At 46.1% G+C, this 420,000-nt stretch overlaps 6 protein-coding genes and 3 long non-coding RNA genes across 19 annotated transcripts in view; 7 read left to right on the top strand and 2 right to left on the bottom strand.

Annotated features, from left to right (window-relative positions):
* Positions 1 to 8,154, top strand: part of SWAP70 (switching B cell complex subunit SWAP70) — a 94,948-nt gene extending 86,794 nt beyond the window's left edge. For all 3 annotated transcript variants that reach the window (XM_060177193.1, XM_060177195.1, XM_060177194.1), the window contains 3 exons: positions 4,760 to 4,958; positions 6,099 to 6,195; positions 7,120 to 8,154. In XM_060177193.1, the coding sequence (XP_060033176.1) occupies positions 4,760 to 4,958; positions 6,099 to 6,195; positions 7,120 to 7,226 (403 nt within the window). In that variant the 3' untranslated portion in view covers positions 7,227 to 8,154. The remainder of the gene's footprint in view (positions 1 to 4,759; positions 4,959 to 6,098; positions 6,196 to 7,119) is intronic.
* An 11,719-nt stretch (positions 8,155 to 19,873) lies between these two features.
* On the bottom strand, positions 19,874 to 297,740 carry SBF2 (SET binding factor 2). Of its 6 annotated transcripts, none has more exons than XM_060177188.1 (41): positions 297,620 to 297,740; positions 265,369 to 265,502; positions 264,053 to 264,138; positions 211,772 to 211,909; positions 197,264 to 197,386; positions 196,282 to 196,392; positions 193,823 to 193,928; positions 176,876 to 177,008; positions 174,483 to 174,591; positions 172,168 to 172,281; positions 167,835 to 167,912; positions 165,916 to 166,029; positions 164,168 to 164,296; positions 159,714 to 159,812; positions 148,769 to 148,973; positions 144,308 to 144,417; positions 142,084 to 142,233; positions 115,896 to 115,964; positions 78,713 to 78,883; positions 75,596 to 75,858; positions 70,966 to 71,138; positions 70,065 to 70,138; positions 68,299 to 68,494; positions 67,215 to 67,342; positions 65,300 to 65,475; positions 61,907 to 62,052; positions 60,478 to 60,676; positions 58,255 to 58,451; positions 56,130 to 56,264; positions 49,099 to 49,283; positions 44,118 to 44,294; positions 42,416 to 42,517; positions 41,774 to 41,959; positions 31,672 to 31,798; positions 28,691 to 28,818; positions 27,329 to 27,562; positions 26,222 to 26,326; positions 24,797 to 24,990; positions 24,144 to 24,231; positions 23,157 to 23,288; positions 19,874 to 21,489 (listed from the first exon to the last, which is right to left on the bottom strand). In XM_060177188.1, exons 2-41 carry the CDS (start codon positions 265,400 to 265,402, stop codon positions 21,391 to 21,393), a joined length of 5,523 nt encoding a protein of 1,840 aa, XP_060033171.1. In that variant the 5' UTR covers positions 265,403 to 265,502; positions 297,620 to 297,740; the 3' UTR covers positions 19,874 to 21,390. The 6 variants fall into 6 exon arrangements, with proteins under 6 accessions (XP_060033171.1, XP_060033174.1, XP_060033175.1 ...); XM_060177191.1 differs by lacking the exons at positions 265,369 to 265,502; positions 297,620 to 297,740 and adding exons at positions 55,232 to 55,330; positions 295,490 to 295,650; XM_060177192.1 differs by lacking the exons at positions 265,369 to 265,502; positions 297,620 to 297,740 and adding exons at positions 50,494 to 50,568; positions 295,490 to 295,650.
* Positions 297,741 to 301,704: 3,964 nt separating this feature from the next.
* On the top strand, positions 301,705 to 303,797 carry LOC132533926 (pro-adrenomedullin-like). Of its 2 annotated transcripts, XM_060177196.1 has the most exons (4): positions 301,705 to 302,197; positions 302,560 to 302,686; positions 302,801 to 302,929; positions 303,041 to 303,797. In XM_060177196.1, the coding sequence occupies exons 2-4, from the start codon at positions 302,589 to 302,591 to the stop codon at positions 303,333 to 303,335; spliced, it is 522 nt and encodes a 173-aa protein (XP_060033179.1). In that variant the 5' UTR covers positions 301,705 to 302,197; positions 302,560 to 302,588; the 3' UTR covers positions 303,336 to 303,797. The 2 variants fall into 2 exon arrangements, with proteins under 2 accessions (XP_060033179.1, XP_060033180.1); XM_060177197.1 differs by lacking the exon at positions 301,705 to 302,197 and having other exon boundaries at positions 302,254 to 302,686.
* Positions 303,798 to 306,437: 2,640 nt separating this feature from the next.
* Positions 306,438 to 307,972, bottom strand: LOC132533930 (uncharacterized). 2 transcript variants are annotated; one of them, XR_009545692.1, is made up of 3 exons: positions 307,934 to 307,972; positions 307,386 to 307,511; positions 306,438 to 307,007 (listed from the first exon to the last, which is right to left on the bottom strand). It is a non-coding gene; the product is annotated as an uncharacterized LOC132533930 (long non-coding RNA). The 2 variants fall into 2 exon arrangements; XR_009545691.1 differs by having other exon boundaries at positions 307,815 to 307,938.
* A 40,777-nt stretch (positions 307,973 to 348,749) lies between these two features.
* LOC132533929 (uncharacterized) lies at positions 348,750 to 352,374 on the top strand. Of its 2 annotated transcripts, XR_009545690.1 has the most exons (3): positions 348,750 to 349,175; positions 349,295 to 349,873; positions 350,710 to 352,374. It is a non-coding gene; the product is annotated as an uncharacterized LOC132533929 (long non-coding RNA). The 2 variants fall into 2 exon arrangements; XR_009545689.1 differs by lacking the exon at positions 348,750 to 349,175 and having other exon boundaries at positions 349,238 to 349,873.
* Positions 352,375 to 353,019: 645 nt separating this feature from the next.
* Positions 353,020 to 356,724, top strand: LOC132533925 (uncharacterized). Its single transcript, XR_009545688.1, has 2 exons — positions 353,020 to 354,233; positions 355,070 to 356,724. It is a non-coding gene; the product is annotated as an uncharacterized LOC132533925 (long non-coding RNA).
* A 5,381-nt stretch (positions 356,725 to 362,105) lies between these two features.
* Positions 362,106 to 363,478, top strand: LOC132533928 (pro-adrenomedullin-like). The gene is made up of 4 exons (XM_060177199.1): positions 362,106 to 362,447; positions 362,748 to 362,880; positions 362,994 to 363,122; positions 363,227 to 363,478. Exons 2-4 carry the CDS (start codon positions 362,783 to 362,785, stop codon positions 363,444 to 363,446), a joined length of 447 nt encoding a protein of 148 aa, XP_060033182.1. The 5' UTR covers positions 362,106 to 362,447; positions 362,748 to 362,782; the 3' UTR covers positions 363,447 to 363,478.
* Positions 363,479 to 401,887: 38,409 nt separating this feature from the next.
* Positions 401,888 to 403,576, top strand: LOC132533804 (proline-rich protein HaeIII subfamily 1-like). Its single transcript, XM_060175828.1, has 5 exons — positions 401,888 to 401,968; positions 402,039 to 402,120; positions 402,429 to 402,553; positions 402,667 to 402,795; positions 402,900 to 403,576. Exons 1-5 carry the CDS (start codon positions 401,888 to 401,890, stop codon positions 403,428 to 403,430), a joined length of 948 nt encoding a protein of 315 aa, XP_060031811.1. The 3' UTR covers positions 403,431 to 403,576.
* Positions 402,042 to 420,000, top strand: part of LOC132533923 (pro-adrenomedullin-like) — a 68,866-nt gene continuing 50,907 nt past the window's right edge. The window contains exon 1 of the mRNA XM_060177183.1: positions 402,042 to 402,120. The gene's annotated coding sequence lies outside the window, so the exon portion shown is untranslated. The remainder of the gene's footprint in view (positions 402,121 to 420,000) is intronic.

Below are 420,000 nucleotides of genomic sequence, written 5' to 3'. Positions count from 1 at the left end.
TTTTTGCATTTTCTTAGTGATTTAATATCGATCTATGAAATTATAAGATCATAGGGTGTAATTCCACGCCGTTCCTAACCGTCAGAGTTGGGACTGCAGTCATTCCCCCAAAGTCTAAGATATGGGCTGACTGACTTTTTTTTGTTTTGCCTCCAGGGTTATCTCTGCGCTCAGTGCCTGCACTACGAATCCACTGCTCCTGGAGGCCATTTTTCCTTTTTTTTGTTGCATAGGACAGAGAGAAATGGAGAGAGGAGGGCAAGACAGAGAGGGGGAGAGAAAGACAGACACCTGCAGACCTGCTTCACCGCCTGTGAAGCGACTCCCCTGCAGGTGGGGAGCCGGGGGCTCGAACCGGGGTCCTTAAGCCCGTCTTTGCGCCTCACCCCACATGTGCTTAACCTGGTGCACCGCCGCCCGGCTCCCATGGGCTGACTTTATAATCGTCTGTCTGTATCTTTGTCCTGCCCTCCTCTGCCCATCTTTTCTCTGGCCCTGCCTTCACCTCCTTTCTAAGTCACACCTACACCTGTCACTCCTTCCAGGCGCCCTTCTTTCCCCCCGCTCCTCTCTAAGGCGAGAGGAGTGGTGCCTGGCTTGCTCTGGTGTTTCCCAGGTTTGCTTCCCTCTCAGTGACGGGATAAAACATGGTTCCTGGCGACAGAGGCTTTGGGTCATGGTGGAGAGAGAGGGCTAGAGAGCCCTCTGATTGTCTTTCTCTCCTCTGGGAGCACGGACCGGGTTTCTTTTTGGGGTGCAGAAGGTGGGAGTTCTGGCTTCTTTTGTGTCCTCATAGGCACAGAAAACATCTGTGGAGATGAGCCAGGTACAAGTGTTGCTACTTTAAAATCCTGGCTTTTTGTTTCCTCCAGGGTTATTGCTGGGCTCAGTGCCCGCACTACGAATCCACTGCTCCTGGAGGCCTTTTTTCCTGTTTTATTGCCCTTGTTGTTACTGCTGTTGTTGGTGTTGGATAGGACAGAGAGAAATGGAGAGAGGAGGGGAAGGCAGAAAGGGGGAGAGAAAAGCAGACCTGCTTCACTGCCTGTGAAGTGACCCCCTGCAGGTGGGGAGCCGGGGGCTTGATCCAGGATCCTTATGCCGGTCCCTGCGCTTCGTGCCATATGCGCTTAACCCACTGCGCCACCGCCCGGCTCCTAAGAGTCTTAGGCTGTTTTGTATACTTTAAGCAGCAAAATGGTTTCCATCATTTGAATGCAGAAATAATATGTGTGCAGGGCCCCGCTCTAACTAGCTGAAATTACTACACAAAATCTAACTTTTGCTTGGTATGCAAATCAGTATCATTTTACGAACATAATCATTTTACTATTAAATTTTTTTTTTTTTTTTTTTTAGTTTGGCTTTTGGAACTTGAAACAGGTAAATTTGCTCCCCCTACTGTTCATTTTCGAGTGAGACAGGTGCACTGAGGGCCGGGCCAAGCCAGCAGGCAGCAAGCACAGAGGGACTTTGCCTTGTTCCCGCTTCACAAGTAGCTCTTGCGAGGTCGGAAAGTAAGGCCAGGCAGCGTGGAGTTGGCATAGTAGCCCTGAAGTCTGGCTCCACTCACATGGAAACAGCTTCCAGCCCCAGGTGTGTGCAGGCTACTAGCTGCTCTCCCAAGCCTTTCTCTAAGCAGTAGCAAGCCATTCTTGGAATATTTGCGATTTCATTGTTCTTTGAGTGTTGATCTTTGTTATTGTCAGTGCCGTAAGTTTTCCCAGAGATAGTTATAGTAAGTTTTTTAAATACAAGACTTGAGTCATATGGAGCCTGTAATTTTTTTTTAATAGAATTTTAAAAAATGTTTTTGATGTTTACTCCTGAAGGTTATCTAGCTTCTCCTGAATGGAAACTCAGAAGAAGCTGTTTAAACATTTGGACAACTCAGTTATAGGAAAAATTTAAAGCTGAACCATAACCTATGGTGTTTAAATTTCTCTCACTAAGGTTTGATTCCTGCTCTTGTCTGTTCACGGTGACTAGTGCGGTGCCTGGCGTGTAGGGAGAAACAAAGGCGTCTCTGCCTCTGCCTCAGTCTGAAGCATCAGTGTGGTCACTGTCATGCCGCTGTTGCCAGGATCTCAGCACGCTGCACTGACTGGCTTCTTCCTTAGAGATGACAGAGGCGGGGCAGGGCCCACAGCACTAAGGCTCCTTCCAGTGTGGGGGTGGCTGGGCTCACGCCAGGGTCACACACAAGGCGGAGCACTGAGTGTACTGCCCAGGGGAGCTCCTCCACCTGCCATATTGTTATTTAAGGTTAGTTCTTTGATTTGCATATATGAGAAACACAGGCCGGAGGCACCACTCTAGTACAAACGGTGATGGGGACTGAACCGGGAACCACTGGACATTCAGGACTGAAGCTCTCCCAGCTGAGCGATTTCCCAGCCTGTATAAATATATGGTCAGCTCTGCCTGTCTCTGTGTGCATGTCTGTCTGTCTGTCTCTGTGTGCATGTCTGCCTGCCTACTCCTCTGTCTGCCTGTCTCTGTGTGCATGTCTGTCTGTCTGTCTCTGTGTGCATGTCTGTCTGTCTGTCTCTGTGTGCATGTCTGCCTGCCTACTCCTCTGTCTGCCTGTCTCTGTGTGCATGTCTGTCTGTCTGTCTCTGTGTGCATGTCTGTCTGCCTGTCTCTGTGTGCATGTCTGTCTGTCTCTGTGTGCATGTCTGTCTGTATGTGTGCATGTCTGTCTGCCTATCTCTGTGTGCATGTCTGTCTGTCTCTGTGTGCATGTCTGCCTGCCTACTCCTGTCTGTCTCTGTGTGCATGTCTGTCTGTCTGTCTCTGTGTGCATGTCTGTCTCTGTGTGCATGTCTGCCTGTCTCTCTGTGTGCATGTCTGTCTGTCTGTCTCTGTGTGCATATCTCTCTGTCTCTGTGTGCATGTCTGTCTGTCTGTCTGTCTCTGTGTGCATGTCTGTCTGTCTCTGTGTGCATGTCTGTCTGCCTGTCTCTGTGTGCATGTCTGTCTCTGTGTGCATGTCTGTCTCTGTGTGCATGTCTGTCTGTCTGTCTCTGTGTGCATGTCTGTCTCTGTGTGCATGTCTGCCTGTCTCTGTGTGCATGTCTGTCTCTGTGTGCATGTCTGTCTGTCTGTCTCTGTGTGCATGTCTGTCTGTCTCTGTGTGCATGTCTGTCTGTCTGTCTCTGTGTGCATGTCTGCCTGCCTGTCTCTGTGTGCATGTCTGTCTGTCTCTGTGTGCATGTCTGTCTGTCTGTCTCTGTGTGCATGTCTGCCTGCCTACCCCTCTGTCTGTCTGTTGGATCATGAAGAGAGGGAGAGGAGGGCTACAGCACCACTCTGCCATCTCGTGTGGTGCCAGCGATAAAAACTAGGTCTTCACACTGTACATGTTCTACTGCTAAGCTACATCTCCAGCCTCACAAACAGGAAAAAAGGTGTGAGTGTGTGTGTGAGTGTGTGTGTGTGTGTGTGTGTGAGTGTGTGTGTGAGTGTGTGTGTGTGTGTGAGAGTGTGTGTGTGAGTGTGTGTGTGTGTGTGTGTGTGTGAGTGTGTGTGTGAGTGTGTGTGTGAGTGTGTGTGTGTGTGTGTGTGAGAGTGTGTGTGTGAGTGTGTGTGTGTGTGTGTGTGTGAGAGTGTGTGTGTGAGTGTGTGTGTGAGTGTGTGTGTGTGTGAGTGTGTGTGTGTGTATGAGTGTGTGTGTGAGTGTGTGTGTGAGTGTGTGTGTGAGAGTGTGTGTGTGAGTGTGTGTGAGAGTGTGTGTGTGTGTGTGTGAGTGTGTGTGTGTGTATGAGTGTGTGTGTGAGTGTGTGTGTGAGTGTGTGTGTGAGAGTGTGTGTGTGAGTGTGTGTGAGAGTGTGTGTGTGTGTGTGTGTATGAGTGTGTGTGTGAGTGTGTGTGAGTGTGTGTGTGTGTGAGTGTGTGTGTGAGTGTGTGTGTGTGAGTGTGTGTGAGAGTGTGTGTGTGTGAGTGTGTGTGAGTGTGTGTGTGTGTGAGTGTGTGTGAGTGTGTGTGTGTGAGAGTGTGTGTGTGTGTGTGTGTGAGTGTGTGTGTGAGTGTGTGTGTGTGTGTGAGAGTGTGTGTGTGAGTGTGTGTGAGAGTGTGTGTGTGTGTGTGAGTGTGTGTGTGTGTATGAGTGTGTGTGTGAGTGTGTGTGTGAGTGTGTGTGTGAGAGTGTGTGTGTGAGTGTGTGTGAGAGTGTGTGTGTGTGTGTGTGAGTGTGTGTATGAGTGTGTGTGTGAGTGTGTGTGTGAGAGTGTGTGTGTGAGTGTGTGTGTGAGTGTGTGTGTGAGTGTGTGTGTGAGTGTGTGTGTGTGTGAGTGTGTGGCTGTGTGTGTATGAGTGTGACTGTGTGAGAGTGTGTGTGTGAGTGATGTGTGTGTGTGTGTGTGAGATCACTGGGGGTCAGTGCCTGCACTACAAATCCACTGCTCCTGGAGACCATTTTTTTAAATTCTGTTGCCCTTGTAGTTATTGTTATAGCTGCTGCTGGTGGACAGGACAGAGAGATATGGTGAGAGGAGGACAGGACAGAGAGAAATGGAGAGAGGAGGACAGGACAGAGAGAAATGGAGAGAGGAAGAGAGACACCTGCAGACCTGCTTCATCTCCAGCAAAAGGTGTGTTTGTGTAAGACACACGGCTCACCATGCTAGCGCTGTGAAAACAGGTCTTTCTGACTGTTCCTGGGACCTGTTTCTGAAACAAAGGGGACCTCAGGGGACCTCGTCTTCTGTGCGGTGCCCCTTCCCTGCTGGGCTCATCCCGCCCGCCCTCTGCATTGCAGGCTGCTGGAGGAAGAATCTTCCAAGCGGGCTGAGCTGGAGAAGTGGCACCTGGAGCAGCAGCAGGCCATTCAGACCACGGAGGCGGAGAAGCAGGAGCTGGAGAACCAGCGTGTCATTAAAGAGCAGGCCCTGCAGGAAGCCATGGCGCAGCTGTCACAGCTGGAGCTGGAGCGGAAACAGGCGCTGGAGCAGTACGAGGTAGCCCAGCGTCCCTGCAGACACGACAGTGATGAGCGCGGGAGCCGGGCGGCAATGCGGCGCGTTAAGCGCAGGTGGCACAAAGCACAAGGACCGGCATAAGGATCCCGGTTCGAGCCCCCGGGCTCCCCACCTGCAGGGGAGTCGCTTCACAGGCGGTGAAGCAGGTCTGCAGGTGTCTGTCTTTCTCTCCCCCTCTCTGTCTTCCCATCTCTCCATTTCTCTCTGTCCTATCCAGCAACAGCTATGACAACAATAACAACTACAACAAGGGCAATAAAATGGGAAAAATGGCCTCCAGGAGCAGTGGATTCACGGTGCAGGCACTGAGCCCCAGTGATAACCCTGGAGGCAGAGATAATAATAATGAAACATGCCCATTTGTAAGAAGCGATAGTGTGGGTTTGACAGTTTATGAGCATGTCAGTCATAGCCCAGCCAAAAGACACAAACCACACAGTGATTTGATCTGATAAAGTTTAATATAAAAAAATAGTCACCCCTGGGGATTTGATTAAGCAGTGAAGGAAACCCCCAGGAACACAGGAAGCAGCTGCTGCGTCTGGGAACGAGACCGAACGCCCCGGCGAGGAATTCATGGCGAAGGGGGAGGGACCCCTCGCTCTTGTGTCTTTGGTCCCAGCACTGTCCTCTCTCCTGGGAGCGCCGTGGCCTATGGACTTCACTTCTTGGCGAAGTGCTGTGCCTGCAGAGCGCTGGGGTTCGGGCACAGGTGGCAACTCCCCGGGGTGAACGCCAGGGGTGCCCAGTGTGGCCCGGGATCTGCTGAGAAGACCCCGCCCTTCCTTTCCAACGTCGCTTCTGTTGATGAAGCCTAAGTGGTGCTGGTGGTGGGCCAGTCAGCCTCGTGCAGAGGTGGGACGCCGCCCAGCCGAGCTCTTGGAGCTGTAAGTGGCACAGGGGATCCGTCCGCTCGGCCGCAGTGAGTGTGGGTCCGGCTCTGCGTGTGGCCTTGGCCTTTCGGAACTCCCCTGATGGTTAGTTACCGCACTTTTGGTTCTCAAAGTGGCTGTGAGGGTCTAGGGAGGTAACCGACAGTCTCCTAGCCAGTGCCTGATTATTATTTGGCTCTTAGACCGTGCGTGTGTTTGCATAATCCAGAATCTGCTTTGGTTCCAGGGAGTTAAAAGGAAGCTGGAGATGGCAACTAGCAAGACCAAGAGCTGGAAGGACAAAGTGGCCCAGCACGAAGGGTTGATCCGACTGGTGGAGCCAGGTAGCTCACTCTGAGTAGCCGTGTATTCAGTCAGTCTTTCTGCTTTGCTTGTACTTAAAATTGTGGCCAAAAAAAAGCTCAAGGACCGGCAGAAGGATCCCAGTTCGAGCCCCCAGCTCCCCACTTGCAGGGGGGTCACTTCACAGGCGGTGAAGCAGGTCTGCAGGTGTCTGTCTTTCTCTCCCCCTCTGTCTTCCCTTCCTCTCTCCATTTCTCTCTGTCCTATCCAACAACAACGACAACATCACTAACAACAACAATAAAAAACAAGGGCAACAAAAAGGAATAAATATATATATATATGTAAATAAATAAATAAAATTGTGGAAAAAAACAAAAAAAAAAACACCTTTTTAGCCCCAGGGAACAGAAACTACGTTGGCCTGTGCTCATATCACCCTGAGTGTGTGGGTCCTGAGTGTGTCTTATCTCAGAAGCTCACCAGGGTCCCGCTCTCAGTACTTGGTAGGAGGCAGGAGCAAAGCTATGTGGGGTGAAGCCCTGCTGAATGACTCGCCCTCTAATGAGTACGGAGACCATCTTGTGGCTGCTGGGACTGACATGCTGATTTCGGATATCCCTCAGGAAGGAAATAGTTAAGTAGGAAAACCAGTGTCCTGGGGGCCGGGCCGTGGGGCATCGGGCTGAGCGCACAGGGAGCCCGGTTCAAGCCCCCGGCTCCCCACAAGTGGTGAAGCACGTCTGCAGGTGTCTATCTTTCTCTCTTCCTCCCCTCTTGTTTTCTCTGTCCTATCCAAAAAATGAAAGAAAGAAAAGGCCTCCAGGAGCAGTGGATTTATAGTGCAGGCACTGAGCCCCCGAGAACCCTGGAGAGAGAAAAAAAATCACTGTTCTGTCTGTGGACTAATAATGTAAATGAAAGAATACAAGTGTCCTTACATTTGAAGTATGTGTGTCTTTTAGGTTCGAAAAATCCTCACCTGATCACTAACTGGGGCCCCGCAGCTTTCACCCAGGCAGAACTCGAAGAGAGAGAGAAGAACTGGAAAGGGAAAAAGACCACAGAGTGACCGCACCTGCCCGGAGTCACCGGGGCGTAGACAGCAAGTGCGGCTGGACAGCTTTCCGCTAACGACAGACCGGCTTTGCTGCTTCTCTCTTTCCCGCAGCCCTTAGCCTTCTGGTTCACCCTCCCGCACATATCACCTGACAAGGAAGCCGCCATCGTCCATCTGTAGACACTCTCCCTCACGGGAACAAGGCAATGTCACCGTGCCGTGCTCAGGACCTCTGGATAATCAGTCTCTTTCCTTCTCCGGGTGCCTGGCTCTCACCAGCGGCCGGTCTCCCTGTCTCCCGTGCCAGTCGCCGCGTGCCTTTGCCCGTCGCTGGCTCAGCGAGAGAAGCGGCTGGACCAGCCTCCACTCGGAATGCTCTCAGCCCGTGTCCGCTGGTGTCAGCTTTGTTGAAGCGTCTGTTCAACGAGGGTTACGCCCTGGCTTCAGGGCCACCGTCTTCAGAGACAAGAATTCTTTACACAGTGCTTGTCTAAGATAGGCACTTCAGAATCAAAGCAGATACAAATTTAGCAAATCTCATTTGAATTGATATCTTACTACTAACTGAATTCCTTCTAATATTCAGTGGTGTCTGCTGTCAGCTTGCTGACAGACCCCTTGGTCCCACTTTGTAGTTACTGTATAGAAATCTTCAAGTGTGTGGATGCTTATCCTAACCAGGCTTTCCCTTGAGAAATAGGGATATGATCATTTGTAGCAACTATACATGAAAAAAGTCTTTAAAATGTATTTTTATGATGCGCTGTGTTGAAAAAGAACAAAATATTTATAATTTTCAAACAATTATCTAAATACTGTGCAATGTAATATGCTCAACCTTCTCAAGTTTTTTGCTAGTTTTCTAAGATACAGTAAATATTTTGTTTTTTTTTTAGTAAAATGGACTTGTTAAGAAAATAAAAAAATACAAAAAAAACCCCCAACCTCATACATTTCATTTACAAATGTTTTTTTATTTCCGTTATCCCTTCACAGCAAGCCTGGGGGCGCGTCTCAGTCCATGGCCTGTTGTCTTTTCGACTGCACAGAAGTGCAGCCCCTACCTGACTTGGCTCCCCACAGGCAGAACTCAGTGGTCAAGGGCTTCCCCTGAGCACCATTCATAAAACCACAGCTCCAGGACCGTGGAGAACTCTCCTCTCGGAGACTGGCAGAAGCGAGCAGAGAGAGAAGCCAAGACCCGGGTGCGTGTCTAGGACCCAGGAGATGCTGTGTGTGAGGCCCTGGGTGATAGGTGGTGTCCCTTTCCAACCAGAATAAAACTGAGCTGGGGAGGTAGCTTACAGGTGCTTGAGGTGCTTGAGGTCCTGGATTCACTCCCGGTGTTGCTTACAGAGCTGACTAGCGGTGTCTATGGCAGCCGGAGGCCATTCCCCAGCCAGGTCATGTCACTCGCACCTCAGTCGTTGTGTCTGCATCTGTTGTCTCTTGCTAGGCCTGGAAGTAGCCGCCAGAGCCAGGCTCAGCACAGGTGTCCACCGGCAGTGGTCCCGGGATTCAGGACACTAGACTGGGTGTGAGCCCTTCCTGCCACAGGGATTCAAGCAAGATGCGGTCCCTACGCGCTAAGCAAGCAACTAGGAACACGTGCCGGGCGCGGGGGCACGGGGGGCAGCAGGGAGGCGGTGTCCGTGCACGAGGCTCAGCGGGCTGTTTGCCCCTGCAGGTGAGCCTCCTTAAGGCGGGCGAGTCAGTAGACTCGGGTGAGCCTCCCGCCCTCAGTCGGCCGCTGCAGGCAGGTAAGCTGAGTGCTGTTCTTTCTCAGTGCTTTTGCTGGGTCCTCCAGCGGTGGGTCTGTCGTCTGCAGAGTTTAATGTTTGTGGGTTCCTTTGTCAAGGGTGTGCCTTGGAAGTTGGAGGTCTGCGTCACCCAGCTTCAAGTCTGGGAAGGAAGCTGTGTGCTGTAAAACCTGGAGCTGGGGGAGCTGGGGGCTGGGGGAGCTGGGGGGGCTGGGGGGGCTGGGGGAGCTGGGGGAGCTGGGGGCTGGGCCCCGCTGGCCCTGTATGTGTGTTCCCCCTTCGGATTCAGACGGGACCCTGGTGTTTCTTTGTCGTCAGTGGGGCCTCTTACACAAAGGAGCCTGAGCAGGGAGCTTAAGCTACGCACGCTGTTTACATGTTGTGGCAGTGTTAGGAATGGATTTTAAATTACAAATTGAAAAGGAAACAACAGATGGGGGTGTGAACCCTTGGCTTCTCAGGGCAAATGTCCAGGGTTTTGAGTTCTTTCCCGGTTGTGAATGTCGTGTGGGGGTGGCGGTGAGGGCGAAAGATTTCCCTGGGCTTCAGTGTGTGGTTTCCTTCTGGTTTCTGGTGAGTGAGTGGTCCTCACCCCCGGCCTGAGGGTTTGTTTACGGGCATTGTTCCACACGGGGTAGAGGCGCAGGTGTCTGGCATGGTGTAGGGTGAGCTCAGGTCTCCCCAGGTCTCCGTGGGAGAACAGCAGACCTTTCAAACCACTGGCTTCGGGAACACAAGGTAAGTAGGTGTGTGCGCATTTCCGTATACTGAGCCGACTCCCGCTTAGGGGCGTGTCCTGCAAACACCTGCTGTGGGCTAAGCCGACCCACTCGACCAGCTCCGTGTGCCTTACCATCCTGGTCGTCTCCTCTAAAGGAAAGAACACGTTGGTTGGTTTTTAAAAAGAAAAGAAAAACAAACTGACTTCTCTACTGTTGGGGTTGTCACAGTTGGGAGGGCTGGGTGCTGCCCAATGTGCAGAACACTGGGGGTGGGGTGTGAACCCCCAAAGCAGGGCTGTTGTGCAGTTAGCTTGCGTCTCCTTTGGGGTGTCTGAGTCACCTCTGTGTCTGAGGGCTGCTGTGTCAGCTCCCAGGCGGGAATCTGAGGGCAGTTCTCTGGTTATGGCCACAGGCCTCTTAGCTCTGCCTTCCCGAATCTTCCCTCAGTGCCTTTGTTGTTTTTATTACAGCTTTACCCACGTCAACAATTTTGGCTTTTTGGTTTGGTTTGGTTTGGTTTGGCTTGGTTTTACGTGGTTGCCAAGATTGAAACACCTCTTGTGGGCTAAGCAGGCCCACTTGACCCAGCTCCATTGTCTCTTACCATCCTGGTCGTCTCCTCTAAAGGAAAGAACACGTTGGTTGGTTTTTAAAAAGAAAAGAAAAACAAACTGTCTTCTCTACTGTTGGGGATGTCACAGTTGGGAGGGCTGGGTGCTGCCACGTGTCGTGCAGACACAGCTTGCTGACAACTAGGGGTGTTTTTGCCTGTGTGTGTGGAATGGAGATGACTAAAAATGAATTTGCAAAAAAAAAAGGTGGTAACTAAGCTGTTTGTTTTGACTTTCTGAGAATTATGGTGACAGCAGGACAAAACTTATGGTGTAGGGCATGAAGCTATGTCCCTGAACTTAGTGATTTAACCAAGTTTTTATAAAATTCTAATTAAAAAGGAGGGAAAACAGGGAGTTGGACAGCAGTGCAGCGGGTTAATCGCACGTGACGCAAAGCACAAGGACAGGCGCAAGGATCCCGGTTCGAGCCCCCGGCTCCCCACCTGCAGGGGAGTCGCTTCACAGGCGGTGAAGCAGGTCTGCAGGTATCTCTCTTTCTCTCCCCCTGTCTGTCTTCCCCTCCTCTCTCCATTTCTCTCTGTCCTATCTAACAGCAATATCAATGGAAACAATAACCATAATGACAACAACAAGGGCAACAAAATGGGAAAAAAATGTCCTCCAGGAGCAGTGGATTTGTAGTGCAGGCACCGAGCCCCAGAGATAACCCTGGAGGCAAAAAATAATAATAATAATAATAATAATCTCCGTCTCCCCAGCTGGAGAGAGAAGCTTCAGTTGCGGCAAACTGCTCAGCCTGAGCCTCCTGAGTTGTGACTCTGGCCTTGGGTAGTGGGCAAGTCCGTGATGGACACTCGGGTCCAGCTGGGGCTTCATAAGACCCTCGTCTCACCCGTGACGTCCACACACGAGAGCACACAAGTGCAGGCCCCTCACCTTAGGCCAGACCCCAGGCCCTGTGAGCCAGTGGGGAGGGGAAGAGAAAGGAGTGAGGGAGTGAGGGTGCCTCTCCACAGCCCCGCGTACACCCACAGCCTGGCAGCCGGCCCTTCTCCCCACCCCAGACCCTCTCTGGCCGCCGCTCACTCTGCCCCTTGGCTTCTCGGGCCACAGCCCATGGTGGTCCGACGTGCCCCTCCTGCCGGGTCAGCCGGGACCATCCTGGGCCGCTCCCCTGCAGTGGTGCCAGTCTGCCTGGAATGCTGGGAGAGCACAGCAGACCCCTGCCGACACCCACGGGCAGGCCAGGCCAGGCCCACCGCCACCCGTGCCCACCCGCCCTCCGGCCTGGACGCCAGGCTCCTCCCGGGAGCTGGCCGAGGTCGCCTTCCTCCCACCAAGGGGCCTCGGCAGCCGAGACACTTGGTTGTAAGGAGCACACGCGCTTGACTCCAGCCGGGGCCCAGGTGGACGTCACCTGCCGGCCCCGAGCCCCCAGTCCCGGATCGGTTGGCGGGGGCGTCTGGAGGGCCAGAGCCAGTGGAGCACCCCACGGCTGAGCCTCCACGGGCCCCGTCAAAAGCGCTCGGTGGGCAGGAGGCTGGTTTCAGGGCGGCGGCGAGCTGGCCGCTGTCCTCTCGTGCGACAGTCGGGGTCTGTGTTCTCGGGGCCACCGCCCAGGCCCCGCGTCAGGTGTGACCCGCCCTCCCTGCAGTGTGGGCAGAGGCAGAGGGCGGCAGGCGTGGGCTCCCGGAGCTGCCAGAGGGTAGCAGGTCCCCATGGGAGGCGCCACCCGGCCAGCAGGGGCGCAGCGGGTCTGCGGGACGGAGTGGGGGGCAGGGGCTCTCCTCACTGCGCCGCCCAGCCCTGCACCAGCCTGCATGCACCACCCAGCCCTGCACCTCCCTGCATGCACCTCCCAGCCCCGCACCTCCCTGCATGCACCTCCCAGTCCTGTGGACTGTCCTGCTGGGGGTCTGGGCCCCTCTCCTCACCCCTGCACCACCCATCCCTGAGGACAGTCCCACTGACACCCTGGTGCTGGCACCCTGGACACAGGGGTGAGGGCAGTGGCCAGCGGGCCTGTTTCTGGCTGTTCTGGCCCCACAGACACAGCGAGGTTATGGGGCGAGATTCCAGCCGGCTCCCTGATGAGGCCCGAGAAGGCAGCGTGTCCTCAGCACACACCTCGCTGCTGGGAAGGCTCCTCGCAGACAGCCTGCCTGCAGCAGACACAGACGGAGCCCAGGGCAGATAAGAGCAGAGACGGCGGGCGGGACAGGCGTGGAGGCTGCTGGGCTGTTTGCGGAGATGACCAGGCTCTCGTGCCCGTTTGCGGCTCTGCTGGCGACTGGCTTCTCTGGGCCTGGTTCCTGCCGCGCTGGGCCCACCGGGACCCCCGGGTGGGGTGATGGAGGGAGCGTGGGTGCGTCCTCGGCCTCCGCAGGGCGCCAGGCAGGGACCCCTCGACCTGGCTGAGCCTGGCCCCGTCCTCCTGCATCGGACAGCTGTGCAGACCTGCCGTCCTGTGTCTGCTCCGGGCACTGGCCGAGGAGCCTGGCAGGGGGCTGGCAGGAGTCACGGCTACTCCTCCCCACCCCCAAAACCTGCACACGGGCAGAGCCGGGCAGGGGCTGGGCACGGGGCGCCAGGGGCGCGTGTCCACGTGCCCGAGAGCCAAGCCCTGAGCCTGCCACCCGCTGTCCTGCCAGCCTGGTTCAGCTGGCCGCACACCCGCCTGGTCACCTCACCAGACCAGGACTCAGTAGATGGTTGTGGGATGGACAGATGCGTGAACGTGTGTACTGAAACTGAGTCGCTGTGAGTAGAGACTGATACCAAGAAATGGAAAGATATCCTGTGCTCATGGATCAGAGGAATCAGTATCGTCAATGCGTCTTCTCCCCAGAGGAATGAATGGACCCGGTGAACGTGACCCCCGCGGCTTGCACCCTGTAGCTGGGTGGGCTGGGCTGCAGGGGGGACCCAGGCCTATGTCTGCTGGGGTCACCGTGCTCCCGTGACAGCCTCCCTGGGTGTGGGTAGGAGCCGGGCTGCCTCCCAGACCGTGACTTCACCGGGCCTGAGGCCCAGCCTCTGAGGAGTTAGGGCAGCAGAGAAGACGCCTCAGCTTTCTCAGTCAGGGCTGAGTCTGGGAGGAGGTGGGTGGAGCTGGGTGACACTGGGTGACTGTCCTCTACGGCTGCCACTTCCTGGGGCAGGGGCTGTTGGCCAGCAGGTCTGGAGAAGAGCCGTAATAAAAAACTCCATCGTGGGAGCTGGGCGGTAGCGCAGCAGGTTAAGCGCTGCAGGTGGCACAAAGCGCAAGGACCAGCATAAGGATCCCGGTTCGAGCCCCCGGCTCCCCACCTGCAGGGGAGTCGCTTCACAGGTGGTGAAGCAGGTCTGCAGGTGTCTGTCTTTCTCTCTCCCTCTCTGTCTTCCCCATCCAACGGCGACGACATCAACAACAATGATAACTACAACAATAAAAACGAGGGCAACAAAAGGGGAAATAATTATATAATTAAAAAAAATTCCCTGGTACAGCTCAGGTCACCAAAGAACGAGGCCTGAGGCCGCATGGAGGGCAGGGAGTGAGGTTTATTTTATGTTAACAGGTTACGGGCCTGAGACCGCATGGAGGGCAGGGAGTGAGGTTTATTTTACGTTAACAGGTTACAGGCCTGAGGCTGCATGGAGGGCAGGGAGTGAGGTTTATTTTACGTTAACAGGTTACAGGCCTGAGACCGCATGGAGGGCAGAGAGTGAGGTTTATTTTACGTTAACAGGTTACAGGCCGAGTCCCCTCAGACCTGCACAAGCCTGTCCAGCAACACCCAGCTTTTATGGGTTTCAAACTGGGCGCGGCACACGCTGATTGGTGAGAAACAAGGTCCGTCAAGGTGCTGGTGATAAAGGTGGGAGCAGGGCGGCCCCCTCAGAGCCGAGCCCCTGGGATGCGGGAGTGTGGAAGTGGGCGCCGGCCTCTGGGCCTTTCATTTCAGGGCGGCTCTGGGCTGGGCTCCTGAGCGACGTGCTCAGAACCTGCAGGAGGCTCCGTGCCCAGGACACCTGTGCCCGCAGGGCGGCTCCTTCCTGCGGGACGGCCTCAGCCCTGCCCTCTCCTGTGGTGTCGCCTTCAGCTCTCGCTCCAGCCCAGCCGCTGGTCTTTCTCTAAGAGGCAGAGCTGATGTGTCCTCCGTGTCAAAGGGCCACGCGGGGCAGCCTCGCCTGGTGCTCCCAGCTCTGTCCCGGGTGCTGCCCGCTGTGGGTGCTGGGACAGGCCCCGTGTGACACGTGCTGGTGACCAGCGGGCGACCTTGGGTAGATGGACAGATGGGGAGCTGTCTGTCCTAGAATAGGACAGCTGGGTGCAGGGGTACAGGGCTGAGGGGGAGGTTGGAGGGCCAGTCGGGAGCAGTGGGGTGTCCTCTGAGCCCTGCGCCTGCTCTTGGCTGCTCCCCTGCCCACGGTCTCCCCGGCCTCTGCTCATGCCCGGCGGGCCTGTGCCCCCACGATGCCCCTGTGCCCTGGAAGTAGCCTGAGCACAGGGCCACTGCTCCTCTCGACACCCCCTCGCAGGACAGACATGGGGGTCGCCTGTGAGGAGCGGGAGGGCCTGTGGGGAGGAGGCCCGAGGGAGTGTCGAGCAGGGATCTGGAGCAAGTTGCCCGCGGGTCCGCAGGCTGCCTGAGGGACGGAGCCCCCAGAAGAGGGCTGGCGAGCACAGTGGCGAGTGCATCGTCCGGGCTACGTGACCACTGCGGGAGGCTGGAGGGGACAGACCAGAGGGCTGGTCAGGACTCTTTCCGAGAGGAGGGCAGGCGCTGGACGATGTTCAAGGGAGAAGTGGCGTGGTCTTGCGTTCTGCTGTTCTGTTTTTCTTTTATTCTTTTTGTATTGCCACCAAGGCTATCTTCCCCCCCTTCATTTTTAGTAGGTTTTTTTTTTTAAATTTATTCCCTTTTGTTGCTCTTGCCTTTTTTATTGTTGTAGTTATTATTGTTGCTGTTATTGATGTCGTCGTTGGACAGGACAGAGAGAAATGGAGAGAGGAGGGGAAGACAGAGAGGGGGAGAGAAAGACAGACACCTGCAGACCTGCTTCACCGCCTGTGAAGCGACTCCCCTGCAGGTGGGGAGCCGGGGCTGGAACCAGGATCCTTACGCCGGTCCCTGTGCTTGGTGCCACCTGCGCTTAACCCGCTGCACCACCGCCCGACTCCCTTCCCTTCATTTTTGATGTTGCCGTGGTTTCAACACTTGCTTGGTAGAGAGAAAGTGGTCCTGGAGGTGGCGCAGTGGATAAAGCACCGGACCCTCAAGCATGAGGTCCTGAGTTCAATCCCTGGCAGCACATGTGCCAGACTGATGTCAGGTTCTTTCTCTCTCCTCCTACCTTTCTAATAAATGAAAAAAACCTTACAGACACATATACCACACCCATAGTGCTTAATGTTGCCATGTGGTGTAGCAGGGGTCTGACTGAACTGGCTCACACACGTGGCAAAGCAGGCAAGCACCCTAGCAGATGAGCTATCTTTAGAAAAAGTGATTAGTGATTTAATAGTGATTTACAAGATTGTAAGATAACGGGTACAGTTTCACGCAGTCCCTCCGCCAGAGCTCCGTGTCCCACCCTCCATTGGAGCTCCCCTGTTCTTTATCCCCTGGGAGCAGGGACCAAAATTCTTTTTTTTTTTTAATTTTATTTATTTTTATTGTCTCCAGGGTTATCGCTGGGGCTGGGTGCCTGCACTACAAATCCACGGCTCCTGGAGGCCATTTTTTCCCCTCCTTTTGTTGCCCTTGTTGTTTAAGGACCCAGATTCTTTTTTTTTTTTTTTTTTTTAAGATTTTATTGATTCATGAGAAATGATAGGAGAGAGAGAAAGAACCAGACATCACTCTGGTACATGTGCTGCCGGGGATTGAATTTAGGACCTGACGCTTGAGAGCCCACTGCCTTATCCACTGCGCCACCTCCCGGACCACAGGACCCACATTCGTTATGGGGAGCAGAAGGTGGGAGTTGTGGCTTCTGTCATTGCTTCTCCGCTGGACATGGGTGTTGGCAGGTGGATCCACACCCCCAGCCTGTGTCTGTCTGTCCCTAGTGGGTGAGGGCGTCTGCCCAGGGTAGTCAGGATGGTGTCATGGCAGCATCTGTGACTTGGTGGTGGTCACTCTTTTTAGAGAGAGAGAAGGAGGGAGTGGGGGGGAGGGAGAGGGAGAGAGTGGACTCTGCTCAGCTCTGGCTCCTGGTGGCGCTCTAACACCACGGCGAGCGGCCTGCCCGACTGTGACTTGCATTTTATAAAGGTCCCCTTGGCTCCTGTGCTGAGGGCGGGGAGGAAGTGGGATGGCAGCAGGGCCGGAGGCAGTGTGAGGCGCGTTTAGGGTTGCAGTGAAGGAAGGAATGGCCGGCAGGGTCTGAGCAAGTGTGTGCTGTGAGGGGAGGAGGGTTCGGCCAAGGGAGGCTGTGAAGATGGAGCAGAGGCTGTGGGGTGGCGGCAGTGGCGCCCCGGCCATCTGGAAGGTTGTTCCGGCTGACCGCTGACCTGACACGGTCCTGGTAGCTGCAGCAGCTGAGATGTGCATTCGGAACAAGTTCCTGGCCAGTGCTGCCTGCCCCGGGGCTTGAACCGCGGCCCTGCGGGGAGCAGCCGAGTGAAGGCGGCCCAGGTGCTGCGGTCTGTCTCCTGCTCGGTGCGCACGGGCCCCACACCTGCACCCCCCCCGCCCCCCGCCAGCCTGCCAGCTGCCCAGGCCCGGTGCCCCTCGCCGAGCCCGGCGGCTGGAAAGGGGCAGAAAGGGGCAGCCCGGGGGAGAGGCGCGGCCTTTGGCCCTCAGACGTCCTTACCTACTGGCCACCATTTGCCTCTGCGGGTTCAGGTCTCTTGGAAAATGAAATGGGCGTGAATCCTCCGACTCCACACCCCTCCAGCGGCCGCCCCGAACTCCTGCCCGGGTGTCCCCCACTGTGTCTGGCTCCCCGGAGTGTCCCCCCAGAACAGTGAGCGGCCTTGGGACACAGCTCTGGGCAGGAAGTGCTTCCTGGAAGCCCCGGCGTCTCTCTCGTCTCTCGCCCAGGGTCTCTGCCGTGTGGCCGCCCCGCAGAAATCGGAGAGGCGCTCAGTGTCTCCCGCGCCCTCCCGCACCCCCAGCGCACTGCCACCTGCCAGTCCCGCAGCCCAGAGCCGGGGGAAGGGTGCGGGCGTCCTCCTGCCCCACCCCAGGGCGCACCCAGCTTTGCACCTCACTGCCTCAGCTTCACGCCAGCCTCCCTCCCTGCCCTGGCAGCTGCTTCTAGGTGCATTGCTCCATCCACCTGCCTCCTTCTCGGGGCCTTGGACAGAGTTGGGGTCACTCGAGGAGGGGCTGGAATCCAGGTGTGTGTGTGGGGGGGGGGGGCGAGCAGCTGGGCAGCCTTCCAGTGGCCGGAGGTCTGTCTGCAGCAGGCCAGGCCTGGGGTGAGGAGGAGGCCGTGCGATGTGATGTGCGGTGTCAGGTTTCGGAAAACACGGGGTCAGGGTCAGCAGAGCAGCTGGCCGGGGAAGGCCGGGCCTCAGGGGTTTCCTGTCAGAGTGGCCCTGACGCCCGGCCCCCCTCTCTGCTGGCCGCAGGGGAGCAGATGCCGGGAATGACTCGCATTCCTCTGGCTGGGCCCGACGGGGAGGTGGGCCACGGTCTGTCCACGCAGCTGGGTGCAGGGTGCACACCGCTGGCTCCCACAAGGGAACAGGCTCGGGAAAGACCCGGCACTCCCAGATCCCAGATCCCAGATCCCGGGGCGAGGACTTCACTGCTCGGGGTGACTTTTTCAGGACGGAAACAGAACTGGATCCAGAGACGGGGGCCGGAAAGAGACCCCAGCAGGGACAGATCCTTCAGCGCGCGCGGGGGGGGGGGGGGGGGGCTGGCAGCCAGGTCGCAGCACACGTGGCAAAGCAGGCTCCCTCGCCGGCCCAGGAGTGTGCGGGTTCAGGGCTTAGAACCCAGCTAGGTTCATCTCCCCTGAGAATTGGTGGTGCGGAGACTGGGGAGACGGTCTCTGCCCGAGAGGCCCCAGGTTCAGTTCCCTCATGGCCCTACGCCGGAGCGGAGCGGTGCTCTGGTCTCTCTCCCTCCTACTTCCTCTAACAAAAATAGACATTTTGAAGAAAGGCAGGAGGACAGGATTGGGGCTTCTCTCAGCCGAGGACCTGGGTTCAAGCCTCGGGTCCCCACCTATAGGGGGAAGCTTTCCAAGTGGCAAAGCCGTGTTGCAGGTGTCCCTCTCGCTCTCTCTCTGTCTCCTCTTCCCTCTCGATTTCTATCCAATAAAAATAAATAAAATATTTTAAAAATTAAAGAGGGGGAGGACAGACTGGTTTCAGTGTAGGCTCCACATGTTGGAGAGGCTGGGGGCCAAGAGCACAGTCACCCGGGGCTGGTCCAGGCAGCGAGTGGGCTGTGGCCACGCACGGGCACGTGTAGCCCTGCTGTCTGCACCCTTGCGTGAGTCAGGGCCCCCGCCGTTGCCCCCAGACCTGCACCATCCTAGAACTTCAATCCCCTCCTGCCTCTGTGTCCTGCTTGGGCCCCAGCTGGTGTGGAAGGGTGACACGCATCTGACAGAAGCGCCAGGCCAGGACAGTCAGTGTATGGGAGTCACCGGGCTTTGAGAAATCAGTGTGAACAAGAAATAGTAAATATTTCACTGACAGTTTTTATATTAAATGCTGGAATACAATTTTGATATACTGGGTTCATTAAAATTGTCAACTGTGAAATTGGCACACCTTCTTAAAAATATATGAGGCTCATTTTCTTCTTGAACTATATTTTAAAAGTATTTATTTATTCCCTTTTGTCGCCCTTGTTTTTTATTGTTGTTGTAGTTATTATTGTTGTTGTTATTGATGTCATTGTTGTTGGATAGGAGAAATGGAGAGAGGAAGGGAAGACAGGAAGAGAAAGACAGACACCTGCAGGCCTGCTTCACCGCCTGTGAAGTGACCCCCCTGCAGGTGGGGAACCGGGGGCTCGAACCGGGGTCCTGACGCCGGTCCTTGTGCTTTGCGCCACCTGCGCTTAACGCCCGACTCCCCGAGGCTCATCTTCTTTATCTATTTGCCAGTGCTGCTGTGAGTCTGTCTGCATCAATACTGCTTTACTGTGTGCTGAAACATAGCTCTGGTTGCCACTCTTTGTAGTGATGGGGTTACTCAGCTTCTACGAAACAGCTGGAGAGTCGACTTGTGTGGAGAGACAAACCCGGTATGAATGCACACCGAGGCGCGGGGCCCTCAGAGGGCCGCTGCCCTTCACGACGAGTGCAGGAGTCAAGAGCAACACTGAAACCGCTCCTTTGTGCTGCTTAGCAATTTCTTCTGAAACAGAAATAACTGGTACACAACTAGAGTCCCACTTTTCCTGCCTAAAATGATGACATACGTACATTTTTGCCCTCCCCAAAAGCCACTAAGTACAGTTAGTAAAACTGAGCCAGGGTAGGTGAGGGGCTTACTCAGTTCCACACAGCTCACCAAGGGCATGGGGTGGTGGTCTCGGTCCTGCCCAGACTCTGACCGGGTCAGGCTGTGTTTACCTCTGTGTTCAGTCCCACGCGTGAGTCCTGCATGAATGAACTTGATCCCGCGGTAAACAAGGGGTGTGTTTTCTTAAGAAACAGATTTAATTCAAGGTGGCTAGTGAATGGAATGACACTTTTAGGAGAGTTAAAAGAATCCAGTTATGAGAGGAGCATTGTATATGGTCTAAGAGAGCTCAAGGTACAGTGGGCTTCATATCTTACAAGTACAAAAAATTATTTCATATACAAAGTACAAATAATGTGCAAAAACCTTTCCACAGGTGGAAATTTATAAAATGAAAATGATAGAAAAAAAAATCCTTCATTCTTAATATCCCCCAAGTTTTTATATATTAACACAGTTCTGTTTTCTAGTGTGTAGGTAACTTTAAATTCAAACGTGTAGTCTGTTTCGAACCTACAAAGATTTTTGGTTATTTAAAAAGGGAATCATTTAGTGAAACCGTACAAATCAGTCTAGTTAATCTTATTAAATTAGCAGACTATCTGAAAAACAAGGGTGTAGAAATCAGATATACATATTTCTGAAATATTAGTTTGTTTTTTGACATATTAACATTTCAAAAACAACGCGATGGTCTAGCTAGCTGGAACTCCAGCCAGCTGCCGCGGCCGTGCAGAGATGCTGCTCCGGTTCCCGCGTGAACAGCCGGTGTTCTCTGGGCCACAAAGCAGACGCAAGGGCCGTGTGAGTGCCGCGGTGCAGAGTGCCAAGTGCCCGAGCCACAGCGACTGTGGGTCTCATGCGGCCCCTGTCACAGGTGCTACATGTCATGGACAGACGGCTTCTGTCTTCCCCACACCTGTTCACCAGGAGCTCAGTGCAGGTGCTCGTGTGGTGGGTTAGTGCTCCCTCTGTGCGTGTGGCTCTGCGTAAGCCGCCGGGCAGCAGCAGAATGAATACACAGGGACGCAGGGTCCTGGGGCCTCATGTTCTCTGGCCGGAGAATTCAGTGTGTGGACGCAGCACTGCGTGCTCTGGGCTGCCCACTGTGCTGTCTTCCCCCGACAGTCTAGCCAGCAAGGCAGTGCTGTGGGCTCACCTCGTCTGCCGCTGGGTGCAGCCGGTCAGCTGGGAGCCCCACGCTGAGCAGGGACTGTGGAAGCACCTTTTAGAGCACCAGAGAGACCGGCATGTCCAAGGCCAGGCGAGAGAGGGAGGAGCCTCTGTTGGAATCCTGTTCTCGTTGGAGTGTCAAATAATTGTTGGGAGTGTTCTCATTTTTTTTTGGTCTGAAAAGTCTCTGTGGTAATTAGATCTCGGGGATCAGAAAGGATCTAATTTTCATGAAGGATCCCGGTGGGGATAAAGCACAGCTGGCTCAGGGAGTGTTCTTCTGATCCCTAAACAAAGTCCCGGTTAGAAGCTTCTAGTGCAAGATGCAGGGAGATTCTGACGCTCTTGTGCAGACATGGGTAACAGGCACTCAGCCCAGGCAGACGCAGCACCTGCAGAAGGCGCGGGGAGGCTAGGCGGGAGAGCCCCAGACCGGGTGCCACCCCGGCTGCCCCAGACTTCTGCACCCCTTCCTTTCCTGTCTGGCAGCACGAGGCCTTCCCCTCTTCTAGACCATGGCCTCTAGGCGTCAGAGATGCAGCTCTGGATCCTGTCCATCCACTGCTGGGCACTCTGTCCGTCTTGGGCGCAGAAATTATACACGCGCTTACTGGTCTTGAGCTACAAACCAAATGAAGAGCCAGAGATGAGGGCAGAGCTGCCTGACGGCGGCAGACAGGCAGCACTATCACCAGGACCTTCCTTTCCACACTGCCCCAGGGACCCTGCACATCCTCCCCCTTCATCCTCACATAACAGGTGACATTATACTAGGGACAGAGAGAAGGGGGAGACAGAGGGAGAGAGACACCTGTAGAACTTCACCACATGCAAAGCTTCCCTCCTGACTTTGGGGGCCAGAGGCGTGAACTGGGGCCTCCACACGTGGCGATTCAGCGGCTGTGCCGCTAGGTGTCTCATCTCTGCAGCCCCTCAAGTCAGAGTCTCACTAGAAAGACACTGGCAGGACAAGGAGGAACACTCAGTCCTGCCTGTCTCCCCTGATGGAGGAGGTCAGCCACGGCCGTGCCACGTCCTGTGTCAGAGCAGCAAGTGCCAGGGAAGCCCCCGGGCTGGCGAGAGAGGCTCGGACGGTGCTCTGCTGTCAGTGCTGACCCAGGTTTGAGCCTGGCCCCGCTGCACTAAAGGAAGCCTCCGTGCTGTGGTCTCTTTCCTCTTGCTCTTTGTTTCTGCCTTACTGTGTCTGTCTTAGGAAAAAAAGTCTCCTGTACCCTTCAGGGAAATCTCTTTCCTGTTCCTTTCTTTCCTTCTCAGATGCTGTCACACTAGAAGCCCAAGGTCAGAAAACAGCCTTGGGAGCTGGGCGGCAGCACAGCGGCTTAAGCGCAGGGACAAACATAAGGATCCCGGTTCAAGCCCCCGGCTCCCCACCTGCAGGGGAGTCGCTTCACAGGCGGTGAAGCAGGTCTGCAGGTGTCTGTCTGTCTCTCCCCCTCTCTGTCTTCCCCTCCTCTCTCCATTTCTCTCTGTCCTAGCCAACAACGACGACATCAACAACAATAATAATCACAACAATAAAACAACAAGGGTGGGCGGAGGGTAGATAGCAGAATGGTTATGCAAACAGACTCTCATGCCTGAGACTCCAAGTTCTCAGGTTCAGTCCCCTGCACTACCATAAGCCAGAGCTGAACAGTGTTCTGGTAAAAAAATTGCTCTGTTCTGTTAAATAAAACAAGAAGATAAATTTAAAAAAGCAAGGGCAACAAAAAGGGAATAAATATTTAAAAAAGAAAAGAAAAGAAAAACAGCCTTAAGACCTGAGCAGCACCCTGGAGTATGACCCACGTTCTTTATGAAGCTCTGCCTGGCTTCAGGGACTAGAGACGACCCTACGATGTGGCCCTGTAAAACGTTGAAGGCCTGCGGACAGAAGGGCAGACGCATATCAGCATGTGACCACGGACGGCCTTCTGTGGGTGAAGGACATGAAACCACGTGATTTCGACAGTGGATGGTGAGTGAAATAGCTGACAATGTTCAAAGGGTGCATCTGCTTCCGTATGTGGCTTGGCACCTCGTGAAGGTGTCAAAGCAACGTGCAGCCTTCCCTAAGGTTTGCCAATGGCGGCAAGAGGGGCAGGCTGGGGTTCAGAGTGTCGCGGTCCAGGTGGGCAGCAGTCCTACACCTGGGGCGTCTGGGGGCCTGTGACTGAACCATCTGCAGTCACTAGTGTTTTCGGAAGCCCACTAACGCCTGAAGGTAGCGGATTGTGAAGAACCATCGGGTTCTTTACACCAGGAAAAGCCAGACAGGAGCGACTTACATCAAAGAAGGCCTTGTCACTCGTGTGTTTTAGGGCTCCCATGCTGGGGCCGGCAGGGATGACCGTCTCCACGTCGGCCAGGTCAATGTGGCCCTTACAGCCCGTGTCCTCACTCGAGTCGTAGTAGCGCAGCTGGAACCAAGAGGACAGAGATGGAGCGTGAACGTGAGAGGCAAGGAGCAGGAAATGGCATGACTTTTCCAAATGGTCTCAGTACTGTCTGCTTTATCTTTCTTTTGCTTTTTTAACAATTTATAAAAAGGAGACACTGACAAAACCATAGGATAAGAGGGGTACAACTCCACACAATTCCCACCACCAGAGCTCCGTATCCCCTCCCCTCCCGACAGCTTTCCTATTCTTTATCCCTCTGGGAGTATGGACCCAGGGTCATTGTGGGGTGCAGAAGGTGGAAGGTCTGGCTTCTGTAATTGCTTCCCCGCTGAACATGGCTTCTGCATCTTTCTAAACTGTCCTGGAAGAAGTGTCCCATTTCACCATCCTGAAGCACCCCCTGCAGGTGGGGAGTGAGGTCTTGAGCCCAGGTCCTTTGGTAAGATGGGTGCTTAAGTGGCTGTGCCACCGCCAGGTCCCAAATTTAACATTTTTATGCCTATTTTCTTATCTTTGGAAATTCAGACTACAAAAATATATATATTTTTTGTCTCCAGGGTTATTGCTGGGGCTTGGTGTCTACACTATGAATCCACTGCTCCTGGAGGCTTTTGTTGCCCTTGTTTTATTATTGTAGTTATTGATGTCGTTGTTGTTGGATAGGACAGAGAGCAATGGAGAGAGGAGGGGAAGACAGAGGGGGAGAGAAAGACAGACACCTGCAGACCTGCTTCACCGCCTGTGAAGCGACTCCCCTGCAGGTGGGGAGCCGGGGGCTCGAACCGGGATCCTTACGCCGGTCCTTGTGCTTTGCACCACCTGCGCTGCCGCCCGACCCCCAGAAGTGGTCTCTTCAACCTCTGACAGTATTACCTGATGTTTGGTCACATCCAAAACAAACCAACGAGGCTTCCAGCCTTTCAGCAAAGCTCCTCTTTTGTAGAGAGTTCCCTCAAAGGACCTAGAAGAAATGATGGCAGGGCAATCGGTTTTGATTTTTCATTTAACAAGTGAAAGGGGTAGCTTCTGCTAAGTCTCTATATCCTTGAGATGACCTGAAAGGGGCCGGAGTGCTCCCTGGAATTTTTTCAGATTAAGAGAGATGGTCCTTCCTGACAGGATTGGCAAAGTTTGAGGGTCTGATCCATCTTTGTGTTGTGTGGATTGCTGCGTGCCACAGGAGGACACGGCGACCTGCACAACTGTGTGAGAACATCACCTTCAGCCTGAGCTGGACTTCTGGTGCTTGCCACCGAGAAAGGCTGACTGACACAAATTCCCCCAAACTACATAGAGGCAGATGTGAGGCGGCAGGTCTGGACCCAACCACAAATAACTACAAGCTCCTGTCAGTGTTTTTAGTCATAATTTTGATTTTTTTTTCCTCCTCAAAGAACCATCAAGCACATGTCCAATGAGTAACTAGCTACGGCGTTTCAGGATTCCCGGAGGCTGCTGCAGGAGCCTGGCCTACTCCTGGGCCTGTGCTCAGCCCCGCAGGCAGGGCACCAGGCCCTCCCGCCCACCTGTGCTCCTCGCCCTTGGATGTGTACTGGCTGTACAGTGTGGCTGCCCGCCGGTCCACTCCGTTGGATGGGGAGATGCTGGCGTTCTGCTCCTCCCCCGGGCTGCTTTCTGGGAGGGGCAGCAGAGACCTCTTCTGACAGGAAGGCACGCTGGCAGACAGGATTCCCGGAGAGCCTGAGGGGCATCTTTGTGGCTGAGAGACAGAACAGGGACGAGGCAAATTTCATAAAGGTCTGAGTGACTGACTGGCCTGCTGATTCCACTCGTAAACTTTTACCTCAAGATCAAACTGGGCTAGCGAGCAGAACACAGAAGCAGATACATTTAGCCATGACTTGTTTACACTTAGAAAAACAGAAGTGACCTAACTGATGTCTTGTCAGCGGACTGGTTGGGAAAGTGTGTTTGCACCTGTGGCGGGTCTGCTGGCTTGCGGACCTGATGGAAAGAGGCTTCTCCACGTTTATTCTCCTGGACCCTCTGCGTCGTCTGCCCGACAGCCTCCCTCTCACCCTGACGTGGGTTCAGAGCACCAGCTGTCTGACTGCCTTCTGTACTGCAGACAGACTGGTGCGGGCTGACTGCGTGACATTACCTAGCTGGGACACCGCTCCTCTGTGGCAAACAGGGTGTGACCACTGTCCCTTGTGCATACTTTTTAAAAAATATATATTTATTTTATTTATTTATTCCCTTTTGTTGCCCTTGTTTTTTTATTGTTGTAGTTATTATTGTTGTTGTCACTGTTGGATAGGACAGAGAGAAATGGAGAGAGGAGGGGAAGACAGAGAGGGGGAGAGAAAGACAGACACCTGCAGACCTGCTTCACCGCCTGTGAAGCGACTCCCCTGCAGGTGGGGAGCCGGGGGCTCAAACCGGGATCCTTGTGCCGGTCCTTGTGCTTTGCGCCACGTGCGCTTAACCCGCTGCGCTACAGCCCGACTCCCTCCCTTGTGCATACTGTGTGCCTGATAAATGCCCCTGACTCAGAAAGGGGGGGGCGAGCAAACAAGTGGCATATTCAGTCATTTTCGACGTCTATGGATTCGACCCCCGGCACCACCATAGATGAGAGAGGAGCAGGGCTCAGTGTTAAGAACCCAAAACAAAACCTTCTGTTTCCTCTATCTCTCTGGAGCAAACAATTCCCCTTCTCACTCATGGCAGAGGGTCAGCTGAAACCACAGAAGGACGGAGATAGAAAGGAACCCAGTAATTTTCCTGGATAGAGGCCCTGAAACGTAAGTGTTATGCCGCTGTGGTAAAGTGAGCCGCTCAGAAAGTATGCAGTCATCTGGAACTTTCTGCCCTCGGTCCCCAGGGTCTGACCCTTCCCTTTCTACTCTGCCTCTGGCCACACTCGCCTGGGCCTCACCTGGCCTGGCACCCTCAGAAAACTCAAGGAGCCCATCCGCACAACTCACACGGTGTGTTCGGGGCTTCTCTTGAAGGTCCGCAGTCACCCTTTCCCACAGCTGCTGCCACTTCTCAGGGGTCTGGTTCAACTTCTGCTCCAATCTTTCGATTTCCTGAAAAGTCATTGAAACTCTTACAAGTCAGATCCCACAGAAGTCCGGGTGTGCCCCAGAGTCACAGCCTCACAGCTGTGCCGGACCAGGAGCAAGTACTGCTCTGACTGGTGGGTTGCGCTGTGGCAAAGGTGATTCCTGAGAGTCTGTGACCAGAGTGACTTAAATAATGAGAGAGAAAATTTGTCTTCCAAACACCTTCACCCTTGGCCAGCGCAGAGGAAATCTGATGGCCACAGCAAAAGGTCAAGCTCTGGGCTGGTGTCCACACTCTAATAGCTGAGGCGATGAAAAGTCTGCCCTGACAGAGGAACCCCCTCAACTCTGATGTAAACCAGATGCTGAGAGAATGACCCGAGAAATGCCTGAGGAATGGTGTCCCTCTGACGGGAGCTGGGGAGCAGGATGGCTGCCTCTGTCAGTGTTTCCACTGAGATGTGCGTCTCCTGCTCAGGAGACCTAAGGGATACTGCCGGCATAGACCAGCGTTTAGCCTTTCCTCAGGTCTGCTGTTCTTGGCAGGGGCCACTGCGTGGATGGTCTCACTGCAGAGTACTCCTTGCAGAAGGTGACTGGCACTATTCCAGCAGGCTGCCCGCACTTCCGACCTAGAGGAAAAACTGTCCACAAAAGCTCCAGCCTAGGCCTGACACAGCTGCAGATCACACCACTTGTTGGTTTCCCTGTGAAGCCTGAAAGCTCACTTGGTCAGGATCCTTTTTCCAGCAGCTGAGAATGGTCCCCTCCCCCAGTGGTGGGAGCAAGACTGGCTTCCTCAGGCTCCTGCAGCGCCTCGAATGTTGAGCCGTGCTGAGAAGTGTGTAGGCTAGTCCTGACTCAGCCTGGCTTCTGAGGCCTCTGTGGCTCAGTGCCCGTGGTGGCCTGGGGTGTGTGTGTGTGTGCGTGTGTGTGTGTGCGTGTGTGTGCGCGCGAGTGTGTGTGCACGTGTGTGTGCGCGCGTGTGTGTGTGTGCACACGCATGTGTGTACACATGTGACTTACACTGAAAAGGCTGGTGAGAGCATCAGGCTGGGAAGAGCTGACGTCATCATAGCAGGGCCACACAGTTCGCCTGAGACTCTGGGGCCCAGCTCCACCGCTGAGCTCAGAATCCTCGGTGGGGAGGTGCCTGGGTGTCAGCATCATCCATTCGTATGAAGGCCCTGTGGACAGGGTCTCCTCCACGTAATAATCCCACTTTTGGAGGTTGGAGATATTTATGTTGGGTTTCAGGGCCTGTTTAAAGAAATTCTCAAGTCATAGCTTGATTTTGACCCCAGAGCGCCTCAAGCTCATAGGCAGCCCAGCCCTAACGTTAACAGTGTACACTGCAGCTACATATTTAATTATTGTAAGATAAAAATGCTCTGTTTGCCTATGCTGACAAACAGAACTTCCTGATGGCATGACGGCTATACTCATTTCTCAGACTGCTTGAAATTGTTGGACTCACTGCTCTCACTCTCTGGTTTAATTCCTATTGCTTCCCAGTCTGGCTTTGGCTTATGAACTTATGTGGATGCAGACGCCCCAGCCCACACAGATCAGCTCTACTTAGGTGACCTCAGGACACTGGTTGGAGAGACAGACTTGAAGTGGCCTGGCAAGTAACCTGAAACTGGGCAAAGAATTTTGAGGTTCGAGTACAGTTTGAGAGAGAGACCAAAGCAAGTACCCTTGGCCCCTTGGTTCTTGAGCTTAGGAGGAGGGTGTGGCTGGAGGACGGCCAGTGTGGGGTCTTCTGGGCCTGATGTAAGGGGTGCTGTCAGCTAAACTGATCTCTCTGTCCAGGGTCTGTCCTCCATAGATGCGCGTGGAGCAAGGCTGTCCCCAACAATTCATTCTCAGCTGGGTTCCAGACACCCTCACCCCCACCCCAGAGGGATTCTTCCACAGTTGGGTACAGACAGACTTTGCGAAACCTTTTTATTTATTTATTTTCCCTTTCGTTGCCCTTTTATTGTTGTAGGAGCCGGAGGCTCAAACCAGGATCCTTACACCGGTCCTTGCGCTTTGCCCCACGTGCACTTAACCCGCTGCACTACCACCCGACTCCCGAGAAATCTTTTATGAAGTATTTTAGACATTTAAGCTTAGAAAACCTGTTGAGGTTTCAAAGTTTTATTTGTTCTTTATTCCTGGGGAAAACTGCCTTGCTCTGCTTTTCTTGAAGTTATCCTGCTATGCTCTAATTATGTTTAAGATTTTGGTGTGTAGTCTCTATTCCACCATAAGCCAGTGCGTTCAACTCTCAGAGACTTCTAGCCATATGACTTATTGAAAAGCTCTCTCTCTCTCTCTTTCTGTAAGGAAAACTTTTAACACAAAATATTCAGAAAGGGGGACAAACGTTTCTTAATGTACCTCCGTTTCCACCGGTGAATATAAATAATTAAAGAAAACAGGGCTCCTCTTGTGTGTCCTGTCAATACACTCCCAAATACAAAGTCCTTTTTTGGCGTGCTTGTCTCCTTTATCATCAAATAAAGTTCCTGTAAGTCCAAAGACATTCAACAAAATAAATGTTAAAAGTCAACAGTCCGACTGAAAGAGTGGTGCATGAGAGCAGATGAAAAGCAGAATGTTTCTTCTGCTCTGAAACAGCAGCAACAATCGAGATGGGGTGAACCCAAAAGCTTTACGGAAACTTCCAAATGGAAGGGAAACACCTGCTACGGCTCTCAGGGAGTTAGCAAGCCGCTGTTTGTTCCCAAACATCTGTCCACCCCACACCACATCCAGATTCCCAGGGGTTTGTGCTGAAGACCTCTATACCTGTAAGAGAAACTGGAAAGACTGAGTGACTTGAGAGCAGTTACAAACATGCCTGATACTAGAGTGCGGTCTGTGCGTGTCCCTCAGTGGTGGTCAAGGACCCATGGGTTTCTTTCCTGGTCTTTTTTCCTTTTTTTTCTGTTTTTGCCCCCAGGACTATCACTGGGGTCGAGTGTTTGCACAACTCTAGTGTTACTGGTGGCCATTTTTGGCCTCTTCCCGTCTTCCTGGTGGGGGTGTGGGGGAGGGAGAAAGATGGGGGACACCTGAAGCACTGCTCCACTGCTCACGGAGCTTCCTACCCTGCTAGAGACACGGCCTTGCAGCCAGGTCACCGCGTGACACATGCTGCTCCACTGGGTGAGCTGCCACCCGGCCCCCTTCATGGACTTGTGTGTGTGTGTGTGTGTGTGTTGCATGGGGGGAGGTGGCACTAGGACAATTAGTTCAGAGAGGGGAGAGACCTCTGGAACTCCTCTGGTGCTGAAATGGAGAGAGGAGGGGAAGACAGGGAGAGAAAGACAGACACCTGCAGACCTGCTTCACCGCCTGTGAAGCGACTCTCCTGCAGGTGGGGAGCCGGGGGCTTGAACTGGGATCCTTACACCGGTCCTTGCGCTTCGCTCCATATGCACTTAACCCACTGCGCTACCGCCCGACTCCCTTTTTTCTACTTATTTATTTTTTTAAAGATTTTATTTTTTTATTGATAAGATAGCAAAGAGAGAAAGAATCAGACATCACTCTGGTACATGTGCTGCTGGGGCTTGAATTCACTACCTCACGCTTGAGAGTCAAGCGCTTTATCCACTGTGCCACCTCCTGGACCACTTTTCTACTTTTTAATTGAGAGTGCAGTGCAATAACTCCAAGCTTTGGCCACACATTAGAAAACTGAAGGGCTTTAGAAAGATGGCCGGTGCCAAAGCCTTGCCTCCACCAGTTAAAGTAGAATCTCCGAGGCCGGGCTTAGACACGAGGCATTTGGCAAGTTCTCCAAGGGCCAAAGGGCCGGCTCACCGGGAGGACACGCAGACGGGTGCTGTGGTGCCTGCCTCTCCCTGTCTCTCTCTTCCCGGATAAAAAGCAGTGCAGGCCAGAGCAGTGAGACCACACACGTGTGAGGAGACATAAACTTCCCAGATGACTCCAGTGTAACCCAAAACATGGCTGCTTGAGTAATGAAGGTTCTGACAATGACGTGTGGGCGACAGCTGTACACTGAACACAGGCCAGGAAGTGTAAGCAGGATGGAAACGGTCTCAGGAGAGTGTCTCCACTACCAGAAGTATGAAGTATCATGCTAGACAATCAGCAAGTCCCGGAAAGCACTATTTCCTGATTTCATTATTTTAAAATGAAAACAGCAGTAAATACTGGCTTGTTACTAAAAGAGTTTTCATTGCAAATATTCAGGTACATACACTTCAGGAACATGTATTTATTTATTTATTTATTTTTTTTTAGCAGAGTTGGTGCCTTGCATATGCTGCCACTGCTCCCTGTCTGACTTTGTCGTTCAGAGAGACACAAGTGGGAGAGGCCACAGCACCAGAATCCCCGCTGCTGTGGGGTCCCCATGTCGTTCTGGGGCTCGACTTGAGCTGTGCTCACGGCTTGCTCAGTGCACGCCACGCCTGCCAAGTCAGCTCTCGGCCCAGTGCGCTTCTTAACAGAACCAGCCCGTGTCCTCCTCTCCCTTTAACAGAAGAATGTAAATTCCACTGGGGATGTTTTCAGAGGGACTGACTAACCTTCAGAACTTACTCTTTTAATTAAAATCATATTAACTATAGTGATGTTTAAAACTGAATGCTTATTTTGCACTAGTAAATGTGCTAAGAAGTTTACAAACGTTTTCTCTCATCAGTGCTATTACTGATCTCATTTTAAAGAAGAAACTGAGGCTCTGAGCTATGCCTAACTTGTCCAAAGCACTCGGGGCAACTGGGGGTCCTGGGATTTCATGCTGGTCTGCCCACTCCAGAACCGTATTTTCTGTTTGTTTCTACAGACTTGCCCCTCCCCCTTTTCTGTGGCTCTGCCCTTTCTTCTAGGTCACACCTACACTTATTACCACTTCCAAAGCTCTTTCCTTTTTTTCCTCTTCTCTCTCTGGGCCCTGATGGAATTAGAGTTTAGAGCCCTCTGGTCATCTTCCCCTAACACTTCTCTCCCTCCGAGAGTATGGACCAGAATTCTTTTTGGGGTGCGGAAGGTGGGAGTTCCAGCTTCTGTGCTGGACACCCCCAGCCTGTCTCTCATATAACTCTCCTCTAGATCATGTACTCGGGATGGACAAACTATGAATCCTATGATGACTCTCTGAGGTACTGCAGCAAGTAAGCAGCTCGAAGTGTTCAAAGGTGATCACTTGTCCTCACTGAGAGCAAACTTAACATAATCTCAATGAACATAACTTACTCCACATTTGTAGTTCAGAGTAAACTCTGAAGTGGCTAGGCTACACATGAGGGTAGCTCGTAGGGTTTTTTTTTTTTTGTTGTTGTTGTTTTAATTCAAAACACACAAAAGCAACAAAGTTGGAATAAGTACATACGAACACCTACCGTGCTCTAATCTTTCATAATCTGAATCCAGAAGAAATGTTTTGAAGCGATTAGACACATAGTGGAAAGCCAGGAATTTTAAATAGTAGAGGTTGAATTCAAACTCAGTCGGGTACTGGTTGTGCACCTGAAGCAGATAAGGTGAAGAAAAGTCAGAATCCGACTGAGCACCCAGGCTTGACATGAACAGACCATATGGCTACTCACTCGGCTGGAACTTTATGTGGGAAGGGAACAGCTTCCCTTAGTCCATGGTGCCAGGCACCATCAAGGGACTTTTATAAAGACCTTTTCATCTCTACAACAACACTACAAAACAGACATTTCTCCCAGCTTTATGGAGATATAACTGACATATTAAGCAAATATATTTTTTTCTTCAAAAATGACTGTCCCGAGAGTCGGGCGGTAGCACAGCGGGTTAAGTGCATGTGGTGCAAAGCGCAAGGACTGGCATAAGGATCCCGGTTCGAGCCCCCGGCTCCCCACCTGCAGGGGAGTCACTTCACAGGCGGTGAAGCAGGTCTGCAGGTGTCTGTCTTTCTCTCCCCCTCTCTGTCTTCCCCTCCTCTCTCCATTTCTCTCTGTCCTATCCAACAACAACAACAACAATAATAACTACAACAATAAAAAACCAACAAGGACAACAAAATGGAATAAATAAATAAATATAAAAAAAAAATGACTGTCCCAATATGGGCAGCTACTACCTTATATAATCAGCCTTTGTGCGGTGAGAACAGTTGAGGTCTATTCCCTTAGCAAACCCCAAGTATGTGACACTATCGACAACTCCAGTGACCACACTGTGCGCTGGCCCCCGGCACCACTCCTGGGTGGCTGGAAGCTACTCTACTCTGATTTCAGATCCTACACTTACGTGGGGTCATACAGGATTTACCTTTTGCGGACGTGGCTGATTTAGCACAATACCTCAAGGTCACCCCCAGTTTTGCAGAGGGCAGGTTTTTCATAACTGGATTGTATTCCGTCACTTGTATCTGTGACATTAAGTTCACCCATAGGACACCTGCTGTTTCCGTATCCTGGCTTCTGTGGATCTGTGTTGTGGTGGACATGGTCAGAGGCAGCTCTGTGACAGAGCGAGTTCTTCCCTTGCAGATGAGATGCCGGATCATGGCTGGCTTCGTTCTGACTTGCTGAGGAGCTTTGATACTGTTTTCCACAGTGGCTGCACCAACTTCCGATCCCTCTCCCAACACTTCTTTTGTTATGTTGTTGACACCCATTCTACCAAATGTATGGTACTTTTCTTGTGGCTTTGATTTTTCTTACTAGTGATGGTAAGCATCTTTTCATGTACTTGGAACAAACCTGTCATCCTACGTCAGTCCCGTCTCCCTGCTCCCCTCGCCTCCCCCATCAGTCCCCTGACCTAATGTTGAGAAGACTGAGTTCAGGGCTATTTCCACTAACCCAGTCCACAGTAAGCTCTAAAATAATCTGAACATTTTTCATTAAAGAAAGTTCCTGGGGCTGGGGTAGATGATGGCTATGCAAAAAGACTCTCATGACTGAGGCTCCAAAGTCCCAGGTTCAACCCCCCGCACCACCATAAGCCAGAGCTGAGCAGGGCTCTGGTAAAATAAATTCCAGAATTAGAAAACATTTATCACAGCAACTGTAGTAACTGTACTCTATAGACACCACTGGCCTCAGGGCGGGGCCCCTGCATGCACGGGACCCTGGTTCAGCACCTCCACCTGCAGAGGGAGCTTAATGAGTGGTGAAGTAGTGATTGCATGTTTCTTTCTCTTTTCTCTCCATTTCTTTCTGTCCAAGTAAAGAAACATATTTGTAAAATGAGTGAAAGAAACAACTTGCCTCATACACTATTCTATTTTCTTTGATTATTCTGATATTTGGCATTGTTAGAAATAAAATTTTTAGACCTACTCATGATGAGATAGAGATAGAGATGGTGAGTATGACCTTAAGTTGAACTTACAGGCATTCCAGGGAAATCATGTACTGTGACTAGAAGCAAACCTCCTGGATAAGTGGAAAAATGTCTTCACAGCCCACTGCTCTGAGTGACTAGCCTCGCCGCAAACCCTGCACTCTACAATCACGTTGGGAAGGTCAGACACTTCTCCAAGGCTGTTGGCGCTCATCCTGCTCTAACTGGGACTGGTGCTTAGAGATGGTTAAGGTGTGAGTGCTCAGGGTCACAGGCGTGTGTGTCTGTGTGACACCATCTGCCCCCAAACTGGGGATAATGATCAGTTTTGCTGATCGTGGGGGAGCAGAGGCTGAGCAGTTTGCTTTTTATGTTTGAGCATCAGCTTCAGAGGCATAAAAGGCTTCAAAATGTGACAATTTCTTGAAAACAGTTAAATGGCCTGAGAAACCCAGACTAATAACTAGATCAATCACAACAGGTCTGACATTGAGAAATGCAAGGAAGGGCCCAGGCGGCGGCTCAGTGGGTAGCCCCTGCCCTGCAAGGGTGGCAGAGCGGTGACTCAGTGTCTCTCCAAAAACAAACGGCCCGCACACGCACAGAACAGAACTGGCCAGGAGGCTGCACAGTGCTCGGCACACACCAGCTCCTGCGCTCACTCCTCAGCACCCATGTCAGCAAGGAAAAGAAAAGGAAATGTTTCTGAAACGCCTTTAAGGAGATCATAATGTAAAATAAAGACCTGATTATATTTACAGAAAAAAAATCTGCTTAGATTTTCAGTATGAAAAATGACTCTCCACTTGGCTCAACGTCCCAAGGACTCAGACTGTTGAGTTCCCTGGCTCCTCTTCCCTCTTGTAAGTGGGACACCTACTTCTACTCACACTGTCTCTGAAAGGCCCAAGTTACATGTGTCTTTCTCATGCTTAATTGTTTTAAGAGTTAAGGGACAGGATCAAGCCAACCGGACTTCCCCCAAAGCTTTAAGATGTGGGAAATGAGGAGACAGGTGATGGTTATGCAAAAGAGCTTCTGGCCCGAGGCTCTGATGTCCCAGACTCAATCCCCAGAGCACCACCAGTGCTCTGGTCAAAATCTTATTCTGTCTCTCTGTATCATTAAAATAAATAAAGTTACAGGAAAAGACGGAGAGTTTAGAGGCTCCGTGTGTACGAGATTCTTTGTTTTCAACAGTTGCTTCTTCCTCTTCCTCTTCTGTCAGAGCACTGCTCAGTTCCAGCTGACGGTGGTGCTGGACTGAAACTGGGGCCCTGGAGCCTCAGGCATGCTAGCGGAACTGTTATGCTACCTTCCTTGCTTGTTTTTTAACAGCTTCAATTTGGTGTATAACTGGTACAGTCTAAGCTGCACGATTTCTTGTGTGGCATCAGGGAATGGAACGGTAGTAAGGACGTAGTACAAGCTTGACTCTAGGTGGCCTCCCTGGGCAGTTGATTTTTTAGTGTGTCAGAGGAAGGGAGGGAGCAAGGTGGCAGTGCACTGCTGTACCATCCTGGGGTTCCCTGGGGCTGCGCATGGCACCCTCATTCTGTGGTGGTGGGTGTCAGAACCAGGGTCTTGTGTACAGTGAGGTGTGCCTTCATGGTATGCGCCACTTTCCACCTCCACTTTTCCTCCCTTCCTTGTTTTAGTTATTCATTGATTGGGTAGAGACAGAAAGAAACTGCGATGGAAGGAGGAGGCAGGGAGACAGAAACCAGTTTCATGGCTTGTGAAACTTCGCCCTTGCACATGAGGACCTGGAACCTAAACCCTGATCCTTGCACGTGGCAAGGCGTGTGCTCAGCCAGGTGCACCACCACCTGGCCCTCCCTCTGCTGACGGCGTCTTATCTTCATTTGCTCTACAAGTTCCATACTTTCCTCTCCCCCTTTATTGTCACGAATCTTTTTATCTAAAACAATCTTTGTTGTATGAGACAGATGGACCAGAACACTGCTTCATCATTAGAACACTTTACATCAGGCTCAACCTGACGCTGTTGACTGGCTACGGAAGAAGGGCAAACGCTAGAAGAAGAAGAAGAACACTTTAAATCAGCTGGGGGGGGGGGGGAGCTGTCTGCGTGCAGAGAGCCCCCAGAGATGCAGGTGTTACCCCGCACCACCCGACACCAGAGAGAAGCAGTGCTCTGAGCTGTCTATGCTGCTGCTCAGTCAGACCCGGGTCCACGCACACGCACACGCTTTCACCCCAGATGACTTCTCAGGCTGTGACTGCTGAAAAATCTGAGTAGTCAATACTTTCCCCTACGCCTGTGCCCTGTCGTTCAGGGCTTAACAATCTATTCTGCGGTACAGCTCGCCATTTTTTCTTTTAATTCTGTCTAGCAATGTTTTGTGTGATTTTTTTTTTTTTTTTTTTCTAAGGCAGGAGCTCCTTGTGACATTTCCTGAGGTAGGTTTAGTGGTAGTGAAGGCCTTCAGATGTTGTGATTCCCCCCGGGAAAGTTTTTATTCCTCCTTCATCTCTGAGGGAGGGCTCTACTGGGCAGACAGGCATCTACTGGCAGCTTCTGGCCTTCACCATTCTCAGTGCCATCCTGCTCTTTCCTGGGCTGCACGATTTCTGCTGAGAGCTCTGCTGGCAGTCTAGCGGAAGTGCTTTTGTAAACTACTGCCCCCCCCCCCCCCCCCGCTACCTTTTATATACTAGCTTCAGGAATTTCTATATCCAGTTCCTTCCCCAGGTCCGAGAACAGCTGAGAGTTATCATTTGTTTAATCACTGTTTTATCTTCTGAGATAATCATTATCCTTAGATTAGGTTTCCTAACGAATTTGGGTAATTTTCATAGGGTTTCTTCATTAAAGAAAATCTCACAGCCTGGAAGGTGGTATAGTGGGTCAAGTGTTGGTTTCTCAAGCCTGGGGTCCTTTTGCCTTTGGTGCCCTCGCTCTGTGATCTAGGCCATTCTAGGCCGGTTTCTCTGTCCTGACAATGCTCTCTTCCTAGGGTTTGCTCCATTTCAACACTTTCTCATATGTTACTCATGTCACCGTTACTCACAGCATGGAGATCTGTGTTCTCCACTTCCAGGACACCCCCTCCCCCTCATTCTTATCTCTTAATTTCAGGTGTGTGGGGAAAGCCCTGTGTGCAAGGGAAGGCAGAGTCACGGTCTACTTGTGAGCTACCATCCAGCCCAGCTCCACAGAATTTGCCTGATTCCTTATTAAGAGTTTTATTTTTTTCCTAGTTTATTTGCAGCTCATTTTCTTTTTCCTTTTCTTTCTTTTTAAAATCTTTATTTATTTGGATAGACGGCCAGAAATCGAGACGGAAGAGGGTGAGAGACAGAGAGACACCTGCAGCCCTGCTTCACCACGTGTGAAGCTTTCCCCCTGCAGGTGGGCACGGGGCTGGAACCTGGGTCCTTGGGCACTGTGACGGGCACCACCACCCAGCCCCCATCATTTTCCTCGGCACGGCACTGCTCTGCTGCACTTTCGCATGGTGTCTGGTGGCTTGTGTTGGACTACAACATTGAAGTAGTGATCTTTTGTTTTCCGGCTACACCACACACTTTGTTTTTTCTTGTCGGAGCTGCCTTTGATTATACTTGTCTTTTTAATTTATGGGGGGCGTTAATGGGCCCCATCTCCCGTCTCCCTGTTATAGGTGTCTGTGCATCACGCTCAACCCCAGCTTCGGAGTAAGACTGAGCATAGTGATGGCTACGGTAACAGCGAATCATATCACAGAACCAGACCGGAGTGAATCAATTAGCAATGTAAAAAAACTTTTAATGGCAAATGGTTAGCTACTGTTTGATTTACTGAAGCTAGAAAATAAGATGCTCTATGAAGTCCCCCAAGATTATCCTAGTGCTGGAATGAAGGCGGTGCTTTCTTATACTTTTTCTCTTACATATATTTTCCCCATGGTCCAGTATTTTAAAAAATTTAGATGAGATTTATTTTTGTATTTTGGAAGCATTCTCCTTTTGAATTTGGTTCAACTATTTCAAGAAAAGGAAGCATCCTGTAATGAAATCATTTGTGCTAAGTTGCTCCTTCTAGAAGCAACAAGAATTTGCCAGATGTTGCTATTATGAAACAGTGATGGAGCATTTGTAATCCATCTGACACCTGGAGACACTGGCATAAACAATGGCTTTTTATATGATGAGGCCGTTCTAATTTAAGACCAGTGCTTCATCTGTTTGCTTTGTAACTCTATTAGTACTAACGGACCAGTCTAGGCATATCTCCATGGACTGCCTTTTGGCATCCAGCATCTTAGAATCGGTTGAGCAGCAGCAAACACACTGCACCCAGGGAAGTTTCGCCTGATGCTGTGCAGTCTTTTTTCTTTCCTTTAAATGCTGTTGGGCCTGGCTCTGCTTTGTACCCTCGAGAAACTGAGGACAACTCTGATTCAGAGTGTCTGGCAAAAGCCAGTCACGCAAAGCACTAGCATCTACTCGAAAGGTATTCAAAGGAGGCATTTTCTAATGCCTAAACCAGTGTGTGGGAGATGATGAAACATTAGCTTATAATTAAGTCCACAAGAGTTAGAAGCACTATTGTTAACTGTAGTCTTCTGAATGAACAGACGACCTCTTTTCAGCACAAAATAATTTGCTTCACCAGAGCTGATAGCCATCGTGACCATCCTCTGAACACTGTGATTAAGCTCGCACTTGTCTGCACTCAGGTTATCTATGAGTTATTGAGTCCAAGGACGTTCAATCAAATTCTTAAACATGTTTATCGTAATTAAAAACAGTAATGTGCTAAAGCGAGTGTTGAAATATTACTAACGGGCTGGCAAAATAGCTCCCTGTGCTGCTCTGCTGTGCGCCCACAGCCCAGGGCGGAGCCCGGCCCCAGTGTGGAGGTGGGAGGTGGGAGGTGGGAGGTGGGAGGTAGCTTCAGGTGTTGCTGCCGACGTTCCCTCTCGGCCTCCAGTGATGCTACTTCCTACAGGCTGTGAGTCACTCACACTAGACTTTCCATTTGCTCCTACCCAGAGCCTGCCCCTCTGGGGTGTGTATACTATTTCCTAAATAAGTTTTGATTATTTGCCTAATAAATGTTCTCAGAAGTAGTTTATATGGTACTCAAATTTTAACTCATTTAAATGAAAATGTTACCAAAAATCAAGCATAACCCCAAACCACCTTATGTAATTACTATTTAAGCAGCATTCACAGAACACAGGTGACTACTAGTGTTCAAAAATAAGCACTGTATTCCAGGACTGGGAGGCTCGCACCCTGGGCCCTCAACATGGGCATATGCACTCTGCCAGGAAGAAAATCAGTCGCTCTTAGACATTTCTTCACTCATGTGAGAGTGAGACAGAGATTAAACGACTTCTTGGACCTGCCTGATGGTAGTGTTAAGATAGGCTCAGACCACTCTCCCAGTCCTGAAAAGAGAGTTCACTACTAAAAAAAAATTCAACATGGAAGGGCTTAAGAGATGGCTCAGTGGATAAAGCCCTGGGTTCAGTCCCTGCGATTACACAGGCCCACCATGGTCCTGCAGTAGCAAGGGAATTCTATACAGGTAACTTTTCTGCCATTCCTTTTGATGAATTTATTCCTTAGAGTCAGATTTAGATGGAAAGAAAGTGAATCAGTTATTCCTTCCTTTGATCTCCATTCCTATATGGTCTCTAAGTGTGGAAACTACGTTGTAGTTATGATTCTAATATAAAGACATGAAGTTTCATATCCCACAGGCCCCAAAAGACAACTGACTTATCTAGTGTTTAACTGAATATGCAATAATATTATGCAGGGTCAAAAGTGCCTGTGTAGACTAGGGAGACAGCCCAACTGGCAGAGTGTCATACTTGCATGGCTGAGGTGCCTGGCTCACTCCTGGCCCCCTGCACAAGCCAGAGCAGTGCTCTGGCCTGGTTCTTTCATTCTGTCTCATGGAAACACTCTCCTATGTAGCATACAACTATCTACAACAAAGCAAAAACTTGGCTACGTGCACTTGCTGAAGAGAACACAGGCCTTGAGTAGGAAGTTTAAAGGAAAAATTTGACATTATATTCCAACTGGCTGTAAAGAAAAGTAGTTGTTTACAAAGAGTTCTGAACGTCTTGCTTGTCCGCTCAACAGCACTGTATCTGATATTTCAGAAGATCATATCAACAATTCCATTATGACACTCACATGTTCATGATGAGTCTCAACATGATAGTCAGGTTCTCACTAACTCATTTACTTTTGAATGTTTACTGCATCTCAGACATTGAAATAATAAAGAACAATGAATGCAAAGATAATGCAACACAGTCCTATTTCCAAGGATGCCCAGTGTAAACAGAGGGCCACAGACATGGGGGAAGCTTGTTTCTCTCCTCTGGTCCATCCCCCCCCCCCCCAGCACTGCTTAACTCTGGCTTATATTGGTGCCAAGGGCTGAACCTGTGACTTTAAGAGCCTCATGCATTAGTTGTTTTTTTTTTTTGCCTCCAAGATTCACGCCGGGGCTCGGTGCCTGCACTATGAATCCACTGCTCCTGGAGGCCATTTCCCCCCCATTTTGTTGCCCTTCATGTTGTATATGACGGAGAGAAATGGAGACAGAAGGAGAGACAGACACCTGCAGACCTGCTTCACCACTTGTGAAGCGACCCCCCTGCAGGTGGGGAGCCGGGGGTCTCGAATAGGGATCCTCACGCTGGTCCTTGTGCTTGGTGCCACCTGCGCTACTGCCTGGCCCCCAGCATTAGAGTCTTTCTCCATAACCATTACGTTATCTCTCCTGCCTTCTGTGTCTCAGGAGTGGCTGGAATGTCACTAACTGTATGAAGTTTTGTCTTTTCTTTACCGTAAACTCTGGCTTATGGTGGTACAGGGGATTGAATCGGGGACTTTGCAGCCCCAGGCGCGAGTCTTTTTTTGCACAACCATTATGCTACCTACACCCTACTGCCATGGAACTTTTCTGAAGTGACAGTGTTCTAGGATTATGATAATTGCACAGCTCTGAATATAATAAACATGACTGAAATGTGCTTTAAATATATTAAAAACTCTGTAGGGAATAAGTGTGGTCAAGTAATGCACAGGATAAGGGAAAATTCAGTACAACAACTCGGCTGCTTCAGCAGACCAAGTTCTAATTCCCACTCTTTTCTCAACAGATCCTTGAGGCAAAGGGATGTCAGAGACTCACTGTTCTGAAAAATATGATTACTAATGCCAGCACCCACTCACTGATGTGGTGCCAGTGAGTACTCAAGTCCAGTTTGTCCTGGGCTCCCTTCAGAAGTTTCTGCCTAATGTCTCTGAGGTGAAAGATGAAGACAGCCTACAGTATCCGCGTTTCCCTTAGCCCCCACTCCTGACGGCTGTGACTATGAATTATGTAGGAGTGGGCTTCTGTCTGGTCTTCACAGGACTGCTTAGATGGACCCTGATTCCTTCCCTAGGAGTTAGGCTCTATTTCCTATTCCCCAGAAACATGCTGGAGGATTTTAGGCCCTGATATTGCTTGCTTTCTTTCTTTTGATTTTATTTATTTATTCCCTTTTGTTGTAGCTATTATTGTTGTTGGAGAGGAGTGGAAGATGGGGAGAGAAAAGTAGACACCTGCCGATCTGCTTCACCGCCTGTGAAGTGACTCCCCTGCAGGTGGGGAGCCGGGCGTCTCGAACCAGGATCCTTATGCCGGTCCTTGCACCTTGTGCCACGTGCGCTTAACCCACTGAGCTAGTGACCGACTCCCTAGGCCCTGATATTAGGGATTTTTTCCTTCCAATTATTTTACTGGGGAAATAATGGCTAACAGGACAGTTATTGATACGTGGCTAGTTCTTTTTTTTTTTTTTTAAATCTCCCTTTGATAAGTGTCTGCACACACCTTCCACCACCAGCATGTACTACTAGGCCCACAGACTCCTCTTAGGGACCATTGCTTTTCTTCATTAAGCCCTATTGGAGGGCAACCCTTCTTGGAGAATTGTAATTTCAGAGTGCTAAATGCTTTACTTGGGCCAGCCTAACAGCAGTTCAACTGCTACAGTTACGGAAATCAAGTAGATCTTTTTCTCCATAAGGTTTCAGCCAATCTTACGTCTATGTCCATCAGTTACATCAAGGTACTTGCTACAGTGCTTACTGTAACGCTCAACAAGTGCTAGCTGCTTTCTCTGCGTCACATCGCTGTCCGCATTCTCTACTCACCTGGTGTACACAGTCCAGAAACTGCAGGAAGACAGGAGCAAACCCACTGCCCTGAGAGTTGAGGGTCAAGCTGCTCCGCTGACTGAATTTATGGCCAAAAGAGAGCCATTCCTTTTCAATCAACATCCGGAAGCCTTCAACTGTCCTATAAAAGGGATCACTGAGTAACTGAACCAGAGATGTTACCTAGGGTACAAGCAAGAATGGGTATTTTATTATTTTCAGCCCTGAAAAAATTCTGTTGCTTAGACAGTGAGTTTGTTCCCTAACTATTCTAGGCTAGCCAATCAAAATAATTCTGCAAACTTTCCAGTAAAGACTAAACGTAGATTCACTTGGCCACATGTTTTCTCTTAGGCAATTAAGGTCTGAGACTGCCCACTTGATGCCTGCGGTCTTCTTCCTAGCTTAACGGAGGCCAGATGATTACTTTAAGCTCATGGCTAGTTCTTACGAGGCTGTACTAAAGCAAGCACCTCAGTTTGAACGGTGCAGGAACCTGACACCAGGTAGTGTTGAACACAGTGCTTTTTCTGTGCATAAATCTACAGTCAGTATATAAAATATTCATCTACGAAACTTACACAACTACATAAAAATGAAACTGTAAGAATAAGTCTAGAAATATATGCGGCGGTTTACTTGTGTGGTGATGTCCCAGCCTTCTTCCAAACACACCAGAACTGAAGAACCATTCTCAAGTACTTCTGATACAACCATAGCCAGCTGCATTATCCTTTGAAGCTAAGAGAATGGAAAGGAAGCCATGATTAGACCATTGATTTCTGAGCATTGAGACAGAGATTTCTCCTGTCAACCTTAGGTAATCAGATAAGTCAGGGGTATAAAAAGAACCCCATACAGTTTTAAACACTTAAAGTTTTTTTGTCAAAATCAAGACACATTCTGATGATGTGAATTTCAAATATCACATTTTAAACACAGAAATGTTTCCAGCTGTTTAAGTGGTCCTTCCAACACAGTGAACACACAACTTAATATCTAGTTCTAGAAAAATGGTATCTAAAATAAAATGTCTTCCATAATGTAGTAAGGGTGTTTGTGTGAATCTGAGAATATACTCATAATGGACAGTATATTTTAAGGAAAAGGTTTTTTTTTTTTTTAAAAAAAAATTATTCCCTTTTGTTGCCCTTGTTTTATTGTTATAGTTGTCATTGTTGGATAGGACAGAGAAATGGAGAGAGAAAGACAGACACCTGCAGACCTGCTTCACCGCCTGTGAAGCAACCCCCCTGCAGGTGGGGAGCTGGGGGCTTGAACCGGGATTCTCATGCCAGTCCTTGCAGAAATGGTTTTAGTCATAAATATGCTGTATACACCATACACATATCAAGTGTAAAATATTTGTGCTCATTTAAAAAATTTTCTTAGAGGGTTAATGGTTTATAGCATGCTGGAGTCCAGTAACTGACTCAAAATCCTCACTGAACAATTAGGTGTGAGCAGAACATAAAGATTTCAAACCCGAAATCGCAGCATTCTAATTTAAGTACCACATGACAATACTTCGTAAAATGAACTCTTTTGGAAGGTGAAAGTGAGGTGTACCTCCCTGGCCATATTTTAAGTAGAACTAGTCTGCTTTAAAGACAGGAGCAACGGTAAGCCCCTTGTCACTCGCCCTGTAACAACTGTTACCAGATGCTAATTCTCTTGGGCTCAGCATTTGCTCTAAGTTAACTTTTAAGATGTCAGTGTCACAAGCAGGATAATGTTTTCTACTTTTCTTAGTGAATAACTTCTGGTGTGGGTCTATGTGTAAAGAAGAGAGGGCAAAATGTATCAGAAACAGGCAGGCTGGATGATGGGAGGTGTGGGGCAGAAGGGGCACTGGCCGGATCCTTCCGTGGGTACTCAGGTGTGCTGAAGAATAAGTAACACAGTGATAAACTGAAACTCATTGAGGATAATAGTTTGTGGTTGTTTAAATACGCTGACAGCAGTCACTGCCCTGTGTACACATAGCATGTCTTGTTTCTTTTGTGCCCACTGGTTGAATATACTAAGTTAATCAACCGCCTTTTCTCAAGAGTGGTGTAAGTCTTGGAAGTAGATAGGGGCAAAGGACAGAGGGGCTCCGTCAGCGGTTAAAGGACTAATCGGTTTAACATCAGAAATCGACAGACAGACAGACAGACTGAAGGCTAGGCTCCAGGAAAGCTCTGGAGTTTCTCCTAATGCCTGAAGTCGCCTTTGGTGGTGAGTCTGACGTGAAGAGACTCAGAGCGGACTGGATGCTGGGGCAACACAGCCCCTCCCCAGCTCTGTGTATCCACTCAGATTTGCTTTGAGTTTTCAGGAAAGCTGCTCTAGACCTTACCTGTGGAAACCAGTCGGAGTCTTCCAGTGCTTTCAGGAAGGTCACTTCGGAGTCAGTAGGAATAGTGCTTGGGACACAAGCTCTGATCAGTTTTTTAAAACTGGCTTTCACTTGTCGGATGTCATGAAACTCAATAGGGACAAATTCACAATTTAAAGCAAATTCTAACTTGAAATTCTGTTAAAGATAAGACAGTCAGACAGATGAAGTGTTAAAATCTTTGGATTTTCTTTATTTATGAGAAAGATAGGAGAGAGAGAACCAGACATCACTCTGGTACATGTGTGGCCAGGGATTGAATTAAGGACCTCATGACTGAGAGTCTAGTGCCTTAGCCACTGTGCTATCTCCTGGACCACATATTTTATAAATTTTTAGTTTTAAAGAGATCTGTTTTCATCAGAGAGACAAAAGCCAAAGCACTGCTCAGCTCTAGTATGGGGGGGGGGGGTGTCGAGCCCGGGACCTCTGGTCCAGCCAGGCATGTAGGTCTGCTATGGGGTTACCTGGTGCTCCATCCATATTTTCAACAGGGAAATGTGTAAGATACACTTATATGAAACCAAGCAGCTACAGAGGCTGCTCTGGGTCAAAAGAGTCAAGTTTCTGTGGTTAATGTGTCAGCACTGCCTGGAAGGTTCAAGAAGGTCTAGTGGTTTTACTTGGTGTACTGTCATTCTGAGAACAGTCCACTAGTAGAATGGGCCCAACAGAGCTTATAACGCCAAAACACGGAACTCCCGAGGAGCAGTGGCACACAGACAGCAAGGCCATGTGAGTAAAGCCAGTCCTTCCAAGATGCACATACTTGTCTCTTACTATACAAATAAAACACACTCGTGCTAAAATGGGGTAAAAAAAGGGGGTAAAAATGGAGAAAGAAATAGGAATTACTATCTCACTGACCTAAGATTACTTAATACTATAGTTACTCTCTTAAAAACAACTATATGACATCCATGTTCAGCGGGGAAGCAATGACAGAAGCCAGACCTTCCACCTTCTGCATCCCACAATGACCCTGGGTCCATGCTCCCAGAGGGATAAAGAATAGGAAAGCTATCAGGGGAGGGGATGGGATACGGAGCTCTGGTGGTGGGAATTGTGTGGAGTTGTACCCCTCTTATCCTATGGTTTAGTCAATGTTTCCTTTTTATAAATAAAGCAATTATATGGGGCTGAGGAGATTAGATCACTGGGCAGGATACAAGCCTTGGCTTATGTATGGCTCTGGCCCAGGATGGGAGGAAGCTGGTGTGTTTTCTTCTGTCTCTATACATGAATGAAAGAAGCTTGGGAGCAGTGAACAAGGCCCCAATTACATAAGATAAAACAAATCACTACTTTACATCTTTAATCCATATGCAATGATTTCTAATTAAAAAGTGCTAAGCTGATAGCCCCTCAGTCTATTTTATTTTGATAATCGGGTTATCTAGATCTGAATATCTAAAAGTTCTCTAACTTCTCAAGTGAAAGGATAGATTAATCCTTTTTTACTTTTTTAAAAAAATATTTATTCCTTTTTGTTGCTTTTGATTTGTTGTAGTTATTATTGTTGTTGTTGTTGGATATGACGGAGAGGGGGAGATAGACAGACACCTGCAACCTGCTTCACCACCCCTGTAGGTGGGGGAGCTGGGGGCTCGAACTGGGATCCTTACACCAGTCCTTGCGCCACTTGCGTGCTTAACCTGCTGTGCTACTGCCCGACTCCACTTTTTTTTTTTTTTTATACAAGTTACTGCATCATCTGCTTTTCCAAGAGTCAAATTGCTTTCTAGACAGTCTGCACGATCAATAACATCAGTGATCAATGTACACAGCGGTACTAGGGTGCTAAACTTGCAGGGCCTGGGTGGTAGAACACATGGCACCATGTGCAAGGACCTGGTTAGAACTGCCACTCCCTACCTGAGGCAGTGAAGCAGGTCTACAGGCATTTGTCCTCCTCTCTCCCTCTTTATTTCCCCCCTGTTCTATCAGATAAAATAGAAAGAAAAAATGCCGCTGAGCATGGTGGATTTGTAGTGCCAGAACCTAGCCCAGCAATAACTCTGGAGGCCAAAAAAAAAGAGGTCAATTTTGTGTTTGCATTTTGCCTCAATTAAGAATAACCTGCTACAGAGTTAGAAAGGGAGAACACGGGGGCCGGGCGGTAGCGCAGCAGGTTAAGCGCAGGTGGCACAAAGTGCAAGGACCCGCATAAGGAACCTGGTTTGAGCCCCCGGATTCCCACCTGCAGGGGAGTTGCTTCACAAGCGGTGAAGCAGGTCTGCAGGTGTCTGTCTTTCTCTCCCCCCTCTCTGTCCTATCCAACAATGATGACATCAATAACAACAACAACAAAAAACAAGGGCAACCAAAGCGAATAAATATTAAAAAAAAAAAAAAAAGGGAGAAGACAGGATGAAACTTGGGCTGGGGTCGTGTACTGCACCAAAGCCAGGGACGCTGGGGAGGGAGCGGAGGAGGGTCCCTGATGGCAGGGGCAAGAGTGGCAGAACTGTACAGACCAAGGCACTGTGATTCACTAACCCATTGATGATGGTGAAAAAGGGTGACGTGCTACCAAGGACTTTCATGTGGGGCCTGCTTAACGTTTTAGAGTATTTTTAAAAGAACCATACATGAGCCGGTGTGCCGACCTTAGAAATCCAGAGTTAACAACCACCGTATTGAGATACACTGCAGTGCCATGAAAGATTTAAAAAAAATTTTTATTTATTCCCTCTTGTTGCTCTTGTTGTTTTACTGTTGTTGTTACTGATGTCGTCGTTGTTGGATAGGACAGAGAGAAAAGGGGAGAGAAAGACAGACACCTGCAGACCTGCTTCACCGCCTGTGAAGCGACTCCCCTGCAGGTGGGGAGCTGGCGACTCGAACTGGGATCCTTACGCCGGTCCTTGCGCTTTGTGCCACGTGCGCTTAACCCACCGTGCTACCGCCCAACTCCCAGTCATGAAAGATTTGTTCCCAAGTATAAGGGATTTAATCATGTGAATTAAGAAGTGGAAAAAAAGGCCACTTCAAAATTTAGAATAAGTTGTTTTCTTTTGCTTTTCTATTAACTTCCTTTGTTGGGAGAAAAGGTTGTGTAGCTATAGTTAGGGTTGTGGTATATACCTCAACCAGCTAGGGGCCTGTATACTATTAAACTCATCAAGAGGGGCTGGGTGGTTGCGCACCTGGGTAAGCACACACATTACAGTGCACAAGGACCCGGGTTCGAGCCCCTGGTCCCCACCTGCAGGGGGAAAGCTTTGTGAATGGTGAAGCAGGGCTGCAGGTGTCTCTCTGTCTCTTTCCCTCTCTATCTCCACTCCTCTCAATTTCTGGATGTCTCTATCCAATAAATAAAGGTAAGAAAAAAAAAATAAACTCATCAAGAGCAAAACATAGGGGCTGGGAAAGTATCACAGCGATGGTGCAGAGGGCTTCCTGTGAGGCCCCACGTTTGATCTCTGGCACCATCAATAGTCAGTTTCTCCTCTGTCATGAAATCTACTTTTCCCCCCATTATTATTGTTATTGATGTCATTGTTGTTGGATAGGACAGAGAGGAGGGGAGAGAAAGACAGACACCTGCAGACCTGCTTCACTGCTTGTGAAGTGACTTTCCTGTAGGCGAGGAGCCAGGAGCTCAAACCGGGATCCTTACACCCGTCCTTGTGTTTTATGCCACCTGCACTTAACCTGACTCCCAAAATAAATATTTTTTAAAGCAAAGTTTTAATATATAATTTTTTATAACTACTATGATGGAATTATGTTTTTAAGGATAACAGTTTATTGATAGAAAAGGATGGAAGGAAGGAAAGTTCTAAATGATCAACCTTATCTGAGAAGTGATGTGAAGGCAGGCGGTGGCACACCTGGTTAAGCGCACACATTACAGTGCACCATGACCCAGGTTCAAGCCCCTGGTCCCCACCTGCAGGGGCAACGTTTCACAAGTGGTGAAGCAGGGCTGCAGGTGTCTCCCTCCCTCCCCTTTCAATTTCTGTCTCTATCTAACAGTAAAACATATCAGAAGTGATGTGCCAAGGAATGACAGGTAAGCATTTAGTGGGCAAACCTGTGGGAGTGATTTGATGTGCTCAGGCATGCAAAGCCTGCTCTGCCGTAGATTCTGGTGCCAGGAGGGCTGTGCAAACCGGGCTTGTTGTTCAGTGTTACGAGTGTTTTCTGGATATAAAATCATGTGCTGTATCAGAATGCAGGTGTGCGTGGAGATGTTGCTCAGAGCTTCATGCCCTCGACCCTAAATTGTTGTGACTAAGTGACTGCAGCAGCTTGCTGCAGAACTGATGATTCAGCTACCGGCATCTTTAGGGCTAAGCGTGTGGGACCCTGCTCGCAGCCCTGGGGCACCACAGTTCAGCTGAAGGTCTGTCTACATTGTCTGGTGCTGGCTGGATCATAAGACTAAAGCCTGAGGGTTTTTTTCTCAGTAATGTGTGAACTGTAAAACAGACCCATTAAAACCTAGGAATCATTGCTGCTTTGGGAGGAAGTGTCGTAGGATTCATGCAGCCTAAGCATAGTGAACGTCTCTAAAAATCAAGCAGCAGCTAGTATTTTCAGGGTTTTGGCATGTCTGAGGACACCAGTTCCTATAAACTAACTACCAAAGTTTGTTTCTTTTAAAGAAACAACACAACGTTGGCTTCCCTTTGCCTCTACATTCAGTACTGTGGTTGTCGTCTTTCCACTCTCCTACCTTTCTGGGACTTTGTTTACCAAAAGGTCAAAAGCAGAAACATGGTCTGTCTTGTCAGAGGCAGAGAGCCCTAAGGACACAGCCCGCAAAGCTTTGCTTACTTCCAAATATTCCTGACATTTCAATCTATATTCAAAATATGCAGACTTACATACATATGCTTATTAAGCTCAAATGTGAGAATATTAAGAATCCATGTTCGAGAACTTGACTGCCTTAGAGAAGTCACATAGCTAAAGGTGAGAAAAGAAGCCTTACCCTTAGCTGCGCCTTCTCGCCGAATATATAGAGGGCCGCTTGGTGCTTGCTGAGCTGGCGCTGCAGGTAGCCGCTGTTACTGACCGAGGCCGAGTGACCCTTCCCTGCCAGCCGAGCGCCAACGTCAATGAAGGGTGCTGGAGAGCTGACCAAGCGAGTGCTTGAGCGGAGACTTGCCCAGACACCTTCACAAAAGCAGAGCAGCTAGTGAGACAAGTCTGTGAGGGGAGGGGAAGCCCACCGGAGCAGCAGGAGAAAGGGGCATATTCTGTAGACAGTTTTAGAGATGATGGCACATTAATCTAAGTAATCACGGATCAGACTGGTCTTTTGTAATTTACTTTTGCAGCATTAAAACATTATTTACTAAAGAATTTCAAAATCACACAATCTCAGGCTAGAGGAATCAGTAAGTCAACGAAATGAATACTATTTTTATATTTTCATATAGGCTCAGCATTACTTACCAGTAAATGCTGGGATCCTCGAGTACTGACACGAGACACAAAAAATATGGGCAGGAGGCCACAGTGAAGCCCAGGAAGGGGAACACAGGGCATCTCCATCTCTCTGTGCTTTACGAGCGACGAAAGGCATATTCTCTGCCTCGTTCATTTCACAAGGAATCTAAATAAGTGAACTTGAAACTTATTGAATCTACTAAAACCTGAGGTTGGGTTTCATATTTGTGTATCATGATGACATGATGTAATTTTAAACTGGCAAGATCTATATAGCTTTCCCTTGGTATTCATAAAAATGTGAGAAATTATATATATAGTAATGCACATTTCACTGACTCTTAGACATATTTATAATTTATAGTTAGAGGTTTTCTAAGAGAAAGGTCAAGCTACACTGCTAGAAGAATCTCTCATTATAAACTGACCTTGATTACATTGAGTAGAAAAAAAATTATTTCCAAATGCAAGCAAGGCTATTAAATACTCAAAAGCATATACTGAGTCTCAACTCTGAATAGTACTTGAGCGCTTTTAAGACAGCAGACTCCCTAATAACGTCTCCGCAGGTTAGATCCACCCCAGTGAGAGGGCACTGCCTCCACTTCCCTAATGTTGGCTCTCCTCCCTCTTTAGACTTGAACAGGCTCTTTGAGAAGCTTTAATCTGTCAAATCAAACCAGGTTGGTGTATAGAAATCACCATAATATTTTATCTGCTTCTGTCATTATAAGCATTTCTAGAACTTGGAAGACCAGTGACCAAGCTTTGTAGGTGTTGTCTTATGAACTATGGTATTTTTCTAAATGTAATCACAGAAAATTCAGAATGTAGATGAGACAGTTTTACAGACAAATGTAAATAAAAAAGTCACCTTTAGCACATATGAAGATGGTTAGAAAAGAGTGACACATCAGGACAGATATCACAGTACCTTGATTATTGACTCTTTCCTTAGCTGAAGAGTTGGGGTCTGACTGAGTAAAGCACTTATCTCTGCAGCCATGCACTGGCAGGTAAGATTAAAGATAGAAGGAGGAATGAGATGCATACAGCCGCCAACATCAGAGCAAAGTGTGTTACAGAAGAATATGCCATTTCATTTTGTAGTAAATATAACAAAAGCAGATGATTTAGTCATTAAATAAAAAGCTGCAAAGTCACACAAAAAAGATGAATTGAGTATACCTAGTGAATGAAGTCCCCGCACCGGCTTATAAATACTAACAGCACAGTGAGGGGACAGCGGAATGCCACTAGAGAATCATACCAAATGGAATATGCTTCTGAAGAGATCAGGAGAAGATATCACTGAATGGCAAGATTAAGGAGTTGGGAAAGTCAATGCCAGGGAGACATCGCCTTAGTCCGTAGGGAGGCAAACGCTCCTTGAGCGAGGCCTCATGCCAGGAAGTAGCGCAGCTGTGGTAGCCATTTGGAATGACCAGGAGCGGTCATAAAAACTCATGGCCCTCTGACAATATCCAGTGCCATCAAAATACAGCTTGTGCTGGTTGATGGAATGACTTCTTCTAAAATTCCTACTTGCACCTAGCTGATAGGCAGTGTTAGAGATGATACTTTTGTAATTTGAGTAATATTAGCTTTTGTTTCTAATGAAAAGAGTGCTTTATGACTGATGCTGAGGAATTATTCTGATGGTCTCTGCCCCCAGGTTTTACCACGCCCCGCGAAATCCTAGCAGTGCCCCCCTTCAACCAATCCTGCCCCCACACATCACCCCTGGTTGTTGCCCAATAAAAGCTCTCTCACTTACCCCCCCCTCTCTTGGCTTTCTCTCTCTCTCAGGGCCCCTTCCTTCTTGCCCGGTGGTGAGGTAGTGGGGACGGCCATTGTCGGCTGACTCCATGTGGACTGAGCCACCCCCCCCCGATCCTATAATAAAGATCTGTGTACCCCATTTGCTCCGGACCTCCTCTCTCTTTCTTCTCCGCGGCGCAGCCCGGCACCTGGCCACAACCGACATATGACCATGGCGAATTACAGTAAAATTATTCCACATTTACTTAGGATTGAAACTTTAATAACAGTGTAAGTAACACACGCACTGTGTAACATGATAATTTGATTAAAAAATCATGAACAGTGATTCTTCCTTTCAGCCTTGGAAGCAGAAAGGTGTTGGTGGATTTGAAGGATGTCATAAAGCTAAGGGGCGCAGAGGCAAGGCTACGACTCCGCCTGTCAGAGTGCTGGCCGGCCTCTATTTTCTGCTGAGGATTTGAGCACTGGAATAGGGACACTAAAATCATGAAGCTTATTTCCAAGATACCGTTCCCTAAATATATCACACTTATATTAATCCTTCTGATTGGAATGATTTCTCCTCTTATCTACAACTGAAAACTCCTATTTATCCTTTAAGACACAAGCACAATGGGAATTCTTTTTCAAAGCTGTCTCAAATGTCCAGAGTTGAGCAGGACTCTAACCACATTATACTGTGACTTAATTTATTCTGCTAGATTATGTGCTCCAGAGGGCCAGGACCTAATCATATTCATGCCTGTATTCATGCTGAGAGCCAGATATGGGTGGGGAACTCCAAACTTTGATGGTTTCTTTTTTATTGCCACCAGAGCTATTGCTGGGGCTTGGTGCCTTTACCACAAATCCATCGCTCCCAGGGACCATTACTCCCCCCCCCCCCCCCGTCCCTTTTCCTTGATAGGACGGAGAGGAAGAGAGACACCTGCTTCACTGCTTATAAAGGCAGGTTTTTGCACACACACACTCAAGCAGGTGAACCACCACCTGACTCGGTGATTGTTCTCTTGAAAATTATTAAATTGTGAGCTGTTAGGAACCTCTGATACATCTTCAAATCAATTATTTGCTCTGAAATCATGAAGAGGGGTATTAAGTAAAAACAAAACAAAAATCCTCACCCAAATAGAGGCTCAGTAATAAAGAGACAGGAAAAAAAAGTGTATACCATGTAGCGAGAAGGCCAGCAGAGGGCTCTGAGAACTGTAATCCTATCCGGCAGTCAGGTGAACTAAAGGTATTACACTACCACCTTGGTGTTGGTGGGGAGGTCTACTACCTTCCTGTATGGTTGTTAGATATTAAGTACTGTCCTGAAATCAGGAAATATTAGAATTTAAAATATTATATGCATTGCAACACATGTAGTGTAGTTGAATGTAGCTTCATAAAGCTTTATGCTTTACTTAGTATCTATAATTTTGCACTGGTACACAGTACTGTGGTATGAAGCTAGTATGTGTTCATACAGATAAAAAATAAATATTTTTCGCCTCCAGGGTGATTGCTGGTGCTAGGTGCCAGCACTAAGAAACCACTGCTCATGGAGGCCACCCCCCCCCATTTTATTGCCCTTGTGGTTGAAACAAGCTAGCATACGGTGATCTAAATGCAAATATAGACTCCCCCCATTTCAATAAAGTATTAGCAGTAATGAACCACTACAGGAAAAGTTAAAGTAAGTTTACTGACTGCCTTAATACAAAATGCTAAGTGGTAGAGCTGTGGCTTGGATGTGAACCATGCAACTGTGTGAGTCTGTCTCTACTGGGCTGAGCCAGCATCAGGCTAAGGGGACTGCTTCTGAGAAACAGCAGTGCAGTTCAAGCTCCCACTGATACACTGTATTTATCAGTGAGTTCTTATAATAGTCTGTAAGTCTTAAAACACTAACAGAGAAGACTCTTGGAAAAAAGTTAAACTCTTAGGAAGCCCTGGAGTCCAAGGAGCCAGTATGATGAGCTTGGTGTTCCAGAGGAGGGAAAGGGGGATTCTGTAAGTAGAGCCTTCATGCTGATTCTGAGCCAAATTCTAGGATTTATTAGTGAGCTGTTTGTAATTACTTAGGGAAAAGCACTGATTCCTGTAATGAGTCGTACTAAACAATCAGTGTGAGTAGAATTCATAACGAGTACAGATGAGGAGATCAAGCTCTTCAGAAAGGTCTCCGTGTTATTTTGCTATGGTACTTGTCTTGAGGCCTGGCTTGCTCAACCTTTTTTTAAAAATTATCTTTATTTACTGGGGAGGGAGATACCTGCAGCACTCCTTCGCCACTCACAAAGCTTTCCTTCTGCAGGTGGGGACTGGGGGCTCGAACCTGGATCCTTGCACATTGTTAACATGTGCATTCAATCTTTTCCCTAAAGAACAAATCTATTTGATCAAACTGTGCTCACAAGAGGCTTGAAGAACCAATGACAAACAGGAGTCAACATTTTAAAACATCAGCTCATATAAAAAGATGAAATTTTAAAGGTATAGTACATACTCTAGTTCCAAAAACCAGTCCTCAAAGCTGCTCTTAAGTACAGCAGCATGGGACCAGGCTGTGATGCACTCAGTTAAACATACATGCCACCGTGTGCAAGGACCCAGGTTCAAATCCCCACAAGCAGTGCCAGAGGTCGCTCTCTCCCGCGCGCTATCAGTCTCAGCACAGTCTGGTGGCTGTGCTCACTCTGATCTCCTCTGTGGAGAGTCCACAAGGTGACGGTGAGTGAACTGAGCCGCTTGAATGTGGAATATTCAGAGTCAATCAAGAACAAACAATTTTTAAACGTAAAGGGCTGTAGTATGAAAGCCTAGTCGTCTTTTCTAACTTTAGAGGATAGAGCTAGGGTAGAGTTAACAGATGAGAGAGAGAGGCATGCTCTGGGAATTGAACCTGGATTTTTAAATTTCCAAAGCAAATCTACTGGCCAAACCATTTCTGTAGTCATAGGGTGGTAAGTTTTTAAAGAAGATTTTATAAGATAGAATGTCCCAACAAAGTTGCTTAGAAAGGAAAGCACTAATCTTGGGAAAAGTGCCTTCATGGTGCTCAGACTGTGTCAAAACCACTCACTCGGTGCCTCTTCAGCCTGAGTAGGAGAGGAGTCTCAAGGTCTCATGACTCCACTGTGAAGCCGTAAGTCTTCACAATCAAGCTTTTTTTTTTTTTTGCTTCCAGGGTTATTTCTGGGACTCCATATGAATCCACTGCTCCTGGAGGCTATTTTTTTTCATTTTGTTTCCCTCATTGTTGGTGCATAGGACAAAGAGAAATATAGACACCTGCAGACATGCTTCACCTCCCGTGAAGAAACCCCCCTGCAGGTGGGGACCCAGGGGCTCGAACCGGGATCCTTATGACGGTCCTTGCACTTTGCGCCTTGCGCCATGTGCGCTTGACCTGGTGTGCTCCTGCCCGGCTCCCACAATCAAGCTATTTGATCTTGAGTTTCCTCTGAAAAGTCAAAGCAGACCTAATCTTTTGGAACTAAAAGAGCCAATTTATTTCCTTTCATCAGAAGCTCTATAGTCCAGAACGGGGGGAAAGAGTAAGTAGCCCGCTGAAAAACGACAAGCATCGGAGGCGTCCACTGCAGTCCTCCCTTCTGCCCTGCCAGCCTGGAACACCACGGAGTCCTTACTCAGACGAACCCGCCTCACTCCCGAAGCTTCTAAACTTTTCAATATGTGAGATTTCAACAGTGATTTCAGCCCTCGCCCTATGAAGCTAAACCCATTTACCACAATGCTAGGAATAACTTTGATCACTTAGAAAGCCATAATCCAGAACAATTTGACCAATAATTTTTGATTTAAAGTAGGAGTAGCTAGAAAAGTGTTCTGCTTTTAGAGTTATACCAGTGCTCAATTATAAAACCAAGCTTACTAACCTCCTCGAGCAAAGCTATTGGATGGGTTCACATCCAAATGTCCTGGCACTGCCTGCCTGAGCACAGTGGACATTCTTGAAGGCCTCCTTTCAGTCAGGCCTACTTTCCCTAAAGTCAGCCAAAAAGAAGAACAAAACCATTTTGTGTGGGTTAACATTACTCAAATGACAAAAAGTTATCTTCATGGGTAGCACGTCTAATTGCTGCCAAACACTGTCCTTTTAAGTACCCAAAGCTTTAATAGAAATAATAAGGCGCTGTTACTATTTGCTTAGAGATACACACATTTGAAAGATTATAAAGAGTTAGGTTTGGCAAGTGCAATCAGAGAGTCTGATGATAAATGAAGCAAAGCATGCATGGTGTTACTTTCCAAAAAAAGCCGCTTTCTGCTTATGTGGAGCTAGTTCAAACAGCTGATTATGCCAAGGAGACCAACTCTTCCGGTCACATGCTCCTGCATCTAACACATTAGGGGTTACCTCTACATGAACCCTTTGGGGTTCCGGCACATGATAACTGAAACAGAATATTAGTACAAGTCTTAATGGCTTCATCCAAATCTAGTGAAAACAAAATGTACTAAAAATTATAAAAGGCTATATGGTTTTTTTTTTTTGGAATTTCACACTTAAATACTTTATGATTTTAATAAATATACATTAAATAAACATTCAACTTTATAATAGTATGTAAAGTCTATGTTAAAACATGACAGCAAAGTACTTCAGACAATTTTATGTACCCAACTCCTCTATTATTCTTTCTTTAAAGAAAGTTTTAAATTTGGTTACCTATTTACTAGAAATTAATTGTGGATCCTTGATTAAGAGACTGACCCTAGGAATCAATCAGACCCTTAGTAGTTGCCAAGAAGAGAAGTATTAGCAAATCTTACCTGGAGACAGAGCCAGTGATGGCCTTACAGTGTTATTGCCACTGAGTTTCTGGTGGACAGAAACTGCATTCAGCAGGGCTTGCAAGTACTTTTCTTGCTCTATGCTACTGGAGGACTCTAAAGAGGAGGTAGGAGCTATAAAAGAAAAGGACCACAGATAAAACTCTCAATAAAATAATTTCACAGTTACCACATCCAAACGTAGAAGCCAACCCCACTAAGAGCTTCCATCTGTTAAGATGGTCACTCATCCCAGGTTGTTTTCACTACACCAGCCTGGTCACCATCATCCTCCCAGGAGGAGGTCAGGTCAGCAAGACCACGCTAGGTCCGCCCTCCCAAGCCACACGATTCAAGCAGACATCGCCTGGAGAGTTTTCCCTAACTATCCTCTTGTTTGGAGCAGACTGGAGCTAGTTCCCTTAGAACGGCTAGAGGCAGGACTTTCCCAGTACTTGAAGTTCTGTGCTAACTCCACATCTTCTCAACATGAGATAGGAACTTGTAGAGGTCTGTTGCAGAAAGAACGGATGAAGGCAGAAGCAGCTGCATCTAGATTCCCTGAGCCTGTACAACAGGACAACAGGGGCACACTCATGAAAACAACTCTGGGTCAGGAGGAGTCTGAGTATGGCTTCTGTGAAATTGGCCCAGGCACCTTAATATTTTATCAGTTAAAAAATGCACTATTTTTGCTCAACAATTTGTTTGGCTTCGTATGTTAACTCTCTTTTCAATCACCAGGTTCCAGATGCCACCAGGATGCTGGCCAGGCTTCCCTGGATTGAAGACCCCACCAATGTGTCCTGGAGCTCAGCTTACCCAGAGACTCACCCCACTAGGGAAAGAGAGAGGCAGACTGGGAGTATGGACCGACCAGTCAACGCCCATGTTCAGCGGGGAAGCAATTACAGAAGCCAGACCTTCCACCTTCTGCATCCCACAGTGACCCTGGGTCCATGCTCCCAGAGGGATAGAGAATGGGATAGCTATCAGGGGAGGAGGTGGGTTATGAAGATTGGGTGGTGGGAATTGTGTGGAGTTGTACCCCTCCCACCCTATGGTTTTGTTAATTAATCCTTTCTTAAATAAACAAATAAAAATTTAAAAAGCACTATTTTATAAAGACTATCAAAAACTTTGCATTTAAGTTGACACAGTTCTTTCTGATCACATCAGTCATAAGATGCATCCTGATTTCAAATAAGTGAACCAATGTGCTATATCAAAAATATGAAATAGTGGGGAGCTGAGCGGTAGCACTGCGGGTTAAGTGTACATGGTGCAAAGCACAAGGACCAGCGCATGGATCTCAGTTCGAGCCCCTGGCTCCCCACCTGCAGGGGAGTCACTTCACAGGCGGTGAAGCAGGTCTGCAGGTGTCTATCTTTCTCTCCCCCTCCCTGTCCTAGCCAACAACGACATCAATGAGAACAATAAAAAAAAAAAAGGGCAACAAAAAAATGAAATACTGTAAATTAATACTCGATTAAAAATCAGCAATCAACAGTGAGTATCTGGAAAAGTGGCTCAGCTGGCAGAACAAGGACTGGTGGGGCTCAGGGCTTGGTTCTCAGCACTGAGTATTTTAGAGAGCTCTTCAAATAAATAATAAGTCAAAGTGTGTGCTCTCTCGCTCTCCGGCTAGTGGCAGGGGCTGAGCCTGGGATCTGTGCTCAGCAGCTGGATTTTCTCAGCAACGGGATCCAGGGCTTCTTTCCCTGGTGGCACCAGCACCGCACGGTTTCACTGTTTCTGGGGTGACTTTTTCATTCTGTGAATTCTTGAACCCAAGTGGCCTGCAAGGCGTATACTCTAACAGGTGAGCTAGCTTCTAACTCCCCAATCTTTACACTGAAAAAGCCTATAAGGCCTAGTGAGATGCTCACTAACGCTGAGCTCAGCTACTCACCTTATGCACCACATTCTATAGCACTCGTTATGTGGCACGGGAAGGCTTCTTAAGATGAAAACAGTCACAAGTCAACTGCCCTCAAACACACCATACTGAGACTCCAACGCCAGTGAGACAAAATAGCACGGTCAGCACCCCCGGACTTCACTTCCCTTTTCAGAAATACTGCAGAGAGGAAGGCTCCTAGCTGTGACGTAGTGAGATGCTTACCTGCCTGAGGGGAGTTCTGAGATTTGAAAAGGCCAACTACTCCCTTCCCGTGGAACCCTCCAGACCGGAGGAGCAGGGTGCTGCATCTGGAGTTCTTCCAACAAACAACAGGTAGGCGATTATGGCGGTAACAGCGCGCTACTCTCGGCAAGCTACTGTCCTGTACGACTTGAGGTACGACTAAAAGGCCAGGGTAGCTTCGGGGCATGGAAGGGAAAAAGATTCGTAGGTTTGGAGAGATGGGGTGAGGGTAGGTAGAGAAGGGAAAATAGAGAATATAAAAATGTGAATAGCATAGCAATTTTCTAAAATCAAACACACCAGTTGGGTAAGACACACACAGATAAACTTAGTTTCAACTAACTTTCAGGACTGACTGCATAAAGGCATAGATGGTGAAAAGACCAACTCATTCTCATTTTGTCTTTTTATTTGATACAATGGGGAGAGACACACCTGAGAACCATCTCACTGCTCTTGAAGCATCTGCAGGTGGGGAGCGGTGGGGGCTCCACCCAGTCTTCACTCAGGGTAACGCTGCTCTCAGTTGGGCACAGCACTGCTCGGCCCTCCTGTCTTTGCTCCCTGATATTAGTGCTACTGAAGCCCTTGGGGGCTTCAGGATGATTTCTGTGTGATTTAGTTCAGTTTTATATGTATATTCTTTGTAACCCATGGGAGAGTTAAAACAACACTTAGGAACAACAAGAGGAAGACTCTATAGCCATCTGGAAAAATCCAACAAAAATTTATCTTCTTGAGTTGATAAACAAGGTTTGTTTAAGCTTCCCAAGCAGTGGGCATCATACCCTGAAGACACTTACTCTAGTCTACAAGATATTTTAGAGACAATTAGTGCATACTCAGAGTCCCTATTAGAACTTACATGAAGAAAAATTCTTTTTTGCCTCTCAACACTGTATTTCCAATTTATTTCTCAAGTTTCACAAATAGACACTAATGCTTGGCCAGCAGACCTTATGACACTGATGGGGAGAGGGGTTGGCAGCAGCTGGGAGCTCCTACTCAATTTTGCTGGCACAATGAATGTTTGCGGGAGATGTGAGATTTTACTGCCACTAATCTATTTAATCAGATCAGAAATTGATAAATGCAAAATGAACAACTTACCTGGAGATAAAAATGACTGAATTTGTAAATGGTGAAAAAGTCTAAATCCATAAGAAAAGGAGAATGGTTCATTTATATGCTTTTAAGAAACAGCCACATAAATATTCTGCCTAGATAGCACAGCAAACACAGCCTCTACTTGGGTTAGCAAATTACAGACTGTGGGCCAACATTGACCCTGCCTATTCATTTACTCACTGTCTGGCTGCAGCTGGAACCAGAAAGCACAACTGAAAATAGGAACTACCTGGCCTACAGTGATCTCTACTATTTTCTTGAAAGAATCCTTTCTTACCTTCAGATAGGCTAGAAGAGAGGCAAAGTGGGGAAAGAAAGACAAAGGGAATTCATAAAAGGAACAACTTTTACCTTTTGCTGTCTAATTCTCACATAGACACTATTACTATTAAATCCCTTCCCCACTAAGGAAAGAAAGAGGCTGGGAGTATGGATCGACCTGTCAACGCCCATATTCAGCGGGGAAGCAATTTCCACCTTCTGCATCCCACAATGACCCTGGGTCCATACTACCAGAGGGACAGAGAATGGGAAAGCTATCAGGGGAGGGGATGGGCAATGTGTGGAAATGTACCCATTTTATCCTATGTTCTTGTCAATATTTACATTTTATAAATAAAATAATAATAATAAATGATGTGATTGCGTTTCTGTGAATGTCAGTGAAACACATCCTCATACTTCATAAAAAATATACCTTAAATACAGAGATCCTGAAGATGCTCACATTGTCCTGGCATTTAAAAAAGTCATTCTCACGGGAGTCCGTGGTAGCGCAGCGGGTTAAGCACACATGGTGCAAAGCTTAAGGATCCCGGCTCCCCACCTGCAGTGGAATCGCTTCACAGGCGGTGAAGGAGATCTGCAGGTGTCTATCTTTCTCTCCCCCTCTCTGTCTTCCCCTCCTCTCTCCAACAACGACATCGATAACAATAACTACAACAACAATAAAAAAAAAAGGGCAACAAAAGGGGAAAATAAATTTTTAAAAAGCCATTCTCAGGAATATGAATGCAAACAGTTCAAGACTCAAATGAAAAAGAAGGTCTCTTTTTGGAAACCATGAAGACTTACCTCTGGCAGAGTGAATACATCCTGTTACAGGCAGTGATTCGAAAATACTCTGGTTTTGAGCGAGAGGAGCTGCCACTGATGGTCCCCAAAGCTAGCCGCTGATAGTCTCTGAAACAAGCTTTCTCCACTAACTGCTCCATTGTAGACTTCTCTGAAGCTTTCAGTGTAGTGCTTGTGGGAAGTTCACTATCATCTGAAACTGTGATGGAAGAAACGATACAGTTAAAAGCAGAGGATTAAAACCTTTCTTGTAATATGCAGGGCAAAACTTTAATAAGCGGGTCTGTTCCAGCAGATGCCAGGACTTAAAGGGTGTAGTGGATGAAGCCTTGTTATCTCAGCATGAGATAGTCACGTCTCCAGTACTGCACGTGCTGGAGTAATGCTCTGGTTCTCTCTCCCTTAAATTTATAAATATTTAAGAAACATATCAGGGGATGGGATACGGAGTTCTCGTGGTGGGAACTGTGTGGAGTTGTACCCCTCTTATCCTATGGTTTTATCAGTGTTTCCTTTTTGTAAATAAAAATTAAATATATAATAGAGAATATGATGAGCAAAAGGGGCCCACTGACCTAAGCTGGAGACACAGAAGTAAATGGTGGTTTGGTAAGGCACCCATTATTATTATTGTTTTTGGTGGGGGGGGGAGGAGATTTGAGATTCTACTGCCGTTACAACATTCCCTCAATAAATAAAACTGTCTTCTGAAAAATAAGAGTGGTTTATGTTTGGGCTGTAGATACATGAATGTAAGAAATTAAATCATATAACTTTTGTGAACATTCAATATACTAAAACTAACACATATCAGAAACAATACCATTTAGCATCTAAAAAACAATCTTGAATTCATCACTCATATTTTTAAGGTTTTAACCTGGGGTTGCTTCACAGGCAGTGAAGCAAGTCTGCAGGTGTCTATCTTTTTCTCTGTCCTATCTAACAATGACGACATCAATAACAACTACAACAACGATAAAAAAACAAGGGCAACAAAAGGGAAAATAAATTTGTAAAAATTCAGCGCTTTTTTTCTTGTCATCTCAGAATTCCCTCATATTCTTATCCGAAATCAAAACCTTCAACTTTGAATATATTATTTCTTTAGTCCCTAACAAATAAAGCGCGGGAAATTACTTCGTATTTAAATTTCCTATGCAGTGGTGCAGTGGGGTTTCTCTTCCCTTTGACCAGTCCCACACAAACCAAACTAACCAGTCAGTGAGTTCTGAGTTTAGTAAGGAGAGATATAATTTAATAAAATCCTGTCTGAAGAATGGAATCATGGGGATTGCCCCCGTGGCTAAGAAGCCAGTAAATGCCACCTATAAATACAAGATTTTTATGAGTCAAGATTAAAGTGCAAGCAGTCTTCCGTTCACATGAGAGAACGCAATCGATTCAAGAGGAAAAGGCTCTCACGTACCAGACACGTCGTCGTCTTCATTCCACCCCGGACGGCTGACTCTCTCTTCCACAATTGTCCCTGCTCTCCTCTTGAGTAGATACTGTCGTCCAATTGTCATTTTCCCCGCCTTTTTAGCACCTTTTACGATCGTCTTCGAGAATGTGCTACAAGTCCCAGGGCCAAAGAGAATGTCAACTAACTGAACACAACATTCCCACGGCCAGACCTTCATCAAGCTGCTCCCTTAGATGACTTCTTATATGGTGGTAGGTACTTTCTTATAGAACATTATTGTCAACAGGACACTGTTTAAGGCAAGGACAGCAACTACTGAAAACATCATCAAACCCTCGGTTTGGCCACCTATGTGAAGTGCCTCTTCCACAGTCCTCACCAACTGCGCTTGTAGAAGTCTCCCAGCCTGGAAAGCCAGCCCGCCTCCTCTCTGCTACTGGGCAGACCTTTCTGGGGCCTCCCACTCTGACTTCAGTTAGTGACACCTTTATTCTTAATTGCCTTAAGTGTGTATGTCCTGCTTCTAATTAGCTGTGAATCTCCTGAGACACAGAAACGAAAAAGAATTCATTTTCCTTGAGAGGCAAAAAGAAATCAAGGGGCCAGGCCGCAGTGCAGCTAGTTAAGAGCACACATTACGGCGCACACGGACACAGGCACAAGCCCCCGGCTGGTCCCCAGCTGCAGGGGGAAAGCTCTACGAGTGTTGAAGCAGGGTTGTAGGTCTCTGTTTCTCTGTCTCTAACGATAAATAAATAATAAAAAAAAAGAAATCAGAAGTTTCAGTATCATTTTGAGACTAAGATTTAATTAAAAGGAAACTAAAAAATAAAGGAAACTAAGATATAAAGCCACTTGGCCCTAAACATATTTACATGTTTAGGTTTAGTTTCTTTTTCCTCACTGACAGAAAATCTGGATACAAAGTTACAATCCAGAGAATTTCACAAAAAAGTATTCCCTGAGTAATTATTGAGATCAATGTTTGAAGTAAGATTGTTTTGATTACGCTCTTCTTGACCACAAAGAACTACTTCTGTATTATTCAAGAGTATGTATCAATTTTTTATTAAATATTTCTAAAAGTTTTAAAATCTCATAGATTTAAAAATATTTCTATCTTATCTTTTTTTTTTTTTTTTAAAGATTTTATTTATTTATGAGAAAGATAGGGGAGAGGAGAGAGAAAGAACCAGACATCACTCTGGTACATGTGCTGCCAGGAATTGAACTCAGGACCTCATGCTTGAGAGTCTAGTGCCTTAGCCACTGTGCCACCTCCTGGACCACTCTTATCTTATTTTTAATAGAACAGAGAGAAATCGAGAGAGGAGGACACCTGCAGCTCTGCTTCACCGTTTGTGCGGCTTAAACACAGGCCACTGTGCACCACTACCCATCTCTTCTGAAGTAAAAATATTTTTGAAGTTTGCCCCCTGTAGGTGGGGACCAGAGACTTGAACCCAGGTCCTTGTGTATTACCATATGTATTATCAACCAGGTTCTCCACGGTCTGGTCACCCTTAACAATTTTTTTTCTTTTTCCATGATTATTATTATTACTGAGTTACAAATTTATGAGATAACAGATTACAATTCCACACTGTCCCCACCACCGGGTTCTGTGTCCCCATTCCCTCCACTGGAAACTGCAGTAGCTTTCCCAAGGTCATGGATATGAGCTATTATTTCTATAATTATATCCATTATTAATTTTTAATTTAAAAAAATTTTGCCTCTGGGATTATTGCTGGGTCTCAGTGCCTGCACTACAAATCCACTGCTCCTGGAGGCCATTTTTTCCCATTTTGTTGGCCTTGTTACCGTATCCGTATCAATTTTTTTTTTTTTTTTTACCAGAGCACTGCTTATCTCTGGCTTATGATGGGGTGGGGGATTGAATCTGGGACTTGAGAGCCTCAGGCATGAAACTTTCTTTGCATAACCATTATGCTATACCCCCACCCCGATTTTTAAAAAATATTTATTTATTCCCCTTGTTTTTATTGTTGTAGTTAAATATTGTTCAATTGTAATGTTGTCATCGTTGTTGGCTAGTAATGAGAGAAATGGAAAAGGGGAGAGAAAGAAAGACAGACACCTGCAGACCTGCTTCACTGCCTGTGAAGCGACTCCCCTGCAGGTGGGGAGCTGGGGGCTCGAACTGGGACCCTTACTTGAGTCCTTGCACTCTGCGCCACGTGCGTTAACCCGCTGTGCTACCGCCCGACTCCCTTCCGTATCAATTTTTAATCAAATGTTTACTGTAAATAGTTTTATCAGGTCCTGTCTTTACTCATCTGACATGCACATCTGAGACATATAAAAAATACTTTAGAAAATTATGAGAAATAACAAAATACTATTATTTCTTGAATCAGTCCTATTATAGGCCACTTCAGGTCAACTTAAAACTTTTGGAAACTCGTTAAGCAGATATATATGATACTGAAAAAATTCAAGCCAGCGCTATATCCTTTGTTTTAATCATTTGTTTTACATAGTAAGATGACTTGGTGATTTACATTGCTCTGTTTTGCAGTTGGACAGAAATACATATGTACAGACACACTTTTTCTTTTCCCCTTTTTAAAGTTTTCTTTATTTCTTTTTTGGGGGGGTTCTAAACATAAAACCTGATACAGAGCTTTGCACCCTGAATGTGGTGGCTCCTCAGTGACCTCACAAGATGCTTGGCACACCACTGAAAAGATCTAGGAAGCTATTCAGGTTTCCTGGAAATACTCGGTCGCTTCATTGTACCACTGAGAAACGACACACTGTCTAGAACCTCCAGCCCACTTTCAGGCAAAGGAAGGTGGTGAAGCAGGTCTGCAGGTATCTGTCTTTCTCTCCCCCTCTCTGTCCTATCCAACAACGACGACATAATAAAACCAACAAGGGCAACAAAAGGGAATAAATAAATATTAAAAAAGAGGTATTATGTGCATATTTATATAGTTTAGGAAAAAAATGAGAAAAATATAGTGAGTTTGCAAAACAGATATGAGTTCTTTATAGCACTGTAGCTTTTCTGAAAGTAAGAAGTTGTATTTTAAAAGGTAAAGAAAAAGAAAGATCCTTACTTTTAGATTGAAGCCAATAGTGTACCAGGTTGAGATATTTATAAAAGCTGAAAAGTGAATAATACAGAACTAGAACCCTCCCATTCTGAAAATGCAGCACGAGCAGTGATTATGATAGTCAGAGCCTCTTGGAGTTTTGGAAACTTGATATAGGATGTCAACGTTACTATTCTATAGCTTTCTGAATTTGGTCTAATGGACTTGATAAAATGACAAACAAAAAATTCCATACTGACTGTAAGGACAGATCACATTTCCCCTACAACAGCTGTGGAAGAGCTAAGATGAAGAAATCTGATTGTCTTCTTACCGAAAAGAAGTATTTTTTTCCTTCTGTTTGGGTAAAATGATTTGTGGGGCAGTTTGTCCAGCAGCAAAAGCAAAGGTGGTAAAAATGGACTGAGGATAACGCAACTTCATCAACTGCTTCTTAAATATCTCCACTACTTCTGGACTCACTTCTTCATCAAATGCTACTTTAATCAGCTAGAGAGAAGAGAGTAGAGACAACCAAGCATTAAGGATTGCCAGTAAATTCACCTTAAACTACTGAAATATCAGAAAATAACACTGTCAGCCAGGGCGGTATCATCGTGTATGCAACAGACTTTCACGTCTGAGGCTCCAAGGTCCTGGGTTAGATTCCCAGTACTAATACAGCCAAAAATGAGCTCTGATTAAAAAAAAAGTGGCGAGTTTAGATACCACACAACATAATTTTGAAGATATTTATTAGGGAAGACTTCTACAAATATCACCAGCATATGACGCCAGTAGTTGTACTTGGGACCACATGCTTGAGAGTCTAATGCTTTACCCATTGGGCCACATAGTGTAACTTCTCATTGTCACTAGGGCTTCACTGCTCCAAGGCTGATTTTTTTTTTCCTTCAAACAGAAACACAGAGAAAAGCTTGGGTTCGAGCCCCCACTTCCCACCTGCAGGTGTCTATCTTTCTCTCTTCCTCCTCTCTGTACTATTAATTAAGTGGGGGTGGGGGAAGGCAGTGAATTAATTTGTAGTGCTGGCACCAAGATCCAGTGATAACCCTTGTGGCAATTGAAAAAGAAACACAAAGACACCAAGAGCTGAAGTTTTCCTCAGGGAGGGCTGGGCTCGAAAACCTGAGTAGGCCCCTGACAGAATGTTCCCTATGAGTGAGCTATCTTGTCGGCCTTGCAGTATGTTTTTAAAATTTAATCTTCAGTGTTTACTGTTAATGTGTCCAATCCATGAACACATCCTCCCATTTCTTTGTGCCTTTCCTAATTTATTCTTTACAATGTACTGGAGTTTTCACTGTAGAGATCTTAGCATGAAAGATAAGAGATACACTTGCTACAGATATCTAGTCGTGAAGAAAACCCATATCCTGTTGGCTTTCTTTAAGATCTTTTCTTTTTTGTCACCACATTACTTGGGGTTCACTGCCTGTGAAGTCTTCTCTCCTACAGGTAGGGGTCTGTGCATTCTACTTGGCACACCACCGCCAGCCGTGAGGCTTATCTAAAATGCAATAGAGAGATTGACTTATTTCCTACAACACTGGGTTCTGGATTCTATAAATCTAAGAAGGAAGGAAAAAAAAAATCATAGTGATTGGAATCCTAATCACTGATCAGCCAGCATTTAGTCTTTGGCCCTGGAATAATGACATCATCCCTGTTCCTTTGTGATGGAAGAAGTAGAACCTGGAGGTCAGCAGCTTCACAATTAGCATGTCAATTTACTAGTAAGAGATTTTTTTTCCCCTTTTATTTCTTGCCACAGCACCATCCATTTCCGGTTCATGGCCGTGACAACCTGGAACCTCACAATGAAAGGGGAGCTTCTTTTTTGGAAGTCATGAGACTTTGGAAATTGAGAAAGAGCAAAGTGTCACAGACTGCGTAGAGGAAAAGCTAGAAGAAGAATCCCCCATTGTCTAGCTTGCATCAGTAGCTCTGTGGAAATCCTCTGCTAAGCCAGGGGTCATCACAATGCTCCTCCAGCTGTAGCTACAAGTCTCAGAAGTCAGGCCGTTTCCACACACGTAAAAAGTCACAATACATTTCCTTCCAGATAGGTCCCAAGAAGACTGCCGTGCAAAGGCTCTACCAAGTGATTATGTGTCTGAGCTCACTCGGCTGGAGACTCCCCTCAGCCTCCTTAGATCTCAAGACCGCCGGAAGAGGCGATCCTTCACAGAATACTGGAAAATAAAGACGGCTCCCTTCCACAGTACCTGAAAAGATGCTGATGTGATCTGAAGTCCTTCCTGCATGTTCTGCTGACGCTGGTTCTGTATGGTGATCTTCTTTTCCTTGGTGATGGAAGCAACGGGAAAACTCCTCATGACTGTCTGCTCACCAGCTGGACAGGAAGACAGGGTACTTCAGAAGGTGCTACAGTCTCTGCTGTTCACCTCACCTATTCTAGACCCTATTCAATTGTCTGAGGGTTGGGTTCAGAAATTAATGTTTTTTGAAAGTTTCCCAGACAACACGAATTGGAGTCAAGGTTGAAAAATCACTGAATCATCATCACTCAAGCCCAATATGATAGCAGGAGACTGAAGCCCAGAGAGTTCAGTAGACTAACTTGAAATACCAATATTCACCAGCAGCAAACTTAGTCTTATGTACTTTTCCCAGAAAAATTTAAATAGACACTACAGTGATTTTTAAAAAAGATAATTCTGATTATTTCTTGATAAGGCGTTATATTCCTTTCTCATATAGAGCAGTGGGAAGGAAATGTAAATTGTCTGCTTAAATGGGAAATGGCAGGGGGGGTCGGTGAGTGCTCACAAGACCCAGAAATGTGAGGTGAATTAGTGGGGATATTGTCAGCAGCTAGATACTAAAGATACCTGTGCGGTCAAAGCTTACTTTTGCACTGCCGGGTGGTGGCGCACCTGGTTAAGCACACGTGTTGCAGTGCACAAGGACGCAGGTTTGGGACCCCAGTCACCATCTGCAGGGGGAAAGCTTTGCAAGTGGTGAAACGATGCTGTAGGTGTCTCTCTTCCTTTTTTTAACCAGAGCACCACTCAGCTCTGGCTTATGGTGGTGCGGGGAATTGAACCTGGGAACTGACAGAGCCTCAGGCATGAGAGTCTGTTTGCATAACCATTATGCTATCTACCCCCTCTCTTCCTTTTCATCTCCCTTGTCCCTCTATATTTCTCATTGCCTAGCCAATAAATAGTAATTTTTTCTTAAAAGCTTACTTTGAATTTTAAATGATCAGCAAGTCAACTGCATACAGGAAATAAAAACCTGCAGTCCACAGAAGCCTGTGTTTGAGTGATATGCTAGGAGCCATACCTAGCTGATCATGCGGAGTCCCTCTGAACAGAATTCTGTATGTGGTGAGAAATAGAGCTCCTTCTGCTGGCAAGAGCTGAGGCCCTCCAAGAAGGCCCCCAGTGGCTTCTTCTCTTCCATCAGTATCCAGAAGAACTCGAAGACCTTCGCAAACAATTTCTTCTCCTGGCAATAGAGCGGGTCTCAGAATCTTGGGCTAAAAAGAGGAAAGTATAGTAAATACAATTATTGCAGTGTTTACAACACTTTCACAAAGGTTATCTTTTTAGCTAGAGACTTAAAAGTATTTCCAGGTATCCACATAAGCAAATAGATTTGAGAAAGAAGCAAAACAACTTTTATACCCAATATGGAAAGATTCTTGCCGCCTTTCAGCTACCAAGTTGCAGAGGCTACTATGACTCCATCCTGACTTCCCTGGGCAGACGACCTCACCATTGTGTCCTGGAGCCCCGCTTCCCCAGAGCCCTGCCCCACTAGGGAAAGACAGAGACAGGCTGGGGGTGTGGATCCACCTGCCAACACCCATGTTCAGCGGGGAAGCAATTACAGAAGCCAGACCTTCCACCTTCTGCATCCCACAACGACCCTGGGTCCATGCTCCCAGAGGGATAGAGAATAGAAAAGCTATCAGGGGAGAGGAGGGGACACAGCGTTCTGGTGGTGGGAATTGTGTGGAATTGTATCTCACTTATCCTATGGTTTTGTCAGTTTCCTTTTATAAATATAAAATAAAGTAAAAACTAGAGATGTGCCTTTATAAAGACTTGCTGTCTCAGGTCTTGGCTGAAGATCACTGTGAACATTCATACATTTTGGGAAATAAAGCATCATGTGATACATTACTGACAATTTTAGTTCTAGCAAAACAAAATTGACCTCACAACCTGAAATGATTATCTTTTTAAAGTAAGCAAAGCTATATAAATCAGCACTATTTCATTTTTCTGGCTTTCAGAAAGTTAGTAAATGTAAAGCCAGCCTTACTATCATGTCCCAGATTGCTGTTAGAACTAGTTTTCCCTATTTACATTTGTCCTTTGCATTGTGATCATTGGATTAGTTTTAATAGTTCTGCTATAAAAGCAAGAAGATCCTGAGTCAGCCTACAAGCTTGCCAGACTAGCTGCAAAATAACCATCTGGGAGGCTTGTGAAGATGCAGATTCCCAGGCCAAGCTCCAGAGTGCCCACTCAGGAGCCTGGTATTCCCAGTCATTGCCTTGATTTTTTTAATAGGCAGGGTGTAGAATCTTGGCTTGGGCTTAGCAGCTACAGTGCTTCTAATTTATGCCCTGCCTATAAAAGCAGACTCAACAAGTCACGTTTGCTCCTTTGTTGAATGCATTCTTTCTACTCTAGTATACCTCTTCTGAGGCTCCACATGACAAGCTCTTTCGAAAATTGAATGTAGCAGTAAAACTGGAGCCGGTCTCTCTAAAGGTTTAGGGGAGCTAGTATTTTGAATGTAGCAGTAAAACTGGAGCCGGTCTCTCTAGAGGTTTAGGGGAGCTAGTATTTTCCTGGGGTACAACAGCCTACTATTACTTTTTTTTTTTTTTTTGCTTGACAGAATTGAGAGAGAGAGAGAGAGAGAGAGAGAGAGAGACACCTGCAGCTCTGCTTCACACTTGTGCAGCACCCTTCCATGCAAGTACTGACTGGGGGTGGGGGGCTTGAACCCAGGTCTGTGCACCAGCTGGCTCCCCACTTTGCACCTTAAGAAGAGGTGTTATGCCCTGAAGTCATGTCGCCTGGAACAATTACCTTTTGTATTGGTGGAAGCCGTCTACTCTCTCGATGTACTGCTTCCAGGGTTTCAATGTGCATAGCTACAATTCCTAGGATGTGTCAAAGTATTGAAAATAAAACAAAACAAGCAGAATTAAAGCAAATCTCCAATAGTTTAGAAATAAGAACCAATCACAGTTGGGCAGTTCCTCACAAAGGTAAACAGGATTACCCTGCGACTGAGTGGCTACAGCTCCAAGCATACGCCCCAAAGACCTAGACTGTGACATAGACTTGTATATGGCCATCCCTAGCAGCTAGAAGGTGGAGACAAGCTGAATCCATCAACAATCCAATGGAGATAAACAGAGTGTAATATAGTCATTAAGGGAAATATTAGTCATAGAAAGGAATGAGATTCTGTTATTTGCTACATCAATGAACCCCCAAAACGTGCTGAGTATGAAATAAGTTAAATAAAAGAGAACAATGACTATAACTGATTTCACATACACTCAACACAGAGATTAGGGAAATTCACAGAGACTAGAGGATCTGTGCACAGCTGTTCTGGTTAACAGTGGTGAAGAGTACACCTACAGTGGGGGTAATCAGCACCACATGGGAGCACCTGTGGTGGGCAATGCTTCAGTGTCTCTCTCTCTCTCTCTCTCTCTATCAAAGGCGGGGATGGGGGGAGAAGAAAAGCCAGCCACCAGGAATAGGGGAGTCATGTAGGCACTGAACCGCAGTGATAACCCTGTTGGCAAAAGCAAAAAGTAAAATCGACAAATTCTATCATATATATATATATACATACATACATATATATATATATATATATATGATAAAATACATTATCTACATATATATGGGTCTGGAAAGAATAGCTCTTAATTATGAACAATAACCTGATTAACACAGACAAAGTTATTACCTGGTATCATGCAATGAAGGCTCTTGATGTGATCCTGAGTAACCCCACTCTCTGTACACACCTTGTCAATAAACCGGGTAATGAAACGTACAACGGAATTGGCAATGTCATTATTCTCTGAATCTTCAAATCCACTTTCTGTATCATAGCTCTCAGCAACACTTCCTGCAATGCTATGGAGGTCACAGAAAGAAATCATGGTCAGAACTTAAATATAACAAATGACTACTTTAATTATGGTTAACTTGCTCAAGGAGAAGGCTCACTTAACTCAATGGCTCCTTTTAAAGTAATCGCGATGAGACATGACACTCTACTTGTCTGCATGGCTAAGCTACTGTCAGGCATTGTCCTTTTGACCCAGCTTTGTTTTTGTAAGGAATGCTTTCTGTCATTCTCCCGAAAGGAACTTAGGAACCACAAATAATAATAATAATAAATAAGAGAAGCCCTTTATAATTAATACAGAGCCCAACAAAGTAACATGGCTGGATAACCAGCAGAACATGTTTTCTTTCAAAAAAATGACTTTTTTTTTCAATAAATATTATATGCTTCTAAATGAAAGAACCAAATTGTCCATTGAGCCCTTCATCTGTCAATATTTATCCCTCCTTTGAGTGAATCACAACACTTTGGCCTCATTTTACCCATGCCACATTAAAAAAAATATTTATTATTAGAGAGAGACTATAGCCTATAGCCTCCTGGCCTCACCACTTGTGAAGCTTTCCCAATGCAGGTGGGGGCTGATGGCCTCCTTTTGTAGGCAATAAAATCATGCAAGACAAAGGAATAAATCTGGAATGGGGTTATGAAAGTTCAGTCCTTGCCCTGGTTTCCTATTCAATTCCTACTATGTAACAAATATTGCTGTCTTTTCAGCTGACGCTCCGAGAGAGGCTCACTTATGTGGGGTCATGCCAAGCCCCAGGTCTGATCCCCACCATAGTCAGAGCTAAGCAGTGTTCTGGTAAACAGTAAAGGAAGTCTAAACAAAAACCTCACTTAGTCGTTTCAACCAACTTACACTTTTTTCCAAATCCAGTCAGATAAGGTCGACCAGTATTAAAGTAAAGCTAAGTAGAGAAATGCACCCTTACAGGATCGAAAGCATCAAGAACTTGGAGGCCTCTAGGCTCCCACTCAAGATTCTGAGGGGCTTTGCTGAACTCAGAATCAGATTCTAAAAGAAAGGTCTTGCCACTGACGGTCAGTAACCAATCTATTTGACTGAAAGTGGGAGGTTAGCCTGGGAACAGGTTAAAGATCTTTAAAAGGAAACAAAGGAATCTGTGACTGGTGAGAGAGCCCTGTAACATTAAAGGGATATGGCTGAAGCATCATTTTTAGGAAGAATCATTTTTAGCTAGAAAAAGAGGGAAGTAAACAGATGATTGTGATAATCATGATAAAAGTCTAGGCTATGATGTTCACATAAAATGCTCCTTTTTCCCCCTTTCTGCCACTAGGGTTACTTCTGGGGCTTAGTGCTGTGGATCCACTGCTCCTAGAGGCCTCCCTTCCTTCATTTATTTCTATATTTTATTTTATGAGAGAGAGACAGACATCTGCAGACCTACTTTACCATTCGTGAAGCGTCTCCCCTGCACGTGGGGGACCAGGGGCTCAAACCCGAGTGCTTGCTCATGGTGGCGTGTGTGCTTAGCCAGGTGCACACCACCCATACTCCCATCTATGAAGAAACGGAAGCTCTGACAGTGCAGAGCACTGACTTTACGCTGCGCAGTCTGGAAGAACAGCAGTTCCTGATAAAATGCAGCGCCCGGGACAGGAAGCAGGGTCAGAGACAGGAAGCAGGGTCAGAGACAGGAAGTAGGGTCAGAGACAGACAGGCGTGTGCCCAGAGCTGGCTGCGGTACTGGGCATGGGGAGAGGAGTTGCCTGACAAAGTCAGGAGAATTTACCAGAACTAGCAGTAGTACCAGGATGTGGAAGCAACACTGAAGTCCTGAATGGACAGAACGTCTCTACTTCTGAGGAGAAATTCATTCCTCAAATCATTTGTTTGCTATGTACCTGTCCTGTGGGGCCGGGCTAGCACAGTGAGACGGATCAACGAGTCAAGTGTGACAATATGGCAGGCTGTCAGAAGAATGACCCAAGGCAGGAGAAAGTGACAGGTACACTCCAGGAAGTAACGGGGTGATTCTAGTGACGACTTTAGGGAGAACATTCCAGATGGAGGGAAGAACCGCCACAAAGACAGTGTTAAGCTGAGAGTGAACAGAGAAGCATTAGCTGGAAGGACTGTTTGACTGACAGCAGTGTTAGGAGAGTCACAACAGGCGCAAAGGGACTGCTGTCCGTGGCCACAAGGGAAGACCGGGCAACCGCCGCAGAAAACTAGGAAAGGAGGCTGTAGGGCAATCACCGGGCAGATGGGACAAACAGGAGCTTTCCAGAGCAGCTTCTCTGAATGGTCATGGCAGAAAGGAACTAAAAGGCTACATAGGAAGGATAAGACCTTTGAAAGCTTAGAACACGAAAGGTAAAAGAATATGGGGGCCAGGAGGTGGTGCACGTGGTGAAGTGCACACACTACAGAGCGTGAGGACCCAGGTTCAAGCCCCCAGTCCCCACCTGCAGGGGGAAGCTTCACGAGCAGGGAGGCAGGGCTGGAGATGTCTTTCTACATCCCACCCTCTTGATTTCTGGCTGTTTCTATCCAATAAATAAAGAAAAATAAGAGTACGCAAGGCAATTAAGAAGAGTACCTATAATAGGGGGGCGGGTGGTGGTGCACATAGTGCGTAGCCCAAGGACCCTGGTTCTAGGCCCCGGCTCCCCAACTGCAGGGGGGTCGCTCTGCGAGCGGTGAAGCAGGTGTCTTTTTCTCTCCCTGCCCCCTCCTTCCTGTACAAGTACCGTGCGCTAGCTAGCCGACTGCGCCCCTGCAGCCCTCCCTCCTCTCTTTCCTATCCAACAACAACGGGAAAGAGACGGCTGTCAGGAGCGATGGATTCGTGGTGCAGGCACTGAGCCCCAGTGATAACCCTGGAGGCAAAAGTAAAGTAAAATTGAAAAAAGAACAGTGACTGGAGAGGTACGACCACCTTTAGTACATCAGACTTGCACTTCTGAGGCTCTCACATCCCCGTTCAGTCTCCAGCACCACTGCAAGCCAGAGCTGACCACTACTTTGTTTAAAAAACAAATAACTCAGTTAGTATTTCAGAAGGCAGTACAGTACACACAGTGCCCGACTTTTAAGCATTACGTATGCCGGAGTAATACTGTTTCTCTCTCATAAATAAATCATGAAAGAAAGAACAGTGCGATGGGCCTGGGTGTGGCTCCGTGGGCGGCTCTCGCACCTCTCCAGGCCCCACACACTGGGCTTTTACGGTCAGCACTGTGAGAGCACGAGGGAGAGCACCAGCAGAACTGGCTCCCTGAATGCTGCTAGAAGCCCCGGGCCAGGAGTCGGGCGCGAGTGTGGCGGGTTAAGCGCAGGGACCGGCACAAGGATCCCTGCTTGAGCCCCCGGCTCCCCACCTGCAGGGGGGTCGCTTCACAGGCGGTGAAGCAGGTCTGCAGGTGTCTGTCTTTCTCTCCCCTCTCTCTCTGTCTTCCCTCCTCTCTCCATTTCTCTCTGTCCTATTCAACAACAACAACAGTAACCACAACAATAAAACAACAACGGCAACAAAAAGGGAATAAATAAATATTAAAAAAAAGTTCTGAGCCAGCAGTCGGCTTCGTGGTGTGTATGACAGGCCCGGGCTCCTTCCCAGCACAACACACACAGAGCACAGCAGGATGGAGGCCAGAGCATGACTTAGCAAGGGTTCGCGCGCACGAAGCGCTGGTCTACAGACTTTGAGTGAGCTTTGGACTTCCTCATCAATCTTTTTTTTAATCTCCAAGGCACTGCTCCTCTTTGGCATCTGGCATGGCGGTGCAGGGGTTGAACCATATGCTATCTCCTTTCCTATATGATCTTTTTTTTTAATTGTTGTAGTTATTATTATTGTTGTTGTCATTGTTGGATAGGACAGAGAGAAATGGAGAGAGGAGGGGAAGACAGAGAGGAGGAGAGGAAGATAGACACCTGCAGACCTGCTTCACCGCCTGTGAAGCGACTCCCCTGCAGGTGGGGAGCCGGGGGCTCGAACCTGGATCCTTATGCCGGTCCTTGTGCTTTGCGCCACCTGCGCTTAACCCGCTGCGCTACAGCCCGACTCCCCATATATATGATCTTTTTTAACAGTAGAATTGGCGCGGTAGGCGAGTCGCCCGAGCCCAGCTCGCCGCCTGGCAGGGAGTGCCTGTAGGAGAGGCGGGCAGCGCTGCGTTGCCTTTCCTTTCCCTCTCTCTCCCTCCCCCTTAGCTGGGAGCAGGGAGCCGTGCAGACACTGAGTCTCAGCAAAAGCCCAGGTGGTGGCGGAAGGGATAGATACGGAGTTGGACTTTCAAGCGTGAAGTCTAAATTTGATTCCAGCCATCAAACATACCACAGTGATACCCTGGTTTTCTCTCATTAGGAAATAAATAAGCTTTAAAAAATAAGATAAAGGGAAATATTACAGGATTTTCTCAAAATACTTTATATTCTTAAGCCAAGGCTGGCCACAAGAATAGAGTCTGGAGTCTCCACTTTCCGTACCTGTTTGTGACGATGCTGTTGCTCCCACTCTCCCAGTCTCCAGGAGCTGAAGCTCTCAGAAGCCTGTTTTTACTTGTGTCTAGTGGAACTAGCAGGTTAACCATGAGGTTGGCAAAGTGAATAGCCTGACTAAAGACAGTGCTCTCCTCGCGCTGCACCAGCTCCAGTTGAGTGGATCTGCTCAGAGTCGGCCAAAGGCGAAGCTGCTCAGCCGCCAGGTCCATGGCTGTCCTCTCTTGATGCCGGTCATCAGGAACGATGCCCTGAAAACAGTGCAGTGCAGCCCAGACCCAGCGGTTCATACGGGTGCCAGAAACATGGAGACGGTTCTAACAGTTCTATTAAACATGCCCACCAGCAAGAATGAAGACATATAATATAAGTAATGCGCAGGCTTGTCGAGCCGGACAGAGGTGCAACTCAGGAGTATACACGGCACCGTGCTGAGGACCCACCGCGCACAAGTGCCTCATCTCTCTCCCCCCCTTCCTCACTGCTGGGGCTCGGTGCCTGCACTACAGATCCACTACTCCCGGCAGCCATCTTTTCCACTGTTATTGTGTTGGACAGGACAGAGAGAAATCGAGAGAGGAGAGAGGTAGACACCTGCGGGCCTGCTTCACCGCTTGCAAAGTGACCCTCCCCCAAAGGTGTGGCTCGAACTGGGATCCTTGCTCTGGTCCTTGCGCTTAACCTGGTCGGTGTACCACTGCCTGGCCCCTGACTAAAAGCTTTTTAAGAGGGGATTCCTAGTAGAGTAAAGAGTCAAATAGCAAGCCACCCCATGAGCAGTGTGCACTTTAGAACTCTGAAAAGCTCACAGAGTATGGCCTCATTTGTATCTGAAAGGCAAATATCTTAGAACAGAGGACACAAAACCCAGTGCTACATGCCTGCTCTACAAATACTTTTGAGAAATATCAAAAGCACCTTGCCAGTCCTATTATTTTTGGGATATGACCTCAAACAAATGGTCTCTGCATCTGCTGCAAGTTACCTTTCATAAAATACAATCTGAGTTTTGAAAGAAAAATCTGAATTTTAATACTGCATATTAACAAACAAATTTATCACAAAAATAGACACCAGATAACACTATCTGTTAAATTTTCTGTTCTTATCACAGTAGGCCAATATTATGTCTAAAATTACACGAGGCATAAAATATTTGAAATAGTGCTGTGCAGTTTCTGCTAATATCTAGGTTCGTCTATTTCAGGTAACGTAAAGCTAAAGTGGGGGTAACAGAAAGGACCAGCAGCACTGTATTACTTAGTGTGCAGAATGGTGCCGTGCAGTTTCTGCTAACATCTAGGTTCGTCTATTTCAGGTAACGTAAAGCTAAAGTGGGGGTAACAGAAAGGACCAGCAGCACTGTATTACTTAGTGTGCAGAATGGAAATCACTCTTAGAGTGAATCAGCATGACGTTTTGTTTGCTTACTTATTGTCATCAGGATTGTCACTGGGGCTCCTAAAGGCCATTTTTCTCTTTTCCTTCTATTTTATTTGATAGGGCAGAGAGAGAGAGAGAAAAAGAGAGAGAGAGAGAGAGAGAGAGAAGAGAGACACCTGCAGACCTGTTCACCCCTTGTGAAGTGTCCTCCCCTACAGATGGGGACTCAAACCCAGGTCCTTGTGCACAGTAATGTGGGCAAGCTGCTACATGACCTCTATCATTGATGCTTTTTTATTTTTGCCTCCAGGGTTATCGCTGGGGCTCAATGCCTGTACCATGCATTCATTGCTCCTGGAGGCCATATTTCCCATTTTGTTGCCCTTGTTTTTACTGTTATTGTTGTTGTTGTTGGACAGGACAGAGAGAAATGGAGAGAGGAGGGGAAGACAGAGAGGGGGAGAGAAAGACAGACACCTGCAGACCTGCTTCACCGCCTGTGAAGCGACTCTCCTGCAGGTGGGGAGCCGGGATCCTTGCATTGGTCCTTGTGCTTTGCACTACCAGCTGGCCCCCTATTGATGGCGTTTAATGGTGCTTTAAGTTCAATTAAGAGGATGGAATGGAAATTCCCAACATTTATTATTTGCTATGTATAAGGTACTACCTAACACGTTTTACTTATGTTGATAGCAACATCTGGCAATGTCTATTCATTTTCACCCATGAGGAAGTAATGCACAGAAAGGCAACATGAATTGCCCAAGACCAGAATGGGTTTAATTTTTTCAGGAGAGTTTAAACTGCTCTTTTAAATGAAAAACGATTGTTTTGAAGTTGAAAAGCAAGATCAGAAAACACTAAGCAGAACCTGGACTGGAGTTGGTGTATTGCACCAAAGCAAAAGACTCTGGGGTGGGGGTGGGGGTGGGGGTCCTGAAACATGATGGCAGAGGACCTAGTGGGGACTGAATTGTTCTGTGGGAAACTGGGCTCGAGGCAGAGTGCAAGCCTTGCATCCCTGACACATATGATGTGTCATATGATGGAGGGGGCTCTGGTCTATCTCATAATACAATCAAGTTAAAAGCAACTTAATCTTATTAGATAGAAGGGGAGGCAAGAAACAGGACCAAAACTTCCTTCAGTGTGGTAGGGGTCATGCCCAAACCTGGACCAAGCACTCTATCCATGTGAGCTATTTCACTGGCCCTAAAATATTTCCTTAAAACACTTTATGCTAACAAAATACGCAGAAACATAGACTATTCCAAAAAGAAACCCGATATTTAGTGTTGGTATATTTTTTAACAATTGGATTTTACATGTGTACTAGATTTAACTTAAATTTTATTTATTTTTAGATACCTATGGAGGAGAGACATCACTCAAGAAGTGTCCCCTGCAGGAGGGGACTTGAACCTGGGCCCTTGTGCACTCTAATACCAATGCTAGTCCCCAGTTTCACATTTCTTCCCAGATGTTAATTTCACAAAGACATCTGCCTATTTTAGATTTGCTCTTTCTGTTCAACTTCTTGTATTGTTTACAGAGAATTCTTATTTACTTAAATATAATAAAACTATTCTAGTACTAAGTGACGATACTAAATACAGTCTTGTGAAGTGGATAAACTCCTTTCATCCCTGGGAAGGTATATCTGCCTCCTGTGTGCAGTCAGGACCCTTGTCCCATGCAAGTACCTTTTGTCCCCGTCCTTACCTTGTACTTCAGGAGTGGGGCACAACTGTCTTCCTTAGCTGAGAGATACAAGGAGCGAACCTGTTCCTGAACCGCATTGTAAAAAGTCGTCTCCCAAAATTGCTGATTTGTCCAAATGGGGTGGTCCTGTACACAGGTATACGCAAACTGGCTGACTCCAGGGGCTAGTTTCTGTGAGAACACACAAGACAGGACATATTTTCTGACAGAGTTATAATAAACAGAAGGTTACAGAGGCCACAGTTAACCACAGATATGACAAAAGGGTTTCTCAAGACAACAGTTTACTGCACTACCAGTTTAGTAAGGAGCCTGTTCTCACTGACAACTTGGATTTATTATAAATCCTTAAGGGTATATCATTCACATTAAAATGCTAAAATACAGCAACTATATGCCAGAGCACTGCAGTGTAGAGTTGATGAGTCATTCACATTGTCATATATGTCAAATTCCATCACGACTTAGAAGACTCCAGATCATTTAAAATATCTTCAGCTGGGGCACTAGCCAAAAGGCATGCTGCCCAGACTGGCGTTCTTTGGACCTTCAGAGCTTGAGCAGGGAACTGCCCAGATGGAGATTTGCAAATCCATCCGTTCTGAGCCTGTGGCTGGGCACCGCCTGGGAGAGGCCTGCCAGCAGGGGGGGCTGCAGTGCTGGGGAGCGCGGGGCGGGGAGCACGGGGTGGGGAGCTGGCTGCGGGTGGAGAACGGAGTGAAGCCTGGGCACGGGGAGGGGAGCTGGCTGCGGGACGGAAAGCGGAGTGAAGCCTGGGCACGGGGCGGGGAGCTGGCTGCGGGGTGGAGAGCGGAGTGAAGCCTGGGCACGGGGAGGGGAGCTGGCTGCGGGTGGAGAGCGGAGTGAAGCCTGGCAGGGTCTGAACATGAGGAGGAGCAACTGCATGTTTCTACTGCACATCTGAAAGGCCGGAGGTCACAAAGCAAGATGGGTAGCAGAGAAATGAATACAAATAAGACTTTATGTTATTCCACATTTCCCTCCCAACAATCAAATTTAAGAAATTCTACAAAGCAAAAGTAGTTTATCTAGAGAAAGATGCACTGACACTGAGCGTTCAAGTTCAGCACACCCTGCAGCTACAGTCTCAGTAAACAGCATGTAAGTGTATCTCTGGACTAGGACATCTCCTGATCTCAATCACATCTTTAAGATGGGTTACAAACTGTCAACGTGCCATTTCCGAGATCTTATACTCTGCACAGAGATGAGACTCAGTGAACAGTGAAGGTGTGAGGACAGCCGTGTGTTGGCAGGGAACGCTGTTTTCTGTGCCCTTCAAACCTGGCAGGGATCCTTACATTTCATAATTCTTATGACACTGTCTGCAAGACACAAGTGATATTTTGCCATGCGATTTTATGAGATGTTTAAGAATGTGTTGACTTCCTTATCTAGAAAAAAACAGCACTGGAGGTACAAGATGAAGCAATGCCATTTTCAAGAAAGCATGCAAAGGAAACTCTGCATGGGGGCAGGCTATGGGGAATAAACTCATGAGGCTTACCAATTGGCAGGCCAGATTAAAGCCAAACAAATGAACACAAGTCATCTCAGAGGGGAGGTGGTCAAAAGAAATGCTAAGATGTCAGCATGAGGTCTGTTTAAAGGCCTGCCTGCCTAGACATGCTGCTTTCCACGTCCTAGGCTCCAACCAGAGGATTCAGAAAGAAAGGATACACTAATTTCATGGGTGTGCTTATCTATATATGTCATGGTCTTAATAATACCGAGTACAAAGACTCTTTGTTTAAATTTCTGGGGATTCCTATCTAGTCTTGGACCCTGAAATGTAAGTTTACCTAACTGCATATTTCAGGAATGGTGCCATCAGTCTTTTTATGGTTTTTACACTGGCCTGACCAAGTGCGGGTTTAAAGTCTCTTTAACACTGTTTATTTTCAGATAAATGTTAGAAATGCTTAGTTTTGAGAGGCGGTCAAAAGGGAGATAGGAATAGGAAAAATGTGTACTCAAAACCTATTTTAATTAAATGTTAACCCAGTTGATTTATGTAGTTCTCCAAACAGAAATATGCAATGCTCTTTCTAACATTCAGGCAGAGAGGGGGTGAGGGAGTGTAGCACTGGAAGCGCTGACTGAGTACTAGGGATGCGCAAGGCAGGCACTCCGCCAGCCAGCGGACCACTAGCCGACCACTTCTCTTGATTTCACCTTCCCTCCTATGACAGAGGTAACAAAATGACCCTGAATTAGCTATTTTCATTCCCATTTTTGCTTTTGTACTTGTATATAATTTTAAATAATATACAGGACTATACTCCAGCTTTTGCATTTTCTCTTAAGATGGTTTTCAAAGTATACAACTTAAAACTCTGATTTGTATAACACTTAACTAAACTATGGCATTAACTAGGACTAAACACTGCACAGTCTCTGTAAACAAACACACATCAAGTGAGTGACCTGAAGCAATAAGCATTGACAGAATGTAATTCTGTAAGGATTTACAGAATATTGAGTAATCTAGTTAAAAGGAGGTTATTGTGACAACTGCCTGCAGTTTTCCTTAGATGCTCTAAAACTGAATAGAATAACTAAACTCAAATTCATAGTGGTTTAAACCTTTTCTGGGTTGCTTAGAAGATACAGAGATATTTTTATTTTTATCTGCATTTGATGTGCTATTGTCAGTAGCTGGAATGACATGGTAGAGGTCAAAAAGTTAATTTCTTTCCTTTGTGGTCTAGAAATTAATAGCAATCAAAAATAAGCTTGTTATTTGCATGGGTTTGATATTTTCTTTTTCTAAAGAGACATTTATTCATGTGTGTGTGTGAAAGAGAGGGGGAGAAGAGAAGAGGTTTGACAAGTAGAACCTGAACTGGAGTTGGCGTATCGCACCAAAGTCAAAGACTCTGGGGTGGGTGGGTGGGTGGGAAGAATACAGGTCCAAGAAGGATGACAGAGGACCTAGTGGGGGTTGTATTGTTAGGTGGAAAACTGGGAAATGTTATGCATGTACAAACTCTTGTATTTACTGTTGAATATAAAACATTAATTCCCCAACAAAGAAATTAAAAATAAAGGAGAGGTTTGGCATATATATTGTTATCTAGTTTCCAGGATCAAGCCTGGGGCTTCATGCATCTAGGTCTTGTGCTCCATTGCTAAGCCACCTCTCTGGATACTGGACTTAGTATTCTATTCTTTTTTCTTTCTTTCTTTCTTTCTTCCTTTCTTCCTTTCTTCCTTTCTTCCTTTCTTCCTTTCTTCCTTTCTTTCTTTCTTTCTTTCTTTCTTTCTTTCTTTCTTTCTTTCTTTCTTTCTTTCTTTCAGAGAGAAAGCTGCAGTGCTGCTTCATCACTCATGAAATTTGCCCCTGCAGATGGAGACTTGGGCTGGAGCTCGGGTTCTTGTGCATGGTGACCTATGAGCTCTGCTGGAGGCGCCCACACCCGCATCCCTAAGGCAGTACAATTAAAACCACAATGAAAGTCTAACTCGTACCTATGGAAATGGTCAACAGCAACAAAGTGAGAAGTACTGATAAAAACAAAATCGACAAGCACTGAGGAGAAGTGGATGCACCTGCAAATGCTCAGCTCTGCATGATGATGTCGCATCATGCTGCCAGGTCCAGCCTGGGCCCAGGCGTGCACGCCCTGTGTTCTGAGCTGTCTCCTCAGTCCCAAATCTGACAGTATTGTGAAACCAAACAAAGTATGTCAGAGGATAAGAACTGCATGACTGAGTCATCTTCATTGTTTTTTAAACCAAACTGTCAAAATTACGGACTTTTAGTCCCGGGGGAAGATAGGGTTGCTACAGGGAGGACGGGGAACTGAAGTCTAGGGTGGAGTCAGATGCTGCTTTGGTTGAGGGTGAAAGTGCTAATAAATATGGAAATGTAAATGGTGACAATAATCCTGTAAATTATCACTTCCTAAATAAAATAATAGTAGAAGTGGAAACAAAATTTTTAAAAGAGTGATGAAAATGTAGCAGAAAAGGAATTACTATAGTGTACTACTGGGAATGCTAATTGGCACAGTCCCCATGGAAAACAGTATGGAGAACCCTTACGGAGTTGCACCCCTCTTATCCTATGGTTTTGTCAGTGTTTCCTTTTTATTTAAAAAAAAAATGTGTCCTGGAGCTCCAACTCCCCAGAACCCCACCCCACTAGGGAAAGAGAGAGGCAGGCTGGGAGTATGGATCCACCTGTCAATGCCATGTTCAGCAGGGAAGCAATTACAGAAGCCAGACCTTCCACCTTCTGCATCCCACAATGACCCTGGGTCCATGCTCCCAGAGGGATAGAGAATGGGAAAGCTATCAGGGGAGGGGATGGGATACAGAGTTCTGGTGGTGGGAATTGTGTGGAATTGTACCCCTCTTATCCTATGGTTTTGTCAGTGTTTCCTTTTTATAATAAAAAAAATGGGAATACCTTATAATCCAGTAATGACACTCCAAGAATATATCCAAAGGATACAAAAAACACTAATTCAAAGGGATATGTGCACTCTGCTTTTCACAGTTTCATTATTCACAATAGCCCAGGTATGGTACCAATCTGAATGTTCACTGATAGATAACTAGATAAAGGACTTATGGGATATACAGTCAATGAAATACTACTCTTCAGTTGAAAAATAATATTGTATCTTTGGAATGAAAGGAAGATAAAAATGTATTTTAATTATTCACAATAGCCAAAGAATAGAATTAGCCTAAATGCCTTAGTGACAGAGGATGTTATGGGAGATATACTCCACAGAATGCTACTTTGTAATCGAAAAAGATAGTATTGTGTCCTTTAGGACAAAATAGATGGAACTGGAGTGACTGTGAGTAGCATAATGTGAAAAGAGGTAAGAGACAACTGCTAGATGGTTCCACTCGTGGTGGTGGTGGTGGTGGGGCTAGAGAACTGAAAAAAATATGAATGAAAAATGCCCAAATAAACAAAATATCCAGAAGTAAACAAACTGTTTCTAAGACTTTGTGAGAACTATGGTGGTTATCACTGGGAGGGTTGGGATGCATTGGATCGACCTTTTCGTGGTGCATCCCGTGAGTCCCCATTCATTGGGGAAACTGACGATCCTTCCTAGCCGACTGAATCCACATGGATCCCAGTCACTTTCAAAGCCAGCAACAAGCAGCTCCTGACAGCTTTCAACCTGACACTGTTGACTGGCTACGGAAGAAGGGCAAACGCTAGAAGAAGAAGAAGAACTGGGAGGGTGGGGGAGGGATAAAACTATACCCTGCAATCTAATAACCTTGCAAACTACTATCAGTCACATATTTAAAAAATGGCTTAGAAAAAAGCTTGGCAATATATATATATATATATATATATATATTTTTTTTTTTTTTTTTTTTTTTTTTTTTTGCTTTACCACTGTGGAAGCTTCCCCGCTACAGGTGAGGACTGAGGACTTGAACTCTGGTCCTTAAGCATTATAACATGTGAGCTCAACCAGGGTGTGCCCCCAACCCGGCCTCAGTTTGGTCATTTCTTAAAGAGTTAAACATTCAGCCACTCTATTCCTAGATATTTACTTAAGAGAAAATAAAGTCTACATCCATACAAAGACTTGCACACAACTACTTCTAGTAACATTATTGGTAGTGGTCAAGTCTAGACAATTTAAATGTCCACCAACAGGCTGATAGATTAACACATTGCTTACAGTCATACATAAAGGCTTTGGTCAATGAATGACTACATATATACATGAATGACAGTAGTCCCTACTGGCTAGATCATAATGCCAAAATATATAATATAGTCATAGTGATCAGGCAAAGGAAACAGGTTAAATGAGTAAAGACTGTAAGAGAAGAGGGCCAGGCGGCAGGGCAGTTAGCGCACCTAGTATGAAGCCCAAAGACCTGCACAGGCATCCCAGTTTGAGCCCCCGGCTCCCACCTGCAGGGGAGTCGTTTCACAAGTGGCAAAACAGGTCTGCAGGTGTCTGTCTTTCTCTCCCCCTGTCTTTCCTCCCCCTCTCAATTTCTCTCTGTCCTATCCAAGAAAAACGGGGAAAAAAAGGCCTCCAGGAGCAGTAGATTCGTAGTGCTGGCACTGAGTCCCAGTGATAACCCTGGAGGCAAAAAATGAAAAAAGAGTGCAAGAATAAGTAACTGTCACTATTCATAGGTGACAAGAGTATACACTATCACCTAGAGGAAAAAAATAAACTGTCACTATTCACAGGTGACAAGAGTATACACTACCACCTAGAGGAAAAAATAAAGTGTCACTATTCACAGGTGACAAGAGTATACACTATCACCTAGAGGAAAAAAATAAAGTGTCACTATTCACAGGTGACAAGAGTATACACTATCACCTAGAGGAAAAAATAAAGTGTCACTATTCACAGGTGACAAGAGTATACACTATCACCTAGAGGAAAAAATAAAGTGTCACTATTCACAGGTGACAAGAGTATACACTATCACCTAGAGGAAAAAATAAACTGTCACTATTCACAGGTGACAAGAGTATACACTATCACCTAGAGGAAAAAAATAAACTGTCACTATTCATAGGTGACAAGAGTATACACTATCACCTAGAGGAAAAAAATAAACTGTCGCTATTCACAGGTGACAAGATATCACCTAGAGGAAAAAAATAAACTGTCGCTATTCACAGGTGACAAGAGTATACACTATCACCTAGAGGAAAAAATAAACTGTCGCTATTCATAGGTGACAAGAGTATACACTATCACCTAGAGGAAAAAAATAAACTGTCGCTATTCATAGGTGACAAGAGTATACACTATCACCTAGAGGAAAAAATAAACTGTCGCTATTCATAGGTGACAAGAGTATACACTATCACCTAGAGGAAAAGATAAACTGTCGCTATTCATAGGTGACAAGAGTATACACTATCACCTAGAGGAAAAAAATAAACTGTCGCTATTCATAGGTGACAAGAGTATACACTATCACCTAGAGGAAAAAATAAACTGTCACTATTCACAGGTGACAAGAGTATACACTATCACCTAGAGGAAAAAATAAACTGTCACTATTCACAGGTGACAAGAGTATACACTATCACCTAGAGGAAAAAATAAACTGTTGCTATTCATAGGTGACAACAGTATACAACTATCACCTAGAGGAAAAGATAAACTGTCGCTATTCACAGGTGACAAGAGTATACACTATCACCTATAGGAAAAAATAAACTGTCGCTATTCACAGGTGACAAGAGTATACACTATCACCTAGAGGAAAAAAATAAACTGTCGCTATTCACAGGTGACAAGATATCACCTAGAGGAAAAAAATAAACTGTCGCTATTCACAGGTGACAAGATATCACCTAGAGGAAAAAAATAAACTGTCGCTATTCACAGGTGACAAGAGTATACACTATCACCTAGAGGAAAAAAATAAACTGTCGCTATTCATAGGTGACAAGAGTATACACTATCACCTAGAGGAAAAAATAAACTGTCACTATTCATAGGTGACAAGAGTATACACTATCACCTAGAGGAAAAAAATAAACTGTCGCTATTCACAGGTGACAAGATATCACCTAGAGGAAAAAAATAAACTGTCGCTATTCACAGGTGACAAGAGTATACACTATCACCTAGAGGAAAAAAATAAACTGTCGCTATTCATAGGTGACAAGAGTATACACTATCACCTAGAGGAAAAAAATAAACTGTCGCTATTCATAGGTGACAACAGTATACAACTATCACCTAGAGGAAAAGATAAACTGTCGCTATTCAGAGGTGACAACAGTATACAACTATCACCTAGAGGAAAAGATAAACTGTCGTTATTCACAGGTGACAAGAGTATACACTATCACCTAGAGGAAAAAATAAACTGTCACTATTCATAGGTGACAAGAGTATACACTGTCACCTAGAGGAAAAAATAAACTGTCGCTATTCATAGGTGACAAGAGTATACACTGTCACCTAGAGGAAAAAAATAAACTGTCGCTATTCACAGGTGACAAGAGTATACACTATCACCTAGAGGAAAAAATAAACTGTCACTATTCACAGGTGACAAGAGTATACACTATCACCTAGAGGAAAAAAATAAACTGTCGCTATTCATAGGTGACAACAGTATACAACTATCACCTGCCGGGATAGCCTGAGGGTACTTCTTCCCGAGCTAGTGCTCTCTGGGTTGGAGAGAACTCAACTGGAGCTGATCTAGGCTGCTGTGTGGGAGAGGGATCAGGAACTCGTGCTGCACCAACTTCCGCAGGAGATACACTCTGGAACTCTCGGAGCCGGAAAGCAATTTCCAAGTGTCTTTAATCAGAAGAGCAACTGTTTTTATACTCTCCAAGTAGGGTGGAAACAGGAGGTGATATAGAGAGGGTGGAGAGAAAAGTGACTGGTGAAAATCAGAGTGTGACAAAGAAGGGATCAGTGTGTGACAAGGAGGGGGTGGAGCAGGAGAGAATCCTATCATAGAACCACCAATGCCCTGGAGTGCTTTATGTAAAAGTGATTTATGTAAATAGACCAAAGCTTTGGATCAGTAAAATCCCTACATAGGCATATGGTTAAGCAGAAGCCAGGGGGAGATGGCAACTACCCAACATCTCCCCCTTTCTTTTTAACTTTTTGCCATAGTATCAGGAGTGCGGGGCACTTTGTGAGGCAGGGAGACTGATAAGAGGCACACCTTTTTTGGGGTTCTACTGTCCCTCCTTGCTCAACCTCTCCGTGGAGAGAGAGACTAACAGGATTGACACACCCCTCAGGCTCAAGCCCTTCCAAGCTCAACCATATCCTCACAATTCCCCAACATCTTCCTCTTACTTAATGGCCATATATAACTGGGTCAATGTCTGTAAAAGGCTTCATCTCTGTCAGGGGAATAGCAGTGTAGGGGTGAACGGAAACCTGTTGGGAAGAAAGCAGAATGATAGTGTGTAAGTGTCTTCAAAAATAACTAGCACAAGACAGGGAGGGATAAGTAAGAGTAGCAAGAGACAGAGTGAGCCTGATGGGTGGAGGAGTGGGGGCCTGATAAGCCGAGGGGCTAGAGGGGTGATCTGGCATTGCAAAATCCCGAGTCAGCTGGCGGTAAGTTCTATGAACTGCTACAGTCATTCTTCAAGAAGTCCAGCAGTATAAAAGGAGTGTCCAGCAAGTTCTATAGAAGCATCAGTCCAATGTCAACGGCCAGGAAATAAATGCCACACGTCTATCTTGATGGAGGAGGACGGCCACCGGAACTTCTTCTCTGTAGAGAGTGACCTGGAACCGCCAAAACATGATGGGCGAAACAGAAGCAGGAAGAGCAGACACCGATGGTTGAGAGAAAGGTAGGAAAGTCTTGTCCTTCGGAGTCTGTGAATCAGGTTCTCCAGATCGTGTCAGGTCACATCATGGGTTTCTGGGGATGGCTGTAATTGTGGGTGATGTCAGAGGTCAGGGGTCCAAGATGGATTTCTGGGGATTCTATATGAGCAGATGCTTCTTTATGCGAAGGCTTGTCATAGCTGTAGTCAATTACTTATGAAAAAACTTTGTAACAAATTAGAAGTTTACTACAATTGATAACTCAATGATTATAACTGGTTTAGGTATCTTTATAATTTTGTGTAAAGGTCATCTTACGTGACCTCATGTAGCAGTCTTTATATAGCAAAGTTTTCATACCGAGTTTAAGTTACATATATTGATTCTTGACTATTTTTACATTGGGTTTTTAAGCAAACTCAGGTTACTTGAGTTAACACATTTTAGTGACAATTTTTTTTTTTTTTGGTACATTTACAATATCAGATTGATGCCAAATTTGTTGTGGATTAATTTCCACAAGATAGCTTACAGGACATTTTTGGGGGCCCTCCAAAAATGTCCTGTATAGAGAATCTGTATTTTAACTTAGGAGATGATGAATTGTCACATTGAATATTTAGAGTTTTACCTTAAACACTCAGTTACTTAAATGAATTGATTTTACCTCTTCTCGTAAAAATGTAACTTCGAAGTTACAATTTAACTGTTAAGTTAATGTTTACCAAACTTGAAACACGCATATTAAACATATAGTTTATAACACACAGGAGGAGAAAAACTTGTAAATAAGATATATCATTTCAAATGTGAATTTAGAACTACTGTCATAGTTGAACCATCTTTACTCACACAGTTTAAGACTAAACATTTCATATTGGTATCAAGACTTAAAAAAGAAATCAAAAGGGGGAATGAACAATTTTTGGACTGTTTCTGGACGTCTCCAGAAACCATGGCTGCGTCCAGCCGTTTGATATAAAGTCAGTTAACTTTCAGAGTACTCTGAGCACAATGGGTCATACAAAAATTTTGGTCACTCAATTTTTTTTTTTTTCACTCACTCACTCACTCACTCACTCACAAAACACAACTGGCCAGTCATAGCATAAGACATTCATTCGGGGGGGGGGAAGTTCTGTGAATCAGATTTTTTTTTTGATTCTGCCATGCTGTATTATGGATCCTGGGGTGCATCCTGTAGCCAGTCCTCTTGCAGCCAGTCTTCTTGGAGTGTTTCTTGTTCTTCAGGGATATCAGCGCCATCATGTGGGTATTGCCGGACATGGTGGGCAGGAACCCAAACAGGCTTGGAGTAATTTTGTGGAAAAATACATGCGAAACCCCTCCCCATAGTCAACAGGGTGTCAGGTCCTTTCCAAATTTTATCAAGTGGGTCTTTCCATTTGACTTTAATAGCTGGGAGGGTGGGTGGTGTTTGCCAATGAAGAATTATAGGAGGTTGGTCGGAGTTTTTGTAAATATTAAAGAGATTTAATGTAGTTAAGGCTTTTGCCAGCTGGATATTAGGGGGGTACATTTCCCCTTTTTATTTAATTGAGCCTTAAGAGTTTGATGGGCCCTCTCAACAATGCCTTGTCCCTGTGGATTATACGGAATGCCTGTAGTATGAGTAATGTTCCAGAGGGAACAAAAATCTTTAAATTGTTTGCTGGTAAAAGCAGGTCCATTATCCGTTTTAAGTTGAAGAGGTAAGCCAATTACAGCAAAACAGGAGAGCATATGGCTTATAAGCTTTTTTGAGTTTTCTCCAGTCTGAGCTGTAGCCCACATAAACTTAGAGAAGGTATCAATTGAGACGAACACATATTTTTGTTTGCCAAAGTTAGGTATGTGGGTAACATCAATTTGCCAAAGAGCGTTGGCTTTTAAACCTCGAGGATTAACCCCTAGAGTCTGAATAGCAGGTGTTTTGATTAGACCTGCACAGGAGGAACATGTAGCAAGAATACGTTTTAACTGTGGCAGAGGAATATCAGGAAATCGAGCTCGAAGACCTTTAAGATTAACATGGGTTAGGGAATGAAAGTCAGCAGGATTAGAGACAGAGGCTAGGAGAATTCCTGTGGAGGCAAGGCGGTCAGCTGCAGCATTCCCTTCGGACAGGGGACCAGGAAGAGGGCTGTGGGAACGTAGGTGCTGAACATACAGTGGATGGGTTCGAGAACAGAGCATAGAGGCAATTTGAATTAAAAGAGGAGAAAGTGGGTTGTCATCAATTCTTACATAAGATCGAGCAAGCCATGGAAGTAAGTTAACAGTATACACACTGTCAGAAAAAAGGTTGAAGGATTCTGGTACAGCTTTTAATGCAAGGAAAACAGCATAAAGTTCTTTGTACTGAGGGGAATTATCAGGAAGTTCAGTAAAGAGAGGTTTGGGGTATTGCTGGTCTGGATAATATATAAGGGCAGCAGCTCCCTTTTTTCCACCATCAGTGAACACTGTAGGAGCAGAGGGGATGGGATCTCGAGAGAAAAGTTTAGGTACTAGTAGAGGCAACAGAGGTAAAGAAGCTATCAAATTATTAGAGGGAAAATGATTATCTAATTGTCCTGGAAAACCCATTAAACTTATGGAAAAACGAGAATGGTGGCATATGAGCCATTCTGTATCAGTGAGAGAAAAGGGAAGAATGATTGAATCTGGTTCCCTTCCTAAGACCTGAACCGATCTGTTTCTTCCTTGGCGAACCATAAATGCTAAGGCATCAATCTCGGTAAGGAGTCTTGGAGCTCCGCCTACTGGCGTATGAAGCCATTCGAGAACGCCATGTTTCTGCCACAATGCCCCCACTACCGTGGGGGTGGAGTTAAAGATTAGAAGATTTACTGGAGAGGAGGGGGAGAATCGAACAAGGTGCATGTCCTGGAGAGCCTGGTTAACTTTTTCCAGAGCCCAGGATGCTTCGGGGGTTAACATACGCTTTGAGGAGGGCTGTTTGTTTCCTTTTAACAGATCGAACAGTGGTTGCAGGCAGCTCGTAGGCAGATAAAGATACTGCCTAAGCCAATTCAAATTTCCAAGAAAACTTTGTAAAGAAGCAAGAGTGAGGTTAGAAGGAAAAGTAACACAAGGTTTTAAAGGATGAATCTGCGTTAGGGAAATCTCTGAGCCTAAGAAAGATATTGGAGGGATTAGCTGTATCTTCTCAGGAGCTACATTAAGTCCACTTCTCTTTAAGGCAGGGATTAGAAAATCACGTAGGGCGGAGAGATCTGTATCTAATTCTCCCCATATTAACACGTCATCCATATAATGAAAAACCTTAAGGCCCTTATGAATATATGGGAAAAGGGCAGATTTAACAACCTCTTGACAAATAGTATGACTATTAGCCATGCCCTGGGGCAGTACCACCCATTCAAATCTATCGGCAGGGCTGGCATTATTAATAGAAGGAACAGAGAAAGCAAAACGTTTACAATCTTGTGGGTGTAAGGGAATAGAGAAAAAACAATCCTGTATATCAATAGCTATGATTGGAATTCCTGTGGGAATTGCGGAAGCAAGAGGCAAACCCCTTTGGGGGGAGCCCCAAACCTGCATGGTTTTATTAACTGCACGAAGATCTTGGAGGAGGCGCCATTTTCCTGAGCGCTTTTTAATTACAAAGACTGGAGTATTCCATGGGCTCCGAGAATGACGAATGTGTCCCAAAGATAACTGCTCTTGGACGAGTTTTTTTAAAATTTCTAGCTTCTCCCTAGGCAAAGGCCACTGTTCCACCCAGACAGGCTCATTAGAAAGCCAATCTAAGCGGGGAGTTCTGTTACGAACAGTGGCAGTTAGTATTGGGGGTGCTGGTTGGGTCTAGCAGTCTCACAGGAGTGAGTGTGGTGTCCTGCAGAGGTGTCTGAGGATATCACTACATCTAAAGATTCCAGCAAGTCTCTTCCCAATAAATTGGTGCTTATATCAGCTATTAAAGGCTGAAAGCGTTCGGTAGTCCCTTCTGGATCTTCCCACACAAGGGAATCTCGTGTGCGGAATGCCTGAGTCAATCCTCCAACACCATGTAAGCGTGGTCCTGGGAGGAGTTCCCAACTCTGGGGAACCTCTGCTTGTCTTAATATTGTCTTATCTGCTCCCGTGTCAATCAAACATTTAAAAGGAATATTACCAATCTTTACTGTCATAGTTGGGTGACCCCTTTCTAAAACAGGGGTGGTCCATAAAATCTCAGGCTCTGAATTCGAGCTGTTCTCTTGCTCCAGCCGGTTATTTCTATGCTGGAAGTTCCCACATACCGCGGGTTCCTCCTTCTGCTCACCCTCTGTTATTGTTACTTGGCGTGGTGGGTGTAGCGATGGATTGGGTCCCAAGCTGGGCTTCTGTTTGTGGAAGAAGGGCACAGCACCAAGCGGGCGACCTGCTTCCTTCCCTCTTGGGGGCGGGGCTAAGGGAAGCCCCATACCTAGTTTAAATCCCTGTTTACATTTGGCAGAGGCGTGCCGTTCCTATGGAACCTTGACCAACAATCTCTCCTCCAGTGAAATCCTTTCTGGCATCTGGGACAAGGCATTCGTGGTCTCTGATTCCCTGTCTGGAGGCGGGGTTGCCCTGATTGGAGGTGGGGTCGCCCTGACTGGAGGTGGGGTCGCCCTGACTGGAGGCGGGGTCGCGGTCTATTTTCTGGACATTGGTTACGCCAATGCCCTTGGCGACCGCACTGAAAGCAAGCTCCTTTTTGCTTATGTAAGGTAGCTGCATAGGCCTATAACATAGGTCCTTGAAAAGAGCTTGATCTGAGATCCTGTGTAGCTAGAATCCAAGTATCTGGGTGTTCGTTTTTAAGAGTGATACAGGCCTGTCGAAAATGCGGAAGCATTCCATCCCAGACTATGGATCGCAGAAGGAGAAAACGAGCGTCAGGATTATAAATCTTCCTTTCCAAACTCGACTGGACCCTGGCAATGAATTTAGCGAGGGATTCATCAGGTTCTTGTTGCAGGGAGAGAATGGGGGCTGAGGCTGCTCCCATGGGTGGTGTTAATCGCTCCCATGCTTTTAATGCACACAGGCGTACTTGATCAAAATACCCCGCTGGAAACTTGGCTTCCGCCTGTTGAATCCCTGTTTCTAATTGGCCTGTTCCAAACAATGCATCAAAATTACCCTCTGGCTGATTTTGAATATTTTTCCGCGATTGTTGTAAACATTCGTCACGAAAGAATGCCTCCCATTGCAGGAAGAGGGGGCCTGGGAGCGTAGCACGAGTCACATCTCTCCAATCTTGAGGGGTATTAAGGTTCTGAAGCAGGCCTTGTAAAATGGACCTGGTCCATGGGGCATGAACACCGTCATCTTTGATAGCCTGGCGTAGTTCCTTCAGGTCTGTGGCGGAATATGGATACCAGGCCTGAGGTTTTTGTCTATTGGGGGCAACATTGACCGGAAATGTGTGGACTTGCTCTGATAAGTGTGTAGCGGTAGGAGGAGTCATCGAAGTGGAAGCTTCTGGACAAGTGGCCGAAGAAGTGGTTTTGGAGGCTACAGGAGAATTCGGACATGTGTCTATCAAAACAGGGTGGGGTGAAGAAGCAGCCGTGGAGGCAGCAGGAGGTTCCGGACACGTTTCTGCCAAAATGGGGGTGGCCGAAGAAGTGGCTGTGGAGTCCAAAGGAGAATTCGGACACGTGTCTGCCAAAATAGGGGCCTCAGGGCAAGATGCCAAAATAGGGGCCTCAGGGCAAGATGCAGAGGAATTAGGGTGGGTCAAGATCACGACAGGCCTTTGCTTCTTCTTGTTTTTAAGGTGCTGGTTAAGTTCTATGATTACTTCCTTTATCTCTTTGACCTCAGCCTCTAGGTCCTTAAGCCTTTTGAGAGGTTGACCTATATATCCCTTAAAAGCTGCTATGATGATCAACAGGATATAAGGTGAAGCCCCAAGAAAAATGTCCCAGATATATAAAAATTGTATACTGGAAAAAGAATGCAGGATTTGGAGAAGATTTTCCATGGTGGAAAGATCTCCGGAAAACAATAAGAAAGAAAAAAAATCACAGTGCCTTAACACAATATTGCAGATACCCAAAAAGGTGTGTACTTATCTAAGATGTCTTCTTGATAATCTGCTGCTTACAGGTCCCTGTTCCGGGCGCCAGATGCCGGGATAGCCTGAGGGTACTTCTTCCCGAGCTAGTGCTCTCTGGGTTGGAGAGAACTCAACTGGAGCTGATCTAGGCTGCTGTGTGGGAGAGGGATCAGGAACTCGTGCTGCACCAACTTCCGCAGGAGATACACTCTGGAACTCTCGGAGCCGGAAAGCAATTTCCAAGTGTCTTTAATCAGAAGAGCAACTGTTTTTATACTCTCCAAGTAGGGTGGAAACAGGAGGTGATATAGAGAGGGTGGAGAGAAAAGTGACTGGTGAAAATCAGAGTGTGACAAAGAAGGGATCAGTGTGTGACAAGGAGGGGGTGGAGCAGGAGAGAATCCTATCATAGAACCACCAATGCCCTGGAGTGCTTTATGTAAAAGTGATTTATGTAAATAGACCAAAGCTTTGGATCAGTAAAATCCCTACATAGGCATATGGTTAAGCAGAAGCCAGGGGGAGATGGCAACTACCCAACAATCACTTAGAGGAAAAAATAAACTGTCACTATTCATAGGTGACAAGAGTATACACTGTCACCTAGAGGAAAAAAATAAACTGTCGCTATTCATAGGTGACAACAGTATACAACTATCACCTAGAGGAAAAGATAAACTGTCACTATTCACAGGTGACAAGAGTATACACTATCACCTAGAGGAAAAAATAAACTGTCACTATTCATAGGTGACAACAGTATACAACTACCACCTAGAGGGAAAAAAAAGTCCAGAAGAATCCAGCTGGACACTCCTGAAAACCAGTAAGCAACATGGCAGGCTGGAAGGCTACAATAGTCACATAAAAAGCAGTGGCATTCCAAACTAAGAGAGAAAGAAATCCAGAAATCAATTCTACTCACCAGAGCAGCAAAAACCATTAAGTATCTATGGGCAGGAGCCAGGAGGCAGCATACCTGGGCTGAGCACGTGTGCCGTAACGTGCAGGGTTCAAAGGCCCAGCCTCACCTGCAGGGTGGGGAAGCTTTACGAGAGGTCAAACAGTGCTGCTGGTGTCTCCTTTTCTCTCTCCCATAAACAAATAAGTAAACAATAGAAAATATCTTTAAAAATATCTAGGGATAGATCTAAGTGGGGAAGTGGGGGACCTGTCTACTGAAAAGATACCAAGAAATGGAAAGATATTCCAAACTCATAGACTGGAAGAACTAACATCATCAAAATCACCACTCAACCCAGAGGCCTAAACAGATTCAACACAATACCTATCAAGGTAGCCCCAAATTTCTTCAAGAGAATAGAACAAACAGTACAAAGGATTATATGGATACGGAAAATACCCAGGATAGCCAGAGCAATCCTGAGAGAAGGTAAGAACGAGGCACTGTGCTTCCTGACCTCAGAACATACTAGAGCCACTATACTAACAACTTCCTGGTGGGGGCCAGGCGGTGGCGCACCTGGTTAAGCACACACACTACAGTGCTCAAGGTCCCAGGTGCAAGCCCCTGGTCCCCCCCTGCAGGGGGAAAGCTTCCTGAGTGGTGAAGCAGGGCTGCAGGGGTCTCTCTCCCTCTCTACCTCCCTTTCCCCTCAGTTTCTCTCTGTCTCTATCCAATAATAAATGGATAAAGTTTTTCTTTCTCTCCCCCTATGTCTTCCCCTCCTCTCTCCATTTCTCTGTCCTATCCAACAACAACAATAATAATTAATTACAACAGTAAAACAACAAGGGCAACAAAAGGATTTATTTTAAAAAACCCAAAAAACTGCCTGGTACTGGGATCAATGGGACAGAAACGACAACCCAGAAATAAGTCCCCACACTATGGATATGAGAACCTAAAGCATCAAGGGGAGAAAGGAGAATCCATTCCACAAATGGTGTTGAGAAGTGGCATTTAGAAGTATTTAGAAATATCTTCGCTGATTCTGAGCCAGTTGTGAGAAAACAGGAACAAAAGTAAGTCAACGGGACTGTGTCAAACTGAAAAGCTTCTGCACAGATTCACCACCATAACACAGATACCCCCACAGAGTGGGAGAGCATCTTTATGAGCTGTCTGATGCATGACACATGACCAAAACACACAATGAGCTCACCAAATGCAACAGTAAAAGGAGAAACAACCCCACTGAAAAATGGGGGTGACATAAGCAGAGTCTTCTCCAAAGAAACCCAAAGGGTCGACAGACACATGAAAAAATTCTCAGAGTCACTGATGCCCAGGGAAATGCAAGTAAAAAGGAGACACTTTATACCTGAGAGAATGTCACACATTAGGAAATTCAGAAACATCAACTGTTGGAGAGGGTGTGAGTGTGTGTATGCTGAGGGGGGGGGGGCATTCTGTTACGTTGCTTGTGAGATGTGAGTTGGTCCAACCCTCGTGGGAAAGAGTGTGGCGATTCCTCAGAACACTAGGAATGGACGTACCTTATGACCTGGTAATCTCTCTGCTCGGGACAAATCGAGTTGAAGAACTAAGATGACCTATTAGAGAAGAGCTCTGTGCACCTAAGTTCATAGCAACACAGCTTGTAAGAGCCCAAACGTGGAAGCAACTCAGATGCCTAATAGAAGATGAGTAGCCGGGAGTCGGGCGGTAGCGCAGCAGGTTAAGCGCACGTGGCGCAAAGCCAAGGACCGGCGTAAGGATCCCGGTTCGAGCCCCCGGCTCCCCACCTGCAGGGGAGTCGCTACACGAGCGGTGAAGCAGGTCTGCAGGTGTCTGTCTTTCTCTCCCCCTCTCTGTCTTCCCCTCCTCTCTCCATTTCTCTCTGTCCTATCCAACAACAACAACAGTTACAACAATAAAACAAGGGCAACAAAAAGGAATAAATAAATAAATAAATATTTAAAAAAGATGAGTAGCTAAGAAAGAAAGTTGTATAATACTATGCAGCCATTAAAATGAAGTAATTTCCTTTGCAGTATCTTAGTCAGAACTTGAAGGTGTCACGTGGAATGAGAGAGCAGAGCAGGAAAAAGACCAATGGCCTCACTCACAGGTGGAAACCTAGGGTGACATGTGGACTGGGTGTGTTAGTTATTGTTGTTACTGATGTTGTTGTTGGATAGGAAAGAGAAACGGAGAGAGGAAGGGGAGAGAAAGACAGACACCCGCAGACCTGCTTCACTCCCCTGCAGGTGGGGAGCCGGGGGCTTGAACCGGGATCCTTACGCCGGTCCTTGCGGTTTGTGCCACGTGCGCTTAACCCGCTGCGCCCACCACCCGACTCCTAGCTAGAGCCTTTTTAAGGCAGTTGTAAGCCGGCAACCAAAGTGTAGTTCTGATCTTCAGAACATGGAGAGAATTGATCCCTTTACCATGGTGCTTTGTCATGGCAGACTTAGGTCTACCTTTTATAGGAATTTGCTTATACTTCTGTGACCAGCATTTCATTCCACTTCTTCATTTATGGACATTTTTTGCTCAAGAATGTGCTAAAATTCCATTTTATTCCAGAATTATGCAAGATAAAAAGATTTTTGACACATTTTAGTTATCAACATGGTAAAATATACTAACAAAAAAGCAACCATCTTGGCATTATTTGGTATCAACTCAAATGTCTCATTCACTTATCGTCAATACGGATAATGGAGACCTACATAATACTTGCCGATTTTGACAAGGATTTGATCCTAGCTTTACAATTCTTGAGTTTTGTTAGCTGGGAATATCAGACCAGATCGTAAAACCATCTAAGTTCTTTATCATTCCAGATTGTTTGGAGTCCCTGTTAGACTCTAGCTTTCATGTATGACGAACTCCAATGACTGACAGTTCCCCTGGTTCCTTTTCTCTCATATTTAAAACTCCAACTCCGGCCAAGAGGTCTCTGCTTATATTTCTCACATCGTATAAAAATCTATCAGCAACAAACAGGAACAACTGCAAGACTGCAGAAATTAAAAACAGACCTCGGGAGCAAGGTACAGAATGTTTTCCTTCGGACACAGAGGGAATTTGCTGAGTCACCGAGGCGCATATTTATAGCACGGTATCATCTGTTCCCCACTGTCAGACTTCTTCGTAATTCAGCAGCTCCTCCACAAGTCTCCAAATCAAAGAATCCTAAAGAACGCTGACAATGCTGACTAGTAGGAAGTGGGCAGTGCAGCCAAAGCAAAATTAAGCTAGAAGAGCAAGCTGTTTATGAAGTCTCCGTCGGGACAGGCTGATTAACAACAGCGCCGCTTTCTGCACTCTCCTCTCTGTCCTCAATTATGTTATTAGGCTGTACCTCACCAAAAGTTTCAGACTTCTATCCTTAGGCTTTTCTCTTTCTGCCCCACACAACATGAATTCACAACCACAAGCTGCTGAAAGCTATAGGGTGTAAAGCTGGTTCCTATTTGCTGCACTGACTGTCGATGTCTTTTTTTTTTTTTTTTTTAAATTAAAAGCTAAACTTGCAGGTTGTCTGGAAACAATGAAAGGTGTGGTAACAATGCCGCTGGGTTCCTATACAGTGACAACCGCCTGAGCTGCCCTCCGAAGCTGTGTTCCTTGGCCTGCTTACCTCACTGGCATTATTTGTAGGCCACTGAACGCAAACCAAGCTCTACAGAACCTCTCATGTGGATGTCTCCCTAAACTAACTTAATTTTTCTCTCTTTAACTTGAGGTTAATGGTTTACAATACAGATGTTGCCACACAGGTAAAATTTAGTATAATACAAATTGTGTTGCTCACAATTTGTAATAGCCAAAACCTGGAAGCAACCCAGGTGTCCAACAACAGATGAGTAGCTGAGCCAGCTGTGGTCTAGATACATAATGGAATACTACTCAGCTGTTAAAAATGGTGAATTCACCTTCCTCACCCCATCTTGGATGGAGCTTCAAGGCATCATGTTAAGCGAGGTCAGTCAGAAACAGAGGATGAATATAGGGTGATCCCACTGATAGGCAGAAGTTGAAAAGCAAGATCAGAAGGGAAAACACTAAGCAGAAGTTGGACTGGAGTTGGTGTCTTGCACCAAAGTAAAAGACTCTGGGGTGGGGGGTTCAGGCCCTGGAACAGGATGGCAGAGGAGGATCTAGTGGGGGTTGAATTGTCATGTGGAAATGTCAGGCATGTACAAACTACTGCATTTTATTGTTATCTATAAGCCATTAATCCCCCAATAAAGAAATCTTAAAAAATATAAAAAGCAAAATATTCCTGAAAAAAAATGTCAATAGAGCTACCTATTCAAGTTCACTCAAAATGGAGGGGAAAAAGACACACACACACACACACACACGCACACATGTCAGTAGATTAACATTAGCCTAAAGTTTCATATGGTATGTTATAAAGTTCTGTCCTTCTAATGTGTTTATCAGTGAAAATCTGATTTTTAAATTCAGACAGAAGAAAATAAATATTTATCATCTACACAATTCTTCTGCAATGCATTTTTTATCTTACTTGGACATATGCTAATCACTGAAATCAAGAAAACGTGGGTGAATGAAAGTTTCTGATCACACACGTCAACCACATTCCTCTTTTACAACTACTAAGATTTTTTTTTTTTTTTTTTGCTGCTAGACTTACTGTTTGGACTTGATGCTTGTATGACAACTTCATAGCTCCTGGTGGCTATTTTTCACTTTTCCCCCTTTATCTGATAATACACACCAGTAGCATTAGCCCACTATTTCTGAAGCTCCCCAGTTGTAGGTGGGGAACTGGGCCTGAACCTTGGTCCTCACGCCAACATGTCAGTTTAGTGAGGATTTCTAGTTGTTTGTTTTTTTTTTAATAAAATCTATTTTTTTAAGACCAAGAATAAAAAGGTTATAGGTCTGGGGAAACAGCATAATGGTTGTGCAGAACAACTTTCATGCCTGAGGCTCTGAGTTTCTAGGTTCAATTCCCAGCACCACAACACAAACCAGGGCAGAGCATTGTTCTGGTAATAAATAAGTAACTATTTAAAAAACAAAAGGTGGGAGTTGGGCAGTAGTGAAGCGGGTTAAGCGCACGTGGCACAATGCACAAGAACCAGAGTAAGGATCCTGGTTCGAGCCCCCGGCTCCCCACCTGCAGGGGAGTCGCTTCACAGGCAGTGAAGCAGGTCTGCAGGTATCTTTCTCTCCCCCTCTCTGTCTTCCCCTCCTCTCTCCATTTCTCTCTGTCCTGTCCAACAACAACAATAGCAATGGCAACAATAAAAATAACAGCAAGGGCAACAAAATGGGAAAAGTGGTCTCCAGAAGCAGTGGATTCGTAGTGCAGGCACCAAGCCCCAACAACAACCCTGGAGTGGAAAAAAAAAAAAAAGGTGGGATGAAGTCACTGAACCAGTATACAGAATTCAGAAGACAAAATAACTGCATCTGAGCCACTGACTCCTATAATAGACTCACACTGTTAACGTTTTCAGTTTAGTAACTTCCCCAAGGGTGATGAAGTCCAGATGACTTTTAATTCACATTTTATGCTTTGATGCTGAGGGTTCATGCCTCCGTGGTTTTCTGTCTTCTTCAGATTTCGGATAGAGGAGGCGAGAGAGAAAACCAGAAGTGAGAAGAAATGAGGCGCTATGCTGCTGCTTCCTACTCACCACACTTCTCCTGGTGCTATGCACAGCACTCACTCCCAGCTGGGCTGAGGCTTGAACCTGTTCCTTGCACATGGTGATGTGTACATTCTACCCAGTGAGCTATCTCTGAACACCAGATTTTCTTTCTTTTTACTCAACAGAAGAATCAAATGTCATTCCTGAGGGACTGATATCTCATGATAACAATTTGGCACAGGGCATGCCCAGATGTCAGCTGCAATGCACTTCCCAGAAGTCATGTCACCCTTAGTTAACTTTAACTTTCTTGGATGGAAAAGATAACAGATTTTAGCTTTGGCCAATAATATGGCCTCTGCAACCCCTGCCCCCCCCCCAAAAAAAAAACCCAACAGTGAATTTGTTGTGTAAGAAAAAGAGGAAAGCAAACTGTCTTGTCCAGTTTCCTTGTAGCACCATAGAGCTTTATAACCGAATGAGTCAAGTCATCAAACACGCGACTGGGAAATGTATTACCTAGTAAATAGACAAAAACATTCATTCCAATACGCGTCTCAACTGGAGAGAGCAAAAACGCAGAGTAGCCAGAGAGCACTTCAGTAAGAGCGTTCTCTGGCTTGCTTGAGCAGACACAAGCATCCTCATGATCTGTTAACTTATGAGAATTATGGATTGTGCTGCTATCCTTACAGAACACGTCCTATGGAATCCATTGGGGAGAAATGAAGCCAATCAATTTTGGGTGTAACCACGGGGATGTGCTAACCAGTGCTAATTTAATCATGCTGATTTACTTAAATATGACTAAATTTGGCTCAAACCTATGAGAATGTTGTACATTAGGAAGGACAGACACATCAAAGGTTGGTGAGGATGTGAGGAGAAGGAACCCTCAGTACTGGTGGGAATGAAAAGGTCTAACCCCTGTGGAAAACATTCTGGAGACCTCTCAGGACCTAGAAATAGACCCAGGCTATGACCCAGCCTTCCTCTTCTGGGCTTTTATCCAAAGGAAACAAATACACTTGTCTAAAGAATCCATGTATACTTAGGTTGACAGCAGCACAGTCTGTAATAAGCCACGATTTGGAAGCAACTCACATGTCCAAGGACAGGTAAGTGACTGAGAAATTTGTGATGTACATACACCATGGAATACAATTCAGCTGTTAAAAATGAATTCATCTCCTTCGCTTCATCATGGGTGGAACTAGAAGGTACTATGGTAAGTGCACAGAATGATCTCACTTACAGGTGGAACTTAAGCCAGCAGGACAGAAAATGAGACACAAAGCAAACAGCGACAGGCTGAGGTGTACTGTGCCGAGGCAAAGGAGGCGGTGATGGGGGGGAGGGTCAGGAAGGTATGGGATCTTAGTGCATGGTGGCAGGGAGGGCGATGCTGGCAGTGAGTGTCCTGCAGAGCCTACCACAGGGACGGGGAGGACTATGCTGGCAGTGAGTGTCCTGCAGAGCCTACCACAGGGACGGGGAGGACTATGCTGGCAGTGAGTGTCCTGCAGAGCCTACCACAGGGACGGGGAGGACTATGCTGGCAGTGAGTGTCTGCAGAGCCTACCACAGGGACGGGGAGGACTATGCTGGCAGTGAGTGTCTGCAGACCCTACCACAGGGACGGGGAGGACTATGCTGGCAGTGAGTGTCCTGCAGACCCTACCACAGGGACGGGGAGGACTATGCTGGCAGTGAGTGTCCTGCAGACCCTACCACAGGGACGGGGAGGACTATGCTGGCAGTGAGTGTCCTGCAGACCCTACCACAGGGAGGGGGACTGCTCCCAGGTGCAACCACTGCACAATGAATCACTAATCCCCAACAAAATGAAAAAGAAAAGAAAATGGGCTTTTGTAGTGTAAGAGGCTACACAGCTATCGTGCTGGATTTGCAAAAGGTCCCAAGTTTGACCGCTTGTACCACACGTGACAGTGATGCTCTCCTTGCGCTCTCCCTTTCAAAATGAATAAACTGTATCTTTAAGACAGATTCTTGTGTTGGGCAGCTGCAGAATTGGTTGAGCGTCCGTCTTACCACGTGCAAGGACCAGGGTTTGAGCCCCTGCTCTCCCTCTCTCTCTCTCAGGCCCTTTCAAATAAAACAGGGAAAAAACAAAAAGAAAAGAAAAATGGCCACTGGGCACAGTGGATTTCTAATGTAGGATTTGATCCCCTGTCATGTCCTTGGTGGCGATACATGTGTGTGTGTGTGTGTGTGTGTGTGTGTGTGTGTGTGAGTGTGTGTGTGTGTGTGACTGTGTGTGTGTGTATGGCTGTATGTGAGTATGTGAGAGTGTGTGTATGTGTGTGTGTATGTGAGTGTGTGTGTGTGTGTGAGTGTAAGTTTGTGTGTATGTGTGTATGTGAGTGTGTGTGAGTGTGTATGTGTGTGTGTATGTGAGTGTGTGTATGTGAGTATGTGTATATGTGTGTATGATTATATGTGTATGTGAGTGTGTGTGTATGTGTGTGTGAGTTTGTGTGTATGTGAGTGTGTGTATGTGAGTATGTGTATGTGTGTGTACGAATGTGTGTGAGTGTGTGTGTGTGAGTATATGTGTATGTGAGTGTGTGTATGTGTGTGTGAGTTTGTGTGTATGTGAGTGTGTGTATGTGAGTATGTGTATATGTGTGTGTATGAATGTGTGAGTGTGTGAGTGTGTGTATGTGTGTGTGAGTGTGTGTATGTGAGTGTGTGTGTATGTGAGTGTGTGTATGTTAGTGTGTGTGTATGTGTGTGTGTATGTGTGTGTGTGTGTGTGTGTGTGTGTGTATTTTAGACTTTAGACTACCTGGGCTTTAGTAACTGTGTGTGAACTACTTAACTTTTTATTATTATTATTAGTATTATTTACTTTCCCTTCTGTTGCCCTAGTTGTTTTATTGTTGTAGTTATTATTGTTGTTGTTATTGATCTTGTTGTTGTTGGACAGGACAGAGAGAAATGGAGAGAGGAGAGGAAGACAGAGAGGGGGAGAGAAAGACAGACACCTGCAGACCTGCTTCACCGCCTGTGAAGCGACTCCCCTGCAGATGGGGAGCCGGAATCCTTATGCTGGTCCTTGTGCTTCGCGCCACGTGTGCTTAACCCGCTGCGCTATCGCCCCACCCCCACAACTTAACTTTTGTGTACTTTATGCATACGGGGAAATGATTAATTTCTGATACACCGCACTAGCCTTCCTGACGCTCTCCTCAGCAGAAAGCAGACTCTTCTGCCCGCGTTTCCTCCTCCATGTTACTTACTGGTGGAGTTCTTGTTCCTTCCCCTAAGGTTGCAGATTTCACTTTCCTGGAGCGCAGCTGAAATGAAGCTGAGTGTTTGTTGCAGGGCTGTGGGTAGACAAGACGCCTTTGTTCTAGAGGGGTCTCTATCTGCTCAAGATTTTTGTGAGGTGCTGCAGCCCACCCCTGATTTCTGATGTCCCTGAGGTTCTCCGACAGGACTCCTGCGCTACATCAAGAATCAGTTTCTCTGTAATTATACTCAGTAACATTAAGAGAAAATATAACAAAGTAAGTTGCACATTAAGTCATTTAAGCACATTCCAGACATTCCATTGGGAACACCCTAAGGCAGTAAGTCCATAAACTGAAAGGACAGGGAGCCGAGACTGCTCAGGAGAAATGAGCAAAGATTTTTTTAATTTATAAAAATGGAAATATTGACAAGACTACAGGATAAGAGAGTTACAATTCCACACAGTGCCCACCCCCAGAGCTCCATACCCAAACGCCTCCCTAGGCAAAGTTTTCAACAGGATCAAGATGGGTCTCACTGGCAGGGTGACATGTAAACAGAAACTGAAGGGACTGTAGGGCAGCAACATGGCTAACGCAGGAAAGTTCTTCTGACTAAGATGAGGTGCTACTGGAGGGTTGTGGGCAGAGGAATGGCAGGGTTGGACTTAGTCTGAAGAGGGTGATTCGGCAGCCGTGCTGGTGATGGAGTTAACGGGCAAGGTGACAAGCAAGGGGGAGCGAGTAAGAGGCAAGAGACCATCAGGGTTCAGGAGCTGTTTCGACTTGTAAGTACGAGAACGCTTACAGACACTAGTCCAGCAGTGAAAGTGCTAGGTTCTAAGTACTGCCAGGCTCTGTGACCTTGGCCATGTCATTTCACTTTTTCATGCCACACTGTTGTTGATGGAAGGAGGACAATAAAGCTTATCTATCTTATGAGGTTACTGTACCAACTGCAACAGTACATGAAAACACTGCTAGATTATTTTCCTGTTACCTGTAACTTTAGCTAGCATCAGCACACTACCTTGCTCTGTTTTTCCTTTTTACCCTTAAAAATATACCTTACTGTTGGATAGTATGCCAACTCCCCCCGGCTTAAACACCAGTATGTCTGAATGAGATTAGTTTGATCCCACTCAAAGCTGCAGTCTATTTACATAAATCACTTTTATATTTACATAAAGCACCACCCTCCCTCCAGGGCATTGGTGGTTCAGTGGTAGAATTCTCGCCTGCTCCGCCCCCTCTCCTTGTCACACCCTGATTTTCACCAGTCACTTTTCTCTCCACCCTCTCTATGTCACATCCTGTTCACACCCTACTTGGGAAGTCTATATAAAGACAACATTGTTCGGTTTAGTTTGAGTTTAGCTTAGCTCGGCTTAGATTGTGCTGCGTCCTGCATGAAAGAAGAGACACTGCCTACAGCTCAGCCATGAGTCCGGGCCGTCCGTCTCCCGTCCGTGAAGCCAGCCCGGCGCCTGACTTCTTGTGCTCAGACATACACTTAATAAAGTTTCTACGTTTTTCAATGTGTCGCTGCTGTTGGTAGAACTGGGGTGGGAGCAATAGGCATTTCAGAATATTTAGTTTGCTATAATTGCCAGACTGGAAGCTCCCGGGTTTGAATTTCATCTTTTCCTGTTCATTAATTGTATGATCTTGGCAAGTTATCTAAATTCATCTAGATTCAGCGTCCTCAAATGTAAAATGGAGATAACAGGACCTAGGTCATAGGTGTTTGCTTCTTTTACGATCATGACCGAATGCACATAAAGTGTTCACTACAATGCTTGGCACAGGGATGTTCAGTTTATGTCAGCTGCCACTGCCATGGGAATTCTTGTAGTGCCTTATCACTCATATTCAATAGAAGACTACTGTAAGGGGCTATAAAAACGAATCACAAATAACAGTATACTCAGAGGGAAATGTGTTCCTCTCTTAGACGTACATAACAAGACCAGAGCTAATCGCATACAAATATTACAAGGTGCACTCTTGCCCTCAAAAATTCTTGTCCATTAAAAAAAATAGGGATTAGGGGTCATACTCAATTAACTGTGATTCATGAAATGCCTTTAGTTAAACACGCACCCTGTATGCATCACCACCTCCCACTGCCCCAGGAGCAGCAGTGAAGGGGGAGGTGACTAGCCAAATGTCAGAGCCAACAGCCTCACAACTTGAAGCAGAGTCAGTGAAAGCAAACAGTTTCCTGAAAATCAGACATCTAGGTTTCATATATGTTGAGACTGAAATGACGAGATGCTAGCTAGATCGTCGTTAGACTAAAAAACAGCATGAGTGAATCTGTAAAACTGGGAATTACAATAGTTCTAATTATCCATGCATATAAAACACTGAACAACTTTTCTGGTATGTTGGAAATACTCAAATAAACTCTAATTTTTTTCACTTATTTTCTTTCTGAAGTCAATAGCCCAAGTAGCAACACTAAAATCAACATGAATGCACTAACGATTGTCACATCCCTATGGCTGTTTACAGAGTAGATGCTACCGTCGTCATTTCTAACTTGCTATTAAGGATAGTTGTGCTCCACTGGCTTTGGGAAAACAAGCAGACAATCACAGCAATTAGTCCAGAACACACACAACATGCAAGTAATATCCAATTTGGTCAATCCAACTAAAAAATAAATCACTGTTTCTTTTGTTTGACGGCTTGGTTTCTCTATCTCTAACTTGTCTACCTCGCCCCACTACTCCCTACCTCATCACTGCCTTTCGAGTCAGTCACAAATGTCACGATTTCTTTGTAGTGCTCTTTGTTACATCAGGAATTAATGTAGCCACACAAGTTCAATTATATCTGTTGTAGGACACTTATGTTGTTATTCATCTCTAAAATCCATGTTTTCTCTTAAGAGTGTTCTCTCACTAAGGGCAGAGAGAGACCGTGGCCTTTTCATTTTGTATTCTAAGCACATGAGACATGGCAGTAGAAGCTTACAAAGATTTTACTCTTTGTGAATGAGAGAGAGGAGGAGCTGAGAAAACCAGAGCTGACTCAGGCATAGGTGCTGCCGGGCATGAGCTCAGCACTCAAATTTGAAAGCCCAGAACCTTACCCACTATACCACTTCCAGGTGGCTATGTAGTTGTTTTAAAGTTTCAGCTGTTTTCACTACTTTAAAAAGTGAACACAAGCTGCTAATAACAATAGGAATTTCTGGGGTGAGCACAGAGGGTTAAGTGCACATGGCGCGAAGCGCAAGGACCGCTGTAAGGATCCCGGTTCGAGCCCCCGGCTCCCCACTTGCAGGGGTGTCGCTTCACAGGCGGTGAAGCAGGTCTGCAGGTGTCTGTCTTTCTCTCCCCGTCTGTCTTCCCCTCCTCTCTCCACTTCTCTCTGTCCTACCTAACAACAACGACAACAATAATAACTACAACAACAATAAAGACAACAAGGGCAACAAAAGGGAAAATAAATAAAATTTTATATAAAAAAAAGAAAAGAAAAAGAATTCCAGAGAGTCGGGTGGGGGAATCAGGCAAAAGTTAGTGAGTGATTCCATCTGGGATGCAGCGCAGGTGGAACAGGTCACTGGGCAGTGTGCCCGCCCTGTCATGGTTCAGACCCAGGTGTGAGCCGGGCCCCACCGCGCTGGAGGAAGCGTCGGTGCTGCACTATCTGTCCCTCGTTTCCTCTGCCTCTGCCTGCTCAGAGCAGTGAAGGGCAGAAGACTACAACAAAGAAAAAGTGAGGGAACCGAGACGAGGTTGTGTGGAGAGGGAGGAGGAAGAAGGGATGTTAGATTCCTTTCAAGAACAAGAAAAAGAATAGATGGAAGAAAGTGAAGCAAGACGCTGCCTCTCTAGCCACCCTGCAGCCTACTGTACGAAGGCGCCGGCACCTGTCGTAGTGGATACGGCCATACCCTTTGCAGGCCAGAGAGGAACACATCCCAGCGCCGACTGCCGCCGAACTCACTCGCAGCTGTTTTCTCGCTGTCTGACTTATTTTTTAAGACTAGTATTTGAGTTTACAGCAGAAAAAAATGAAAGGCATCCTTTCACTTCCTTTCCTTTTGTGCCAAAAATGAACTGTTCTGAGAACTGTTGTAGCAAATGCAATGTGTCCAGGTCATTCAGTCTAAGAAAAATCAAATTCTTTCCCATTTTGTAGATTTCAAAGAATCTCTTTTGTTGCTTACCAGTGGGGGAAAACTGATGAATAACTATTTTTGTTACTCCTTAGAGCACTTAAAAAATTGTTTATCGCCACCAGGGTGATGGCTGGTGCTTGTTGCCAGCACTAATGGACCCGCTGCTCCTGGTGGCCATTTCTCCATCCCCTCTTTTCCTTTCCATTATATTTGATAGGACAGAGAGAGATTGAGAGGGGGAGGAGATAGAGAGAGAAAGATAGACATCTGCAGACCTGCTTCACCACTGATGAAGCTTCCCCTCTGCAGGTGGGGAGCAGGGGCTCGAACCTGGTCCTTGCACATAATATGTGCACTTACCCAGATGCACTAGTTCCTGGCCACTCCCTTTTGTCGGTGTTGTTTTAGTCATAGCCCTGTTCAATTCTGTGCTCTAGTAGTATCTAGAACTGAACCTGGGACTTGAATCTCAAGCATCCAGACCTTTGGCATAGACATTATATTATCTTCCCAGCCCCGAACAGAAACCTTAATGCCAGGAACATGAGTTTATTTGGAGTCCATCAATTGGAACTACCTACACACCATATGATTCTGATTTACCTCGTCTAAGGTTGTAGATAATTTAGTATTTTTCTTTAGTTATTTTTAGAAATGCTTTAACAATTTAAGCCCAGTATTAGAATTCAGTCTGTTTACAAATTTGAAACACTAAATACTTAAACTAAAGGACTATATACTCAGAACTGAAATCTAGGCAGTTAAAGAACTTGAAACATTCAATCTATTCTTCACCTGACATACTGAATACAAAATGATTTCTAAGGTAAGTTTAACACCGTTCCCACCACAAAGGTCTGTGTCCCTACCCTACCTGTACGGCGGACCTGAAAGCCCTTTCTCCCTCTCCCAGCGTTGTCTTCTTTGTTTTTTATTTTATTTTATTTATTTATTCCCTTTGGTTGCCCTTGTTTTTTTAATTTTTTATTGTTGCAGTTATTGTGATAGTTGTTATTGTTGTTGTTGGATAGGACAGAGGGAAATGGAGAGAGGAGGGGAAGACAGAGAGGGGGAGAGAAAGACAGACACCTGCAGACCTGCCTCACCGCCTGTGAAGCGACTCCCCTGCAGGTGGGGAGCCGGGGGCTCAAACTGGGATCCTGATGCCGGTCCTTGCGCTTTGCGCCATGTGCGCTTAACCCGCTGCGCTACCGCCCAACTCCTTTTTACTTTGTTTTAATACTCCAAACCCAGTCCCAGGTCTGCTCTGTGTTTCCCTTTATGTCCTCAACGTGTGTCCAGGAGTGGGATCATCCCATCTTCACCCAAGATGGGGTGATCCACAGTAGTCTATACTTATGCCCAAGAGACAAAGTCAGTCAAGTGACTTCTAGATCATAAAGAAATGTGAAAGTGAATCGTGTGAGATTCTGACTACTTAGTATGTTTTCTGTTAGAAATATGTAGAAACGAAGTGATTCATAAACAGTGTCATAATTATTTACTGAACATAGCACCCTATTAATCAACATTTCCTTACTGTTCTTCATGCCAAATGGAAGTCTCCTTGCTGGAAACATGTAGGAGAGCTGGATATGGACTTCAAAGAGATCAGCAGGATAACTGATACCAAAGGTATCTCAACCTAGAAAATCCTGACATCTGAAGACATCTGGAAGTCTTTCCATTAGCTGTCCCAGAGCACCCAACTGGATTTTTGGTTTACTTCCATTTTCAGCTTTCTTTTGTCTCCATAGAAATGTTTCCGTGTAAATTGGTCCAGCTTTTGTGGAGAGCAGTCTGGAGAACTCTCACAAGGCTAGACATGGACCTTCCATATGACCCAGTAATTCCTCCCCTAGAGATATATATACCCCAAGGACTCCATAACACCCAACCAAAAAGATATGTGTACATCTATGTTCATAGCAGCACAATTCGTAATAGCTAAAACCTGGAAGCAACCAGGTAAGAAAGCTGTGGTATATACACACTGGAATACTATGCAGCTATTAAGAAAGCTGTGGTATATATACACAATGGAATACAATGCAGATATTAAGAACAATGAACCCATCTTCTCTGACCCATCTTGGATGGAGCTAGAAAAAATTATGTTAGGTGAGCTAAGTCAGAAAGATAAAGACTAGTTTGGGATGATGCCACACATCAACAGAAGTGGAGAAAGAAGAACAGAAAGGGAAACTCAAAGCAGGATCTGACTATATTTGGAGCAGGGCAGCAAAGTAAAAACCCTGGGGTGAGGGTGCATGTTCAACTTCATGGGGCGGGGGAGAGGGGGGAGAAGGATGGGATGGGATGGGATGAGACACAGTCCTTTGGTGGTGGGAACTCCCACTAATTTGTAGTCATATAGATCACTATTTAATTAATATGAGAGGGGAAAAATTGATTGAATGTCTCAAAAAATTTAATGCATAGACCACAGACTCGATATGTTGACTCTTTTAAAAGCTTAGACTAGGGAGAACAGAAGCAACTGGTGGCACAGTTATATACAAATAATGTCAAAGGACATAAATTATGGTGATGTAGGGTATGACACAGCAAATCCTAACAAAGGGACATTTCAAAGTTAACCCAATTACCAAATAATGTGATGATAGCAATAACTATCTGTTGCCTTCTTAAACCCTAAGACAGCAGGAACCTCACATTTCCACTATAAAGCCTATATTTCCTCAGTCCTGGAACCTCTAGGGTGGGGCGCACTTTCCCCGCATGCTTCTCTCAATTCATACCAAATGATATCACATCTGCTGATCCCAACCTTATGAATGCAATGAGTACCACCTTGGCATGTTTCACTTCCAAATGTGTCCAGAGACATCAGGCGTGGAATGTCAACCCTTCAGCCTCATTACTCAGGTGAGACCTTTCCTTTCGTAGGATTCTCTAATTCCATTCTAGGTGGTTCACTTCCTGAAAAAGTCCCAAAACCTAGATATAGACCAGGTCCCGTAAGATATAGCATATGTTCACACGTATCCATAAACTAGGGCAAAATATATACCTGAAAGCAAAAATACACAATAGTCTATAGTGAGTCAGTATAAAGTTCATAATGAAATAGTGTCCACTTACTCTCCTCACCTACTTCCTATTACAGTTCTGTCACTCACTCCAAAGCTAACCTTATCAAAGCAAGGACTGCAAAAGTTGAATAAGGGCAAGAGACTGGCATACTTTAATGATGACTCTTTAGTCACTATCAGGCCACCCCATCAGCTAGGGCCCTAATCAGGGAGTCCTGAGATTCCCAAACAGACATGATGGGCCTAGACCTCAAATAAATCTCTCTCTCCATTGTTACTGGTCATTTCTATCAGGCGCAACAAAACAGACCCCTTTGTGGGCCCCCATAGGACCTTGCCTCAACTTGAATCAACAACGGTAGAGAATGTTCCATCCTCTGAAGGGAGGCTGGACAAACATACTCTATGGAAGATGGGTCCTGGTATTGGGGCAGCTTGGAATGTTCCTACTCATGACCACAGAATGTGAGCTCAGATCTACGGGGATGCAGAGGTCACATAGGCTCCTAAGCTGACTATGGGCCCCAGATCACATCAAATCAATGGGGTTTACAGTCAACAATATTTATACCCCTTCCCCATATTTGGGAGCTACTCTCTTCCCTGATCCAGCTTTCTGGTCCTTTTTCCAGCCATGATATCATCTCCCCAGACAATAACTTGGATCCACCTGCATATCAGATTTCAGGCTCAGGGGAAAAAAAAATAAAAAATAAAAAATAACTAGTATAGCCAAAGGCCCTTTGGAATATAACTAAAATAGGCCTACTAACTATCTATAAAATGGAGTACCCCCCCAACTCTTCATCTGCACTATTCCAGCCTTTAGGTTCATAATTAGTCAACAGTTTGTTTGGCTTTGTATGTTAACTCTCTTTTCAACCACCCCAGGTTTCAGATACCAGCATGATGCCAACCAGACTTCCCTGGACAGACGACCCCACCAATGTGTCCTGGAGCTCCGCTTCCCCAGAGCCCTGCCCCACTAGGGAAAGAGAGAGACAGGCTGGGAGTATGGATCCACCTGTCAACACCCATGTTCAGCTGGGAAGCAATTACAGAAGCCAGACCTCCCACCTTCTGCATCCCACAATGACCCTGGGTCCACACTCCCAGAGGGATAAAGAATAGGAAAGCTATCAGGGGAGGGGATGGGATATGGAGTTCTGGTGGTGGGGACTGTGTGGAGTTGTACCATATCCTATGGTTTTTTGTCAGTGTTTCCTTTTTATAAATAAAATTATATATATATGTAGAGATGATAGTTTACCCATGTCTGTAACATGGGAGAAGTGCTGTGTAACATGGGTGTCAGGACAGAGCACCACATGCAATGGAGGGAACAGGGATTCAGAACTTTGGGGGTAGAAACAGTATGGAATTATAACCCTGTTGACATGTAATTTTTATAAACTAATATTAATTCACTAATAAAACTAAAAAATAAAGTGTTCCTATTCTAAAAAAAAAATGTTTCCTGTGTGATATATGTTGACTTTTAAATTGTTGTTATTACTTTTTCACCAGAGGACTGTTCAGCTCTGGCTTATGTTGGTGCATGGAGTTTAAACTTGAGGCCTCTGGTGCCTCAGGCATGAAAGTCTTTCCGCATAAGCATAAGCCCAAGCCCTTGCAAGTGTAACTATGGAACACACTCACTGGACAGGCCAAAGAATTCAGACAGAGCTGTTTGACTGGACCATGTAGTTTTAGATCCAGGGGGACACATTCTAAAAACTGCTTCCCCCAAATACTGTTCATTCCTCAAATTCTGGATTATGCCCCCCTGCCAGGAGGAAGGAGTCACAATGACTGTGATGCCTAAATCCTCAAGAATGAGGCCGGATAAAAAGTGAGGGTCTGAAACTATGGCGCCAGATGTGCAGGGTCACTTGACACATGGCCAGCTGACACTGACAAATTAATGTGGACAGGAGCTAATCACTGCTTCGCATTCCGTTTATAGTTTAAATTTTTTATTTATTTTTTATCTGAGACTGGCTTATGGTGGTGGTGGAGATTGAACTTGGGACTTTGAAGCCTCAGGCATGAAAAGCTATTTTGTGTAAACATGATGCTATCTCTCCTTCCTTGCATTCTGTGTCTAGTAGCGGTCTTGTGCAATCTGGTCAAACAGTTCACTTTGATAGTGGCCTGCTTTCTGAGTCACGCACTTTAAGACTTGTGTACCCCTTGTTTCTACTTGTCTTCCAGGGCAAATAATAGAACTTAAAACATACTGCATGGTTAGGTGTTATTGTTTTCCTGGGTAAGTACCTAGAAGGGTGATTACTGAGTCCTAGAATTCTGATGGATCTCCACGGTTCAGTTTATAATAGCCCAAAGTTGGAAGCAACCCAGATGCTCAATGAAAGATGAATGGCCAAGGAAGTTGTGGTACATATACACAATGGAGTTCTATGCAGCTGTTAAAAATAAAGTCATCTCCTTTGCAATAGTGTGGTCAGAACATGAAGGTATCATGTTCAGTGAAACAAGCCCAAAAGAAAAAACCAATAGAAATGGTCTTACCTACAGGTGAAACTTAAGAACAAAGAACAGTAAGGAAAGACAAAGCGAAATTTGTATTGGGTGCGGCATATTGCATCAAAGCAAAGGACTCTGGGGAAGGAGGGAGAGGATAAAGAGACACTGGGGTCCTGTTGTCTCTCCCAGACACCAGTCCTGAACTTTTCCTTTTGTTTTGTTTTAAAGAAACTTTATACTGTGAGATAGAGGGCCTGGACAATCAAGGGGAGATGAGAGATTATGCCTAGTATTAGAGACTATACTCTAAACCATGACATCCCCTCCCCAGTAAATACCCGATGAACCAACCAACCAACCAACCAACCAACCAACCAAACAAACAAAACCTACTGCATGAAAGGAAAACTTGACAGCCTCACGGTTTGGTGCTCTCATACCAAAATCCACCTTCTGTTAATCAAGAAATAATCCAATAGAAGTTTCCAGTCCCTCTATCTCACAGTATAAAGTTTCTCTAAAACAAAACAAAAGGAAAAGTTCAGGACTGGAGGTCTAAGCATCACTCTGACCACTACTGTGTGCTTGACAGACAGTAAAAAGGTCCTTTTATCCTTTACAAGCAGAACGGGCCTTATATAAACATCCACCGAATAACTTACTAGATGCGGGAAGAAAGATAGGTCTCATCAGTGAGAAATGGGGAGGACAGCTGACAGCACAATAGTTAAACAAACAACTTTTAGACATGAGGCTCTGAGGTCCCAAGTTCAGTTTCCAACAACACCTTAAGCCAGAGCTGAGCAAGTGCTCCGGCAGGAAATGGAAGAGAAAAAACAAATACAGAAACCAAGAACACAAAGAAAAAAAGGGGGGAGGGAAAGACATGACCAAAGCAAGAAGGGTGGGTGGAGCATCAGGAGTAAGATGATAAGCCAGCATGCTGGTTTGGGGGTGGGCAGTCTGCCTGAGGCATCTCACCTGATGCTTAGTTCCCTACTAAAACAATTCTAGGCTCAATTAACAACTTCTCTTGACTTCCGAGCCCCAAACAACAAGAAGTAGCTGAAGGCCAAAGTCTTTTCATAACATCTCCCACGGAGTAATGAGCCTTCTGAAGCTGTATCTGGCTTAACAGTGAGTCAGCCGGACTGACTGCCTCAGGCCCATTGTTTGTCACTGTACATTTCAGGATATATTAACAGTGCTATTTGCAGTGCTGCTACTTAATTCCTATAAGACTTTACAGGAAAAGAGAAAGTAAGCAATTACTAGCTTTGTTTGCCATAAAAACTATTTTATGAAAAGGCATCTATAGGAGGATTATTTCAGGCTCAGGGGGAAAAAAAGAAAAAATAACTAGTACAGCCACAGGCCCTTTGGAATATAAGTAAAATAGGCCTACTAGCTATCTACAAAATGGAGGAACCCCCAACCCCCCATCCCCAACACTCCATCTGCACTATTCCAGCCTTTAGGTTCATGATTGGTCAACAACTTGTTTGGCTTTGTATGTTAACTCTCTTTTCAACCACCAGGTTCCAGATACTACATGATGCCGACCTGACTTCCCTGGACAGACGACCCCACCAATGTGTCCTGGAGCTCTGCTTCCCCAGAGCCCTGTCCCACTAGGGAAAGAGAGAGGCAGACTGGGAGTATGGATCCACCTGTCAACACCCACGTTCAGCGGGGAGGCAATTATAGAAGCCAGACCTTCCACCTTCTGCATCCCACAATGACCCTGGGTCCATGCTCCCAGAGGGATAAAGAATAGGAAAGCTATCAGGGGAGGGGATGGGATACGGAGTTCTGGTGGTGGGAATTGTGTGGAGTTGTACCCTCTTATCCTATGGTTTAGTCAATGTTTCCTTTTTATAAATAAATTAAAAAGAAGAATCATTCAGATGTGTCAGAAGGTCAAAAAGAGCACCAATGTTTTAAACTATAGAGTCTTTGCCCCTTGATTTATTTAATTCATTCAACAAATATAGACATTTGGATATAGCAGCAAATAAAATATACATCCTACAGAAAGCACTGGTCACACAGGATCTTATGCAGGCCAATGAACTCACCCTACAGAAAGCACTGGTCACACAGGATCTTATGCAGGTCAATGAACTCACCCTACAGAAAGCACTGGTCACACAGGATCTTATGCAGGTCAATCAACTCACCCTACAGAAAGCACTGGTCACACAGGATCTTATGCAGGTCAATCAACTCACCCTACAGAAAGCACTGGTCACACAGGATCTTATGCAGGCCAATCAACTCACCCTATAGAAAGCACTGGTCACACAGGATCTTATGCAGGCCAATCAACTCACCCTATAGAAAGCACTGGTCAATGGGAGCAGTGCTGCAGCGATGTTATATTCTTCTAAACTGGAACAATCCTTAAACAAAAACAAAGAGAAATTAGTTTTTTTTTTTTTCTCAGAAATCACATTACATGGAAAAAAAATCTAGGATACATTTATTGTCCTGTGGAACTTTCAGTTTTTTTTTTTTTTTTCAAACTTTTATGAACTACTTTGGTGAGTTTGAAAAACAATGCTGTTGTTGAAACACAGTATTTTTAGAAATGAGGTTAGCATAAATTTGAGGGGAATGCTTCAGTGAGTAAAGCATGTGCCTTATCATGTGAGGTACTGGGTTCGACCCTTGGGACCACACGGGAGCTCCACCGGGGGTGGAGTAGTGCTTAGATGTCTGCCTTTGTCTCCTCTCCTCTTCTCTCTCTGAAAATATAAAATAACAATTGGGTTGGGGAGGTGGCTCATTTCTGTTGCATGAGTCAAGAATCTAGGTTCATTCCATGGCACTGCATGCAAGAGACAGAGACGTCTACAGCTCTGCTTCACCACCCACAAAGCTTTACCCCTGAAGGTGAGGACCGGGGGTTTGAACCTGGGTCCTTGTGTATTGTAACACTTGCATTCAATCAGGTGTACCACCACCTGGCCCCCATGCTTAGTACAACGTTTAATGAAGATATCTTCCTATACTATTGTGAGCATCTGCTCGTGCTTTGTTTCTTTACAGAGACTGTGCTATATAATGTATACAAAAATTTGAGGGTGTTTTAGTAGATTCAGCCATTTGATTTTACTGACTCTACAATAGACACTGTGAGAATGGGAGCTTTGTGTGTGTGTGGTTTTTAAATGATTATGTATTAAATAAAAAGAATTTTAATTTATTTTTTGTGTGATTAATAGTAGGCTACAAGACTGTAGGGTTATCAGGTACAGTTCCATACTACCTCCACCAACAAAACTCTGTGCCTCACCTTCACAAAGTCTTAGAGATAGGACCCTCCACCTTCACAAAGTCTTAGAGATAGGACCCTCCACCTTCACAAAGTCTTAGAGATAGGACCCTCCCCCTTCACAAAGTCTTAGAGATGGGACCCTCCCCCTTCACAAAGTCTTAGATAGGACCCTCCCCCTTCACAAGTCTTAGAGATGGGACCCTCCCCTTCACAAAGTCTTAGAGATGGGACCCTCCCCCATCACAAGTCTTAGAGATGGGACCCTCCCCCTTCACAAAGTCTTAGAGATGGGACCCTCCCCCTTCACAAGTCTTAGAGATAGGACCCTCCCCCTTCACAAAGTCTTAGATAGGACCCTCCCCCTTCACAAAGTCTTAGATAGGACCCTCCCCCTTCACAAAGTCTTAGAGATGGGACCCTCCCCTTCACAAAGTCTTAGAGATGGGACCCTCCCCCTTCACAAAGTCTTAGAGATGGGACCCTCCCCTTCACAAAGTCTTAGAGATGGGACCCACCCCCTTCACAAAGTCTTAGAGATGGGACCCTCCCCTTCACAAAGTCTTAGAGATAGGACCCTCCCCTTCACAAAGTCTTAGAGATAGGACCCTCCCCTTCACAAAGTCTTAGAGATAGGACCCTCCCCCTTCACAAAGTCTTAGAGATGGGACCCTCCCCCCTTCACAAAGTCTTAGAGATGGGACCCTCCCCCCTTCACAAAGTCTTAGAGATGGGACCCTCCCCCCTTCACAAAGTCTTAGAGATGGGACCCTCCCCCCTTCACAAAGTCTTAGAGATGGGACCCTCCCCCCTTCACAAAGTCTTAGAGATAGGACCCTCCCCTTCACAAAGTCTTAGAGATGGGACCCTCCCCCCTTCACAAAGTCTTAGAGATGGGACCCTCCCCCCTTCACAAAGTCTTAGAGATAGGACCCTCCCCTTCACAAAGTCTTAGAGATGGGACCCTCCCCCCTTCACAAAGTCTTAGAGATGGGACCCTCCCCCCTTCACAAAGTCTTAGAGATGGGACCCTCCCCCCCTTCACAAAGTCTTAGAGATAGGACCCTCCCCCTTCACAAAGTCTTAGAGATGGGACCCTCCCCTTCACAAAGTCTTAGAGATGGGACCCTCCCCCCCTTCACAAAGTCTTAGAGATGGGACCCTCCCCCCCTTCACAAAGTCTTAGATAGGACCCTCCCCCTTCACAAGTCTTAGAGATAGGACCCTCCCCCTTCACAAAGTCTTAGAGATGGGACCCTCCCCCCTTCACAAAGTCTTAGAGATAGGACCCTCCCCCTTCACAAAGTCTTAGAGATAGGACCCTCCCCCTTCACAAAGTCTTAGAGATAGGACCCTCCCCCTTCACAAAGTCTTAGAGATGGGACCCTCCCCTTCACAAAGTCTTAGAGATGGGACCCTCCCCCCCTTCACAAAGTCTTAGAGATGGGACCCTCCCCCCCTTCACAAAGTCTTAGATAGGACCCTCCCCCTTCACAAGTCTTAGAGATAGGACCCTCCCCCTTCACAAAGTCTTAGAGATGGGACCCTCCCCCCTTCACAAAGTCTTAGAGATGGGACCCTCCCCTTCACAAAGTCTTAGAGATGGGACCCTCCCCTTCACAAAGTCTTAGAGATGGGACCCTCCCCTTCACAAAGTCTTAGAGATGGGACCCTCCCCCTTCACAAAAGTCTTAGAGATAGGACCCTCCCCTTCACAAAGTCTTAGAGATGGGACCCTCCCCCTTCACAAAGTCTTAGAGATAGGACCCCCACATCATATGTTCTAGTTCTCTAGATCCACACAGAAGTGAAACCATTTGGAAGCTTTCTCACATCTTTATCTTGTGGAGCACAGTCACCTCCAGTTCTGTCCATTTTGCCTCAAAGGCAATTATCATCCTTTTCTCTTCACAGCAGAGTGGTGTTCCGTGAGCATGTACCCCACACTTCTTTATCCGTCGTCTGCCAGTGGGCACTGAATAATGCAGCTGTGGCATGAGGGCACCTGTGTTCATTTGGATAAGTGTCTGCATGTTCTTTGGGCAAATACCTAAGAGTGATATTGCTGGCTCATGAGGTATTTTTTAATATATATACATATATATTTAAAATTTTTTATTTATCAGTGCATAGAGACAGAGAGAAACTGAGAGGGGAGTGGGAGGTAGAGAGGAAGAGAGACAGACAGACGCCTGCAGCCCTGCTTTACTTCTTGTGAAGCTTTTCCCCTGCAGGTAGAAACCAGGGGCTTGAACTCGGGTCCTTGTGTACTGTAGTGTGCACTTAACCAGGTGCGCTGCCACCTGGCCCCTTAAAATATTTTATTTACTTATTTATCTGATATTCTTTGATAAAGAGAGAAACTGAGAGGGAGGGAGAATTGAGAGGAAGAGAGACGCTGGCAACACTGCTTCACCCCTTGTAAAGTTTCTCTTGGCAGGTGGGGACTAGGGCCTTGAACCCGGCTCCCTGCACATGGTGACACGTGTGCTCAACCAGGTGCACCGCACCTGACCCCAAGGTGGTTCCTTCTTTAAGAACTCTCCATATAATCTCCCAGAGGGGCTGCACCAGTTTGCAAGAATGGGAAAAGTATTTGTAAGTGACATATCCAGTAAGGGCATAATGTCTCAAATATTCATGTAACAGGGAAAAACAGCTTAATTCAAGATTGGACAAAGACACTATACAGATTTTTTCCCCCAAAAGAAGTTACAACAGTGGGGGTTCGTTAAAAAGCTGAAAAGAGAAAGATACCACTCCCAGGGATTTATCTAACGAGTATGAAAATCCTGACCTTATGTACAACCCATGCAGAGGATCTAACTGCCCGTCCGTGAATGGCCTGATAAAAAGCTGTGGTAAACTCAGTGAAATAATAGCTGACTTAAAAAAGGGAAACTGTTGCCATGTTTCATATTGGTTTGCTCCCCTTCCCCGGACCTCTGAGGGAATTGGTTTGGCCCTTGCTAGTTTCGCCCCCTCTTTCTCCCCGCCCCCTATGCTAAGGACGCACAGAGTCCCAGCAGCAGCCATGGAGGCAGAATGATGGGGAAGCACATGGTGTGGTGATTTGCCCGCTCATGAATAAAGATTAAACTGCAGCTTCTCTGCCCAGCCGTGTGTCCCCGAGTCTCTGTCTCTGTCTACCGCCGCAACGCTAGCCCGGCCAGCTGGAGCCTCCGAATTTTAACAACAGGAAACCTTGTCTTTTGTGACACATGGATGAAATTGGAAGCAACTGTGCTAAGTGAAATAAACCAGAAAGTAAGAGATTATTTCTCTCATGTGGGACATAAACAGTCAAACCAAATAAATCAATAAACTACAATAAAAGTAACAGTCTTGCACCAAAAATGAGAGTTATTAGAGGGGAGAAGAGGAGCAGGAATAAAAAGGTGACAACATCAATTTGACAGTAAACAACACTGGAAATTTGGTGGTTGCTTTAGTGAGGTTTCTACAAATACAGAGGTGTGAAGTCAGACTCTGAATTTATTTGTAAATCAATGGTAAATTAGTAAACTTTGAATAAAAAAATCAAAGCATAAAAATGCCCAACTGGTACATAAAAGTATTGATTATCATTAATCACAAGGGAAATAAAAATCAAACCCACAGTAAGATACCCCCTCATGCTTACTGAAATGGCTGTTATGAAACAGGTGGGGCACAATGTGTCGGCAGCAGCGTGGGGAAAGCAGACCCAGTCCCCACCCGTGTTGGTGGCGCTGAAGCTGGGCAGGCCATAATGGACAACGGTATGGAGGTTCCTCCAAAAGTCAAACAGCGTATGGCTGAGGAATCCCACGTCTGGGTATATGTCCAAAGAAAAGAGAAGCATCTGCACGCCCACATTTACTGCCATATTATTCACAATAGTCAAAGAAAGAAATACTAATGTCCACTAATGCGTAGTTAAGAAAAATATGGCATACTCCAACAATGGAGCATTGCTCAGCCTGAGAAGGAAGGCAGTCCTGCCATCAAAACAACATGTGTGAACCAGGGCATTATGTTAAGTGGAAGGAGTTAGACAGCGGCTTGGACAGCTTATTAGGGAGGACTTAGGTAGTACATGCAAGGCCCTGGGATCAAGCTTTGGCATCACATGGGAGCACAGCAGACCCTCAAGGATGGTGGGGTGGTGCTAGGGCATCTTCCCTCCCTGCCTGTCTCCCTCCCTAGCCCACACTTGTCAGGAAAAATAATGAGTAAAAATTACACTCTAGGGAAACTGCAGTGATAAACACACATGCACAAGGCCCTAGATTGATTTCCTAGTGCCAACAAATAATGCTTCATGCTACTTACTGTTTATAGATGTGTGTGTGTGTGTGTGTGTGTGTGTGTGTGTGTGGTCAAACCTAAAATCATCAGTGATGACTTACAAGGCTTGCGTGTGGAGGATATGGGGCGAGGGCGGTGAAATGCAATAGTTTCAATTACTCCATGATACTGTCTTGAGGTCTAACATGACCCCTTATCATCTTTCATGTGATCACTGCAGCCGGAGCTTGCTACGGTAGAACTTCACTGCTCTCACAAACAGGGGAGTGTAACAGCTTGACTGTGAGCTTCTTTCAAAACATAAACTCCATCACTGTCATACATAAATTTAAAGTATATCCCACATTATTTGTAAATAGTAACTCAGTAAGTCGGAAAAAATATGATCATCCCATACAGGAAATTCCACATCTTTTTCCTGTGCAATATTACTTTATATTCTCCATAATCTTCTAGGGTTTTATAAAGTAATCACAGAACACAGCACAAGCCCGACTCCTCTCCTCCTTCCCGGCTGACTGCTCACCTCTTTATTCAGGACAGCGCTATGCACAGGAATGCATCCCCCGTGTCCTAGCACATCTGAGTTTCTTTAACAGAAATGCCTTACATGTTTCTGAAAACTGTCATGAGGCCCAAGGCAATAAAGTTCAGCAGACTGAGCTGTAATCTTCTCCTAAGGAAATTGTTGGGATGCCAAGATGCCTTTTGACTTTGATTTCACAGCAGGACTTCATTTGTAATGATGCTGTCCAAACTTTAAATGACAACAGCTGTGATATGAAGTGCCATACACTCACTTATAAAAGTTTCCCCCAAATTAAAAAAATTAAACAATGGGGAATTTCAGTCCATGACCAATTAAGAGGGGAAAAAGCAATCCAAAAATATTTAGGAGCTATTTATCATCTTACAAATTGTTTACACATTGTACTGCATGTCTCAAACCTGAGTGCCAGTCAAATGCTGATTGCAAAATATAAATATAAAATTCTTTGCAAATCATATTAAGAGTCATTCTAAGTTAATTAGGTTGAAACTGGAAAAATTTAAAAACAATAAGTCTACAACTATTGACATAGCAATGACATTCCAGAACAGTGCCGTTATCTGTTGGGGAATCATTTTACAAGTATATATTCTAAGTCCCCTGCGCTTTGGCCGCATAACAGCACTGTAGTTACAGACATAACAAGGCAATTTATAAACATTCAAGGACTTGACTTCTTATACATATTTTATTATGATGTCTGCTATATAATTTACCTTTAATTTTTCCTACTATAACTCAAAAAGTGAACTCTGCAACCTTAACTTCCAGGTAGTCTCAACTACTTCACATATTTGTCATGGGTACATCTGAAACACTGGTCAGCATTCTGAAGTCATCAAACTCTAGAACCTCTCAAAAAGGATATTTAAACGGAAATGGAACAAGGAGTTTGAGAGGTACAACGTCTTATAGAACTGACTTTTCTCTAGTTTAGAATACATATGGCTCAGAGAAATATTCTCCCGAATTGTTGAAAACATTGAGAAAGTCTGCATCCTTTGCACAGAGAGACAAAAACTGAAAGTACCAAAATGAAAATATGTCTTTTCATCATATTACTCTCTTGCTCAAAAATTTCAACCATGTCCTGACATTACAGGGTATCGACCAGGTTTCTGAGCCCTCTGTGGTGTGTGCCCCACACCCACCCAAAATAAGGCTCTGCAGTTATAAGCTGTGGCTCTCATCAGCCACAGCTTAGCTGTCATCCTCTGACCCACATCATAGTTACTCCCACCACGTCTAGTTTCCTAGGAATTCTGGCCATGTATTGCTCTGTCATTCACACTCTTCTGCCTGGGCATTACCATCACCCCAATGTTTTCTCACCCTTTCCAAGTACAAAGATCAGTAAAACTAAACACAAAATCAAGCACAAGGCCTCTTACTACAGTATTAGTCTCAGGTTATATGTAAGAGCTGAATCAACTTACACAACCATAGAGAAGGCACCGCAATTTTGAACACTGTTTATTTAATAGGTACCATGACTCCCTCTGAGACAGAAGGTGAATGGTAAGTAGGACAAGTAATATATCAAGCTCTCTTTTTAAGTTCTTGAGTAAATGGCCCAGGTCTGTTTCAATTTTATATGCTAGAATACTGCACATATAGTAATACTAGTTAAGTTACTGAGCGTTTACTAGGTATCAGATAGATCTGAGGTTTGAATATACACAAGTTATTTCATTTAATTTTTACATCTATCCAAGAGGTAGGTGGTGTAATCATTTTGTCGATAAAGAAACGACGGGGCCAGGCAGTGGAGTCCCAGATAAACGCACACAGTACTCTGCAAAGACCAGCACCAGGCAGTGGAGCCCCAGGTAAACGCACACAGTACTCTGCAAAGACCAGCACCAGGCAGTGGAGCCCCAGGTAAACGCACACAGTACTCTGCAAAGACCAGCACCAGGACGCAGGCTCTGAGCCCCATCCTCCCTCCTGCAACCGGGACAGTTCCTGAGCAGCGGAGCAGGGCTGCAGGGGTCTCTTTCTCTCTCCCTCTCTATCTCTTCCACCCCTCTCAATTTCTCTATGTCCTACCAATTTTTTTTTTTTCCTTCAGGGTTATTGCTGGGCTCGGTGCCTGCACCATGAATCCACCTCTCCTGGAGGCCATTTCCCCCCCTTTTTGTTGCCCTAGTTGTTGCAGCCTCGTTGCGGTTATTATTGCCATTGTTGACGTTGCTTTGTTGTTGGATAGGACAGAGAGAAATGGAGAGAGGAGGGGAAGACAGAGAGAGAGGGGAGAGAAAGACAGACACCTGCAGACCTGCTTCACCGCCTGTGAAGCGACTCCCCTGCAGGTGGGGAGCCGGGGGCTCGAACCGGGATCCTTACGCCGGTCCCTGCGCTTTGCGCCACGTGCGCTTAACCCGCTGCGCCACCGCCCGACTCCCCCTACCAAATTTTTTAAAAAGAAAAAAAAAAGGGCGCGGGGGTGGGGTGGGGGATTTGTAGCACTGGTACCAAACCCCAGCATAACTCTGGAGGCAATAAATAAATGGCTACAAAAGAAAAAGAAGCTAGACTGCTGAGGTCTGAACAATTGCCACAATTACAGGGTAAAAAGGTAAAGTCAGAATCTGAGATCAAGCAGTCTTACTCCGTATTTGTGCTTTATCTATTTTAAAGTTTTATTTCATTTGAGACACAGAGAGACTGATTCACATGGGGGGAAGAGAGAGGAAGAGCAGAGAGACAGAAAGAGGGAGGGGGGAAGGGAGGTGGGGAGGGGGAGGGAGAGGCAGGCCAGAGTACCATCCCAGTGCGCTCTATGGGGATCAGCCGAAAGCCTTGTCTTTGTACATCCTGATTCCCGACAGTCTGAGCTACTTCTCCTCGCCGACACTCTGCACTGCTCGCTTTGCTTTCTTGTTTGTTTATTTGCAGAGACAGAGGCAGGGAAAGACAGTGAAAGACACTGTAGCACTGAAGCTTCACCATCCATCCATCTATCTATCTATCCATCTATCATCTATCTATCTATCATCTATCAATCCACCCATCCATCCATCCATCCATCCATCCACCTATCAATTTTTCTCCACTTTTATTTATTTCTGTGGACAAACCTTCCTTTCTAAGTCATATCTAAACCTATTGCTACTTCCAAGTGTCCTTCCTTTCCCTTTCCTCTCTCAGATTCTCAGATAAGCAGAACAGCGCCTGACTTCCTTAGGTGTTTTCCAGACTCCCTTCCCTCTCAGTGATGGTATAAAACAAAGATTCCTGGTGACAAATGTTTCAGAGCCCAGTGCAAGTGGGATTCAGTGCCCTCTCATCATCTTCCCCTAGCACTTTCCCTCTCAGAGAATATGGACCAAAGTTCTTTTGGGGGTGAAGAAGGAAGGAATTCTGCCTTCTGCAACTGCTTCTCTTCTGGACACGGATGTTGGCCAGCTGATCCACACCCCCAGCCCATCTCTCCCTTCCCTGGTGGGGCAGGGCCCTGGAGAGGGGAGGACTGGGACACACTGGTGAGGTCGTCTGCCCAGGGAGGTCAGGATGGAGTCATGGTAGCATCAAGCAGTACCATCAAGACCCAAGTGGGTCACTTTGCCAGTTCCATGCTGTGCTTTAAAGTCGAATGCTCTCTTGACTCTCAAATAGAAGATATGAAACATAATCTAAAAATGCCCTTTGAAACTATAATATACATGCATTATATATCAACATATACTGAAATTTTAAAATATGATTGTAAAAATTAAAATGTAAAGAAAGGTCTTAAAAATTAAAATGTAAAGAAAGGAATTTAATTAATTTATTGATTAGTCATCACTGGGCTTCCTTGCTCTGGACTGACTTTAAAAAATGTATTAATGATTTAATAATGGTTTCAAAGATCCTAAGATTATAAGGGTACATAGACAGCTCCAGACCACACCCACCACAGTTCTGTCCTCCCCCAGCTCTCTCCTCCCCATTCTTCCCAAGGATAACCACCACCACAGTTTTCACAAAGCCTTAGCTGTGACTTGACATTCTTTTTAAAACGAGTTCATGCATTTAAGTTCTTTATATTGCACACGAGTGAAACTGTTCAGTCAGTCGTCTTTCGGAGAAATGCAGGTCATCTGGTAACAGATCTAAACAATAGCAATAAGAGTACTTGAACATAAACACCAAATGAAAGAACTTCAAGGTATTATATATGATAAGAATAACCCCCCAAAAACAAACAAACAAAAACTTAAACTCAAGGTACGTGATATGATTCAATGTCCTTTTTGTGATAAAACCCTCAATACAGAGGGCTGGCTGGTAGTGCAGCGGGTTAAGGGCACATGGCACAAATCCCAAGGACTGGCACAGGGATCCCGGTTTGAGCCTATTAGCAGAAATATTGGGGGTGGGGGGTGGAATGGGGAACCTTGTTTACCGAGGAATATGTCTCAACAGTGAGCTTAAAATATTAAGCAAAGCACATTGTAAATAGTGTTCTATTATCTAGATTTTATTGTTCCATTTATACAACATAGCTGCAGACTACAGTTAGCATTTTTCTTATTTTATTAGTAATTTAATAGTGTTTTACAGAATTGTAAGGTTTTAAGGGTATAATTTCATACCCACACATGACTCAGTCACCAAACCCTCCACCCTTCTTTCCTCCTCTCAAACCCTCTGTGCCCTCTTCCCCACAACCACCAAAAGTGCTCACAAAGCGCAAGGGACAGTTTGATTATTCTTACTTTTTACAAGTTCATTTGTTTTAGCCACATATGAGCGCAACTACCTAGTAGTGGCCTGCAGCTCTTTGACTGAGTATAATCAGTTACATCCATCTCGCCTCAAAGTCTCAACTTTTAATTGATTTTTATTGTAAAGCAGTGCTCCCTTAAATATATATCTCATCATTTACCTACCCAGTCATCTGTCATCTGTTGGGCATTTAGGTTGCTTTCATATTACAACTATTATTTGTAAATTATTTCTGTATCTGCTATGCTAATCAAATAATATTCATATATACACATGAACAAATACCATATTGATTTAAGAGACTTAGGCTCTAATAACTAATAAAGCAAACTCACGTTATTATAGTGCAAAGATTTGGCACAATTATTTATTAGTATTATGTTATTAATTAATCTACACTGTTATTACAGTGCAAAAACTTGGCATTGTCCTTTAGACTTTTAGAGTAGCAAATAATCAGTGACTCTCCTTCAAGCATCAGATGCATTAGCTTCTAATAGTAGTTAACTAGCCTGTCCTTTCAAGCTTGGAATTCACTTCTCTTTAGCCATGAAAGTCCCAGACAGCATACACTTTCAACTGGAGACTTATCTGTCTACAGTGAGAATCCGCTGCTTGGAGCAGCCGCTTTCATCAATGATGTCACAACACTCGCTGCATTTCTTACGCCTTTCACGGCTGCTTCTCCTTGCGCTTTGACGCTCAGGAGGCGGCGTCTTCTCATAAAGCTCAAGAACCAGCGTTTGCCGGCTTTCTATCCGCCGCCTGCAGCCCTCTTCCCTCTCAGTCTCAGTAGGACAGAGGCAGGGCCTTGCTCTGGTTAACAGGAAATTGTGGTTGGTTTGACCTTCTATCCAGACCACTAACAACTTTCTCCACATCATCAATAAGGCTGCTTATCATTAGTGTGTTTACTGGGGTAGTATTTTATTTTCTTCAAGAATATTATCCTATTAATGCTTGCAAGTGAGTATCCAGGAATGAATAACATAGTACAAATAAAAACAGTGTAGGTTGTTATCAAAACCTAATAAAGTTTTTTAAATCAAATCAAGGACATATATTCATAAATATTATTATATTATAATGACAAATCCACAAAGAAATTACAGTGTATATTAGAATTTAATATGACAAGTGAGATAGTTCAGTTCAGTGGGAGAGCTATGAATTATTTTAAAAATCGTCTGGCATTAACTTGCTATCCTTTTGGAAGAAATTGAATACTTATGCTCTGTAATTATAAAAATAGATTCCAGATGGAATAAGAATCTTGCAAGGATATTTAGACAATATGTATATCTTAGGAATGAAGAAATATTCTTAGAATGAAAATACTGAGGCTATAAAACTCAACAAACATTCGAGCAAAAATTTAATTTTTTAATGGCAAAGATAAATAAGTAATGCTTTTGGGAAAAAGGGATACTATCTATATTAAACAAAATATACTTGCAAAAAGGCAAGAAAAATAAAGCAATCTAAAAGGAAAATGAGCAAATGGCATGCATAAGCAAGTCGGAGAGCAACACTTCAGATTTCACATCAGCACTAATGCTAAAATGCACTAATAGCCAGAGTTGCAAGCTGAAGAAAAAATGAAATTAAATGACAGTCTAGAAATTTCTTTTTTCTTTTCTTTTTTAATTTATCTTTATTTATTTATTGGATAGAAACAGCCAGAAATCAAGATGGAAGGGGGTGATAGGGAGGGAGACAGAGAAGACACCTGCAGCCCTGCTTCAACACTCGTGAAGCTTTCCCCCTGCAGGTGGGGACCGGGGGCTCAAACCCGGGTCCTTGAGCACTAATTTTTTTTTATTATTTTTATTTATTTATATTTATTTTATTTATTTATTCCCTTTTGTTGCCCTTGTTGTTTTATTGTTGTAGTTATTATTGTTGTTGTTGTTGTTGGATAGGACAGAGAGAAATAGAGAGAGGGAGGGGAAGACAGAGAGGAGGAGAGAAAGACACCTGCAGACCTGCTTCACCGCCTGTGAAGCGACTCCCCTGCAGGTGGGGAGCCGGGGTTCGAACTGGGATCCTTATGCCAGTCCTTGTGCTTTGCGCCACCTGCGCTTAGCCCGCTGCACTACAGCCCGACTCCCCCCTTGAGCACTATTAACATGTGCGCTCAACCAGGTTTGCCACCACCCGGCCCCCAGTCTGGAAATTTCTTAGGACTCTAGAAATGGATTTACTCTGTGATCTGGCAATCCCTCTCCCGGGTATTCACCCGAAGGAAACAAAAGCACTTATCCAAAAGGACATACGCACACCTCTGTCACAGCCATGTTCACAGCAACATGGAACAACCCAGACGTCCAACAACAGATGAGTGGCTAAGAAAGTTGTGGTCTAGATACACAGTGGAATACTACTCAGCTGTAAAAATGAATGAAGTTACATCCATTCTTCATCTTGGATGGATCTGGAAGGCATTATGTTAAGTAAGCGATGTAAGTCAAAAAGAGAAGGACAAGTATCAGCTGATCTCACTGACAGGTAGAACTTAAAAGACAGGGACAGAATGGGAAAACGCTGAGTGCAGCTTGGGCCTGAGTGGGGTGCACTGGACCAAAGTAAAAGACTCTGGGGAGAGAAGACTGAGGGGTGGGTGGGGGTGACAAATGCGTCGGCATCTTTAGAGTATTTTGCAGACACCTACCCCAGGAAGATAAGCTATATTCATGTTCTAGCAATTATCCTGCGAATCACCCTCCATAAGGGGGGGAGAGCTAACCACACCTGAAACAGAAACCCAACAGAAAAGACAAAGAATTTCAGCAGACCAGTGGGAAAGCGGGGTGAGAATTAGCGATATAAACCGGGGGGAAGCAAGCAGAAGGCCATTTCCCTTCAGGACCCTTGTACAATTGCCACGTCAGCCGTCCTGCACCTTAATTCTGCTTCTGCACAACTTTCATCTCATTTTTTGAAATAAATTTACACTTTGCACGATGATAATGGAGCCAGTTGTGACTCTCCTGAAACAACATCCGTGAGCAGACCTGACTCCCCAGGAGCGACCAGCTCTAGGACCTGCTCTCAGGCTTCCCACATTTGCAGAGTAATGTGTGCACTCAGCCAGGACTTTTTAGCAAACATAAAACTCCATGTGATATATAAGAACTGGCTACTATTTGGCAGCGAAAACCATCCTAGAAAGAATATACTAGTAAATATATAATCTTCCAGGTAATAGGTTATTCATTTGGCAAAAAACTAGATCTCTAAATATCAATCTCTGATAGATGAAAACTTAAAAATGAAAGGTAATCAATTAGGGACTTAAACAGAAAGTCTTAACCTTTTAAGAGGATCTGAGAATATCTTTCTGACCTAAAACTTGGGAAGGATTCATGGATATAACATAAAAAAGCACAAACTATAAAGGAAAAGATTAACAGAACTGGCTACATCAAAAACACGGCACATTTTTATGCATCAAAAGGTATCAATAAGACAAGAAAATGGCAAGCACACACTAGGAAGAGATACTTGCCACAGGAAAAGGTTAATGCTTAGAATGTAAAAAAAAAAAAAAAATCCTAGAAATCAATGAGAAAAAGATAAGTAATGCAAAAGAAAACGGGAAGAGAGACCCATAGCCATTTCCTTGCACAAAAAGCCCTGTGAGGTATATAAATACCATCAACTGTTAGTCAACTCTGTCAATCTGACCCAGAGCCCGTGTCTGTTCGTATCCAGCACAGGAGCCTGTGTGACCTCTGCATCCCTGCCAGTCTAGGCTCACAGCCCATGGTCAGAGCTGGGAGCCTTCTGGGCTGCGCTCCTTTCAGGACCATTCTTCCTGGAGTGACAGTGTAGGTTGGCCCAGCCTCCCTACCACTGCTGTTCTGTATTGAGGGCAAGGTCCTGTAGAGGCCCACACAGGGCTTATGATGATCTTCCTGATGGAAGTGCTGAGTGATGGTGGAGAGGGCCCACTAGAGGTCTAGGCCACCGTAACTGTGTGGGAATCCAAGGACTCCCTGACTAGAGCTCCAGGTGATGGGGTGGCCTGGTAGTCACCCAAAAGGCCGTCACTAAAGTGTGCCCGTCTCTTGCCCTTATCCAGCTTTTGTAGACCTTATTTTCCTCATATTTGGGAGCTACTCTCTGTTCTAATCCAGCTTTGTAGTCCTATTTTCAACTCTGACACTATCTTCCCAGACAACAGTCTTAGCCCACTTACACATTAGCTACTGGGCTCAGGCAAAAAGACTATAAAGGCGTGAACCCCGTGGAGTGTGTCTAAAACAGACAGCCTGGCTTCTTCCTACACCAAGACCCTTAGTTCCATCTACTCTATTCTGACCTCTAGGCTCCTGATTATTCAACAAATTGTCCGGCTTATAGCTCGCCGCTTCTCAGTCACCAACCTGCAGATGCTGCCATGATGCCATCCAGACTTCCCTGGGCAGACGCCCTCACCAATGTGTCCTGGAGCCCCACTTCCCCAGAGCCCTGCCCCACTAGGGGTGTGGATCGACATGCCAACATCCATCTTCAGTGGAGAAGCAATTTCAGAAGCCAGACCTTCCACCTTCTGGCCCTCATTAGGAATTTTGGTTCATACCCCCCAAGGGATAAAGAATAGGGAAGCTTCCAATGGAGGGGATGGGATACGGAGCTCTGGTGGGAATCGTGTGGAACTGTAACGCTCTAATCCTACAATCTTGTTAATTATTACTAAATCACTGATAAAAAAAACTTGTAGAGACAATAAAAGTGAAATGTTATTTCATTTTATTAGTTATCAGGGAACTGCAAATTATAACCACCATAATATGTCCTTTTAAAAACAAAAAATTTCTTAATACCAGAAGTTGGCAGGAATGTTAAATGAAAGAAATTCTCACTACTGTAAGAATATAAGTCTGTAAAGCTACTTTAGAAAATAATTCATGGGCTGGGGAGATAGCATAATGGTTATGCAAAAGACTGCCATGCCTGAGACTCAGAGGTTCTAGGTTCAGTCTCCAGCACCACCGTAAGTCAGAGCAGAGCAGTGCTCTGGTTTGCCTTTATCTTTTTCTCTGTTCCTCTCACTTATTACAAAAAATGAATAAATGAAATGTTATTTACTAAAGTTGTGGCTGGGGAAACAGTACAGCTGAGAGAGCAGCAGACTTGCACACCTGAGGTCACTGGTTTGATCCTCGGCACTGCATGTACTGGAGTGGCGCTCTGGCTTCTTTCTCTCCCTCTCTTTCACTCTTTAGAGCTTTCTCTATTTTTCTTATATAAAATAAGTCTTTCTAAAAAATTTTAAAATCCTGGTCAATTTCAAAGAGGGAGAAAAGACTTAGAAAAAAAAAATCACTTGAAAATCCAACATGTCGTCCATTGCACCACCTCCAGACCCCAAACAGATTTTTTTAGATGCACGCACAGAACTGTACTATATTTATCGGCAGTGTAATTTGTCATGCTTAGTTATAAGAAAATCCAACTGTGGCGGGAAGCTGGAACTGCACTGACTGTAACTTTACCAGACTCAGTGAGTTCACTTAGTTTTGTCAAAGGCCCAGGGGAATCTTACAACATGAAGCAACTTAAGTCCAGGCAGCTTCACAACTAATCAACTTATGTTACAGACGAGTTTTCTACACTTTTGCCTTTTGCGTAAGAAACACTGGAGGAAGAGAAAGGAATCATGATCTAGAATCTGGATATAGACCTGTGTCCACATTTTCCATGTAGAAAATGTAGTTTATGGGCAGAGAGTAGCATAGTGTTATGTAAACAGTTCATGTGGCAGCAGACTCGGAAATACTAGAGGCCTAAGGAATGGGATGCTGCCACGTTGGTCAAAACCAGCCTAAATTAGTTTGTCTCTAAAATAAGAAAGCGGGCAGGGGAGACAGCATGATGGTCATGCAAAGAGACTCTCAAGCATGAGGCCTAAGTCCCAGGTTCAGTCCCCTGCACCACCATAAGCCAGAGCTGAGCAGTGCTGTGGTAAATAAACGAAACAAAATTAGAAAAAGAAAATTCAAGTCCACATGAACTGATGTATTTCAAACTTGTGTTGTTCAAGACAACAATTTCATCAACGCTTCTACTCTGCTGTGTCTTTGAGGGCTACTGTGATACATCACATTGTTTGACTCAATACAAGATCTTCCTTTTGTGAAAAATAAGGAAAAAAAAGTTATATGCACTCTGAACTCAATAAATTCATTTTTATATATTTACCAAAAGAAATTCTAACACCAGTTCATCAGTATATAATGACCATTGCTACATCACTATTTTCAGTTACAGCATTTGTTTTCAATGCCACAATAATAAAAACAGTGCAAATATCCTATATTCTTTAACACCAGAATGAACTCACATGGTGTAACTACATGCATCAAAATGGATGAGTATTATGAGAAGTTGTCCAAGGAAAGCTTATTATGTCAACGAAGGAAACATGATGATTAAGATTACCTGGTAACCCAAATAGGAAATCATTCTTGATGATTCATATCCAATTGCAAGGAAAAAACAAAAATAAGCCAACGAGATACATCAAATTGAAAAGCTTCTGCACAGCAAAAGAAATCACCACTGAAACAGAGACTCAGGGCTAATAATCTAAACATACAAAAAGACTCACCAAACTCCGGAGCAAGAACACTGGAAAGCAGGGAGATGGTGGCAGCATAACGGCTACGCAAAAAAGACTCTCATGGCCTGAAGCCCTGAAGTTCCAAGTACAATCAATTCTCCACACCACCACAAGTCAAAATTAGCAGTGCTCTGCTCTTTCTCTTTCTGTAACTTTCCCTCTGTATCTCTCCCCACCCCCACTAAAATGAAATATTAAGAAAAAGAAAATGGGGAGAGGGTATGGGTAGAATCTTCTCCAAAGAAGAGATCCAAAGGGTCAACAGACGTGAAAAAATGCTGTCACTGATAACGTGGAAAAGGGGGCAGCATAACACTTTACACCGATGAGAATGTCGTCCATTAGGAAAGAGAGAACCACCTGTTGGAGAGAAAGTGAGGGGGAGAGGGGAGAAACTTGTTCACTGAAGGTGGAAATATAAATTGGTTCAGCTGCTGTGGGAAATTGTCTTGTAAGTCATCAGAATGCTAGAAATGGACCCTGTCCTATGACAATAGCAACCCCTTTCCTGGGAATATTCCCAAAGGAAACGCAGACACCTAGCCAGAGACCTATGTGTACCTATGTTCATAGCCCCTCATGCTTAGTTTGTCTCCTACAGAAAGGAAAGCAAATAAAGACAAAATAAGGTCTGAATAGTGAAGCTTGCTGATTAATTGCTGTTATTATTATTGTCATTATTGCTGTTGTTATTGTTGGATAAGACAGAGAGAAATGGAGAGAGGAAAGGAAGACAGAGAGGGGGAGAGAAAGAGAGACACCTGCAGACCTGCTTCACTGGAGCTCGAACCAGGATCCTTACACCGGTCCCTGCGCTTTGCGCCACGTGCGCTTAACCCGCTGTGCTACTGCCCGGCCCACCTATTTCATCACTTCTAACTATGATGAATTGTCCTGTTGAGAAACTTCTGATCTTACTATCTTTAGTAAAATATTTTCTCTCATGTTGGTCTTACTTGTTACACAATTATTTCCTACTCTCCTACATCTTGAGGACTGTCAGGGTTCTGGGGGCTTATGGGACAAAGTCAGTTGGTATTCTCCACATCTGGCATTCAGTCAACCACCCTGTTTGTGACAAAACGGAATTTCCCTCTGCCAGACATAGTGTCTCCCAAGCCAGTGATGTCTGATTTTAAAAAGAAATACACAAACAAACCTCTAATCTTTTGCCAGGGTAAAGGAGAGGCAGCTAGTTGTTTATACAGAATTGGAAAAGGATCTAGGAAGAGAATCCAACTGCATCTAAAAGATACTTTCAACCAACCCTATTTAAAAGGTTTTAGTCTCACCGTAACCTGGTGTTGTCAAAGATAACGTTGATGGCCTTAATCCCCAAGTTTCTTGCAGCTCTGTAAGTTTGAATGCTTCAAGGCATTTTCAACTGTTAGGAAAAAGCTTCTTGGGTCTAAGTCAAGTTAATCACTCATCATCTTTACAGTTCTCAAAACACTGCTTTTGTCTCATCTCCTATTTTTGCCACTGAGTTTATGAGTTTAACAATGTTCTATACTTCCCTTTAGTGGGGTTCTGGGGACTAGCTGAGGTTAAGTGTCTGTGCCCAGCCTTCTTTTTAACCAGACCATCTACTTCTTTGCCTCCTCTTCTGCCACATTCTACACTACAGTAGAGACATGGAAGTATGTCTCAATTTTTTAAAAACACAGATTTATATTTTTCTGCTTGCAACTCCCTTTACCTGGAGTATTCTTCCTTCTACAGTTTGAGAAATGGCTTCTAATAATCACCCTTCCTTCCTTCCTTCCCTCCTTCTTTTGTGACCCAAGAAAGGACTGCCCACTGCCCGTGTAACGTTATTCCTTATAAGTTTGATGACTTCAGACTTTATGTTTTCAACTATACTTCAGAGGATGCCTTGTTTTTGATGGGAGGTAGTTATATACTTTATTCCATATGGACACTAAGTTATTCCAGCATTATTTCTGAAAACAAAACAAACAAAAAATTTCCTTCTCCAGTGAGTTGCTTTACTGTCATTGTCAACTTCCCTAAGTGGGGATCTCCTTTTCTGGCGCTCTTTTCTACTGAACTATTTGTTGAAGTTACTACCATGTTATTTTGATTACTGAGGGCTGATAGTTAAAACTTGAAAGTAGCAGAAGTCCTCTCCTCCATTTTTTTTTTCTTTTTCAAGATCATTTTGGCTTCTGTGTTTAAATACAAATTTAAATTTGGACGTCTACTGCCAATTTTGACTGGGGCTGTGTCCGATTTATAGACTGATTTGTGAGCTGACATCTTAGCAATATTAAGTTTTACAACTGAGTTTTTCATTTTAACAATTACATAATTTAAATTTACCTAGTCTTCTTGTTAGTCTTATTATTTAATTTTTTAATTAAAACTCTTATTTGAATAGTCTAATTGTTATATATTCGAACTGGATTATTCCAGTTATATATAAAGTCTTCGAAGGCCTCGGTCTAATGTTGGTTGTTTTTGCTGATATTAATTCATACTTGTTCATTTTTTTGTATTTGGTCATTTGTTAAATTTGAGTTAATATTTTATTGAATTGAATTTTTGAGATTCCCAGGTGCTCAAAATGGGATGCATTACTTCAGAAAGTATAATTTCTAGGGCTGGACACACAGCATAATGGTCATGTAAAAAGAATCTTATGAATCTGAGGTCCCAGGTTCAATCCCCAGCCCCACCATAATCCAAAGCTGAGCAGTGCTCTGTTCTCATTCTTGCTCCCACATACACACAGACATTAAGATAAAATAAATAGACTTCTTCTGGGTGAGAGTCATGGTACTGAAAGGGTATTTTTCTAAATGATGTATTTATTCATTACTATGAGAGTCAGAGATAGAAACCAGAGCATCACTCCAGCACATGTGCGAATGCGGATCAAGCTCAAGCCGCCCTGCCTGAGAGCTCAAGGCTGGACTCTCCCGGGCTGCAACGTCTTGGTCCCCTCCCCTGACCCCCTTCCGCTTCCTGGGTCAATAACCTTGCCTGATGCAAAGTTCTTACATTTTGCCAGTTTTCTTTAGGCAGATCAAGGTTTGATTGTACTCACAAATCTGGTTTTCCCAACTGCTGATTAGCTGCTCAGAGTTGTTTCTTTCCATATTACCTATATTTTGAGTGTAGAGGCGCAGGTCTATGAAGCGTTCAGACATTTTGCTTTCTTCTTGGGGAAAATAGCGCTACAAAATTATGGGGCTATTTTTTGGTTGTAATTTCCTAAGATACATTTCTATATTAGTGAAATAGCACAGGGTCCTTATAATATCAATTTTTTATAATGGTGGAAAAAAGACTTCAAAAGGTTTTTAAATTCTTATTGCTAAAAATATCTTATCTGAGATCTTCACATACACACAGTTTAATCACGTTATCTCCTAAAATGGAGAGTGGAGGCCATGCAATTTTTGGAGAGATTAGTAAGAACCACAGTTATAAAAAGGACTAAAAAATGATCAGCTATCTGAAGTGAGATACTATGTATAAATAATCTATAACTATAAACCGGCCACTTAAAATTTTATTCTGGCATTGAGAGAACCTGATAAACAAAAGAGACCCTTGGCTGTATTCATGCTCCATTTAATTTTCCACTGAGAGAAATAAAAAGACAAAATAACTTTGAGATCACGAAAAGCAAATATTACTAAAGTTTTTGAATCACCACCTAAAAATTAGTTCATTCAATTAATGTTTTTTTCTTAAAACACTAACACAGATGTCTGGCTTTCAGCCTTGGAACACTGTTTTTGCAAAAAAATAAAAAAGTTCAGAATGTCATGTTAAATCCCCACAAGTGACACTGTTGCAACAAGAATATAAATACCAAAAAAAATCCCAAGTTGGTGAAAAATGAACCATTAAAGTAGGAATATTACATGTAGGCCCATTTGCAATGAGAAGAATTTCCATATGATATGAGAGGACAGGACATGCACGAATGAAGGCAGGATTTCTTTCCCCAATGTGGTGTCAGTGCCTCATACATGAGCAACACCAGAAGGCTCCAAAATAAAATGTTCACATTGTTTTCATTTTAGAAGAAGAGAAGAGAGAGAAAGAGAAAGAGAGAAGAGAAACAGCACCACTCTAGCGTGGAGCTGCCTCCCGGTTGCTGCTGACCGGAGCCGAGCCTCACCCCTGCTGAGCTGTGTGCTGCCCACTGGGTCACCTCACCTGCCTCTGGACCAACGACAGAACATATGTTTGTGTAGAGACGGAAAACTGAATCACTAAGTGCTATCTGAAAGCAGTATTCATTCATTCATGCCCTTCCTGCCCCAATACATGACTCAAATGAAAAAGTTACAGGCTTGGGTGTCTGGTTATCTGTGAAAGACTTACAAATTAGTATAGGCTCAAGTTAAATTTAGAGAAAGTCTTGCAATTGGTTCCTTAAATAGCATGGAAAATACTAGTGAAAAAAAATCTCTAAAATGCAATCTGTGGCATTATAACCGATCGTAGGCAATTGGGAATCATCTGACTTTTGGCTGTGCCCATCAAATCATTTTGCTCTCTATACCGACGCTACTAAAGTAGCAGTCACAAAGTGGCAAAAATAGCAAAACATGTGGCTTGGTCTGGTTTTCTTGCTGCAGAAGCCACGAATCTACACTGCCCACTGCTCCAGATAAAGGGAGGAGTGACCAGCACAGCACTGCACCGCCACTCAAGGAGCTTCCTGCTGGTGCTGCGACTGGAGCCCTGGCCGTGTAAAGGCTCCTGGGCCAGGTCAGGCGGCGGCTCACGTGGCTCTGTGCACACATGCTGAGACGACGGCTAGGGCACCTGTGAGAGCTGGTTACATTCCAGTGTGAGACTGCATTTCTGCTGAAAGAAAATCATATTTCCTCTTGTCAAGTGCTTATTAGTAGATTATATTTTTGATACTGAATTACCACTGATTTAAAGTAAGAATTTCTGGAAATATTCTTTAAAATATGTTTGAAAAAACATTTATGTCCTGTGCACAACTCTCCCCCGGACCCCAAATTCTAAAAGCTACATTTTCACAAAAAATAGTGGCAGTACCCACGACATTAACGTGTACATAAGGTTCTAAAGACTAGTGACATACTGAGCGCCCATTATCTGGATTAAGATTTTAAACATTACCATGACTACTGATACCCACAGCGACATGCCTCCTTTCTTTTCTCTTTTTTACTTTTATTTATTTATTTTTATAGAGACCGTCAGAAGTCGAGAAGGAGGAGGAAATAGAGAGGGAGAGAGACAAGAGAGACACCTGCAGCCCTGCTTCCCCACTGGAGAAGTTTCCCCTGCAGGTGGGGAGTGGGGTCTTGAACCCGTTCCTGGCACACTGCAACATGTGCATTCAACCAGGTGCACCACCACCTGGACCCCCTGCCTTTGTTCTCATATATATGGAGAAATAGAGGGAAGAGAGGGGGAGAGAAGGAAAGAGAGAGGGAGAGGGAGAGAGAGAAGGAGGGAAGGAGGGAGGGAGGGAGAGAGAGACAGAGAGAGAGAGAAAGAGAGAGAGAGATGGATGGAGGGAGACAGAGAGGGAGGGAGGGAGGGACAGAGGGAGACAGAGAGGGAGGGAGGGACAGAGGGAGACAGAGAGGGAGGGAGAGGGAGAGAGAGAGAGATGGACGGAGGGAGACAGAGAGGGAGGGAGGGAGGGACGGAGGGAGACAGAGAGGGAGGGAGGGACAGAGGGAGACAGAGAGGGAGGGAGGGACAGAGGGAGACAGAGAGGGAGGGAAGGACAGAGGGAGACAGAGAGGGAGGGAGAGGGAGAGAGAGAGATGGACGGAGGGAGACAGAGAGGGAGGGAGGGAGGGACAGAGGGAGACAGAGAGGGAGGGAGGGAGGGACAGAGGGAGACAGAGAGGGAGGGAGGGAGGGACGGAGGGAGACAGAGAGGGAGGGAGGGACAGAGGGAGACAGAGAGGGAGGGAGGGACAGAGGGAGACAGAGAGGGAGGGAAGGACAGAGGGAGACAGAGAGGGAGGGAGAGGGAGAGAGAGAGAGATGGACGGAGGGAGACAGAGAGGGAGGGAGGGAGGGACAGAGGGAGACAGAGAGGGAGGGAGGGACAGAGGGAGACAGAGAGGGAGGGAGGGAGGGACAGAGGGAGACAGAGAGGGAGGGAGAGGGAGAGAGAGAGAGATGGACGGAGGGAGACAGAGAGGGAGGGAGGGAGGGACAGAGGGAGACAGAGAGGGAGGGAGGGACAGAGGGAGACAGAGAGGGAGGGAGAGGGAGAGAGAGAGAGAGATGGACAGAGGGAGACAGAGAGGGAGGGAGGGAGGGACAGAGGGAGACAGAGAGGGAGGGAGGGACAGAGGGAGACAGAGAGGGAGGGAGGGAGGGACAGAGGGAGACAGAGAGGGAGGGAGAGGGAGAGAGAGAGAGATGGACGGAGGGAGACAGAGAGGGAGGGAGGGAGGGACAGAGGGAGACAGAGAGGGAGGGAGGGAGGGACAGAGGGAGACAGAGAGGGAGGGAGAGGGAGAGAGAGAGAGAGATGGACGGAGGGAGACAGAGAGGGAGGGAGAGGGAGAGAGAGAGAGAGATGGACGGAGGGAGACAGAGAGGGAGGGAGGGAGGGACAGAGGGAGACAGAGAGGGAGGGAGGGAGGGACGGAGGGAGACAGAGAGGGAGGGAGGGACAGAGGGAGACAGAGAGGGAGGGAGGGACAGAGGGAGACAGAGAGGGAGGGAGAGGGAGAGAGAGAGAGAGATGGACGGAGGGAGACAGAGAGGGAGGGAGGGAGGGACAGAGGGAGACAGAGAGGGAGGGAGAGGGAGAGAGAGAGAGAGATGGACGGAGGGAGACAGAGAGGGAGGGAGGGAGGGACAGAGGGAGACAGAGAGGGAGGGAGAGGGAGAGAGAGAGAGAGATGGACGGAGGGAGACAGAGAGGGAGGGAGGGAGGGACAGAGGGAGACAGAGAGGGAGGGAGGGAGGGACGGAGGGAGACAGAGAGGGAGGGAGGGACAGAGGGAGACAGAGAGGGAGGGAGAGGGAGAGAGAGAGAGATGGACGGAGGGAGACAGAGAGGGAGGGAGGGAGGGACAGAGGGAGACAGAGAGGGAGGGAGGGACAGAGGGAGACAGAGAGGGAGGGAGAGGGAGAGAGAGAGAGAGATGGACAGAGGGAGACAGAGAGGGAGGGAGGGAGGGACAGAGGGAGACAGAGAGGGAGGGAGGGACAGAGGGAGACAGAGAGGGAGGGAGGGAGGGACAGAGGGAGACAGAGAGGGAGGGAGAGGGAGAGAGAGAGATGGACGGAGGGAGACAGAGAGGGAGGGAGGGAGGGACAGAGGGAGACAGAGAGGGAGGGAGGGAGGGACAGAGGGAGACAGAGAGGGAGGGAGAGGGAGAGAGAGAGAGAGATGGACGGAGGGAGACAGAGAGGGAGGGAGAGGGAGAGAGAGAGAGAGATGGACGGAGGGAGACAGAGAGGGAGGGAGGGAGGGACAGAGGGAGACAGAGAGGGAGGGAGGGAGGGACGGAGGGAGACAGAGAGGGAGGGAGGGACAGAGGGAGACAGAGAGGGAGGGAGGGACAGAGGGAGACAGAGAGGGAGGGAGAGGGAGAGAGAGAGAGAGATGGACGGAGGGAGACAGAGAGGGAGGGAGGGAGGGACAGAGGGAGACAGAGAGGGAGGGAGAGGGAGAGAGAGAGAGAGATGGACGGAGGGAGACAGAGAGGGAGGGAGGGAGGGACAGAGGGAGACAGAGAGGGAGGGAGGGAGGGACGGAGGGAGACAGAGAGGGAGGGAGGGACAGAGGGAGACAGAGAGGGAGGGAGAGGGAGAGAGAGAGAGAGATGGACGGAGGGAGACAGAGAGGGAGGGAGGGAGGGACAGAGGGAGACAGAGAGGGAGGGAGGGACAGAGGGAGACAGAGAGGGAGGGAGAGGGAGAGAGAGAGAGAGATGGACGGAGGGAGACAGAGAGGGAGGGAGGGAGGGACGGAGGGAGACAGGGAGGGAGGGAGGGACTGATTGAGACCACAACATTGAAGCTTCCTTCATTGTGGTGGGGGCTAGGCTTGAACCTGGGACGCACACGTGACAGCATACTATCCAAGTGAGTTATTCTTCTGGCCTTTACAAAAGCACTTTTCTAAAAGTATTTTCCTTGCGATTCCCCCCGCCCCCACACACCAGCTTTCCTGAGGTATATCTGACAACCTTGTAGTTTAAAATGAGAAGATTTAAAATACATATACACTGAATGTGTGCCATTTTTCTTGTTTAAAAATGTAGTTGGTAACAAACCCAAGGCTTCTGCATGTGCATTATTTTAAATAAATTCTTTTTTTTTTTTACTTTGGCAAAAAATTATCTTTTTTTAACATAATCCACATAGATCTTTGTAGCTACAATTAATTTTTTTTTGCCTTGATAGGGAACTGTGTCATCATAGTTTTGAAGGAAACATCCTTTTGTGATATCACACACTCCCTGTGTGGCTCAGCAGAGAGCAGGTGAGGACCCGGGTCCTCGGAGGAGCGGCCCAGGAGGTGGGCAGTACTGCGGGCGTCCCACCTCTCTCCACCTGTGTCTAATAAGCAGATAACGGCCCCTGTAACGCTGGAGTTGTAACGTTTGGCCTTGGGTCCCAGTGCTAACCCTGGTGGCAAAGGGGAGCGCTTACTAAACACTGCACTGAGTAGTTCACTCATCGCTTGGAGTGTTGCCACTCTCTGCCCTCCACGCCAGTGTGCCAGGTGAACACTGAAGAGCCCACCGTGAGTAGCGGCAGCACTGTGTGCTGAGTCTCCTGGATGCTGAGGAAGGAAGTCAGGCACATCTCTCTCTAGTAAGAGAACGAGGACAAAGCTCGGCCCCACCATTCAGGGAGTCCTGCTGCTGCTCTCATGGGCGTGGGGGAGTCCAGAGAGTAACTCAGAGTCTAACACGTACAAAATGCAAAAGCCCTTAACCCTCGGGCCAGGGGAGACATGTTTCTGACAGAAGCGGCATGGCTACTGACGATCATTCCATTAGCTGTGGACGCCTCGGGCAGCTGTGCTGTATCAGTATTTGCTGACTGCCCTGAGATAACCAACGAGTTAGAAGTTACCTGCAGAGTACAGTTCATCATCCTTATCACGTAGTCAAACTGCTGATGGTCCAAGATTGCCCGGTTTTGTTGCACATGCAGACCCAGCTCGTCAGTGAGACACTGTCTGGCCGCCTTTCCTTTAAGGGCTCTTAGCGCAGCAGGAAGGGTCTGAGGACAAGAGAGGCACACGTGAGTGGAGGGGCCAGCGGGCAAAGTGTGACTCTCACCCACACTAAGATCTGAGTGCATTCTCCTGTAAGGCGTTTCCCAGAGATAAGAGGAGGACTCAACTCCTAGAAAAGGGAAGAAATGCTACGAAAATATGGAGTAGATGGATACAGTTATTTGTAAGTCAACATGAGAAGTAGAATTATTTTATGTGATAAACTAAAGAAATGTTAAAACCACTTTAAAAAAGTCATAAATTTGGTGACCAAAATGATTGATACTTCAGATCATGAGACAAATGAGACAAAGCAACGGACACTTCTTCTTCTCCTTCTTTTTTTTTTCTTCCAATAACTATGTCGCTATGGGAAGAAAAAAAAAAAATTCTAAGAGTATTTGAGAATATGAGTGCTACTATACTCTGGCCTTGCATGCTGTTTAAGCACTGTTCTGGTTTAATATGTAAAGGGCGCTCTGTGACCTCTTTTCTTTCTATTGAACATAATAAGGGCAATGAAAGAGCTCAGAGTGAGAGACCTCTAGGATTATGCACTGAAAAAATTCTGTTACCTCATCACCTGTAACAGGGCTTCTTCCAGCTCACCACTGAGTCTAGTTATTTTGTTACATAAATTAATAGGCTCGTTTAATGTCAAAAACCTTAAAAATAGGGAGCTGAGTGGTAGCGCAGCGGGTTAAGCACAGGCAGCACAAAGTGCAAGGTCCGGCGTAAGGATCCCGGTTCGAGCCCCCGGCTCCCCACCTGCAGGGGAGTGAAGGTGGTGAAGCAGGTGGTGAAGCAGGTGGTGAAGCAGGTCTGCAGGTGTCTGTCTTCACAGGTGGTGAAGCAGGTCTGCAGGTGTCTGTCTTTCTCTCCCCCTCTCTGTCTTCTCCTCCTCTTTCCATTTCTCTCTGTCCTAGCCAACAACAATGACATCAATAACAATAACAACAACAAAAACAAAAGCTATAAGGGCAACAAAAACGGGGGGGGGGGATGGCCTCCAAGAGCAGCAGATTCGCAGTGCTGGCACTGAGCCCCAGCAATAACCCTGGAGGCAAGAAAAAAAACCACCTTAAAAATAGAAATGAATGGACAAAGAGAAAGGGAAGAGGCCAGATGACAGGAGAACGTAATGTTGTTGTAGGCGGTTAACGGTAAAAATGATGTGAAAAGAGAGGGAGAGAGAAAGTCTAGGTTATTTCAACCATAAGTAAAAGGGCTACAAAGAAAAGAAAGGAGAAGTGAAAGAAAAGACAGCCCAACACCTCAAAGCGTGCAGAGGGTGGGGCTGATTTAGTATAAAGGAAAAGACTTGACTCTTTATATAAGATACAAGCCCTTACAATAAATGTTCACAACAACAGGAAATCAGATTATGATTAGCATACCTTACTCAAATTGGCAAGAAAATGTACTTTAAAGAGGTACATTTTTATCAAATAGCATAATCTGAGGTGTGCGTGCGTGCGTGCGTGCGTGTATTTCCTTTCATTTTTACTGTCAGCTCTGGCTTATGGTGGTGTGGGGGACTGAATCTGGGACTTTACAGGCGTGACAGACTCTTTGCATAACCATTACGCTGTCTAACCCATCCCCACAGTTTGACAATGCATTACTTATTCTTCTTAAATTTAAATGAATAAAATTACATTTGAAGTGCTACGTTACTAAATAATATGCCAAAACAGAAATTAGTATTCATAACTTTAAAAAAGATTTATAATATTTCCTATGAAGTAGAAGGTGGAGAGGGAGAGGGAAAAGAGAGCACAAGTGCCTCTCCAGCAAATGTAGCACTGGGAACTGAATGAGGGTCCTCAGTCACGTGTTTAAAATCTCAAGGGGAAAATGATTACAAATATGTACCTGTCAGCCTCAACAGTAAGCTGTGCTAAGATCTTGATTCTTCAACATGACTTCCTTACCATGACTAGGACAGTGAAAGGAAACTTTGCAAGGAAAAGGGTGGCATGACAGGATTACAGAGCAGGCCAGCTGACAAGCTGCGCATTTCAATCTAATGGTGAAGTGATGAATGCCGAGGGGGAAGGTCAGATGACATTTTATTACCTTTTCAGTCTCCAATGTTTTACTTTCAAATATGAGTGAGATGCAGTTCCTCACAACTTCCAATCTCTGTGCACTGTTGAAAACTGTTGTCACTTTATCCATTATTGAAACTAATGAAAATAGGGAAAACACAAATCAAACACCGTGAGCCATTATAAAAACAAGAGGAACAGAATATGACACTACTGTCATTATTGACAGGACAACCCATAGGGGTATATTTTCTTCTTCTAGTTTCCTTTTGACACTTTGCATGTTTAGGTTTTGAAGTATCAGGTCAGTCAATGGCTGATGAAAGACGGTGTAACAGGAGTCATCCTAGTGATACCCTCAACAATACGATCAGCACACCAACTCTGTGCATCACAGGCTGGCTCTGAGCCCCCCCCCCCGCCCCCCACCACAGAGGAACAGCCTGGATAGCATGAGCCAGCTCTACATAGAGAAGCAAAGCTGTGGTGGCATGATGTTAGGACAGGGAGGCTGCTCCGAGGTACCGCCTGTGAAAATGAACCAATGCAGAGGTCCTGGGTTCATCCCCCAGTGGCCCACAAAGTTAACATGTCTTTAAGCTTTAACTGTAAACAGACTGACACAAAATATTTGTGGGTACACGATCATGACAAAAATAATTAATGCTCACATATAAGGTTACTAATAGAAAAAACTGTTCAGCTTCCTAAGATATTACACCAAATGAAAAATATCACATTTGACAAAAATTATTCTATAAATGTTAGTAGAGGACTTAAAGAGCTTTACAAGAAGAGAAGTGATCCTCCTCAAAGGATTGCCGTTTGTGTAAACACACACAGAAGGTGTGTGTTTATTAGTGAGAAAGAGCCGGACAGAACACAGAACTATGGCGTCTTCCACATCTGGGCTCTCACTTGGGGTCTTCTGCATGTGACGTTCTAGGTGCTGTCAGCTTAGCTATCTTCTGTCTAAGGGACTGTTTAGTCTTGTGAACTCAGTGTCTTGCTTTTATCATTAGCTTGGATATTTCTAGTATATTATAAAGGCTGCTTTTTCTTAAATATATTTACCTAAAGAATATCAGAATCAAAACGAAACCTGTAAAAATAAGAGAATTTTCACTTGGCAAAGAGGCTGAGGGTATAGATCAAACTGCCAATGCCCAGTGAAGAAGCAAGGACAGAAACCAGGACTCCCACCTTCTGCTCCCCATAAAGAATTTTGGTCCTTACACCCAGAGGGGTAAATGTTAGGGGAAGATGATCAGAGGGCTCTGAACTCCAATTCCATCAGAACCCGAGGATAGAAGCGGGGAGGAGGGTGAGGGGTGGGGGGAGAGGAGAGGAGGACACTCAGAAGTAGCAGATATGACTTAGAAGAGAAGGCAGGATCACAGAAAACAATGGGTAAATGTATATAAATGTAGCTATAGGAATAATAGTCAACCCGTATCTGTGACCTTGGGAGAACTACTGCCGTTTCTTTTTTTTTTCTTCCCCCTTCCAGGGTGATTGCTGGGCTCGGTGCCTGCACCATGAGTCTACCGCTCCTGGAGGCCATTTTTCCCCCTTTTTGTTGCCCTAGTTGTTGCAGCCTCGTTGCGGTTATTATTGCCATTGTTGACGTTGCTTTGTTGTTGGATAGGACAGAGAGAAATGGAGAGAGGAGGGGAAGGCAGAGAGGGGGAGAGAAAGACAGACACCTGCAGACCTGCTTCACCGCCTGTGAAGCGACTCCCCTGCAGGTGGGGAGCCGGGGGCTCGAACCGGGATCCTTACGCCGGTCCCTGCGCTTTGCGCCACGTGCGCTTAACCCGCTGCGCCACCGCCGACTCCCACTACTGCGTTTCTAATGGGGAGAATGGGGACACAGACTGCTAGTGGTGGGAGAGATGTGGAATTATACCCCTATATTGTGATTTTGTAAACCAATATTAAATCACTACTAAAAATTAAATAATGAAAAGATAAAAAATAACAATTTTACAAAGAGCTATTACAGTTGTATAGTGAGATACTATTAATACTTTCTTCTATCAAGACTTCTTTTTAAAATTATTTACAAAAAAATTTAAAAATTATTATTATTATTTTTTTTTGCCTCCAGGGTTATTGCTGGGGCTTGGTGCCTGCACTATGAATCTACTGCTCCTGGAGGCCATTTTTCTCATTTTGTTGCCCTTGATGTTGTTATTGTTGCCAGTACTATTGTTGCTGTTGGATAGGACAGACAGAAATGGAGAGAGGAGGGGAAGACAGAGAGGGGGAGAGAAAGACAGACACCTGCAGACCTGCTTCACCGCCTGTGAAGCGACTCCCCTGCAGGTGGGGAGCCGGGGGCTCGAACCAGGATCCTTACGCGGGTCCTTGCGCTTCACAGTGCCATGTGCACTTAACCCGCTGCACTACTGCCTGGCCTCGTATTTATTTACTCTGAAGACAAAGAAAGGAAGTGAGAGAGAAGGAGAGAGAGATACCAGAACACCACGCAACACTAAGTGGTAAGTGGTACCAGGGTTCAAATCTGACACATTAGGCGCACAGGTCCTGTGCTCTAGCAATGTGCTACTTCCAAGGAGATATCAATGATTATGTAACAAAAAGGAAAGATCCCCTTATGTAATAAAAAGGAAAGATTTGACATCTGATCTTACCATCTAAGGGTATTACCTCTACACTTCCCCAGAACTAACAAGAAAGAATGCCTTTTCTGACTTACTAGTCAGTATATTTTGCTATCAATTTGAAATCTTCAAGATTTTTAAAACCATTAACACTTCTCAAATCTTTCAAAAATGTCAGTTACATTATTAAATAATTAATATTAAAATTACTACATAAATACTGCAGATAACATGTTGTCTGTCATCCATTAATAAAAACTGCACTAATTTTCAGTGCAAACACTGCATGGTTTGTAGCAAACTAAAATGTCTACTAGGAAGAAATATAAAACTTAGATAAACGGGGGTTGGATGGTAGCGCAGTGGGTTGAGCTCACGTGGCGCAAAGCACAAGGACCTGTGGAAGGATCACGGTTCAAGCCCCCGGCTCCCCACCTGCAGGGGAGTCGCTTCACAGGCGGTGAGAAGCAGGTCTGCAGGTGTCTGTCTTTCTCTCCCCCTCTGTCTTCCCCTCCTCTCTCCATTTTCTCTCTGTCCTAGCCAATAATGAACGATATCAACAATAACAATAATAACCCCAATGAGGCTACAACAACATGGGCAACAAAAGGGGAAAAAATGGCCTCCAGGAGCAGTGGATTCATGGTGCAGGCACCGAGCCCCAGCAATAACCCTGGAGGCAAAAAAAAAAAAAAAAAAAAAAACTTAGATAAAAAGCAAAGCCACCTATTTAAACAGAACAGAGAACTACAGAAACACAGATTAGAGGAATCCACATCCCAGAGAAGGAGAACAACTATCAGTTTCTCTTTCTATCTGTATCTGTCTCTCTGTCTAAAAAAAGCAGGGGGCCAGGTGGCAGCACACCCAATTAAGTGCACACAGTACCAAGTGCAAGGACCAGGGTTTGAGTCCCTACTCCCCACCTGCAGCGGGAATGGTTCGTGAATGGCGATTGCAGGTTTGCAGGTGTCTTCCTCTCTCCCTCTTTATCTCTCCCTCTTTATCTCCCCCTCCAATCTCAATTTCTCTCTATCCTACCAAGTAAAAATAGGAGGGAAAAAAAGCTGCTGGGAGCAGTGGATTTGTAGTGTTGGCACTGAGCCCCAGGAATAATGCTGGAGGCAAATAAATAAATCAATCCAGAATGAAGCCCCAGAAACAACAAACTATGGTGGTTATCAGAAAGAAGGGGGGCAGAGGGAGAGAAGATGAAGGGGTAAGTGGAGGGTCCCACCTGGCATATGATGGTACAGGAACCCTGGTGGTGGGTGCAGTGAGTCGTGCACACTCACACACATGCATAAAACTTCACTTCTACAATCTTATAGTATTGTGCCAGGGTTCAAACTTGGGCCACATACACACATGGCTAGTAGCACACACCCTACTCAGTAAGCTATTTATCAGGCCCCAAAGGTTTACTTATTACTATTATGAGTGATTTAATGATCATTGACAAGATTGTGGGATAAGAGTGGTACAATCCTATACAGTTCCCACCACCAGAGCTCCATATCCCTCCCCTCCTTAGAAGCTTTCCTATTCTTTATCCCTCTGGGAGTATGGATCCAAGATCTTTATGGGGAGCAGGTGGCAGGTCTGGGTTCTGTAACTGCTTCTCCACTGGACATGGGTGTTGGCAGGTGGATCCATCCCCCCCCCCCCGAGCCTGTATCTGTCTTTCCTTAGTAGGACAGGGGCCTGGGGAGGTGGGGTTCCAGGACACATGGGTGAGGTCATCTGCCTGGGGAGGTCAGGTGGATATTATGGTAGCATCTGCAACTTGGGTGGCTGAAAAGCATCAAGATGTAAAGCAGAACTAGTGGGTTTACTTTTAAAACAAACAGATAAACACATACCAACAGGTGGGCCTGCTGGTACGACACATTTCTTCTCCATCCGTGAAGCAGGAGGTGCATTCTGATTCTTAGCAAGGTTTTCCTGGATCAATTCTTGTACTCGAATCTCATTGATCTTTGGGAAAGGAAGAATATGAACTCGCAAGTGGGATCCTTCTGTTGGGCGTGGAACTTTCTGGAACGCCATGTGAGGGTTTGGATTTTCCTGGAATACCAAATACAGGCTAAAATTATTTAACACTTAAGATGACAAACTGTCAGGAAAGGCATGGAGACTCAGAGGGACACAAACTGAAGTCGGATGAGTGATTACACATGCATTCAAATATACGTCAGAAAGTACTGCAGTCCTTAGTTCTTACACTGGATACAACTGACCACTGTTTTTTACTCTTTTGTGAACATTATCTTTGCTTGGCTACTAGGGCTTCTTGTTACATTTCTATTTTTTCATCTCTGGTCTCTTAACTCTACTAATAGCCAACAACTTGCTTACTTTCTTTCTCATGCATTTCTTTAGTTATCACTTCCAGTTTCTTATCTTAAAATTGTAGAATACCAGTAATTTACAAACTTTTATCTCCCACTGAGCTTTTTCCTGGACTTAATACTTTTTTTTTCTGATTAGACATTTAAATAGCATTTAAAATAACATTTAATACATATGTACAAAACAGAGTATTTAATCTTCATCTCCAGATCTGCACCAGTCTTCTCTACTTTAGTGAACAGCATATTTATTCTTGCAGTCGTTCAATTGAGAAGCTCACAGTCGTAGTTGAGTCATAGAGACCAGCTATTATTTTCAGCTAATATTTTCATAAGTCACAGATCTGGCATGGGTTTTTAGTAAGACACTCCCCCCCCCCTTTGTTGCCCTTGTTGTGGTTATTATTGTTGATCCTGTTTGTTGTTGGATAGGACAGAGAGAAATTGAGAGAGGCGGGGAAGACAGAGAAGGCGAGAGAAAGAGAGATACCTGTAGACCTGCTTCACCACCTGTGAAGCAACTCTTCTGCAGGTGGGGAGCTGGGGGCTCAAACTGGGATCCTTCCGCCGGTCCTTGAACTTTGCGTCACATGCACTTAACCCGCTGAGCTACCACCCGACCCCCAATAAGACGCTTTTTGAGATAGAGCTATTGCAAGAACTCTGGGCAGAATGGAACCCACCCATGTGACAAAGTTCTCCACGGAAGTCTACTACCTACCCTGCGCTCTAGACAGTTACAATGGCCACCTGTTACAGTCAGAAAGAGGGCTCAGTTGCGGAGTGAGAACACAAGTCTGATCCTTGGCACTGCAGTGATCTCAAACCCCCCCCCCCAGTAACTTAATTAAAAATAAATAAGTTTTCTTTTTAATTCTCAACTGTCATCTACTGCAGCTGCTCTCTGACTTTTTTGGGTTATCTGCCTTACCTAGATAAGAAAAAGCTAGGCCACAAGATGATACATTATACAATGAGACTAATATTTCTTTAAAAGTGTCCAAAATCTGGGATGTAGATGATCTACTTATTATATTACACTGACTAAATGACTACACACTGCGTGCGCCTGTGTGTACATGCTTCTTCTGCAAGGCTTCTGAGAAGGTGACAGCAGATATGACATGTTCTTGCCGACGCAGTTCACATACACAGTGTGTCTTTTCCCCTTCTATCTATCATCAGCGAGAAAGAGAAAACTGAACAAGCAAAGTCCCATGCTAAGTCTTCATGATCATCACTTGCTAAACTATATGTTAAGAAAGCTGTTCTAAGGTTTTATAACATCACCGATCAGTTATTTCTGAAACTGTTCTTTTCTAGACATCAAAGAAGTATGAATTTTCTAATATCTGTTTTATCAGATAATATTTTCTTTCAGAGTGGGGTGGTAACTCTTATGATTCTGAGGTGTGAGTCGGTCACTTAAAGTACAATATTTGTTATTTCTGTACTTGTTTTCTACTATCTTTGTAACAAAAACTTCAAATATATATTTCCTCATATACATATTATTCATAAGATTCTTTTTTAAATATTTATTTATTCCCTTTTGTTGCCCTTGCTGTTTTATTGTTGTTGTGGTTATTGTTGTTGTTGTTGGATAGGACAGAGAGAAATGGAGAGAGGAGGGGAAGACAGAGAGGGGGAGAGAAAGACAGACACCTGCAGACCTGCTTCACCGCTCGTGTAGCGACTCCCCTGCAGGTGGGGAGCCGGGGGCTCGAACCAGGATCCTTGCACAGGTCCCTGCGCTTTGTGCCATGTGCACTTAACCCTCTGTGCCACTGCTTGGCCCCCCTCGACACTTTTTTTTTATGTAGAGGTTTGCGTATTTTTATTTTGCATAGAGACAGAAAGAAGTTGACAGAGAAAGGGGAGAGAGAAGTGGTAGAGAGAAAGGCAAAGACCTATAGTGGGGCCTGGGACCTGGGGCCTGGGGCCTGGGGCCTGGGTCCTCACACTCGGTGATGTGTAAGCTCAGGCGGTGTGGCACCGCCTGGCTCCTCTCCAGACACAACTTACCTCTTACTAGACACTCTTATCTCTTGTTCCAAAAAGGAATTAAGATTGTTTTTAAAAACAAGGGCACAGATGAATGTGTTTAGTCAAAGTCACATAGTGTGCCATTTGTCCTAGACTTTATAAAGAAGACTGAAGACTCCAAAACAGTCAAGACAATTCTGAAGGAGTGTGAGTTGGAGAACCGTCTTCCCAGATACCAGAACTTTATGTTAGCGTCAAGTTAACACGTCAATTGACACTAGCAAAGCATTAAGAAATAAAATACTGCAAAAGAACTCAGAAAAAGGCTCTATGTCAAAATATGATAGAGCTGAATAACAAGACAATTCCGAGAGAAAGGTCAAGGAATGAGAGACATCAATAACAACAATAATAACTATAACAACAATAAAAAAACAAGGGCAACAAAAAGGAAAGTAAATAAATAAATAATTTAAAAAAATACTTGTTTACACATACTCTGGGCAAGATACCAGACCTCGAAGACTCTGCCTCTCAACGTTCCCACCAGATCATCAGCAGTGAAAGTTTAATGACACAGAAACGGCAACAACACTCAATGAGGGTATAAACAGAAATCACTTATTACAGAAAAGCATAGTTCTAAGTCATTAACAGTGATTTTTCTTCTTAGAGAAAACTGAAAAGACTATAAACCAGATATACACACAATTCAGAATAAGCATTTATCACTTTGAAAACAATGTTTAGGTTATCCTGTAGTTGTACACATATCCTATACCGAAACTAAGATGAGATTCACTAAATCAGACAATATTAATTATATTCAGAAGGTCAAGGAAGGCTCACACCCCAGAGCCAGTGTGCGGCTCAGAGGCTACGCCTGTGCACTGCTGCCCTCTCATGGACAGTGTAGGTATGAAGAAGCACATTTGCCACCTGAAAATGAAAACTGGCAACTTGTGACTTTTGAGATTTAGCCTAAGTGAGAGGAAGTTTAAGGCTCCGTGAGCTCTGGATTTTTCTAGGAAACATCTGCTCTTGTATGTAACTCCAGATGCATTTGGTCTGTTAGTCTGCAGATTAGCAAGTTCATTAAAAGTCAAAGCTCAATTCTGAATTCCTTGCTCAAACAAGGAAATTTTTTTCCCCAACAATAGTATATCAGCCAAATACTCATATTTGATTGTAGAAAATGTAAATGTAAAGTAATGACCAAGTATTCAGACACCTAAACATCTATGAGGATCATCTTAACAATTCTGTCCAAGCCAACCAAGATAAACTTCCCAAGAAAGCTATCAAAATCATTATCATTGAGAGGGAAAATGGAAGCTGGCCAATGATTTGCAAGAGAGTGTACGCTATACTAATGCGAGGCACACCATCTTCTCAGAGCAGAGAGTGGCGTACACCCTTGGGAGAACGGGCTTTACTATCTCCCTCATTTGTGTGGGTGGGAGCCAGCTAGACGAGAAAATGTCTAGGGATTCCAGCAAGCAAGACTTGAGAAAGGAGAACAAATAAAAACCAAGAAACAAGAACTCCGACTCTGTTGGAAATTCAAAGCAGGCAACAGCCACACTGGGGGGAAGTTTCTGGCTGCCCATCAGTGCCGCAGGAAATGACAAGGCAGCGTGAGTTTGTTAGAGGTTCGCAAGTTTCCTGCAAGATTTACTTACAGCTCTTCAGCGTGCACAGCTATTCAGAATCACACGAAACAGCAGGTTATACAGATCCTTTCAAATACAGCCCAAACCAAAATAATCATGAACTAAGTCATAAACATCAACAAGTGGTGCTCAAACTCTTTAGAGCTATCTAGTTACAAATATAAGAGAGACAGAAGAAAATATCTAAATTTGTTCATCCTCATAAGTCTTTCCATAGTCACGCAACTAAGTCTGGCAAAGGACTTTGAAACACTCGTTGTCCTGATCTTGGATGTGGAAGCAGTAGTCTACCAAGTTCCTCCTACTGTCATATGTTTAGAAGCTCCCTTAATTTCTACTCACTAACACTATATATATACATGTTCACATAAAACTTGTGAAATACTTAGGATGGTTTTATTTATAATTGCCAATGTTGTCTTTCAGTTGGTGGCCTCATTTCATCATAATAATCTAAATAATTTACATTTTGACTTAAGACTAACAATAATCATAATATTTGTTTTTTTCATAACAGAAACAACAAAAGTCCTTTTTTCAAAATTAGCAGAGTATAAATACTGCAAGTATAGATTCAAATTTTCTATTAGTAAAACTAACTTTCTGTAGAAATATAAAGGGTATATACATCTTATGTGACTTAGAATGGTCATTCCTGTATTGGGGTTTTGTTCTTCCAAAAGATTTTAAAATCTGTTTGTTTCAATGGGCAATGGAATATCCACAAGAGATAATAAATTACCATTTTTTATTTAAAAAGTTCAAGTCCTCTCTCTTTTTTTTTAACTTTTGAGAAAACTATCAAATTATAGAACAGCATATGTTTATGTAGTACTGTTGATTCAAAACAATATTTAAAAACAGCACTATATAAACCACAAATCCAATTAATTTCTTAGTGCTTTAGAAAGTTCTCGTTTTGGCCTGCTTTAATGTCAGCATTGTGTGTGAAGTTAGTAATTACTGATAACAATATAATAAATCACAGGGAGAAAACAGCTAACTAGATATACTATCACAGCAATACCTAGGATTCAAAAGTCAAAGTGAGATTCACAAAGTAGGAGCAACAACAGGGCATGAAAAGAAAACCATGTAAGGGGGGAGGCGGGCGGTGGCGCAGCGGGTTAAGCTCACGTGGCGCAAAGCGCAACGACCGGGCATAGGGCGTAAAGGATCCCGGTTTGAGCCCCGGCTCCCCACCTGCAGGGGAGTCGCTTCACAATCGGTGAAGCAGGTCTGCAGGTGTCTGTCTCTCTCTCCCCCTCTGTCTTCCTCTCTGTTTCTCTTTGTCCTGTCCAACAACAACGGCAACATCAATAACTACAACAATAAAACAACAAGGGCAACAAAAGAGAATAAATAAAAAAATTTTAAAAGGAAAGAAAGCCATGTAAGTGTACTATTTTTTAAAAAATAATTTTATTTTCATGAAAAAAAAAAAAAAAAGACCCGAGCTCAGCTCAGCTCAGCTCAGCTCTGCATACGGCTGGCACCGCAGACAGTATCCGGGATGTCCAGGGGCTCAAGCCCAGCAAGTCTGCTATGCTTCCACTGCATAATCTGCAAAGCTCCCTTACACATACAGCTATGAAACATAACTTCTCTCTAAAGGATTTGCTCTCATTTGCTCCATCTTCCCATCCTCCTCTTCCACTACCAAAGTCACCAAAAATTTTCACATACTATTTAGGAAGCTCCAGAAAGTCCAAGCATAGGTAAAATCAGTTAGAATTCACCCATTTCACACTTACTCACATTCCTACAATTAATTTCTACTCATTACAAAATAGTATAAAAGAATGGTAGGGAGAAACTAGGAAACTGAATTAAGTTTGTTTCCACCCCCCCTTCAGATGAAGCAGAGAGGCTATATTAGCCTACAGACTAGTACAAAGAAAGTATGTGCAAACATCTGAACAGAATCTGCAGGCATCAAGTCTAGCCTAGTCATACAGAAACAAATTATATGGTGGGGTCTTGTTGACCAAAAAGAATTTTAGACAGATGATTTTAGCATGCATTAGTTAAGTCATCCCTTTAAGAGAGCTCACTTGACAGGGGTCAGCTCTGTCATATGTAAATAAGACCCAGAGTTGAGCCTGGCCCCTCCATGCTGTGGTGTCTTTCCCTCTCTCCCTAACAGTCAAGTCAGCTACAGTCTTGAAGCCCTAGTGACAACAAAAATATAAATTAAAAAAAATTTAAATTGGCTAGTTAAAAATAAAACATCCTGGGTTATCTTCCTTGCATTGGAACCACCTTTTCTCCTTCCATCAATTTCCTGCATGACCCAAGAACACAACTTTACCATAATACTGAACTTTTTAACATTGTAAAGTATCTACTTCAGTAATGCTGAGACTATCATGAACTTTAAAATCTCAGAACTAGAAGGTATCCAAGAAAGTCTGATGACAACTCACTGGGATATTCTCACATGCTCTCAGCCACATGTATGAATCCTCTTCTGAAGGCTATGAGGGGAACATTATACCCAGAAAAGGTTGGCATTGAGCTACATACTGAATAAATGGATAAATGGAGCTGGTCAAATTCAAGAGAACCAAGTAGATTGGGAGAGAGGAGGTCCAACAAGACTCAGGAGCTACAGACTAAATTCGAAGAGTAACTTCTATTTCTCATTAAGGAATTAAATTACTTTCAAAGTTTCTCCCCCCTGCCCCTTGTAGTCCCAGAAAATGAGCACAGGGTCTCACCCTGTGTACAGTCTCACCACTGAGTGGGCCCCCCAGGCTGTTTCCCCCACTCTTTATTACAGAGGGGAGGGAGAGGCCTCAGCACCATTCTACCTGCACACAGATTCTCACAGGAACGTGGCTTGGTAAGGCACACTTTAGCTGGTGAGCTATTACCAGATGCTTATAAGTGTTATTTTCTTAAGGCATAGAAGACATTTGTGTTGTCCTTTAATCTTTAGTACGTATATTTACTTAATATTTATTTTGTCGAAACGTTATTTTGTGTTGACTTAGTGTAAGCTATGTGTAATAAACTCAAGTTCTTAAGGACGATAAGGAATTTTCTGTTTCTGCGTCAAATGGCTTGGCACACTCCCTTAATGCATTGTGCACTTGTCATGTAATAGAGACAAGCCTGTTTCAGAGCCACAAACCTGATCAGTTACTGGTTATACAAATTTTACAGTTCTGAAATTGTCTTGTAATACCTAAGAAATAAACATTCAGATATTAAGGGATTAACCCAGTCTCAGGCTGAATATCATTTGACGCTTTATTACTCTCTAAAATCTATCAATAAATACTCCTAATGGGCACGGAAAAGAATCTTCACTTTCCTCACATGTCAACACTTGCTTTGTCTGTATCATAGAAGTATTTCCAAGATAAAATGAGAAAATACACTAAAATGCTTTTAAAGAACAAGTATAAAATTATTCATTGGAAATAAAACAATTTTTCCAATCAGAGATGAGTCAGACTAGTACAGTAAAATAATATAAACTTAGTAGTTGAAATGGATGAATATTCCTGAGTTTAAAGTCTGGATGCAATCACTGACTAGGTAAATGAGTTCGTGCCAACTGTCTACAGTAAAAGATGGTTAGGGACACCTATCTTCTTGTAAGAATTAGAGATGGTATGTCTAAAGTACTTAATTCCATGAATGACATGCTGTTGTAAACATCTGATATGTACTGTTATTCAAAAAGTTGACAGGAATTTCTCATAATGTTATATTCTACCCAGAGCATAAATCTGGTATATTCAGTGCCAGGAATTGAACTTGGAACCTCATTCATGCTTACAAATCTGGTATTCTGCCCATTACAACACTTTCCAAGATGCTACCTTTTCTTAGTAAAAGGATTAAACTCTGAAAAGCTGAACAAGCAGAAGAAATACCTAGTAGTCACTAGCCAATTTCCATTTTTCTAAATTCACTTGATCTCCCCGCCACTGCAAGTTCCCTTTTTTTCTAGTACTCAAATGCTTATTTCATATTTCACCAGACCCTAAGCTTATTGCCTTTCTTCTGTACAGAGAATATTCCCGCTCTTAAGTTTCTGTGATCACCTGCCAAGTTGTTTTCTTTCTACTTTTCACTGTGTGCCTCTTCAAAACAATACAGCACAAATGCTTTCCCCGGCCCGTTTCCATTTCATTTTGCAATCACTGTGTCTAGCTGATTCATGGCCATGTCATTTCTGTCTGAGGTGCTTCTTTAACGAGTCAGATCTTTTTTTTTTTTGTAATATGATGGGTGAGTTATGGTATTCACTGAAGTTACTTTTACAAATTCATGTCTCTTAATATGAAAAGGATTTTTTTTTAAATTTTTAACATATACTTGGTCAGTTTGTATGAGTCACAGGACGGGCTTTAAATAGATTTAAGTCTTTAAACATGTAAGTGCATGATTCAGCTCTAGCTTTTCTATAGCACATGAAAACTCACTACTATAGCATAATGGCCATAAAAAGAGACGCTCATGTCTGAGGCTCAAGAGTCTCAGGTTCGATCCACCATAAGCCAGAGCTGAGCAGTGCTGTTTAAAACAAACAAACAAAACCTCATTACTTTCAAATGATGCATCTTTGTAGCAAGGAATGCTCTAGCATGAGCAGAATCCAAACAGTAGACAGATCTAGGAAGCAATACTCTATGTGTGTGGCAAACATGGCCACATTCAGAAAAGGGAGGGACTGATTCCTGTCAGTATCCATTCTGATTTCAAGACAGACAGTTAGGTGACTACTGTGCGCTTTCTGAGAAGCGTCCTTTCAGGATGCAGAGCAAGTCCACAGTCTTCACATCTGGGTGTAATGATGTGAGGGCAGTGGGGGTAATGCTGAGTCTTCTGAAAAGGAACGTCAAGAGCTGGGGAAACAGCATAATGGTGATGCAAAGACTTCCATGCCTGTAGCTCTGATGTCCCAGGTTCAATCCTTCACACCAACATAACTCAGAGCACAGCATAGTAAAATAAAATAAATAAAATAATTTTTACAGAACAGGAACATCAAGTATTAGACAAATACCTAAAAGAAGAAGCTTGTTACTATTTTTCTCTAGGTCATCTGACATCAGCAGCTTGACGACTTTTTTAAAGAAGTTAACTAGTAAGGACCATGGGGAAATGATTATGGTGCAAAATGAATATAATCATTAATAACTAATTATATTAATAAATATATTTCAACAGGCCTTCAGAAAAGGTGTGGTCAAGACAACCAGTCAGCAACCTGTAGTCTGGGACCCTTGGGTCTGCCCCTTGCTGTTGTGAGTGATCAGAGGACAAGTATGAAGAACGGAAACAATGCTCACCACCTTCAGGAAACAGGCTTCTTTTGCTACTTTATGCATAGAAAAAAATTTCAACAACTCAACAGGCTGGAGAACTGACACTTTGAAATAAAATGAAAAAGACTTACTTCAACTTCCAGGTCTCAAAAGTTGTGTCTTGTAATAATCCCCTATTTGCTTGAACTTATCTAAACTATGGCATTAAGATAACAATATGTTTATCATTGTTGTCAGTGATTCTGATACATGGGACGTGTAACCATTCTACTATATTCATTTATTGCAGTTCATATCTCAAAGAAGTGCTGAATATGTAAGACAAAAAATTTTTTTTTCTAGAAAAAATGCTTAACAGGCACTAGGGAAAGATAGAAACAGGCTGGGCATATGGATCCACCTGCCAGTGTCCATGTCCAGCAGAGAAGCAATGACAGAAGCCAGAACTCCCACCTTCTGCTCCCCATGGAAAATTTTGGTCCCTACTCCCAGAGGGGAAAATGTTAAGGGAAGATGACCAGAGGGCTCAGAACTCCAATTCCACCAGGACCCAGAAACAGAAGAGGAACAACAACAAAAGGACACTCAGAAGTAGTAGGTGTGACTTAGAAAGAAAGAGAAGGCAGGATCATAGGGGGGAAAATGTGTATATATAATAGTCAACCCCCATCTGTGACCTTGGGAGAAGCAGTGCAGTTTCCAGTGGAGGGAGTGGGGGCACAACGCTGGTGGTGGGAAGGGTGTGGGACTGTCCTCCTGTTAGAAGTCGGTAAATCACTAAGGAAAGGTTTTCAAGTGATAAACAGGAGCTGGAAGGCAGCTTATCTGGTGCAGTTTGTGCCTTGCCCGGCATGTGGCTTGGGCTCAAGTAAGTCACGGAGTGCCATGGCACCAAGCATAGCTCGCTCACACCAACACCTCCCTCCCTGTCCCTATGTACCTGAAATAAAAAGAGTGAAAAGTCACCTGGGCACAGTGCCATCGCACGTGTGAGATCCCCCAGCTGCAGACTGACAAATAAATGAGCTGTCCAGCTGCTCTTAAGAGAAAAGATCAAGAGCTGGGATGTGGATCCATGGGCAGGACACCAGACATGGAAGCAGAAAGTTCAAAGTTCAATCACAGGCCTCGCATCCGCCAGAATAATAATGCCCTGGTAGTCTCACTCTCCAATGAATGAATGAATCTGTAAGTCACAGGCCTCACACCCACCAGAATAATAATGCCCTGGTAGTCTCACTCTCCAATGAATGAATGAATCTTCAATGAGACCCAAATGAAAACTTCAAGGGTAAACGACAAACTAAAATGTGACTAAGATACTTACCATAATACAGTAACTGAAAGGAAAATCACTTTGAAAAATTACACCATACCGAACGTATTATCTTTAAACTTACGGTCCCAAAAGTTTTAGATCAGATAAGAAAAAGATGAAGCTTTTCAGTTTTTCAAAAGAGAAAGAAAGAAATATATATTTATTGATCCATTCTAAGTGAATAGCATACTTACGTTTTTGAATAGCTGTTCAGCAAGTTCTCGGACATGCTTGATCATTTTCAGTGGATTACTTTCCTCAACTTTAATTCGTTCTACTTCAAAAGCTACCAACTTGAAAACAGAATCAAATGACAAAACATCAGTTTCAAAATATGATAAATTAGAAACTTATATTTTCATATAATTTATGAACAAAAGTACCATACGAATGTGTGTTACCAAAACAAATCATTTTAATAACTCTAGTGGAAGTGGAGCAGTACAGCTCTGGACTTGAAACCATGATGCCGTGAGTTCAGTCAATGCGACATGTACACTAGAATGCTGTTCCAGCCTCTCGCCTCCTGACTTTCCTCTCAATTCGTCTATTTCTTATGAAATCTTTTAAAAAATAAAACAGGTTATTTTAGATTTCCATAGACTATACTCCTAGAGTCACTGAGTTGATAGAAGTCTTTGGAAGGTCTACTGTTTTTCTCTGATGACTTAGGGTCCTATTGCTTTTGAGGGAGTCTTTTCCAGAACTCAGAAAATCCCTCTTCTTCTTCAGGCCCTGCTTACCCAATGAATTATAGAAGGAAAGAAAGCCTCCAAACATTTCTCTAACTCATAGGCCATGAACCAAATGTTAAACTCAGGTTGTTCAGAGCCTAGTTCTGGCTCTGGTCGACAGTGTGATTTAGGGTAACCTAAGCTTTAGTTTCTTCATCTCAAATGAAATGGAACAAGATGATCTTTACACTCTTCTGTAAACTCCAGTCTTCACCCCTACTAATTTGTTAGGAGAACTGTGTGAGAGTATGCATATGGATGTCGAAAAAAAAGAACATAGAAAAAATTGTGTATAGGTAGGGAGCAGGGGTAAAGACAGATGAATTTATGTTTTTAGTGATGCAACAGAGTATTCATCTAGGAAATAAGAAAGTCACAGGAAGAGACAAAAATATGAAACTATGAGTTCAGTGAAGTTATGGGATATGTATTACATGGAATAACTAATCTGCAATTTAAAAAGATGATACTAGGTACTTGGGGACAAAGGGGTAGAGTTAGAGGTGATCATACTTAATGAAGTAAGTCCAGAGGTGAAAGATGACTACCACACCCCACCTGCAGGAGAAAGCGTCATGAGTGGTGAAGCAGGGCTGCCAGGTGTCTCTCTCCCTCTCTATCACCCCTTTCCTTCTCAATTTCTGGCTGTCTCTATTCCATAAATAACTGAAGATAAAAAAACAAACAAACACTGCTGTAAAAAAAAAAAAGCAGCTACCACATAGTTTTGCTCCTATGTAGAATTTAGAGAACTGAAACACAATCAACATGCAAAAGCAAACAAAAGAGAGAAGCAGCAGCCACGCTCTCTAAGACTCTAGGAGACTATGGCAGCTACCACTGAGAGGGGGAGGACAGAGAGTCTCGGTGATGCCTACATTGTGGAGCCATATTCCATAATCTTGTAATCCCGTAAACCACTATTCAGTCACTAGTAAAACTAAAGAAAAATTATGACTTTATTCTAGGATAGGATTCTGAAAGATTATCAAAGGAAATATTTCTTCAAATAGGCTCATTTTATGCAAGTTTGGAACAAGACCACACCTAATGCAAGATATCGTTCAGAGCTCTCTAAGGCCCTCATATGGTAGGCCTCCTTAGGCAAGAGGAAAGCAAGGGCCTCTTCTCAGGAATGAATAAAGACTCTGCCTACAAAGCCATGCTCCCCGGCAAGACTACTAGATGACAAAGAAGAGAAGGAGGAGAAATGACCAAAGTCTAGTGTCTCTCTCTTTTTGTTTTAGGGGAAGGGGGTTGCTGACTTATACATGAATAAGTATAAACAGTAGCTTTCAAGTAATGTCAACAAGTCAAACTAAAATCTTCACTGTGCACAGGACACAGAATTGAGGCACACAAAAGGGAGAAGAACCAAGAGGAATCTTTGACAGTCTTTCCCTTTTCATTATTTTCCTATAGAATGTATATGAAGTGTTAATATAATTATACATAGAAATATATACATGTCTTATGTATGTAGAAAGACTTTTAAAAAGGTACTAGGCATAATAAACATAGAAATGTGAAATAAGGCTTAATGCAGACTAGCAATTTTCAGAATCTTTTACTCCAAGAAAGTCTGGAGGGGATTCTAAGAGCAGATTATGCAAAATGGAAAGACATGGTCAGGCAAAATACAGGCTGTGCACACAAGTTTTCTAAAAGTAATCAATTTCACTTATTAGTTGTGGTAAAGCTGCCAGAGGGAGTTACTAAGCAAGTTTGGATAGAAAATTAACAGGAATATAAACCAGTGTTATCAAAATACTTCAGTGACTAATAAAATATAGAAACTGGGAAGGACCCTGAAAAGCATCAAGTCTAACCTCACAAAGCATTATGCAACATAGTACAGTGCACAAGGACCCAGGTTTGAGCCCCCGGTCCCCACCTGCAGGGGGAAAGCTTTGCAAGGTGAAGCAGGGCTGCAGGAGTCTCTCTCTCTCCCTCTCTCCCTCTCTCTCTCCCTCTCTCTCCCCCTCTCTCTACCTCTCTCTCCCTCCCCCCCCTCTCTCTCACCCCCTTACCTCTCAGTTTCTGGTTGTTTCTATTCAATAAATAAATAAAAGATATTAGAAAATAAAAATATTTTCTCTTGCTTCTTCATGGAGAATGGATTGGGATGTGATGATGGAAATAAAACAACATTTTCTATTAAATGGGAAGAAATGATGGATTAAAGTAGGAGGCAGTGGAGGGGAAAATGAGTAAGTTTGAGATGTGATTTTAAGACAGAATTAATGTCTTTAAAAAAAAGTTTAAAAAAATTATGTAACAATTACTTAATTCAGGATTTCTTTCCAAGATTGTCACTGAGCCTCTACACCAGCCTGATTATTCGCCCACGGCCACAGTGCGCTCTCACTCTTTTTTGTTTTTAAAGACAGAGGGTGAGAGAGAGAGAAGGAGATACACCACAGCACCACTCCACCTTATGCAGGCTACCACGTGCTGGTGGGGGCTCAAAGCTGGGTCCGAGTGCGCTGTAAAGAGCCAGCTCTCTCAGACAAGCTACTGGCCACCCCTCTCCTCAGTTCAGTTTCCGAAGGATGGTACTTATCAGCATTAGATAAGCACTATTCCAATCACGTTTAGTATTGGTATCAGAGAAGCACCCTTCAATAACTGACCAGAAACAATGCCCACCTAAGGGCGCTTTGCCCCAAATCTCCCTATGCTTTGTACTGTTACTGACTGAAGCGTCTGGCGCAAAACTCAGAACTTAAAAATGAACTGATTCTTTCACTCTTGCCTATGAATGCTTAGCTATCTTTACAGAGAATAAAAGATCCTTCTCTGACCACAGAGTCTCAAAACCTTTATCTTTATACAAGGCAAAACTACCAAAAACAGCTCCCAAAGACAGTTCACCAACTAGAGCACGTGCACCGAGCGCACCACCACTGGCCCCTGCGCCCAAAAGAAACAACGAGGCTCCAGGTAGCATATGGAGTGCGGCTCTGGGGTGTGTGCCCTTTCCCTCCTTCCGCCTCCTCCCTGTCTTCTCTTTTCAAAACACAGAATGAAAATGAAGCTGAAGTGCCAAGAGGTGGCTCACCCGGTAAGAACGTATTACCGCACTCAAGGCCCTAGTTTAAGCCTCTGACCACCACATGAGAGCAGGTGCTGGGGGGAGCTTTCTGAGGCGTGCTGTGGTGTCCCCCACCTCCCATTATGGGAGGGAGAGCCACCTGGAACGGTGCAGTTGTGTAGGTGCTGAGCCCCAGCAGTCCAATATAAAAGGAAGAAAATTAAGTCAAGGAAGTGGCTCAACAACAAGTTAATCTGTGAAGCACTGGGTTTATTCCCTGCTACTACATTAAAGAAACACACACACACACACACACACACCCCAGTAGTAAAATATGCCCATTAGTACTGTCCTCCACTATCTTGAAAGCTAGAAGTATCGTTCTTTTAAAGACTCAAGGGACTTTTAGATTTAGTTGTTCTACCACAGAGCTCTTCCAGAAATTAAAATGGGAGCACTACTCATTGCTCTAGCACCAGAATGGGCTACTGCGAGCAGAGGTAAGTGACAAAAAAGAAGGTTTTAAATAAGACAGATCCCAAGTAACACGAAATCTCATTCTGATGTTGAGTCATAGCAGCCCCACCTCTGCCCGCAGTGCTGGAGTTGCGTAAGTCTAAGCCCCAGTGAAGCCATGGTGATTTTTTAATTACACAATTACAGTTTTTCCAAAAAGTGTGAAATCAGTTCAAGGTTCTCAGGTTCTTCTGAGACATCTCAATATTATACTTTTTCTGTGCTACATCACAAACACCAAAACAGGATAAGCATAGCAAATATCTGAATTGTTTCATGTTTAACTTGTAAGACATTCATGACAAGATGTCATCTTGCTACTTGTGTCCGCCAATGGCATATTCATTTGATACAGGAACTGTACCTCATCAAAGAGATCACAGGGTCTATAGGGAGGGCCTCTTTCGGAAACAAAGCCTGCAAATGCCATTCCATTGAGGACTTTAATGAGGAAATCATTCTCAACCAAACCACGTTGCCCCAAAAAAGCTGTCTGGAAAGAAACAAAATGTGAAATAAGTCAATTTATTACTTATTAGTGATTGGTTAAAAAATTATATAGCAGGGAGTCGGGCAGTAGTGCAGTGGGTTAAGCGCATGTGGCGCAAAGCGCAAGGACCAGTGTAAGGATCCCGGTTCGAGCCCCCGGGTCCCCACCTGCAGGAGAGTCAGTGAAGCAGGTCTGCAGGTATCTCTCTCTCTCTCCCTTCTCTGTCTTCCCCTTCCTCTCTCCATTTCTCTCTGTGCTAACAACAACAATAATAATTACAACAACAATTAAAAAAAGGGCAACAAAAGGGAAAATAAAGTTTAAAAATTTTTTTTAAATTATATAGCAATATTAAAGCTGGATGAATGTCTTCACACATAAACAATTTTTTATAAAATATATTTCTTCTGAGAGGGTTTTTAAAAATTATTTATTTATTCCCTTTTGTTGCCCTTGTTGTTTTATTGCTGTAGTTACTGATGTCATCGTTGTTGGATAGGACAGAGAGAAATGGAGAGGGGAAGGGAAGACAGAGAGGGAGAGAGAGAGATAGACACCTGCAGAACTACTTCAACTGGAATCCTTCCACCAGTCCTTGTGCTTTGAGCCACCTGTGCTTAACCCTGGAGAGGGGTTTTGAAGTCTGCAGTACTACATGTACCTGAAATAGTAAAAATTAATATGATCTATTAATCTGGAAGAGAAATCAGAAATTGACATTTTTTTGGATAGCTAGTAGGCATATTTTAGTCATATTCAAAAGGGCCTGTGGCCCCCAACTCTTCATCTGCACTATTCCGGCCTTTAGGTCCATGATTGGTCAACAATTTGTTTGGCTTTGTATGTTAACTGTCTTTTCAACCACCAGGTTCCAGATGCCAGCATGATGCCAACCAGACTTCCCTGGACAGACGACCCCACCAATGTGTCCTGGAGCTCCGCTTCCCCAGAGCCCTGCCCCACTAGGGAAAGAGAGAGGCAGGCTGGGAGTATGGATCCACCTGTCAACACCCATGTTCAGCGGGGAGGCAATTACAGAAGCCAGACCTTCTACCTTCTGTACCCCACAATGACCCCGGGTCCATACTCCCAGAGGGATAGAGAATGGGAAAGCTGTCAGGGGAGGGGATGGGATACGGAGTTCCGGATGGTGGGAATTGTGTGGAGTTGCACCCTCTTATCCTATGGTTTAGTCAAAGTTTCCTTTTTATAAATAAAAAATTAATAAAAATATTTTTAAAAAATTGACAATTTTTAAAAGTGAACTTAAAGTTAGCCTTTTAAAAAATATGTGAGTTCCACAGTATTTATTAAAGATTACCGGGGCCAGGCGGTGCACACCTGGTTTAAGTGCACACAATACAGTGTGCAAGGACCTAGGTTCAAGCCCCTGGTCCCCACCTGCGGAGGGAAAGCTTCTTAAGTGGTGAAGCAGGGCTGCAGGGGTCTCTGTCTCTCTCCCTCTCTGTCTTCTCCTCCCCTTTCAACTTCTGTCTCAATCCAAAAATAAAAAAGGTGATCATTTAAACTAAAAATGCAAGGTTAGAAAATGACAGTCAAGTCGCTTTTATTAAGTTGAAAGTCTGAATTTTGGACAGATACAGTATGGTGCTATAGCCTACCTTGTGAAAATGTATTACTGGTTCTGCATGGATTCTTATAAGTTGTAGACATGATCTGTATCCTTGGAAAAGTTGTGCAAATAACCTAAGAAAAACTGCACGTACTTCTTTATCCTGAAAATAGAAGACAAAACACGTTAGGTGTTAAACTTCCTTAAGAGTAAATGAAATACCAAAAAGCTATAAGAACCAAAGAAATTAATGAACCTAAAATCTGTAAGAACCAAAGAGATTAATGAACCTAAAAGCTATAAGAACCAAAGAGATTAATGAACCTATCTGTACTTCCTACATGAAAGTCTTGTCTGTGCATCCTGACATGGTGAGTTCCAACTTGTTTCACTGAACAGAGCGGACTTTATCTGCGTGACTCCACCAACCGTAACGGTCTTTTTTCTCCTTCTCGTTTGTAGCTTAGAGCACGAGAGAAGGACAGCAGTAAAGGGAGGGAAAGACAGAGGAGGGGTCGAGACGTCAGTGCTCAGCTTCATGCCTGTGCAGCGTCTGCCCCACAGACGTTCCCACGTGGTGGTCAGGCCCCTGACTTGGTAACAAGTGTGCGCTAGCCAGTGAGTCACCTTCTGCACCCCTCCCTTCAAGAGAGCAAACTTTTAAAGTCTATTCAATTCTTCCATATTTTATACAATGATTTTTTTCAGTGCGAGCACCTGACACGTGCCTTTGGGTTGACATCCTTGCTATTTTTATTTCTGACTGAGAGAAATACCACAGCAGTGCAGCTCATGCAAAGCAGGGGCTCAGATCTGACTCAGGTTGTGTGCAGGGCAAGGCACCACTCTACTAGGTGAGCTATTTTCTTTCTTTCTTTTAAAATTTTTTATATTTATTTTCCCTTTTGTTGCCCTTGTTTTTTTATTGTTGTTGTAGTTATTGTTGTTATTGATGTCATCGTTGTTGGATAGGACAGAGAGAAATGGAGAGAGGAGGAGAAGACAGAGAGGGGGAGAGAAAGACAGACACCTGCAGACCTGCTTCACTGCCTGTGAAGTGACTCCCCCGCAGGTGGGGAGCCGGGGGCTCGAACCAGCATCCTTACGCCGGTCCTTGCGCTTTGCGCCACATGCGCTTAACCCGCTGCGCTACGCCCGACCCCCATGGGTGAGCTATTTTTCTAGCCCCCAAGTTTATACAATTCATGAACACACATCTTAAAATTTGTAAGGTGTGGCTTAAGATCAGTTTAGATACTTTAAATTTTAGTAAAGTCATAGTTTCAATTATGAGGAAACACATTTAGTCACTCCCTTATTCAAATGACATGGAAATGTTCAGAAAATGCTTGACTGACTTGTCAAAGGAGTGTAAGTAGATGAGGATCTTTACTGGTCACAAAGCTAATCTCTAGGACATTTTTCTGGCAAATAAAAAGGGGCCTCTGCGAATAAACTTGCACTTTTGACATGAAGAGACCAGTTTCAAACAATATTCGCACCCATGTTCACAGCTGCACTAGTCACAATAGCCACAGCAGGAAGTCAGCCACGGTGCCCATGCACTGACAAGCAGGTAAAGCAGGGTGCTACACACTCAGCAGGATGCTACTTGGCCATTAAGGAGTGGCACTGTCAAATGGGCAGAGCTCGAGGGGATTATGATGAATGAGACAAGAGATGGAAAATGATTACTAGATATTTTTATTCATACAAGAGAAAGGATGAACAGAGAGAGTGAAAGGGGGTGGAGAGAGAGAGAGAGAGATATCAACCTGCAGCACTGTTTAGTGCTCGCAAAGCTTCCTCCCTGCAGGTAGGGACCAGGGGTTTGAACCTGGGTCCTAGGATATTGTAACACGTGTGCTCAAGCAGGTATAGCACTGTGAAGTCCTTCACCTCAGATCTGTTGTCTTTAGCAGGCATACAATTAAGTACAGCATCACATTTAAACATTAAACTTCTCACCAGCATCTTTGAGTGGGATAAAGCTGTTCGTGGAGGAGGAAAAGCATGATCTGCTACTTCCAAATCCGGATGCAAGATCTAAGGCACAGAAATCTTGTTATGAGAGAGGCCAGTACAAATTAGAAACTTGTCTCTTCACAAAGTATCAAGATAAAAACACTACCAAATAAATTATGCTGTACTACCTCCATAAAGTACAATGCACTCAGCTGAGGTAGCTTGGTACGTACTTAATCAAAAGATATATTACAGAAAAAAGAGTATTTTTTCATTAATATGGAGAGAAAACAAAATAGTCCTCAAGTCTGTATTTGTGAATGCACAGAAGCATATATGACCGAAAATGTGAAGTTCTGACAGGAACACAAGCAACTAAACTGGTAGCTGCCTCCAGAAGAGGTAGTCAGAGCAGAAGCCGTAAGTTTGTCTACATAGCTGAAATTTAAGACAACATTTGCATTTATGTTTTTTTGTGTAACTAAACAATTAACTGAAATATTGAGAAAGGGCATAAGCGTATGAATCTGATAGTCCAGAGGCACAGAAGTACAATGAAATATAGCAAGCAGTATAAATATATTTATAATACCTGAAATATTAAACAGAATTAATTTAACCAGTAAGTCTTTTAAAAAAATTTTGTACTGTATTTATTTATTTATTGGGTAGAGACAGCCAGAAATTGAGGGAAGGGGGTGACAGAGAGGGCGAGAGACAGAGAGACACCTGCAGCCTCAAACCCGGGTCCTGGTCCAACAATTCTTAGTAAAAGACGGTAACAGTAAGTCAGACTTCAGAAGAACTCGCTAGGGGCAGGGAGGAAAGGAATCCCGTGCAGAAATCGGCACAGAGAGAGGGAAACCGCACCAGTATGGGGCCAATTTTGCTCGTGCAGAGCCATTTTCAAGCACTCAGATTTTAGTAGAGCGCCTGAAAGAAACCAAAAGGCTGAAGCAACACATGAAAATATCAACAGTACAGGGGGTAGAGGTAAGGATAGGGATAGAGGCAGTGAGTACTGTGAACTGTACAAACACACACACATAAATGGGTGAAACTATGCCCCTGAAATCTAAGTTTGAAAACCAACGTTAGATCAATACCAGTACTTTTTAAAATATTGATACTACTTATAACTTGATCTCGCAATCATTTTTACAGTGTAATAATGCCGGCATGTCCACAGAAACACGCACGGTTATTATACACTTCACACACTTTGCTGCTGACTGTGATTATCTATTAACCAGAAGCTCACATACATCTGTGTCAAAGCTCCCACGTAATCCATCAAAAGTCATTTACTTTTGGTATTCATTTGACAATCTATTGTGTCTTATATCTTTTTTAAATTTTCTTTTAATTACCTGCTTTTTTAACTGAGGGAGTTGATGATTTACAGCACAACCACTGACACAGGCACACAGTCTCGGCATATCGTAGGCCCCAGGGTTCCCTTCCTAGCCCCTCCCGAGCCCCTTGCTCTGGTGCGATACGCGGTCCAGCCCATGCTTCACTTTGTGCTCTCCCTCCCCAAAGTCTTGTGTCTTTTTATTGTTGCACATGATCTCACCGTTGTTAGAGACCCATACAGAAAGGCATACTAGTTATACAAATGAATTCTATTCACTGGTCAGAATAGTGGCACAGCTATTACAGGTGAAGTTATAGAAAAGAACTAAACCTAATCTTCAAATAATTATAAAATTCATTAAGTAACAATTTATAAGAACTTAGAACTTAAAAGATTTAGAAACATTAAACTTTTCAATCACCTTAGTGACTGAAGTGATCTCAGCTTTTTACTACATCCACACGCCACACCAAATCAATTATTGAATATTTTAAAATGTCTTTAAATCAAGGCCAAGCAGTGGCACACCTGGTGGAGTGCAGATGTTACCTGGGTTCAGGCCACCAGTCCCCACCTGCACAGGGAAGCTTCACAAGAGGTGAAGCAGTGCTCTAGGTTTCTGTCTGTCTCTCTGTCTCTCTGCTTCCTCTTCTCTCTCTCAATTTGTCTCCATCAAATAAATAATATTTAAAAAAAAAGAACACCAGGAATAAGAAACAAATTCAAGTTAAAAATTTCTTTTTTAAACTGTCTTTAAATCAACTCACTGTTTTTTATATTATTTTCCCTTTTGTTGCCCTTGTCTTATCATTGTAGTAGTTATTATTGTTGTTGTTATTGATGTCGTTCATTGTTAGGACACAGAGAAATGGAGAGAGGAGGGGAAGACAGAGAGGGGGAGAGAAAGACAGACACCTGCAGACCTGCTTCACCGCCTGTGAAGTGACTCCCCTGCACGTGGGGAGCCGGGGTCTTGAACCGGGATCCTTACGCCGGTCCTTGTGCTTTGTGCCACATAAGCTGAACCCAGTGCGCTACTGCCCGACTCCCCACTTTTTCTTTTTTTGCCTCCAAGGTTATCGTTGGGGCTCAGTGCTTGCACTATGAGTCCACTGCTCCTGTGGTCTTTTTTTTTTTTTTAATTTTTTTGGATGGGATAGAGAGAAACTGAGAATGGAGGGGAAGACAGACAGAGGTCTGCAGACCTGCAAACCGCTTGTGAAGCGTTCCCCCTACAGGTGGGGAGCTGGGTACTTGAACCAGGATCCTTGTGCAGTTTCTTGGGCTTTGTACTATGTGCGCTTAACCCGTTGCGCCACCGCCTGGCTCCAACTCATTCTTCAAATTTAGTATTCTCTTAGATAATATCTGTGAGATCATAAGTCTTATATGCTATTTTAGATAAACATATGACAAATATGTAATTACTAAAATGTAAAAGGTTGCTATACACTACTAAAATCTTCTCTGTCCCTTGATTTAGGAAGCAGTAATCCAATTTCCTATATTTTATCCTACAGCCAAAGATCAGAAAGCAAATATTTATAAAGATGGAATATGATTTTCTTAGTAACGTCATGTGGTAGAGTGTGGACTAGAATTTCGGCCTGAATCCTGAGTCTTAGACAGTGTTCTTGGAAACCAATTACAGTAGGAAGAGTCAGCCTTCCTTAAATGTTCCCATTCCATCAGCATCAATATAACAACATAAGAACCAATATAAATTTGAAGAAAAAAAAAATTGAGGATAAAGTCCCTGCTGTTAATCTTAAGCTTCTGGGTTCCTATTAAAGTTCACATTTTTTAAAACGTCAGCAAGAAAAATAAATAAATAAAGTTCCCATTTTAGTGTTGGGAGATTTTCACTTGGATAGCTCCCACTATCTACCCAGCTAGATAATTCAAATTAGAATATTATTAAGAGGAATCTTATGAAGTCTTCAGTTCTAGCAATGACTTGAGTGAGACACAATTCAGCAATTTTAAGGTTCAAATTTATGATGGATGAATGGGAAACTAGAATGGTCAACAAAAATAAAGCACAGTAATTTAAGGAGACTGAAGAAACGGCGCCAGAGAGGACTGGACGGCGGCTCACTCGGTTAAGCAGCGTATCTATGGAACAGAAGTGATATATCAATAAGGAGACTGAAGAAACGGCGCCAGAGAGGACTGGACGGCGGCTCACTCGGTTAAGCAGCATATCTATGGAACAGAAGTGATATATCAATAAGGAGACTGAAGAAACGGCACCAGCGAGGACTGGACGGCGGCTCACTCGGTTAAGCAGACACACTTCACCATGCGCAAGCACCCAGGTGTCAGCCCTTGTTCTCCACCTGCAGGTGCAAAGCTGCACAAATGGTAAAGCAGGTTTGCAGGCGTCTATCTTTCTTCCTCTCTAGCTCCCCCTCCCCTTTCAATTTCTCTCTGTCCTGTCAGTGGAAAAAAGGGGGGTGGGGAAAGGCCATTAGGAGCTGTGAATTTGTCGTGCAGGCAGAGTTCCAGCGATAACCCTGGTGACAATAAAAAAATAAATTAAAAAAGAAATAGGAACAGATACTTGCTTATAATGGGAAATGTTTGTGAAACCACAAATTTTGAAGCAGTTGTCTATTTTCACAGCTATGTCTCCATATCAAGCACTACTTGAGTGAGTGTTTTTAAGCTATTCAGCTAGAGAGTGACTGGAGAGCAAATACTCCTTTGTATTATTCACCCATCTTTTGACAGCCACTTAGGTTGTTTCTAACACTAGATTTTGGGTGGTGACCATAACACCGTACCTACAAGTATAGATACACGTGTCTATTCACCTGAACATATATGATGTCATACACCAATGCCTAATAAAAACCATACGTAAATAATTCATAGTTGAAGACCGGAAGGTATTTAACAGTAATTACAAATGCTAATTCCAACTATCAGGTTATATTTAAAAGAAGGAAACACTGCTAAGGACAGAAAAAGCCATACCAAAGAAAGCGCTGCTTGAGTCTGGTGCAGCAGTGGCTCCGGGAGGGAAGAGAGGTGAATGCACTCAGGAACTTTAATAGTGCCTCCATCCAGATCTGCTATGATCACGTCTAGCTGGAGGCAAAAACAATCTCTAGTTAATAAAGCGGATCTGTTAGTAGGCACATCATTTGGACTCCACTAAATCCGGGGGAGAAGGGGCATGAAAGGACTCTTGGCTGCCTGTAGTGACAGAAGCCGGGTACAGAGCTTCTCAGGTGCCAGGTGAGTTCCCAGTTTCCAGTGAGATTCGGTTTTCCATGAAATGCGGGGAGGGGTGTGCACTCATCTGTGCCTTCCAAATTGAAGGTGTTCCACTGTTTTCTCTCCTTCCCTCTCAGGCTGAAAATAGGGACTGGCTGTATCCACCCTCGAGCGTGAATATGATGGCAATGCCTGAGCAACTTACATTCATGATACAAGAAGGAAACGAGTTTGAACTTTTAAATCAGGCCATGGGTTTGACATAGCCGAATACACCGAGTATGGAGTACAGCTCTACTCTGCTTGAAGCACTGCGTTTCCAATGCTTTACTGCAGCAATTTGACCAGTCCTCAGCCATACAATAATCATTACAAGAGTTAAGCAAAGCAAGAGGTCTACGCAAAAACGACTGTGTTTAGGAGACTGTTTTAGTATTTTAAGCTTATTTTAAAAGAAACACGAGAGAAACCAGACAAGATTGTGGAAGTCATGATGTGGATAATATAAAGAATTATTCTAATTTGTTCATTACAAATCTAAGAAATTTACTTTTTGATGTGGTGTATGCCTACCCTTACAGACAATATATTCAGTTGGAAGCAATTATCTCAAAACTCTAATTAGCATATGTAGATTTTTACAGAACAAATGTATTGATTTAAACATGCTTTTGTTACACTATCAAAGTTTAATAGGAATTAGATATTAATTTGTGAGTTTACTGCAATTGTAATGACATTATAGCCTACCACAGAACTTAACCTTTGTTGATATTTAAAATGAAAACAAAAGAATTATAAAATCTTGTTTCAATGCCTTATAGGCAAACTTTATAGCACAGATATTTTTTTCCAATCTCCCTAAAAATGTCACAGTTTACTCTTTGTACTGTATTCATGATGAATGTTTAAGAACACACTTTTCACAAAAGAAAATCATCCATCATCATTGGGCAACCCTACTACTTGAAAACTGTAAGTTCTTATAAATTTATCTCTGGGGGTCAGGAGTAGCGCAGCGGGTTAAGTGCAAGGACTGGCTTAAGGATCCCGGTTCGAGCCCCCGGCTCCCCACCTGCAGGGGAGTCACTTCACAGGCAGTGAAGCAGGTCTGCAGGTGTCTGTCTTTCTCTCCTCCTCTCTGTCTTCCTCTCCTCTCTCCATTTCTAGCTGTCCTAGCCAACAATGACAACATCAATAACAATAATAACTATAACAACAATAAAAACCAACAAGGACAACAAAAGGGAAAATAAATAAATAAATAAATATAAAAGAAAAAAAGAAATTTATCTCCATATTCACCCATTGATTCTTAAGTCTTTTAAAGGCACAATCACCAGCATCATCATCTTAACCTACTTTGCTGTAACAGCCACTTAAGTATGTCCCTGTAGTTATGACAAAATATCACGGTTTCAGCCTCACAGATTAGTTTCTAAACTCCTGAGGGTCCTAGATGTACTGGCTTCTCTGGAGCATTCAATTTTGTTGAACTTTTGTTTAGAGTAAACACAAATAATGACGTTATTTCAGAACCAGGTTGAAAGTAGAGTAAGATCTCCCTTCATTGGTGTATCTAGTCATATGGTATAAAGAATACAGTAATTGGAGGTATTCAAACTATGTCCCACTAAGAATTTGTCACTCTGGAAATTGTTTTTGCTTTTTAGTTATGAGTCACTCAGTATTAACAGAAGGCCTATTTCAAAATATGACTCAAGTGCTAATAACAAAACACGTATAATGTTGATATGTTGTCTTTCTTTTTCACATATAGGAGGAATACAGAAGGACAGGAAATCCAAGATGGGGATATTAAAATATTAATGGATTAATTTTGTATAACTCTCAACATATCTAAATAATCTAAGATATTCAGATTTTTCTTTGTTGTTACTTTTATTTTATATATTTTCATTATTCACTCATTCCTATTCAGATTTTTAATGGCACTTTTTTCCTATTAGAAATGCAACAAATATGAAAGTCGTAATTAACTGAAATTTCTTAAGACTCAAAATAATAGAATTCTGTCTTTAGTGATTGACAGTGCTCAGATGAATACTTACAAGTTCATGAACATCAGCTTTAAAGACAGAATGTACTCCGATGATGAAAGGTGTTGGGGAACTGAGAACTTCCAGTAGCTGAGCTGGGAGGATAGGGATATAAGGGTAACTGGAAACACAAACAAACAACGCGTGTTAGACAGGTTTATGTTTCTATACGGGAAACACACTGCTCACTCATTTCCATGCTGTGTTAATTAAAAAATCATCAGTATTAGTGCTGTTACAGTAAATTTTGAAAGATTGAAAAGACTTCATGTGAAAGATGCAAGCTGCAATAACAGCAAATGAAACAAAGCAGCAGTTTTAGTTTTCTTAAAATATTTTATTTTTAATAATTATTTATTTATTTATTCCCTTTTGTTGTCCTTGTTGGTTTATTGTTGTAGTTATTATTGTCACTGTTGTTGGATTTAACATTTAACATTTATTTATTTTCCCTTTTGTTGCCCTTGTTATTTTTTTTATTGTTGTAGTTATTATTGTTGTTGTCATTGTTGGATAGGACAGAGAGAAATGGAGAGAGGAGGGGAAGACAGAGAGGGGGAGAGAAAGACAGACACCTGCAGACCTGCTTCACCGCCTGTGAAGCGACTCCCCTGCAGGTGGGGAGCCGGGGGCTCGAACCGGGATCCTTACGCCGGTCCCTGCGCTTTGCGCCTCGTAAGCTTAACCCTCTGTGCTACCACCCAACTCTCCAGTTGTTCTTTTTAACCTTGCTTGAAACTGTTTTTTTGGGAACTGGGTGGTAGCTCAGTGGGTTAAGCACATGTGGCGCAAAGTGCAAGGACCAGTGTAAGAACCCGGGTTCGAGCCCCCAGCTCCCCACCTACAGGGGAGTCACTTGGGTGAAGTAGGTCTGCAGGTGTCTTTCTCTCCCCCTCTGTCTAGCCCTCCTCTCTCCAATTCTCTCTGTCCTATCCAGCAACCACGACAACAATAAAACAAGGGCAACAAAAGATAATAAATAAATAAATAAATAAATATTTTTTAAAAAAAAGAAACCGTTTTTTCTTATACAGAAATGTAACATCAACAGGCCAGGTGGTGGCGCACCTGGTTGAGCACACAATGTGCAAGGACCCAAGTTTAAGACCCTGGTCCCCACCTACAGGGGGAAAGTTTTGCAAGTAGCAAAGCAGGGTTGCAGGTGTCTCTCTGTCTCTTTATCTCCCCCACCCTCTTGATTTCTGGCTGTCTCTATCCAAGAAATAAAAATAGTGAAAAAATTAAAAAAGAAAAAAAAAAAAAACAGAAATGTGACATCAGAAGGCAACCCTGAGCCCTTGATGCTTTTCCCCCTCTATATTTATTTACTAACTACAACTATTATTCAAATCCCACTGTTTGTATTAAAGAACTGCACATCTGAATTAATTTTTAGTAAAATCTGGAAAATATTTTAATGGGGCCTGAGAGCTAGCTCTACTGGTAGTACTGTGTGTGTGTGTGGAAATGCCCATATCATTTCCCATAGAGGTGGTACTAACTTGCTTTCTCACCAACAGTGAGCTCTTTTTACAGAAATATCCGTGTGTGTGTGTGTGTGTGTGTGTGTGTGTGTGTGTGTGTGTGTGTGTGTGTCAGAGCTGGGTTATCATGACATCAAAAGTGCACGCCACAAGATAACACCAAAGGGCGGAGTGGTGATCTGGTGTCTCTGTCTCTCTGGTCTTCTCTCTCAGTATCTTTAATGTAAAAAAAGAAAAAAAAAACCCTCTGGTGACAGTCTAATGTTTTCATCTTTGTATAAACTTAAGTTTCCTAGATGCTATGATCGTCAAGTTGATAATAAAACAGTAATACACTATTTGAATAAAATATTTCACTTATAATACTATGTTATTACTTTTTAGTTTCCATTATTTTTACTATGGGGAAATTTAACACATCCTAAAAAATAGAAACGGAGAGACTTAAGTCTCATGTAGCCAATACAGCTCTGACAATCACCACTGCAGGGATATGTAAATCTCTTCTCTACTGCAAGCAAATCCCAGACACTGACATATATAAATAGCAGGTATCTTTTAAAAAGTTATGGGCTCTTTTTCATATAACAGAACCATACTACTATAAATACTAAGACTACTGACAATTTCTTAATGACAGCAACTTAAGATCTTTTTCATCAACTATATTCAAAGAAAATTAAATGTCTGACAACACTATTTAATTTTATTGTTTTTCCACTAAATTAATTAACAGTCAGTAATGGAAAACTTGGAGGAGTTAAAATTCCACATTAGATTTCTATCAGAATCATACTCTCAAAATAGAACTTTGTAAAATATACACGGTCGTTCCAAATGATTGCACTGTAACATTCCAACTGATCAACAATAAGTAATACATTATTTTAAATAATAAAAATAGCAAGTGAAAAACCTCACCTATATTTAAGAGGAAACATTAAAGATTCCAAGGCTCTACAAGCATCACTAAGTCTCTGGAAACTCGCAGAATGGAAAAGAACCTTATTTTCTGTAAGAACTGCACAAAAGAGGCTGAGGACATTTTGAATTCCTGAAATCACAAGAGCAAATGCACTTAATTGAATATGTATTGACAACAAGCGTAAACTCAGATGGCATACTGCAATGAGTTGTTCTCTTTGAGACTGAGGAAGAGAAAGGCTTAGCTAAGCTCTAGAATCCATACAGTCTAGAGGTAGCTTTTCTCAGACTCAGGTGAGTCTTCAAGTGGGTGTAACACTCATTGAACATATCGGTTATTTGCAAATAGTGTTTGACAACAGCTTCTTCTTCTTCTTTTGCCACAATAGCTTCTTTTCAACTTCATCTTTAAGATCTGTATCTGATATGGCAACACTGTCCTAATAATTTTTCTCCTCTAAGGTTCATGTGTTTGATGGCATAATCACACCGGCATTGTTTTTGGAGGTTTGCCGTTTTTCCCTTCCTAGCATATGGTTTCAACCCTTCTCTACTTCTAAATAGCGAAAAACCCAGGGCTGGGAAAAGCTCTATGGTAAAGGGAGGACCCAGGCCGGAATCCTAGCGCCACATGGAGCAACAGCCATGGCTATTGTGTGAATCGTGGAAAGATGTCACAGTGCTATAGTTGTTTCTTCTTCTTTCCCTCTCTTGTCTATTGGAAATTGGGGTGGGGGTAGGGTATGGGTGGGAAGTGTCCTGGGCTGGCAGGATATCTCAGGCATGAAGTCCCAGTGCCAAATAAATACATAAAAACATTAAAAAATTTAAAACATTCAGTCTGACGACCTTTGTCTTTGAACTTAAACTTAAGAATGATCATGCATATACCTATACTCACACAATACTCACACTCCAAATCTACTGGATTGTTGGAAAAATTATGACGCATTTTGCAATGAAAAATTCATCATGACTTTTCTGACAACCCAGTAACTGTCCCAACTTAATGATTTCTACTTATCCTTTTTCTCTCCTTTTATCCCCTCTGTAGTAGGAATTTATACAGTGCTGTTTTTAAGCAACAACTCTAGCATGCAATCTCATGTCCTATTACATGATTTATTTTCTTTTTACTACTAAATCCACTTTTACATCTGTTCAAACCTAATTACATAGATTCACTAAACAAAGTAGCCATTGGCTCTCCCAAGGCAAAATACTTTCTGAATCTTATTAGTGTTAGAAAGGAAAGAAAAAAAAGAGGGGGGAAATGGCCATCGGGAGGAGTGGATTTGCAGTGCCAGCACCAAGCCCCAGTGACAATCCTGGAGGCAAAAAAAAAAAAAAAAGAGGCAGTGGAGGAGGAAGAGGATGTGAAAAGGGGGAGAGGGTGAGGGAGGGGAGGGGAGGGGAGGACGAGGAGAATAAGCAGCAGCAGCAGACATGACAAAACCAGACTGCCCCTAAGCCCCAGTGCTAATCCTGATGGCACACACATAACTTTGAGCGATTCAGTTACACTGTGTCCCCAGAAGGGACGGTTTCTCTTTGGACTTCCTGGATCTGTATATGGCCACTTTCTTCCCAGCTTGAGGAGAATTTTAGTTAGTCTTTATTTTATTTTTATGTAATTTTTATTTATAAAAAGGAAACACTGACAAAAACATAGGGTAAGAGGGGTACGACTCCACACAGTTGCCACAACCACACCGTGCTTAAATCCTCCTGCCAACTCTGGATGGTGTCCCTTAAGCCATCATCACTCTTTACATTAATTTTCCCTCTGATACTCTGGACTCAAAGGTGTCTACAAGCTGCTTTCTAATTCATTCATCATTTGTTCTTTTTTTCTTTTTTATCTAGTCTGAAGTTTTCAGCTCAGTCATTATGTCCTATTTGTCTGTTTGGACCTTCTTTTACTTTCTATTTCCTGTTCAAATTCTCACTGTTTAGCCTATGTTGTTCTGGCCTTGAAGAACACTTTTTTTGACCACTGTTACGAGCTCTGAATAAGGAAAACTGTTTATCTCCATTTTAAATAAACCCATTTGTGGAGTTTCACCTTTTCTTGTTATTCCCTTATTTCTTTGTGTTGGTTTCTGCACATTAGACAAAAAAAAAAAAAAAAAAAAAAAAAAAAAAAAACTTTTCTCTCAGTCTTAGCAGATAGAATCTGTAAGAGAGGAATGAACTTCTTTCACCAATCCAGGTGACTTTTTTTTTTATTACTGTCAAATATTTGCAACTGCCGAGGCTAATATCTGTTCTCAGTAGTTCCCAGCAGTGGAGGGTGTGCCAGCATCTGTCAGTGTGTAAAGTGAGGACTGCTATCAGCACCTACCTAGGCTAAAGAGAAGCCAAAACCTCTGGCAGCAGCTGGAAAAGCAGAATCCTCTTCGAAAGGGAAAACCAAGAGATTGCTGGTTTTTGCCTGTTCACTTTCTGCTAAGTCCAGAAAAGAAAGCAGTGCTAAGCACTTGCAGTATTAACTATTCACAACTGGTCATTTGTTAAACGTAGTCCTGGGACTCAACCAGGAAATCCAGAGAGCTGGTCTGGGCAGTAGCTGCTAAAAATAGTGTCAGTGTGTGAGCACATGTGCTGTTCAGAGAGATTGTGGTGACTTGATTGTATCACTAGAGTGAGCTGGGGAAAACACCCACTACAGCTCTCCAAGGCTCTGGTGAAAATAGCAGTCAGCACCTCCACAAGGTGCTTAGCTAGTACAAGGACAGAAAAGTTACCTGCAAATTATCTGGCAACATTTTTTTGTTTAAAAATTGAGATTTATATTTTAATAGTCAGTGAGTGCAGGGAGCAAAAGACACTGACAGACCCACACTCAGCCAAGGCCTAGAGCATGAAGAATTTATGTATTACAAGTCAAAGATAAGGCTATTTTCTGAAGACACTAGAATCGAACTTTGCCCTCTCTAATTCTATCTAGGCCCTCTGCTATTCATTCTGATAACCTGTCAGAAAGTAAAATGGACAGTTAGTATTATGTAGCATTAAATTAGCTGTGAGAAAGGAAGGCATACAGCTGTAAAGGACACCATCCTACCTTATGTGAAAAAAGTCAGTCTATGGCATGGATAAGGAGAAGATGCTATACAGGAAATCAGGACACACTCAGTTTTAACACAAATTAGAGGCAATATTCCAGTGCTCAAAGGACATACATTTCACTATCCAAAAATCATGTAGTATGATACAAATTAGACAGGCTTCATTGAAGTATTTAAGTTTTATGTTCTTAAGTAGAGTATTTAAAAATTATAATTAGCAAGTTCTGCTATTTTTTAAATTACACAAAACTTTTCATCTTAACTAGCAATGCTTACTGCTATGTTCATAGGTACATAGTTACTTAGAAATTCTGTTTCTTTGAACAAAAAGTCAGCCAGTTTTCTACATAACCTTGAACTGTTTCCTGGTTTGGTAGCTAATGTCTATCCAAGTTGCACAAATAACAGTAGAGGAGACAATATGAAAAACAAACATTCCGCTGATAATTTCTACAGATTTTGCTACAACAGTGCATACACATCCTGTTGATTATCCAAATAGCAAAACATGCTGAAAAATTGCTTCCTGATCCCTAACTTTTCTTTAGGAGTTAAAGTTTTAAAATGCATAACATCAAACAGTAACAAATGTGTTTGTTTTCCGTTTGGGGGGGGGGGGAAACACTAATAACTTTCCTCCAGAACCCTAGCCATCTCTGAATAAAAATGATATATTGCACTATCATTCTCTTAGCTTTCAAATGAACAAATTAAAAAAATCAAAAGTCATGGTTTCAAGACAAGAAACAGTTAAGAAAAATCTTCCATTTAGTATCATTCTCTCTGGTCAATCCATAGTGAAGAAAACAACATAGTATCACGGGGAAATGAGAGGCTGCACCTATGTGCCGACAACCCTCTACCCCAGATGAGTTAGGGGAGGAAAGCCCAGACTTAAAAGGTGTTCTACTAACAGGAAACCCCCCAGCAGAATGATCATGGTCTATCCAAGTCACAAAAAGGGCGACTTCTCGCTTACCTCACCAGTGAGTGCCATGCGTGCAGGCAGGCTCCAGGGACACAGCACTGAAGGCAAGAGCCCTACCTTCACACACTAGTAAAGACTTTATGTAGCTTATACAGTGTACTTTGCTAGCTATTGCACAAACTAGTGGTTGATGTCTGCTACAAATTCAGTATGTTATTCCTAAATACATTTAAATGGATATTTTAAGTAAGAGCTACCTGTGAGTTGTAACAAAATTGGGCCAGCATATAAACACAGCTTATTTCCTTGAGGGTGGCAAGAATTAAATACACTTCAAGCACATGTGAGTACAGTTAAGCAATGTCGTAATTTTTCAATGTAGGAAGTCAAATACAAGTAAGTTTGACCACAAAGAATTCAAGTCTAACATTACAATTATCTCAAAATAACTCAATAGAAGACCAGCTTAATGAAAATAGTGTAAAAATGTATAGCATAGTTTCTTCCTTGTTTGATACTATAATAGTTATTTGGGTCTATGTTAATGCATCAGATTATTTCAACTCCAAAAGACCTGTCCACTACAGTTAACCATGATTTTAAAATTATTTTAACGTCCAAATTTAACAGACAGGAAGTAAAATAGTATTGGGAGTTAAGTAACAAACAAAGGGAAGAATAATATTGAGCAACTGGAGAATTGAAGCAAAGAATAAAGAGGCAGTAAACGCCACAGAACTCATAATTAAAACTTCTTCCTGGGGGGCGGGCAGGAGCACAGCGGGTTAGGCGCACGTGGCGCAAAGCACAAGGACCGGTGCGTCAGTTCCAGGCCCCCGGCTCCCCACCTGCAGGGGGGTCGCTGCACAGGCGGTGAAGCAGGTCTGCAGGTGTGTGTCTTTCTCCTCCCCTGTCTTCTCCTCCTCTCTTGATTTCTCTTTGCCCTATCCAGTAACAATGACAGCAATAAGAACAACAACAACAACGATAAATAACAAGGGCAACAAGAGGGGAAAAAATGGCCTCCAGGAGCAGTGGATTCGTAATGCAGGCACTGAGCCCCAGCAATAACCCTGCGGCAAAAAAAAGAAAAAAAAATCTTCTTCTTTTCTCTCCATTCCCAATTAAATCTACACTAAATCTAAACTGTTGAAATATAAAGAAATTGCTCAGCTGGTGGCAGATATAAAGAAACCTGGCGCGTGTCTGCTCAAACAATCCTCAAAGAAGACGCAGGCTGTAAGCAGCTGAAGCAGAGGAGAGATGTGTAGAAAGTGCTACAGTGAACAGAAAAGCATGAGACCTGCCACCATTCACATGTATATTTAAGTACTGAGCAGACACATTCCCAGAATATTCACCTCTAAAGTGTTAGAATTACAAAATAAAATACTGGGCAGTAACAGCTTGTGACATCGAAGGATAACAGAATTGTCATTACCTAGGACTCAACACAAAGACAGAGACAGCTACTAGGGAAGCCGGCTTTGGTGCACCTGGTTAAGCGCTTGCCACCAAGCTTACAGACCAAGGTTCAAGGCCGTTTCCACCTGCAGAAGGGGAGCTTCACGAGCAGGGAAGCAGTGCTGCAGGTGTCTTTCTCCACACCATGTCTCCTGTCCTCTCTTGTTTCTGTCTGCCTCTATCCAATAAATAAATAAAATATTTAAAAACAGAGCTATCTATAAGTAGCATTTAAGAACTACTGACAGAAAAAGCTGAAGATAGCGCTGACAGGCCGGACAGTGGTGCACCTGGCTGAGTGCATACAATACAGTGCTGACGATCCTGGGTTCAAGCCCCTAGTCCTCCCATACGGGGGAAAGCTTCATGAGCAGTGAAACAGTGATGAAGTCTCTTTCTCTCCCTCCCCCACCACTCAATCTTCAGATCTTCCCTCTCAATTTCTCTGTCCCTATCCTAAATAAATAAAAGTATATTAAGATACACTGAATAGCATTTTCTGAAACTTTCCTCATATTTTAATAATGTATAATTCTAGCAAGTTAAGCCAACAATGATTCAATTGGTTTATGACTATAAATCTTATATATTTTAAAAACAGTTTACTTGGGGCCAGGTGGTGGCTGACCTGGTTGAGTGCACATGTCACAATGTGCAAGGACCTGGGTTCAAGCCCCTTGGCCCCCACCTGCAGGAGGGAAGCTCTGCGAGTGTTGAAGCAGGGCTGCAGGTGTCTCTCTGTCTCTCCTTACCGACTGAGTTTTCTTTGGGGGGCCAGGTGGTAGTATACCAGATGAAGCACAATGGACCAGTGTAAGGATCCTGGTTTGCACCCCCAGCTCCCCACCTGCAGGGGGTCACTTCACAAGCGGTGAAGCAGGTCTGCAGGTGTCCACTTTCCTCTCTCCCTCTCTGTCTTCCCTTCCACTCTCAATTTCTCTCTGTCCTATGCAACAACAACAATAACAGCAATAACAACAAGGGCAACAAAAAAGAGCCTCCAGGAACAGTGAATTCATGGTGCAGGCACGGAACCCAGCGATAACCCTGGAGGCAAAAAAAAAAAAAAGCTTCCTTTGTAAGGTTAGCATTCATATTTAATCTTTTAAAAGGAAAAGCAATAAATTTGCTGATTACTTTCAATTGCTTCTTACAACTCAAAACACTGTAGTGACCACCTACTACTTGCTTATATTCCTGCCACTGCTTGAAAAACCGCTCGCTCTCATTTCATTTGCTAGTGTCGAAGGCTTAGCTCTTGATGCCCCTCTGAATGGGAGAGTGGTCTGGAGTGGTGGGCAGCATGTGCAGAGGACTTGGCTCCACACACACACACACACCTAGCCAAACAAACAGACCTTGGCATCTGTACTACTATACTAATTTTCTGTAAGAATTTAAAAACGTGTTTCTACACTAAGCTAAAGGTGTATTTGAACTGAGAATCTTGATTCTTTACATCCCTTGTCCTACTGTAAGACCCGACATATAAATGGAAAGGACAGACATTAATCTACAGCACGCGTTAGCAACGCAGCTCACCGCTTTACTAGTCAAGGACTGTGGGTCAGCTCACTCAGTAGGCCATGCGCCTGGCCACGCACATGACTGGGGTTGCCGGCACCAGGGCACCTCATGGTACTGGGGGAAGCTCTGGGCTGTGGCATCTCTTTCTCTTCCTGTCTCTTTCTACAGAATCTAAAATAAAAACAGAAACTTGGAGGGAGTCGGGCTGTAGCGCAGCGGGTTAAGCGCAGGTGGCGCAAAGCACAAGGACCGGCATAAGGATCCCGGTTCGAACCCCAGCTCCCCACCTGCAGGGGAGTCGCTTCACAGGCGGTGAAGCAGGTCTGCAGGTGTCTGTCTTTCTCTCCTCCTCTCTGTCTTCCCCTCCTCTCTCCATTTCTCTCTGTCATATCTAACAACGACAACAACAATAATAACTACAACAATAAAACAACAAGGGCAACAAAAGGGAATAAATAAATAAAATAAATATAAAAAAATAGAAACTTGGTCTGACGTTGAAATAGCCTCATGCACAAAGTCCTGGCATCAACAACAACAACAAACCCTCTTAATGGTGTCAGAGAACAATGTTGTCCGTCCTAAGCATTCATTCTGTTTCTAGCATTTCTGTACCTTTCTATTTCAGTGCTACATTAATTTTTAATGTTTTTATTTAAAAAGTTCATATCACTTGAAGAATGAGTACACAGCACTACAGAGAAGCTTTTTACAGAGATAAAACAAAGAGGAAATGCCAAGTTTTCCATTAAAATATTTAAAATCAGAAATTACCATACTCAAGATTTTAAGAATGTTTTAAGGTAAACTAGAGAAAAAACATGTTAGCAATTTTGACAAGTTTAAAATTTTATGTTTATTATTTAGCTAATAAAAAGTATGCACATACATTTACACCAAGATTGTATCATGAAATAAAGAGGAAATCTGAACAGACCAATAGTGAGTAGGAGAGGGAAACATTGAAGCCATCCAGAAAAAAAAAATTAGGAAAAAGTTTTACTAGTGAATTGTAAAAATAAAAGTTCAAAAGAAAATTTAACAACAATCCTTCTCAAGCTCTTTCAAAATGCTGAAGAAAAAGAAACCCAAACAAATTTTATGGAGTCAACATTACCCTGCAACCAGTCAGGAAAGGACACCATAATAAAAGAAAACGACAGACCAAACCTCTAGTGGAAAACAATGCAAAGACTCTCATAAAATGCCGTCCAACTGAACATACAATGAGCAGACACAATGCGACCAGCAAGCGGGGTTTCTTCTGGGCACACACGACGGTTTGACAACTGCACGTCAATCAGTATGACATAGCAAATTACAATTTTTTAAATTTTTTTATATTTATTTATTTTTCCCTTTTGTTGCCCTTGTTTTTTATTGTTGTAGTTATTATTGTTATTGATGTCGTTGTTGTTTGATAGGACAGAGAGAAATGGAGAGAGGAGGGGAAGACAGAGAGGGGGAGAGAAAGACAGACACCTGCAGACCTGCTTCACCGCTCGTGTAGCGACTCCCCTGCAGGTAGGGAGCCGGGGGCTCGAACTGGGATACTTATACCGGTCCTTGTGCTTTGTGCCACGTGTACTTAACCCACAGCGCAACCACCTGACTCCCACCAAATTACAATTTTATATGTTCATTTCATAGACATAGAAAAGTACTTAACAAAATTCAACATCCTTTAATAAGAAACTCTAAAATCAGAAACACAGCTCAACATAAAAGGCACCTATGAGAAGAGCAGAGCTAGCACCATGCCAACAGTGGAAGGTTTTGAAAGCCTACCTGTTGAGGCCAGGAACAAGACATGGGTGCCCACTCTTGCTCAGTACAGTAGTGGAAGTCCTGGCCATAACAATCAGGGAAGAAAAACAAAGAGCATCCAAATAATAAATCGGTCAAACTGTCACTGTACATCTGATCCTACATATAGAGAATTCTGAGTTCATTCATTAAAAAAAATTTGTATAGAGGGAGTCGGGCGGTAGCGCAGCGGGTTAAGTGCAGGTGGCGCTAAGCACAAGGACCGGCGTAAGGATCCTAGTTCGAGCCCCCGGCTCCCCACCTGCAGGGGAGTCGCTTCACAGGTGGTGAAGCAGGTCTGTAGGTGTCTGTCTTTCTCTCCCCCTCTCTGTCTTCCCCTCCTCTCTCCATTTCTCTCTGTCCTATCCAACAACAATGACAACAATAATAACTACAACAATAAAACAACAAGGGCAACAAAAGGGAATAAATAAATAAAAATAAATATTAGAAAAAAAAATTGTTGTATAGAAAGCCAATGAATTGCATAAATACTCCACACTAAGTCATCTAAACATTTAATAATCTCCATCAAAGTTCCAATGACATTGTTGATAAAAACAGAAAACTTCACAAAAGATCTTAAATAGACAAAGCAAACATAAGAAAGAAAAGTGAATACATCACATGACCTAGTTTCAAACTAGATTACAACACTATAGAGTGACCAAAATAGTTTTATATTTACATAAATTGTACACACAAGTCAACACGTAAGAAGTGAATTCATAGAAATAAACTCACATATGTGGTCAACTGATAAACTGACTTTAAAAATCAAGAATATATGGTGAGGAGAATGATCTCCTTTATAAATGCAGCTGGGAAAACTGAGTATCTACAATTCAAAAGAACAAACCTGGATCCCTGTCATGCATCTCTCCCGCCTCCCTCTCCCTCTCCTTCCCCAACGCCTCTCTCTCTCTCTCTCCGTCTCTCTCTCTCTCTCTCTCTCTCTCCATCTCTCTCTCTCTCCATCTCTCTCTGCCTCTCTCTCTCCCTCTCTTCCCTCCCCCACCTCTCTCACACTTGTAATGAATTAAAGACAAATATTGAACCAAAACTAAAAAAGGGAAAATGCTCCGTAACACTGATTTAATAGTGACTTCTGAATATACAAGAGAAATACAAGCAATATAAAAAAATGAGATTGCATCAAACTAAAAAGGTGTACAGAAAATAAAAAGCCACCAAGAAAATGGGAAGGAAACCAATGAGAATTGAAAAAATATGTGTCTATAAGCCACCTGTCTGAAAGGAGATTGATATTCAAAACTCAAAAGAAATCTTGTCTTCTGTGAAAACAAAGATTTTGAAGACATTACGCCAAGTAAGTCGGATCAGTCAAACAGAGAAATACTGATGTTCCCTGGTCTCACCCCAGAAAGCTATAAAAGCCAGCTGACACAAATGAAGTGCCAGGTGCTCATCATTCACAAAGGGAAGTGCGCTCTGAAAAGCACACGGGCGGGCGGCAATCTCACTGCTGTGTGGAGGTCTTGACGTGGAATCACTCACACACAGGCTGCACAGACCACGGCACACTTAGCTATAGGCTCCAACCCAGTGCTCGTGGTGCAGATGTGATCCATGTGAACCTGTGGCGACTGTAGCAGGACAGTCCCAAGGGCTGAGGAGTGAGGAAAATGAGACGTCGGTTAAAAGGTACAACTTTTAGGTGTGAAAGGGGCTGGGTGGTGGTGCACACATTACAGAACAAGGACCCTGGTTCAAGTCCCCGGTCCCCACCTGCAGGGGGGAAGTTTTACGAGTGGCTAAGTGGCCCTGCAGTGTCTCTCTATCTCTCTCCCTCTCTCCCCCATCCAACTGAACAGACAATGAACAAGCACACTATGATCAACAAGTGGGTTTCTTCTGGGCACACAGAAATCCCTCTCGATTTCTGGCTGTCTCTATCCAAAATAAATAATTAAAATTAAATTAAATTATAATAATAAAAGATAACAAATTTTAGGTACAAGATAAGTAAGTTCTGGGAACTTGGTGACTATAATTAACAATACTGTATAGGGATGGAGGGTAGACAGCATAATGGATATGCAAACAGACTCTCATGCCTGAGGCTCCAAAGTCCCAGGTTCAATCCCCTGCACCACCATAAGCTGGAGCTGAATAAACTGTATTATATACTCACAAGTGGTTAAAATATCATCAGTACACAAGAAAGTAGTGATGTCAGAAGATGGATAACTAGCCCATGGTGGTAATCTCTTAACATACGTGTGCATGTAACAGTGCTCAAGCCCCCATCCCCACCTGCAAGAGGAAAGCTTTGTGAGTGGTGAAATAGTGCTGCAGGGTTGCAGGAGTCTCTCTGTCTGTGTCTCCCTTCCCTCTTGGATTTCTGGCTGTCACTATCCAATAAATAATGAATTGATATAATAATAATAATAGATATGTTCATCAAATCACCATGTTGTAAGCCTTAAACTTAGATCTCAATACTATCTCAGTAAAGCAGAGGTTGAGTATAAAAACATATGATAAGGTGGTCAGGCAGTAGTGCAGCGGGTTAAGCACACTTGGCGCAAAGCACAAGGACCGGTATGAGGATCCCGGTTCGAGCCCCCGGCTCCCCACCCGCAGGGGAGTCGCTTCACAGGCGGTGAAGCAGGTCTGCAGGTGTCTGTCTTTCTCTCCCCCTCCCTGTCTTCCCCTCCTCTCTCCATTTCTCTCTGTCCTATCCAACAATGACAACATCAATAACAATAATAACTACAACAATAAAACAAGGGCAACAAAAGTGAATGAGTAAATAAATATTAAAAAATTTAAAAAACATGATAAAAGTCTACTACTGTTCAACTATGGAAACTGATAATAGCTGATGACACAACATCATGTAAGTCTATAATCCTGGGGGAATTTTTAATTGAAATCTGGAAGGTGGTTTAGCGGGTCAATCGCCAACTCTATGGAAGGCGGCGCAGTAGGTAGAGCAAACTCTGCCAAATGCATTTGATGAAGAGGAGCCCGTGTTTGTCCAACTTGTTAAGTAAATAGATAAAATAAAACTTTTAGAAAATGTTTAGTAAAGAAAATTCTATAAGACCAATATCCTGTAGCTATTGAACATGCAGGTGAAAATTCAAGGATATTGGCCTTATAGAATTTTCTTTACTAAACATTTTCTAAACATAAACAATAACACTATAAATTGTTGCACTCTAAAACAAATATTCAAGTAAACAAAAATACTTCACAATAGTTGCAATAAGAAAAAAACAAACAAAAAACATGGCAAGAAATGAAATTGATTAGCAAGATATTGTAAGAGTGAGGTGAATGAAGGCAGAATTCCATGTAACTACTTCAGACAAACACAGAAACTTTTCAAATTGTGAAAAGCAAATTCATTATTGCAACACTCCCTGGAGAGAAGAACCAAGGAAATGCTATCATTACATTTAGACCTCTCACAGGAAACCTATTCAAGGCTACAAAGAGTATTATAGTCTTATCTGCTTCCTGTCTGTGCTTTGAAAATATCGCCACTTCCACTCCGTCCCCAACTCAAGTAGTGAAATCTGGTAATACTGGCTTTCAATAACATTCCAACCAAAATGAATGACATATCTGTAGACAGAATCATCAACAATGGAAACTCAACTCTGTGTGAAGGGCTATTTTTGAGGCATCTTTTTCTTTCTTATCTTTTTCTTACTCTTTACCTTAAAAAAAGTAAAATTTTATCTGGTAGCCACAAGATAATTAAGCTCAAAATACTACAGAGGAAAATAATGAAATATAATTTTCAAATGATGTATCATATGTTTTGGTAAATTATGTATACATACAACATCTTCTCATGAGATCTGATGGCTATTTTTGTAATGGCTAGTCATCCATTTATTCAATAAACACTGAAGTCATCTGTACTGAAGGTGCTAAGAGGACACAGCAATTAAGAAATGGCAGCTCTTGAAGCCTATTCTAGTAAGGGAAATCACCTAATTAATAAGCCGGGGGAGCATACAGGACAATTTCCATCATCATTCCTGGAGACAACTATGAAATCAGTTAGTCCTACATTTTTTACATTTACATTTTTAGTCCTCTACATTTTTTTTGTTATCTGAAAAGAATAGCATCTCTAATTTGTTCAAGAATTGCAGTTTTTTTAAAAGTTTTTTTAAGGTTTTTTAAGTTTTTTTTAAAGTTTTTTAAAGTTTTTTTTTTTAAGTTTTTTTAAGTTGTTTTTAAGGTTTTTTTTTTTTTAAGACATAGGGGCTAAACAGACAAAACTTTAAAGGTGATTTTTGTAAGATAAAACACAGATGTAGCAGTCATAGAAATCAAATGTGTAGCTTAAAGCATGTAAATCAAGAGATTTGCTGGTAAGCCCAGCAGCCTATCCCATGTGCCCTTAGTTTACCTTACTATTGTCATATTTTACTGATGTTTCTTTGTAGGTAGTTTTTTTTTCCTTTCTTGGGGGATTAATGTTATAGTCGACAGTAAATACCTTTGTAGGTAGTTGTAACAGTCAAATATATACCCCTAGACAGAATAGTTCAGTCTTACCCTACCAAAAGTAGGATATATATATATATATATATATATATATATATATATATATATATTTTCCTAGTATTCAAGTAAGATTTTATTTATAAAAGCTAGTCAGAGAGGGTTGTGTGTGCGGACGCCACTTTTCAGTGCTCATAGCAAAACCATGGTTGGTTAATCTTGCTTCACTTTTCACTGTAGCATGATCGGGTGAACTTGGGAGTTAAGGTTCTAGAGAGATGAGATAATACGTATATATATGAATGACTATGTATACATGTACATGCGGTTGTGAGATTTGTTGAAAAGAACTGGTCCTTGTAATTGTAAAGGCTTAGTAAATCCAAAATTTTAAACTAGTCTGGAGATCTTTGCAACAACTACAGTATAACGCCAGACATTCTGCAGGCAGAATTCCTTTGCATGGTGCTTTATTTTTGTCCCATTAAGAGTTTCAGCTAACTGAACGAGGTCCCCCGTACATGGAGGGCAATCTAGTGTATTGAAAGCTTATCCAAAAGCACATGACAGAGACCCAAAATATTTAACCAATTGTTTGGATGTGGTGGTACAACAAAGGTGGCATGTAACACAAACCACATCAGTCACATTCGAAGGTGGGATATCTTTTAAATCTCTTTTATCTTGAGGCCTCTCTTCCATGTCCCTTCCATATCATTTATGTATTAAACAATAAGGAATATTTGGCAGATAAGATTTCTGAGAGCGGCATAGTTGTAGAGCTCTGAGTCTCTGAGCATGAGGCCCTGAGCTCATTCGATTCCCAGCATTACACAGGCCAGAGTCATGCTCCGGCCTCTCTCTCTTTCTCCCTCAACAGATAAATCTGTTAAGAAAAGAGCTTCTGAGAGCCTGCGTTTTAATAACTACACTCTTTTGGGAGCAGTTTGGTGTACTTATTTTAGCTGTATCCTGTAATCAGACTGATCAAGATTAATTCCTCAGGTAAAACTAGAGGCCTTCTTTGGCCAGGCGAGGCATCTACTATCTGTTTGTGTTTCATCTTATGCTAACAGATCTTCGTCCACGGTGAGATGTAAAATGCATTATTTCTTTTTTTACCTACTGATAGAATATTGTTAAAGAGACACATCCTTGTACAAGGCAACAAACTGATTCTTTATCATATTCTGACGTAATATTTTTATATTATTCCAAGTTGAAGAATTTAAAACTATTTGCTAAATTTCAATCAACTATAATTATCATTTTTCATTCAACAAATTTTATTAAAGTACATTGGTTTCAGGTACATGTCATTATTAATCAACACAAATCAACTCTAATTTCACTCAACAGCAAGTAATTGCCCTTTTTTTAAAATATTTATTTTTTATTTATTTATTCCCTTTTGTTGCCCTTGTTGTTTTATTGTTGTAGCTATTATTGTTGTCGTTGTTGGATAGGACAGAGAGAAATGGAGAGAGGAGGGGAAGACAGAGAGGGAGAGAGAAAGACAGACACCTGCAGACCTGCTTCACCGCCTGTGAAGCGACTCCCCTGCAGGTGGGGAGCCGGGGGCTTGAACCAGGATCCTTATGCCGGTCCTTGCGCTTTGCGGCACCTGCGCTTAACCCGCTGCGCTACAGCCCAACCCCGTAATTGCCCTTTTTAAAATTTTATTTATTTTCCCTTTTGTTGCCCTTGCTGTCTTTTCATTGCTGTTGTAGTTATTATTGTTGTTATTGATGTTGTCATTGTTGGACAGGACAGAGAGAAATGGAGAGAGGAGGGGAAGACAGAGAGGGGGAGAGACAGACAGACACCTGCAGACCTGTTTCACCGCCTGTGAAGCGACTCCCCTGCAGGTGGGGAGCCGGGGGCTTGAACCAGGATCCTTATGCCGGTCCTTGTGCTTTGCGCCACCTGCGCTTAACCCGCTGCACTGCCGCCCAGCCCCGTAATTGCCCTTGTTATCTGGTCTATCTGCTTCCCTGTTGACTTCCCTTCCGGTAGTTGCTAATTTGTTAAGGGTTTTTTAAAATTCATTTCCTTCATTTATTTTGTTTCATTATGAATCTCTTATGAGTAAAATCATCAGTATTTGTTTTTTCTTTAAGCTTTTATTAGTGATTTAATATTGATTTACAAAATTACATGTCAGCCGTTCCTCCATTGCAAAGCACTGCAGTCCTCCCAACTTTGCAGACATGGGTTAACCATCAGCTCTACCACTATCTGTCTATATTTGTACATAATTTCTTCCAGGTCCCGTCCTCTCTTCCCCTCAAAGCTGCTCACGACACCATTACTACATCCAAATGTCCCTCTCCTTTTCCTCCTCTCTCTCTGGGTCCTCACAGGGCTGGAGTTCAGAGCCCTCTTTTCCTCTTATCACTTTTCCCTCACTGGGAGTGTGGATCAAGATTTTTTGGGGGTGCAGAAAGTAGAAGTTCTGGCTTCTGTAATTGTTTCTCCAATGGACATGAACACAGCAGGTCGATCCGTAACCCAGCCTGCTTGTACCTTTCCCTAGTGGGCCAGAGCTCTGGAGAGGTGGGTTCCAGGACACACTGAAATCACCAGTATTTGTCTTTATCCATCTGACTTCCAGGCAAAATTTCCCCTATTGATGCAAATAGCAGAATTTCATATTTTTGTAAAAGCAGCATAGCACTGTATTGGGATATGCCTTTATATATTGTATGTTACAATGTATACTGCATATTACATCTTATCCAGTCCTCTGTTGATGTGCACTGGGTTTTTTTTTTTTTTTTAGCTCTTGATAGCTCACTGTTTTGATTTGTCTTGCCCTCATCATAAGGAGCAATCAACATTTTTTTCCTCCAGGGTTATCGCTGGGGCTTGGTACCTGCACTACAAATCCACTGCTCCTGGAGGCCATTTTTTAAAACATATTTATTTATGGGTGTTGGGGCTGTAGCGCAGCGGGTTAAGTGCAGGTGGCGCAAAGCACAAGGACCGGCATAAGGATCCGGGTTCCAGCCCCCGGCTCCCCACCTGCAGGGGAGTCGCTTCACAGGCGGTGAAGCAGGTCTGCAGGTGTCTGTCTTTCTCTCCCCCTCTCTGTCTTCCCCTCCTCTCTCCATTTCTCTCTGTCCTATCCAACAACGACGCCATCTATAACAACAACAATAATAACTACAACAGTAAAACAGCAAGGGCAACAAAAGGGAAGAAATATTTTTTAAATTACTTATTATTCCCTTTTTGTTGCCCTTTTTTTTTTTATTGTTTTTTATTGCTAGGGAATGAACCCAGAATCTCAGGCACACAAGCCCTATGCTCACGCAGTTACGCTACCTCCCTGTTACTGCTGCCAATATTTAAGTCAGGATATTTTGTTCTTGTTAAGCTGTATGAGTTCTTCATATATTTTGAATATTAGCCCATTCAGGTTTGTGATTTACAAATATCTTCTTGTACATTTGTAGGGCCTTTCTCCAAATTCATCATAGTCACTATGATTTTAAAAAGAAAAATAATAGTATAACTAGAGCCACAAAGTTATATATTTTATGTAATTGTTTCCTCTTTATTTTCTGGAGTGATGTTGAGCAATGTGAGCACAAAATAAATTTTATTCCTTGTGAATTTCTACAAGAGAACACTGAAAATACAGAAAATACATACCTAGCTGCTGGAACAGGAGAGCAACACTAGTGCCTGTGACAGGAAGGCTATCATGCAAAGGAGTCTGGATCAGCTGTCTATCTCCTGCGCCCAATGAAAACAGCTTCTGCAGGGATTTTTGGGGGGAATTGGGGTGGGGGAGAAGGGGAACACACAGAAACATAAACAATTATTTCTTTTTCTTAGTGATTTAAAAAATACTTTAGTTTTGGGGACATTAATTTCATAACTTTTCAAACATTAGATAAAATATCCCTTCAGAGTTCAAATTTAGAACACATGATTATCTGAGATCCAATTATCTATGTAAAGGACAAGTAGCTCAAAGTATTCAAGTTACTTTGTGCCCAAGTGAATATGGTATAAGTCAGTAACTTAAAGCAAAAAAAATAAAAAATAAAAAAATAACATTAAAATACAGAAATCACTGACAATCATACTTAACCTAAAAATAATTAAGTGTTAAAGTCAACATTTACAGGCAAATTAAATCTTAATAAAATATGGAGAAACATAATGGGAGCCGTATATAGAACTTAATAACTAGGAGCCACAATAAAGTTTCTAAAAAACCAAGTAAGTATAATAAAGTCAACACAAAAATTTGTTATAATGAAGTTCAGCAAAATAATTCTACTGGGAGTCCGGCGGTAGCGCAGCGGGTTAAGTGCACGTGGCACAAAATGCAGGACCAGCATAAGGATCCCAGTTCGAGCCCCTGGCTCCCCACCTGCAGGGGGGTCGCTTCACAGGCGGTGAATACCAGTTTCATAAGTTTATCTTTGCAAGGTTGAGGACAAAGCAATGTTTAGGGAATTATACTGTCCCCCAATTGTATTTAAGAATACAGAAAATAAGTTATCAATAATCCATTTGAGAGCATAGACAGAGGATTGTCCTTTTAAAAATGATGGCGTCCTAGAAAAATCAAGTCGTAGTAGCTAAAGTTTCATTGTCTTCATTCTGAAACAAATATAAAAATTGGAAGATGAGAAACAAGTAGCCACTCTGAGGAAGCAATCCTTCTGTAATATAGTTTAATCTTTTCATTTTAGGATCAACCTATGACAAAACCCTTGGGAAATTTGCAGCTGTGTATTATACTTTCCAACAAACTAATGATAGAGGAAGACAGAAGAATGATAATGTTGTTATCATTACAGGCAACAAACTGGAATGATAAGCCACATTCCTTCAAAGCTTAAGTCTCCATTCTATTGCAACTATATGAAGTACACACAAATGGTTTTAGAACCACATATAAAATGCATTACCTAGGGAACTGTGCAAAGTGACCCTCAACAGTTACAGTGTGAGAGAACTGTCTTCGATATTTAAATTTTTTATTTTGTTTATTTACTGGGTAGAGATGAAGAAACTGAAATGGAATCTGGGGGGGAGAGGGGGGAAAGGGGAGAGAAGGAAAGGAAGAGAGACACCTGCAGCATTACTTCACAGCTCATGAAACATTCCCCACTGCAGGTGGGGATTGGGGGCTTGAACACAGTTCCTTGAGCACTGTAACGTGTGTGTGCTCAACAGAACGTACCACCATCCAGCCCCTGGATGTTTTCTTAATGCTATCTCCTAATTTTTTTTTTTTCTCTCCTAATTTTTAATCATTCCGCAAGTATTGTTCATTTTTTTAATTGCCACCAGGGTTACTGCTGGGGCTCAGTACCGGTGCTATGAATCCACAACTCCCAGCAGCCCTTTCTTCCTCTCTTTCTTATTTTTATTTGATAGGACAGACAGAAACTGATATGGGGACGGGGAGGGGAGAGAGAAAGATAGACACCTGAGGAAATGCTTCACCACTCGTAAAGCTTCTCCCTTGCAGGTGGGAAGTCGGGCTCAAACCTGGGTCTTTGTGCATGATAATGTGTACACTCAAAGAAAATTCATAGTGCACATTACACAAAATATGACTTCTAATTAAGCTATGTGGTGGTGAACCTTGTGTTCAAATTCACCACACTGCTTAAAAAAGAATGAATTCTAGGATTTCTAGAAGGCAAACCATAGAGACAATGCTTTAAAAATTAAGATTCTCTTTAAAAAAACCCAAAAACTTAACCCTCGGATTGGCAAAATGCTTACTTAAATAGTGTGATGCTTTGTCATGTGTGTGACACAGGCTTGAGCCTGGCTCCCCGGCATACTGAAGGAAGCTTTGGTGGTATGGCCTCTTCTGCACCCCATAATGACTCAGGGTCCACACTCCCAGAGGGATAAAGAATAGGAAAGCTTTCAAGAAAGGGGGTAGGATACAGAGTTCTGGGGGTGGGAATTGTGTGGAGTTGTACCCCTCTTATCCTAAGGTCTTATCAATGTTTCCGTTTTAGAAATACAATTAATTTTTTTTTAATTCTTTCCTTTCCTTATGCATTAGATTTACTCAAAGAAAGGAGAGAGGAACTGGTTCTCTCCTACTTCATCTTCCTTTTAGTTCCATTTACCTGAGACCCTCCTGTTGCTGGAACAAGGCATGCACACAGGTTTGCGACGAGACTTTCCAAAGAGACATTCAGACTGTCCACATATACAGTATATATCAACCCCAGGCAGGCCTGCAGGAGCAAGACGCATGGAGTTACTTCATGGGGAAAACAAACTCTAAAAATAAACTAATGTGACATGTGATCTAAGGAAAATTTCTCTTTGAACCTGTCAAGTAAATTCTACAATGACTACAGTACAAATTCTAAGCAGCAAATAATAAGTTTATTAAATTTTCTTCTAGATAAAGCTCTAAATGAGTTTTGAAATAAGTTCATAAGAAACAGAAGTCTATAATTTGCAAAAACAGGTGTGTGTGCTCAGATAACCACTCTAAGCAAATTTCCAGGGTTTAAAACCATTTTTGTCTCAACTTGCTTTGCCAAGCTCCAAATAACAAGATAAAAACTTAATGTTGTTTATTGGTTCTTATAAATTCAGGAAACATTCTAAAGAAACATTTAGTGTGTATAAATTGTTACAAAGGAAAACAAAATAAAGATAACAATGTGACTATCACAAGTTGAGAAGAAAGTAGATGGTAAAATAGAAATGCAAACCAAATCTTTCTAACCTGGGGTTGACTTGAGTCTGTGACTCTGAAAGCAGTCTTTGTCAGGACACGCAGGCATTGCCAGTGAATCTTGACACTAAGTTTTTCTAGACTAGGTCGAATCTCAAATGGAAATTTTCCCAAATGTAAAAATTTGGCAAATCCTTAAGAAATTTTAAGGTAAAAATTCTTTCAAAATACCCATAATTTCAGAAAACATTTAACGTCATGATCACTACAGAGTACAACTGAAATAAGACAAGTAATCCCTCTTTTGACTCTCTTACAAAACTCTTAACATATGATTCAAATATTTAAAAAAAAGGTATTTGAGAAGATAGTATTTACACAGTAATACAAATCAATAAAAGTAACCATGAGTTCTTTACCCTAAAAATTTCTGGATAATCTAATCTGGAGACCAACACTAGACTTTTGGGAGCAAACACTTCAGCAGGCTGAATTAAACTGGAAACTTCCACTTCACCTTCCACTGCTTCTTTCTTTGTTCCCTATAAAAAGAGTCAGTAATCAACAGAGAGAATCTTCCTGGGTTTCCAGTTGACATGTAACATGTTTTCATAAAATTTACCATGTTCATAAAATTTACAATACCCAAAATTAATTAAAAATACAAATTGTAATATAATGTACAAAACTGAAGCTAAAAATAAAGAATACACTTAAGAAGAATCTAAGGAAGGAAGCAGAGAAATTATGAAGCATAGCATACTACTTTATTTTGATTTTTTTAATTTACTTATTTCCCTTTTTTTGCCCTTTTTTTTGTTATTGATGTCGTTGTTGGATAGGACAGAGAAAAATGTAGAGAGGAGGGGAAGACAGAGGGGGAGAGAAAGACAGACACCTGCAGACCTGCTTCACCACCTGTGAAGTGACCCTCCTGCGGGTGGGGAGCCGGGGGCTCGAACCGGGATCCTTACACCGGTCCTCACGCTTTGCACCACATGCACTTAACCCACTGAGCTACTGCCCGACTCCCACTACTTTATTTTTGTAAGCTCCTTAAGCTTTCCAAAGCTTAATATATCTAGAATTTGGTTTATATAGCATTCATTTTATCTATTTGATTTCTGTGTGGGGTATCAGTAATTAAAAGCAAATTAAAGGTAAATCAAAATGTTATTTAAAGGAGTAATCCAAACAATTAAGAAAACAGCACACTCATACTCCCAGAGGGATAAAGACTAGGGAAGCTTCCAATGGAAGGGAAGGGCACGGCACTCTGGTGGTGGGAACTGTACCCCTCTTACCCCAAAATTTTGTCGATCATAATTAAATCACTACTAATAAAAAAAGGAGTTGAAAAATAAGAAAACACAGAGCAGAACTTGGACTGGGTTTGGTGTGCTGCACCAAAATAAGAGACTGGGTGGGGGGGGGGGTTCAGTCCTCGATGATGAAGGGCCTGGAGGGGCTCAACTGTTATGTGGAAACTAAGAAATGTTACACACGTACAAACTACTGTATCTTACCGTTGACTCTCAACCATTAATCCCCCCAATAAAGAAAAAAAATAAAACTAATTAAAATGGGAAGTCAGGGGTTGTTTGTTTGATTTTAAGATATCGACAGAGAACAGAGAAAAAGTGAATGAAACCACAGCACTGAAACTTCCCATAATGCAATGGAGGCCTAGATATTATTACTCAGATTCTACTTGTTCCAATCTTTCCAATAAAAGTGCTGGTAATTTAAGATAGCAAGGCTTATACAATGCTCAGTTCTCTTGGCAGAAAATTCCAAATATCTCATTCCTTCTGCTTTAAAGCAGCAGTGCTTATTTTTTTTACGATACTTTTGTACACAGTGCCACTTAATTGTACACTCAATATAATGTTAAATAACAAATCATAAGTCCTGTATATTTTACCTATAAAATAAAAACCACAAACTTTCAGCCAGTAAACAGTGGTTAGTATACCAAGAGTCAGAAAGTGTCTCTTCAGGGATGCAGAGGGCACACAGGCTCCTAAGCGAACCTATGGGCCCCAGACCAAAATCAAATCGATGGGGTTTAGAGTCAACAATATTTATACCCCTTTCCCATATTAGGGAGCTACTCTCTTCCCTGATCCAGCTTTCTGTCCCTTTTCCAGCCATGACATCATCTCCCCAGACAATAACTTGGATCCACCTGCATATCACATTTCAGGCTCAGGGGCAAAAAGAAAAAAAAAAAAACACTAATATAGCCACAGGGCCTTTGGAATATAACTAAAATATGCCTACTAGCTATCTACAAAATGGATCCCCCCCCCCCAACTCTTCATCTGCACTATTCCAGCCTTTAGGTTCATGATTGGTCAACAATTTGTTTGGCTTTGTTTGTTAACTCTCTTTTCAGCCACCAGGTTCCAGATGCTAGCAGGATGCCAACCAGACTTCCCTGGACAGACAACCCCACCAATGTGTCCTGGAGCTCCGCTTCCCCAGAGCCCTGCCCCACTAGGGAAAGAGAGAGACAGGCTGGGAGTACGGATCCACCTGTCAACATCCATGTTCAGCGGGGAAGCAATTACAGAAGCCAGACCTTCCACCTTCTGCTCCCCACAGTGACCCTGGGTCCATACTCCCAGAGGGATAAAGAATAGGAAAGCTATCAGGGGAGGGGATGGGATACGGAGTTCTGGTGGTGGGAATTTGTGAGAAGTTGTACCCCTCTTATCCTATGGTTTTGTCAATGTTTCCTTTTTATAAATTAAAAAAAAATGAAAGAAAGTGTCTCATCTACATTCACTATTCCAAGATACTACTGTCTGGTGCACTGCGAAAATGGGGGTATGGCAAGGGAACTGGTTTGATTTCTTAATATTTTAAGATGCTAGAACATTTTCCCTGATTTACTTTCCAATTTACTTTCCCTCCTATTAATCAAATGCCCAGCTTAGCGTCTTGTTTCCTGAAGCCTTTCCTTACTGATTTCTCTCTTCATCTTAATTTCCGGGACAGTTCATCAACATATGCCACATCTCTCCCTCCCCCCAAAATACAGACAAAACTGCAGGCTCCACATGTCCACTTTGACAGGTATCTCCTCCAATACAGTTCCATTCTCCCTAAGCATTTCTGATGCAGTCCCTACCTCAAGGAACAGAAATTATATCCTTCCACTCAATAAAAACTCGAGTCCCCTTTCTTCTCTCCTTTATATCCTGTATTCAAACTTTAAAAAAAGAAAAAAAAACCTGGTGATTTCTCACTATTTCCACGGTTACCACACTACTATGACCCACCATCACTGTTTCCCTAGTTCACTTCCCCAGCCTCTCCATCCCCGCTGACTTTCAGTCTGTCTTTGCTTACTTGCTGCTGCTTCAACAGGTTTGGCGTGCTCTCAGCTAAGGGTCTTCACCACACTCTCTGCTAATTAGTTTCCTGGGCAGTTCTGCCCAGAAGTCCAAATGGCTAACGCTTCACCACCCTTAGGTCTTCACTCAGGTGACTTTTGTTAAGTTTTTAATGGCAACTTACCTGGAAACTGCAATGCCCCAACAGTCCCCAATTCCTCTCCTTTGCTGTATTTATGGTCATTCATCATAGGATCAATTTCACTTAGCCTTTTTTATGATTCTATTTCATACTCTAGACCATGCTTAGTGAAGACAAGATTTCTGTCTGCTTTGTTCAGTGGTAATTTCTCACCTTCTAAGCAAGGAACATAGTTGATACTAAAATATTTATTCTCTACATGCATATAGAAATGAATTTTATTTGAATAGCTTTCCAGATACTTTACCAAGCGAAATGATTTCCCCTATTCATGGAGACAAAGAGTAGTATTTACATCCACCCAAAAAGATCTGTGTATACCCATGTTCATAGCAGCACAATTTTTTTCATTTATTTTATTTTTTTATTGGGGAATTAATGTTTTACATTCAACAGTAAGTGCAATAGTTTGTACATGCATAACATCCCCCAGTTTCCCATAGAACAATACAACCCCCAATAGGTCCTCTGTCATCTTTCTTGGACCTGTATTCTCCCCACCCATCCACCCACCCACCCCAGAGTCTTTTACTTTGGTGCGATACGCCAATTCCATTTCAGGTTCTACTTGTGTTTTCTTTTCTGATCTTGTTTTTCAACTTCGGCCTGAGACTGAGAGCATCCCATATTCATCCTTCTGTTTCTGACTTATTTCACTCAACATGATTGGCACAATTCTTAATAGCTAAAACCTGGAAGCAACCCAGGTGTCCAACAGCAGATGAGTGGCTGAGCAAGTTGTGATCTATATACACAATGGAATACTACTCAGCTATTAAAAGTGGTGACTTCACCGTTTTCAACCCATCTTGGATGGAGCTTGAAGAAATCCTGTTAAGTGAAATAAGTCAGAAACAGAAGGATGAATATGGGATGATCTCAGTCTCAGGCAGAAGTTGAAAAACAAGATCAGAAGAGAAAACACAAGCAGAACCTGGACTGGAGTTGGCGTATTGCACCAAAGTAAAAGACTCTGGGGTGGGTGGGGGCAGAATACAGGTCCTGGAAAAGGATGACAGAGGACCTAGTGGGGGTTGTATTGTTATGTGGAAAACTGAGAAATGTTATGCATGTACAAACTATTGTATTTACTGTCGAGAGTAAAACATTAATTCCCCAATAAAGGGGAAAAAAATTTTAAAGTAGTCTTTACTGCCTCATTTGAAGTTCATGTATTTTCTAGTACAATGAAATATAACTATGGAATGTATATATCCAAAGGGAACTATTGCTATACCATTTATATTGTGATATGGTTCATATGCTATCAAAAGAGTTCCATTTGTTACAAAGCAAAAACTAAAATTAGGTTGGGTGGTTTTGGAAATCTTAGAAATAAAAAGAATGTGATGAATATGAATTTACCAAAGACTTCAACACTTAATGAATCATATTATTCACAGATTACTAACAAACTTGATAAAACAAAAGAATGACAAAAATTCCTGAAAGACAGTTATCTGCATTTTTATGAGCTTGTGTGAAATGCCCTAGAGTCCCATTAGAAGTCAGTTTGAGTAAGCAACCATTTCAAATATATGTGGATTGGCCTACTTTGAACGAAACACAAAATACACTACATAGGTCATTTTTTAAAGCAATTCCGCAACTAAATATTTGGCAAATGGAATAGTTACTAATAAGAAAGAATAAAGGTCAAATAGAATGTAAATCAGACTTAAGTAAAAGTAATATCATTTTTATTCATATCACTTTTTATTATAAATATCTTTCACTTCACTTCAAAAATATGTTAGACAATCTCTTTTTTAAAATATATATTTTTATTTCCTCTTTTGTTGCCCTTGTTTTTTATTGTTATTGTAGTTATTGTTGTTGTTGATGTCATCGTTGTTGGATAGGATAAGAGAGATGGAGAGAGGAGGGTAAGACAGAGAGGGGGAGAGAAAGACATAGACACCTGCAGACCTGTGAAGCGACTCCCCTGTGAAGCGACTCCCCTGCAAGTGGGGAGCTAGGGGCTTGAACCAGGACCCTTACACCGGTCCTTGTCCTTTGAGCCACATGCGCTTAACCCGTTGTGCTACCGCCCGCCTCCCAGACAATCTGTTTTCTCCCATGTAGTATCATTCATAGAGCATTTCTCTGCTAAGCTAGAGACCTAACTATGTCAGTGTTCTCCATTTCTGGACAACTCCACTCAAGTTCATACAGAGAGAAAATGTAGAATTTAAGCCTATCAGTGAGGCTTTAAACTTTCCCATTGTAAGCATTTGTCTACATATAATCTGTGGCTTGAGTCAATTAATGAAAGAAACCTTAGCTCCTTGCCTGATGGTGTGAAGGATATAAGCATTAGCTGCAACGTAGCTGTTTGTTTTCATTTCAGTTCTAATCTGAATGGTAACATGCTACAACACTTGTTATACCAGAAGAGGTGGCTATCCCAGTGACCTTGATACTTGAGGATGCAAGAAGATAGAAACAGAATATAAGTAGTAAGTCAGTTTTAGAGAGTGAATCAAGACAGTCCATGGATCCAACAACAACAAGAATAGAGTTTGAAGCTAAGAAATCAGTGTGACGTTACTGAGTACTCACTCACTCAGTGCTAAATCTATACAGAGTCGTTTGAAAAGACCCAGACTCCCACGACAATGCTCTTTATATGACAGGAGGGAAAATAAGTGCTCGAGAGGAGATTAAGTGTTGTTGCACATGATCACTTTGTATGAACCTGCTAATTATCTCTCTAGAGAGTTTAAGTTTCTAAAACCCTTACTAATCAGAGAAAATGTATCAAACTATCTTGCTCTCTAAAGTTTGTCACAGTAACTTCTTCATTTTCTATAATGTATATAGTTTAGTAATGAGGGGTAAATAAAGAGAAACAAAGAAAAATTATTAGTTTGTTCTTCAGTGAAATCTGTCAAATGTTTTCTGTGATGTCCTCCCTGCTCTAGGTTTTCCCATCAAGAGATGAGGATCCGGGAACTGGGGGACGCCTTGGGTTTGAGTCCTGCTTCCACGTGGGAGCACCATGGCACAGGGGGAAGCAGCAAATGCGGGCAAATATGGTGGAGCAGAGATGCAGTGCTTCCTCTCCCCTCTCTCCCTCTCCCTCTCCTCTCCTCTCCCTCTCCTTCTCCCTCCCCCTTCCCTCTCCCTCTCCTTCTCCTCTCCCTCTCCCTCTCCTCTCTCCTGGTGGAGCAGTGATGCAGTGCCTCCCCTCCCCTCCCCTCTCTCCCTCTCCCTCTCCCTCTCCTCCCTCTCCCTCTCCATCTCCCTCTCCTCTCCCTCTCCTCTCCCTCTCCTCTCCCTCTCCCTCTCTCTCTCCCTCTCCTCTCCCTCTCTTCTCCCTCTCCTCTCCCTCTCCTCCTTCTCCTCTCCCTCTCCTCCTTCTCCTCTCCCTCTCCTCCTTCTCCTCCTTCTCCTCTCCCTCTCCCTCTCCCTCTCCTCCTTCTCCTCTCCCTCTCCTCCTTCTCCTCCTTCTCCTCTCCCTCTCCCTCTCCTCCTTCTCCTCTCCCTCTCCCTCTCCCTCTCCTTCTCCTCCTTCTCCTCTCCCTCTCCTCCTTCTCCTCTCCCTCTCCTCCTTCTCCTCTCCCTCTCCTCCTCCTCCTTCTCCTCTCCCTCTCCCTCTCCTCCTTCTCCTCTCCCTCTCCCTCTCCCACTCCCTCTCCCTCTCCCTCTCCTCCTTCTCCTCCTTCTCCTCTCCCTCTCCATCTCCCTCTCCTCTCCCTCTCCTCCTTCTCCTCTCCCTCTCCTCTCACTCTCACTCCCTCTCCTTCTCCCTCTCCCTCTCCTCCTCCTCTCCCTCTCTCTCTCCTCTCCCTCTCCTCCTTCTCCTCTCCCTCTCCCTCTCCCTCTCCTCCTCCTCTCCCTCTCTCTCTCCTCTCCCTCTCCTCCTTCTCCTCTCCCTCTCCCTCTCCTCTCCCTCTCCCTCTCCCCTCCCTCTCTCTCTCCTCTTCCTCTCCTCCTTCTCCTCTCCCTCTCCCTCTCCTCTCCCTCTCCCTCTCCTCTCCCTCTCCCTCTCCCTCTCCTCTCCCTCTCTCTCTCCTCTCACTCTCTCTCCTTCTCCCTCTCCCTCTCCTCCTCCTCTCCCTCTCTCTCCTCCTTCTCCTCTCCCTCTCCCTCTCCTCCTTCTCCTCTCTCTCTCCTCTCCCTCTCCTCCTTCTCCTCTCTCTCTCCTCTCCCTCTCCTCCTTCTCCTCTCCCTCTCCCTCTCCTTCTCCTCTCCCTCTCCTCCTCCTCTCCCTCTCCCTCTCCTTCTCCTCTCCCTCTCCTCCTCCTCTCCCTCTCTCTCCTCCTTCTCCTCTCCCTCTCCCTCTCCTCTCCCTCTCCTCTCTCTCTCCTCCTTCTCCTCTCTCTCTCCTCTCCCTCTCCCTCTCCTCCTCCTCTCTCTCTCCTCCTTCTCCTCTCCCTCTCCCTCTCCTCTCCTGCTCTCTCCTGGTGGAGCAGTGATGCAATATCTCTCCCTCTACTCTTTTTCTGTCTTCCTCTCCCTCTGAAATAAATTTTAAAAAGAATGAAAAAGGCCAGCTGGTAATGGCAGAACTGTATGAGCACAAAGTCCCAGCACCACAAGAAAAAAGGAAAGAGATCAGAGTCTATTTTATTTTTACTACTCATGCTTCCAGACAAATTGCTCAGTAATTTGGAATTAATTGTTGTATTTTATAATGAGCATTTACTTTTTTTAAACTTACCAAGTGGGAATAAACTACATGTGAATCAAATAATACTGAATAAAATGAAATGTAAAACTTTTAGCAGATTACCTGAATAAGCCATTTATGTAAAACAAATATTTAAATTTCCTTTCTTGTCCATAAACTGCTTGCCTGGACCACCTCTTTTCTCTGACTCTTAACTCTTAGCTGTTTCCACTGTCCACTGAGTGCTGTGAACTCTACCTCGTGTGTTTCATCATGCGCGCCCACTCGTCACTTAGGAACTCTTGACTGACTTGGCACTGCAATGTGTTCACACTCACACTATACTTTAAGTCAACCGAAGCGTATTTGGTGTTTTCTAATTATCTCCGTCTACTGCTCTTATTTCCCCAAGCACTCTCCTTCATTTCTCCTTATCTCCTTTCTTTGAAAAAAGCATCATCCTTGATCATAAATACATTTATAAGTACATTGAAGCACTTAAAAAAAAAAACAGAATTGAAGGAGTCGGGCGGTGGTGCAGCGGGTTAAGCGCAGGTGGTGTGAAGCGCAAGGACCGGCCTAAGGATCCTGGTTCAAGCCCCCGGCTCCCCACCTGCAGGGGGGTGGCTTCACAGGCGATGAAGCAGGTCTGCAGGTGTCTGTCTTTCTCTCCCCCTCTCTGTCTTCCCTTCCTCTCTCCATTTCTCTCTGCCCTATCCAACAATAACGACAATAATAATAACTACAACAACAATGAAAAACAACAAGGAAAACAAAAGGGAAAAATAAATAAGTAAAACAACAGAACTGAGTAAATATTTAAAAATTTAGACAGATCTATTGTATTTTTAGATAGGCTGTAAAAAAAAAAAAAAGCAGCATCATATCTATCCTATTTTACTGACCACTTACAGTCTACCATCACACCGCCTGACTTCAACAACCTTGGGGTCTCTTTGACTGACCACTAACAGTCTACCATCACACCGCCTGATTTCAACAACCTTGGGGTCTCTTTTACTGACCACTTACAGTCTACCATCACACCGCCTGACTTCAACAACCTTGGGGTCTCTTTGACTGACCACTAACAGTCTACCATCACACCGCCTGATTTCAACAACCTTGGGGTCTCTTTTACTGACCACTTACAGTCTACCATCACACCGCCTGACTTCAACAACCTTGGGGTCTCTTTGACTGACCACTAACAGTCTACCATCACACCGCCTGATTTCAACAACCTTGGGGTCTCTTTTACTGACCACTTACAGTCTACCATCACACCGCCTGACTTCAACAACCTTGGGGAATGTCATAAAGTCTTGCCGTGCTCACTGGTAGTGTCACTGTACCTTGGGAAGGTCAGACTCAACATTTCTTAAATTGCACAACTGACCTTTGGATTCTCTGTGTCCTTAGGTTCCCCTTATTCACTCTTCCAAATAATGTGTCATAGTACATAAAGTAATTCACACCAAATGGGAATTGAAACATCTATTTTTGAACTGGATATAATCCAAAAATAAAAGCAAAACACATTTTTAAAAATGGACGTAGACCAGGAGGTAGCTCACGCTGTAGCCAAACCCCAGGTTCAAGCTCAGCGTCGCACGGGGGCACCACGGACAGCACGAAGGACGTCCGAGGATGGTGGGCAGCGCTGTGGCGTCTCTCCCTCTTTCTGTCTTTCCCTATCTCAAACAAACAAGATGGGCATAGCTAACTGTCCACAGTGACAGCCTGGAGAGGCACTTGCTCTGGGTCTTAGTAATACTTAAAGATTTGGACAGTGAACACGACTCGCTGGGTAGGGCACGCACTCTGCTATGTGCAGGGCCCAGGGTCCCACCCCAACACCACATGGGAGGGGAGTTCCATGGCAACAGGGTAAGCTGATACTACTCTCTCTCTTTAGATAAGAACCAGGATAGCAATGATGAGCTCTCATCCGTGTGAGGCTCCAGCTCTGGGAGACACGGTCACGTCGCTGGGGGAAGGGGCATGCCGGAACATACCCAGAGCCTGGCATGCATTCTGCATCCAACCCACTAAACCCCCTGTCCCATCTCTCTGGGTTTACTACTGACTTTCCAACTTCATCTTCATTTGTACCAATTTCTTGACTAATTCTAAAAGGCATTAATTTTCTGGTAAATGTACAGAGAAGCAGTGATACAATTCTGGTTAGTACCTACCACCCTAAGAACAATTAAATATAGTCAGAAACGTTAGAACTTACCTACATTTTCAGAATCTTGGGAAAATTCATATGCTAAAGCTGACAGTAAAACAATGATTTATAATCTTGCCCCACTTGAAATAGCAAATAGGAGACTATCTGAGACAAAAAGAAAAATAACTGTTTTATTTGTAATATGTAAGAACCTAGATTTTGATTTTTTTTTAAGATTATTTATGTTTGTTTTAGCAGAGCACTGTTCACCTCTGGCTTATGGGGGGGGAGGGGTTATAGCTAGGACTGTGGAGCCTCACGAGAGTCTCTCTGCACAACTGTTATGCCTTCAACCCCTAGCCCCACCTCACCTGATCTCTCTCTCTCTCTCTCTCTCTCTCTCTCTCTTATTGAGGAGGTTAATGCTCTACAGACGAAGTTCCCCAAGTTTTCTTCATCCCTTCCTTCCTCCTTCCCCAGTCTTTTGCTTTGGTGCGACACACCACGCCCAGTCCATGTCCCACTTCGTGTTCTCTCTCCCTTCTACCACCTGAACCATTTCCTCAGCTGCCAGATTCTGATTCTACTGAAGGGAGTCAGGATATACTGGAGAAACGAATGATCTTAAGACTGAGGCAGGAAAGGAGTAAGAATCCCTTAACCAGCTTTCCATAACAGAAAATAAAAAGGCTTTAAAAGAAGACAGGACCTAAATCAAATGAATGCAGGTCCACTAGTCCAATCTGGGCTAGTTTATGCATTAAAGTAATGAAAATCAGGATGTCATCAAAGTGATGTCAGAGAAGGCTCACTGCTTTACTTCCAAAAGGGAAAACTAACAATTGGTCAGAAAGAAACCCCACTGAGAGACGCCCACAGTAGGCTGAGGCTAAAGAGTTCATGCACACCAGAGAGCAGCACAGAGACACAGTGAGACCCACAGTAAGTACTGCACGCGCTGGGTGACAAGCGAGGTGAGAAGGTGGCAAGCTGGTGCTGGGAGCAGGACACACGGCAGGGTGACCCAGGTGGCAGAGAGACAAGGGGGAGGCACCCAGCAGCAGCCCAAGGGAAGCCCCCTGTAGAGACGTGAGCACACAGCTTACACAGGACAGGGAAGTCTGTCGAATGCTTCCTGGTAAACAAAGGGTGTGTGGGGCAGGAGGATAATCACATGGCACCCAGTGAAACGGCCAGAGTAAGAAGTGTGGATAATCACATGGAAGAAGGAGGATAATCACATGGCACCCAGAGAAACGGCCAGAGTAAGAAGTGTGACCACGTGACAGATAAAGCGGGGGAGGGCTGTATCAGTGAGTAAAAGAATACCCTCACAATCTCAGAAAGGTGGGACCAGGCAGAGAGAGTCCAAAGGAAGCACCTGCCTCTCCTGGAAGCTAAGCTAAGCTGAGAGGAGGGCAGTCTGCACTGCACAGAGCTGTTCGTGGATCCAGGTGGACAGATTCCACAGCAGGGGAACACAGGCGGTGCCTTGACAGACTCCAAGAAAGAACCCTACAATATAGAAGTCAGCAGAGACTGGGAAGATACTTCTGGATGGGAAACTTCCTTTGAGGAAGCATAAGGGAGGCTGTGCTACCCCCTGACCCCACTGACCCTACACAGTCATGGTCACAGTAAGGGAGGGAGACTGTGCTACCCCCCTGACCCCACTGACCCTACACGGTCACTGTCACAGTAAGGGAGGGAGACTGTGCTACCCCCCTGACCCCACTGACCCTACACAGTCACTGTCACAGTAAGGGAGGGAGACTGTGCTACCCCCTGACCCCACTGACCCTACACAGTCACTGTCACAGTAAGGGAGGGAGACTGTGCTACCCCCTGACCCCACTGACCCTACACAGTCACTGTCACAGTAAGGGAGGGAGACTGTGCTACCCCCCTGACCCCACTGACCCTACACAGTCACTGTCACAGTAAGGGAGGGAGACTGTGCTACCCCCTGACCCCACTGACCCTACACAGTCACTGTCACAGTAAGGGAGGGAGCCTGTGCTACCCCCCTGACCCCACTGACCCTACACAGCTCACTGTCACAGTAAGGGAGGGAGACTGTGCTACCCCCCTGACCCCACTGAGACCCTAAACGGCTCACTGTCACAGTAAGGGAGGGAGACTGTGCTACCCCCTGACCCCACTGACCCTACACGGTCACTGTCACAGTAAGGGAGGGAGACTGTGCTACCCCCCTGACCCCACTGACCCTACACAGCTCACTGTCACAGTAAGGGAGACCTGTGCTACCCCCTGACCCCACTGACCCTACACAGTCATGGTCACAGTAAGGGAGGGAGGCTGTGCTACCCCCTGACCCCACTGACCCTACACGGTCACTGTCACAGTAAGGGAGGGAGCCTGTGCTACCCCCTGACCCCACTGACCCTACACGGCTCACTGTCACAGTAAGGGAGGGAGACTGTGCTACCCCCTGACCCCACTGACCCTACACGGCTCACTGTCACAGTAAGTGAGGGAGACTGTGCTACCCCCCTGACCCCACTGACCCTACACAGCTCACTGTCACAGTAAGGGAGACCTGTGCTACCCCCTGACCCCACTGACCCTACACAGTCATGGTCACAGTAAGGGAGGGAGGCTGTGCTACCCCCTGACCCCACTGACCCTACACGGTCACTGTCACAGTAAGGGAGGGAGCCTGTGCTACCCCCTGACCCCACTGACCCTACACGGTCACTGTCACAGTAAGGGAGGGAGGCCTGTGCTACCCCCTGACCCCACTGACCCTACACGGCTCACTGTCACAGTAAGGGAGGGAGACTGTGCTACCCCCTGACCCCACTGACCCTACACGGTCACTGTCACAGTAAGGGAGGGAGACTGTGCTACCCCCTGACCCCACTGAGACCCTACACGGCTCACTGTCACAGTAAGGGAGGGAGACTGTGCTACCCCCTGACCCCAATGACCCTATACAGCTCACTGTCACAGTAAGGAAGGGAGACTGTGCTACCCCCTGACCCCACTGAGACCCTACACGGCTCACTGTCACAGTAAGGGAGGGAGCCTGTGCTACCCCCTGACCCCACTGACCCTACACGGCTCACTGTCACAGTAAGGGAGGGAGGGAGACTGTGCTACCCCCTGACCCCAATGACCCTACACAGCTCACTGTCACAGTAAGGGAGGGAGCCTGTGCTACCCCCTTACCCCACTGACCCTACACGGTCACTGTCACAGTAAGGGAGGGAGCCTGTGCTACCCCCTGACCCCACTGACCCTACATGGCTCACTGTCACAGTAAGGAAAGGAGACTGTGCTACCCCCTGACCCCACTGAGACCCTACACGGTCACTGTCACAGTAAGGGAGGGAGACCTGTGCTACCCCCTGACCCCACTGACCCCACACGGTCAAGGTCACAGCCTTGCTCTGCTGTTGTGTATGTGGTGCGCACACTAGCTGCTTATGGTAGACTATCTCTTCTTCCCTCCCATGAATGCCACTTGGTCAGACAGATTATTCTTTTCATGTGTCGTCACATTAAATCTGCCAAGAATTTGCTGAGGAGTTTTCCCATTGGTGTTCCCCAGGGATATCTGCCTATTTTTACCGTCTTATTCTGCTAGGGGAGCAGAGTGCTACTGCTCTACTGGAACATGCTTGAGAATATCCTACCCCACTTCAATATTGTGTTGACAATTTTGAACAGAGGCTGGATGGTGGCATACCTGGTTGAACACACACATTACCATGCCCCGGGACCCAGGTTCAAGCCCCTGGTCCTCACCTGTAGAAGCTTCACAAGTGGTGAAGCAAGGCTGCAGGTGCCTCTCTCTCTCTCTCTCTCTCTCTCTCTCTCTTCCTCTATTTAACTTCCTTTCCTCTCAATTTCTCCCAGTCTCTATCTAAAGTAATTTAAGTTAAAAAAATTTTTTGAACAGGAGAGGTTGACTGATTCTTGGTTAATTATGTAGAATTTATTAGGAAAGCTAACTAGATGCTGGCTTTTGTTGCTGGGGACACTTGCTCAGTGATTCAGTTGCTGCACTGCGATTGGCCTATTCAGGTTATTAAATTCTTCCTGTTTCAGTCTTAAAAGGTTGTATTAAGTCTAACAATGCGGCCTTTTCTTTTAGGTTGTCTACTATGTTTGCATACAGATGATTTTAGAAATACGCATATTATTATCAATGCCCTTTAAATAGAACAGCTAAATTCAGAAGTAACTTCTTGCTTCCTCTCCTGACAATAAAGTGGTATCTTAGTGGGTTGGTGGGAGACATCTCAGTGGCAGGACACAGGATATGCATGCAGGAGGTGCGCAGGAGGTTCTGGGAGTCTGTTGTGGGAGCATGTGTCAGAGATGAGCAGTGATCTGGTCTAATATATTTTTTAATATTTAAAGTAATAAAATAAAATTAGCCCACAAAATTCAAACAGAAATTGTAGTTCTAACAGGAAAAAAATGACATACCTAAAAAAATGCTAGATTCTCTTTTAATAGAACAGCTAAATACAGACAGTGACTTCTTGCTCTCTCTCCTGATAGTAAAGTAAGTGCTATCTTGTTGTCCCTTTGACTATACTTTGGACAGAAAAGTCATCATACCTGGAGATTGATCTCTGCTTCATAGAAGGTCAGACATGAACAGTAATGTCGATCTGAGTCAATATCTGTCAGGACCACCACAAAGAACGCTGGCTGCTTCCTTTCTCTGGACAGCTGCCATCCACCAGGCTGACAAAACTGTATAAGACAGGGAAAGAATCACATTTTCGTAAAAAGTATAATTTATAAATATAACAAATATTAAATGTTCCCCAATTTTCATTCAGAACTAGCAAATTTAGAAGCAATCAAGGTGCCATTCAATAAATTAAAATAAACTGTGATTCATGCACAGAATGGAATAGTATTTGATACTAAAAGCAAATGTGCTATCAACAGTCGTAAAATCACCTGAAAACCCTATTAATAACCAAAAGTTGCAAATCCAAAAGAACTGCATGTAATATGATTTCAATACTAAAGTGCACTAAAGTGAACAAAACTATGGGGACAGATAAGTGTTGTGGTGGCTTGAATTTGGAGTCTGACAGAGACACAGAGATGCAGAAGACAGGGTTTAGGGCAGTGACAACTACAATCAAATACATGTCATTTTACACTTGTCAAACTTACATTAACATATAAAATCAAGAATGAATCCCAAATGCTTTTGTATTCCATTGGATTTTTAGATCTTTTAAAAATTATTTAATAAGCCTTGGTTTACTATTTCTTTAAGTCCATTATGCAACTTTAATGACTTTATAATGTCCATGAGCATCTAGTGAGAGTCATCTCGTGGAAATGGAAAGTGGAGTCATTTAAATAAAGTCTTAAATCTCGTCTCTAAAAAAAGAAAAGAATGGACGCTAACGTGAATCACGTAATCAGCAGCGGCTTGTAAGTGGTAAGAAATGCATCACTGTGCTGAGAACACCAGAGTGGAGGCTGTGTTCTGCTAACAAAAGTTTATGGGGCTGTCCTTTTTGTTCATTTTTTGCTGTGAGTCTAAAAACTGCTCTAAAAGCTAAAATCTTCTTTAAAAATCTGATAGGGAAAGATATCCTGATAGGTAGTACTACTTAAGGGATGGCACAGGAATAGGACTAAATTCAGCAGCACCGCTCTTGTCTTTGGTAGAATGCCTTTTGCTACTCTGCTTCCTAACTCTTTTATCTCAACTGATTTAACCTGTCAGTGCCTTACTTTCCAGATATAAAAAAAAAGAATATTACTGTCTATTGCTGAATATTATTGATAATACCCTTTGGAAAATTATAAATTAACACATGCAAAATGCTTAGAAAATCCATCATATAATGCAGTGAAGTATATGTCAGTTTGGACCCAACCTTAGTTCAATTTGTTTGTTTGTTTTTTGCCTCCAGGGTTATTGCTGGGCTCAGTGCCTGCTCTACGAATCCACTGCTCCCGGAGGCTATTTCCCCCTTTTGTTGCCCTTGTTGTTTATTGTTGTTGTTCCTATTGTTGTTATTGTTGATGGATAGGACAGACAAATCGAGAGAGGAGGGGAAGACAAAGGGCGAGAGAAAAATAGACACCTGCAGACCTGCTACACAGCTTGTGAAGCGACCCCCAGCAGGTGGGGAGCCAGGGGCTCAAACTGGGATCTTTTTGCAGGTCCTTGAGCTTTGTTTGCACCATGTGCACTTAACTCACTATGCTACCGCCTGGCCCCCTTTAGCTCATATCTTAACTATAACACTTTTCTCCCCTTCCATGTCACCCTCCCCCAACACCTGCCCTTATTTTCACTGCCTCATTGCCTCCCTGACTCAATCTGAAGAAACCACAATAAAGACAGACCTTAAAAAAAAAAAAAAAGAAAGAAAGAAAATAAAGAGAGGAAAAGGAAAGAAAAGAAAGCATGAAAATTTACATGAGAACTTAGAATTTACATGAGAATTTAGAAACTTCCCCATTTCCCTAGGCCCATCAAATCAAAGAATCATCCATTTTTCTCCTGTGCTCCCAAATATTTTTGTTGTAATAATGACACTTTCCTTTTTATGTTTCCCTAGAATAACAACCCATACTACGATGTGTGACAGGAGTCCCCTTCATGTACACTACTCCCTAGACCATTAATGCGTCTGTGTGCGCTGTCCCCTTCGTGTACACTACTCCCTAGGCCATTAATGCGTCTGTGTGCGCTGTCCCCTTCGTGTACACTACTCCCTAGGCCATTAATGCGTCTGTGTGCGCTGTCCCCTTCGTGTACACTACTCCCTAGGCCATTAATGCGTCTGTGTGCGCTGTCCCCTTCGTGTACACTACTCCCTAGGCCATTAATGCGTCTGTGTGCGCTGTCCCCTTCGTGTACACTACTCCCTAGGCCATTAATGCGTCTGTGTGCGCTGTCCCCTTCGTGTACACTACTCCCTAGGCCATCAATGCGCCTGTGTGCGCTGTCCCCTTCGTGTACACTACTCCCTAGGCCATCAATGCGCCTGTGTGCGCTGTCCCCTTCGTGTACACTACTCCCTAGGCCATCAACGCGCCTGTGTGCGCTGTCCCCTTCGTGTACACTACTCCCTAGACCATTAATGCGTCTGTGTGCGCTGTCCCCTTCGTGTACACTACGCCCTAGACCATTAATACAACTGTGTGCGCTGTCCCATTCGTGTACACTACTCCCTAGACCATTAGTGCGTCTGTGTGTGCTGTCCCCTTTGTGTACACTACTCCCTAGACCATTAATGCGTGTGTGTGCGTTCCACCATTCCGTGCCAGCACAGCATCTTTACAAAGTCTAGAACAGAAGCTCTCACAGTACAGTACACAGAGAAAACAGTCAAAGCCACTCCCACAGTAGTTTAGGAACTAGTTCTCATGTTGCTTAGATTCACAGATAGTAAGTAGTAGTAGTAGCAGCACCAGCAGCAGCAGCAGGTAAAGCTGCCAGTGCCTTAGCAGAAATCAGTGCAGCAACACCAAGCTACACGTTTACATTGTGTTTTTCACACCTGCACAGTGCAGCTAAAAAAATAAAAGCTGTGTAAGTAAGAATGTCCTTGGGGGAGGATGGAACCTGAAAGTTTCCTTATAACACAATCCTTAAATATCTACCGTATCTACTGTGTTAGTATTCTGAGTTTCAAATAGCAAAGTTCAGATAAGACACTTTGTTGCATGTGGGAAGTGTGATTGCTGCTGGAAGAAAACTATCATTAGATTGTGGGATAAACTAGTCGCTTCCCCTCTTCAAAAACACCATTTCCTCCTTGAAGTGACTGACAACTATGCTTGTACTGACTTAAGTATCCGGCAGATTGTTTGTACTCAAAACCAAATGGTTAAAGGTCTGAAACAATTTGTTACCAATGACAAAATGAACTCTGAAATGCCACTAGTCTAACAGTGCTACATTTCTGACGGCAAGACAGTAATACTAACTACTGTAAGACTTTAAGTTTTGCACAATATATGTAAATATTTGGAAGATCTACGTAACTCACTGATTCCACATTTACCAAATGACAAACATAAGATGTTACAAAATTATTCAAAAATAAAAGATCTATTCAATGTGAAAATAATTCCAAAAGATAACAAAAAAAATCTTCATAGCATTTTTGGAACTAATGTGAATGATCTCTTGAAAATAAAACACTGAAGAAGGTTCTTAAGGTAAAGACACCTTTAATCTTTCCCATAACCACACCTATAAATTCACAGCTCAGTGAGACCCACTTTATTGTATGACCTTGAAGGAAAAAAAATTAAATGTTTTCCTTTCTTTGTAGCCTATAAAGAAATTCCTTCTATTGATAACAGAAAATAATCAACACAGTTAAAATATTATTTAAAAGTTTAGCCACTGAAAAGTTCTCATTTCTCTAATTTAAAAGTAATTCTGTCTAGTTTTGATTTTTCAGAAAGTGATCACAGGAAAACTTTTGGGAAATTCCAAGGATCATTTTTCAAACTAAGCAAGTACTTCAACTCTAAGCTTAATATGATCACAGGTAAGGTAGTAATCATATTTCATAACAGACCCAGTAAGATATTTTAACGCATATTTCACAAAAAAGCTGTCAAAGAAGTAAGTAACATACTGGTTTATACATGAGATACCTTGATCGATATGTAAAGCTACTGGCATAAAAATGTATTCTTTTATACTGTTCATTTTACAGTACCAATGGAATCAATATTTATAAGAAGATTTGATTCTGCTTTCTCAAATGAAATGTATTAAGAAATGTTCAGCGCAGGTGGCGCAAAGCACAAGGACCGGCACAAGGATCCCGGTTCGAACCCCGGCTCCCCACCTGCAGGGGAGTCGCTTCACAGGCGGTGAAGCAGGTCTGCAGGTGTCTGTCTTTCTCTCCTCCTCTCTGTCTTCCCCTCCTCTCTCCATTTCTCTCTGTCCTATCCAACAATGATGACAACAAAAATAATAACTACAACAATAAAACAACAAGGGCAACAAAAGGGAATAAATAAATAAAATAAAATATTAAAAAAAAAAAGAAATGTTCAGAAAATAGATAGTAGCTCACGTTTCACCAAAAGAATTGAGGAGGGTGCCAGGTGGTGGTGCACCTGGTTGAGCGCACACATTACAGAGCGCAAGGACCCACGTTCGAGCCTCTGGTCCCTACCTGCAGGGGGAAAGCTTCACAAATGGTGAAGCAGGGCTGCAGGGGTCTCTCTGTCTCTCTCCCTCTCTATCACCCCCTTCCCTCTCAATTTCTGAATGTCTCTATCCAACAAATAAAGGTTTAAAAATTTTTTTTAATTGTTTTTTTTTTTTCAAAAGATGAAAACATAGGGCCAGGGAGCCAGGCGGTGGCGCACCTGGTTGAGCGCACACATTACAGTGCGCAAGGATCCAGGTTCAAGCTGGTCCCCACCTGCAGGGGGAAAGCTTCATGAGTGGTAAAGCAGGGCTGCAGATGTCTGTCTCTTTTCCACCCTATTTCCCCCTCCCCTCACAATGTCTCTCTCTATTAAAAGTAAGTAAAGATTTAAAAAATTAAAAAAAAAAAAGAAAACATAGGCCATACCCTCCAGTGTAAAGTCCACTTCTCAAGTTAAATGTACCACCAAATTAAATAATCACAGAGTGTGTATCAGGAGATGACAGTAATCCCCAGAGGATTTATAGCTGAAATATAGTGATGCTACTTCAAATCTTTGTTAAGGAAGTAAAAACCAATGAGGGACTAGACACTACAATTCTTGAACCTGAGCTCAAGTCACATTTCTGACAGGAATGTGTGACAATGTTTAGACAGCTGGAAATAGAATAGGCACTAAGAGATACTAAGCAGAATGATAAGCACTAAACAAACAGGATAAAATCAGGATACTACATTCCCTCATATCTTTACTGGCAAACAGGAAAAAAAATGCTATCACAGGTGTAAAATCTAAACTATTTAGAATAAACTATCAGAGCTGACCAGCCTACACTTTATTCTCTATTTTTCAAGTCACTCAGAAAACAACTATTTGGAGTTACATTATCAATGGACATACCATATAAAATATCAAATCATGTTTTCAAATGTATATATATATATACACACACACACACACACACACACACACACACACACACGAGTGTAAATGTAACAATATAAACTTTTAATTATTTCTTCTACCCAGTCCTCATCATTATACACAAATCAGACATTAAAAACTTTATAACATATTTGGGAACAGTCAGCTTGAAAAGCCCCTTCTCGGGATACAATCTATCTCTGTCCACCTCCAGTTCTCTTTAGACATTGGCATAAACTAGAAACAAATAATACTTCAAGATTGTAAGATTAGAACTGACACACATTTCTAATATCTACACATTAAACCAACTTTCTGTATACCTGTTTCTTTAATTGTCAACTGTATAAAGCAGATTATCTGTAATCAGGCCAGTCACCAACTATCACTCACCAGCAAACAGAAGCTCAGTACCAACAATCACTCCCATAGAAGATACACTATGGGTATAATTATATGCCGCAAGACTCATCATACCAATGGTGAGACCACTATGAGATGCTATGTTCAGATAGCTCTTAAATGACAAAGGCAGAAATACAACTTAAGTCTGTCTCAAAGAACTGTGTTGTCATTTTTTTCTATGCAAAAAATGTGTCATGACTTTTCTGACAACCCCGTATCTTTAAAATCATTATTTGGGTGCATTTTATTTTATGTTAATAAACTCATGATAGAAAATTTATAAAATTAAACAAAAATGAACTAAATTCTTTACCATGAAACCTTTATTTCTTTTAAGATTTTGTTTATTTATTCATGCAAGCTTCCTTTGCAGTGGATTTGTGTGCTTTTGTAAAGGGAAACATACGATTTATAAAGGGGGGGTGTTATATATAGTTGTAAGTACTGCTTTTATCTACATTATGTAATATGTGTATTTTCACATGTACTTAAAATTTTGAAGAAAAGTACTTTTAATGACTGAATAAAATATCAACATCTAAGTGTACATAAGAACAATTTAACCCGCATGCTGTAGTGGGTAGTTTCAGGTACTTGCCAAGATGTTAAGTAGTGCTAGCACAAGCACGAATCAAATCTGTAAACTGACTGAATTCAGACCTTGGGCTTCAATTGTTTAAGCAGTGCAAAATGCGTTTTCTTTGTATTTTTTTTTAAAATAATGTTACCTACAACCTTAGACAAGATGGATCAGGATCATCTGGTCCTGACACTAAGATATTGTTTTCAGTAGACATGATTAAATGACAAAGTATGGTGAGGTCAAGTATAGTAAGATAAATCCCAACCATGGGATTTTCAAAGAAAAACAAGCTCCCAACTGGGTTGGATATAGTTATAATTGCCTTTTTTAAAATCCCGAGACTACTAGAAACCTTCCCTGTTCTCTTTAAAATCTGTATTTCACCCAGTCCTGGGACCTCTGGGACTTGGCCTGTATTTCTTGATGCCTCCCCTCTCAATCCCTCAGCCTGTTCTAATGCCTCTGCTGATCTCAGCTGAATCAGTGCAGCCACAGTCACCAGGCCACATTAGGCGGCCACGGTCTCTTTGCTTCAGATTGTACTCAGACATGCCAAGCCGGGGATGTCAACCCCCCAACCACAACTATCTGATCTGGTGAGACCGTTCCTAACATGGGACTATGTACTTCAACTTCAGATGGTGCTTTCTCTAGCAAAATTACAGATACTAGATAGAGGCTAGGGCCTCGGGGACTGAGTACACGTATACACATGTCTGAAAGTTAGGGACAGCTAGATATCTCAAAATAAAAGTGTTTAACAGTCCTCTGTGATTAGATTTAGAACTATTGAGCTCAGCAATCTAGTAGAAAGGTCTCAAGAAGGCACCAAATTGTTTCTAACCAAATATTTATTACTTAGGTTTAGTAATAAATAATAATGAACACCCTTCTCTCCAGCCCCCTACACTTCATAAACCTCAATCCTTTACTCAACTAATTAACTACACAAAAGAAAGCAAGTTACATCTCTTAGTCTCTTTTGACAGCATCAGCATTATTATCACTCCTTAATAATCTTTAAAAGAAACACTGTTTACAGTTGACCAAGAAATATACTGACAAAAATTATTTATCAACTAAAGCACACTTAACTGTCTCTATATAGCAACCTTTATTAGAATCACCTAACAAGCAAATGCAGTAAAGCTCAAGGTTAGCTTAGACCCCACTAAAATCCTAGGTGTATTTCCTCCCTAACTTGAGGCCAGATCCCATAAATCTAATACCGGTTTGGATACAACAAATGACACTCAAGACTTCAACAACTGAGAGAAAGTCTAAAATCTTAATTACTGACAGGCAGACATCAGGACAGTACGCGCAGAAATGGGAGGCACTGATCAAAACAGGCAGAGCACTGAGGACTATGAGCACGGCACTAAGCATCTGCTACAGGCAGACAACTTTGCTGCTTGTTATTAAATAGTAACTGACAGGATTGTGAGATAGCAGGGACACAATTCTCTGGAGACCACCAGAGTTCCATATCCCATCCCCTCCACTGAGGGCTCCCTGTTCTTTATCCCTGAGGGAGTAGGGACAAAACTTCTTTATGGGGAGCAGACGGTGGAAGGTCTGGCTTCTGTAGTTGCTTCTCTGCTGGACATAGATGTTGACAGGTTAACCCACACCCCCTGCCTGTTTCTATCTTTTCCTGATGGGAAAAGTACTCTGGGGAGGTGAGGATCCAGGACTCGTTGAAGAGGTCAGAGATCCGAACTGCCCCTGTTCACTCTGCCCTGCTCAGCTGCAGCACCCTGGGAGGCAGGCCAAGCTGGCCCAGTCCTTGGTGGGCAGAGGCTAAGTGCACCACCACGGTCCACAATGGCCATGTGGCACTGGTGTGAGAACAGGCTGCAGCTTTTCTTACTTCCTGTCCTACTAATAACTCAATGGCAAAAGCAAGTCAAGAATTATTGTAAAAGGTGACTAACTAGAAGACATGAAGCTATCATTCTTCAAAACACAGGGTACACTGTAACATCATTTGCAAACAAATCAAATATGCATCAAAAAGCTAATTAACTGTGAGCCAAGCACTTCAAAATCTGTTAGTTCTAGCTCTCATGAGCTTTATAAAAATGTTTGGTATGAAATGCTAACACTGCTTTTGATAAAGCCTGTCTAAACAAGATGAGCACTATTTACTGAAATCAAAGAAAAAAAGTTTTGGTCTGATGTGTGGCTGGCTTCTTTTAAATCCCTTCATCCATCAGTCTCCCTGAATATCTGTTGCTTATTTACTTAATACAGCCTTTCTGAGAAAGTCACTCGCAGAATATTCACTAGCTGCTAAATATTATTCTTAAAAGCAACAATAAGAGATGGGTATCTGTTTAGGCTGTTTATCTTTTTCCCTGGAAAATAAAATAACAGCAAATAGAACAAAATGTCCTACAGGAAAAGTTCAGTGAAGTGTTTCTGGATAATAGCAGCACAGGCACATAGAATAACAGAAATAATATTTCCAGAAAGTAGCCTGAAGCAAAAAAATATTTGTAATTAAATTATCAAATTATAAAATGTATGAGAAAACATTTATCAGGCTTCTTCCAACATGAAGACCCCAAACCTCATCTGCTCTATTCTTACCTTTAGGTTTCTGATTAATAAACAATTTGTTCTGCTTTTTTAACTTAATGCTTTTCAGCCACCAAGGTGCAGATGCTACCATGATGCCAACCTGGGCAGAACAATTCACCAATGAGTCCTGGAACCCCACCTCCCCGCAGTCCTGCCCCACTAGGGAAAGACAGAAACAGGCTGGGAGTATGGACTGACCTGCCAACACCCATGTACAGCAGAGAAGCAATTAAAGAAGCCAGACCTTCCACTTTCTGTTCCCCATAAAGATTACAGGGAACCTTCCAATGTAGGGAATGGGATATAAAACTCTGGTGGGAATTATATGGAATTGTACCTTTCTTGTTCTACAATCTTCTCCCACAAACTGATCATTACTAAATCACTAATAAAATAAAATAAAAAGGTAATATAAATCAGTCATTCACAGAAGAGAGAAAAATGATTCCAACAGCAGAAAAGAGTGCACAGATCAAATGTCAGGACCAGTAAGAATAAAGATTTAGACACCTGGAAGTGAGCACATGTGGGTTCATTGTGCAAGCACTGAGCCACAGCAATAACACTGGTGGAAATTAAAAAAAAAAAAAAAAAGCTACATGTGTAAGATAATGATAAGTATAAAAATATCCAGTACCAAATAACAAACCTTTATTTTTAAACAACCTGGGCTGATAGATCAGAACTGTTTTCAAAGCTCAGGGCCGCCCAGTTCTTGCCTCCAACCTGGTTCAAAGAAAGAGGCTGAAAAGAACACACAGTGGCAGTCAGCTTTTACCAGTAGCTTTCAGAAAAATGCCAATGATTGATCATCAAAAAATTGAACCAAAGTACTGAATGTTTCTGTCTTATCTAATGTAATTTGTGATAAGATCGCTCAATCTCTGGAATAAGAATTAGTTCTGGGTTGGGAACAAGGAAAGTAGAAGAGAAAGTTGACTGGGTATCTAAGAGACTGAGCAAAGATGGAGGAAGCAGAGAAAAACAAGACCAAAATAATTTGCAGCAGAATAAGTTCATCCAGGATGTTGAAAAAGTTAAATTAAGACAAAACTTCAACTGAAAATGAGCCAAGAAAGTCAGGATACCGCTCACCCAGTAGAGCGCACACACTCCCAAGCATGAGGCCCTGAGCCGGAGGCCTGGCGCCACCTGGGGACTACTGGCAGCACAGGGGGCTCCAGGGCTGGCGGAGGAGCACTGAACTAGCTCCCGCCACGTCTCCCTCGCTCCTTCCTCACTCCTCACCCCTCAATAGTAAAGAATGAAAAGTGGGCTGAGACCCCTTATCCATAGCCACATGTACAAGCCGCTCGGCTCGCTCCCTGCCATGACATTAAATGTATACATGATGAACAACAGCAACAGCAGAGAGGGAATCTGAGTGGAGAGAAGCTACTTAGAAAACTTCAAGGGGCCGGGGAACAGCTCACCCAGTAACGCACGCACTGCCATGAACAAGGACCCAGGTTCAGGCATGCGCAGAGACACTCATGAGACGCAGAGTTGTGCTGTAGTCTCAGGATGCCTCTCTCCCTCTCCCTCGCCCTCGCCCTCTCCCTTCTCCCTCCCTCCCTCCCTCCCTCTCCCAACCATCCCCTTCTCTACCCCGCTGTTCCTCTTTACTTGATACTGAAAAGATGATACAAAAAAGATGAGGAAGATAAATTTTGTTATATTTTACCACAATTAAACCTAGTGAAAGAAAGAGGGCTGACACAGACACTGTCCGTGAGAAGAACCACCTCCACCTAACAGATACACATTTACTACAGAAATAACATCAAAAACTGTCAGGACTTGGGTACAATTAAAAAACCCAAAGATGACTTACTGCATCTTTTTAAAAATATTTTATTTATTGATGAGAAAGACAGGAAGAGAGAGAAAGTACCAGACATCACTCTGGTACATGTGCTGGCGGGGATCGAACTTGGGACCTCATGCTTGAGAGTCCAAAGTTCTATCACTGTGCCACCTCCCAGACCATGACTTACTGCATCTTAAGTCCCAGTGTTAAGCTATAATATAGGAGTTTCTATTAAGCTATCTATTTCAATACCATTTTTCACACAAAGTAAAATTCAAGAAAATAATTTTTCAGAAAGAATGTGAGCTCATCAACATAAATCCTAGAGATGACATAACTATGAATTATCACCCAGTGTCCACAGAACATCAAGAGATCGTGCTACCAGTCAAGGATACTGAAGAGTAAAAACATCCACACTTCTACAGATAATATAATCCAGTTGGGGGTCATATAGGTAAAAATTAAAAGATAAACAATACAAAACAATACATACACTTGGTACCAAATTAGTAACAACAGAATCAAAAGGAGATAGATAGGGTAAGGAATTATGGGCTCGCCAAATATAATACTAAGTTAGCTACAGAAACGCAGAGTTCAAGAAGCATCTCTGCTTGCTGACCTCCTCCTCCTCAGCCCCTGTAGACCACCTGTCACGTCAAGAAGCATCTCTGCTGGCTGACCTCCTCCTCCTCAGCCTCTGTACACCACCTGTCACGTCAGGAAGCATCTCTGCTGGCTGACCTCCTCCTCCTCAGCCCCTGTACACCACCTGTCATGTCAAGAAGCATCTCTGCTGTTGGTATGCATGAGACCCCTTCTGTTTCATTTGGTTTAAATCCCCCCTGCTTAACACTATTCTATTTACATAACCACTTCATTCTATTTACATAACCACTGTTAACAAGTTCCACCCTCCCTCCAGGGCATTGGTGGTTCAGTGATAGGATTCTCGCCTGCTCTGCCCCCTCTTTGTCACACTCTGATTTTCACCAGTCACTTTTCTCTCCACCCTCTCTATGTCACATCCTGTTTCCACCCTACTTTGCAAGTATATATAAAGACAGCATTGTGAGTTTTAGAGTACTTTACTTTGAGTTTAACTTAGCTCGTCTTAGTGCTGCGTCCTTCATGAATAAAGAGATACTGCCTACAGCTCAACCATGAGTCCCTGGTCGTCTGTTACCCGCCCGTGAAGCTAGCCTGGCGAAAACAACATAACCCGTCGAAAACAACATATGGCGCCTACAACGTGGGACCGGACCTGTGCAACTCCCAGATAAGTGAAGACTTTGCCTACCTATGCACTATGGTCTTCTCTTCTACTTATGAAGAGGTTTGCCAAAGCCTCTACTGTTTCATCATGAGACAGTTACTCTGTCTCTGGAACATTTTGCTCTGGGCCAAACTTTGGTTCCCTGACCAGGAACTTTGGTTTCTTATGACTGGGATCATAGAGCCTGGGAGATGCACAGAGCTATCTCCTTGGACTTTCTGGATTCCCTCTCCCATATTTCCTGAGGAAAAGGACTACATTTTGCTCCGGGCTACAGTTTGGTTCTTTATGACTGTGATCGTAGACCTTGGGATATGCATGGGGATTTCCACTGGGACTTTCTGGACTTCTTTTCGCATGTTTCCCATGGAGAAGGACTACTCTAATTTGAAGAACATTCTCGAGTACCCTGGCAGTTCCCAAGTATGGAGACACGTGGTTAGTTCTACTCTCCTGATTGGATTCTTTCTTCAATGGGAAGACGCTTTTAAAAATGGGTGCCTGAAGCAATCCAGCAGGAACAGTCAGAAACACCCTAAATGGAATTTTGAGGAGCTTTTTGGACTAGGATGCCCTCCGGGGATTCTTAATCCTACATTGTGAGATCTTGATAATCTGGTTCAAGTTGCGTTTCATAAGAAAATGATTTGAATGACTGAATTTTTGTTTGACATTGACTTAAAAAAAAAAATGCTGGACACAGCCATGATTTCTAGAGACATCCAGAAACAATCCAAAAAACTGTTTTTTCACTCCTTTGATTTCTCTTTTACGTCTTGACATGAATCTGAAACATTTAATCCTGAAAACTGTATGAGTTATGGGTGGGGCAGATAGTGCAATGATTATGTTAATTATTCTCATGCCTGAGGCTTTTAACCGTGGTTCTTCTGTTTACCTTTCCACATTTTATTGAGTTTAAACTGTTTAAACAACCTTAAAATCATACTAGAAAGGACTTCCAATTTTAATGGAGTTATCAATTATAGTAAACTTCTAATCTGCTACAAGTTTTGTTTGACAAGTAAGTGAATTTCAGCTGTCAAAGTCTTCACATGAAAAAGCATCTACTCAAATAAAAATTTCTGGAAATCCATTTGGACCCCTGTTCTCTGACATCGCCCCCGGAAACCAATGATGAGACCTGGCACGACCTGAAGAAACAGATTCACAGACTCCAAAGCTCACTCTCTACAGAAAAGCAGAATTCTGGTGGCCGACATTCCCCATCGAGACAGACGTGCAGCGTTTCATCCTCTGGCATTTTCTTCTGTGGTCAGCTACTTTGGACTGACACCTCCATCGGACTTACTGGTACATGCTGCTGTGTTTCTCAAAGACTAACTTCAGCCAATTGCCTTGAGACTTTATAGACCATGTCCCCTCGCCTGCAGGTTCTGCCTCAGAGGCAGAAAACTCCCCCTCCTTATTAGGTTATGCCCACAGAGGCATGAAGTGCCCCAAGAGGCAAGAGATGCCCACAGAGGCAGGAAACGCCCTTTGAGGCAAAAGATGCCCCCAGAGGCATGAAGCGTTCCCAGAGGCAAGAAATGCCCTTTCACCTGCTAGGCCTTGCCCTTTGAGGCAAGAAACGTTCCCCTTGGCATCACACTGGTTATTGCTGATCACCTATTTTGTTTTCCATGTCTTATGCCAGTTCTTTTGAAAACGCCTGTACAATATAGGTTTCTGTTCACCCCACAATGGCCATTAGTTAAAAAGAAAGGGGGAATTGTTGGTATGCATGAGACCCCTTCTGTTTCATTTGGTTTAAATCCCCCCTGCTTAACACTATTCTATTTACATAACCACTTCATTCTATTTACATAACCACTGTTAACAAGTTCCACCCTCCCTCCAGGGCACTAGTGGTTCAGTGATAGGATTCTCGCCTGCTCTGCCCCCTCTTTGTCACACTCTGATTTTCACCAGTCACTTTTCTCTCCACCCTCTCTATGTCACATCCTGTTTCCACCCTACTTCGCAAGTATATATAAAGACAGCATTGTGAGTTTTAGAGTACTTTACTTTGAGTTTAACTTAGCTCGTCTTAGATTGTGCTGCGTCCTGCATGAATAAAGAGATACTGCCTACAGCTCAACCATGAGTCCCTGGTCGTCTGTTACCCGCCCGTAAAGCCAGCCCGGCGAAAACAACATAACCCATCGAAAACAACACTCTGCTTGCTGACCTCCTCCTCCTCAGCCCCTGTACACCACCTGTCACGTCAAGAAGCATCTCTGCTGGCTGACCTCCTCCTCCTCAGCCCCTGTACACCACCTGTCACGTCAGGAAGCATCTCTGCTGGCTGACTTCCTCCTCCTCAGCCTCTGTACACCACCTGTCACGTCAAGTACCTCTGCTTGCTGACCTCCTCCTCCTCAGCCTCTGTACACCACCTGTCACGTCAAGAAGCAACTCTGCTGGCTGACCTCCTCCTCCTCAGCCCCTGTACACCACCTGTCACGTCAAGAAGCATCTCTGCTGGCTGACCTCCTCCTCCTCAGCCCCTGTACACCACCTGTCACATCAAGAAGTATCTCTGCTGGCTGACCTCCTCCTCCTCAGCCCCTGTACACCACCTGTCTTGTCAAGAAGCATCTCTACTGGCTGACCTCCTCCTCCTCGGCCCCTGTACACCACCTGTCACATCAAGAAGTATCTCTGCTGGCTGACCTCCTCCTCCTCAGCCCCTGTACACCACCTGTCATGTCAAGAAGCATCTCTGCTGGCTGGCCTCCTCCTCCTCAGCCCCTGTACACCACCTGTCACGTCAAGAAGCATCTCTTCTGGCTCTCCTCCTCCTCCTCAGCCCCTTACACCACCAGCCACGTCAGATGCCCTAGTCCGCACTCATTCCTTGCAGGCACACGTGCAGCTAGTAGCAGCATCAGCAGCACATATCCACTGGACCAGTAGAATTGTATATGGAAAGTGCTCCACAGACCTTGGCCCAAGGAAATGGAGTTCTACAAATAAGCTGAGCGCTCAAGACGTTCCCAGTGTATGCAGTGAGTGCGAACAATCAAATACCATTCAGTGCAAGCTATACAGATCACTTTGAGGATGCAAGAACAAACAAGCGTCCTCATCTCGTTTTGCTGCTCCCCTCTAACGTGGAAGCACCGTGGGCACGGCACTCACGGCTTGCATTTCAGGATAATTCTCTACTATACGTTCTAAGTGACTCGGTGCATGCCTGCATGTGTGTGCGTGTGCGTGGTTTGTTATAGGAGATAAATTTAATGATGCATGAAATTATCTAAAACCAAAAGAATTTTTATGACAAAGTCTCAGTTCTCAGTAGTTTTTAGGGAGTTTTGAGGTTTTAATTCCATGTTTCTCTTACTTGGAAGAGGGCCACAGTGTCTAAGTCCAATCTGGAATACTCAAATAAAATTGAACTTAATTTATGTGTATTAAATACTTAACCACCCCCAAATAATTGGTAAGAGAGTGGACTTTCAAAACCAAAGATAAAGCCAAGTATAAAAAAAAGTCATGTATAAATATGAATATAAAAAAGGACAAAGTAATTTTAGAAATCTTAAGATGATTTATTATTTTTAATTTTAAAGTTAAGACAATATGTCCCAAGAGAATAGTGAGGGTCGAGAGTCCTAGAAGATTCATAAATGGACGTCCAAAATCACGACTACTACTCACTTTCTTAGAGACAGTGTACACTAAGCAACTGTATTTCTTCATAGAAACAGGTAATTTGGGAGTCAGGCGGTGGCGCAGTGGGTTAAGCGCAGGTGGTGCAAAGCGCAAGGACCAGCCTAAGGATCCTGGTTCCAGCCCCCGGTTCCCCACTTGCAGGGGAGTCGCTTCACAGACAGTGAAACAGTTCCCCCTTTATCTTCCCCTCCTCTCTCCATTTCTCTCTGTCCTAATAACAATGACATCAATAACAACTACAACAATAAAATAACAAGGGCAACAAAAAGGAAATAAATAAGTAACAGGTAACTTGAAGAACTACACTTATTTTTAAGCCATTTTATCTATGGTGCCGGGTGGTGGCTCCCTCACTGAGCACACACATGGCCATGCACAAGGACCCTGGTCCCCCACTGTAGGGGCAGCTTCACAAGTGGTGAAGCAGAACTATCGGTGTCTCAATCTCCTCCTTTTTTCTCAATTTCTCTCTGTCCTATCAACTAAAAGAAAATAATAAATTATAAAAGGGAAAATGGCTGCCAGAGAAATGGATTCGTCATGTAGGACACCAAGCTCCAGTGATAAAACTGGTGGTAACAACAACAAAAAAATCTTATCTAAAACTGGCCTGTGAAAATAGGTCTACGTTGTTGTTATTTTCAGCCTATGTATGGCTAGGATCATCTGTATGAAGCATGAAGTTATAAACAACAATAATCACCACCACAACAATAAAATAAGCAACAAAAGGGGGGGGAAGCCTCTAGGAGCAGTGGATTTGTGGTGCAGGCACTGAGCCCCAGCAATAACCCTGGAGGCAGAAGAAAAAAAAAAAAGAACTATAAAGTTATAAATAAAAGGTTTTGGCCTACTCTAAAATAGAACCAATTCAAGGGGGAGAGGTAGATTATAAATCATTTCCAGTCCTGTATGTAATAATAATATGCTAAAGCTAGAAATTTAATGCTGGCAACTCATGTCAGCTTGTACAAAAGTCACAATCACTGTGATAGGAAGGAAAGGGAATATCAGTTAGAAGCAGATAAAATAAAAGATAAGAATAAGAGGTGGAAGGAAAGACGCCTCAGCGTTTAGAGTGAGAATCTACCTGCATGTGTGAGGCTCCTAGTTCAACCCCAACACAAGTGCCAGAACGATGCTCTGGTTCATATTTTCTCTCTCTCCCTTCCTCCCTCTCTACTTCCCTCCCTCTCATTCTCTCATTAAATAAATAGATGATTGTTAGAAGAGTAGAATAAGAAGATAGCACATACATACCCTCTTCCAGGAATTATACTGAGTTTGGTCAAATCCAAAGACAGAGTCAGTGTGAGAGTTGTGAAAGAGAGAAAGAAAACCCATCATGAACTGAGTAGTGATTCGATAGGCTCCATCCACTGAGTGAGATCTCACTCTACAAGTGCGAGGTCAGAAACAGACACCTGACCTTAATTCAGGAAGGCCTTTGGGGGAGGGGATTCTTTGCACGATTCTAGTGCTTAAGCCGGAAGTTATAATGTTCAGTCAACATGCATCTAAAACACAACTTCATCTAGTGCTGAGAGACAGACGAGAGAGAATTCTTCCACCACTGATATGACCAATTCCCACCACGTCCATCACTGCTGTCACTTACACTATTTATAGATAAAAACATAAGCATTTGATCTGCGTCAGCACATACACATATGTACACATGCTTGCCACCTCTCAATATTTCTTTTCTTCATGACAGACAGACAGACATGAAGACCCCAAAATACTGGCCCAGCAGAAGAGATGTCAGGGGTCAAATTCAGATCTGACTCCTGCAAGTGGAGCTGAGTCACCTCCCAGTCACATGCTTTAGCTGCAAGAGCTGGTTCAGTTCTCTACTGTCCAGTCTCAGCCAGCTTTGTATTTGTGGTCTGGCATCGAACATCAGTTCATGGGAATCATAATAGTGTGATAGTTATTTTTTTTTTAATATTTATTTTATTTATTTATTCCCTTTTGTTGCCCATATTGTTTTACTGTTGTAGTTATTATTGTTGTTGTCATCGTTGTTGGATAGGACAGAGAGAAATGGAGAGAGGAGGGGAAGACAGAGAGGAGGAGAGAAAGATAGACACCTGCAGACCTGCTTCACCGCCTGTGAAGCGACTCCCCTGCAGGTGGGGAGCCGGGGTTTGAACCAGGATCCTTATGCCGGTCCTTGTGCTTTGCGCCACCTGCGCTTAATCCGCTGTGCTACAGCCCGACTCCCCTGTGTGATAGTTCTTAATGGAGAAACTGAACATTCTCTGAATTATCATATTTGTGTCTCATACCAACATGCCAGGGAATTTTAGCAATATGAGTTATTACCTAAGCTTTTTTTTTTGCCTCCAGGGTTATTGCTGGGGCTCAGTGCCTGCACCACAAATCCACTGCTCCTGGAGGCCATTTCTTCCCATTTTGCTGTTGCCCTTGTTGTTGTCATTATAGCTATTGTTGCCACTGATGATATTGTTGTTAGATAGGACAGAGAGAAATTGAGAGAGGAGGGAAGACAGAGAAGAGGAGAGAAAGACAGACACCTGCAGACCTGCTTCACCACTTGTGAGGCGGCCCCCTGCAGGTGGGGAGCCGGGGGCTTGAACCGGGATCCTTACACTACCGCCCAGCCCCCCAAATTTAAATTTTACCACTGCTATTTATCCTGGGGCAGTGTCTTCAGCTTCATTTTTAAATACTTACAACATTTACTTGTAATCATACAATAATTCTTGTAGTTGTAGAAGGAAATTTGGTGTATTGCATGAAAGTAAAAGACGGGGGAGGTAGTGTAGTGTTCAGGTCCTGGACAGGATGGCAGAGGGCCTAGTGGGGGTTGTGTTATTATATGGAAAACTGGGAAATGTTATGCATGTACAAAGCATTGCATTTACTGTCGATTGCAAAGCATTGATCCCCCAATAAAGAAATTTAAAAAAAAGAGGAGGAGGAGGAAATAATTAGGAGGCTACCAATATCCTGCTCTTAAAACAAGGTCATGATGTCACGAAAGTGAAACACTAGTCTACTTTCCCTAGTGAAAATAGGAATATCCTTCACAAAATATCACCTAGTTAAACCTAGCAGTATGCAGAATAGATCAAATGCTATAAAGAAGTGGATTTATCCTAGAGACACGAGACTGCTCAACAATAGGGCAGAAACAACATCGTGGGTGCTGACTGCTGAAGTGGCAGCCTGGTGGGTGCTCCAAACAGGAGAGCGTGCATCCAGGACACGCACATGCCTGGCAGCCCCCGTCACCTGATTCCTGCTGACAGACAGACACACCAGTGTGGCACGCCAGGCTTCTCTCACTGCCCTTCCCCTGCTGACAGACAGACACACCAGTGTGGCACGCCAGGCTTCTCTCACTGCCCTTCCCCTGCTGACAGACAGACACACCAGTGTGGCACGCCAGGCTTCTCTCACTGCCCTTCCCCCTGCTGACAGACAGACACACCAGTGTGGCACGCCAGGCTTCTCTCACTGCCCTTCCCCTGCTGACAGACAGACACACCAGTGTGGCACGCCAGGCTTCTCTCACTGCCCTTCCCCTGCTGACAGACAGACACACCAGTGTGGCACGCCAGGCTTCTCTCACTGCCCTTCCCCTGCTGACAGACAGACACACCAGTGTGGCACGCCAGGCTTCTCTCACTGCCCTTCCCCTGCTGACAGACAGACACACCAGTGTGGCACGCCAGGCTTCTCTCACTGCCCTTCCCCTGCTGACAGACAGACACACCAGTGTGGCACGCCAGGCTTCTCTCACTGCCCTTCCCCTGCTGACAGACAGACACACCAGTGTGGCACGCCAGGCTTCTCTCACTGCCCTTCCCCCTGCTGACAGACAGACACACCAGTGTGGCACGCCAGGCTTCTCTCACTGCCCTTCCCCCTGCTGACAGACAGACACACCAGTGTGGCACGCCAGGCTTCTCTCACTGCCCTTCCCCTGCTGACAGACAGACACACCAGTGTGGCACGCCAGGCTTCTCTCACTGCCCTTCACCTGCTCTCTCTCTCTCTCCCTCCCCCTTATATGTAACAATTAAAACAAAATTTTCTCAGAGGATTTATCTTGTCACTGTGCCGAAAGTGAAATATCCAAACTGAGTCTGGGATAACCCAGCGTGCAGCCACCCTGGCCGCCAATGCGTCCCTTCAAGTCTCTCCCTCCTCCACCACAAGCCCACCCTCTCTCCTTCCCTAATAAGGAGGCTTGTCATCGAATTTAAGACCCACCCTAATAAAGAATGTCTCACCCCTAAATTCCTAACTTGATTACATCTTCCAATAAGGTCACACTCACAGTTTCTAAGTAGATACATACTTCTGGAGGCCACCACTCCACACACCACAAATGCACAACAACAGACAGTATATGAGTGGTTGAGTGGGAGTGAGGAGACATGAGAAAAAGAATTACAAAGGGGCATTTAAAGAACTTCTGAGGTTATGAATATGCCCTTTCTCGGTTGTGGCACCAAGAAATAGAAGAAGAATAGCAGAAACAGTAAAGTTAATGAATGGTAAGAGGAAGGAGTTCAGCAGAGAAAGAGAGGAAGCGCGCACCACAGTCACTTCGTATCAGCACCTCAACACTGCAGCTGCTTTACCCTCAGGAGATGGGTGTAGACGTCAAAGACAAGGGCCAGGCAGTCCCGCACCAGCACAGCACACGCAGCACGCAGCACGCAGCACCAGCACCAGCACAGCACATGCAGCACGCAGCACCAGCACAGCACACGCAGCACGCAGCACCAGCACAGCACACGCAGCACGCAGCACCAGCACAGCACACGCAGCACGCAGCACCAGCACAGCACAGCACACGCAGCACGCAGCACCAGCACAGCACAGCACACGCAGCACCAGCACAGCACATGCAGCACGCAGCATGCAGCACAGCACACGCAGCACGCAGCACAGCACACGCAGCACGCAGCACGCAGCATGCAGCACAGCACACGCAGCACGCAGCACAGCACACGCAGCACGCAGCACCAGCACAGCACACGCAGCACGCAGCTGTACGCAGGAACCTGGTTTCCAGCCCAAGGTTTCCGTCTGCAGGGGAAGCCTCACGAGCTGGGGAGCTGTGCTCCAAGTATCTCTCTCTCTCAGATCTCTCACCCTCTATCCAAAGAATGGCCACCAGCAACAGGGGAATCATGCAGGGACCAAGCCTCAATGCTAATACCAGTAATCAAGACAGACAGACAATATGTAAGTAAAATACCCACTCAATTTCCCGTAGCAACCATAAGGTAATATTCACAGCTCCATGGAGCAAAAGGTGGACAGGGCAGACAGTCACAGAAAACCACAAGAGCAGATGGTAAGTAACGGCTAAGTTTTCCTCCTGTAACCGCAGAGGATGAACTGCGGGACGTGCATAAATGATACCACCACGTGGCCTCCTAGGCCCATTTTTTATTTTGCACATAAAGAGGGAGAGCGACAGAGAGAGGAGAGACACTACGGCATCAGCACACTGCCATGGGACGCGGGCCCACCCACGGTGCTTCTGCGCAGGGCAGGGCCGGAGCTCGGCCCAGAGCCTCACACAAAGGAGGTGAGCCACCTCCTAGCCCCAGAGGCGACTAAAAAGTTCCAGATTTCTAATATGCATTTTAAGTTAATGTTTCCATTTTAATTCTTATTTGCCAAGTGCCAATGTTTGTGTCAACAAGTCAAGCGAGCGGGAGGAAACATTCAAAGGAAGAGAAAGAGCAAAGAGATGCCTCAGAGACTGGCCCTTTCCTGTTTGCTGCCGCCGGGCTTATCGCCGTGGCTTGGTGCCTGCACCATGAGTCCAGCGCTCCTGGCAGCCTCTTCATTCTCCTCCGACCCCTTCTCTCATAGTTGAAGGACGGAGACTTGAGACAGGATGGGGAGACAGACAGGGGAGATAAAGAGAGACACCTACAGCCCCGCTTCACCACTAGTGAGGCTTCCGCCCTGCGGGTGGGGTCCGGGATCCTTGTGCCAGGTGACCTGTGCTCACCCACCTGCACCACCACCCAGACCTCCTCCTTCACAGAAATCAATATGAACAGTTGGTAATGCATTAGAAAATCTGCTGAAACACAAAGATGTCTGGCATATTGATTAGAAGCCACTCAGACGTACAAAAGGCTTCCCCTCCTACTCAGCAGGAAGTATGAAATCTGCTGTTGTTTAGATTATGTGTCACATGACAAGGGACTAAGAACAATCCCTGGGGGAAACTGTCCTTTGTCATGCCAGAGTCACCAAGTAACAGCCATTTGCTCCAGAGCATCAAGTTTAATTCACATAACTAGCAACCTCATTTGGCAGTCTCAGTGCATTAGACAAATAATTCATAAAAGTCTGACAATATTATTTCTAGCTCACATGTTTTTTGGATTGAACCCATAAATACTTCTACTCTATACTACTCAAGGGATTCCATCCAGACATAAATAATTTCATGAGTGACCGTGAAACTGAAGGCAGGACATTATATTTTAAGAATTCAAACTCACAAATCCTATTTGCACATTCATAATGTGGGTAGGGCAGGGTAGGGTAGACAGCACAATAGCTAAGCAAATAGACTCAGTCTGAGGCTCCAAGGTAACCAGGTTCAATCCCCCTGCATCAACTCACGCCAGAGCTGAGCAGTGCTCTAGTAAAAGAAAAGAGCTTCTCATTCAGAAGATAGTAACTGAAAAAAACCTTTGTTCCTACTCTTTTTTTTTTTTTTTTATTTAAGAAAGGATAAATTAACAAACCATAGAGTAGGAGGGGTACAACTCCACACAATTCCCACCACCCAATCTCCATATCCCATTCCCTCCCCTCTTAGCTCTCCCATTCTCTATCCCTCTGCGAGCATGGACCCAGGGTCGTTGAGGGTTGCAGAAAGTTCCTACTTCTAAAGAGAATGAAGGGGGCCAAGTGGTGGTGCAACTAGTTAAGTGCACAAGGACCTATGCCAAGGATCTGGGTTCAAGCCCCCAGCTCCTCACCTGCAGGGGAAATGCTTCACAAGTGAAGCAGGTCTGCAGGTGTCTCTCATTCTCTCTCCCTCTCTATCTCCCCCTCCTCTCTCAACTCTTCTGTCATATCCAATGAAATAGAAATAATGGTTGCCAGGAGTAATGGATTCATAGTGCTGGCACTGAGCCCCAACAACAATCCTGGAAACAGAGAGAGATATCATTAAGTGTGGGAGTATAAATTAGATTATATAATATTATGCATAAGAAATACATCTCTAATAATAACTACAACAATAAAACAACAAGGGCAACAAAAGGGAATAAATAAATAAAATAAAATAAATTTAAAAAAAAGATATTTAAAAAAAAAAAGAAATACATCTCTGGAACTAGGAATACCAAATGAGACCATCTGGGACGGCAATAAGACGGGACTAGAACAACTTCAGGAACCCACCAAATCACCGGTGAGAGCAAACACGTGTGGCTCATGGGCAGAGAGGAGCCTAAGGAGAGATTAAGTGGCTGGTAACAGTCTGGCAGTTTACCAGTTGAGACACCACCTTCAGTCTGTTTCACCCACAAAAAGACGGCTGAAGGGAGGAGAGGACTCCCTAAGACCCGCCAAATGCAACTGTGAGTTTCCATTGCTACTGCCCTCAGAATCGGGGGTGGGGGGGGTGGGGGGGAGAGACCATGTGCTGACACCAGGGGACTGAGAACTAACGAGGAAACTCAGGAGAAGACCTATACCTCGGTGGCATAGCAGTGGGACTGTGAGAGTATCTTTGCATAATCAATGGACTATCTCTGCCACACCCTGCTTTATCTCTTGGTCAGGAGTCAGTGATTAAGCTAAGAAGCCTACTTATAGGGAGTTGGGTGGTAGCACAGCAGGTTAAGTGCACGTGGCACGAAGCACAAGGACCGGCATAAGGATCCCAGTTTGAGCCCCTGGTTCCCCACCTGCAAGGGGGGTCATTTCACAGGCAATGAAGCAGGTCTGCAGGTGTCTGTCTTTCTCTCCCCCCTCTGTCTTCCCCTCCTCTCTCCATTTCTCTCTGTCCTATCCAACAATGGCATCATCATCAACAACAATAATAACTATAACAATTAAAAAAAAAACAACACCAAGGGCAACAAAAGGGAAAATTTTTTTAAAAGCCTACTTATAGGTTAAAAGCCCTCAGGCTCCCATAGCCTACAGGGAAGAAAAAGAACAAGAGGCTTTTAAGCCACTGAGCTCCAACTCAGGGATTAAAATACTATTGAAACAACTGTCAATTTCCACAACTGTGAACCCTTTAATTATCTTACTTAGACACAAGTCAATCCAGGCAAGAGTGACCAGTAATTTGAAAAGTACTGAGAGAGGGACCTCATAACATATTATATAAAATGGTTAAACCAACAAGAAGAAATATTGTAGAATTGAACCAGGACAAGAGTGCAGCTAAAAGCCCCGCAAAGGCTGAAGCACAAAATAATGAGGTCAACATCCAAACACTAGTTAATGAAATAAGAAATACATCTCTGGGAGTCTGGCAGGTTAAGTGAGTGCAGCAGGTTAAGTGCATGTGGTGCCAAGTACAAGGACCAGCGTAAGGATCCCAGTTCGAGCCCCCGGCTCCCCACCTGCAGGGGAGTCGCTTAACAAGCAGTGAAGCAGGTCTGCAGGTGTCTGTCTTTCTCTCCCCCTCTCTGTCTTCCCCTCTTCTCTCCATTTCTCTCTGTCCTATCCAACAACGATGACATCAATAACAACAATAATACCTATAACAATAAAACAACAAGGGCAACAAAAAGAAATAAGTAAAAAAATACATCTCTACTACAGGGTTACCAAGAGTCATGATCTGGTAGGTTTAACAATTTAAGTGATCTTGCTTTTACAAAACAATGTTTGAGAAGGTCACAGAAAACATCTTGCTAAATGTAAGTAATGTTTACTAGGACCCTGATTGTATTAAAAAGCACAAAATACTTTTATTCCTAATGAGGGAGAAACAGATGTAAAAGTAGAACTGAATACAAACATCTGAATCAACTGTTTCACCAACTACTTCCAAACAAAATATTTCAAATTCCACTCAAGATTTTGCAAACCCATGAGTACAAATTCTGATCTTGACACTGAAATTGGATTGCCTCCATGGAGGAAGTCCATGAACCAGATGTGAAGTTATTCTTCCAGATGTATTTTATATGTATGTAGAAAAATAAAACATTTCTTAACTGTTCTTATTTGAGGTCTATTAAAAAATACAGAGATGGTAAAAATGAAATGCTACAAATCTTGAGGATTCTATGGTTCTAAAGCACTCATTTACTGATTCTGAATGATTATTAATCAAACAATATTTGCAACTCTTCATTAGCAATGAGCGTTAAATTAGCTCATAACGCCAACTCTTCATTAGCAATGAGCGCGAAAGTAGCTCGTAACGCAACTGATCACGTCTGATTCGGCCACTGGGGTTATCGCTGGGATTCCATGACCACATCTGCTCAATTCCTCCACTCCCAGCAGATTTTTTTTAAGATAGAGGGAGGGGCCAAAGGACAGGCAGTGGACAGTGGCAGCACCACTCCACCTTTGGTAAAGCTGCCCCATGCAGGCACTCCCACGTTGTGGCAAGGAGACAGACTGGATTCCTCACACGCGGCAGGCTCCTAGCTGAGTCCCGCCAGGTGCCCTTAAAGCCGAGAATACACAGGGTGGCGAAACAGCTGCCTGGGTAGTGCGCCTGCTTGGCCGTCTGCAGCCCAGGTTTCACCCCGGCACCACCACCTGGAGGAAGCGTAAGTGCTGTGGTGTTTCCCTCTCTCTCTCTCTCTACCTGAGAAGGGTGACCAGAGAAGTGAAGTTCTAGTAATGACAAAAATAAATAAGTCACATGACTATAATAAAAACTGTTTTAAGCTATTTTGTTTCAATATTATACATGTATTTCTACTGTCTGTCATGAGTAAACACTAATGTATTTTCATGCATTTAATTTGGAGTCTGTTTATCAACCTAAAATTCTCGTGATTTTCTTTAATTTTGAAAAATGTATAGCTTTTTCTAAATTTCAACTATCATCCCTTATTCACTCTAATTATCTGGTTCTGAAACACCACTAGTACGTACTGGACCCTGTCATTACGTCTCCTCCTATGGTCTTAGCATTTCATCTATAGAAATGTGCTGTTTCCTAGGCAATATCCTCAAATTCTTCTTCAAATAAACTCTCCAAGTAATTTTATGATCCCAGTCATAAATATATTAAGATGTATAAAACAACACAAAAATTTGCTGAATGAAAATCGCCTTTTTTTGGCCATCAGGGTTATCGCTGGGGCTTAGTGGCAGCATGAAGAATCCACCGCTCCTGGCAGCCACTTCTCCACTTGATTGGACAGGACCGCGAAACAGGAGGGAGATTGAGGGGAAGGTAATGAGAGACACCTGCGGACCTGCTTCACCCACGAGGCAGACCCGCTGCAGGTGAGGCCTGGGGACTTGAACCCGAGTCCTCGCGTGAATCTTAGTACTATTTGTGCTTAACCGGGTGCACGCTCCACCGCCTCGCCCCCAAACACTAACATTTTACTTTCGCTTACTGTATTTTTCATTCCTATTCATTTGTCTATCTTTTTAATCTTCCTTCTCTTCTTTCATTCTGTAAGAGCTTTTCATCATGATTCCTATCTACTTCTGTTGACCTCTAATACATTTAAACAAACATGCCCTATAGTCTTTTTTCTTAGTTCCTACTCCTACTACATCTACTGCCTTGCCTCTGTGCCTACTCGTGCTGTTCCCCTGTGGCTTGTAGTGTCTACAGGTCACAGTATTCTGTGCTGCCCCCCGCGGCTTGTAGTGTCTACAGGTCACAGTACTCTGTGCTGTTCCCCCCTGTGGCTTGTAGTGTCTACAGGTCACAGTACTCTGTGCTGTTCCCCCCTGTGGCTTGTAGTGTCTACAGGTCACAGTACTCTGTGCTGTTCCCCCCGCAGCTTGTAGTGTCTACAGGTCACAGTACTCTGTGCTGTTCCCCCCGCGGCTTGTAGTGTCTACAGGTCACAGTACTCTGTGCTGTTCCCCCCGTGGCTTGTAGTGTCTACAGGTCACAGTACTCTGTGCTGTTCCCCCCTGTGGCTTGTAGTGTCTACAGGTCACAGTACTCTGTGCTGTTCCCCCCGCGGCTTGTAGTGTCTACAGGTCACAGTACTCTGTGCTGCCCCCCGCGGCCTGTAGTGTCTACAGGTCACAGTACTCTGTGCTGCCCCCCGCGGCTTGTAGTGTCTACAGGTCACAGTACTCTGTGCTGCCTCCCGCGGCTTGTAGTGTCTACAGGTCACAGTACTCTGTGCTGCCCCCTGTGGCTTGTAGTGTCTACAGGTCACAGTACTCTGTGCTGTTCCCCCCTGTGGCTTGTAGTGTCTACAGGTCACAGTACTCTGTGCTGTTCCCCCCTGTGGCTTGTAGTGTCTACAGGTCACAGTACTCTGTGCTGTCCCCCGCGGCTTGTAGTGTCTACAGGTCACAGTACTCTGCGCGACTCATAGGAGCCATGAAGGAGTGCCTAAATCACCTAAAGGAGCAGGTGTAGTGCATTCACTTGCTTTCTCCACGGCCCAAAGTGTTTCAGTGATGCCAACACCGCAATGATGAAAACAGCTTTTTCTATGCATATGTGTGAGTGAACAGTCCTTTTTCTCTTATATTTCATTCCTTTTAACACCAAGGTTTTTGAGTAAGACTTTACACCTGCACCATTCTCAGTTAACTTTTCTTTCCCTCTCCCACCCCTGCTTTTCTCTTCTCTCTCTCCCCTCCCCCCTTTGTTATTAGAGTGTGACACAGAAAGGGCCAGAGAGGAGAGAGAGCCTAGCGTGCCTGACCACTGATCAAACTCCTCCTTTCGCTTGATATTCCTATGTGGTGGCCAAAGGCTCAGATCCAGGCCTTCAGACAATATAAGTCTGCACTCTACTGGATGAACTGTTTCCAAGGGCCGATTATATATTTTTTTAATTATAATATGATGACTTCATCATTCTTAAAGAAAAAATCCTGGCTTCAGAGAATAAATGCAACATTTTTATGTTTTCCCTGAAATAATAATACACTTAAATCATAACAGAAATGTATGATCCTACCCAAAGTACTGGCAGTTCTGATCTTTCCTATAAATCACTGCTGTAATATAAAATTGCAATATATTTCTGTGTATTTTTGGAAATAATAGTGATAATGGTAATAAATACATTTAGGTAGTAGCTAAAGAGTTTGCATAATTCTTCAAGTAAATTTAAAATACAGTGTCTATCATTTGTTCTTCACAGGATGGAAAGAAAACATGGAAGGATTTGCTATCTGTCTTAAGACACAGACGCCTACAGTCCAAAGTTGCCGGTCCCCATGTGCACGAAAGCACCACACACTCTTAATATCCTCTCATGGCTAAGAGTCATTGTCGCTCCCTGATAACTCTGAATGTTAAACCCTGAAACTTTCCCCATCTACTTGTTTTTTTATTTCTTTACTGGGGCATTAATGGCTTACAGTCGACAGTAAATGCAGTGTTTGTACACTCCCTATCTGCTTTCTTACTGCAGTGCTAGCGCATGTGACTTTTATATGCTAATCGAGATTCACAACCAACTAGACCCACAGTACTGGTGATGCAGGAAAACTGCACTACTGCCAGACACCACTGCTCCTGCTGCTCCCCTGGCAAGTATTTGCATGTGTATTGCCCAGTGTGACTGGACTTTAATTGAAATTTGAATCTCCAGTTGCCTGCTCAGTTTCTTCAAGAGTTTACTGCAATGCTGCTCTAAAACAGTATAAAGTTCTTACAACAAAACGGACCCCTTTGTGGGCCCCCATAGGACCTTGCCCTCAACTTGGATCAACAATGGTAGAAATGTTCCATCCTACGAAAGGAGGACGGACAACATGCTCTATGCTACACCTGAGGAAGATGGGTCCTGAAATTAGGGCAGCTTGGGACGGTCCTACTCATGACCACAGAATGTGAGCTCAGATCTACAGGGATGCAGAGGTCACATAGGCTCCTAAGCTGAATATGGGCCCCAGATCACATCAAATCGATGGGGTTTACAGTCAACAATATTTATACCCCTTTCCCGTATTAGGGAGCTACTCTCTTCCCTAGTCCAGCTTTCAGTCATTTTTCCAGCCATGACATCATCTCCCCAGACAATAACTTGGATCCACCTGCATTTCAGATTTCAGGCTCGGGGTGGGGGTGGGGGGACACAAAAAAAGAAAGAAAAAGAAAAAAAAAGTACAGCCACAGGCCCTTTGGAATATAACTAAAATAGGCCTACTAGCTACCTACAAAATGGAGGACCCCCCAACTCTTCATCTGCACTATTCCAGCCTTTAGGTCCATGACTGGTCAACAATTTGTTTGGCTTTGTATGTTAACTCTCTTTTCAGCCACCAGGCTCCAGATGCCAGCATGATGCCAGCCTGACTTCCCTGGACAGACAGCCCCACCCATGTGTCCTGGAGCCCTGCTTCCCCAGAGCCCTGCCCCACTAGGGAAAGAGAGAGACAGGCTGGGAGTATGGATCCACCTGTCAACGCCCATGTTCAGCAGGGAAGCAATTACAGAAGCCAGACCTTCCACCTTCTGCATCCCACAATGACCCTGGGTCTATACTCCCAGAGGGATAAAGAATAGGAAAGCTATCAGGGGAGGGGATGGGATACAGAGTTCTGATGGTGGGAACTGTGTGGAGTTGTACCCCTCTTATCCTATGGTTTTGTCAGTATTTCCTTTTTATAAATAAAATAAAAAATAAATAAAAGATTCCACACAGTTCCTACCACCAGAGTTCTATATCCCATCCCACCCACTGGAAGCTTCCCTATTCATGGGGGGAGGGGGCTTGGTACCTGCTCTATGAATCCACTGCTCCTGGAGGCTACTTTCCCCCTTTTTTGTTGCCCTTGATGTTTATTGTTATTATTATTGTTGTTATTGCTGTCATTGTTGGGTAGGACAGAGAGAAATTGAGGAGGGGAAGACAGAGGGGGAGAGAAAGACAGACACACCTGCAGACCTGCTTCACCAATTGTGAAGCAACACCCCTGCAGGTGGGGAGCCGGGGGCTTGAACTGGGATCCTTACGTGGGTCCTTGTGCTTTGTGATACTGCCCAGCCCCCATCTTCCCTATTCTTTATCCCTCTGGGAGTGTGGACCCAGGGTTATTATGAGATGCAGAAGGTGGGAGGTCTGGCTTCTGTAATTGCTTCCCCACTGGACATGGGTGTTGGCAGGTTGAGCCATACCCCCAACCTTCATACCTAACTTTGATTTGAACTTTAATTCGAAGTTCATAAACTTTCAGCCTAATCAAGAAAGAAGAATATCACTGGGTTATTATATATTTTTTAAAAACTGACGTATATAAAAGGCCCTATTTGAGCAGTCGGGCGGTAGCGCAGCAGGTTAAGTGCAGGTGGCGTGAAGCACAAGGACCGGCGCAAGGACCCCGGTTGGAGCCCCCGGTTCCCCACCTGCAGGGGAGTCACTTCACAGGTGGTGAAGCAGGTCTGCAGGTGTCTGTCTTTCTCTCCCCCTCTCTGTCTTCCCCTCCTCTCTCTATTTCTCTCTGTCCTATCTAACAACGATGACATCAACAACAACAGTAATAACTACAACAACAATAAAAATATAAGGGCAACAAAAAGGGAATTTTTTTTTAAAGGCCCTATTGGTGATTCAATTTAAAACATTTTTCAAATTATATTTATTTTAGGTAGAAACAGAGAGGGCTGGCAATAGACATCACAGCACCAGAGTTCTCTTCATTGTGGTGAGGGTGGGCTGGAATCTGGCTGTACACACGGCACAGCACAGCAAGTGAGCTGTGCCACTGACCCATGACTTCATTTTTTCACCCCGAATGAACAAAATAGTTCTAGCATTTGATATTTGCCTTTGTTTTTACTTTTTGTTATTTTTCATGCACTGAAGGGAATGATTGTGTGTGTGTGTGTGTGTGTGTGTGTGTGTGTGTGTGTTTCTTTTAGTTGCAGATGGAAAGCGAGAGGAGGGGAGATCCACAGAGGACAGGCACCACAGGAATGAGGCAGCCCGAGCAAACTGCCCCAGTGTCCACGGAGTTCTCCTGGCGCTGGGCTCCGGTGCTCTCATGGGTGCTGTGGAGTCAAACCGGGGTCCTCGTGCACTCTACCTGGTTCTTCACCTATTTTGTTTTTCAACTAAGTCAAAATATTTAGTTTTTTGATTTGTACATTTCATTTGCTGTGTCTGAGACTTAGTTTCCTGCCTTTCTAGTGAATCTCTCTAAAGGAGAGTAGAAAGGGTGGAACAATGTGTGTCACAGGCCAAGACTTATCTTATGATCAAGTTTAGGAAAAATGAATAGCTTTATATCTTAATGCTTTTCAGCCACCAAGTTGCAGATGCTACCATGATGCCAACCTGACTTCCCTGGGGAGACAATCCCACCAATGTGTCCTGGAGCCCCACACCACCAGGGAAAGATAGAAGCAGGCTGGGGATATGGATCCATCTGACAACACCCATGTCCCAGAGGGATAAAGAACAGGGAAGCTTCTAATGGAGAGGAAAGGATACAGAACTCTGGTGGTGAGAAGTGTAAGGAATTGTACCCCTCTTATACCATAGTCTTCTCAATCATTATAAAGTCACTAATAAAAAAAAATAGGTCTGATTATTATGAACAGAGAAGCAAAGAATTTGCTGTGGACTAGCTTTGAGATACAAAGTAGTATTTAATCTTGGTAAAGCCATCTTAAGAGTCTCTCTGGGGTGCTATTTGCACATTTTTTTTCTGATTACAACATGCAACATGACTCCATTTGGGATTTCGAGTAAAGCTGGAATGCTGTATTCCCTAAAGAATGAATAATGTTTGGTTTTTTTAAAAAAGGAATGTGATACTTCTGGTCAAAAGTTCTCTTTCTGGAATTTGTGATAAATGAAAAGAATTTTGGCAGTTCCTATGCCATTCTGCATCTCACAAGCAACGTGCAATTCTTCATGTCACTACAACTTAGTTATTCAATGAAATGACTGATCTTACTACAAAACAAGTTAAAGAAACAAACAAAGCCTCCTTCAGTTCCTGCCTTTATTCGTTACTAGAATTCAGCTTTCCTTTCACCTCACCCACAATCCCAGATATTGAATGCCAAATGTTGCTGTCACTGAAAGGCAGAACATCAGACCATTTAAACATTAGCAAAATTAAATTCAGCTCTCCTTAGTCACTGACTGATGACTCTATTCCTATTTGTACATTTTTTTAAATAATACTATGTTCTTCCCGGAAGTTCTTTCTGCATTCCAAATTACGACAGGGACTGAAGTACAACAAAGGAAAAATGTGAAAAGTCAAGTGTCAGACATGACAACCATTTGAAGCACATTTGCTTATGTAGGTAAGCTTGGGTCAAACGCTTGTTCAGTAAGGTACCATTCTTTGTAGGAATTCTAAAAAAAACATTATGCAATTTAGCACAGAGAAGCTTAGTTCTGCGTTAGAATTTAAAATGCAAGCCAAAAGCAGACATACTAATATGTGTATGGTAAAAATATTTATAAACTTTTTTAAATTCTGCAATAATTAGTACTGATTACAACATTTGTTATACTTTTCTAGTAATGTGATAATCAGATATAAGAAGTGTTGTTATCCATCTTTGTCACCATTGTAGAACATTACTAAATATCCCTACCAAAATTGACTGAAGTTGTCAAATTTTCTTTCTAAACTTTACCTAGTTTCAAAAAAACAATTTCATAAAAACACTTGAAGTCAAAATCAGTTATATACATTCTATACCTCAGCTGAACAGAGTTCACTGAACAAATGACTACTGTTTTTATTTTCATTGCTGATTAACTTCTAAAGAACAAAAAAGAAGTTAAAAGAAAACAAAAATTCATCTTCCTCTGTTAAAATCACATCTGCAGGAAAAAGGTTACTAAAAAAAGAACAGACTGCTGTCCAAGTCAATATCCTGCCAGTAGATATTTTGCAACGTTCAGCATTGAAGATCTTTTTAAAGAAATAGTTTTACATTCTCAAATGTTCAAAGCTGAATTTCCAAGGTAATAAAGTTAAAGTGAAAGTTGTGTTAATCTAGTTTTTTTATTATTTTTTCTTTTTAATTTTTTTATTTGTTATTGGATAGAGACAGAGAAACTGAGAGAGAAGGGGGAGATAGAAAGGAAGAGAGACAGAGAGATACCTGCAGACCTGCTTCACTATGTGTGAAGCTTTCCTCCCACAGGTGGGGAGCCCGGGGCTTGAACCAGGATCCTAACCGATCCTTACACTTTATGCCACATGCACTTAACCTGCTGCGCTACCGTCTTCAGGGTCATTGCTGGGGCTCAGTGGAATCCACTGCTCCTAGAGGCTATTTTTTCCCCTTTTATGCACTTGTTTTATTGTTGTGGTTATTATTGTTGTCGTTATTGATGTCATTGTTGTTGGATAGGACAGAGAGAAATGGAGAGAGGAGGGGAAGACAGAGAGGGGGAGAGAAAGACAGACACCTGCAGACCTGCTTCACCGCCTGTGAAGCGACTCCTCTGAAGGTGGGGAGCCGGGGGCTTGAACTGGGATCCTTATGCCAGTCCTTGCGCTTTGTGCCCCGTGCGCTTAACCCGCTGCACTACCGCCCGACCTCCCCTTAATCTATTTTTTACTGCGTATGCCATCTCTGTCTAAACCTCCAGTGACACCACATCCTGTAACAGCCTACACAGACAAAGCCCTTCCACCATCTCCTGGCCTTCTGCACCACGTTTCTACCACTTACGATTCTCACACTTAGCTACAAATATCAGTGACAAACTACAGACAAATTTCACTTGAAAAGTCAAGTGGTGGGGTGGCCTATGCAGTGGTGCACCTAGACAAATGCACATATTATGCACAAAGGCCTGGTTCTAGCCCCTGCTCCCCATCTGCAAGGGAGACGGTTCACGAGTAGTGAAGCAGGTCCGCCGGTGTCTTTCTCTCTCCCTATCTTTCCTTCTCTTAATTTCTCTCTGTCCTATCCAATAAAATTAAAAAGTGGAAGAAAGGAGGGGCCAGGAGCGGTGGATTTGTAGAGCAGGCACTGTGCCCCAGGAATAAACCTGATGGTAATTAAAAACAAAAACAAACAAATAAAAGCAACACAAGAAGAAGAACAGAAGACCCACTCGGGAGTTTGGGTGACATACACAGATGAGAACCTGGAGATCTAAATAAGAAGTGCGATCCTCATTGAACTGCACTCATCTTTCAAATGAATACAAAGTCTGAATGTGCTAAACGTGCCCTGGGGCTGAGAGCGAGCTCACCTGGTAGAGCGCACTCTGTCTTACGCAAGGAATGAGTGCCGAGGCCCCCGCCACCACACAGAACTGGCACAGGGAGCTTCACGAGGGTGGGGCAGCACTGTGGTATCTGCTTCTCTGTCCCTTTCTCTCCTTTTGTCTCTCACTTCAACTAAAAACAAAAAGAGGCCGCTAGAAGTGGTGGAGTAGTGCAGGCATGAAGTGCCAGAGAGAACTTGGGTGGGATATACATATGTGATTTCACTAGATATGCCCTGCTGCAAAGATTTAAATACACAATTTACATCTGAAATTATTTTAGGAGGCAGAGAAGTAGAGAAAGAGGGTGAGATGAACCACAGTGAAGTCTCCTTCACTGCCGTGGGGCTGGGCTTAAACCTGGGCCACACGCACGGCAGAGCCGCACACTACCAAGGATCTAAGGGACCAACTAAAAAATTCTCGGGAGCCGGGCGGTAGCGCAGCGGGTTAAGCGCACGTGGTGCCAAGCGCAAGGACCAGCGTAAGGATCCCGGTTCGAGCCCCCCGGATCCCCACCTGCAGGGGGGGTCACTTCACAGGCGGTGAAGCAGGTCTGCAGGTGTCTATCTTTCTCTCCTCCTCTCTGTCTTCCCTCCTCTCTCCATTTCTCTCTGTCCTATCCAACAACAACGACATCAGTAATGACTACAACAATATAACAGCAAGGGCAACAAAAGGGAGTAAATGAATAAATGTTAAAGTTTTTTTATTCTTTTTAATGTTTTATTACCACCAGGGCTACTGCTGGGATTCAGTGCTGGCTCTACAGATCCGCCATCCCAGGGGTCACTTTTTCCCTTTTATTTTCCTTTCTGTTACATGTGACAGAACAAAGAGAAACTGAGAAGAGAGGGGAGACAGAGAAGGACAGAGAGAGAGAGACACCTGCAGGCCTGATTTATGGCTTGTGAATTGTCCCCCTTGCAGCTGGAGAGTGGGGGGTGGAATCTGTCCTTGCTCCTGGTGACGTATGTGCTCAACCCAGGTGTGCCACTGCCCAGCCCCAGAGATGTTAATTTTTTTTTTTTTTTTGCCTCCAGGATTATTTCTGGGGCTTGGTGCCTGCACTACGGATCCACTATTCCTGGAGGCCACTGTTTTCCCTTTTGTTGCCCCTTTTGTTTATCACTGTTATTACTATTATTGTTGTTGTTGTTGGATAGGACAGAGAGAAATGGAGAGAGGAGGGGAGACAGAGAGGGGGAGAGAAAGACAGACACCTGCAAACCTGCTTCACCGCCTGTGAAGCGACTCCCCTGCAGGTGGGGAGCCGGGGGCTCGAACTGGGATCCAAACCCCAGTCCTTGCGCTTCACACCACATGTGCTCAACCCGCTGCGCTACCACCCGGCCCCAAGATGTTATAACTCTTTTTTATTTTTTGCCTCCAGGGTTATTGCTGGGGCTTGGTGCCTGCACTATGAACCCACTGCTCCTGGAGGCCATTTTTTTCTCTTTTGTTGCCCTTCTTGTTTATCGCTGTTGTTGTTACTATTATTGTCATTGGTGAATAGGACAGAGAGAAATGGAGAGAAAGACAGACACCTGCAGACCTGCTTCACCGCCTGTGAAGTGACTTCCATACAGATGGGGAGCGGGGGATCGAACCGGGATCCTTACGCCGGTCCTTGCGATGTTAAAATTCATAACCAAATGTAGGTCTACTCTCTGGCGGGAATTAATACAAAGAAAGGGGCTAGGTGCAGGCACACAAGCTACTGTAAGTGAAGACCCAGAGTCAGGTCCTCAGTCCCCTGCAAGGAAGGGGTAGTGTTGGGACCATGTATGAGCCTGACAGAGCTCCGGGAGAACCACCCCCGTCCCTGGATGGAGGGCTGACACTGATCCATAGACACTGTTCATTAATTAAAGAAATGAGGAGGAGAAATAAGGAGGGACTATGTGTGAGCCTGACAGAGCTCCGGGAGAACCACCCCTGTCCCTGGATGGAGGGCTGACATTGATCCATAGACACTGTTCATTAATTAAAGAAATGAGGAGGAGAAATAAGGAGGGACTATGTGTAAGCCTGACAGAGCTCCGGGAGAACCACCCCCGTCCCTGGATGGAGGTCTGAGAAGATAACCTCTTGGTGAGCCTCTCTCAACCGAGGTGAGCATAAGGGGGGAAACTCAGACTTGGTTCTTTCCTTCTTGACTCTCAGGCCCACAGATACCCCAGTACTTCCCTCCATTAACCGCAGGCCACATGGCCGCAGATTCACTCATTCAAAGTCACCTTCTGATCACAGAAGAACACACCTTGTCACACACTTCATCACACACCTCAGACCCCAGACAAGAGAAATGCCAAACTATATGGCCTTTTGATATCCATCTTCTCTCTGTCTCACCCTACGGGTTTAACCCCTATGCTTCTCTCAAATACCTCTGGATAATTAAGTCGCTTGCGTCATGGAGAATAACTGTCTTGTATCTCATCAATTCCTGTCATACCAGCCCCCTACCTTAGGGGCAAGCCGACCTCTAAGAAACCTGTGATTTCTGACATATTTCAATAATAATCCCTTCGTTTGGCTTTCTATTTAACTCATGTCCACCTGCTAATAAACGAGTTCTGAGCACGCTGGAGGGCTCCCCGGTGTCTTTACTCTAGAAAGAACCGGTCCGTTACCTTTCCCCTGGAGATCACAGCGCCAGATGTTACCTTTCCCCTGGAGATCACCCCGCCAGATGTTACCTTTCCCCTGGAGATCACCCCGCCAGATGTTACCTTTCCCCTGGAGATCACCCCGCCAGAGACCCGACAGGGTAGGGAGACAGGGAGGCTTCCTTCAAGCTGGCAGGTGTCTCTCTTCCTCTATCCCTTTCTCGTTCTGTCCCTGTGGGTAAATGGCCAGCAGGAGTGGTGGAGGTGTAGCACCAGCACCTCAGCTCAGGGACGACTGTGGTGGCGACTGGTAAGAGAAGCTTGTGTTGCTTTCATGAATCTCTTCAATCCATTTCCAACAAGGCCTCTGATTCTAACTCGAATGGCTGAATAACACATGACTGCTTAATAGATTACTTTAACAGTCTATGAATCAGCAAAGAGCAGATACCCCAAAATAAGATCATTTATGGGATCAAAGAAAATGATCTCTCTCCGTATCCTTGAGGAAAATCACTTCTGCTGCTTTCTTTGTAACAGCAGTCATATCTCACCAGCAGTGTGCCGCGCGCATTTCTCTGCAAGTGATCCAGGCAGAGATCAGGAGGAAACTCATCATGTACCTGGAGGCAATTGTGGAAATCCACTTAGATCAGAGTTCAAACATCCGGTGAAACTGACTCGCCCCTTCCATCTATTCAGATTACTTAAAACAATGGCTTCTCATTTTTCTATAGTGTATTCCCTTGCTAAACTTCAACTGCATTCTTAAAGGAAACATTTAATATGATTTTGTGAATATATCTGTTTTCTCCCATAGTCATACCCAAATAAAGCCTCGTCTTGTTTAGCTAAAAGATTTCTTTTGGGGGCTGGTTGAGCACATATGTCACAATGTGCAAGGACCCAGGTCCCCCCACCTGCAGGGGAAAGCTCTGTGAGTGGTGAAGCAGGGCTGCACTTCTCTCTCTCTCTCCTTATCACCCCTCCCCCCTCTAAATTTATGGCTCTTTCTATCCAATAAATAAGTAAAGACAATAAAAAAAATAAGAGATTTTTCCCTGGACTGAAGACCCCACCAATGTGTCCTGGAGCTCAGCTTGCCCAGAGCCCCACCCCACTAGGGAAAGAGAGAGGCAGGCTGGGAGTATGGACTGACCAGTCAACGCCCAAGTTCAGTAGGAAGCAATTACAGAAGCCAGACCTTCTACCTTCTGCATCCCACAATGACCCTGGGTCCATGCTCCCAGAGGGATAGAGAATGGGAAAACTATCAGGGGAGGGGATGGGATATGGAGATTGGGTGGTGGGAATTGTGTGGAGTTGTACCCCTCCTACCCTATGGTTTTGTTAATTTATCCTTTCTTAAATAAAAAATAAATTTAAAAAATAAATAAATAAATAAGAGATTTTTTCTCTTAAGCCATAGCTAAAAAGTAAAAGTACTCAAGGCTGATATTCTCCCAAGCCAACATAAATTTTTATTTTACTTTGTTTTTGATGTAACCTTGGCTTACAATAATAAAATTTTCTAGAAGTATAATTTCAAGCCTCTTCAAAATCGGTTGCATCATACTTATCACCAAATCCAAATGCCGACACCCTCTAGCAATGCTCACTGGGCCCTTTACCCTTGCAACCCAGCTCTCACCAACTCCCTTTAGTGACCTGAGTTTCCATTGCATAAAAAAAAAATAAATAAATAAAAACAAGTTTTCTTAAAATTTGTGATTACTAGTAGGCTCACGGTTCTAAGACTACATGGTAGAGCCCCACACCACACCCACCACCAGAGTTCTGTGTCCTCACTCTCCTCCCACTTCCCAGAGAGAACCACTATACTTCCTACAAGTCTTACAAACAGTTTGTTTTTCTTCCAAGTTCATGTATCATGTGTATCAGTTCTCTAGAAACTATGTGGCAGTTGTTTTTCTTCTAGTTTGCTAAGCTTAATCGCCTGCAGTTCCATCCATTGTGTCCCAAAGGACACAGTATCACTGCAGATGGAGTACACACCGCACAACTTCTCTAGCCAGTCGTCTGTTGATGGGCATTAGGCTGCTTCCACTCCTGGGCTGTTGTGAGTGATGCAGCTCTGAACATGGGGTGCCTGTGCCCTTTCAGGTCACTGCTTCAGTATCCTTTGGGTAAACGCCTAAGTGGTATCACTGCACCGTGAGGTGATTAATTCTGTCTTCATCTATCTAAGGACTCGGTCTCCAAAGGGGCTGCACCAGTCTGCATTCCCACTACAGTACAAACCGATTTTACGGTGACTCTCTTACCTAAAGTTTGACGATCTTCAAAAAAAAATATCAACCAGTAATTATCGGAGAATATAATTTGGTATACGCCTAGCAATTAACTAGAAATCTACAGAATAAATTATACTTATGTACTTTAGGCTGTGGAGCTAAAACTCAAAGCAAGTCTTGAAAACCTGCTTAATGTCTGCATCACAATTTTTTTCTAACATCTTATTTGTTCAGTACTCATAACTATACAGAAATAAGTCACATGGCACAAAGCTCAAGGACCAGCATAAGGATCCCAGTTCGAGCCGCGGCTCCCCACCTGCAGGGGAGTCGCTTCACAGGCGGTGAAGCAGGTCTGCAGGTGTCTGTCTTTCTCTCCCCCCGCCTTCCCCTCCTCTCTCCATTTCCCTTGTCCTATCCAACAGTAACAGCTATGATAACAACAACTACAAGTACAACAACAAGGCCAACAAAATGGGAAAAATGGCCTCCAGGAACAGTGGATTTGTAGTGCAGGCACCAAGCCCCAGTAATAACCCTGGAGGCAAAAAAAAAAAAAAAAAAAAAAAGGAAGAAAGAAATCAGTCACAATCCCAAAAGTAAACTAAACAGAGAGACAGGTAAGGAGTAAAACCAGGTATCAAACATGCTTAGTAAAAGTCACCTGACTTTTCATTCTAGGAGAATACTTGACTCTTGTATAATTACTGGGTATCACTAGTTACACAAGTTAGCCAATGTAATGATTACTCAATCTAAAGCAAATGCATTCTCAGGGGTGAAAATGGAGACAAACTTTCAAAGCACAGTCATCTAAGTGGGCTCTCCAACCTACACACTTGAGTATATATTACCCGCAAGCATGAAATATATTACCAGAACTAGTAGGCATACTACTGACTATGTGAGCACTGCAGCCCCTGCATCAAGCAGACCTTGTATGAGCACGCACTCTTAGGGAGTAAGAATTACTCAGCTTCTCTAACTATAACACACAGCATGCTCAAACATGAGCACACAGCCTGTTCTGCTTACTGGCACACACACACACACACACACACACACACACACACACACACACACACAGCATGCTCACACATGAGCACACAGCCTGTTCTGCTTATTGAAACACACATATACACAGCTCACACATGAGCACACAGCCTGTTCTGCTTACTGACACACACACACAGCTCACACATGAGCACACAACTGTTCTGCTTACTGACACACACACACAGCTCACACATGAGCACACAGCCTGTTCTGCTTACTGACACACACACACAGCTCACACATGAGCACACAGCCTGTTCTGCTTGCTGACACACACACACACACACACACACAGCTCACACATGAGCACACAGCCTGTTCTGCTTACTGACACACACACACAGCTCACACATGAGCACACAGCTGTTCTGCTTACTGACACACACACACAGCTCACACATGAGCACACAGCCTGTTCTGCTTACTGACACACACACACAGCTCACACATGAGCACACAGCCTGTTCTGCTTACTGACACACACAGCTCACACATGAGCACACAGCCTGTTCTGCTTACTGACACACACACACACACACACACAGCTCACACATGAGCACACAGCCTGTTCTGCTTACTGACACACACACACACTGCTCACACATGATCACACAGCTGTTCTGCTTACTGACACACACACACACAGATCACACATGAGCACACAGCTGTTCTGCTTACTGACACACACACACACACTGCTCACACATGAGCACACAGCCTGTTCTGCTTACTGACACACACTGCTCACACATGAGCACACAGCTGTTCTGCTTACTGACACACACACACATACAGTTCACACAGGAGCACACAGCTGTTCTGCTTACTGACACACACACACACACACAGCTCACACATGAGCACACAGCCTGTTCTGCTTACTGACACACACACACACACACAGCTCACACATGAGCACACAGCCTGTTCTGCTTACTGACACACACACACAGCTCACACATGAGCACACAGCCTGTTCTGCTTACTGACACACACACACAGCTCACACATGAGCACACAGCCTGTTCTGCTTACTGACACACACACACACTCTCACACACACTCTCACACACACAGTCACACAGTCACACACACTTACACCCACACACAGTCACACACACTCACACTCAGACCCACACCCACACACAGTCACACACACACTCACACACTCACACACAGTCACACACACACACACTCACACACAAGTCACACACTCACACACACACACACTCACACACACACAGTCACACACACAGTCACACACCTCACACACACACACACTCACACACACTCACACAGTCACACACACACACACACACACACACACACACACGGCCCAGCCTGAGCCCTGACACCACACCGGAAGCTCTATGGATATGCAGGAAGCCTTGCTGCCGTGGCATCTCCTCTCTCTCCAGCTGAAAAACTGAGGTCCAAGAGCAGTGAAATTGCACATAGATGAGGCCCTAGCTTCATGAGCAATGCGACAAACAAAAATCAAGCTAAGGATGAATCTGACATTCAAATAATTGATAAATATTCATTTCAACTATCTAACAACAGTATCATTTGAATGTCATTAGCAATACATTCTAGCTCCAGGAACACAAGCTCTAGATGGTGAATCTGCAGTGGCACACCTAACACTATTGCCTTTACTTTGATAACCACAGCATCAGAATGAAATTGTTGTTTGGCTGAGGGTATGGACTGACCTGCCATGACCATCCTCAGCAGAGAATCACAGGAGCCGGGCCTCCCACCTTCTGCTCCCCATAATAATCCTGGGTCTGCACTCCCACAGGGATATAAAACGGGGAAGCTTCCGATGGAAGGGCTGGGCTACAGAACTCAGATGGCAGGAATTGTGTGGAACGGTACCCCTCTTATCCTACAAGCTTGTTAGTCATTATGAAATCACTAGTAACAAAAAAGAAAAAACTGCTGTTTGCAAAGAAAACGAGGGAGACTTTTTTCAGTTTTACTAGTTTTTAAATGGGATATGCCGCTAATCCTTTTCATTACTGTAGAGTCAACAGTAATGTTTTTATTTCTCAGTTTATAATTTGAGTCTTCTCTATTTTGTAGTTGATCTAGTTTAAAAAGGAAAAAGTGGTGAAGAAAATAAAAGGTGGTGAATTTACAGTTGTAAACTTTTCATCAATCGACAGCAGGTAGGGGAAATTGCTGTGTTTTCTTTCAAAGTATGTGTTTAAATCACTTTATGTGAATAAATGTTTATCTTTTTCCTGCTTTTTTCTTATCTAGTTTAATTCAGCTATCAAAACAGGAATTCCTGTCCACCTGGACCTATACAGAGAGTATTCAAACAAGTTACCACAGGCTCGGAAAGTCATGCCTCTCAGAGTACTATTTCTTACCCCTTTCTATTGTTTCCATGAAGGTAAAAAGTCTAGAGGAAGCTGGGCCTGTCTCTCGCCAGCTAGTAGCTGCTTTACGCCAGTGTGTTCAGGCATTTAAGAAACCAAGGACCTAAGTCAGAGGTGCTCTCTTAGCCCACGGCCCAGTAAGAACCACCTGATTCTGTGGAAAGAAACAAAATGTTACCTAGCCTGCAAAGAATACATTTCTATACGTGATTTGCCTTCAAATTAACCTATTCTCTTCATGACCCCTTAGCCTCCTCAACTAACGCCATCACTGTAATTCCTCTACACACTCTGCAGACCATGGCACATAGTATATACAGTGACTTCTGCTGCATATGTCAGGTATAGTTAAGAAAGCTCAAGGAGAGAGGGAAAGTGTGTTGTGTGCACTTAAGTCTATTCTTTCTTTCGTTCTTCCTCCCCCCAATATTTCTGGTTAACTTCTTTCTGTACAGGAATCTTCTTTTAGTCATTTATATAGGGCAGATCTGCTGGTGACAAGTTCTGGTGCAATTTTTTTTTCTTTTCTTTTCTTTTTTTCGGCCTCCAGGATTATCCTTGGGGCTTGGTACCTGCACCACGAATCCACTGCTCCTGGAGGCTATTTTTTTCCCTTTTGTTGCCCTTGTTTATTGTTGCTAATTGCTATTATTGTTGTTGGATAGGACAGAAAGAAATCGAGAGAAGAGGGGAGACAGAGAGGGGGAGAGAAAGACAGACACCTGCAGACCTGCTTCACCGCCTGTAAAACGACTCCCCTGCAGGTGGGGAACCGGGGGCTCCAACCGGGATCCTTACGCTGGTCCTTGAGCTTCTCACCATGTGCGCTTAACCCGCTGCACCACCACCTGGCCTCCTAGTGCAATTTTTGATACTAACAACTAATTCACTCAAACAAATACCTAGAGTCCGACAATTCTATTCAATTCTGACACAGCTGCGACCACTTCAGGTCAAGAACCTGTCCTACAACATTTTGTTCATGTGAGACAGCAGTCACATGCCCTGGTCCTCCCAGCTAACTGCTTCTGCAGAACTTGGCTACAGATTCAGACATTCTCACAAGTCTATTAGAATGAAGCACTTACATAATTCTGACGTCCTCTCATCAACAGTCCTATAAAAAGTAGTCACCATCGGGGGGGCTGGGCGGTGGCGCAGCGGGTTAAACGCATGTGGCACAAAGCACAAGGACCAGTGTGAGGATCCCGGTTCGAGCCCCCGGCTCCCCACCTGCAGGGGAGTCGCTTCACAGGTGGTGAAGCAGGTCTGCAGGTGTCTGTCTTTCTTTCTCCCTGTCTGTCTTCCCCTCCTCTCTCCATTTCTCTCTGCCCTGTCCAACAACTACGATGATAACAATAATAACAACAACGATAAACAACAAGGGCAACAAAAGGGGAAAAAATGGGCTCCAGGAGCAGTGGATTTGTAGTGCAGGCACCGAGCCCCAGTGATAACCCTGGAGGAAAAAAAAAAGGTACAATCAAAATAAAAAAAGAAAATAGTCAACCATGAAGCTATACAGACTTGTTTTATCAAGAAAGTGCGTAATAAAGTCCCTAAGTCTAAAGCTGCTGAACTGCGGCTTCTTGTTTCATTTGATTTACCTCAGTAAAAAAAAATAAGAAAAGAGTTAAAAATTCTCTTTGATCTGTTTACGCTTTCAAATTCTGCACCGTTAAGAAATATCATTTCTGAGGCCACGTGGTGGCACAACTGGTTAGGCACACACGTCACAATGCAAAAGGAGCCAGGTCCAAGCCCCTGGTCACCACTTATGGGGAAGAGCTTTTCAAGTGGTGAAGCAGGTCTACAGGTGTCTGTCTCCCTCTCTACCTGGCCCTCCCCTCTCAATTTCTGGCTATTCCTATCCAATAAATAAAGATAATTTAAAATAGGATTTCCCCAAGACTTCTCTCATTGGTAGTATGTAATTCTGAGAAAAAAGAACACACTAAAGTCACTACTAAAAGAAGAGAAGTAGCATGTGCCATAGGCATGAACTAAGTTTCCTGAAGCCTGTTGTGACTATGAAGTCAGCCTGTTGTGAGAGTATTATCTGCCTAAAATTGTTACCAACTGTGAAATTGATGGCTCTTATCTAAAACATTGATGCACTGTGTCTCCTGCCAAACCCCTTCCATTAACCTGGAGTAGGCACTTTAGGCTTCTGCTAGTCACATGAACTTCTGCTTGAAAGGAGAAACTGTAGAAAGGCATAGCAAGAATATGCTGATCCCTTGTGACAGAAGATCATGTAAAACAATATGGGATTAACAGAACACTGGTTTTAATTGTACTTTAAAGCAAATACCCCACACTTGATGCCTGGGTAAAAGAGTTGGACAAACAGAAGGTTATGAGACGAAGGCATCTAATTGCTGACGGCCTGTATACAAGTCTGTATAAAAGTCAACTGCTAAGCAGAAACAAGAACAGACATGAATCGTAAGGATAAATAACCAAACAAGGATAAAAGAACTACAGCAATTACCTAATGTCTTAGATTCAAAAACAGAAATGACACAAGCTATCTGGAATTAGAGTGAACCCATTACAGAAATACCGCTAAGTATTTCTTATAACACTCCTAGATAATTAATGGGCTCCTCCCAACTGCCTTTGCAAAAGACTGGCATGTATTTCCCTTCAGGAATACACTTACAAGTTCCCATCAAATCTTCTATTTCAGTATACACGGTCTCTAATATTCAAAGATTCGGACATTTCAAAACATCTATATCCACCCATGTATACACATACCATTTTTATAAAAACAGTGACAATGGGGAGCCCGGGGCTGGCGCAGCAGGTTAAGCACACATGATGCAAAGCGCAAGGACCTGCATAAGGATCCCAGTTTGAGCCCCCAGCTCCCCACCTGCAGGGGAGTCCCTTCACAGGCAGTGAAGCAGGTCTGCAGGTGTCTGTCTTTCTCTCCCCCTCTGTCTTCCCCTCCTCTCTCCATTTCTCTCTGTCCTATCCGACAACAACAACAATAATAATATGACAATACACAAGGGCAACAAAAAGGGGAAAAAATTTAAAATTAATTTTTAAGTGACAATAGAACTCAAGCAGTTAATTTCTAAAGGCATTCTGTAATGCTGGCATTCTGTAATGCATTATTCGAACATTATAGCTGCACAGAGCTGATATGCTTGGTATAAAAAGACTCCCGTTCACTAATCTATGTACAGGTCAAGTATACAGCATGTTGTTAGCTGACTGATCAAGGTCAAAGGAAAGAAGCATAAAAGTGATTAATATGGGAGTCAGGTGGTAGCCCAGTGGGTTAGGCACACATGGTGCAAAGTGCAAGGACCGGCGTAAGGATCCCGGTTCAAGCCCAAGACATTCTGACCCCACTCATGAACTGGTACGGGCATCCTGACCCCACTCATGAACTGGTACGGGCACCCTGACCCCACTCATGAACTGGTACGGGCACCCTGACCCCACTCATGAACTGGTACGGGCACCCTGACCCCACTCATGAACTGGTACGGGCACCCTGACCCCACTCATGAACTGGTACGGGCACCCTGACCCCACTCATGAACTGGTACGGGCACCCTGACCCCACTCATGAACTGGTACGGGCACCCTGACCCCACTCATGAACTGGTACGGGCACCCTGACCCCACTCATGAACTGGTACGGGCACCCTGACCCCACTCATGAACTGGTACGGGCACCCTGACCCCACTCATGAACTGGTACGGGCACCCTGACCCCACTCATGAACTGGTACGGGCACCCTGACCCCACTCATGAACTGGTACGGGCACCCTGACCCCACTCATGAACTGGTACGGGCACCCTGACCCCACTCATGAACTGGTACGGGCACCCTGACCCCACTCATGAACTGGTACGGGCATCCTGACCCCACTCATGAACTGTTCCCTTTGCTCTTTGGCCAGATTTTCCTTTCACTGCGCCATCGTTATTTAATGGATCTGTCGCTTCTCACAGCCAGTGTGATCTACTTTCTCATTCTGACTAGTTCCGCCCTTCTAATTCTGAAAAGACAAGATCATATCTGGTTCGTTACCATATTTTCAACAACCTTCTCAGGGCTTGACACATTGTAAACACTGAATAAATATTTCTTTTCTTTTTTTTTTAATTTTTTTAATATTTTATTTTATTTATTCCCTTTTGTTGCCCTTGTTGTTTTATTGTTGTAGTTATTGTTGTTGTCGTCGTTGTTGGATAGGACAGAGAGAAACGGAGAGAGGAGGGGAAGACAGAGAGGGGGAGAGAAAGACAGACACCTGCAGACCTGCTTCACTGCCTGTGAAGCGACTCCCCTGCAGGAGGGGAGCCGGGGTTCGAGCCGGGATCCTTATGCCGGTCCTTGTGCTTTGCGCCACCTGCGCTTAACCCGCTGCGCTACAGCCCGACTCCCTGAATAAATATTTCTTAAGTGAAATGATCCGGAATTTTTTTTCAAGCTGCTTTTTTTTTTTTTTACTTAATCTGGATTCCGAACAAACTAAGGGGAAAAACCAACTTTTTCTTAAGTGCTCAGAAAGTCATCATCTCCTTAGTAATGTTTTTACTCATCGATGATCTACATCTTTTTGGACTTACTCCTTTTTCAAATCCGCTACTTTTAGTAACACAAACAGTATGCATCACTCACTGTCACCAAAAGGCAAGAGAATTATAGATATTTCCATAATAGAGCAATGATAATAAACAGTCATGTGAAACTGCAGCTTCTAGAATTTGTAAGGAAGTCGTACTCGCTTTGAGAGCATCTCCGGGTGACAGAAAGCATGGGGACACTTAGGATCAAGGGCCTCCTGTGCCTTTTCTGCTCACACCTCTTCCTTCACTTCCCAGCCCCATCAGAAAACAAAGCATCTAAAACCAAAGCCAGAATTCTTCCACATGTTGTCAGTACTCAGAAACCTTAGCAAAAGCCGTCATCATCTGTAGAAAGAGCCAGCGAGCCTCTAAAGTGGGAATAAGAATTAACAAACTAATAGCATTTGTCCTATACATTTTATAGCGATGTATTCTTCTTTGCAAAGTAAGCACAAAGTAATGAATTCAAGGGAAGTATTGAAGATGTAGTATCTTTCATAAAATAGTTTTTTAAGTTATAACTCCAAAAGAAGATCTTTATCATTAGAATACTATGATATCATATTACCTGAGTTCACACATATAAGTGTTTGTTTGTTTTTTTAATCAACAGTCAATTTTGGGAAATAATAAAATTACTGCCAAAAATTTCTCACCGGACCTTTCTAAATGTGATGTTATAACACTTTTCTATTCACTTCTCACTAATATCAACTGAACCTTCTTAATTAGACTACAGCTTATCGTGTTGATTTTATAAAAATAACAAAGAAAAGCCATCAAAGCGTTCGCCCCTTAGTCCCCGAAAGGAGGCTGGACAACATGCTCTATGCTACACCTGCGGAATTAAATGATTTTGGCAATTCTACTGGAAATCAACTTAGCGTGTATGTATGGTTTTGTCTCCAAATGCTGCATGGATTTATATGTCTATCCTCATGTTAATTCAAGTTCTGAATACTCAGCTTTATAACAGATGCTGAAACTAGATGGCACAAGTCGTCCAGTTTTGTTGGTTTTTTTCCCCCAGTCAGGGCTTTGTTATTATTGTTGGCCTGTACAATTCCTCCACTTCCGGTGAACTGTTTCTCCTTTTTTGCACATAGTAAATGCCAGATATATTTCTATACATATATACATGTATATATATAAATGACATATATGTCTATACTTATTTTTTAAAATTCAAATTTAGAAGTTTTAACCTAATGTTTATTCCTTTTACTCAAGTCACACTTATTTTTTATCACAGCATTTTAGTCTTAGAAAATAAATAAATACATAAACCTACAAACACCTCAGTGCAGGCAATCCCCAGCTAAGATCATAACATATTAGGCTGGGAGGATAATCTAGTTGTTTACACAACAGACTTTTCTTGCACAAGGTTCTAATGTCCCAAGTTCAGTCCCAGGGACCACCTAAGCCAGAACTAAGTAGTGTTCTAACAACAACAACAACAACAACAAAATTACAGCACATATTCTCAAACAACACATTTTTTAAAAGAGCTAGTGTCAAAACAATACTATTTTGTTAATGTTCAAAACCCAGCCAACAAACCAGTTGTTCCCATAATCAGAAGATAACAGTTAGCCATAGAATTCCTCAGGAAAACAATTCTTTAGTTTTCTTTGAAATACTGTCACTAAAACTGACTGAAGCTTTATTTATATGACTTGTGGTTTTCCATGTGTGCCAAAAAAACACAAGAAAATGATAAAAATATCCCAGGACTAGAAAAGCAGTCATTATGCTCAGTTTAACTTATTTTCATATTTTTATTTTTAAAATCCATCTAAATTAAAGTGTACCATTTCTCAATAGAGGAAACAAAAAAAGGGATTCTTTTTCTTTCTTTTAGAGCCTGAGCCTCACATGCATAATTTCACCACTTCTAGACTGACTTCCGTTCTTTCACTTCAGATACTGACAGAGAGAGAGCGCACTGAGCACCACAGCACCCCACTTGCTACAGGACCCTCATGTGGTGCTGAGGCTTAAACCCAGGTCACATACACGGCAGGACACACCCATGGGGGGAGCTACACCTTGTTCCCAAAAAAGGACTAAATGCAGGATTATCCAAATTAATTCATGAATAATGCCTAAAATTATGTGCCACAGTAATCAAATTTAGTGTCCAAGCTGAGCAGTTATTTGCTTGTTTGTTTTTCCTCTCCAGAGCATCATGCCTGTACAATTCTGAAGCTCCTGGCAGATTTTTGAAGTTAAAGACAGAGGAACAGAAAGGGGGGGGTGGCACACCTGGTCACCATGTGCAAGGACTAGAATTCAAGCCCCCACTCCTGCCTGCAGTGGGAAAGCTTCATGAGTGTAAAGTATTATACCTCTCTCTCTCTCTCTCTCTCTCTCTCTCTCTCTCTCCACTTCCCTCTCAATTTCTCTTTGTCCTATAAAATAAAGGGGGAGGAAAAGGGACAAAACAGTCTCTGGGAGTGGTAGATTCATCATTACGTAGGGACCTCAGTGATAAGCCTGACAGCATCGACAGGCAGGCAGGCACAGCACCACACCAGCACTCACAGAGCTTCCCCTGGTCCATGCATGCAGCCCATGTGGCCTAAGGGGCTCAAGCCTGCGTCCCAGGAGTGGCACACTGTGTGGCCCTCAGCAGGAGTCTCTCGACCCTATGTACAAGTTCATACATGAACAGTCAGGCTGTTTGGGGAGAAGAAATGGCCAGAAAGAATCATTTCAGTGTGTAGCCCTCAGTAGGAGTCTCCCCGACTCTATGTACAAGTTCATACATGAACAGACAGGCTGTTTGGGGAGAAGAAATGGCCAGAAAAAATCATTTCAGTGTGATATTATGCTGATTTGCCTTCAAATTAAATACAAAACTGGTTCCTATCCAATAAAACAGCACTATTTTAACACTTCTTAACCTCAGTTCTTCCAAATTACAGAACCTTGTTTTTCAGATCCTGCATTTATACTAACATACAAATGCTAACCCTATCTTACAGTGTCACTCTCAAAATAGATCTTAGGCTTGAATTCTAGCTCTGCTATGGTTAAGCTGTTACACCCTGGTAAAACTGTTTGAATTTCTTTTTTATTATTACTATTATTTACTTACCTTCTGTTTCCCTTATTGTTTTATTGCTGTTGTTGTAATTATTGTTGTTCTTGATGTCGTTGTTGTTGGGTAAGACAGAGAGAAATGGAGAGAGGAGGGGAAGACAGACAATGGGAGAGAAAGAGACCTGTAGACCTGCTTCACCACATGTGAAGCGACTCCCCTGCAAATGAGGAGCTGGGGGCTCGAACCAGGATCCTTACCCTGGCCCTTGTGCTTTGCGCCACGTGCACTTAACAGGCTGCGCTACCGCCTGACCCCCTGCATGTCTTAATCCTCAACTTACTTGCTGTACATTAGGTATGCCACCAATCATCTCATTTATCTGACCTGATCAAAGTTTATCACAGTCTTAACTATTAGATGTCAAAAGGAACTGACATGCTGAAAATAAATTTGTGATGGGGTAAGGAATTTTTCCCCCTAAATCATAAAAAAAAAAAAAAAAGGACACTACTACCCTGGAATTAACAGTCCCATTAGGGACTAAGCCAAGTCACCTTCAATTGGACTATAATTTTATTAGGTCTATCTCTGGTCTTTAAGGTTACAGAAGTCACTTAAAATTACACAGCATGTCACAGCTATTCAAATCACTGCTCTTATTGCAGAGTAGAGAGTAGATGAGCCTCTCTAATACGTGAAGGGCAGCACGAGGTGAGAAAAGACACGCATGTCTGTTCTGGGCTTTGTCTGTTGCCTCCAGTGCTGATGTGGGGGTTCAATGCCTGCACTATGAATCCACACTGTCTGTCTGTTTCGATACAGACAGTCAGAGAGAGATTATGAGAGAAAGAGTAGAGGGGAAGGGAAAGAGAGAGCTGCAGCACTGCTTCACCACTCAGGAGGCTTCCCTCTTGCAGGTGTGGAGTCGGGCGTGAACCCAGGTCTTCGTGCATGCTAATGTGTGCTCTCTACCAAGCATGCCACCACCCAGCTCCCAGTCTGTTTGTGTTTAAATGGACTTTGGTAGATGTTAACTGATCTGCTTTATACTTGACAAAGCACTAGACTTTAGAGCATTACAAGTGCTATCAAGGGGCCAGGTGGTAGCACAGCAGGTTAAGTGCACATGGTACAAAGCGCAAGGACCCACGTAAGGATTCTGGTTTGAGACGCCAGCTCCCCACCTGCAGGGGGGTCGCTTCAGGTGGTGAAGCAGATTTTCAAGTGTCTGTCTTTTTCTCCCCGTCTTCCCTTCCTCTCTCAATTTCTCTCTGTCCTCTCCAACAATAACAACAGCAATAACAATAACAATGATAAACAAGGGCAACAAAATGGGGAAAATAGCCTCCAGGAACAGTGGATTTGTAGTGCAGGGACCAAGCCCCAGCAATAACCCTGGAGGCAAAAAAATAAAATAACTGCTACAAATTATAAAAAGTTGAAAGGAAAAAGAATATTCCAATGTGAACCAGCAAGTAGACAGTCTATAAATAATAACCTAACCTAAAAAGCGCTTTGCTAAGCAGGCTTCAGAAGACTTCTGGGAAATTTTTATATAAGGAAACGCTTTGCTACCTCTAACACCACCACTTCACTCACACATGTGCCTTCATTTTTATTGGGGTGCACTTCATGAGCAGTGAAGCAGGCCTGCGTTGGCTATCTTTCTCTATCTCCCCTCCTCTCTCAATTTCCCTCTGTCTTGTCAAATAAAAATAGAACGGCAGCAGGGAGTGGAGGGTTGGTAGCGCAGGCACTAAGCCCCAGCGGTAACACTGAAGTCACAGGGTTTCAGGAGCTCAAGCCAGGAACGGGGTAGAGACCAGGATGTGCTTCCCATTATTTCACAGGTCCTCCTCTCTTTCCCCACTTTTTATATCAAAATGTAACTGTACCTCTCTGTAGTTCTCCAGACCTACAGGTTTCTTTACACAGCCAGATCATAACCTAACTATCTCTCATTCTAGCTGCTGTCCCCTTCTAAATATCTGAAAAAGTTGGCAAGAGCAGTGAAGCCCCATTAAAGATAAAAATTAACTAAATCACCAGATTACTTAACAGTAACTACAATATAAATACAAACATAAATGCAGTGTAAAAAACTATCATTATTAAAGTCCAGTAATGCAACACCAACTTACCAACTCAATTCCCTGTGGAAAAGGTGTGTCCTCCCAGTCCTTTTGTGGAAATCTCTGGATTATTTTCCCCAGGCCCGCGCCTGACCCTATTAATAAGATTAAAGTGAATTAGTCTTAGAATACTATTTTTTAAATTCTGCATGTTCAATATATTAATATCTCTAAATGAATGATTTAATAAATTGATAAGCTGATTGAACACTTTCAAGTTTAAAAGACACAATTAAATGAAAAAATTTTAAAAAGAGAACTGGAACCCAGTCTTTTTTTTTTTTTCCTAGCAGAGCTCTGCTCAACTCTGGCTTATGGTAGTGCGGGGAGCCTAGCAGAGCACTGCTCAACTCTGGCTTATGGTAGTGCGGGGAGCCTAGCAGAGCACTGCTCAACTCTGGCTTATGGTAGTGCGGGGAGCCTCTGGCAGGCAGGCAAGTCTTCTGCATAACCATTATGCTGTCTCCCCCAACTCTAAGTCAAGAGTTTCAAACCCATCTCCTCTTCATTGCCAATAGAGAAAGTAATCCCTTCAGTATGTCAAACTGAAACTCAAGAAAAACTTTTCTATGGAGACAATGCAATTTTTTAAAAAATCTTTATTTATTCCCTTTTGTTGCCCTTGTTGTTTTATTGTTGTAGTTATTATTGTTATTGATGTTGTTCGTTGTTGGATAGGACAGAGAGAAATGGAGAGAGGAGGGGAAGATAGAGAGGGGGAGAGAAAGACAGACACCTGCAGACCTGCTTCACCACCTGTGAAGCGACTCCCCTGCAGGTGGGGAGGCTGGGCTTGAACCGGGATCCTTACGCTGGTCCTTGTGCTTTGTGCCAAGTGCGCTTAACCACTTCACTACTGCCGAATTCCGCAATTTTAAGTGATAAAATAAATGGTACTGTGAGCTTCGATTTTTTTTTTTTTTTTGGAAGAGAGAGAGATCTAGGAATTTGGACATGGCCTAATCAAGATTTCTCAACATCAGCACTATAGACACTTGAGAGGCTGATGATTCTTCACTGTGTATTTGGGGAAGAGGGGTACAGTTGCTACACTGTAAAAAGTTCAACAGCATCCCTAGCCTTACCCTACAAAATGCTAATAGCACCTTACCACCACCATCAGGCTGTTAAAACTAGAACCTTCTCCAGACATTGCCAAATGTCCTCTGGGAGGCAAAATTGCCCCTGATTGAAAACCACTGGTTTACATCATAGCTTTTTATAAAATTATCCTGTGACAGTAAAGAACTAACAGAATTATGAGGTTATAATACGTGCGTAACTTGGGGCTGGAAAGAGCGTATCAGATCTCAGCTCTGCTGTACCTTGTAAGGGTCTTCCTGTGGCTGCAAATTCCATATTGTCATTCTGGCCCTCTGCAGCTGAATCAATATTCTGGGTACTTGTACATCTGACTTAAAGCAGCTTTAACAACTTGATTATTGGTCTTTAAAATCACCTGTTGGGAGTCCGGAGGTAGCAGTGGGTTAAGCGCACGTGGCGCAAGCACCTGAGTGAGGATCCCGGTTCGAGCCCCCGGCTCCCCACCTGCAGGGGAGTCGCTTCACAGGCAGTGAAGCAGGTCTGCAGGTGTCTGTCTTTCTCTCCCCCCCTCTGTCTTCCCCTCCTCTCTCCATTTCTCTGTCCTATCTAGCAATGAAATCAATAACAACAACAATAAAAAACTAGGGCAGGGGGTTGGGCGGTGGCGCAGCAGGCTAAGCGCACGTGGCGCAAAGCTCAGGGACCCGCTTAAGGATCCAGGTTCGAGCCGGGCTCCCCAACTGCAGGGGAGTCGCTTCACAGGCAGTGAAGCAGGTCTGCAGGTGTCTGTCTTTCTCTCCCCCTCTGTCTTCCCTTCCTCTCTCCATTTCTCTCTGTCCTATCCAACAACAACATCAATAATAATAACTACAACAATAAAACAAGGGCAACAAAAGGAAATAAAGAAAAAAAATCCAAAAAAAATTATCTATTATTCTTTCTCCTTTATGTCTACGAATCCAATCCCCTTCCCTTCACCTACAGTATGACCATTTCATGGCCAAACTTTCATCTTCAAAAGATAAATGAAAAATTACATTCATTTCACTGATCAGCTCAAGTTATTCTAAAAACTGAGGTCATATTTTTTTCTTCCAAAGTAAAAGCACCCTCAATTAAATTCATAATCATTGCAGTACAGCAGCTCACCGAGTACCCACCATAAGGGATGTTTGGGCTTTATTACGGTGAGTCAGAAGAGAGTGTTCAACACTGGCATTTGTTTTTCAAAATCCACCTCAAGCAGAGCTAACTCAGCAAATCAGCTAGCGCAGCTGAATAAACGGGAAAGTGTGGTCCTCGTCTTCAAGGGTTCAAGGCCCACTAGGAGAAGCAGACCGAAGTGCTGGTGATTGCCACCTTGCATCCTGAGCACAAAGGGCGGCAGATACACTTGGCCTAGCAGAGCAAAGAAGACGCCCAGTGCCTACCCAACTGAACTCCTGGCACTTAGTTCATACTAAGTCAAACATCTGCCCTAACGGATGGATTAGCACTTACAGAACTTGTCTAAAGCTTCTATCTCCCTGTCTTTCAAGAGAAAAATAACTGTTATATTACACTTAACCAGGCGTCTATGTTTATTCAGGTCTGAAAGTCATTATTTAATGTAGCTTAGCCTCAAACACATACTGATTTAAACTAATCACAAAAGTAATAAACATTAACTGGGGAAAAACTAAAGACATAAAAAGTATAAGGAAGAAAATACCCATCATCCCACATCTGTAGAGAATTACTGAAAAAATTTTAGATTATTTATCCAAGGATTTTTTTCTCTACATGTATTTTCTCTACAGGTTTGCGATCAAACAAAATTCAACTTTATAAGCTGGCTTACTAACACTTGACAGTGAGCCCCTGCTGTTGCTATGCATTTCCTAGCTTCTCACTACTGTAAGGGAAACAGAAAAGTCTCTTTTTGTGTATCTTTATCTCAGTTTTTCCTCAGAAAAAATCTTATACAACTTCTCTACCACTTAGTACGAAAACTGTGAAGACTCATACAAAGTCAAAAGGTTCATCAGAGATGAACAGTTTTTACATTCTGTGTATAGAAACAAGACTAGGTACCGAGTTCGGGTGGCGCACCTGGCTGAGTGCACAAGTTAAAATGCACAAGGACCCAGGTTTGAGCCCCTGGTCCCCACCTGTAGGGGGAAAGCTTCACATGTGGCTAAGCAAGGCTGCAGGCGTCTGTCTCTCTCCCTCTCTATCACCCCTTTCCCTCTCAATTTCTGGCTGTCTCTAGCCAATAAAAAAATAAATGATAATATAAAAAATTTAAAAAAAAGAAACAAGACTAACATTTTTTCTAAATCCTTACCAAAAAGTGAATGAAAGTGTTTTTTTTAATTCTGTTTAATTACTGTTAATTTCAGACATGAAATATGAAATGCAGGAACATAGCTTTTCAAAAGTTCTGCAGAGGACATATTTAAGCTGATTTCACAATGATATGCAGTACTTCAAGAAGCTTACCCAAGTACCCCACAGAACAAAACACCCTCTGATTCTTGTTTCTTCACTTTAATCATTCACTCTTAATGTTTAAACTTGTTTCCCAAGTTTATGTATTTCATCTGATAATCATTCTTATAGACAGTACTGGCTATAGTTAAGAATACTCCAAAAATTAAAATTTTAGATTGAGGAGCAAGACACGGAGGGAGACTTACTCTAGGGTCACATAACACCTGTGGACTGACCGATGTGCAAGGGGTGAACTAGTCATGTCAGTGTGATTGTGAAAGTAGCTTATATTTGCATTAAAAATGAAATGTGACCGGGTAAGAAGAAAGGTGAATTCCTTAAAAGAAAGGGAATCACTTGTAGAAAGAGAAAAAGTTATTGTTCACTGACTATATAGAGCTAAACTAAAAATGGGAAGAGGTTATTAGTGCTCTCATGTGTTTCTTTCCAACCTCTACTCCTCAGTACCTTAAAAAAATCAGTGCAGGGAGTCGGGCTGTAGAGCAGCGGGCTAAGCGCAGGTGGCGCAAAGCACAAGGACCGGCATAAGGATCCCGGTTCAAACCCCGGCTCCCCACCTGCAGGGGAGTCGCTTCACAGGCGGTGAAGCAGGTCTGCAGGTGTCTGTCTTTCTCTCCTCCTCTCTGTCTTCCCCTCCTCTCTCCATTTCTCTCTGTCCTATCCAACAATGACAACAACTACAACAATAAAACAACAAGGGCAACAAAAGGGAATAAATAAAATAAATATTAAAAAAAAAAAATCAGTGCACTGCTCAGCTCTGACTAGCGATGGCGCCAAGGACTGAAACTAGGACCTCAAAGTATCAGGAATGAGAAATTTTTTTTTTGGCATAACCACAAAATGAAGTCCATACATTAAAATAAAGGGTTAGGTCACCATGACAGAAGACCAATATTTCTCAAAATGGCAAATGCATATAGACATATATATGTATGTATAGCCAAACTGCCCAAAAGAAAACTAGAAAGGGTAAAGAAATATGATCCTGGGGGCTGGGCAGTAGCACAGTAGGTTAAACACATCGTGCAAAACTCAAGGACAGGAGTAAGGATCCCAGTTCGAGCCCCCGGCTCCCCACCTGCAGGGGAGTCGCCTCACAAGCAGTGAAGCAGGTCTGCAGGTGTCTGTCTTTCTCTCCCCCTCTGGCTCCCCCCCCCCATTTCTTTTTGTCCTGTCCAACAACAGCAGCAGCAATGGCAATAATGACAACAACAAGGTTAAAAAATGGGGAAAATGGCCTCCAGGAGCAGTGGATTCCTAGTGCAGGCGCCAGTCCCAGCGGAAACCCTGGAGGGAAATATATATATATATATATAACCCTGGCCAGCTACACTTTTCCCTCCTAATGTTTGGTAACCCACTTTCCCTTGGAGGGTTATTGGCACCCAGTCCAGACAGAGTATTAATAAGTGACCTAAGATGAACCAACCATCCATCAACCCCTCGCAAAGTAACTGTTCAGGACTTGACAACTGATCCCCAAAGAATCAAATAGTATTCTCTGGGTTTGCTAGCTACTATATTATGGGTATAGAGGTGCCAGCAGTTATGAAGAAGCTGTTTATAGAAGGGTGGTGATGAGTAGGAGTAAAGTGATGAAAACCTAATATTCTGCTCTACAAATACAGAAAGGTTTATATCTGTTGACTATAAATTGACAAAACATATCTGAGTGCCTTCTGTGTACCTGACATACAAAGAGATGTATGAAGTATATATTGGATTGTTGGAAAAGCCCTATTTATCTATGCTTTTCTATGCAAAAATGTTTCATGACTGTTCTGAAAACACACTACTTGCTTTCACTATAATCAAAATTCTAATAACTACTATTTTAGTATGTAATTCAGTACGTCTGACTTTTTCTATGATGTTTATAAAAGTAACCAGATTAGTCAACACAACGAGTGCCACCTCAACATGCTTCAGCTCAGACTGTGACCAGAGACTTCAGGTGTGGAATGACAACCCTTCAGCTTCATTACTCGGGTGAGACCTTTCTTTTCATGGTATTCTCTAATTCCATTCCAGGTGGTTCACTTCCTAACAAAATTCCCAAACCCAGATATAGACCAGGTTCCAGGAGATAGAGCATATGTTCACATGTATCCATAAACTAGAACCAAATACACACCTGAAAGCAGAAGTACACTAGAGTTTGCAGTGAGTACCCCCCAACACTTCATCTGCACTATTCCAACCTTTGGGTCCATGATTGTTCAACAATTTGTTTGGCTTTGTATGGTGACTCTCTTTTCAGCCACCAGGTTCCAGATACCATCATGATGCCGACCAGACTTCCCTGGACTGAAGACCCCACCAATGTGTCCTGGAGCCCCGCTTCCCCAGAGCCCTGCCCCACTAGGGAAAGAGAGAAAGGCTGGGAGTATGGATCCACCGGTCAATGCCCATGTTCAGCAGGGAAGCAATTACAGAAGCCAGACCTTCCACCTTCTGCATCCCACAATGACCCTGGGTCCATACTCCCAGAGGGATAAAGAATAGGAAAGCTATAAGGGGAGGGGATGGGTTATGGAGATCTGATGGTGGGAATTGTGTGGAGTTGTACCCCTCCTATCCTATGGTTTTGTTAATGCCTCCTTTCTTAAATAAAAAAAAATTAAAATAACCAGATTAGTAATTCTCTACACAAGACTTGTTTCAAGTTGTCCACTTGCTCAGTATCTTCTCTGAGCAGAACAGTGGTACCCACAGACCAAGGAAGGGCAGCAGTCACCATGGGGAGCATACTGTCCTTACCAATCTCCTCACCAGCCAGAAGGAAATTAAAAATAATTTGGTCATTGCATCTCCTACTACTTGTCTGTCTCACCTCTCTGGGATGAATGAATGGTGTTGGCCTGATTTGTCTACTGACATATCCTGGGCATTAAGGACATTCCATAGCGGGTCACTCGACGGGGCCACACAAAGACGGGTCCCAGAATAATGATGCAGGCCGCGGTGTGTCTAGCTGCGACCATGGACTGTGAGCCTGTACTGGCAGGGACTCGCAGCTTACGGCAGCAGCCTCCTGTGCGGAATATGAATAGACATGGGCCCTGGGTCAGGTCAATGGTGTGAACAGTTGATGGTATTTTATACTTTCCTCATGTTTGGGAGCTACTCTCTGCCTAATCCAGCTTTCTAGTCCTAGTCTCAGCTCTGACACTTAATGACACATGGGATGGCAGTGGAAGTGGTTTTGGTATTGTAGAGTCTCTATCTGAACAAAAATAATGAATGACTGTCCTAATATAATGAAACCCCACTGGGAGGCTTAAGGAGCCGGGTCAGCGACCAGGTCTGTTCTCTTGCATTCCTTTTTTGTTTCAATTATTTACTTTCCCTTTTTTGTTGCCCTTGTTGATTTATTTTTGTTGATGATGATGATGTTGTCATTGTTGGCTAGGACAGAGAGAAATGGAGAGAGGAGGGGAAGACAGAGAGGGGGAGAGAAAGACAGACACCTGCAGACCTGCTTCACCGCCTGTGAAGCGACTCCCCTGCGGGTGGGGAACCGGGGGCTCCAACCAGGATCCTCCTGCTGGTCCTTGCGCTTGGCGCCATGTGCACTTAACCTGCTGCGCTACCGCCCGACCCCCTTGTCTTACATTCCTAAGGCCCTAGGCTCAACTCTTGCTTCTCCCACTCTCAGCAAATGCACGCACACACTAGTGTGTACACACACACACACACACACACACACACACACACACACCCCTTGGGAAGAACTGTTGCTTTGAAATCTCCAACTCTATGGTGCCTCTAGCGGCAGTGAAAGGAATGAACAGAGTGCACTGAAGCAAGACAGCCAGGCATGTGCAAGGTCTTCACCGCTGTTAAAAAAAAAATGCTAGCCTTCCAGGTATATATAACTGACTTACGCATTTAAGAAAGTAGAAACTAATCAACAGAGATTTCATTTAGTAGTTTACCAGTACATTTAAATGGGGGGGCACACAGCATAATGGTTATGCAAAAAGACTCGCATGCCTGAGGCTGCAAAGTCCCAGGTTCAATCCCTAGCACCAAGATAAGTCAGAGCTGAGCCTGGTCTGTGTCTATGTATCTATCCTCTTTTCTCCTATCTCTTTTCCTTTCTCTCATTAAAATAAAATCTTTTTTAAATTATCATATTCAACTTTTAGGCCTTAAGATCCCCACCCTTAATTCACAAAAATCTGCTTTTCAGTGAGTGATCAGTTCTTAATGTTGCTTTCTTGCTCACCAGAAAACACATTAAAGACACATCATAATACCAAAATAATCAACCAGAAACAGCAAAGCCCATCAAAATAATTAGACTATACTTGCACTGGTATAGGCTAACTTTCCAAGGATAATCAAAATAAATAAGCTGTTCATTCCCTGAAAACAATGCATGCAGGAAATCATTCCACAAAAGGTTTTCATATCTGATCCACTTAGCATGGCATGAGTCTGTTTATTTCAACTGAAACCAGCCTTTTTGTGGTTATTCAAAATTTAGGTAGGAATGTAATGTGATTTTTCAATGTATTCCAGCATAATCTCCTACCATCTAAAAGGTCTATTTGGAACACACAAAAAAATTTTCTCTGGATTTAAACTTACAGCAGTGGGAAAGGATGCATTTTTAAATTTAACTGAATACATACATAGAAAATAAAGGTATATGGGAGCTGGGTGTAGAGCAGCAGGTTAAGCACACGTGGCGCAAAGCACAGGGACTGGCGTAAGGATCCAATTCGAGCCCCCGGCTCCCCACCTGCAGGGCAGTCGCTTCACAGGTGGTGAAGCAGGTCTGCAGGTGTCTGTCTTTCTCTCCGCCTCTCCGTTTTCCCGTCCTCTCTCCATTTCTCTCTGTCCTGTCCAACAACGGCAGCAACAACAACAATAATAATAACCACAACAAGGATAAAAACAACAATGGCAACAAAAAGGGGGAAAATGGCTTCCAGGAGCAATGGATTAGTGGTGCAGGCACCGAGCCCCAGCGATAACCCTGGAGGCAAAAAAAAAAAAAAAAAAGAAAGGAGGGAAAAAAGAAAGAAAAAGAGAAGAAAGAGAAAGGTATATTATTATAAATAACAAGTCAGCAGCAGCTACACACTTCTAGCCTCTAATAAACCCATAAGGCACTAAGATTCTAAACATTCAGTGATGCTGCAAGTGTTAAAATTAAGGAAAACCGTGCTTGGAGAATTGCTCAGCAGTAGCGCCCAGAAATTCACACAGGAACCGAAGACCCAACACCACATACACCAGAGCAGTGCTCTAGCTAGCACGTTGCCTCCTCCAGAAAATAAAGTAAGTGAAATGAAAGTGTAAGCTGAGATTATTATGAAACCAAGTACATGGTTAAAGCATTTTAATAAAGGACCACAGATCATAACATCTTATTAAATAAAAGTGTCTTCTTTACTGACATATCTGAAAATAAAGTCTTAATCAAATCCCATGGTCAGGGAGGTGGCGCAGTGGATAAAGCACTGGACTCTCAAGTGTGAGGTCCCGAGTCTGATCCCTGGCAGCACGTGTATCAGAGCGAGGTCCCTTCCGCTCTCCCTGGCAGCACGTGTATCAGAGTGAGGTCTCGTTTGCTCTCCTGCTATCTTTCTCATCAATAAAACAGAATCTTCTTCACAAGTTTCAACCAAACCTGTACCTGAACACGCCTGCTGGAATGTGTCGCCCTCCAGCCCCGGCAGCTCGGCTTCTCATCATCTCAAATGGACGACAGTGGTGGCCACACCAGTCCCTGGTCCCTTCTCCTTCACACCATGCTTGTTTGAGGCCATATGGAGATTGGCTCTCCAAGGTCAGACTTTACTATATCGTGTCGACAGATTAAAATTATTCAATGATTCTCCCACTGGCTACATAATAAAAATGATCCATGATCAGTACTTCAGGGTATTTGTGGGATACACACACTGCAAGACCAATCAGCTATTCAAATGGTGAACTCGCCTTCTTCACCTCATCTTGGATGGAGCTTGAAGGAGCCATGTGAAGTAAGAGAAGCCAGAAAGAGAAGGATGAATGTGGCATGATCTCACTCATGGACAGAAGGGGAGAAATAAAAACAGAAGGGAAAACACAAAGCAGTACTTGGCCTGGGCTTGTTGTACCTCACCCAAGTACAGGACTCTGGGGGTGGGAGGCTCAGTCCTGGAATTCAGGTGGAGGAGGCCCTGGGCCAGGGTGGAGGTTGGGGACTAACAGGAACATAAAACAAAATCAAAACAGAAATCAGAATGGCTATAAATAAGCCGAGTGCATCACTTACTACCCTGTCAGGCTCAAATTTACCAGCCGTAAGATTCAGAGTGACTGAATGGATTGAAAGCAAAGTGTCTCTGTTCTGTGACCCTAGGATACACACATCCAAAGCAAAGTGTCTCTGTTCTGTGACCCTAGGATACACACATCCAAGCAAAGTGTCTCTGTTCTGTGACCCTAGGATACACACATCCAAAGCAAAGTGTCTCTGTTCTGTGACCCTAGGATACACACATCCAAAGCAAAGTGTCTCTGTTCTGTGACCCTAGGATACACACATCCAAAGCAAAGTGTCTCTGTTCTGTGACCCTAGGATACACACATCCAAGCAAAGTGTCTCTGTTCTGTGACCCTAGGATACACACATCCAAGCAAAGTGTCTCTGTTCTGTGACCCTAGGATACACACATCCAAAGCAAAGTGTCTCTGTTCTGTGGCCCTAGGATACACACATCCAAAGCAAAATGTATCTGTTCTGTGACCCTAGGATACACACATCCAAAGCAAAGTGTATCTGTTCTGTGACCCTAGGATACACACATCCAAATCGAAGCTAAACAGAATTTGCGAGTGGCAGGCTGTAACAAGGCACCCCGTGCCGTAATACAGGGGAAAGGGAGGGATGAACAATTATAAAACAGACGAGACAGAAATGGACACCATATACTGGTCAGAGGATCCACCCAATAAGACATAACCATCACCAGAATATATGCTCCCACTATGAGTGCACCAAAATACATAAAACAAGTTCTTACTGACCTCAAGGGAGACATTAACAGCAACACAATAATAGTAGATTTACAGATAGAGAAGATAGATTGGGACAAAAAAGAAATCAACAAGGAAATAGAAGCCTTTAAACAAAAGAAAAAGAACTACAAATTGGTAACTATAGACTAGTATCTGAAATGAGAAGATTAGCCTACAAGCAGTGCAATCACATTTATAATGCCCTGGCACCACCACAACAGAAATCTGTCTTATTGCAACCCAGTAGGTGCCACAGTGGATTAAGTGTTGGACCCTCAAGCATGAGGTCCCGAGTTCAATTACCAATATTGCATATGTCAGAATGATGCTGGGGCTCCCTAACTTTTTCTCTCATTCACAAACTATATTTTTTAAAACTCCTCTTATTATTTTGAACAAGCAATGATAATGCCCTTTAAAACACTATGAATAGTAAGGTAGCTAAAAAAGATGGCCCGCTCAGATCTCCTTTCAAGAAACAACTTAGACAGAGCCTGGCAGTGGTGCACCGGATTAAGCTCACACAGTACAAAGCACGAGGATCAGGGTTTGAGCCCCCACCTGCAGGGTTCACGTCACAAGCTGCAGGTGTGTCTGTCTTTCTCTTCCCCTCACTATCTCCCCCACCCCTCTCAATTTCTCTCTGTCCTATCCAATAAAAAAAAAGTGGCCACCCAGAGCATTGGATCCCTAGTGCAGGCACCGAGCCCAGGAATAACCCTGGAGGCAGAAATAAAGTAATTAAATGAAACAACTAAGAGGGGCTGGGTGGTGGCACACCTGGTTGAGCACACACATTATGATCCACAAGGACTGAGGTTCAAGTCCACTTTCAGGGGAAAAGCTTCACGAGCAGCAGAGCAGGGCTGCAGGTCCCTTTCTGTCTCTCTCCTTCTCTATCTCCTCTTCCCCTCTCAAATTCTCTCTATCTCTATCCAATAATGAATAAAGTTTAAAAAAGAAAAAGAAAAGAAGGAAGGAAGGGAGGGAGAAAGAAAGAAAGAGAGAAAGAAAGAAAGAAAGAAAGAAGGGAGGGAGGGAGGGAGGGAGGAAGAAAGAAGCGACTTGGGATCCTGCTGCTACAGGGCCAGTCAGTACCAGGGTCTTCAGGTTCTTGCTCAGCGTTCCCGGCAAAATTCGCAGTCCTCTCTGGCACTCTCTTGGTCACCAGGGCTAGTCATTTCTGCCTAATATGGACCCTTTTAGAAGCAATCTTTGCTCTAAAGCTCCACAGTGAATCGCCACGCTGATGGCCGGCCTTGTCCTCCGTGCTCTGACCTTTCACAGGCGTCAGTGGCAAGCAGGCCGCTCACACTCCGAGCTACACCCAGCAGCTCTTCCTCTAAGAGTTCAGTAGAGACGATTATTTGATGCCGGTAGATTGGTTTTATTCATTCTCTATTCCAGCATAGAACTGTGCTTGAGCAATCCTGAAGTATGAGTTTTTCTACTGATATAAATCTTTGAATTCTCCCATAGGTACACACAGGATGAGATTTAGAAAATATCACTTTACAACAATATGAAAATAAATGACAGTGTTTACATAATGAGGGTGTTTTTTGAATCAAAATAAAGATCAAGTCCTGAGAAAAACATTGGTATACGGATATTAAAAGCAGACAGGCAAAAGAATTTCACTGCTTTATTTGGGATACTGGTTGACGTAGCTGGTTTTGCCCCTCAGTTTGATTTGCAAATATTTTACTCTGATACCAAGAATGCATTTTTTCCTTAGCCAGTGCTCTATGTTGATTAATTTTCTGTACAGTCATTAGACCAAGTCTTAAATGTTCAATTGCAGTAGCAATTCTTCAACATGTGCATCCTGTAATTATGATTTTATTAATACCAAACTTTAGAAACGTAAGCTTCTATAAATGAGGATTTTGAGGGGCTGTCTTCCCCCGTGCTGAGCCACCTCCTGACCCCTATTCCCCAACCTGGATTGTGAATTTGGGCTGGTGTCTGCTTCAGTTTAAGATTACTTACAGGGCTGTCAGAAAAGTCAAGGCTCACTTTTTTGTTGTGTGGGGTTAATGCTTCACAGTGCAGTCGTGGTCACAAGCAGATAACTGCTGTGCGCACCTGGCCCCCACAGGTCTCCTGCACTCCCCCTCAGCACAACTCCTCCCAGAGGTCCTTGCTCTGAGGCAATACTCCGCGCCCAGTTCGAGCTTCACTTTGTTCTCCCTCTCCGTCTCTAATTACTAGGTCCCACTTATAAGTGAGATCATTTGGAATTTGCAAGGCACATTTTTGTGTAGAAAAACAGGAAAAATATGTCATAATTTTTCCAACAACCCAATATTTGGCTCTTTTATGAAAGTTAGTATAAATGGCATTCTAGTTTGAATATCTTAATACTAAACACGGTTATTTGTTCAGGTTTATTGAGATATACTTAATATAAACATAGTTCTACATCTTTAAAGTGTTTTTTTTGCCTACTCCTCCCTTTTTTAATATTGTGTTTATTTATTTATTTTGGGTCGACAGAGAAAGTGATAAGGAAGGAGAGGTAGAGACAGATCAGACAGACAAACAAACAGAGGCCTGACTTGCAGCGCCGCTCCCCCTGCAGGTGGGGACCAGGAACCTGCCCTGGGCTCCCTCAGCACCGAGCCGGGCGCCCCTCTGCCTGGCCCTGTACTCCCTGCCCTGGGCTCCCTCAGCACCGAGCCGGGCGCCCCTCTGCCTGGCCCTGTACTCCCTGCCCTGGGCTCCCTCAGCACCGAGCTGGGCGCCCCTCTGCCTGGCCCTGTACTCCCTGCCCTGGGCTCCCTCAGCACCGAGCCGGGCGCCCCTCTGCCTGGCCCTGTACTCCCTGCCCTGGGCTCCCTCAGCACCGAGCCGGGCGCCCCTCTGCCTGGCCCTGTACTCCCCCTGCCCTGGGCTCCCTCAGCACCGAGCTGGGCGCCCCTCTGCCTGGCCCTGTACTCCCCCTGCCCTGGGCTCCCTCAGCACCGAGCCGGGCGCCCCTCTGCCTGGCCCTGTACTCCCCCTGCCCTGGGCTCCCTCAGCACCGAGCCGGGCGCCCCTCTGCCTGGCCCTGTACTCCCTGCCCTGGGCTCCCTCAGCACCGAGCCGGGCGCCCCTCTGCCTGGCCCTGTACTCCCTGCCCTGGGCTCCCTCAGCACCGAGCTGGGCGCCCCTCTGCCTGGCCCTGTACTCCCCATGCTGCAGCCATCACTGATCTGCTTGCTGCCACTGTGTATTAAGTCTCCTCATTTTATGTGAATATCCAATATGTACTTTCACTTGGTATAGTTATTTTGAGATTCACCCATTTGATCGTTAAGTTGTTACTGCTAAATACAGTATTCCACTGTGTGGACAGATTTCCGTCTGTAATCAATCTGCCCATCCACTGAAGGTCACTGGCTCTGTTTTTGTTTCTTTCCGCTAACCCTCCTTAGAATACCCCTTTCTTTTCTCCTTTCTTTCCTTTTTATTCCAACAGGCTTCTCACTGGGGCTTAGTGCCTGCATGACTCCACTGTTCCCAGCGGCTCTTTTTCTTCCTTCCTTTCTTTCTTTCTTTCTTTCTTTCTTTCTTTCTTTCTTTCTTTCTTTCTTTCTTTCTTTCTTTTTACAAAGGCAGAGAGAGAGAGACCTGCAGCATTACTCCACCTATTCAGGTGGGAATTGGGTACTGAGCCCAGCTCATTGTGCATGTGTTAACGTGTACTTTTCAGGGTGAGCCACCACCCAGCCCCCTAGGAACATTCTGATAGAAATCTATACGCCTGTGGTCCGGGAGGTGGCGCAATGGTAAAGCTTTGGACTCTCAAGCATGAGGTCCCGAGTTCAATCCCCGTCAGCACATGTGCCAGAGTGATGTCTGGTTCTTTCTCTCTCCATCTTTCTCATAAATAAATAAAATATTTTTAAAAAAGAAAAAAAAAGAAATCTATACGCCTACTTAAGACTTGGCTTTGGTGCAGTATGTTTCTGCTGGCTATTTTCTGGACCCCTGTGAGAGATCTACTGAGTGGATACTGGAAGATACATATATATACACACACATATATCTTACAGAAATAACAACAAGATTAAGAGATTAAGATGCTGGATTGTTATATACACACACATATATATCTTACAGAAATAACAAGATCAAGCATGAAGATTTATTTGGCTGGCGGCTAGGGGCACTAGTGACTCTCTATCATCTTGATCTATTTTTAACTATTGAGACGATTTAAGTCTAGGTTATAATCCTAAAGGTAATCTCCGTGTGTGTGTGTGTGTGTGTGTGTGTGTGTGTGTGTGTGTGTGCGCGCGCGTGCTTTCATGTATAGAATGTCTACGGGTGGGGTGTGTGTGTATGTTTGTGCTTTCATGTATAGAATGCCTACGGGTGGGGTGTGTGTGTGTGTGTGTGTGCTTTCATGTATAGAATGCCTACGGGTGGGGTGGGTGTGGGTGTGTGTGTGTGTGTGTGCGCTTTCATGTATAGAATGCCTACAGGTAGGGTGTGTGTGTGTGTGTGTGCTTTCATGTATAGAATGCCTACAGGTAGGGTGTGTGTGTGTGCTTTCATGTATAGAATGCCTACGGGTAGGGTGTGTGTGTGTGTGTGTGTGTGCTTTCATGTATAGAATGCCTACGGGTAGGGTGTGTGTGTGTGTGCTTTCATGTATAGAATGCCTACGGGTGGGGTGGGTGTGGGTGTGTTTGTGTGCATGTGTGCTTTCATGATGTATAGAATGCCTACGGGTGGGGTGTGGGTGTGTGTTTTCATGTATAGAATGCCTACGGGTGGGGTGTGTGTGTGTGTGTGTGTGTGTGTGTGTGTGTGTGCGCTTTCATGTATAGAATGCCTACAGGTAGGGTGTGTGTGTGTGTGTGTGTGTGTGCGCTTTCATGTATAGAATGCCTACAGGTAGGTTTGTGTGTGTGTGTGCTTTCATGTATAGAATGCCTACGGGTAGGGTGTGTGTGTGTGTGTGTGTGTGCTTTCATGTATAGAATGCCTACGGGTAGGGTGTGTGTGTGTGTGTGTGTGCTTTCATGTATAGAATGCCTACGGGTGGGGTGGGTGTGGGTGTGTTTGTGTGCATGTGTGCTTTCATGATGTATAGAATGCCTACGGGTGGGGTGTGGGTGTGTGTTCTCATGTATAGAATGCCTACGGGTGGGGTGGGGTGGGTGTGGGTGTGGGTGTGGGTGTGTGTGTGCGCACGCGCTTTCATGTATAGAATGCCTACGCATTTTTTCCCTTGGTGGACCCTGGACTCCAGTTTCTGTACTCTGATCCCCCGTGAAGCAGAGTGCCAGGGACCAAACTTGGGATCTCATGCCCGAGAATCCTGCACTCTCCTGCTTTATCGTGTCCCAGGCTTCATCTGTATTTCTAAAGTAAGAAGGGAGGGAGGGAGAGATGATGCTGTGTCCTTTGGGATAAAGTGGATGGAATTGGAGAAGACGGTGCTCAGTGAAGGAATTCAGGAGGGGAAGGACAGCTACAGTGTGGTGTCACTCAGATGCAGATTACAGACAACTGAATATACAGATGTGAAAAACAACAAAATATCAACCTATTTGCAAGACTGGGAGAACTACAGTGGTTACCTCTAGGGGTGGGGACGGACACAGACCTTTGGTGATGGAAGTGGTGAAAAGAATAAATAAAATTTAAAAGAAAGAAACATGGCCCAACCACAGGCTGTCTGCAAGAGTCACACTTGACTCAACAAGACAAGCACAGGCTCAAAGTGAAAGAGTCGAAACTTATCGCACAAGCCAGTGGACCTCAAATAAGGCAGGAACAACTATACTGGTACCTGATATGATGAACTTCAAAATAATTAAAATAAAAAGACGATCAGTATGTCACCCTTAGGGGATCAGTCAACCAAGAAGAGCTCACAATATTCAACATACAGGCCCCGAATGAGGGGCAGCAAGATATGTAAAACAGCTACTAAAACACTTGAGGAAGCACAGTGACAGCAATGCAGCCACAGCACAACACTTTAACTCCCACTCTCTCAAACTGGTAGGTTGGCCAGGCAGAAAATAAAGGGAACCATATAAAGAGATGGATAGGTTAGACCTCCTAAACATCTCTAGAGTTCTTCATCCCTAAGAAGTGGAATACACATTCTTCTCAACTCCACATGGACATTCTCACAGACAGAGAATGCCCTGAGTTAGGCCAGAAAGACAGCATAGCATTAAGACAGGCAGGAGTGCTAGAATCACTCCAAGTACCCTCAGTCTACAGTGGAGACAGACGGACATTCCACAACAAAAAGACGGCTAGAATAAACCCCCAAACATGGAAAGTCAACAGTAAACTACTTAGTAACTACTGGGTGAAAGAGGAAATCACTTTCTGTAACCATAATGATCTTGGGTCCATAGTCCCAGAGGGATAAAGAGTAGGGAAGCTTTCAAGGGAAGGGATGGGATATGAAACTCCAGTGGTGGGAACTGTGTAGAATTGTTCTCCTCTATCCCACAATCTTGTTGATCATTACTGAATCACTAATAATAATAAAGATAAGTTGAGGGCAGAGGGTAGATACCATAATAGTTATGCAAAGAGACTCTCATGCCTGAGGCTCCAAGGTCCCAGGTTCAATCCCCTGCAGCACCATGATCCAGAGCTGAGCAGTGCTCTGGTAAAAATAAATAAATAAAGGGAGTTGGGCTGTAGCACAGCGGGTTAAGCACAGGTGGTGCAAAGCGCAAGGACCAAAATATGGATCCCAGTTCACGTCCCCGGCTCCCCACCTGCAGGGGAGTCACTTCACAGGCGGTGACGCAGGTCTGCAGGTGTCTGTCTGTCTCTCCCCCCTCTGTCTCCCTTCCTCTCTCCATTTCTCTCTGTCCTATCCAACAACGACTACAATAACTACAACAGTAAAACAAGGGCAACACAAAAGAAAATAGAATAATAAGTTTTTTTTTTACTTTTAATAAATAAATAAATAATTTTTAAAATTTTTTAAAAAGATAAGTTGAAAAATAAGAAAACACAAAGCAGAACTTGGACTGTGTTTGGTGTATGACATCAAAGTCAAAGTTTCTGGGGTGGCGGAGGGTTCAGGTCCTGGAACAGGATGGCAGAGGAGCACCTGGAGGGAGCTGAATTGTGTGGGAAACTAAGAAACATTACACATGCACAAACTACTGTATTTTGCTTCATCATAAACCATGAATTCCCTGCCCCCCAAAAGAAGTTTGAAAGTGCAGCCCAGGAAGCAGGACAGTAGACTGAGTGGCTGGCCCTCAAGCGGAATCTGGTGCCCAAAGGGACACACACCGGAATAGTGCTCTGCTGTTTTCCCTCCTCCCCTCCTCACAAATAAGTAAACATTTTTAAAACATACTGCTGACAACTAATTTTAAAAAATCATGAAACATGGTCCAGGAGGTAGCACAGTGGATAAAGTGTTGGACTCTCAGGCATGAGGTCCTGAGCTCAGTCCCCGGCAGCACACGTACCGGAGTGATGTCTGGTTCTTTCTCTCAGTCCTCCTATCCCTCTCATTAATAAATAAATATTTTTTTAATATTTACTTTATTTATTTATTCCCTTTTGTTGCCCTTGTTGTTTTATTGTTGTAGTTATTATTGTTGTTGTCGTTGTTGGATAGGACAGAGAGAAATGGAGAGGGGAGGGGAAGACAGAGAGGAGGAGAGAAAGATAGACACCTGCAGACCTGCTTCACCGCCTGTGAAGCGACTCCCCTGCAGGTGGGGAGCCGGGGTTCAAACCGGGATCCTTATGCCGGTCCTTGTGCTTTGCGCCACCTGCACTTAGCCCGCTGCACTACAGCCCGACTCCCCAATAAATAAATATTTTTAAAAAAATAAAAATAAAAAAACATGAAACATTCAAGAAATCCTGTGTATCTTTCAGTGAGTAAAACCAAAGAACTTGCATGTGTGAGGCCCTGAGTTTTATTCCCTGCACAGCATACGCCGGAATGAAACAGTATTTAAAAAAACGGGGCGGGGGGAGGGAACAAACAGCTTCCTTGGACAGTGTGCTGCTTTGCTGCATTCGTGACCAGGTGCAAGGACAGACCTCACTGCACTCACGCCCAGGGCTGCGGCTTCTTTCCTACTCTCCCTCTGCCTGTCCAAGAAGGGAGGGAGGGGGAGTCCTATAACTCCTATGAAGAAATTAGTCAGTATCAATAGCCTCTCTTTTTTATAAAAATGTATGTCTGTATTATGCACAAAGGAATTCTAGGAGTATCTATCGAAAGTAGATAGATTTGAGTGAAATAAATGGGTGATATATTAGTCTGTACTTTAAATTTATCTACAATGAGTGAAATCTTACATATTTCAGAACTATAAAAGTCTTTATATCTTCTCTAGTCTAAAAAGAATAACCTAAATAGAGAATTATTTTTGAAAGAGAAGATCAAAGCCAAAAGGAAGAAGTCTTGCTCTCTTTCAGGTACAAAGAGCAGGGTTATTTCTTCTTTCCCTGTTGCTATTTAATGAAACAATTTTATAAAAGGTTCTGATGGACATCCGTGTTGGTCACCAGCTTCACCCAGGCACTGGACTCCTCCACACCCCAGAAACACTCTGACACTCAGCCTTGCTAGGTGGCTGTGCCAGCACTTGCCATTACCCAGTGGTCTCCTCTCACAGGCTACCAGGTGGCTTCCGGGTGACTACATCTTTCAAAAAGCTGTTAAACAAACGGAAACTGGGAAATCTAATTTTACCAATTTGTTCTCAGACACCAAATCCACATATTTCTCAGCACCTCTTGCCACTAGAAGCATATAAACTTTTACATCTGACTATAAACACTGCAGATTCTTTTTTTAATTTTTATTTATAAAATAGAACTACTGGAGTCAGGTGGCAGCACAGAGGGTTAAAAGGACAAGGACCGGCATAAGGATCCCGGTTCGAACCCCTGGCTCCCCACCTGCAGGGGAGTCACTTCACAGGCGGTGAAGCAGGTCTGCAGGTGTCTGTCTTTCTCTCCCCCTGTCTTCCCTTCCTCTCTCAATTTCTCTCTGTCCTATCCAACAAAGACATCAGTAACAACAATAACTACAATAATAAAACAAGGGCAACAAAAGGGAAAAAATAAAATAAAAAAACAGAACTATTGACAAGACTATAGGATAAAGAGGGATACATTTCCGCAGACTCTTTTTCATGAAGTAATCCAATGTGTAGCATGTAGTATGCTTCAGCTTGGGGTTTTCCTACGACTGCACTGCCAAAACAGCAAATGAAATGCACTAATGTATTATGCAATGTTATATATTGGTAGGCTTTCCCTTTCATCTCCTTTCAGTTGTGTTTGTTGCAGAAGTAAATTCATTTTACATAAGTGCTTTTAGATTTTGACCCTTTCACTTGTTATTATTTTCACACGGAAAGAATGATTCACAGGACAGCTGTGGTCACATGGCTACAATCTCCCACCTTCCCATCTTCCCGAGAAGACAAGCGCCAGCTTAGCACTCACCACCTGCTGGGTCCTGCTCCAGCATCCTGGGTCCTGCTCCAGCATCCTGCACTGGGAGCCCAGCACCCACCCAGCCCCTTCCCATAACCCTCCACTCCCCAGCCCTTGACACTGTGTATCAGGCCAGTGGAGACCAAGGTCTCCCTTTGGTTTTGTCTTTCCTTCTATCTTAAATTCTACCTGGGAGGCCATCTGACATTTATCTTCCTCCTCTGGCTGGTCTCACTTAACGTGATTCCTTGCAGTTCCATCCAAGATGAAGCAAAACCATGAAGAGATGTTGAGTCCCCGGCCATCAGAGAAATGCACAGGAAGACAACAAGGAGGCACCACTTCCCGTCTAGGAGAACGCCCCACATCCAAAGGACAGAGACAACACGTGCCGGTGAAGATGGGGGACACACACTTCACACTCCGGTGGGCATGTGCACCGGCCCAGCCCCTGCAGGAAGCAGGGTGGACACTGCTCCTAACACTGGACACGGTCCTGCCTCCCTATGACCCCGCGACTCCTCTCCTAGGGTCTAGCTACGGGACAGAACGACACCTGTCCAAAGAGGTCCCTGCACACCTATGCTCTCAGCAACATGTTCACAACAGCCCAGGAATGGAAGCAACCCAGACGACCAAGCAGAGATGACTAGCTAAGCTGTGGTGTATGTGTACGATGCAATACTACCGCACCACCAAATGGCTGCAACTACCTCCTTTTAGAAGATGTATTTGGGGACTGGGTGGTGGCACGCAGGTTAAGTGCACAGTAATGAAGCACAAGGACCGGCGTAAGGATCCCAGTTCGAGTCCCCGGCTCCCCATCTGCAGGGGGGTCGCTTCACAGGCGGTGAAGCAGGTCTGCAGGTGTCTGTCTGTCTCTCCCCCTCTCTGTCTTCCCCTCTTCTCTCCATTTCTCTCTGTCCTATCCAACAACAACAACAGTAATAACAACAACAAGGGCAACAAAAAATGGCCTCCTAGAGCAGTAGATTCGTAGTGCAGGCACCGAGCCCCAGTGATAACCCTGGAGGCAAAATATATATTATTTTATAAGAGAGTGAACAGAGGGCTGCCACTCGAGTTTATGTGATACAAGAGACTGAGCAAGCAGCTACACACACAGAAGTCATGTATTCTAGCCACAAAATCACTTGCACATCCCTGCATTTTGACTATGTCTTCCCAATTTTCTTCCCCTCCTGGGTTAATGCTAGGATGCCTGCACTACAAATCCCCTGCTCCTGGCAACCATTTGTTCCACTGCTGTTGGATATAACAGAAAGAAATTGAGGGAGGAGGGAAAGATAGACACCTGCAGACCTGCTTCACTGCTTGTGAAACGGGCCCCTCAGGAGGGGAGCCAGGGGCTCGAACCGGGATCTTTGCTCAGGTTCTTGCGCTTCATTCTCTGTGCGCTGAACCCAGTGTGCTACCGCCCAGCCCTGCTTTCCCAATTATACCTAAGACATTTTATTATTACAGGCTGAAATATAATTCAACATGATTTTTAAAGATTTACTTATTAATGAGAGCGAATCAGTACCACTCTGACACATGCAGCGCCACAGATCAAACGGGGAACCTCACACTCAACATATCTGATATTGCTGCTGTTGTGATTTAAACTGCACCAAGAACTTTTTAAAGTCATGGTTTGGGGATAAAAAACACAATTTAAAAAGGCCAAAGGTGTGAACTAATGAGCCAAGGAGGTGGTTCAGCAGGGAGACAGATGTGCCCGCCTCAGCCCTCGGCTTCAGCCCTGGCAACACTCAGCACCAGGCCTGGCAGACCAGGGCAGCCCAGGGCTGGTGAACTTGGCGTGGGCTGTCCCTCCCTCCCTCTACCATCTTTCTGCTTCCTTTCCTTACCTCTCTTCCCCCCTCCATCTCTCTCCTTCTCCCTCCCTCTTGCTCTCCTCACTTTTTACAGATATCTTCATATTTTACATAGATATAACTGAATACATATCATAATTTTATCAAATGCTAATTAGCATTTTCAAATATTCTTTCCTCTACAACTACATTCCTCAAATGTGATGTGAACAGTAATGAAAGAAAATGGATGGGACATAGTTAAACCATTTCTCACTAAGCTAAATGAATCTCCTTAGCCTCTCATTTCTTTCCTCCTTAAAAACTTTATTAATCTAGTTCTGTGTGGATTTTGGTTTACTCTGGGTACAATCATCTGGTAAAACATCTGTTCTCAAAAGAAAAACAAGTAGCATTCTTTTCGAATTCCATACAACTGCGTAGGACAATTATATAAAGCATTCATAAAATTCCCTCCAGTCCCACAGCTACTTTCCACTGCAAACTAATTTTCATACTATTATTCTCCAAGTTTGTTCTGATAACTGGCTTCCCTAAATGTAACTAGATTTAACTTAAACTATTACAACAAAGGGCTTTTTTTTTTCACTTTCAAGCTGATGTCATAAAACTATAAACACATCTTTAAAACCTCATATAACTATAAACACATCTTTTTCATTTAAAATCTTGTTCTCAAACTAGTTACTTTCTTTAAGCAGTAACCTTCAACTTCAAGTTTTAGAACTGTATGTCTTCAGTAAATTGTAGTAATACAATATTTACTTGAAAGAGAAAATAATCTGAGATGCTTAGTTCCAAATAAATTCATTGTTTCTTCTGAGTCATGGTACTATTTGACCTTATAAATTCATAAAGTACACAAAGAGCTACAATGGACGAAGGGAAAAGAACACATCAATGGTCTCATTGGTAGAAAATGAAACAAATTCTCCCCCTAGCTTAGTCAGTCAGGAAAATCACTGAAAAGTCCGCCTTTCCGATCTATGTGACACTCAGCAGACTGCCGTTCACTTTCCACTACATCTAGTAACATAAAGGACTAGTAGTGTTGCTGCTTCAGACTTTTCCCCTCCAGTTTCAAAGATTTCCCTGTCACAGAATATCAGGAAGTTTTTTTTGTTTGTTTGTTTTTTGTTTTGTTTATGCTTCCAGGGTCATTGCTGGGACTCAAGTGTCAGCACTACAAATCCACTGCTCCTGGAGGTTTTGGGGTTCCCCCCCCCCATTTTACTGGCTAGAACACAGAGAAATTGAGGGGAAGGGAAGACAGAGAGAAAAACAGACACCTGCAGACCTGCTTTACTGCATGTGAATCACCACCCCCCACCCCGCAGGTGGGTTCAAACCACAGCACCTGTGGGGTACCATGGACAGCACAAAGGAGCGTCTCTTGTCTGCCAGTCACTCTCCCTCTTTCTAAAATAAAAAATGAAATCAGGGGGCTGGGTGGTGGCACACGTGGTTTATAGCACACACGTTACAATGTGCAAGAACCAATATTCAATCTCCCAGTCCCCATTTGCAAGGAGAAAGCTTTGAACAACTAGTGAAGCCAGGCTGCAGGTGTCTCTCTGTCTCTCTATCACCCTCTTCTCTCTTGATTTCTGGCTGTCTCTATCCAATAAATAAATAAAGACAAAAAATATTTTCAAAAATCAGCACTAAGAAGTCACTTAGCAATATTATCACCTACGGATCAGGCCCTGACAGTCCCCCGGCCAACCTCTTTTCTCTCCGGGTCCTGATGGCATCAGAGTTCAGAGCCCTCTGTTCATCTTCCCCTAACATTGACCCCTCTGGGAACATGGACCAAAATTCTTCACGGGAGCAGAAGGTGGCAAGTCTGGCTTCTGTAACTGCTTCTCCACTGGACATGGATGTTGACAGGTCGATCCACACTCCCAGCCTGTTTCTGTCTTTTCCTAGTGAAGGAAAGCTACTTTTAAAAATATTTATTTGAGGAGTCGGGCAGTAGTGCAGTGGGTTAAGCGCACGTGATGCCAAGCACAAGGACCTGCTCGAGGATCCTGGTTTGAGCTCCTGGCTCCCCACCTGCAGGGGAGTCGCTTCACAGGCAGTGAAGCAGGTCTGCAGGCGTCTTTCTCTCCCTGTCTTCCCCTCCTCACTCCATTTCTCTCTGTCCTATCCAACAATGACAACATCAATAACAATAACTACAATAATAATAAGAAAACAACAAGGGCAACAAAGGGGGGGGCAAGAACTGATATATATATTTGTTCTTTCTTTTTTGTTGTTACCAGGGCTTTGCTGCTCCAGTTCAACCTATTCTGACAGAGAAAGAGGAACGACACCCCACAGCACCTACACTTTCTCCTGTGAGGGCAGGGCGAGGGTCAGAGCTGGGTCACGCATGTGACAGAACAAGCAGCCTGGTCCCAGCTAAGGTACCTTTTCTGACTATTTATTTACTTAGTTTTGAACGAGAAATTGCAAGTCGGGCATTCTAGCCACTGTGCCATCTTCCAGATTTTTCTTTTTTCTCTTTTGCACAGCACCAGGGATGAACTTAAGGCCTCATACATGTGCTGTACTAACCCTGCAGGGCTCCCTGAGCTGAGCATTTCCTATCTTTATTTAAGAGAGAGAGGGGGAGAGTCCACAGTGTGATTCCACCTTTCTTCGAGTTCCCTTGGTGTTGTGAAAGGTGCTTCCAGATGGCCCTGGGGTTAAACCACATCCGGCAAGGCAGATGTGGGTTTGACTGGGTGAGTTATCGTCCAGCCACAAGAAGTTCACTACTAGTTAAGGCTGACTGACTTGTTAACTATAAACTACTCACATAACTCCTTAAGTCTCTCAACAATGGCTTCAAGCTTCATGACCCACAAATACATAGAACAATCAGCAAACATGATTTCACCGTAGCATTTTTTTTCAGGCTATGTATGAAAAATAAACTATCCTTAGAGAGGCTATATGTAATATGTGCCTGGCAGAAAGAAAAATAGGCTTTTTGGGTTGAGTATATGTTTTCTTTCTTTTATTAATGATTTAATGATGGTTTATTAAGACGAGTATACTTTCATGCTGCATGATAGGGTGTTTTAGTTGGGTGCTTTGGTAACTCAGTTATTTGATCTAAACACTGGGGGAAATATATATATGTGTACATATATTTTCTTTTTTTTTTTTTTTGTTTGCCTCCAGGGTTATCACTGGGGCTTGGTGCCTGCACTATGAATCCACTGCTCCTGGAGGCCATTTTTCCCATTTTGTTGTGCTTATTGTAGTTGTTATTATTGTCATAGTTGCTGTTGTTGGATAGGACAAAGAGAAATGGAGAGAGGAGGGGAAGACAGAGGAGGAGAGAAGGACAGACACCTGCAGACCTGCTTCACCCCTGCGAAGAGACCCCCTGTAGGTGGGGAGCCGGGGTCTCCAACTGGGATCCTTACTATGGCCCTTACGCTTTGCACCATGTGCACTTAACCCACTGCACTACCACCCAGCCCCCTACGTATATATGCATGTCAACCAAGAGAGTGGAAAGAAACCAACTGGAAAGTTTGTAGAAATTACTTCAACTTAACTGTACAAATCCAATCAGTCATGTGCTTTTTTTTGGACAAACTATTATATATTTTTTTTAAAAACGGAACCAATATTCATGTTACTGAGCAGTAAAAATGGTATTATTTGTTCTGATTAAAATCAAACGGAAAATATTACAAGGCATCAATTAAAATAGATATGAACACATAGTTCCAGTTCCACAGAACTTAGTTTCTTTTGACAGTAACAAAAATGTGGTCCGGTTTGTGCATGGATGCTTGGCCATGACTCCAGGTAGTGGAATTTCTGTCAAGACTGGGACCATGGGGAAAAGGCAGGGACAAACACAAAGACGCCCTATTCCCACATGTCTGTCTGTCTGTATCTCCTTTTCTTAGGCTGCATCCTACTTAACACATCAGTCAGTATTACACAGCACCACACCTTTCATCTCAGAAGCCAGTTATAAGCCCAGGTTTCTGATCAAGCTGCAGGTACCCACTCTACCCTCCCTCAGACATCGGGTGCCCATGGCAAGCCCAGCATATTATCTGTGCCTCTAACCAATTAGTTCTAAGTCAAAGGTTCCCCCCCAGACACCTTTCTTGGGTTCAACTAATGTGCTAGGACTACACACACAACCTCACACAAACTGAGGAGAAACCCAGTTACTCACTGGTTCACTATTATAAAGGCTAAAATTTAGGTGTAGCCAGCTTGAGGAAACATGTAAGACAGAGGCTGGTGGGGCGTGGGGGTGAGCGACGGTGTTTCCGTGCCCTCCCCAGGTGCACTCTTCTCCCCAAGCCTTCCTGTGTTCGCCAGCCCACAAGTTCTCTGAAGCCCCTCCCCTCCCCGGGCTTTTATGGAGGCTCCATTTAACACAGGCATACTTATTAACTCACTGGCCACTAGCAAGGGATTCAAACTTTAGCCGCACTTCCCTCTCCAAATTTCAGAGTGGAACTAGAGGTTTTCACAGATGTGGTTACCCAGACCACAGGCTCCCATTCTCACTGTTTTCCAAAAGTACCTTCCTCATCATAACAAGAGAAACCATTATCATTCTTTTTAAAGATTTAATTTATTAATAACAAAAGTGGGAGTTGAGCGGTAGCACAGTGGGCTAAGCGCACATGGCGTGAAGCACAAGGACCTGCATAAGGATCCTGGTTCGAGCCCCGGGCTCCCCACCCGCAGGGGAGTCGCTTCACAGGTGGTGAAGCAGGTCTGCAGGTGTCTGTCTTTCTCTCCCCCTCTCTGTCTTCCCCTCCTCCTCTCTCCATTTCTCTCTGTCCTAACAACCAGGATTACCACTGGGGCTTGGTGCCATCACTATGATTCCCAGTGGCCATTTTTTCCTTTTCTCCTCCGTTTTACTTGATAGAAGAGAGAGAAATTGACAGAGGGAAGATAAAGACAGAAAGTGAGACACCTCCAAACCTGCTTCAGATCTCATGAAGCATCCCCACTGCAGGCGTGGAGCAGAAACTCAGTTCCGAGTCCCTGCATAGTACTACTGTATGCTCTTAACAAGGTGTGCAAACACCCAGCCCCCAAGATAAGTTTTTAGGGTTATAGCTGGGATTCAATGCGGCACTAAGAATCCACTTCTCCTGGAGGCCCTTTTTCCTTTCTTTTTTTTTAATTTAATAAGATAAAGAAAAATTGAGAGAGAAGGGGCAGGGAGAGAGAAAGACACCTGCAGACCTGCTTCACTGCTTGCTAAGTGACCCCCCTACAGGTAGGGAACCAGGGGCTCAAACTGGGATCCTTGGGTGGGTCCTTACACTTTGTACCCAGTGCGCTACCACCTGGCCCCAATATATATATATATATATATATATATATATATATATATATATATATTCCTCATATATATATATATATTCCTCATATATATATATATTCCTCATATATATATATATTCCTCATATATATATATATCCAATATATATATATATATATATTCCTCATAGCTCACAATATTGCACAACAACAGTATTAAACACACTAGTTCTCTGTAACATCCAAATGTCATTCTCACTGAAAGCATCCAGGACTCCCTAGAGAAATGGCCGGGTCAGGACTCAGAACTGCGGAAGAGCATAAAAGGAGCAGGGAACAGCTTGTGCTGAAAAGTAAATGCAAGCTCCAAGAATGCTGAAGACATGCCTGTCACAGGACGCAGGAGTCGGTTTCACTGGCAAACAACTGAAGCATCAAAATAAGTAGCATAATATCACCGCCTTAAAGTACAACACAAGTGGTCCAAGAGGGGGCGCGGTGGTGAAGCTTTGGACTCGCAAGCATGAGGTCCTGAGTTCGAACCCCGGCAGCACAAGTGCCAGAGTGATGTCTGGTTCTTTCTCTCTCCTCCTATCTTTCTCATAAATAAATAAAATCTTTAAAAAAAAAAAAAAGCAAGACACAAGAATGAAGCCAATATAAATACAGTGAATAATGGAATAGATTAAATTTACTGAATTTACAGAGTTGTCGTGGAAATTTGTGCCCACACTATGAGTCCACAGCTCCTGGCAGCCACTTTTCCCATTTTATTGGCTAGGACAGAGAGAAATTGAGAGAGGAAGGGGAGGCAGAGTGGGAGAAAGACACTTACAGACCTGCTTCTCCACTTGTGAAGCAACCTCCCTGCATGTGGGAAGCCCGAGCTAGAACCCAGATCCTTATGCAGGTCCTTGCACTTAGTACTACATGCATTAAACATTGTGGGCCACATCCAAAAAGATCTGTGTACACATAGGTTCTTAGCAGCACAATTTGTAATAGCCAAAACCTGGAGGCAACCCAGGTGTCCAACAACAGATGAGTGGCTGAGCAAATTGTGGTCTATATACACAATGGAATACTACTCAGCTATTAAAAATGGTGACTTCACCATTTTCAGCCGATCTTGGATGGACCTTGAAAAAATCATGTTGAGTGAAATAAGTCAGAAACAGAAGGATGAATATGGGATGATCTCACTCTCAGGCAGAAGTTGAAAAACAAGATCAGAAAAGAAAACACAAGTAGAACCTGAACTGGAATTGGAGTATTACACCAAAGTAAAAGACTTTGGGGTGGGTGGGTGGGGGAGAATACAGGTCCAAGAAGGATGACAGAGGACCTAGTGGAGATTGTATTGTTATACAGAAAACTGGGAAATGTTATGCATGTACAAACTATTGTATTTACTGTCGAATGTAAACCATTAATCCCCCAATAAAGAAATCATAAAAAAAAAAACATTGTGGGCCGCTACCTGCCGGGCCACTAGCTGGCCCTGATATTTAAATACTTTTAAAGTGCTTTGTGCAAAACTATTTATTAATTAACCATTAAATATTTCCTTTCTATTGAAGCCTGGAAGACAATGATTCTATCAAGTAACCAACTGAGAATCGCTACTGATGTTACAAAGTAAAGTGGTGCACGACCTGACAGGCTACAGTAGGCATCACTTTAGTGGTATTCCCACCCAGGTGCATAACCGGCACGTATCTGATCATCAAAGAATAAGTGATCCCAACCTGAGGAGCAGTCTACGCAGTTAACTGCCCGGAAACTTCCCAAGTGGCAAGGTCGGGAAAGTCAAAAGATAAAGGAGCTGCTCCAGATGGAGGGAACCAGATCAACACAACAAATGTAACACACAATTCTGAACACCTCTTGCTAGCAGGAAGACTCATCGGCAGTCAACAATGCCTGAACCAACTTAAGGACTAGAGGGATGTGGGTCGGCGGTGGTCATCTCCTGGCTGTGGTGCTGCGGAGACACTGTGTGAGAGAGAGTCCGTGGGCACAGAATTCACACCGAAGCCGCCCGGGGGGACAGGACACCAGGCCAGGCCGCAGTGTCCTCTCACTCGGCCACACGTTTGTCCTTCTTTGTGTCGGACAAGCAAGGCTGCCACTGTTTCAACATTGTTTTAAGTAGGAAAAAACAATGTTGCAAACAGATCACTATTAGAAAATGATTCTTGAGGGAGCGACAGTGACAGTGACATCGGAAGCCCTACTTCACCACTTGCGAAAAGTTTCCCCTGCCGGTGGGGACAATGGGCTTGAACCTGAGTCCCATCTTTTTTTTTTTTTTAATAGAAACAAAAAGAAATTAAGAACGGGGAAGTTAGAGAGGGAGAAAGAAAAAGAGATGCCTTCAGCACCCACCTTTCATAAACTTCCCTCTTGCAGGTAGGGCCTGGGGCTTGAACCCAAGTCCTTGAACATAGTAACATGTGTGCTCTACCAGGTGCACCACCAACTGGCCTCTTGGACTCTTTTTCTCTCTCTCTTTTTTTTTTTTGTTGGGGGATTAATGGTTTCCAGTTGACGGTGGAGTGCATTGGTTCGTACATGCATAACATTTCCGCATAGCAATGCAACCCCCACTAGCCTCCTTTGCCATCACGTTCCAGGACTTGAACCCTCTCCCACACCCCAGGGTCTTTTGCTTGGGTACAGTGCACCAACTCCAGTCCAAGTTTTGCTTAGTGATTTCTCTTCTGATCTTGCTTTTCCCTCTTGGACATTAGTGCCTATGTCTAAATACCTTATAATTTAGGTGTCATTGCAAATCGTGCTTTTTTTTTTTTTTCCATGTCTTTATAAGCCTAAATCTTTCCTTTTTATCTGATTGTATGTCATGTGCAAGGTCATAAAATATATATATTTCATACCTAGAAGAATAAAAATAAAAACTGATTCTCCATATTGTTAGTCTTGGTAAGAAAGACAACAGACTGCAAAAAATTACTAAATACGTTAAAAAAATCCGAGTGAGGAGATACTCAACTACAAGCCAACCCCATTTCTTACTTTTATTTATAGTAAACCTTAGGATAAGAGGGGTCCAATTCCACACAATTCCCACCACCAGAACTCCGTATCCCACCCCCTCCCCTGATAGCTTTCCTATTCTCTATCCCTCTGGGAGCATGGACCCAGGGTCACTGTGGGTGCAGAAGGGGGAAGGTCTGGCTTCTGTCATTGCTTCCCCTGTGAACACGGGTCTGACAGGTGGAGCCACACTCCCAGCCTGTCTCTCTCTTTCCCTAGTGGGGCAGGGCTCTCGGGACACACTGGCGGGAGCCAACCCCATGTCTATGAAGTCTACCTCAACCAGGCCATGATGAGAAGTAACAGAAAAGCCCTTCCTAAGTCGCCACTAAAGAAAGTTATTAGGGGGAGGAGGGTGAAAAAAGCTGACCACAAGTGGGTGGAACTGGTATTCCAGGCTGCGAACGGCTGCGACCACAGCGACAGTCTCAGCGATCTCGGAAAACTGAGGGGGCTGTCTAGCTGATACCGAAGATTCCTTGCAAACGTTCCACGAGAGTCATGCTGAAATAAATGTGCGTCCAGTTAAAACTTTACATTTTGCTATGCCGTATGGAGATACACAGATGCAAAGCACGCAGGAATTCTAAATTCTCGTAATTAAATGTGGAGTGATGCAGTTGCCAAGTTGTTCCTAACGAGGAAAACTGGTGCCAAGCCGCAGAAACAGCACGCACGCAGCGCCGGCAGCACCCGCAGCCCGCCTGGCTCCGTCCCGCGCACACGGCTCCACCTGTCCGCCGCCTCCCCGCCGCCTCCCCGGCTGCGCCCGACGGCAGGGGCCCCGTCCCGGCGCGGAAGTCGGAGCGGAAGGGCCGGCAGCGCCCACACCGCGCGGGGAGCGGCCCCGACAAGGCCGAGCGCGGGCTGAAGCGGGACCCGAGCTGCGGGCCGACCTCGTGCGACGCCCACCGCGCATCGGCCCGCATCCCGGAAGGCGGGGACCCGCCGCAAACCGCAAACAAAGGCGCGTGCGGGCGCGCTGCCTCGGCCGAGACCCGGGACCCGGACCAGCCCCGCCCCGCCGCCCCCGGCCCCGCCGCCCCCGGCCCGCCGCCCCGCGACCCCCGGGCCCCAGGCCGACCCCCGGCAGCCGCGGCCCCGCCCCGCCCCGCCCCGCCCCCACCGCCGCCCCGCGACCCCGACCCGACCCGCAGCCCCGGACCCGGCGGGGAGGGAGGCCCGGCGGCGGCGGCCCCCGCACCCGCACCCGCGCCCGCGCCCTCACCCGGCTTGTCGTGGTCGTAGCCCACCACGATGAAGTAGTCGGCCAGCCGGGCCATGGCCCCCGCCGCCGCCCTCGCCGCCGCCCGCGCGGCCCCGAGCGCTCAGCATGTTCCCCGCGGCGGCGCGGCGGCCATGTTGGACCCGGGCGCCCAGTGCGCCTGCGCCGCGCTCCGCCCCTCCCCCCGGGCCCGGCCGCGCGCCCCGCGGGAGCCCCCCCCGCGCCCCCCGCCCGCCCGCCCGCCCGCTTCCCCCGGGCCCCGAGCCGCTGGGGAGGCCGCGTCCCACGAGCGCGCGCGGGCTGCACGGCCGGCGGGGGGCGGGGCGGGGGGTGCGGGGCGCGCGGGGCCGGGCTCGTCCGGCCGCCGAGCCCCCTGCTCCCGCCGCGCGGGGCCCGCTCCCCGCTTCCCGCCTCTCGGCACCTGCCGCCGGGCACGGGCGTGTGGCCAGGACGCACCCGGTGCCCGGGGATTTGCCCGGACGTCTCTGAGCGGTGCTGGAGCTCGAAAAGCTGCACGTGTGTGTGTGTGTGTGTGTGTGTGTGTGTGTGTGTGTGTGTGTGTGTGTCTGTGTGTGTGTGTCTGTGTGTGTGTGTGTGTGTCTGTGTGTGTGTCTGTGTGTGTGTCTGTGTGTCTGTGTGTGTGTCCGCCTCCACGCTTGTCTCTGGGGCTCGGGCCTGCGCTGCGAATCCACTGCGCCTGGAGCCCATTTTCCCAGTCTGCTGTCCTTCTAGGATAGGACAGAGAGAAACGGAGAGAGGAGGCAAGACAGAGAGGGGGAGAGACAGACACACGCCTGCAGACCTGCTTCACCGCCTGGGAAGCGACTCCCCTGCCGGTGGGGAGCCGGGGCTCGAACCGGGATCCTTACTCCCGTCCTTGCGCTGTGCGCTACCGCCCGGCCCTGGAGCAGGACATGTGGGGGGACTCAAGTTGAGGGTCTTTCTCTCCACAGTTGACAAGTCTGCGCGGGAGCTTGCCACCGCCCACTGTTTGAGGACTGGAGGCCTCCCTCCTCCGCCACGTCTAAAGCGGTTCTGGCCGGTTCTGGCCGGTTCTGGCCGAGGACAGATGAGCGCGTTTTTAAAGGCTGAACCTACTGTCCCTCCAACTACCAACAGGAAGCTGGGACGACCTCAACTCTGGCCCTTAATTCAGACAGCTGTGGCCTCAGCTCCTGAAAGTTGACTCTGATTATTACCTGGGCTCCTGTGCGCCAGACTTCCTTCATCGATAGATTCGGGGGGTGGGGGGGGTCCTTAAGCCTGGAAGTTAGTTTGCCAGTAAGAGGGACTGAACTGAGTCAGTCTAGTCGCAGAGTGGAGCCAAGATAGGTGGGGCTTGCAAACAGTGACAGGCCTCTGTGACTTCCCTGAGCTGCTGCACCTGGATCACTGTCAGGAAAGAGCAAACTTACTCCTTGGGAGTCACCCCGTGCTCTCCCACAGCCCTATGTTTAGAAAGGAATGCCTATAATGTCAGTCAGCCTACAACTTCCCGCTGATTGTGCTTCTTGAACTTCTTAGGAAAAAAACCAAAAACGAGGATGTCCTTATAGCATATAAAGCTTTCACATTTTTAAGACAGTCATCACGTTTTCCCCACTTAGTTTTTCAAGTTAAGAAAAAGTTCACGTCAGGGACTACGGTATGATACAAACAGGCGATGACCCTATACATGTACCTAAGATAAGTCAGAAGTCCTGTGAACAAAACAGTTTGCACACTCACTAGCAGCTTACCGAAGAGACTGTGCCTAAAAGCACATCACATTTGATTTTAGGCTTGAAACAGCTATACTTCAATAGGTCAGAATAATGTAACCTATACTCAGAAATGAAATAACAACCAACACATTTAGAGAGCAATTCGGACACCTACGTCAGTCAGGCCATATAGACAATATTAACTCAAAACTGAGGAGTTGCTTAAATATATGAGCAAAACACCGGAAAATTTGAAGAAAACACAGGATCAAAACTCAAGAGCTTGATTTGGGCAACAGGTTCCTAGATGTGACACCAAAAACACAGGAAAGGAAAGAGAACATAGATCAACTGGACTTTATGTGGTAGAAACACATAATAGAATATATTGAGCCATAAAACAAATACAAGACAAGCTACGCTGGTGTACCTTGGAAATCCTGTACTGAGTGAAAGCATCCAAACACAAGGTCACCGGTGTGCTGGGCCCCACTCCACGAGGAAGCTTCTGTGCTGTGCTGTCTTTACCTCTGCCTCTTTGGTAATTTCTCTACCTGCAAAAGTGGGCCTGGAGCAGTGAAACCTGGATAACACAGCAAATCAATTAATTAATATGAAAAATGTCCACATAATGTATGATTGATTACATGCATACCACATACCAAAAATAAGAAATCAGTAGGGACAGAGAGTAAATTAGGGATTAGCATGAAGAGGGGGAGGGGAAATGGGAGTGACTTCTTAGTGGTGTGGAGTGCTCTTTTGGGAGGAGAAAATGTTTTGGAACTAGAGACAGTAGTTGTATTACATTGTGAATGTGCTAAACACCACTGAGTTGTGCACTGAAATGGTTCACTTTATGATGTGTCATTTTTAATCTATGTGTATATTTACTGACGAGAGACAAAATGAAGACGGAGGAGGGAAAGGGGGAGAGAAAGAGAGAGGAGACTGCAGCACTGCTTCAGCACTCCTGAAGGTAGGGACTAGGGCTTGGAACCCAAGTCCTTGTGCATTGTGGCATGTGCATACTCAATCTATGTTTTGCTGCTCAGTGAACAACTGCCAGTCTGCTAAGACTGATAGGCCCCACAAGGTAATCTGCTTACTCAGGTTGGCTCAGAGCCACACCATCCCCTAAGATAACCACCATCACCTTTCACCAAAAAGTGAGGAAGTGAAAGCAAGCTCAGATTTGCTGGAGTAAAGGCTGGCAAAGGCAGGGAGAGGGGGAGATTGCACAACACAAAGATGACATGGACGTAGCACATGCTTCTCACTGGTGCTTTAGAACACAAAAAAGGCAGTCACTAGTAAGTAAGCAAGGATTATCAGCCCTTTGCTCCTGCAGTTGGCAGACACTGAGTGAGTGGTTAATCTGCAGTCACTGAAGTGCTTCCTGTGGTTAGCCACTACAGTTCAGAGAGGCAGTATGAGAGTTAGACTTGGCCAAACATCCATATCCAAGGCTGAGACCTGAAGCAGTCTGCTAACCCAGCTCCTACCAACGGACTTTGTAGCAGCTGCAGCAGAGAATTCACAGAGCTGCTGTCACATCGCCATCCACTCAGCTGTCTCACTGGGAAAGCGAATGATTGTTCCTCTAAACACCTGCCCTGTTCTCAGCCTCGGTCATCACTCAGTCCTGCTTACCCTATTTTCCAAACGGACACACTTCTCTACCTTCACTACCACTCTACAAATCTGAGCCACTGTCCTCTCCCAAGTTGACTGTTGCACGTAACTACTAACTACTGACAGCTGCCCTGCTTCCTTGGTGGTTCCAGATGTTCAGAAAGGTAACACTGAAGGACAGTGAGGGAGCTACGTATCCTGTCATCCGTCTGTTGGGCTGTCAGACCTGTCACAATGTATTTCTCTGCTTTCCTACCATAACATGTGTGATAACTTTCCCAACAGCCCAATCAATCTGTATAGAAAACTGCTCTGCTTCTCCTGCTAAGTATTCTAGGTGTGGGAGGGAGGGCTAAGCAATGACTGATGGAAACTGCCACACAGCTGAAGTATGCCCAGCTTCAGCCACTACAGTATCAACAGGTGCAGAGAGCTTACAGACTGCTTTGATGCGGATGCCCTGTTTATTTGTCCCTGTACTTTGTGACCCACTACAAAATGAAAATGCACAAGTGTTCTGACGCCAGCAAGGCAGGCACACCTGGGCTGGTCAGGAGTGCGCCAGGGCTCTGGGGTGGAATTTCTGGCTCGGAACAAAGCCGGGGGTGTCAGCTCTGGGACAGGCACAGCACACATGGCCTAGTCTCTGCCCTGGGGTTTGCCACTGCAAGTCTAAGTAACTGTGTGCCAAGTGCAGCCGTCAAGATCCTGAAGCCTGAGCAGGAACTCAGTACCCCCAGCACCCCCACACCAAGGGGCAGAGGGAGAAGGCAGCTCAGTGCTGCGACACTTCACAGACAAGCCCTGCAAGGCCAGTGAGAAGCTGAGAGAAGCAGTGCAGAGTCCCCAAGCTCCCTGCGGAGGGCAGCACCCAAAGCCCTTCGTGTGCCCAGCAGACTGAGGCACCTGCTGGGGAAATGAAAGTAAAAGGTGTTCAGGCTCAGGCCCAGCAGGAAGCTGGAGGAGGCAGGTCTCAGCCTTTCCCCAGCAGGCTCTGTGGACTAGCCCAGCATGTGGAGAGGGACTGAAAGGGAAGAGGTGGGCAACAAGAGGAGGGAGAATGGGGGAGAGGGAGAGGGAGAGAGAGGGGGGGTGAGAGAGGGAGAAGCCTAAGGGACTGGGGAGGCTCCTGAGGGCAGAGCATGTGTGGTAGAGTCAGTGCTGTCTTCTACAGGGACAAATCCACTGCCCCAGCCAGGGAGTCTGCTGCATGGACTGCCCTGCAGACAGCTGGGCGCCCAGAGCCGGCCTGGACCCAGACTTCTCTGCACTGCACCCCTCTGACCCTCAACCCCAGCTCTTCCCACAGCTACCCTCAGCTGGAGCTCAGGGCTGCTCCTGTGACTCCCTCGGGGAGGAGTCCTCAGAATCTGTCACTTGGCCCTGGTCACTCCTTCCTTCCCTAGGTGCCATGTCCACAGCTCAGTCCCTAGAGGGCAAAGGCAGCTGATCCAGCAGCCCAGACAAGGAAAGGTCCACTGGACCCTGGGCCCAGGGGCCTCGATGCCGAGTGTGAGAAAGACCATGGCAGTGAGGCAGCAAGTCTGGAGGTCAGCTGGGGGCCTGGTGTAGCCAGAGAAACCCCCCCCCCCCACAGCTGATTTCCACAGGGCAAGAAAGCTGCCAGTCTGCAGAGTCCCTGCTGTGCCAGACCTGCAGCCTCCCAGGTAGGCACCAAGAGTCCCGACCTGTAGCTGGGAGAACCGCCTTTTTCTGGACACAGGTCCAAAGGAAGACGGGAAGCAGGTGCGGCCAAGTCCCCTCCTAGTGTGACGCCCAGAAGGGTGGTGAGAAAGCAAAGTCAGGAAGCAGGCATGGAAGAACACAAATGAGTGACAAGCACGCTTCAGGGTGAATCACCAGGAACAGGCCAAAGTCCCTGGCGAGGGCGAGGGCTAGGACTCTTTCTCCCCCTTAAGCAGGTGATGATCGGAGTTTAGAAAAATCCACACTGTACCCGCTCAGTCATGCCTGCATGTAGGGGGCTGAGCCACTTTTGGTGTGACCCTGGACAGTTAGCCGGCTATCTAATGTCCCCGGTGAGATGGGAAAACTGACCATCTTCAAGCGCAGGCGGTGGTGCACTGGGTCAAGCGCAGCATCACCGTGTGCGATGATCCAGGCTGGAGCCCCAGCCCCCACCTGCAGACAGGGCCTTCCAAAAGGCGTGAAGCAGGTCTGCGGGTGTCTGTCTTTCTCTGTCCTTCTCTCTCCATTTCTCTCTGTCCTGTCAAATAAAAACACAGTAGAAAGGAAAAAATGGCCACCAGGAGCTGTGGATTCATAGTGCTGGCACCAAGCCCAAAGAAGACCATGGTGGAGATGAGAGGGAGAGAGGGAGGGGGAGAGGGAGGGAGAGAAGTTGCTGTCTTCCTGAAGCCCAGGTGAGTGTGAGGATCCAAACAAACCAGGCTGTGGCTGGTCGTTGTAAGCTGATTACATACATGAGTTAACATACACGAAGCATTAGTGTACTACTCCCGGCAATGAATCCCCAGGCTTGCAGTGGGGAACGACGGTGAAGACTGCCAAACTCGCAGGTTGTAACCTTATAAGGCATAATTGGATTACATTGGGAGGAAAAACAGTATTTCTCCTTCTCCTGTTGGCCATTCCCTTATTTCCAAATGGGCTCGTGCATTCTCAAACCTCAGCTAGCTGCCCTTCTCCCTTCAGCCTTTCCAGATGAGTCTGTATTGCGAAAGTGAACCAGCCCACCCAGAGCCTCCTCTCTCGCGTGTCCATTCGGGGCGGGTGTGGGTTCCTGGCAGGACCCAGGTCGGTCGTGCTCCCTGTCGGGTCCTGGGGGTGGGGGTCCCTGGGGTCTGGGGTCGCGAGCAGGTCAGGTCAGGCGCCAAACCGGCAGGGGGCGCGGTCCTGGATCGGCCACATCTCTGGAGGCCCGGGCCCTGGCCCCTGGGTGCAGTGACCCCTGCGACTGGAGTTCCAGCCTGGATTCTGCACTCTGCGCTGCACAGGTCCTGAAGAGGGACCCGGGAGGCTGCACGCCCCACTCGGTCCGGGCTTGTCAGTCCGACATCTGGCCGCAGCCCCCCGCAGCACTTGCCGCGGCGACCCCCGGAGCTCACCGCCAAGTCCTCGGGGCTGGAGGGACCCGCAGCCGCCCCCACCTCACGGGCATCCGGGCAGCGCCGCGCACGCCCGAGCAGGAGAGGGAGCGCCCCGGCCAGGCCCCGCCCCTGCGCCTTTATAAGGCAGCGCCGCGGCCCAGCGCTCAGTGTTTCTCGGACACCAGCCCCGCCGCCAGGCCTTACCGCAACACGGGCCTTGCGGAGTCGCCGGCCCCCCGCAGCCACAGCCACAGCGAAGGGCTTTCCTGTCTCCACCTCCAGGCGGAACGCCTTCGCAACAGGTAGGTGACTGGGCAGGGCGGGCTCAGAGGGAACCTGGCCCGGGTCAGGGAGTCCCAGGGAAACCCCCACGCTGGAGGGTGTCCCCACGGGTCGCCCGTCCCGGTGCGGTGCGGTGCGGTGCGTGCATTTGGCTGCGCTCCCGAGACCCAACCCCCTGAAGCCGGCAGGCAAACTCGGAGCAGGGGCGCTGGGCACCCTGCAGCCTGGCGCCGGGCAAGGGCTTCCCCAGCAGGGCGGGCGGGCGGGCGGGCGGGCAGAAGGCAGGACAGCCGCCCGCCGCCATCCCGCAGCCTGCGCGGGGCCGCCTGGGCGCTGGGGCCTCCCGGGCTGCTGAGGCTGGACTCTGCTCTCTCCTGCCCAGGATCTGAGCGCGTCGTCGCCGTCGCCGGCATGAAGTTGGCTGCGGTCGTGCTGATGTACCTGGTCGCGCTCGCCTTCCTGGGCGCGGACACTGCGCGGCTGGACGTGGCGTCCGCGCTGAGCAAGAAGTGAGTGGCCGGCAGCCCTTTCCTGCCTCCCCGGGCCGGGGCTGCGGCAAGAGGAGGCGGGCTGTGCGGGGCCCAGGGCTGGGCGCTCACGGACCGTCTGCGTGTGTTTTCCAGGCGGGACGAGCGGGCGCTCGGTCGCGACAGGAGGGAACTTCGCGTGTCCAGCAGCCACCCCGCCGGGCCCGCGCAGACGCTCGTTCAGCCCCTGGACGGGAAGGGCGCCTCCGGGGGCCCCCAGGCCAGGTACCTCGCGGGACCGGCGCGGGTGGGCGGCGGGAGGCCCCTCTGCGCCCCGGGCCCCGGACAGTGCCAGGCTCCCGGCGGTTTCTCACGCGCCCTCGCTCCCGCCCGCAGCAGCCCGGACGCCGCCCGCATCCCAGCCAAGCGCTACCGGCAGAGCATGAACAACTTCCAGAGCCCGCGCAGCCTGGGCTGCCGCTTCGGGACGTGCACGGTGCAGAAGCTGGCGCACCAGCTGTACCGGCTCACCGACAAGGACAAGGTCGGCGAGGCCCCCCGCGACAAGATCAGCCCCCAGGGCTACGGCCGGAGGCGCCGGCGCTCCGCGCCCCAGACGGGCCCCGGCCGGCCTCTGCGGGCCCCGACCTCCCGGGCGCGCCGCGGCCTCCTCGCCCTCGTCGGGGCCTGAGCGGCGGACCGAGGTGCGCGCACGTCGCGGGGCCGGGGCCGGGGCCGGGGCGTCGCTCCGCAGCCGGCAGAGACCCGCGCCCGAGGTGCCGCAGCGGCGGGAGCCCTGGCCGTGCAGGGGCCCCTCCTTGCGGAGTCCGCGCGCCCCGCTGCCGCCTGGCCGCCGTCCCACGGCCGTGCATCCGAGACGGCGTGTGCGGGGGCCGAACGGGAACGCAGACGCGCCGCCGCGCCCCGCACGGGGTCTGAGCCACGGTGTGAGCGCCGCCGGCGGAGCTTCCCGGGGCCGCGGGCCCGCCAGCCTCGTGGATACTTGAACTCCGTCCTCAGTGCAATAGCGCAGCGCCTGCTGCCAGTGACTTTCCCTATTTAAGCGCCGCGGCCGGGGAGGCTGCGAATAGAGCTATTTTTCTACCTGATGTTCCTGTCGTGTCACGGGCATTTAAAGAGAAGCTGCATCGTCCCCGCGTCTGTGTGTCTGTGTGTCTGTCTGAGAGTGTCCGCAGGCCGGCTGCTGCGCGGGCAGAGGCGGCGGGCGGCTCGGTGCTGACCCCCCTCTGCTCGCCGCGGCCAGTGCGTCCCGAGGTCCGGGTGCGGGCGGGTGCGGGGCGCCCCGGGCCGAGTCGGGATCCGCTTCTGGCGTCGCCGCAGCACCGGGCGGGGCCGGGCGGGTCTCCCGGGCTTGTGCGCGGCCGCGCGGTCAGCGCCGCAGGACGTCCGGCCCTCCGGGCAGCCGCCGCCTCCAGGACGCCTCCCGGCCCGGGCCCGCGTCTCCACGGGCGGGGGCGCCCCCTGCCGGCCGGCGCGGCCGCTCCGTCTACGTGGGAGTCCGCACGCAGCTCGCCGAGGGGCGGCCGAGGGGCAGAGGCCGGGCCGGGCGCCCACCCCACCTGGCGGCGGCTTGGGGCCGGGCGGTGAGTCAGCGTTGGCGGGGCAGCTGCTGCCGGCAGGCGGCGGGCCGGACGGACGGACGGACGTGCAGCCGGAACCGTGCGCCTGCAGCCGCAGCTGAGTCCATTCCGGCGTCCTGCTCGCCTCGGTCCTCCTCCTCTTCCTCCTCCAGCGCCCTCTGCATAGTCTCTAGCCTCCTCTATTTCTTCCTTTCTTATTCTCCTGGTCCTTCCTTCCACCCTTCCTTCCTTCCTTCCTTCCTTCCTTCCTTCCTTCCTTCCTTCCTTCCTTCCATGTCGTCTGAGAGCCTGACCTGAACTCTGGACGGGAGCTCAGCTCTCAGCCCCTCCGAGTGACCACAGGCCGAGGACCTGGGGACGGTTAGTGGCTGTGCAGCGATGCCCCGAGTCTGATGTTGCTGCCTCCTTTTTACTCACCCAATATCCTGAAGTCCTAGAATGGAGACCAAGTGCTTGTCCTTTCTAGAAAGTTTCCCTGACCTATTTCCACATCAAATCATGGGCTGAGATGAGTTTTATAAAAAAAATTAATATACTTTTTTGTATTGTGTTCCCCTTTTATTGCCCTTGTTTTTTTATTGTTGTTGTGATTATTGTTGTTGTTATTGAAGTCGTCATTGTTGGATAGGACAGAGAGAAATGGAGAGAGGAGGGGAAGACAGAGGAGGAGAGAAAGACAGACACCTGCAGACCAGCTTCACCGCCTGTGAAGGGACTCTAACCGGATTCTTATTCTGGTCTTTGCGCTTTGCGCCATAAGTGCTTAAGCCGCTGCATTACCGCCCCGCTCCCTTAGCGGAGATGATTTTTAAGATGTATGGTCTGAGAAGAAGCCTTCCTGGTGGAGAATGGAAAGAATTCTGGGCTGGGCGGCCTACGTTTTGCCTCAAGTGCAGTGGGAAGGCTGACTTCAGGTTTAGGAGACGTCTTCCAGAGCAGCCTGAATATACACTGGGATGTATCCTGATGCCCAGAGATAATGTGCTTCTGAGACAGTTTCATTTTAGGAGAAAGTACACCTGATGGTGGAATTTCCTTAGGAGCAGACAAGACCATCCGTTTTAAGAACCTGCTTGTTGCCATGGTCATACAATGTATTGTCTCCATTCCTCCTCCCCTTCCTGCTCTCCACTACCCTCCTCTTCTTCTCTTTGTCTTCCTCAGTCTCTTTTTTCTTAAAATACAGGAAGAGTGAAAGACATCACAGCAGGAAAACTTTCCTCAGTGCAGCGTGTACGTGGGTGGGGGGGGCAGCAGGCTCCAACCTGGTCTGTCCTGGTGAGCTCTAGTTTGCCAGGTCCGTCCGCACTGACTTCAGCAGCTAAGTGAGCTCCGTCAGAACGGAGGAGGCTAAAGAGGCGGCAGATGTTGTCCTCAGAGACCTTTCAATAAATGCTCACTCAGAGGGGACTTGTGCCGGGCACTGCAGGAGGTAGCCGCACGTATGAACGAGAGTGAAAATCCAGCCACATGGAATTTCTGTGGCTGTGAATGGCTCAGGGTGGTCTGAAGGGCCCACAGAAAGTGTGGTGAGTAGCGAGCACTTCAGCATCGCAGACAGTGGCTTGGGAGTCAACACTTCTCCTTGACTCAAGGTTTGTCCCACAGCCACAGAGGCCTCGGGCCAAACCTCACCCTGGCAGAGCTTCAACCAGCAGGCACAGCTGCCGGCGGCAGGTTGGGCACAGCTCGGGGCTGTTCTTGCCCCTCGGGGCAGGCGTGCCCGCTCTCTGCCCAGGGATCTCATGACTCCCTTCAGGGGAGCCCAAGGCAAGTGGAAGGGCCGGTGGAGCGCTGAGATGAAAGAGGCAGCTGTTCAGCTGGACTTCTTGCCGACTGAAAGCCCCGTGACTGGAGGCATTTCAGCAGAGACAGAGACCCTCGTACAGCCAGTCTGAACTGACTGCAGGTCGCCCTCAGGTCTGGGGCCTTTCTCTGTACGCCATCCAACCTACCTTCTGAGCTTCTCTTTTTCTTTCTTTCCCCCATTGGGTGTTGAAGCCTGTCAGGACAAGGACTCCCTCCAGAGTGCAAGAACACATCTTTTATCCACTGTGATGAGTCCCGCAGTCAGCTGTGAGCTGATTCAAGCTGTCCTCACAGCTGAGGAGTGGTCATGGCTTTTATCTTCAGCTACTCTGTTGGCTTTGGGGATGGTGTCACCCACTTGTCATCAAACACAAGGGGCCAACACCTTGGCTGAACACAAGCTAGGGGTGGAGGGAGTGATGGGAACCATTCTTTTTTTAGTGCCTGCGTTTATCAGACACTCTGCTAGCCACTTTACACACCTTATGGAACTTAGTTCTTACAGAAGCCCAGCAACTATCTGCTTGCAGATAAGGAGGCTGCATCTCAGACATGATCAGATCTTACACCTTATGGAACCTAGTTCTTACAGAAGCCCAGCAGCTATCTGCTTGCAGACAGAGAGGCTGAATCTCAGAGACTCCCGTAAAGTAACTTAGCCAAGGTCACACAGTGAATTCTGAGTGTGGGAGACAGGTTTGCACGCTAATGCCCCAGGTCATTTTGATGCCATGAAGACATAAAGGGTAGAGTGGGATAACCTGAACAGTTGTGTTCTCAAGTCACCTGTCCCCAGATGTCCTCTGCTCCGGGAACGGCTTGGGTGGTGACTTAGACTGTGGTTGAGAAGTCTGAGTGCGGCCTTGCAGGAAGGAATGGAAGCAGAAGTGCTCCTGCAGTGTGCTTGGTGAACGCAAAGTAAACTACTGAAGGGAGGTGTCACATTCCTGGTCCTGGTTTGAGCAGGAATCATAAATCAGGAACAGCCCCCCACCCTCAGCAAAGCCACTGACCTTTCTGGTTCTAGTTGCCAAACAGAGTCAGAGTACCCAGGGAAGCCTCCTGAGCTATTCCCGGCCCAAACAGCCCCACATGTAGGTCTGGAGTGTCTGGAAGAACACCTGTGTCTACAGAGCTGCCAACAGAGCGCCCACCCGGGGGCTGGGACCCTTTGTCTGGCAACTGCTGACCCAGGCAGCTTTGCAGAAGGTGTTGTGAGCTGACTCTGAGAGACTTAGGAGTGCTACCCCTCCTTTCCTAGCCGAGACAGACAGACAGACAGATAGACAAAGAGAGGCAGAGGCAGAGACAGACTGACTCTGACTTGTTACCTTGGGTTATGAAGGGTTCTGTCAACGCTGGGCCGGAGGGTCTGTCTTCGCTGCCTGGGAGAAGGGTGAGGCCAGGCAGCTCTGCCTGGTGGTCCCGCTGGCCTTCCAGAGCTAGTTTGCAACATTCTGGAGAAACAATAGAATGACCGTGACCACACAAGCAGCTGGATTTAGTAGGTTGCTCTACATTAATCCAAGAGCAAGCAAGTGGTTCTGAGATGTTTTGTGACGTTTCTTTTCTCTGACAAATATTTATTGCTATTTACTTATTCATGAGAGCGAGCAAGCAAGAGAGAGACAGAGAGAGAACATAAAAGTAAACAGATAAAAACTTAAACTAGCAAGTATATTGCCGTTATCTTCTGCTTTTCTCACTGCAAGTTATTATCAAGGACTGGGCAGTGACACACCTGCTTGAGCACGCGTTACCTGTCATAAGAACCTGGGTTCAAGCCCCTAGTGCCACCTGCGGAGAAACGTCACCAGCAGTGAAGCAGGGCTAAAAGGACTGGCGTAAGGATCCAGCTTCGAGCCCCCGGGCTCCTCACCTGCAGAGGAGTCGCCTCACAAGCGGTGATGTTACAGAAAAAACATCCTCAGAACAGCTCTGAGAGTTACAGCTCCAGGCCACAGCAGATCTGAAGGCGAGTCTGAGGCCGTGACCCGCGGAGGGCGAGCAGATACTTTAACACCCGCTCATCTCCTGGCTGACTCCAGCCACACTAGACCCCCAGAGGGATTGGGAAAGCCGCTTATATAGCCCTCAAGCTGGGAGCATGCACTGATTGGTTACAAGGTGCGCGCTGATTGGTTACCAGGTGCACCAATCAGGTGTGCTCAAGGGGAATGTGCGAAGGGATTGGTCACATTGTGAGTCATCATATTAGAGGAAGCATGAGGTGGATTGATTACGTTCCACACCCAATACGGGCTGTAGATGCAAGAGAATACAAAGTGATACATACAATTCTGCTGGCTACATTCTATGAAAAGAAATGATTTAACCAGATTTGGTTACATTTCTAGTCCCCTAGGTTTGCTGAATTCAGGGACAGCAGACACACTTGTCTACAGCAGACACACTTGTCTATTGTGCAATTGGGGAACATTTTCTTCTGTCTTTCTCTCCCCTTCTTTGCCTCCCCCTCCTCTCTGCATTTCTCTGTCCTATCCAACATCAACATCAATAACAATAATAACCAGAACAATGATAAGACACTCTCTGGTGACTTGGTTGTTCCAAAGTAGTTCCAGTCTCGACTTGTTGCAGTCAGGTGATCTTTGCTATTCGTTGTTCATTATAGAAGTTTCACAACTGGGTAGAACTGGAGTCTGGGCACAGTTGTGGTCTCTGGATGCTCTGCTAATTTGGTAGGTTCCCAAAGTAGTTCTTGTGAGTCGAGCGGTAGCGCAGTGGGTTAAGCACATGAGGAGCAAAGCACAAGGACTGGCACGAGGACCCCGGTTCGAGCCCCCGGCTCCCCACCTGCAGGGGAGTCGCTTCACAAGCGGTGAAGCAAGTCTGCAGGTGTCTGTCTTTCTCTCCCCCTCTCTGTCTTCCCCTCCTCTCTCCATTTATCTCTGTCCTATCCAACAACAACGACATCATCAACAACAACTACTACTACAATCAAAACACAACAACCAACCAAACAAAAAAACAAGGGCAACCAAAGGAGCTCTAGTCCTGTCTTGTTGTGGCCTTTTCTTGTCTCTTAAGGAGGGATTCTGCTGTTGCCGCCAATATCCTCTGATGTAAGAACCTGCAGAAAACGCCCCCATCCCATGGCGCTGAATGAGGGTTTCCTGAGGCAATGTATCCATAGAGGTTGTCACCTGACTGGAAGGCTTCTGTGCACAGAAGATGCTCCAGTCTGTGAGAGGGACGCCCAGACCTCCTCTCCCAGTTTGCATTCTCTGCACAGTGTCTGGCATCTCACACACCCATCCCCCTCCACATCCTTGCCAACTTCTCATGGGTCTGCTTTTCTGATATCTGCCACTCTGGTGAGTATGACGTGATGTGGCAGGGCCTGGCGGTGGCACACCTGGTTGAGTACACAAGGATCTGGGTTCAAGCACCCTCTCCCCTCCTGTGGGGGAGATGCTCCACGAGTCGGTGAAGTAGGTCTGCTGCAGGTTCTGTTTCTATCCCCCTCTCTATCTGCCACCCCAACTCATCCTTCTTGATTTCTCTTCATACCCAGTCCATAGTCAGATCTGCCCATCTTAAAAATGCCTTTTGGGGCTGACAAACTAGCTCACCTGGAGAGTGTGTCTGGACGGCCCTGTAGCAGCTCAGGTATGAGCCTGGCCCTGGCTGCACTGGGGGAAGCTTTGATGCGGTGGTGTCCTTCCTTCCCTCTGTCTCTCCCTTTCTCTTTATATCTGAAAAAGGCAGTCCAGAGTGGTGAAGTCCCAGTGATTGGGGAGGAAAAAGCATGTTACAATGGTTTATTTTAAAAAGCAAGATTGTGACTTATTTATTAGCATTATTTTAATTTAGGACATCCCACTTTCCTGCTGTTTTCATGCCACGGACTTGCTGAAGAAGACAATGCTTAATAACTGCTTCCTAGAACCGTTCCTATTGGTCATCTTGAGCTGCCCAGGACCTGCAGCAGCACTTTGATTCCCTGCAATGCATGTGCCAGAGTGGTGGTTCTCTCCCTCTCTCTCTCTCATGTTAATACATAAATAAAATCTTTTGCAAAAACAACAAAAGCCCAAACTCAATTCTCTCCCTCTGGGTGGGGATGGGTCAAAGTTGCAGACTTTCTGCCACACAGCCTAGAGGGTCTTGAATGTTGACCTCTGTGCACTTCTTAGCTGCGCTTTTCCCACTTGACCTTTCCCCTAGTAAATCAGAGGCAGTGTCTCAAGGAGGAGAATCAAGACTGGTACCACCAGAATGAGAGAGAAAGAAAAAGAACAGAACAGTCAATGTTAGCTTTCTGGCTTTGAAAATAGCCTCTTGAAGCCCACATCAAAAACAAAGCCTTTTGTTTGCAGAGAACCAGGTTTTGTGGAGAGAAGAAAAGGCCCTTGAGAAGCCAAAGTGAAGGCCCGGAAGCGTGAGGGATGGGGCACTGCCCTAAGGACGTACTGAGAAAGGCCAGAGGAAGAACTAGACCAAGCTCCTTCACCCCAGTGTCCTGTGAGCTGGGGAGAACAGGGACCAGGACGCTGGGGGAAGGCCTGGCGGTGGAGCAGGTGGGACCCTAGAGACAGAGGATGCCCCTGATAGACTGAAAATCAGTTGCGGAAATCTCCCCAGTCCAACCCTGTGCAAGTAATTTCCAGTCTGCAGAGACATCCTCGCTCAACAGGTCCCCGCTGTCGCCCGCTGTTGCTGAGCCCAGAGCCCTGTCAGCTGCTCATTTCTGCCACGGCCGGAGACTGTGTGGGAAGAAGGACCGGGGAGGGTGGTTTAATCACCGATGGTCTGCAGGTCCTGTTCTGGGAGAGCAGAAGGGACACTTGCCTGTGCCTGGAGTCAATGTAGAGGCCCAGGCATACAGTTGAAGTGACAAGGACACTAGTGACACTCCCAGGGGGTGTAGGCAGCAAGATGGTCATGCAGAAGAGACTCTCATGCCTGAGGCTCTATAAACCAGATGTGAGAAGTACTCTGGTTTAAAAAAAATCACTCTCAACATTTCTGTCATTTATTTATTTATTCATGATTTATATTGAGTTACAAAATTATAAGATAACAGGGATTTAATTCCACACCTGTTCCATAAGAGTTCCGCGTCCCCATCTCCTCCAGGGGAACTGCAGGGCTTCTCCCAAGATCACAGACTTGGGCTGACTGTTATTTCTATAGCTATCTACCTATATTTATATATATTTGCCCATGATATCTATGGTCCTGAATTCTCGTCTGCGTCTCACCTTCTACTTCCGAGTGTCCTTTATATTTCCCTTCTCTTTTCAAGTCCTGAAGAAATTTGAGTTGAGTCCTCTGGTCATCTTCCCCAAACATTTGCCCCTCTGGGGCAAAATTTAGGGGGTGGATACAGAAGGTCAGAGCTCTGGCTTCTGTAATTGCTTCTCCGCTGGACATAGTGGATGGCAGATGGATCCATACTCCCAGCCTGCTTCTATCTTTCCCTAGTGGAGTAGCGGCCTGAAGAGGACACATTAGTGAGATCATCTGCCCAGGCACTCCCGACTTCTTAACTCAAAGGACAAAGCACTGCGTAGCAAAGAGACAGTGGGGTTGAAGGGAGGGCCATCTGTCTGTGTATTTGAATGGGCTGGAGCCTGGGAAAACCATTTCATTTCATTCACGAGGTACATGTGGGACAGAGTCAGCAGCCTAACTTTGTTCCTATGTTCGGGTCCAGTTTTTCTCTTACTTGATGGGTTTGGACCTTTACCCCTTTGAACTGTTAAAATCACTTTGAGTGAGTCTTAAGAAACAATAGCGATGCCTTGATATCACTACAGTGGGTGTCCCTTGGGATACATCCTTATGTCCACCCCTAACACAGACAGGCTATACTATATTGATGTAAACTCACTGGTTTATTGCGTTGCTAGTTGTTCCGTTATATTTATAGTCAATGTCTTGAACATTTTGTCTGTGGAAATTCTAAAAAAAATTAAAATACAAATACTGACATGAGGGCCCATCCCAAACTGGACTAGATTTTCTGTGAGTGGCAGAGTGTTATGGTGTGACTGAGAATGTAACTTTATCTTAGTGTGAGACCATATAACCATTCTTTAGCTAATACACCCCAGAGATCATAAAAACTAAGGCCAAGTATTTTTCCATGTATTTAAGTGTTTGTAGATTTTGAGTCCATATTGGGTAGCACGGCCACTGACAGAAGGGTCAGCTGCAGCCAGGAGAGGAGGCACAGGTGTGTGGAGAAAAGCCCAACTGCAGGTGGCAGCAAGGCCAGTTCAGGGTGAGGTGACAGACAGCAGCCGGATGGCCGTGCTCTCTAGAGCTGGCAGCAAGGAGGGCCAAGTTCCTAGTGACACGGCAGCAGGGTGCTAGAGAGAAGAGCGAGAACATTCTAGAGACAAACCGGAGGCAGCATCCAGGATAGTCCAGTTCTAGGAGGAGACAGGCCCCTGCTTGTGACGGCTTGTTATGGGCTCAACTGTGTCTCCTCTCCCCAAATTCATGTGAAGCTCACCCCCCAGTGTTTCAGAATGGGACTATATTTGGAGATAAGGCCCTAGGAGAAGGAAACAGGTGGACTTAAGTCTTAGAGGTGGGTCCTAATTGGCTATGACCTTTGTCACAAGGAAATTAGATGGCCTGGAACATGGTGTCATGGATAAAACACTGGACCCTCAAGCATGAAGTCTGCATTCAGCCCCTGACATAGCATGTGCCAGAATGCTGTTCTGATTCATATTCTCTCTCTCCTCTTTCCCTCCCTCCCTTGTTCTGTCTCCCTCCCCCATAAGTAAATTTAAATAAAGAGGGGGAACTTAGTTTACAGATAACACATAGACCAAGAGACAACCACATGAGGACACATATTGAAGGTGTTGATCTAAAAGCCGAGAGGAAGAACTCAGGAGAAATCAAACTTCTGGCACCTTGATCTGGAATTTCTAGCCCCCAGAACTGGGAAAAAAATTGTTGAAGCCCTCCTCCCCAGAAGGTGGCATTCTGTTACGGGAGCTCTAGCGGATGGACATATTGCCGTCAGAGGGGCAGGCGAGGACAGGGCAGTGGTTTTGCCCCAGAAGCAGGGTATCATGGCAGGGTCTTTGCGTTTGGCATACAACAAGGCTCAGGCAACCATGACTGGGCCACTGATTTAGGCAAATGGACTCTCACTCACTCATTCAAGCAACTGTAGTCTATTAAGTTCTGTCTCTGTGTTGGGCCCCCTACTAGACACTGGCTGCACTGCTCTTGCAATGGTCCAGTGAGAGCAGAGTGGGGAGAGTAGCAGTGGGTAAGGTGACTTGACAATGGAACCACAAAACTGAGACGAGTCTCCTTCAGTCTCCCGGACTGGGCAGAGAGTCTGAGGCGGAGTCCAAGGAGAAACTTTGAAATCAGGGAGCAAGCAGGCGGGTTGGTAATAAACACATCAAAGGTATGGCATTTTTATTGGTGAAAGCAAGCTTCAGTTTAAACAAAGCTTTCACTGACATCCCAGGTAACAAACAGATGTTTTTTCCTGAATGTCAGCACCTCATGCCCTGACAAGTTCCATTCCAATTTTATCTTAACTTTGTTTTTCTCAGCTATCAAAGCTTTTTTAAACCACATTTAAATGGAAAGCTCCCGTGTTTCCAGGCAATGGCAACAGCGTCATCTGGGCCACTGCAGACAAACATCAGATAAACCTCCCTGATTCATACCACATCTGAACTCCTAGCCGTGAATGACCTTGCACATCGAAAGTCTTTTGAAAATGTTTTCCCAAAATAAGAATCTCACCCTAACCCTCCCTACCAGCAATCATGTATGAGGTGTAAGACAAGTTCTCAACACTGACTCTGCCAACTCACATTAAAACCGGGAAGTCTTTCAGAAACCCTCAGAAGCAAGTGTCTCATTCAACACGCTAGACGTGTGTGGGGAACGGCGGCAGATACGCGGCCCTGTCGGTGCCCGCAGACCATGGGAACGCCAGCGGCTCAGACACATCACTGGGAGGACCCCTTCCACATGCACTACATGACAGGGAAAGGCATGAGAGAACCCGGGACACGCCACGTCATTTGCCCTCTGGCTTTGTTTCATGTTGGCAGGCAGGTGAGGGTCCTGACTGTGAAGGACATGAGCTTTCAAGTCAAGCAGCCTGGAGTCTGCATACTGATTTTGCCAATAATGGCAACACTAGACAGTTATCCAAATATTTTCCTGGTGCTGTCAATTCTGTGCAACAAATCATCTAATATCCTACTGGGGGAGTTTCTAGCACGCATGCAAAAGGGAATTAAATGCTGCTATGAATTTTGGAAGACTGGGTAAAGTGCCCCCAAAAGATGTTGCAGATTACATTCAAAGGAATCAAAGTATGTTTTCCTGAGTAGATATTTTTGAAAGATTTCATCCCTGCAAAGAACTGTGAAGTTTGTCCTTTAGTCTTCAGAATAAAATCACATTTTCTACAGGAGAGAAAAGAAAAGTGTTGGTGCTAAAACCTTGGGTCTTGTAGAGAAATGAATTCTTCTTACCTCTAATGCATATTTCAGGAATGTCCTCTGACTCCCAGGAGCTGCTAGAACTGCAGATGTAGTTAAGTGATTTTAAAAAAGGCCAAAGCTACTCCCTTATTATTTTTTTGTCAACTTCACTTCCAAAAAATAAAGCCCAGAAATACAATTTTTAAAAAATATTTATTTATTCCTTTTGTCAGTGAAGCAGGTTTACAGGTGTCTGTCTCTCCCCCTCTCTGTCTTCCCCTCCTCTCTCCATTTCTCTGTCCTGTCCAACAACAATGTCAACAATAATACCTACAACAATAAAAAAAAAAGAATGGGAAAGCTGTTAGGGGATGGGATGGGATCTGAAGTTCTGGTGGAGTTGTGCCCCTCTTGTCCTATGGTTTTTGTCAGTGTTTCCTTTATATAAGTAAAAATTATAAAAAAGAACTAAAAATATTTAAAGTAATAATGGTTATATTGTAGTAATGGTCCAATTTGATGAAACCAATATGCCAATAATTAACAAAATTCAATAAACATCAGAATATGAGAAAAATAACACAACCACACATTATAATCAAATTAAGAATACAAAGAGAAAGGGAGTCTGGTGGTAGCACAGCAGGTTAAGTGCACATGGCACAAAGTGCTGGGACCGGCATATGGATCCCAGTTCGAGCCCCCGGCTCCCCACCTGCAGGGGAGTCACTTCACAGGCGGTGAAGCAGGTCTGCCGGTGTCTATCTTTCTCTCCCCCTTTCTGTCTCCCCTCATGTCTCTATTTCTCTCTGTCCTACCCAACAACAACAACAACAACAATAAAAAACAACAAGGGCAACAAAAGGGAATAAATAAATAAATATTTAAAAAGTATTTTTTAAAAAAGGAGTTTAAAAGCAACTGTACTGAAAATTCAACAACTATCAATCATTAAACTCCCTTAAAAGTGGAAAGGTAAAAATTTCAGCACAGAAGTAGTTGTGAATCAAGTAGGTTAGTTATAAATCAAATAGAAGTTACAAAATTTTAAATGAACCAAGAGGAATGGGCCCAGTAGTACAATACGGTTAGCGCGGGACTGAATCAGCGAGCGCTGAGAGTGAGAGAACTGAGCGAAGTGAACAGGCAGGAAAATCCTCCTGACGAAGACACACACAGCAGCAGGCTGAGGGCTGACTCCGTGGAAGGCCTGTGCTTGCAAGATGGTGGCCCTGGGTCCAGGCTGTAGCACAGCAAGAAATGACAGATCAGTGCTACCTCTGACCTTAGTGTCCATCTCTTTTTTTTTTTTTTTTTTTTTATTTTATTTTATTTTATTTATTTATTCCCTTTTGTTGCCCTTGTTGTTTTATTGTTGTTGTAGTTATTATTGTTGTTGTCGTCGTTGGATAGGACAGAGAGACATGGAGAGCGGAGGGGGAGACAGAGAGGGGGAGAGACAGACAGACACCTGCAGACCTGCTTCACCGCCTGGGAAGCGACTCCCCTGCAGGTGGGGAGCCGGGGTTCGAACCGGGATCCTTATGCCGGTCCTTGTGCTTTGCGCCACCTGCGCTTAACAGTGTCCATCTCTTATCCTCCTTCCTCTCACTCTAAAATTCTGAGGACAGCAAGACAGCATGGTAGTTTATACAACAGACTCATGCCTGCGGCTCTCAGCTCCCAGGTTCAGTCCAGGAATCTATAAAAGCGAGATAAGAGCAGTGATCTGACATTTAAAAAAGGAAAAAAAAAAGTCACGGTCTAGTAGCTGGAACAAAAGGTGAAACGCTGGTCTCACAGACACGAGGGCCACAGTCAACATACCATCACTGCTTACGTCAGAGTGATGCTCTGGTTTCTCTCTCATCACCAAATAAGCAAATCTTACATATCATGTCTGCATTACCAGAGCATACTCCCTGATTTATGGAGAAGTTGGGGTCTGAACCTGCAACATTGATGCCTCAGGTATAATGGCAGCAAATAAACCTTTTAAAAAAACTGCAATGACACAGTGTGTTCTTTTAAAGACATGCAAATATGAGTCTATCCATATTAGCCATAAAGCACGTAGCTTTATATAAAAGAACTATCCTCATGCCCACAGACATGTGTACCACACAGCACTGGACCTGTGGTGCCAGTCAAACAGCTAGTCACGTGCCTATCATGTGAGTCCCCGGAGAGGACAGAAGGGACTAACAGAGTAGTCAGAGAAGTGGCAGACGAAGGACTCAGAACTATCGTGACGAAAGAGGAGAGTCTGGAAAACGCCCGAGGAAGTCAGGGGCTTGTCTCTCCGCTAGTAAAGCCTGGGACATACACATGTCCGGTCCTGGGCTTTAGCCCCAGCACTGCGTATACCAAATGGAGTGGTGACCTGTCTCAAGGAATCTTTACAGCATGAGAATGGCTGAGACATTCCCCAATTTGGAAAGCACTGATGACATCAAAAAGTTGAATGAGCCTTAAGAAAGGAAAAAAACGTTAAAAAGTGTTTACTGAGATACATCGACCCATCAATAATAAACAAATGTAAATTAAAAAGAGAAAAGCATCTTGAAAGAATGCAGAGAGAAAACAGTGACAGGATAATACCAACTCAAATGACAGAAGATTTCTCATTAGAAAACGTGGGAGTCAGAAGGAACTGACACAACAATTTTCCAATTCTGAAAGAGGTACCAAGTACACATTCTATTTCTAGTAAAAGTATTCTTCAGGAATGAAGACTTTCAAACATTTTCAGGTAAGGAAAAAAACTAAAAGAACTTGTTCTTAGCGGTTGTCCCTGTCAAGACTGGCCAAAGGAAGTCATTCAAAGGAAATGATAAAAGCAGCAACAGCAGAGGAGCATCAGGAAGAAGAGACAACAGGCAAGACAGAAACCTGGGGACACATACGACAGACCATCACTCTCGCGAGATCGGAAAACGCATCTGATAGAACGCTTGACGGTTCTGTGTCTGAATTCTTTCGACAACATCACATACTTGTTCATCCCATGCATAACATCACTGGGCCTCTGTGAGCACACTCCACTGCTTCTGGCACTTTGCCCGGCCCCCCTTTACGACAGAGGGTGAGAAACAGAGGTAGAGACGGACAGACAGGGAGAGAGAGGAGGACAGACCCAGTAGCATCAGTCCACTGCCTGTGGCACTTCCCACCTTGCAGACATTCCCACGTGGTGGCCAGGACTGCGGATCCAGCTCCTTGGGAACCGTCGTTCTCTGTGCTACCTTCCAGGTGAGTCCTTGCCGGCCCCGTTATGTCTTTACATGCCATGATTTCTTTCTTTCTGAGAGAGACAGAGTCACATACAGTGCAGGGGTCTAACGCCCTCTGCCCTGCACTGAGCCGACACCCAGGCACATGACTGTGTGCTCTCAAAGTTACAGGATCTCCACTTCCTTTCCTATTTTGGCCACTACCAGTTCCACAAACACCACTACCTTGAACATATTAGTGACTGTTGTTGTTTTCGACGGGTTAGGTTGTTTTCGCCAGGCTGGCTTCACGGGCGGGTAACAGACGACCAGGGATTCATGGTTGAGCTGTAGACAGTATCTCTTTATTCATGCAGGACGCAGCACAATCTAAGACGAGCTAAGTTAAACTCAAAGTAAAGTACTCTAAAACTCACAATGCTGTCTTTATATATACTTGCCAAGTAGGGTGGAAACAGGATGTGACATAGAGAGGGTGGAGAGAAAAGTGACTGGTGAAAATCAGAGTGTGACAAAGAGGGGGCAGAGCAGGCGAGAATCCTATCACTGAACCACCAATGCCCTGGAGGGAGGGTGGTACTTGTTAACAGCGGTTATGTAAATAGAATGAAGTGGTTATGTAAATAGAATAGTATTAAGCAGGGGGGATTTAAACCAAATGAAACAGAAAGGGTCTCATTTATACCAACAATTCCCCCTTTCTTTTTAACTAATGGCCATTGTGGGGTGAACAGAAACGTTTATCGTACAGGCGTTTTCAAAAGAACTGGCATAAGACATGGAAAACAAAATAGGCGAACAGCAATAACCAGTGTGATGCCAAGGGGAGCTTTTCTTGCCTCAAAGGGCAAGGCCTAGCAGGCGAAAGGGCATTTTTTGCCTCTGGGAACGCTTCATGCCTCTGGGGGCATCTCTTGCCTCAAAGGGCGTTTCCTGCCTCTGTGGGCATCTCTTGCCTCTTGGGGCTCTTCATGCCTCTGTGGGCATAACCTAATAAGGAGGGGGAGTTTTCTGACTCTGGGGCAGAGCCTGCAGGCGAGGGGACATGGTCTATAAAGTCTCAAGGCAATTGGCTGAAGTTAGTCTTTGAGAAACACAGCAGCATGTACCAGTAAGTCCGATGGAGGTGTCAGTCCAAAGTAGCTGACCACAGAAGAAAATGCCAGAGGATGAAACGCTGCACGTCTGTCTCGATGGGGAATGTCAGCCACCAGAATTCTGCTTTTCTGTAGAGAGTGATCTTTGGAATCTGTGAATCTGTTTCTTCAGGTCGTGCCAGGTCTCATCATTGGTTTCCGGGGGTGTGTTATAGTTATTCCATCTTGTGGGCGATGTCAGAGAACAGGGGTCCAAATGCATTTCCAGAAATTTTCATTTGAGTAGATGCTTTTTCATGTGAAGACTTGACAGCTGAAATTCACTTACTTGTCAAACAAAATTTGTAGCAGATTAGAAGTTTACTATAATTGATAACTCCATTATAATTGGAAGTCCTTTCTAGTATGATTTTAAGGTTGTTTAAACAGTTTAAACTCAATAAAATGTGGAAAGGTAAACAGAAGAACCACGGTTAAAAGCCTCAGGCATGAGAATAATTAACATAATCATTGCACTATCTGCCCCACCCATAACTCATACAGTTTTCAGGATTAAACATTTCAGATTCATGTCAAGACGTAAAAGAGAAATCATAGGAGGGAAAAAACAATTTTTGGATTGTTTTTGGATGTCTCTAGAAATCATGGCTGCATCTAGCTTTTTTTTTTTTTTTTAAGTCAATGTCAAACAAAAATTCAGTCATTCAAATCATTCTCTTATGAAATGCAACTTGAACCAGATTATCAAGATCTCACCATGTAGGATTAAGAATCCCCGGAGGGCGACCTAGTTCAAAAAGCTCCTTGAAATTCCATTTAGGGTGCTTCTGACTGTTCCTGCTGGATTGTTTCAGGCACCCATTTTTCAAAGTGTCTTCCCATCGAAGAAAGAATCCAATCAGGAGAGTAGAACTAACCACGTGTCTCCATACTTGGGAACTGCCAGGGTACTCGAGAATGTTCTTCAAATTAGAGTAGTCCGAGATTCGACTTCCGGAGGCGGAGCTACGAGCAGCAGATCGCTTTCTCTCCTCTCCTCTCCTCTCCCGGATCAACTAGGAATACCAAAGGAGACCACCCGGACCGAAACAAGACAGGACTAGAATGACCACAGAAACCCAGTAAATCACCCGTGAGTACAAACACACGTGGCTGGTGACAGAGAGGAGAGAGGGGCCTAAGGAGAGATTAAGTGACTGCTAACAGTTCAACAGTTTGTCAGTGGAGACACCACCTCCAGTCTGCTCCACCAACAAGGGGACAGCTGAAGGGAGGAAAGGACTCCCCAGAGACTCACCAAGTGCAACTCTGAGTCTCCATTGCTACTACCCTCAGAATCTGGAGCAGCAACAGGGAGGGACACCAGGGGACAGAGATCTCACCGGGAAACTCAGGAGAAGACCTATACCTCGGTGGCATAGCTGAGGGGCTGTGAAAGTCTCTTTGCATAACCACTGGATTATCTCTGCCACACCCTGCTTTATCTCTTGGTCAGGAGTCAGTGATTAAGCTAAGAAGCCTATTGATAGTTTAAAAGCCCTCAGGCTCCCATAGCCTACAGGGGAAAAAAAAAGGCTTTTACACCACTGAACTCCAACTCAGGGATTGAAAAAACTGTTAACTTATATTAAATGGTTAAAACAACAAGAAAAAATATTGGAGACTCGAACCAGGACAAGAGTCCGGCTAAAAGTCCTCCAGAGGGTGAAGCACAAAACAATGAGTTCAACATCCAAACATTAGCCAAGGAAATAATAACAGGAGTGAGTAAAGAATTTGAAAAAATTGTAATCAGAAATGCAGGAACAACAAATGAGAATATGGAAGAAAATTCTAATTATCTCATGGTTATTAGAGAGCTGAAAGCTGAAATCGCTGAGCTAAGAAGGCAACTAGCTGAACAAGCTAAAACAGTATCAGAGCAGGGCAACAAAATAGATGAACTCCAGAAAGCAGCAGAGGGCAGAGAGAATAGAATCAATGAGGCTGAAGACAGAATTAGCAAGATTGAGGATGAATTAGAGACAACTAAAAAAGAAGTAAGAGATCTCAAAAAGAGATTAAGCGATGCTGAAAACAACAACAGAGTCCTATGGGATGACTTCAAAAGAAACAATATACGCATTATTGGCTTACCAGAGGAAGAAAGAGAAGGGGAGGAAGAAAGCATTCTCCAGGCCATAATAGCTGAAAATTTCTCTAGTCTAGACAACACCAAAGACATAAAGATTCAAGAAGCCCAGAGGGTCCCAAACAGAATTAACCCAGACCTAAAGACACCAAGACATGTCATACTTAGATTGGAAAGGAATAAGGATAAAGAAAGGATCCTCAAGGCTGCAAGAGAAAAACAAAGAGTCACCTACAAAGGAAAACCCATAAGATGAGCAGCAGACTTCTCCATACAAACACTACAGGCCAGAAGAGAATGGCAAGATATCTATCGAGCGCTCAATGAGAAAGGCTTTCAGCCAAGAATACTATATCCTGCTAGATTGTCATTCAGACTAGATGGAAGCATCAAAACCTTCTCAGACAAGCAACAGTTGAAGGAAGCAACCATCACCAAGCCTGCCCTGAAAGAAGTTCTGAAAGGTCTCCTATAAACAACCAGACCACCACAAATAGAACATATATCAAAACACTCTAAAACTCTACAAGAATGGCGTTAAAATATCTTCAATCTTTGATATCAATAAATGTGAATGGCCTGAATTCACCTATTAAAAGACACAGAGTAGGAAGATGGATCAGAAAACACAACCCAACAATATGTTGTCTACAGGAAACTCACCTAACGCAACAAGACAAACACAGACTTAAAGTGAAAGGATGGAAAACTATCATTCAAGCCAATGGCCCACAAAAAAGGGCAGGAACAGCTATTCTCATATCTGACATGATAGACTTTAAAATAGATAAGATTAAAAAAGATAGGAATGGACACTACTTAATGCTCAGAGGATCAGTCAATCAAGAGGACTTAACAATTATTAATATCTATGCACCCAATGAGAAGCCATCTAAATACATCAAACTTCTACTGAAAGAGCTGCAGCAATATATTAACAGTAACACAATCATAGTAGGGGACCTCAACACCCCACTATCTCAACTTGACAGATCATCCAGGAAGAAAATCAGTAAAGACATAAGGGAGCTAAATGAAGAGATAGATAAACTAGAACTATTGGACATTTTCAGAGACATTCATCCCAAGAAACTGGAATACACATTTTACTCAAATCCACATGGATCATTCTCAAGGATAGACCATATGTTAGGCCACAAAGACAGCATCAGCCTATTCAAGAGCACTGAAATCATCCCAAGCATCTTCTCAGACCACAGTGGAATTAAACTAACACTTAACAATCAACGAAAGATTAGTAACAGTGCCAAAATGTGGAAGCTCAACAGTACACTTCTTAACAACTTCTGGGTCAAAGAGGAAATCAAGGAAGAAATCAAAATGTTTCGAGTGTTCAATTAAAATGAAGACACAAGCTATCAAAATATTTGGGACACAGCTAAAGCAGTTCTAAGAGGGAAGTTCATAGCTATACAAGCACACATTAGGAAACAAGAAAAGGCACAAATAAACAGCCTGATTGCACATCTTAAAGACCTAGAAGAAGAAAAACAAAGGAATCCTAAAGCAACCAGAAGGACAGAAATTACTAAAGTTAGGGCAGAAATAAATAACATTGAGAATAGGAAAACCATACAAAAGATCAATGAAAGTAAATGTTGGTTCTTCGAAAGAGTAAATAAAATCGACAAACCTTTAGCCAGACTCACAAAACAAAAAAGGGAGAAGACCCAAATAAATCGGATAGTAAATGAAAGAGGAGAAATCACACTGCAGAAATTCAACATATCATGCGAGGCTTCTATGAACAACTATATGCCACCAAGCTAGAGAACCTGGAAGAAATGAATGATTTCCTAGATACCTACCAACTTCCAAAACTAAGTAAAGAGGAAGTGGATAACATGAACAGGCCCATCACAGCGAATGAAATTGAAACAGTTATCAAAAATCTTCCCAAAAATAAAAGTCCTGGACCAGATGGTTTTACAAATGAATTCTACAAAACTTTCAAAGAAGAACTAATACCTCTACTTTTAAAAGTCTTCCAGAAGATTGAAGACACTGGAATACTCCCTGCCAGCTTCTATGAAGCCAACATCACCCTGATACCAAAAGCAGACAGGGACACAACCAAAAAAGAAAACTACAGACCAATATCTCTGATGAACATAGATGCGAAAATATTGAACAAAATTCTAGCCAACCGGATACAGCAGTATATCAAAAAAATTGTTCATCATGACCAAGTGGGGTTTATCCCAGGCATGCAAGGTTGGTTTAATATACGTCAATCAATCAATGTGATCCACCACATCAACAAAAGCAAGACCAAAAACCACATGGTCATATCAATAGATGCAGAGAAAGCCTTTGACAAAATACAACATCCCTTTATGATCAAAACACTACAAAAAATAGGAATAGATGGAAAATTCCTGAAGATAGTGGAGTCTATATATAGCAAACCTATAGCCAACATCATACTCAATGGTGAAAAACTGGAAGCATTTCCCCTCAGATCAGGTACTAGACAGGGCTGCCCACTATCACCATTACTATTCAACATAGTGTTGGAAGTTCTTGCCATAGCAATCAGGCAGGAGCAAGGAATTAAAGGAATACAGATTGGAAGAGAAGAAGTCAAACTCTCCTTATTTGCAGATGACATGATAGTATACATGGAAAACCTAAGGAATCTAGCAAGAAGCTTTTGGAAATCATCAGGCAATACAGTAATGTGTCAGGCTATAAAATTAACATTCAAAAGTCAGTGGCATTCCTCTATGCAAACACTAAGTTAGAAGAAATTGAAATCCAGAAATCAGTTCCTTTTTCTATAGCAACAAAAACTATAAAATATCTAGGAGTAAACCTAACCAAAGAAGTGAAAGACTTGTATACTGAAAATTATGAGTCACTATTCAAAGAAATTGAAAAAGACACAAAGAAGTGGAAAGATATTCCATGTTCATGGTTTGGAAGAATTAACATCATCAAAATGAATATATTACCCAGAGCCATCTACTAATTTAATGCTATCCCCATCAAGATCCCAAGCACATTTTTTAGGAGAATAGAAAAAATGCTACAAATGTTTATCTGGAACCAGAAAAGACCTAGAATTGCCAAAACAATCTTGAGAAAAAAGAACAGAACCGGAGGCATCACACTGCCAGATCTCAAACTGTATTATAGGGCCATTGTCATCAAAACTGCTTGGTACTGGAACATGAACAGACACACTGACCAATGGAATAGAATTGAGAGCCCAGTAATGAGGCCCCACACCTATGGACATCTAATCTTTGACAAAGGGGCTCAGACTATTACATGGGGAAAGCAGAGTCTCTTCAACAAATGGTGTTGGAAACAATGGGTTGAAACATGCAGAAGAATGAAGCTGAATCACTGTATTTCACCAAATACAAAAGTAAATTCCAAGTGGATCAAGGACTTGGATGTTAGACCAGAAACTATCAGATACTTAGAGGAAAATATTGGCAGAACTTTTTTCCGCATAAATTTTAAAGACATTTTCAATGAAATGAATCCAATTACAAGGAAGACTAAGGCAAGTATAAACCTATGGGACTACATCAAATTAAAAAGCTTCTTCACAGTAAAAGAAACCACTACCCAAATCAAGAGACCCCTCACAGAATGGGAGAAGATCTTTACATGCCATACATCAGATAAGAGTTTAATAACCAACATATATAAAGAGCTTGCCAGACTCAACAACAAAACAACAAATAACCCCATCCAAAAATGGGGGGAGGACTTGGACAGAATATTCACCACAGAAGAGATCCAAAAGGCCAAGAAACACATGAAAAAATGCTCCAAGTCTCTGATTGTCAGAGAAATGCAAATCAAGACAACAATGAGATATCACTTCACTCCTGTGAGAATGTCATACATCAGAAAAGGTAACAGCAGCAAATGCTGGAGAGGGTGTGGGGTCAAAGGAACCCTCCTGCACTGCTGGTGGGAATGTCAATTCATCCAACCTCTGTGGAGAACAGTCTGGAGAACTCTCAGAAGGCTAGAAGTGGACCTACCCTATGACCCTGCAATTCCCTTCCTGGGGATATATCCTAAGGAACCCAACACATCCATCCAAAAAGATCTGTGTACGCATATGTTCTTGGCAGCACAATTTGCAATAGCCAAAACCTGGAAGCAACCCAGGTGTCCAACAACAGATGAGTGGCTGAGCAAGTTGTGGTATATATACACAATGGAATACTACTCAGCTGTAAAAAATGGTGACTTCACCGTTTTCAGCCGATCTTGGATGGACCTTGAAAAAATCATGTTGAGTGAAATAAGTCAGAAACAGAAGGATGAATACGGGATGATCTCACTCTCAGGCCGAAGTTGAAAAACAAGATTAGAAAAGAAAACACAAGTCGAACCTGAAATGGAATTGGAGTATTACACCAAAGTAAAAGACTCTGGGGTGGGTGGGTGGGTGGGGAGAATACAGGTCCATGAAAAATGATGAATTAAATAGTGGGGGTTGTATTGTTAAATGGGAATCTGGGGAATATTACGCATGTAAAAAAAAAAAAAAAAGAAGTAGAAACGCAAAGCAGAAATTGACTGAGTTTGGAGTATGGCACCAAAGTAAGAAAGCAGAAGTACACTAGAGTTTGCAGTGAGTACCTCCCTAATACTTCCTCTCCACTTTTCCAAGCTTTGGGTCCAGGATTGCTCAACAATTTGTTTGGCTTTGTATGTTAACTCTCTTTTCAGTCACCAGGTTCCAGATGCCATCAGGATGCCGGCCAGACTTCCTTGGATTGAAGACCCCACCAATATGTCCTGGAGCTCAGCTTCCCCAGAGCCCCACCCTACTAGGGAAAGAGAGAGGCAGACTGGGAGTATGGACTGACCAGTCAACGCCCATGTTCAGCAGGGAAGCAATTACAGAAGCCAGACCTTCCACCTTCTGCAACCCTCAATGACCCTGGGTCCATGCTCCCAGAGGAATAGAGAATAGGAAAGCTATCAGGGGAGGGGGTGGAATATGGAGATTGGGCGGTGGGAATTGTGTGGAGTTGTACCCCTCCTACCCTATGGTTTTGTTAATTAATCCTTTCTTAAATAAAAAAATAAAAAATAAAAAATAAAATAAAATAAAAAAAAGAAAAGCCAAAGCCACACTCCAAAAAAAAAAAAAAAAGAACTATGCAAATATATATTTTTAAAAGATTTTATTTGGGGGTCAGGTAGTAGCACATCAAAAAAAAAAAAAATTAGAGTAGTCCTTCTCCATGGGAAATATTCGAGAAGAAGTCCAGAAAGTCCCAGGGGAAATCCCCATGCATATCCCAAGGTCTACGATCACAGTCATAAAGAACCAAACTGTGGTCCGGAGCAAAATGTAGTCCTTTTCCTCAGGAAACATGGGAGAGGGAATCCAGAAAGTCCAAGGAGAAATCTCAGTGCATCTCCCAGGCTCTATGATCCTGGTCATAAGAAACCAAAGTTCCCGGTGAGGGAACCGAAGTGTGGCCCAGAGTAAAATGTTCCAGAGACAGAGTAACTGTCTCATAATGAAACAGTAGAGACTTTGGCAAACCTCTTCGTAAGTAGAAGAGATGACCATAGTGCATAGGTAGGCAAAGTCTTCACTTATCTGGGAGTTGCGCAGGTCTGGTCCCATGTTGTGGCGCCATATGTTGTTTTCGACTGGTTAGGTTGTTTTCGCCAGGCTGGCTTCACGGGCGGGTAACAGACGACCAGGGATTCATGGTTGAGCTGTAGGCAGTATCTCTTTATTCATGCAGGACGCAGCACAATCTAAGACGAGCTAAGTTAAACTCAAAGTAAAGTACTCTAAAACTCACAATGCTGTCTTTATATATACTTGCCAAGTAGGGTGGAAACAGGATGTGACATAGAGAGGGTGGAGAGAAAAGTGACTGGTGAAAATCAGAGTGTGACAAAGAGGGGGCAGAGCAGGCGAGAATCCTATCACTGAACCACCAATGCCCTGGAGGGAGGGTGGTACTTGTTAACAGCGGTTATGTAAATAGAATGAAGTGGTTATGTAACTAGAATAGTATTAAGCAGGGGGGATTTAAACCAAATGAAACAGAAAGGGTCTCATGTATACCAACAGACTGTGATCAGAAATAAGCCAGAACAGGCAGGAGGAGGTAGCTCACCAACCAGGGTGCACACTTCACCATCTGCAAAGCCCTGAATCTGAGTTCCCACTTTGAACCCCACAGCCATATGGGAGCTTACAGCACCGGGGAGCCCCACAGATGCTCGTGACACTGTGGGAGACACGCCGCCTTCTGTCTTTCTGTGTAATCACCGCCAGGAAGAGGCAGAATCCCACGCACAAGCCTTCGTCACGGCGCCCCTGCCGCGGTGGCACCGAGCCGACCAACGGCTGATAGATCATCACAGAGAACCTGCAGCCACCCTGAATCCATTGTAACGGTCCAGCTGGCAGCCGCCTGTGAAGTCCAAACGGTTCTACTTTCTAATATTTTCTTCCTTTCTTTCTGTTTCTTTGGACAGAGACAGAGAGAAACTGAGAGGGAGAAAGAGAGACGCGTGCAGCATTGCTTCACTACCTGTGCAGCTCTCCCCCTGCAGGCGGGAACAGGCGCTTGAATCCCGGTCCTTGTGCACTGGAACACGTACCGCTGTCTGGTCCCCAGTCCATGAGGATGCGACAGCTTAGTTTCTGAGGTTAATGCTTGGAATATGTTGAGAAGGTCCTCCCAAAGCAGAAGATGAGTTACTGAGTCTTATATTCTCTGCTGCCAAAAGGAAGTACAAGGACTGGTGGGTTTCTTTGGGTTTGGGTTAGAATATACTATATCCAAGTGCTCCCCCCGGCCACCAGGGTTATTGCTGGGGTTTGGTGTCTGCACTACAAATCCACTTCTTCTGGTGTCCATTTCCTTTCTTTTTTCTTTTTCTTTTTTTTTTTTGTCTGGCCTTTCGATAGGACTGAGAGTTATTGAGAGGAAAGGAGAGATAGAGAGGGAGAGAGACAGACAGATACCTGCAGCCCTGCTTCACTATTTGTGAAGGGTCCCGGCTGCAGGAGGTGCGTGGGGGCTTGACCTGGGCTCATGCGCATATCCGTGCACTTAGCACCTGGTGCACTTAACCAGGTGTGCCACCGCCCAGCCCCCATTGTGTCTGTTTTCATCACTGGATTCCTAACTAGATTTCCTGCCCCCAGCTTGCTATCGCGAATCTGTTATAGCTCCTGACAGGAGAATCACAATGAAGGACTCTTAGTTTTGGAGTTAATTGTATTCACTTTGGAAGTAAATATTCTGATTTTTTTTTTTTTCCTCCTCCAGGGTTATTGCTGGGCTCGGTGCCTGCACCATGAATCCACCGCTCCTGGAGGCCATTTTTTTCCCCCCTTTTGTTGCCCTTGTTGTAGCTTCGTTGTGGTCATTATTATTGCCCTTGTTGACGCAATTCGTTGTTGGATAGGACAGAGAGAAATGGAGAGAGGAGGGGAAGACAGAGAGGAGGAGAGAAAGATAGACACCTGCAGACCTGCTTTACCGCCTGTGAAGCGACTCCCCTGCAGGTGGGGAGCCGGGGGCTCGAACCGGGATCCTTACACCGGTCCCTGCGCTTTGCGCCACATGCGCTTAACCCACTGCGCCACCGCCCGACCCCCTAAATATTCTGATTTTTAAAAAATATTTATTTTCTCTTTTGTTGCTCTTTTTGTAATGATTATTGTTGTTGTTATTGATGTCACTGTTGTTAGATAGGACAGAGAAATGGAGAGAGGAGGGGAAGACAGAGAGGGGGAGAGAAAGACAGACACCTGCAGACCTGCTTCACCGCTTGTGAAGCGACTCCCCTGCAGGTGGGCAGCCCGGGGCTCGAACTGGAATCCTTATGCCAGTCCTTGTGCTGTGCGCCACGTGCGCTTAACCCTCCCACTACCGCCCAACTCCCTACATATTCTGATTTTTGAGAAGACCACTGACTAGGTGTCAGATCTGATAGAGAACACAGGTGCAAACGCCGGACACAAGTGACGCACACCACAGGTGCAGGCTGTGCCCAGCACCGTCATCCTCATCAGGCGACTGGTGCCAGCGTGTGGGCAAGAGGCAGGCGCTGGAGGAACAGGCGGCACACAGCACTGCCGCCTTTCCTGCAGCCTCTCCCTCAGCCTTACTCTGAAATGTAAGTACCCTCCCGAAGCGCCATCTGACCGGTACTTTGAATGTCCTCGCTGATAAACTTCCACACCAGAGAGGCCTGTTTTGAGAGGGACACTCACTGGTGATCAGGAAGTCTCAGAATGCCTGAGCTTAGTGTGCAGCAACCTTAAGCACATTCTCTCTCTCTAAGCCTCAGTCTTTGCCTGTAGAGTGAACTAACTCAGGGCTTTCTGGGTCTAAAATTCTATGCAGGCAGGGTCAACAAACACCAAGAAACGAGTAATGCTTAAACCTGCCACTAGAGGGCATAAACCATGGTTGTAGACCGAACTTAAAAACCATAGCGGCTACTCCGTGGAATTTCTGCATTATCAGAGTTTATCTGTGCCTTTCAAAGTATCCTAGAAACATAGCTTAGAATAGTTAGACCCTGTGGTCTGGGAGGTGGCGCAGTGGTGTAGCTTTGGACTCTCAAGCATGAGGTCCTGAGTTTGATCCCCGGCAGCACATGTGCCAGAGTGATGTCTGGTTCTTTCTCTCTCCTCCTATCTTTCTCATAAATAAATAAAATCTTAAAAAAAAAAAAGAATAGTTAGACCCTGTTCATAGTACAGCAGGAAAACCCCCACTTTGAAACTGCAGGCAATTTTTTTTTTTTTTATAGAGCCAGGAAAACTGGGAGGGAAGGGAGAGCTAGAGGGGTGAGAAAAAGCCATCTGCAACAAGGCTTCACTCCTTAAACAACTTCTGCCTCGAGGGGGGTTTGTCTCCCTCTCGATAGACTTTCCTTCTCAAGTTCTCTGTCCAATCAAATTAAAGTTTAAGAAATTTAAAGAACGCTGTCCATGTGTGTTTATGTGTGTGAAAGACACATAAAACATATACACAGACACATGCATATGCCACACACTCAGCATGTTTGAGAACCAAAACTTTCATAGTACAAAATACTTGATTATTTTTCCAGTTCTTCACTGACTACCACAGACAGACCTGCGTTATCTTATGACTCTGCAATTCCTCTCCTAGGGATATATGCCACGGAACCAAACACACTCACACAAAACAAAATGCTACTCAGCTAGAAAAAATAATGAATTCACATTCTTCACCTCATCTTGAATGGAGTTTGAAGGGATCATGTGACGTGAGATAAGTCAGAAAGGGGAGGGTGAATATGGGATGATCTCACTCACAGGTAGAAGTTGAGAAATAAGAACAGAGGGGAAAACACAAAGCAGAACTTGGACTGGAGTTGGTGTACTGCACCAAAGTGAAGGACTCTGGGAGGGGCGACAAGACCTGGATATGACGGTGAAGAAGAGGAGGAGGTTGGAGTGTTATGCAGAAAACTGAGAAATGTTACACCTTCACCAAGTACTGTATTTACTATTGACTATAAACCATTGACATCTCCAATAAAACATTTTAACGCTTTAATTACAGTTTGTAATTAAATTGTAATGTTTCAATTTACATAGAATTTGTAAGGTAAGAGCCAGAAGTCATATGTCATTCTATCATTCCTATGTGGATTTATTGGTAGGCTTTCCCTTTCATCTCCTTTCAGTTGTGTTTGTTGCAGAAGTAAATTTATTTTACATAAGTGCTTTTAGATTTTGACCCTTTCACTTGTTATTATTTTCACACGGAAAGAATGATTCACAGGACAGCTGTGGTCACATGGCTACAATCTCCCATCTTCCCATCTTCCCGAGAAGACAAGCGCCAGCTTAGCATTCACCACCTGCCGGGTCCAGCTCCAGCATCCTGCACTGGGAGCCTAGCACCCACCCAGCCCCTTCCCATAACCCTCCACTCCCCAGCCCTTGACACTGTGTATCAGGCCAGTGGAGACCAAGGTCTCCCTTCGGTTTTGTCTTTCCTTCTATCTTAAATTCTACCTGGGAGGCCATCTGACATTTATCTTCCTCCTCTGGCTGGTCTCACTTAACGTGATTCCTTGCAGTTCCATCCAAGATGAAGCAAAACCATGAAGAGATGTTGAGTCCCCGGCCATCAGAGAAATGCACAGGAAGACAACAAGGAGGCACCACTTCACATCTAGGAGAACGCCACACATCCAAAGGTCAGAGACAACACGTGCCAGTGAAGATGGGGGACACACACTTCACACTCCGGTGGGCATGTGCACCGGCCCAGCCCCTGCAGGAAGCAGTGTGGACACTGCTCCTAACACTGGACACGGACCTGCCTCCCTATGACCCCGCGACTCCTCTCCTAGGGTCTAGCTACGGGACAGAACGACACCTGTCCAAAGAGGTCCCTGCACACCTATGCTCTCAGCAACATGTTCACAACAGCCCAGGAATGGAAGCAACCCAGACAACCAAGCAGAGATGACTAGCTAAGCTGTGGTGTATGTGTACGATGCAATACTACCGTACCACCAAATGGCTGCAACTACCTCCTTTTAGAAGATGTACTTATTTTATGGGAAAGAGAACAGAACAGCACTCTGACCTGCGATGCAAGAGACTGAGCAATCCTAACACGTGAAGCATGGATTCTGTCCACAAAGAACACTGTGAACCGCTCTGCAGAAATAAACTGGACAACCTAGAAGAGATGCATCTACTTCTAGACTCTTCCCACCTGCGAAGCCTGACCCAACGGGAAGTAGATAGCTTAAACAAGCCAATCCCTAGTTTCGAAATTGAATCAATCATCAAGAAGAGCTGTTATAGTTTCTTAATAGAGGCAGAAATGGGAAAATAAAAGATGCAAATGGGAAAACTAACAGAACCACACAAATAAAAAGAATGAAAAATATGAAAACAGGAGTTACAGAAGAAAATAAAGATAGCAGAGAGTGAAAGGACTTCAGTTCATGAATTACTAGTTTAGAAGAACCTAGGAAATAATATAGGAAAACCAACCTCAAGTCATGACATCTGACAAATCAAAAGTCAAGATCCTAGAACTTCAAGGGAGTGGGGATAGGGAGTAGCTCAGAAGTACTGGGTAGCAGAACAACAGAGGATTCTGCAAACTTGGGGTCTTTGATTCACCTGCATGAAGAAACACTGCATTTCATGGTCTGCAACAGCAAGAGCAGGATATCTAGCAGGGGAGATAAGAACAGCTGGCCGGCAGTAAGACAGCACCCTCTATCCCAACATCGAACAACAGTTCCCTCCAAGACACCTTGGACAGCCTCCCTTGGATAGCAAGGAGTTAGGTGCCAAGCCCAGGGGCACTGTAGCCCTCAAAGCTGCTCTCACTAGATTGGAGTAGGAGACGGGAGATTATAATGTGTAACTGAGATTGTAACGGACAGCAATAACCACTGAGGCACTCACTAGCTATCATTTATTCTAAGAGCTGCATCGAAATATGCCACACGAGGGGCCGGGCGGTAGTGCAGCGGGTTAAGCACACATGGCGAGAAGCGCAAAGACCGGTGTAAGGATTCTGTTTGAGCCCCCCGACCCCCACCTGCAGGGGGTCGGTTCACAGGCGGTGAAGCAGGTCTGTAGGTGTCTGTCTTTCTCTCCCCCTCTCTGTCTCCCGTCCTTTCTCGATTTCTCTCTGTCCTACTCAACAATAACTGCAACAACAAGGGCAACAAAATGGGAAAAATGGCCTCCAGGAGCAGTGGATTCACAGTGTAGGCACTGAGCCCGGGCAATAACCCCGGAGGGGGGAAAAATGCCACATGTAATCTCAAACTCCAATCTATCAGAACTGAATCTCAGCTCGAGGACCCACGGAGACTCTGAGTGAGGCCTGTTTGCCATTCCAGATTAAAAGAACCTCCTGTGGACATCAGGTGGCTAGGCCACTTTCTCGTTTGCCCTGTTCCTCTGTGCTTTTTGCCAGGTGTTTCCAGGACACTGACATTTAGTGAAATACTGAGTTTAAGAGAGCTCATTGTTGTTTTCCTGTATGGGTATCGAGTATTCATCTTTCTTAATATGAGCCCCGTTAGTGTTGTTTCTTTTGTCATTTTTGGGGTTTCACCACTTTGTGCTGACTTTTTCAGAGACAGAGAGACAGGGGGCCAAAGAAACCACAGCACCATGACTTCCAACCCAGTGGGGGCTGGGGCTGGGGCTGGGGCTGGGGCTGGGCCTGGGGCTGGGCCTGGGCCTGGGCCTGGGCCTGGGGCTGGGGCTGGGCCTCACACACATTTACATTCTTCATTAGCTCCTGTACGACTGTCATGGGGGTCATGAAGTCGTCCATCTGTCGCCTCCATGGAGGGCTCTTTATCCCTCCATCAAGCCTGGACAAAGTCTTTTCCACTTAGCACTCAGTGTATATTCGACCTATTCCTCTGACCTTCCAGTTTCTGTTGATAAATCTGATGGTCTCGTGACATTTCCTTGCAGGTGACCCTTGGCATTTCTCTTGCTGTCTGCAGGATGCATATCCTTATAGTCTTTGACATTTCAAGGACTATATGCATTTGGAATTACCTTGTCTGGAACTCTTTGAGTCCTGGATCTGGTTATCTCATCTTTACTCAGTTTGAGGATTCTTTATTGCTTTCTCCCATTAGGTGTTCTACCTCTTTCTTGCACTTTCTCCTCCTCTGAGAGACCTAGTATATGAATACTGTCTTCTAAAAACTGTCCTACATCTCGTAAGAGACTTTTTTTTTTTACCAGAGCACTGATCAGCTCTGGTCTATGGTGGTGCAGGGGATCGAACCTGGGACTTCAGTGCCTCAGACATGACAATCTGTTTGCATAACCATTATGCTATCTCCTCCTGCCCCAGACATTGTTTTTCACTATTTTCTTAACCTTTCTTTTACCTTATCTTTAAGCTCACTGATTCAGCCTTCATCTTTCATCGCTCCAGTTCTGAACCCCTTCGGCTCAGCTACTGTGTTCTTTAGTTCTTCAGTGTCTGTCTGTATTTCCTCACATTTTCTGTCGACGTTGAAATTTTCTTCCATTTAGTATCTCCTTTTGGCAAGACTCGTGAGGACTACTGCCTCAAAGTCTGCAGAAGGCAGACACACCTCTAAACCTGCGAGGCTTTTCCTGGGCTTTATCCCGCGACACGTTGGTGAAGGCAGTTTCCTGTCAGTGAGAGTTCTTTATGGATGATGGGTTAAATCCAGGTTGGCCTGAGGTCCCAGCAGCAAGTGCCAGGAGCAACTATAGAGGGTCACTGTGGAGGCAGCGGAGTGTGTGTGTGTGTGTGTGGGGGGCCTGAATATGTCCCAGTGGACTTGGGGTGTGTGTGTGGGGGGGTCTGAAGATGTCCCAGTGGACTTGGGGCTGTGGTGATTAGCTGTGAAGGGCTGGCGGCTGGTCCAAATGGGAGCTAGCAGAGGAGAGGAGAGTAGTAAGTGATGGTGACTAGGCCCACTAAAGTCAGCCCGCTGCCCCAGCTGGTGTGTAGAGATGGTCAAGAAAGAACTAACGTGGTCGTGTTGATGTTTGAAAACCCTAGAAGCAGAGAGAAAACACACTCTAATGAAACGGGTCCCAAAATGCTGCTCAGTGAGATATTCACCATATAGTAAGAGTTACACACACACACACACACACACACACACACACACACACACACACACAAATAATAATGTGACTTCACCTTTTCAGACTGGACTGACCAGGACAGATTCCAAAGTAGAATCTACTCACTTGAGACCAGGTGGTGGCACATCTGGCTAAGTGCTCACATTACAGTGTGCAAGGATGCAGGTTCAAATCCCTAGTCCCCACCTGCAGGGGGAAAGCTTTGCAAGTGGTGAAGCAGGGATGCAGGTGTCTCTGTCTGTCTCTCTCCATCTCCATCTTCCCCACCCCACCTCTCTCAATTTTTCTCTGCCTCCAACAATAAATAATATATATATATATATATATATATATATATGGCGAGAGAGAGAGAGTCTACTCACCTAGAATGCCTCAAAGAGGTGAGTTGAGTCACCTTTCGATCACAATCCCTCACCTTTTGACTGAATCAGCTCAGCTTACATAGCTCTTTGCCTGCTACTATGTGCGCTTAGCTCCGAGTACCGCCACCACCTGGCCCCCATATAGCTATTTTTCTTTGTAAAATAAATTTTAGTTAAATTCAAACTAGATATGCAGAAACACGTTCATGCCCGAGGAACCAAAGGTCCCAGGTTCAACCCCCAGACCCACTATAAGTCAGAGCTGAGCAGTGCTCTGGTGTAGTTAAAAAAATTAATAAAATAAAAATTATAGAGTTAGAATGCTTGGCATTCAATCTCAGATGCTTTACTGTAAAATGAAAAACTTGGAACAAGTTACCTAAGGTCTATACTTAACAGCTATTAAATGGAAATGACGACAGTATTGTTATTCTATAATCTCTGTAAGATTATGAAGATTAAGGGAGATGTAATCTAAAACTCTAATATATCAGAACTAAATATCAGTCTCCTTGAGAAGTCTCCCAGACACCACCTTCTTTATACATAAAAGGCACAAGATAAATGTCAGATACTGTAAATTTACACATATTTTCCTCTTGCTTAGCACTAAAAATGTCCTTAAATCATAAATAAGAAAAAAAACGTTAGTTTAAAAAATATTTTATTTATTATTGGCTAGAGATAGCCAGAAATTGAGAGGGAAGGGAGAGGTGGTAGAGGGAGACAGACACCTGCAGCCCGGCTTCACCACTTGTAAAACTTTCCCCCTGCAGATGGGACCAGAGCTTGAACCTGGGTCCTTGTGCACTGTGATGTGAGTGCTTAACCAGGTGCACCACTGCTTGGCCCCCTGAAAAAAATACATTTCTGGACTGAAAATCTGATATATATATGTGTGTGTGTGTGTATATATTTTAAATTTACTCACCCACTATGACAAAACCTTAACTCTAGGGAATCTTTCATCCTTTGTACACTTTGCAGAACTAATATCAAATATTCTGAAAACACTTTTGATGTTAGGTAAACGTTGTTTTCACAAGGGCAAAAAGATTCCATCAAGAGCAGATATACCTTACCAAAAATTTCAACATTTTTAAAGATTTCAAAACATAACAACTTTAAAGGACAACAAAACTAGTCTATTTTATGAAATAATAAATGAGTCTATTCTAGGATTATTTTATCTGGAACCAATATGCAGACCTGCTATACTAACAAGAAATACAAAAGGAACAAGAGCATAGTTGTTTCTGTTGAGGCCTTTTCAAAACAAACAATTTCAAATCCGAAAATGAGCGACCTCACCTCCACCTACTGCCTGTAACGGTAACCCTACTGATCCTGGACCCATAGGAGACGCCACACACACTTCAGGAAGATGGAAGGACTGACAGTTATTTATCTGCAATATTCTCCTCCCCTTCAGGCAGTTTGCACGCTCTACCTGAGAGCAGAGATCAACTTTGGAAGTTACATCAAGTATTTAAGACTTCGCGATTTCTATTATGTTGTCCCACTACCCCCAGTTTATCAGTAAATTAAGAGTCTCCATTACTCCTGTCCCAGTAAAATCAGCCTCCAATCACAAATAGTGGAGTTTGTGTCTACCCAATGGGATCTGCCATTGGGGGGAGAAGTTAATATATGAGGCTACTACATATGAAGTAACTCAGTACAGGATGGCAAAGCTCAAAATGCCAAACAGCCCAGTTTTAAAGAGATTTAAACACTTCGTCAATAACAATAAAAATCATCAAGCTCAGTAATAATCAGAGAAATGCAGAAATCAAAGCCACAATGAGATCCCCCCCAGGGTTATCGCTGGGGCTTGTTGCCTGCACTACGAATCCACTGCTCCTGGAGGCAATTTCCCCCTATATTTGTTGCCCTTGTTATTGTTGTCATTGTTGTTGAATAGGACAGAGAGAAACAGAGAGGAGGGGAAGACAGAGAGGGGGAGAGAAAGACAGACACCTGCAGACGTGCTTCACCGCCTGTGACGTGACTCCCCTGCAGGTGGGGAGCCAGGGGCTCGAACTGGGATCCTTAAGCAGGTCCTTGTGCTTTGTGCCACGTGATAAAAAATAGGGGGCAGGGTGGTGGCAACCCTGGTAAGCACATTCATTACTGTACACAAGAGGCTGGGTTTGAGACCCCTCTCCCCATCTGCAGGGGGACTACAGTCAGTTGTGAGTAACTGGAGAAGAGTGAGCAGGGGAGCGGAACGGCTATGCAGACTTTCATGCCTAAGGCTCCAAAGTCCCAGGTCTAATGCCAGTACCACCAAAGCCAAAGCTATGCAGTGATCTGGTAGTAAAAAGAAAAAAAGAAGAAAAGAGTGAGCAACTTTCTATGGCTAAAAATTCTATAAAAAGTATGCATTATACAATAAGGAAAATATAAAGCAAACAGGCGACAGACAGATCACAGCAGCAACTGATCCAAGTACAGAACCATGACAGCTCCAGGCGAATATGGGGAGAAAGTGGGTGAGCAGAGCAGGATCTCCAGGTCACCTGGAGAGAAGATTCAGGAACCTGTGGCCGGGCAGTGGTGCACCGGCTGAGTGCACACGTCACCAAGAGCAAGGACTGGGGTTCAAGCCCGCAGTCCCCCCCAAGGGGAAAAGCTGTGTGAGCTGTGTAGCAGTGGCCTCCTTCTCACAGCCCGCCCTCCCTCTCACTTTCTCTGTCTTTATCCACATGAATGTGGACACCATGAAGGGGGGTGGTGGTGCGCCTGGCCAAGCACAAAGACACGGGTTCTCAAGCCCCCGTCCCCACCCGCAGGGGGAAACTTCGCAGGCAGTGAGGCAGGGCTGCAGTGCAGGTGTCTCTCTCTCTCTCTCTTCCTATCTCTCCCATTCACTCAATTTCTGGCTGTCTCTATCCAGTAAATAAATAAAGATAATAATAAAAAATATAAAGAAAACTTTAAAAAATTAAGAAAAAAAATCAAAAGTAGGGGGAGGGGAGGGCAGAAGAGAAGGAGAATGACAGTTCAGAAACCAAAGAGAAAAAAGAATGTGTCAGAAAGTACGGGTGTGTACGTGAGGGAGACAGGTGTGAAGATGGCAGAGAGAGGAAACCAGGCCAGTGATCTAAAATGAAAGGCAATGAACATGCTTCTGCAGTTTGTAAATTTCTTTAGATTCTTTTAGTGGTGGTGGTGCACCCTGTTAAGCGCCTGTTACCATTCACAAGGACCTGGGTTCACGCCTCCATTCCCCACCTGCAGGGAGGATGCTTCATGAGTGGTGAAGCGGATCTGCAGGTAGGTCTCTTTCTCTTCCTCTCTAGCTCTGCACTCCCCTCTCAATTTACCTCTGTTCTATCAAACAACATAGAGAAAGTGGAGAAAGAAGAAGAAGGAGAAGGAGGGAAAGGAGAAGAAAAACAGCGGCTGAGAGCAGCGGACCCGTAGCGCTGGCACAGAACCCTGGCGACAATCAGAAAAAAAAATTTAGTGGCAAAGTCCTAGAATACAAAACGAAAAATCAAATCAAAACACTTAAAAAAAAAAAAAAACCCAAAACAAAAAACCCCAAACTGGCATTTTACCACTGAAGAGACTAATTCTCCATTGAGACAACGTGGTTTCTACAACACCCACCTCCTGCCATGTCCTACCTAGACCTCGTCGGTCCCCCAGACCCAGCCTTCTCATTCAGAGAGGAGAGACACCGCCACCGGCCGCACTGCTCCGCCGTTCAGAGCGGCCCGGCCGGCTGCAGTGCTGCTGCACACAAGTCCGAGCCCAGCCCGGCTCTCAGTCTCCACCAGGGCGACAACATGCAAGACTAACGCACATACCTACACCACAGCGACAGCAAGGCCGTCCACACTGTTAGTCACACTGCCCCAGTTTTATTTGTACTCGTCTGTGTGTCGTGTATGAATGCACATCTAATTCTGTGTGATTTCATCATAACAGGTGGTCACAAAATCCTTTCACAACCATGCTGATTTTTAAACTTCCTTTATTATAGTTTTTTTTTTTTGTAGTGTCTACAGTCCAGTAATTGTGTGTTCACTTAATGTTCTATATAAACATCTACTCTGGAATTTCCAAGTCTGGAGTTTTGCGCTTTGGGCAGGTCCTGAATAAAGACCCCAGGAGGCTGTACGGACTACACTTCATCCAGGCTTAAACCAGACTTCTGGGCACAGTGCTATGGCCACACTGCAGCACCTCACTCAGCAGCCTCCTGCAGCTCAAGTATAAGCCTCCATGGCTTGAGGAAACCACAACCCCACCCCAGCTACATTGGCAGGCCAGGCATAGGCTGGGAGCAGGGACACTCATGCCCAGGCCAAGAAGAGATCAGCTATGCCAGCCCAGGCCCCGCCTGATTAGCCTTTATAAGGTCCAGGTGCTGCAGCCCAAAGCTCAGTGGTTTCTTCGGCTTTCCTGTCTCCACCTCCAGGTGGAACACCTTCGCAACAGGTAGGTGACTGGGCAGGGCGGGCTCATAGGGAACCTGGCCCGGGTCAGTGCCAGCTGAGAGAACCCCCCACGCTGGAGGGTGTCCCCATGGGTTGCCCATGCCGTGCGGTGCAGTGCAGTGCGGTGCATGCATTCGGCTGCGCTCCTGAGACCCAACCCCCTGCAGCCGGCAGGCAAACTCGGAGCAGGGGCGCTAGGCACCCTGCAGCCTGGCGGGCAACCAGCAGGGCGGGCGGGCGGGTGGGCGTGCAGAAGGCAGGACAGCTGCCTGCCGCCATCCCACCCCCATCCCGAAGCCTGCGCACTGGGGCCTCCCGGGTTGCTGAGGCTGGACTCTGCTCTCTCCTGCCCAGGATCTGAGCGCGTCCTCGCTGTCACCGTCACCGGCATGAAGTTGGCTGTGGTCGCGCTGATGTACCTGGTTGCGCTCGCCTTCCTGGGCGCGGACACTGCGCGGCTGGACGTGGCGTCCGCGCTAAGCAAGAAGTGAGTGGCCGGCAGCCCCTTCTTGCCTCCCCAGGCCGGGCCAAGGCAAGAGGAGGCAGGATGTGCGGGGCCCAGGGTTGAGGGTGTCTTCCAGGAGGGGCCAGCTGGCTCTCGGTGGCGGGAAGAGGGAACTTCGGCAACGTCTCCAGCCCCATCGTCCCAGAGAGGCTGTGGGTTGAGGCTGGTGTGGGTTCTGCTTGACGGGGCCTCATGCCTCACGCTGCCTTCCTTCTTCTGACCAGCAGCCCAGATGCCGACCTTACTGGACTCAAGCTCGGCCGCCGGGTGATGAACGAAGGCATGCGGGGCTGCCCCTTAGGAACGTGCTCTGTGGGCAGGCTAGAGGACCTTATAAGGCACATACAAGAAAATGAAAAAAAAAAAGGCAAGGACCAGCCAGACAAGTTTGGCGCCCAGGGTTTTGGCAGGCGCAGGCGCTCTCTGCCCTAGTGGGCCCCCATGGGACTCTGCTGTCCCTGGAGCCTCTGGTCCTCAGAGCTCAGGCCTCCAAGCTCTCTGGAGCACGCAGTACTTCTCCCCTCTTGAGCATCTCAGCATCAGGGACAGTGGCGGACTGAAGCACACGCACATCACTGGCAACAGAGCCTCAGCCCTCAGCCCTCAGGCCTGCACAGACTGGCACACCTGGCGGCACCCTTAGTTGCTTAGCTGAGGGTCCCTCCTCCCCCTCACAGGCAGCGCCCAGATGCCAGGAGACACTGAAATGAAATGCAGAGGTGGCCCCCAACCCCACACAGGGGTCTGAGCCACTGTCCTGAGTGCCCACAACTGAGTCTTCTCGGGGCACCGCCCCACCCGCATGCATCGTCATTCCTTGAACTCCCCCAGCCCTAGAGTGGGATAGTGCGATGCCTGGTCTACACACAAAGCTAACCATCAATATCTAAGTTTGCTGCCATCAGGTGTGTTCCTAACTTGGAATGCCAGTGACATTTTCTCCTTTATACACTGCATTATGGGCATTTAAAAAGAAATCGCATCATACCTCTCCCCTCTACTTCAAGATGTGAATGTCTCCGTGAGGGGTAACACTTGCCGAGGGCCGGTGAGTGTGCCTGAGAGACCCAGGACTCCTGTGGAAGAAGGAAACACCGAGGAAATGGGTGATGGTGGAGTAGCAAGCCAATAAACTGTCTCGATGCTGATTCAGTCTCTGCTCACCTGACTTGGGAGAGGGGTTGTTCCCAGCCCTGGGCTTCGGGGGAGCCTTGGAGCCCCATGGGAGGTCAGGTGGCCCGTGGGCAAGTGCTGTCACTATGGTTGCTGGCTGGCAGCTCCAGCTGGTGGCTTGTCCTTGTGAAGTGTGCCCTGCGAGTGGGCCAGGGATCTGTGGAGACACCTAGGTCACTAACAAACTACAAGTATTTCCTGCTATCTTCTACTCTTCTCACTTAAATGCTATTATCAAGGGATCTGCATGGCCACATACAGTTGGGCACACACCTTACCAACCCTGGATCAAGCCCCAGGTCCCCACCTGCAGAAGGAGGCCTTCCCAGCAGTGAAGCAGGGCTGCAAGTGTCTTTCTCTCTCCTTATATCATCCTTTTCAATTTCATTAAAAAAATTTATTATTATTAATTTTATTATTCAGTAGAGACACAGAAAATTGAGAGGAGTGAGGGAGAGGGGCCAGGTGTTGACACACCTGAGTGCACACATTACAATGCATAAGGGCTTGGGTTCGAGCTCCTGGTCCCCACCTGCAGGGGAAAGCTTTGTGAGTGGTGAAGCAGTGTGGCAGGTCTCTCTCTCTCTCTCTCCACTCCTCCTTGATTTCTGGCTGTCTCTATCCAATAAATAAAGATAATTAAAAGTTTTTTTTAAAAGGTTAAAAAGAGGGGGGGAGATAGAGAAGGAAAGAGACAGAGACACTTGTAGCTCTGCTTCACCACTTATAATTCTTTTCTCTGGCAGGTGGGGACCAGGGGTTTGAACCCAGGTCTTTGCACAATGTAATCTGTGTGCTTAAGTAGGTAAGCCACTGCCTGGACACCCTCTCAATTTCTCTATGAAAATAAAACAAGAGGGAAAACAAATGTCCCACTGAGGGTGGCTTCATCATGCAGGCACACAGCCACTGGTTTTATTATTCCAACCACTGTGTATTATATGAAAATAAAACAAGAGGGAAAACAAATGTCCACTGAGGGTGGCTTCATCATGTAGGCATGCACACAGCCACTGGTCATCTTGTTCCAAGCACTGCGTCTCACTGCAGGACGTGTAGCTGCCACACTGTGTTCTTCTTGTCTCTCTAAGAGGGATTCTGGGGAGCCGGGCAGCAGGATAGCGGGTTAGACGCACATGGCGCAAAGCACAAGGATCGGAGTAAGGATCCTGGTTCGAGCCCCCGGCTCCCCACCTGCAGGGGAGTCACTTCACAGGTGCTAAAGCAGGTCTGCAGGTGTCTGTCTTCCTCTCCCCATCTCTGTCTTCCCCTCCTCTCTCCATTTCTCTCTGGCCTATTCAAGAACAACATCAATAACAACAATGGCAACGAAAAGGAATAAATAAATATATACATATTGGGAGTCGGGCTGTAGCGCAGCGGATTAAGCGCAGGCAGCGCAAAGCGCAAGGATCACAGTTCGAGCCCCCAGCTTCCCACCTGCAGGGGAGTCACTACAAAGGCGGTGAAGCAGGTCTGCAGGTGTCTATCTTTCCCGTCCCCTCTGTCTTCCCCTCCTCTCTCCATTACTCTCTGTCCTATCCAACAACATCAATAACTACAACAATAAAACAAGGGCAACAAAAGGGAATAAATATTTAAAAATAAATAAATATATTTAAAAAAAAGCGGGATTCTGTTGTTGCCTCCAATATCCTCTGATGTAAGAACCTGCAGAAAACGCCCTCATCCCATGGCGCTGAATGAGGGTTTCCTGAGGCAATGTATCCATAGAGGTTGTCACCTGACTGGAAGGTTTCTGTGCACAGACAACGCTCCAGTCTGTGAGAGGGACGCCCAGACCTCCTCTCCCAGTTTGCATTCTCTGCACAGTGTCTGGCATCTCACACACCCATCCCCCTCCACATCCTTGCCAACTTCTCATGGGTCTGCTTTTCTGATATCTGCCACTCTGGTGAGTATGACGTGACGTGGCAGGGCCTGGTGGTGGCACACCTGGTTGAGTACACAAGGATCTGGGTTCAACCACCCTCTCCCTTCCTGTGGGGGAGATGCTCCACGAGTCGGTGAAGTAGGTCTGCTGCAGGTTCTGTTTCTATCCACCCAACTCATCCCTCTGGATTTCTCTCTTTCCTACCTTCCTACAAAAAAAAAAAATATATATATATATATATATATATATATACACACATATATATATATATATATATATATATATCCCAAAACCAGGGAGGAAGGGGGAGTTGTCAGAGCAGTGACTCACCGTGCTGACACTGAGCCCCAGAATAATCTTGGCGGCAGTAAGATAAGATACGGCGGCATTGCTGTTTAACACCATTAATGCCTCTTCACGCACTTATGGCCCCTCTGACTCTCCCGTCTGTGCCACAGGCCGCTCAGCCCTGGCTCATGGTGGTGCCATGGACTGAACCGGAGACTCTGAGCTTCGGGCATGAAGGTCTGTTGTGTAACCCCTGTGCTGTCTCCCTGGTCGGGGCCACACGGTCACTCTTTTCACCGATGTATCACTGGGGCTTCATTACTGGGCTTTGCTGCTCCAGACCAACATTTCCAGACAGACGGAGAGGGAATGACGGAGGACACCACAGCAGTGACGTCTCCTTCAGTCTGGGGCTGGGGCTCGAACCCGAGTCCTGCGTGTGACAAACGCAGCACGCTGCCTCGAGTTCTCAGGCCACACATTTTACTTTGTCTTACTGACCAGAGAACTGCTCGGCTCTGGCTCCGGTAGTGAGGATGAACGTCGGGCCCCGGAGTCTCGGGCATGAAAGCCTTCGCGTCCCCACCATGCCCTCTCTCCGCCCGGCACACAGCTCACTAAGTACAGTCAGGCTGCTTATAGCTTTCTGTTTGCGTGTTAGGTCAACGCCAGGCACTAGGCTTCCCCGCCCTAAGTCTCATCTTGCTCAGACGGAGAGAGACAGACAGAGAGAGAGAGAGAGAGACAGACAGACAGACAGTGAGAGAGAGAGAGAGAGAGACACAAGGCAACAAAGCTTCTACCCAGCTTGGGGAGGTCCCGGCTCAAAGCTGGGGTGTGCGTGTGACGGCACGGGCCCTCCCCGCGGCCATCTCTCCGGCCCCTCCTCAGTGCCCCACTCGGCGTCCTCAAGTCACCTCCAGGGAAGCAACAAGCCGCCGGCCCAAGCTGTGTCTGCTGAAAGACCGACCTCCCTCCCCTGGGGCTGGCGGCGGTGCTGAGGTGCTGAGGTGCTGAGGTGCTGAGGTGAGGACGCCTGTGGACAGAACGCATCTGCACGCACGGATTTCCCGGCGGCTTCGGTTTGGGGAACCCATGTTCTGTCAGCTGCACAAACGCCAGCGGGGCCACGGCGAGCGACACCAACCGGTCAGACCGGACGACAGAAAAGCAAGGCAGAGGCTCTGAAAATTAAGCTGCCGCTGGAACGACGACTCAAGAGTTAGGCCACGGTCCAGATGCGAAACCTGACCATGCTTACGCACAGTCAAAATGTTCATGGCAAAATAAAACTTAAAACCTCACGTGTGCCAGAGAACTAGGAGGACCAAACTCTGAATGAGAGAAGACACTCAGCTAATGCCAGCACAAAACTCAGTCAGCTGTGTGAGAAGCTTAAAAGCACCTGTGGTGAAAATCAACAACCACCGATCATTAAAGTCCCTTAACGGTGAGAAGGTAAAACTTTCACCACAGAAGCAGTTGTGAATCAAGTGGCTTCGTTCCAAGTCAAATGGGAGTCACGAGATTCTAAATGAACCGAGAGGAACGGGCTCCGGAGCACAACACGGCCGGCACCGGACTGAGCCCGTGAGCGCCGAGGGGACAGAACTGAGCTAGGCGACCGGGCGGGAAGCCCCTGACGAGACACACAGCGGCAGGCTCCCCGACTTTTCGTCTTTGCTCGTTTCGCTTCTCCGCGTGGGAACTGCCGAGGCCGCTCTCCGAGCTGACAGACAGGTCTCGGGGGAGTCCCGGCGAAGCGGACACACGCCCCGGGGCGACAGGCGCGCAGCGACGAACCTCGGCGCGGCGAGAACGATGAGGGGAACCGGCGCCGGGCCCGGGCCACCCGGGAGCCAAGAGCCAGCGCGACAGCCGCGGGAGCTGGGCGTGCGGAGCGTCGGGCCCGGGCTGCCCCTGCACAAACCCTGTCAGCGGGACTCGCGCTCGCAGATTCCTCAGGGGAAGCGCCGTGCCTCACGGGCTGAGCGGATCCCGGACGGCCTCCTGCGCCCCACTTCCGGCAAGGCCGCTTCGCTGCCACACTTCCGGCGAGGACGGCCCACTCCGCCCCGCTTCCGGCGGGGCTGCTTCTCGGCCGCACTTCCGGCGGGCACTGCGTCTCCGCCCCACTTCCGGTGCTATTCGGCCCGGGCTCGCGAGCGCGGGTGCGCGGACAGCAGACGGACGTCGGGCCTCTGGGTGCAGCCGCCAGACGTCGGGCGCGGGCAGGTGCGCGGCGCTGACAAGGCTGCGCGGCCGGCTCGCGGCTCCGGGGCAGCGAATGGCGACCGACCGCCTGCACCTTCCCGGCGGCGGAGGGGCCACGGGGCGGACGGCAGGGCGCCGGGAGCGCGCGGTCCGCAGATCCTCCGGCAGGAGCGGCGCCCCGGCCCTCGGCGCCTCCTCCCGGCCCCGCCGCCCCGCGACCCCGACCCGACCCGCAGCCCCGGACCCGGCGGGGAGGGAGGCCCGGCGGCGGCGGCACCCGCACCCGCGCCCGCGCCCTCACCCGGCTTGTCGTGGTCGTAGCCCACCACGATGAAGTAGTCGGCCAGCCGGGCCATGGCCCTCGCCGCCGCCCGCGCGGCCCCGAGCGCTCAGCATGTTCCCCGCGGCGGCGCGGCGGCCATGTTGGACCCGGGCGCCCAGTGCGCCTGCGCCGCGCTCCGCCCCTCCCCCCGGGCCCGGCCGCGCGCCCCGCGGGAGCCCCCCCCGCGCCCCCCGCCCGCCCGCCCGCCCGCTTCCCCCGGGCCCCGAGCCGCTGGGGAGGCCGCGTCCCACGAGCGCGCGCGGGCTGCACGGCCGGCGGGGGGCGGGGCGGGGGGTGCGGGGCGCGCGGGGCCGGGCTCGTCCGGCCGCCGAGCCCCCTGCTCCCGCCGCGCGGGGCCCGCTCCCCGCTTCCCGCCTCTCGGCACCTGCTGCCGGGCACGGGCGTGTGGCCAGGACGCACCCGGTGCCCGGGGATTTGCCCGGACGAAGCTGCACGTGTGTGTGTGTGTGTGTGTGTGTGTGTCTGTGTGTCCGCCTCCACGCTTGTCTCTGGGGCTCGGGCCTGCGCTGCGAATCCACTGCGCCTGGAGCCCATTTTCCCAGTCTGCTGTCCTTCTAGGATAGGACAGAGAGAAACGGAGAGAGGAGGCAAGACAGAGAGGGGGAGAGACAGACACACGCCTGCAGACCTGCTTCACCGCCTGGGAAGCGACTCCCCTGCCGGTGGGGAGCCGGGGCTCGAACCGGGATCCTTACTCCCGTCCTTGCGCTGTGCGCTACCGCCCGGCCCTGGAGCAGGACATGTGGGGGGACTCAAGTTGAGGGTCTTTCTCTCCACAGTTGACAAGTCTGCGCGGGAGCTTGCCACCGCCCACTGTTTGAGGACTGGAGGCCTCCCTCCTCCGCCACGTCTAAAGCGGTTCTGGCCGGTTCTGGCCGGTTCTGGCCGAGGACAGATGAGCGCGTTTTTAAAGGCTGAACCTACTGTCCCTCCAACTACCAACAGGAAGCTGGGACGACCTCAACTCTGGCCCTTAATTCAGACAGCTGTGGCCTCAGCTCCTGAAAGTTGACTCTGATTATTACCTGGGCTCCTGTGCGCCAGACTTCCTTCATCGATAGATTCGGGGGGGGGGGGGGGTCCTTAAGCCTGGAAGTTAGTTTGCCAGTAAGAGGGACTGAACTGAGTCAGTCTAGTCGCAGAGTGGAGCCAAGATAGGTGGGGCTTGCAAACAGTGACAGGCCTCTGTGACTTCCCTGAGCTGCTGCACCTGGATCACTGTCAGGAAAGAGCAAACTTACTCCTTGGGAGTCACCCCGTGCTCTCCCACAGCCCTATGTTTAGAAAGGAATGCCTATAATGTCAGTCAGCCTACAACTTCCCGCTGATTGTGCTTCTTGAACTTCTTAGAAAAAAAACCAAAAACGAGGATGTCCTTATAGCATATAAAGCTTTCACATTTTTAAGACAGTCATCACGTTTTCCCCACTTAGTTTTTCAAGTTAAGAAAAAGTTCACATGTCAGGGACTACGGTATGATACAAACAGGCGATGACCCTATACATGTACCTAAGATAAGTCAGAAGTTCTGTGAACAAAACAGTTTGCACACTCACTAGCAGCTTACCGAAGAGACTGTGCCTAAAAGCACATCACATTTGATTTTAGGCTTGAAACAGCTATACTTCAATAGGTCAGAATAATGTAACCTATACTCAGAAATGAAATAACAACCAACACATTTAGAGAGCAATTCGGACACCTACGTCAGTCAGGCCATATAGACAATATTAACTCAAAACTGAGGAGTTGCTTAAATATATGAGCAAAACACCGGAAAATTTGAAGAAAACACAGGATCAAAACTCAAGAGCTTGATTTGGGCAACAGGTTCCTAGATGTGACACCAAAAACACAGGAAAGGAAAGAGAACATAGATCAACTGGACTTTATGTGGTAGAAACACATAATAGAATATATTGAGCCATAAAACAAATACAAGACAAGCTACGCTGGTGTACCTTGGAAATCCTGTACTGAGTGAAAGCATCCAAACACAAGGTCACCGGTGTGCTGGGCCCCACTCCACGAGGAAGCTTCTGTGCTGTGCTGTCTTTACCTCTGCCTCTTTGGTAATTTCTCTACCTGCAAAGTGGGCCTGGAGCAGTGAAACCTGGATAACACAGCAAATCAATTAATTAATATGAAAAATGTCCACATAATGTATGATTGATTACATGCATACCACATACCAAAAATAAGAAATCAGTAGGGTCAGAGAGTAAATTAGGGATTAGCATGAAGAGGGGGAGGGGAAATGGGAGTGACTTCTTAGTGGTGTGGAGTGCTCTTTTGGGAGGAGAAAATGTTTTGGAACTAGAGACAGTAGTTGTATTACATTGTGAATGTGCTAAACACCACTGAGTTGTGCACTGAAATGGTTCACTTTATGATGTGTCATTTTTAATCTATGTGTATATTTACTGACGAGAGACAAAATGAAGACGGAGGAGGGAAAGGGGGAGAGAAAGAGAGAGGAGACTGCAGCACTGCTTCAGCACTCCTGAAGGTAGGGACTAGGGCTTGGAACCCAAGTCCTTGTGCATTGTGGCATGTGCATACTCAATCTATGTTTTGCTGCTCAGTGAACAACTGCCAGTCTGCTAAGACTGATAGGCCCCACAAGGTAATCTGCTTACTCAGGTTGGCTCAGAGCCACACCATCCCCTAAGATAACCACCATCACCTTTCACCAAAAAGTGAGGAAGTGAAAGCAAGCTCAGATTTGCTGGAGTAAAGGCTGGCAAAGGCAGGGAGAGGGGGAGATTGCACAACACAAAGATGACATGGACGTAGCACATGCTTCTCACTGGTGCTTTAGAACACAAAAAAGGCAGTCACTAGTAAGTAAGCAAGGATTATCAGCCCTTTGCTCCTGCAGTTGGCAGACACTGAGTGAGTGGTTAATCTGCAGTCACTGAAGTGCTTCCTGTGGTTAGCCACTACAGTTCAGAGAGGCAGTATGAGAGTTAGACTTGGCCAAACATCCATATCCAAGGCTGAGACCTGAAGCAGTCTGCTAACCCAGCTCCTACCAACGGACTTTATAGCAGCTGCAGCAGAGAATTCACAGAGCTGCTGTCACATCGCCATCCACTCAGCTGTCTAACTGGGAAAGCGATTGATTGTTCCTCTAAACACCTGCCCCGTTCTCAGCCTCGGTCATCACTCAGTCCTGCTTACCCTATTTTCCAAACGGACACACTTCTCTACCCTCACTACCACTCTACAAATCTGAGCCACTGTCCTCTCCCAAGTTGACTGTTGCAAGTAACTACTAACTACTGACAGCTGCCCTGCTTCCTTGGTGGTTCCAGATGTTCAGAAAGGTAACAGTGAAGGACAGTGAGGGAGCTACGTATCCTGTCATCCGTTTGTTGGGCTGTCAGACCTGTCACAATGTATTTTTCTGCTTTCCTACCATAACGTGTGATAACTTTCCCAACAGCCCAATCAATCTGTATAGAAAACTGCTCTGCTTCTCCTGCTAAGTATTCTAGGTGTGGGAGGGAGGGCTAAGCAATGACTGATGGAAACTGCCACACAGCTGAAGTATGCCCAGCTTCAGCCACTACAGTATCAACAGGTGCAGAGAGCTTACAGACTGCTTTGATGCAGATGCCCTGTTTATTTGTCCCTGTACTTTGTGACCCACTACAAAATGAAAATGCACAGTTTTCTGTTAATTCTTACGAATGTTGAGGGACCTACATTCCACTATCTCCCTCAGTGTGCACATCATCTTTAAAGATTGATCTTCTCAAAAGAAATGCAGCAAAGCCAATGGCAGCGGATTGGTGGCAACACTCTGTGGCTGAGGGATGACAGTGCCTGCCCGTGCAGTGGGCTGCAGAGGGGAGGCACAGTGCCCGACTTCCAGGGCTGGGCAGGAGGGATTCGATCATGGGGTTTCTGGACCCTGTGCTGTTTCTTTTTCTTTTTCATTCACCAGAGCTTTGCTCAGCTCTGACGAATAGTAAGGGGTTCAAGAGACCGGACACTGGATTTCTGAGCCTGAGGCATGGAAGTCTGTAGTATATCCACCCTGTTTTCTTCCTGATTTCTGTTTTCTTCTTGTGTTTTAGGCTTCAAGCATGCAGGATTCCACTGCTCCTGCAGGCTTCCTCTTTATCTTTTTCTCCTCTAGTAGGCAAGAGGTGCAGGGAGAGGTTAGAGAGAGAGAGGTAGGAGAGAGAGCATGCACTGCTCCACCACTTGGGAGGCATCTGTTTGACATGGTGCTCCCACGTGGGGCTGTGGCCTCAAAGCCGGGCTGCTGGGCACACTGAAGTGTGTTCTGCAGAGCGAGGACGCTGCTGGCCCCGATCTCCTTCAGTTTGTACCGACTGCCAACTCTCCACTGCTTCCCTTCCCCCTTCCACTATATTCAATCCTCAAAATGACCCTTTGAACAAATGCATGCAAGATCCCGTCTATCTTGTCTTCAAACCTGTCAATAACTTTCCGTGTCACCATGGCTAAGGGCAAAGCTTCAGTGTGTCCTACAGGGTGCTAGTGACTCTATTGCCAATGATCTCTTCATTCTCACTTCATGCCACCATCCTCCTCACAGGTGCATCCAACTATGCTTTCCACCCCCACCCCCACCCGCATCCTTTCAAGCACTGCTCAGCTCTGGCGTATGGTGGTATAGGGGACTGACCCCTGGTCTTCAGAGCCTCAGGCACGACCGTCCCTCTGCATCACCATTATACTGTCCACCCCTTCTATCTATGTCTGATCTCTCTCATCCTCATGCCTCCACATTTCCTTTTACTCCATTTGGAACATTAGGCCACCCTCATCTTGCTTTTCCCTCAGGACACTGGCCACACTGTTTAATCACATGTTTGTTCTTCTGAGAATTGACGCCAGGCCCCTCCGCCATTCAGGAAGCTCCCCGAGGTGAAGAACGACATTGTCACTGACAGTCACCTCAGACACGGCACTCAGCATGGCGCTGGCTGCACACGGTACACTGCATGCGCTCCCGGAATGTAGCGCGTTCCCTTGCATTTGTCCTCTGCAACATGATTTCAGCTTCAAGGAGGTCTGTCTTGCGACTTTATCAGCTCCAAGGAATGATTGTTTCTGTCCATCACTTTTGTACAGGAAAACAAAACCGAGGGAGCAAAAGAACCACTTCCTTATGTGTGTGATATGGAGCCTAGCACACCACAGTGTGCCCTGCCTGTCTCCACCACTCCAGGACACTCCTTTGTTTTACTTTAGAGAGAGAGGGGGAGAGAGAGACATACAGACAGACAGACAGACATGCCAGAGCATTGTTCAGCCTAACACGCCACAGTGTGCCCTGCCTGTCTCCACTACTCCAGGACACTCGTTTTTTTTTTTTTTCTTGAGAGAGAGAGGGAGGGAGGTAGGTAGAGAGCGAGGCAGGGAGAGAGAGAGAGAGAGAGAGAGAGAGAGAGAGATTGAGAGGAAGACAGACATGCCAGAGCACTGTGCAGCTCTGTTTATGGTGATGCCAGGGATTGAAGCTGGGACCTGGGAGTCTCAGGCATGAAAGTCTTCTGTATAACCATTATGTTGTCTTCACAGCTCTGTCTTTAGTTTTCTACATGATTTGAATGGCATCACACTGGCATTTCTGAAATTGATTTATTTGGGGAAGGAGGAAGGAAGAGTGGAAGGGAGGAAGGAGCGAGAGAAAGACCACGTGTGGGAGCTAGAGAGGGCGAGCACATTTGCTCAGTTCTAGAGTATGGTGGTGACCAGATTCAGCCTAGGACATCCCTGCCTCAGATGCCAAAGCCTGGTGTGCTACAGCCTGTGTGTGCTCTCTCCTCGACCCACATTACAGGATTTGCTGTTTTCTTTTCTTTATTTTTTCCCTCCAGGGTCATCACTGGGGTTTGGTGCCAGCGCTATGAACCCACTGCTCCTGGAGGCCATGCCCCCATTTTATTGTACAGGACAGAGAGAACTTGAGAGGAGAGGGATAGAGAAGGAGAAAGAAGGACAGACACCTCAGACCTGCTTCACCGCTTGTGAAGCATCCCGCTTCAGGTGGGGAGCCAGGGGCTCAAACTCAGACCCTGGAGTGGGTCCCTGCCCTTCGTCTATGTGTGCTTAGCTGGGTGATCCACTGCCGGCCCCCGCTGTTTTTTGTATTTCAACTTCAAACATGACAAAGTCTTGGATTTAGAACCTATAAGTAATTCATTTGGGAAGTGAAGAAGAAATAGAAGTCTCATTCCACACCCAGCCTTTAACTTGTTTGTGTGTGTGAGGAGAGTGAAGAGCAAGGCCAGGACATCTCTTTCTAGGCGTCATGGGAGCTGGAAGGCAGAGCCTGAGGCCTGCAAGGCCTGTGCTCTACCACTGAGCCACCTCACAGGGACACCCTCTGGCACAGCTACACGTCCCTCTGCATGGTGTGAGGACACACATTCATTACAGGGTGTTTGGTGGCTGCTTACAACTTGACTCTTTACAAATTCTCGGCAATAAAAAAGTGAATCTTCCCTGACTAATGTTTTTTCTTCTCTTTTTTTTCGTCAAAGAGATTTTACAGCTGTTTCTTCCTTCACTTCTTTCCTTGTACTCAGTGAGAACCCACAGTGTCTGCAACTTGGATGGCTGAAACTCCAAGTTAACAAGTGGCCAGAGGAGCACTCCTGCCATGGCCTTACCTTTCCCACGGGCCATCGAACTGGAAACACATTCTAGTGAGCTCTTTTTTATCTTTTCATTTTTTCTCTTTGAGGATGACAAAGTCAACTGACTCAAGGATCCTGGAGGGCAGAATGGCAAGACTTTCGGCACATTTTATCTTAATTTTTTTTAATTATTTTTTTATTACTATTATTTTATTTTCCTCCAGGGTTAGTGCTGGGCTTGGTGCCTGCACCATGAATCCACCACTCCTGGAGGCCATTTTTCCCCCTTTTGTTGCCCTTGTTGTTGTAGCCTCGTTGTGGTTATTATTATTGCCATTGTTGATGTTGTTCGTTGTTGGATAGGACAGAGAGAAATGGAGAGAGGAGGGGAAGACAGAGAGGGGGAGAGAAAGACAGACACTTGCAGACATGCACCACCGCCTGTGAAGCGACTCCCCTGCAGGTGGGGAACTGGGGCTCGAACCAGGATCATTACACTGCTCCTTGAGCTTTGCGCTACATGCGCTTAACCCACTGCGTCACTGCCCGACCCCCCTTATTGACTTTTTATCTCCCCCACGCCCAAGTTAGACCCCACTGCACTTTAGGAAACATGATTCCTGGAGCCGCATATGCCTGTCTGCGAGCACACACAAGTTCCATGATAACAAACTCAAGCCAAATCTCAAGCTGAGAGTCCAGCACTTCGCTTACCGAAATGATTGGCAGCCTTCTCAAGCAAAAGGCTGAGACCTGAAGCAGTCTGCTAACCCACCTCCTACCAATGGACTTTGTAGCAGCTGCAGCAGAGAATTCACAGAGCTGCTGTCACACTCAGCTGTCTCACTGGGAAAGTGAATGATTGTTCCTCTAAACACCTGCCCCGTTCTCAGCCTCGGTCATCACTCAGTCCTGCTTACCCTATTTTCCAAACGGACACACTTCTCTACCCTCACTACCACTCTACAAATCTGAGCCACTGTCCTCTCCCAAGTTGACTGTTGCAAGTAACTACTAACTACTGACAGCTGCCCTGCTTCCTTGGTGGTTCCAGATGTTCAGAAAGGTAACACTGAAGGACAGTGAGGGAGCTACGTATCCTGCCTTCCGTCTGTTGGGCTGTCCGACCTGTCACAATGTATTTCTCTGCTTTCCTACCATAACGTGTGATAACTTTCCCAACAGCACAATCAATCTGTATAGAAAACTGCTCTGCTTCTCCTGCTAAGTATTCTAGGTGTGGGAGGGAGGGCTAAGCAATGACTGATGGAAACTGCCACACAGCTGAAGTATCCCCAGCATCAGCCACTACAGTATCAACAGGTGCAGAGAGCTTACAGACTGCTTTGATGCAGATGCCCTGTTTATTTGTCCCTGTACTTTGTGACCCACTACAAAATGAAAATGCACAGTTTTCTGTTAATTCTTACGAATGTTGAGGGACCTACATTCCACTATCTCCCTCAGTGTGCACATCATCTTTAAAGATTGATCTTCTCAAAAGAAATGCAGCAAAGCCAATGGCAGCGGATTGGTGGCAACACTCTGTGGCTGAGGGATGACAGTGCCTGCCCGTGCAGTGGGCTGCAGAGGGGAGGCACAGTGCCCGACTTCCAGGGCTGGGCAGGAGGGATTCGATCATGGGGTTTCTGGACCCTGTGCTGTTTCTTTTTCTTTTTCATTCACCAGAGCTTTGCTCAGCTCTGACGAATAGTAAGGGGTTCAAGAGACCGGACACTGGATTTCTGAGCCTGAGGCATGGAAGTCTGTAGTATATCCACCCTGTTTTCTTCCTGATTTCTGTTTTCTTCTTGTGTTTTAGGCTTCAAGCATGCAGGATTCCACTGCTCCTGCAGGCTTCCTCTTTATCTTTTTCTCCTCTAGTAGGCAAGAGGTGCAGGGAGAGGTTAGAGAGAGAGAGGTAGGAGAGAGAGCATGCACTGCTCCACCACTTGGGAGGCATCTGTTTGACATGGTGCTCCCACGTGGGGCTGTGGCCTCAAAGCCGGGCTGCTGGGCACACTGAAGTGTGTTCTGCAGAGCGAGGACGCTGCTGGCCCCGATCTCCTTCAGTTTGTACCGACTGCCAACTCTCCACTGCTTCCCTTCCCCCTTCCACTATATTCAATCCTCAAAATGACCCTTTGAACAAATGCATGCAAGATCCCGTCTATCTTGTCTTCAAACCTGTCAATAACTTTCCGTGTCACCATGGCTAAGGGCAAAGCTTCAGTGTGTCCTACAGGGTGCTAGTGACTCTATTGCCAATGATCTCTTCATTCTCACTTCATGCCACCATCCTCCTCACAGGTGCATCCAACTATGCTTTCCACCCCCACCCCCACCCGCATCCTTTCAAGCACTGCTCAGCTCTGGCGTATGGTGGTATAGGGGACTGACCCCTGGTCTTCAGAGCCTCAGGCACGACCGTCCCTCTGCATCACCATTATGCTGTCCACCCCTTCTATCTATGTCTGATCTCTCTCATCCTCATGCCTCCACATTTCCTTTTACTCCATTTGGAACATTAGGCCACCCTCATCTTGCTTTTCCCTCAGGACACCGGCCATGCTGTTTAATCACATGTTTGTTCTTCTGAGAATTGACGCCAGGCCCCTCCGCCATTCAGGAAGCTCCCCGAGGTGAAGAACGACATTGTCACTGACAGTCACCTCAGACACGGCACTCAGCATGGCGCTGGCTGCACACGGTACACTGCATGCGCTCCCGGAATGTAGCGCGTTCCCTTGCATTTGTCCTCTGCAACATGATTTCAGCTTCAAGGAGGTCTGTCTTGCGACTTTATCAACTCCAAGGAATGATTGTTTCTGTCCATCACTTTTGTACAGGAAAACAAAACCGAGGGAGCAAAAGAACCACTTCCTTATGTGTGTGATATGGAGCCTAGCACACCACAGTGTGCCCTGCCTGTCTCCACCACTCCAGGACACTCCTTTTACTTTAGAGAGAGAGGGGGAGAGAGAGACATACAGACAGAGAGACATGCCAGAGCATTGTTCAGCCTAACACGCCACAGTGTGCCCTGCCTGTCTCCACCACTCCAGGACACTCGTTTTTTTTTTTTTTCTTGAGAGAGAGAGGGAGGGAGGGAGGTAGGGAGCGAGGCAGGGAGAGAGAGAGAGAGAGAGAGAGAGAGAGAGATTGAGAGGAAGACAGACATGCCAGAGCACTGTGCAGCTCTGTTTATGGTGATGCCAGGGATTGAAGCTGGGACCTGGGAGTCTCAGGCATGAAAGTCTTCTGTATAACCATTATGTTGTCTTCACAGCTCTGTCTTTAGTTTTCTACATGATTTGAATGGCATCACACTGGCATTTCTGAAATTGATTTATTTGGGGAAGGAGGAAGGAAGAGTGGAAGGGAGGAAGGAGCGAGAGAAAGACCACGTGTGGGAGCTAGAGAGGGCGAGCACATTTGCTCAGTTCTAGAGTATGGTGGTGACCAGATTCAGCCTAGGACATCCCTGCCTCAGATGCCAAAGCCTGGTGTGCTACAGCCTGTGTGTGCTCTCTCCTCGACCCACATTACAGGATTTGCTGTTTTCTTTTCTTTATTTTTTCCCTCCAGGGTCATCACTGGGGTTTGGTGCCAGCGCTATGAACCCACTGCTCCTGGAGGCCATGCCCCCATTTTATTGTACAGGACAGAGAGAACTTGAGAGGAGAGGGATAGAGAAGGAGAAAGAAGGACAGACACCTCAGACCTGCTTCACCGCTTGTGAAGCATCCCGCTTCAGGTGGGGAGCCAGGGGCTCAAACTCAGACCCTGGAGTGGGTCCCTGCCCTTCGTCTATGTGTGCTTAGCTGGGTGATCCACTGCCGGCCCCCGCTGTTTTTTGTATTTCAACTTCAAACATGACAAAGTCTTGGATTTAGAACCTATAAGTAATTCATTTGGGAAGTGAAGAAGAAATAGAAGTCTCATTCCACACCCAGCCTTTAACTTGTTTGTGTGTGTGAGGAGAGTGAAGAGCAAGGCCAGGACATCTCTTTCTAGGCGTCATGGGAGCTGGAAGGCAGAGCCTGAGGCCTGCAAGGCCTGTGCTCTACCACTGAGCCACCTCACAGGGACACCCTCTGGCACAGCTACACGTCCCTCTGCATGGTGTGAGGACACACATTCATTACAGGGTGTTTGGTGGCTGCTTACAACTTGACTCTTTACAAATTCTCGGCAATAAAAAAGTGAATCTTCCCTGACTAATGTTTTTTCTTCTCTTTTTTTTCGTCAAAGAGATTTTACAGCTGTTTCTTCCTTCACTTCTTTCCTTGTACTCAGTGAGAACCCACAGTGTCTGCAACTTGGATGGCTGAAACTCCAAGTTAACAAGTGGCCAGAGGAGCACTCCTGCCATGGCCTTACCTTTCCCACGGGCCATCGAACTGGAAACACATTCTAGTGAGCTCTTTTTTATCTTTTCATTTTTTCTCTTTGAGGATGACAAAGTCAACTGACTCAAGGATCCTGGAGGGCAGAATGGCAAGACTTTCGGCACATTTTATCTTAATTTTTTTTAATTATTTTTTTATTACTATTATTTTATTTTCCTCCAGGGTTAGTGCTGGGCTTGGTGCCTGCACCATGAATCCACCACTCCTGGAGGCCATTTTTCCCCCTTTTGTTGCCCTTGTTGTTGTAGCCTCGTTGTGGTTATTATTATTGCCATTGTTGATGTTGTTCGTTGTTGGATAGGACAGAGAGAAATGGAGAGAGGAGGGGAAGACAGAGAGGGGGAGAGAAAGACAGACACTTGCAGACATGCACCACCGCCTGTGAAGCGACTCCCCTGCAGGTGGGGAACTGGGGCTCGAACCAGGATCATTACACTGCTCCTTGAGCTTTGCGCTACATGCGCTTAACCCACTGCGTCACTGCCCGACCCCCCTTATTGACTTTTTATCTCCCCCACGCCCAAGTTAGACCCCACTGCACTTTAGGAAACATGATTCCTGGAGCCGCATATGCCTGTCTGCGAGCACACACAAGTTCCATGATAACAAACTCAAGCCAAATCTCAAGCTGAGAGTCCAGCACTTCGCTTACCGAAATGATTGGCAGCCTTCTCAAGCAAAAGGCTGAGACCTGAAGCAGTCTGCTAACCCACCTCCTACCAATGGACTTTGTAGCAGCTGCAGCAGAGAATTCACAGAGCTGCTGTCACACTCAGCTGTCTCACTGGGAAAGTGAATGATTGTTCCTCTAAACACCTGCCCCGTTCTCAGCCTCGGTCATCACTCAGTCCTGCTTACCCTATTTTCCAAACGGACACACTTCTCTACCCTCACTACCACTCTACAAATCTGAGCCACTGTCCTCTCCCAAGTTGACTGTTGCAAGTAACTACTAACTACTGACAGCTGCCCTGCTTCCTTGGTGGTTCCAGATGTTCAGAAAGGTAACACTGAAGGACAGTGAGGGAGCTACGTATCCTGTCATCCGTCTGTTGGGCTGTCAGACCTGTCACAATGTATTTCTCTGCTTTCCTACCATAACGTGTGATAACTTTCCCAACAGCACAATCAATCTGTATAGAAAACTGCTCTGCTTCTCCTGCTAAGTATTCTAGGTGTGGGAGGGAGGGCTAAGCAATGACTGATGGAAACTGCCACACAGCTGAAGTATCCCCAGCATCAGCCACTACAGTATCAACAGGTGCAGAGAGCTTACAGACTGCTTTGATGCAGATGCCCTGTTTATTTGTCCCTGTACTTTGTGACCCACTACAAAATGAAAATGCACAGTTTTCTGTTAATTCTTACGAATGTTGAGGGACCTACATTCCACTATCTCCCTCAGTGTGCACATCATCTTTAAAGATTGATCTTCTCAAAAGAAATGCAGCAAAGCCAATGGCAGCGGATTGGTGGCAACACTCTGTGGCTGAGGGATGACAGTGCCTGCCCGTGCAGTGGGCTGCAGAGGGGAGGCACAGTGCCCGACTTCCAGGGCTGGGCAGGAGGGATTCGATCATGGGGTTTCTGGACCCTGTGCTGTTTCTTTTTCTTTTTCATTCACCAGAGCTTTGCTCAGCTCTGACGAATAGTAAGGGGTTCAAGAGACCGGACACTGGATTTCTGAGCCTGAGGCATGGAAGTCTGTAGTATATCCACCCTGTTTTCTTCCTGATTTCTGTTTTCTTCTTGTGTTTTAGGCTTCAAGCATGCAGGATTCCACTGCTCCTGCAGGCTTCCTCTTTATCTTTTTCTCCTCTAGTAGGCAAGAGGTGCAGGGAGAGGTTAGAGAGAGAGAGGTAGGAGAGAGAGCATGCACTGCTCCACCACTTGGGAGGCATCTGTTTGACATGGTGCTCCCACGTGGGGCTGTGGCCTCAAAGCCGGGCTGCTGGGCACACTGAAGTGTGTTCTGCAGAGCGAGGACGCTGCTGGCCCCGATCTCCTTCAGTTTGTACCGACTGCCAACTCTCCACTGCTTCCCTTCCCCCTTCCACTATATTCAATCCTCAAAATGACCCTTTGAACAAATGCATGCAAGATCCCGTCTATCTTGTCTTCAAACCTGTCAATAACTTTCCGTGTCACCATGGCTAAGGGCAAAGCTTCAGTGTGTCCTACAGGGTGCTAGTGACTCTATTGCCAATGATCTCTTCATTCTCACTTCATGCCACCATCCTCCTCACAGGTGCATCCAACTATGCTTTCCACCCCCACCCCCACCCGCATCCTTTCAAGCACTGCTCAGCTCTGGCGTATGGTGGTATAGGGGACTGACCCCTGGTCTTCAGAGCCTCAGGCATGACTGTCCCTCTGCATCACCATTATGCTGTCCACCCCTTCTGTCTATGTCTGATCTCTCTCATCCTCATGCCTCCACATTTCCTATTACTCCATTTGGAACATTAGGCCACCCTCATCTTGCTTTTCCCTCAGGACACCGGCCATGTTGCTTAATCACGTTTGTTCTTCTGAGAATTGACGCCAGGCCCCTCCGCCATTCAGGAAGCTCCCCGAGGTGAAGAACGACATTGTCACTGACAGTCACCTCAGACACGGCACTCAGCATGGCGCTGGCTGCACACGGTACACTGCATGCACTCCCGGAATGTAGTGCGTTCCCTTGCATTTGTCCTCTGCAACATGATTTCAGCTTCAAGGAGGTCTGTCTTGCGACTTTATCAACTCCAAGGAATGATTGTTTCTGTCCATCACTTTTGTACAGGAAAACAAAACCGAGGGAGCAAAAGAACCACTTCCTTATGTGTGTGATATGGAGCCTAGCACACCACAGTGTGCCCTGCCTGTCTCCACCACTCCAGGACACTCCTTTGTTTTACTTTAGAGAGAGAGGGGGAGAGAGAGACATACAGACAGACAGACATGCCAGAGCATTGTTCAGCCTAACACGCCATAGTGTGCCCTGCCTGTCTCCACCACTCCACTCCAGCTCAGTGCTGCGACACTTCACAGACAAGCCCTGCACGGCCAGTGAGAAGCTGAGAGAAGCAGTGCAGAGTCCCCAAGCTCCCTGCGGAGGGTAGCACCCAAAGCCCTGCATGTGCCCAGCAGACTGAGGCACCTGCTGGGGAAATGAAAGTAAAAGGTGTTCAGGCTCAGGCCCAGCAGGAAGCTGGAGGAGGCAGGTCTCAGCCTTTCCCCAGCAGGCTCTGTGGACTAGCCCAGCATGTGGAGAGGGACTGAAAGGGAAGAGGTGGGCAACAGGAGGAGGGAGATGGGGGGAGAGGGAGAGGGGAGGGAGAGAGGGGAGAGAGAGAGGGAGAAGCCTAAGGGACTGGGGAGGCTCCTGAGGGCAGAGCATGTGTGGTAGAGTCAGTGCTGTCTTCTACAGGGACAAATCCACTGCCCCAGCCAGGGAGTCTGCTGCACGGACTGCCCTGCAGACAGCTGGGCGCCCAGAGCCGGCCTGGACCCAGACTTCTCTGCACTGCACCCCTCTGACCCTCAACCCCAGCTCTTCCCGCAGCTACTCTCAGCTGGAGCTCAGGTCTGCTCCTGTGACTCCCTCGGGGAAGAGTTCTCAGAATCTGTCACTTGGCCCTGGTCACTCCTTCCTTCCCTAGGTGCCATGTCCACAGCTCATTCCGGAGAGGGCAAAGGCAGCTGATCCAGCAGCCCAGACAAGGAAAGGTCCACTGGACCCTGGGCCCAGGGGCCTCAACGCCGAGTGTGAGAAAGACCATGGCAGTGAGGCAGCAAGTCTGGAGTTCAGCTGGGGGGCTGGTGAAGCCAGAGAAACCCTCCCCCCCACAGCTGATTTCCACAGGGCAAGAAAGCTGCCAGTCTGCAGAGTCCCTGCTGTGCCAGACCTGCAGCCTCCCAGGTAGGCACCAAGAGTCCCGACCTGTAGCTGGGAGTACCGCCTCTGTCTGGACACAGGTCCAAAGGAAGACGGGAAGCAGGTGCGGCCGAGTCCCCTCCTAGTGTGGCTCCCAGAAGGGAGGTGAGAAAGCAAAGTCAGGAAGCAGGCATGGAAGAACACAAATGAGTGACAAGCACGCTTCAGGGTGAATCACCAGGAACAGGCCAAAGTCCCTGGTGAGGGCGAGGGCTAGGACTCTTTTCTCCCCCTTAAGCAGGTGATGATCGGAGTTTAGAAAAATCCACACTGTACCCGCTCAGTCACGCATGCCTGTAGGGGGCTGAGCCACTTTTGGTGTGACCCTGGACAGTTAGCCGGCTATCTAATGTCCCCGGTGAGATGGGAAAACTGACCATCTTCAAGGGCAGGCGGTGGCGCACTGGGTCAAGCGCAGCATCACCGTGTGCGAGGATCCAGGCTGGAGCCCCGGCCCCCACCTGCAGACAGGGCCTTTCAAAAGGCGTGAAGCAGGTCTGTGGGTGTCTGTCTTTCTCTGTCCTTCTCTCTCCATTTCTCTCTGTCCTGTCAAATAAAAACACAGTAGAAAGGAAAACATGGCCACCAGGAGCTGTGGATTCATAGTACTGGCACCAAGCCCGAAGGAGAACCATGGTGGAGATGAGAGGGGGAGAGGGAGGGAGAGAAGTTGCAGTCTTCCTGAAGCCCAGGTGAGTGTGAGGATCCAAACAAACCAGGCTGTGGCTGGTCGTTGTAAGCTGATTACATACATGAGTTAACATACATGAAGCATTAGTGTACTACTCCCGGCAATGAATCCCCAGGCTTGCAGTGGGGAACGACGGTGAAGACTGCCAAACTCGCAGGTTGTAACCTTATTAGGCATAACTGGATTACATTGGGAGGAAAAACAGTATTTCTCCTTCTCCTGTTGGCCATTACCTTATTTCCAAATTAGCACGTGCATTCTCAAACCTCAGCTAGCTGCCCTTCTCCCTTCAGCCTTTCCAGATGCGCCCCTATTGCGAAAGTGAACCAGCCCACCCAGAGCCTCCTCTCTCACATGTCCATTGGGGGTGGGGGTGGGTGCCGGGCAGGACCCGGATGGGTCCTGGGGGTCCCTGGTGTCTGGGGTCGTGGCCAGGTCAGGTCAGGCGCCAAACCGGCAGTGGCACGGTCCTGGATCGGCCACATCTCTGGAGGTCCCAGCCCAGGCCCCTGGGTGCGGTGACCCCTGTGACTGGAGTTCCAGCCTGGATTCTGCACTCTGCGCCGCACAGGTCCTGAAGAGGGACCCGGGAGGCTGCACGGCCTGCTAGTCCGGGCTTGTCAGTCTGACATCTGGCTGCAGTCTCCCGCAGCACCCCAGGCAACCCCCGGAGCTCAAAGCCAATGCCTCGGGGCTGGAGGGACCCACAGCCGCCTACACCCCATGGGCATCCGGGCAGGGCCGCGCTCGCCCGAGCAGGAGAAGGAGCGCCCCGGCCAGGCCCGGCTCCTGCGCCTTTATAAGGCAGCGCTGCCGCCCTGAACTCAGTGTTTCTTGGACACCAGCCCCGCTGCCAGGCTTTACCGCAACACAGGCCTTGCGGAGTCACCGGCCCACCGCAGCCACAGCATCGGGCTGTCCTGTCTCCACCTCCAGGCGGAAAGCCTTCGCAACAGGTAGGTGACTGGGCAGGGCGGGCTCAGAGGAAACCCCCACGCTGGAGGGTGTCCCCACTGGTCGCCAGTCCCGGTGCGGTGCGTGCATTTGGCTGCGCTCCCGAGACCCAACCCCCTGCAGCCTGCGGGCAAACTCAGAGCAGGGGCGCCGGGCAAGGGCTTCCCCAGCAGGGCGGGCGGGCGGGCGGGCAGAAGGCAGAACAGCCGCCATCCCACTGCCATCCCGCAGCCTGCGCGGGGCCGCCTGGGCGCTGGGGTCTCCTGGGTTGCTGAGGCTGGACTCTGCTCTCTCCTGCCCAGGATCTGAGCGCGTCGTTGCTGTCACCGTTGCAGGCATGAAGTTGGCTGTGGTCGCGCTGATGTACCTGGTCGCACTCGCCTTCCTGGGCGCGGACACTGCGCCGCTGGACGTGGCGTCCGCGCTGAGCAAGAAGTGAGTGGCCGGCAGCCCCTTCCGGCCTCCCCGGGCCGGGCTGCGGCAAGAGGAGGCGGGCTGTGCGGGGCCCAGGGCTGGGCGCTCACGGACCGTCTGCGCGTGTTTTCCAGGCGGGACGAGCGGGCGCTCGGTCGCGACAGGAGGGAACTTCGCGTGTCCAGCAGCCACCCCGCCGGGCCCGCGCAGACGCTCGTTCAGCCCCTGGACGGGAAGGGCGCCTCCGGGGGCCCCCAGGCCAGGTACCTCGCGGGACCGGCGCGGGTGGGCGGCGGGAGGCCCCTCTGCGCCCCGGGCAGTGCCAGGCTCCCGGCGGTTTCTCACGCGCCCTCGCTCCCGCCCGCAGCAGCCCGGACGCCGCCCGCATCCCAGCCAAGCGCTACCCGCAGAGCATGAACACCTTCCAGCGCCCCCGCAGCATGGGCTGCCGCTTTGGGCCGTGCGCAGTGCAGATATTGGCGCACCAGCTGTACCGGCTCACCGACAAGAACAAGCTCCCCGAGGCCCCCCGCGACAAGATCAGCCCCCAGGGCTACGGCCGGAGGCGCCGGCGCTCCGCGCCTTAGACGGGCCCCGACCTCCTGGGCGCGCCGCGGCCGCCGCGGCCTCCTCGCCCTCGTCGGGGCCTGAGCGGCGGACCGAGGTGCGCCCACGTCCCAGGGCCGGGGCCGGGGCGTCGCTCCGCAGCCGGCAGAGACCCGCGCCCGAGGCGCCGCAGCGGCGGGAGCCCTGGCCGTGCATCCGAGACGGCGTGTGCGGGGGGCCGAACGGGAACGCAGACGCGCCGCCGCGCCCCGCACGGGGTCTGAGCCATGGTGTGAGCGCCGCCAGCGGAGCTTCCCGGGGCCGCGGGCCCGCCAGCCTCGTGGATACTTGAACTCCGTCCTCAGTGCAATGGCGGAGCGCCTGCTGCCAGTGACTTTCCCTATTTAAGCGCCGCGGCCGGGGAGGCTGCGAATAGAGCTATTTTTCTACCTGATGTTCCTGTCGTGTCACGGGCATTTAAAGAGAAGCTGCATCGTCCCCGCGTCTGTGTGTCTGTGTGTCTGTCTGAGAGTGTCCGCAGTCCAGCTGCTGCGAGGGCAGAGGCGGCGGGCGGCTAGGTGCTGACCCCCCTCTGCTAGCCGAGGCCAGTGCGTCCCGAGGTCCGGGTGCGGGCGGGTGCGGGGCGCCCCGGGCCGGGTCGGGATCCGCTTCGGGATCCGCTTCTGGCGTCGCCGCAGCACCGGGCGGGGCCGGGCGGGTCTCCCGGGCTTGTGCTCAAGCTTTGGGGATGGTGTCACCCACTTGTCATCAAACACAAGGGGCCAGGCCGTCTCCTGAAAAAGCCAACACCTTGGCTGAACAAGCTAGGGGTGGAGGGAGTGATGGGAACCGTTCTTTTTTTAGTGCCTGCGTTTATCACTTTACACACCTTATGGAACTTAGTTCTTAGAGGCCCAGCAATAACTGCTTGCAGATAAGGAGGCTGCATCTCAGACACGATCAGATCTTACACCTTATGGAACCTAGTTCTTACAGAAGCCCAGCAGCTATCTGCTTGCAGACAGAGAGGCTGAATCTCAGAGACTCCCGTAAAGTAACTTAGCCAAGGTCACACAGTGAATTCTGAGTGTGGGAGACAGGTTTGCACGCTAATGCCCCAGGTCATTTTGATGCCATGAAGACATAAAGGGTAGAGTGGGATAACCTGAACAGTTGCGTTCTCAAGCCACCTGTCCCCAGATGTCTTCTGCTCCGGGAACGGCTTGGGTGGTGACTTAGACTGTGGTTCTGAGAAGTCTGCGTGTGGCCTTGCAGGAAGGAATGGAAGCAGAAGCGCTCCTGCAGTGTGCTTGGTGAACGCAAAGTAAACTACTGAAGGGAGGTGTCACATTCTTGGTCCTGGTTTGAACAGGAATCATAAATCAGGAGCAGCCCCCCACCCTCAGCAAAGCCACTGACCTTTCTGGTTCTGGTTGCCAAACAGAGTCAGAGTACCCAGGGAAGCCTCCTGAGCTATTCCCGGCCCAAACAGCCCCACACGTAGGTCTGGAGTGTCTGGAAGAACATCTGTGTCTACAGAGCTGCCAACAGAGCGCCCACCCGGGAGGTGGGACCCTTTGTCTTTGGCAACTGCTGACCCAGGCAGCTTTGCAGAGGGTGTTGTGAGCTGACTCTGAGAGAGACATAGGAGTGTTGCGCCTCCTTTCCTAGCTGAGAGAGACAGACAGACAGACAGACAGAGAGGCAGAGGCAGAGACAGACTGACTCTGACTGTTACCTTGGGTCACGAAGGGTTCTATCAACGCTGGGCCGGAGGGTCCGTCTTCACTGCCTGGGAGAAGGGTGAGGCCAGGCAGCTCTGCCTGGTGGTCCTGCTGGCCTTCCAGAGCTAGTTTGCAACATTCTGGAGAAACAATAGAATGACCGTGACCACACAAGCAGCTGGATTTAGTAGGTTGCTCTACATTAATCCAAGAGCAAGCAAGTGGTTCTGAGAATCAAGATAAAAATTTTCAAAACAAAAATGTATTTTTCTCATTACGCAATGATTATTCAGTGTAAGAAATATTCATGGGCAGAGGGTAGACAGCATAATGGTTATGCAAAGTGACTCTCATGCCTGAGGCTCCAAAACCCAGGTTCAATCCCTCGCACCACCATAAGCCAGAGCTGAACAATGCTCTGGTAAAAAAAAAAAAAATACATACATATATATATATATATATATATATATATATATATATATATATATTCACCTTAGGGGCTAGGCAGTGGTACAGCTGGCAAACTGCATATCCTATGAACCTGGGTTCAAGCCCCTGGTGTCTGTGTCTGCAGGGATCTCTGTCTTACTCACTTTTCCTCTCTGTCTTCCCCTCAGCTCTCAATTTCTGACTATCCAATAATAAGTAAAAAGATTTTAATAATAAACTTAAAAAAGAAAAGCAACCACCTTTTACACAACTCCCAGAGACTGCCTCTATTAATATTTTAGTATATAACAAAAATACCACCTCTTAGATATTTTAATACATCGTATATGTACACACATACACACATACTCACTCTCACACCTATTTTCAGGTATCTTAAACTGAATTAATTTTATTCCTTAGTTTATCTGGTCAGCATAAGACTTCTCTCTTTAAATATCTCCTTTATAGGATCCTTTTAAAATATATTTGTATATGTCACATGTTTTTAGTTTTTAAAATATTTTTTTTGTTATGTGACGTTTCTTTTCTCTGACAAATATTTATTGCTATTTATTTATTCATGAAAGCGAGAAAGCAAGTAATAGACAGAGAGAGAACATATAAGTAAACAGATAAAAACTTAAAATAACAAGTATATTGCCGTTATCTTCTGCTTTTATCACTGCAAGTTATTATCAAGGACTGGGCAGTGACACACCTGCTTGAGCACGCGTTACCTGTCATAAGAACCTGGGTTCAAGCCCCCAGTGCCACCTGCGGAGAAACGTCACCAGCAGTGAAGCAGGGCTAAAAGGACTGGCGTAAGGATCCAGGTTCGAGACCCCTGGGCTCCCCACCTGCAGAGGAGTCGCCTCACAAGCGGTGATGTTACAGAAGAAACATCCTCAGAACAGCTCTGAGAGTTACAGCTCCAGGCCACAGCAGATCTGAAGGCGAGTCTGAGGCCGTGTCCCGTGGAGGGCGAGCAGATACTTTACTACCCGCTCAGCTCCCGGCTGACTCCAGCCACACTAGACCCCCAGAGGGATTGGGAAAGCCGCTTATATAGCCCTCAAGCTATATACTGTAAAAAATGGAGACTAATCCCTAGCACTGCAAAAACGGTATCATCTGTTTTCCATCTACACCATGCCTCGGCCTCGCGTGAGCTTAATGTGCAGCTTGGCGATACGAGAATCCGGCATGAAGCCCAGCCAGTCTATCTTGGCGTTACTCTCGATCGCACCCTGTCATTTCACGAACATCTCATAAAAACTGCAGCAAAGGTGGGCGCGAGGAATCACATCATTGCAAGACTGGCCAGCTCCTCATGGGGCACGAGCGCTTCCACACTACGATCATCATCTCTGGCATTATGCTATTCCACTGCAGAATACTGTGCCCCAGTATGGTTCCGTAGCCCCCATGTCCACTTGGTCGACTCCAAATTATATTCCTCCATGAGGATCATTTCTGGAACCATCCGTTCCACCCCGGTTCCATGGCTGCCAGTTCTTAGCAACATCGCCCCGCCAGATATTTGTCGGGATGCGCATCATCTAAGTTCATTTCCCACGTCTACACTCAACCGGACCTGCCAATATACGCGGATATCTTCGCCCACCCTGTCCAACGCTTGACGTCTCGTCACCCAATCTGGTCCCCTACGCCTACACTGAACTTCTCTGTTCCAGACTCTTGGAAACAGAGCTGGCAGTCAGCTGAGGTAAAGAACAAACACCTCATCACAGACCCCTGCGAGCGTCAACCCGGCTTTGACCTGGCACGTTATGATTGGGCCCTCCTCAGTCGCTATCGAACAGGCCATGGCCGGTGCGCCGCTATGTTCCATCGCTGGGGAGCCAGAGACGACCCGAACTGCCCCTGCGGCTCCAGACAGACTATGACCCACATAGTCAACGACTGCCACCTCTCCAGATTCAAAGGAGGTCTCGAAACTTGACATCATGCTCAACCTGACGCTGTTGACTGGCTACAGAAGAAGGGCAAAGGCTAGAAGCCCTCAAGCTGGGAGCATGCACTGATTGGTTACAAGGTGCGCGCTGATTGGTTACCAGGTGCACCAATCAGGTGTGCTCAAGGGGAATGTGCGAAGGGTTTGGTCACATTGTGAGTCATCATATTAGAGGAAGCATGAGGTGGATTGATTACGTTCCACACCCAATACGGGCTGTAGATGCAAGAGAATACAAAGTGATACATACAATTCTGCTGGCTACATTCTATGAAAAGAAATGATTTAACCAGATTTGGTTACATTTCTAGTCCCCTAGGTTTGCTGAATTCAGGGACAGCAGACACACTTGTCTACTGTGCAATTGGGGAACATTTTCTTCTGTCTTTCTCTCCCCTTCTTTGCCGCCCCCTCCTCTCTGCATTTCTCTGTCCTATCCAACATCAACATCAATAACAATAATAACTAGAACAATGATAAGACACTCTCTGGTGACTTGGTTGTTCCAAAGTAGTTCCAGTCTCGACTTGTTGCAGTCAGGTGATCTTTGCTATTCGTTGTTCATTATAGAAGTTTCAAAACTGGGTAGAACTGGAGTCTGGGCAGAGTTGTGGTCTCTGGATGCTCTGCTGATTTGGTGGGTTCCCAAAGTAGTTCTTGTGAGTCGGGCTGTAGCTCAGCGGGTTAAGCACATGAGGCGCAAAGCACAAGGACTGGCACGAGGATCCCGGTTCGAGCCCCCGGCTCCCCACCTGCACGGGAGTCGCTTCACAAGCGGTGAAGCAGGTCTGCAGGTGTCTTTCTCTCCCCCTCTCTGTCTTCCCCTCCTCTCTCCATTTCTCTCTGTCCTATCCAACCACAATGACATCATCAACAACAACTACTACTACAATAAAAACACAACAACCAACCAAACAAACAAGGGCAACCAAAGGAGCTCTAGTCCTGTCTTGTTGTGGCCTTTTCTTGTCTCTTAAGGAGGGATTCTGGTGTTGCCGCCAATATCCTCTGATGTAAGAACCTGCAGAAAACGCCCTCATCCCATGGCACTGAATGAGGGTTTCCTGAGGCAATGTATTCATAGAGGTTGTCACCTGACTGGAAGGCTTCTGTGCACAGACGACGCTCCAGTCTGTGAGAGGGACGCCCAGACCTCCTCTCCCAGTTTGCATTCTCTGTACAGTGTCTGGCATCTCACACACCCATCCCCCTCCACATCCTTGCCAACTTCTCATGGGTCTGCTTTTCTGATATCTGCCACTCTGGTGAGTATGACGTGACGTGGCAGGGCCTGGTGGTGGCACACCTGGTTGAGTACACAAGGATCTGGGTTCAACCACCCTCTCCCTTCCTGTGGGGGAGATGCTCCATGAGTCGGTGAAGTAGGTCTGCTGCAGGTTCTGTTTCTATCCCCCTCTCTATCTGCCACCCCAACTCATCCTTCTTGATTTCTCTTCCCTATCAAATAGAGATTAATTTAAAAAAAAAAGTGGGCTACTGGAGTGGTGGATTCACAGTCTGACACTCAGCCCAAGCAGTAATTTTTGTGGCAATAAAAAATAAAGTGGTTTCCCCAGAGCCCTGCCCCACTAGGGAAAGAGAGAGGCAAGCTAGGTGTACGGATCCACCTGCCAATGCTCATGTTCAGCGTGGAAGCAATTACAGAAGCCAGACCTTCCACCTTCTGCATCCCACAATGACCCTGGGTCCATGCTCCCAGAGGGATAGAGAATAGGGAAGCTATCAGGGGAAGGGGTGGGATCTGGAGTTCTGGTGGTGGGAATTATGTAGAGTTGTACCCCTCTTATCCTATAGTTTCCATCAGTGTTTCCATTTTATAAATAAAAATTAAAGTGAAATAAAAAATAAAGTTGTATTATACTGATAAGCCTAATAGTAATAAAAATGACCAATTAAAAGTAGTTACATTCTGCCTTTTCAGTTGATATTAGAGTTTCCTAGGGCGAAACCCTTAAGGGAAATGTTTAGATTGCCTGTATGTAAATTAGATTGCCTGTATGTAAATGTTTAGATTGCCTATATGTAAATTATCTTATGAACATTTTACTTACTTATTTCTGAGAGAGAACAAAGCATTATTCTGGCATACGGGACACCAGTTCAACTTGGTGACTACATGCTTGAGAGTCTAGACTTATGCATTGTGCTATCTCCTGTGTTACTAGCTGTAGACCCTTCAAAGACCACCTTTGTCCTGCCTTCAAGGTCCCTCCTGTGAAATGTGTCAAAGAAATATTCTAGGGTGGCAGATGTTTGTTCCCCTATATTTATATAACCAAATGTCACTTGTTTACTCTCTTTCTCTGATTTTGCCTCCAGGGTTATTGCTGGGGCTCAGTGCCTGCAGTATGAACCCCTGCTCCTGGCAGGCATTTTTCCCCATTTTGTTGCCCTTGTCCTTGCTGACATTGCTGTTCTTGTGAGATAGGACAGAGAGAAATGGAGAGAGGAGGGGAGGACAGATAGGGGGAGAGAAAGACAGACACCTGCAGACCTGCTTCACTTCTTGTGAAGCGACCCCCCTGCAGGTGGGGAGCCAGGGGATTAAACTGGGATCCTTATGCTGGTCCTTGCACTTGGTGTCATGTGCGCTTAATCCACTGCGCTACTGCCGGCCCCCAAACTTGTTTTTTGTTTTGTTTTGTTTTGTTTTTTATTTCTAACCCTAACCCTAACTTGTCTATTTAAAGCATTTTTTAAAAATTTATGCTTAATACTTACAAGATTGTAAAGTTATAGGGTCTAGTTCCATACTGTGCCCGTCACCAGCGTTCTGTGTCCCACCCTCCCAGTGATAACCAGCATACTTCTCACAAAGTTTTCAAACTGTCATTTCATGGCAAACATTTTGTGATGTCACTTCATACCCAGTCCATAGTCAGATCTGCCCATCTTAAAAATGCCTTTTGGGGCTGGCAAACTAGCTCACCTGGAGAGTGTGTCTGGACGGCCCTGTAGCAGCTCAGGTATGAGCCTGGCCCTGGCTGCACTGGGGGAAGCTTTGATGCGGTGGTGTCCTTCCTTCCCTCTGTCTCTCTCTTTCTCTTGATATCTGAAAAAGGCAGTCCAGAGTGGTGAAGTCCCAGTGATTGGGGAGGAAAAAGCATGTTACAATGGTTTATTTTAAAAAGCAAGATTGTGACTTATTTATTAGCATTATTTCAATTTAGGACATCCCGCTTTCCTGCTGTTTTCATGCCACGGACTTGCTGAAGAAGACAATGCTTAATAACTGCTTCCTAGAACCGTTCCTATTGGTCATCTTGAGCTGCCCAGGACCTGGAGCAGCACTTTGATTCCCTGCAATGCATGTGCCAGAGTGGTGGTTCTCTCTCTGTCTCTCTCTCTCTCTCATGTTAATACATAAAAAAATCTTTTGCAAAAACAACAAAAGCCCAAACTCGATTCTCTCCCTCATCCTGCCTGTGTAGATTCAGCAGGACCCACAGCCTCCACTGGGTGGGGATGGGTCAAAGTTGCAGACTTTCTCCCACACAGCCAGAGGGTCTTGAATGTTGACCTCTGTGCACTTCTTAGCTGCACTTTTCCCACTTGACCTTTCCCCTAGTAAATCAGAGGCAGTGTCTCAAGGAGGAGAATCAAGATTGGTACCACCCGAACGCAGAGAGAAAGAAAAAGAATAGAACAGTCAATGTTAGCTTTCTGGCTTTGAAAATAGCCTCTTGAAGCCCACATCAAAAACAAAGCCTTTTATTTGCAGAGAACCAGGTTTTGTGGAGAGAAGAAAAGGCCCTTGAGAAGCCAAAGTGAAGGCCCGGAAGCGTGAGGGATGGGGCATTGCCCTAAGGACGTACTGAGAAAGGCCAGAGGAAGAACTAGACCAAGCTCCTTCACCCCAGTGTCCTGTGAGCTGGGGAGAACAGGGACCCAGGAAGCTGGGGGAAGGCCTGGGGGTGCAGGAGGTGGGACCCTAGAGACAGAGGATGCCTCTGATAGACTGAAAATCAGTTGCGGAAATCTCCCCAGGCCAACCCCGTGCAAGTAATTTCCAGTCTGCAGAGACATCCTCGCTCAACAGGTCCCCACTGTCGCCCGCTGTTGCTGAGCCCAGAGCCCTGTCAGCTGCTCATTTCTGCCACGGCCGGAGACTGTGTGGGAAGAAGGACCAGGGAGGGTGGTTTCATCACCGATGGTCTGCAGGTCCTGTTCTGGGAGAGCAGAAGGGACACTTGCCTGTGCCTGGAGTCAATGTAGAGGCCCAGGCATACAGTTGAAGTGACAAGGACACTAGTGACACTCCCAGGGGGTGTAGGCAGCAAGATGGTCATGCAGAAGAGACTCTCATGCCTGAGGCTCTATAAACCAGATGTGAGAAGTACTCTGGTTTAAAAAAAATCACTCTCAACATTTCTGTCATTTATTTATTTATTCATGATTTATATTGAGTTACAAAATTATAAGATAACAGGGATTTAATTCCACACCTGTTCCACAAGAGTTCCGCGTCCCCATCTCCTCCAGGGGAACTGCAGGGCTTCTCCCAAGATCACAGACTTGGGCTGACTATTATTTCTATAGCTATCTACCTCTATTTATATATATTTGCCCATGATATCTATGGGCCTGAATTCTCATCTGCGTCTCATCTTCTACTCCCAAGTGTCCTTTTTATTTCCCTTCTCCTTCCAAGTCCTAAAGAAATTGGAGTTGAGTCCTCTGGTCATCTTCCCTAAACATTTGTCCCTCTGGGGCAAAATTTAGGGGGTGGATACAGAAGGTCGGATCTCTGGCTTCTGTAATTGCTTCTCCGCTGAACATGGTTGGCAGATGGATCCATACTCCCAGCCTGCTTCTATCTTTCCCTAGTGGAGTAGCGGCCTGAAGAGGACACATTAGTGAGATCATCTGCCCAGGCACTCCCGACTTCTTAACTCAAAGGACAAAGCACTGCGTAGCAAAGAGACAGTGGGGTTGAAGGGAGGGCCATCTGTCTGTGTATTTGAATGGGCTGGAGCCTGGGAAAACCATTTCATTTCATTCACGAGGTACATGTGGGACAGAGTCAGCAGCCTAACTTTGTTCCTATGTTCGGGTCCAGTTTTTCTCTTACTTGATGGGTTTGGACCTTTACCCCTTTGAACTGTTAAAATCACTTTGAGTGAGTCTTAAGAAACAATAGCGATGCCTTGATATCACTACAGTGGGTGTCCCTTGGGATACATCCTTATGTCCACCCCTAACACAGACAGGCTATACTATATTGATGTAAACTCACTGGTTTATTGCGTTGCTAGTTGTTCCGTTATATTTATAGTCAATGTCTTGAACATTTTGTCTGTGGAAATTCTAAAAAAAATTAAAATACAAATACTGACATGAGGGCCCATCCCAAACTGGACTAGATTTTCTGTGAGTGGCAGAGTGTTATGGTGTGACTGAGAATGTGACTTTATCTTAGTGTGAGACCACATGATCATTCTTTAGCTAATATACCCCAGAGATCATAACAACTAAGTCTAAGCATTTTCCATGTATTTAAGTGTTTGTAGATTTTGAGGCCGTATTGGGTAGCACGGCCACTGACAGAAGGGTCAGCTGCAGCCAGGAGAGGAGGCACAGGTGTGTGGAGAAAAGCCCAACTGCAGGTGGCAGCAAGGCCAGTTCAGGGTGAGGTGACAGACAGCAGCCGGATGGCCGTGCTCTCTAGAGCTGGCAGCAAGGAGGGCCAAGTTCCTAGTGACACGGCAGCAGGGTGCTAGAGAGAAGAGCGAGAACATTCTAGAGACAAACCGGAGGCAGCATCCAGCAAAGTCCAGTTCTAGGAGGAGACAGGCCCCTGCTTGTGACGGCTTGTTATGGGCTCAACTGTGTCTCCTCTCCCCAAATTCATGTGAAGCTCACCCCCCAGTGCTTCAGAATGGGACTATATTTGGAGATAAGGCCCTAGGAGAAGGAAACAGGTGAACTGAAGTCTTAGAGGTGGGTCCTAATTGGCTATGACCTTTGTCACAAGGAAATTAGATGGCCTGGAACACGGTGTCATGGATAAAACACTGGACCCTCAAGCATGAAGTCTGCATTCAGCTCTTCTGAATGCTGTTCTGATTCATATTCTCTCTCTCAATCTCTCTCTCCTCTTTCCCTCCCTCCCTCGTTCTGTCTCCCTCCCCCATAAGTAAATTTAAATAAAGAGGCGGAACTTAGTTTACAGATAATACACAGACCAAGAGACAGCCACGTGAGGACACAAATTGAAGGTGTTGATCTAAAAGCCGAGAGGAAGAACTCAGGAGAAATCAAACTTCTGGCACCTTGATCTGGAATTTCTAGCCCCCAGAACTGGGAAAAAAATTATTGAAGTCTTCCTCCTCAGAAGGTGGCATTCTGTTACGGGAGCTCCAGCAGAAGTCAGAAGGAACTGACACAACAATTTTCCAATTCTGAAAGAGGTACCAAGTACACATTCTATTTCTAGTAAAAGTATTCTTCAGGAATGAAGACTTTCAAACATTTTCAGGTAAGGAAAAAAACTAAAAGAACTTGTTCTTAGCGGTTGTCCCTGTCACGACTGGCCAAAGGAAGTCATTCAAAGGAAATGATAAAAGCAGCAACAGCAGAGGAGCATCAGGAAGAAGAGACAACAGGCAAGACAGAAACCTGGGGACACATACGACAGACCATCACTCTCGCGAGATCAGAAAACGCATCTGATAGAACGCTTGACGGTTCTGTGTCTGAATTCTTTCGACAACATCACATACTTGTTCATCCCATGCATAACATCACTGGGCCTCTGTGAGCACACTCCACTGCTTCTGGCACTTTGCCCGGCCCCCCTTTACGACACAGGGTGAGAAACAGAGGTAGAGACGGACAGACAGGGAGAGAGAGGAGGACAGACCCAGTAGCATCAGTCCACTGCCTGTGGCACTTCCCACCTTGCAGACATTCCCACGTGGTGGCCAGGACCGCGGATCCAGCTCCTTGGGAACCGTCGTTCTCTGTGCTACCTTCCAGGTGAGTCCTTGCCGGCCCCGTTATGTCTTTACATGCCATGATTTCTTTCTTTCTGAGAGAGACAGAGTCACATACAGTGCAGGGGTCTAACGCCCTCCGCCCTGCACTGAGCCGACACCCAGGCACATGACTGTGTGCTCTCAAAGTTACAGGATCTCCACTTCCTTTCCTATTTTGGCCACTACCAGTTCCACAAACACCACTACCTTGAACATATTAGCGACTGGGATCAGAAATAACCCAGAACAGGCAGGAGGAGGTAGCTCACCAACCAGGGTGCACACTTCACCATCTGCAAAGCCCTGAATCTGAGTTCCCACTTTGAACCCCACAGCCATATGGGAGCTTACAGCACCGGGGAGCCCCACAGATGCTCGTGACACTGTGGAAGACACGCCGCCTTCTGTCTTTCTGTGTAATCACCGCCAGGAAGAGGCAGAATCCCACGCACAAGCCTCCGTCACGGCGCCCCTGCCGCGGTGGCACCGAGCCGACCAACGGCTGATAGATCATCACAGAGAACCTGCAGCCACCCTGAATCCATTGTAACGGTCCAGCTGGCAGCCGCCTGTGAAGTCCAAACGGTTCTACTTTCTAATATTTTCTTCCTTTCTTTCTGTTTCTTTGGACAGAGACAGAGAGAAACTGAGAGGGAGAAAGAGAGACGCGTGCAGCATTGCTTCACAGCCTGTGCAGCTCTCCCCCTGCAGGCGGGAACAGGCGCTTGAATCCCGGTCCTTGTGCACTGGAACACGTACCGCTGTCTGGTCCCCAGTCCACGAGGATGCGACAGCTTAGTTTCTGAGGTTAATGCTTGGAATATGTTGAGAAGGTCCTCCCAAAGCAGAAGATGAGTTACTGAGTCTTATATTCTCTGCTGCCAAAAGGAAGTACAAGGACTGGTGGGTTTCTTTGGGTTTGGGTTAGAATATACTATATCCAAGTGCTCCCCCCGGCCACCAGGGTTATTGCTGGGGTTTGGTGTCTGCACTACAAATCCACTTCTTCTGGTGTCCATTTCCTTTCTTTTTTCTTTTTTTTTTTTTTGTCTGGCCTTTCGATAGGACTGAGAGATATTGAGAGGAAAGGAGAGATAGAGAGGGAGAGAGGCAGACAGATACCTGCAGCCCTGCTTCACTATATGTGAAGGGTCCCGGCTGCAGGAGGTGCGTGGGGGCTTGACCTGGGCTCATGCGCATATCTGTGCACTTAGCACCTGGTGCACTTAACCAGGTGTGCCACCGCCCAGCCCCCATTGTGTCTGTTTTCATGGCTGGATTCCTGACTAGAATTCCTGCCCCCAGCTTGCTATCGCGAATCTGTTATAGCTCCTGACAGAAGAATCACAATGAGGGACTCTTAGTTTTGGAGTTAATTGTATTCACTTTGGAAGTAAATATTCTGATTTTTAAAAAATATTTATTTTCTCTTTTGTTGCTCTTGTTGTTGTAATTATTATTGTTGTTATTGATGTCACTGTTGTTAGATAGGAGAGAGAAATGGAGAGAGGAGGGGAAGACAGAGAGGGGGAGAGAAAGACAGACACCTGCAGACCTGCTTCACCACCTGTGAAGCGACTCCCCTGCAGGTGGGCGGCCGGGGGCTCGAACTGAGATCCTTATGCCGGTCCTTGTGCTGTGCGCCACGTGCGCTTAACCCTCCCACTACCGCCCAACTCCCTACATATTCTGATTTTTGAGAAGACCACTGACTAGGTGTCAGATCTGATAGAGAACACAGGTGCAAACGCCGGACACAAGTGACGCACACCACAGGTGCAGGCTGTGCCCAGCACCATCATCCTCATCAGGCGACTGGTGCCAGCGTGTGGGCAAGAGGCAGGTGCTGGAGGAACAGGCGGCACACAGCACAAACAGTGCACTGCCGCCTCTCCTGCAGCCTCTCTCTCAGCCTTACTCTGAAATGTAAGTACCCTCCCGAAGCGCCATCTGACCGGTACTTTGAATGTCCTCGCTGATAAACTTCCACACCAGAGAGGCCTGTTTTGAGAGGGACACTCACTGGTGATCAGGAAGTCTCAGAATGCCTGAGCTTAGTGTGCAGCAACCTTAAGCACATTCTCTCTCTCTAAGCCTCAGTCTTTGCCTGTAGAGTGAACTAACTCAGGGCTTTCTGGGTCTAAAATTCTATGCAGGCAGGGTCAACAAACACCAAGAAACGAGTAATGCTTAAACCTGCCACTAGAGGGCATAAACCATGGTTGTAGACCGAACTTAAAAACCATAGCGGCTACTCCGTGGAATTTCTGCATTATCAGAGTTTATCTGTGCCTTTCAAAGTATCCTAGAAACCTAGCTTAGAATAGTTAGACCCTGTTCATAGTACAGCAGGAAAAACCCCACTTTGAAACTTCAGGCAATGTTTTTTTTTTTTTTTGATAGAGCCAGGAAAACTGGGAGGGAAGGGAGAGCTAGAGGGGAGAGAAAAAGCCATCTGCAACAAGGCTTCACTCCTTAAACAGCTTCCGCCTGGGGGGGGGATGCCTCTCCCTCTCGATAGACTTTCCTTCTCAAGTTCTCTGTCCAATCAAATTAAAGTTTAAGAAATTTAAAGAACGCTGTCCATGTGTGTTTATGTGTGTGAAAGACACATAAAACATATACAGAGACACATGCATATGCCACACACTCAGCATGTTTGAGAACCAAAACTTTCATAGTACAAAATACTTGATTATTTCTCCAGTTCTTCACTGACTACCACAGACAGACCTGCCTTATCTTATGACTCTGCAATTCCTCTCCTAGGGATATATGCCAAGGAACCAAACACACTCACACAAAACAGAATGCTACTCAGCTACAAAAAATAATGAATTCACATTCTTCACCTCATCTTGAATGGAGTTTGAAGGAATCATGTGACGTGAGATAAGTCAGAAAGGGGAGGGTGAATATGGGATGATCTCACTCACAGGTAGAAGCTGAGAAATAAGAACAGAGGGGAAAACACAAAGCAGAACTTGGACTGGAGTTGGTGTACTGCACCAAAGTGAAGGACTCTGGGAGGGGCAACAGGACCTGGATATGACGGTGAAGAAGAGGAGGAGGTTGGAGTATTATGCAGAAAACTGAGAAATGTTACACCTTCACCAAGTACTGTATTGTATTGACTAAACCACTGACACCTCCAATAAAACATTTTAACGCTCTAATTATAGTTTGTAATTAAATTGTAATGTTTCGTCCGCGCTGAGCAAGAAGTGAGTGGCCAGCAGCCCCTTCCTGCCTCCCTGGGTGGACCGCGGCAAGAGGAGGCGGGCTGTGCGCGGGCCCAGGGCTGCGCGTGTTTTCCAGGAGGGGCCAGCGGGCTCTAGGTGGCAGGAACTTGGGCAGCGTCTCCAGCCCCGTCATCCCAGAGAGGCTGTGGGTTGAGGCTGGTGTGGGTTCTGCTTGACGGGGCCTCACGCCTCACGCTGCCTTCCTTCCTCTGACCAGCAGCCCAGATGCCGACCTTACTGGACTCAAGCTCGGCCGCCGGGTGATGAACGAAGGCATGCGGGGCTGCCCCTTAGGAACGTGCTCTGTGGGCAGGCTAGAGGACCTTATAAGGCACATACAAGAAAATGAAAAAAAAAAAGGCAAGGACCAGCCAGACAAGTTTGGCGCCCAGGGTTTTGGCAGGCGCAGGCGCTCTCTGCCCTAGTGGGCCCCCATGGGACTCTGCTGTCCCTGGAGCCTCTGGTCCTCAGAGCCCAGGCCTCCAAGCTCTCTGGAGCACGCAGTACTTCTCCCCTCTTAGCATCTCAGCATCAGGGACAGTGGCGGACTGAAGCGCACGCACATCACTGGCACCAGAGCCTCAGCCCTCAGCCCTCAGGCCTGCACAGACTGGCACACCTGGCGGCACCCTTAGTTGCTTAGCTGAGGGCCCCTCCTCCCCCTCACAGGTAGCATCCACTCCCTTCGCTTTAATCTGGCCCAGATGCCAGGAGACACTGAAATGAAATGCAGAGGCGGCCCCCAACCCCACACAGGGGTCTGAGCCACTGTCCTGAGTGCCCACAACTGAGTCTTCTCGGGGCACTGCCCCACCCGCATGCCTCGTCATTCCTTGAACTCCCCCAGCCCTAGAGTGGGATAGTGCGATGCCTGGTCTACACACAGAGCTAACCATCAATATCTAAGTTTGCTGCCATCAGGTGTGTTCCTAACTTGGAATGCCAGTGACATTTTCTCCTTTATACACTGCATTATGGGCATTTAAAAAGAAATCGCATCATACCTCTCCCCTCTACTTCAAGATGTGAATGTCTCCGTGAGGGGTAACACTTGCCGAGGGCCGGTGAGTGTGCCTGAGAGACCCAGGACTCCTGTGGAAGAAGGAAACACCGAGGAAATGGGTGATGGTGGAGTAGCAAGCCAATAAACTGTCTCGATGCTGATTCAGTCTCTCCTCACCTGACTTGGGAGAGGGGTTGTTCCCAGCCCTGGGCTTCGGGGGAGCCTTGGAGCCCCATGGGAGGTCAGGTGGCCCATGGGCAAGTGCTGTCACCATGGGTGCTGGCTGGCAGCTCCAGCTGGTGGCTTGTCCTTGTGAAGTGTGCCCTGCGAGTGGGCCAGGGATCTGTGGAGACACCGAGGTCACTAACAAACTATAAGTATTTCCTGCTATCTTCTACTCTTCTCACTTAAATGCTATTATCAAGGGATCTGCATGGCCACATATAGTTGGGCACACACCTTACCAACCCTGGATCAAGCCCCAGGTCCCCACCTGCAGGGGGAGGCCTTCCCAGCAGTGAAGCAGGGCTGCAACTGTCTCTCTCTCCTTATATCCCTCTTCCTTTTCAATTTCATTAAAAAAATATATTTTATTATTGAGTAGAGACACAGAAAATTGAGAGGAGTGAGGGAGAGGGGCCAGGTGTTGACACACCCGATTGAGTGCACACATTACAATGCATAAGGGCTTAGGTTCGAGCCCCTGGTCCCTACCTGCAGGGGAAAACTTTGTGAGTGGTGAAGCAGTGTTGTAGGTCTCTCTCTCTCTCTCTCTCCACTCCTCCTTGATTTCTGGCTGTCTCTATCCAATAAATAAAGATAATTAAAAATTTTTTTTAAAAGGTTAAAAAAAAAGAGGGGGGAGATAGAGAGTGAAAGAGAAAGAGACACTTGTAGCTCTGCTTCCCCACTTATAATTCTTTTCACTGAAAGGTGGGGACCACGGGTTTGAACCCAGGTCTTTGCACAATGTAATCTGTGTGCTTAAGTAGGTGAGCCACTGCCTGGACCCCTATTCAACTTCTCTGTCTTATGAAAATAAAACAAGAGGGAAAACAAATGTCCCACTGAGGGTGGCTTCATCATGCAGGCACACAGCCACTGGTTTTATTATTCCAACCACTGTGTATTATATGAAAATAAAACAAGAGGGAAAACAAATGTCCACTGAAGGTGGCTTCATGATGTAGGCATGCACACAGCCACTGGTCATCTTGTTCCAAGCACTGCGTCTCACTGCAGGACGTGTAGCTGCCACACTGTGCTCTTCTTGTCTCTCTAAGAGGGATTCTGGGGAGCCGGGCAGCAGGATAGCGGGTTAGACGCACATGGCGCAAAGCACAAGGATCGGAGTAAGGATCCCGGTTCGAGCCCCCGGCTCCCCACCTGCAGGGGAGTCACTTCACAGGTGCTAAAGCAGATCTGCAGGTGTCTGTCTTCCTCTCCCCATCTCTGTCTTCCCCTCCTCTCTCCATTTCTCTCTGGCCTATTCAAGAACAACATCAATAACAACAATGCAACGAAAAGGAATAAATAAATATATACATATTGGGAGTCGGGCTGTAGCGCAGCGGATTAAGCGCAGGCAGCGCAAAGCGCAAGGATCACAGTTCGAGCCCCCAGCTTCCCACCTGCAGGGGAGTCACTACAAAGGCGGTGAAGCGAGGAGACCACCCGGACCTAAACAAGAAAGGACTAGAATGACCACAGAAACCCAGTAAATCACCCGTGAGTACAAACACGCGTGGCTGGTGACAGAGAGGAGAGAGGGGCCTAAGGAGAGATTAAGTGACTGCTAACAGTTCGACAGTTTGTCAGTGGAGACACCCCCTCCAGTCTGCTCCACCAACAAGGGGACAGCTGAAGGGAGGAAAGGACTCCCCAGAGACTCACCAAGTACAACTCTGAGTCTCCATTGCTACTACCCTCAGAATCTGGAGCAGCAACAGGGAGGGACACCAGGGCACAGAGATCTAACCGGGAAACTCAGGAGAAGACCTATACCTCGGTGGCATAGCTGAAGGGCTGTGAAAGTCTCTTTGCATAACCACTGGATTATCTCTGCCACACCCTGCTTTATCTCTTGGTCAGGAGTCATTGATTAAGCCAAGAAGCCTATTGATAGTTTAAAAGCCCTCAGGCTACCATAGCCTACAGGGGGAAAAAAAAGAGGCTTTTACATCACTGAGCTCCAACTCAGGGATTGAAAAAACTGTTAACTTATATAAAATGGTTAAAACAACAAGAAAAAATAATGGAGACTCGAACCAGGACAAGAGTCCAGCTAAAAGTCCTCCAGAGGGCGAAGCACAAAACAACGAGTTCAACATCCAAACATTAGCTAAGGAAATAATAACAGGAGTGAGTAAAGAATTTGAAAAAATTGTAATCAGAACTGCAGGAACAACAAATGAGAATATGGAAGAAAATTCTAATAATCTCATGGTTATTAGAGAGCTGAAAGCTGAAATTGCTGAGCTAAGAAGGCAACTAGCTGAACAAGCTAAAACAGTATCAGAGCAGGGCAACAAAATGGATGAACTCCAGAAAGCAGTAGAGGGCAGAGAGAATAGAATCAATGAGGCTGAAGACAGAATTAGCAAGACTGAGGATGAATTAGAGACAACTAAAAAAGAAGTAAGAGATCTCAAAAAGAGATTAAGAGATGCTGAAAACAACAACAGAGTCCTATGGGATGACTTCAAAAGAAACAATATACGCATTATTGGCTTACCAGAGGAAGAAAGAGAAGGGGAGGAAGAAAGCGTTCTCCAGGCCATAATAGCTGAAAATTTCTCTAGTCTAGACAACACCAAAGACATAAAGATTCAAGAAGCCCAAAGGGTCCCAAACAGAATTAACCCAGACCTAAAGACACCAAGACATGTCATACTTAGATTGGAAAGGAATAAGGATAAAGAAAGGATCCTCAAGGCTGCAAGAGAAAAACAAAGAGTCACCTACAAAGGAAAACCCATAAGATTAGCAGCAGACTTCTCCATACAAACACTACAGGCCAGAAGAGAATGGCAAGATATCTATCGAGCGCTCAATGAGAAAGGCTTTCAGCCAAGAATACTATATCCTGCTAGATTGTCATTCAGACTAGATGGAAGCATCAAAACCTTCTCAGACAAGCAACAGTTGAAGGAAGCAACCATCACCAAGCCTGCCTTGAAAGAAGTTCTGAAAGGTTTCCTATAAACAACCAGACCACCACAAATAGAACATATATCAAAACACTCTAAAACTCTACAAGAATGGCGTTAAAATATCTTCAATCTTTGATATCAATAAATGTGAATGGCCTGAATTCACCTATTAAAAGACACAGAGTAGGAAGATGGATCAGAAAACACAACCCAACAATATGTTGTCTACAGGAAACTCACCTAACGCAACAAGACAAACACAGACTTAAAGTGAAAGGATGGAAAACTATCATTCAAGCCAATGGCCCACAAAAAAGGGCAGGAACAGCTATTCTCATATCTGACATGATAGACTTTAAAATAGATAAGATTAAAAAAGATAGGAATGGACACTACTTAATGCTCAGAGGATCAGTCAATCAAGAGGACTTAACAATTATTAATATCTATGCACCCAATGAGAAGCCATCTAAATACATCAAACTTCTACTGAAAGAGCTGCAGCAATATATTAACAGTAACACAATCATAGTAGGGGACTTCAACACCCCACTATCTCAACTTGACAGATCATCCAGGAAGAAAATCAGTAAAGACATAAGGGAGCTAAATGAAGAGATAGATAAACTAGAACTATTGGACATTTTCAGAGTCATTCATCCCAAGAAACTGGAATACACATTTTACTCAAATCCACATGGATCATTCTCAAGGATAGACCATATGTTAGGCCACAAAGACAGCATCAGCCTATTCAAGAGCACTGAAATCATCCCAAGCATCTTCTCAGACCACAGTGGAATTAAACTAACACTTAACAATCAACGAAAGATTAGTAACAGTGCCAAAATGTGGAAGCTCAACAGTACACTTCTTAACAACTTCTGGGTCAAAGAGGAAATCAAGGAAGAAATCAAAATGTTTCGAGAGTTCAATGAAAATGAAGACACAAGCTATAAAAATATTTGGGACACAGCTAAAGCAGTCCTAAGAGGGAAGTTCATAGCTATACAAGCACACATTAGGAAACAAGAAAAGGCACAAATAAACAGCCTGATTGCACATCTTAAAGACCTAGAAGAAGAACAACAAAGGAACCCTAAAGCAACCAGAAGGACAGAAATTACTAAAGTTAGGGCAGAAATAAATAACATTGAGAATAGGAAAACCATACAAAAGATCAATGAAAGTAAATGTTGGTTCTTCGAAAGAGTAAACAAAATCGACAAACCTTTAGCCAGACTCACAAAACAAAAAAGGGAGAAGACCCAAATAAATCGGATAGTAAATGAAAGAGGAGATATCACAACAGACACTGCAGAAATTCAACATATCATGCGAGGCTTCTATGAACAACTATATGCCACCAAGCTAGAGAACCTGGAAGAAATGAATGATTTCCTAGATACCTACCAACTTCCAAAACTAAGTAAAGAGGAAGTGGATAACATGAACAGGCCCATCACAGCTAATGAAATTGAAACAGTTATCAAAAATCTTCCCAAAAATAAAAGTCCTGGACCAGATGGTTTTACAAATGAATTCTACAAAACTTTCAAAGAAGAACTAATACCTCTACTTTTAAAAGTCTTCCAGAAGATTGAAGACACTGGAATACTCCCTGCCAGCTTCTATGAAGCCAACATCACCCTGATACCAAAAGCAGACAGGGACACAACCAAAAAAGAAAACTACAGACCAATATCTCTGATGAACATAGATGCGAAAATATTGAACAAAATTCTAGCCAACCGGATACAGCAGTATATCAAAAAGATTGTTCATCATGACCAAGTGGGGTTTATCCCAGGCATGCAAGGTTGGTTTAATATACGTCAATCAATCAATGTGATCCACCACATCAACAAAAGCAAGACCAAAAACCACATGGTCATATCAATAGATGCAGAGAAAGCCTTTGACAAAATACAACATCCCTTTATGATCAAAACACTACAAAAAATAGGAATAGATGGAAAATTCCTGAAGATAGTGGAGTCTATATATAGCAAACCTACAGCCAACATCATACTCAATGGTGAAAAACTGGAAGCATTTCCCCTCAGATCAGGTACTAGACAGGGCTGCCCACTATCACCATTACTATTCAACATAGTGTTGGAAGTTCTTGCCATAGCAATCAGGCAGGAGCAAGGAATTAAAGGAATACAGATTGGAAGAGAAGAAGTCAAACTCTCCTTATTTGCAGATGACATGATAGTTTACATGGAAAAACCTAAGGAATCTAGCAAGAAGCTTTTGGAAATCATCAGGCAATACAGTAATGTGTCAGGCTATAAAATTAACATTCAAAAGTCAGTGGCATTCCTCTATGCAAACACTAAGTTAGAAGAAATTGAAATCCAGAAATCAGTTCCTTTTTCTATAGCAACAAAAACAATAAAATATGTAGGAATAAACCTAACCAAAGAAGTGAAAGACTTGTATACTGAAAATTATGAGTCACTACTCAAAGAAACTAAAAAAGACACAAAGAAGTGGAAAGATATTCCATGCTCATGGGTTGGAAGAATTAACATCATCAAAATGAATATATTACCCAGAGCCATCTACAAATTTAATGCTATCCCCATCAAGATCCCAAGCACATTTTTTAGGAGAATAGAACAAATGCTACAAATGTTTATCTGGAACCAGAAAAGACCTAGAATTGCCAAAACAATCTTGAGAAAAAAGAACAGAACCGGAGGCATCACACTGCCAGATCTCAAACTATATTATAGGGCCATTGTCATCAAAACTGCTTGGTACTGGAACATGAACAGACACACTGACCAGTGGAATAGAATTGAGAGCCCAGAAATGAGGCCCCACACCTATGGACATCTAATCTTTGACAAAGGGGCCCAGACTATTACATGGGGAAAGCAGAGTCTCTTCAACAAATGGTGTTGGAAACAATGGGTTGAAACATGCAGAAGAATGAAGCTGAATCACTGTATTTCACCAAATACAAAAGTAAATTCCAAGTGGATCAAGGACTTGGATGTTAGACCAGAAACTATCAGATACTTAGAGGAAAATATTGGAAGAACTTTTTTCCGCATAAATTTTAAAGACATTTTCAATGAAACAAATCCAATTACAAGGAAGACTAAGGCAAGTATAAACCTATGGGACTACATCAAATTAAAAAGCTTCTTCACAGCAAAAGAAACCACTACCCAAATCAAGAGACCCCTCACAGAATGGGAGAAGATCTTTACATGCCATACATCAGATAAGAGTTTAATAACCAACATATATAAAGAGCTTACCAGACTCAACAACAAGACAACAAATAACCCCATCCAAAAATGGGGGGAGGAATTGGACAGAATATTCACCACAGAAGAGATCCAAAAGGCCGAGAAACACATGAAAAAATGCTCCAAGTCTCTGATTGTCAGAGAAATGCAAATCAAGACAACAATGAGATATCACTTCACTCCTGTGAGAATGTCACACACATCAGAAAAGGTAACAGCAGCAAATGCTGGAGAGGATGTGGGGTCAAAGGAACCCTCCTGCACTGCTGGTGGGAATGTCAATGGGTCCAACCTCTGTGGAGAGCAGTCTGGAGAACTCTCAGAAGGCTAGAAATGGACCTACCCTATGACCCTGCAATTCCCCTCCTGGGGATATATCCTAAGGAACCCAACACATCCATCCAAAAAGATCTGTGTACACATATGTTCTTGGCAGCACAATTTGTAATAGCCAAAACCTGGAAGCAACCCAGGTGTCCAACAACAGATGAGTGGCTGAGCAAGTTGTGGTATATATACACAATGGAATACTACTCAGCTGTAAAAAATGGTGACTTCACTGTTTTCAGCCGATCTTGGATGGACCTTGAAAAAATCATGTTGAGTGAAATAAGTCAGAAACAGAAGGATGAATACGGGATGATCTCACTCTCAGGCCGAAGTTGAAAAACAAGATTAGAAAAGAAAACACAAGTCGAACCTGAAATGGAATTGGAGTATTACACCAAAGTAAAAGACTCTGGGGTGGATGGGTGGGTGGGTAGAATACAGGTCCATGAAAGATGATGAATGAAATAGTGGGGGTTGTATTGCTAAATGGGAATCTGGGGAATGTTATGCATGTAAAAAAAAAAAAAAAAGAAGTAGAAACGCAAAGCAGAAATGACTGAGTTTGGAGTATGGCACCAAAGTAAGAAAGCAGAAGTATACTAGAGTTTGCAGTGAGTACCTCCCTAATACTTCCTCTCCACTTTTCCAATCTTTGGGTCCATGATTGCTCAACAATTTGTTTGGCTTTGTATGTTAACTCTCTTTTCAGTCACCAGGTTCCAGGTGTCATCAGGATGCCGGCCAGACTTCCCTGGATTGAAGACACCACCAATGTGTCCTGGAGCTCAGCTTCCCCAGAGACCCATCCTACCAGGGAAAGAGAGAGGCAGACTAGGAGTATGGACCAACCAGTGAACGCCCATGTTCAGCGAGGAAGCAATTACAGAAGCCAGACCTTCTACCTTCTGCAACCCTCAATGACCCTGGGTCCATGCTCCCAGAGGGATAGAGAATGGGAAAGCTATCGGGGGAGGGGGTGGGATATGGAGATTGGGCGGTGGGAATTGTGTGGAGTTGTACCCCTCCTACCCTATGGTTTTGTTAATTAATCCTTTCTTTAATAAAAAAAAAATTAAAAAAAAAAATTTAAAAATAAATAAATATATTTAAAAAAAAGCGGGATTCTGTTGTTGCCTCCAATATCCTCTGATGTAAGAACCTGCAGAAAACGCCCTCATCCCATGGCGCTGAATGAGGGTTTCCTGAGGCAATGTATCCATAGAGGTTGTCACCTGACTGGAAGGTTTCTGTGCACAGACAACACTCCAGTCTGTGAGAGGGACGCCCAGACCTCCTCTCCCAGTTTGCATTCTCTGCACAGTGTCTGGCATCTCACACACCCATCCCCCTCCACATCCTTGCCAACTTCTCATGGGTCTGCTTTTCTGATATCTGCCACTCTGGTGAGTATGACGTGACGTGGCAGGGCCTGGTGGTGGCACACCTGGTTGAGTACACAAGGATCTGGGTTCAACCACCCTCTCCCTTCCTGTGGGGGAGATGCTCCACGAGTCGGTGAAGTAGGTCTGCTGCAGGTTCTGTTTCTATCCACCCAACTCATCCCTCTGGATTTCTCTCTTTCCTACCTTCCTACCAAAAATATATATATATATCCCAAAACCAGGGAGGAAGGGGGAGTTGTCAGAGCAGTGACTCACCGTGCTGACACTGAGCCCCAGAATAATCTTGGCGGCAGTAAGATAAAATACGGCGGCATTGCTGTTTAACACCATTAATGCCTCTTCACGCACTTATGGCCCCTCTGACTCTCCCGTCTGTGCCACAGGCCGCTCAGCCCTGGCTCATGGTGGTGCCATGGACTGAACCGGAGACTCTGAGCTTCGGGCATGAAGGTCTGTTGTGTAACCCCTGTGCTGTCTCCCTGGTCGGGGCCACACGGTCACTCTTTTCACCGATGTATCACTGGGGCTTCATTACTGGGCTTTGCTGCTCCAGACCAACATTTCCAGACAGACGGAGAGAGAATGACGGAGGACACCACAGCAGTGACGTCTCCTTCAGTCTGGGGCTGGGGCTCGAACCCGAGTCCTGCGTGTGACAAACGCAGCACGCTGCCTCGAGTTCTCAGGCCACACATTTTACTTTGTCTTACTGACCAGAGAACTGCTCGGCTCTGGCTCCGGTAGTGAGGATGAACGTCGGGCCCCGGAGTCTCGGGCATGAAAGCCTTCGCGTCCCCACCATGCCCTCTCTCCGCCCGGCACACAGCTCACTAAGTACAGTCAGGCTGCTTATAGCTTTCTGTTTGCGTGTTAGGTCAACGCCAGGCACTAGGCTTCCCCGCCCTAAGTCTCATCTTGCTCAGACGGAGAGAGACAGACAGAGAGAGAGAGAGAGAGACAGACAGACAGACAGTGAGAGAGAGAGAGAGAGAGACACAAGGCAACAAAGCTTCTACCCAGCTTGGGGAGGTCCCGGCTCAAAGCTGGGGTGTGCGTGTGACGGCACGGGCCCTCCCCGCGGCCATCTCTCCGGCCCCTCCTCAGTGCCCCACTCGGCGTCCTCAAGTCACCTCCAGGGAAGCAACAAGCCGCCGGCCCAAGCTGTGTCTGCTGAAAGACCGACCTCCCTCCCCTGGGGCTGGCGGCGGTGCTGAGGTGCTGAGGTGCTGAGGTGCTGAGGTGAGGACGCCTGTGGACAGAACGCATCTGCACGCACGGATTTCCCGGCGGCTTCGGTTTGGGGAACCCATGTTCTGTCAGCTGCACAAACGCCAGCGGGGCCACGGCGAGCGACACCAACCGGTCAGACCGGACGACAGAAAAGCAAGGCAGAGGCTCTGAAAATTAAGCTGCCGCTGGAACGACGACTCAAGAGTTAGGCCACGGTCCAGATGCGAAACCTGACCATGCTTACGCACAGTCAAAATGTTCATGGCAAAATAAAACTTAAAACCTCACGTGTGCCAGAGAACTAGGAGGACCAAACTCTGAATGAGAGAAGACACTCAGCTAATGCCAGCACAAAACTCAGTCAGCTGTGTGAGAAGCTTAAAAGCACCTGTGGTGAAAATCAACAACCACCGATCATTAAAGTCCCTTAACGGTGAGAAGGTAAAACTTTCACCACAGAAGCAGTTGTGAATCAAGTGGCTTCGTTCCAAGTCAAATGGGAGTCACGAGATTCTAAATGAACCGAGAGGAACGGGCTCCGGAGCACAACACGGCCGGCACCGGACTGAGCCCGTGAGCGCCGAGGGGACAGAACTGAGCTAGGCGACCGGGCGGGAAGCCCCTGACGAGACACACAGCGGCAGGCTCCCCGACTTTTCGTCTTTGCTCGTTTCGCTTCTCCGCGTGGGAACTGCCGAGGCCGCTCTCCGAGCTGACAGACAGGTCTCGGGGGAGTCCCGGCGAAGCGGACACACGCCCCGGGGCGACAGGCGCGCAGCGACGAACCTCGGCGCGGCGAGAACGATGAGGGGAACCGGCGCCGGGCCCGGGCCACCCGGGAGCCAAGAGCCAGCGCGACAGCCGCGGGAGCTGGGCGTGCGGAGCGTCGGGCCCGGGCTGCCCCTGCACAAACCCTGTCAGCGGGACTCGCGCTCGCAGATTCCTCAGGGGAAGCGCCGTGCCTCACGGGCTGAGCGGATCCCGGACGGCCTCCTCCGCCCCACTTCCGGCAAGGCCGCTTCGCTGCCACACTTCCGGCGAGGACGGCCCACTCCGCCCCGCTTCCGGCGGGGCTGCTTCTCGGCCACACTTCCGGCGGGCACTGCGTCTCCGCCCCACTTCCGGTGCTATTCGGCCCGGGCTCGCGAGCGCGGGTGCGCGGACAGCAGACGGACGTCGGGCGCGGGCAGGTGCGCGGCGCTGACAAGGCTGCGCGGCCGGCTCGCGGCTCCGGGGCAGCGAATGGCGACCGACCGCCTGCACCTTCCCGGCGGCGGAGGGGCCACGGGGCGGACGGCAGGGCGCCGGGAGCGCGCGGTCCGCAGATCCTCCGGCAGGAGCGGCGCCCCGGCCCTCGGCGCCTCCTCCCGGCCCCGCCGCCCCGCGACCCCGACCCGACCCGCAGCCCCGGACCCGGCGGGGAGGGAGGCCCGGCGGCGGCGGCCCCCGCACCCGCACCCGCGCCCGCGCCCTCACCCGGCTTGTCGTGGTCGTAGCCCACCACGATGAAGTAGTCGGCCAGCCGGGCCATGGCCCCCGCCGCCGCCCTCGCCGCCGCCCGCGCGGCCCCGAGCGCTCAGCATGTTCCCCGCGGCGGCGCGGCGGCCATGTTGGACCCGGGCGCCCAGTGCGCCTGCGCCGCGCTCCGCCCCTCCCCCCGGGCCCGGCCGCGCGCCCCGCGGGAGCCCCCCCCGCGCCCCCCGCCCGCCCGCCCGCCCGCTTCCCCCGGGCCCCGAGCCGCTGGGGAGGCCGCGTCCCACGAGCGCGCGCGGGCTGCACGGCCGGCGGGGGGCGGGGCGGGGGGTGCGGGGCGCGCGGGGCCGGGCTCGTCCGGCCGCCGAGCCCCCTGCTCCCGCCGCGCGGGGCCCGCTCCCCGCTTCCCGCCTCTCGGCACCTGCCGCCGGGCACGGGCGTGTGGCCAGGACGCACCCGGTGCCCGGGGATTTGCCCGGACGTCTCTGAGCGGTGCTGGAGCTCGAAAAGCTGCACGTGTGTGTGTGTGTGTGTGTGTGTGTGTGTGTGTGTGTGTGTGTGTGTGTGTGTGTGTGTGTGTGTCTGTGTGTGTGTGTCTGTGTGTGTGTGTGTCTGTGTGTGTGTGTGTCTGTGTGTGTGTGTGTCTGTGTGTGTGTGTGTGTGTCCGCCTCCACGCTTGTCTCTGGGGCTCGGGCCTGCGCTGCGAATCCACTGCGCCTGGAGCCCATTTTCCCAGTCTGCTGTCCTTCTAGGATAGGACAGAGAGAAACGGAGAGAGGAGGCAAGACAGAGAGGGGGAGAGACAGACACACGCCTGCAGACCTGCTTCACCGCCTGGGAAGCGACTCCCCTGCCGGTGGGGAGCCGGGGCTCGAACCCGGATCCTTACTCCCGTCCTTGCGCTGTGCGCTACCGCCCGGCCCTGGAGCAGGACATGTGGGGGGACTCAAGTTGAGGGTCTTTCTCTCCACAGTTGACAAGTCTGCGCGGGAGCTTGCCACCGCCCACTGTTTGAGGACTGGAGGCCTCCCTCCTCCGCCACGTCTAAAGCGGTTCTGGCCGGTTCTGGCCGAGGACAGATGAGCGCGTTTTTAAAGGCTGAACCTACTGCCCCTCCAACTACCAACAGGAAGCTGGGACGACCTCAACTCTGGCCCTTAATTCAGACAGCTGTGGCCTCAGCTCCTGAAAGTTGACTCTGATTATTACCTGGGCTCCTGTGCGCCAGACTTCCTTCATCGATAGATTCGGGGGGGGGGGGGGGGTCCTTAAGCCTGGAAGTTAGTTTGCCAGTAAGAGGGACTGAACTGAGTCAGTCTAGTCGCAGAGTGGAGCCAAGATAGGTGGGGCTTGCAAACAGTGACAGGCCTCTGTGACTTCCCTGAGCTGCTGCACCTGGATCACTGTCAGGAAAGAGCAAACTTACTCCTTGGGAGTCACCCCGTGCTCTCCCACAGCCCTATGTTTAGAAAGGAATGCCTATAATGTCAGTCAGCCTACAACTTCCCGCTGATTGTGCTTCTTGAACTTCTTAGGAAAAAAACCAAAAACGAGGATGTCCTTATAGCATATAAAGCTTTCACATTTTTAAGACAGTCATCACGTTTTCCCCACTTAGTTTTTCAAGTTAAGAAAAAGTTCACGTCAGGGACTACGGTATGATACAAACAGGCGATGACCCTATACATGTACCTAAGATAAGTCAGAAGTCCTGTGAACAAAACAGTTTGCACACTCACTAGCAGCTTACCGAAGAGACTGTGCCTAAAAGCACATCACATTTGATTTTAGGCTTGAAACAGCTATACTTCAATAGGTCAGAATAATGTAACCTATACTCAGAAATGAAATAACAACCAACACATTTAGAGAGCAATTCGGACACCTACGTCAGTCAGGCCATATAGACAATATTAACTCAAAACTGAGGAGTTGCTTAAATATATGAGCAAAACACCGGAAAATTTGAAGAAAACACAGGATCAAAACTCAAGAGCTTGATTTGGGCAACAGGTTCCTAGATGTGACACCAAAAACACAGGAAAGGAAAGAGAACATAGATCAACTGGACTTTATGTGGTAGAAACACATAATAGAATATATTGAGCCATAAAACAAATACAAGACAAGCTACGCTGGTGTACCTTGGAAATCCTGTACTGAGTGAAAGCATCCAAACACAAGGTCACCGGTGTGCTGGGCCCCACTCCACGAGGAAGCTTCTGTGCTGTGCTGTCTTTACCTCTGCCTCTTTGGTAATTTCTCTACCTGCAAAAGTGGGCCTGGAGCAGTGAAACCTGGATAACACAGCAAATCAATTAATTAATATGAAAAATGTCCACATAATGTATGATTGATTACATGCATACCACATACCAAAAATAAGAAATCAGTAGGGACAGAGAGTAAATTAGGGATTAGCATGAAGAGGGGGAGGGGAAATGGGAGTGACTTCTTAGTGGTGTGGAGTGCTCTTTTGGGAGGAGAAAATGTTTTGGAACTAGAGACAGTAGTTGTATTACATTGTGAATGTGCTAAACACCACTGAGTTGTGCACTGAAATGGTTCACTTTATGATGTGTCATTTTTAATCTATGTGTATATTTACTGACGAGAGACAAAATGAAGACGGAGGAGGGAAAGGGGGAGAGAAAGAGAGAGGAGACTGCAGCACTGCTTCAGCACTCCTGAAGGTAGGGACTAGGGCTTGGAACCCAAGTCCTTGTGCATTGTGGCATGTGCATACTCAATCTATGTTTTGCTGCTCAGTGAACAACTGCCAGTCTGCTAAGACTGATAGGCCCCACAAGGTAATCTGCTTACTCAGGTTGGCTCAGAGCCACACCATCCCCTAAGATAACCACCATCACCTTTCACCAAAAAGTGAGGAAGTGAAAGCAAGCTCAGATTTGCTGGAGTAAAGGCTGGCAAAGGCAGGGAGAGGGGGAGATTGCACAACACAAAGATGACATGGACGTAGCACATGCTTCTCACTGGTGCTTTAGAACACAAAAAAGGCAGTCACTAGTAAGTAAGCAAGGATTATCAGCCCTTTGCTCCTGCAGTTGGCAGACACTGAGTGAGTGGTTAATCTGCAGTCACTGAAGTGCTTCCTGTGGTTAGCCACTACAGTTCAGAGAGGCAGTATGAGAGTTAGACTTGGCCAAACATCCATATCCAAGGCTGAGACCTGAAGCAGTCTGCTAACCCAGCTCCTACCAACGGACTTTATAGCAGCTGCAGCAGAGAATTCACAGAGCTGCTGTCACATCGCCATCCACTCAGCTGTCTAACTGGGAAAGCGATTGATTGTTCCTCTAAACACCTGCCCCGTTCTCAGCCTCGGTCATCACTCAGTCCTGCTTACCCTATTTTCCAAACGGACACACTTCTCTACCTTCACTGCCACTCTACAAATCTGAGCCACTGTCCTCTCCCAAGTTGACTGTTGCAAGTAACTACTAACTACTGACAGCTGCCCTGCTTCCTTGGTGGTTCCAGATGTTCAGAAAGGTAACAGTGAAGGACAGTGAGGGAGCTACGTATCCTGTCATCCGTCTGTTGGGCTGTCAGACCTGTCACAATGTATTTCTCTGCTTTCCTACCATAACGTGTGATAACTTTCCCAACAGCCCAATCAATCTGTATAGAAAACTGCTCTGCTTCTCCTGCTAAGTATTCTAGGTGTGGGAGGGAGGGCTAAGCAATGACTGATGGAAACTGCCACACAGCTGAAGTATGCCCAGCTTCAGCCACTACAGTATCAACAGGTGCAGAGAGCTTACAGACTGCTTTGATGCGGATGCCCTGTTTATTTGTCCCTGTACTTTGTGACCCACTACAAAATGAAAATGCACAGTTTTCTGTTAATTCTTACGAATGTTGAGGGACCTACATTCCACTATCTCCCTCAGTGTGCACATCATCTTTAAAGATTGATCTTCTCAGAAGAAATGCAGCAAAGCCAATGGCAGCGGATTGGTGGCAACACTCTGTGGCTGAGGGATGACAGTGCCTGCCCGTGCAGTGGGCTGCAGAGGGGAGGCACAGTGCCCGACTTCCAGGGCTGGGCAGGAGGGATTCGATCATGGGGTTTCTGGACCCTGTGCTGTTTCTTTTTCTTTTTCATTCACCAGAGCTTTGCTCAGCTCTGACGAATAGTAAGGGGTTCAAGAGACCGGACACTGGATTTCTGAGCCTGAGGCATGGAAGTCTGTAGTATATCCACCCTGTTTTCTTCCTGATTTCTGTTTTCTTCTTGTGTTTTATTGCCATCAGGGTCTTCTCTCAGGCTTCAAGCATGCAGGATTCCACTGCTCCTGCAGGCTTCCTCTTTATCTTTTTCTCCTCTAGTAGGCAAGAGGTGCAGGGAGAGGTTAGAGAGAGAGAGGTAGGAGAGAGAGCATGCACTGCTCCACCACTTGGGAGGCGTCTGTTTGACATGGTGCTCCCACGTGGGGCTGTGGCCTCAAAGCCGGGCTGCTGGGCACACTGAAGTGTGTTCTGCAGAGCGAGGACGCTGCTGGCCCCGATCTCCTTCAGTTTGTACCGACTGCCAACTCTCCACTGCTTCCCTTCCCCCTTCCACTATATTCAATCCTCAAAATGACCCTTTGAACAAATGCATGCAAGATCCCGTCTATCTTGTCTTCAAACCTGTCAATAACTTTCCGTGTCACCATGGCTAAGGGCAAAGCTTCAGTGTGTCCTACAGGGTGCTAGTGACTCTATTGCCAATGATCTCTTCATTCTCACTTCATGCCACCATCCTCCTCACAGGTGCATCCAACTATGCTTTCCACCCCCACCCCCACCCCCACCCGCATCCTTTCAAGCACTGCTCAGCTCTGGCGTATGGTGGTATAGGGGACTGACCCCTGGTCTTCAGAGCCTCAGGCACGACCGTCCCTCTGCATCACCATTATGCTGTCCACCCCTTCTATCTATGTCTGATCTCTCTCATCCTCATGCCTCCACATTTCCTTTTACTCCATTTGGAACATTAGGCCACCCTCATCTTGCTTTTCCCTCAGGACACTGGCCACACTGTTTAATCACATGTTTGTTCTTCTGAGAATTGACGCCAGGCCCCTCCGCCATTCAGGAAGCTCCCCGAGGTGAAGAACGACATTGTCACTGACAGTCACCTCAGACACGGCACTCAGCATGGCGCTGGCTGCACACGGTACACTGCATGCGCTCCCGGAATGTAGCGCGTTCCCTTGCATTTGTCCTCTGCAACATGATTTCAGCTTCAAGGAGGTCTGTCTTGCGACTTTATCAGCTCCAAGGAATGATTGTTTCTGTCCATCACTTTTGTACAGGAAAACAAAACCGAGGGAGCAAAAGAACCACTTCCTTATGTGTGTGATATGGAGCCTAGCACACCACAGTGTGCCCTGCCTGTCTCCACCACTCCAGGACACTCCTTTGTTTTACTTTAGAGAGAGAGGGGGAGAGAGAGACATACAGACAGACAGACAGACATGCCAGAGCATTGTTCAGCCTAACACGCCACAGTGTGCCCTGCCTGTCTCCACCACTCCAGGACACTCGTTTTTTTTTTTTTTTCTTGAGAGAGAGAGGGAGGGAGGTAGGTAGGGAGCGAGGCAGGGAGAGAGAGAGAGAGAGAGAGAGAGAGAGAGAGAGATTGAGAGGAAGACAGACATGCCAGAGCACTGTGCAGCTCTGTTTATGGTGATGCCAGGGATTGAAGCTGGGACCTGGGAGTCTCAGGCATGAAAGTCTTCTGTATAACCATTATGTTGTCTTCACAGCTCTGTCTTTAGTTTTCTACATGATTTGAATGGCATCACACTGGCATTTCTGAAATTGATTTATTTGGGGAAGGAGGAAGGAAGAGTGGAAGGGAGGAAGGAGCGAGAGAAAGACCACGTGTGGGAGCTAGAGAGGGCGAGCACATTTGCTCAGTTCTAGAGTATGGTGGTGACCAGATTCAGCCTAGGACATCCCTGCCTCAGATGCCAAAGCCTGGTGTGCTACAGCCTGTGTGTGCTCTCTCCTCGACCCACATTACAGGATTTGCTGTTTTCTTTTCTTTATTTTTTCCCTCCAGGGTCATCACTGGGGTTTGGTGCCAGCGCTATGAACCCACTGCTCCTGGAGGCCATGCCCCCATTTTATTGTACAGGACAGAGAGAACTTGAGAGGAGAGGGATAGAGAAGGAGAAAGAAGGACAGACACCTCAGACCTGCTTCACCGCTTGTGAAGCATCCCGCTTCAGGTGGGGAGCCAGGGGCTCAAACTCAGACCCTGGAGTGGGTCCCTGCCCTTCGTCTATGTGTGCTTAGCTGGGTGATCCACTGCCGGCCCCCACTGTTTTTTGTATTTCAACTTCAAACATGACAAAGTCTTGGATTTAGAACCTATAAGTAATTCATTTGGGAAGTGAAGAAGAAATAGAAGTCTCATTCCACACCCAGCCTTTAACTTGTTTGTGTGTGTGAGGAGAGTGAAGAGCAAGGCCAGGACATCTCTTTCTAGGCATCATGGGAGCTGGAAGGCAGGGCCTGAGGCCTGCAAGGCCTGTGCTCTACCACTGAGCCACCTCACAGGGACACCCTCTGGCACAGCTACACGTCCCTCTGCATGGTGTGAGGACACACATTCATTACAGGGTGTTTGGTGGCTGCTTACAACTTGACTCTTTACAAATTCTCGGCAATAAAAAAGTGAATCTTCCCTGACTAATGTTTTTTCTTCTCTTTTTTTTCGTCAAAGAGATTTTACAGCTGTTTCTTCCTTCACTTCTTTCCTTGTACTCAGTGAGAACCCACAGTGTCTGCAACTTGGATGGCTGAAACTCCAAGTTAACAAGTGGCCAGAGGAGCACTCCTGCCATGGCCTTACCTTTCCCACGGGCCATCGAACTGGAAACACATTCTACTGAGCTCTTTTTTATCTTTTCATTTTTTCTCTTTGAGGATGACAAAGTCAACTGACTCAAGGATCCTGGAGGGCAGAATGGCAAGACTTTCGGCACATTTTATCTTAATTTTTTTTAATTATTTTTTTATTACTATTATTTTATTTTCCTCCAGGGTTAGTGCTGGGCTTGGTGCCTGCACCATGAATCCACCACTCCTGGAGGCCATTTTTCCCCCTTTTGTTGCCCTTGTTGTTGTAGCCTCGTTGTGGTTATTATTATTGCCATTGTTGATGTTGTTCGTTGTTGGATAGGACAGAGAGAAATGGAGAGAGGAGGGGAAGACAGAGAGGGGGAGAGAAAGACAGACACTTGCAGACATGCACCACCGCCTGTGAAGCGACTCCCCTGCAGGTGGGGAACTGGGGCTCGAACCAGGATCATTACGCTGCTCCTTGAGCTTTGCGCTACATGCGCTTAACCCACTGCGTCACTGCCCGACCCCCCTTATTGACTTTTTATCTCCCCCACGCCCAAGTTAGACCCCACTGCACTTTAGGAAACATGATTCCTGGAGCCGCATATGCCTGTCTGCGAGCACACACAAGTTCCATGATAACAAACTCAAGCCAAATCTCAAGCTGAGAGTCCAGCACTTCGCTTACCGAAATGATTGGCAGCCTTCTCAAGCAAAAGGCTGAGACCTGAAGCAGTCTGCTAACCCACCTCCTACCAATGGACTTTGTAGCAGCTGCAGCAGAGAATTCACAGAGCTGCTGTCACACTCAGCTGTCTCACTGGGAAAGTGAATGATTGTTCCTCTAAACACCTGCCCCGTTCTCAGCCTCGGTCATCACTCAGTCCTGCTTACCCTATTTTCCAAACGGACACACTTCTCTACCCTCACTACCACTCTACAAATCTGAGCCACTGTCCTCTCCCAAGTTGACTGTTGCAAGTAACTACTAACTACTGACAGCTGCCCTGCTTCCTTGGTGGTTCCAGATGTTCAGAAAGGTAACACTGAAGGACAGTGAGGGAGCTACTTATCCTGCCTTCCGTCTGTTGGGCTGTCAGAACTGTCACAATGTATTTCTCTGCTTTCCTACCATAACGTGTGATAACTTTCCCAACAGCACAATCAATCTGTATAGAAAACTGCTCTGCTTCTCCTGCTAAGTATTCTAGGTGTGGGAGGGAGGGCTAAGCAATGACTGATGGAAACTGCCACACAGCTGAAGTATCCCCAGCATCAGCCACTACAGTATCAACAGGTGCAGAGAGCTTACAGACTGCTTTGATGCAGATGCCCTGTTTATTTGTCCCTGTACTTTGTGACCCACTACAAAATGAAAATGCACAGTTTTCTGTTAATTCTTACGAATGTTGAGGGACCTACATTCCACTATCTCCCTCAGTGTGCACATCATCTTTAAAGATTGATCTTCTCAGAAGAAATGCAGCAAAGCCAATGGCAGCGGATTGGTGGCAACACTCTGTGGCTGAGGGATGACAGTGCCTGCCCGTGCAGTGGGCTGCAGAGGGGAGGCACAGTGCCCGACTTCCAGGGCTGGGCAGGAGGGATTCGATCATGGGGTTTCTGGACCCTGTGCTGTTTCTTTTTCTTTTTCATTCACCAGAGCTTTGCTCAGCTCTGACGAATAGTAAGGGGTTCAAGAGACCGGACACTGGATTTCTGAGCCTGAGGCATGGAAGTCTGTAGTATATCCACCCTGTTTTCTTCCTGATTTCTGTTTTCTTCTTGTGTTTTATTGCCATCAGGGTCTTCTCTCAGGCTTCAAGCATGCAGGATTCCACTGCTCCTGCAGGCTTCCTCTTTATCTTTTTCTCCTCTAGTAGGCAAGAGGTGCAGGGAGAGGTTAGAGAGAGAGAGGTAGGAGAGAGAGCATGCACTGCTCCACCACTTGGGAGGCATCTGTTTGACATGGTGCTCCCACGTGGGGCTGTGGCCTCAAAGCCGGGCTGCTGGGCACACTGAAGTGTGTTCTGCAGAGCGAGGACGCTGCTGGCCCCGATCTCCTTCAGTTTGTACCGACTGCCAACTCTCCACTGCTTCCCTTCTCCCTTCCACTATATTCAATCCTCAAAATGACCCTTTGAACAAATGCATGCAAGATCCCGTCTATCTTGTCTTCAAACCTGTCAATAACTTTCCGTGTCACCATGGCTAAGGGCAAAGCTTCAGTGTGTCCTACAGGGTGCTAGTGACTCTATTGCCAATGATCTCTTCATTCTCACTTCATGCCACCATCCTCCTCACAGGTGCATCCAACTATGCTTTCCACCCCCACCCCCACCCGCATCCTTTCAAGCACTGCTCAGCTCTGGCGTATGGTGGTATAGGGGACTGACCCCTGGTCTTCAGAGCCTCAGGCACGACCGTCCCTCTGCATCACCATTATGCTGTCCACCCCTTCTGTCTATGTCTGATCTCTCTCATCCTCATGCCTCCACATTTCCTATTACTCCATTTGGAACATTAGGCCACCCTCATCTTGCTTTTCCCTCAGGACACCGGCCATGTTGCTTAATCACGTTTGTTCTTCTGAGAATTGACGCCAGGCCCCTCCGCCATTCAGCAAGCTCCCCGAGGTGAAGAATGACATTGTCACTGACAGTCACCTCAGACACGGCACTCAGCATGGCGCTGGCTGCACACGGTACACTGCATGCGCTCCCGGAATGTAGCGCGTTCCCTTGCATTTGTCCTCTGCAACATGATTTCAGCTTCAAGGAGGTCTGTCTTGCGACTTTATCAACTCCAAGGAATGATTGTTTCTGTCCATCACTTTTGTACAGGAAAACAAAACCGAGGGAGCAAAAGAACCACTTCCTTATGTGTGTGATATGGAGCCTAGCACACCACAGTGTGCCCTGCCTGTCTCCACCACTCCAGGACACTCCTTTTACTTTAGAGAGAGAGGGGGAGAGAGAGACATACAGACAGAGAGACATGCCAGAGCATTGTTCAGCCTAACACGCCACAGTGTGCCCTGCCTGTCTCCACCACTCCACTCCAGCTCAGTGCTGCGACACTTCACAGACAAGCCCTGCACGGCCAGTGAGAAGCTGAGAGAAGCAGTGCAGAGTCCCCAAGCTCCCTGCGGAGGGTAGCACCCAAAGCCCTGCATGTGCCCAGCAGACTGAGGCACCTGCTGGGGAAATGAAAGTAAAAGGTGTTCAGGCTCAGGCCCAGCAGGAAGCTGGAGGAGGCAGGTCTCAGCCTTTCCCCAGCAGGCTCTGTGGACTAGCCCAGCATGTGGAGAGGGACTGAAAGGGAAGAGGTGGGCAACAGGAGGAGGGAGATGGGGGGAGAGGGAGAGGGGAGGGAGAGAGGGGAGAGAGAGAGGGAGAAGCCTAAGGGACTGGGGAGGCTCCTGAGGGCAGAGCATGTGTGGTAGAGTCAGTGCTGTCTTCTACAGGGACAAATCCACTGCCCCAGCCAGGGAGTCTGCTGCACGGACTGCCCTGCAGACAGCTGGGCGCCCAGAGCCGGCCTGGACCCAGACTTCTCTGCACTGCACCCCTCTGACCCTCAACCCCAGCTCTTCCCGCAGCTACTCTCAGCTGGAGCTCAGGTCTGCTCCTGTGACTCCCTCGGGGAAGAGTTCTCAGAATCTGTCACTTGGCCCTGGTCACTCCTTCCTTCCCTAGGTGCCATGTCCACAGCTCATTCCGGAGAGGGCAAAGGCAGCTGATCCAGCAGCCCAGACAAGGAAAGGTCCACTGGACCCTGGGCCCAGGGGCCTCAACGCCGAGTGTGAGAAAGACCATGGCAGTGAGGCAGCAAGTCTGGAGTTCAGCTGGGGGGCTGGTGAAGCCAGAGAAACCCTCCCCCCCACAGCTGATTTCCACAGGGCAAGAAAGCTGCCAGTCTGCAGAGTCCCTGCTGTGCCAGACCTGCAGCCTCCCAGGTAGGCACCAAGAGTCCCGACCTGTAGCTGGGAGTACCGCCTCTGTCTGGACACAGGTCCAAAGGAAGACGGGAAGCAGGTGCGGCCGAGTCCCCTCCTAGTGTGGCTCCCAGAAGGGAGGTGAGAAAGCAAAGTCAGGAAGCAGGCATGGAAGAACACAAATGAGTGACAAGCACGCTTCAGGGTGAATCACCAGGAACAGGCCAAAGTCCCTGGTGAGGGCGAGGGCTAGGACTCTTTTCTCCCCCTTAAGCAGGTGATGATCGGAGTTTAGAAAAATCCACACTGTACCCGCTCAGTCACGCATGCCTGTAGGGGGCTGAGCCACTTTTGGTGTGACCCTGGACAGTTAGCCGGCTATCTAATGTCCCCGGTGAGATGGGAAAACTGACCATCTTCAAGGGCAGGCGGTGGCGCACTGGGTCAAGCGCAGCATCACCGTGTGCGAGGATCCAGGCTGGAGCCCCGGCCCCCACCTGCAGACAGGGCCTTTCAAAAGGCGTGAAGCAGGTCTGTGGGTGTCTGTCTTTCTCTGTCCTTCTCTCTCCATTTCTCTCTGTCCTGTCAAATAAAAACACAGTAGAAAGGAAAACATGGCCACCAGGAGCTGTGGATTCATAGTACTGGCACCAAGCCCGAAGGAGAACCATGGTGGAGATGAGAGGGGGAGAGGGAGGGAGAGAAGTTGCAGTCTTCCTGAAGCCCAGGTGAGTGTGAGGATCCAAACAAACCAGGCTGTGGCTGGTCGTTGTAAGCTGATTACATACATGAGTTAACATACATGAAGCATTAGTGTACTACTCCCGGCAATGAATCCCCAGGCTTGCAGTGGGGAACGACGGTGAAGACTGCCAAACTCGCAGGTTGTAACCTTATTAGGCATAACTGGATTACATTGGGAGGAAAAACAGTATTTCTCCTTCTCCTGTTGGCCATTACCTTATTTCCAAATTAGCACGTGCATTCTCAAACCTCAGCTAGCTGCCCTTCTCCCTTCAGCCTTTCCAGATGCGCCCCTATTGCGAAAGTGAACCAGCCCACCCAGAGCCTCCTCTCTCACATGTCCATTGGGGGTGGGGGTGGGTGCCGGGCAGGACCCGGATGGGTCCTGGGGGTCCCTGGTGTCTGGGGTCGTGGCCAGGTCAGGTCAGGCGCCAAACCGGCAGTGGCACGGTCCTGGATCGGCCACATCTCTGGAGGTCCCAGCCCAGGCCCCTGGGTGCGGTGACCCCTGTGACTGGAGTTCCAGCCTGGATTCTGCACTCTGCGCCGCACAGGTCCTGAAGAGGGACCCGGGAGGCTGCACGGCCTGCTAGTCCGGGCTTGTCAGTCTGACATCTGGCTGCAGTCTCCCGCAGCACCCCAGGCAACCCCCGGAGCTCAAAGCCAATGCCTCGGGGCTGGAGGGACCCACAGCCGCCTACACCCCATGGGCATCCGGGCAGGGCCGCGCTCGCCCGAGCAGGAGAAGGAGCGCCCCGGCCAGGCCCGGCTCCTGCGCCTTTATAAGGCAGCGCTGCCGCCCTGAACTCAGTGTTTCTTGGACACCAGCCCCGCTGCCAGGCTTTACCGCAACACAGGCCTTGCGGAGTCACCGGCCCACCGCAGCCACAGCATCGGGCTGTCCTGTCTCCACCTCCAGGCGGAAAGCCTTCGCAACAGGTAGGTGACTGGGCAGGGCGGGCTCAGAGGAAACCCCCACGCTGGAGGGTGTCCCCACTGGTCGCCAGTCCCGGTGCGGTGCGTGCATTTGGCTGCGCTCCCGAGACCCAACCCCCTGCAGCCTGCGGGCAAACTCAGAGCAGGGGCGCCGGGCAAGGGCTTCCCCAGCAGGGCGGGCGGGCGGGCGGGCAGAAGGCAGAACAGCCGCCATCCCACTGCCATCCCGCAGCCTGCGCGGGGCCGCCTGGGCGCTGGGGTCTCCTGGGTTGCTGAGGCTGGACTCTGCTCTCTCCTGCCCAGGATCTGAGCGCGTCGTTGCTGTCACCGTTGCAGGCATGAAGTTGGCTGTGGTCGCGCTGATGTACCTGGTCGCACTCGCCTTCCTGGGCGCGGACACTGCGCCGCTGGACGTGGCGTCCGCGCTGAGCAAGAAGTGAGTGGCCGGCAGCCCCTTCCGGCCTCCCCGGGCCGGGCTGCGGCAAGAGGAGGCGGGCTGTGCGGGGCCCAGGGCTGGGCGCTCACGGACCGTCTGCGCGTGTTTTCCAGGCGGGACGAGCGGGCGCTCGGTCGCGACAGGAGGGAACTTCGCGTGTCCAGCAGCCACCCCGCCGGGCCCGCGCAGACGCTCGTTCAGCCCCTGGACGGGAAGGGCGCCTCCGGGGGCCCCCAGGCCAGGTACCTCGCGGGACCGGCGCGGGTGGGCGGCGGGAGGCCCCTCTGCGCCCCGGGCAGTGCCAGGCTCCCGGCGGTTTCTCACGCGCCCTCGCTCCCGCCCGCAGCAGCCCGGACGCCGCCCGCATCCCAGCCAAGCGCTACCCGCAGAGCATGAACACCTTCCAGCGCCCCCGCAGCATGGGCTGCCGCTTTGGGCCGTGCGCAGTGCAGATATTGGCGCACCAGCTGTACCGGCTCACCGACAAGAACAAGCTCCCCGAGGCCCCCCGCGACAAGATCAGCCCCCAGGGCTACGGCCGGAGGCGCCGGCGCTCCGCGCCTTAGACGGGCCCCGACCTCCTGGGCGCGCCGCGGCCGCCGCGGCCTCCTCGCCCTCGTCGGGGCCTGAGCGGCGGACCGAGGTGCGCCCACGTCCCAGGGCCGGGGCCGGGGCGTCGCTCCGCAGCCGGCAGAGACCCGCGCCCGAGGCGCCGCAGCGGCGGGAGCCCTGGCCGTGCATCCGAGACGGCGTGTGCGGGGGGCCGAACGGGAACGCAGACGCGCCGCCGCGCCCCGCACGGGGTCTGAGCCATGGTGTGAGCGCCGCCAGCGGAGCTTCCCGGGGCCGCGGGCCCGCCAGCCTCGTGGATACTTGAACTCCGTCCTCAGTGCAATGGCGGAGCGCCTGCTGCCAGTGACTTTCCCTATTTAAGCGCCGCGGCCGGGGAGGCTGCGAATAGAGCTATTTTTCTACCTGATGTTCCTGTCGTGTCACGGGCATTTAAAGAGAAGCTGCATCGTCCCCGCGTCTGTGTGTCTGTGTGTCTGTCTGAGAGTGTCCGCAGTCCAGCTGCTGCGAGGGCAGAGGCGGCGGGCGGCTAGGTGCTGACCCCCCTCTGCTAGCCGAGGCCAGTGCGTCCCGAGGTCCGGGTGCGGGCGGGTGCGGGGCGCCCCGGGCCGGGTCGGGATCCGCTTCGGGATCCGCTTCTGGCGTCGCCGCAGCACCGGGCGGGGCCGGGCGGGTCTCCCGGGCTTGTGCTCAAGCTTTGGGGATGGTGTCACCCACTTGTCATCAAACACAAGGGGCCAGGCCGTCTCCTGAAAAAGCCAACACCTTGGCTGAACAAGCTAGGGGTGGAGGGAGTGATGGGAACCGTTCTTTTTTTAGTGCCTGCGTTTATCACTTTACACACCTTATGGAACTTAGTTCTTAGAGGCCCAGCAATAACTGCTTGCAGATAAGGAGGCTGCATCTCAGACACGATCAGATCTTACACCTTATGGAACCTAGTTCTTACAGAAGCCCAGCAGCTATCTGCTTGCAGACAGAGAGGCTGAATCTCAGAGACTCCCGTAAAGTAACTTAGCCAAGGTCACACAGTGAATTCTGAGTGTGGGAGACAGGTTTGCACGCTAATGCCCCAGGTCATTTTGATGCCATGAAGACATAAAGGGTAGAGTGGGATAACCTGAACAGTTGCGTTCTCAAGCCACCTGTCCCCAGATGTCTTCTGCTCCGGGAACGGCTTGGGTGGTGACTTAGACTGTGGTTCTGAGAAGTCTGCGTGTGGCCTTGCAGGAAGGAATGGAAGCAGAAGCGCTCCTGCAGTGTGCTTGGTGAACGCAAAGTAAACTACTGAAGGGAGGTGTCACATTCTTGGTCCTGGTTTGAACAGGAATCATAAATCAGGAGCAGCCCCCCACCCTCAGCAAAGCCACTGACCTTTCTGGTTCTGGTTGCCAAACAGAGTCAGAGTACCCAGGGAAGCCTCCTGAGCTATTCCCGGCCCAAACAGCCCCACACGTAGGTCTGGAGTGTCTGGAAGAACATCTGTGTCTACAGAGCTGCCAACAGAGCGCCCACCCGGGAGGTGGGACCCTTTGTCTTTGGCAACTGCTGACCCAGGCAGCTTTGCAGAGGGTGTTGTGAGCTGACTCTGAGAGAGACATAGGAGTGTTGCGCCTCCTTTCCTAGCTGAGAGAGACAGACAGACAGACAGACAGAGAGGCAGAGGCAGAGACAGACTGACTCTGACTGTTACCTTGGGTCACGAAGGGTTCTATCAACGCTGGGCCGGAGGGTCCGTCTTCACTGCCTGGGAGAAGGGTGAGGCCAGGCAGCTCTGCCTGGTGGTCCTGCTGGCCTTCCAGAGCTAGTTTGCAACATTCTGGAGAAACAATAGAATGACCGTGACCACACAAGCAGCTGGATTTAGTAGGTTGCTCTACATTAATCCAAGAGCAAGCAAGTGGTTCTGAGAATCAAGATAAAAATTTTCAAAACAAAAATGTATTTTTCTCATTACGCAATGATTATTCAGTGTAAGAAATATTCATGGGCAGAGGGTAGACAGCATAATGGTTATGCAAAGTGACTCTCATGCCTGAGGCTCCAAAACCCAGGTTCAATCCCTCGCACCACCATAAGCCAGAGCTGAACAATGCTCTGGTAAAAAAAAAAAAAATACATACATATATATATATATATATATATATATATATATATATATATATATATATTCACCTTAGGGGCTAGGCAGTGGTACAGCTGGCAAACTGCATATCCTATGAACCTGGGTTCAAGCCCCTGGTGTCTGTGTCTGCAGGGATCTCTGTCTTACTCACTTTTCCTCTCTGTCTTCCCCTCAGCTCTCAATTTCTGACTATCCAATAATAAGTAAAAAGATTTTAATAATAAACTTAAAAAAGAAAAGCAACCACCTTTTACACAACTCCCAGAGACTGCCTCTATTAATATTTTAGTATATAACAAAAATACCACCTCTTAGATATTTTAATACATCGTATATGTACACACATACACACATACTCACTCTCACACCTATTTTCAGGTATCTTAAACTGAATTAATTTTATTCCTTAGTTTATCTGGTCAGCATAAGACTTCTCTCTTTAAATATCTCCTTTATAGGATCCTTTTAAAATATATTTGTATATGTCACATGTTTTTAGTTTTTAAAATATTTTTTTTGTTATGTGACGTTTCTTTTCTCTGACAAATATTTATTGCTATTTATTTATTCATGAAAGCGAGAAAGCAAGTAATAGACAGAGAGAGAACATATAAGTAAACAGATAAAAACTTAAAATAACAAGTATATTGCCGTTATCTTCTGCTTTTATCACTGCAAGTTATTATCAAGGACTGGGCAGTGACACACCTGCTTGAGCACGCGTTACCTGTCATAAGAACCTGGGTTCAAGCCCCCAGTGCCACCTGCGGAGAAACGTCACCAGCAGTGAAGCAGGGCTAAAAGGACTGGCGTAAGGATCCAGGTTCGAGACCCCTGGGCTCCCCACCTGCAGAGGAGTCGCCTCACAAGCGGTGATGTTACAGAAGAAACATCCTCAGAACAGCTCTGAGAGTTACAGCTCCAGGCCACAGCAGATCTGAAGGCGAGTCTGAGGCCGTGTCCCGTGGAGGGCGAGCAGATACTTTACTACCCGCTCAGCTCCCGGCTGACTCCAGCCACACTAGACCCCCAGAGGGATTGGGAAAGCCGCTTATATAGCCCTCAAGCTATATACTGTAAAAAATGGAGACTAATCCCTAGCACTGCAAAAACGGTATCATCTGTTTTCCATCTACACCATGCCTCGGCCTCGCGTGAGCTTAATGTGCAGCTTGGCGATACGAGAATCCGGCATGAAGCCCAGCCAGTCTATCTTGGCGTTACTCTCGATCGCACCCTGTCATTTCACGAACATCTCATAAAAACTGCAGCAAAGGTGGGCGCGAGGAATCACATCATTGCAAGACTGGCCAGCTCCTCATGGGGCACGAGCGCTTCCACACTACGATCATCATCTCTGGCATTATGCTATTCCACTGCAGAATACTGTGCCCCAGTATGGTTCCGTAGCCCCCATGTCCACTTGGTCGACTCCAAATTATATTCCTCCATGAGGATCATTTCTGGAACCATCCGTTCCACCCCGGTTCCATGGCTGCCAGTTCTTAGCAACATCGCCCCGCCAGATATTTGTCGGGATGCGCATCATCTAAGTTCATTTCCCACGTCTACACTCAACCGGACCTGCCAATATACGCGGATATCTTCGCCCACCCTGTCCAACGCTTGACGTCTCGTCACCCAATCTGGTCCCCTACGCCTACACTGAACTTCTCTGTTCCAGACTCTTGGAAACAGAGCTGGCAGTCAGCTGAGGTAAAGAACAAACACCTCATCACAGACCCCTGCGAGCGTCAACCCGGCTTTGACCTGGCACGTTATGATTGGGCCCTCCTCAGTCGCTATCGAACAGGCCATGGCCGGTGCGCCGCTATGTTCCATCGCTGGGGAGCCAGAGACGACCCGAACTGCCCCTGCGGCTCCAGACAGACTATGACCCACATAGTCAACGACTGCCACCTCTCCAGATTCAAAGGAGGTCTCGAAACTTGACATCATGCTCAACCTGACGCTGTTGACTGGCTACAGAAGAAGGGCAAAGGCTAGAAGCCCTCAAGCTGGGAGCATGCACTGATTGGTTACAAGGTGCGCGCTGATTGGTTACCAGGTGCACCAATCAGGTGTGCTCAAGGGGAATGTGCGAAGGGTTTGGTCACATTGTGAGTCATCATATTAGAGGAAGCATGAGGTGGATTGATTACGTTCCACACCCAATACGGGCTGTAGATGCAAGAGAATACAAAGTGATACATACAATTCTGCTGGCTACATTCTATGAAAAGAAATGATTTAACCAGATTTGGTTACATTTCTAGTCCCCTAGGTTTGCTGAATTCAGGGACAGCAGACACACTTGTCTACTGTGCAATTGGGGAACATTTTCTTCTGTCTTTCTCTCCCCTTCTTTGCCGCCCCCTCCTCTCTGCATTTCTCTGTCCTATCCAACATCAACATCAATAACAATAATAACTAGAACAATGATAAGACACTCTCTGGTGACTTGGTTGTTCCAAAGTAGTTCCAGTCTCGACTTGTTGCAGTCAGGTGATCTTTGCTATTCGTTGTTCATTATAGAAGTTTCAAAACTGGGTAGAACTGGAGTCTGGGCAGAGTTGTGGTCTCTGGATGCTCTGCTGATTTGGTGGGTTCCCAAAGTAGTTCTTGTGAGTCGGGCTGTAGCTCAGCGGGTTAAGCACATGAGGCGCAAAGCACAAGGACTGGCACGAGGATCCCGGTTCGAGCCCCCGGCTCCCCACCTGCACGGGAGTCGCTTCACAAGCGGTGAAGCAGGTCTGCAGGTGTCTTTCTCTCCCCCTCTCTGTCTTCCCCTCCTCTCTCCATTTCTCTCTGTCCTATCCAACCACAATGACATCATCAACAACAACTACTACTACAATAAAAACACAACAACCAACCAAACAAACAAGGGCAACCAAAGGAGCTCTAGTCCTGTCTTGTTGTGGCCTTTTCTTGTCTCTTAAGGAGGGATTCTGGTGTTGCCGCCAATATCCTCTGATGTAAGAACCTGCAGAAAACGCCCTCATCCCATGGCACTGAATGAGGGTTTCCTGAGGCAATGTATTCATAGAGGTTGTCACCTGACTGGAAGGCTTCTGTGCACAGACGACGCTCCAGTCTGTGAGAGGGACGCCCAGACCTCCTCTCCCAGTTTGCATTCTCTGTACAGTGTCTGGCATCTCACACACCCATCCCCCTCCACATCCTTGCCAACTTCTCATGGGTCTGCTTTTCTGATATCTGCCACTCTGGTGAGTATGACGTGACGTGGCAGGGCCTGGTGGTGGCACACCTGGTTGAGTACACAAGGATCTGGGTTCAACCACCCTCTCCCTTCCTGTGGGGGAGATGCTCCATGAGTCGGTGAAGTAGGTCTGCTGCAGGTTCTGTTTCTATCCCCCTCTCTATCTGCCACCCCAACTCATCCTTCTTGATTTCTCTTCCCTATCAAATAGAGATTAATTTAAAAAAAAAAGTGGGCTACTGGAGTGGTGGATTCACAGTCTGACACTCAGCCCAAGCAGTAATTTTTGTGGCAATAAAAAATAAAGTGGTTTCCCCAGAGCCCTGCCCCACTAGGGAAAGAGAGAGGCAAGCTAGGTGTACGGATCCACCTGCCAATGCTCATGTTCAGCGTGGAAGCAATTACAGAAGCCAGACCTTCCACCTTCTGCATCCCACAATGACCCTGGGTCCATGCTCCCAGAGGGATAGAGAATAGGGAAGCTATCAGGGGAAGGGGTGGGATCTGGAGTTCTGGTGGTGGGAATTATGTAGAGTTGTACCCCTCTTATCCTATAGTTTCCATCAGTGTTTCCATTTTATAAATAAAAATTAAAGTGAAATAAAAAATAAAGTTGTATTATACTGATAAGCCTAATAGTAATAAAAATGACCAATTAAAAGTAGTTACATTCTGCCTTTTCAGTTGATATTAGAGTTTCCTAGGGCGAAACCCTTAAGGGAAATGTTTAGATTGCCTGTATGTAAATTAGATTGCCTGTATGTAAATGTTTAGATTGCCTATATGTAAATTATCTTATGAACATTTTACTTACTTATTTCTGAGAGAGAACAAAGCATTATTCTGGCATACGGGACACCAGTTCAACTTGGTGACTACATGCTTGAGAGTCTAGACTTATGCATTGTGCTATCTCCTGTGTTACTAGCTGTAGACCCTTCAAAGACCACCTTTGTCCTGCCTTCAAGGTCCCTCCTGTGAAATGTGTCAAAGAAATATTCTAGGGTGGCAGATGTTTGTTCCCCTATATTTATATAACCAAATGTCACTTGTTTACTCTCTTTCTCTGATTTTGCCTCCAGGGTTATTGCTGGGGCTCAGTGCCTGCAGTATGAACCCCTGCTCCTGGCAGGCATTTTTCCCCATTTTGTTGCCCTTGTCCTTGCTGACATTGCTGTTCTTGTGAGATAGGACAGAGAGAAATGGAGAGAGGAGGGGAGGACAGATAGGGGGAGAGAAAGACAGACACCTGCAGACCTGCTTCACTTCTTGTGAAGCGACCCCCCTGCAGGTGGGGAGCCAGGGGATTAAACTGGGATCCTTATGCTGGTCCTTGCACTTGGTGTCATGTGCGCTTAATCCACTGCGCTACTGCCGGCCCCCAAACTTGTTTTTTGTTTTGTTTTGTTTTGTTTTTTATTTCTAACCCTAACCCTAACTTGTCTATTTAAAGCATTTTTTAAAAATTTATGCTTAATACTTACAAGATTGTAAAGTTATAGGGTCTAGTTCCATACTGTGCCCGTCACCAGCGTTCTGTGTCCCACCCTCCCAGTGATAACCAGCATACTTCTCACAAAGTTTTCAAACTGTCATTTCATGGCAAACATTTTGTGATGTCACTTCATACCCAGTCCATAGTCAGATCTGCCCATCTTAAAAATGCCTTTTGGGGCTGGCAAACTAGCTCACCTGGAGAGTGTGTCTGGACGGCCCTGTAGCAGCTCAGGTATGAGCCTGGCCCTGGCTGCACTGGGGGAAGCTTTGATGCGGTGGTGTCCTTCCTTCCCTCTGTCTCTCTCTTTCTCTTGATATCTGAAAAAGGCAGTCCAGAGTGGTGAAGTCCCAGTGATTGGGGAGGAAAAAGCATGTTACAATGGTTTATTTTAAAAAGCAAGATTGTGACTTATTTATTAGCATTATTTCAATTTAGGACATCCCGCTTTCCTGCTGTTTTCATGCCACGGACTTGCTGAAGAAGACAATGCTTAATAACTGCTTCCTAGAACCGTTCCTATTGGTCATCTTGAGCTGCCCAGGACCTGGAGCAGCACTTTGATTCCCTGCAATGCATGTGCCAGAGTGGTGGTTCTCTCTCTGTCTCTCTCTCTCTCTCATGTTAATACATAAAAAAATCTTTTGCAAAAACAACAAAAGCCCAAACTCGATTCTCTCCCTCATCCTGCCTGTGTAGATTCAGCAGGACCCACAGCCTCCACTGGGTGGGGATGGGTCAAAGTTGCAGACTTTCTCCCACACAGCCAGAGGGTCTTGAATGTTGACCTCTGTGCACTTCTTAGCTGCACTTTTCCCACTTGACCTTTCCCCTAGTAAATCAGAGGCAGTGTCTCAAGGAGGAGAATCAAGATTGGTACCACCCGAACGCAGAGAGAAAGAAAAAGAATAGAACAGTCAATGTTAGCTTTCTGGCTTTGAAAATAGCCTCTTGAAGCCCACATCAAAAACAAAGCCTTTTATTTGCAGAGAACCAGGTTTTGTGGAGAGAAGAAAAGGCCCTTGAGAAGCCAAAGTGAAGGCCCGGAAGCGTGAGGGATGGGGCATTGCCCTAAGGACGTACTGAGAAAGGCCAGAGGAAGAACTAGACCAAGCTCCTTCACCCCAGTGTCCTGTGAGCTGGGGAGAACAGGGACCCAGGAAGCTGGGGGAAGGCCTGGGGGTGCAGGAGGTGGGACCCTAGAGACAGAGGATGCCTCTGATAGACTGAAAATCAGTTGCGGAAATCTCCCCAGGCCAACCCCGTGCAAGTAATTTCCAGTCTGCAGAGACATCCTCGCTCAACAGGTCCCCACTGTCGCCTGCTGTTGCTGAGCCCAGAGCCCTGTCAGCTGCTCATTTCTGCCACGGCCGGAGACTGTGTGGGAAGAAGGACCAGGGAGGGTGGTTTCATCACCGATGGTCTGCAGGTCCTGTTCTGGGAGAGCAGAAGGGACACTTGCCTGTGCCTGGAGTCAATGTAGAGGCCCAGGCATACAGTTGAAGTGACAAGGACACTAGTGACACTCCCAGGGGGTGTAGGCAGCAAGATGGTCATGCAGAAGAGACTCTCATGCCTGAGGCTCTATAAACCAGATGTGAGAAGTACTCTGGTTTAAAAAAAATCACTCTCAACATTTCTGTCATTTATTTATTTATTCATGATTTATATTGAGTTACAAAATTATAAGATAACAGGGATTTAATTCCACACCTGTTCCACAAGAGTTCCGCGTCCCCATCTCCTCCAGGGGAACTGCAGGGCTTCTCCCAAGATCACAGACTTGGGCTGACTATTATTTCTATAGCTATCTACCTCTATTTATATATATTTGCCCATGATATCTATGGGCCTGAATTCTCATCTGCGTCTCATCTTCTACTCCCAAGTGTCCTTTTTATTTCCCTTCTCCTTCCAAGTCCTAAAGAAATTGGAGTTGAGTCCTCTGGTCATCTTCCCTAAACATTTGTCCCTCTGGGGCAAAATTTAGGGGGTGGATACAGAAGGTCGGATCTCTGGCTTCTGTAATTGCTTCTCCGCTGAACATGGTTGGCAGATGGATCCATACTCCCAGCCTGCTTCTATCTTTCCCTAGTGGAGTAGCGGCCTGAAGAGGACACATTAGTGAGATCATCTGCCCAGGCACTCCCGACTTCTTAACTCAAAGGACAAAGCACTGCGTAGCAAAGAGACAGTGGGGTTGAAGGGAGGGCCATCTGTCTGTGTATTTGAATGGGCTGGAGCCTGGGAAAACCATTTCATTTCATTCACGAGGTACATGTGGGACAGAGTCAGCAGCCTAACTTTGTTCCTATGTTCGGGTCCAGTTTTTCTCTTACTTGATGGGTTTGGACCTTTACCCCTTTGAACTGTTAAAATCACTTTGAGTGAGTCTTAAGAAACAATAGCGATGCCTTGATATCACTACAGTGGGTGTCCCTTGGGATACATCCTTATGTCCACCCCTAACACAGACAGGCTATACTATATTGATGTAAACTCACTGGTTTATTGCGTTGCTAGTTGTTCCGTTATATTTATAGTCAATGTCTTGAACATTTTGTCTGTGGAAATTCTAAAAAAAATTAAAATACAAATACTGACATGAGGGCCCATCCCAAACTGGACTAGATTTTCTGTGAGTGGCAGAGTGTTATGGTGTGACTGAGAATGTGACTTTATCTTAGTGTGAGACCACATGATCATTCTTTAGCTAATATACCCCAGAGATCATAACAACTAAGTCTAAGCATTTTCCATGTATTTAAGTGTTTGTAGATTTTGAGGCCGTATTGGGTAGCACGGCCACTGACAGAAGGGTCAGCTGCAGCCAGGAGAGGAGGCACAGGTGTGTGGAGAAAAGCCCAACTGCAGGTGGCAGCAAGGCCAGTTCAGGGTGAGGTGACAGACAGCAGCCGGATGGCCGTGCTCTCTAGAGCTGGCAGCAAGGAGGGCCAAGTTCCTAGTGACACGGCAGCAGGGTGCTAGAGAGAAGAGCGAGAACATTCTAGAGACAAACCGGAGGCAGCATCCAGCAAAGTCCAGTTCTAGGAGGAGACAGGCCCCTGCTTGTGACGGCTTGTTATGGGCTCAACTGTGTCTCCTCTCCCCAAATTCATGTGAAGCTCACCCCCCAGTGCTTCAGAATGGGACTATATTTGGAGATAAGGCCCTAGGAGAAGGAAACAGGTGAACTGAAGTCTTAGAGGTGGGTCCTAATTGGCTATGACCTTTGTCACAAGGAAATTAGATGGCCTGGAACACGGTGTCATGGATAAAACACTGGACCCTCAAGCATGAAGTCTGCATTCAGCTCTTCTGAATGCTGTTCTGATTCATATTCTCTCTCTCAATCTCTCTCTCCTCTTTCCCTCCCTCCCTCGTTCTGTCTCCCTCCCCCATAAGTAAATTTAAATAAAGAGGCGGAACTTAGTTTACAGATAATACACAGACCAAGAGACAGCCACGTGAGGACACAAATTGAAGGTGTTGATCTAAAAGCCGAGAGGAAGAACTCAGGAGAAATCAAACTTCTGGCACCTTGATCTGGAATTTCTAGCCCCCAGAACTGGGAAAAAAATTATTGAAGTCTTCCTCCTCAGAAGGTGGCATTCTGTTACGGGAGCTCCAGCAGAAGTCAGAAGGAACTGACACAACAATTTTCCAATTCTGAAAGAGGTACCAAGTACACATTCTATTTCTAGTAAAAGTATTCTTCAGGAATGAAGACTTTCAAACATTTTCAGGTAAGGAAAAAAACTAAAAGAACTTGTTCTTAGCGGTTGTCCCTGTCACGACTGGCCAAAGGAAGTCATTCAAAGGAAATGATAAAAGCAGCAACAGCAGAGGAGCATCAGGAAGAAGAGACAACAGGCAAGACAGAAACCTGGGGACACATACGACAGACCATCACTCTCGCGAGATCAGAAAACGCATCTGATAGAACGCTTGACGGTTCTGTGTCTGAATTCTTTCGACAACATCACATACTTGTTCATCCCATGCATAACATCACTGGGCCTCTGTGAGCACACTCCACTGCTTCTGGCACTTTGCCCGGCCCCCCTTTACGACACAGGGTGAGAAACAGAGGTAGAGACGGACAGACAGGGAGAGAGAGGAGGACAGACCCAGTAGCATCAGTCCACTGCCTGTGGCACTTCCCACCTTGCAGACATTCCCACGTGGTGGCCAGGACCGCGGATCCAGCTCCTTGGGAACCGTCGTTCTCTGTGCTACCTTCCAGGTGAGTCCTTGCCGGCCCCGTTATGTCTTTACATGCCATGATTTCTTTCTTTCTGAGAGAGACAGAGTCACATACAGTGCAGGGGTCTAACGCCCTCCGCCCTGCACTGAGCCGACACCCAGGCACATGACTGTGTGCTCTCAAAGTTACAGGATCTCCACTTCCTTTCCTATTTTGGCCACTACCAGTTCCACAAACACCACTACCTTGAACATATTAGCGACTGGGATCAGAAATAACCCAGAACAGGCAGGAGGAGGTAGCTCACCAACCAGGGTGCACACTTCACCATCTGCAAAGCCCTGAATCTGAGTTCCCACTTTGAACCCCACAGCCATATGGGAGCTTACAGCACCGGGGAGCCCCACAGATGCTCGTGACACTGTGGAAGACACGCCGCCTTCTGTCTTTCTGTGTAATCACCGCCAGGAAGAGGCAGAATCCCACGCACAAGCCTCCGTCACGGCGCCCCTGCCGCGGTGGCACCGAGCCGACCAACGGCTGATAGATCATCACAGAGAACCTGCAGCCACCCTGAATCCATTGTAACGGTCCAGCTGGCAGCCGCCTGTGAAGTCCAAACGGTTCTACTTTCTAATATTTTCTTCCTTTCTTTCTGTTTCTTTGGACAGAGACAGAGAGAAACTGAGAGGGAGAAAGAGAGACGCGTGCAGCATTGCTTCACAGCCTGTGCAGCTCTCCCCCTGCAGGCGGGAACAGGCGCTTGAATCCCGGTCCTTGTGCACTGGAACACGTACCGCTGTCTGGTCCCCAGTCCACGAGGATGCGACAGCTTAGTTTCTGAGGTTAATGCTTGGAATATGTTGAGAAGGTCCTCCCAAAGCAGAAGATGAGTTACTGAGTCTTATATTCTCTGCTGCCAAAAGGAAGTACAAGGACTGGTGGGTTTCTTTGGGTTTGGGTTAGAATATACTATATCCAAGTGCTCCCCCCGGCCACCAGGGTTATTGCTGGGGTTTGGTGTCTGCACTACAAATCCACTTCTTCTGGTGTCCATTTCCTTTCTTTTTTCTTTTTTTTTTTTTTGTCTGGCCTTTCGATAGGACTGAGAGATATTGAGAGGAAAGGAGAGATAGAGAGGGAGAGAGGCAGACAGATACCTGCAGCCCTGCTTCACTATATGTGAAGGGTCCCGGCTGCAGGAGGTGCGTGGGGGCTTGACCTGGGCTCATGCGCATATCTGTGCACTTAGCACCTGGTGCACTTAACCAGGTGTGCCACCGCCCAGCCCCCATTGTGTCTGTTTTCATGGCTGGATTCCTGACTAGAATTCCTGCCCCCAGCTTGCTATCGCGAATCTGTTATAGCTCCTGACAGAAGAATCACAATGAGGGACTCTTAGTTTTGGAGTTAATTGTATTCACTTTGGAAGTAAATATTCTGATTTTTAAAAAATATTTATTTTCTCTTTTGTTGCTCTTGTTGTTGTAATTATTATTGTTGTTATTGATGTCACTGTTGTTAGATAGGAGAGAGAAATGGAGAGAGGAGGGGAAGACAGAGAGGGGGAGAGAAAGACAGACACCTGCAGACCTGCTTCACCACCTGTGAAGCGACTCCCCTGCAGGTGGGCGGCCGGGGGCTCGAACTGAGATCCTTATGCCGGTCCTTGTGCTGTGCGCCACGTGCGCTTAACCCTCCCACTACCGCCCAACTCCCTACATATTCTGATTTTTGAGAAGACCACTGACTAGGTGTCAGATCTGATAGAGAACACAGGTGCAAACGCCGGACACAAGTGACGCACACCACAGGTGCAGGCTGTGCCCAGCACCATCATCCTCATCAGGCGACTGGTGCCAGCGTGTGGGCAAGAGGCAGGTGCTGGAGGAACAGGCGGCACACAGCACAAACAGTGCACTGCCGCCTCTCCTGCAGCCTCTCTCTCAGCCTTACTCTGAAATGTAAGTACCCTCCCGAAGCGCCATCTGACCGGTACTTTGAATGTCCTCGCTGATAAACTTCCACACCAGAGAGGCCTGTTTTGAGAGGGACACTCACTGGTGATCAGGAAGTCTCAGAATGCCTGAGCTTAGTGTGCAGCAACCTTAAGCACATTCTCTCTCTCTAAGCCTCAGTCTTTGCCTGTAGAGTGAACTAACTCAGGGCTTTCTGGGTCTAAAATTCTATGCAGGCAGGGTCAACAAACACCAAGAAACGAGTAATGCTTAAACCTGCCACTAGAGGGCATAAACCATGGTTGTAGACCGAACTTAAAAACCATAGCGGCTACTCCGTGGAATTTCTGCATTATCAGAGTTTATCTGTGCCTTTCAAAGTATCCTAGAAACCTAGCTTAGAATAGTTAGACCCTGTTCATAGTACAGCAGGAAAAACCCCACTTTGAAACTTCAGGCAATGTTTTTTTTTTTTTTTGATAGAGCCAGGAAAACTGGGAGGGAAGGGAGAGCTAGAGGGGAGAGAAAAAGCCATCTGCAACAAGGCTTCACTCCTTAAACAGCTTCCGCCTGGGGGGGGGATGCCTCTCCCTCTCGATAGACTTTCCTTCTCAAGTTCTCTGTCCAATCAAATTAAAGTTTAAGAAATTTAAAGAACGCTGTCCATGTGTGTTTATGTGTGTGAAAGACACATAAAACATATACAGAGACACATGCATATGCCACACACTCAGCATGTTTGAGAACCAAAACTTTCATAGTACAAAATACTTGATTATTTCTCCAGTTCTTCACTGACTACCACAGACAGACCTGCCTTATCTTATGACTCTGCAATTCCTCTCCTAGGGATATATGCCAAGGAACCAAACACACTCACACAAAACAGAATGCTACTCAGCTACAAAAAATAATGAATTCACATTCTTCACCTCATCTTGAATGGAGTTTGAAGGAATCATGTGACGTGAGATAAGTCAGAAAGGGGAGGGTGAATATGGGATGATCTCACTCACAGGTAGAAGCTGAGAAATAAGAACAGAGGGGAAAACACAAAGCAGAACTTGGACTGGAGTTGGTGTACTGCACCAAAGTGAAGGACTCTGGGAGGGGCAACAGGACCTGGATATGACGGTGAAGAAGAGGAGGAGGTTGGAGTATTATGCAGAAAACTGAGAAATGTTACACCTTCACCAAGTACTGTATTGTATTGACTAAACCACTGACACCTCCAATAAAACATTTTAACGCTCTAATTATAGTTTGTAATTAAATTGTAATGTTTCGTCCGCGCTGAGCAAGAAGTGAGTGGCCAGCAGCCCCTTCCTGCCTCCCTGGGTGGACCGCGGCAAGAGGAGGCGGGCTGTGCGCGGGCCCAGGGCTGCGCGTGTTTTCCAGGAGGGGCCAGCGGGCTCTAGGTGGCAGGAACTTGGGCAGCGTCTCCAGCCCCGTCATCCCAGAGAGGCTGTGGGTTGAGGCTGGTGTGGGTTCTGCTTGACGGGGCCTCACGCCTCACGCTGCCTTCCTTCCTCTGACCAGCAGCCCAGATGCCGACCTTACTGGACTCAAGCTCGGCCGCCGGGTGATGAACGAAGGCATGCGGGGCTGCCCCTTAGGAACGTGCTCTGTGGGCAGGCTAGAGGACCTTATAAGGCACATACAAGAAAATGAAAAAAAAAAAGGCAAGGACCAGCCAGACAAGTTTGGCGCCCAGGGTTTTGGCAGGCGCAGGCGCTCTCTGCCCTAGTGGGCCCCCATGGGACTCTGCTGTCCCTGGAGCCTCTGGTCCTCAGAGCCCAGGCCTCCAAGCTCTCTGGAGCACGCAGTACTTCTCCCCTCTTAGCATCTCAGCATCAGGGACAGTGGCGGACTGAAGCGCACGCACATCACTGGCACCAGAGCCTCAGCCCTCAGCCCTCAGGCCTGCACAGACTGGCACACCTGGCGGCACCCTTAGTTGCTTAGCTGAGGGCCCCTCCTCCCCCTCACAGGTAGCATCCACTCCCTTCGCTTTAATCTGGCCCAGATGCCAGGAGACACTGAAATGAAATGCAGAGGCGGCCCCCAACCCCACACAGGGGTCTGAGCCACTGTCCTGAGTGCCCACAACTGAGTCTTCTCGGGGCACTGCCCCACCCGCATGCCTCGTCATTCCTTGAACTCCCCCAGCCCTAGAGTGGGATAGTGCGATGCCTGGTCTACACACAGAGCTAACCATCAATATCTAAGTTTGCTGCCATCAGGTGTGTTCCTAACTTGGAATGCCAGTGACATTTTCTCCTTTATACACTGCATTATGGGCATTTAAAAAGAAATCGCATCATACCTCTCCCCTCTACTTCAAGATGTGAATGTCTCCGTGAGGGGTAACACTTGCCGAGGGCCGGTGAGTGTGCCTGAGAGACCCAGGACTCCTGTGGAAGAAGGAAACACCGAGGAAATGGGTGATGGTGGAGTAGCAAGCCAATAAACTGTCTCGATGCTGATTCAGTCTCTCCTCACCTGACTTGGGAGAGGGGTTGTTCCCAGCCCTGGGCTTCGGGGGAGCCTTGGAGCCCCATGGGAGGTCAGGTGGCCCATGGGCAAGTGCTGTCACCATGGGTGCTGGCTGGCAGCTCCAGCTGGTGGCTTGTCCTTGTGAAGTGTGCCCTGCGAGTGGGCCAGGGATCTGTGGAGACACCGAGGTCACTAACAAACTATAAGTATTTCCTGCTATCTTCTACTCTTCTCACTTAAATGCTATTATCAAGGGATCTGCATGGCCACATATAGTTGGGCACACACCTTACCAACCCTGGATCAAGCCCCAGGTCCCCACCTGCAGGGGGAGGCCTTCCCAGCAGTGAAGCAGGGCTGCAACTGTCTCTCTCTCCTTATATCCCTCTTCCTTTTCAATTTCATTAAAAAAATATATTTTATTATTGAGTAGAGACACAGAAAATTGAGAGGAGTGAGGGAGAGGGGCCAGGTGTTGACACACCCGATTGAGTGCACACATTACAATGCATAAGGGCTTAGGTTCGAGCCCCTGGTCCCTACCTGCAGGGGAAAACTTTGTGAGTGGTGAAGCAGTGTTGTAGGTCTCTCTCTCTCTCTCTCTCCACTCCTCCTTGATTTCTGGCTGTCTCTATCCAATAAATAAAGATAATTAAAAATTTTTTTTAAAAGGTTAAAAAAAAAGAGGGGGGAGATAGAGAGTGAAAGAGAAAGAGACACTTGTAGCTCTGCTTCCCCACTTATAATTCTTTTCACTGAAAGGTGGGGACCACGGGTTTGAACCCAGGTCTTTGCACAATGTAATCTGTGTGCTTAAGTAGGTGAGCCACTGCCTGGACCCCTATTCAACTTCTCTGTCTTATGAAAATAAAACAAGAGGGAAAACAAATGTCCCACTGAGGGTGGCTTCATCATGCAGGCACACAGCCACTGGTTTTATTATTCCAACCACTGTGTATTATATGAAAATAAAACAAGAGGGAAAACAAATGTCCACTGAAGGTGGCTTCATGATGTAGGCATGCACACAGCCACTGGTCATCTTGTTCCAAGCACTGCGTCTCACTGCAGGACGTGTAGCTGCCACACTGTGCTCTTCTTGTCTCTCTAAGAGGGATTCTGGGGAGCCGGGCAGCAGGATAGCGGGTTAGACGCACATGGCGCAAAGCACAAGGATCGGAGTAAGGATCCCGGTTCGAGCCCCCGGCTCCCCACCTGCAGGGGAGTCACTTCACAGGTGCTAAAGCAGATCTGCAGGTGTCTGTCTTCCTCTCCCCATCTCTGTCTTCCCCTCCTCTCTCCATTTCTCTCTGGCCTATTCAAGAACAACATCAATAACAACAATGCAACGAAAAGGAATAAATAAATATATA

Source organism: Erinaceus europaeus, chromosome 17 (genome assembly GCF_950295315.1).
Source record: "Erinaceus europaeus chromosome 17, mEriEur2.1, whole genome shotgun sequence".
NCBI classification, from domain to species: domain Eukaryota; kingdom Metazoa; phylum Chordata; class Mammalia; order Eulipotyphla; family Erinaceidae; genus Erinaceus; species Erinaceus europaeus.
The sequence above is the reverse complement of the archived record's forward strand: the minus strand, read 5'-3'. Positions and strand labels throughout refer to the sequence as shown.

Bases quoted from the DNA above. Each gene is read 5' to 3' on its own strand.
- LOC132533928 (XM_060177199.1), top strand. From the start codon at position 362,783: ATGAAGTTGGCTGTGGTCGCGCTGATGTACCTGGTCGCACTCGCCTTC. The intron at 362,881-362,993 runs GTGAGTGGCCGG...CGTGTTTTCCAG, and splicing joins GCGTCCGCGCTGAGCAAGAA to GCGGGACGAGCGGGCGCTCG. The intron at 363,123-363,226 runs GTACCTCGCGGG...TCCCGCCCGCAG, and splicing joins TCCGGGGGCCCCCAGGCCAG to CAGCCCGGACGCCGCCCGCA.
- LOC132533926 (XM_060177196.1), top strand. From the start codon at position 302,589: ATGAAGTTGGCTGCGGTCGTGCTGATGTACCTGGTCGCGCTCGCCTTC. The intron at 302,687-302,800 runs GTGAGTGGCCGG...TGTGTTTTCCAG, and splicing joins GCGTCCGCGCTGAGCAAGAA to GCGGGACGAGCGGGCGCTCG. The intron at 302,930-303,040 runs GTACCTCGCGGG...TCCCGCCCGCAG, and splicing joins TCCGGGGGCCCCCAGGCCAG to CAGCCCGGACGCCGCCCGCA.
- SBF2 (XM_060177191.1), bottom strand. From the start codon at position 295,544: ATGGCCCGGCTGGCCGACTACTTCATCGTGGTGGGCTACGACCACGAC. The intron at 75,859-78,712 runs GTAAGGACGGGG...CACTGTTTTCAG, and splicing joins CCCCACTCCTGAAGTACAAG to GGCATCGTTCCTGATGACCG. The intron at 24,991-26,221 runs GTGAGTTGTGCG...TCTGTCTCTCAG, and splicing joins AGAAGCCCCGAACACACCGT to CCACAAAGATGCCCCTCAGG.
- LOC132533804 (XM_060175828.1), top strand. From the start codon at position 401,888: ATGGGCATCCGGGCAGGGCCGCGCTCGCCCGAGCAGGAGAAGGAGCGC. The intron at 401,969-402,038 runs GCAGCGCTGCCG...ACCGCAACACAG, and splicing joins GGCTCCTGCGCCTTTATAAG to GCCTTGCGGAGTCACCGGCC. The intron at 402,554-402,666 runs GTGAGTGGCCGG...CGTGTTTTCCAG, and splicing joins GCGTCCGCGCTGAGCAAGAA to GCGGGACGAGCGGGCGCTCG.